This window comes from Rana temporaria, chromosome 1 (genome assembly GCF_905171775.1).
Source record: "Rana temporaria chromosome 1, aRanTem1.1, whole genome shotgun sequence".
Classification (NCBI taxonomy): domain Eukaryota; kingdom Metazoa; phylum Chordata; class Amphibia; order Anura; family Ranidae; genus Rana; species Rana temporaria.
Genome location: NC_053489.1, coordinates 620,467,747 through 620,914,785, shown reverse-complemented (window position 1 = coordinate 620,914,785; position 447,039 = coordinate 620,467,747). Strand labels below are relative to the sequence as shown.

The 447,039-nt window shown below is 44.7% G+C and overlaps 2 protein-coding genes across 3 annotated transcripts; both read right to left on the bottom strand.

Moving 5' to 3' along the window:
- Window positions 1-7,700: 7,700 nt before the first annotated feature.
- Window positions 7,701-36,237, bottom strand: RNF4 (ring finger protein 4). Its single transcript, XM_040335306.1, has 8 exons — window positions 36,222-36,237; window positions 33,827-33,844; window positions 29,614-29,737; window positions 18,623-18,708; window positions 15,447-15,456; window positions 12,212-12,362; window positions 8,834-8,885; window positions 7,701-8,466 (listed from the first exon to the last, which is right to left on the bottom strand). The coding sequence occupies exons 3-8, from the start codon at window positions 29,651-29,653 to the stop codon at window positions 8,317-8,319; spliced, it is 489 nt and encodes a 162-aa protein (XP_040191240.1). The 5' UTR covers window positions 29,654-29,737; window positions 33,827-33,844; window positions 36,222-36,237; the 3' UTR covers window positions 7,701-8,316.
- A 47,610-nt stretch (window positions 36,238-83,847) lies between these two features.
- ZFYVE28 (zinc finger FYVE-type containing 28) lies at window positions 83,848-422,005 on the bottom strand. 2 transcript variants are annotated; one of them, XM_040335304.1, is made up of 14 exons: window positions 421,764-422,005; window positions 248,339-248,479; window positions 227,337-227,474; window positions 215,017-215,219; window positions 210,573-210,662; window positions 204,879-204,968; window positions 202,737-202,838; window positions 179,861-181,204; window positions 164,013-164,117; window positions 121,066-121,217; window positions 117,546-117,662; window positions 104,807-104,911; window positions 93,068-93,171; window positions 83,848-86,868 (listed from the first exon to the last, which is right to left on the bottom strand). In XM_040335304.1, the coding sequence occupies exons 1-14, from the start codon at window positions 421,800-421,802 to the stop codon at window positions 86,737-86,739; spliced, it is 2,862 nt and encodes a 953-aa protein (XP_040191238.1). In that variant the 5' UTR covers window positions 421,803-422,005; the 3' UTR covers window positions 83,848-86,736. The 2 variants fall into 2 exon arrangements, with proteins under 2 accessions (XP_040191238.1, XP_040191239.1); XM_040335305.1 differs by lacking the exon at window positions 164,013-164,117.
- Between the last annotated feature and the right edge of the window lie 25,034 nt (window positions 422,006-447,039).

Genomic DNA, 447,039 nt, shown 5'->3' with positions numbered 1-447,039 from the left:
TGGCCTGTTCCCCAATCTAGGAAGGCCTTGCAGCGCTTCCTTGGCTTTTCAAATTATTACCGTAAATTCATTAAAAACTTCTCGCAGATTGTGAAGCCTCTGAATGCTTTAACAAGTAAAAATACACCTTTCAAATGGACAAATGAGGCGCAAGTAACAATACTATACTACAGCTCCAATCCTCCAGCTACCTAACCCCTCATTCTTCTTCATTTTAGAAGTTGATGCATCACATTTCGCATTAGGCGCGGTACTCTCGCAACAACAAAATGTGTCTGAACCTTTACATCCAGTGGCTTTTTATTCCAGAACTTTAACCAGTGCAGAAAGGAATTACCCAATTGGAGAAAAAGAACTCCTAGCAATTAGAGATGCTCTAGCCAATTGGAGACACCTTCTTGAAGGGTCCACTCACCCAATCACCATTTTGACAGATCATCGAAATTTGCAACACCTGAAGGCCTGCAAAACCTTGTCTGCCCATCAGGTGAGATGGAGCTTGTTCTTTGATCGATTTGATTTCCAGATCTCCTATAGACCAGGTACGCAAAACTTAAAAGCGGACTCCTTATCCCGCATGAATGAGGATCGCTCTACCGAGTTACCACCTCATTCTATCATTCCTGATAACCGATTCATAGGAATAACTACTTCTTTTAAACAGTTACTCTCTCAATCCATATCCACAGATGCTTCTGAACTTCCTAATGGTGTTACAAAACAAACAGATGGATTATACACCTATAAAGATAAATTGTATGTTCCTCCTAAATTATGGTTATTATTACTTAAACAATTACATGATTCTCCATTGGCTGGTCATCCCGGAATCACCAAGACAATACATCTTGTTAAAAGACACTATTGGTGGCCCCAATTAACTAAAATGGTTCAAGAATATGTCTCTTCCTGCGAGATTTGTGCTAGCAACAAACCTTCTAGGCAACCGCCTTTTGGTCTTCTTGCCTCCATCCCAATACCCAACAGACCATGGGAGGTTGTATCAATGGACTTTATAGTTGAGCTTCCCAGATCAAATGGGGCTAATACCATCATGGTCACTGTAGACCTATTCACTAAAATGGCACACTTTATCCCCTTAAAAAATCTTCCAACCTCACTAGAGACAGCAACAGCCTTCATAAACAATGTTCTAAAACTGCATGGGTTACCTGCTCAGATTATTTCTGATCGAGGATCTCAATTCGTTTCCAAGTTTTGGAAGGCTTTATGCAAGACATTAAAAATTGATCATAGGATGTCCACTGCGTATCATCCCCAAACGAATGGACAGACAGAACGCATTAATCAGATCTTGGAGCAATATTTGCGCTGTTACTGCACTCACCTCCAGGATGACTGGTTCCAACTGCTTCCCCATGCAGAATTTGCATACAATAATTCAACCAGTTCTTCGTCACTATTCTCACCATTTTTTGCCAACTATGGGTTTCACCCAAACAGTTTACCAACTTCATTTCTTTCTAACGAAGTACCTGCAGTAGACGATTATCTCACCACTCTAAAAAACACAATTCCAATCATACGGTCAAACCTAGAAGCTGCGCAAACACGACAAAAACGTAATTATGATCTTCATAGATCAGTACCTCCTTCTTACAACGTTGGTGATCTGGTTTGGCTTTCTACCAGAAATCTACGTCTAAATTTACCATCAAAAAAGTTGGGTCGTCAGTTCATAGGTGCAGCTCTGCATAGAAACTGTTAAGGAAATAACAAATTTTGTAAAAAATGTTATTCTATTTTGTATACTTTGCCTATGTATTGTACATGACACCAATAATGTTTTGAACACATGCTGCATTTTTTTCAAGTCCTGATTAGAATTAGTCTGCCTATGTTACACACCTTGCTACCATAAAAGTACAAATGTAATATTAAATGTGATACCTATGTAAGCATATGTATTTAAAAAACAAATAAAAAACTTCAATTGCGTTGAATAAAAAAAAAGTTATTTTGGAGAGATGCCAAGTGTATGGCAAACTATGCAACCAGATCAATCTATCCAAAAGTGTCACACACAAATGGGACCTTCAATATCATGGAATCATACAACTGTACCTCAAGTAATGTTGTGTACCTCATCCAATGCAAAAGGTGTGGCAAAGGATCTTATGTTGGTGAAACAGGACAGAAGTTGCAAGCGAGGATGAATTTACACAGACATACCATCAAGGAGGAAGTGTGACATAGTGTAAAACCGTAAAAGTAATTTAATCACAAACCACAAGCAAAATCTTCAAAAGATGCACTCACACAATGCCAAAATTAAAAAGCGTGATAAATACACAGCAAAGATTCCTCTGTATTGTGCGGCTGAAATGCAACGGTCTCGGCGGACCCAGAAAATAAAACCCAGGCAACTCACACCACTCGATCCCCACACTGTGTTGGAAGTGAAATTGAAGCTGGCGTGAACGAAAAACCGAACGCCGGTCACTGGCGAACAAACACGCAACTGGCCTATCTTCTCACGTTAGCAATTGGTCACTGATCAGATGATAACCAAGCTTCCAAGTTCACGCCAGCTTCAATTTCACTTCCAACACAGTGTGGGGATCGAGTGGTGTGAGTTGCCTGGGTTTTATTTTCTGGGTCCGCCGAGACCGTTGCATTTCAGCCGCACAATACAGAGGAATCTTTGCTGTGTATTTATCACGCTTTTTAATTTTGGCATTGTGTGAGTGCATCTTTTGAAGATTTTGCTTGTGGTTTGTGATTAAATTACTTTTACGGTTTTACACTATGTCACACTTTCTTCATTTATGAGGATCTTACTTGTCCACCTGTCTGGGAACGGAAGCTCGCCTGCTGATGTAAACTAACTATAACAAAGCTACTGTGCCAAAACACGAGAGTGCTAGGCATATAGGGCCAAATCCACAAAGAAATTGCGGATCTTAGTTTTAGGCAGAAAAGTTACACTGGCGCAATTTTAGTATTTTAGGTAGCGATCCACAGAGCACTTACCTCTAAAATTGCGCCAGTGTAGCTGATCTCCTTGCATCTTAAGCGATCCCTAATTAAAATGGGCGATTCCCATTTAAATTAGGGCGCGCTCCCACGCCGGACGGACTGCGCATGCGTGTGACGTCATTTTTCCCGACGTGCATCGCGCATACGTAGTTTACGTCGGGCTTTGTGGATAGCGACGGGTTCGTAAAGTTGCGACGGGAAAAAAAAAAAAGTTACGCGACGAAAAAATAAAATCAAATTTAAAAAAAAAACGCGGCGATCGAAACAAAGGTATAGTTTTGCATGGTCTACTAAAGTTAGTCCATATAAAACCAACCTTAGTTTTGCGCAAGCAAATTCGTAACTTACGCAAATCACACATTGCCTAAAGCTTTGTGGATCTCCGTAAGTACTAATTTGCATACGCAAGGAGGGATTTCGACTCGAAATGCCCCCAGCGGCGGATGCGGTACTGCATCCGAAGATTCAACAGCGCAACTAAATTACGGATGTCGGATCTTCTGCCTAACTTGGGAAAAATCCTTTTGAGGATCGCTCCCAAAGTTAGGCACAGAGATACGCAGGCGGAACAGCAGTTCCGCCTGCGTATCTCTTTTGTGGATTTGGCCCATAGTTCCGGTGAGTGGCCATTTCTATTGGTGGAGGATTCACTATTTTTTCACATCGGGTGTGGTGGAAGATTTCTTTGAATATGTTTTGAAGATTTTACACCTTGAAGGAGAGAAAGAAGTGTTTTTCCTTTTCGCTCTTCCATGAACTTTATGTTTTTCTATGAACACTTTTATCAAGGGCTTTTGACTCATTTGCATTTATATTATTATTATTTATTATTCATCACAGTGTGGATCACACACACTTGAGCGCTGTTTTATATATAATTTTTGGTTTATTTTTTTTAAACACGTTATATATACTTTTTCATATTGACACTTTTAGAACAGCAGCTGTGATTTCTACTATTGTTGTTGTCCTGAGCACAGAGGTGTGAATCAATAGGGCGCCATTGTTTGATCACATTTTTTTCTATACCATCAAGGAACATAAGGAAGACAGTTTATGCACACCTGTGGGACATCACTTCTCACAACCTGACCACACTATAGAAGACCTTAATGTTTTAGTTCTTAAAGGGAATTTCAGAACTATCCAGGAAAGCAAAACGTTTGAACCAAGAATGATTATTCTTTTTGACAAAAACGAATGGCCTAAATTTAGATATTGGTTTCCTTACCCATTATACTACAGTTTTATGACCCCCCCTCTGTGACCAACATCCCTCCCTCAAGTCTATAGCTCTCCCTCTGTCTTATCTCACCAACTCTGCTGCTATCTTCATTACCACCGATTTGTATGTGTTTGTTTTTCTTCTTTTTTTTCCCCCTTTCCCTCAGAGTTTTTTTTTTTCTTGTTTTGTTTTAACATTCTGCCCAAAAAATTGTAATTCAGTACTGCTTGGACCTTCAAGGGGGTAACACCCCGAAAGCTTGTCCTGAAAAATTGTTAGTGCAAATAAAAATAAAAAGTATCACGGACAGTACTTAATTTTCTCTGTCACAATTGCACCAATACGGCTACAATCATGCCATAAACAAAGTCACTTTAATAAAAGACATTTATTTTTTTGTCATACAACTAATTGTTGCATGAACCTTATATACAATTACTATATGCACACACACACACACACACACACACACACACTTTTTCTTTAGAAATTAAAAAAAAGTTACAATAAAAAGGAGGTCACAGATAGGCAAAGGCAAAACTAAATCAATGAGGTAAGAAAATGGTTGATTTTGCCCAAGAAATTATATCAAAATATAGCAAAGAAAAAAGTTCAAAGAAAGAAACACATACAAATACTGAGATAATAGGGGTTTAAAGTATAAATCGAGTTTAAATGCAAAAACCATCTGATGTTTCCTGTAATAAGGAGAGCCCCCATTCCCAAAGCTTCCTCAATAAACAGCAGCAGGAAGCTGAAACTTGCAGGTCTGACATCCATCTCTGTCTGAAATAATAGAATCTTAGAAAAATCAGAATTAAGTGATGCTATGAATTTAAATTGGAATTTCACATTCCAATCCTAGTAAAACCCAGATGCCGAGTTTAAAATGTTGCACAAGAGGTCAAAAGCAGGTATCCCATGCTATAAAAAATAAAATTAGAACCCCTTATCAAAGTGTACCTTCCAATCTACATAGTCAGGCATTAAGCAAGCTGAATAGATATTCCTGAGCTCACCAAGTCACTTGGCATGAGGGGTATCACAAGGTATTGTGTACCTCAATGCTGCATTTCCTGCCATTTCACAAAATGTAAAGGGCGATTACAAAGTATGCAAATAGTCCTTTTTATTGAACGCAACTTACAAAGAAGCTCTAGAGTCTACACTAACAGCTGTATACCCATTTAAAGTGAAAAAAGGGATGTCATTCTCCTCAGCCAGTCTTGTGATTAACACATTTATCTCACGGGACTTCATTTCATAGCCGTCTGCTCATGGCACAAAAAAACGTGATGCCATCCAGTGGCGTTTTTCTTTCTGCTGGCACTCCTATGTTTCAGTCAGCAGGCTGGAGTAGATAAGATAGGGAAATGCAGGAAGCTGTAAACCTGAAAGAAAACATTGGGTACCACCTTGCTGGATTATGCAGTAGTGTGTGAATTACAAGATTGACTGAACAGCATCACAAATCCTTTGGCAGGTAAGAACAAATTAAATATATTTTCCAAGGGGCACTTGAAATAAGGTAATCCAAATGTGCTCCAAGTCACATGATCCACACCACAAATTACCCTCGGCTTGAAATTTTTCTGTGCCATAAGGCTGGCACACAGGGAATTGCACAGGCATGCCATGCTGAACTACGGGCCTTTATTATGTCACATCAAGGATTGGAGCGCACCAAAGATCAATCCAAGGCCAGTAACTCACCTCAGAAGCCTGTGCAATAGATCAACATTCTACAAAACCCTGAGTCACATATTGGACGTGTAGAAAGCTTCTGCTTTTACATTAGCAAGATACTTAGAACTATGTTCAGCCAGATAGCTAGAGAACAGGGTTGCAATCCAAGGTCTCTTACATTAGCCTCCAAAAAAAAAAAGAATTCCCTCCAAGATGGATTCAGTTTGCTTAATTTTAAACACTGCAAGCTCCACATATTTAGGTGCATTATGGATTTAAAAGTGTTCCCTTTTGTGCAAAAACACAGACGATTATACCAAAAATACTGAAGGCCATTTAGAATTTTAAACCAAAAAGATTTTACCGTCAGATTTTCTCTTTTAAAATAAAGTATTAATAAAGAGTATTGCAAAACAAAGATCCCGGTTATAGTAAATTACTTATAGGAGCAAGTGCCAAAGCCAAGTAACAAGAATTATGCTAAATTTTATTTTTGCTCAAATTTCCAAAGCCAATAAGATCATTTTGGAAACAACTCCTAGGTATAAATTCATATCCCCACAGTTCTAGGGTGGGAAAAAAAATTATCTGTCATATCACACTGATGGCCTATCAGCATATTCAACAGACTTCAATGAACCTGCATTTTATATTAAAGGATCACTAAAGGAATTTTTTTTTTTTAGCTAAATAGCTTCCTTTACCTTACTGCAGTACTGGTTTCATGTCCTTATTGTTTGTTTTTGCTTTGAAGTTGCTGTAATTCTGCTGTGATCTCCACACTTCCTGCTTGTCTGTTTCCTTATAACCATCATACTGGGAGCTTTTCACGGTGGTCTAAGCTGTCATTACTGTGTGTCTAAAACTCCTCAGAACCAATCAGATTCATTTTAAAAAACAAAACACTGCCCTGGATTTGTTTGTTTTTGTTCTGTGGGTCTCTTTACTTCACAGAAACATGAAACCAGTTTAAAACCGAAAGTGAAACTAGAGGCACATTATATGATTGAATTTAATCTATTTTTAAAAGGAATCAGTTAACTTTTATGTCTCTATACCCTGTAAACAGTAATTTCAGCAAAAAAATGTTTTTCCTTTAGTGACCCTGTAAACATAAGCCTTCAGAGAGGGGGGGGGGGGGAGCACATACGCACATTTTCTGGCTAATAAAATATTATACCAGGCATTCTGTGTTGGCTTTTGGCAGTTCTTTCTAAATGTTGAAGATGAAATTTAGGATCACTTAAAGAGCAGCAGTCATAAGAAGGATTTTAATATTCAGTTTATATTACTGTAATCAAGCAGGCACAATTTATCTTTGTACCCTTAAGATTTTTTTATTCCATCTAGAGAAGTATATTATACAAGGTATTAACTGTCGAGCGTTGGTAGACAGTTGTGCAGAACTACAAAGTCAACTTGGCTTTATCTGTCCTCTAGATCAGTGGTCATCAACCCTGTCCTCAGGGCCCACTAACCGGCCAGGTTTGCAATATAACTGAAATACATCACAGGTAATAGAATTTGCTGCTCAGTGATTGCAGTATTCTAGTCTGCATCTCCCAAGGTAATACATAAAACCTGGCCTGTTAGTGGACCCTGAGGATAGGGTTGATGACCACTGATCTAGAGGACAGATAAAGCCACGTTGTCTTTGTAGTTCTGCACAACTGTCAACCAACGCTCGACAGTTAATACCTTGTATAAATTAAAAACCTTAAGGAGGGCTTTCTCAGCGCTAAAGTCATTCCTAGACAAAAGCAATGCAAAAAAGGGGCACATATAAACATTTTATAAACTTCCACAATCATTTAATTATGAATGTTCACACTTTTGCAGAAGCCCAGTTATGACGGATCCTATTCTAAATGGACAATACAGGATTTTGTTCTTTGAATCCAAGGTAAATGTTAATAAAAAAAAAAAAAAGTAGCAATCTCATTGATCTGTCCTTATATGACATTGGTCAGAGGTGGACATACACTGCAAATCTCCAGAGGACAGTTCAAAGAGCAGAAACCAACTTGGAATCTCTCTGAATTTTCAGGTCCTTTAAATATTACCATACCCAATTATCAGGTGGCTGGGATCTGAGGTCAATGGACAACTTACATTGAGGCAGTAAGAAATTTTAGGATATGAATGGAGCAGGCAACCCAGATAAGCCACCTTAAAATGCTGTCCATGTCCAGGTACTTTGAAAAAAATAAGGGTACCTATAAACAACTCATTGTATGGTCACCGGCCACACAGAACTGGCATTGTGTGTAGCCTAACTAGATGCAAATTTTCTTCAACAGGTCCTTCCCAACACAACACATCCTCCATGTACACACCACCTAAAACAATATCGCAAAAAGTTCAGAAGTAGGTCGAGTCTGGGCACACAACACATTAATGAACTCTCATATGTAAATGGGGTGGTACTGTTTGTGTGTCAGTTTCTTTCGGCAAGTCGGACAAGAGGTGGCATTTTTAAGGGCATCGCGAAGGCACTGGCTGCAGAATATATGACCGCATTTGGTAGACACAATGAGACGTCCGCTTTGTACAATCTAGGAGAAAATAAGCACAGCATAAACAAAACATTCCTATATATCTGGGAAAAAAAAAAAAAAAATTATATATAATATATATATATATTATATATTCATACACACATACCTGACAGAATACAGAGCTCATTATGGACTAAATTAGGCAGCGAGAAAGATAAGAGGATTCTCTTTGGTGAAACGACTACCACCAACGTACAATTTTATCAAGTCTGATGACAAGTTATATATTAGCAAGCAAACCCTTTCTTAAACGGCACTAAAACCAGGCACACTGCGGAACCCTCGGGCAGTTATATTAAAAAAAAAATAAATAAAAAAAAGCCACAGATATGGACATAAAAAAAAAAAAAAAAAAAAAACTCACCTCTGAATACCCATCCATGCAAATAGGACAACTAACATGTGCTCCACTCGATCTGTAAAAAGACAAAGAAAAAGCCATTGTTATAACATTTGATGCAGTAAGGAAAATAAAAATTGAAGTGCTACTTAAAAACGGAACTGTACCCCAACAACGTTACAGAAAAATATACACAGTACTGTATATCACAAAAGTACACTCCTCACATTTTTGTAAATATTTTATTAGATCTTTTCATGTGACAACACTGAAGAAATTACACTTTTGTACAATGTAAAAGGAGTGTACAGCTTGTATAATTTTCTCTCCCCTCAAAATAACTCACACAGCCATTAATATCTAAACGGCTGGCTACAAAATTGAGTACACCAAGTGAAAATGTCAAAATTGGGCCCAAAGTGTCAATATTTTGTGTGGCCACCATTATTTTTCAGCACTGCCTTAACCCTCTTGGGCATGGAGTTTACCAGAGCTTCACAGGTTGCCAATGGAGTCCTCTTCCACTCCTCCATGACGACATCTCGAAGCTGGTGGATGTTTGAGACCTTGCGCTTCTCCACCTTCCGTTTGAGGATGCCCCACAGATGCTCAATAGTTTTTAGGTCTGGAGACATGCTTGGCCAGTCCATCACCTTTACCCTCAGCTTCTTTAGCAAGGCAGTGGTCATCTTGGAGGTGTGTTTGGGGTCGTTATGTTGGAATACTGCCCTGAGGTCCAGTCTTCGATTGGGGGGGGGGGGGGGGAATCATCTCGGCTTCAGTATGTCACAGTACATGTCATTCATGGTTCCCTCAATGAAATGTAGCTCCCCAGTGCCAGCAGCATTCATGCAGCCCCAGACCATTACACTCCCACCACCATGCTTGACTGTAGACAAGATATGCTTGTCTTTGTACTCCTTACCTGGTTGCCGCCACACACACTTGATACCATCTGAACCAAATACGTTTATTTTGGTCTCATTAGACCACAGGACATGGTTTCAGTAATCCATGTCCTTAGTCTGCTTGTCTTCAGCAAAGAGTCTTCCTTCTGGGACAACAACATTGCAAACCAATTTGATGCAGTGTGGGGCGTATGGTCTGAGCACTGACAGGCTGAACCCCCACCCCTTCAAACCCTGCATGCTGGCAGCACTCGTACATCTATTTCCCAAAGACAACCTCTGGATATGACGCCGTGCACGTGCACACAACTTCTTTGGTCAACCGTAGCGAGGCCTGTTCTGAGTGGAACCTGTCCTGTTAAACCGCTGTATGGTCTTGGCCACCGTGCTGCAGCTAAGTTTCAGGGTCTTGGCAGCCATGTTAAACTTCCAGTGACCAGTATGAGAGAGTGAGAGCGAGAGCGATAACACCAAATTTAACTCACCTGCTCCCCATTCACACCTGAGACCTTGTAACACTGAGTCACATGACACTGGAAAATGGCAAATTGGTCCCAATTTGGACATTTCCACTTAAAGGTGTGTTGAGTTATTTTAAGGGGACAGCAAATTTACACCGTTATACAAGCTGTATACTCACTACTTCACATTGTAGCAAAGTGTAATTTCTTCAGTGTTTTCACATGAAAAGATATAATAAAATATTTACAAACATGTGAAGGGTGTACTTACTTTTGTGAAACACTGTACATATGTACAATATGGTAAAGAAAATAAAAAATTTCACTTACCTGCAATTTGCTTATGGTGGAGTACAGTACAGGACATAGGGTCTGTATTAATAGATCACGCAGGCTACCTTAAGGGTTATTGGACATTGGTAAAAAACCTTGCTATCTCTCCTAGAAGCCATATGGATTTTTTTTAGCTCACTTTTAAGCTGCATAGGGTTGGGCAGGCGACTGGTCATTCACGGAGTCTGCCTTAACCCCCACAACCCACCTCTGCAATGTCCACAGTCCCTCTTTACATTCCAGTTCCCCCTTTAACTCTTGCCTGTCATCGCTATAGCCGAATGACGGCTACGGCAGGGACCTACATTGCCGGGAGGCCGTCAATAGACTCAGGTGATCACAAATCAGAGTAAGGGGCCGGTCCCAGCTCCTTATCACATGATCCGCTGTCAGCCAATGACAGCTGATCACATGATGTAAAAAAAAAAAAAAGAAGGGGGGGGGGGAGATATCTAATCGGTTTTTTTCTCCTTACGTTAATAGCGTGAGGAGAAAAAAAAGCCGATCACCGGCTTCTGTGAAAGGGACATCGGCCCACGAGGAGGAAGATGTGCAGCCACCTCACCTGTGCCCACCAGTGCATATCAGCGCCATCAGTGCTGCTCATCAGTCTCACCTAGCAGAGCCCATCACTGCCACCCATCAGTGCAGCCTATTAGTGCCCATCAGTGCAGCCTCATCAGCGTGCATCAAAGGAGAAAAATTACCCGTTTGCAAAAATCTATAACAAAATATAAAACAGTTTTGTTTTTCAAAATTTCATCCGGGTACAGTGTTGTATGACTGCACAATTGTCATTCAAATAGTGACAGCACTGAAAGCTGAAAATTGGTATTGGCAGGAAGGGGGTTCAAGGGCCCAGTAAGCAAGTGGAAAAGCAGTCCCACAGTATCCTTCATTCTTTTCCCCATCACAGCGCCCCCTTTACATTAGTGTCCCTTAGCATTAATGCAACAGGAACTTCACTGTAAAGGGGCACTGTAATGTAACAGGGACTGCACTGTAAAGGGGGGTACTGCGATATAAAGAAGACTGCACTGTAAGGGGACACCAATGACTGCAGTATCCCTTAAAACCACAGCCCCATTTATATTACACCGCAGCCCCCTTTATATTACAACGCCCCCCCCCCTCGTCACTGTGTCCCTTGCATGATTTAAATCACTAGTAAAGAGGCTTGATATAAATCATGTTTTTTAAAGAGCAACTATCATCTGTCCCGCTGCGGCTCCTCCTCTGACCCGCTGTTGACTCACCAACAGTCCCATTTACTTTAATGGGACAGCTGGTGATGCGGCAGTGACACAACAATGTGAGGGACATGGCAGCAGCAGGTGAGTGGATGCCACTAACAGGCACTGCCATAATGGATCTGAAATGACAGGTTCTCTTTAAATGTAAGGACTCATTCTTGCTGGTAGTTAGACTCATTAATATTTGCAAACAAAATGAAGGTTTCCTATTTAGAATAATAATCTGATTTATCCAACCCGTCAGTGACACAGCCGCACAGCAGGAAGCGAACGGCAATCGTAGTCTGCGATGGACTTGTCGGACCGCGGTTCGCCGCTCACCTTCTGCTGAGTGGCACGGCCATCAGCAGGCCATGGACCAGGGGTAGGTAACAGAGATGATCAACATTTCTATTTCTCCACACACAGCAGTAAAATTGGTCCATTGAATGGCTAAAGGTTCCCAACCTGGATCTGGTGTGGACTGAAGTTAAGTCACTGGATCCACCGCCACTGAGATAAACGTCGTTATTTTTTGAATCTTCATCATCACTGCTTAATATACAGCTTGCCACCTGTGAGGACCCCCGGGCTGCATTTCTTCTTTGGCCTCGGTGCTCTGCAAATAAAGCAAATTGCAGAATTTATCAATTTCCACAACTCTTCCATAAGGCTGGGTTCACACTACGATTTTCCCGTCCGTCAGCCGCATACGATTTATATGAAAAACCGTATGCGGCTGAAACGGACAGGAACGTATGGAACCGCACATATGTGCGTTTTCCATTGACGTTAATGTTAAAGAAAAACGTATGCGTTTGCCATACTGTTTTAAAAACGGCCGCAAAACCGTGGTTGAACACGGTTTTGCGTACGTTTAAAAAACGTTTTGCCAGCAAATCGTACGCACCCGGATGCATCTGAGTGCATACGATTTGCAATGTATTGTCTATCTATACGTTTTCCCGTCCGGGCCCGTACGTTTTCAATACTGAAATCGTATGCGGCTGACGGACGGGAAAATCGTAGTGTGAACCCAGCCTAACAGCCCTGGCTAAAAGATAACCAACTTCTGCCACTAGTCCCATACACTCCACAGATTTTCAGTGCAACGTTCTCACAAATCAGAACTTTACAAAAGGCCACAATTTTTTGAGAATCACATTTGCTGTTATGCAAGGATATCCTTACAATTTTTCCTCTATGGCAGCCCCAAGATATACACTAATCAACTAACTTTATGACCACCCACCTAATATTGAGTAGGTCCCCCTTTTGCTGCCAAAACAGCCCTGACCCATAAAGGCAAGGACTCCATTAGACTTCTGAAGATTTGCTGTGGTATTTAGCACCAAGCAGTCAGTAGCAGATCCCATTAGTCCTGCACGTTGTGGTGTGAGCCTCCATGGATTGGAATTGTTCTTCCAACACTCCATTTGACTGGACTATAACATGGAGAATTTGGAGGCCAAGTCAACACCTCAAAACGGCTTGTTGTGGCTGCAGCCACCGGTGTGTGTAAAACCGACAGTCAGCTGCTTTGCTTTTGCCCAATTGCTTTCACACTCCTCCAGTACTGGCCCTCGCTTGCCCATCTGTGGGCTTCTGAAAGACATGCCGGGTTTAGGGGAGGGAGAAGAGCAGACACACGTGTGTGCATTGCAATACACTCAGTGGAGCCAACAGAAGACATTCAGGGTCTTTTAGAAAAAAAAAAAAAAAAACAGTTACATCCAAGCACCCCCCAAAAATGTCGAGGCCTCCCATCCCCACATATGCATACGTGTCGGAAGTGCCTACGAGTGAAAAACGTAGATTACAATACACGTTACATGATCACTGCACAGGTTGAAAAGAGCACTAATTCTAGAACAAGTCCGCCTCCATAACACTAAACTGATGATCTATAGGGGGCTTTTAAAGCATCGCCTATGGGAAACATAGGGTACTGAAGTTTGACGCCATTTCAAGGGCGCACACAAATTTTAAGGGGTCACGTGTTAAGCATCCATTTACCTGGTGCAACCTTGTATGTTATTTTTTTACCAAAAATGTGGGTAGTTTATTGTGTTTGTTTGCCCTAAAATTCACTTTAGTGTGTTTTTTTACTGAAATTATGCGTTTCCTAGACCTTTGCGATAATATCCAGGGACATAAAAAATTGAAAGCACCAAATATTTTACTCACGGGTGTCTGCTTTCAAAAAATATAAAATGTTTGGGGGTTTTATGTATTCTTCAGGGCTAAAATTATTTTTTAAACATGTGTGCAAATAAATTGCAAAAACTGCTCTGGCAGTAAAAGGGTTAAACCATTCTTGAACCATCCTGCAGGGTGCATTATCCTGCTGAAAGAGGCCACTACCATCAGGGAATACCGTTTCCATGAAGGGGTGTACTTGATCAGCAACAACGTTTAGGTAGGTGGTGCGTTGAAAGTAACATCTGCATGAATGGCAGGACCCAGGGTTTCCCAGCAAAACATTGCCCAAAGCATCACACTGCCTCCACCAGCTTGCCTCTCAGTGCATCCTGGTGCCATCTCTACCCCAGGTAAGCGACACACACAGAACACACACACACACAGTAAAAAAACAGGATTCACCTTCTTCCATTGCCCTGTGGTCCAGTTCTGATTTTTAGGTGCCCATTGTAGGCACTTTTAGCTGTGGACACTAGCCAGCGTGGGCACCCTGAACAGTCTGCGACTACACAACAAACTGCGGTGCCCATTTATGCCGCTTTCAACAAATCAACCTCAGGGACAAAAGCTTTACTCGCTGCCCAATATGTCCCACCAACTTTTAGATGCCATTGTAATGAGATAATCAATGTCACTCAATCTGTCAGCGGTTATGTCTGATCAGTGTCAATTTTCCTTAGAAATGGACTCCAGAAGGCTCTCCCCATTATCACTACAGAGCCTTTAGTTCCCTGCCAGTGGGGAGCGAATCCGTACTACCACCGAGATCTATTTAAGGGCCTTCTTGACAGGATAGAGATTGGGGAACCCATACAAGTACTATGCAAAATTATATTTGAAGTGTGTGTAAAGTCAACACTTTTCTTTTGATATTGGAAAGGGTAGTGAATGGTTAAGACACAAAGCTTCAAGTCCCTTTGTAATCTTTTTAAGGGCCAGTTCACACACCCAGCCCAGTGCATTTTTTTTCCTACATCAAAAACACAGAAGGACACCGAGGCACTTATATGAAAGGAGTATGGCCAGGCCTAGCAACATTCTCAAGTATAATAAAAGGTTGTCAGTGAAATCCAGCCAGGTCCTCAATGATATTGTAATTGCACCGAGTTTTGTTGGTGGACTGCAGTCTGTAAATACAGTTCAACATCCCTGGGTCTGTACATGCAGGACCACATTGCTTTTAGATTACATTGACATTTTTACAGTTCTAGGTCGACTGATAGTAAGAAAATTACTACTTTCAGCCCCTCTGTCTATGTATGCCTCATGGTGCTATGAAATGGGACCAGATTATGTTCAAAAGTTGAATGGGGTAGGAAGCGGCACAAGACAGCTAGCCTTCTTGGGCAGATAGTATTAACCGATTGTGCCAACAATTTTGCTTTAAGAACGAGGCAGGGGTTCAAGAACAAAGCATGAATGCATGAGGATGATCTTTGAGGAATGAACAATCTAATTGTGTTGTTAGGTAGGCAATACAAGGAAACCAATATAAACTCACCTTCGACAATCTGGTAAAATTGAGAAAAATAGGAGGGAAAAAGAAAAAATACTGTTAAAAAATTAAAACAAAAACAATGGCAATAGTACAACCTTATAATAGCTATATGGATGAACAGAAGCAGTGATTTGCACAGTCACATTGATGGCCCAGCTGTAACAGAACTAGCTTCTAACCAGCCTTGGGCATATGAGCGGTGCCTCAAAAAAAAAAAAAAAAACACACACACACACACACACTTAATTGCCCTAGACCTGGTCCTTCACCACCTGTCTGTATAAGGCAATAGGTAAATGATAAATATGTTGCAACAATATTGTTACAATGCATTTACAAAAATCTTTATGCACAGATTAAAAGAGATGTATTTTTTTTCTTTTTTTTTTTTTTTAACACATACTTATTTAGGTGGATGCTGCATCTGTCCCCCGGCTTCTCTGCACTGAGAACCAAGCAATCGAACATCGATGATGGCTCGGTTCTCATAGCTCCCCGAGCAGAGAGCTGCTGCCCGTCAATCAGCAGCTCTCCGCTTTGCTCCTCCACGCTCATTGGAGCGCCGAGCTGTGGATGGGGCGGGGAGCGGCCCTCTTAACGGCTTTCTGAGACAGGCATCAGTCCACCGATTCCAGGGACGTCAGCAGAGAGTGGCCCTCAGACTTCTCTCTGCTAAAAACGGGTCACAGGAGTGCAAAACTAATTGCACTCCTGTGACCCAAAGGAGAAGCCCAGCCAAACAAGCTCAGGCTGAACTTCTCCTTTAAAAAAAAAAAAGGACTGTCCTCTGATCAGCACGTCAGTTAAAGCAACCATAAAAGGCCAATTTACACCAATGTCAATTCTTGCCAACCCCTTGAAAAAAGATCAGCAGTGGAACACTTTTCAGAGGGTGGTTGACGGGGCTGGGAGGCAAGAAGTTCTCCCTGCCCGTTAACCCAGAAAAGCCTGTGACCTCATTCATTTGAATAGGTTTCATTCAGTGGTGGTATTGGCCACCGAACAAAGAAGGAGGTATTATTTATGCCATCATGTGTAGACCCTCCTCTGGTCACAGTGTTAAGGGGGCCAGTCAATCCATGGCTTAGCCACAGTTTTATAGGTAAAAGCAACCATTTTTACTGAATGAATTAATGTCTATTGTTTTGATTAGCTGTGATTGGCCCTGTCTGTACCATGTGATCACTGTGACCAATCACAGCTAGGAACACAATTGTACACAATGAATAAAATGAATCAGCCATACAATTGTCATGTGAGCTGCTGTGATTGGTAACAGCGATCACATGGAACCTGCAGCTTGCCAGTACAGTGATCAGTCACAGTCTGTGTCCAATTGAATTGGCGTCCACCAGGAACCATTAAGGTCCCACCCAGCTGTCATTTGACAATAGACTGGGTGGGAAGTGGTTAAAGCAGAACTAAATCAACATTTTAAATTCTATTGAGCAGGCAGGCCTTTATATATCAGAAGAAACCTGCAATATTTTATAACAGAAACAAAAGAGAAATAAACTTTTTGTTCTTTTTTCGCTTGTTTTGCAAAAAATAAAAAGTAGTGATCAAATACCACTAAAAGAAAGCTCTATTTGTGTGAAAAAAACAATACTAAAAATGCCATATGGGTACAGTGTAGCATGACTGCGCAATGGTCATTCAAAGAGTGACAGCGTTGAAAGCTGAAAATTGGCCTAGGGTGAGACCGACACATACGTCTCTCCATTAGTGCATGTTGCAGCTTGAGGGACTTTTCTTTCACTACATGCTGATGTTTAGTGTGCATTCACACCCGAGCGTTTTGTAGCCTGAAGCATGAAGCTCCAAAACACTAGAGGGAAACATCTCCACTCCAAAACGTCTGAAGCTCAAACAAGTTCTGGACCCTTTCTTGTTGCGCTAATCAGGCCGATTTGGGCGTTTTGAACGTTTGTATTGCCATAGAAACTAATGGAAACGCTCGATTCAAGCATCTAGCACGACAACGAGCGTTTCTACGGACGTTTTGTCGCTTTAATCTGTTCTGTGAAATAGAATATTCACCCAGGAAGAAGATAAAAAAAAAATATCTAAAAACATAGCAACAAATGATGAAGGAGATGATCATTTTTCCTATTGGCTAAAAAAAAAACAAAAAAACACGAGGCTCAAAATCGGACAACGCTGTATGCAAACGCGCGAATACGCCGGAAAAAACGCTACGCTCAGGTGTGAATGCAGCCTTAGAGTCAGGACGAGCTCCGTTCCTGGCTGGCACTCGTAACACGTGCAGATTTATTGGGATTATCTAGAAGCCCGAGTGGTACCCATGGGAATGTTTGAACATTCTTCCAGAAGCGCATTTGCGAGGTCAGGCACTGATGTTGGACGAGAAGGCCTGGGTCAGTGTCTCCCTTCGAATTTATCCCAAAAGGTGTTTTATCGGGTTGAGGTCAGGACTCTGTGCAGGCCAGGCAAGTTCCTCCACCCACAAACTCGCTCCTCCATGTCTTTATGGACTTTGCTTTGTGGCTGAAAAAACACGTAGTTTGATGTATGTTGGCTGAAAATGTTCTGCCGTCTGTATGCAAAACAAGTTCACGGACAACGCCCTTCGGACAAAATTCCTTGGATTTGTCCGATGGAAGTCCGATCGTGTCTATGAGGCTTAAGAGCTCCCTTCACTGGAACTAAGGGGCCAAGCCAAAGTCCTAAAAAAACAACCCCACACCATAATCCTCCCTTCACCAAATGATTTGGACCAGTGCACAAAGCAAAGTTCAATAAGACATGGATTAGCGAGTTTGGGGTGGAGGAACTTAACTGGTCTGCACAGAGTCCTGACCTCAACCCGATAGAACACCTTTGGGATGAATTAGAGCAGAGGCCTTCTCGTTTACATGAGTGCCTGATCTCACAAATGTGCTTCTGGAAGAATGGTCAAACATTCCCATAGACACTCCTAAACCTTGTGGACAGCCATCCCAGAAGAGTTGAAGCTGTTATAGCTGCAAAGGGTGGGTCAACTCAATATTGTACCCTACGCACTAAGACTAGGATGCCATTAAAGTTCATGTGCGTGTAAACGCAGGTGTCATAAAACTTTTGGTAACATATCGTGAATTTAAATACAATTATATAACCATCGGGCTCCAATTTTGTTTGCTCCAGAATTATGTTGTGTGAAAGAAATAGAAACTTACCACCACAGAGTCATTTTGGGTCAAGTCTGTTAGGTCGACAACGGTTGACTCATAGGATTCACAAGTCAAATCCACAACGTCTTCCACTGTACACATACAAAAATAATCTATTACTGTTCGTGGTTTTCCAATTTTGATCTTTAAATACAGATTTAAAGCATAGCTATATATTTAAATCGCATACCCTATCAAACCAACATTTTGCCATTTGGAGAGGTTTAAATATAGCATTAGAAAAACACTTTACATTAGAATTTAATAAAGAGATTATATATATTGTGAAGGACTAGCATCAAAGCTAGAGCTTAAAGGACACCGCCACTCGCTGCGTCTTTTAAGGGCTTTATTTGCCCATTTTTATTAAAAAGAAATCCAAACAAAATCAAATGTTTCCCTCGCAGGGGTTTCAACACTCCTTTTCATCAATCACATGACATTCAGCCTCCTGGCTTATACATACAGCAGTGCTGCTCAGGCCTTCCACTTCAGGCTCTTGTCTGTCTCCTACAGACTATTCCATTGGCAACACTGTCCATTTAGATAGCAGCCCCTCGCTGCTCCGACCCTCAGACTTGGGTCCACTGCTCCGACCCTCAGACTTGGGTCCACTGCTCCGACCCTCAGACTTGGGTACACTGCTCCGACCCTCAGACTTGGGTCTCTGGCTTCCCCAGTGCACACCTGCACTCGTCGGGAGGGTGGAGCCCAGAATGCTGGTCCTGACTATACCATCAGGCCCACACACACCTGAACAATCAGTGTGCCATTGAGTCTCAAAACCCAGATCCAGGACTGGGGATTTCATCCCACCCGGATCTCCAAGAAATCCCCAGGCTCCAGGTCCCAAAGTGGACTTTTGTAAATAATGAGGAAACTGAAAAAAACAAACAAAAAAAAAAACAATTTCCTCCCAAACAAGCAAATACACTGGAACCCCTCAACTTTCCTGGTGGAGAATCCTGTATTCAGACACTGGTGGGGTACCACAATACAAAAAAAATTTTTATATATATATATATATATATATATATATATATATATATATATATATATATATATATATATATATATATATATATATATATATATATATATATATATATATATATATATATATATATATATATATATATATATATATATATATATATATATATATATATATATATATATATATATATATATATATAATTTTTTTTTTTTTTTATAACAAAAAAATTAAGGATTAAATAATAGTATTTTTGTTCTTAAAAGTGAAGTCTTCCTTTTCCAGTTCCATACAATGCAAAATAGTTACATATGCAACATCATGTTTTAACAACTAAAGCCGTTCTCCAAGTTTGTCACCTTAACCACTTGCCAACCAGCCACTGTACATGTACTGTGGCAGGTCGGCTCTAAGGTGCAAAACTATGTACCTGCATGTCATTTTGTGCAATAGACAGCGGGGGAGCATGTGACGATTGGCCAGAGGGGGAGCCAATCGGTGGGTATGGTGGACGCCTGCCAGCCACCCGAGATCGCTCCCCAGAGAGGCAGAACGGCGATTTAAACAAGGCAGATTGCCATTCTGACAGGGGAGAACACAGTGATCTTGTGTTCCTAAGCAGAAACACAAATGTTTCCCCAGTTAGTCCATGCCTCAGAAGACGATCAATATTTTCGAAACGTACGTCAGGCTACGTCACGTGCTACGTCACTTCCGGGTGTACGTCAGGTGGTTCGACTGGAACGCACGCCACCACCAAGCAAGCACACGCTGGTCTCTGAGACAAGCCAACTAGCGCTGTTTACACGCCGGCTTCTATTGGCCACGAGTACGGCTCTCAGTAGACTACGGTCCTCATTTTGTTTATTTTTTTTAGTTTACCACTACTTTTTACTTATGCATTAGTTGTGCACCTCTTGCTAGGTGTGAGTTTGGGGACATTGTTACTGTCTGTATCATTTGCAGCGGCTTGTCCTTCAGCAGGCTATTGCATGGCATTATTTTAATAAACAGAGATTTTATCTAAGCAACCAAGGTCTCATGCTATATCACACTATTGGAGCCCCCGATTTTTCTTTTTGAGGAACTAAGAAAATAGAAAACTGGGAACGTTTAGAGTCCACACATCCATTTGGAAAAGAGAGGAAGCAGCGGATCAGCAGCCACAGGATTCCCCGATATATGCATGCTACCCCAAGAGGGGGCTTCGTTCTGGTGAGTGGGGAAACTTGAGGGGAGCACCGGGATCACGCCGAATTCTGTTGTAGGAGCACCTCATCTGCCACACTCCGCTTCACCAAGACTCTTTCATATATTATATATGTTTTTACCTATGCGTAAGGACTAGTGGACATGGATGGACTTTAGTTGTTATTTATACTTACTGTTTCCAGGATTTTCTGCATTTATTTTCATTTAATTTCCTTAACATTTTAGCAGCACGGATCATTTTCTATATCATATGTGGTTAGACTGCAGTCGCAACACTGATGCCGGTCTTTATTGCATTTGACACTGACCTTTGTCATATTACTGCTGATATTTTTGTATCGTGATAACATTAACTGTTAGGGTGAGGTCCCTTTTTGTTTATTAGGGATACATCGATACATGTATAACTACTGTCTAGCAGCACATTTTCTTTAGCTTATGCGCCTCACTAGCAGAGCACTTAAGTGTAGCTGACGGCTTTTCCAAGCCTAGACTCATTGGCCCCTGTGGGACACCGGATCATACCTCTTAGGCTTTGTTGGTCTATTGGAGACCCAGGTACCCCCCTTGGGGCTATTTTTGACACCTATTCCTGGTTAGGTATTACACCTCCAGGGCCACATTACAGCAGGTGTACACTTAGGCAGCGCCACTTATCCTACTCACGTATCTATATCTCATCCCCCACACAGTTAGCAAGCACCTCCTAGGGACACACTTAACCCTTTGATCACACCTGGGGTTAATCCCTTCCCTGCCAGTGTCATTAGTACAGAAACCGTGCACATTTTTAGCATTGATCGCTGTAATAATGTCACTGGTTCCCACCCCCAAAAAATTGTGTCAGTTAGGTGTCCGATTTGTCCGCTGCAATGTTGCAGTCCCGAAAAAAAAAAAAAAAAGAACAAAACAAAATAAAATAAAACCACACCAACACATAAATCGCTGCCATTACTAGTAACAAATAAATAAAAAGGCCAAAAAATATTACATAGTTTGTAGACGCGATAAGGTTTGCACAAACCAATCAATATACGCTTATTGGGATTTTTTTTTTAATCAAGAATATGTAGCAGAATACATATTGGCCTAAATTGATGAAAAATGTTGATTTAAAAAAAAAAAAAATTATATATTCATTGGATAGTATTGTTTTATAGCAGGAAGTAAAAAATACTGTTTTGTTTTCAAAAACATTTTTTTTGCGTGTTTCAAGCACAAAAAGAAATAACCACAGGGGTGATCAAATAACACCAAAAAAAAGCTCTAGTTATTTGGGTATAGCATTGGACAACCGCGCAAACGTCAGTTAAAGTAATGCTGTGTCGTATCAAAAAAAAAAAAAAAAAAATGGCTCGGTCATTAACCACTTCCAGCCCCGGAATGTCCAAGCCATTTTTTGCAATATGGCACTGCGTCGCTTTAACTGACAATTGCACGTTTTTTTTTTTTTACCAAAATCGCAATAAGCGTATATTGATTGATTTGTGCAAAATTTATAGCGTCTACAAAATAGGGGATATATTTTATAGCGTTTTTATTATTATTATTTTTTTTTACTACTAGTAATGGCGTTGATCAGCAATTTTTATTCGGATTGTGACATTGCGGCGGACAGATCGGACACTTTTTTGGGACCATTGACAATTATACAGCGATTAGAGATAAGAAACAGCCACTCATTACTGTATAAATGTCATTGACAGGGAAGGGGTTAACAGTAGGGGGCGATCAAGGGGTTAAATGTGTGTCCTAGGGAGTGATTCTAACTGTGGGGGGCTGCCTGGGGGAGGAGATCGATCGGTGTTCATACCATGAAAGACAGGTCAGTCATCTCCCCCATGACAGAACAGAGTGGTCAATATAGACAGATCTCCGTTCCGTTCCTTTCAGGAGCGATCGTGGGTGCCCGGCGGAGAACACGGCCTACGGGCACGTGCATCGGCCCCGTCGTCGTGCCGCGAGCGCACGCCCCCTAGTGGTCTTGAAAGTGGCCGGCGTATAGCTACGACGATTTGCCCAGGAGAGCCAACCTGTAGCAGTATAACTGCAGTGGCCGGTCCTCTAGTGGTTCCAGAACTGAAGTGGTTAAGGTCCCCTTTCACACAAGGCCAGAATCCATCCAAGTGGATCAGCGTGCTCAGCAGGGGATCTCTCTGCCGATCCCCGTTAAGCAGGTGGACTACAGATCAGTGTCCCCTCGGCACAGCCCGCTGCTCTCTATGGGGCGGTTGGATGGAAACAAACTGCATGTCCGTTTCCATCCAATGGTCATCCACTCCATACCGCCAGACAGATGGCGAACGGATCCCCATCCGGATCGGATGCCGGTGGGTGACAGGGGACACGTGTCTGCTGACATCCGCCGCCGCCGCCCCATAAAGGAGAATGGATGGACCATGTTGGTCCAAACAAACTTTTTTCTTCACTATCTTCTGCATTAGATCCAAGTGCTGAATGAACTGCATGTTGCTTCAGCTACATACAGTAAACAGTGCAAGGTTCTGGCTTTAATACAGAGACTTCCCATCGCTGTCTCCCATTGCTCAAGGCGGACTGATGACATCACAATCTCTGGACTTGGCCAATCAATGGAAACTTTGTATTCATTCACAGAACACAAAGCTGCCAAGCCAATGAATGACTGAACATTGATCAGATTGACTGTTTTGTTCTTGGTGTAAAACGGGAAGTCTGTCTCACAGGTGGAACCTAGCACATACAGTGCTGAGAGCCAATGCAGCAGTTAGGAAAGGAAATAGCTTGGTCCAAACTAAAAGTGACAGGAAACCTGGAGATTACCCTTAAAAAAGGATTTTTGTACTCACCGTAAAATCCATTTCTCTGAGTTCATAGACGGACACAGCCTTCATTGACCTTAGGGTTATGCTTCTTCCTACCAGGAGATTTAGGCAGAATTCTACAGCACTTAAGGTGTTAAACACTTTCCTTAATGCCGCTCCTCCCAGGGGGCGTGGCTCCCCCAGGCATAACCCACACCCTGCTTTAGCAGCCTCAGTTCGTAACAAGCAGTACAAACAAAGGAGGGGTGGGTGCTGTGTCCGTCTATGAACTCAGAGAAATGGATTTTACGGTGAGTACAAAAATCCTTTTTTCTCTTTCGTTCATAGACGGACACAGCCTTCATTGACCTTAGGGACGTCCCCAAGCAGTGTCAAAAAAATTCGAGGGGTGGGAAAAATAACACAGCAATAACAGGTTACACCCCAAACAAAAACCGGAGTTACTCAACGGAGGAACTCCAACCTTAAACTGCCGCCTGTAACACCCTGCGGCCAATGGAGGCATCCGAAGATGCACTCACATCCACCATATAAAACTTTGAAAAAGCGTGGACCGACGACCAGGTCGCAGCCTTACACACCAGTAACACAGAGGCTTGGTGTCGGAAAGCCCAAGAGGCCCCGATCGCCCTGGTCGAATGCGCCATGACCCGAAAGGGGGGCGCCCGCCCTTCAGGGCATAGGCCTGAAGCACAATCCGTCGGATCCACCTGGAAATGGTGGCCGACGAAACTGCCAGGCCCTTACTGGGACCGGACACAAACACGAACAGCGAGTCCGACATCCGGAACGGAGCTGTCGCCGACAAGTAAACTCGAAGGGCCCGAACCACATCCAAAGAATGTAAAGTGGCCTCCTTCGGGTTCTTCGGCTGAGGACACAAGGATGGAAGAACAATGTCCACATCCAAGTGAAAAGCCGAAACGACCTTAGGGAGAAAAACGGCTGCGGCCGCAGCACCACCTCATCCTTACGGATGACCAAGCAGGGAGCCTTGCAAGACAAGGCCGCCAGAACAGACAGACACCCGTCTGATCGAGGTAATTGCTACCAGAAATAAAATCACCTTTTGTGACAATAAAACAAAAAACCTCCCGAATGTCCTCAAAGGGAGCATCCCGAAGCACTGAAAGGACTAAATTCAAGTCCCATGGGGGTAATGGAGGGTGCACCGGAGGGGCCACCTGCCAGACCCCCTGACCCAACGCACGCACCCAGGAGTGCGATGCCAAGGGTCGCTGCAAGTAAAAAACAGCCAGAGCAGAAATCTGGCTCCTAACCGTACGTAAGGCGAGAGCCTGAACCACTCCCTGCTGCAAAGACAGCAGAATCCTGTACACAACGCATGTACGAGAGTGCCAGTTCATCTCCCCACACACAGAGAAGTAGGCCTTCCATGTATGAGGAAAAAACCTACGTGAGGTAGACCTCCGTGCAGGCAGCACGGTAGAGACCACCGAGCCCAATAGGCCTCGGTCCTTAAGCCCCTGGCTCTCAACAGCCACGCCGCTAAGGCCGGTGGCTGTGAAACAGGGTGGAAGATTGGACCCTGTAACAGAAAATCAATTCCCAGGGGAAGACGCTAGGGGGCGTCTGCCAGCAGACGCACCTGGTCCGCGTACCAGAAGCGACGCGGCCAATCTGAGGCAATCAGGACCGATAGAATCCCTACAGCTTCTACTCTGCGCAGCAGGCGAGGAAGAAGCTTCCGAGGAGGGAAGGTGTAAAGTAGGCGACAGCGACCCCAAGGAGCCACCAACGCGCCTGACGCGTCCGCCCACGGGTCCTTAAACCTGCCCACGAACCGTGGCACCTACCGATAGAGACGGGACGCTAGAAGGTCCACGTCCGGAGTGCCCCACTTTCGGCACAGACCCCGAAACACCTGCGGGTGGAGAGACCACTCTCCTTGGCCCAGTGCAGTGCGACTTAGGTAGTCGGCTAGCCAATTCCGTATTCCCGGAATGTACCCGGCCGATAGAGCCGGAACGGACCCTTCGGCCCACCGAAAGGATGCGCGCGACCCCCGTCGCTGCAACAGAACTCCGTGTGCCTCCCTGATGATCAACCTACGCCACGGACGTGGTGTTATCGGACAGGATCCTGACCGGTCGGCCCTGTAGATCCAGGGACCACCTGGTAAGGCAAAGCTTGATTGCTCGGAGCTCCAGAACGTTGATCAGTAGGCAGGACTCCACCTGAGTCCAGTGCCCCTGGGCTGACTGGGTGCCCCAAGCGCCCCTCCCCAACCGGAGAGGCTGGCATCCGTCGTGACCACTGTCCAGTGGCCTGCAGAAAAATGACTTTCCGGCCCAAAGCACCGGAAACGCCAGCCACCATACCAGGGGAGACATGATCAGATGACTCAACTGAATCTGGTAATCCAGAGATGACGGAAGCTAGTCCCATCGTGACAGCAGTTCCCTCCGTAGTACCCTGGCGTGGAATTGGGCATACGGAACCGCCTCGAAAGAGGCTACCAACTGACCCAGAACCTTCCTGCAGAATCGCAGAGATGACCGCTTCTGGGTCGGCAACTGCTGCACAGCAGATAGCAGAGTCTGAAGTTTTTTCTGCTAGGAGAAAAACACTCCCGCCCCGGAGGAATCCAGGACCAGTCTCAGGAATCCCTGAGACGGAATCAACCCTGATTTCAGGACAATCCAGAAACCAGCCGAACACTCGGAGAGCCTGACACGTGATAGACACGGCTCCACCAATGCAGAGCTCGAAGAAGCTCGTAGGAGAATGTCGTCCAGACATCCCATGATAACAAACCCCCGCTGTCACAGCCGGGCCAGTATCGGTACGAGCACCTTGGCGAAAACCCGCCGAATGGGAAGGACACCATTGAAAATGGTCCCCCCCGACCGCAAAGCACAGAATCTCTGGTGATTTGAGGATATGCAGGTACACGTTCATGACATCCAAGGATGCCAGAAAAACCTGACAAAACAAAACGAGGGACTTGAGGCCCAGGATCGACCGGGCCCCATCCTCCATGGGGACACAAACAGAATGGAGTAAAACCCCGAGACCGTTCCAACGAGGGAACTGGCACAATCACTCCCCTGACCAGAAGATCCTGGACAGCCCCTGACGGAGTCAACCGGCGAACCGGAGGAGGCCAGAAGCCGGAGGGAAAAAACCTGTTTGGCAGACAAGAGAGAAACTCAATCTTGTACCCCAAGGAAAACACTTCGCAATGCGAAGCCAGTCTCCCACCCGAGACACGGGCGGGAGCAGACCTTCAGGCGGAAGCAGGTATGTCCGCAGACTTGTTAGGCATGCGGTATCCGGTGCGCTGCTACCCCGCAGCGGGGATTCAAGCACCATGTAGACCTACCCCCACCGCACAGGGCGAGCGAAAAAACACTCGGAGGTAGGCAAGGAGGGTCTTTGCACAGGGCGAGGTCCCTAGCCCTTCCCAAACCGTGGGAACAGCATGCGCTTACCATCCTCAATGATGCCAGTCAGGGAAGACCCAAAAGGTCCGTTCACCCTTAACGACCATCACCAAGGCCACCTTAGAGGTCCTTCTTCCAGCTCCTGCAGCAGGAGCTTCGCCCTTTTAGTCGGGGCCTGCCAGGGCCCCGGCCAGAGCCGGCCTCACCGCCGAACCCACCACCGTGAATAGGGAGCGGGCCATGGCCTCCACTCTCCTATCAGCGGGATCCTGAAATGCAGGAGCCCCTTCCACAGGCAATGTGGTGGCCTTGCGCAGTCTGGACACAGGGGGGTCCACTGGCGGAGGAGAGACCTACTTTTTTTTTTTTTTTTTAAAGCCCCCCTCAAGGGGGTAACGGGTTGCAAAGTTTTTTGACAAACTTTTTGCGGTGCATCCCATTCCTTGTAGAACATATAGTCCAAATAAGGAACACAAGGAAACACTTCAGCGATGCGTGGTAGTCTGCTGGTACTGACACGGAGGTGTCTCCGCCACATCCTCAATTTTTAGAGCCTCACGCACCGCAGAAACAAGAGCTCCAACAAATTCTTGCCAGCAACTGACTGCAGCAGAGTCATCCTCACTATCCATAAGGGTTAAAACCCGCAGCCTCTGACATAACAGAACCAGAAAAAAACAGCGATTCTGTGTCATCCCCAGAAGCAGGCTTCAGGGAGGGGGCGCTTTTTTACCCCCCATCCGGGCACTAGCTGCTTCAAACCTGGCAAGAAACCCAGGACAGCCAACATAACAGATGTGGCAGGGGGAGGGGCGTTAAGGGTTAACTCAGGCATAGCTTGAGTTCCATAGTGTCAGCGCTGAGTCACCCACCCTGCAAGGCAGGACAAAAAAAAAAAAAAAACCCACTGGTCACCTCCTTGCTGCTATTGCAGAGCATGGGGGCCCCCAGTATTCACCACCCCACCCAGCTGCAGAGGGAGCTGAAAAACCTCAGGTGTGCTCTGATGTGCTGACTGTGATGTGTATTCACCTCATGGAAGATTCACAGCACTAAAACTGTAACAGCACTAAAACTGACCAGAGGCTGTGCCGAGTCATCTCAGGGAAGAATCACATCGTTACCAAGGAGATTTCCAAGATGGCCACCATCTGAGGTAAAAATTACCTCATAGAACACAGCAGCACTGACTGCTTTGTCTGTTACCTCAGAAAAGAATCACAGCGTTACCAAGGAGATTTCCAAGACGGCCGCTGTCTGAGGTAAAAATTACCTCATAGAACACAGCAGCACACAGCAGCACCCCCCAGAGTAACAACACAGTCCCCCTAACACACGGGCCCCGGTGGTAACAAAGAAAACCCAGGAGGCCCCCCTTCACAGCCACTACCCAGTCAGGGGAAGGAGGGAGAGGAAGGGGAGAGAGGAAAGCAGGGCGGACCCTCAGTCGACCTCCCCAGGGAAACCACCAGCCAGACCACTTACCTGAGTAAGGGGCCACTACTTACCTGTCCTGCGACTACCCGGCTGGAGGTATCCCAGACAGAACCAACGTCCGTAAACGGCATGGCTGTCGGCCAGACACACTGTGACAAAGCCATAGAGACCGGTCATATGTGTGCCCTAGAACCAAAGTTCCCCGGCCGCCCCTGGAGCAATGGGGCCTGTCGTGGACGTCCCAAAGCTGAGCTGAGGGCCGGCACACGCTCGAAGGCCGAACATGGGGGGACTACAAGAGTCGAGGACCCAGCCTGTCACCCAGTCGGCTGTTGATAGAAGAATCGCAGGATTCAAAAATGCAGGAACAAAATAATAAAAAAAGCGAGAAAAATCGCCAGAAAAAAACTCCAGAGTCCAGGAACTCCAGAGATAGCCTTGACCTCCTGTCGTTAGGCAGAAAACAAACTGAGGCTGCTAAAGCAGGGTGTGGGTTATGCCTGGGGGAGCCACGCCCCCTGGGAGGAGCGGCATTAAGGAAAGTTTTTAACACCTTAAGTGCTGTAGAATTCTGCCTAAATCTCCTGGTAGGAAGAAGCATAACCCTAAGGTCAATGAAGGCTGTGTCCGTCTATGAACGAAAGAGAAAGACAGTTTTCTGGAATGTGAATACATACCGCTTTCTGCAAATAAACCAGCCTATACAAGTGACCATGTGGTTGCCATCATCCCTTGTAAATTTATAATGCGAAAACCTAAGTAATGATTACACCTGTGTGAACATATGTATATTATTGGACATGGTTTACTGTCTGTTTTTCAATAAATGTTTTCCTTATTCAGATATTAAAGACACATAATATCCCTGATGAAGATCAAACTTTAAAAGTTTTTGATCTGAAACGCGTCGGATCAGCTAACCTTCTACAGATTACCCCTTAGTGGGAATTTCTGTTATAACATGGCATGGTGTCTATCTGCTATTCATAGGTCTGTAATCAATGTTTTTTTCACTATATTGTTTTGTATTGCAATGTAGATTTGTACTTTTTCTACCTATATGTATTAAAAACATTTTTTTGATACATTTTTTTCGTTGCCTACATAATCCCAACCCTAGAGGTTTTCGCATTATAAACATACCGCTTTCTTCCAGCTCTATTAGCTCAGAAACTGCTGTCATCGCACTAGTTGAAGTTTGTCCTCTTCTTCTCTTTTGTGAAGATCTGGTTTTTGTGGAATGAGATCCTTTACGCTTTCTCTGGGTCTAGAAGAGAAGAAGAGAATGCATGAAGAAGAGGAAACTAAAATCATTTGTGGTCAAAGTAAATCTTTCAAAAAGTGAGAGAGTCTTTCAAAAGAGGATTTTTTTTCTTGACACAAGTAAAACTGAATGCTCTTATTTATATTAGGTAGCTATACGATATCGCAATTTTTTACCATCTGCCCAAAGTTAAAGACGATCCTCCAGCCAGACTGATTTATGGCATAAACAGCCTTACACAACAACATTTATATAAAAATATATTATTTATCATACATACACACACACAGGCCACTATTAGGTACACCTTTGCGCACTGGGCCCATCGTTCTGCATTTCATAGGCCTTCCTCGCCTCGACACTCAGGCCCCATACACATGTCCGAGGAACTCGACGTGCCAAACACATTGAGTTCCTCGTCGAGTTCAGTGTGGAAGCCGCCGAGGATCTCGGCAGGCCGACTTTCCTCATTGAACAACGAGGAAATAGAGAACATATGTATTTTCGGCCCGACGAGTTCCTTGTCGGCTTCCTCGCTGAAAAGTGTACACACGACCGAGTTTCTCGGCAGAATTCAGCCAGAAACCTCGATCGGAGCTGGATTCTGCCGAGAAACTCGGTCGTATATATGGGGCCTCAGACAGACACGCCAGCCAGCAACGCTAAGGTGCCAGGCTACTGAGGCCAGCCACACAGCAGGGTTCCAGCCAGAAAACCAAGGGACAAAAATGTTATTTGGGGACAGCGTCACATGACCGCGCAATTGTCAGATAAAATAGCGCAGTTCTGCTTTTTATGAGATTTTTGATGGCTTCCCCTGCGGATGTTATTTCTGTGATGACTTTGATGTATTTTTTTCTTCTGTACAATGGTAAAGTGAAATAAAGCACCTCTGTTTTTGTAAAAAGTAGCACAGTGCCACATCGCAAAAAATGGCCTGGTCATGAAGGGGGGGGGGGGGGGGGAATCGTTCGGAGCTGAAGTGGTAAATATAGCTCTTCTGCAAATTTGCAGGTCAAAAAAAAAAAGTTATGGAGGGGGTCTTGAGCAATGAAACTAGATCTGGGCAGAAGACACATTCACCTCCACTCATTTATAACACCTCCACACTAGACATGAGCAAACACATACACTTATGCACTAAAAGTCATTCATATAGCACTACTAGCAAAGACAGGAATTCACACTTAAACTAAAAGCATATAAAAAGCCAGAATGATTTTAAACCCAACTGTTATGGATGTCATACATGTTTTGTTGCAAAAAAATAAAATAAAAATGCATTCGCGCTCTTGAATTGGAATACAACTACACTATAGAGAAGGAGAAGATTGAAATAAAATATAGAATTGTTGACATTAGCCAGAACACGAGAGACTTTGTAGCAAAGTGCACATATGTTACTACTTGATCTCTGCTATTCAGCTATAAATGTATACATACAAGCCTTCAATAAACTGTTTGGTGAACAGAGTTGTAAAAAATTAAAAATATCTGCAGAACTTTTTAGATAGAGTTAACGTAACAAAAAAAAAAAGTTTTATCTATACATATGCATTCGCTGACAAACATTTGTAAATTGTTTTACCTTCCAAAATAGTTTGTGATTCTACCCAGCCACCCTTATATTTCACACCCTTCTGCCACACACAGGAAGGATACAACTAATGCTTTGTGTTTTAATGCATTTTGCTTCATTAGGTTTAAGGGCCCTTTCAAACGTACGGACCGTATGTCCGCATTTTCATCCGTCCGTTTGCGGATGAAAACGGGACATACATGGGTCCCTATGTGATAACGGGTGTCAGCGGATGAACATCCGCTGACACCCGTAATTTGTCCGCCTCCACAAAGATGCGCATTTGCAGACGGAAGAAATCCTATTTTTCTTCCGTCTGCCGGATCGGATGAATACGGACATACGGTCCATGTTCGTCCGATCCCCCATAGGGGAGAGCGGAGGAAACACAGGGCGGTCCTTGCACAGTGTGCGGGGACCGCCCTGTCAGCTGCCAGCTCAGCGGGGATTTTACGGAGGATCCCCACTGAGCTTTGCGGACACACGGAGCGGATCATTACTGATCCGCTCCGTGTGAAAGGGCCCTAAGGGGTCTTTCACACAGAGCGGATCCGTATTGATCTGCTCCGTTAGCCCGTTTGGCTCAGCGGGGATTCCTCCATTAATCCCCACGCTGAGCTGTCGGCTGACAGGGCGGTCCCCGCACACAGTGCAGAGACCACCCTGTCTCTCCTCCCTAAGACTTGGAACTAAAATGAGTGGGCACTACAGACACATGCTAAAAACGCAGACAGTGTCAAGTGTGTTGTCTTTATAAGCCCTGTGTACCCAGACCCCCCACCCCCCCTTGCTGCAGTCCAGAAATGATCAGCAGCAGAGAAGGAAGGGAAGGACTCTCAAATGTAAACACAGGTAGTAGTTTCCATATGTGATTGGTCATTACAAAAGCACAGAATCACTCTCATCGGCTCTGCTTTTTGCCTGTGATCCAAGCTGTATAATGACAGACTTTTAAAGGGCCCACTGAGCAACCATGTGTGTTTTTTTTGCAATGTTGTTAATATAGACAACATTTCCACCACCATTTTTTTTTTTTTTTTCTGCCTCACTATACAGCGTTCTAGAGGTGGTTAAAGGGACCCTTGCTAAAGTGTTCAAAACTGTTACTGCTAAGAACTTTGTAAATCCCTACCATTCTCTCTGCCCACACCTCTGTTATAAACGCTGAGTTCTCATTAGAAACAGACACTACTTAGGGGGCTGAGCAAATTTTGCATCCCATCTTTTATAATAACTGCATCACATGCAGGACACACAATAAATGGAATAAACCTTACTTACACTGCTATTCCAGCATTGTAAATATACACATTTCTGTGGCAGCGACTTCCAATGAAATAGGTTGTGCAGACCATACACTTTAGGTCCATGTGTAGGTGTAACTATGATGCATTAAAGCAGTGGTTCTCAACCTTTCTAGTGCCGTGACCCCTTGATAAAATTTTCCAAGTTGTGGGGACCCCCAACAGTAAAATTATTTTCGAAGCGTGGGTTGTCAGCACCCAAGGCAAGAAAAGGAATTTGCGCCCCCAACCCATGGACATTTAGCGCTCCCTGAGTCCCTTCCACTCGTACAGTATTAAAACCCCTTCTGGTACATTTTAGGATGTACCACTCTTTCTCTTTGTTCTCCTTACTTTCCCTTTTATCTCTCTCTATCCTAATTTCTTGTTTTTTTTCCCCCATCCCTCTCTCTAACCGTATTTCTTGTTCTTTCTCTCCCTTTTTCTTTGTTGCTCCCCCCTCTTTTTTCCTCTCCCTTACATTATTCCTTCTCTTACTCCTTGGTGGAGGGTGGGGGAAAAGGGACGAGTGGCAGTGCTGGCGGGGAGTTGGGATAAGTGGCAATGTTGGGGGGAGTTCTGATCAGCCAACTTAGGTGCTCTTGATCAAGGTCACCTGCTGATCTGAGAACTGTAGTGGGGACTTTTAATGGCAACTATAATCACAGGTAGTGTTACTCACTGTGTCTGCGACTTTGTGGTGTTTCGTAGCAGTGACACCTATACCGAAATCAAAAGATAGGGTCTCCTCCAGCCCCTCCCACTTCACATTCCTCACCAGTAAGCTGACCTCTAGTCTCTGCCCCCAAGCCATGCCGTGAACTGAATGGGCGGGTGCAAAAGTGGCCTAGCTGGGTGTCCACAGGCTCCAGGGACAGCCCTTCTGGGTGGCTGCAAAAAGGCTGGGAGAGCAGTGTGGGCTTCAGGAACAGCCCAGGATATGGTGACCCCTGGCTAACCATCATTTGACCCCCAAGGGGGTCCCGACCCCCAGGTTGAGAACCACTGCATTAAAGGAACTGATATGTTTCTACATACCCATCTTATTCAGCAAAGCGATCAGACACATTTTAATACTTACACTATTCATGCCCGGCGTTGAATAGGAATATATAGATACAAAAAAGTGAAAAAATACACCAGACAGAGTGCAGAGTGAGAAGTCAGCTTCTTAGAGTGTGATGGTGCCCATTGTCATAGCAAAGATTAGTTAAGATTCCAGATTCTTACAAGCTTGCTCTTCAGAACCTACAGAGAAGCAAAATGAGAAGGGAGGAATAGATGTTACCCAACTCAAAATATTTAAAGACCTCTCATAACAAATATGCATTGCTCTTGCTAAGCTCACCATACAAATGCTAGTTGCTTGGCTGCAGTGCGGACTTCAAAAATCAACACGCCACTCACTGACTGGAACATGCACGCACATCGGGAATTTTGGTTTGACCTGCAGCATACTTGTTTTGGGTCAGTGTCTCCGTATAAATGCCAAATATGTATTTTCTGGAGTTTCATTTAAAGGCGATTTGCAGGAAACATTTCCCTTCTTTGGTTTAATGTGACTCTGTCCTTGGAATATTTTCTGAACAAAGAAGTCTGTTCAAACATCTTTTTCCAGCAGATACTGACTCACATCATCACTATGCAAAGGAAGGAATATATGGACAGCCGCACTCTAAAGTCTATGACTAAGCATTGAAGTTCAATGTGAAACGCGTCAGCCGTTTTTCCCACTGTATGCTGGTACCTGTAGTGCATTTTTCTTTTACCCAATAAAGGGCACGTCTTTTTAAGACTTGAGTATGACTGTCCATATATTCCTTCCTTTGCATATCCTGCGCATTGCCGGCACCCGTTGGTTCTTGAGTGGACAAGTGATTACCCTAGGTGTGCTCACCTGGAGCGGCAGCTTCCCTACACATCATCACTATGCTACGGAGCTATCGTATAGCAGGATAGGCAACCTCAGCATTGCAGCTGCTGTAGAACTACAAGTCTCATGTGACACAGCCTTCCCTGTCACATGCCGTGGTTCTTTGGCCACGCAAAGAGGGGCTCGAGGGCAGCCTGTAAGCTTTCTATAGGGGCACTCACTGAAGAATTGGAGCCACGAGCACCAACAGAGAACCCGAGACAAGGAGGATCGGAGCTGCTCTGTGCAAAACCATTACACAGAGCAGGTAAGAATGACATGACTTTTTTTCTTAAATAACAAAGCAGCTTTACAATCACTTTAAAATTTCCCAATAACAGTTAGCTGTCATTTTAACCGAGCATTTAGCAAGGTTTCAACTATTTTCAAGCAGTGCTGAAAGCCTGCAGCATACGCCTTCAATAATTAACCATCTCTCTTATTTCTATTCAGACCGGCTCCTTTTAGATTAAAGCTGATCTCTGACCAGATGGAACAGTTTATTCTATCACAATCACTACAGCGTCCCTGGCGCTCGGACATACAAATAAACATTTGCAAAACTCTCAGACAGAGCCGACACCGCCCAGGGTTAGACATACCCACTAGTCACCAACAATGATAGGAAAGAAAAACTAATTTCACAAGGACCCAAAAGTATAAAGCCGAAACATCCAGTTCTGTCAAATCTAACGATGCATATAAATCGAAATGTACCAAATAAATGGCTGCCAGCGTCAGCATCAAACTCATGTGTCAATCAGTGAGGGGATACACAGCTGCATTCTACTTTGTATGATCTTCAGTTCTCTATGACCATCCATGTAGTTTCTCATTCCTGGAAAATCTAAACCACAATCTAAATATTCACTTCCAGTTCTTGAGAAACATACTCCAAAAGCTTTAGAGACATTGCTATACTTCTAAATTACAAAAGTGAAATACTTTAAGGGCTTGTCCACACATGCGTGGATTATGAAGAATGAAGCAATGCATGCCTATAGCAGTGATGACGAGTTTTTGTTGCGTTTATGAAGTGTTGCAAAAGCTTTAAGAATGCTCGATATATGCCAATGAAAGAGTTTTTCTAGTTGGAAGTGCTTAAAGGGGAAGTGATATGGAGCAGAGGTACCCAACCACAGGGCCATGAACTGGTGCCGCTCCGTGGCCTGTTAGTAACCAGGCGCCAGCGATGCACTGCAGGAGCGAGCAAAGCGTCTCAATGTTTATTTACAGGACCATTATGTGAATGAGCGCAACTGCGTTTGCCAAGGCCACATCCCCGAATTGTAAATTGAAAGACCAGTTATGAGAAGACCCCTTCTGCCAGAATAATTACACCAACGTGAGTTCGCTTCATTAAAAGCATCACTTTTTCTTTTAGTATCTGTGTACAATACATGACTGAGTGCAGAACAGCCCCGCCTCCCTATACCAGCCATCAATCTCCACCCCCTTCCTGTTGTCCTGCCCAGCAACTTCCACCCCTGGTGATTGTGGTACATCAGCTGAAGAGGACAGAGGTGGTCTGAGAAATCTTATGGCTATGTATCTTCCAGGATAGGATCAGTAAGAATGAGACACTGCCATGCCCCCCTACTCATGTACTCCAGATCAGCTCCAATGTCCGCCAACACTGGTGTGGGACAGGAGTGCTCTGACTTAAAGGGTAACTAAAGGAAAACATTTTTTTCGCTAAATAGCTTCCTTTACCTTACTGCAGTCCTGTTGTTCGTTTGTTCTGGGACACAGGAGCCTCCGCTGCCTCTCCCTCAACACACAGTTAACACTTTATAAATGCTTCACTAACATCCCATAAATGCTCTAGGTGCAGTTATAGAGCATTACCACTAAAAACCAATGGGGGCGTTTATGACTGATGAAAGCGAAATGCTGCTCAACACGACCCAACGCTACAGCTCCTGTGTGTACAGCACTGTGGGGTACCATTGTAATATTCATAGCAGGTGTTGAAGGGCAGTTATGAAGCTTATGAAGAAATGCAGCATAAACACAGGGCATTGATGCACTTGTGAATGAGTCCTTAATTGTATTTGTTAGGATAGTCTGGTTTATGCAGTACTAACCTTTACAAGGCTGCCAGAAAAATCAGTCTTCTCCTCACCACTCTGCCAAAACAGATCAAAAGGAAGGTTAATGTTAATGCTGAGAAAACACTTGTGTATCCTAATGCCTTGTACACACGGCCAGACTTTCCCCTCGGAAAGTCCGGCCGTGTGTAGCCTCCATCGGACTGTTTTTGTCGGAAGTCCGACAGAGTTTAGATAGAGAACCTGTTCTCTTTTTGTCCGTCGGACTTCGACAAGAGTCACGGCGGACTTTTGCACGGTCAAAAGTCTGACCATGTATACGAAGCATAATTCATCATACTGCATATACCAACATTTTTTTTCCACGCCAATGCTAGCAATCATGAAATCCATTTTAAGAATAAGGCTCCATTTACATTTTGGGATCTCCGGCAAAGTCACTGCGATTCTGTCCACAGACTCAAAACGCAGGTTCACTTGCCGTTAATTTTCAATGGTACCTAAAACACAGTGCAGTCTTGCCACAATAGATTGCGCTGCAATCCGCAAGGCATGAAGCTGGTCGACCAAGGAGCTTCATTTGGGCGACAAGCTTTGAGCATTGCAGCTTGCCGTGATAATCGCAGCAAAAAGGGAACAGTGCTTTAGGTGCCATTGAAAATTAACGGCACTAGAACCTGCGTTTTGCAATTGTAGTGCGATTTGAGATTGTGGCCAAATTATTTAGCGATTCTGCCTGAGATTCCAAAATGCAGATTTGTGGAGGTGGTCATTACTCTCCTCCATTCAAAATTAATTTTCGCTATAATGCAGGGGTCGACAAATCCCGAGCGTCAGGTCGCCATGGCGACTAGAAACAGGGTCCTGGCGACTTGGCTTGGAAGGGGGGGCAAAAAAAAAAGCTGGCACCATCTGGTGGTGAGCCGTTGGTATTACAAGTTAAGCATTACAAGTTAAACAGCAATTCTAATGTAATTTTTCACTATTTTCACTGCCATCTTCTTCCCTCTAATTCGAACCCCCAAACATTATATATATTTTTTATCCTAACACCCTAGAGAATAAAATGGCGATCGTTGCAATACTTTCTGTCATGCCGTATTTGCGCAGCGGTCTTGCAAGCGCACTTTTTTGGGGAAAAAATTACACTTTTTTTAATTAAAAAATAAGACAACAGTAAAATTATCCCCATTTTTTTTTTATATTATGAAAGATAATGTTACGCCGAGTAAATTTATACCCAACATGTCACGCTTCAAAATTACGTCCGCTCGTGGAATGGCGTCAAACTTTTACCCTTTAAAATCTCCATAGGTGACGTTTAAAAAACTCTACAGGTTGCATGTTTTGAGTTAGAGGAGGTCTAGCGCTAGAATTATTGCTCTCGCTCTACCAATCGCGGCGATACCTTACATGTGTGGTTTGAACACCGTTTACATATGCGGTCGCTGCTCATGTATGTGTTCGCTTCTGCGCGCAAGCTCGTCGCGACGGGGCGCGTTTTCTGGCTCCTTACTTTTTTAGCTGGCTCCTAGATTCCAAGCAAATTTGTCAACCCCTGCTATAATGCTGCCTTATGATTTTATTGAAGTCAAATTTACTTTCCATTAAAATTGTTTCATTCACATTAAAGCGGAGGTTCACCCAAAAATCAACTTTCTGTCACTAGATCCAGCATACTGCTGACATCTGCAGTATGCTGGATTTTTTTTTTTCTTGTACTTATTTTAGCGGTCTTTCTTCTCCGGCTCCGAGCGGGGAATCCTGCGGGGAGTAGGCGTTCCTAAATCAAGCGCAGTTGATTGACGGGCTTGGATAACGCATCACGCCATCCGGAAATAGCCGACGTGACTCTCGGCTGCTTATGGCGCCTGCGCCTGCCGTGTAGAGCTGACTGCGCAGGCGCCGTAAATTGCCGAGAGTCACGTTGGCTATTTTCGGAAGGTGTGACGCGCTATCCATGCCCGTCAATCAACTGCGCTTGATTTAGGAACGCCTATACCCGGAAGAATACACCGCTCGGTGCCGGAGAAGAAAGACCGCTAAAATGATAAGTACAAAAAAAAAAACAGCATACGGCAGATGTCAGCAGTATGCTGGATCTAGTGACAGAAAGTTGATTTTTGGATGAACCCCCGCTTTAAGTGCACCGCAATTACAGCATTTAGGCCAGACGCCAGAATTATACTTTGGTAGGGGAGATAAACCTGCATGTCCCTTACACTGCATTTATAGATCTTCACTCTTCTACATGGAAGCCATTAGGTGTGACAGGAACACAATGAGACATGCATAATCTGAGTGGACATGTCATCTGCCCCACTCAGCAGGGGACCTGTGAGCAGATGCCCCTACTGATTGGAATGTATACTGCCTGTGTAAAAGGACCCCAATACTCCCTGCCCCTTTCCCTTCTTCCCTACATTTCTGCAACCCCCCTCACCGATGTGAAGATAAGCAATACCTTTTGCAAGGCTATATGTTTGTATCAGATTGTGCCAAGGCATCTCTAGATTCCTTTGTGGGTCTCTAGCCAGATTTTCTATAAAGTCCTGTAACACAGGTTGAATATCGGGCGGCAATGGCCAGTTCAATAGAAACCAGGCGACATTCCGCCTGTGTGCACTGCAGCTGTTTGCCAGCCATCCAATCGGCTTCTGCTGAAGGGGCATGGCCGAAAAAGGTCTGCTGGCGCCTGCTTAGTGCTCACCGGAGTGTAATAACAGGGGGGGGGGGGGGGGCTTATAGTCTTAAAAATTCTTAGAACTTATTGTTCTGTTTCAAATACCACTTTAAAGGGTAAGTTGAACTTTACAGAAAATCTGTAAGTGAACTTAAACTGGATACCCTCTTCCTCATTACTTCTACAACCCCCCACGATCAGGTGACTATACTGTCCACACATATTAGATCCAAGGAAGTATGTTAATGCGTAAAAGGGTAAGTTCACCTTCACAGAAAATCTACAAGGTGATGACATTCGATGTATAGGTTTAGCACACGGATCACTCACCAATACAAGCAATGTATGGTGGTAAATAATAGGACAATATCTTATATTGGTGCAACCCTAATATTCGGCCCCTGATAATGATTTGGCCGGGGGAGATAGATACATACATTTTCTCTGTGTCAAGATACAAAGCAAAAAAAGAGGAAATTTGAAAAAAAAAAAATTATTCTGATACAAAAATCCAGTTATGTGTATAATAATTGGTTTCTGTGGTCACTGAGATATGTATGCAGATGATCATGTACAGATGTGCGCATGATCATTGGGACATATGATTTTACTGTTACATATGTGGGAGACGTGTATGGGGCGACATTGGGCCAGTGATCAATGTGTATAAAAAAAAACAGCTCATACTCACTGATCACCGGCCGGCTGCAGCGATCTGCTCTCCTCTCTGACAACTGTGTGAGGAGAGGAGAGCCGATCGTCTAGCAACCGACTCTGTATTTACATCTCATGATTGCTGTGATTGGACACGGCAATCATGTGATCAGGAGGGCCAATCACAGAGCCCTCCTGCCGATTGGAGATGCACTGTATCCGGGTGACACGAGCGCATCGGGGCTGCGTGCGATCCCCCTCTTTCTGAGGGATGTTCCTGAACGTCCACCCGGCCATATATATGCAGTGACCCGGTGGAATGTGGTAAAGCAAGTCGGTCCTAAAGAAATAAAGAAGGTGAAATCACTTCACTGGGAAGCCCCCAGTCTTTGCTTGAAAAAAGTTCAGTCTGGGCCCTACCTACTACACAAGCAACGTGACCACATTCATTCTTGCAGTGAAGTCTGTACTCCTCTCAATGGCCACATAGAGTAGGGACCAGTCATTGGGATGAATGAGGCCATGGTTTGCATGCACAGTATGTTCGGGGCACAGATGGGACTGACGCTCTGTAAAGGCTGTGCAGGTCAACAACAAGTTTACTTTTAAAAAAAAGTCACTTCACCATAAAAGAGAGACTTGTAGTTCTCAAATGAACACAAGTGTGGTTATCAGCGCCCCTGTAGTGCACTGACACTTCCTCCAGCTGAAAGCCTGTACCTCTATGCAGAAAAGAGCTGGAGGAAGGGCGTGCAGGAGCCTGGCATTGCACCCGCCATCCAAGGGCCACTTCTACATTGCTTTGCAGGCTTATTTACAATAATTTGCATTTATTTTTTGCAATAAGTGGACTTACCCTTAAAATATGGTAAGGTAAGTTAGCACCTCTGTGGGGTGTTTAGCTCAGAGTACTTCTAGTGAATGGGCTAAAATTGTGGTTTTGTTTTTTTAACTTGAGAGCCTTGTGTGAGATCTGGTCTAGAGGAAAATAGTTGGGCTTTCTACTTTAGCTGTAGGGCCTCAACATCCCCATCTCCCGGGGGGCAAACAATGGAGGTGGGCTGGCACCCCTCCAGAGGGCTACAAGGAGGCTGGCACCCCTCCAGAGGGCTACAAGGAGGTGAAGGGCTGGCACACCCCCCCCCCCCAGAGGGTCAGAAGAAGGGGGGGCTAGCACACCCCCCCAGAGGGTCAGAAGAAGGGGGGGGCTAGCATACCCCCCCAGAGGGCTACAAGGAGGTGAAGGGCTGGCACCCCTCCCCCCAGAGGGTCAGAAGAAGGGGGGGCTGGCACCCCTCCAGAGGGTCAGAAGAAGGGGGGCTGGCACCCCCATTAAAACAAGAGAAGGAGCGCACACTCACCATCCTGGCAGGCCCAGGCTCCTACATCTAGGGAAAAGGTCCCCTAGCACACATATATATTTATATATATATATATATATATATATATATATATATATATAAATTAAAAAATCACACACACCTCATATATACACATACATAATATACACACACACAAATATAGATAGATAGTGTGTGTGTGTGTGTGTATTATGTATGTGTATATATGAGGTGTGTGTGATTATATATATATATATATATATATATATATATATATATATATATATATATATATATATATATATATATATATATATATATATATATATATATATATACACACACACACACTCCACATACATGGCAGCAGACAGCTGTAAGGCCTACACATGGACTGCACACCTATGAGCTCCCATAACAGCCCTTCACATAACAATGCTCGCCTCTCCCCCGCTCTCAGCTCACCTCTCTCTCCGGTCACAGACTCGTTATAGAACCCACAAACCCCTTTCAACCGACCCCCGTCCAACTGACTACTTTCCAGTGTCGCTTCAACTTCCGCCTTCGCCCGGAGCATGCCGGGAGATGTAGTCCTGTCAGAAGGACGAGCGGCTCACAGGGCGCATGTGCATTCGCCATTCAAAACTGAAGTGGGCGGGGTAATGGCTTGGGGCGCGTGATTGGTCAGTTGCGGCTACAGCAAGGCTCGGGGCTGTGAAGGATTTGTAGTTGCTCAGTTTTCTGAGTTTTCGCTTTGTGTTGTCACCATTGTACAGCATGAGAGGACCGAGACTTCCCTGTACTGAGGATATCTCCGGTGTCAGCATGGGGGGGAGGAGGAGGGGTGGGTCCTGGACATGCTGGGATTTGTTGTGTTCAGGCAATAGGGAAACCAGGCTGTGTGACATGAAGGGACCCCAACACTGGTGAACCATCCTGTTGGGGGTAACTACTGCATGGTCATGCTTTGTTGTACCCAAACAAAATTGATGTATTTCCCCCCCCAAAATAGAGCTTTCTTTTGGTAAGAGTTGATCACATCTGTGGTTTTTATTTTTTGTGCTAAAAAAACAAAAACGAGTGAAAAGTTTGGAAAAAATACATTTTTTTTTTACTTCCTGCTAAAATACACATCCAAAAAAACAATAATTATTCATCAGTTTAGGTCAATATGTATTCTACATATTTTTGTTAAAAAGGAAAAACGCAATAGGCGTATATTGATTGGTTATCGCATCTGCAAACGACGGGATCAATTTATGGACTTTTATTTTATTTTTTATTGTTTTTACTGGTACTGGCGGCGATCTGCAATGTTTAGCAAGATTGCGGCCAACAAATCTGACCTCAAATGACACTTTTTGGAAACCAGTGACATTATTACATTGATCAGTGCTATAAAAATGCACTGATCAATGTATTAATGACACGGGCAGGGAAGGGGTTAACACTAGAGGGTGATCAAAGGGTTAAATGTGTTGCCTGGGTGTGTTCTAACTGTAGGGGGGGGGAGTTGCCTACCAGGGACATGACAGAGATCACTGGGAACAGAAGATCTCTGACATGTCCCCTGTCAGAACGGGCATCTGCCTTGTTTACAATGACAGATCCCCATTCTGCCTCTGTGTACAGCGATCGTGGGTGGCCGGTGGACATCGAGTCCGCCGCAATCTCACATTCACGGACCTACGTACAGGTACATCGGTTCGCGCAGGAGAGCAGACCTGCAGGATTATATGTAGGTGAGCTGGACGGACTCGGCAAATGGTGAAGGATGGAGGGGGGGGGGGGGGACGGCGTAAATATGTAGAATATATCAGCCCCTTCTTTTTCTGAATGAGTGATCGATAACTCGCTGTGTTCATTCATAACACAAGAAACTACTTCTGTTTTTGAAGGAACAGGACGGCAGAGCAGAGCTCTTCCTGTTCATTCTGTGCACCTGAGGCTGGGAAATTTTTCACTAAAGCCCCCAAGCAGGGCTGCTAAAAAAAAAAAATTGTACAGAATGAATGAATAAATAAATAAAAAAACACAGACACCATCCACTAGCCCACTGTCACCATCAACTGTTCTACTGACAAAGTCCACTGCTCTACTGACACCATCCACTGTTCTACTGACACCATCCACTGCCATACTGACAAAGTACACTGCCCTACTTGCACCATCCTCTGCCCTACTGACAATGTCCACTGCCCTACGGACACCCTCTACCGATGAAGTGCACTTCCCTACTGACATCATCCACTGCTCTACTGACACCGTCCACTACCCTACTGACACCCTCTACTGATGAAGTTCACTTCTCTACTGACATCGTCCACTGCTCTACTGACACCGTCCACTACCATACTGACAAAGTACACTGCCCTACTGACACCCTCTACTGATGAAGTCCACTTCCCTACTGACATCGTCCACTGCTCTACTGACACCATCCACTACCATACTGACAAAGTGCACTGCCCTACTGACACCCTCTTCCGATGAAGTCCACTTCCCTACTGACCAGGGCTGTGGAGTCGGAGTCGAGGAGTCGGGGGAAATTTTGGGTACCTGGAGTCGGAGTCGGCAAACAATGCACCGACTCCGTCTCCTACTAAATTTAGATTGGAATAAAAAAAAAAAAAGCAAGTTTAAATGTCCCAATTCACAAAAAGTTATAATTAATGACTTCTCTACTGTAAGAATAAAGACCAATGCATGCAGTGCCTCACGTAACCGCACAACGAACACGTTAAGTGACCGTGAAGAAGCATGCTTTTCATGTGCTTCACTATATGGCACGCAACGCACAATTAGGAGCTGCAATACTTATACTTTCCATCGTGTTGTGTTCTGCTTTTACAGGGAACGCAGCGCCCATGTGTAACCTAGCCTCTCACTGATAAGTAAATATGTTTTTTGCAGGACTAGAGAGTGAGACACTTGTATAAGTGAAGGGAATGGAGGGCCAATAGTTCAAGACTGAAGCTGTAAACCATTGGAAAAACTGCTGTCATTTAGCTTAGGCTACAAAAAACTTGTAAACTCCGATTGTTAGCTTAAACTTTAAACATGACTATGGGATTCTCCTAGGAAAATCATGTTTTAGAATAAAAAAGACTTTGTTTTCATTGTGTTTGTCTTTTGCTTAAACTGTGCAATACAGTAGACTGTTGGCTTCCCAGCCAGTAGTCCTGTGGTAGGTTGCGTTTCTTTCCCTCAAGGAATGTATAAAATACATTCGCATATTAATACAGAGGAGTCGGGGAGTCGGAGTCGGAAGTACATAAAACTGAGGAGTCGGAGTCGGAACATTTATCTACCGACTCCACAGCCCTGCTACTGACATCGTCCACTGCTCTACTGACACCGTCCACTACCATACTGACAAAGTACACTTCCCTACTGACATCGTCCACTGCTCTACTGACACCGTCCACTACCATACTGACAAAGTACACTTCCCTACTGACATCGTCCACTGCTCTACTGACACCGTCCACTACCATACTGACAAAGTACACTGACCTACTTGCACCATCCATTGCCCTACTGATGAAGTCCACTTCCCTACTAACATCATCCTCTGCCCTACTGACATCGTCCACTGCTCTACTTACAAAGTCCATTGCCCTACTGACACCCGTTTATAATTTTTAGCAGCCTTCTATTAAAATGTGGTTTTAGACCCTCTTCTTCTTCTACTCTTCTGCTCTTTCTTTCTTTCTTTCTTTCTTTCTTTCTTTCTTTCTTTCTTTCTTTCTTTCTTTCTTTCTTTCTTTCTTTCTTTCTTTCTTTCTTTCTTTCTCTCTCTCTCTCTCTCTCTCTCTCTCTCCTTTCTATAATGCTTGGATGTACTGTATCTGTTTCCAAGTTATACTAGGTCATCTTGGAATCTTGTATGATCTTTATATTCTTGGGAAGTTGATAAAGATTTCATGTTATGTATTACACTGTATTTCTCCTTGATCTCTACCCTTTTTGTGTTTGATTTTTAACTGTATCCAGGCTCCTATAGGGGTTTTGTTTTATTTTTGTTTGTTTTTTTCGCTATACAAGGTATTGATACTGTGTGATGAACAGAATTGTTTTTTTTTATTATTTGGAAACTGTAAATGTTTAATGATTGGCCTATGTATGCTGACTATTCTGTTCTTTTCTCTAATAAAAACATTGAAATATAAAATGTGGTTTTATCCCACACGGCTGTTTATTATTTATAGCGTCACTAATATAAGTAATTTCAATATTTAGTTTTGATTGTGACGTTTCATTTATAAACTAATAATAAACACACACTTTGGTTTTGCAAGCCGACTTTGTGTGAGATTTTAGTATAATGTCCGCCCCTAATGAGATTTTAGCCAAGTCTCCCTTTGAGGTTGTGATGTATTCTATTACACATCCGGCCTGTCTCCCCGTCTAATACATCGTTTTGGACACAGTTCACGTCTGCTGTGCGGAGACTTTTCAGATTGTAATGCGCCTCGACGTCATAACGACGTTTGGAGCGCCGGCATCCTTGCTCCACATATAGGTGTGGAGCGGACACTGTCTCCGCATCAGACTTCCGGCGCCCAGAGATGCTTGGAGCGCACGTGGCGTTACCATACAGAGGAATGGAGCGCGCGCCGCTCTGCCATCTTGGCGCATACCAGAATTAGCCGCGCAGGAGCTCCGAGACATGGGGTGAGCTTGGCTTTCATCAGGGGGGCTATTATGGGTATAAATTGGAGTGGGCTGCAATGGAGGGACACCCCAGACGACGTGTAATGACACGAAACGCGTCGAGAGGACTCCATTGGCGCCTCATTTAATACTTTTATATGCGCTGTACCTTCTCTTCAAATGTAAGTGCAATCACTTATTAAATTTTAAGATTTTTTTTTTTTACGGAATTACGCTATGTGCCTCCTTTCTCCTTCCTCACATCCTTCTACCATTGAAATACACTGAGGGCAAGTTGCAAGCCATTTGGGGCCACTGTTTATTCTTTGCTTGGTGGAATCCATCCCTGCTGAAGTCCTATTGGTTGATTCATGGTCTCTCAAGACACCTTTGGAAGTGGCATCAGCCTCTAAGCTTGTTTGACTCATATGAGATATACGTTTCATGGAGTCCATTTGTTCCGGTAAGCCTGCATCCTTATCGGTGGAGGGTTCCTTTACTGCACATAAGAAGTCACCTTGTTTTTTGCATCACCTCAATGTTTGAGTTTCAGACTATTTCATGACACGTGGTGGATGTTTTTGGCCATCTATGGTCATACATGGACTTATTATCATTATTTGGTTCACATTTGTTTGAGATTTTTCACGGAATAATTTTCACAATTGTCTTGCTTTATATAGCAATATTTATGTCAATTTTTGATATATGAATTTTAATATTTATTGTATCATTTAGCGCTACACATACACCATACCTACTGACACCATCCACTGCTCTACTGACACCTGTAACGGAACGTCCTACACTCCACTTGAGTGCTTTTGTCATATACCGCTTCCCCCAGTCTGAATATAGATATTAGATATTATAGCAGCATATTACAAACAAGAACTAGGCAGGACTTGTTTGGCTGCAAAGTAGCATAACACAGGTATATTCAAACCTCTCATCAGTAGACTGTCTCGCAGCTAATCCACAGAGACATATACATCCCATAATAGGTTGCTCCCAAGACAGGCACAAACAATAGAACAATGGGATACAAACAATAGAACAATGGGATACAGCCACACCCCAAATATATACACACACACACAATATTCCAGTGTGGTTGTAGTCTGACTAGTGCAGATCAGACTGGGGCTCTCCAAGGTTCCACAAGCCCCCCGCCCAAAGTAACTCCCGTCACACATCTCCCCTTTCGGCACAAGACTAACACAGAAGGAGACCCCAAACAGGTTGACTTCGAAGTTAGTCTGCAGGTCCAGTCCCCAATGCCCATACCCACACAGTACCCCAAACACATTGTCCCAAACAGAGCGTTACTCAATCAGCCAACCTCTGCCTCTCTCCTAGAACATGCCCGCTGCTGGGGAGAACACAGGGTGCCTGGACTCACTCCGCCATGCTGTTGGGGATCTTGGCCGACTGCCCAGCATCCCTGTGGTATACAGTTTCTTGTAACTCCACAGATGCTGCTGGCAGGAAATCCCATGTCCCTGTCAGTGTTGTAGGAGAAAGGCCGGATGCCTCCTCTTTCAGGAAGGCAGAAGCTGCTGTTGGTGCTGGGCAGAGCTCAGTGATGTTTGGCCCTGGTGCCAGCTCTTCTGCTGGAGGCTCAGCAGGTTGTTCTTTCTCACCAGAAAAGTCTATGAAATCCCCAGTCTGGAAATGGTGTCTAGGGATCTGTAGCGGCTGGTGCTCAACAATTTGGGGGGGGGTCCAAACAAACAAAAAAAAAAAACATAAATTTCAGCCATTGTGCCCATCAAACGCAGCTACTGTGCCATCAAACGCAGCCACTGTGCCCATCAAGGGCAGCCACTGTGCCATAAAACACAGATACTGTACCCATCAATTGCCACTACCGTGCCCATCAATTGCTGCCAGTGTGCCCATCAATTGCTGACACTGTGCCCATCAATTGCAGCTACTGTGCCCATCAATTGCTGCCAGTGTGCCCATCAATTGCCGCAACTGTGCCCATCAATTGCCGCAACTGTGCCCATCAAATGCTGCCAGTGTGCCCATCAATTGCCGCTACTGTGCCCATCAAATGCTGCCAGTGTGCATCCCCCACCCGTCCGGCACTTACCTGTCTTGGTGCGGCAGTGTCCTGCACACTTGGGCCCAGATTCTCATACATTAGCGCTGCTCCTGGGCAGCGTAATGTATGAGCTCTACGTTTCACCGCCGCAGGTCTACAGGTTTAAATCCTGATTCTCAGAACACTTACCTGTAAACTTGCGGCGGTGTATCGTTAGATTGCTCGGCGCAAGCCCGCCCAATTCAAATGGGGCGGGCACCATTTAAATTAGGCGCGCTCCCGCGCCGAGCGTACTGCGCATGCTCCGTCGGGTAAATTACCCGACGTGCATTGCGCTAAATGACGTCGCCCCGACGTCATTTGCCTAGATGTATACGTAAATGGCCATTCACGGACGTCTTACGCAAACAACGTAATTTTGATTCAATTCGACGCGGGAACGACGGCCATAGTTAACATTGGTTGCCCCTGCTAATTAGCAGGGGCAACCTTACGCGTCGGGTACGATACGCAAACGACGTTAATTTGCTGCGTCGACCTCGCGTATGTTCGGGAATCGCCGTACTTACCTCATTTGCATAGACGACGGGGAAAAGCGACGATGCGACACCTAGCGGCGGGAAAAAAAATTACCTTTAAGATCTGACAGCGTAACAGCCTTACGCTTGTCAGATCTAATGGGTACCTATGCGCAACTGATTCTAAGAATCAGTCGCATAGATACCCGGGGCCAGATGAGGAGTTACGACGGCGCTAATGGTGTTGCGCCGTCGTAACGCCTTCGAGAATCTGGGCCTTGGGCTACATAACAGCGGAGGGCTCTGTAGCTCTCGTCCAACCACATCACCGCCTGGACCAGCCTGGTTAACTCAGCTTTTCATTCCTTGTGTGGTTTTCTCGCCAAAAACACCATTCGCACTTCGTACTGCGACCAGTACCTTTCCTTGAAGGAGCAGAGAATTTTTCCCTGGTGTCGCTACTCACGGGCTAGCACTTCCTTCCAGAGTTCCCAGCGGACAGAATCATACCATCCCAGCAGGACCTGCTCTGACACTGGTCCCCTGTGCTGTATCTGCATCTCTCATAATTCGTCTTCCAACGTCCCACACTCCGCTTGGGTGCTTCTGTTATATACTGCTTCCTCCCAGTCTGAATACAGATATCAGATATTCCAGCTGTGTATTACAACCAAGAACTAGGCAGGACTCATTTGGCTGCAAAGCTAGAACATTTTGGCCCGGATTCTCGTAGCACTTACGCCGACGTATCTCGAGATACGCCGCGTAAGTGTCAATGTGCGCCGTCGTATCTATGCGCCGTACCCATAGAACTAGATACACCTGAAATTAGGCTTCATCTGTCCAACGTAAGTTTCCTACGCCATCGTATCTTCGGCGCATATTTACGCTGGCTGCAAGGGGCGCTTCCATTGATTTACGATTCGAATATGCAAATGAGTAAGATACGCCGATTCACAAACGTATTTGCGCCCGGCGCATTCATATACGCGGTTTACGTAAGCATTGCGCTAAATGACGTCGCCCCGACGTCATTTGCCTAGATGTATACGTAAATGGCCATTCACGGACGTCTTACGCAAACAACGTAATTTTGATTCAATTCGACGCGGGAACGACGGCCATAGTTAACATTGGTTGCCCCTGCTAATTAGCAGGGGCAACCTTACGCGTCGGGTACGATACGCAAACGACGTTAATTTGCTGCGTCGACCTCGTGTATGTTCGGGAATCGCCGTACTTACCTCATTTGCATAGACGACGGGGAAAAGCGACGATGCGACACCTAGCGGCAGGAAAAAAAATTACCTTTAAGATCTGACAGCGTAACAGCCTTACGCTTGTCAGATCTAATGGGTACCTATGCGCAACTGATTCTAAGAATCAGTCGCATAGATACCCGGGGCCAGATGAGGAGTTACGACGGCGCTAATGGTGTTGCGCCGTCGTAACGCCTTCGAGAATCTGGGCCTTGGGCTACATAACAGCGGAGGGCTCTGTAGCTCTCGTCCAACCACATCACCGCCTGGACCAGCCTGGTTAACTCAGCTTTTCATTCCTTGTGTGGTTTTCTCGCCAAAAACACCATTCGCACTTCGTACTGCGACCAGTACCTTTCCTTGAAGGAGCAGAGAATTTTTCCCTGGTGTCGCTACTCACGGGCTAGCACTTCCTTCCAGAGTTCCCAGCGGACAGAATCATACCATCCCAGCAGGACCTGCTCTGACACTGGTCCCCTGTGCTGTATCTGCATCTCTCATAATTCGTCTTCCAACGTCCCACACTCCGCTTGGGTGCTTCTGTCATATACTGCTTCCTCCCAGTCTGAATACAGATATCAGATATTCCAGCTGTGTATTACAACCAAGAACTAGGCAGGACTCATTTGGCTGCAAAGCTAGAACATTTTGGCCCGGATTCTCGTAGCACTTACGCCGACGTATCTCGAGATACGCCGCGTAAGTGTCAATGTGCGCCGTCGTATCTATGCGCCGTACCCATAGAACTAGATACACCTGAAATTAGGCTTCATCTGTCCAACGTAAGTTTCCTACGCCATCGTATCTTCGGCGCATATTTACGCTGGCTGCAAGGGGCGCTTCCATTGATTTACGATTCGAATATGCAAATGAGTAAGATACGCCGATTCACGAACGTATTTGCGCCCGGCGCATTCATATACGCGGTTTACGTAAGTCTTACGTCCGTCGTAAAGTTAAGCCTCATAAAGCAGGGGTAAGTCATGTTAAGGTATGGACAAGGGAACAGCCGTCGTATTTTACGTCGTTTACGTAGTAGTACGTGAATAGGGCTGGGCGTACGTTACGTCACACCGTAGGCAGTGATTCGACGTATCTTATGGAGTATTTTCAACGTGATTCTGAGCATGCGCACTGGGAAGCGTCCACGGGACGGCGCATGATGCTGTTCGACCCATCATTTGCATGGGGTCACGGTTCATTTAAATGTATCACGCCCACTTCCACCTACTTTGAATTAGGCTGGCTTACGCCTAGGAATTTACATTACGCCGGCGCAACGTTGGGAGCAAGTGCTTTGTGAATACTGTGCTTGCCTCTCTGTGTTACGTTGGCGTAGCGCATATGAGATGCGCTGCGCCGGGTTAAAGATGCGCTCAGGTATGTGAATCTGGGCCAAACTGTTTATTTTACACTCAGGGGACAATCCCCCCTTCTTTGCATAATGAAACGGGGCAGGGTAGACTTTACCTCAACCAGTAGCGTGACACAGGTGTATTCAAACTTCTCATCAGAAGACTGTCTTTGGAAAGGGTTTCCGGAAGCTGAAATCCCCCCCCCCCCCATCTCACAGCTAATCCACAGAGACATATACATCCCATAATAGGTTGCTCCCCAGGCAGACACAAAAAATAGAACAATGGGATACAGCCACACCTCAAACGATTTAGTAAAGAGTCTATAACAGTATATGAGACAATATTGCAATATTCTAGTGTGGTTGTACAGTGAGTCTGACTAGTGCAGATCAGACTGGGGTTCTCGGTCACCCTGTGCCCCTAAAAGATACAGGGTGACTTACACATAGGAGGGGCCGGGGGAACTGACCAAGGAGATTCCAGTGCTCTCCAAGGTAAGCTGGGTTCCACAAGCCCCCCCGCCCAAAGTGAGTCCCGTCACAGTATATACAGTGTGCTCATAAGTTTACATACCCTGGCAGACTTTATGATTTCTTGGCCATTTTTCAGAGAATATGAATGATAACACAAAAACATTTCTTTCACTCATGGTTAGTGTTTGGCTGAAGCCATTGTAACGATTCGGGGTGATTATGCTCAAGTGGTGTATGCTGTTTGGCGTATTGTAAGCGGGATACTTTGTGGTATTTGTGTAGTAATGGCTTTCTTCTGGTGACTCGACCAAGCAGCCCATCTTTCTTCAAGTGCCTAAGTTTTTTTTTTTTTAAATAACAAACATACCATACTAACCTCCACTGTGCAGTTCGTTTTGGACAGAGTGGCCCCGATCCTCGTCTTCTGGGGTCCCTCGGAGGCTGTCTCGGCTTCTCCCCGCAAGCGCTAACCCCCCCCTGGAAGTGCTCTTCCAAAGGGATTAGCTTGCGGGCGCGCTTTTGTGTGATACAGTTGGCGGCCCGATTCACTACTGCGCATGCACGAGTATCGCGACGTGCCGTCACTGGTCCCCGCTCTCTCCTGGGAACAGTGTTTCCCAGAAGACAGGGGGGGGGGGGTGACATCACAGGCTGGATTCCCCGCGAGGATCAGACCCGGAAGTGGTGCAAAAACCTGTCTCAGACAGGTATCTGCACCCCCCTCCCCCTGAAAGGTGCCAACTGTGTCACTGTGTCACATGAATAATGGGCCTCAAATTATTGCTTTGTCTCCAGCAAGTCCTTTATGTGATAGTATTTTGTAGTGAAAGGTATCTCGCCTGCCCCCCTTTGAAGCTAATAGCGTACATATCTCACTCCATTAGCGTCTTTCATGGCCACAGCAGCGGGAAAAAGTGACAGCCAAACTTGGAAGTGATGTAATATAGATAGAAGTTTGCTGGTCTACCTTCCCTGTACCTGGTGGCACTCACCATGCTGGTCCCAGGTCTACAGATGGGAGCGCAGAATCTGGGAAGCATGGCTGGGGAAAATGTACCAGGGGTGCTTATCAGATGTACACATTTTCCTGGCTGCTGTATCAGAAACCCCAAAATACTGCTGAAACATGGCATATATGTGGGTAGCAGCTATTTTCTACAGCCATTCAATAATTTGTACAGCTGGTCTGAGCTTTCAGAATGCAGGGGGCAGGGAAGTAGAGTTACACTCTGCAGAGCTTAGTGAGAGCTAATTGGAGCTAAGGGACACCCCCCCTTCATACATCCCACAGGACCAGAGCTGAGGCTGTCAATCACAGACTGTGTACTGGAGGCCCCTCCCTGTCACCTTTTTACCTCTTGGTGTCAGGAAAATTGGTCATAAGTGATTTATGCTGACAGCAGTGGAAGGAGGCAGGAGAGAGAAACTATATTGTTTTGGATTGAGACCAGTACACACTATAGAGGGATATGCTTTGTTCATATTTCATGTCTGAGGTTTACAACCACTTTAAAGGAAAACTTCACCTTTGGTGCAGTTGTCCTTTAATAATTGCTCCCTCCTTCCACCAGAGTGCAGTCCCATATTAGCCTTGTCCATCTTCCTGCAATCTTTCTTCCAAAATGGCCCAGACAGGCTCCTCTTCATACTGTACAGTGCATCGGGAAAGTATGTTTATTTAGATGTGTATTCAATTATATGTTACAGATGAACAGTACCAAATACCAGGAACACTCCAAGATCCACTTTTAAACCCCCAAAAAATATATGATCGCTGCAGCTAAAATAATGCTGTTAATAATACAGGATATACATAGTTGTAGTTCTTCACTTGTCCACGAGAGGTCAGACAAGGTCCAGGCTTATGTTTTCATTACTTGCAGTAGGAGAGTATTGTACCGCATTACTCATTGATGTAGACATTTTTGTTTACATTTTTGGACAGAGTAATGGAGGGTTCTAATAACCCGTTCTTTTATTTTTGTGCCATGCGTCTCATTCACTTCCTTGCCCATAGCCACAACAGGAAATTAAGCAAATCCCTCCAAAGTGAAGGAATGGCAGTCATCATAACTAGTGTCCCCAATGAAGGATTTCTCCTCAATTCCTGTTCTGGTGGGCACTAAAAATTTGGGATTTACTTTAAACACTTCAGCCCCAGAAGAATTTACCCTCTTAATGACCAGGCCATTTTTTTGATACGGCACTGCGTCGCTTTAACTGACAATTGTACGACGCTGCACCCAAAAAAAATTGATGTCCTTTTTTCCCCACAAATAGAACTTTCTTTTGGTGGTATTTAAAGTGGCTGTAAACCGCTTTTGACTACTTCTACCTATAGGTAAGCCTAGAATAAGGAGATATTTCACTTGTAGTCCGTTGCAAATGTTAATGGCGCATACGCGGGGAAGAAACAAAACTAAGTGCCGTTTCTTCCTTAGAGCCCATTCACACCTAGGCGTTTTGACGCCTGTAGCGCGACGCTCACAAACGCCAGAGGGACCAAAATACATTAAAGTCTATGGGGATGGTTCACATCTGAACGCTGATGCGCCTGACGCCCATCGCCTGTAGCCAAAAAAAGTTCCGGACCCTTTTTTGTTGCGCGTATCGGGCGGTTTGGGCGTATTTGAGCGTTTCCATTTCCCATAGAAAGTAATGGAAACGCTCGATTCAAGCGACTTGCGCGACAACGGGCGTTTGCTACAGGCGTTTCGTTGCTTTAATCAATAGAACTTGTCGCCCATGCAGAAGATTAAAAAAAATCTACCAACATAGCAACAAGTGATGAAAAGATGATAGTTTTTCCTATTGGCTAAAATAAAAAACGTCAAAGTACAAAAACGTTGGACAACGCTGTATGCAAACGCGCAAATAAGCATGAATACGCGCGACAAAACGCCGGAAAAAAACGCTGAACGACCGACGCTCAGGTGTGAATGCAGCCTTAGCCTGTGCCGTGTGCATGCACGGGAGTGACGTCACGCGGCCCTGGCGAATTACAGCGTCGGAGTCCGCAGGAAGAGGAGACAGAAGACGGACGCTTCCTGCAGTGGGGACATGGCTGGATTCTTTTGCAGGTAAGTGTCACATAATGGGCTAATATGCGATGCATACTAGGCCATTATGCTTTATATTTGCAGGCTGTTCATGTAGCAAAAGAGGAAGTAAAATCCATCAGGGCTTACTTTCTCTTTAATCACCTCTGCAGTTTTTATTTTTTACGCTATAAACAAAAAAAAAAGAGCCACAATTTTGAAAAAAAATTATAAATCTTTTACTTTCTGCTATAAAACATTTCCCCCCAAAAATGTAAAAAAAAAAATATTATATATATTTTACCTATTTTTGGTAAAAAAAATCCCAATAAGCATATATTGATTGGTTTGAGCAAAAGTTATAGCGTCTACAAAATAGGGGATAGATTTATGGCATTTTTATTATTTCTTTCTATTTTACTAGTAATGGCGGCGATCAGTGATTTTCAGCGGGACTGCGACATTGCAGCGGACAGATCAGACACCGAACGGCCATTTTTGACACTTTTTTGGGAACCAGTGACATTATTACAGTAATCGGTACTAAAAATATGCACCGTTATTGTACAAATGACACTGTCAGGGAAGGGGTTAACATCAGGGGTGATCAAAGGGTTAAATGTGTTCCCTCATTGTGTGTTTTAACTGTATGGGGGAAGGGCTCATTGGGACAACACACAAATCCATCTTCCTGCATAGCAGAAAGACGGGATCTGTGTAATCTCCCCTATCAGAATGGAAACCCAGGATGTCTGGTCTCCCTAATTTACTTTTCCTCTCATTAATAACAGTCACCAGGACAAATAGAGAGAGTAAATCTCCCTAACGGGGGTGCAGACACCGGTACAAAACGTGACAGGGGTTATAATCCCTCCCCACTATATCCCCAAAAATGTGTATTTAAAAAAAAAAAGTCTTGCAACCTTAGGGATTTTGGGCCAGATTCTCCAATAATCTGCGGCGGCCTCGCATAAGCTATTTACACTACGCCGCCGCAACTTACTGGAGCAAGTGCCATATTTCTCAAGCACTTTCTCCGTAGTTTGCGGAGGCGTAGTGTAAAAGGCCCGGCGTATCCCGGCGTATTTCAAAGGGGGCGGCTTATATTTAAATTAAGCGCGCCCCCGTTCCGATCGAACTGTGCATGCGCCGGGCTAAAAATAGCCCAGTGCGCATGCTCCAGTTCTCGGCGGAAAACGTCAATGACGCCGACGTGTGCGTCATTGACGTAAAGTCGTATTCAAGAACGACTTAGGAAAACGACGTACCCGACGGGAAAAGACGACGCGGACCCGACGCCATACTTAACATGGCATACGTGGGACTGGCGTAAGGTTACCCCTCATATAGCAGAGGTAACCTTACGCTTACGCAAACGACGTAAGCGACGCGATTTCGTTCGGGAATCGGCGTATCAGGCTCATTTGCATAAACAAATGAGACCTGAACGTAAACGCCACCTAGCGGCCGGCGGCGAATTACATTTAAGATCCGACAGTGTAAGTGACTTACACATGTCGGATCTTCAGCGTATCAATGCGAAAATGATTCTAGGAATCACTCGCATAGATACGCGGGTTTAAAAAAGAGAGATACGACGGAGTTTCCTGAGATACTCCGTCGTAACTCTACTGAGAATATGGCCCCTTGACTTTAGTTCTGGTGACAAATTTAGATTTTCCTAGCTTGTGACGGAAAATATGAGTTATATGAAGACAGGAGGCGAGTATCTTATGCATTATCTTCCTTTAATAATGCCCACAGCAGAAATACAACTTTCAGTGAATTTCAATAAAAAAAAAAAGAACTTTTATAAACAAACTACAAGTCCCAGCAGTCCTCTGGGTATGCCGGCCAATCACACGGCAGATCCGGTAGTATATAAGGGACTGTCTCTTTAAACACCTCCTCTTTCTTGGAGCGAAACTGGTAAGGACTTGAAACCGAAAACTTCAACTGCAACTGGTCTTCCGTCCGTCAGGAATCGGATCCGGCGAGTCGAGCAGGTATACGTCCCAACGGGGGACAACAACGGAGAACACTCCGGAAACTTCTCAGCCCGTGGCTCGTGTGTTTCGTTCATCAATAGCCTGGAACAACATGAGATAAAACCGTGATAGGGTTGGGTCGGGTGGGAAGATACTCGCCTCCTGTCTTCATATAACTCATATTTTCCGTCACAAGCTAGGAAAATCTAAATTTATATATCAGACAGGAGGCTCATATCTTATGCAAGTTCAAAGTCATAAATGGATATACATACAGTGTTAAACTTGACAATCAAAATAATAACATAATCACAGAACTGTCATAGATACGTGGTCCTCCGGTCTAAAGTAAAATTGGCGAAAAGTGGTCTCGGAAGACCAATCTGCCGCCATCAGAAGATCCGAAAGAGAGCCACCCGAGGTGATTACCTTGGTAGCCATGGCACCCCTTGAAGAATGGGCACCGAACAGAGTGACATCAATCCCGGCCATGTCCATGGTGAACCTCACCCACCGGGCCAGCGTGGCCGAGGAAACCGGAAGATGTGGACGTATGTAGGAAATGAGAAGTTGCGACAACGACGGAGATCGTAGCGCAGCTGTTTGTAACTCATAGGCCTGCAAGCAGCGAACCACACATAAGCGTGGGTGTGATGGAAAAAACGGATAAAAGACCGATTGTATTCTAGTTTTTGTACGACGTACAACCGAGAACTGAACGCCCCGGGGAGAAAATTGGCGCCTAGAAATGTCTAAGGCTTTGACATCCGATACTCGTTTGATGGAGATTAAGCATAAAAGAACAGTAAGTTTAAAGGATAGAAGCTTTAGCGGGAGAGCGTCATTGTCCTCCCATGTAGAGAACATGTTCAATACCAATGCCACATCCCAAGTGCTCTGATATCTGGGATGTGGTGGCCGTTGAAATCTAACACCTCTCAAGAGGCGGCACACCAAGGGATGTCTACCAACCGGAAGGGAATCTACCGGGCAATGGTAGGCCGAGATGGCTGATCGATACACGTTGATGGAGCTATATGATCTCCCGGATTCAAATGCATCCGCCAGATAATTAACTACCATTGGTACAGGTGCGTGAACGGGATCAATTTGCCGTTGATCACACCAACGTACCCAGGTTCCCCAGGCTGATCGGTACGCCGATCTAGTCCCGGGGGCCCAGGCCAGGGCGAGGAGGTCCCTAGCCGTTCGTGAAAGGTTGTTACCTGGGTCCGAGACCCCGATACCAACCAAGCGAGGAGATGAAGGTCGTGACCCACTACCAGGGGATGGAGTTCCCCTGTTGGATTGGATAAGAGATGTGGAACCCGGGGAAGCAGTCTGGGGAGATCGACAGTCATTCCCAGGAGCAGGGGGAACCACGGTTGTGCTGGCCACCAGGGAGTGATCAACACGACTGAGGCCCCCAGGTTTGCCACATGTAGGAGAACCCTGAGGATCATCGAGAAGGGTGGAAACGCATAATGCGTCCCTTGTGGCCAGATCTGGCGAAGGGCGTCTATCGCCTGGGCCTCGGGGTCCGGTCTCCAGCTGAAGAAGTGCGGGAGCTGCCGGTTGAGGCGTGAGGCGAAGAGGTCCATAGAAAAGGGACCCCACAGTCGAAGCAGGGAGAGGAATACCGAACGGTCTAGTCGCCAGTCGCTGGAGTCGGTGAGGTACCGAGAATTCCAGTCCGCAACCAAATTCGAGGTGCCTGGGATGTATTCTGCCAAGGGAACGATGTTGCGTTCCAAACAGAAATGCCAAAACTCCTTTGCTAAAATTGCCAGGGTTCTGGATCTGGAGCCGCCTAGGCGGTTGACATATTGGACTGCGGTCACGTTGTCCATGCGTAGTAAAACACAGCAATTGGATACGTTCGGCAGAAGACTCCTGAGGGCGAAAAAGGCCGCCGTGAGTTCCAACGCATTGATGTGAAGCATCGACTCCTCTGCGGACCAGGTCCCTCCTGTGGCGGAAGGTCCGCAGCGAGCACCCCAGCCGTGTCGGCTCGCATCCGATTCTATAATGTAATCCGGATTGGAGCTGAAAATGGTTTTCCCATTCCACTCGGTGGAGTGTTTTAACCACCAGCGTAACTCTACCACAGCCTCCGCATCCAGTGGTACCTCGTCTGAGTAGCGAAGGCCCTGGCGCAGATGAAGCGCTTTGAGCCTCTGCAGGGCTCGGTAGTGAAGTGGTGCCGGAAAGATGGCCTGTACAGAGGCCGATAAGAGTCCTACTAGTCGTGCCAAGCCGCGAAGGGACACTCGCCGTTTGTACAACATGGAATGTATCTCCTTGCGTATAATGGCCAATTTGGTTTTGGGCAAGCGAAGGACAGCGCGATTGGTGTCCACTAAGAATCCCAAAAATTCCATCTCTTGGGATGGAGTCAGGATGGACTTTTCGCAGTTTATGACAAAGCCTAATTCCTGGAGTAAGTTGACAGTCCAGGAGGCATGAATGTTTGCCAGGTCTCTGGAACGAGCCATAATGAGCAGGTCGTCCAGGTAGATAATCAATCGTACGCCCCTGCTCCGTAGGGCCGCCACCACTGGTTTCAGCAACTTGGTGAAGCACCATGGGGCGGAGGATAGTCCGAAGGGAAGACAGGTGAATTGCCATATCTTGTCCCTCCAAATGAAGCGTAGAAGGTGTTGGGAGGAAGGATGGATGGGGACTGTGAGGTAGGCGTCTTTCAGGTCCACCTTTACCAACCAGTCCCCGGGACGCAGGAGGTCCCTCAGATGGTGAATCCCTTCCATCTTGAAGTGTCGATAAACGACGTGTTGATTGAGGGTTTTTAGATTTATAAACGGGGCGGAAACCGCCATCCTTTTTCCTGACCAGAAAGAGGTTGCTGAAGAACCCTGGGGAGAGAGGGTCCACCTCTATGACGGCCTGTTTGGAGAGGAGCGCTTGGAGCTCTTGGTCTATAAGTATCGAGTTCTGGTTTGAGAACCGGATGGGGTGAGGTACCACATTCAGTTCTGGTAAGGAATACAGTTCTATCTGATATCCCGTAACCGTGTTGAGTATCCAGGGGTCTGCCGAAATCGCAGACCAGCCGTGGATAAAATGTCTCAGTCTTCCCCCTAGGGCGTGAAAAAAATACTGGTGTGTGGCACTCACCGGTAGCAGGTCTTGAACGGGGATAGCCTCTCCCTCCGCGTCCCCTCCAGGGACGTCCGCGTGGCGGAAAGAATGGTGCTGGTTGAGCCACCGGTATTGGATATGACTGCGGAGCCTGGCTGTACTGAGCGGGTGCTCTATAGTATTGCCTGTTTGCGGAGTAGCGACCGGCAGAACGGCCCCTGTTTCTGCCGGCCCTGGGAAAAATTTTTGCGGTCCCTGATTTCTTCAGTGAAGATTGGGCCTTGTCCAGACTCGTGTACAGTCCGACCATTTTATTAATATCTTTGATGAGGGAATCTCCAAAGAGCATGCCCTCGGCTGACGGGCCAGGTTCTGAGTCTGCGAGATGGGATAGTTGAGGATCCAATCTCATTAGAATGGATCTGCGACGCTCCGTGGAGCAAATGGTATTTGCGCTGCCTAACAGGCAAACCGTTCTTTGGGCCCAGCCTCTGAGCTGATCCAAGTCCACCGGATTATCCGAGGAGGAAGCTTGCTCGGCTATATTTAAAATTTTTGTGACAGGGCCGAACAGATCGAGTATGCGCTCCTGGATGGAGCGAAAGGATCGTTCGATACCCTTTTTTGAATATTTGCCCTGTTTTGTAAGGTACCTGAGCAGTACCGGGTCCACCTCGGGGGTGCAAACCGCCTTTTTTGGGATGCATGGGCGAGGACACTCCGCTCTCAATTTGTTGCGGTTGTTTTTATCTACGGACCTGCGGGCCCAGTATTGGATATATTGGGCAACCTCCGGAAGAGGGGCCCATTCTCCAGAGCGGGGGTGAGAAATCCCTTCTGGATCGAAGAAGGGTTCTCCCTTAGCGTCTAGAATTATTTCGCCCTGGGTTACAGGGGTGGCGTTGTCAGTGGGCGCCATATGTCCACTACCCTCATAATCAATATCATCAGCATCATCATCATCAGACTCGTAGGCGTCTGCCGCCTCAGATTCCGCGGACGAATCAGACGTGTCCACAAAGGAATCAGGTTTGGACCGTCTTGCGGACCGTTGCCCCTGCGTTTGCTGCTCCCCGAGGCTCAGGGGTCGATGAGAGTCTGGGAGGGTAGTGGGTCGGCAGACCGGGTTGGGTGCTGCCTGGGGCACATTATTTACTTCCCCTGCCGGGGAGTCGCATGTGGGAACGTGTTTGCGCTTATGAGTCGCCTTGCCCTTTTTTGTGGGCGGTTCACCACAGCCTGGGGGACCAGGCATGACAGCAGCCAAATGTGTCATGGGGGCCGAAGCCATGGCTACTTGTACCGAATGGTTTATGAGTTCCTGGATCTGGGCAGCAGTCAGGAATATGGGGCTATGAAGGGTGTGGTCACCTCCATTCGGGGTGACAGGGGTTTCAGTATACTCATCAGCCATATCTCCTAGGTGGCAGGTAATAATGCAAGAGGGGAAAACAGGTGGGAAGATTTTCCGCACTACTGATTCCACTAGCACAGTGTATTTACCCCAGATGATCTAGCCCAGTGAGATGAAGGTACACCTATCTCCTATGTTATTAGCAATAATTTAATTAGGGCTCTATTGATTTAATACTAGTGATTTAATTAGGGCTCTATTGCTTTAATAATAGCGATTTGTGAAGGGGGGCCCTCAGGGACGTCCTACCCGTACAGCCGACTGCTCCACACTGAAGCAGCGGCGAACGGTAGGCGTGTCCACGTTCAGGAGAGCGTAATCTCGCGAGATTACGCTTCCTGTGCTGCGATATGACAGCGCTGAGGTCCGCCGAGCCCGCTGATTGGAGGAGCGCGGAGCTGCTGCGATACGCCCCCTCAGAGACAGGGCTCTCTGAGGGGAAGCGCGCGGTGTCGGAAGAACTGACAGGGAAGGCGCCAAGAGGGTAAAATGGCGCCGACCTGCGATGTGAGCTTTACCTCAGGGAATAGAGGACACCTATCATTGTATGCAGCAAGCGCTGGCGCTAAAAGCGACAGCTAAGGGCAACATCATTTTCTGACAAGGAATCATCTAAATATATAAAAATTACCATAATACATATTAGATATAAGGATTAAATATCTATAAGTACATATAATGTTAAAATCACTACATCCTTTAGAATGTAATGGGTAAATAATGGGAACAAGTCCCATTAAATATGACAAGAATCAACAATAAATTATATCTGGTGAATAATATACTCATCTGATTTCATGCTGTGAGCAGAAAGAAAGAGGAGGTGTTTAAAGAGACAGTCCCTTATATACTACCGGATCTGCCGTGTGATTGGCCGGCATACCCAGAGGACTGCTGGGACTTGTAGTTTGTTTATAAAAGTTCTTTTTTTTTTATTGAAATTCACTGAAAGTTGTATTTCTGCTGTGCGCATTATTAAAGGAAGATAATGCATAAGATATGAGCCTCCTGTCTGATATATAACCAGGGATTCCCTCACTTTGTTTTGGCTATGGAATGGAAATTGAAGGGAAATTAAAGGGCACTGATGGGGAAAGAAAATTGACAGGGGTTTTAGCCCTTCCTTAACCACTTCCATACAGGGCACTTATACACCTTCCCGCCCAGACCAATTTTCAGATTTCAGCGCTGTTGCACTTTGAATGACAATTGCGCGGTCATGCTACACTGTACCCAAACTAAATTTTTATCATTTTGTACCCACAAATAGAGCTTTCTTTTGGTGGGATTTGATCACCTCTGGGATATTTATTTTCTGCAAAAAAAATAAAAGAATGACCAAAAATTTAGAAAGAAAAACGTTTTTTTTTTTGTTTCTGTTATAAAACATTGTAAATAAGTATGTTTTCTCCTTCACTGATGGGCACTGATGGTACTGCACTGAAGGGCACTGAAAAAGCGGCACTGATGGGAACCGATGAGGTGGCACTGATGTGGTGGCATTGATGGGCACTAATATGCGGCACTGATGGGTGGCACTGATAGGCGGCATGGATGGGCTTGGATAGGCGGCACGGATGGGCGGCACAGATGGGCACAGATAGGCGGCATGGCTGGGCACGGATAGGCAGCACGGATGGGCACGGATAGGCGGCACGGATGGGCACTGATAGGCGGCATGGATGGGTACTGATAGGCGGCATGGATGGGCACTGATAGGTGGCACGGATGGGCATAGATGGGCACTATCGTATGTGTTGTACTAATGGATGCCAATCAGTGCCAAACAATGCCTGCCAATCAGTGATGCCCATTGTGGGCACTGATTGGCATCCATTGCTGCACTGATTGGCATCCATTTTTTGTGTCCTTCTCATCCCTGGTGGTCTAGGGTGGCATACTTTTTTTTTTATCCCTCGTGGTCCAGTGGGCATCCCTGGTGGTCCAGTGGGCATCCTCGGGGGGCTGTGCTGATAATCGATCAGCACAAACCCCCCCTGTCACAGGAGCAGCCGATCAGCTCTCCTCTACTCGCGTCTGACAGACGCGAGTGAGCAAAAGCCGATTACCGGCTTTTCCTGTTTACATAGTGATCAGCCGTGATTGGACACGGCTGATCACGTGGTAAAGAGTCTCCATGAGAGACTCTTTACCTTGATCGGTGTTGCGGGGTGTCAGACTGACACCCTGCAACAACGATCGCCGCGATGCGTGCCTCCGGGGGCGCGCAGCGGCTCAAAATCCTGAGGACGTCATATGACGTCCAGTCAGGATTCTTCAACCACTTTGCCGACGTCAATATGTCATTGGCAGGCGGCAAGTGGTTAATCTCGCCTCTAGCAATAATCACGGTCCTGTTTCGGCGGGGATGGCTTCCCCTGCTGCCGGGAGAATACAATGGCTGCGTTGATGGGGGGGCATTGTGCAAATTTCTATCCTGTAACCAATAAGCTCCGTTTATGGCCTGCCTTAATGTGAATGATAAAAAATAGCGCAACCACCAACTCAACCCTACTGTGAAATAAATGTGCCCCATAACCCAGGCATACATTTCTGCTGTCACTTCTTCAGTGTGTTCACTAAAACCACCACTTAAGTATGTTAAGAACAATATAACATTTTGTTCACCTTAATATATGGTGTTTCTGATCACGAGTCCTGTGGACCGTTATTTGATTAATGAGTATTTGTCAAATGCATGTGAAAATATGGTACACTTGAGTGGAGCACTAATTACTAAACTTAATTTTGTTCTGCTCATTCTTTGATATTCACATACCTGTTGCGCTAGACCTATTTTATGTATTTATGAATGAGCCTATTGGACTTTAATTATGAAAACTGTAGTTGTTGCTCATAGGGAACAAAATAAATTGCAATGCTGCTTTCTTTACTCCAGACTTCATATATCAGTCACTTGCAGCTCAGAGGAGAGCAACTGAAAGGGCTCATTCACATGGGCAACGGGGGTGTCAGGGACCTGCTGGTATGGGAAGAAGGCTCTTGCGTGTGCGCATATGCACACGCGCTGCTGTGCAGAATAGGGAACAGCATCCACCGCGTGTGTGCATCGGCACCATGTAGCACCACGTTAGCGCTACTTGGTACTGTATGCCTTTAAAAAGCCAGCAACTGCAATGACGCATTGCTGTTTGCTCTGTACCAGTAAGCTGCATACCTGTTTATCCGTTACCTGTACGGACCCGGAACTGCTTGACCATCCGATATGTCCAATCCCGACCTTGGCTTGCTTTGACCCTGCTCAGTCTTCTATTTGCCTACCTGCTGCCAGACCTTGCCTGTACCTATGATCACGCTTAGTCTCCTGTATCCAACCTTCTGATTACCTGCTACGACCCAGCCTGTCTGACCCTGCTACTGTCTGCTGCTCTGTTACACCTAACCCGGCTTGTCTCACCCTACTCCAGCTTTCTGCACCTGCCAGTTTCTGGGTCGCTGACCTACAACCATCTCTACTGCTGCCTGCAGTTCCAGCCATCCCTGGAGGATCATCATCCCGCCACTGTGCGAGGCTACTACAACAACCCAAGGCACTCCTACCTCGCTGCGCTCTCGAGCTCACTGTCCCCACTCCAGTGACTCCTAAGCCAGGGCTGTAAGAGAGGTCTCCTCCTACAAGTCAGGCTCTACTACCAGGTGAGCTCTATACTTAACAGGAGGGAGGTGGTTGTTGAAAGTAGGTGGTTGAGCTATGGTTTTAGCCCCCCCCCTCCACAATGGCCCACCTAAAAAAGGGACATGCAGCCATTTAGGGCAGGGCACATGCAAGCAAAGCATCATGGATGTATAAAGAATGAAATTTCATGTCGCATTTGGCAAGTTTTTTTATAATGATGCTGCTAAACACCTTATTTCAGTGCCCCACTGTGCAGTCACATGACCTCCCACTGCTCTCCTCCCCAATCTAAGGACTACAGTGGGAGGGGCTGAGCGGACAGCACATTGGTTATGTGAGCTCCCGACTGACATCAGAGGGAAATCTCAGCCCCTCCTGCTGTAGTCCCTAGATCAGGGGGAGGAGAGCTTCTGAAGGTCACGTGACTGCACTGCTTTACTCTAAAAAAAAGGTATTTAGCAGCATCCATTGACACTGTGTATTATACCTGGTTATAACAGAGGGGCTGGCTGTAATGGTACTCACTGACTTTACAACCACTTTAAGCTAGCCATAGATGGTTTAAAACTTGGCAGGGACTGGCTGAGATTTGAACCATGTATGGATAGGCTAATTGCACCCAAGGTGATTGATCAATCAACTTGGGTGCAACTAGCTTGTCTGATTTTTTTTATGCAATTTTTGCTAGCGGCTTTGGCTCCCCCCATTAGGAGAACACAATGGGTGGAAGGGAACACAGTGTTGATAGGGGAATCAATTTGATTGCAGGAAAGAAAATTTCTCCATGGCCGGCCATATGTTAGTAGAATTTTGTTGAAAGTTTTCATTTGAAAAATGTAAAATTTGTAAATTGTTAGTGAGGTCAAATCAACGTTTTTTTTTTTTTTCATCATAGTGATGAGAAAGGAGCAAGGTGGAAACATTACTTTTTGGTTTGTGTTTGGAAAATTATCTAATTCTAAAATTGATTGTAAAAACCAACCCACATTTTGAAGCACTTTTAAATGACGTGTTCCGTATTAATATTTGTTAAAAAATCTACTAGTGCATGGGTCATCTTTAGTGCTATTGTTCTCCCCAAAATTAGCTGCTTCTGAGTGGCGTCTCATCACGCAATAAACATTTCATTTTAAAGCTGACCTGCAAGGCCTTATCCTATAATGGGATCATGCCTGACCATGGTTTGAGCTCCTTGTTCCTTTGACTTTTTTTTTCTCCATAACAGTAAAAGAAAATGAAACCCACATAAAGAAATTAAGGACATTTTAATTAAGTTATTACAAGACCCCCTTCGAGGCAAGTGTGTAGAAGTATTAAGTATGTTCATTGTGCTTTTCATTAAAGAAATCCCATTATATACATAGGAAACTACTGTACAGCATCTGAGATCAGGAAATATATTTATGGAAATGTTATCTGAATTATCGCATTTACAAAATAAGAACAGGCTGGAAAAAAAAAAGTACAATCCATTAAATAACATCATTCTGATATTACAGAAGCCTTTATGCATATCCACAGAGTGATTGCAGGATGCCGCGTTGTTTTTTATCATACAAAATTAAGCAGAATATATAGTTAAATAAAAGGAAATCAAACTGCACTAACTATTGCAAAATGAAGCCTGAGATATAAGCCTGAATAAGTGTCAATGACCAAGCAAGTGGTTTCATAACTGGGGGCCATTTTGAATATTCCATTACTATGCCAAATGGTAGGTCCCATACCGTACAGCCATGACTAAAGACTAACATCTGAAACGCATAGGTTTTTTACAGCTTTGTAAATGTATTTAAAGCGGTAGTTCACCCTCCTTCACCCCATTATTCCATTACTTTCGGCATCGTAGCGCGAGCTACGGTATGCCGGTCTTAAATTTTTAATCCCCGTACTCACTGTGCTATTGTTGATTGAAGAATCCGACTCCCGCGGGGAATGGGCGTGCCTATGGAGAGGGAGGATGATTGACGGCCGGCTCTGGCACGTCACGCTCCCCGAAGACAGCCGGAGTAGGTCTCGGCTATTCACAGCGCCTGCGCACAGGCTATGCGCAGGCGCCGTGAATAGCCAAGCCTATTTCGGCTATTTCCGGAGAAGCGTGACGTGCCAGGGCCGGCCGTCAATCACCTTCTCTCACCAGAGGAACGCCCATTCCCCGGATTCTTCAATCAACGATACCGCAGTGAGTACGGGCATAAAAAATGTAAGACCGGCATACCGTAGCTCGCGCTACGATGCCGAATTTAATTGTCTAATAAAAAAAAACTTTTTTTTTTTTTTTTACAGGGCGAACCCCCGCTTTAATAAAGAAATAAATACCATTTTGGATGTCATCTTGAGTGCCGACCATCCCTTTCCTTATTCTACCACACCGTACAATAATCTGCACATTGAGGGCTCTATACCAAAGTCTCTTGGCTTTTTCTAAGCTAGTTACCGCTTTATAAAAAAATGGTGTTCAAGTTTTCCCTGGTGTGGGTCACTTATGTGAAGTACCCTATAATTTGGGAACATTTATTATCCGCACTCTCTATGTATATGTTTTTCCAGAAGACCATATTAACCACTTCCATACCAGGCACTTACGCACCTTCCCGCCCAAGCCAGTTTTCAGCGCTGTCGCACTTTGAATGGCAATTACGCGGTCATGCTACACTGTACCCAAACAAAATTGGCGTCCTTTTTCCCCCACAAATAGAGCTTTCTTTTGGTGGTATTTGATCACCTCTGCAATTTTTTTTGTGCAACAACTAAAAAAAGACTGAAAATTTTGAAAAAAATTACGTTTTTATTTTTTTCTGTTAATTTTTTTGTAAATAAGTAAGTTTTCTCTTTCAATTACGGGCACTGATGGGCACCGATGAGGTAGTACTGATGGGCACCGATGAGGTGGCACTGATTGGCGGCGCTGGTATGCGGCACTGATGGGCACTCATAGGCAGCACTGATGGGCACTCATAGGTGGGAAATTAATAGGCACTCATAGGCGGCACTGATGGGCACTCATAGGCGGCACTGATGGGCAGCACTGATGGGCACTCATAGGCGGCACTGATGGGCACTCATAGGCGGCACAGATGGGAACTCATGGGCGGCACTTATGGGTGGCACTGATGGGTACTTATGGGTGGCACAGATGGGCACATTTATAGGTGGGCACTGTGGGGCAGCACTGATGTATCCATGTTGCCAGTCAGTGCCCATTTGTGGGCACTGATTGGCTTCTTTTTTTTTTACTGCTCTTTATTTTTTTACTGACTTTCTTTTTTTTTTATTGCCCCCTTTTTTTTTTCTTCCCTGGTGGTCCAGTGTGTCGATCCGAGGGGGGGCTGCGCTGATAAACAATCAGCGCGAACCCCCAACCCTGTCAGGAGAGCCGAAGATCGTCTCTCATCTACTCGCATCTGTCAGACGCGAGTGAGGAAGAGCCATCAACGGCTCTTCCTGTTTACATTGTGATCAGCCGTGATTGAATACGGCTGATCACGTGGTAAAGAGCCTCTGCCGGAGGCTCTTTACCGAGATCGGAGATGCAGGGTGTCAGACTGACACCCCGCATCCCCACGGGTGCGCGCGGGCATGAAATCCTGCAGGACGTCAATAGACGTCCAGTCAGGATTTCAGAACCACTTCTGAACGGTAGGTAGCCACTCCCATCACCATGATTGACTGTAGGCAAGACACACGTCTTTGTACTCCTCACCTGGTTGCCGCCACACGCTTGACACCATCTGAACCAAATAAGTTTATCTTGGTCTCATCATACCATAAGACATGGTTCCAGTAATCCATGTCCTTAGTCTGCTTGTCTTCAGCAAACTGTGGGCTTTCTGGTGCATCAACTTTAGAAGAGGCTTCCTTCTGGGACAACAGCCATGCAGACCAATTTGATGCAGCATGCAGCGTATGGTCTGAGCACTGACAGGCTGACCCCCCCACCCCTTAAATCTCTGCAGCAATGCTGGCAGCACTCATATGTCAATTTCCCAAAGACAACCTCTAGGTCTTAATTTTGACTAGGATGTTTCCCATTATTATAAGTGAGGTATTTTTTTAACTCCAAATGTTTTCCTCCCATGTATATATTTGTAAACTGGATGTGAACATACATATGTACAAAGAACAGTTAAAGCGGAAGTAAACCCATCCATTTACCAGTTTAAAAAAATAGAGTTACGTACCGGTAACGTCTTTTCCAGTAGTCTTTCAGGACAGCCCACAATTGAGAGATACTCCTCCTCTTCCTCTAGGAAACACTGCGCCAGCCCATAAATTTCTCACTCCCCCTGCCAGACCTCAGTTTTTATACGAGCACCTCCGGTCAGCTGGGGAGACACAAGAACATGTTAATAACATACTATTACATATCAACATCATGTCCTGGTCTTGAAATCAGACTTCCTCTATTCGGGTGGGTACCCAGGGCTGTCCTGAAAGACTACTGGAAAAGACGTTACCGGTACGTAACTCTATTTTTCCCCTCCCGTCTTTCAGGACAGCCCACAATTGAGAGGATATCGAGAACTTACCAACTAGGGTGGGACTATGGCTTGCAAAATCTTTCGCCCAAAGGCTTGCTCACCTGCCGAAACCAGGTCCACCCTGTAGTGTTTAACAAAGGTGGTGTAGCTGGACCATGTTGCTGCTTTGCAAATCTGTTCCGGCGTTGCTCCAGCTCTTTCTGCCTGAGAGGTTGCCAACGCTCGAGTGGAGTGTGCTTTTATTCCTGTAGGGATTTCCCTACCAGCCAAAGTGTATGCTTGCCCAATGCTTAGTCTTAGCCACCTGGCAATAGTGCGCCTGGATGCTTTGCATCCCTTCCTGGTTCCAGAAAATAAAACAAATAGTGAGTCTGACCTTCTAAACGGTCTAGTCACCTCTAAGTAATGTAGGATACTTCTCCTAACATCTAACGTACTGAAACGTCGTTCCCTTTCCCCCGAAGGGTTGGAACAAAAAGAGGGTAAAACTATATCTTGACTCCTGTGAAACTTTGAAGTCACTTTAGGAAGAAAGGCTGGATCGGTCTTGAAAACGACCCGATCCGGGAAAATAACACAAAAAGGGGGTCTGATCGATAGGGCTTCTAGCTCGCTGACCCTCCTAGCAGTGGTCACTTCAACCAAAAAAGCTGTTTTTAAGGTTAAATCCCTTAGAGAACAATTATCTAAGGGCTCAAAGGGAGTACCCGTTAAGGTACGCAACACCAGAGACAGGTCCCAACTGGGGAAGGGTGGCCCTCGAGCTGGTCTCTGTCTGGTTAGTGCTTTAAAGAACCTGACTACCCAGGGACTGGTGGCCAGAGGTTTTTCTAAATACACCGTAAGTGCCGAAACCTGCCCTTTAAGGGTGCTAACTGAAAGACCCTTATCTGCCCCACACTGAAGAAATTCTAAGACAGCCGTGGGGCTCTGTACAGAACAGGGGCAATTTACACACCATTCGTTGAAACGAAGCCAAACCTTCTTGTAAATTTTGCGGGTCTCCTTTTTTCTACTATTAAGGAGGGTGGCAATTAAACCTTCGGAAAATCCCTTGGATCTTAGTATGGCTTCTTCAGTAGCCACGCTGCTAGCCTCCACCTGTGAACTTGTGGGCATAGGACTGGGCCCTGTGATAGAAGATCCTCTCGTTGAGGTAGAAATAAGGGTGGTTCTGCCGCTAACTGTTTGAGGACTGAGAACCATGCCCTCTTGGGCCAGTAAGGAGCTACCAGGACTAGAGAGGTGTGCTCTGATTGGAATTTTCTCAGAACTGCTGGCAGAAGTACCGGAGGTGGGAATGCATAGCATCTTCCGAACTTCCAGCTTTGGGACAGGGCATCCACCCCCCTTGCTCCTTCTCCTTTGTTCAGGGAGAAGAAACAGGGGGTCTTCGCATTTTCTCTTGAGGCGAAGAGGTCCACCTCCAGAGTTCCCCATCTCTTGTTCAGGAGATGAAAGACCTCCTGGTTGAGGGTCCACTCGCCCTCCCTCAGCTGCCTTCGACTGAGGAAGTCTGCTGTCACGTTTCTTTCTCCCCTCAGAAAGACCGCCGAAAGGGAGAGGGTGTGGATCTCGGCCCAGCCCAGAATCTCTGCTGTCAGGACCGACAAACTTTCGCTTCTCGTGCCGCCCTGCTTGTTTAAGTAGGCTACGGCCGATGAATTGTCCGATCTCACCTGAATGTGGTGCCCCTGGAGTTCTTCCTGAAAGAACCTGAGGGCTAGGCCCACTGCCCTCAGCTCCTTCCAATTGGAAGATCTTTTCAGATCCTGGAGACCCCAGGTACCCTGGCGCTGGAAGGGATCCCAGGTGTGCTCCCCAGCCCTTGCCGCTTGCGTCTGTGGTTACCACCCGAGACACCGGGATAATCCACAGACGTCCTTGGGTTACGTTGGTGGCCTTTCTCCACCACCAGAGGGATCTTTTTACCTGAAGTGGTACTTGAATCAAGGAGTCTAGGGCTTCTAGGCTGTGATCCCAGACCCTTAGTAGGAAGGCCTGCAGCGGGCGAAAGTGAATACCTGCCCACTGCACGGCTGGGAGGGCAGATGTCGACAGACCTAGCGTTGACATCAGGGACCTTAGTGACACCTGTTGATTGTTTTGGAGGGAAGCCACTGCTCTGTCCAACTTCTTGACTTTCTCTACCGGGAGGAACACTCTTGAGAGAGTGGAATCCAGCAGGTACCCCAGGTAAGTGATCCGTTTTGATGGATTTAAACTGGACTTTTGTAGGTTCAGTAACCACCCTAGGTCCGTTAGAACCTTCTTGGTCACTTCCAGGTCCCTGGATAGCTGCTCTGGTGAGGCTGCGAAAAGAAGCAGGTCGTCCAGATAGGCTATGATGGATACTCCCTGAAGTCGCAGAAACGCTATGGGTTCTGCCATGATCTTGGTAAAAATCCGGGGCGATGAGGATAGCCCGAATGGCAGAGCCTGGAACTGGAGGTGTACAATCGTTCCCTCTAGGTCCACGGCCAATCGCAGATATTTCTGAGAACTCTCTGCGATCGGAACGTGCAAGTATGCATCTCTGAGGTCCAGAGATACCATGAAACAATTGAGGGGAAGGAGGGCTCTGACTGTGTAAATTGATTCCATGCGGAACTTCCTGTATGAAATGGATCTGTTCAGAGGTTTTAGGTTTAGGATTAACCTGTATTTCCCTGAGGGCTTCTTTACCACAAAGATATGTGAATAAAATCCCCTTCCTTCCTCTGCCCTTGGAACTCTGAGGATGACACTCTGATCCTCTAGCTCCCTTAGAGCTCCCAACAAGGCTTCGGATTTCTCCTTGTCCCTGGGTAGATGGGTGACTAGGTATCTCTGGGGGGGAGGCGATGAAAATTCCAGTCGGTATCCCCCTCTTATGACCGCCAGGACAAACTGGTTTGGGGAAATTGATTCCCATTGTGGGAGAAAGGTCCCCAGTCTTCCTCCCACCCTGACTAGCGAGTCATGGGTTCTTAGGGGGCTGGACAGGAGGGTGAAAAATCGCTCCACCTCTGCCTCTGCCCCTGGGGGTCCAAACCCTCTTTTGGCCTGCCGGTTTGGCCCCTTTTTGTTTTTGCGGACGAAACCCCCTTCCTGCCTGTACTGTGACTTTTCTTTTAGGAGGAAAGGCCTTCTTTTTGTCCGCCGTGCGGTCTAGTACTGCTTCAAGGCCTGGGCCAAAAAGCAGGTCACCTGTGAAGGGAATACCACACAACTTGGATTTAGAGGCGCTGTCGCCAGTCCAAGTCTTGAGCCAGAGGGCCCTTCTGGCCGAGTTAGCCAGAGCAGCCGACCTGGCTGACATGCGGACTGACTCCGCTGAGGCATCCGCTATATAAGCGACTCCTTGCAGGATAGTAGGGAAGGAAGCTAAAATAGTTTCCTTATCCGTACCAGCTTCAATGTGCTCCTGAATCTTAGAGAGCCAATGCTCTAGATTGCGGGCCATTACCGTGACGGCAAGTTCTGGTTTAAGATTCCCTATAGTAGAGTCCCAACATTTCTTTAATAGGGAATCCATTCTCTTGTCCATAACATCGGACAAAACCCCCATGTCCTCAAACGCTAAATCCGTGTTCCTGGACACTTGGGAGAAGGCGGCGTCTAATTTGGGGCTTTTGTTCCAAACAGACGAAGGATCCTCTGAGAAGGGGAATCTCCTCTTTAGGGATCTGGAAAAAAAGGGTTTCCTTTCAGGATCCTGCCACTCTTTCTTAATGGTCTCTACCAGTATATCATGTACTGGGAAGACCTTTTTCTCTTGCTCCTCCAGACCTCTGTACATTCGATCATGGAGGGTAAGAGGCTTCTTGTCGGTTTGGATACCAAGGGTTGTGTAAACTGCCCCTAAGAGGTCCTCTACCTCATCCAGCGACAATTTGTACCTAGAGGGCTTCCTGGACTCCCCGTCCTGGTCCTCTCCATCTGACCCCTCTTGAGAATCAGAGGTGGCACTATCCGAAAGAACCGGTTCCTCTTGGGAAGGGCCTGCGGAAACATCTGCCATAGCTGCTGCAATGGGTATGACAGGAGCAGGACCCTGAGCCTGTGGCTGGGTTGTAACCTGGGTGGGGACAGCCAGAGGCTGTAACCTCTCAAACAGAGATTTGAATGAGGAGAAAGTGGATGACAGCTCTTTAACAGAGGCTGCAAGTCCTGACTCTTGTTCTAATTCATTTTCCCTGACTAAGGATTGAATGCAATCCCTACACAGGACCTTAGTCCATGATTCTGGAAGGATATCCCTACAGGAGGCACACTTCCTCTTTGAGCTATGCCTTCCACCACCCGTTTTTTCAATGGCCTTCTGAAACACAGAAAAGGGCAGAAAACAACAGTTTTTAAAAAATTTGGTTACAACCCTGGGAGTGCACCTAGCCCTCTATAAACCCTGGGACTAAGGACTCCCCCTCCCCTGGCCACCCAGGGGGCTTGCCTCCCCATGCATTGAACCCTACATGGAGAGGCAAACCTAAGCTAGAGAGCGCCCCTCCCCAGGGTACTCTTACCTTAGGCTCGCTGGAGGTAGCGTCAGTTGTCAGGGCTGGCTCTGGAGATGCTGCCGACATGACCGCAGGTGGCTGCTTGCTGAGAGCTTCTCTTCGCCTGTGCGAGATCCGACTCCCTCCAGCGTCCGCCCGGACCTCCTATCAGCACCGCGACCCGGAACCGGAAGTCGCGGTTCAAAGGGGAGACATCCGCTCTACGCCGGAAATGACGTCACCCGCCGTCCAGCCCGCTCGGTTCAAAAAAATTTTTTTGCGGCCTGTAGTACAGGGCGAGCCCTGATGTCTCTCTCGCTGCGCCCCGCTGGACGAGATAGGGGTCCCCCGCAACCAGCAGCCGCACTCGGCATGGATGGGGTGGCTAATGGTGGGCCTGCACCGCACCAGGATTCACCTGGAAGCCTCTGCTTCCTTTAAGGTAAAAGAATGGCCTCAGTCCTCTGCCTGAATTGGCCTAGGTTCCCATGCACAGTGTCTCCCCACCGGAGGAAACACTAATACTGAGGTCTGGCAGGGGGAGTGAGAAATTTATGGGCTGGCGCAGTGTTTCCTAGAGGAAGAGGAGGAGTATCTCTCAATTGTGGGCTGTCCTGAAAGACGGGAGGGGAAAAACTGTTTAATTTCTGTCACGTGCCGAAAATGTAACATTCCCACTGGCTGTGCTCTCAACCAAACTGGTTTTCCTAGTCCCTTATTTTTACTTTGTTGCACACCAGTCAGTGAAGTCATTCAGATTGAGGTTTGATTTATTTATGAGCATTTTGCTTCCATATGTGTCTGAGGTCTCTGTATTTTTCTGATGTCATATATGTATATACTTTCAAGATTTTTGACACGTGTGTGTGTATATATATATATATATATATATATATATATATATATATATATATATATATATATATAGGCTGTGGAAATTAACTATTAATTCCTTGATTAATCAAGTACTCACCTCTCCGCCAGCTTCCGGTCTTCAGGGAGTTCCTTTAGAGATCCGGTGACGTCACGGACACCTGTGTCCATCTGAAGGGCTCCTTTGCTGTGCCTTCATATCTGCATGCCGGCGGGACCTTACTATCTGCCACACGCAAGGGCTGTTACACTTCCCCCTATCAACCTGGGATTCTACAGCCATCCACTGGGAGTTGTTAAAGTTCCCTTCACGGGACATCTATATGCCGATGGACTATATGCCGACCCCTCCTCATCTGGATTCAGCAGTGGTATCGTTGTACACATTTTTATACCAGTATCATACTTTGTTACATGTTTTCATGATTACTTTTGCTACCGTTTGGTATTACTCGCACTATTTTTACAGTTTATGCAGCTACATCGATTTTATCTCCAGTGCAATATTTTGTTACCTACTTGAAGACTATAAAAGTTTTAATGCTATTCCCATTGAGCGCTGACTTTGTGTGTTTTTTGTATCCTGCTATCCATTTTTCCAGTGGTTGGTAGCTGCACTGGGAATCAGCCTGCAAGGAGATCAGCTCCATGTATATGGGTAATGACAGTGAGTTTGCTATTATGTATGTCTTTTATAGTGCAACATTTTCTAGTTTCACATATATTTCTATTTACTGCTTTTGTTTCACTATTATTTTCATTTTTATTTTCATCTGTTTAAGGATGGCATTAGTGAGTTTGGCATTACATGGGTTCATTTTACTATTCCAGCCATCCTAATTGCCATATTCACTAATGTGCGTTCTATCAGCTACACACGGATAGGTTGAGGTTGACATATTTAGTAATTTATCCTATATATAGTCGTGTGTTAGTATGTTATTTAGCTCTGATTAAGCACCAGTGAGGGTGTGAAACGCGTTAGCTACAGCTGTCCCTTATGCTTCTTGTGCTGTATGGACTATCTTTTATGGCAATAAAGGTGATTTCATTGGCGTGCGGCTATCTGGATTTTCATCACTACTTAAAGTATTTATACCCCTTGAAATTTTCCACAGTTTGACATGTTATGACCAAAAACAAACAGATTTTATTGGGATTTTATGTGATAGACCAACACAAAGTGGCACATAATTGTGAAGTGGAAGTTCTTTTGTTTTCTGTACTTAATATACAAGTGTATAATCTAGGTGAAGGTCATAAAAGCCCGCTTGAAGAACTTTGTTTCCATCCATGTATCGCCTTCCAAAGTCCTCTACTAAAGCTCTGTGAGGCCGCGTACACACGGTCGAACATGTCTGCTGAAACTGGTCCGCGGACCAGTTTCCGTGGACATGTCCGACCGTGTGTACGGCCTAGCGGACAGGTTTCCAGCGGACAAAAGTTTCTTAGCAAGCTAAGAAACTTGTCCGATGGAAACATGTCCGTCGGACATGTCCGATGGTTAGTACACCTAATCGGACATGTCCGCTGGTTATGACGTGTAACCAGCGTCCCGAAATCCCGCGCATGCGTCGAATTGATTCGATGCATGCGTGGAAGCATTGCACCTCCGTGTTTGAGAACTTCGGTGTCTTCACCGTCACCGCGTTCTCTGTCCGCGGGGATTTTGGTCTGATGGTGTGTACACACATCAGACCAAAAGCTCCCAGGAGACATGTCCGATGAAAACGGTCCGCGGATCGTTTTCATCGGACATGTCTCCTCGTGTGTACGGGGCCTAAGAGGGAAATCCCTTTCAACTCCATAAGATGTCTAGTCACCTTACACACTGCATGTTTCAGGCAATGTCACCAAGCTTTCAATGACTCAGCAGGATCAAGGCAACCAGCAGTTTCTACCGTTTGATATTTTTGCAGGTTGCATTGAACCTTTTAGCAGTTTTTAAAATCAAACATGGCCAACACAGCTTAAACATTGTATGGCTCATACTGAAGATGGGTGAGATATCATTGGCTGGGGGATTTCGCATTAGGTGTGACAAGGAGGTTTCAAGACCAAGAGTACGGAGAAGAGCAATGAGGCATATACAGCCCAATGTGAGGTATAGTGAACCATAAGCAGCTTAATGTGCCCAATATATCACAAAAAGAGAAATGTATTGTTCCTTTATGATATCTACAGTTCTCTAGTATGATCATTCTATTATCTGATTTTGTGAATCAGCTAACTGGTGGAAGTCATTGTTCTAGAATCATCTAATGATTATCAGTATTGCAGAATGACTGACACCTTCAATGGACTGTGATATCCTATTTGAAAGCGGCTGTAGGAAACAGTAGTGGAAGATACCCCATCAAGTGACAGAGTTTATAACACATGATGTATAAACAACGTATTGTAAAACAAAGCGTAACAAACCGGTGTCCAATCAAGTCCAGTCCACAATTCCACCCACTGGAACTTAGTAACGTCATTATAGCCAATGTACATATCTTTATTGACAGCCCTCATTGGTACAAAACAGTTTTCCATATACACATTTATATATAGCATATAAACAGTGAATTATTACATCTTCCAGTGTTTATAACATAAGCCACAATTACACGTGACCTACCCCACAAGTGAGAGAACATTGGCTTCAAAGTAATTGATTTGGGCCAATACAACATTCCAGTGCCTAGGATTCATTCATGTGTGTTCATCAATGAATTTGTCTATATGTGTGTTTAATGAAATAAGTGGTAGATGGTAGGGAGGGTGAATGAATATGAACACATCATTTTACAAAGGGCATTCCCATGACCACCTCATTTCTGGTTTATGGTATCTAGTAAGCAATCTCATATACATAGCATTTATGTATGAAATTCTTAAAGCAGCTTATCTCGTCACTTACAATTAAAAAGCTATATTGGTGAGGACAGAAGTTAAAAGGCCATTATACCTACAACATAACTTGCCTATTTAAAATAAAGCTTCCAGGTGCTAAGATAGCAGGACTGCTGACCTCGTGTTCCCAGAAAGTAACTGTATCAACCTTCAAATAAGTTTCAGTGTCCATGTTGCGTTCATTGGATTCCATGGCTTGGCTGCCTACAAGACCTCAACTTTGTCCAAGTCGTCCCACCATTCAACAGTCCAGTGTTAGAGCCTCAGTGGGCAATAGAGGTTTTGGCATTGATTTCTGAATGGTGGCATGTGGACAGTCTTAGCAGGAAGAAGGATTACTGAAGAACTGAGCAGACATTATAAAGGTCCTGTGTTTGGATTCCAAGGAGCTCCATATGGACACAGAAACAGACTTTAACATTGACACAGATACTCGTAGGTGACTTAAGGTAACTGCACCTCAGATGTACTGCTAGCTTAGGAACTTACAGATTCACTTTAAGTTCCCATAAAACACTTCATTTAAGCTGGCCACAGCATTCTGATTTGCAATCTTAATGAAATGTCCTTTATATAGTATAGGCACCTTTCCAAATAATGTATTTGGCTATTATAATATTATGGTAGACCATCGCACTTCATAGTTGTTAGGTAAAACCCTTAAGATTATCCATCAGATTTTAAGGGCTTATGTGGACAGATATGGTTTTCCCATATTTATAATGTATGTCAAATGCAAGAACAGTGCACATGGCAGATCAGAAGCTGGGTTTGGCCCCCCAGCATTTTTTGGACACAGTGGGGGGGGGGGGTGGATTTACTAAAATGGTGCACACAGAATCTAGTGCATGTGTGCACATACCGCCCACATTTTTGAGATGGGAAGGGGGGACACCTATTAGCAAATGTATGTAGGCATGGGACGCACTCCCTTAAAGAGGAATTATGAAAAAAATTATAAGTTGAACCTACAAGTGCATTTTTTTCACCAATACTATTCCTTTATACTGGCTTTGGAAATTTACAAATGCAGCAATTTAGATATTGGGTAAAGGGTTTAACACTGGGAAACACTTTTTGAATTATAAAAAGTGCATTTTATATACAACTATATAGATCAGACCAAAATGAGGGACAAATGAGAAGGAGGAAAGAGGGACAGAGGGACTTTGTTCCAAATCAGGGATAGTTGGGGGCTATGGGTGTGCATAGTAAACAATCAGCTTCCGGGTTTTATTCTCAAAGCTTAATTGAACAAGCTGAAGTTAGAAGCTGATTGGTTACTATGTACAGCGGCACTTTATTCTGTGTGCTCCAGTTTTAGTAAATGTCCCTCAGCATGTTTTACAGAAGTAATATACTGGCCAAAAGGCAGGAATACCCAACGTACGTGGCCACTAATATTTTATATACTGCAATAATCATATTCTTAGAAGTAAAAACAATCTTATTATAGAATTCTCAATAGTTGAACATCCTATTGGTCAATTTGACAGGTGAAATGTTAGAAAATGTGCTTCATACTGAGAGCCACCATTCTGTGTCCATAATATCTGCAGGTTCTTTTATTATCCTGCCTTTCTATAACTGCAGATTCACATGTGACAAATGAGATGCACAGAGAACACAGATCGACACAGAAGTCAAACCAGACTCTAGGATTCCACTAAAAACCTGATTTATTGTCAAGACCTGAAAGGGTCCCTATACATCAAGGATATAATGTGGTAGGATCAGATCAATAAGGCTGTTGGGCTAACAGTTTCAAGGAAGTATTGGTTAAAGAAGAAATAGAAATAGAGACCATTGCAGCTTGTAATATATTCTTAGTTGTATAAACATCAATGGGCCTTATTTATCAACTGTTTTGAAGCCACCTGGTGACTTATAGGTGAGCACTGTAGTCGTGCATCTGCATGTAGCTTGTTTTGCGTGCGTTGATGTGTGCTTCCTCCACGTTCTCCAGTTTTCAACCCCAACCTAAAAAACTGGTAAACTTACATCTATCCAGACAGTGTGTGTTTGACCTGGGTAGGGACTCATCTGTAGGTGGTCAATGGCTGTATTAAAGCTCTGTGGAAGTCAAATGTGATATTTAAAAAACTGTTGGCATTGGCAGAGCATCCCAAATGTCATCTTCCAATGCATGTCTGAATCAGAATAAATGGTGTGGGATATCAAAGACCGGTCATATTTCAGATATTCAGATTAAAGTGTCCGTTTATTAAAGTAGATCTTTTATTAAAGCTTTACACCAGGCATATAGCCGTTTGACCTGCCAACATTTATGTTATTCTGTTGTGATTTACAAACCTTGGCTTCAGTGAGTGAGGAGGATGGGGTAGGGGTTAGAGACGGTGGACATGAATATATCCTGTTTGCAACTTCCTGTATTACATGTCCACCTTCATCTTTGTGCTTGGACAATGAATCAGCATCATCATGCTACTGATCTGTAGTCCACTGAGGAGGTAGGTGCCACAGAAAGATGTCAAGATAAACCAACATTGTGATATTAATGTGTTGTACCGCATTAGCCATGGATTAATGCAGAAAGTTTGCTGTTTAAGTGATGCCCAATTGGCCAACTTTCATTTACAATAAACAATATTATTCAAAGTATAATCGTATAATATAGTCAAGACAAATATCTGCATTTAATTCATGGTTGTATTTCATAGTTTCTCTGGTATGTGGGCATTTCAAAAAGTCTAATTTCAGGTGAGATTACTGCTTGGTCTTCTTACCTCTGAGTCTAAAATGTGATCGCTAGCTTTACACGCAAGGATTTCTTTTGTTCAGTTTATGGAGGAGTCCTCCAACTATTCTTAACAGCGTGAATGGAGGAATCTCCCCCCTGCCTGCTGTTGTATTCACAGTCTCAGCAACTGTAGATATCTGAATACCCAAACAGAAACTGCACCGGATTGGATTCACTTACTTTTTCGGCAGACAATTTTCCACCTGGCTCCTTTGCATGCAGACAAGGAAAGTGAATAGGCATTCATCTGCTGTGTGGACTGTCCCCCCCCCCCCCCCCCCCCCCACAAAGCCAAATTTTACAGGTATGCAGGGACAGGCACACAAGCTCAGGTGCACTCTGTCAAACTCAGGCATAGGGGTGTTTGCATGGCCGATGCACTCTTATTCACTTCTATGGGCTGCATGCATGCAGTCGTGTGGGGGGAGGGGAGAGTAAACAAACTGCTCTATCCATGGCACTGGGCTGAGCGCCCGCGTGAACAAACCCTAAAGCCTGAAAAAGGGATCTAAGTTATGCTGGTGTCCTAAGTGAGCCAATAAAGTGCATAACCTAATCTCCAAACATCCAAGCTAAACCAATAAATAGCTGAGACTACTGCCTGACTATAATATGGCAGAAGAGTGGGACAAAAGTGCCTACTACTTTCTTTATTGTTGTATTTAGCAGCCACTGCTCCAGCAGGTGCTGAATACTTAGGAAGACCATACACGGTTCAAATATTGGTGGGTTCAGCAGGGACCAACTGAGATTTGAGCCGTGTATGGGCAGGCTGAATGTACCAAGTTGATCGATCGAATAAAATTGGTACAACCATCATGCCGGGTATTAACTGCAATTATCACTAGCAATAATCACTGTCTTCTCCTGGCAGATATGGCTTCTCTGCCTCCCCGCAGGGAGAAAACAATGGCCCGGCAGGAGGGATTCCTGCATCAACAATTTCTACGTTGATGAGGGAATCAAGTAATTTCCTTTCCTGCAACCCGCTCCGTGTATAGCCAGCCTTAGCCACACAGGGAGGGCATTGTGTTTAATAAGTAAGAGATTCATAAACATGAACTGTGCCTACATCTGATTGGATACAAGCACTGTTCAGCCAAATCATTTTCAACGTTCTTACTTTTACTAAGTGGTGGGGCCACCCACAGCTCGAATTATGGCCACCTCAGCAGAAAACGGCCGTATTTGAAGTGTGTATGGCCATGTTAATGCTACAGACCACAAAATACCACTTACTTAGGCCAGAACAGGCACTACAAAATTGCACAATGCGGCAAGACAACTTAAGAAACTATTCAGTATATTTTTACCACTTTCTACTGAACAAGAGGAAAACAATCTTAATATTTCTGAATATAGTCACAAAATAAAGGAAACAAGATAGATGTACTAAAGAGTTGATTTGCCTGCACTGTCTTGCGATATTCAACACATCAGTAAAGTGCAGTTATGCTTCAAGGTAATTCAATGTGAGAAGAAATTAATTTCTTTTTATACTATTAGAGGACTGCTCCGGTGAGATCTCTACATCTGCTCCAACCACCTGCCCTGGCCTGGATTTACTATACCAGGGATATGCCATTAGCGGACCTCCAGCTGTTGCAAAACTACAAGTCCCATCATGCCTCTGGATGTCATGTTTGTGGCTGTCAGAGTCTTGCTATGCCTAATGGGACTTATTGCATTTCCCTGTACTATACTGTGTAATGGCAAACGTGGGAGAAATCTGGAAAACCCTTTCCCGAGATCTCTTGGCTACAACAAGCCAGTGGGTGATGGAGCTCAAAAGTGTTCCATCCAAAAGCAAAGTTGTAGTTGGAATGCAAGTTCCAACATTAGGTGCTTAAATCACTTCTTTGCTATAGCTCAGGGGTGCCCAACCAGTGGCCTGGGGGCCACATGTGGCCCGCGGAGCCCTCTGATGTGGCCGTGACCTCCTGCTCTGGGATCGAATAGAATACTGTTATTAAAGGTACGTTTATTAATAAAATCACAGTGTATATACTGTATGTGTTCTGTAGTGGTTACTGGGCTGCTTTCAAACTGAGCTATACCTTCACTGAGCTATAGACTTCTATTACCTACGAGTTTGGTGAGCGTTCTGAAAGTGCACCACATCTACAGTATATAATAGAAGTCTATGGCAAAGTGCAGCTAACCTGAAGAAAAGCCACAGGTGAACTGTGCTGCACCCTCGGTGTGGGTAAACAACAGTCCGTTTACAAATGCCTACCTACAATCCGCAAAAAAAAAAAAAAAGTAGAGTGGGCTGCCATCCACTTGCTTTGCTTATTGTGGCCCACGACCGGTTACAAAGTCGCTTAAGTGGCCCTTGCTCTTCAAAAGGTTGGGCACCCCTGCTATAGCTGATTAAAAAGAATGGCCAAATGGAAGAACCTGAAAGTAGGTTGCATTATCAATTTAATATAGAAGATAACAAGTTTCTTCATGCTTTAGCACTCTTGGCATGCTTGCTACAGGCTGGCTGAACCTACCCACCCACATGGCCGTTTTACACACTGGTGACCAGAGCACTGTCAGAAAAGGGGATTGTGACTTCTCTAGAAATATATAGAGCTGGGATCTTCTAATAAAAGCAGCAAAGACATTTAAAATGCTGCTATTCAGGCATCAAGAAATTTGATAGAGAGGAGCCCAGAAACACTTTAGAAACATATATTTTATAACAAATTTCTCAGTTGGAGATGCACTTTAACACTTCAATACTTTACAGAATGAATGTTTTACCTGAAAGTGGTTGTAAACCTCAGACATAAAATATGAACAAAGCATATCCCTCTATAGTGTGTGCTTTTTCTCTCAATTAGGAGCACTAATGCCGCGTACACACGATCATTTTCAGCATGAAAAAAACGTAATTTTTCAAAAACGTAATTTTAAATGATCGTGTGTGGGCTACACATCATTTTTCAGGTTCTGAAAAACGACAAAATAAAAAATTTAAACATGCTGCATTTTTTAACGTTGTTTTAAACAATGTCGTTTTTCAACTTGTAAAACATGATCGTGTGTGGGCTAAATCGACATAAAAAACCCGCACATGCTCAGAAGCAAGTTATGAGACGGGAGCGCTCGGTTCTGGTAAAACTACCGTTCATAATGGAGTAAGCACATTCATCACGCTGTAACAGACAGAAAAGCGCGAATCGTCTTTTACTAACACGGAATCAGCTAAAGCAGCCCCAAGGCGAATGGAACTTCCCCTTTCTAGTGCCGTCGTACGTGTTGTATGTCACCGCGCTTTGCTAGATAATTTTTTGAAAACGATGGTGTGTGGGCAACATCGTTTTTAATGATGAAGTTGGGAAAACTTCATTTTTTGGACATGCTGAAAAACAACGTTTTTTTTTCATGCTGAAAAATGATCGTGTGTATGCGACATAAGTGTCATTTTTTGTCTACTGCTTCATTCCTCTGCTATCAGCATGGATCACTTCGGACAAGCTTTCCTGTCACCACGAGAAAAATGGTGACAGGGGAGGGATCTCCAGCAGATTGACAGCCTCAGCTCTAGTCCCGTGTGCGATGCGGAGGCGGTATGTGTCCCTTCCCTACAATCATCTCTCAGGGCTCTCCTCACTGAGCTTAGCTCTCCGACCCCTTTTTTTGAACTCTGACGATCTTTAAATATTCAGCACTTTGAACAGCTGTAGTGCAGATAAACAGTTATAACCTATGTAGGAGGTTTTTTTCATCTCTGTGTATTCCCTGAGGCCAGTCACTTCAATGGGTATAAGTAATGGTTTACAAACACTTTTCTCACTTTTAAAGGACATATCCACCCAAAAAGAAAAGTTTTATTTTATTTTAATTGACTATGTCAAACTACCCAGTGACTTCTCATATCTCCAGAGATGCCAGCCACGAAAACTCTGCCGCCATGAAAACCCTGCACTGTAATTTAAATGAAAGCAGCAGTCATTAGGATACCAAACATGGACATTCTTTTTGTAAAATATAAGCAAATACAGCAGAAAGTATTTCCCCTGGTGCAGGTTCGCAGAGCTGAGAACCTTCAGAGATCCTGCTAACAGAAACAAATAAAACCAGCTGGTATGGGGTGATTGAGCCTTGTTGAACCCAATAAATGACAGTTCTAGTCGGTCCTATCCTTGGCTGTACATCAGTAAATGGATTGCACTTATAGTCTCTTCTGTTGGGAAACCACTCTGGAAGTACTGCAGGAACTTTTATAGTTCCACACGTGAAAACTACAGAAATGCACTCCATCACCGGATTCATGTCACGCCATGTCCAGTATGGAGTCATCAGCAATATTTTTTTCCAGTTAAAATAAAAGGTTCTGAGGTGTCTTGTTTTCAGCAGCTGAATATGTATATGTATTATTTAAAAAAAAAAAAAAAAAATTATTGCTGTGTATTAAAAGAACAACTCCACCAAAAACTAATAAATCAAATTTTGGTATGGCTGGGTGACATAAGACACCCACTCTCAGACACTCCATTAGTGAGGATTTACTGTAGCAGTTTGACCCTCTACACACCTAGCAAGGTCCTTGTCACTTCTGTCGACAGATAGCCCTTTGTACTCCCTTGGTGTACTTCCTAGCTGTTAGGAAAAGCAAGAAGACCACACTGGCCATAATAAAACGAGACGTGTAACCAAAGTTTTTTTGGCGATACTTATGTGGATCACAGGAGTACAGTTCCTTCTTTACTTCCGTGACCACTAAAGCCTGCTGTTGGCTGACGTCATTCAGCTGGTCCAGACTTAGGAAATATATGTTGGAGATCCGCCCAGAAGTCTGGACTGACACCTGGCTCAGCCTCTCAGCAATTTGCTGAGAGCTTGAACCAAGTCCTACCGCCCCCTCCACAGCCCAACATGCCAATGAGCACTGGAGGGGAGAGCATAGATAGTCATGGCTCTCTGTTCGAGGCAGAGCAAAAGAACTGAGCGATCTGCAATGTTTGATCACTCAGTTCTCACTGCAGTGCCGGCGGGGGATTAATGTTGCATCCACCTAAATCAGTATAAACTTTTATTTTTTTTTAATCACAAACTTCTCTTTCAAGACAAATTTATTTTCTACCTTTATCCTTGAAATTCTGTAAAGATGAAAAAAAAAACATAAGAAATTACTAGGATTTCATTTCTGTGTTGTTAGGTCATAAGCACTTAGCTCTAGTGACTGGTAGCACATGGAACACAGTACAGAGATGCTTCCCTTAGAGGGCTAGGTATAGATGAAGGCATGTGTTCTGCAGAGGTAGGACCAACTACTCTTTTCTCGTAAAAGCTCACTAATGGACTAAAGAGTCCCAAAAGCGCGTTCTGTATTCTTTTTCCAGTTTTCCTTGCACTGGGAGAAGACTTGTCAATGGAAGAAGGGGGATCGCCTGCTTGATGGGCATTCAGTCTGACTGTACTTCAGAAAAGGTCCCAATCAACTGCTAACTAAAGGGCATAAAGATCTATCATTATAGTAAAACCAAGCCAATGCACCTCCCCCATCTACTTTATACCCCCAATACAGATGTTTGAACCAAGTACAAATCCTGAAGCCCACTCTAGATGCAGCTTCAAAGTTTCTGATATTGGAGAGCCCATCTCATTGCAGGAACCGTTCCTGGATCTGTGTTGGGGTGTTACAGAGGGGCTTAGCCTGCTATGTGTACAGTAGTCCTACTTAAAACAATAGCCCTCCCCTCTTTGTCTGCAAAGTGCTTGGCACTGAAACCTATATGAAGCTCCAACATTCTAGCTGGTGGGTCATGATATGGAGGGTGTACAGTACCACAATCTAGCCTTGTAATGGGTACATTAGTTGGAAATTCTGGAGGGGATATCTCATCTTCCCCCACAAAGTCCCTGAAACATTGTTTAAAAAAAATACAATATTGAATTATTGATTTTGAGAGGAGTTTACCTTAAACTATATAAATTAAAATACAGAAAGTATTACTAAATAAATGACTTCTCGTCCTGACACTGTGAAATATTGCTCTGTACACAAACCGTCTTTTCTCTTCTGGAACACAAAACAACTCTTCTGCTCGATTTGCTTTTCCTCAAATAAAAGGGAGACGGCGACAAAAGGTAAAATGGAAGCGTAACTGTGCAGGTGACGGCAGCGTTCACGAGCGCACAGACGTGCAGCCATGCCTCAGAGTTGTGTGCTGTGACAGATGCTACAATCAATCTGGTAATCTTTACCACTCAAGGTAATCCGTGACGCAGTGAGGATCTTCAAAGCATTATGGTGTCATGGTGTCTGTCATGTCAGAACCAAAACATCTGGAAGACTGTACTGAAGCTGGGAGCCACAGACATTTCATCCTTTTCTTTAGCAGCTTAAGAAATAAAGGAAAAAAAAATCCATAATCAAACTTCTCTGTACAGGTATTAAGAAGTTTTTAAATGAAAACCAGCATGCCTCCAGCAAAGTCCCTTTCTCAGAGTAATTCTTGGCGTGGGTCAAAAGCAACAAGACTTAGGAGCCATCTGCCTGCGAGGTGGGAGAGGTGTGTCAGGACATCATATCCCAGCTTTGTCGCTGTAGAAAGGAGTGACATGGAACATATAACAGTGTGTGCAGACGCGGACTGGTTTCATCTGCCCATATCGCGGTAGTGGGGCAGAGTGGGAAGAGCAGCGGGAACAGAAGATCTGGAAGAAAGAAAGAAAATTCATAAGTCAATATACTGGTCACAATGCAGAACATTGGCTATATACGAAAAATATTGCTGGTAGCAAAGAAGAACTGACAATAGGGGAAAGATGGGGCAAAGACCTCCATGTTTGGTAAAGTTGGGATTAAAGTGATTGTAAAACGTAATTTTATTTTACAAATAATAAACGTTAGACTTACCTGCTCTGTGCAATGGTTTTGCACAGAGCTTCCCTGAACCTCCTCTTCTGGGTTCACCAGCTGGTGATTTTGTCTAGTTCTTTTTGGCGAGTGCCCCCATAGGAAGCTGCTTCCTATCAGGGCACTGGTGCGGCCTTGAATCAAAGCCATTGCTGCCTGCCTCCATAAACACAGACAGCATGGCTTGGCCCTGCCCCCGTTTCTTTATCACAGAATTTGACTGACAGCAGCAGGAGCCAGTGGCTCCCACTGCTTCCCTTTGTTTTTTGAGGAGGAAGAGAATGGTGCTGGATCAAGATCGCGCTTGGGTAAGTATAAGGGGGGGAGTTCTGGGGGATCCTAATAAGAGAAGGTTGTTTTTTACCATAATATACAGAATGCAGTAAGGTAACAAACCTTTATGCTTTAGAAACACTTTATAGTGGAAGTTTAGGCAAAAACTAACTCTAATCCTACTGAATGCCCGATTTCAAGACTAACCTATCTAGTCCTGTAAAGCAAAAATCGCTGTACTTACCTGTTCTGCAGCCGATCTGGTCCGGTCTCCAGCGGTGGAAACTGTGTCCAAGAGAGACATTGGCTGGGAAATGCCTAGGAAGTGACGTCACCCATAGAGTTACTATGGGGCTTCGGTTGTTGGCTGCCTCTCGTGCACACTCCCACACAGTGAAGCCATCTCAGCGTGGGATAATAAAGATCCATCAATGCTGCAATTTTGGGGTTTGGAAAAATTTAAAAGTCATCGGAGAGGAAAAGATGAGGTCAAATCTCTCAGCCAACAAGAATCGAGGTGGATTTAGAAGTTACAAACTATGAAATCTAGAGGTCTTAACATTGAATTTGACATAAATTGTTTCACTAGGGATTCTTAAATACAAATATGGGGGGTGCAATAAATTTTACGTCCATATAGGCGTCAATGCTTGGCGGATCACTGTGAAAGTTGGAAATGCAGAGTGGCTACCTGCTACTACAGTGTTCTGTATGGTCTTCCAGGTTCCGTGCTGAGTGGCTACCTTGCTGCATAGTAACCAAAGGGGGTTGCTAGTTTAGCACAAGTGGCATTCAAAGAACACTCCACATTTTCTCAAGGAATGCAGTCTTCTCTGATTGGACAAGTGGAGAGGTGAGACAATGGTATCCATCTCGTCCAGAGACACCTTATACTCATTGGGAAAATGCAAAGCACCCATGCTGAGCAGGCAACTCTTGTGGTTGCTATGCAGCAGACCAGCCAGTGGCGGAAGTGGCAAACAAACCCCCCACTAGGTCCGCATTCGCCCCATCCAGTTGCGGCTTCCCTGGCATCTCCACCCGGCTAATACGTTCTTAAGATCCACCTCCTGTCCTGATTGGCATGGGAGGAGAAGCTAAAAGACAATAGCGAATATTGATTCGCTAATGTAACAAGTGGATGGGTTCGGGCGCAGAGCCCAACCTTTTTGAAGCCAATTAGAGCCTCAGACTCTAATCACGTGCTTCCAAAAAAAACCTCATAGAAACCTATGAGTTCAGCGCCCTGCATGGAAATTAGGGGGATGGCGCCCCTGCACCCCTTATGAACTGGCCGCCGCTGAGACCAGCCACTGAGCATGAGATCTATAACACAGTGAGGATGTTGGTATTAGTGGCAGTGGACACTGCAGTAATTTTCTGCTTCCACCTAGATTGGAATACTTACACTGATCCAAGCTAGACCAAAAAAAGAGCATACCTGAAATTCAGCTTTAAGACTTTAGTGACTCACAATATTTGTCTGCAGAGTCTTCCTATTAATCTCATTCTTTATTTCCGGTTAAGAAAATGCAACTACAGGACTGTAGATATGATGTTGCAGGTTGCCTATTCTATTGTTCTCCCCCAACATCCAAAGGGCTGGAAGAGGCACAAAATGTCCAAATCATGGAGCTGTGGCTATGCATGTGTATTGCCTAATTCCTTGAGCGTTGACTTACAACCTAAATGATAACTGCTCACTTTCTACTAGCTTTGTGCTGGGTGTCCAGTGTGTCCCTGTGCCTAAGGAGGGATAGGCTCCCTCCAGGCATACCTACCCCCCTATTACTCTAAATAAGTTCCTACTATGGAGGCTCTCAAAATCTATAGTGTTAGGACTGCAGATAATACCGGGGTGCTGTGATGTGGTCTCTGCAGCTTATGCATGCATCTGCAAATGTGTGCAAACTAAACCAATTTTTTAACATGAACTGTTGGACAGGACAATTTGGATTGGTGCCGGCTGGCTGGTAAGTTAAGCTGGGAATTTGTTCTTTGTTATTTGACATGCGTCTCCCTTTCATGTGCTTCTTGCTGTTAAGGCCAGTTATAGGTTGGGGCAGTTGCCGTTTGTTTGTACCATTGGTTATTTGGTGAAGGGGCGCACCGGACATCTTTGCTGCCATTGTGCTATTTGCAGGGTATCCTATGCCTTTAAGGAGGAGTCAGCTCCCTCCAGGGATACCAGACCTCAATCAATCCATTACTATATATAGTATGTGCTCCTACTATGGAGGCTCTTAAAGTTTTTGAATTAAGGTTACAGATAACACTGGGGTGCCTTGTCGCGCCCTCTGCAGCTTACGCATGTATTTGCAAATGTGTGCAAACATAACCCCTGTTTTTAACGTGAACTGTTCAGTTTGTTGCAAACTGGCTGGTAAGTTGATCTGGGAATTTGTCTTTGTTCTTGTTGGTCACTTTTTACTAAACCAAGACTACAACCCAAATGTTTTTTAAGAAGAGAAGACCAAACTTATACTGTAAAAAAAAAGAAGAGAAGACCAAACGTTGAACCGCATATAAAAAAGTATCGAAAACATATTTTCCCTTCATTCTACCACTGAGAGAAAACAAAAGGCACAATGTGGTTGGCTGCCAGGGACACCCATTTTCATACATGAAGCATAGCATGACTTGGTGTTGCCGTTACGGACCATGCATGTTCATCTACACAGCTCTGATGGCCCACATCCATTGCAAACCTATGCGTTACAAACGGCGGCTGGCGCCTTTCTGATGACCTTGCAGCAACTAGGATTGTACAAGCACAGAATAAAAATGTGAATAATGAGATGTAGCAACATGATTCAACATCTTTACATTACATTTCTATCAAATTACCCTTTGTTTTACATGCAGTGACGTCTCACCGGGGACCTGGTAATTGTTTCATGATTCACTACGGCTTTAATGTCTGGAAAATATATGCGGAAGTGCAGTGAAGGCGGCACAAGAGCGGGTGTGATTTATACAAGATTATTACACAGGCCCGCTGTCATTTTCTGCAGCACAACTCCTTCATGACAGGAGCAGTAAATGAGCTGTACAACCATCAGCCTGCCCACAGCCCTCATATACTGGATGTTTAAAGGGCTACTCCAACACAACATAAAATCATTTTCCATACAAAGTGTGTGGGCTCTGACTTCCCAATAACCATCAAGTCCTTTAGGGTTCATGCACACTAGCAGTGGAGGGGCTGTAAAACCCTGCGTTTGAGACACATATTTTTACCGCCGCCTAATTGCTCCCTCTTTAGCTGCAAAGGCAGTGGCCAGGGGTGTACACATAAAGCTCCCACAATACTTTGCAGATATGGCAGAAATTATACCCCCTTTCGCTTTCAAGTGAATAGAGCTTCGCTGCAAGTGCTCTGCAACTGCGCTAGTGTCGGATTCAAGGGGTTAAAGCCGGTCCCTTTCAAATACTCTCTGAAGAGCACTCTGAATGCAGACTGCTCTTCAGGGATCAAGGCACATGTGAAGAAGCCCCTTAACCCCTTTACTGACACTCGCGTACATCGGTGGCAGAGGGTGGTTCTATACACACTGACAAGTGTATAGGTCTTACAAGCGGACTGTCACCTGTCAGATGGAAGCATTCTTGCGGCTCTGCCAGCGCTCCATTGCTTCCACACACCCCGGGAACGGCTGCATGCCCCTTGCCTTTAAAGGAACATTCATGTTTATATACACATCCACACAGCTCTGATTGGCACTGCATTGGTTTAATTGGAGGACAGGCGAGACATCAGAGGTCTTTTGGACCCAGGTATGGCATCACTTCTGGCTCTGGCAGTTGTAAACACTGTCATTTATTTTCGTGGAAAGCAAAGATCATTTTTTTTTTATTTAAAAGCATAAGTTCACTTTTTTCAATTTTTTTTTTTTTATAAATACACTTTTTTTTGCAGGTAAAAAAATGTGCATTTACTATATATTTTTTTTAGAAGCCTGGAAAGCACTGCACCAGCGATCAGCAGATCGCCAATGCTATACAGGTCTCCTGCAGACTGTAAGTGTGAGTTATCTGCCTGTACATTTTACAGCCAGAGAGTTTCATGGCGTTCAACAGAACCGTGGTAGTTAAAGTGGTTGTAAAGGCAAAAGGTATTTTACCTGAACGCATTCTATGCATTAATATAAAAAACCTTCTGTGTGCAGCAGCCCCCCCTAAAAGTTACTTGAGGTCCAACTAGATCCGGTGATGTTGCACAAAAGATTTGGCTGTCCAGGACTCCCCTCCTCATTGGCTGAGACAGCAGCGCAGCACCATTGGCTCCTGCTGCTGTCAAATTCAGTGAGCCAATGAGGAGAGAAAGGGGGCTGGGCCACGGCTCAGTGTCTAAATGGACACAGGGAGCTGCGGCTCGGCTCGGGTGACCCCATAGCAAGCTGCTCAACAGGAGAGAGAGGCCAGGAGGTGCCGGCGAGGGACCTGAGAAGAATAGGATCTGGGCTGCTCTGTGCAAAACCACTGCACAGAGTAGGTAAGTATGACATGTTTGAAACACTTTTAATAAAAAAAAAAAAAAAAGACTTTAGAATCACTTTAATTAAAAATTGCCAGCCGCAAAGGATGTTGGGACTCGTAGTTCATTTATACACAGAACTCTGTGAATGAATGAGTGTTTGCCATTTTTGAAAAGGTGACACCTAGAACAGGGAACTTCTTCAAAGGGAGAGAGAGCAGCACTGGGAACATGTTACATGTTCCACATTAAAAACAAGTGGAACATATAGCATGTCCCCAAAGGTGAACTCATTCTTTAAAAGGGACAGTGTGAAAAAAAAAAAAAAATAAGGATACAATTTTTTTTTTTTTTTTTTTTAACGCCCCGTCGCCTCATGCTTGTATGCAGAAATGAATGCATACATAGGTCGCATCTGAATATGTAAATGGTGTTCGCGCCACACATGTGAGGTATCCCACGAACATTACAGCGACCCGCTACAGCTGTGATTGGACACAACAGGAGCCAATCAGCATGTCCGGTGCCCGCGAGAGACAACAAGGCAGACCGCCGTTCTGTGAGGGAGGAAAATAGAGAACTTGTATCTCTGTGTTCCTCCAGTCACAGCACCCCCCGCATCAGTTAGAAAGCATTACTAGTAAAGTATATTTTATATATATATATATATATATATATATATATATATATATATATAAAATAAAAAAAAGTCCATAAATCTATCACATAGTTTGTAGACGCTATAACTTTTGCGCAAACCAATCAATATAAGCTTATTGGGATTTTTTTTACCAAAAATATGTAGCAGAATACATATTGGCTTAAATTAATGAAGAAATTTGATTTTAACATTTTTCTATTGGGTATGTCTTATAGCAGAAAGTAAAAAAATATATATATATTTTTTTAAATTGTCAGTCTTTTTTTTGTTTATAGCGCAAGAAAATAAAAACGGCAGAGGTGATAAAATACCACCAAAAGAAAGCTCTATTTGTAAGGACAAATTTTATTTGGATACAGCGTTGCACGACCGCTGTCAGTTAACAGCAACGCAGTGCCGTAACGGAAAAAATTCTCTGGTCAGGAAGGGGGGTGAAACCTTCCGGGGCTGAAGAGGTAAACTGCAACGTGCATGAAAGGAGCAGGCGGAACTGGCAACAGGGTCTTTAGAACCTCTGACCTTTTCAACCAACCATGCAATAAGTGGATGAAGATGCATGGTGTACAGTAGACAGAAAATGAATTACCTTGCCACAGCTGCGGCAATGATGCTTCCTGCGTATCACTGTGAAAGGAGCTTTGCATGCGGTGCACAAACTGCAAGCTTCATCCGGGACCCAGTCAGGAGGATCTGTATGGAAAACAAAAAGTGTTAGAGAAGGAACAATCTGATTTTTTTTTCCCCCCGCAAACATTTTATTGAGATTTTTTTTAACAGATAATACAGAAAGTACTACAAAAAACATACCCAAAAAGAGTACATGGTTCCATAAAGAAGGGGCAGAGGTCAAATATTTGTGAGTGTAAGAACCAATCAGTGTTGCCCTCTACGTTTAGCCAAAAATAAACCGACATGAAGATACAAAGATTTCCCTTGTAGTTTGATGAGATATAATTATTTAGAGAAAAGATACTTCAGTGTATTATAAACCTGACGGAGTCACCATGGCACGGGGGCCTTCGAACATGCATCGAAAATCTTATCAAGCTTCTGGTTGTACTGTAAATCGTATAGGGAATAGGAATAGCACCCAACCTCTAGGTCGGCCCACTACTCCACATCCTTCCTATGCGAGGAATTAGTATAGAAGGGGACAGTGCCGATCCTGACCTCCCTGGGGCCCTAAGCAATCTGACATGGCACATTAAAAATGAGAAGCAGGGGGCGCTGACGACAGTGACATGTCACATTAAAGAAAGTTGAGAAGCGGGGGTAGGGGGTGTTCTGCTGTCGGAAATGACATCTTACATTAAATTGAGAAGCAGGGGGTGCTGACTTCTTACCTCTTCTCCCATGCAGCCAGCGAGTTGAGAAGCGGGGTGAGGGGGCGAAAATGACTTCTCACCAGGCGGGGCCTCTAGTAATTTGGGGGCCCTAAGCGGCTTGCATAGTGAGCCTATAGGGCGGATCGGCCCTGGAAGGGGAACAAAAGAAAAGAGAAAGGACAGGATGGAGAGGTGGGGGAAAGGGGGGGGGGGGGGTGAACCTCAAGGGGAATATGTGGGGAAGGGGTAGGATGACCACCAGCTACCCTCTCCAATAGACTCTGAGTATTGTGAGTGGCATGTGGAATCCACTGCTTTCTCAGTATGCCCTCTATAAAGGAGAAAGACCCGTATTGCACACAGTTTGGTTGACCTTACCATTGTGTGGGTTGACCTTTGCGGTAAGAGGCAGCAGAGAGAGGTGAGGGGGCGTTTTATCTGGAGCACGCATGCAATGAAATGCATTATTTAAACAATGATATTGTGGACTTTCTATGTTTTAACATATATGAAATTGGGGAATGACACTTGTTTATGTTATGTGTAGAGTTTTTCATACATATGTGGTGCTCTGCTCTTTGGGATGGTAATGCAGTGTATGGGCTAGATTCAGCATTGAATTACGCTGGCGTATCTATAGATACGCTGCGTAAATTCCAAGCTGCGCCGGTGCATCTATTTTCTGTATTCAGAAAGCAAGATACGCCGACATTAGCCTAAGATCCGACTGGCGTAAGTCTCTTACACCGTCGTATCTTAGGGTGCATATTTACGTTGGCCGCTAGCTGGCGTTTTCGGCGTAGAATATGCAAATGACCTAGATACGCCGATTCACAAATTTACGTACGCCCGGCGCTTTTTTTTTACGTCGTTTACGTTAGGCTTTTTCGGCGTAAGGTTGCTCCTGCTATTATGAGGCGTACGCAATGTTAAGTATGGACGTCGTTCCCGCGTCGAATTATGAATTTTTTACGTCGTTTGCGTAAGTCGTTCGCGAATAGGGCTGAACGTAATTTACGTTCACGTCGAAACCAATGACGTCCTTGCGGCGTACTTTGGAGCAATGCAAACTGGGAAATTCCACGGACGACGCATGCGCCGTTCGGGAAAAACGTCAATCACGTCGGGTCACCATCCATTTACATAAAACACGCCCCCTCATACTCATTTGAATTAGGCGCGCTTACGCCGGCCCCATTTACGCTACGCCGCTGCAACTTACGGAGCAAGTGCTTTGTGAATACTGCACTTGCCCGTGTAAGTTGCGGCGGCGTAGCGTAAATAACATACGCTACGCCCGCACAAAGATAGCAAATAAGAACAATTTGTTAATATAGTTTACCATTGTGGGAAATGTCTGTAAAGTGACTGCGAGCTTTGTGCGTTCATCTGCGAAAAGCCAAGAGCACTGCGGTGAGATGAGATTTTTTTTCTGTACTAAGAACTAACTGCTGCCTTGGTTGTCAGGAAGAAAAATGTTTATTTTCTTGTTATTTTAGAAAAGCGTAGCTGGCTGCAGATTGGAATAGAATGGCCCCGTTTCAAACCATAAATTACAAATTGGCTGGTGTAACAATGCTGTACGTTACATGTCTCCCTTTATAAAGTTCCAAACACCCCAACAGATAATGCCGGCAGGGAATTGACGCATGGTATGGCCTTGCATTACCCAAACTTGCGTCCCGTAAATCCAGCTGCTTTGTACGATTACTGAGCGGGTCTATTGTTCAGTGGGAGGTTGGGTAAGCATTATTCAAACACACAAGGCAATAAGTACAGCTGTTTACAGCGGATAACGATGAGGGAATACAAATTAAGAGAAAATATGTGTTTCAGTGGCATCTCGAAGATCGGGCCCACACACACCTTGTGCTTCAGGGAATTTGATTCCTAAAATTGCTTTAGCAGGCAGTGAAATAAATGAGACCGATGTGTACTAGAGAATGCCTCTTCTTCACAAACTTGTCCTGCTAATAGGCCCTCACCAGCATCCCTTAGCTAAGCTCATGAACCCTACCTGTCAGCAGGAGAGTCTATGACTACACGCAGGGCCGCCATTTCGTTTTGACCCCCCACCACCTTTAGCAACTCGCGGCAGGGACCGCCCCCCCGTATTTTTTTCTTCTACCTGACTTTAGCAACTTGTGGCAGGGGAGAGAAGACTTGACTTTGTTTTGTTCGTCAGCACCAAACCCCCCTGTCCCACTTATCATCTCGCGACAGGAGAGAGAAAAGAAGAGAACACTTTCGTTATCACAACCCCCCTTATCTCTGCTCCAGGGGGGCCCGGCCTAAAGCTGTGTAAGGGGCCCCAAAATTTGTGATGGCTGCCCTGACTACGTGCCATATTCAAAGTTATCCATACTTCATGATCAGTGTGATTTAAAGCTGTCCTATTTTAACCACTAGAGGGCCGCGCTATGAATGAATGAATGAATGAATGACTTGTATAGCGCAACGCAAGCGAACTGAATCGCCTCTGGGCGCTTTTTCCAGCCAGTATCTGCTTGGCTGGTGCGGTCATTTTTACCCCATAGGATCGTGACACGCTAGGGACACACAGTCATACACACATATATACATATATACTGGGCCAATTTTGGACGAGATCCAATTTACCTACCAGCATGTTTTTGGAGTGTGGGAGGAAACCGGAGTACCCGGAGGAAACCCACGCAGACACAGGGAGAACATGCAAACTCCAGGCAGATGGTGTCGTGGTCGGGATTCGAACCAGCGAACCTTTTGCTGCTAGGCGAAAGTGCTGCTCACTACACCACTGTGCTGCGCTATAGACGAAAGACGTACACAGCGCGGCTCTCAAGTGCCGAGTGGACGTCTTTAGACGTCCTGTTGTTGTGATTCCCCGTGCGCGCCGCTGGGGGCGCGCAGCGGGGAAACAACGTGCCCGGCGCATCGCTCGGGAGCCGATGCGAGTGCCTGGTGGCCCTGATGTCCGTTAGACACCCGCGATCGTCGGTGACAGCAGGGACGTGGAGCTCTGTGTGTGTAAACACAGAGCTCCACGTGCTGTCAGGGAGAGAGGAGACCGGTCTGTGTCCCTTTACATAGGAACACAGCATCGGTCACCTCCCCCAGTCAGTCCCCTCCCCCCACACAGTAAGAACACAACGAGGGAATACATTTAACCCCTTCCTCACCCCCTAGTGTTAACCCCTTCACTGCCAGTCACATTTATACAGTAATTAGTGCATTTTTATAGCACTGATCGCTGTATAAATTTGAATGGTGCCAAAATTGTGTCAACAGTGTCCGATAAGTCCGCCGCAATATCGCAGGCCTGACAAAAAAAAAATAAAAAATCGCAGCCATTACTAGTAAAAAAAATATCATAAATCTATCCCCTATTTTGTAGGCGCTATAACTTTTGCGCAAACCAATCAATATACGCTTATTGCGATTTTTTTAACAAAAATATGTAGAAGAATACGTATCCTCCTAAACCGAGAGAAATTTTTTTTTTTTTTTTAAATGTGGATATTATTATAACAAAAAGTAAAAAATATTGTGTTTTTTTTTCAAAACTTTCTGTTTTTATATGTTTATAGCGCAAAAAATAAAAATCGCAGAGGTGATCAAATACCACCAAAAGAAAGCTCTATTTGTGGGAAAAAAATGATAATAATTTGGGTACAGTGTTGTATGACCGCGCAATTGTCATTCAAAATGCGTCAGAGCTGAAAGCTGAAAATTGGTCTGGGCACGAAGGGGGTTTAAGTGCCCAGTAATGAAGTGGTTAAAGGACACAACTGCTTTTTTTTAAATTACAGACACTTGAGCTCGGGCATGAAACATAAAAGAGTAAAAGAGCAGCTAGCACATTTGGTGGGAAAAACACATCATACAATAAATAGTAATAAGTGCAGCACTATCAGTTTTCAAATAACAAAAGTTGTTTTACATGCAACTCCACCAAAGTAGATGTGGAAAGGTGCAAACATGCAAGAGTAATAGTAATAAGGTCCAAGCAAAATCCACATGGGTGTTGGAGCTTGAGACACAAAGAAAAGTCCTCCATCGTCAAACCAATCACACAGCCTCTTACCCCAAGGATTGACCACCCCAAGGATTGACCACCCCAAGGATTGACCACCCCAAGGATTGGTCAAATAGTGCAGTTTTGGACCCAAATGTGGTAACCAGGCATATAGATATAAGTCACAATTCGGTTCACTCTGTAAGCACCACTCCTTCCAATTCCAGCATCAGATAAGCCAGATCTCTCTCAAGACAAGATACATCACAGAAGAGAACAAGGCCATCTCATAGTGTAGTAAAATCACAAAAATGTATTAAAAAAAAAATTGCACTTACATTCATCAATATAGAAAACAGCGTCAGAGTATTGTTTCAACCCAACAAGATTCGTTCCAGCGCACAATGACATCACACCTTAATAATTTGGCATGTGACGTCATTGCGCACTGGCACAGTGCTGTTATCTATATTGATGAATGTAAGTGCAATACAAATGAATGCAAGTGCAAAGGTGCCTGCTTGTAAGCCTTTTTGCTGCGTACAAACTAGGGTTGTCCCGATACCGATACTAGTATCGGTATCGGGACCGATACCAAGCATTTGCCCGAGTACTTGTGTCATGGACCTTGGAGTAATGGAGTGGTTACTGAGCTATATTGAGACATTTCCATTATGTGATAAGCCTGTTTAAAGCCTTTGTGATTATCAGGTGTGGGTGTCTTCTGTCGGAGACAGCCCGTCTGAAGATGTAAGTGTTTATGCTAAGTGCCTTTGTACTGTTCTAAAGGTCAGAAGCCTCCTGTCAGGAGCATTGAATTAGCATTCTATTGTCTAAAGCAATGTAACCTCTCAGAGGTAGTAATTAAGTAGACCGGGTTATTGTGTACATTGATTACCCCCTGGGGCTTCTGTCTCAATACACAAGTCTTTCTATCCAAGCTATTGGACCAATCCCTGTTGACTATTTCAAGTCCTCATTTGCATGGTCAAGGAGGACTTGAGTGAAGACTGGATACTTTACAATTGACCAATAGGAAAGCGGTTGTTGGGAGTGGGATGTTCCAAATTCTGTATAAAAGTGTGCTGTGTATTTGAAAATAAAGAGTCCTGCTTGAACTTACATACAGCCTGCCTGGTGTTTGTTCTTAATGGGTCTGAATGGCACATAGCTGTAGTTCGGACCCCGGAACCTTGGATGACTGGACCATCAGACGCTGCAATCTGCAAGCTGACTCACTGGGGGCAAGAGGAGTGTCGGGAGAGCAGAACCGGGCGAGAAAGGATCTCGTCACAACTTGTACTCGGGCAAATGCTCCCGATGCTTTACCCGATACTTGTCCTGTGTCCTCCTCCAGCCCCCCCTCCCTTTTTATGCAGTCTCTCAACCTCTGTGCCCCCCGCCGCTGTTTCCTTCTCCCTCTGTGCCCCCCGCCGCTGTTTCCTTCTCCCTCCGTGCCCCCGCCGCTGTTTCCTTCTCCCTCCTGTCCCCCGCCGCTGTTTCCTCCTCTCCCCCGTGCCCCCCCTGCTGTTTCCTTCTCTCCTCCGTGACCCCCCATGTTTCCTCCTCTCCCTCCGTGCGTCCCGATGTTTCCTTCTCTCCCCCGTGCGTCCTGTTGTTTCCTTCTCTCCCCCGTGCGTCCCGATGTTTCCTTCTCTCCCCCCGTGCGTCCCCCGCTGTTTCCGTCTCTCCCCTGTGCCCCCCCCCCGGAACTGTCAGGATGGAGAGCGGCGGTAGGAGCCGGTAAACCCGGCTCCTTACTGTTCCGAATGGACAGAGTCAGCGATGACTCTGTCCATTCACAGAACTGAATCATCGTAACCTGTTGATTACAATGTTTCAGTTTATGAATGAAGAGAAGACGCTGTCTTCTCTGCATTCATTTTCAGCGCAGCTGATGCTGCTGAGAAAGGGACAGGGGAATCTGTATCCCTAGTCCCTTTCTCTGTCTCAAAGGGGAGATGTCAGAGGTCTGTTAAGACCCCTGATATCTCACCAAAGCCCCCCCAACAGGGTTGATTAAAAAATAAAATAAAAATTGCAATAAATAAAAAAATAAATAAAAAAAAATGTAAATGGTAATAAAAAATTCAAAAACACACTGACAATCCACTACCCCCCCTCTAAAAAAATAAAAAATAAAACGCCACTGTAAAAAATAAAATAAAAAAAGTAAAAAAAAAAACAAACAAAAGAAAAAAACGCCACTGTCACATCACATTAAAAAAAAAAAGTATCGGTATTCGGTATCGGCGAGTACTTGAAAAAAAGTATCGGTACTTGTACTCGGTCCTAAAAAAGTGGTATCGGGACAACCCTAGTACAAACCATTGTTTTTTTCTTGTTGTTTAATCACGACGTGATTCCTCTCCAGCCTGACTTGCATACACACGTTCATGCAAAAAAAAAACGTCCGACCAAAGCGTGGTGACGTACAACGGGACTATAAAGGGGAAGTTCCTTTCTAAAGGCGCCACCCTTTGGGCTGCATACTTGATTCAGAGCATGCACGTTTTTTTCCCCCTCGGAAAAGCATACACACGACCGGTTTTCGCCACGAGAAAAAGACTGACGTGAAACACGACGAGAAAAAAGAGAGCTGGTTTCAATTTTTTTGCGGGCAGTTTTTTCGTCGAGAAAACTGCTAGAGTGCATACACACGACCGGTTTTGTCGACGATGTAAAAAATGGCAGTTTTCTCGTCGTGAAAAACAGTCGTGTGTACGAGGCACTAGTGATTTAAATGAAACCTATCATTTGATGAACCCAATCAAGTTGAGCTAATGCCAACTGCACACACCCACAATGCCAGCAGAGACCTCATCTTCTGGAATAGTCCTGTAGTCCCTCAAACCACTGTTATATAATTGCAACCTTCAGCTCCAAATTCAGAGCTATAGCAGCCCCCCTTAAAGGCAAGGCCCAAACTCCCCCAATGGAGAGTTGGCAAGGGGACATGGCAAAGCACTCACTTTTTAGGATGGTGTTTGCATATTGAGCATCCAAGGATTACATTGGGGCCCATCTATAAACAGCAGTATGGCCTAGCCATGGCCATATCACAGCTTACATTTTTTTAAAAAAACATCAAATTTATAACGCACAACATGGTGTGTTACAGATGTGCTTAACACTCCACCAGTTTTGTGGCTCTAAAGCGTTGCTAAAAAATGTTTTTTAAATCTGTGAGGGGGGTCCTGTCATGTTAACATTCAATGTCACATGTCTGGCATTCCTCCAATCACGGAGTTCTCTTTGTTGCATCAGCCAGAATAATCGCCATAGAAAACCACATGTTTCAGCTGCTTTATATGAATACAGTATGCTGGCTTCAGCTCCTTTATATTAAAAGGCTGGCTGCCTTGTGCAGTGGTTCAGGGGTTACCATGTCTGCCTTGCAGCACTGGGGTCACCAGTATGACTCCCAACCACAATGCTACTTGCATGTTCTCACAGTGTTTGCATGGGTGTCCGGTTCTCCTGTTTCCTCCCACACTCCAAGAGACTTTTAAGTTAATTGGCTTCTTTCTAAACTGACCCTAGTATAGGTAGGAATGAATGTGATATAGGGACCTGAAGGCTGGGTTCACACCACAGCATGGAGCGGCCCACAGCAGCAGTCCGGTGCGTCCCTGTTCACCGTTTCAGGTCCGATTTCAGAACACATTTTTGGCTGAATTCAGACAAGAAATGGACCAAAAGAGTCACAGGACTCGTGTGCAATTCACACCGGAGATGTGGGAACCGGTTCCATAGAAAGCCGGTCACAATCTCCTGACATGCGAATTGGATGCAGCGAAATCCACATCCAATTCACAATAGTGTGAACCCAGCCTGAAAGTAAGGGCCAGATTCTTAAAGAAGCGCCTATCTAGGCGGGCGTAGCGTATCTCAGATACACTACGCCGCCGTAACTTAGAGCGGCAGGTCCCGTATTCAGAAAGAACTTGCCCTCTAAGTTACGGCGGCGTAGTGTAAATGGGCCGGCGTAAGCCCGCCTAATTCAAACTAGACTGGTAGTGGGCGTGATGTTGGTTGTAAATGATTCGTGACCCCGCGTAAATGACGCACTTTACGAACAACGCATGCACGCGCATGCTCAGTATCACGTCAAATTTTCTCCTTAACTTACGCCGGCTCAATGTTTAGTCGACGTGAACGTAACCTACGCCCATCCCCATTCACGGACGACGTACGCAAACGACGTAAAATACGACGCTGTTCCAACGTTCATACCCAACATGACTTACCCCTGCTTTATGAGGGGCAAAGTTACGCCGGTCAAACGCCTTACGTAAACCGCATATTTTAATACGCCGGGCGCAAGTACGTTCGTGAATCGGCGTATCTAGCTCATTTGCATATTCAATGCGGAATTCAACGGAAGCGCCACCTAGCGGCCAGCGTAAATATGTACCCCGTAGGAGACTTGCGCTGCTCGTATCTTGGCCAAATCTATGCGTAACTGATTCTAAGAATCAGGCGCATAGATACGACGGCGCACATTCGGACTTACGATGGCGTACGTGGAGATACGCCGTCGTATTATAAATATGCATATTTTTCCAAGAAAAAAAAATAGTGCAGTTTTTATCTTTTCCCCAAGGAACCTGGAAGGCATTGCACCAATGATCGGTGTATCAGGAGTGCAATGGCAGACTCTGCAGATAAACCCTGCAGCTTTCAGCCTGTACCTGCATACGGGTTGGCTGATTACAAGCTGCAGGGCTTGTAAATGAACTATGAGGCCACTCCTCAGCGACCTCGCCGTCCATCCAGAACGACAAGCAGTCAGCCGCAAAGGTTAACGATACTTGTACTGTATGTCAAGTCATTCACAGGAAACTGTGACTAAATGTCGTGCCCATGTGGCAGCGGGCGCCAGAAGAAGAGAGGCTACAGCTACTGGAACATGTAACATGTTCCACCCTAAATACAGGTAACATGTTCCAAAAGGGGAACTTACCCTTTAAATTGTAAGCTCCTTAATAGTAGGGATTGATATAAATGTATAATGCCGCGTACACACAATCATTTTTCGGCATGAAAAAAACGTTGTTTTTAAAAAATGTCACTTAAAATGATCGTGTGTGGGCTGCACATCGTTTTTCAGTTTCTAAAAAACGCCAACATTTTTTTTCGAACATGCTGCATTTTTTAACGCTGCTTTAAAAAATTTCATTTTTCGGGTTGTAGAAAATGATCGTGTGTGGGCTAAAACTACGTTTTAAACCCGCGCATGCTCAGAAGCAAGTTATGAGACGGGAGCGCTTGTTCTGGTAAAACTACCGTTCATAATGGAGTAAGCACATTCATTACGCTGTAACAGACAAAAAAGCGCAAATCGTCTTTTACTAACAAGGAATCAGCTAAAACAGCCCCAAGGAGAATAGAACTTCCCCTTTAGAGTGCCGTCGTACGTGTTGTATGTCAGCGCGCTTTGTTCATCATTTTTTTTAAACGATGGTGTGTGGGCAACATCGTTTTTAATAATGAAGTTGGAAAAACTTAGTTTTTCGGACATGCTGAAAAACAACTTTTTCTTTCATGCCGAAAAATGATCGTGTGTACACAGCATTATACATGTAAAGCTCTGCATAACAAAATAAATGAACGCAAAAGTACTGCGAAATATAAGGTAGCGATATCACCCGTCCTTTCTAAATAGACCCCTACTTGCTCCTAGCTTGCTGCAGAATCTGTTTACAAGCCAGAGCTTGTAAAGGAGTTTCAATACAGCTGCTGCATTGCAATTTACTAGAAATACAGCAGTCCAAATAAAGGCCCATACACACAATATGACTTTTTGACAACAACGGTCTGACTGACGTGTTTTATCGGACAATCCGACCGTGTGTATGCTTCATCGGACAATTGTTTTCGGTTTTTCAACTAGCAAATGTTCACTGGGCTAGATTCAGGTACAATTGCGCTTTTTTTACGGAGGCGCAGGGCAACACTTTTGCCCTGCGCCCCCGCAAATTTACTGCGCTGCCCTTGATTCACGGAGCAGTAGCTCCGTAAATTGCGTGGGCGCGCCGGCAAGCGTAAGCGCGCGCAATTTAAATGATCCCGTAGGGGGCGGGAATCATTTAAATTAGGCGCGTTCCCGCGCCGATCGTAGAGCGCATGCTCCGTCGGGAAACTTTCCCGACGTGCATTGCGGCAAATGACGTCGCAAGGACGTCATTTGCTTCAAAGTGAACGTGAATGGCGTCCAGCGCCATTCACGAATCACTTACGCAAACTACGTAAATTTGAAATTTCGCAACGCGGGAACGACGGGTATACGTAACATTGGCTGCCCCTGCTAATAGCAGGGGCAGCCTTACGCGAAAAACGCTGTATGGAAACGACGTAAACTGCGTACGCAGGGCTCGTGTAACGTTGTGAATCGGCGTTGGTATGCAATTTGCATACTATACGCTGAGCACAACGGGAACGCCACCTAGCGGCCATCGCAAGAATGCAGCCTAAGATATGCGGGCATAAGAGCCTTATGCCGCGCATATTTTAGGCTGCAGTCGGCGTAACGAGGATCCTGAATCAGGAGCATTCGTTACGCCGGCGCAAGTAAGCAATTGCGCTGTGTAACTATGGTTACACAGGCGCAATTGCTTCTTGAATCCAGGCCACTGTGAATGCTCTCAAACTTTGACAACAAGTGTCCGATGGAGGATAATCCGATCGTGTGTACACAAGTCCAAAGTACAAACACGCATGCTCAGAACCAATGCTAAACATCAGCCAACAATAGCAGAAGTTGCCCAATGGGTGGCGGTAAAGAGCTGAAAAACCATGTGATTTGGTGAAAGTTGGCTAAAAATGTTCTGCCTTGTGTATGCAGAACAAGTTTACGGCCAACGCCCATTCGGACAAAAATCCACGGAAAAGTCAGATGGAAGTCCGATCGTGTGTATGAGGCTTAAGACACCACTGTATAGCAGTTTTAGAAAAATGGAACCAAATATTTATAACACAACTTTATATTAGCCATCCATACCTTCAAATTCCCCATCGCGGGCCTTGGCAGCCAGCTCTGAGGAGGAGATGGTTTCCTGACAGAGAGCACAATCTTCTAGAGCAGAACTCCTCAGGCCTTGGCTCACTGCAAGGAGAAAGAAATCATCATTAGTATATCCAAACAAGACACCAGAGCTCAGACAAACTGGGAAAAAGGACAATTTCACGCTCAAAACGGAGCAGCGCCTCACTTTTCACAGCCTCTAAAAACAAAAAAACTGTCCATGTCGCCCAAAGAATCTTGAGCATCCCTTACATTTAAAAACTCTTGTGCACGTCGCTGGATGGAGATGGGGCTCATGTATTGGGGGGGGGGGGCTGTTGAACACGGTTTTTCTTTTCACCTTCATGCATATAATATGCATGAAGGTAAAATACCTTCAGCCTTTAGAACCTTTAGCCTTTAGAGTGGCTGAAAACCCTTACATATGCCCAGTGAAGTGACTGGACTCAGGTGATACATGGAGATGAAACAAATCCTCTTACATTGTTCCGGCTTATCTGCTGCCCTCTCTCCTCTACAGCTGTTCGATGTCCAGCATTTATACAGCTTTTTTGAGCTTTCAGAAAGCAGGGAGCTGAAGTTGCACACTCTAGAGTTCACAGAGGAAAACTCTTATAGCTGGATTCAGAAAGCTTTACGCCGGCGTATCAGTAGATATGCCGACGTAACTCTGAATCTACGCCGTCCTAAATTTAAGCGTATTCTGGAAACCAGATACGCTTAAATTAGGCTAAGATACGAGCGGCATAAGTCTCCTATGCCGTCGTATCTTAGGGTGCAATATTTACACTGGCCGCTAGGTGGCGCTTCCGTTGAGTTCGGCGTAGAATATGCAAATGACTAGATACGCCGATTCGGAAACGTACGTGCGCCTGGCACATTTTTTTTACGTCCTTTACGTATGGCTTTTTCCGGCGCAAAGTTAGTCGAACAAATAGCTGGCCTAGTTCCCGCGTCGAAATTTGAAAATTTTATGTCGTTTGCGTAAGTCGTCCGTAAATGGGGCTGGATGTAATTTATGTTCACGTCGAAACCAATACGTCCTTGCGGCGTACTTTGGAGCAATGCACACTGGCATATGTACACGGACGGCGCATGCGCCGTTCGTAAAAAACTTCAATCACGTCGGGTCACCACCCATTTACATAAAACACGCCCCCCTCATCCTCATTTGAATTAGGCACGCTTACGCCAGCCCCATTTACGCAACGCCGCCGCAACTTAGGAGGCAAGTGCTTTGTGAATACAGCACTTGCCTCTCTGACTTACGGCGGCGTATCGTAAATACGATACGCTAGAGCGCAGTAAAAATGCGCGCATCTACCTGAATCCAGCTATTAGAGCTGATTGAAGGGAAGGGACAAACCCCATTAACACAAACAGGAATAGAGCTGAGGCTGTCTATCACAGGCTGCATGCTGGGCAGCCCTCCCCTGTCACCCTTTGTCTCTTGGTGTCAGGAAAACTTGTCAGAATTTACTTATGCTGATAGAGGAAGAAGGCAGCAAACAGAAATGACACTTAACGGGTTGAAAACCCTGATGTTTTTTTTCTTCACCTTAATGCATTAAGGTGAAAAACCTTCTGTAGTGCTGCAGCCCCCCAGCCCACCCATTTTACTTACCTGAAAGCTGTCATCTTCCATCCGGGAAGCTCCAGCTGGTGTCTTGTGTCTGTATTGGAGAGATTGATAGCGGCGCAGCCATTGGCTCCCGCTGCCGTCAATCAAATCCAATGACGCAGCGCCGGGGTCGAGTCCTTCATTCTGTGTGAATTAACACAGACGCAGGTCTCGGGAGCACACCCGTACAGGTTTCCACCTTAGAAGAGCCTTCTCCAACGTGGACACTCGATGCGGGGAGGAGCCATCAGCACCGCTAAGGGACCCCAGAAGAGGAGGATTGGGCCACACTGTGCAAAATGAACTGCACAGTGGAGGCAAGTATGACATGTTTGTTATTTAAAATCAAAACAAAAACAACAAGGGTTTATAACCTCTTTAGTGCTCTTAACCAAATACACACTATAGAGGCATATGCTTTGTTCATATTCATGTCTGAGGTTTACAAGCTCTTTAAGCCTACACTGCCATGTGCCAATCAGCTTTGAGTCCCAGTCTGTGAGCAGGAGCCCCTCTGATTAGCTCCTACAAAAAGCCCTGAAATAGGATCGGTCCCACAGTCTCGAGGGAACCTGCGTAAGAATAGGTAAGTACTGTATATTTACACTGCATACTAGTGTGTGCACTTTGCTCCACCAATGTGCACTGTGCTGGGAATGAGTCCTAACGGTAGAGTTGTGAAAAACAAATCACAAAACATTTCTCCTGGATCACAGAACAGCTCTCCTCCTGCAGTCAGTGCTCAGTTTTGCTGGGAAAACACTGCTTGGGGTTTCTGGCAGATAAACAGGAACTTTCTCTACTTGAAACATTTTTAATGGGAAGGAACACAGGGAATGTGAATAGATTGCAGAGATATATGGCATATTTTTAACATGTTGCCCTGGTATTTTCACAAAGAAAAAATGTAAACTTTAAAAATCATAAACCTATACTAAAAAAAGTGCATATAGTCCAGGTCTTAAAACTAGTAGCAACTAACTTGGGGGAAAACCCCTGCAAACTAGAGTCATTTACATTTTACTGGTTCTTGGTTTGCAGGTGCTTGCTTTCTAAACTATTGCCACAAGAGGGCAGTGTATTTCAGTGGATTTGTCAATAGAAATGTTAATACAGTATATGAGAACTCATTGCAGCACAATTTAAAAGTACCGTATTTATCGGGGTATTGCGCGCTCCGGCGTATAGCGCGCACCCCTAAAGTGGACCCGACATTCCTGTAAAAAAACATTTTAGTACTTACAGTTCTGGTGTCCATCGGCGGCCTCGTCGGGTCCGGCGTCCGTCTGCGGCTTCGGGTGTCCTCTTCGTCGGGTCCGGCATCCTTCTGCGGCGTCCTCCCCGCTAGATCCCCACGCCGAGTTTGAATACTGCCCCGGCATATACCGAGCGCAGTACACTCGTGTATAGTCAGGCAGGCTCGGCTACTCTTGCGCTCACGTCCTGTACGTCCAGGACGTGAGCGCGAGAGGAGCCGAGCCTGCCCGACTATACACAAGTGTACTGCGTTCGGTATATGCCGGGGCAGTGTTCAAACTCGGCGTGGGAAATCGGGTATCGGCGTATATCGCGCACCCACGATTTTGCCCTGATTTTCAGGGCAAAAAAGTGCGCGGTATATGCCAATAAATACGGTATTTTAAAGGGGTTATAAAGGTAAATATTTTTTTCCCCTAAATAGCTTCCTTTCCCTTAGTGCAGTCCTCCTTCACTTACCTCATCCTTCTATTTTGCTTTTAAATGTCCTTAATTCTTCTGAGAAATCCTCACTTCCTGTTTTTCTGTCTGTAACTCCACACAGAAATGCAAGGCTTTCTCCCTGGTGTGGAGTGTTGTGCTCGCCCCCTCCCTTGAAGGGGCGAGTAGGAGAGTCAGGATGCTCTCTACATTGCAGATAGAGAAAGGAGCTGTGTGTTAGTGGGCGTCCTGACTCTCCTTGCTCGCCCCCTCAAGGGAGGGGGCGAGCACGACACTCCACACCAGGGAGAAAGCCTTGCATTACTGTGTGGAGTTACAGGCAGAAGAACAGGAAGTGAGGATTTCTCAGAAGAATTAAGGACATTTAAAAGCAAAATGGAAGGATGAGGTAAGTGAAGGAGGACTACACTAAGATAAAGGAAGCTATTTAGGGAATTTTTTTTTTTTACCTTTAAACCCCTTTAAGTTTATTTGAAATCTGTTACCATTTCTGGAAGGACTCCTTTCTAGGTGAAGAGCAGGTCATTTTAAAAAATAAACCACTAATCACAACTCCTATCGCAATACCTGTGCTGGCTCCCATTGTCTGCTGGTTACAATTCACAAATCCAACACACCCAGATAAGGATTCTTCCATTTTAAAAAGTTATTATATTTTAAGTTCAATGAGATTTGACAATTACAGTCACATGGCTAAAATAACGTTTCTTTACCTTGTGCTATAGATTTGTAAAATGAGCCCAATGCCTTTGTTTTAGCACATACTCGAGTCTCCAAATATCAGAGTGTTCTCCCTTCTTCCTCCTGTCTTCACAACTTCTCTAGTGCTGCTTTTCTTATGTGTTACTCGATTCAGGCGTCACTACCCCTCAAAGTCTTTAATGTTTTTCTGTTATGTGTCCTACATTCTCAAAGTTTAATGCCGCGTACACACGACCGTTTTTCATGGCATGGAAAAAAACAAAATTTTTCTCGACGTGATTCCTCTCAAGCCTGCCTTGCATACACACGATCGTGATAAAAAATGCTCAAGCAAAGCGCGGTGACGTATAACGCATACAACCGCACTATAAACGATGTGAAAAATAACGAGAAAAAATAGAGCAGGTTCTGAATATTTAATGCCCATTTTTCTCGTTGAGAAAAATGCTCTGGATTCTACACACGATCGTTTTTAACGCCCAATTAATAAAATAGCATTTTTCTCGTCATGAAAAACGTTTGTGTGTACACAGCATCAGTCAACGCACTTTTTGGAAGTGGAAGTAAAGTCAGAAGCAACCTGCTTCCACTTCCATTCTAACTACCATGTAAAGGAAAGATGTGAATACTTACCTAATTGAAGGGTGCTCCGCAGAGGCGTAACTAAAGCCTTCAAAAGCCCCCAGTGCAAGAAACAATGAAGGGCCCCCAACCCCTGGCTAAAGCTTTTCCCTCCAAGCCCAGAGGCAGAATGACAGGTCTGGTTGCAAGTGAGACCTATGCGACCCCACTAGTGTCAGTAGTTTTTCGTTATTTTTACCATTTCATTTTATATATATATTTTTTCTTTAATTTTTTAGGAGCCCTGGCGAAATATCAGGGGTCTAAACAGCCCCTTCCCTACTCTTCATCCTGACGGCTTCCCCCCCTCCCCTCTCTGGCCAGCTGCTGAGAGGTCAAGGGGGTGGGGGGTGTTGATCAGGGGAGCACACAGGGGCCCAGGGGCAGCAGAACCATGAGGAAGCTGGATGGGAGGGGCGGCGGCATAAAGAGTAACCGATTCCCTTAATTTTCCACCTGCAAGAGGAAAATAGAGGGGGCCGTTTCCTCCTTATGCCTTTAGAACCACTTTAAAAAAAGATGCAAATGTTTTTTTTTTCTAGGAATACAGAGCTGCATTAATTGGTGTCGGTTTTATACCTGCATGGAGTTCGGCTTTAAATATTCATTTTATGCAGAATGTAATGATTACACACCAATGCGCAATTCATTTTTTATGTGAATCTAATTAGAATATAAAATAACAAATGCATGAAAAACATGTTGGTTAATTGACGCCAAAATATTCTATATGGATGTGTTAATCAGATGAAGGGTTGGGGGGGGGGGTGGGGAATGTTGATCAGGGGAGCACACAGGGGCCCAGGGGCAGCAGAAAGAAGTGGAAGCTGGATGAGAGGTGCAGCATAAAGAGGAACCGATCCCCTCCATTTTACTCTTGGCAGGAGGAAAATAGATGGGATCCGTTCCTCTATATGCCACTGCTCTATATGCCGCCCCAACACCATCCTGGAGCATGGGACAGGGTCGCAATTGCAACCCCTGTAATTACGCCCCTGGTGCTCCAGTCCAGGCATGTTACTAGCTCCCAGTGGTGACCTCTCGGGAGAAAAAAGTGTGAAGTTACTGAAGCCTGGTCACGTTCCTTCCAACCCCCAGTGTGCATCAGGCTAAAAACTAAACAGTGGCATAAACCAGATTTACTAAGTGCAATGGTTTCTACCAACTGTTCAAAATGTATATCAAACAAATTATTCAATTATTCAATTCAATTATTCAAATTATTTATTGAGAAAGCACATGTGGAGAAATTCCAACATTACAGCAGAGATGTACATGAACTCAAAAAGCAAGTACAGAGGAGTCGCCATACATTTCAGCCATTACCGTAACATGTCCCTGTACAGAATCTCACGTGAAAAGGGGACATAACGACATGTACATTGCATTCTATTCAGATATGGATAGCATCAGTGAGCAGGAACCTCCCCGTGCTTAAATTTTATCTTAAATAGAGGTTAAAGTGAAATCAGGTGAAGAAGAGAGAGAACGAAGAGGAGGGAAGGGGGGGGGGAGGAAGAAGGGGGGGGGGAAGAGGAGGGGAGAATGGGGGGGAGCACAGACAGGACGAGGGTGGGGAGCGGTCAACTCCAAACCCGACCAGGGCGACATCAACGTCCAAGTAGGGAAGCACCCTCATCTGAAAAAATAAAAACATTCCAGATACTCCAGACCTCCGTGAAGGCTTCATGTTTATGCTGCGCGGTGAGAATCAAATCTTCCATTTGTTTTGTTTCCTCCACCTTCCGCAGCCAGCACCCAACCGTCGGTGGGCTCTGCTGCTTCCAGCGGAGGGGGATGCATGCCTTAGCGGCATTCACTAGGTGGCAAACCAACGATTTTTTATAGGACTTAACTGACATCGTTGACAGGTGTAGCAGAAAAAACAACGCGTCGTCCGGGATCTCATATTCCGTGAACGTTTGCGTGATGCGGCGAACGTCCGCCCAGAAACTCGTCAGTCCTGGGCAGGACCAGAAGATGTGTAGTAAGGAGCCCGCGTCCACCCCACACCGCCAGCAGCGGTCCGAGGTAGAAGGGAAACATTTGTGTAACCTGGTGGGCGTGAGGTACCACCTGGAGAAGAGTTTAAAATTGGTTTCCTGTAGTCTGGTGCAGGATGAGGACTTTATTGCTAAGGTAATGATACGTTGTTTCTGTACTACTGAGAAAGTCTGGTTAAGGTCAGACTCCCATCTCTCTAAGCAGCGTAAGCTAGGCTGTGTGGGGGGTGAGTTTAAAAGAAAGTACATTTGTGAAAGAGTTTGTGAAGCCGGCCCGGCCTCCGAGCAGCACTGCTCAAAAGTCGTCAGTGGGCGTGAGAACTTCTGTGGGTCAGGGATAGAATGAAGGAAGTGGTGCAATTTCACCGCCTTCCAAAAGGGTAGGCTGTAGTCGCCCGCGGAGTCTGTCAATTCAGTCAATGAAGCCCAGCGTCCCGATGTCACGAACCCGGACGCCTGCTCCCGACCCCTCTCCCTCAGGTCTGAATATTCCGTCGGATGGAGTCCCGGCGAGAAGTCCGGGTGCCCAATGATCGGATACAGCGGTGAGGACGCGGTCGTCAGGTGAGTCCCCACAGCCACCCGGGAACCCAGTCTTAGCGTGGACCCTATCAGTGGGTGAGACTTCAGCCTCGGGGGAACATCATCAAAGCACCACAGTGCACTTTTTAAAGGGATCGCTGTTTGAGACTGCTCTATTTGAGTCCACAATTTATGTGCTACATTGCGTCTCCAATCTATAATTCTACATAGATGGGCGGCTTGGTGATAGCGTCTGATGTCGGGTACGGCCAGTCCTCCATTCTGCTTGGGTAGGGACATTTGGGTTTTATTCAATCTGGGCTTTTTCTGCGCCCATATGAAGCGTGTAAAGAGGCCCTGTACTTGTTTAAGGAAGGGGACAGGAATCTGGATGGGGAGAGCCTGGAACAGGTATAGGAATTTGGGGAGTATGCACATCTTTATAAGATTGCATCTGCCGAACCAGGAGTGCATTCCTCTATGCCATCTGTCGAGCAGGGAGCGGGCCGTCACTAATACCGGAGGGAAGTTGAGAGTAAACACCCTGGACAGGTCCGCCGGAATCAGAGTCCCCAAGTATTTAAGGGCCGTGTTCGTCCATTGGAAGGGGAAATTCGCTTGGATGGTTGAAATACACTGTGGGGAGATAGCCACCCCCATTGCCTCTGACTTGGAATAATTTATTTTAAGGTTCGAGATGGCTCCATATGTATGAAATTCTTTCAGTAGGTTCGGCAGAGAAATCATTGGGTTCGTCAGGGAGAAAAGGAGGTCATCTGCATATGCAGAGACCTTACATTGTAGGGTCCCCGCCGTGAGACCCCGTATGACGGGGTTCAGTCTAATTCTACATAGAAAGGGTTCCAGGGAGAGGGCAAAGAGGAGTGGGGACAACGGGCAGCCCTGTCTCGTACCGTTTGTGATAGGAAATGGGTCCGACAGGAGTCCGTTTACCTTAACTTGGGCTGTTGGGTTGGAATAAATCCCCCCTATCCATGACAGCATCCTCCCCCCCACTCCGATGTGACGGAGGACAGAGAACATAAAGTTCCAGTTGACTCTGTTGAACGCCTTTTCGACGTCGGTACTAACAAAGACGCAAGGGGTACGGCTCGTGTTCGCTAGGTGGACTAGGTTGAGTACCTTGACGGTGTTGTCCCTGGCCTCCCTTGTGGGGATGAAACCTACCTGATCTAGGTGGGACAGAGATTGGAGGTGCTGCGCCAATCGGGTGGACAGTATTTTGGTGAATAATTTTAAATCGGTATTTAAAAGGGAAATTGGCCTATAGCTCCCGCAAGATCCCGCATCCTTATGGATCAGTGTGATATGAGCTTTTAAAGTGTCTCTAGGAAACTGCGAACCCGCGCCTATTGCATTAAAGAAGGAAACCATACGCGAGCCCAGGATCGGGAGAAGGGATTTGTAATACTGGACGGTGAAGCCGTCCGGGCCCGGGGCTTTATTCGGCTTCATGGATCCTAGAGCAAGCTGGAGTTCCTCCACCGTGATTGGGGCCTCTAGATCTTCTAGGGCCTCCGGGGGGAGGGAGGGCATTTGTGAGGACGATACGTATTCGTCGATGTCTGCCTGCGGCGGGTCTCTACTCGGCAAGTTTTAGAGTGAGTGGTAGAAGTCCTTGAACTCCCGTGAAATATGTTGTGGCATCGTAACCTTACCCCCCTCCTTACCGACGATGTGAGGGATATACGCTGCTGATTGTTGTTCCCTAACCGCCCTGGCCAATGCCCTACCGCACTTGTTGCCCGACTCATAGCCTATTTTCCGACATATCTGTACCGCCGCTTTCGCTCTATAGTGAAGTAGGTCCGTGATTTGTTTGCGTAGGATTTCCAGTTCTGTCCCCAGGTCGGGTGTGGGCCTATGTTTGTGTTGGGATTCCGCTACGTGGAGTTTAGACAGCAGTGTATCGAGTTGAGCGTTACGTTCTCTCTTGATACGCGCTCCATGTCTGATGAGAACACCCCTCATGACAGCCTTATGGGCCTCCCAAAGGGACCCAGGGTCGCAGTCTTGGGTGTCGTTTTCTTGGAAGTACAGGGGGAGCTCTCTCATGACATCCGCCAGGACCTCCGGGGTCTGGAGAAGGCTCTCATTTAGACGCCAGAACTTGGGTCTAGCCGAGACGCCTCCATCTAAGGTGTACGTCAGGTAGATGGGTGCGTGGTCTGACCAGGTGATGTGACCAATCGACGAGTCGAATACTGCGTGCAGCTGATTGTGTGGGATTAAGAAAAAGTCGATCCTGGAGTATAGTTTGTGGGGTGCGGAGAAGAACGTGTAATCCCGTTCTGTGGGGTGGTGTAGGCGCCAAACATCTATCAGACGTGCTTTGTGTAGGGCAGTGGCTATTCTTTTTCTTTGCGTCGGGGGTATTGCCGAGCTCCCAGATGAGGTGTCAGAGGGTGGGATCAAGGGGGCGTTAAAGTCTCCGCCGAGGATCAGCTGGCCCTCCGCAAAGTCCGACAGCCTATCCAAGGTGTGAGAGATGAATTTAGACTGTTGGTCGTTCGGGGAATATATCATCGCTAGAGTGAGTAACGTGGTTCCCACCAGGCCCTTCAGGAAGACAAATCGTCCCCCGGGGTCTATTAACTCCGCCTGGCATTTCCATGGCACTTTGTTGGAGATTAAGATAGTCACACCCTTGGATTTGGCTGTGGGGTTGGTGGAATGATAAGTCAGTGGGAATAGCCTACTTTTTAAAATGGGTAATTTGTCATGCTTAAAGTGAGTCTCCTGTATAAAGGCGACGTCTGTGTGAGACCCTTTCAAATCATTTAGAAGCATTCGCCTCTTTTCAGGCGTGTTCAAGCCCCTGGCATTTAGAGATAGTACTCGTATGGAGTCCATCGCCCTGTCTGCGAGGAGGGGGGGGGGGGGGGGGAGGGTGAGAGAAAGGGTGGAGTAGGGGGAAGGAGAGGTACAGGAGTTGGGGTAAGAGGGTAGGAAGAGAAAACGAGGAGGTGGCTAAGAACCCAGACACCTCTTCCAGAGGGGAGCTAGGACAGCCAAAGGACCTACAAAGTGGGTAGGTGTGAAGTACTAAGAGGAGGGCACAACCGTGCCTGAACACTCACCAGGACAGAAGCTAGTATTAGAGTGTCGTCCTAAGTGGGGGATTGGAAAGAGATAGCCAGCGAGAGGTCCACCGGCCACCCCGGCTTTTTGTGTATTAAGACAAGAAAAATTGTAACAGCATATATCAGATAGGTAGCATGCATGCGTAGAACATTTTGCCCGCAGTCCAGCACTACTATAAAGACATTTAAACGATAATGCACAAATTCAAACTACTGTAAATAGTCAAACCTTAAACTTTCAGATTCGACCGAACCTCCCCCTCCCTCCTTCCGCATGGGGCTGCCCGTTAAGCATCCCTCTAGGCTTACAAACATGTTGCCCACGATCTCCTGGGGGGCAGAATAGGGTTGCTGTCAAGGCAGTAAGTGACTCATACAAGGTGCCTCACCTCCCCCCGCCACCCCCTCCTGGTGTCCCCCACATATCGCCCCATCCCGGCAGATGGCTTGAACCAGAGGGCCAGAGTGAGAACGTAGCTAAGTCTGCGACCAAGTCAGGATACGGCAGGAAAGGGGGTCACCACCAACGGCCGCCGCCGAGCGGGGGACTCCGGTACCAAAGTGACAGCAGTTCCATAAGCAGACGCACAAATGTGGGGTCAAAGTTAGGGCTCTCGTCTAACGACTGCACACATCAGGGTCCCGTAGGGCAGGTAATGCAGGGCCTAGGCGACATACCCGGGAGCTTCACCGCCATTGCGGCTACGAACAGGGGGTGGGGGGGGCAAAGCGACATACGCGGGGGGGGCACTCCCCAACGTCAATGCAGTGAGGGACAAAGGTGCCAACTGGCAGCAAAACAGTTATCTAATGAGGGGGGGCTCATAACATAGAACCGTGCAGTTCAGAGCATTAGGGCAAGGTATCGCCCGGGCGTTTAAGACTCACGTGACCCCTCAATGGAGGACGAATCTCGCGCTCTCCTGGTGGATCTCTGCTGGCGAGGGGGGAAGCCTCCCCGGTGTGGCCCAGAAGGCTGTCGGTTTGGCTGACGGGGTAAGATGATGAGCCAGTTCGGGACATCTACTGGGTCCGTTGCCAGAAAAGCGAAGAGTCCTGGTAGATCTGCTGGGGTGCGTAGGGTGTAAGACGATGTCATCTTGCGGAAGGTTACCGCCAAGGGATATCCCCAGCGGTAGGTGCAGCCCGCTCTCCTGGCGAGATCGAGGACTGGCCTCAGCATGGCCCTCCGCTGTAGTGTAGCTTTAGATAGATCCGGAAGAATCTTTAACGTGGCTCCATCAAAATTCACATCTCCATGCTCCCAGGCCTTACGGAGGATTAACTCCTTGTGGGTGTAACGGTGGAGCCTGCAAAGGACATCCCGGGGGCGGTCTGGGTCCGAGGACCTGGGGCCCAGAGTTCTGTGAAAACGATCCAGCTCAAGGGCAGGGGGTGAGTCGCCCAGCAGACCCTGGAATATTGCCACCACAGACACCGCCAGATCCTCCGATCCCGTGGCCTCCGGAAGGCCCCGCAGCCGCAGATTATTGCGGCGGCCGCGGTCCTCTAAATCCTCTAAATGTAGTTGTAGATCTATGGCGGTGGCCGCCTGCACTGCATGAGCGCCCTCCAGTGCCGTTACTCTCTGCTCTAGGGAGGAGATCGAAGCCTCCCCAGTATCCACCCTCATTGAGATAGTCTGCAGCTCCTCTCTTACCTCATAGATGGCGCGTCCGTGGGCCTCCTCCACTCGGCGGACAAGGTCTTCAATATCAGCCTTAGTGGGGAGGGCCTGTAGTATGGAGCGGAGGTCCTCCGGCATCTCGCCCTGCTGTTGAGAGGAACTCTGTGAGTTACAAAGTCCGTTGTATGTCGGGATAAGCCGGGGGGAAGCCTGGAGCTCAAAGGCAAAACGTCCTCACTCGGCCATCGCTAAGCCACGCCCCAACCTTCAAGGTTTTTCACCTCAATGCATTCTATGCATTAAGGTGAAAAACCTTCTGTAGTGCAGCAGCCCTCCAGAGCCCCTGTTTTACTTACCTTAACCTGATCATTCCAGCAACGGGGACAAGCACCGCAGCTCCAGCCGCTGTCTCGGGTCCTCATTCGATAGATTAAAAGGCAGCAGAAGCCATTGGCTCCCGCTGCTGTCAATCAAATCCAGTAACACGGGAGTCGGGATGGGGCAGGATCTTGCCATCTGTGTCAATGGACGAAGCAGCAGGACTCAGGGGTGTGCCCGCAAGAGTGCCCCTGTGGAATGAGGCTCTGCTTGGCTGCACTCGATAAGAGAAGGAGTCAGCAGTGTCACTGAGGGACCACATAAGAGGAGGATCAGGGGCCGCTCTGTGAAATACCCTTGCACAGAGGAGGTAAGTATAACAACATGTTTGCTATTTAAAAAAAAAACTTTACAACCCCTTTATTAGATTATCAGACATACGAGGCCTTATACAGTTCCAATTAAAGTCTATGAATTTCGAAAAAAAATTAAAAGTTACCTTTTTTCGGTTTCCCTTTGTCATCTATCTCCTGTTTGGTGGCCATGACTTCAAACAAAGTCTTTAGGATACTCCTTAGGTCACTTGCATAGTTTGTCTGCAACTGATCAGCAACACCTGAGGATGACAACGAGCACAAACATCATCTCTTATGTGGTCAGGGAACAGTACTGGGCATCATGCAGAAGTGTCTGGAGGTGAAACCATTTTTGCTGCTCATAGTAACAACATTCTCCTTTTCATCCTGCCAAATGGGCAAGAAGAAATTCAACACACATGGTAAATTACACTTATTGACCTAACATGAGCGAGTCATTGCTGTCTGGCTCTACATTAGTATAATTTTTTTTAAAAGTGTATATTATATATACACACACACACACACACACACACACACTGTTCCAAATTATTATGCAAATTCTAGTTTTTTAGTTTAACTCATGGATGGTATTGTGTTTCAGGCTGGGTTCACACTGGTACGACAAACGCTCCGACATTGGGAGCTCATGACGTATGAAAATCAATGTTTGCCTATGAGAGCCGTCTTAACTGGCCCGACACAAGTCGGTCCGACTTTAAAAAAAGTTCCTGCACTACTTTGGTCAGACTTTGATCCTACTGAAGTCGGATCAAAGTAGGATCCTTGTCCTAACCATCCGACTTGTGGCATCCAACATTGTGATTACAGCAGCAGTAAAAATAATTTATCCCACACTGGGATTGTTTTGATTGGTCAAAGAACAAGTCAGACTATCACAAAGTCGGATCAAAGTAGTATCCTGTTCATGAAAGTCGGATGGATGTAGGACTGATGTCGCAGAGCAAAGTAGGATGAAAGTCGTGTAGTATCAGTGTGAACCCGGCCTCAGGGCTCTTTTGATCACTGAAAACAATCTCGGACACCTGTGATAATTAGATTGCCAGGTGAGCCCAATTAACCACTTAAGACCCGGACCAAAATGCAGCTAAAAAGGACCAGGCCCCTTTTTGCGATTCAGCACTGCGTCGCTTTAACTGACAATTGCGCGGTCGTGCGACGTGGATCCCAAACAAAATTGGCGTCCTTTTTTTCCCACAAATAGAGCTTTCTCTTGGTGGTATTTGATCACCTCTGCGGTTTTTATTTTTTGCACTATAAACAAAAATAGAGCGACAATTGGTTTGCGCAAAATTTATAGCGTTTACAAAATAGGGGATAGTTTTATTGCATTTTTATTAATGTTTTTGACAATGCACCATCTCATGCTGCAAAGAATATCTCTGCATCAATGGCTGCTATAGGGATAAAAGGAGAGAAAGTCATGGTGTGGCCTCCATCCTCCCCTGACCTCAATCATATTGCGAACCTTTGGAGAATCCTCAAGCAAAAGATCTATGAGGGTGGGACAGGGTCTGACAAATTTGCTTGGAATCTAGGAGCCAGCTAAAAAAGTTAGGAGCCAGAAAACGTGCCCCGTCCCGACGAGCTTGCACGTAGAAGCGAACACATACATGAGTAGCACCCGCATATGTAAACGGTATTCAAATCACACGTGAGGTATCGCCGTGATCGCTAGAGCAATAATTTTAGCCCTAGACCTCCTCTGTAACTCAAAACATGCAACCTGTAGAATTTTTTAAACGTCGCCTATGGAGATTTTAAAGGGTAAAAGTTTGTCGTCATTCCATGAGCGGATGCAATTTTGAAGCGTGACATGTTTGGTATCAATTTACTCGGCGTAACATTATCTTTCACAATATAAAAAAAAATTGGGATAACTTTACTGTTGTCTTATTTTTTAATTAAAAAAAGTGTATTTTTTCCCCAAAAAAGTGCGCTGGTAAGACCGCTGTGCAAATATGGCGTGACAGAAAGTATTGCAACGATTGCCATTTTATTCTCTAGGGTGTTAGAATAAAAAATATATATAATGTTTGGGGGTTCTAATTAGAGGGAAGGAGATGGCAGTGAAAACAGTGAAAAATTACACATTAGAACTGCTGTTTTACTTGTAATGCCAACGGCCACCACCAGATGGCGCCAGGTCACAGAAGGAAGCTTGGGACTTCACTATCGTGACGAAACAGGTAGGGTGGAGCCTACGACGGTGATGTCATTACGTTGTTTCTTTCAGGAAGTGGATGGGCAAACAAACAAGGAAGTGAAGTGTAGTCGAACAAGACATTGCGACCTCACTGTTTTTTCATGCTCATCGCTGTGATTTACTGCTATATTGTAAGTGCGACACTTTTTATTAAATTCATTTTTATTTAAAAACGTACTGTACTATGGAAGTTTTCCTTTTCTCTGTTTCCGTGTACCACTAACACCTAGCGGCTGATCAAGAGACTGCACAGTCTGAGGGAGACCGATTTTCATCTTCTCACATGGATGGGTTTTCCTTATCTGCCAGTTTACAGATCTTATTACTTATGGGACTCTGCTTTAGTTTTCACGTCTTAATTTGTTAATCACTTTTCACAAGGATTTTTTGGTCACTGTTTATGGTTTTACTTATCATATATGGACTGACACACTGTTGTGATTTTACTATATTGTTTGGTATTTCATTGTTTTTTTATACATATCAATTTTTTTCAATTTTATCACATGACACTTTTTTCACTTGTTATCTATCAATTTTGATTAGCGCTGCATCTATTTTGGATAATTTTGATGTTTTAAAGCAAGGTTCAACACGCATTTTTTTTTGTTCAAGTCAGCCGCTACAAACACTGTAGCTGCTGACTTTTAATAAGGACACTTACCTGTCCTAGGTGCCCACGAAGTCGGACCCCCGAGGCCGATGCCTCGATCGCGGCAGGTCCCCGCGCCGCCATCTTTACTAAGGGAAACAGGCAGTGAAGCCTTGCGCAGCTTCAGCCTTTGGGCTTTTTTTTATATATGTTATGGTTACCTGCTCCATGCAATTGTTTTGATCCTTCTTGTTTAGGGTTCCTCACTGGTGCGTTTGACACCTCCTCTTCTCACAACCCCGAGCTGCGCTGCCTGTATTAACAGACAGACAGGACGGCTCAACCCTGCCTTCTGCACAAAACAGAATTTGATTGACAGCACCAGAAGCCAATGGCTCCCGCTTCTACCAATTTGCCCTGTGAGGAGGAAGAGCCGCTCGATTAAGTATAAGGGAGGGCAGGGGGGGCGGGGGGGCACCTGCACACAGATTTTTTTTTACCTTAATGAAGAGAATGCATCAAGGTTAAAAAAAATCAAAAAAAAAAGAAAAAAAACTTCTGCTTTTAGAACCACTTTTAAAAAAGAGATGCAATTATTTTTTTTCGGGAATACAGAGCTGCATTAATTGGTGTCGGTTTTATAGCTGCATGGAGTTCGGCTTTAAACATTCATTTAATGCGCAATGTAATGATTACACACCAACGCGCAATCTTTTTTTTAATGTGAATCTAATTAGAATATAAAATAACAAAATGTAAACATATTCTATATGAATGTGTGTTAATCAGATGAGTGATAGGATAGAATTGCTGTATAGAGCTGATGAATAGAAGGGAGACAAACCTGAGATGCAGACAAAGAGCCGGTGAATGAGGTCATTACTGCTGTGGAAGCGGGATCTGATCTTTTCTCTGGACGCAATCTTCGCAGCCTGCAAGGCCAGCTGTATTTCCTCCTGATCAATGTCATCCGATGAACAGGAGCTGGTCATCAAGCTGCGGGGAGAACACATAAAGGTAAGAGAAAGAAGCACCAGGAGAAAAATGAATGGCGAAAAGCACCCACACTTGTAGCAACGTGTTATTAAAGATGATACGGAGAAGGTCACCCGTGTTCCTATATGCGGGAAAGGAGAAATACAGATTTCTATCACAGAGTAAGAAGTCTGACAGATGCCTGTTCTCAGTTGTCGCTCTCAGAGATGTGAAGTGACAATCGCACAATGAGATGCCAAAGCAGCAGATTGCTTTCTAATAACACCAGCACTTACCTCTCAGTATAATCCAAAATCCGTCCAAGAACAGAACTTTCTACAAAGTCACAGCCAGGGTGAGGATACTCTCCACTATTGCAAATCAGATTATTTTTTAAAGGGGCATTTCACCTCTGTGTATGTTCCCAGAAACAAATTTCATATATACATCGTAACCAGAGAGACGTGCTAATAGACAAATCAATTCTTCCAGCGACCCGGGAGGAACAAGACCCTACAAGAGCATCAGATTCCTAGCAAACAAACAACCCTTCCAACAGTTCCAAGGTAACACAGGGACCTAAAAGGAAGTTTGCTTCTATAATCTTAATAAAAACAGATCTCGGTTGCTTACACTCACATATGTGGAAGCTACGGTCTCCTCTAAGTCTGAGGCCCCTTTCATACGAAGGGTCCGATCAGGTCCACCTGTCAGTCCACCCACATTTCACCCCTATGGACCAGTGGGAGAAAACAGACGTGTGCCCCTTTTACATCAGTGTTAATTAAATCGACTAAAACATTTTAGTCAAGTAAATGAACACTATTTTAGTCAACTAAAATACGACTAAAACAATTGAGATGACTAAAATACGACAAACTAAAATGGCATTTTAGTTAAAAGACTAAGACTAAAACTAAATTGAAATTTGACTTGTAAATTAACACTGGTCTGTAGTAGGGTTGTCCTGATACTGAGCATTTGCCCAAGTACTTGTACTCCGGAAAATGCTCCCCCCGATGCTTCACCCGATACCTGGACAGTCAGTGGTGATCGGTGTGTGGGGGAGTTAAAAGCTTCTCCCCCCGCTACTTTCAGTTGCTTTCGTGAAATCTATACAGGGTGATCGGTGCTTGCAACTCCACCACACACGATCACTGCCGACTGTCCCCGCATCCTTCTCTTGTCCCCTCCATTCTGCTGCTGTCCCCCTCCAGTTTCGCTCTGTGTCCCCCTCCATTCTGCTTTCCCTCTCTTTGTCCTACTCTTTCCTTTTCTGTATGAACAGAGTCAGTGATCACTGACTCTGTCCATCACATAGCTGAAACATTGTAACCTCCTCTGATTACGATGTCTCAGTTTATGAATGGAGAGGAGCCGCTATCTTCTCTCCATTCATTTTCAGTGCAGCTGAGGCTGCAGAGAAATGGAATGGGGAATCTCTATCCTGTGTCTCTCTCTCTGTCTTAAAGGGGTAGATATCAGAGGTCTGTTAAGACGCCTGATATCTCACCAAAGCCCCCCAACAGGGCTGATAAAAAAAATAAAAAAAAATAAAAGTATTGCAATAAATAATAAAAAATAAATATTGTAAAAAATAAAAATGAAAGTAAAAAAAAACACACAGACACCTAAAAAAAAAAAAAAGGAAAAAAAAGAAAAAAAAGAAAGCATTGTAAAAAAAAAAAGTACCGGTAATCGGTATCCGCGAGTACTTGAAAAAGGGTATCGGTACTTGTACTTGGTCTTAAAAAAGTGGTATCGGGACAACCTTAGTCTGTAGTGCATGTTCATACCTCAATACCATAAATAATAACATATGAGATTTTTCACTCCAGCAAGTTTGGAAATTGTAAAGAGATAGTTACATAGTTAGTCAGGTTGAAAAAAGACACAAGTCCATCAAGTTCAACCATAAGAAATAAAATAATAATAATATCATACAATCACATATACCCAATTCTATACCCACAGTTGATCCAGAGGAAGGCAAAAAACCTCAGCAAAGCATGATCCAATTTGCTACAGCAGGGGAAAAAATTCCTTCCTGATCCCCCGAGAGGCAATCGGATATTCCCTTGATCAACTTTACCTATAAATGTCAGTACCCAGTTATATTATGTACATTTAGGAAAGTATCCAGGCTTTTCTTAAAGCACTTTACTGAGCTGGCCAGAACCACCTCTGGAGGGAGTCTGTTCCACATTTTCACAGCTCTTTCTGTGAAGAAACCTTTCCGTATTTGAAGGTGAAATCTCTTTTCCGCTAGACGTAAAGCATGCCCCCTTGTCCTGAGTGTTGACCGTAAAGTGAATAACTCAACACCAAGTTCACTATATGGACCTCTTATATATTTGTACATGTCGATTATATCTCCCCTTAATCTCCTCTTCTCAAGAGGTAAATTCCTCTGCTCCTAAAGCACCCCTGCCCATTGAAATTAATATGGCAGCGCGGCAGTAGCCCTTTTTCGGGCGGTTTTAACCTTTTTTCAGCTGTAGCGGGGGTTAAAAAGGGGCAAAAACGACACAGAAATAGCGGCGCTTTATTGCCAACGCCCGCGACGCCCCAGTGTGAAAGTACCCCAACACCAAATAAAAAAAAAACAAAAAAAACTGGCTCCTAACTTTTTTAGCTGGCTCCTAGATTCAAACCAATTTTGTCAAACCCTGCTCTAAACGCATTAAACACAACAGATTTAAACATGACTGTTAGTACACTCATCTGAACACATTTAAACTGATGAGGTTTTCAGCCAGCAGGAACCTGCAGCCCCTTCCTAAAAAGCACTTCTGTGTGAACATGGCTGAAGTCAGTGTGTGGTTGTCCAAGCTTCACAGCAGTCTATCGTTTGATCAACTTCCATCGAATAGATATGTTGGAGACGTTTTCAGGATCAGCGTCTGATCAGGGTGTTCTGACAGCTGATGGTGCCACTGTCCGAATACACACACAGCCACAAAGGCAAGAGAATTATTGTTGGGCAGTGTATTAGTTCATCTGCATTTCATTTTAATGGTTCAAAGAATGTCAGGCAAAATGGTCGTCCCTCATGCATGTTCACTTCATCAAATCTAGCCCTTTTTGAAAAAAGTTTGGACACCCCTGCTGTATAATCGGATGACCGCTTTTTAGAGGGTGTTTGATAGAGGATGTCCCCTCCTCACTACCTGAAAAAATAAGTCCAAACCAATGAATGGCTCACATTTGGCAAGTGGCAACAGGAGATTATTATTGTGGCGGGGCAAAAATTATAACAATATGTATACCACAAAGCTCAACCACCTGGTTGTCAATTGGGACACGGCCACTGTTCCCAATGTGACATCCGTGTGGGTGCAGTTACACAGCCCAGAATGCACCAAGGGGCCCTGAACACAGGGTATGTATTATTTTTGAATGAGGCCTTAGGCTGCGTACACACGGTCAGTCAAAACCGATGGAAACGAACTGAAGGTCCGTTTCATCGGTCCAAACCGACCGTGTGTGGGCCCCATCGGTCAGTTATCCTTCGGTCCAAAAATTTAGAACTTGCTTTAAAATTCAACCGATGGACGCCTAACCGATAGGTCAAAACCGATGGTTAGTACGCAAAAGCATCAGTTAAAAACCCGCGCATGCTCAGAATCAAGTCGACGCATGCTTGGAAGCATTGAACTTCATTTTTCTCTGCACGTCGTCGTGTTTTACGTCACAGCGTTGGAATCGATCTCGTCGGATGGACTGATCGTGTGTACGCGGCCTAACTCTTCTTTCGCGGTCCTCTATATTAAAGTATGTCCCCTGTGTAGGCCAGAACAGGCCCGTTTTCCCTGATATCTGACTCTATGTGTCTCATCAGTACAGACATTACTGCTCACAGCCATGAACGAATCTTACTGCTTAATTATACACAAATAAATTTAGCTGCCTTGCAGCGCCAGCATAATAGATATATTTATTATAGAGGTCTAATCCTGAAATCAATGTAACTACAAGGAACATGTCAGCATGCAGAATCAATCTGATGGTGTAAGCAAAAACAATTATGTGTCATTAATAGGATTAGCAACTTCAGATAATTAGTCATTTCAGGCAGCTGACACAGACACTTCTGTTCCCTGGACTTCAATAGTATCCAATGCTCCTACCCAATAATTCAGCATCGGCTGAGATGTTCAATAATCAGGAGGAGCTACCACCTACATAGATGTAGATTACTACAACGCTGATGGGTGACCCACGCACATGATCAGCTGCTTCTAGGGTCATCATGCAAGTCATTATGTATAAGACAAAAAAAAAAAAAGACTGGGAAAATAAAACAGCAAATCCTTCTCTTCAGAATAGCATAGGTGTCAATGGAGACACAAGGAGCTCCCAACAATATAAGGACTTGTTCACACCAGGTGCATTGTGTTGTATTGATCAATGCAGGCCCAACACAAAGACCCAAGACCACAAATGAGCATTAACTGCCAGGGAGCTAGGATATACAGAAGGTCAGTTATAGAATATATACACTGATCAGCCCAATACCTTTATGACCACCCCCCTAGTATTGCGTAGGTCCCCCTTTTGCCACCAAAACAGCCTGACCTGTCAAAACATGGACCCCACTAGACCTCGACCTTCCTAGGAACCAGACGGCTGATGCCACCCTTGCCAGCTGTTTGGAGGCCATTAACACATGGATATCTGCCAACTTCCTGAAACCTAACAGGGGAAAAACTGAGGTGATCATCTTCAGCGATCTGGCCACCCCCCCAGATATCCCACCTTGGCCTCCCTCATTTGGTCCTGTTCTGGAGGTGGCCCCCCCAGGTCCGTGATCTGGGATTTGTCCTAGATTCAGGTTTAACTTTGGCTCCTCAGGTGAAAAAGATTGTCAGTGAATGTCACTGGCAGCTAAAACTCCTGAGGGGGCTGTTTAAATATCTGGATATCTCGGACAAAAAAACGGTCATCTGTGCCACGATAAGTAGCTGCGTAGACTACTGCAACTCTCTTTATGCGGGATTGCCAAAGATGTTAGTGCAGAAGCTTCAACTTATTCAAAATGCTGCGGCTAGGTTACTCATGAATGTCCCGCTGAGGGATCATATGACCCCTGTCATCCGCACCTTGCACTGGCTGCCGGGCCACTATCGTACCTTATTTAAGGCTGGATGTATTATGTTTAAGATTATGAGAGGCCTGGCCCCAAGCTATCTCTGCTCTCGTTTTCATAAACAAGATCACTCAGATCTACTGGCAGAGATCTCCTTTACATCTTGGTTCCCAAGAAGATCCGGCGTGGTGGCCGGGCCTTCTCCCACCAAGGTGCTGTTCTATGAAATAGCCTCCCTGTCGAGCTCCAGGAGGCCCCTACTATTCTGGTCTTCCGCGGGTTACTGAAGACTTGGCTTTTCACGCAAGCCTTCCCTGCGTAGCCTAGCTCTTCCACCCTTTCTGCCGCTCTGTGCTGCTTCTGGGTCCTCTTTTCCCAGGAACTTTGCTATGCTCATCGGGACCCTTCGGGGGAAGACCGCGCTATATTAAGATACCTCTCAACTCAACCTCTAAAGGTATGCTGTGATATCTGACACCAAGCCATCAGTAGCAGATCCCTTAAGTTGTAAGGCCTCCATGGATCAGACCTGCTTTTCCAGCACATCCCACAGATGCTCGATTGGATTGAGATCTGGAAAATTCAGAGGCCATGTCAATACCTCAAACTTGTTGTTGTGTTCCTCAAACCATTCTTGAAAAACTTCTGCAGTGTGGCAGAGCACATTATTCTGCTGAAAGAGGCCACGGTCAGTTGCCATAGTTGCAGTACTTGGTCAGCAACTATGTTTAGGTAGGTAGTATGAGTCAAAGTACCATATCCACATGAATGGCAGGGTTCAAGTATTCCCAGCAGAACATTGCCCAAACCATTCCCAAAAACACTGCCTCTTCCGGCTTGCCTTCTTCTCATAATGCATCCTGCTGCCATCTCTTCCCCAGATAAGCGACACACACCTGGCCATCTTCACAAAGTAAAATAAAATGTGATTCATCAGACCAGGCCCCGTCTTTCATTGCAATGTGGTCAAATTCTGATGTGAACATGCCCATTGTAGACACTTTTGGCCACGTACACGGTTCAGCATGGACACCCTGACCGATCTGCAACTATGTAGCCCAATACACAACAAACTGCGATTGGCGTATAACGTGTGTATATATATATATATATATATATATATATATATATATATATATATATATATATATACATATACACACACACACACACACACACACACACATACATACATACATACACACACACACACGCGCGCAAACACACACACACAGTTGTGTTCATAAGTTCACATACCCTAGCAGAATTTATGATTTCTTTGCCATTTTTCAGAGAATATGAATGATAACACAAAAGCATTTCTTTCACTCATGGTTAGTGTTTGGCTGAAGCCATTTATTATCAATCAACTGTGTTTACTCTTTTTAAATCATAATCACAACAGAAACTACCCAAATTACCCTGATCATAGGTTTACATACCCTGCTGATTTTGGCCTGATAACATGCGCACAAAATTGACACAAAGGGGTTTGAATGGCTGTGATCTGTTTGCTTGTAATTAGTGTGTGTGTATAAAAGGTCAATGTGTTTCTGGACTCCTGACAGACCCTTACATCTTTTATCCAGTACTGCACTGACGTTTCTGGATTCTGAGTCATGAGAAAAGCAAAATAATTGTCAAAGCATCTGTGAGAAAAGGTAGTTGAACTGTATAAAACAGGAAAGGGCTATAAAAAGATATCCAAGGAATTGAGAATGCCAATCAGCAGTGTTCAAACTCTAATCAAGAAGTGGAAAATAAGGGGTTCTGTTGAAACCAAACCACAGTCAGGTAGAGCAACTAAAATTTCATCCACAACTGCCAGGAAAATTGTTCGGGATGCAAGGAAAAACCCACAAATAACTTCAGGTGAGATACAGGACTCTCTGAAAACATGTGGTGTGGCTGTTTTAAGATGCACAATAAGGAGTCACTTTAAGAAAGATGGGCTGCATGGTCGAGTCACTACGCAAATGCCACAAATTATCCCGCTTACAAGCCTCAAACCTTCTGGCACAAAGTCATTAGGAGTGATGAGACCAAAATTGAGCTTTTTGGCCACAACCATGAACACTACATTTGGAGAGAAGTCAACAAGTCCTATGATGAAAGGTACACCATTCCTAATGTGAAACACGGAGAGGTATATCACTGATGTTTTGGGGATGTGTGAGCTACAAAGGCACAGGAAATTTGGTCAAAATTAATGGCAAGAGGAATGCAGTATGTTATCAATAAATACTGGAGGAACATCTGCATTTATCAGCCAGGAAGCTGCACATGGGACGTACATGGACATTCCAACATGACAATGATCCAAGGCCAAGTCAACTTGTCATTGGCTACAGCAGAAAGTTAAAGCGGGGGTTCCGCGGTCCGGACGTTTTTTTTTTCTGTTAATTTAACGCTTGTAATGTTAACAAGCTTGTACTCACGTGCCTTATGTTGCTACTGCCCCACATTCTGATTTGGCATGAAATGTCACTTTATAAAAATCTCCTCAGGACTTTTCCATTTTGCTTGTGGGCAGTGTGAAGCCCACAAGCAAATACTTCTGGGAAGCGGACGTTTAACCAGTTCCAGACCCCCGCATGTACATATACGTCCACAATATGGCACGTACAGGCACATGGGCGTACAGGTACGTCCTCGCCTTACCTGGGTTCGGGGGTCCGATCGGGACCCCCTCCGGTACATGCGAGGGCCGGGAACGGTGTACGGGAGGTCCGGGAGGAGGGGGCGGCTATTGGTTTCCAGCCGTCCCCTCTCGATCTCCGTCAGCGAATGAGCTTCCAGCTGAGCCCTCCCTGCCTGTGTAACTGTAAACACAGGCAGGGAGGAAGTGACGTTTTCTCCCCTCTGGCGGTCTTTTCGTCCGGTTCCAGAGGAGAGAAGACGTCAGTACTGTGAGTTGCACCAACAGCACACTGACACAGCACACATAGGCACATAACCCCCCCCGATCACCCCCCCAGCACCCCCAGATCACCCCCTGTCACAGTGTCACTGATTGCAGTGATCATTTATTTTCTGATCACTGCTTTTAGTGTCAGTGTGACAGAAAAAAGTGTCAGGGCAGTTAGGTTTAGGCCCCTTTAGGTCCAGGGTAGCCCCCTACCCCCCCCCCCCCCAATAAAGGTTTAACCCCTGATTGCCCCTAGAGTTAACCCTTTCACCCCTATTGCCAGTGTCACTAAGCGATCGGTTTCTGATCGCTGTATTAGTGTCACTGTTGCCGCTAGGCAGTTAGTTTTTTTTTAGGTTCGCCGCCAGGTTTATATAGCGTTAGGTACCCCCATAAATAAAGGTTTTAACCCCTGATTGCCCCTAGAGTTAACCCTTTCACCCCTATTGCCAGTGTCACTAAGCGATCGGTTTCTGATCGCTGTATTAGTGTCACTGTTGCCGCTAGGCAGTTAGTTTTTTTTGAGGTTCGCCGCCAGGTTTATATAGCGTTAGGTACCCCCATAAATAAAGGTTTTAACCCCTGATTGCCCCTAGAGTTAACCCTTTCACCCCTATTGCCAGTGTCACTAAGCGATCGGTTTCTGATCGCTGTATTAGTGTCACTGTTGCCGCTAGGCAGTTAGTTTTTTTTGAGGTTCGCCGCCAGGTTTATATAGCGTTAGGTACCCCCATAAATAAAGGTTTTAACCCCTGATTGCCCCTAGAGTTAACCCTTTCACCACTGATCACTGTATAAGTGTCACTGGTGACGTGGTTAGCCAGTTAGTTATTTAGTTATTTTAGGTTCGCCACCAGGTTTTTAGAAAGCGTCAGGTACCCCCATATATTACCGAATAAAGGTTTTAACCCCCTGATTGCCCCCTAGTTAACCCTTTCACCAGTGATCACCGTATAAGTGTTACGGTTGACGCTGGTTGGTTAGTTTGCTGTTTATAGCATCAGAGCACCCGCCGTATATAACCCAATAGGTTTAACCCCCTGATCACCCGGCGGGTGATATAAATTTAATTTTAGCGCCAGTCAGGGTCTGCGTCGCCCCAGGCAGCGTTAGGTTAGAGCCAGTACCGCTTACACCCACTCGCTAAGCATACACCCCCCTTAGTGGTATAGGATCTGAACGGATCGATACCTGATCTGATCAGATCTATAGTAGCGTACCCAGCAGTTTATGCACAATTGTTGTGCATAAAATGCCAGGACAATTGAAAACCCCCCCAAATGACCCCATTTTGGAAAGTAGACACCCCAAGCTATTTGCTGAGAGGCATCTTAAGTCCATGGAATATTTTAGATTTTGACCCAAGTTGCGGGAAATATAAATATATATATATATTTTTTTTTGCGCAAAGTTGTCACTAAATGATATATTGCTCAAACATGCCATGGGCATATGTGGAATTACACCCCAAAATGCATTCTGCTGCTTCTCCTGAGTACGGGGATACCACATGTGTGAGACTTTTTGGGAGCCTAGCCGCGTACGGGACCCCAAAAACCAATCACCGCCTTCAGGCTTTCTAAGGGTGTAAATTTTTGATTTCACTCCTCACTACCTATCACAGTTTCGAAGGCCATAAAATGCCAAAATAGCACAAAAAAACCCCAAATGACCCCATTTTGGAAAGAAGACACCCCAAGGAAACTGCTGAGAGGCATGTTGAGTCCATTGATTTTTTTTTTTTTGTCCAAAGTGATTGAATAATGAGAAAATTAAAAAAAAAAAAAAATTTGTCACTAAATGATATATTGCTCACACATGCCATGGTTATATGTGGAGTTGCACCCTAAAATACATTCTGCTGCTTCTCCTGAGTACGGGGATACCACATGTTTGGGACTTTTTGGAGAAGCAGCAGAATGTATTTTGGGGTGCAATTCCACATATAACCATGGCATGTGTGAGAAATATATCATTTAGTGATAATGTTTTGTACATTTTTTTATTTTAATTTTTTTTGGTCATGATTCAATCACTTGGGGCAAAAAAATTTAATATTCCATGGACTCAACATCCCTCTCAGCAAATAGCTTGGGGTGTCTACTTTCCAAAATGGGGTCATTTGGGGGGGTTTTGTGCTGTTTTGGCATTTTATTGCCTTCGAAACTGTGATAGGTAGTGAGGAGTGAAATCAAAAATTTATGCCCTTAGAAATCCTGAAGGCGGTGATTGGTTTTCGGGGTCCCGTACGCGGCTAGGCTCCCAAAAAGTCCCACACATGTGGTATCCCCATACTCAGGAGAAGCAGCAGAATGTATTTTGAGTACGGGGATACCACATGTGTGAGACTTTTTGGGAGCCTAGCCGCGTACGGGACCCCAAAAACCAATCACCGCCTTCAGGCTTTCTAAGGGTGTAAATTTTTGATTTCACTCCTCACTACCTATCACAGTTTCGAAGGCCATAAAATGCCAAAATAGCACAAAAAAAACCCAAATGACCCCATTTTGGAAAGAAGACACCCCAAGGAAACTGCTGAGAGGCATGTTGAGTCCATTGATTTTTTTTTTTTTGTCCAAAGTGATTGAATAATGAGAAAAAAAAAAAAAAAAAAAATTTGTCACTAAATGATATATTGCTCACACATGCCATGGTTATATGTGGAGTTGCACCCTAAAATACATTCTGCTGCTTCTCCTGAGTACGGGGATACCACATGTTTGGGACTTTTTGGGAGCCTAGCCGCGTACGGGACCCCGAAAACCAAGCACCGCCTTCAGCATTTCTAAGGGCGCAAATTTTTGATTTCACTCCTCACTACCTATCACAGTTTCGAAGGCCATAAAATGCCAAAATAGCACAAAAACCCCCCAAATGACCCCATTTTGGAAAGTAGACACCCCAAGCTATTTGCTGAGAGGCATGTTGAGTCCATGGAATATTTAATTTTTTTGCCCCAAGTGATTGAATCATGACCAAAAAAAATTAAAATAAAAAAATGTACAAAACATTATCACTAAATGATATATTTCTCACACATGCCATGGTTATATGTGGAATTGCACCCCAAAATACATTCTGCTGCTTCTCCTGAGTACGGGGATACCACATGTGTGGGACTTTTTGGGAGCCTAGCCGCGTATGAGACCCCGAAAACCAAGCACCGCCTTCAAGATTTCTAAGGACATAAATTTTTGATTTCACTCACACAAATCTTGAAGGCAGTGCTTGGTTTTCGGGGCCCCGTACGCGGCTAGGCTCCCAAAAAGTCCCACACATGTGGTATCCCCGTACTCAGGAGAAGCAGCAGAATGTATTTTGGGGTGCAATTCCACATATAACCGTGGCATGTGTGAGAAATATATCATTTAGTGACAACGTTTTGTAATTTTTTTTTTTTGGTCATTATTCAGTGACTTGGGGCAAAAAAATTTAATATTCCATGGACTCAACATCCCTCTCAGCAAATAGCTTGGGGTGTCTACTTTCCAAAATGGGGTCATTTGGGGGGGTTTTGTGCTGTTTTGGCATTTTATTGCCTTCGAAACTGTGATAGGTAGTGAGGAGTGAAATCAAAAATTTATGCCCTTAGAAATCCTGAAGGCGGTGATTGGTTTTCGGGGTCCCGTACGCGGCTAGGCTCCCAAAAAGTCCCACACATGTGGTATCCCCATACTCAGGAGAAGCAGCAGAATGTATTTTGGGGTGCAATTCCACATATAAGTCAGTAGTTTGGTTTTTCCGCGCTAGGACTAGGTTATGAATGCTGCTGCCTCCCCTTAAGTACTCTCAAAAGAGAGTTAATAAATATGTGTATTGACGTTTTGGGGTAAGTGGCGCTGCTGATCTAATGAAGGGCTATCTATCTTTGAATGATATGCAAGTATATAGGCAAATACTGAATGTTGGGTTCCTTCCTTTGGTTTAGCTTAAATATATAGCCACCATTAGGATGTGAGGTCCCCCTTTTTATTGATTGGCAGTGTGTTTCCACTCTCAATTGATGAATGGTTCCTGTGTATCCGCCAAGGACATTTAAAAATGTTTGAGAAAGAAGCTCAAATTAAATATAAGGAAACGATACGTTAGAGGAAGGGTTATTAGTTGATGTCCCCTGGACCCAGTGTGATATTGGTAGGTAATATCAATTATATTTGGACTGGGAAATTTTCAATAATCCAATGTGCAAGCTTCTGTTGGTAATTAGTTCACTAAAAAACATATATAATGAATTATGTAAGTTGGCAGAAAAAATCTATATATATAAAGATGGCCCCCAAGTGAAAAACTCTTATTCCGTGATAAACACTAGTTATCTATATCATATATGAAGTGTGTATCCAATATCAATGTTCAATCCAACAGGAAAAACAGAAAAAAAAAAAAAAAAAAAAAAAAAAAGGGGAAAAAAGAAAAAATTGCAAAAAATGTAAAAAATCCTTTGCAATGCAAGCTATTATAGCTTCAAACTGTGCCCACTTAAAGTGCTAGGTGCTGCTCAAAATTGAGTAATAATAAATGTGTCCTCAAATAAAAATAATACAAGTTGAAAAAAAGGCAAAAAATGATATGAAGAAAAAGTTATATAAGAAAAAATATATATATATATATAGTTCGCTAGATTCCACAGGAACAGAAGCAAAAAATGTAAGAAATCCTTTGCAATGCAGGCTATTCTAGCTTCAAACTGTGCCCATTTAAAGTGCTATGTGCTGCTCAAAATTGAGTAATAGTAAATGTGTCCTCAAATAAAAATAATGCAAGTTGAAAAAGGCAAAGAATGATGTGAAGAAAAAATATATATATATCACATTGGGCTTTAAGTCCCGCAATTAATGATTAGTTGCACCTTGGATTATTAATATGTTAGTATTCAAAAGTTTCTACTGTGATAAGTTGTATAGATGTTTTAGAAAGTATTATTCGCTATTTCATTCAGAAGATTCCAATGCCAAAGTAAGGAAAATAAAAACCAAAAACTTCAGGTGTTCCTTAATGGGGGTTAATTAAGCAATATGATCCCCAACATGATTAAACAGATAATTCTTATTCCACTCTCATCAGTTTTCCTCTATTCACACTTTGATTTGACTGGCGATCCCCCCTGTTGTCTCCCCACTCACCGGACAGATGTCCCCTCAAGGGGGTGTAGGGCTTGCCTGAAATAAGCTTCAGGGAGCTATCAGATGATTACCTCTCCTCCTTATTTCAGTCTGGTGCGGGGCAGCTTTCTCCCAGGGTGCCGTGTCTTTTCTCATAAGTTTTCAATAGTATGAAAAATAAAGGAAATCCACATAGAGTAGTAGATTCTAGACTTGATGGTCAGTTTTACTAAAAAGTGATCACATCAAGTACTTAAATGGTTTTAAAAATTGCTACAACCCAGGCAAGAAAACGAGTAACATAAATAAAATATAAAATAAAATAAATTAAAATAAACCCGTTCTTGTGCTGGTTGCAGCTGTAAGACTAGGTCCCAGTCCTCCAACTAATTTGTACACTCGCCCGGTGCGTTTAGTTTGGCCCAGCGGTATCTCTCAGCTTGTGTCGCAGCTGATGCTCCACGGCTCTGAAGTCCGTACCCGGAAGTAACTAGTAGCGGTGCGTGCGTGTGAGATAACAGACGCTGTAGGTCACCTGACTAGTTTCGTCTATGGACTTTTTCAAAGGTGATGGACGTCTGTCATTACACACTCATTTTTGTATGATATTCGGCATCCAATTCCCTCCTATCAGGGAGGGGCCAAACCCCTTTGATCAAATGGAGGGTTTCAGATGCAATAGGGGAGGCGTGTTCGCCAAATACATGCAAAGGACATGATCTTCTCAATCACCCAAGGGAATTAGATAATTTAACCCTTATGGGGATAAACCAAAAAAACGGGAGTATATGGAATTGAGGATATTAAATATTTATACATATAAGCCTAAACTTAGGTTGTAGCAGATATGCTTTTTATAGAGCAGGAAATTGGATACCGTTTTTCATACCAATTAATTGATCAACTTTAACTTCAAAAATATATGTTACATCATATTAGTCCCTCTATAAATCTGATAGTGGATGTTTAGTCAATTTCACCGTTATATTATAACTTAGTGTGGTACCTATAATGTATCGGGGGCTATATTTTATTAATGAAACCAATAGAGGGTTAATATTAGTAGTCTTTGTATGTGAGAACATATCACTTAGATGGAAATAGATTTAGTTTTTATGTAAGTCCCTTAACCATTTGTGCCCTGGATATAAATTGACCTAAATTGGGTATTGTATCAATTACCATTGTATAAAATATTCCTACATAAGTTCAAGAATTTAGGGGAACCATGGTCTCTAAAGGGAACAGTGGACGGGTTGTATACCATGCTTTCAGGATTGTCCCAGGTAGTGTGGAAAAATAAAAATAAAAAATTGCTGTGGCTGGGCTATTCGGTTATATAATATTTCTTTGTTTTCCCTTTTTCTCTGTTATATTTTATATATTTGTGTGTATTATTCCCCTTCACTACGGGAATGAATTTGAGAGGGTTGGTGTGGTAATTCCAGATGGAAATAGTTGCAACTGGTAAGGGCTGCATCCGAAGACTTGTTTCACCTTATTGTATCCCAAAAGTTGTGTGTTGTACAACTTATGTTATATCTTCCAGTGGTACCATCAAATTAGCTGTTATAGGATCATTTTCTGGGTTTAGGAGTTAGTAGTTGGATATGTAACAGTTAAGATCAATGTCTATGTTCATTCCTTTTGGTGCCAAAGTCCCCATCCTATAAATCCACTCAGTTTCGTTTTGTGAAATTTGTATTTTTCTGTTTCCTCCTCTCCAGTGATCTTGTACTGTGTCTATACCATAGAATATCATTTGGGAAGGGTCATTGTTATGTACTTCACTAAAATGTTTCGACAAACTGTGGTATGGGAACCCTTTGCGGATGTTTTTTATATGTTCCCTTATTCTGACTTTTAGAGGCCTTGTGGTTCTGCCTATGTATTGTAATTTACAGGGACATTCAACCACATATGTCACATGCGTGGTATTACAGGTTATGAGTTTTCTAATACGGTATTCTTTATGGTAAGTATTCGATGAGAAGGTGAGGCGTCTTCGCGTTTGTTTTTTGCTTTTTTTACATGGGAGGCATCTCTGACACCTGTAGAACCCTTTTAGATCCGGGCACAATTCAACTGGTTTTGGTGGATTCACCACATTGTGTACTAGTTGTTTCCTCAAGGTCGGTGCCTTCCGGTAAATGAAGTGTGGTTTGTTAGGTAGAATTTTTGCTAATGAAATATCCTCTTTGAGAATAGGCCAATATTTTTTCATAATTTTCTCTAATTGCCGATATTGATTGCTATATTCTGTTATGAAGGCTGTGTCATATGTATTTCCCTTTGGTCTTGGATCTGTGTTTAGTAACAGTGCTCTATCCATATTTCGTATGTTTTCTTTTAATTTTAGTAATGGTAGATGTTGGTAGCCTTTCTCTTCAAATCTATTAAGTAACAGATCCGCTTGTGTGTCAAAGTCCTCAATTCTGTGGCAATTCCTCCTTATTCTAAGGAGTTGGCCTTTTGGGATATTTGATTTAAGCTGAAGGGGGTAGAAGCTCATATCTTAGAATTAAAAAACTCACTATTACCCTTTGCGGAGAAACCAGACTATAAAGAGAAAGAATTACAACTACAGGAATCAATTAAAAAATATGATTTGGAAATTCAAGCAAAAAAACAGAAAAAATTCAAAAGGGACATTACTGATTACAAAACAAATAAGGTATACAAATGGCAAATAGAAGAAGAACAACTCCTAGATATAGATGAATTACACACGGAAGAAAGCTCTGAGGCTGACACTGAGGAATTTGATAGTGAGGAAGAATTCAGCCGACCGACATTAAGATTCCAAACACCCCCACCAAGGAGGCATCGCTCTCCAAACCCCTCTTACAATACGAGATATAGGGAACAGAGAAGTCCACATAGAGGAATAGGAAATAACACACCAAGACACTCCAGGAACCCTAACTACCAAAGAATTAATACCCCAAGAAGAAATAGAAGCCCCTATGAAAGAGAACTAGATGCTGGAACCAATACAGGAATGCGTGAAAGAACTAACCAAAGGGACCAGAGGGGTTTTCAAAGGGCCAACCCTCAAAACAGACCTCCAGGAAGATGGCAAACAAGACCCTCTTACAAAAACCCAAATTGGAGAGGACATACGTGGAGACAACGAGGACAAATTGGCGAACAAGGGACCCCACGAGACATACAGAGAGGACAGGAAGGAGTAGGATATCAGACATATCAACATACTCAGGACCCTCATGGGAGACAAGGAAGAATACAACAATGGGACAGGAACATCACAACGGAAGATTGGTCCTCAGAAAGAACCGACGACCAAGAGGGAAGAGAGGGGGCAAGAAGAAAAAGACAGCGAGAACATTAGGCCAAGGAATTTACAATTTGAGTGAAGCCATTTTTTCCGAAGATGAACTGAAAGTACTTGATTTGGGACTCAAATACGCCCCAGAAAAAAATTTGGATCACTTTAATACGTATATTGATCTTCAAAAATTTATAAGGAAACTTAATTTGAAGAAACATTTTTCCCTGAATCCTAATGAAACAACACAACAACAATCTATTTACAAACAAACCAAACTCAAAAACCGCTCTGTTTACAATCCACAAACAAAAGGCAACCAATGTATTTCCGCCTTCAAGAAAATGGTGGAACAAGAAATAAAACAGATTGAAAATAAAGGAAAGAAACACACAAGAAATATCTGGAAAACCATTAAAGAAATCTCTAAGAAGAAGGGAGTGGTCTTTAGACCAGCAGACAAAGGGGGGGGTCTCGTGATTTTAAACATTAAAGACTATGAACAAGAAATGGAAAATTTACTGAAGGTGGAAGGAACATATAAGAAACTAAAAGGAAACCCTAAATTTCAGTATGAAAAATTACTCAGAACGTATGTTAAGAAAGGCCGAGAGATGCAGATCCTGACTAAAAAGGAATCGGACTATTTGGTAACTGAAGCAAGTAAGACTCCTGTAATATACCAAGTACCAAAAATTCACAAACGACAAGTTAATCCGCCTGGTAGACCCATCATTAGCGGTATAAATTCAGTCTTTTCCAGACTAGGTGAATACCTTGACCAGTACTTGAAACCAATAGTATCCCAGGGGAGATCACATCTGAAAGATGGCACACAATTGATTAAAGAGCTTCAAAACCTTGACAACACAGAAAATCTTTTGCTTGCCACCATAGATGTAGAATCATTGTACACCAGCATAAATCAAACTGATGGCCTTAAAGGAGTAGAAGAAGCGCTACATGAAAAATCGGATATGAGACAGGAACAAATCCATTACATTCTAGAGGGACTCCAACTAGCAATGCAACACAACCATTTCTGGTACAATAAAGAATATTACGTGCAAACAAGGGGAGTAGCGATGGGGGCTCGCTATGCCCCAAGCGTCGCAAATTTATTCATGGATATGTGGGAACAACAGTACATCTATAATCAACACATACCACAAATGAAACTATACAGGCGATATATAGATGATATTATCATCTTATGGGAAGGATCATCTGATACACTTGAACTCTTTATGCAAAAACTTAATCAGAACCGTTTTAACATCAGATTTACGGGTAAATGGCATAAAGAAATTATTGAATACCTAGATCTGGAGATCTTCAAGCATGAAGGATCATTGTGTACTAAGACATACTTCAAGCAAACAGACAGAAATGGGTATATACCCACAATTAGTTGCCATCACAGTAAATGGATATCAAATATCCCAAAAGGCCAACTCCTTAGAATAAGGAGGAATTGCCACAGAATTGAGGACTTTGACACACAAGCGGATCTGTTACTTAATAGATTTGAAGAGAAAGGCTACCAACATCTACCATTACTAAAATTAAAAGAAAACATACGAAATATGGATAGAGCACTGTTACTAAACACAGATCCAAGACCAAAGGGAAATACATATGACACAGCCTTCATAACAGAATATAGCAATCAATATCGGCAATTAGAGAAAATTATGAAAAAATATTGGCCTATTCTCAAAGAGGATATTTCATTAGCAAAAATTCTACCTAACAAACCACACTTCATTTACCGGAAGGCACCGACCTTGAGGAAACAACTAGTACACAATGTGGTGAATCCACCAAAACCAGTTGAATTGTGCCCGGATCTAAAAGGGTTCTACAGGTGTCAGAGATGCCTCCCATGTAAAAAAAGCAAAAAACAAACGCGAAGACGCCTCACCTTCTCATCGAATACTTACCATAAAGAATACCGTATTAGAAAACTCATAACCTGTAATACCACGCATGTGACATATGTGGTTGAATGTCCCTGTAAATTACAATACATAGGCAGAACCACAAGGCCTCTAAAAGTCAGAATAAGGGAACATATAAAAAACATCCGCAAAGGGTTCCCATACCACAGTTTGTCGAAACATTTTAGTGAAGTACATAACAATGACCCTTCCCAAATGATATTCTATGGTATAGACACAGTACAAGATCACTGGAGAGGAGGAAACAGAAAAATACAAATTTCACAAAACGAAACTGAGTGGATTTATAGGATGGGGACTTTGGCACCAAAAGGAATGAACATAGACATTGATCTTAACTGTTACATATCCAACTACTAACTCCTAAACCCAGAAAATGATCCTATAACAGCTAATTTGATGGTACCACTGGAAGATATAACATAAGTTGTACAACACACAACTTTTGGGATACAATAAGGTGAAACAAGTCTTCGGATGCAGCCCTTACCAGTTGCAACTATTTCCATCTGGAATTACCACACCAACCCTCTCAAATTCATTCCCGTAGTGAAGGGGAACAATACACACAAATATATAAAATATAACAGAGAAAAAGGGAAAACAAAGAAATATTATATAACCGAATAGCCCAGCCACAGCAATTTTTTATTTTTATTTTTCCACACTACCTGGGACAATCCTGAAAGCATGGTATACAACCCGTCCACTGTTCCCTTTAGAGACCATGGTTCCCCTAAATTCTTGAACTTATGTAGGAATATTTTATACAATGGTAATTGATACAATACCCAATTTAGGTCAATTTATATCCAGGGCACAAATGGTTAAGGGACTTACATAAAAACTAAATCTATTTCCATCTAAGTGATATGTTCTCACATACAAAGACTACTAATATTAACCCTCTATTGGTTTCATTAATAAAATATAGCCCCCGATACATTATAGGTACCACACTAAGTTATAATATAACGGTGAAATTGACTAAACATCCACTATCAGATTTATAGAGGGACTAATATGATGTAACATATATTTTTGAAGTTAAAGTTGATCAATTAATTGGTATGAAAAACGGTATCCAATTTCCTGCTCTATAAAAAGCATATCTGCTACAACCTAAGTTTAGGCTTATATGTATAAATATTTAATATCCTCAATTCCATATACTCCCGTTTTTTTGGTTTATCCCCATAAGGGTTAAATTATCTAATTCCCTTGGGTGATTGAGAAGATCATGTCCTTTGCATGTATTTGGCGAACACGCCTCCCCTATTGCATCTGAAACCCTCCATTTGATCAAAGGGGTTTGGCCCCTCCCTGATAGGAGGGAATTGGATGCCGAATATCATACAAAAATGAGTGTGTAATGACAGACGTCCATCACCTTTGAAAAAGTCCATAGACGAAACTAGTCAGGTGACCTACAGCGTCTGTTATCTCACACGCACGCACCGCTACTAGTTACTTCCGGGTACGGACTTCAGAGCCGTGGAGCATCAGCTGCGACACAAGCTGAGAGATACCGCTGGGCCAAACTAAACGCACCGGGCGAGTGTACAAATTAGTTGGAGGACTGGGACCTAGTCTTACAGCTGCAACCAGCACAAGAACGGGTTTATTTTAATTTATTTTATTTTATATTTTATTTATGTTACTCGTTTTCTTGCCTGGGTTGTAGCAATTTTTAAAACCATTTAAGTACTTGATGTGATCACTTTTTAGTAAAACTGACCATCAAGTCTAGAATCTACTACTCTATGTGGATTTCCTTTATTTTTCATACTATTGAAAACTTATGAGAAAAGACACGGCACCCTGGGAGAAAGCTGCCCCGCACCAGACTGAAATAAGGAGGAGAGGTAATCATCTGATAGCTCCCTGAAGCTTATTTCAGGCAAGCCCTACACCCCCTTGAGGGGACATCTGTCCGGTGAGTGGGGAGACAACAGGGGGGATCGCCAGTCAAATCAAAGTGTGAATAGAGGAAAACTGATGAGAGTGGAATAAGAATTATCTGTTTAATCATGTTGGGGATCATATTGCTTAATTAACCCCCATTAAGGAACACCTGAAGTTTTTGGTTTTTATTTTCCTTACTTTGGCATTGGAATCTTCTGAATGAAATAGCGAATAATACTTTCTAAAACATCTATACAACTTATCACAGTAGAAACTTTTGAATACTAACATATTAATAATCCAAGGTGCAACTAATCATTAATTGCGGGACTTAAAGCCCAATGTGATATATATATATTTTTTCTTCACATCATTCTTTGCCTTTTTCAACTTGCATTATTTTTATTTGAGGACACATTTACTATTACTCAATTTTGAGCAGCACATAGCACTTTAAATGGGCACAGTTTGAAGCTAGAATAGCCTGCATTGCAAAGGATTTCTTACATTTTTTGCTTCTGTTCCTGTGGAATCTAGCGAACTATATATATATATATATTTTTTCTTATATAACTTTTTCTTCATATCATTTTTTGCCTTTTTTTCAACTTGTATTATTTTTATTTGAGGACACATTTATTATTACTCAATTTTGAGCAGCACCTAGCACTTTAAGTGGGCACAGTTTGAAGCTATAATAGCTTGCATTGCAAAGGATTTTTTACATTTTTTGCAATTTTTTCTTTTTTCCCCTTTTTTTTTTTTTTTTTTTTTTTTTTTTCTGTTTTTCCTGTTGGATTGAACATTGATATTGGATACACACTTCATATATGATATAGATAACTAGTGTTTATCACGGAATAAGAGTTTTTCACTTGGGGGCCATCTTTATATATATAGATTTTTTCTGCCAACTTACATAATTCATTATATATGTTTTTTAGTGAACTAATTACCAACAGAAGCTTGCACATTGGATTATTGAAAATTTCCCAGTCCAAATATAATTGATATTACCTACCAATATCACACTGGGTCCAGGGGACATCAACTAATAACCCTTCCTCTAACGTATCGTTTCCTTATATTTAATTTGAGCTTCTTTCTCAAACATTTTTAAATGTCCTTGGCGGATACACAGGAACCATTCATCAATTGAGAGTGGAAACACACTGCCAATCAATAAAAAGGGGGACCTCACATCCTAATGGTGGCTATATATTTAAGCTAAACCAAAGGAAGGAACCCAACATTCAGTATTTGCCTATATACTTGCATATCATTCAAAGATAGATAGCCCTTCATTAGATCAGCAGCGCCACTTACCCCAAAACGTCAATACGCAATTCCACATATGCCCATGGCATATGTGAGAAATATATCATTTAGTGACAACGTTTTGTAAAATTTTTTTTTTTTTTTTTTTGGTCATTATTCAATCACTTGGGGCCATAAAATGAAATATTCCATGGACTCAACATGCCTCTCAGCAAATAGCTTGGGGTGTCTTCTTTCCAAAATGGGGTCATTTGGGGGGGTTGTGTGACATCTTGGCATTTTATGGCCTTCAAAACTGTGATAGGTAGTGATAGGTAGTGAGGAGTGAAATCAAAAATGTATGCCCTTAGAAATCTTGAAGGCGGTGATTGGTTTTTGGGGCCCCGTATGCGGCTAGGCTCACAAAAAGTCCCACATATGTGGTATCCCCGTACTCGGGAGAAGCAGCAGAATGTATTTTGGGGTGCAATTCCACATATAACTATGGCATGTGTGAGCAATATATCATTTAGTGACAACTTTGTGCAAAAAAAAATCAGTTTGTCATATTCCCGCAACTTGTGTCAAAATATAAAATATTCCATGGACTCGACATGCCTCTCAGCAAATAGCTTAGGGTGTCTACTTTCCAAAATGGGGTCATTTGGTTTTTTTTTTTGCTATTTTGGCATTTTATGGCCTTCGAAACCTTGATAGGTAGTGAGGAGTGAAATCAAAAATTTGTGCCCTTAGAAATGCTGAAGGCGGTGCTTGGGTTTTGGGGCCCCGTATGCGGCTAGGCTCCCAAAAAGTCCCACACATGTGGTATCCCCGTACTCAGGAGAAGCAGCAGAATGTATTTTGGGGTGCAATTCCACATATAACCATGGCATGTGTGAGAAATATATCATTTAGTGACAACTTTTTGTAAACATTTTTTTTTTTTTTTTTTTTTTTTATTATTCAATCACTTGGGACAAAAAAATTAAATATTCAATGGACTCAACATGCCTCTCAGCAGTTTCCTTGGGGTGTCTACTTTCCAAAATGGGGTCATTTGGGGGGGTTTTGTACTGCCCTGCCATTTTAGCACCTCAAGAAATGAGATAGGCAGTCATAAAATAAAAGCTGTGTAAATTCCAGAAAATGTACCCTAGTTTGTAGACGCTATAACTTTTGCGAAAACCAATAAATATACGCTTATTGCGTTTTTTTTTACTAAAGACATGTGGCTGAATACATTTTGGCCTAAATGTTTGACTAAAATTTAGTTTATTCGATTTTTTTTACTTTTTGTTATAAGAAAAATCATTTTTTTTCAAAATTTACGGTCTTTTTGCGTTTATATCGCAAAAAATAAAAATCGCAGAGGCGATCAAATACCATCAAAATAAAGCTCTATTTGTGGGAAGAAAAGGACGCAAGTTTCGTTTCGGTACAACATTGCATGACCGCGCAATTACCAGTTAAAGCAGCGCATTGCCAAATTGTAAAAACACCTTGGGTCTTTAGACAGCGTATTGGTCCGGTCCTTAAGTGGTTAAAATCCCATGAGATTTCGTCTTTCGTCTAGTCTCCTGGAAAGCATGAAGCTGTGCTCCCAGGAGACATAGCAAAAGACTCCCAGCGAATCACTCGGGCACACAGACAGGGGAGCGACACGCCCACTCCTGCGGGAGAAAGACCCAGAAGTGTCTGTCTTAACACAGAATAAAGGTATTTAAATGCATTTAAAAATTATGCATAGCAAAATGTTGATGCAGATGATGAGATATGGATAAGCTATACTTCATATTTAGAGTGAACCTCCGCTTTAATAATATTAATAAAGTGAAGTTTCTGGAGTGGCCATCTCAGTCTCCTGACCTCAATATCATTGAGCCACTCTGGGGAGATCTCAAACGTGCAGTTCATGCAAGACAGCCCAAGAATTTACAGGAACTGGAGGCTTTTTGCCAAGAGGAATGGGCAGCTTTACCATCTGAGAAGATAAAGAGCCTCACACACAAATACCACAAAATACTTCAAGCTGTCATTGATGTTAAAGGGGGCAATGCATGGTAGTAAGAACTGGGGTATGTAAACTTTTGATCAGGGTCATTTGGGTAATTTCTGTTGTCATTATGATTTAAAAAGAGTAAACACGGTTGATTGATAATAAATGGCTTCAGCCAAACACTAACCATGAGTGAAAGAAAAGTTTTTGTGTTATCATTCATATTCTCTGACGAATGGCCAAGAAATCATAAATTCGGCCAGGGTATGTAAACCAGTATAAATGGCTATACTTTCTTATTGGCATCCCAAGCCCTAATGGTTTCCATATACTGCACTGATGGGTTCTAAAAGCCTAAAACAGCTGTGAACAAAATGGCTCTATAATATCAGGCTATAGTTTACACTACACAACAGCCCACTGTCCTAAAATAAGAAACAGAAGGCTCAACTGTGCTATAGAAATACATTTACGTCCTGTCCGGTGATACTGGATCATGCAATTTTATCAAGGCACCGTTTTTAGATACTTCACTATGCTCTGCACCTTTTTATCACTTTGATGGTAATACTGGTGGTTCAATCTGAGACTGAACTTGTACCCTTGGAAACCATAAAGAGGTCATTGAATTTAGCGCTTCTGACCATTTAGAATTTCATGGTCCACACTGTTTTGCAAGAGGCCCTTTTAAATTGTGGTGCATGGTGGTGGAGGCACTGATTTATACCTTGAGAATAAAATGTGGATTTATATCAAGTCAACAAATGGACTGTTTTTCCTCTTTAAATTGTTGGCCTCAATTCACTTGGTGGTCTTTTAACCACTTAAGCCCCGGACCATATTGCTGGTCAAAGACCAGAGCACTTTTTGCGATTCAGCACTGCGTCGTTTTAACTGACAATTGCGCGGTAGTGCGACGTGGCTCCCAAACAAAATTGGCGTCCTTTTTTCCCCACAAATAGAGCTTTCTTTTGGTGGCATTTGATCACCCCTGTGGTTTTTAGTTTTTGCGCTATAAACAAAAATAGAGCGACAATTTTGAAAAAAAACACACAGCTCCCGGGTTCTCGCTCTGCAACGAGCGATTGTGGGTGCCCGGCGGTGAACGCGACCGACAGGCATGCGCGTGGGAGTCAGGAGCGAGCGGGGGTATTGGCTGCTGGGAGAGATGACGTAATATTACGTGATCTCACCCAGCAGAGCCGACCTGCCACCGTATAACTGCGGCGGCTGGTTGGCAAGCAGTTAAGGACTTGATCTATGGTTGTTTTGTTGTACTCTGCCTTCAATGTATATACAGTATATAGTTCATGATTTTAGGCACTTTGCATTTTGTTACGTATAAATTATATTTTTTCTGTTTTGATTGTTTTCATTTTATTTGTATTTATGCTAAGGAGTTTATATAGCACTCTAGGTAAATTTAGAGCTACTTTGATTTTTTTTTTTTTATATTTTTACACATTTGGATTTGTGCCTTATGCACAATGGACGTTAAAATAACGTTATAAAAACACCAGTAGCTTTGCAGTCAGTTTTTCAACTTTTTTAAAAGTTTTTGCAATAGCGTTTATTAGCATGTTTCCGCATTAGCTTTTTTTGCATTTTCTTCTTATGAAGATTTTCTTTTTTCTATTTTTTTCAATGGATCAAAAACGTTAAATGCCGGTGAGCGACGTTTTTGAGCGTTTTATCAGCGTTGGAGCATTTTTACAGCTGAAAGAAATCTCTCAGAACCCACTAGTTTTTTTTTTTTTTTTACTTCTCAAAAACGCCACTGCCCAAAACTGCTGATAACAGCCTATGTGTGCATGGATATATAGGGTAACATGATGGAGAGTTTAATGACTGTAGAAAAAATGTCTACTGCCAAAAACAAATGTACAAACGTCCAAAAACGTCCAGTGTGCATGAGGCCTAAAAGTTTAGCCGATTACGTTTTGGCCCAAGACCACTTTAAATTAAATTATTTAAGTAATAATAATAATAATAATAATAATGATATCCGATTTAAAGCAGGCTCACACTGGCACACTACCTCGGAAGAGGACACTGGGTAAATTGTGCTTCCATGCTAGATCAGAGATCTATAGAACTGTTCTATACATTTAGATACGAGAACATGGAATACTTGTAAACTATGAAGCAAATATGATCATGGCTATGGAAGAACTGACTTTTTTTTTACAAACTGGCAGACGCCAACAATTCTGATGCATTAAAAGTGTGAATGGGCAGTTCAAGCCATTTTTTTAATTCTCCTTAAAGCGGGGGTTCACCCTATTAATAAAAAAAAAAATTTTTTTTTCCTCTAGCATAAAATGAGGCATAGTAGCGCGAGCTACAGTATGCCTGTCTATTTTTTTAGCCCCGTACTCACTGTGCAATCGTAGAGACAAGATTCCGACTCCCCGCGGGGAATGGGCGTTCCTATGGAGAGGGAAGGTGATTGACGGCCGGCTCTGGCACGTCACGCTTCTCCGGAAATAGCCGAAATAGGACTTGGCGCTTCACGGCGCCTGCGCATAGTCTGTGCGCAGGCGCCGTATAGCGCCGTGAAGAGCAGAGACCTGTTCCGGCTGTCTTCGGGGAGCGTGACGTGCCAGAGCCGGCCGTCAATCACCTTCCCTCTCCATAGGAACACCCATTCCCCGCGTGGAGTCGGAATCTTGTCTCTACGATTGCACAGTGAGTACGGGGCTAAAAAAAATAAAGACAGGCATACTGTAGCTCGCGCTACTATGCCTCATTTTATGCTAAAATGTTGTTATGGAGGGTGAACCACCGCTTTAATTGACATACTTGGTAACCAGTATTCAACCCAAAGAAAGAAAAGAACCCTACGCCCAGCCATAATAATGGCTAAATTTTTGCTTTATCCGAAAGAAAGAGACTGATTACTGAACTTGCAGATCGGTCCAATGGAAGTCTAAACTTTTCTTACTGCCACACTTCTGAGCGGTGTCTGACCTTTCTAACCACCTGGCCAATCCAACAGGAGTGCACCTAATAGAATACTAGCTGCGGCAGACAGGAGAAACCACAGATATGGTATCTCTTATCTCCTCTCAGCAGCCTGTACTTCCATTCTCAGCTTGATCTGTCAGCAACTGTGCAAGGGATGATGGGAATTTAATATGAAGGAAGATTATCGATAACAATCTGGTAATTGGCACAGCTGTGACATATCAAATCTTGACTTTTTTTTCTCTTAGTCAAGTTTCCTGTCTCACCTTCTAAGATGAATGATGCACTTTATTCAAACAATAAAACCTTGGTTTGCGAGTAATGTGGTATACAAGCATTTTGCAAGAGGAGCAACTTTTTTTTTTAAATTTGAACTTGATATACGAGTGATGTTTTGCTATACGAGTAGCGTTGTGTAGAATGATCACAGTTTTAATGTAAAAAAAAGTGGAATGACACTCACAATGTTAAAAACAATATCCAGCGTTAAGGAGTCAGATGCTCATCCGCGCAAACCCGCTGGTGTATACAGTATATGGCCAGAGGTCTGGGGGAACTGGTGGCTCCCAGCTCTTCCTGGAGAACTTTGAGACACTCCCATCCGGGTGGGGTGAGCATAGCACGTGTTCGGAGCAACCGGAAGTAACGTCTTCCTGGAGAACTTGGAGACACTCCCATCCGGGTGGGGTGAGCATAGCACGTGTTCGGAGCAACCGGAAGTAACGTCTTCCTGGAGAACTTGGAGACACTCCCATCCGGGTGGGGTGAGCATAGCACGTGTTCGGAGCAACCGGAAGTAACGTCTTCCTGGAGAACTTGGAGACACTCCCATCCGGGTGGGGTGAGCATAGCACGTGTTCGAAGCAACCGGAAGTAACGTCTTCCTGGAGAACTCAGAGACACTCCCACCCTGGTGGGGTGAGCATAGCACGTGTTCGGAGCAACTGGAAGTAACGTCTTCCTGGAGAACTTGGAGACACTCCCATCCGGGTGGGGTGAGCATAGCACGTGTTCAGAGCAACCGGAAGTAACGTCTTCCTGGAGAACTTGGAGACACTCCCATCCGGGTGGGGTGAGCATAGCACATGTTCGAAGCAACCGGAAGTAACGTCTTCCTGGAGAACTCAGAGACACTCCCACCCTGGTGGGGTGAGCATAGCACGTGTTCGGAGCAACCAGAAGTAACGTCTTCCTGGAGAACTTGGACACTCCCATCCGGGTGGGGTGAGCATAGCACGTGTTCGGAGCAACTGGAAGTAACGTCTTCCTGGAGAACTTGGACACTCCCATCCGGGTGGGGTGAGCATAGCACGTGTTCGGAGCAACCGGAAGTAACGTCTTCCTGGAGAACTCGGAGACAATCCCATCCGGGTGGGGTGAGCATAGCACGTGTTCGGAGCAACCGGAAGTAACGTCTTCCTGGAGAACTCCTCGGAGACAATCCCATCCGGGTGGGGTGAGCATAGCACGTGTTCGGAGAAACCGGAAGTAACGTCTTCCCGGAGAAATCGGAGACACTCCCATCCGGGTGGGGTGAGCATAGCACGTGTTCGGAGCACCCGGAAGTGACGTCAACAGATTCCCAGCACCTCCAATTTACCCCGGAAGAGCTGGGAGCCACCAGCGCCCCTGGACCTCTGGTTACATACTGTATACACCAGCTGCCTTAAGCGGGTGAGCACCAGACTCCTTATAAACGCTGGATATTGTTTTTAACATTCCACTTATTTTTACATTAAAACTGTGATCATACTACAGTACACATGGCCCTGCTCTTTTTGTTCTTTGTCACCTGATTGGGCCTTTCCAACAGAAACAACCCCTATTAAATAATTTTTATATTAATAAATAGTCGCAGAACGAATCATCTGAGGTTTCCATTATTTTTTGGGGGAAATAATATACGAGTGCTTTGGATTACAAGCACATTTCCATAGCGAATTATGCCCACAATTCAAGGTTTTACGGTGTTTATAAAAGCTCACCTGAAATATCAAGCTCAGACTGGCACAGCCTGGCTTTTTTTTAGCCCCACTGTGAGCAAAATACTTATTCCCACTCATCTCCAACCCATCTTGCAGGGTTTTTTATTTTTCTAAATCTGGTGAAGCAATATATACTGCTCTAAGTCTGCCATATAGGTCCCATGTTTCTGCTGTCTCTGGGTGCGGGCACTGCTATTCTAGAGCTGCAAATGCACCCAAGACGGGCAGTCCCCTCCACTGAAGTCACTTCTTTTCTGGATCCTAGGAGGACCCCGCTGCTGAAAAGCCAACAGAAGCATCTGTGTCTTACAGGCAGCAATGTGGACACTAGAGGTCGACCGATATTGTTTTTTCTCTGGCCGATGCCGATATTTGGAAATCAGGGTGGCCGATATGTGTTGCCGATTTTTGTGGGCGATATTTTAGGCCGATTTTTTTTCCTTCACCTCAGAAAACCTAGGGTGGAGAGGTGGGGTGCAGCCTATCATCAGTGTCACCTCATTAGTGCCTACCAGTTCAGCCTGTCAGTGTCCATCAGTGCAGCCTGTTAGTGCCACATCAGTGCCCACTGGTGCAGCCCATCAGTATCCATTAGTGCCCACCAGTGCAACCTCATCAGTACCCACCAGTGGAGCCTATCAGTGTCCATCAGTGCCACCTCAGTGCCCACCAGTGCAGCCCATCAGTGCCACCTCATTAGTGCCCACCAGTGCAGCCTATCTGTGTCCATCAGTGCCACCTCATTGGTGTCCATTAGTGCCACCTCATTGGTGTCCACCAGTGCAGCCCATCAGTGCAACCTCATCAATGCCCACCAGTGCATCCCATTATTGCATCTCACCAGTGCCCACCAGTGCATCACATCAGTGCCCACCAGTGCATCACATCAGTGCCCACCAGTGCATCACATCAGTGCCCACCAGTGCATCACATCAGTGCCCACCAGTGCATCACATCAGTGCCAACCAGTGCATCACATCAGTGCCAACCAGTGCATCACATCAGTGCCAACCAGTGCATCACATCAGTGCCAACCAGTGCATCACATCAGTGCCAACCAGTGCATCACATCAGTGCCAACCAGTGCATCACATCAGTGCCAACCAGTGCATCACATTAGTGCCAACCAGTGCATCACATTAGTGCCAACCTCTGCCTACAAATCCCAGAATGAAGCGCAGGCCGGTAACAGCCAATCGGCGGCCGCCGCTGCCAACTTCCTACACTGAAAATAAAAAAAAGTCAGCAGACAGCGGCCGTGATGGCAGCGAGCGGGCGGAAGAATTCCACCCAGCACACCCCTGCCTCAGATCCCAGACAATCTGCCTTTTTTACATAATAATCGGCCGATGCCGATATCTTTAAAAAGGCAAAATATCGGCCAATATATCTGTCGACCTTTAGTGGACACCCCAAGAAGGACCCAACCAGAAATAAACAAAGGAAGAAAGAAGAGTTGGGACCAGGGTGGATAAACCCCCCCCCCCCCAAAAAAAAACCAATATTTTTTATTTAAATCAGATTTAAATTTTTATCAAATTTACTTTAATAAAATGCTTTTGGAGTAAGAATCTATCTAAAGATAGTTTTTTATTTCATCTAAAGATAGTTTTCTATTTCCGATACAATAATAATTTAGTTTATTCGGCATGAAATTAGGGGTGCACGGAATGGGAGTTTTGGTGCCGAAACCGATACCGAAAATGAAGAATACACTAGGCCGAAAACCAAAACCGATACAGAAAATAACCGTTTTTAAAAAATATTTAAATTTTTATATATTTGAAATAAAATGTATTTATAGATGTTAAATATATACATTTTTATATAACACATTGCTTATAGTATTAGCAAAATTTCCATGCGGTGCACCTCTAGCAGATATGATGCAGGAGATGGTCAGAGACTGCAGACATGGTACAGAAGATGGTCAGAGACTGCAGACATGGTACAGGAGGTGGTCAGAGACTGCAGACATGGTACAGGAGATGGTCAGACTGCAGACATGGTACAGGAGATGGTCAGAGACTGCAGACATGGTACAGGAGATGGTCAGAGACTGCAGACATGGTACAGGAGATGGTCAGAGACTGCAGACATGGTACAGGAGATGGTCAGAGACTGCAGACATGATACAGGAGATGGTCAGAGACTGCAGACATGGTACAGGAGATGGTCAGAGACTGCAGACATGGTACAGGAGATGGTCAGAGACTGCAGACATGATACAGGAGATGGTCAGAGACTGCAGACATGGTACAGGAGATGGTCAGAGACTGCAGACATGGTACAGGAGGTGGTCAGGGACTGCAGACAAGGTATAGGAGATGGTCAGAGACTGCAGACATGGTACAGGAGGTGGTCAGAGACTGCAGACATGGTACAGGAGGTGGTCAGGGACTGCAGACATGGTACAGGAGATGGTCAGAGACTGCAGACATGATACAGGAGATGGTCAGAGACTGCAGACATGGTACAGGAGGTGATCAGAGACTGCAGACATGGTACAGGAGGTGGTCAGGGACTGCAGACAAGGTATAGGAGATGGTAACACAGCCAGAACCAAATCATAAACATTGTACTTTCCTCTACAGAGAATGATCTGTGATAATAATACATGGGGGTTGACTGAGTGAAGTTGCAAACCTCAGTATATAATGTGGTTCTGCAAGTTTATTTAAAGCTGACCTTATTTGTTAGATGAATGTAATGTCAAGACGGCTTATGGGGATAGCCTATTATTATTTAAGCAATTACATACACAAACAATGCAACGGTTTTGCAGGCGTGCTCTTTCTGTATGATGAATTTGCAGAGCTGGTACAAAAATACAGCAAATTATTAAGATGTGTTCTATGCAGTTCTATTTACATGACAATATACACATTGTCACAGCATGTGCTAGGTGACTGCAAGTTGTCGGAAGACTGACCCAAGAATGGGGATTCAGCTATAATGAGCCATTATGTCCTGCCATTTTTTTCCCCCATTATGTTGGAAGGTCAGCACTGCTTGTTATCAGTAAACGGGGCTGACGGTGAAGCTCACACTTTTAGGAGACGAAATTATTTCTGTTAGAAAACATGAAAGAGTTGGCGAAGCAATAGGCTACACAGCAAAGTTACAAAACTAGGTCGGAAATAGTTTTATGTCCATAAAATGAGCACAAAAGAAAATAAAATGCATCCTGAAACACTCGATGATCCACAGGCAGCTATTAAGTGCGGTTCAATTTGCTCTAACAGGAAAAAATTCTCTCTTGACCCAAGTAATAAATGGATAAATCCCTGCCCGACATTCTGCGGTGCATTTTAATAATCATGGTGACCCTTTATATTTCATTTTAGGAAAGTGCCCAACTCTTTTCTGAACTGACTTTTGTAGGCAACTTACGTTTTCATCTGTAGCAATCCTTGGCCATAATCACTGTACCTAAAACTAGCCATACATGGATCGAAAATTCAGTAGGTTAAGCATGGACTGGCTGAATTTCAATCCACATATGGGCAGGGAGGTTGTATAGATCATCTACCGATCGACTTCTGTACAACAACCCTGTTGGATTTTCCCCACTTGATCAGTATATTTTGATGGCAGGGAAGACTCTCCACTGTCTGAATACAAAAGCTCAGCAGGGAGGATTTCCCCATTCTTACTGAGTGTGTGGACGGGGAAATGGGGTAATTTCAATTATTTTTACATTCAACCCACTGGTTGAAAAAAATAAAAGAAAAAGACTCATCTATGGCCTACCTTACCTCTTACATTCTTAATTTATTAGACACTAGGGGCCAGATTCTCAAAAGGGTTACGACGGTGTATCTCAGGAAACACCGTCGTATCTCTGTTTTTGGCCCCGGGTATCTATGATTCCTAGAATCATTTTCGCATAGATACGGCCTAGATCCGACAGGTGCAAGTCACTTACACCGTCGGATCTTAGATGTAATTCGACGCTGGCCGCTAGGTGGCGTTTACGTTCAGTTCTCATTTGACTATGCAAATGAGCCTGATACGCCGATTCCCGAATGAATTTGCGCCGCGTAGTCGTCGTTTACGTCGTTTCCGTAAGCGTAAGGTTACCCCTGCTATATGAGGGGTAACCTTACGCCAGTCCGCCGTATGCCATGTTAAGTATGGCGTCGGGTCAGCGTCGTCTTTTTCCGTCGGTTACGTCGTCTTACTAAGTCGTCCGCGAATACGACGTGAGCGTCATTGACGTTTTCCGTCGTGAGCTGGAGCATGCGCACTGGGCTCTTTTTACGCCCGGCGCATGCGCAGTTCGATCGGCGCGGGGGCGCGCTTAATTTGAATACAAGCCGTCCCCTTTGAATTACGCGGCCATACGCCGGGCCATTTACACTACGCCGCCGCAAACTACGGAGCAAGTGCTTGGAGAATACGGCTCCAGTAAGTTTCGGTGGCGTGGTGTAAATGGCTTACACTACGCCAATTCTTTGAGAATCTGGCCCTAGATCTCCATCTTGATCTGGGTTACAGTTCCAACATGCTATGTTGGTGACCACACCATTAAAAAGGTACCGGGTAGCTATTTTTCTACTTCCAATGCCACCACAGATCAGTAAGTGAAGGATAAACTCTCCACCTCACCCCCAACCTTTAGGGCAGTGGTCATCCAAACCCTTTGCTTGCCTTGACCTGCCCATTGAGGCATTTTCCTGCCACTGACACCAACAATGGGGCATAATTCCTTCCAAAGACACCAACTACTTATCCGCCTAATACCAAAGATCTGGCATTGTATACTCCCACTGTGCACAGTCTGGCCCCCCTAAAGTCTGAAGGACAGTAAACTGTCCCTTTTCTTTAGAAAGTTTGGAGGACACTGCTTTAGAGGTGGATACCCTCCTCTTTCTTTGCTTTTGGGGAGCATATGATTAAAATGCATACCAGCCCACCTACTTCATAGAAGGTACATGTGACCCCAAGGGGCATATTTACAGGGCAGTGAATGTAACTTTCACCAAGTATTAACTGGTGGACATGAAGGGAGGGGGGAGATAGGGAAGTTTGGGACTTTATATGAGGCATAGGACTTGTAAGACCAGTGTCTCCATCCCTGTAGGCAGTTAAGCTAGAAAGAAAGTTGGGACTTTGAATGAAACATGCACCTAAAGAGGTGATAACGGACAATGGGTGTCTGACCAATAGGATAAATATTACAACTGTACTAGCTGAATCTCTATACCCAGCACACAGGAAATAATACATAGTAATATCATTATTTATATATATATATGAATGAATGAATGAAGAACTTGTATAGCGCGGCACATGCGAACTAAATCGCCTCTGGGCGCTTGTTGTTCCTGTCTCTTTTGGTATCAGAAGAGATGAGTTTTGATCTTTCTCCTGAATGCTAAGTGTATTATATATATATATATATATATATATATATATATATATATATATATAGTACATTATAGCATAAAAGAATATGATAACCATATACATGTCACGATTGTTACAGCATAATACAAAATAGTGAGATGATCCCATATAGTACATGATAATAGCATCGGAATAGCTCAACGCGTTTCGTGGAACTCTCCACTCATCAAGAGCTGATGCTGATGTGTATCTAAAAAAGATAAGATTTATAAACTGTTGGTACAGGGTATAAGATAGACTGGGGGAGTGTGAATATAGGGAGAAGACGGTAGAGACAATATAGACAAGTGTGGCACATAAAAAAACATATCCCAAAACTTACAGATCACCTGCTGTCTGATTTGTAGCAAGATGTGCTGCAAATTGGCCGGACAAGTCATCAGTAACAAGAAGTATTAACTGGTGGTGAATCAATCGCTATCATGTAAACACACATGCAGCAGGAAGATTTCCCTGCAGTGTCAGATTCATTGCCCCTATGACTCTTGTTTGCCAGCATTGCGCCTCTACAGGCAGATATGCCCACTTTTTCTTCTTTAAAGTGGAGGTTCACCCAAAAACCTTTTTTTTTAACATTAGATTGATGCTCATTTTGTCAAGGGGAATCAGGTGTTTTTTTTACAATTGAAGCAGTACTTACCGTTTTAGAGAGAGATCTTCTCTGCCGCTTCTGGGTATGGGCTGCGGGACTGGGCGTTCCTACTTGATTGACAGGCTTCCGACGGTCGCATACATCGCGTCACGATTTTCCGAAAGTAGCCAAACGTCGGTGCACAGGCGCCGTATAGAGCCGCACCGACGTTCGGCTTCTTTCGGCTACTCGTGACGCGATGTATGCGACCGTCGGAAGCCTGTCAATCAAATAGGAACGCCCAGTCCCGCAGCCCATACCCGGAAGCGGCAGAGAAGATCGCTCTCTAAAACGGTAAGTACTGCTTCGATTTTAAAAAAACTACCCGATTCCCCTTGACAAAATGAGCATCAATCTAATGTTAAAAAAAAAATTTCGGGTGAACTCCTGCTTTAAGTGTTTTAATATGTTGTTGTTAGTAAAGTCTTACCTGATGTGGTCTGCAACAGTGCTCAAGCAAAAGAGCGTACAGTTTTGTACTCCATATTATCTCCTGTGGAGGGAGGGAGGTGGACATTTATCTTTGGAGTGCCGTTTATAAATGACACCACAGAAATGGGGCACGGTTGGCCAAGTGTGCCTGTTGAATGTCTGTGATGACACTGTCATTAGGCAGCTAAAACCACAGACAAAGTATTGTGTTTACATCTTACAGCCCACCCTTTCTTCCTCTGCTGCCGAACCTCCCGATACGCATTCTTCTGCAGGCCCGCTTGATATGCTCATGCAGGATCATTCCTGTGACTATCAATGAAAGTGGGGCATAATAATAATGATCTTCCATTTTAATTATATATATAATATAGATCTTGGCTTCAGGTGCTTGTGACTGCTCCCTATTCCTTCTGTTTTATTCTTCTTAATTTTTCAATGTGGTTAATTTCTCCCATTCAGTCTTTGTGATTACTTACTGTAAGGACCAACATAATGCACATAATATGTTATCCTTCTGTTATAACAGGCCACATGGAATTACTAAATCTATAAAGAAAGTTGGAGCTGCTTCAAGTTGTAGATACACTCCCAAAAAAACTATAAACTAAGATTCGTTAGGTCTTCTTGAATAGAAAACAGATTTTTAGGAAAGGGGGAGTAAAATTAAAAATGTGCTTATTTCCTGTAAAAAAAAGCATATGCCATGGGACTAAGGATCTTTAATCAAAGTCGTGTACCAGGGTGCTCTCAACAGCCTTTAGCCAAAGCAAAAAAAAAAAAAAGATAAAAATCGGGGCCATAAGGCAAAGTTGCTGTAGGTCATGTGACCCTACACGGCAGATTCAGATCAGGTGAACCATATCTGGCAAGGCACGTGACCTGCTTTATATAGCACATAGTATGTTTCTGCTGACTTTACAGATTATAAGCTCCTTCTATATCACCTGGCTGGTTTATTAATGGCTTCTGTATATTGACATTTGTAGGTTTCACTTAAGCTTCCCCCCTCCCCACCCCCCTTCCAAGACGATAAGAATATAAAAGCAACTTATAGAAGCTCGAGACTGCATTGAAAAACCATAAGTGGGTCAAAAACACTGCTGAAGAACAAATATTGAAAACTGATCTCAAATGCAAGATGAATTATTGCCCATCTACACAAATGCTGTACTGTGCCTATCCTAATCCTTCTGTATGTACGCGAGTCATAACGTGTCACAAATAAACTCATTATGACCCTAATATGTAACATATCGAGGTATATTTATAAAAAATAATTCACGCTATTTAAAAATCCCTTATAAAAGTCTTAAAAAGCATACTTAAAGCGGTTGTATTGTCCGATACTTAATTTTACCTACAGGTAAGCCTTGCAGGCTTATAAAAAAGTGAAAATTCAGCGCTGGGATATAAACAAATACAAATAAAAGTATGCAAGCCAGCACTGAGGATAAATTCATAGAAAATTCCCAAAGCATAAATTAAAGTGAAAAAGTGCAGCGCAAAAATAGAAATTAAAATTAAAATAAACAATATATATAATATAAATATAAATGTAAATGTAAGCCAGTGAAATTAAATGTCCACGTGTCCACAAATAATGTCCTTAAGTGAAAGTGAATCACACAAATAAATGCGGCAGGAGTGAAGGTGAAGAGGAGACACCAAAAGGAAATCCACCACCGCAAGCAAGATGGACTCTCACCTCATTGCTTCGACCCATAAGAGTCACAAAGCATGTCAGCAAAAAATCTCAATCAGATCCGACCTCCAAGCGTAATCACCATACCATACAGATATCAGCGGACCACCATATAAAGAAGAAACACAGAAGATATCTAGTGCTCTCTGTATAAACCGGTTTAATGTAGATAAAAATAAAACATGGGCACTCACATTTAAAAACACTCATGACCCGAGTGTATGCTGTAACAGTGTATGTCACGATTCACAGCGGCGATGATCGGGGTGACGTCCTGCGTAGCTCCTCCCCTTACGTACGCGTTACGTCCCGTGGGCGGGACTTCATCAGTGTCAGGCGGAGAGAGTACGCCAGACGTCCCCAATGGCAGAATATATATAGTATTCATGTGACTCAGCGGCCAATCAGAGCGCTCATGGATGCGGCCAATAAAGAAACTACAATAGGCAACAACATCCGGGGCAAGGTCGAAAGAGTCACAGCAATGCGGAAGTGAATGGCTAAAACAGTAATGGGTAAGCAGACGGGACCCAATGAGAATTAATGGAATAAGGAAATAAAAACCAAAAATTTTTGGTTTTTATTTCCTTATTCCATTAATTCTCATTTAAAAAATTAATTCCATTAATTCTCATTTAAAAAATGTGACCTCAGTGTCAAACTGTAAGGTCCCCCATGGAGGTTCACCTGAGCTTAAAGGGGTTGTAAAGGTTCATGTTTTTGCAACTTAAAGCATCCTATGCATTAAGGTGAAAAAACATTTGGCTTTTGTAGGCCCCCCAGCCCCCCTGTTTACTTACCTGAGCCCTTGAAAGTTCCATGTCAAGAACACGCTTGATGTTGGCCCGGTCTTCTCGGCTCTTCATTGGATAGATTGATAGCAGCGCTGCTGTCAATCAACTCCAATGACGCGGGGGGCAGGGCGAGTCCTGTTGTCGGTGGCTTATGGACGCCGGGTACAGGACTTGGGAGCGCGCCTGCAAGCTAACCTCCTTGGTAAAGCGCTTCCCAGAGGGGGTTAGCTGATGCAGGGAGGAGCCGAGACAGCCGCCGAGAGACCCCAGAAGATGTGGATCGGGGCCAGTCTATGCAAAACTAGCTGCACAGTGGAGGTAAGTATGATAGGGTGACCAGACATCCCCGGTTTCCAGGGACAGTCCCCGGATTGAGGACACTGTCCCCGGACCAAGTCTGTCCCCGGATTGGATTTAAACAGGGGCTGAGGCAATTTCAAAGACAGTCAGTGCAGAATAAAAAAAAAAAAAAAAAAAAAAAAAAATATCTGAATTAGACACCTCTGCTCTGCCACTCCACTAGCTTAGGGGGGTGTATTTTTTTCCATTATCTGTGACCCTTGCTGATCGGAGCGAAGGGAAAAAAAATCAGTTTCGGGTGCATGCCCATCCAGCTCCACTCACATGTTCTTCTGCCTTGGCTCAAGTCCCAGCCAGCCGCCTGCCTGCTTATCTCCTTGCCTTCCATGGTGGAGTTATCCTTCTCTGCTCCCCACCTGGTAGTATCCGGGGCCCGGAGAGTAAGAGTTGACAGGCTGTGATGCGGGCGGGGGCGACGGGAAGAGAATCGCTGATTGCCGCCATTACTAGTAAAAAAAAAAAATGTCCCCGGATTTAATTTTAAAAATCTGGTCACCTTGAAGTAGGACATGTTTGTTATTTAAAAGAAATAAAAAAGTGAAGCTTTAAAACTACTTGAAGGTTTATAAATGGACACTGTCCAGACTGCTAGATCAGGGTAAAATTGACAATTAGCAATTTGTCATGGACCTTGGAGTAATGGAGTGGTTACTGAGCTATATTGAGACATTTCCATTATGTGATAAGCCTGTTTAAAGCCTTTGTGATTATCAGGTGTGGGTGTCTTCTGTCGGAGACAGCCCGTCTGAAGATGTAAGTGTTTATGCTAAGTGCCTTTGTACTGTTCTAAAGGTCAGAAGCCTCCTGTCAGGAGTATTGAATTAGCATTCTATTGTCTAAAGCAATGTAACCTCTCAGAGGTAGTAATTAAGTAGCCCGGGTTATTGTGTACATTGATTACCCCCTGGGGCTTCTGTCTCAATACACAAGTCTTTCTATCCAAGCTATTGGACCAATCCCTGTTGACAATTTCAAGTCCTCATTTGCATGGTCAAGGAGGACTTGAGTGAAGACTGGATATACTTTACAATTGACCAATAGGAAAGCGGTTGTTGGGAGTGGGATGTTCCAAAATTCTGTATAAAAGTGTGCTGTGTACTTGAAATAAAGAGTCCTGTTGGAACTTACATACAGCCTGCCTGGTGTTTGTTCTTAATGGGTCCGAATGGCACATAGCTGTAGTTCGGATCCCGGAACCTTGGATGACTGGACCATCAGACGTTGCAATCTGCAAGCTGACTCACTGGTAGCAGAGGAGTGTCGGGAGAGCAGGACCTGGGCGAGGAAGGATCTCGTCACATTGGTTGGCAGCGGTGGGATTTGCTCTCCAGTTACTGGGACAACTCCAAACCACCACCATGAATGACCAGCTATGCAGCCTGGAGGAGAACCATGCTAAAAGACTTGCTTGAGAGCCGTGGAGGGACCGGTGGGAAGAACAAGGCCACCCTGATCATTGCGCTAGCCGAGATGGATCAGAGGGATGGTGATGCAGGACCCCGGTCAGTTGAAGACTTGTTCCAGCAGCGAGTTCAACAGCGGTTGGCATTATATGGTGCGAACCCATCAGAGACCGCCATACAGAATACCATTAGAGACCTCCAGCGGCAGGATGAGAGAGAACGAGAGCGACAACAGAGAGAACGAGAGCGGCAACAGGAGCTGAGAATTGCAGAAATACGGCGATCGGTGACAACGCCTAAAGAAGCAGCACCAAATGAAAGAAGAGGAGAGGTACAGATATCAGTAACCATGGAAGAGGAATTCAGAAGGAGGTTGCGAGAGAAGCAGATACAGCGCAGAGGACCAGTATCAGAGGAGGTCCTGCTTGGATGGTCTGATTCGATCCGCTGCGAACTCTGGAAAGAAGCGCTAGCCCGCGAGCAGCGACACCAGGGAAAAGCTCTCCCCTCCATCCATGTAAGGTACTGGTCACAGTATGAAGTACGGATGCTGTTATTGGGGGAACAACCAAAGCAGGAGTGGACAGCAGAGTTAAGCAGGCTGATCCGGGAAGAGATGCGGTTGGACGAGAGCTACAGAGCCCTCCGGTGGTATGTAGTCCAAGAGTGCCCGTGGTCAGCGGATGACAGCCCCACGGAAGGCTTTGACTATGATGGCCTGGGATTGTTGTATTGGAGGATGTCCAGGGATCCCAACTTTGGGAGCGATCGGGAGTGGCGTTGGGAGGAAATAATGGAGCACAGAGAGCGAAGACTGAATGTCCCGGAAGTGCACTGGTTACAGGAAGATTTGGAATTCCTGGCCGCTCAAGAATGGGAACTGGAAATCACCTACAAACAGCTGCTAGACTCCGCTCAGCAGCAGGGTGAGGTTCCCTTTACCTGGGACTATGAGGAAATATCAGCTGACAGTGATGAATCAGCAGTGGAAAATCGGGAGCTTGCCATTCCCAAAGCTGAAGTGCTGACCGCACGGCCGAGCTCTGCTAACCTCTGCTCAGTACCCATAGCATCTTCTGGGTTCCATGGACAGGAGATGGTGAACCTCTATCCCCAGACACCAGTTGTAGAGACAGGGGATTTGATAGACTTTTCTGCTGAGGAAGAACAACCTGGGGAGCCTCCAGCAGAAGAGCTGGTATCAGGGCCAAACTTCACTGTGCTCTGCCCAGCACCAAGGGCAGTATTTGTGGAGTTACAAGGAACTTCCCCAGCTGAAGCGCTGGTCACAGGACAGAGGGATCAAGACCTCTGCCCCACCCCCGTGGCAGTTCCGGAGGCTCAGGGTGAGAAGATGGCAATCACTCCCCAGCCACAGATTACAGAATGTATGGACTGTTCAGAGGATGTTATGGATTATGCACCCCCAGCAAAAGTGCTGGCAACAGGGCAGAATGCTAGCCATCTCTGCCCAGCACTGGGACCAACTGTGGAGTTCCAGGGAGCCGGGGCGGTTGGCCCCCCTCCCCAGCAACAAACTGAGGTGGTAAAGCTCGTACTCCCAGCTGAATTACTGGCAGCAGGACAGGATGCTACTGGCGGCTACACCCCACTACAGCTTGAGCGGATATCGGTGGATGGGACTGTGGTCTCCACTCACAGCAGCCCAGCGGAAGAGCTGGCATCAGAGCAGAGTGCCCCGGGCCTCTGCTCTCAACTAACAGAAGAGGGGGTTCCTGTGGTAGTGGATGGGACTCCGATCTCCACGAACACAACCCCAGAACATGGTGCGGCACTGAGACAGGAGGATGTCGGCTTTGCTTTGCAAGCACCGGGGGATTTTTACCTAGCATCAGTGGATGGGACTGCAGTCTCCACTGGTATACCCCAGGAATGGTGGCCAGTTGGCCCAGATTCCCAACGGCATGATGAACTGAGCCCAGCCACCCTGTCTTCTCTCCAGCGGCTGAAAGGACTCCAGGGAGAAGGGCCAGTCCAGGCCTCTCCCCAGCGGCAGGCGTGTTCTCTGAGAGAGGCAGAGATTGGCTGGGTGAGTAATGCTCTGTTTGGGACAAGTTATCTGGGGTACTCGGTGGGTACTGGAAGTGGGGTCTCTCCCAGTGTTAGTCTCCTGCCAAAGGGGGAGATGTGTGACAGACCTAGCCGGGACAGGGGCTTTTGGAGAGGACTGAATGTGAGCCTCTTGCCATCCGATTATGGGCCAGGACCTCAAAACAGGAAGGCAGATGGGTCATCCCAGCAGACAGTCCTGGAACCTTAAGACTACTTTTCCAACATCCTCGAGTTGACCCGTTTGGGTCCCACTGCGGCTGTTGGACTGTTTCCCAGGGGAAGTAATGTCATGGACCTTGGAGTAATGGAGTGGTTACTGAGCTATATTGAGACATTTCCATTATGTGATAAGCCTGTTTAAAGCCTTTGTGATTATCAGGTGTGGGTGTCTTCTGTCGGAGACAGCCCGTCTGAAGATGTAAGTGTTTATGCTAAGTGCCTTTGTACTGTTCTAAAGGTCAGAAGCCTCCTGTCAGGAGTATTGAATTAGCATTCTATTGTCTAAAGCAATGTAACCTCTCAGAGGTAGTAATTAAGTAGCCCGGGTTATTGTGTACATTGATTACCCCCTGGGGCTTCTGTCTCAATACACAAGTCTTTCTATCCAAGCTATTGGACCAATCCCTGTTGACAATTTCAAGTCCTCATTTGCATGGTCAAGGAGGACTTGAGTGAAGACTGGATATACTTTACAATTGACCAATAGGAAAGCGGTTGTTGGGAGTGGGATGTTCCAAAATTCTGTATAAAAGTGTGCTGTGTACTTGAAATAAAGAGTCCTGTTGGAACTTACATACAGCCTGCCTGGTGTTTGTTCTTAATGGGTCCGAATGGCACATAGCTGTAGTTCGGATCCCGGAACCTTGGATGACTGGACCATCAGACGTTGCAATCTGCAAGCTGACTCACTGGTAGCAGAGGAGTGTCGGGAGAGCAGGACCTGGGCGAGGAAGGATCTCGTCACACAATTCATTTTAATTCACGTAAACCTATCAGCACCTTTTTCATATGACACCTTTGTCATTTGAAGTGTCCAGTCAGGAGATAGTATAGTCTTACAGCCTGATTTTTGCTCAGGCAGGGAAGGAATACAAGTAATTATTAAAACTCAAGAAATCCCTGAAAAATAAAACTTAACCAAAATAACAATTCAAAAGTGGAGACAAATGCCCCTTGGTGACTGGTTCTCGTTGATGGAAATGTATAATCTCAAACACACAATAACACAAATAAGTTGCATTTAAATATCTCTGTACCAATTCTAAAGTTTTTCTTTGACACCAAACTATCTTGAACTTGTGTTCTTAAATAAGCCAGGAAGAATTACAAGGCACAAATAGCATATGGTCATGAGAGAAGAGACAGGCAACATGGAGGAAAGCACAGCGCCTCAGCATGTTGTGAGCATTAAAGTTGTGATTAGTTTGCGAAATATACACACAGGAGGGAAAGAGCACCATTTCCACCACAGATAGAGAGAAAAGAAGGATGCCATTAGAAGAGGGCGCTGCGAAGAGAGCAGAGGAGTCTGGGAGACTCGTTATTACCTCAGAGTGGAAATGCTGGAGAGACTACATGAAGTGACAGAGACACTGTCATAGTCACTGCTGGCGGCGGAGTGGAGCGGAGAGGAGCGTATGTCATCCTGGGAACTGAAAACAAGAATATGGAAACAAAATGAAGTGTGGGGAAAACACATATGAGGTGCTCAGTGGTAACAAATTGATGCTGAAAGACAACAAAGGGAATGTGTGAAGCACGACACTTGCTTTCTTCAAGGGAGGTTTTAGAAGCCGTTTCCCCGAGTGGCAGCTCAAAGGAGAACTGTGACGACTTTGTGAAGTTCAACAATAAAGAGCGGGAATGGAGCTCAGTATAAGAACATCTACTGCTGCGGCTGATTTCTACATAATGCAAACACTTGTATTCCTGGGGGCTCCCAAACTGTTCACAGTGCCGGCCAAATGGCTTCTTCTACAGGCAGGATGAAGTAATTCAGGATCCGATTCTTCGATCTGTCAGTAACATCAGCCATGTAATCACACAGCAAATGAGAACGATTATACACAGCCTTTATCTGCTCCCGCTACCCATGAGGCGGTTTCCCTCCATAATGACTTACCTCTCAAGTCATGGGGGGAATGGTCTCACAAAAAACAACTTTATGTGTTAAAGTTGAACTCCAAACAAAAAAATAACTACACAGTTGAAATAAAATATACAACTAGCTATCAAGTGAGGCAAATGCCCAACACATCAGTGAAAGAATACAAGTAAATAATGCAACTATAGTAAACTCTGAAAGATAAACGATTATAGTAATTTAATCCTCGCCTCTCTAGTCATGGGGAGGACAGGTCTCCCAAAAGGCAACTTTATGCGTTAAAGTGTTACTAAACCCACTACAGTAAAATCAGTCTGTATATGCAGTAAAGCATGCTTGTTAAACTCACTGTGGAACCTAAGGGGTTAATCCTCTGCATTGCGTCTTGCGTCTTTTCTCTGATCCCTCCCTTCTTCCACAGTCCCCAATACATCTCCTGATAGTACAGAGCCTTTGGAATCACTCTGCACATGCTCAGTTTAGTGTGTATTGCAAGAGTGTTTTTTTTTTCTTGGGAGAGTGCATGCGATCAGTACAGGGCCAATCAGCACTGTCCAGACAGACGGTCAGGAGTCCTGCAGCCACATAAGGCAGACAAGAGTAGAATGAAAACTCCTCCTACAAGCTTTAACCAGACACTGAAGTTACAAGACTGTTTTATACTGTTGATCAGAAAAGTTATTTAGCAGTTTATTACTAAAATAATTGCATTTCCATGTTCTGTTTTATGTGGGAGACCAGATATAGTGAATTCCAGGGGCAGGGGTCCTGGGTTTAGTACCACTTTAAGCTGGCCAAACATGGCTTGAATTTTCTGCTCACACAAGAGGGTATCCCCTAAATGGACTTTTAATGCACTAACATAGATTAATAGAAAAAGTATAATTATCGTATATACTCGAGTATAAGCCGAGTTTTTCAGCACATTTTTTTGTGCTGAAAATGCCCCCCTCAGCTTATACTTGAGTCACCTTTTTGCACCTGATCTCCCGGAATTTGGGAACCCGATACCGGCCGGCCATAGGTCCCCTGGGCGCACATGTAGCCCCACTCTTCGGCCCCATACACACCATAGAATCCATCCGCAGATAAATCCCAGCAAATGGGTTTCAGCGGATAGATCCTATGGTGTGTACACGCCAGCGGATCTTTATCCGCGGATATATCTCCCCTGGGATGGATTCCAGCAGATCGGATATTCGCTGACATGCAGAACAAATCCATCTGCTGGAATCCATCCCAACGGATGGATACGCTGGTCTGTACAGACTCACCGAATCCATCCGTCCGAAGGGATCCCCCGCATGCGTCGCAATGATTCAACGCATGCGTGGAATTCCTTATATGACAGCGTCGCGCACGTCGCCGCGTCATAATCGCGGCGACACGTCATCGCCAGAGGATTTCGGCGCGGATTTCAATGCGATGGTGAGTACACTCCATCGCATTAAAATCTGCTGAAATCCTCGAGAGGATTCATCCGCGGAAACGGTCCGCTGGACCGTATCCGCGGATAAATCCTCCCGTGTGTATGGGGCCTTCCTCTACAAGTGTGCAAAGTTTGTTGTCCGGGGGACCTACGGCATGGGGAGCACCGATTTTTCAAAGCCAGGCACCCCTTCCATAGACTCCCATGTTAAATGGTAATTATGGGGAGGAGCCGCGAGAGCCCCCATGGGACCCCAGAACAGCAGGATCGGAGCCACTCTGTGAAAAACTAACTGCACAGTGGAGGCAAGTTTGACATGTTTGTTATTTAAAAATAAATACAAATTATTCTTTACAACCCCTTTAATAGGGGTGACAATTCATTATAGCCGCAAGCATTTTTAAATTACTTTTTTCCTTTAGAAATGTCATTCCACTTTACAGGCATACTATAGACACCCCCAAGGTACGAAATTTAAAGGAATATTTCACTTTTATTGTTTCACTTTAAAGGAGCTGAAAGAATTTTTTTTAATCACCTTACCTCAGTGCAGTCCTCCTTCACTTACCTCATCCTTCAATTTTGCTTTTAAATGTCCTTATTTCTTCTGAGAAATCTTCACTTCCTGTTCTTCTGTCTGTATCCCCACACAGCAATGCAAAGCTTTCTCCCTGGTGTGGAGTATCGTGCTCGCCCCCTCCCTTGGACTACAGGAGAGTCAGGACGCTCTCTACGTTGCAGATAGAGAAAGGAGCTGTGTGTTAGTGGGCGTCCTGACTTTCCAAGGGAGGGGGCGAGCACGACACTCCACACCAGGGAGAAAGCCTTGCATTACTGTGTGGAGTTACAGACAGAAGAACAGGAAGTGAGGATTTCTCAGAAGAAATGAGGACATTTAAAAGCGAAATTGAAGGATGAGGTAAGTGAAGGAGGACTGCACTAAGGTAAAGGAAAAAAAATTGTACCTTTACAACTCCTTTAAGATCATTGTGGAAAACAAACAGTGGAGGTCTATAACACAGCATTTTATCTAACCAACAAAGATCAAGCTACGCTTTGCCCTTTAATAAACTGCTTTTATCTCTGCATATATCCGATGTTCTTAAAAGATTTTGCCTAATCTTCTAGAAATAGATGTCAATGGGAGGCATCCGAACTACCCAACAAAGAATATCTTGAGGGCATCGTTTCAACCTAATATCATGCATTTAAATACTTTCCCTAATGGCTTTTATGAAACCTTGACATCAATCTCATCTGCTCAGTGCAGTTTAGGTTTGTGCAAAAAAAAAATAATAATCATCAGAGATGGGGATTTACAGTATTACTTTTTTGCCTTTGGCAAAATTTAGGTATAAAAGTAAAAAAAATAAAAATCTGTGCAGACCTACACCCCAATAGCGAGTAATTAGATGTAATAGAAATCTGCCTTACTGTATGAATGTCATCTCGGCAGCGGCCTCTCGCCGCCTGCGCTCTGAACCGTTTTACAAGATAGTACTGTTTACTGATCCTGCACATCAAAACAAGCACTTCTGAAATATGCAATTATCTCAACGTGGACAAGATAAGTGCTTCTTTTAATTAGAGACTCTGGTCTCAGAGCTATGTTTTTCCTCATGATTAATTTCCACTTTTTACTTTTTTTTTTTATACTGAAAAATTATCTCTATTTTCACTCGATATTCAGCAGATGTGGGTTTATTCAGCAGAGCAACGTGAGAGCGTGCGGACCCACAGCAACTAATCAGAAATTATCATTCGCAGATATGACCTCAGTAAACTGTCATTTGTTTTGAAAACCAACGCACACAATATAAATAGCGCTATTGCTTCTGGTTTCTGACTAGTGTTTTTGTCAAATGTGCATCCCAGGTTGGGTATTACATGTTGGGTCTTCATCCTCAAAACATGGCAGTTCTTCAAAAAGTGGCTTCAAACTGCAGAACACATGTAGGGAATACATATTTGCGGTTTCTCCCTCCAAGCAACTGGGTCACCCCGGGTACTTTGTTTCTGATGCTAGGTCCACTTTAAAGCGGAGCTCCACCCTAAAGCGGAACTTCCGCTCATCGGATTCCCTCCCCCCTCCGGTGCCACAATTCAAAGACAAGTATCCTTTCCCTCTTCCGGGAGTCTGGCCGAGGCCGTGACGTCACCGCAGGGCTCCCTCTTCCTCCCCTTGCCGCTGGACTAATAGGAGAGAAGAGCGGGCCTCGCGCATGCGCAGTAGGGTTCCTGGCGTGAAGCCGAAAGGCTACACTGTCGGGTTCCCTTACTTGCAATGGCGACGGCAGTACCCGACGGCTGAAGGGAAACATCAGCTGCGGTGCCGACATCGAGGGACTGCAGGACTGGTAAGTCACCATTTATTAAAAGCCAGGACAGCACAATTACAGTACAGTTCAATACAGAAGGTACAGGAGGGCCCTGATCATAGAGCTTACATTCTAAAGGAGGTTGGGGGGTGGTACAAAAGGTAAAAGTTACACAGAAAGATTTGATGGGGGTGGCTCAGGGACAGTTGTTAGGTGGTCCCTGAATAAATGAGTTTTCAGGGATCTCCTAAAGGTGGACAGGGTAGGGGCAGATCGGACATACCGGGGCAGGGAGTTCCAGAGAATGGGAGAAGCTCTGGAGAAGTCCTGAAGGTGAGCATGGAAGGAGGTAAACCTGCAGTTTAGGAGATTTCACCTGTATTTGCATGTGGCAATGGCAAGTATGCACCGTTGCTTCAGTGAGTGTGCCATTTCCGGTGGCTTCCGTACGCATGCGCGGGAGTGACGTCATTGCGGCTTCACAGCGCCAAAGCCTACAATACCCAGAAGTAACTCCTGAAGAGATGTCGCTGGCCTTGATTTGGGCGAGGACCGCTGCAGGGGGCTTCAAGGTAAGGTAAGTAATTCATTATGAGCTAGTATGCTATGCACACTAGCTCATTATGCCTTTGTCTTGCAGTTTTTTTTTTTTACAACCACTTTAAAGTTAGCTGCACAACTTTCAGACAAGGGAAAGTGAAATACTGGGAGAATATACACTGGTCAGATGAGACCAAAATGTAACTCTTTTGATGCCATAATACACACCATGTTTTGAGATCAAATATATCACCCCAAAAACACCACCATACCAAGACCCCTTTCGGACTGGAGCATTTTTACAGCTTTTAGCGTTAAAAATAGCACTATTAAAACGCTCATAAAACACTCTCCATGCATCTCAATGGACCCTTTCACACTGAGGCGTTACGCTGGCGGGGCGTTGAGAAGTTCTGCAAGCAGCATCTTAGGAGCAGCTTTTGGGCGCTGAAAAAACGCTCCAAAAACTCCCCTCTCCATTGAAATGAATTGAAAGAGCTGTAAAAACGCCTGAATAGCGCCTATAATCCGCTCTGAGCTGTAGAAAAGTCACATGATCTCCCAAAAATGTAAACATGCAAGCAAAAAAAAAGAGCATATACAACAGCAGGACTGAAATTACCCATGCTTCAATAATGCAAGAAAAACTCTTAAAACGAGTGAGGGAGGACATTTCAGCAAGACAATAATCCCAAACACAAAGCCAAGGAAACTCTCAATTGGCTTAAAAGAAAGAAAATAAAGCCGCTAGAATGGCCCAGCCAATCACATAACTTGAATCCAATAGAAAATCTATGGAAAAAGAGATCATCAGAGTACATAGAAGAGGCCCACGGAACCTTCAAGATTGGAAGAATGGGACAAAATCACACCTGAGCAATGCATGCGTCTAATTTCTCCATACAGGAGGCATCTTAAAGCTCTCAAGTATAAAATACATTTAAGTTAGAGTGTTCAATACTTTTTCCCTGTGTCTTTCTATTTTATTACACAACTTCATTTCTGAACTTGTTTGTTTTGGCTTCTTTGTATATCTGGATTGCATTGGTTGTTACCGACACGTGGTGAACATGTAATGTCAATAGCACCTTTAGAAATATATTTACCTAGAAAAATGGTGACATTTACCCACTGTATATATAATGCAGCTCTAGCTGCAAAACTCACCTTCTGTTAAATGCTGCCCCTCGAGGACTTATTTGCCTGCTCTGGTCCCCTTCGAAAAGCCCAGCATTATTCAACACACTTCCAGGACGTCATGGGCCCACAATGGTGGAATGGAGGGAAGTTGGCAGCCTTGGTGCACCCCCTGCAAACTGTCCGCTGCTCTGGATTGCTCACCTGCTCTGGCCCTCTTCCAGAAGCTCATCATCATTCAACACACTTCTAGGAAGTGCAGGGTGTCATGGGCCCACATGGCAAGCATGGAAGAGGAAGGGCAGACTCCCCTGCTTATGGATCGCGTCCTTAAAGAGAAAGTAAACCCTCTTTATTTTTTTTAAAAACACCCTGCAGGGCAAAGGCATAATGAGCTAGTATGCATAGCATACTAGCTCATTACGAAGTACTTACCTGAGATCGAAGCCCTCGCAGCGGTGCTCGGTCACCTCCTCCGTCTGTGCCATCTCTCCACGAGTCACTTACGCATATCGTGGCTCCGGAGCTGTGACTGGCTGGAGCCGCGATGATGTTACTCCCGCAAATGCGCCGCCACCAACAGCATTATCGCTGTTAGTAACGGCACGCTCAGTGCGCCTGCGCGCCATAGACATCGATGCTTTTCTTTTGCAAATATCTCCTAAACCGTGTAGGTTTAGGAGATATTTGTTGCACCTACAGGTAAGCCTTAATCTAGGCTTACCTGTAGGTTGAAGTGGTCTGTAAGGGTTTACAACCACTTTAAGCAGGGTGTCATAGACCTGGATAGTGATCATGGAAGGGGTGGCAGCTTTGGTTCTGCCCCCCGTAGACCCCCTTAACTCTGTATTGTTTTTCTGGGTTCTCTTCTAGAAGCCCAGCATCGTTCAACAGAATTCTAATGCCGCGTACACGTGATCGGTCCATCCGATGAGAACAGATCGATGGACCGTTTTCATCGGTTAACCGATGAAGCTGACTGATGGTCCGTCGCGCCTACACACCATCGGTTAAAAAAACGATCGTGTCAGAACGCGGTGACGTAAAACACAACGACGTGCTGAAAAAAACGAAGTTCAATGCTTCCAAGCATGCGTCAACTTGATCCTGAGCATGCTTGGATTTTTAACTGATGGTCGTGCCTACTAACGATCGTTTTTGTCCTATTGGTTAGGAATCCATTGGTTAAATTTAAAGCAAGTTGGCTTTTTTTAACCGATGGTTAAATAACCTATGGGGCCCTCACACAATGAAAACGGTCCATCAGACCGCTGTCCTCTGTTTAACCTATCATGTGTACGAGGCCTAAGGAGTTTAGGTTTTCATGGACCCACATTACACTACTGCAGAGAACATTGCTAAAGTCTTCACAACTTCTGGAAAAAAAGGTAATACATTACACCTATATTAACTAATAATTTTATTTGCCAAATACACTTATTGTAATGCTTACTCAATATTCATTTATGATTTGACTATGTTCTATTACAGTGACAAAGAAATAGGACCGAGTGAGCATAGGGTGAGGGCCGCTAGTGCCGTCTAACCCATAAATGATCACCGGGAATGTTTACTAGGACTTTTCTTTTACAGTGATGGTGAACCTTGGCACCCCAGATGCTTTTGAACTACATTTCCCATGATACTTAGGCACCCTGCAGTGTCGTTGAGCATCATGGAAAATGTAGTTCCAAAACATCTTGGGCACCAAGGTTTGTTATCACTGCTCTATTACTTCACTCCATATACAGACGATCTGATGCTCATTCTAGTGGCGGTCCATTCCATTTAAGTTTGCGGAACTTGAAATGATCAAATCTGCATCCACATCCCAGGTAGATACAGATATTCAGTGACTCCATAAGAAAGTAACAGCAAATATACAATGGCCCGGATTCACAAAGCACTTGCACCAACGTATCTCGAGATACGCCGCGTAAGTGCAAATATGCGCCGTCGTATCTATGCGCCGTGCCCACAAACTGAGATACGCCTGAAAATAGGCTTCATCCGACCAACGTAACTTGCCTACGCCGACGTATCGTGGGCGCATATTTACGCTGGACGCATTTGGCGCTCCCATTGATTTTCTATTCACATATGCAAATGGGGGCGATACGCCGATTCACAAACGTACGTCCGTCCGACGCAGTGCGCGTAAAGCCATACGTCCGGCGTAAAGTTATGCCCCATAAAGCAGGTGTAACTCAGCAGCATCCATGCAAATGGCTGCACCAGGGAACACAAGCCAACGTATTTTACGTAGGACGTGAATATGACTAGGCGTAGGTTACGTTCACGCCGTAGGCAGTGATCCGATGTATCTTAGGGAGTAGTTCCAACGTGATTCTGAGCATGCGCACTGGGAAGCGTCCACGGGACGGCGCATGTGCCGTTCATTATACGTATCTGTCTGAGACTCAGCCCATCATTTGCATGGGGTCACACCTCATTTGCATGACTCACGCCCACTTCCAGATACGCCGGCTTATGCCTAGGAAACCCAGCGCAGATTTGGCAGCACTGGCTTTGTGAATCCAGTGCTTGCCTCTCTGCGCTACATTGGCGTAGCGTAAAGGAGATACGCTACGGCGGCATAAATATGCGCCGATGTATGTGAATCCGGGCCAATGTGTCTACCAGTCAGCCCCATGCCAAATTCCCATGAGGACTACCATCACAAGAAAATCTCTACCACACAGCCATTTCTAGATGCTGACTCAGGAACAAAGGTGCTTCTCAGAATTAGTAATGATCGGGATGCTATTAAAAAAAGGGCACTGGGAATTTATTATAAGAAAAATGCTGATTTTTTTTTTTACTTTTTATTTGTAACCTATGCCAGCAGCTCTGTAAATAAAATTTTACTGCCAGCAGAGGTAATAAATCAAGACACACAGATTATCTGCAATATATTAGGCCTGCATCTCAATACGCTATCGGGTTTGCCTTTTGGTATCACTACAATGCATCAGAACTGTGAACAATGGCACAATACTGAGTAAAGGAAGGTTATGCTTCCAAGAGCAGTGCTATAGAACAAGTTGATTGCTAGGATAGCACAGTGGTTAAAGGCGTTTCCCGCTGGACACAGTGGTGAGGACCTTGTGTTAAATTGCCAACAGAGCCATTATTTGCATGTTTTTACGTTCTTCGGTTTGCGTAGATTTCCTTTGGGAAGACTGGCTCCTTCCAGAAAAAACACAGCATATGAGTGTTAATCCATCAAAGCATAATTGCATAATTTCGCAGCTTTTTCAGTAGATGTGCTATGGCCCGTTATCTGGGATAAAACGTTATATGCTGCAATTACTATAAATCAGAATTACCAAAATGGCCCCTTTCGTGAACTAGATTTACTGAAACGTAGATGCCCAAGACAAATTTAGCAGCATCAGCTAACTCGACTATAGCGCTGGCTAGTTTGCAAAGTTTAACTAAATCTGCATTTATATTTTTTAAGGGTATAAGGTTTTTAGTTGTACACCGATTTATTAAAAACCCTGCCCTGTTTATTATAAACTGACAAATGTATATATTTTTTTAATACTGTAGTTGTATCCACGATACAATATATTTTTTTAGAAAAGACACAAAGCATCTCTGTAGTCTTTAAATGCATCATTTATTTTAAAGGGACACTAAAGATTCCTGTTTTTTTTTTTTTAAATAACAAAATATGTCATAGTTACCTCCACTGTGCAGCCCATTTTGCACAGTGGCCCAGATCCTCGTCTTCTGGGGTCCCTCGGCGGCTGTCTTGGCTCCTCCCAGCATCAGCTAACCCCCTTCATGGGAAGCGCTCACCCAAGGGGGGGGCGCACTCCCGTGCTATACCAGCCAAATGTATCACTCGGCCCCGCCCCCGGCACGCTGCATCATTGATTTGATTGACAGCAGCGGGAGCCAATGGCTGCGCTGCTATCAATCAACCAATGAATGAGCCGAGAAGCCAAAATTGCGCTAAAATCAACCTATCAAATACCAATCACGCCTATGAGAAAAGTGTTAGTGCAATACTAAATAAATATAAACATCCAAGGTATAATGTAAAATATCAAAGGAATAGTAAAATCGTCCACAAACCGGTGCAAATTAGCTGGTTTGATCACTGGATGATCACTGCAGATGGTTCCCAACATACAGCACTCACTACTGATTGCAAGCTCAATACTCACAAATTTCAGATGCTTGTTAGACGGTTCCAGGAATGCTTCAGGAAACAATTTAACTTCACCCCAAAACAAGCAGAGCTCCTCAACGGAGGAGTTGCAACTTTAAACAGCCGCCTGCAAAACCTTGCGCCCGAAGGAATCATCTGAAGATGCACTCACATCAACCTTGTAAAATTTGGAAAAGGTGTGAACGGACGATCAAGTCGCCGCCTTACACACCTGAGACGCTTGATGTCAAAAAGCCCAGGAAGCACCAATTGCCCTGGTTGAATGTGCCGTGACCGAAAAGGGGGACGCCCGCCCCTTAAAAGCATAGGCCTGTATGACGGTCTGCTTGATCCATCGAGAAATGGTGGCCTACGAGACCGCCAGGCCCTTTTGTGGACCAGATACCGACACAAAAAGTGATTCAGACCTCCAAAACTGAGCCGTAGCGGACAAGTACACCCGCAAAGCACGTACCATGTCCCTGGTCCAGCATCTGGCGACTCAGGTAGTCCACCTGACATTTTTCTACGCCCGGAATGTAGACGGCCGACAGAGCCGACACGCTTCTTTCCACCCAACGCAGAATGTGAGCGACCTCGGACGCTGCAGCCAAGCTCCGTGTTCCCCCCTGATGGTTGACATAAGCCACCGCCGTGGCATTGTCCAACTGAATCCTGATTGGGTGACCTTGCAACCTCCTCGACCACGAGGAGAGGCATAGCCTGATCGCACGAAGTTCCAGGATATTAATCGGCAGACGGGATTCCTGTAAAGTCCAGTGACCCTGGGCGGACTGCACCCCCCAGACGCCCCCCCAACCTGTGAGGCTGGCGTCCGTTGTAATCACCGTCCACTGGAAGGGAACGACCGACTTCCCGGACCGAAGAGCCGGGGATCTCAGCCACCAATTCAGAGAGACTATGACTAGGTGGCTTACCTGAATCTGGCGATCCAGAGACAATGGAGATTCGTTCAATTTGGACAGGATCTCCTTCTGCAATACTCGAGTGTGGAACTGGGCATACAGTACTGCCTCGAAGGAGGCTACCATCAGACCCAGGACTCGCATGCAAAAAACGGAGAGACGACCATTTGCGGGATGCCAACAGCTTCACCGCAGACTGAAGAGTCTGCAATTTTTCTAGGGGAAGAAAGACTCTCGCCTCAACCCCAGGTATTCCAAACAGTATACCAGGACCGACTTCTGGATGTTTAACACCCACCCGAATTCTCGGAGGGTTTGGCTGGCAATAGTCACATCCACCTCTAATTCTGAGCCAGAAGCTGCTCTCAGAAGAAGATCATCTAAGTAGCCCACGACGGCAATGCCTCGCTGTCTCAGCGAAGCTAGAATCGGTGCGAGCACCTTGGTGAAAACTCTTGGTGCTGAGGCTAGGCCAAAGGGAAGAGCCACAAACTGATAGTGGTCTTCTCATATTGCAAAGCGCAGAAACCTCTGGTGTCCTGCGCAAATTGGGACATGCAAATATGCGTCCTTAAAGTCCAAGGACACCAGAATGTCCCCTGGATGGAGCGCAGCCACCACCGAGCGAATGGATTCCATGCGGAAGTTCCATACTCTCACAAAGGCATTTAGGGCTTTGAGGTCCAAGATTGGACGGACCCTGTCCTTCTTTGGGACCACAAAAAAAAGGTAAAACCAGTGATGTAAAATCTGTGATGTAAAAACTGATCTGTGCTCCGTTCAGAAAGCCAGTGCTAGAGACTTCCCAGGAGACAGACCCCCCCCTCACAGAAAGCGGACCCCGGCACCCCACAGGGACCTGGATTCCCCCCACAGGTACACCCTGGGCAGGAGGGGAAAGAGCGACAGAGAGCAGGGAAAGAGGACAGGAGAACCCCATAATCCCGGGAATGCCCAGCTGTTCCATCCTGCCGAGGCAGCAGGAACTGTACTTACCTGTCCTTGCGAGGACATGCTGGCGCGTCCCTGACAGACCCACAACCGATGGTACGGAGTAGCTGTCAGCCCGGTCCACTGTGAGACAACAAAAAAGCCCAGTCATATGTGGACCCTGGAGCAAAAAGCCAACCGGCCACCCCAGGGGTTATGTCGTGGCAGACCCATCGCTTAGCTAAGATGTGCTCACGCTTGATGGCCGGCAGTTGATAGAAGAATCTTAAAAAAAATAAACAAAAATAATGAAAAATTTCTTCAGGGCGCTGGGCCCAAAGGGAGCCACGTCCTTCTCCTCTGCTAGGCAGAAAAAAAAACTGAGGCTGCATGCTGCAGGAAGGAGGGCTATGTCCGGGGGGACCACCCCCTGGGTGGGGCTGTTCAACTCTGTTAAAGTAACATGTATTTAAATATCCAACATGTTCTGCCTAGTCCTCTCCTATGAATAGGAACATAACCCATATGTCAAGACTTTGAAGGCCGTTTCCATCCATGGACGATAAGAGAAAAGAAACTAGCTGAAATGCCATAGTCCGTTCCAATGCTAGGTTAAAGAAAACACACACTGCTATACCATATAAAAACAGCATAATACAATACCACATCAGAAGAGAAAACCAGAATAAAACCTCATATTGGGAGAGCTCGGTAAGTATAAATATAAACCAAACCAAAGTATCTGCTCTCTTTCACCTTGTCGTTTTCAAATGCTTAAACATGGAAAACAAAAAGTGAACTGGGCATAGTGTAGAGAATATGTTTTTAATGGTTAAAACACAATGGGGAGGAGGGTGGAGATTTAGTAAACCTGGGGCAGACAGAATATGGAGCGGTGGTGCATAGCAACCAATCAGCTTCTAACCATAATTTTCAAAGTGATACTAAAAGGTTAAAATTGTATTATTTAAAAATAACAAATAACAATGTTATACTTACCTCCACTGTGCAGCTCGTTTTACACAGAGTGGCCCCGAACGCCGTCTTCTGGGGTCCCTCAGCGGCTCTCTCCACGCCTCCCTGCAACAGCTAAACCCCTCTGGGAAGCTCTCTCCCGAGGGGGTTACCTTGCGACGCGCTCCCTTGTCATACACTCTGCGTCCATAGTCACCGATCGGTGTCATAGTCACGGTCCTTCCCCCCGCATCATTGGATTTGATTGACAGCAGCGCGAGCCAATGGTTGCGCTGCTATCAATTTATCCAATGAAGAGCCGAGAAGCCTGGGCAAAGATTGAGCGCGTTCGAGACGCTGGACTTTCCAGGGCTCAGGTAAAACGGGGGGGGGGGGGGGGGGGGGCGGTAATCGTCAGATGTTTTTTCACCTTAATGCATAGATGCATTAAGGTGAAAAAACATGAACCTTTACAACTGCTTTAAGTCCCCTTTCACACTACTTCAACTTCAAAGTCACGCGATTTTGTCCGCAATTTCAGGGAGACTTCAGGTCTATGAGCTGAACTCGCATTAAAGTCTGAAACTACTTTGAAGTAGGCACAACTTGAAGTTTTACTAATAAGAATGGTATTTTTCGGAAATCATTGGGAACAACTTGTCATATGACTTTTCAGTCCCAAGTCATAGAACAAGTTGTACAAGTGTGAAAGGGGCGTAACTGAGCAAGCTGAAGACGTTGATTGGTTACCACGTACAGCTGCTCCAGATTCTGTCTGCTTCAGTTTTGGTATATTCCACTCAATGTATTTTTCTGCGCTAAAATTATCCCTTTCAAAGAGACGCCTCTGGCTGACTGGAATCTACATCAAGGACAGACATCAAGCACAGGATGTATCAGTATTAATGGACTAATGTTAGCACCTGAAGGCCATTAAACCTCGGCGACCACATTTTATCGAATAAAGTAGCAAGATTTCTGATAACTGTATATTCTTAAAACCATATATGGCTCTTCATATTGTACTGTGCCAACACTAACTCGGTTATTCCACTGGGGTTTAACAAATATGTTGGATGGCGCTGCTTTCTTTTGGTGAGATTTGGCAGATGTGTCAGCACTTACTCTGGAGGTTAAGGTGATTTTAGACTTTGGGATTCAAGTTTTACAGTGAAAATGGAATTCCATAAGCCTTAAACCGCTCCCACCCCTCTTCAAACTGGTATTTTAACTACCCCGTGGAAAAAAAAGATACTTCTAGTTACCCATTATTTGCTCCGGTCACATGATCTGGCTTCAGGAGAGAGGAGAGATCGCAGACAATGGCTGTAATGCCTATGTAGTGGTGTCACCCATAGACTTACTATGGGGCATCCGTTGTTGACTATCCTTCCTCTACCCTGAAGCTGACACTGGGAGATGATCATGTGACCAGACAGAAGCATGCTGAGAATAGGTAAACATAAGCATCTTCCTTCTCCAGGGTAGTTAGAACAGCACAAGGGTGGTAAGAGCAGTTTTAGGGCTTACTTAGGTATAGACTTGTATTCCACTTTAAAATATAAGTCCAGTCAAATCCTATCTAAACTTAAACCTACTCCCACCCCCATCCTAAGCCTTATACTAACTTCCCTGTAAAGGAAAAATGTGTATTCTTATTCTTCCTATTTTGAGGACACTCCGGTCCAATCAATTGATTGGCTTCCAGCGCCAGCTTCAAGGTGGAGGGATAACCGACAATGGATGCCCCATAGTAAGTCTATGGGTGATGTCACTGCATAGGCATTGCAGCTGTGGTCGTGAGCTTTACTTTTCTCTATTCCATATTGCAAGAAAAGATTCCCATAAGCTGTGCTATTAATCCCCATGGTGGAAAAGAGGAGTTGGCACAGGCACCTTTGCTTCTATACAATTGCAACAATATATTGTGACTTTAAAACAGGGGTCTCCAAATTTTCTAAACAAAGGGTCAATTTACTGTCCTTCAAAAGGTCCTGGTGTCAGAGGGAGTAAACAATCCTGTGCCATCATTGGTGTCAACGGGAGGAATCTTGCACTATCATTGGTGTCAATAGAAGGAACTATGCACCATCATTGGTGTCAGCAGAGGGAATAATGCCCCAAAGGCCAGATAAAAACAAAACAAAGGTGCCGCTTCCTGCCCCCAGTTTGGCGACCACTGATTTAAAGCGGGATTCTACCCGCGATTTTTTTTTTTTTTAAAGTCAGCAGCTGCTAACAGTGTAGCTGCTGACTTTTAATAAAGGACACTTACCTGTCCTACTTGCCCGCGCTAATGGCCCCCCCGATGCCAATCCCACGATCGATGCAGGTCCCGCGCCGCCATTCACACTAGGGGAAACAGGCTTACGGCTTCACTGCCCATTTCCTACCGCGCATTGGCGAGAGTCTCGTGCCGACTTGTGAATGGGCGGCTGCTCTCCGAGAACACACACAGTTCCCAGAAAGCAGCGCGCCCCATTTACTAGGAGAAGATGAAGAAGAAGAAGAAGACAGACCGCGGCTACGGAAGAGGCAGATTACGAACTTCCGCATAGCAACAGGTATTTCGGGTGAGTATAAAAAAAAAAAATGCACTTTTTTTTTTCACATTTAATGATTTTTGGGCAAATATTTTTTTCCTGCGTGGAACTCCACTTTAAAGCACTGAAGCCAATGTATGACAAGGGCAAAGACAAGAAAAAATAGTTACACATACCAACTTCTTACTGTCATTTCTGCAGTGAAAAACAGGTTGTAATGGGCAACAACCAATTTTCTTTTGCCTACTTTTTTGTACATAAGACCCATAATTTTCTCTTTAAATAGACTGGGTTTCATAAGATTATCAACCAATTACAAAGGAGTAATGATAGTTGAGCAATGCGCTCTTACCTTGTGCTAGTTATAATATCTCCTTTAGCCGTGGCATCCAAGCAGGCCTCTTCTGTATGCCGTGTTTGCCTGTTATTCTCGTCACGGTCTTTCCTTTTTAACACTCCCTTCAGTTGCGGACTTGAGGCCCCCACAGCCTCTTCAGAGTCACTGTCCATCCCTATTTGTGAACCTGAGGTATGTGCCAGGCACTTAGAAGAGTTGGAGTGTCTTTGCTCCTGTCTGTCTTTTTCCAGCAACAAAACAGGGGGGGTTTCAATCAACACCTCTTTAGCAGACACTGCACACTCTCGTCTGTCTAAATGACCAATCTCTTTGGACTTTATTAAGCTATAGGAAGCATTTATCACTTTACCCGGTGAGCGAACAGTTGTTAAGCTTTCCAAGCTATCCTCCCTTGTATCATCACAGCTACCACAACACACGCATGAATTAATTAAGCAGTTTGTGGCTGCTAAGGTAAGTTTGTGGGCCTCATCCCCTTCAAGACTTGTTAAAGGGTCTGAAGAAAGAGGGGAGTGACTGCAGGCTAAATCCGGAGACGTTTCCAGAGAAGCTGAAGTTGCACATGATTTGGGATTGAAGATTACAGTTGCTGAGATTTTCATTCCGCCAGTTCTGGTAGCTATCATTTCCGCCGTCTCTGCATCATCACCATTCACATCCCAGCCATTGAGGTATACCTGTGAATCTGTCATCTCTAAACAACTACAAGAGTTTTGGAGAGTAGCACTTGACATGAGTATTTTAGTTCCATCAATGTTGTTGTTATTGCTTATATCACTTTCCGTTTCCTTCAATGGATCAATGTGGTCTATATCCCCATTTTGTACAAGTGTGTCTTGGCACAGAGAAGTCTGCTTAGGTTTATAACAGGAATTGTTTACCCAAGAACTTGTATTTTCCGAGATTCTTCTTCTAGAAAGTCCATCTAAGGCTCCATCAAGGTCGTCCATGAAGAACACCCTATCCTCATCATCCAGTTGGTCTCTAGGGCGTCTGCTTGGTGAGGCCTCGGTGCTGGAGCTAGCCCTGTGAGCAGGTGACTGACAGACACTTGGTGGAGAAAGTAAAGAGGACATTTCATCGCCAACTCTGTGGACCATCATATTAAGCTGCTCCAGCTCCTGCTCATCATACTGCATAGAGCAAGCCAGTTCTACCTCCGTGTTCTCAGTTTTTGAAGAAAGTGGTTCTTCTGAGGGTAAGGCAGCAATTAAGACAGGAGAGATTGCTGTGGGCACTTCTGGGTCAGACCGGACAGGAAACTCCATATCCTGGGATATGCAAAGGTTCCGCTCTAGAGTATGTAGCTCTTCCTCTGTTAATGTCTGAAGAAGATCTCTGCAAGGATGTGAAAAAGAGAAAAAGCAATTACTAAAAAGCACTGAAATTAATTGACCATGCAAGGTAATTGTCACCTTTAAAAATGTTATGATAGTCTAAATGCACAATTTAACTTGCTATTTTATTTGAAAAGACAATACAATTGCAGGAATGGACATTAAGTATATAGGAGAGCTGGCACAAAATTATTTTTCTTTTCCCCTCAAAGCTTTTATTACATTTTACTGAACCACGCCAATCAAAAAATAATTTCTAACCTGTCTCCACTGAAACATACCCCTTCACTTCCCTATACACAGGGCCGGCCCTATGATGGGACCAGGTGGTACCATGGGTACCAGGCGGCACTTTTAGGGGGGCAGCATTCTGCCGCCCGCCAGACAGCCCACTCCGCTGCCTGTGAGGACACTCGCTGTCAGAGGGGAGCAGTCTGCGAGTGAGAAAGGCAGGCGCCGCTCCCTCTGAGGAACCTGTTGTGCTGAGAATGGTTGCCCGTCGGAATCTGTTCCCCCTAGCTCTCGGCTCCGATCGGAACTCCGCCTCTCCAGCCCTCTGCATTGCCGCTCCCTCCTACTCTACCCACGAATACTAATGATCCTAGTACCGCCCGCCTCTCCAGCCCTCTGCATTGCAGCTCCCTCCTACTCTACCCACGAATACTAATGATCCTAGTACCGCCCGCCTCTCCAGCCTTCTGCATTGCCGCTCCCTCCTACTCTACCCACGAATACTAATGATCCTAGTACCGCCCGCCTCTCCATCCTTCTGCATTGCCGCTCCCTCCTACTCTACCCACGAATACTAATGATCCTAGTACCGCCCACCTCTCCAGCCTTCTGCATTGCCGCTCCCTCCTACTCTACCAATAAATTCTTATGATCCTAATACCACCCCGTCCCCGGTACAATGTTATTACTCTTATGGCAGATTGGATAGCAGCGTTTGCCCCCGGGAGACAGCCTGTGTACAGGATATATCTATGCCTATGCGGTTCGGATGACTTGGCCTATTTTCCTCTCTTGTCTGTCCTGAAGAAGCCTCACGGCGAAACGCGTAGACGCACAGGGGACATTTATAGGCAACATACATACCTGACATCTTGTATGGTTTTCTTTTTAATGTTGTTTTATGCAACTACTTTGTAATAAAATTATATATTTTTTGCTATCCCTGTCTGTGTTGCTTATAAAGTCCGACCATTGGTTGCTTTTCCTTAAGCAATTTGTCTTTATCACATGAATAGAGCCATGACAGGTCCTCTTTATACATGAATAGAGCCATGACGTGATTTTTTGGGGGGGGGAGGGGCAGCATTTAATTCTTGGTCCCAGGCAGCACAATGTCTTGGGCCGGCACTGCCTATACATATTCACCAATCAGCCATAACATTATGACCACTAACATGTAAAGTGAATAACATTGATTATTTTATAACAATATCACCTGAAAGTAGGCAGGATATATTAAAGCGGAGGTTCACCCAAAAATCAACTTTCTGCCATTAGATCTAGCATACTGCTGACATCTGCAGTATGCTGGGGTTTTTTTTGTACTTATCGTTTATCAGCCGTTGTTATCCGGCTCCGAGCGGGTACTTCTGTGGGGAATAGGCGTTCCTAAGCCAAGCGGACTTGATTGACGGGCTGCTAAAGCGCGTCACGCCATCCGAAAATACCCGAAGTCACACTCGGGTGTTTACGGCGCCTGCGCCTGCCGTGTAGAGCTGACTGCGCAGGTGCCGTAAACACTCGAGTGTCACTTTGAGTATTTTCGGAAAGGCGTGACGAGCTTTAGCAGCCCGTCAATCAACTCCGCTTGGCTTAGGAAAGCCTATACCCGGAAGGAATCCCCGCTCGGAGCCGGATAACAACGGCTGATAAAACGATAAGTACAAAAAAAAAAACAGCATACTGCAGATGTCATCAGTATGCTGGATCTAATGGCAGAAAGTTGATTTTTTAGGTGAACCCCCGCTTTAAGCAGCACGTGAAAATGTTGTCCCTGACGTTGATGTGTTGAAAGCAGAAAAAATGGGCAAGCGTAAAGATTTGAGTGACTCGGACAAGGGCCAAATTGTAACGGCTAGACGACTTAGAGCAACTCTGACCAAACCTGTAAAAGAATGTCATTGTAAAAGCTACTACACTAAGCTGCATGTTATTTAAATGACTGTAATATACAGTAAAGCTCTTAAAAGCACAGTGAACATACTCTGGACCACAAAACAGAATGGTTAGGTGTTCCTTTAAATATAATTGTCTAGATCAGTGGTCTTCAAGCTGTTTTCTTCCCTTTTTGCGGCCCTTGGGCACTATTCCTCTCATTGATTTCCTTTTATTGACACCATTGATAAGGCACAGTCCCCCCCCCCCCGATCAACACCAACGGTGGGGCATAATTCCTCTCATTGATGACAACAGTGGGCAGAGGCGGCTCTCTAATTAGGTGGTCGCCTAAGGCCTCGCACTCACAGGGGCCTCGCAGCCGCCTAATTTTCCTGTGATTAATACTAATGTCTGCATCATCGTATCTCTCTATTACCCCTCTTTCTTTCTCACCTCCCCCTCTTGCATTGGCTGAATATGTCTGATGGGTGAGGAGGGTGCCCTGGAAGTGGTGCTGATCATCTGTGTGCTAGATCCGTGCATTTCCTGCAGCCATTTTTCTTGCTTGAATTATTTTTCCTATTATGGGCGTGAGTGGGGCCTCATGTCTAAGTTATGTCTAAGTTTTGCCTAAGGCCTCACAAAGCCTAGAGCCGCCTCTGAAAGTGGGGCACTATTCCTTCCACTGACACCAATGACAGGCTATTTTTTCATTTCTATGATATAAACGTTGGAACACTATTCCTCCCACTGACATTAAAGGGGTTGTAAAGGTAAAACATTGTTTCCTTAAATAGCTTCCTTTACCTTAGTGCAGTCCTCCTTCACTTACCTCATCCTTCCATTTTGCTTTTAAATGTCCTTATTTCTTCTGAGAAATCCTCACTTCCTGTTCTTCTGTAACTACACACAGTAATGCGACACTTTCTCCCTGGTGTGGAGAAAGCCTCTTGAGGGGGGAGGGGAAAGCAGGATTGTCAGGACGCCCAATAACACACAGCTCATTTCTCTATCTGCAAAGTAGATAGCGGCCTGACCCTCCTGCTCGCCCCTCCCCCTCAAGAGGCTTTCTCCACACCAGGAAGAAAGTGTCGCATTACTGTGTGTAGTTACAGAAGAACAGGAAGTGAGGATTTCTCAGAAGAAATAATGACATTTAAAAGTAAAATCAAAGGATGAGGTAAGTGAATGAGGACTTTACTAAGGTAAAGGAAGCTAATTAGGGATTTTTTTTTTACCTTTACAACCCCCCACCAATTCCAACAATGGGGCCCTATTCCTGCCACTGACACCAATGATGGGGCACTATTCCTTCAAATGACACAGTATTTAGGGAAGAAACAGAACCCCAACATTTAACAATGGGGCACTAATCCTCCTACTGATCACAGGTGCTATGCAATTTTTTTTACTCCTACTGACACACCAAGCCCGAGGCATTGTCTACTCCCACTGACCATAGTGGCCCTCCTAAAGTCTGGAGGACAGCGAACTGGCCCTTTGTTTAAAAAGTTTGGAGACCCCTGGTCTAGATGATAGCAACTTTGGGCATGCACTTAAAAATCTACCATTGACATTGTCCTTAAAGGAGTTAACATTGCCATAAAGGTAGAAGTTTTTTTTCTTAATGTATTCTATGCATTAATATACAAAATCTTGTGTGTAGCAGCCTCCCCAGCACCCCCCCCCCCTCCCCACTTCTTTACCTGAGCCCCATCATCTCTCTCCAGTGATGTCCACGAATGTCTAAGCTATTCAGGACACTTCTCCTGATTGGCCAAGACACAGCAGTGGCGCCATTGGCTCCCGTGGCTGTCAATCAAAGTCAGTCAGCCAATTAGGGGAGATAGGGGGTGGGACTTGTGGGGACACTGCTGACAATAACCTGTTGCTGCTGGCAGAGACTGAGCATATATATGGACCGACCATCAAACTACTAGCATTATTTACTGCATACAGACTTTACTAGGACTGTACTCGTGCACCTCCGTAAAGATTGGGCCCCAATGCTAGCCAGCTGAAGATCTAGGGGTAAGGACTGATCAGATAGCTACTTCACAAGAACTTTGCCCATTGTCAATAGTAATAGATACCTTTTTAGGAAGTAAAATGTCATTGCTGCTATTCAAATATAGAGTACACTCTCAGAATATAGCCTTTATTGCAGTATTAGTTATTATTGCTGTTACTGTTTTCTAATGCCATTCCTTAGTGCAGATTTTGTTGACTACTAGGGGCTATAGATTCAGCATTGATTTACGCCGACGTATCTATAGATACGCTGCGTAAATTTAAAGCTGCGCCAGCGTATCTTCTTTCTGTATTCAGAAAGCAAGATACGCCGACATTAGCCTAAGATCCGACTGGCGTAAGTCTCTTACGCCGTCGTATCTTAGGGTGCATATTTACGCTGGCCGCTAGGTGGCGCTTCCGTCGTTTTCGACGTAGAATATGCAAATGACCTAGATACGCCGATTCACAAATTTACGTACGCCCGGCGCTATTTTTTTACGTCGTTTACGTTAGGCTTTTTCGGCGTAAGGTTGCTCCTGCTATTATGAGGCGTACGCAATGTTAAGTATGGACGTCGTTCCCGCGTCAAATTTTTTATTTTTTACGTTGTTTGCGTAAGTCGTTCGCGAATAGGGCTGGACATAATTTACGTTCACGTCAAAACCAATGACGTCCTTGCGGCGTACTTTGGAGCAATGCACACTGGAAAATTCCACGGACGGCGCATGGGCCGTTCGGGAAAAATGTCAATCACGTTGGGTCACGCCCCCCTCATACTAATTTGAATTAGGCGCGCTTACGCCGGCCCCATTTACGCTACGCCGCCGCAACTTACGGAGCAAGTGCTTTGTGAATACTGCACTTGCCCGTGTAAGTTGCGGCGGTGTAGCGTAAACAACAATACGCTACGCCGGCACAAACTTACGGCGGGCTACTTGAATCTAGCCCTAGGTTTACACTAATTTAGCTGCATAGAACTCTATTCCATGCTGCCAATAAGCCTAGTGAACAGTGAACTGTGTTTGACCTAATCCTTTACGTACCTCATTTTTGTGCATATTGCTATTTCCTGCAACCTTGTTACAATATATTGGGTTAATTTACCACTAACCAGTCTAATGTTTGTTTTTTGATACTGAATCTTAGTTGTGTGTCCGGTATCCCTATTTGTGCTCCCAGTAGCAGTGCAGAATCCATTTGCTTAACCTGGTGTGTTAGTGGGTCTGAGGTTGTTTTCAGAGTCGAGGCAGAAGAAAAGAGAACCTAATCGACCAAGCGGCTCCTGCAGGGATAGCACTACAGGTACATGCATTGGCGCATTGGTCTAAGCTGGAACAATGTAACTATTTATAAAATATAAATACCTGGAATTCTACTTCAAATGCACAATGCATCTATGGCACTGTGTGGAAGAAAGCACTGCTTGCATGCTTCTGGCAGCCTTAGTAAACTGACTATAATGGTCCAGTATTCACCACAAGCTAAGATTAGGGTTGAATTGTGATTCAGCAATGACATCGACTTGAATACAACAAAAGTATACATGAGAGCTGTCTGAAGAACCCTGTATGATTAAGCTGCCACGGCATTGCTATTAGATGAAATGCGTGGTAAACACAGGACGTTTCTCTAAATGGAATCATCGTATACCGCTAACAATCTGCTAATCAGCGAGGGATGATCCGTAAAAAGGTATTACATTCATTTCACACTGAGCCTAAAGTAAGATAAATCATCAATCAGTGACAGTGTATAATAGCAAGATGTTCGCACAGAGCACTCAATCAGCACTGATCATCAACATGTGTCTTTTCTTTTTTTCTTTAAACAGATAATCTATGCCTCTGTTAATAAATGGCACATAATACACAGTGGAGGACACCATAGTCATTAAAATTCACAGGGGAACTGTCATTTTTAAAATAATCTATCCATCATCCAAACTGATGTAAATTATGCAATGGTCGAATTCAACCGAGTTTGCAGGAATGGTTATTTGCAGCATTTACTTCATCCCCTGGAACAGTTGCTTAATGTAAAACTTGAAGAAAAAAGATTGGACAGCCGCACTTCCACAAAATCCTTAAAAAGGTCGCCTTTAATAGTAAAAAAGAAAACAGCACTACAAATCACAGCAGACAGTGGGGTGTATAGCCGACGCGTTTCGCACTGTAATGTCAGTGCTTAGTCATAGCTAAAACAAAATGGTACACAACTCAAATATATACACACCTAAACCAAACCAGTCACGTGATCCACCCTCACCTGTGGCCAACCATCACTAATGATGTATGTTCGAATGGTAAATAACAATCAATGGTGATCACCTGGAGGGGTGGACCACATTGGTGGTTATGTCTGACACACATATACAACCCAAAACAAAAGTAAAAATTAGATAGGACCAAGTGAAAAATGTATATAAAATAAAAAGGACATGAACCTTGAAATATAGAAAAAACATGAATAAAATCTAGTGACAATGAATTAACATGCAAATATAATCTATGTGACAATAAATAATACAGAGCAGTGTCATTAAAGAGGGGGTTCACCGTAAAAAAATGTTTTAACCTTAGATGGATGCGAATTTTGTCTAGGGGAATCTGCTACTTTTTCTAAAATCGAACCTGTACTTACCGTTTTAGAGAGCGATCTTCTCCGCCGCTTCCGGGTATGGTCTTCAGGGCTGGGCGTTCCTATTTTGATTGACAGTCTTCCGAAAGGCTTCCAACGGTCGCATCCATCGCGTCACGAGTAGCCGAAAGAAGCCGAACGTCGGTGCGGCTCTATACGGCGCCTGCGCACCGACGTTCGGCTGCTTTTGGAAAATCGTGACGCGATGGATGCGACCGTCGGAAGCCTGTCGGAAGACTGTCAATCAAAATAGGAACGCCCAGTCCCGCAGCCCATACCCGGAAGCGGCGGAGAAGATCGCTCTCTACAACGGTAAGTACTGCTTCGATTTTAAAACAACTAGCCGATTCCCCTAGACAAAATGAGCAGGAATCTAAGGGTAAAAAGTGGTATTTCCGGGTGAACCTCCACTTTAAAGCACAAATATATATACATGTGTTCTTATTCGGCGTGTGGAACAACGTGAAGAAGTTGAGAATCCTGTACACATGTGTATGCATAAATTGTAATCATGCAAATGAAGTAAGAAAGTGAACATCAAAATTGGGTGTATATTATGCATCAGGAAACTCAGGAGACATTGTGAGCGAAAAGAAAAAACAGTGAAGGAAAAGATTTGTGTAATAAAGAGACAAAGCTCGAAATAATGTGTAAAATTAGAATTGTGCAAGTTTATCGGTAATTATAATAAAGCTCAAATGAAGAGCTGTAATAAGATAAAGTATATATTTCATGTGCCCATTAGCTAGAAATAATCAAATATATATTCATCATGCAATAATGATGATATGTGTATTGAAGGAAAAAATTGGGTGGTCGGTATGTGTGTCCATACATCTAAAAACGCAATGGAGATTGGAGGTGTGTGGGGAAGGGAGGTACAAATATAGGAATAGCTCCCACCACATTACCCTAGATCCCCACCGTGTACTGGTATTCATAGTGTATGACATGATAAAAAAACCTAAAAGGAGTTTTTAGGCTTTAACAATATTCCCAACTTTTCCCTGCTTCCTCCCCCTGGCTCCCAGGGTCCTCCTCTGGCTCCCGGTGTCGTCCTACCTCCTGCTGGGAGTTATCCGATTAGGCATCGTGCATTTGCATGAGTACAAGTACCGGTACTCGTGCAAATTCTCAGTATCGGCACCGATACTAGTATTGGTATCGGTGTAACCATAGTCACACCTTTCTGCTACTACTGTTTAGCTGCACTCTGCCAACAGCCTCCCCCTGCGACAGGTACTGCTGCCGGTATCTCTGTGCAACGCTTTCTGTGAGTACTGTGTTGCCTTCAGCCAGTGTTGCTGCCAGTCTGAGTGGCTGCATAGACTCTATTGTACATATTGGAACGTGTTTAACAATACAACTCCTACAAATCCAACCACTGTGTGTACGGTGCCTTCCCTCTGGGGTGCTTACCACCCCGGCCCCTGCATCCTACAAGGTTCAGAGGCCTACACAGATGAAGAATGTGATCTGTGATTATCAGTATGTTAGTAAAAAAAAAAAAATATTTTTGGCCCTGGAATCTCCTGTTTTGTGATCCTTGTCACTTGGGGGCAGGGTCATTCTTGGACATCCTGCCATCTTAAATGTGGTTCTCCAAAACACACACTCACAAAAAATGCATTTAATCGCAGCATACCAGTCCAAATCGCACTGCAATGCCAATGCACACGTCCAACATTGCAGTGAATGTACGTTTTGTACACTTCATATAAAGCTTGTACAAAACAGACAAAAAAAAAGGCACTGTGCAGTGCGCTGAATATCATCAATTTAAAAGGAATATGAATTTATTGTTGGTCATTATTGGCACCTTTAGTGCAAGCAAGGTCAAGAAAAAGACAGTCTGCAGTCTCTAACCATCTCTTGCATCATGTCCACAGTCTGAACAGCTCTTGCATCATGTCCTCGGGCATGACAGATGCAGCCTCGCCGGTGCCTGTCAGATGCAGCCTCGCCGGTGCCCGTCAGATGCAGCCTACCAGCGCCTCTCAGATGAAGCCTACCAGCACCAGGATGACACCCCCCGCAATGGGCGGCACACGGGGGAGACCCTGCCTGTTTTTCAGCCCCATTATCGGCACCGTTTCTTCTTTCAGCCGCATGCCTAAAAAACACAGATATGTTTTGGCGGCAGAAATTTTCGGTGCACCGATAAACCGAGCATGTCAAGAGTGCCTCCTAGGGCTCTGTTTTATCAGCAGATGGATTGGAGACAGTAAAGTAACAGCCTTTTGTAGCAATGCGGAGGATTAACCCCTTAGGTTCCACAGTGAGTAGAACAAGCATGCTTTTCTGCATATACAGACTACTTTTACTGTTGTGGGTTTTGGAAACACTTTAAAGCAGTGTTCCAAATTAAACTTTTATTATATAAAAATTAGATATGCAAATTAGATATGCAAAGTAGACAGAGTTATTGTCATGTTAACCAGTGCATGTCGATGCCGTTACATTTGGCCTGGTGATCTATGCATTAATGGTCTATCATTAAGACCCTTCCCTACTTCTGGATGGAACTACTCTAACAGGCATGTTTATTCTCGTGAGATACAGTAAATAAATCACTCTGAGGAAATTATGTTTTTCAGCTCTATTTCTGCAGATGTTCTCTTAGCAAAAGCAATAAGCGAGCGCCGCTACAAAAGGTGCTACATCTCCAAATGTCTCATTGGCATTTGAAAATGTCCGACATATGTTAATGCATCAAAAGAAGCCATTCACTTTCTATAGTAAGCAAAACAGTGGAATAAAGAAAGAGCTATGAGACCAAGCAGCACCATTTCACAAATGCGCACGTCTCTCAAAATATATGCTACTCTAGAATTAACTTGGACAAAGTTGTCAGGTTTTATATAAAAAATAAAATAAAAATAAAAAGAGAAAAGCTATCGTTAGGGGACAAGCGTCTGAAATACAAAAGGGGTCAAGAATAAATATGAAATATTTATGCTCAAATCTGTAAAACTGAGGGCACTTAAAAAAATCTTGTGCCAAGAGAAATAACTAAAAGCACCAGAAAGGGCGCCGCTGCTGATCTGAACATTCTAATTGCCTGGCTGTCCCTAGCTTCAATGCCTTCACAGTCCCAGGACAGAAACATGTAGTGTTGACACATCTCTAAACTGCAAACTTATTCCAGGTAAGTGACAATGTATTGAAGCCAAATCGATCAGCATGATGGCGAAAACATAAAAGGGAGTCAACAAACCTCTATCATCACAGGTGCCTTTACAAAATGTGTTTTTATACAGATAGATATATTATTTTATGCACCACCTACCTAGGTGTATGTCCATATCTGCCTATGGGGGGTCATGCTTACCAGTATCTCAAAGTATTTATGGTTATTTACCTCTTATGTACCGTAATATGTATGTACTGTATATTATAGTTGAAATTTGTTAAACTCTGTGTTTACCCCTGAACAGGGTTTTAAACCATAATTAACCCCTCACGCTCCTGAAAAAGTGTAATTTGTCAACGTGAAACATGTTAAGCACAGTTCATTCCATCTAGCGTGAAGCTACTCACCCCTCTACAGATATAGCTTGATATGTTCACTACCAGTGTTTGGTGATATTTGTCATTGTGTTACAGATTCACCACTGTTTTGGAGGCTCCGTACCTATGTTTAGGGGGGTGGGTATGCTCATCTAAAATTGGGGTCATTATTGTTGATGTTTTGTGATGTTCTTAACATTATTCTTTAATAAATCACTATATTTAATTTTTACATATGTCTACTTATTGATACGGTGCCCATAAAGTCCCATATTTTTTGGTCTCTGTTGTTCTCTCACACATTCCAGGTATGAGGCATAGAGTACTTATCGTATGTCCATGGTAGCCATGCCATGTGGACATAACCCAATTTGTTTCAGTTATTTAAATGCTTTGCAAAGTGCAATGGTTGGATAAAGTGCACTAACCCATAGCAGGCACATGTACATTGCGTTTTTCTTCATCTGGCTATAGTAAATGTTATTGGAAAGGAAGGAGGCAAGTCTTCTGCTATCTATGGCCTCCATAAAGCCTGAGATTCTGTCCGTGAAATCCGACATTGTGGCAGAAACTTCCAAGTAGCGTGGAGAAACTACTATTCTGTGCCATCGGGGAAGAGCCAGGAGCTGTTGCTGGTCAGAAAATGTGCCCCAAAAAAAACAGGTGTAGTGGCAGTAGGCAAATGAGCTCCAGGGACATGTAAGCACAGTAAGCGTTTGAGTTGTGGAGGTGTACTGACCGCTACAAGGTGGAAGGTCACACACAAAAAATTGGCACCAAAATTTAAAATGAAACTAGCGATCCTGGCTCACAAACTCCAACCACCCGTAGGGTGGTCACAAACTCCCACACAGACTAGTGGGTTTAGAGGATAAAAAGGAACGTTGGCCATGTGTCAACAGCTTCTGCCCTGTACTGAAAGCTGATACTTCATGCAAGCAGGATTAACAGGGAATAATTCCCGATCTTAGCTTCGAACTCCACAATGGGCACAACTGTACAGAGCTCTACAGATGGCAGACCAAAGCCCTGGACCAATAAAGTACCCTGTAGCCAAGTTCAAACATTGCACTTTGTGCCAAGGGGAGCACCTACAACAGGATACAATAGATGACAGCAATATCACAGTCTGGCCCTGCTTATTCAATTATTCAATCCAGTGTGGTTCAGGCACAGTCCGTCAAGTCTTTTCCAAGAATTTGATTTACAAGTGCCGTGGGAGCCGCAATAGCTATGGTGCAGCAGGAAGTTTGGTGGAAGAATCATCAGAGAGAAAAACCTCCATAGGAGGAAGGCAAGCTTATATTAGTAGAGAGAGGAGGCCCATCAACGAAGCACAATAGGAAAAAAAGAGGCTAGATGAGTGGGAAGAATTATATAGGGGGTCTCCCTGCAGCCTTCTTTTTCTGACAATGTCCTATTACCCGTGAAGGTAGCTGCATACAAGGTGTGTCTAAAATGTTTGGTGAATGGTATCAGAAAACAAACAAAACAGAAGATACAAATTACTTTTATTGGCCTTCAAAATAATCACCATCCTTCACAACACACTTTTGGCAACGTTCATAAAGCTTCTGGAAAAGGTCAACAAAAGCCTGTTTAGGAATTGATCGCAGAACCGCAGTCACACATTCTTGGATTGCTGCCACATAAACCTGCGCCTTTAATGACACTCTTAAGGCGGGGAAACAGAAAAGTCCACAAGCGCCAGATCAGGGGCGTTCAGTGGATGATCGAAAACACATAAGCCAAGAAATGGTACACATTGATCGCACAGTGCACAGGAGCGTTATCGTGCAGCAATATCCTGGTCACACATGGTAATGAAATCCCCAGAGGTTTCCATCCTTGTTGCTTTCTGTTCATCAGTTTGCTTGTGAGGCACAAACCGGGAACAGATCTTCCACTTACCCAAATCTTTGGATGATGGTGCGCACTGTGTCCTTGCTAATGCCCAATTCCTCCGCCATTAATCGGAGAGTCAGTCGCTGATCTCCTGCCAGCATATGTCACACTTGCTCAATCATGTCTGAGGTTCTGCTCATTGATAGCCAACCCAGACATGGCTCATCCTCAGTCATTTCCTTCCCATCGTGAAAGTGAATGCACCAGTCTTAAAAACTAATTTTCTGTTCCTGGCTTTCCGCACCATACACTTGCAGCAACATTTCATTTGTCTCTGTTTTCCCCAATTTGTAGCAGAACTTAATGTTCACCTATTGCTCCATTGCACTGTGACCCTACCTCTCACACAAACCATGTTTGATTGGCTGCAGCGGGTATACTCCACGCTAGGTGGCGCTTCTCAACGTGTCTCTGGATAGCCATGTGCATGCACACACACCTGGCGCATGTTGCCGTTGAGATATCGGACCATCCAACAAACTTTATATAACCCAATCGTAATGACTACCGATCCTTTGTCCTGTACGACTAATTAATTAAAATATTCCACACTATATTTGAAGCAATCTACATTTGCCGTTTAAATCACACATATTTACTCAGTTCAGGCCCCATTCAATCGTTACTCCTAAAAAGTAATTAATACCACCAAAAAGGTGACGTCACTAATTAAATAATATTTGGAGAGCATGCACAGGCCAGTGATCCCATAATGCTCGATAAACACATTGGCATGCTTCGGTAGTCACACACAGCAAATAAACTGAATACTAATAACACACACTAATGATTATAGCTCCACTGGAACAATCAGGAAGGTCGTTTCAGGAAAACGCTTTATGAAGAAAAATCTAAAATCATCTCAATAACAGAGCTTCTACAAACCCAAACCGGCTAGGGCAATGAGAACCTCTGCAACAATCTAATGAGATTTCAAAGAAGAGGGGGTAAAGGAGCACGAGTTATAGCACCTCAGTGCTGCCCATGGCCGGGACCATGAAATGATACTTTGTGATTCTCATTTGTTACCTCCAAAATGAGAAAAATAAAAAAACAGTCATCCATGAGCTTAATAAACCAGGAACAACGGAGAGGAGACAGGAAGGTTAAAAGCTGTCAAGGAGGAAAAGCAGTACCCTGCCTAACCTGGAAATATATGTAACAAATGTAATCGGGTTTATTCTATCAGATCTAGCAAAAGGCTCTGCCTGTATACACATTTTTACCTAATCTATATTCTAAAGATACTCTGTAAACATCTATTTGTGTTCCCTCTTGTAAAGGGACTTTTTACACTACTCACTTTTTGTTTTTAAAGCGGACCCAATTTTTTTTTTTTATCTAAAATAATAAACATGTACACTTACCTGGTCTGTGCAAGTATTGCACAGTGCAGTCCCTTACCTCCTTTTCTGGGGTCCCCTGCTGGCACTTTCCACTCCGACTTCCTAGCCAGGCTGTGTGCATCCATTGACACACACAGCACGGCTCAGCCCCACCCACCTGCACTCCCGCTAACTTTAGTGTCCTTGGGCCAGATTCACAAAGAGTTACGCCGGCGTAACTCCGAATCCAAGCCCGTCGTATGTCTAAATGTATTCTCAAACGTCGTATCTTAGGGTGCAAAATTTTCGCTAGGCGGCGCGTCCATTGAGGTCAGCGTAGAATATGCTAATGAGTAGTTACGCCGATTCACGAACGTACGCTTGCCCGTCACAGTAAAGATACGCCGTTTCCGTAAGAGATACGCGGCGTAAAGATAAACATGCCCCCTAGGTGGCGTATCCTATGTTAAGTATGGCCGTCGTTCCCGCGTCAAATTTTTTAAATTTAACGTAGTTTGCGTAACTCTTCCGTGAATAGGGCTGGACGTCAATTACGTTCAGGTTGAAACCAATGACGTCCTTGCGACGTCATTTAGTGCAATGCACGTCGGGAAATTTTAGGGACGGCGCATGCGCAGTACGTTAGGCGCGGGAATGCGCCTAATTTAAATGATCCACGCACCCTACCCGGATCATTTGAATTAGGCAGGCTTGCGCCGGGGAATTTACGCTACGCCGCCGCAACTTTACAAGCAAGTGCTTTGTGAATCAAGCACTTGCCCGTAAAACTTGCGGCGGCGTAACCTAAATGCGATACGTTACGCCGCCGCAGATCTACGTGAATCTGGACCCTTGTGTCTTGCGAGAGAAGAGAGAGAAGAGAGCCACTGCATACAGGCACAGTGCTGGATTGAATGAGGACTAGGTATTTAATGTGATGAGGGGGCATGCAACTACTGGGACTTTTTTTTAGCCTTAATGCAGAGATTGCATTAGGGTAAAAAAAAATCTTGCCTTTAGAACCACTTTACTATCTGTGCTTTTGTGGTATTAGTGGAGTCTGAGATTATTCACACAAAGTCACAAATTTTACAAGTCACAAATTTTACAAGTCACAAATTTTACAAGTCACAAAGTCTGGTCTGCTTTCCCCTTTAAAGTGACATTAAGTTTTTTTTTTTTTTTAAGAAAAAACATGTTAAACTTACCCGCTTTGTGCAATAGTTTTGCAGAGCAGCCCTGATTCTCCTCTTCTCGTGTTCCCTGCTGGCGCATCTGGCCCCTCCCTCCTGCCCGGTGCCCCTATAGCAAGCAACTTGCTATAGGGGCTCCTGAGCTACTGCTCTGTGTGTCCATTCACACACAGAGCGCGGCTCAGCCCCCGCTCTCTCCTCAATGGCTCACTGGCTGTAATTGACAGTAGCAGGAGCCAATGGCTACGGTTCCTGTCTAAGCCAATGAGGGGGGAGAGACCTAGAAGAGGCTCTCGTGCACAATGCTGGTTCAAGATGTGCAATGCCAAGATGCTGCTAACAAAGCAAACAGAATATTGTCATGCATTAAAAAGGGGATTAACTCAAGAGATAAAGCAGTAATTTTCCCACTCTACAAGACTCTGGTCCGGCTGCACCTGGAGTACGCTGTCCAGTTCTGGGCACCAGTCCTCAGGAAGGATGTGTTGGAAATACAGAGAAGTATAGAGTGCGGAGAAGGGCAACAAAACGAATAAAGGGACTATTAGTTATGAAGAAAGGTTACAAGGACTGAAATTATTCTCTCTAGAGAAGAGATGCTTGAGAAGGGATACGATTTCAATTTACAAATACCGTACTGGTAATCCCACAATAGGGATACAATTTTTCAGCGGAAGGGAGTTTAATAAGACACGTGGCCACTAAAATTAGAAGAAAAGAGGTTTAACCCTAAAGTGCGTAGAGAGTTCTTTACTGTAAGAGTGGCAAGGATGTGGAGTTCCCTTCCACAGGTGGTGGTCTCAGCAGGGGGCATCGATGGTTTCAAGAAACTATTAGATAAGCACCTGAACGACCACAACATACAGGGCTATACAAAGTAATACTGACATATAATCACACACATAGGTTGGACTGGTGTCTTTTTTCAACCTCGGATACTATGTGTAGCGCCCCCTTGCTTTTAGCATGGGCACTACGCCTAAATTTAGTGGGGAAGGGAGAGTTACTTTGCTCCCTTCTAAGTGTTTGTTTAAATTTGGGACCTCTGTCGTTTCAGAAGTCCGCTGGGTCAATCTGTGGTCAGGGAGTGCAATGCCACCTTTGGTCAGCAGTTGGCGCCAGAGGGGTTCTGGCGGAGCAGATCTTCTCCCAGCGGCCAATCAGAGGACGTTTTCCCTCGCGGGGCATGCTCGAAGAGGGAATATGCGTGAGGGAGGTCAGGTGTTCGGTTGCGTTTTCACGCGCATCCATGGACCCCGCCAGCGTGGCCCACCTGGCCAGAACCGAACCTTGCAGTGGATCGCATATTGCTGAGAAAGAGAATCTCAGCGCTCTGCTGGGTTCCAAGACCTATTGATGGGATCCTTGTTTGGGATCAGGTGTCCGGGCTGCTGACAGGTATGCCTACTGTCATCCGGGGACCTTCTTTAAATCAGTCTACTGGGAGTGTTCTTTATTTGCTAAAGTTTCTCTATTGAAGTTGACCTGTGATGGAGGCCTAGAGTCAGGTCTGTGTGAAAGACCTGTTCCTCCCAGTAGTATCTAGTGTGACGCTCCGGCTGCCAGGCCTATCATAGGGGTCCGTTCGGGGGCACTTTACCCACTCCAAGTAGAGTGACGGTGTGTTATATAAATGGGTTCAATGCAGAGCAGGGAATTGCTCAGTTCTATATCCAGGCCTGATACCGCATGGTTCTCCTATCTTCCTTCATCAACTTTGACCTTCCTGAATTGTGTTGATGTTGGCCGTGTTTGGCCTGAGCAATAAAGCATTGAAAATTCTTTATTGAATGTCTGGACCTCCACTCACTCCCACCGTTTTCACAAATTACACCCCTAGACATTGCCAAGGTGACTTAGCAGGCTGATCCCAAAATCAACCAGCGGCTCCTTCGGAGGTAACGCTACATATGCAACTATAAAATTGGGCTCAGGTGGGGCTGGGGGTGCTGTTGCACACAGATGTTTTTTTATTATGCATGAACCTTGAGCCTTTACAGCAGTATAGTCTCCCATTAAAAAAATCTGCGCCAACAATTATCAGTGCATCTGTTACCGTTTTCTTGGATTCTCAGCTTTGTCCCACATTCACACCACGCTCCTCTTACCAGGCACCTTTTCTCTGGGAGCCAACAAAACCCCCAGTCAATAGTCCCTTGATGCCCATGACAAAGTGAAATAAGTTTGTTTCTTGTAAACTAGACTCAATCAACACAGCCTTGGAAACACCCATAATTCTGAAAGACAGACCTGCTGCCTTGATGACTACATTTGGGAACCATTAGCCAATATGGGTGAAGGAAATTAACCTAAATAATATACATAATAAACAATAAATGTTAAAAGCGTCTGCCCTAATGCACAGCGCACCATTAGCCACAATGAGAACAGCGCGCCATATTCCAATTGACCACCTGCAGTGCGAGTTTGGAGCCGGAGTGGAGTGAAGGAGCGATGTGTGACTATTAATATTCTGACAGTCACTAATTAGTGTGCAGGGTTGCTGTGTAGAAAATTAGCTCCAATTAGACAACACCAGTACTTTCAGGATGCAGAAGACTGAATTAATTTGACTTAATCCCCAGGTATTATTGTAACATCACACAAGTAATCAAAAACAGCATATCATTATTAAGAGACAGCACTGCGGCTTAATATTCTATTTAACTATTCGAGAAGAGACCTTCAGAAAGTATCTTGGGAGGCCATTCCATCAAGATGTGAATTACTATTAAAATTATGCCCACATAGAATATTAAAGGTTAGAATGAAGTAAGAGACTAAATTAAAGAACAATTTCAAGTAAGAGTGAAAAGCATAGTCCAACTTTCATACTATTTAACATGAAGCATGATAGCATTCTCCAACCCCAACCTCAACCCCCTGTCACCATTCACCTGAATTCTGGGGGGTTTTCAATTCAGAGATCTGTGAATTGGAAGACTACAAGTCCCATTTTCCACCGGTGCAGAGGGACTCATCGGGTTCCCCTGGCCCCTCCTCTTTATCGGATGCCCCCAGAGAAAGCGGCTTTCCCTGGGGGCACCCATGCATGCTTGCTTCCAAATCCCGCTGCTGCGTCCCCACTAGTCGACCGATGCCGATATTTAGAAATTGGGGTGGCCGATATTTGAGGCCGATTTTTTTTTTGTGGCACTGGCTGCCACTAATTGGCACTGGAAGATGGCACTAGCAAAAGGCACTGATTGGCAGGTGGCACTTATTGGCACTGGCAGGTTACACTGGATGGCACTGAAAGATGGTACTAGTAGATGGCACTGATTGGCAGGTGGCACTAATTGACACTGGCAGGTGGCACTGATTGGCAGATGGCACCGATTGGCAGTTGGCACCAACAGGTGACACTGACAAGTGGCACTGGTTGGCACTGACTGGCAGGTGGCACTAATTGGCACTGGATGGCAATAGTTAGCACTGGCAGATGTCACTGATGGCTTTAGTTGGCACTGGATGGCACTGGCAGGTGGCACTGGATGGTAGGTGGCACTGGTATTGGCACTGGATGGTGGCACTGGTATTGGCACTGGGTGGAAGGTGGCACTAATTGGCACTGGCAGGTGGCATTGGCAGATGGCACTAATTGGCACTGGCAGGGGGCACTGGTGCAAAAAAAAATTGTGTCACCACCCTCAGTACAGACCCCCTCTCCCTCCAGTATAGACACCCACCCCCTCCTCAGTACAGACCCCCCCCCCGTAGTACAGACACCAGAGAGCGGTGTATGTCCCACGAGCGCGGGCCCCTCCTTCTCTGTGGGTGTAAACAGAGAGGAGGGCCGCCGCGCTGGGTGTACCAAGATGGCTGCGGCTCCGGAGCTAGGCCAAAGCCGTGGCCTTTCCTGATGCTGTGACACAGCATCAGGAAAGGCCGCGGCTTCGGCCTAGCTCCGGAGCCGCAGCACCGATAGTGGCCATGTTAAATATCGGCCAAATTTGGATAAAAATCGGCCGATGCCGACTTCTCCAAAATGGCCAAATATCGGCTGATATATCGACCGACCTCTAGTCCCCACCCCCCTCTCCTTTCTATGTCACCGGATTTGATTGACAGCTGGAGCAAATTGCGGCCCCTCCTATCAATCTGTCCAATGAGGAGAGGGCCAGTGGCGGGATCTGCTGTGCTCGTGCACATCGCTAGATCGGATAAGTTCAGGTAAAGGAAAAGAGGGGGCAGCAGGTTTTTCACCTTTATAAAATCTTAAAGGGGTTGTAAAGGTACAATTTTTTAAAGAAATCTATGAAGATAAATTATTTCCACCTTTTCAGACTGCTGGAATATTGTAGGAGTTTATTCTCATAGGCTGTTGCCAGATAGTCTGAGGTGGGGTGGGGTTTGCCATGTTTTTCTTGTCAAGTAGGTATTTTCCCATTGTTCTGTTTGTCTGTCTGATCATCTCTTGGAGATGAGATTAATCTTGTGACCACTTTAACTTGTTACCAAATTATTGTGGGATGTTATATGTTTGTTCATTAACTTACCGTATTTGCCGGCGTATAAGACGACCCCCTAATTTTCCAGGAAAAATGTTGGTTTTGGGATATACTCGCCAATTAAGACTACCCCCTTCCTACTAGTCTTTCTGGAAGCTGAGGGGTAGCCAGAACAACCGCTGACAGAAACAGGCTTTTTTCAAATCTCACTGTGCCATTACATTACATTACATGCCTCACTGTGCCATTACATTACATTACATGCCTCACTGTGCCATTACATTACATTACTTGCCGCCCACTGTGCCATCACTTGCCCCCCACTGTGCCATCACTCACGTTTTGCAGATTCTGGCTTCCAGGCCGATGACAGTCTCTGTCTGCTGCGAGCGTCCATGATTTAAAAGCCGCGCCTTCTCCTCAGACTGTCCTGTGATAGGCGGAACACAAATTTTCCCAGCAGGGCCTCTGTTCAGTGTTCCGCCTATCACGGACGTCCTCTCGTCCGAGGATGAGAAGGCATCGTTGATAGGAGGAAAACAGAACAGAGGCGCTGCTGGGAAAATTTGTGTTCCGTCTATCACAGGACAGTCTGAGGAGAAGGCGCGGATTTTAAATCATGGACGCTCGCAGCAGACGGAGACTGTCATCGGCGTATAAGACGACCCCCGACTTTGGATGCATTTTTTTGCATCCAAAAAGTCGTCTTATACGCCGGAAAATACTGTTTAATTAATTTACTGTTTAATTAAGATCATTGTTAGCTGTTAATTGGTTTAGGCTTTGAAGTTTGCATTGTCCTGCTAATATCCTCAAGAAGGGAATGTCCTCTTGTGAGGTGTAAAGTATGTTTCCGAGTTTCAATAAAGAGTCATTCCTTTGGTTCTATTACATCTTGTCTGTGTACGTTGCTTGGGGTAAAAAGGGCTGGTATTAGCTCTCGGTCTGCTCGAAAAGGTTTGAAGGGCAGGAGGCACCATTTGGAGGAAGAAAGCACCCAATAGGGGTGCCAAGTGGTTCCATCACCAAGGCCCCACTCTGAACTAGCAAAGGGAATGGAGATTTCCTTCAACTATAAAGCGAATTGTACTTCTACTACTAAATGTTTAAAGTGGTTGTAAGCTTCAGACCTGAAATATGAGTAAAGCATATCCATCTATAGTGTGTCTCATTCCAGAACACTAAAGCCGCGTACACACAACCTTTTTTAATGTCCTAGAAAAAACAACGTTTTTCTTGACGTGATTCTTGTCAAGCCGGCCTTGCATAAACACGATCGTGAAAAATGCTTGCGCAAAGCGCTGTGACGTACAACGGCACTATAAAGGGGAAGTTCCATTCAGATGGCGCCACCCTTTGGGCTGCTTTTGTGTCAGTAAAAGTCTGGTGAGAGACGATTCGCGCTTTTCAGTCTTCGTGCTTTTCAGTCTGTCATAGCGTGACGAATGTGCTATCTCCATTACAAATGCTAGGTTTACCAGAACGAGTGCTCCTGTCTCATAACCTGCTTCTAAGCATGCTTGTTTTTTTCCCCCGTCGTTAAAGCCTACACACAACCATTTTTCATGACGTGAAAAACGACAAGAAAAATTAGAGCATGTTCTAAATTTTTAATGGCCATATTTCACGTCAAGAAAAATGCTCTGGAGCCTACACACGATCGTTTTTAATGACCATTTTAAAAAATTGCATTTTTCACGTCATGAAAAACGATCGTGTGTACGCGGCATAATTGTCATTTCTGTCTGCTGAGACGTTCCTCTGCTATCAGTATGAATCACTTCAGTTTTCCTAACACCAATAGAATCAGGGACAGGGGAACTGTCATAGCCCTGGTCCCAAAATTCTGCAAGCAATCCTTCAATATACTGGCCTGATCTGACCTGAGCATACTTTTAAAGGATAAGTTCACTTTAACTGCATGTTACACATTACACCCATATTAAAGGTGTAATGTGTAATAAGCTCCAGCCCCAATCACCCCTCCCTCTGTAAGCGGACAGGGGATCCTCTCCCCTGCAGCTGCTGTCGCATTTTTAAATTGTCACGGCTGTGCTGGGCTCGCCCTAGATTTGTGTGAATGAAGAAACTACAAGTCCCATCTCCACCACAGCCGACAGCTTGTAGTTCTCTGAAGAGTGCCCTCTGGAGGAAGTGTCAGTGAACTAAGAGAAAGCCTCATACGGAGGTACAGGCAGAAAGCTGGATTAGGTCTCTGCAAGACCCTAACATTGATCATGGGTGTAATGCTTTGCAGGCCTCCGTGAGAAAAAATAATAAATGCATATTTTTTTTAACTGCAGAAAATATGTGCATTTATTATTTTTTCCATTAAGGTGAACTTAGCCTCACTGGCTAACTGGAGAGACATCCAGGAACTATAAACTTGCCTGATTTTTCTTAGCAATGTGTGGAAAGGCCGAAAGAGTTCTGACATGTCTTCTGGTTTGCGTTCAAGGTTTAGAGGTCCTTCAGAGTAAACAACGAGCCCACTGTAAATATAACAGACAAAAAAAAAACAATTTAGCATATCATTATGATTAGAAGTTTTAGGCCTCATTTACACTGCTGCTGATAAACGGACGTTTAGGAGAAGTTTGGCTCTTCTAAACGCGGTAACTAGCGTTAAGCCGCGTTTTATTTACAGGCATTTTTTGTTTTTGCCAATTTTGAAAAAATATATATTTTAGAAATGCTTCTAAATGCAAAACGTGGCATGTAAACACAGCAAAACAGACGTTTTTGTAACGTGGGTTAGTATCTGTCAAGTTAAATCGATCAGGAGAGATTGTAAGAATGTCCCGTGTACATGAAGACTTAGGTTTATGCAGGTTATTTTAATAGGAAATTGTAATTTGGGGTCAACGGTGATTGTGGTTTATTATATGTATACAGTTTTTGTTTTACATATAAAAATAAAAAAACAAAAAAGAATCCCAAGACACTATGAGTTATCTAAAAAGACAAAAAAGCAGTTGAAGCCAGTAAGATGGCTGGTTTTGTCTAACTAAGACCTCCAGTTGAGATGACCATGCTATATTGAGATCATTGAAATCAATGGCACAACCATTGGTCCCTCCACGGACGGGGTGTAGCCAAGTGATTGTGAACCTTAACACTCCAGATGTTTTGGAACTACATTTCCCATGATGCTCATGCACTCTGCAGTGTAGTGGAGCATCGTGGGAAATGTAGTTCCAAAACATCTGGGGTGCCAAGGTTCGCCATCACTGTCCTAGACTCTGACCTCTCCTACACCGCCCATACCCATACACTGGCTACATCTTGCCGCCTTAACCTCTGCAACATTTCCAGAATTCGCCCCTTTCTAACACCACCAAAAAAAAACGTATTCACTTCTTGATTATTTCCCGCCTTGACCACTGCAACTCACTGGCCTACCTTTACACAGGCTATCCCTCCTTCAGTCTATTATCAAGGCTGCTGCTAGACTTATACACCTTACTTCTGCTCCTCTCTGCAAATCCCATCTTTGGCTTCCCCTACCCCACCGTATAAAATTCGAAATACTAACCACAATATACAAAGCCAGCCACAACATCGCCGCCAGCTACATCACCTACCTTATCTGCAAATATCGCCCAAATTGTCCTCTCTGCTTCTCCCAAGACCTCCTGCTCTCTAGCTCCCTTGTTACCTCCTCCAATGTTCGCCTTTAGTGCTTCTCCAGAGCCTCTCCTATCCTATGGAACTCCCTGCCCCCAGTATGTCTGGTAAGCCCCTACCCTGCCAGCCTTTATGCGATCCCTGAAAACTCACTTATTCAGGAAAGCCTACCCCACCTAAGAACTGTAGCCGGGTCACCTCTATCAGATCATCCCCCGCAGCTATTACTTTTTGTACCACTTCCCCCCTCCCTTTAGATTCATGAGCAGGGCCCGCCTATTCCATTTGTATTGAACTGTATTGTAATTGTACTGTCCCCACTTAAATTGTAAAGTACTGCATAAACTGTTGTGCTATACAAATCCTGTATAATACTACTACTAATAATATCATAGTTCTGTAAACTGCAGTTTCAGTTGGAGATAACATCATTATTTTACTAATTACTGGGCCTCAGGTTTAGTCATTCACAGGAAGCTGTGTATTTTTCTCAATTAATACCAGGCTTCCTCTGATTAGCTGAGGTAGAAAGGTGGGCTAATTCTCTTGTTAAAAAGTAGAAAAAAAGTAGAAATGTGGGCTAATGATATCACAAGCTCTACCTCAGTCAGAGTGAGATGTGTATTTATTGATAAAATACAAAGCTTCCTGTGAATGGCTGAGCCATGTTCAGTCCAACTTGATTTTGTTCTGGCCGCAGATGGGGAGTTCACGTACCGCTGGCTGAACACAGTGCTCAATACTGTATGTAGCTGATAAATGCAGATTACACAGTGCTGACAGCCATCAGCGTGGCCAAAACTAACTCTTTAAAAGTGAAAGTAAACATAGAGGAAGGCTTTAAAGTTATAAAAATGAATAAATAATGGCGTGTAACATATATATTTTTAATTGCCCGTACTTACCACACAATGGCTAGTCGAGGAATTGTAAACATTAATGCTGGTTCATAATCATCAATCATGTCTTGTGTGAGGTATCCAAGCTTTAAGGCTCTGTGAAGAAGGATTTTGCAGAATTAGGCATTATGAAATTAAGGCCAAATTGCTGCTAGACACATGCACTTTCATATAGAAATGCATGCCAAGTACTGAGTAACTCCAGGCAAGTCAATTCAATCTGTGGGTGGACAACTCTAGCAAAGAAACACTGCAACTGTGCTCAAGTCCTCTACATTTACCTTTAATTACAGTAGTTTTGTATCATTTATTAAAGTGGAATGGCACAGATTCTATACTATAGGAAAACAACCACTCGTCAGATGATCATACAAAGCCCTCAATAAAGTGAGCTTAGAGAGAAGATGAATATTAAGAAAACCTCAAAACAGAAGAAAAAAAACAAATACACACATTCACCTAGATAGCTGCAGCATTGATCTGATGCTGCAGCTGTCCCCCACCGGCTCTACATTGAGAGCTGAGAAATCAAAGACTGACTATCGTTCAGCTCTCCGGTCCACTCTGAGTACAGTGTGGCGTCTGTAAGGGCTCTTTCACATGGGCGGCCCATTCAGGTCCGCCTGCCAGTTTTTTAAGCGGACCTGAACGGGCGCTCCGTGCTCCTCTATGGAGCCGCGGATGTCAGCGGTGACATGCCCGCTGACATCCGACCCAATCCGATCCGCCAAAGTGTGACGGAGGAAAAACCTACTTTTCCATCCGTCTGGCGGATCGAATCGGGTGAACACGGACAGGCGGTCCGTGTTCATTCGATCTACCCATAGGGGAGAGCGGAGAAAAGACAGGGCGGTCCCTGCACAGTGTGCGGGGACCGCCCTGTCATACGCCGGCTCAGCGGGGATCAACGGAGCGATCCCCGCTGAGCAAGCGGAGGTTCACGGGGCGGATCATTACTCATCTGCCCCGTGTGAAAGGGGCCTAAGTCACCGCTCTCTGCTCCTGAAGTGCTCACTGGAGCACCAGGCTGTGAATGGGAGTGACTGGCTCAGCCTCTCAGCGGTGTGCACAGAGGCTGAGCCAGCTGCTGGTCATGCATCTGGGTGGATCCTGACATTATTGTCAGGAACCCTGCAGACCCTGGACCAGCTCTGTGACATCAGCTAAAGCCTGGTGTCGGCTTAATACAGGTCACGTGAGTGTGGACTAAGTGTACTACTGTGATCCTAGCCAATAGAGCTTTGCCCATACTTCTCCTTTACCAATTCCTTTCCAGCGATGTACCCGTACATCGCTGGACTTTCAGGGGTCGTACCTGGAGGATTAAAACAAGAAATTGGTCGCACACTGGAACTCCAAATTATCTTGATGTCATCTTTATTGTCAATAAAGATGACAGCAAGATAATCTGGAGTTCCATTGTGCGACCAATTTCTTGTTTTAACCGTCTTCCACGGTAGTGAGCCGAGGTCTGCACCTGTGATCTACCTTGCACCTGATTCTGCCTGGAGCGGTGTGCTTCTCCTTAATCTTTGCTGTACCTGGATGATGCCTGCGGCTGATGTTTTTTTTAGAGCGGGTGGTCAGCTCTCTTGTAATAGGAATCAGAGCAGCTTACTTATTACAAGCAGTGGCTCTTTCGGGCTCCCCCATCCCACTGGGAGGCCCCAAGTGAACAGCCAGTGTGTCCGAACGGCTGGACAGCCAAGCAAGGCCGGGATCAGCTTTGATCGGCTGTTTGTAACAGTATAGCAGAAGAAATTACTTGATATCACTTCTGGTTTACTCAGAGACCATCGGCATTAGTTTAAAAAATCTAAAGCATTCAAAACCACAGATTTTGGTGTTTTGAATGCTTTTAAGTTCAGACGAGGAATTTGAGATCTTATAGACCCCATATCTCTCCATAAACAGTACCTATCACATGCCTATTGCTGTCAAAGGATGTTTACATTCCTTGTGACAGCAATAAAACAAAAATAATAATAATAGTTTAATTAGCAGTGTAAAAATCTAAAATAAAGAATAATAAAAAAAAAATGTGCCCTGTCCTCCCACACAAAGGCGAACATGCGTGTTGGTCCTGCACACACGCACGCAGCAATCATCCCACACATGTGAGGTATCACCCGCTTTCAGATCACAGGCAGTAATCTTAGCATCAGATCTCCTCTGTAAATCTAAAGTGGTAACCTGTAAAAGCTTTTAAAGCGTTGCTTTACTCTATGGGGAGTAAAAGTGACATCGCTTGTCGCTGTTGCACAGGTGTGCGTACTTTTAAGGTGTGACATGTTTGATTACTCGGTGTACCATCATCTTTTATACTTTATAAAAAAAGTGTAATTTTTTCCCCAAAAAAATTGTGTTAAAAAAAAAAAAATGCTGTGCCAATACCGTGTGACATAAAAATTATCAAACCCACCAATTAATTCCCTAGGGCCACTGCTTAATCCTGATCCTCTGTTCCCTTGAGCATTTTTTATGACACTTTGATTGCACTTAAGTTCCTATGGGCATTGTTAGGAGGGGTTCGACTCTCACTGCTGGACTTCTTCAGGTTATTTTAGGTTATGAACTAGATTTTCAATACATCTCCTGGTTAGAGTAGTCAAGACATACAGGACATTAGAAACCCGACTTGGCCCTCCAGGCACCATCAATAAATAAATAACATTTTTGCAAGGACTGGCCCTTTAAATAAGCCAGATTGTGAAGCGGCTCTAGGTAGTGTAATAGACTTCTGTCACAAGCCAGAAAGATGTCTCTACCGAGAGCCCCGGATAATGCTCCCCGCTCTGTATCAGCAGCCAAAGCTCTGCTCAACCTAAGGAGGATTAAATCTCTCTTCTTTGAATGGACAATCTACTTCAATGGGTAACACACAAAGCATGAAAATGTAAATCAGCTTTTCTGCCAGGAAATAATTCAATTACAATGACATCATAAACCTCCACAGAGAAGGATTTGATAAATCTGCAGGTCAGCGCGGTGCGTCCGATAATAACGTTTTACATTTGGATGCCTATTCCAGCATTTGATTTTATTCTTTACCAGAGGGAATTTTAATTAATAGCTTGTGTTAGCAGATCAGCAGTGACGACGCAACATATTCTGTGATCACCATGCTGGAAATATTTAGATTTTCATTTGACACAAGCCAATTTTCAGAACATTAACTATGACCCGAGCAGGATCTTAGTGGTCCTGAAAAAAAAAAAAAAGCAATATCTTTTAAGGCTGGATTCTATTTTTTGCCCATTTTGCAGATTTGCACAACAGTCCATTTAGCATGGTTTGCTATTGAACATGTTCTGTAGTGCAAATCTGCAAAAAGCACTAAAAATGCATAGGTGTGAATCCAGCCTTAGACAAGGTGATAATAAGGAGGAAGTACCACACCAAGAATTTTGGGGGTTAGTAAGGAAGAGTTAAACAAACAATGGCTTGTCATTCATAGCCATTGTGTACTATTGTAGTCTCTGCGATTGGTTACAGTGATCACATGGTACAGGGCCAATCAGAGCTATCACAATAGTACACAATGGCACATGAATGGATGCCATTTACAAAGTATAAATGATTGAGAGAAAAAAAATGTAACTTAAAAAAACTCACAGTGCTTCTTGCTATATATTTGGAGGTAGCTACTTTGCATAAATGGTAATTTGGGGGTATTTGTATTGTCCTGGCATTTCAGGGCATCAAGAAAGGAGATAGGTAGTCAAAACTTCAGGAATGCAGGATTGATAAAATAAAAAAAATAAAATTATACACATGCACACCGCTATGACTTTCACACACAGAATATACTATACTATGGGCCAGATTCATGTCCAGCGGCGTATCTTTGAGGCGGCGTAACGTATCCGATTTACGTTACGCCTCCGCAACTTAGACGGGCAAGTGCTGTATTCTCAAAGCACTTGCTCCGTAAGCTGCGGCGGCGTAGCGTAAATCGGCCGGCATAAGCCCGCCTAATTCAAATTTGGGGGGCGTGTTTTATGTAAATGTTCTGTGACCCGACGTGATTGACGTTTTTCACGAATGGCGCATGCGCCGTCCATGGAAATCTCCCAGTGTGCATTGCTCCTAATACACCGCAAGGACGTATTGGTTTTGACGTGAACGTAAATTACACCCAGCCCCGTTCACGGACGAGTTACGCAAACGACGTGAAATTTTCAAATTTCGTCGCGGGAACGACGGCCATACTTAACATTGGTACGCCGCACCTACGCCACCATATAGCAGGGGTAACTATACGCCGGGAAAAGCCTAACGTAAACGGCGTAACTTTACTGCGTCGGCCGGGCGTACGTTCGTGAATTCGTGTATCTAGCTGATTTACATATTTCGACGCGTAAATCAGCGTGCACGCCCCTAGCGCCCAGCGTAAAAATGCAGTTACGATCTGACGGCGTAAGAGACTTACGCCTGTCGGATCTAATAGATATCTATGCGTAACTGATTCTAAGAATCAGGCGCATAGATACGACGGCACAATGCAGAGATACGACGGCGTATCTGGAAAAACGCCGTCGTATCTTCACTGAGAATCTGGCCCTATATATTTATTTACTCATTTGGGTTATTTTTACCACAGAGATGTAAAAAAAAAAATTGCCCTAAATTTATGAAGATTGATAATTTACAAAATTGGATAACATTAACAATTTGTAATTAAATAGCACCAAACGAAATCTCCATTTTAAATCTCCATTTTAAAAAGATTAAAAAAATGTAATTTGGGTACAATGTTGTTGCATGATTGAATAATTGTCATTCAAAGAGTGACAGCGTTGAAAACGTAAAAATGGCCTGGGCATTAAGGGGGTGGAAGTGTCCAGTGGGTGAAGTGATTAAACACAGGAGAAATTATCGGTGAAGAACAAAACAAAACATTATGCTTCTCAGATCAACTTCCCCTGCGTTATAATGCGCTTAGCAGTGTATATAGTATTTAAATTGTAATTACCTGAATACGCCAGATTCCAGTGGCAAGATTATTGTGGCTGGATAATAGGTGTATGTGAACAGCTCCTTGTACAAAGTAATGACAGGCTAACAGCAGCCACTACTATTTGCATGTAGCCGCACACCAAGCAGTTGCCTGCAGTTAGGGATGCATGTCAGGAGTCTGAATGGGGTCAGATGCATCCTGGGGCAGACATTTGACCCTAACTGCAGGCAACTGCTGAGTGTACATCTACATGCAAATAGAGGCGGTTGCTGTCAGTCTGCAATTAGTTTTATACAGGTTGACTGTCCGCAGCTATTCACATACACCTGTCACTGCAGCTGCAAGAATCCCCTGATTCTATCCACTGGAACCTGTTATATGCAGGTAATTGCCCCATGTAAACAAGGCCTAATTCTCTAAATGCAGCCAACCAAATGCACCTAAAACGCAGGTAAACGTGTAAAATATACTATAAAATCGTACTTGTTGTGGGTTTAGTAACACTTTACATGCATTTTCCATGCACTCCTATTGAAGTCTATAGGGCCAAAGATGCACTATGCTGCAACAAACAAGAAGAAAAAAAAAAAAAATTGCACTGCAACATTTTATATTAAATGTGAATGGACGCCATGGGGAATAATGTGATTTTCATTGTCATGCATGGCAGCGTGATAGCAGATGCAGGAGAAGTCGCACTAGTGTGAACAGGGCCTTAGTCTCAATGTCCTCAGCCTTACCTTTCTACGGTTTCACAGAATAGGACTATTACTTCCTGCTGAACGTAGTACTCCTTTGGAGTTTTCACAGGGACCATGGCCGACACATAACTGTAATATGAGAAAAGTAGTAGAATGAGGATTTTTTTTTTAATTAAAGGAAACTTGTCATGCAATCTAAATGGGACACACATTTTATTTCTCTTACTCAGTCAGGCTTCTCCTGCGCTCCCAGACAACCCGTGAATCACTTTTAACACTCTGCATGCAATCAAACTTGAGATCCAAGTAGGAGCTCTGAACACTCCTCATCCCAAAATGAAATGCACAATACATTCTGGGGTTCTGGTGTGAGGTCCCCAAGTTAAAGCGGAACTAAACCCTCTTTATCCTTAACAGACAAGGAAGCTGCCATCTTTTCCTCTGTTTGTTTTTTTTGCTGGTTTGAAATAACTCCTCCACTGCCCTTTACTATGGGTGTATTAAACACCTTAGTATATTTAATTGTCTCAATTATCACTTGTCTCCACTAGGGGTCACGGTTGTTAATTTGTGTTCCAGGGCTGTGATAGTCACGGAACTCAGAATTTCGTTTTTGGTCGCATATTATTTTTTATTTATATATATTTTTTTTACTTTTTTTAACCTGGGCTGACCTAACACGCCGGCTGTAGGTTCTTTATGTTTTAGGATCCAACTTGGTTTAATATTCTTGTTGTTTACTTTTTATCTGCATGTGAGTAAGTTCTGGCAAGTTCACATTCTGATACGCGGCTGTTTTCCCACAACCAATATGGCGTTTTTCAGCCAGCCACTTCCTTGCACGTCAGAACGAGGGTCTATTTAATGCGGTGAATCAGTGTATCGCCCATCCCCATTGATAACGTCTACTTGATGACGAAACGCGTCTGAGACGGCGCACACTGATGTCACCGCGTGCTTTTACGTTTGGAGGAAGGGCTCCTTAATGCCGGCCGGCAATATACACTTGTTTTTAAATACGTGACTTGTTGCAAGTACGTTTTTGTCCTTTTTTACATTAAACTCTTAAACGGAGTTACGCTATTGGTCTGTTTCTTTTTTACACATCCATGAACCGAGGACCTGCCTATCTGTGAGGACACGATCGCTCCCTGCTCATCCGTTCCTGGAATCCTTCTTGGCTCAGCGTCCTACTCTTTGGTTGGAGTTCCTATGTGCCTATTAAACCCGTGGTTGTGGTAAGCGGCTTTCTAATAGGTGGTGGTCTCGTCACAAGGAGTTATTTTACGGTGGTGTTGTTTACCCTGCTTGCGGGGTCTGCCTCAATCTCTTCATTAATTTGGGACTTTATTATCATTTTCATATCAATACTGAGTGTTTATCCTATCATCCTTGGTGTTTATAGACTCTTTTTCTTTTATTTTTTGTTGAGGACTGGCATTTCATATCTGATGCTGGCCAAAATTCATTGTCGCAATTTATTCTTTTATTATGTTATCTATGTTTATCACATTTTATTGCTGCCTTGTTCTTTGCTGATGTTTTTTCTTATTTTTTATTAGCGCAGTTTTTTTTCCTATTTTCCTCTGTTTGGTCTGTGGTTATCATGATGCTGCACGTTATCAGCTATGACACCAGCCGTTTGATGGCTTCTCGGCTCATCTGAAAGTAAAAATTTCAACTATGATAGTTATCATTCACAACATGTCTTGACTAATTGTTTGAGGAAACTGTTACATTGACGGGTTAGGTTCTGCTTTAAAGGAGAAGTCCAGCCTGAGCTCGTTTGGCTGGGTTTCCCCCAAGGGTCACAGAAGTGCAATTAGTTTTGTACTCCTGTCACCCGTTTTGAGCAGAGAGTGGACAATAAAGTCTGGACCCGCCAGGTGCCTGGACTGATACCCGTCGCAACCTCTCAGCAAGCCACTGAGAGCTTGAGATGGCTGCTCCCTGCGCCCCTTGACCGCTCAGCGATCCAGTGAGCGTGTGGGGGGCGGGGGCAGAGCGGAGAGATGCCGACTGACAGGCAGCAGTTCTCTGCTTGTGGAGCTGTGAGAACCGAGCCATTAGCGGTGTTTGATTGCTCAGTTCATAGGCGCCAGGAAACAGATGTAGCATCAGACCAATGCTGCATCCACCTAGGCAAGTTTAATAATAGGGGAGGGGGGGGGGGGACATACTTCGCTTAACTATTCCTCAAAACAGTTACATGCAAGACATGCCATGAACAATAAATGGTCACAGATGCTTGTGCTCTCAACAGACCCGTTGTAAAGCCATCAAATGGCTGGTGTCATAACTGATCACATGTACAGCACCATGGCAACTGCAGATCAAACTGATGCCAAGATGGGGCCTTTCCTGGTCGTAAAGGACAAGAGAGTTTAGTTCCACTTTAAGGACATTCACAGCGTGATGTTTGAATCTGCAAGATCATTAATGGATTTTAAAAAGGAAATAAACCAATTATATAATAATGTACTACAGCGCTACTAAATAATTAAATATATGACACCAAAAAAATAACCAAATAATAATCGCTGCATATAAAAAGGTTAACCAACTAAAATAGTATATGTTAAAGGAATTATTAATGCGCAGAAAATTAACTCTAGTGGCGTGAAACTTAAACAGTACAATGGTAATGCAGTGTGAGTGAGTGAGTTCAGCACTGGGAGTGGATTCTGGGCATACACTGTGTGACAGATGATTGGTGGAAAAGCACTCCCCCCTCCACATAAGAAGTGGAAGGAAGTAATGTGCTGTGAATAGGACAGCTCTCTGCTAGTCTATTTATAGCACCCACCCAACACAAATTTCAGCCTGGTTTTATCTTAATTTTTGGAGAACTTGTCAGAAGTTATCATGCCGATAACAGAGGAATGGAGCAGCAGAAAGACACAGGGTAAAGTGCTCTGAAGAGTGATAAGTAAACACTGCAGATATATGTGCTTAGGTCAAATTTCATGAATCAGGTTACTTTTCAATTTGCAGCCATTGTACTTTCTGTAAAATGTAATGCAATGGCAACCTGAACCAGCCCCAGAAAAGTCAAAATATAGGCACCCCCTGCAATAGGAATTTCAGTCTTGGTGATACACTTCCCAAGGGTGAAATACATTTAAAAAGGGATGCAGAGCCTGCAACTTTTCTCATTAGAACATCGAAAGTGCACCAGTTGATTAAAATGAAGGAAGACCCTACCATTTAGAGTCAGTCTTGAAAAGACGTGGTGCTACAGCTATTTCTTCAGAGCAGCAAAAGGTAGGAATCTGCAGCAAAGATTGTTAAAATCCCCATTGATCACACAGAGGGGGTTGTTTTTTTCTCTACTCTTTAAGCTGGCCACACACATTACAGTCTGTATGTATCAACATACAGTGGAACCTTGGATTACGAGCATAATCCATTCCAGGAGAATGCTTGTAATCCAAAGTACTCGCATATCAAACCAAGTTTCCCAATTGAAGTCAATGGAAACAAAAAAAAATGTATTCCGCATTGACTTCAATGGCATGCAATACCACATGTGGCCAGAGGTGGGGGGGGGGGCACTGGAGGGCCTCATAAACAGGCAGAAAGGCCGAAGGACAGCTCGGCTGACCTTGGCAAACCCCGGAAACGCTTCGGGAACAGAGTATCTCTGAGCATTTCCAAACGGCGCCCCCCCCCCAACCTCAGGCCAAACGTGGTACTGCACACCGCTTTGGCCTGAATCCTGCTCGTTTTGCGAGACAACACTCGCAAACCGAGTTAGGATTTTTCAAAATACAGTGCTCGTATTGCGAAACGCTCGTTAAAGTGGAGGTTCAGCCAGAAATGTAAACTTTTAACATTAGATTGATGCTCATTTTGTCATGGGGAATCGGGTTGTTTTTTTAAAAACGAAGCAGTACTTACCGTTTTAGAGAGCGATCTTCTCCGCCGCTTCCGGGTATGGGCTGCGGGACTGGGCGTTCCTATTTGATTGACAGTCTTCCGACGGTCGCATCTATCCCGTCACGATTTTCCGAAAGTAGCCGAACGTCAGTGCGCAGGCGCCGTATAGAGCCGCACCGATGTTCGGCTACTCGTGACGCGATAGATGCGACCGTCGGAAGCCTGTCGGAAGACTGTCAATCAAATAGGAACGCCCAGTCCCGAAGACCATACCCGGAAGCGGTGGAGAAGATCGCTCTCTAAAACGGTAAGTACTGCTTTGTTTTTAAAAAAACTACCCGATTCCCCTTGACAAAATGAGCATGAATATAATGTTAAATTATTTTTTTCGAGTGAACTCCCGCTTTAACCACGTTACTCGCAATCAAAGGTTCCACTGTACAAGCTTTAGAAAAAAAACAACAACTATTTTTTTTTTTTTTTAAAACAGAAAAGGCAATTACAGAAGGGAATTTATAAACATGTGTCAAGCTAAAAAAAAAACGAACAAAAAAAATGAAATAAACGAAATAAGAATATAAAAGAAGCTTTAGAAATATTTTACCTTAATTCAAACTCTGCAAAGAGAATATCAAAATGCCGAAGGGAGTCCTTAATTTTCTCGGTGTACATGTTCAGATCCCTGAGGGCCTGGTCGCGGATGATGTTCCTGACCTCCTCCAGGCTTCTGGTGAGGTCTTTAGCCAGCGGTCTCATGGCCATGCTCTCTATTTCCCGGTTCATTATGATTGAGCCGGCAGCCAAACACTGCAGAGACGGACACAAGTAAGGAGAAATCTTAAAGCTGAACTCAATTGGCTAAAGACAGATAAAATACAAATGTTAAAACTGACAATGGATCTGCAATTCTGTACAAACAGTCCTCAAGCACACTCGGCAAACTCCAAAGTCAGATCCTTGACCTCCACTGCAGCAGTCCCACGTGGTCAATAACACTGGACAAAAAGACACCCCAAACCTGCTAATTGAACAATGAAGGAGAAACAGCAGCACCCCACTGATAAAGTCATGTCTCTGCTCTCTCCTCCTGTCACCTTCCTCTTACCCACATGTACAGGGCAACAGGACCTTAGTGGCCCCTAGTGCAGCCCCACCCTTTCCTAGTAATGTTGCACATGGGATTACAGGATGCTGAAATTAAGACAAATTAAAAAGTATATTTATAAAGCAGTGAATGTGACATTCAAACATTCTATGCAAGTGTATCTTCCTGAAGCATGTGTGTAAATGAGTGATTGATCAACCTGGAGTGAAGGTTTGGAGAATGTCACATTCACTGCTTTAAAAATATGCCCCTAAAGTGCTTACAAAATTCTGTTAAAATAAGGTAAAAAGAGTAATCTACCCAGGGTCAGGACAAGGGGTGGACAAAAGGGAGGACTGCCCTGGGCGCAGCGTATATTGTAGGAATGGAGACGCTGCAAGTTCCTTCTACTATAAGCCTGACAAGATAAGTGACATAGGCTATTTCTATAAGCCCAGAACTGGAGGCGGCAGATAGGGGAGGATAGAGCCGGGAGGAGGAGCAGGCTGGGCTCTCCCTCCCACTCTTCCTCATAGTCTCACGCATAATTGCCCTGGGCACTGGATGATCTTGTCCCGGCACTGCATATACCTGTGTATTTTTGTATCAAACACTGCATCTTAAAAACAAAAAGAAATACAATCTTACAATTTTGGCCCCCAGGAGAAAATGTAAGTAAAATTTAAGACTGTAAAGGATATATATATATTTTTTAGGAACAAATATGTCATACTTACCTGCTCTGTGTAATGGTTTTGCACAGAGCAGCCCTGATCCTCCTCTTCTCTGGTCCCTTCCTGGAGCTCCTTGCTCTTCCTGCCTTCGAGTAACCCCCCTACTCGTGCAGACTTGATCCTGAGCCGTACTGTGTGCGTCTTTTGACACACACAGTACACTGTGAGGATTGGTCTTGCCCACCAGCCCCTCGTCACTCGATTTGATTGACAGCAGCAGAATCCAGTCTGCTGCGCTTGAGCACAGTGCTGAACCAAGATCGGGCTCATGTAAGCAGGGGGGGGCAGGAGAAGATTTTTTTTACCATAATGCAGGGATGAATTAAGGCTAAAAAAGTGGGGGAAAAAACCCATTAGCTATTACAACCAGTTTGAGCTGGCCGTAAACACCTTGCTTCAGCTGCCTTAATTAACCACTTAAGCCCCGGACCATATTGCTGCCTAAAGACCCAAGGGGTTTTTACAGTTCGGGACTGCGTCGCTTTAACAGACAATTGCGCGGTTGTGCGACGTGGCTCCCAAACAAAATTGGCGTCCTTTTTTCCCCACAAATAGAGCTTTCTTTTGGTGGTATTTGATCACCTCTGCGGTTTTTATTTTTTGCGCTATAAACAAAAATAGAGCGACAATTTTGAAAAAAATGCAATATTTTTTACTTTTTGCTGTAATAAATATCCCCCAAAAACATATATAATTTTTTTTTCCTCAGTTTAGGCAGATACGTATTCTTCTACCTATTTTTGGTAAAAAAAATCGCAATAATCGTTTATCGGTTGGTTTGCGCAAAATTTATAGCGTTTACAAAATAGGGGATAGTTTTTTTGCATTTTTATTTTTTTTATTTTTTTTTACTACTAATGGCGGCGATCAGCGATTTTTTTCGTGACTGCGACATTATGGCGGACACTTCGGACAATTTTGACACATTTTTGGGACCATTGTCATTTTCACAGCAAAAAATGCATTTAAATTGCATTCTTTATTGTGAAAATGACAGTTGCAGTTTGGGAGTTAAACACAGGGGGCGCTGTAACATTTAGTGTTCACTTTGTGTGTGTTTACTAGTGTAGGGGGGTGTGGCTGTAGGAATGACGTCATCGATCGTGTCTTCCCTATAAAGGGAATGACGCGATCGATGCGCCGACACAGTGAAGCACGGGGAAGCCGTGTTTACACACTGCTCTCCACGTTCTTCAGCTCCGGGGAGCGATCGCGACGGAGTGGCTAAAAACAAATAGCCGCGCCGTCGTCCCGGATCGCTCCCCGAGCGGACCCGACCTCCGCATGTACCGGGGGGGGTCCCGATCGGACCCCCCACCTACGTCTAGCAGAGGACGTACAGGTACGTACATGTGCCTGTCCGTGCCATTCTGCTGACGTATATGTACATGAGGAGGTCGGGAAGTGGTTATACAAGGAGTCTTATCCAAAAGGGGGATTTACAGGGGCTGCCAATTCTAGCTGCTTAGCGGTTATATTGAATAATTGGCTAAGAGAGGCACTGTTGAGCAGGGACAGCTACACACTGATCGAAACGCTGCCAGTCCCTTTGAACAGGCCGAATTTCGTTCAGTGTATGGCCAGCTTAAATAGAGCAATACCATTAGCTCTTCAGCCATGTGAAGGTGCTCCAGCCTAGCGATTGGCCACAGACCCCAGCGCCGTTACAAAAACAGACCATGTGAATTTGGGGCTGTGTACACGTATCCACATGGATATTTTATAGGGAACAGTGGCTGTGTCCGTGCAGTTGCTGCGTCCCTATTGGACAGCAATGGGACTGCCTGCATAGGGACGCATGGATCAGATCACCTGGGCATCCCCATGCGAGTAAACACAGACCTGCCCACTATAGTACGCCCCATGTGAACAAGGTCCAGCTGCTATGAGAGGTGTTACTTTATCTAAAAAAGTAGGCAGACCTTAAAGTGTAACTAAACCCAGGACCCTGCATTCACTATATCTGGCCTCCCACAGTATTTAAAGCGGAGTTCCACCCAAAAATGGAACTTACGCTTTTCAGATTTTATCCCCCCACCAGTATCACATTTGGCACCATCATAGATGGCGGCGCCTCCATCCAAGGGACAGATCGGCTTCGGGTGCCGACATCGCGGGCACCCTGGACAGGCAAGTGTTCATATTTTAAAAGTCAGCAGACAGTGCTGATTGGCTCTGTGCTGATCACATGCACTCCCAAGAAAAGAAAAAAAAACGCTCTAGCAATACACAGCAAACTGAGCATGTGCAGCCCGACTCCATACACTGTGTTATCAGGAAATTATCAGGGGACGGTGGACGAAGGGAGGATATGTGGTAGAGGTATACCAGCATATGCCCAGCCCTACATAGATGAGCCGCTGCACTCACCTCAAGTTTGTACAGCGCCCTCCTCTGACATCTCCCACTGCTGGACCGCACGTTGTCTCAACCAGGAAGTGCGAACGGCTCCTGCGTTCCAGTCGTACTGGCACTTCTGGTTTGCATGGGCGGAAATGACGTTCCGGCCAAACCGCAGCGGCTCATCTATGTAGGGCTGGGCATATGCTGGTATACCTCTAGGAGGCAGTTACTAGTTTCCTTCTGGTGGACAGATTTAGGGGTGGGATTGGTCAGCAGACTAGTTCTGCACATGTGCCAATCTACACACACACATATATATACTGGAGAGAGCTATGGCAGACCTTTCAGGCTCTGAAGAAAGGGGTGCGCCCCAGAAACGTCAGCCGTTCCGCCGCGAAAGGGTACCATCAAATCCTCTGTATCATTAAAGCGGGAGTTCACCCATTTGTAAAAAAAAATGTTTTCTCCCCTTAGCTTCCTGCTCGTTCGGTCTAGGGGAATCGGCTATTTGTAGTAAAATATGAGCTGTACTTACCCGTTTTCGAGCTGCATCTTCTTCCGTCGCTTCCGGGTATGGGTCTTCGGGAGCGGGCGTTCCTTCTTGATTGACAGCCTTCCGAGAGGCTTCCGACGGTCGCATCCATCGCGTCACTCGTAGCCGAAAGAAGCCGAACGTCGGTGCGGCTCTATACTGCGCCTGCGCACCGACGTTCGGCTTCTTTCGGAAAATCGTGACGCGATGGATGCGACCGTCGGAAGCCTCTCGGAAGACTGTCAATCAAGGAGGAACGCCCATTCCCGAAGCCCATACCCGGAAGCGACGGAGAGGATGCATCTCGTAAACGGGTAAGTACGGATCATATTTTAAAATAAATAGCCGATTCCCCTAGAGAAAACGAGCATCCATCTAAGGGGAAAATGTGTTCTCTATGGGTGAACCCCCGCTTTAAGTCTTACTGGCAGGAACCAAGAAGACTGGTCTGATTATTTGACAAAGCTGTATTCAAGCTCTCTTTTGTGAGTAGAAATAACTTGTTTTTACTTTAATAAAAAATCTCTTATGATAATGCACTAGGTCAGTGCGCCCTCCCTCTTTTGTTTTTTTCTCTTTACTGCACATATACCGTATTTTCCGGCGTATAAGATGACCTTTTGTACTTTAAAATTTCCCCTCAAAAGTCGGGGGTCGTCTTATACACCGGTACCTGTATGCACGGCGGGCGTTCATTGTTCAAAAGCAGCGCCTCCTCCTGGTGCTGTTCCGTGATAGGCGGAACACTGTTTCCCAGCAGTGCCTCTGTTCAGTGTTCCGCCCATCACGGCTGTCTTCTCATCTTCGGCCTCGAACAAGAAAACAGCCATGATAGGCGGAACAATGAACAGAGGCACTGCTGGGAAACTGAGTGTTCCGCCTATCACGGAACAGCACCAGGAGGCAGCGCGGATTTTTAACAATGAACACCCGCAATCTGACTGAGACTGCATGTCAGGGATAAGGTAAGGGATCGTCAAGGTGAGCCATGTAATGGCACGGTACAGTGAGGCATATAATGGCACGTGAACAGCGAGACATATAATGGCACGGGAAAAGTGAGGCACAGGGCAGGACTGGAAAAAATTTCATACCAGCCCCACAGCATTATCATACCAGCATAACAGCATTGCGTCATTATTTTCTTGTTCATGAAAGGGAAAACCATACATTTTAAAGTCTCCTCTTCACAGTCCACACACATTTGACTTCTCCCATGACCCCCATCCCAGCGGTGCTCCCACTCTTAACTCCTCTCCAGACTCCCTCAGAGACTGCAGACATGATACAGGAGATGGTCAGAGACTGCAGACATGATACAGGAGATGATCAGAGGCTGCAGACATGGTACAGGAGATGGTCAGAGGCTGCAGACATGATAAAAGAGCTCAATGCAGCCTCATCAGTGCCCATCAAATGCAGCCTCACTGTGCCCACCAAATGCAGCCTCACTGTGCCCATCAAATGCAGCCTCACTGTGCCCATCAAATGCAGCCTCACTGTGCCCACCATTGCAGCCTCACTGTGCCCACCATTGCAGCCTCACTGTGCCCACCATTGCAGCCTCACTGTGCCCACCATTGCAGCCTCACTGTGCCCACCATTGCAGCCTCGCTGTGCCCATCATTGCAGCCTCACTATGCCAATCAAATGCAGCTTTACTGTGTCCATGAATGCAGTCTTGCTGTGCCCACGAATGCAGCCTCACTGCGCCCATAATTGCAGCCCCTCCTATGCCCCATGTCCCAGTATGCAGTCCCTGTCTGTGGGAAGGTGTGTTGTTGATGCTCAGTATGGTACCTTCCATGCCAGCAGGATATCCATGATCACCATTAGCAGGCAGGGTCTGTTCTCGTTTTGGATGGGGACAGTGCTCCTTCCAGAGGATCTGTTTGCTGTGAGATGAGTGGTCCCTGGCCACCTGCACCTTCAGCCTTCCTCATTTCCTGCCCCCAGTCAGCCTGTTCTCTGGTCCTGGGAAAGTGAGAGCACTGGGTGGGAGCTGGAGAGAAGGGAGAGCGGAGAGCACTGCCGGGGTTGGAGAGCACATGGGTGGGGGCAAAGAGCAGGGGGGAGTGGAGAGCGCTGGTGAGGGGGCTTAAGAGCACTGGGGGGAGCCACAAATAACAGGGGTGGAGAGCACGGGAGGCTGAGAGGGGGGGGGCTGCAGAGCACTAAGGGGGCTAAGAGTGTCGGGGTAAAGAGCACTGGGGGGCAGAAAGAACAGGGGTTGAGAGCACGGGGGCTGAAGAGTACGAAGATCAGGGGGTAATGGAGAGCACTGGGGAGTGGAGAGCAATGGGGGAGCTTGAGAGCACCAGTGGGGGCCAGAAAAAACAGGGGTGGAAAGTATGGGGGGCTGGAGCACACTATGGGGGGCGGAGAGCACTGGCGGGGTTGGAGAGAACATGGGTGGGGACAAAATGCAGGGGGATCGGAGTCCACTGGTGGGGTTGGTGAGCACATGGGTGGGGGAAAAATGCAGGGGGGAGTGGAGAGTGGGGGGGGCAGAAAGGATGGGGAGCACTGGGGGGGGAGAACAGGGGTGGAGAGCACTGGGGGGGGGGAACAGGGGTGGAAAGCACTGGGGGGGGGGGACAGGGGTGGAGAGCACTGGGGGGGGGAACAGGGGTGGAGAGCACTGGGGGGGGACAGGGTTGGAGAGCACTGGGGGGGGGGGAACGGGGTGGAAAGCCATTGGGGGGGGCAGGGGTGGAGAGCACTGGGGGGCAAAACAGGGGTGGAGAGCACTGGGGGGCAAAACAGGGGTGGAGAGCACTGGGGGGCAAAACAGGGGTGGAGAGCACTGGGGGGCAAAACAGGGGTGGAGAGCACTGGGGGGCAAAACAGGGGTGGAGAGCACTGGGGGGCAAAACAGGGGTGGAGAGCACTGGGGGGCAAAACAGGGGTGGAGAGCACTGGGGGGCAAAACAGGGGTGGAGAGCACTGGGGGGCAAAACAGGGGTGGAGAGCACTGGGGGGCAAAACAGGGGTGGAGAGCACTGGGGGGCAAAACAGGGGTGGAGAGCACTGGGGGGCAAAACAGGGGTGGAGAGCACTGGGGGGCAAAACAGGGGTGGAGAGCACTGGAGGGCAAAACAGGGGTGGAGAGCACTGGAGGGCAAAACAGGGGTGGAGAGCACTGGGGGGCAAAACAGGGGTGGAGAGCACTGGGGGGCAAAACAGGGGTGGAGAGCACTGGGGGGCAAAACAGGGGTGGAGAGCACTGGGGGGCAAAACAGGGGTGGAGAGCACTGGGGGGCAGAACAGGGTTGGAGAGCACTGGGGGGGCAGAACAGGGTTGGAGAGCACTGGGGGGCAGAACAGGGTTGGAGAGCACTGGGGGGCAGAACAGGGGTGGAGAGCACTGGGGGGCAGAACAGGGGTGGAGAGCACTGGGGGGGCAGAACAGGGGTGGAGAGCACTGGGGGGGCAGAACAGGGGTGGAGAGCACTGGGGGGGCAGAACAGGGGTGGAGAGCACTGGGGGGGCAGAACAGGGGTGGAGAGCACTGGGGGGCAGAACAGGGGTGGAGAGCACTGGGGGGCAGAACAGGGGTGGTGAGAACTGTGGGGGGGGGGCTGGAGAGTGTGGTGTGGGAGGAGAACACTGGGGGGAGTTCAAGCATAATTGCATGAGGAGAAGCAGGGGGCTGCATATAGAGGAAATTAGCTTTCTATATTCCTCCATACAGACGCGGAATGCTTGATTCTCCTCCTCTCCCCCCTGCGAGCATTCAGCGGCTGTATAGAGGAATATAGACAGCTCAATTCCTCTATATGCCGCCCACCTGCCGAATTCGATCCTCCTATTGGGCATAGGGCAGACTGTGCGGCGGGCATGAGCTCCTGTGTATCATCAATGAGGGGGCTGGCTGCCTGGGTCTGTGTTTGTCGGTGACGCTGTGGCACGGTCCCGCCCCACTAGACTGGCTCGTGTGATAGGCTGAACGCTGATTCTATCTATTTTCACATGAGCCGGTCTACGGGGCGGGACCGTGTTACAGCGTCATCGCCGAACACAGACCCAGGCAGCTAGCTCCTTGATGATAAACAGGAGCAGGAGAGAGGGGACAGGGAGCACTGCAGCACCGCAGCTGAAACCGGCCGCAGGACAGGCAGCCTACCGGGAGATCTCCTGTTAGGCCAGTCCGGCCCTGGTGAGGCATGTAATGGCACGGTACAGTGAGGCATGTAATGGCACGGTACAGTGAGGCATGTAATGGCACGGTACAGTGAGGCATGTAATGGCACGGTACAGTGAGGCATGAAATGGCACGGTACAGTGAAGCATGTAATGGCACAGGAACAGTGAGGCATGTAATGGCACGGGAACAGTGAGGCATGTAATGGCACGGGAACAGTGAGGCATGTAATGGCACGGGAACAGTGAGGCATGTAATGGCACGGGAACAGTGAGGCATGTAATGGCACGGGAACAGTGAGGCATGTAATGGCACGGGAACAGTGAGGCATGTAATGGCACGGGAACAGTGAGGCATGTAATGGCACGGGTACAGTGAGGCATGTAATGGCACGGGTACAGTGAGGCATGTAATGGCACGGTACAGTGAGGCATGTAATGGCACGGTACAGTGAGGCATGTAATGGCACGGTAAAGTGAGGCATGTAATGGCACGGTAAAGTGAGGCATGTAATGGCACGGTACAGTGAGGCATGTAATGGCACGGGAACAGTGAGGCATGTAATGGCACGGTACAGTGAGGCATGTAATGGCACGGTACAGTGAGGCATGTAATGGCACAGTGAAGCAAGGGGGTCGTCTTATACGGCTAGTACTGTATATCCCAAAACCAAGATTTTAGCTGGAAAATTAGGGGGTCTTCTTATACGCCGGCAAATACGGTAGACTGATTTTATTGTTGTGGGTTTAGTAACACTTTAATATTACCCTTCCAAACGGTCCCAGAGTCAATTAAAAAACATGGATGGTGCCTTCCTATCCTAGCTCCCACCTTCACAGGTTGCTGTTCCCCTCTAGAATCGAGGTGCAATTCAATGTGTTGCTGTGCGGAAGTAACAAGTCCTTCTTAAATTAAATCATTCAAAGCAATAACAGCATATCTGAAGAAATGGGAACCGTGAGCTCAGAAAAGAACCATCACACTTAAATGAAAGTTGTATTTCTTATATATAACAGACTTGCACAGGCAGTAAAATATACACTTTATTGCATGAAATTGCTGGGAGAAAAATATCAGAGCGGGAAGAGAAACATGAATTATTTATGCTTATGGTTTACAGTCACAGTCATTTTCTGGCTGTTTCTCTTGTTATTTTATCTTTAAATGGAATCCTTCGTGTTTCTAAGGCTTTTTAGATATGCATGTGAGTGATCAGTGTAAAGCTGTAATCCAGGCAGATCCAAAAAAATAACATAATAAATCACATTGATTAGTGCAGCTATACTGTATATGCATGTAAATAACAGGATATGTGTGTTTTTTAAAAGCAATTAGTATCTGAATTTGTCTTTTTATCTTCCTATAGTTCTCTTCCGCCAAGCAGACCAGGCCAGCACGGGGAGAAAGGCCGGCCATAGACGGTGAGAATTTCTATCCTGCAACCACGGGTTGCAGGATAGAAATTCACACGATTCCCCCATGAACACAGACCGTGTTGACAAGGGAATTAATCATGTCAAGCAATTATCCTTTCCTGGTGGGAGCGGTCAGGGTAAGCTGTCCCTGCCGGGAGAAGACCGTGGTTATCGATAGCAGTCGCTTGGGATAATCGCAAGCAAATCTGGCAGACAGGTTGTACCCAAGTTGATCAATCAGCTTGGTACATTCAGTCAACCCATTAATGGTTCAAACCGTGTATGGCCGGCCTTAGTCAGGCTCTGGTGCACTGCTATCAGTCTAACACAGGGGGCAAGCTGACATGAGGAAACGGCAAAGTGATGACTTATCTGTACACTGCTATACTGTCTTGGATCACAAGACTGATAGAACAAAATTCCCTTTGGCTGCACCAACGGTCATCATCAAATTAAATTGAACGTGAGCAGTTCTGCAAATAAGAGTGGGCAAAGTCTAGATGGGCAAAGTTAGTACAGCCATATCCCAAGAGACTAAAGGCTGTAATTAAAGTGAAGCCCCAAACGGGGAAGTTTTACTTTAAGAACTCCTGCCCTGCCACATTGGCATGTCATTTTTTTTTTTGGAGGGAACCAGGTAGCTAGTTTTTGACAGGTACCTGCTCCCACTTCTGCTCAGATTGCTAGTTAGCCGAGCAGAAGTTCTCCCCTCCCTGCAGTCTTCTGGGACACATCACATGTCCCAAAAGACTCCTGGAAAACTTTGGAGGCGCAGCGCGACTCGGGCATGCGCAGTGGACACCCGGCTGTCACAGCCAGGTGCCCACAGTTGAAATGCCAGCACCAGGGAGAGGAGTCCATGGGAAGGGACGGCTCAAGTGAGCACATCGCTAGAATCTAGGACAGGTGAGTGTGCTTTAAAGAGGAATATTTTTGTGTTTAATAAAAGTCTTTAAAAAAACAAAAAAAAACAAACAAAAAGGGTGGTTCAACAAAATACTGACACACAAGGGGGTGGTCCTTTTTCCAACTCGGTGATTCTGTTATTGACGTTTTTGATTTTTTTAAAAGGGGGGGAGATTCTTTGCTAAACACAGTATATTTCGAAATGGGTACTAAGGTTGTGCTATTTTTTTTTTTTTTAAGCAGGCCGTCGCCCTCGGCAATAAACCGAGGCCCCACCACACACAGTACCTTGTGAGGGGGGCGATTCTTTTCTATACCCACTGTAAATCAGTCTTCTTTTCTCTTCTGCATAAAGTCACACCATAAGCAGAAGAACCGTCTTTTCTACTCTACAGCAGTTCCGGAATTTCTTTTGGTTGACAGGCGTCCCATGATTTTGTTTGCGTGATTTGTCGGGGCAACAATCGTAGCAAAAATCGTGCCTTGATTGGGGTGCTTTTTAAAGTAACAGGATCACAAGCGTATGGAATCACAAAATGAATTATGGCGGTTCCACTCATGATCCGGAATGCCTAGGTGTGAACGCAACTGTTTTTTTTAGGGAAACACAACTGTCAGATTCTCTACTCTTTCTTCTTGTGATTACACATTTACCGTATTTATCGGCGTATACCGCGCACTATTTTGCCCTGAAAATCAGGGCAAAATCGTGGGTGCGCGGTATACGTCGATACCCGCTTTCCCGCCACGAGTTTGAATACTGCCCCGGCATTTACCGAGCGCAGTACACTCGTGTATCTTCGGGCAGTCTCGGCGCCTCTCGCGCTGCCATCCTGAGCGTACAGGACGTCAGCGCGAGAGTTGCCGAGCCTGCCCGACGATACACGAGTGTACTGCGCTCTGTATATGTCAGCGCAGTATTCAAACTCGGCGCGGGAAACGAGCGGGGAGGACGCGAGGACGCCGCAGAAGGACGCCAGACCCGGCGAAGAGGACACCCGAAGCCGCAGAAGGACGCCGGACCCGACTAAGAGGACACCCGAAGCCGCAGAAGGACGCCGGACCCGACGAGGCCGCCGCGCAAGACACCAAAACTGTAAGTACAAAAAAAACTTTTTCCACAGGATTCGGGGCAACTTTAGGGGTGCGCGGTATACGCGGAAGCGCGTTATACCGCGATAAATACGGTACATTGAGGCAGCTAAGGCCGCTGAGATTGGTCCACACTGCCACAGGCATGCTTCTTGGCGGTGTAGCAAATGGACATGATGCGTTGGGTAGGCATTACTTTAGCCAAACACAACTATAAAGCTAATGAGACAGTACCGCAACTGGTTCTTCCAGTTTCGCGGCTCCAGCGCTGCGAGTGGCTGGAGCCGCATGTATGGGAGTCTTTTTTCCAGCAAGGAGCTCCAATTTTCTGGCAGAATCCGCCAGACCTTTAGAGCGCATGCGCCACCGACGTCAGCGCCTGCATGCAAGGTAATATCTCAAACGGTGCAGGTTTAGGAGATATTAATTTTACCTACAGGTAAGCGTTATTACAGGCTTACCGTAGGTAAAAAGGTGGAAGCGGGGTATACAACCGCTTTAAGCTGATCTCTTTTGCTTTCATAGCTAGCTTTTGTATCTGAAAAACAAATATTGTAAAACATGTCTATAATACAGATCTTTAATACTCTTCACCGCTCTTGTGGGCCAAAACTTGTGAACCTGAATAGCCTTTTGGCGGTAACTGGACAACATGCATTGTGGAAGTTGCTTACCTCTGCGCCAAACCACAGCTGCCCTGCAAGATTATCATGACGAATTTCTTCTGGAAATTTGACACAAAAATCCCGGTTTGCTCGCTCGTGCTGAATGCATTCCTCCATGATCTGGTTTATGATATTCAAAACGTTGTCCTAGGGACACAAGACAAAAGAAAAGAAACAATAAGATTCATTTAAATCAGGTTGCTTATTCGTATTCTAAAAAACTTTTTTGTTACTAAATAAAGTTACTCTTGTGAACCCCTCACGTCATAAGGGCGCTTTCTTCCAGATGAGACCTTACATTATCTTGCCAAGAAGTTGCATCCTGTCTTTTTTTGCAGTAAATAATAAAGACTAGATGTAGATGTGTAACATATGGCATCACGGTTTGGGTCTAGTATGCACAGGTTCCTGTAAGGCACGGGTATCCAAACCTTTTGACTTTCCTGGGCCACATTGGAAGAAGAGGAACTGTCTTGGGCCACACAAAAAATACACCAACAATAAGAATAGCTGATGAGCAGAAAAAGTTGGGCAGATCACAAGTTAAAGATCACGGATATAGATAAAGTAATAAAACGTCATGTTTTTGTAATATTTTTTTGTATAAAAGTAAAAGAGGCAACATAAAACTAGTGCGACATTGGACACTGTTTTTGATAAACTAACACATCAATACTTCTTTGATAGATGTATTGGCAACTCTCAATGAATTCTCAAGGTGCTCATCAGATATTTTGGTTCTAAATTTTGCCCTTTGTGTGCTTCATCCTGGAAAATAGTTGCCAATAACCAAGTGCCACCGAAAACTGATGACATTAATAAGGAGCAATTGTGAAGCGTTGGTGATTTTTCATTGGGAAGATAAAAGTATAAAAGTCCAGTAAAGAGCCACTGATAAATTTTTCTTTGGCCATGTGTGTTCTCCAAGTGTAAATACATTCTTACAAAAAGTAAAAAAAAAAAAAATCTATTTTGTGTTAGGGACGCATTCATAGCCATTTGGGGCCACAAGTTGGCCTTCCCTGCTGTAAGGCAAGAAATAGGTGTCAGGTCACCTGTGGCCAGGTGACAAATGCACCCCGAAAGAGACAGGAGTGCACCGCAAGGTAGTGAACCCAATAGCGGACTGCTGCGGATGGACAGGAAACGTGAACCCAAGATTCCCCAGGGCGTGGAGTCTAAAGGTCCAGCAGGTGTTCACCAGAGCCTCTAGTGGTGAGGATGGCCTTCGCTGCAACTGAACCCAGGTCGCGGCCCCTGGGGTCCCCCAGGTCACGCTCCGTAGGGAGAGAGGGGAAGCAGTTACAGAGAACACAAGGGATGGTGATGGGTAAGCCGAGGTCGGGGCAACAGGCAGACAAGGGTAACCAAGGGACAGGCCAAACGGTCAGGGTCACAGGCAAACAGGAGTAGTCGTAGACAAGCCAAAGTCGGTACACAGAGATATTAACGTAGCACACAGCAAGCAGGAACACAAGCTAACACACAACAATGATCAGCAATGCAGACCTGCAGTGCACTGGTTAATATAGAGTTCCTGGTATGGCCTGGGGTGGAGCCATACAGGGAGGAAGAAGCTAAAGGAAGCCAGGTGAGGGGGCCTGGCCTCTAAGATGAACACATGAGAGCAAGGTAAGCTGCCAGAGATTACTGCATATCCATGACAATAGGTTGCTTCACCTGTAGGAGAATAACAAAATTGCCTGAAGCCAAATTTCCAGATTTGGAGTACTAGTTTTGCATATATACTTTTTCATACAAGAAAAGTTTAGGTATATATGCAGCAGGTGAGAGAGCATATGACAGCACATTAGTCTCCTTTTCACATTATTAGCACATTTACTTGTCAACATGAGCTCCGGTGTGTATGCAAAGTCCACGTGCAGAGCCCGCCAGGAAGTCTGCAAGATCACCGTTATCGGCGGCGCCGCTAACTGGAGCCGTCGGTAGCGGCAGAGGCGATCGGGTCCTGTTTCCTGCTCTGCTGGGATACGAGTGAGAGCAAGATGGCCCCCACCCATCCCCATAGCATAGCAGGGCGGAAGTGACGTCAAAACGTCACTTCCGCCCATGCTTCTTAAAGCAATATTTTCTTGTTTTTTTTTTGCATTTAAGTCTAAATATGAGATCGGAGGTCTTTTTGACCCCAGATCTCATATTTAAGAGGACCCGTCATGCTTTTTTTCTATTACAAGGGATGTTTACATTCCTTGTAATAGGAATAAAAGTGATCCATTTTTTTTTCAGTGTAAAAATTAATAAAATATATAAAAATAAATAAGAAAACAAAAAAATGTTTTTTAAGCGCCCTGTCCCGACGAGCTTGCGCGCAGAAGCGAACGCATACATGAGTAGCGCCCACATATGAAGACGGTATTAAAACAACACAAGTGAGGTATCACCGCGATCGTTAGAGCGAGAGCAATAATTCTAGCCCTAGACCTCCTCTGCAGCTCAAAAGATGCAACCTATAGAATTTTTTAAACGTCGCCTATGGAGATTAAGGGTAAAAGTTTGACGCCATTCCACGAGCGGGCGCAATTTTGAAGCGCGACATGTTGGCTATCATTTTACTCGGCGCAACATTATCTTTCACAATATATAAAAAAATTGGGCTAACTTTACTGTTGTCTTATTTTTTTATTAAAAAAAAAAAGTGCATTTTTTCAAAAAAAAGTGCACTTGTAAGACCGCTGCGCAAATACGGTGTGACAAAAAGTATTGCAATGACCGCGATTTTATTCTCTAGGGTGTTAGAAAAAAATATATATAATGTTTGGGGGTTTTAAGTAACTTTCTAGCAAAAAAATGTTTTAGTCTTGTAAACGCCAAATCTGAAAAACAGCCAAGGTCCTTAAGTGGTTAAGGTTACTTCACCTCCAGTGTGACATAGCCAGCGTGATCCGACAAAACAAAGCATTACACCATCTTTGGTGGTCTGAAGGGACCAGGTTGATTACATTACTGACACAATGACAAACATTGTCAGAGAGAAAACTGACATACACAACCTAGCATCCAAAGCCAACCTATTTCATGTCCAAATTATGCAATAGCAAAAGACATATCGTTGCGAGAACGCAAATTCCTATGTACATACTGTAAATTATGTTATATCCATGATGGCCCACTGGTTGTATAAAGGTTCAAAAAAATATACAGTTTATTTATATCTATCTATATATATATATCTCTATCTATCTATCTATCTATCTATCTATCTACACACACATACACACACACACACACATATACAGTTTATATATATATATATATATATATATATATATACATATATACACACACATATATATATATATATTTTTTTATTATTATTATTAATAATAATAAAAAAGCACCGTCCGAAAACCTGCTGTCCTGTCCCAATCCCCACAATGTATTATTCGTTCTTTCTCCAATCTGATTCCCAAGGACCCTTGAGTGCCATTGTGTCAGTAACGCAATTGACCCAATCCCGTCAGTTTATTAAACATGGTGTAAATGCTTAGGGTTATATCTGACATACGAGACTGGCTCTGTCACACTAAGAGGTGAAATAACATTAGCATACTCTTCCCATAGTGCTGCTATGGTAACAGATTTCTATTTTATTGGCCCGCGTCATCAGGGGAGTGTATCCCGTACTTAGATTCTATTGTGTTGTCATGGCAGCGTTTGGGCGATTTCATTGGCCCACGTCATCTGAGTTGTACGCTATGAATTCAAATATTGCTGGGAGGTGAGTAGGCTCTGATGAAGGGGGCTCATCCAAAAAAAACGCGTTATACAGTGAGACGTGTGCCCTACGGGTGCCTCGTCTAAATGCCGGTATTGTGCCATACTGTGAAGAGTCTCTATCTGCCAACACTTGTAAGAGTATTTTTTTTTTACTCTTATAAAAAAGTGTCCCAATTACCTAACAAGGCACTTTGGCATTTATTTCTATTGAAACAGTTTTGTTATAGCGGGTCGATAAATGCAAAAACAAAAGAATTAAAATCAGACAGCACAGTTTATTGTGCAATTTCTTGACTCCTTTGCAAAATAAGCCTATGCATGTTCAGATAAGTGGAGTTACAGACCCTGGGACTGATTTGTTTTTATATATACAGTTTAAAGCGTGAGTTCACCCATAAGACAATTTTTTTCAAACAATCCCCTTAGATGGATGCTCGTTTTGTCTAGGGGAATCGGGTAGTTGTTTTAAAATATGCGCTGTACTTCCCGTTTACAAGCTGCATCTTCTTCCGTCGCTTCCGGGTATGGGTCTTCGGGAGCGGGCGTTCCTTCTTGATTGACAGTCTTCCGAGAGGCTTCCGACGGTCGCATCCATCGCGTCACTAGTAGCCGAAAGAAGCCAAACGTCGGTGCGGCTTTATACTGCGCCTGCGCACCGACGTACGGCTTCTTTCGGAAAATCGTGACGCGATGGATGCGACCGTCGGAAGCCTCTCGGAAGACTGTCAATCAAAATAGGAACGCCCACTCCCGCAGCCCATACCCGGAAGCGGCGGAGAAGATGCATCTCGTAAACGGTAAGTACAGCTCATATTTTAAAACAACTAGCCGATTCCCCTAGACAAAACGAGCATGAAGCTAAGGGGAAAAAGTATTATGTACGGGTGAACCTCCGCTTTAAGAACAGATATCTCCAGGCAACAGTTATCACTTAAAAAACAAGAAAAATCTGTGCTAGATAAAATATAATATTAAAAGGTAAGCGGCCACACAATCAACCACAATACCAGCTGTGAACAAAATAATATTATAATAAAAAAAAAAATTATATTATATATAAAACAAATAAATAAAGCAGCACTAAATCTAGAAAGAATATTATCCAAATTTTAAATCCTAAACACAAATAAATTTGCAAAATCAGGGTATATGGCAATAAATATATATCATCTAAACATCATGTGTAAACAATCATGTACAAAGTGAAAAAATATTAAAAAACCGAGTTCCACCCAAAAATAGAACTTCTGCTTTTCGGAAACCCTACCCCCCTCCGGTGTCACATTTCAGGGGGGAGGGGGGGGAGCAGATACCTGTGTAATACAGGTATTTTGCTCCCACTTTCGGGCATAGATACCCGAGCCACCTGAGGGTATCTACGCCACTCCCTGTCCCCCCCGCTGTCTTCTGGGAGACACACAGGTCCCAGAAGACAGTAGGGACCAGTGGGAACGCACAGCGCGAGTCGCGCATGCGCAGTATGGAACCAGGAAGTGAAGCCGCAGTTCCCGATTCCCTTACCGAAGATGGCGGCGCCTCCACCCGAGAGCGAGATTGGCTTTGGGTGCCGACATCGCGGGCGCCCTGGACAGGTCCTTATTTTAAAAGTCACCAGCTGCTGTATTTGTAGCTGCTGACTTTAAAAAATAAATAAATCGTCAGAGCTCTGCTTTAAAGACAATATGTTAAATCCTCTGATAAATATATACACACAAAATCTTTACACTTTTTTTCACTTTATGGACAATTTTTATAGACGACGTTGATCGATGAAATCCACAACCATACACCAGCACTTAGCTTATGCCTCTTACCAGAGAGTGTGGATCATAGATTATAATGGTCATAAAGGCATAAGATAACTCAGCATCTGAGATAGGCGATGGCAGATAGCGTGGACCATAGATTATATTGGTCATAAAGGCATAGGCTAACCCGATATCTGAGATAGGCGAAGGCTGCTAAGCAGCAGCTCCAAATAGATTGAGGATCAGAAAAATAAACAAGCATAGTGAAGCCTGCTACCCTTTAGAATCATTTTATTTAAAATGTATAAGAAGTACTGTGGCGTAGCGATATCAGCCAAATAATCAGACCAGTGGTGATGTGCAAATTCTACTTTACTAAACAATGGTAATCAACATAACATTGCATGGTGATATCATATGAGCAGGGGAGTATAGTATAGAACAGTAGGGAACACAGCAATAGAACAAATGAGAACACTTCTACAAATGGCCAATAGATGGCAGTAGAGTTCCTGATTTCAGGTCAGCTTCCGAGAGCAAGAAGACAATTATTTCTTACATGTCCACCTTATGAAAGGAGGTCCTGGGAAGCTCATGGCTGCGTGCATCTGGCTTGGCACAGGCTTCACACTAGCACTGCTGCTGTTGTCTTGGGTCAGGAGGTTCTGGTGGCTGAAGATAGGGCCGCCCCACTGCATGGGCAACCTCTCCCAACGGACTGTAGCAAAGTCTTCTCCGGTGACTGGGGCTTAGATAGATGCTGTGTGCTCTTGTGCTCACAGCTGGTGGCCCACACACCAGACTTTATGGGGGAAAACCCAGCACCCGGTGACAGCTCACTTGTCCAGTCACTACTGTCCAATCAGGCAGGGTTTCTCTGAGCACAGGAAGCAGGGAGGAGCTGGAATTTATATCCCCTGGGCATGTCCAAGACCTCAGGGGATGCTGGGAGCCCAGAGGATTGTGGGAGTATAAATTAAAAGGACCTGACTGCAGATAAAGGGGCAATCCGCCAGAGTACCTTAGATCACTTGTAAACAGGCAAAGAGCATATCGCGTATCAAGACCAGCAGACTGTCGTTCGGCCTGCCGCTAGGAAAACGTAATTGATGATGAAACGCGTTGTGTTGGTCGTTACCGACTATGCCACTCTTGTTAAGCTGTTACTTGCGCCGTTCTCCTCTCATGAGCCGACAGTCTGCTGGTCTTGATAGGCTCTTTGCCTGTTTACAAGTGACCCAAGTTACTTCTTCTAAAAGGATGGTAGTAGGCTTCACTATGCTTGTTTATTTTCCTTATCCTCTATCTATTTGGAGCTGCTTCTGAGCAGCCTTTGCCTATCTCGGATGTCAGGTTACCCTATGCCTTTATGACCAATATAATCTATGGTCTACTCCAGGCATGTCCAAGGTCCGGCCCGCGAGCCAAATGCAGCCCGAATTCTGGTTTATTTAGACATATATTTAGACATATATCTTTTGTGGCCCCCGACGATCTCCTAGCACCGGGGCCACAAAAGATGTACATGCCTTGGATCAGGACAGGGAGGAGGCGGGATAAGCGCTGCCGCCTTACACACACAGGAGAATTTCCTGTTTACGGGCGGCCTCTGTAATAGGAAGTACCTCGCTGCCATTGGACGACTTTTCTGTCCATCAAATGAGGCGGGACTTTCTATTAAAGAGGCCGCTGTGTAAACAGGAGATTCTCTTGTAATTGATCTTTGGCGCTCGTGAGGGCATTTCTGGCAATGGAGAGGCTACATTCAAGGCAATGGCGAGGCTACATTTATGGCAATAGTTGGTCTGCAGATGGGCACTTGTGAGGCTGCAGATGGGCACTGACCCTTATTTTTTTTTCACAGTTCTATTATTAAATGTTTTATTTTTTTCCCCCTGAAACTTCGCTCTTAAAGTGAAGGCACGTGTTATACGCCAATAAATACGGTATATCCAAATAATACGCCCAAGCTCATATCTTCACCACACACAGCCACAAAAGGCAAGAGTATTCTTGTTGGGCAGTGTATTAGTGCTTGGAGGAACATACTTAGACCAAATTTTAATGGTTCAAAGAATGTCAGGCAAAATGGTCACGCATGTTCACTTCATCAAATCTGGCCCTCTTTGAAAAAAGTTTGGACACCCCTGGTCTACGCTATCTGGTAAGAAGCGTATGCCAACATCGATCAACGTTGTCTATTACAGGCTCACACCTATGCAGGTTGCAGTTTGCATATTCCAGATGCATTTTACATTTTTCAAAACAGGCTTTTGATCCTTTGAAGTCTATGGAACCAAAAACAAGAAAAACAAGTCAGTGGGCCCCTTCCATACAATGCACAAATGTGAACACGACCCATAGGAAACCATGTTTAATGAACTGTAGTGTATTTCTGCAAAATGCACTAAAAAATGCATAGATGTTAACCAGGCCTTAGGCCTGGTACACACGATAAGATTATCGGACGAATGATAGTCTGTTTTTTTTTTTTTTTTGCGTGCTAATCTCATATCGAAAATGTTGTGATATCCAAGAGATGAGGAGCAATAATTATAATCATAATTATTGTTGTTGAGGCAAGAGTTCACTAGCCAAAAAGTTAAAGTTAATTATTCCCGCAGCAACTTGGTTCATCCAGAGTGATGCATCTTTTAGGACTCGGCACCGAATAGTCCACAGAATACTTGTAACATATGACAAAAATTACAATGAACAGCAGCCTTCAAAGTCCCCTCCGTTATTCATCTCATAGCAAGCACAGGGGCACTAAACAATCCAGCATAATATGTCTATAGATATCTATAATATGCTCCTAGGTAGCTTCCATGCATGCAATAATGCACGTTGTATTCTTTACCTGGGCTTCCATATTGATTAATAAATGCATGCCCAGCCAACAACAACTGGCTTTGTTTGGAAACCCTTGATACCCTATCCTGGTCCTTGACCCCTGCTACAGAATTTTTTGGAACCAACCAAAGATAAGGACAGATTCATGTGCCAGTCCTCCCCACGTGTTTTACCTTTTTTAAATATACATTTTTCATGTTTTTTGGAGAGGTACAGTATCTCACAAAAGTGAGTACACCCCTCACATTTTTATAAATATTTTATTATATCTTTTCATGTGACAACATTGAAGGAATTACACTTTGCTATGTGAAGTAGTGAGTGTACAGCTTGTATAACAGTGTAAATTTGCTATCCCCTCAAAATAACTCAACACACAGTCATTCATGTCTAAACTGCTGGCAACAAAAGTGAGTACACCCCTAAGAAAATATTTCCAAATTGGGCCCACAGTGTCAATATTTTGTGTGGCCACCATTATTTTCCAGAGCGCAAGGTCTCCAACATCCACCAGCTCCGTGATGTCATCATGGAGGAGTGGAAGAGGACTCCAGTGGCAACCTGTGAAGTTCTGGTGCACTCCATGCCCAAGAGGATTAAGGCAGTGCTAGAAAATAATGGTGGCCACACAAAATATTGACACTTTGGGCCCAATTTGGAAATTATCACCTTCGTTGCCAGCGGTTTAGACATTAATGGCTGTGTGCAGAGTTATTTTGAGGGGACAGCAAATTTACACTGTTAGTCCCGGTTCACATTACAGCGACTTGGGATCCGACTTGTCAGACCTCAAGTTGTCCCAAGTCGCTGGACATAAGAAATTCCATTGACGTTAATGAGAGCTGTCTTAGTGTACACTACTGAAATTGCTCCGACTTCAGAAAAGGTTCCTGTACTACTTCAAGGCGACTTCTAGGCAACTTGTACCCATAGATTTCAATGGATGTTGCCTCCAAAGTCGAATCTCCATATGACTAAGCATTGGTTATGAATGTGAAACTAGTTAGCTCTATTACCCCACTGTTTGCTGTTTTTTTCTTGCTTTTGTAGTATTTTTTACCAGAATAAAAGGCACCACCTTTTTACCTTTTATTGGAGTGCGACTGTCCAAAATTTATTTTCTCCCATCGAATCTCCATCTTAACTGAAGCAACTTCACAGGAAAAGAAAATAGTTTACCCAGGCAAACCCCTCGCTCCCACAGAGCTGATTATTCTGTGATTGGTCACAGCCAGTCGCCTGTCCTGGAGGCTACTTTAAGTCGTGTTGTCAGTTGCTCAAAGTCGCATTGAAGTTGCCTCCAAATCGCCTTGCAAAGCTGTACACTCACTACTTTACATTGTAACAAAGTGTAATTTCTTCAGTGTTGTCGCATGAAAAGATATAATAAAATATTTACAAAAATGTGAGGGGTGTACTCACTTTTGTGAGATACCGTACCTCCAAAAGTTGACCAACAAAAGTTTTTAATATTAGCCATGTTTTGACTATTCATGACTACCACCCCTCTGCTCTCCGAGTACATCCCAGAACAGCTGGCCATCCCCAATAGACAGCCACATAATAAACCAAGCTGTCAAACAAGTAATCATATTTGAGATACAATCTAGAGCGAGCATCAATAATCAAACAATCCAAGCACTTTAAAGCCTGTCTCGTCAAGAGTAATACATGCATTACATTGCTGACTGACTGTGGCCATAAATCCAAGTACTACCAGGAGTTAGATATTTTTAAATAACCAACTTTGTGTGTAAATTTTTACGGGATGGAGTTTGCGCTGAATAAATCAGCCGAGCTGCGACGCCTGAAGAGCCATTTCCTGCAGTTATTGACTAATATAAAGATTTATCATCTGCAGCTCAGAGAAATGCAGATTACACGTATATTTAGCGATCCGTCCCCTGTATATCGCCTCTGCGATGAAAGGAAGGAGATTTATTAGCATTGCATGAAGAAACATTTGTAAAAAAAAAAAAAAAAAACATAACAATACATGTTGTAGAAAAAAAAAACACATTCTATAGCTCATTAGACTGATAGTGAGCCATGCCGTCGAGTTCACGGGTAAAGAGTTTCCCATATAATTATCACTTATTACAAATCACAAGGACAAGCAGAATTTTTCAGATGTTAAGGTGTTCATATTATTAAAAAAAAAAAAAGAAGTATTGAACAAGAAATTAAAAAAAATTAATAAACAAATTTAAGAGACTATTGTAATTATTATTTTTTTGTTGGAAAAACAGATATACCGTAATTTCCTTTCCAATATATTATTTTCACTTCATTTGTGATGAAAAACACTACTTGGGTTATGATCCAATGAAAAGATCTTGGAAACACAAGCTGTACACCACGTTGACATAATGTTGAAGCGCAAATTTAATATAAAAAAATATATATTTGATCAGGGCTCGACAAATCCCGGTCGCCATGGCGCCTAGAAATAGGGTCCTGGCGACTTGGCATGGAAGGGGGGGGCATGTGAGCTGGCGCCATCTGGTGGTGAGCCGTTGGTATTACAAGTTATTACCACCAGATGTGTAAGCTGGCGCCATCTGGTGGTGGCCGTTGGTATTACAAGTTAAGCATTACAAGTTAAACAGCAATTCTAATGTAATTTTTCACTATTTTCACTGACATCTTCTTCCCTCTAATTAGAACCCCCAAACATTATATATATTTTTTATCCTAACACCCTAGAGAATAAAATGGCGACCGTTGCAATACTTTCTGTCACGCCGTATTTGCGCAGCGGTCTTTTAGGGAAAAAATGTATTTTTTAATTAAAAAAATAAGACAACAGTAAAGTTATCCCTATTTTTTTTTTTAATATTATGAAAAATAATGTTACGCCGAGTAAATTGATACCCAACATGTCACGCTTCAAAATTACGTCCGCTCGTGGAATGGCGACAAACTTTTACCCTTTAAAATCTCCATAGGCGACGTTTAAAAACGCTACAGGTTGCATGTTTTGAGTTACAGAGGAGGACTAGGGCTAGAATTATTGCTCTCGCTCTACCAATCGCGGCGATACCTCACATGTGTGGTTTGAACACCGTTTACATATGCGGTCGCTGCTCACGTATGTGTTCGCTTCTGCGCGCAAGCTCGTCGGGACGGGGCGCTTTTTCTGGCTCCTAACTTTTTAAGCTGGCTCCTAGATTCTAAGCAAATTTGTCAACCCCTGTATTTGATGCAAATCCGGTTTTTAATTTTATGTTCTTACCAATTACCTGTCCATTTCAATCTGCCTTTTAGTTCTAGGTCTTAAAATTTGAGTTATGCTCAAATTTTCTGGCCATGTGATGTCATTAAATCACAAACCTCCCTAGTCTTGGGGTTCATCGAATATGAAGACTAATTAAGCAAATAATCTCTATCAAGTCTGAGTGTAATCAACTATGACAGTTTCATAAATTGGCCCTAAAATCTGAAAACATGACAGCGGTCCTTGCTAATCCGGCTTGTGTTCATATTAAAGCCCAATTAAATGCAAAATATTTTTTTAAGCTTTGGATAGACTTGAGAGCAGTAAATACTTTGTCAAGTAACGAACTTCATCTCACTTCCTCTACCTAGGGGAGCAGGACAAGAAATGGGAAATGGGGCCATTGGGCCAAGAAGAGAAAGACAATAATCAAAACCTGACAAAAGATCTAACCCTTCCCCATTGTATTGAGGGGGGGGGGGGTATTTTGTTGTCGAGCACGTGTACTACTATTGTTAGTGTAGGTAAAATTTAATTTTCTGGGTCGGAATAGGTCGCAGGTCAGGCTGGATGGGTCTACAATGCAGGTCTCTAGTACCTCCCCCTGGATCTAGAAGTTTGGAGAAGCTTCTGGAAGTTAGTAGGCAGGGGCCAGGATGTTCTTATCTGCATACTTGGTGGAGTCTGGCTAATCCCTGGACAGAGGGCCTGGCAGGGTGGCTGGGTCAGCCCTTGAATATGGTGGAGCCTGGCCAGCAGGGGGAGTCAGGTGAAAGATGGAGTGTTGAGGAAGCGGTTGGTGGCCTAGGAGGGGCCCACCGGGTCTAGGGGGCTCTGCCTCCAGGCTGGAGCTCAGGGCGGCTTGGAAGAACCCTTTCAGCATATCTGATTTGATAAGAAATCTTGCCTAAGAGGCAGCAAGGAGGACAGAGCAAGTGCATCAGCACACCCAGGGATTCACAAGGGGAGAGACTGGTACATGTAGCATGCTTTCAAAGGACAGTACCGTGCTTAACCCTTTTATCCCTCATCTTCAGAGCAGCCAGGAGGGCTGGTAGTACCTGCAGGCGATGGAGCTGGTAGCAGTTCTACAAGAGGAGAGGAGACATTCCTGCATGCAGTTTAGCAACATTCTGTGCACTTTTCTCTAAAAGGGGCTAGAAGCTCCTGGTCCGTAAGGGACTTTGCCACTGATCCAAGAGACTGGGTGTTTCTAACAAGGAGAGTAATCCAGGGACTTTTCTCTGTACATAGGAAGGAAATTGTCCTCATCTGCTGTTCTTTAGGTCAATCTGGCAGCATTTTACAGGGCACATTGGTGACAATTTATTGGCACAGTGGCTGCTTTTGATGGCATGGCACAGTGGCTGCGTTTGGCATGGCACAGTGGTGACAACTGATGGGCACAGTGGCAACAATTGATGGCACAGTGGCAACAATTGATGGCACAGTGGTTGCGTTTGATAGCATGGCACAGTGGTGACAATTGATGGGCACAGTGGTGACAAAATTGATGGGCACAGTGGTGATAAATGATGGCACAGAGGCGACAATAGATGGCACGGCACAGTGGCGTCAATTGATGGCATGGCACAGTGGCTTCGTTTGATGGGCACAGTGGCTGCGTTTGATGGGCACAGTGGGGCTGTAATTTTTTTTTGTTCGTTTGCGCCCCCCCAAAAATTTTGAGCACCAGCCGCCACCGATTATCATTGAATGTGAAAGTAAAGAAAATCCCAAATTTGGGGTTCTCCCAAAAAAAGTAATAAAAGGGGAAATCTTCCAATGGAAACATAAATTCTGGTGACCTGGGGGATCCAGCCAATTAGTCTTTTAGTCTGCAAAAGACTAATTGGCTGGATCACCAGGTAAAAATAGACGAAAGAAAGCCTAAAAAAGAAAAAGAGAAAACGAATGCAGCCATCACATCTTAGAATTGGTAAGCTGCAATATTATAAATGTTTGCTTTTGGATTTAATAACACTTTAGGCTTACAAGTTGTTTAAAATGGCAATTTACAATTTAAAGAAAAAAAAAAAAACGATTCTAAAGAAAATAACAATTTGGGACTTTGTGAGAGGCAGTGACCTGGCCTCCATCCCTATCTAACCGAGGATGGGGAACGGGAGGTGGGACTTTAAATTAAGCACATAGGTATACAGCAATACATTTAATTTTAAGAATAGTAGTCATGAAACTCATGATACATAATAGAATCTCCAATACAGTTCATATACGGTATATATATATATATTTATCACATAAAAGTAGACAAAAGTAGAACACATGATGGGTTTAAACACTGCATTTAACAGCACTTGTAGGACCGCTGCGCAAATACGGTGTGACAGAAAGTATTGCCGCGATTTTACCCTCTAGGGTAGTGCTGCACGATTAATCGTGAAGAATCAAAATCGCAATCTTTTTCCCTTTCCGATCTTTAAAACAGCATGTCACGGTTCTCTCTAACAAGCAGGGCTGTGGAGTCGGTAGATAAATGTTCCGACTCCTCAGTTTTATGTACTTCCGACTCCGACTCCTCTGTATTAATATGTGAATGTATTTTACACATTCCTTGAGGGAAAGAAACACAACCTACCACAGGACTACTGGCTGGGAAGCCAACAGTCTACTGTATTGCACAGTTTAAAGGGGAGTTCCACCCACAATTTCACTTTTTAAATATAAATACTCCTGTAATACACAAGCTTAATGTATTCTAGTAAAGTTAGTCTGTAAACTAAGGTCCGTTTTGTTAGGTTGTTACAGCATTTAGATAGTTTATAATCTAGAAATAGACCGTGGCCATCTTAAGTGTGGGCATCATGAAGCCAGACTGTATGACTTCCTGGATTTCAGCTTTGCATATCTCGCACATGCTCAGTGCACAAGCAATGTAATAGGTTTCAGTCAGGTTTGCAAGGACTACTGGGAAACATGATGCCTATCCCAGAAACCCTTGCAAATAGCCTAGGCAAATAAGGAGGAGGAAGTAATGAAGGACTACAAAATAAAGGTATTTACAAGCAACAAATTAAATAAAAATTGTCCATTCTGAACACTATGAGATTAGAGCATGCAGCACAGACAAACATAAAAAAAATGGGTGGAACTCCACTTTAAGCAAAAGACAAACACAATGAAAACAAATCTGCTGCTGAAGATAGGGCAGTGGGAGGATCCAGGAAGGGGCATTTATTCTAAAGCATGATTTTCCTAGGAGAATCCCATAGTCATGTTTAAAGTTTAAGCTAACAATCGGAGTTTACAAGTTTTTATAGCCTTAGCTAAATGACAGCAGTTTTTCCAATGGTTTACAGCTTCAGTCTTGAACTATTGGCCCTCCATTCCCTTCACTTATACAAGTGTCTCACTCTCTAGTCCTGCAAAAAACATATTTATTTAATCCCTTATCAGTGAGAGGCTAGGTTACACATGGACGCTGCGTTCCCAGTAAAAGCAGAACACAACACTATGGAAAGTATAAGTATTGCCGCTCCTAATTGTGCGTTGCGTGCCATATAGTGAAGCACATGAAAAGCATGCTTCTTTACGGTCACTTAACGTGTTCGTTTTGCGGTTACCTGAGGCACTGCATGCATTGGTCTTTATTCTTACAGTAGAGAAGCCATTAATTATAACTTTTTGTGAATTGGGACATTTAAACTTGCTTTTTTTTTTTTTTATTCCAATCTAAATTTAGTAGGAGTCGGAGTCGGAGTCGGTGCATTGTTTGCCGACTCCGAGTACCCAAAATTTCCCCCGACTCCGACTCCTCGACTCCGACTCCACAGCCCTGCTAACAAGTGCAGAGTTCTCACAGCTGGATAAACAAAATCCAGGCAGCCTGACAAGTTTTAATACAACCTGCGAATAAGTGGACACAAAGGGCCAGATTCACAAAGAGATACGACGGTGTATCTCCTGATACACCATCGTATCTCTGACTTAGGCCCGTCATATCTATGCGACTGATTCATAGAATCAGTTACGCATAGATATGCCTAAGATCCGACAGGTGTAACTGTGTTACACCGTCGGATCTTAACTGCAATTTAAAAATGGCCGCGGGGGGCGTTCTCACTGATTTACACTGAGAAATATGTAAATCAGCGAGATACGGAAATTCACGAACGTACGCGGACCGACGCATTGTTGTTACGACGTTTCCGTAGCGGTTTTCCCGGCATATACTTACCCCTGCTTCTATGAGGCACAGCCAATGTTAAGTATAGCCGTCGTTCCCGCGTCGATTTTTGTTTTACGTCGTTTGCGTAACTCGTTCTCGAATACGGATGGACGTCATTTATGTAAGCGTCAAAGCCACCGACGTCCTAGCGACGTCATTGGGAGCAATGCACACCGGGAAAATGCGCGGACGGCGCATGCGCATTTAAATCGGCGCGGGAACGCGCCTGATTTAAATAGTACACTCCCCCTAGCCGCAGAATTTGAATTCCGCCAGGGGATTTACGATCTGCCGCCGCAAGTTTGGAGGTAAGTGTTTAGTGAATTAGCCACTTGCCTCTCAAACTTGCGCCAGCGGATCTTAAATCACATAGATCACGCGGATCTAAAGATCCGCTGATCTATGTGAATCTAGCCCAAAGTATCTCTTCATTCTTTAATCAAAAGAAAGAACTCCGGCGTGTAGATGAAAGAGGTTTAACCATTTAAAGACCAAACTTTTTCGGACATTTGTTGCTTACAATTAAAAAAATCATCATTTTCTGCTAGAAAATTACTTGGGACACCCGAACATGATATGTTTTTTTTTAAGCAGAGACCCTAGAGAATAAAATGGTGTTTGTTGCAATATTTTATGTCCCACCGTATTTGTGCAGTGGTTTTTCAAACGCAATTTTTTGGGGAAAAAATACACTTTAATGAATAAAAAAAAAACTAAACAGCAAAGTTAGCCCAGGTTTTTTGTACAATGTGAAAGAAGATGTTACACCACGAGAATCGTAAGAGAATTGTGCAGATCTACACTAGGATGTTAGATTTTTTTTTATATATATATATTATATATATATAAATAATGTTTGGGGGTTCAAAGTAATTTTCTAGCAAAAAATAATAATTTAACATGTAAACAACAAGATTGAAAAATGGGCCCAGTCCTTAAGTGGTTAATCATTGCAGTGGGGAGACAGACCCACTTCCAAGGTAAAACTTTTTTCCCCTGGCGTTCAGCTTTAAATAAGTCTGCTTTACATTGAGGCATACCTCCAGACAAACGTCTCAAATGAAAACAAACTGACAAAGGTCTTCTAAGGCCCCTTCCACACGGGACGGATCCGTCAGCGGCGTCCACCAGCTCAGTGGGAGATCTGTCCGCTGAGCCGGCAGATGACCGGTCCCTCTCTGCTCACTGAGTGGGGAGGGGCTTGTCGAGCGCAGCTGTTTGTCTATGGAGAGATCGGACAGCATGTCCGTTTTCATCAGCTCTCACCCGATCCGATAGGACGGATGGCGACACATACGTCCAATTTTAGCGGAGCGGATCGGATTGGATGTCAGCGCACATGGTCACCGCTGACATCCCATTGTCCATAGACAAGCATGGAGCGCCCGTTTAGGTCCGCTGAATAAACTGACAGGCGAACCTGAACAGTCCGCCCATGTGAAAGGGGCCGAATTCTTGTACCACTGAAAAACCTACCAGCAGGGGTCAAGTCCTGGGGAAAAAAGTGTGGGAACTCCACCCAACATCCACTCCCCCACCAAAAAAAATAAAAATGATACGCTCATATGCATAATTACTAAACCGCAAGTTCTTTCTAAATCCCGCGATAACTTGCGGCAGACCTCCGCAATGTCTCCTGGGAACAATGACAAAAGCTCCCAGGAGACATGACGTGACGGAATACCCGCACAGTACCCGATGAATCCATTTACAGGGAGCGGCCAGTAACATAAAGGATTACCAAGGTTCGCCTGCCCCTGACAGTGACCCGAGCTGGGCATCGCCGCTTAGTGAAGGATTGGCTCGGCTGCTCTAGTCCTGCAAAGGGAACTGTGTTCCTGCTGTGAAAAAGTGCAGGGACTCCGTTCCCACGCGTTCCCGCAGGACTTGAGCCCTGCCTACCAGACTGTACAGGCAGGTCCTGGGTCTCTTTGAAGACTACAGTGAAGTTATGAAATGCAACCAGATTCAGCCCCAAACTGTCGCTGACCAATACAGTACCAGTATCAGACTGAAGAGGGCACCCCTGACACAATCAAATAGCAATGCAGACACAATTGGCTTGGTGCTGCCCCCTCTCCCAGACTGAGTGTTGCTGTACCAGGGCTCACAGCAGACCAACACCGGGATTCTGGTATTTACTGTATGCGGTTTCAATGTAAAACACATTTTTAATGAATACATTACAGGATTAAAGCATCCTGGAGTTCAGCACTAAATCATGCATATTTATAGTAAAACATTACAGAAAAAGCTGCCACTAGATGATTAAATGATAATGATTATCATCCTGCATCTGTTTTTGTAAATCCCCCCTTTGCTCGTATATGGATTCAGAAATCTGGCTATTGGCTGTGGTCATATCCCCGACTGACGCGGCTACAATCAAACGCCTCAGACGCCATGCACCGCTCCCTATCCGGTGTCAGCGTTCGCTTGATGTACTGCGTCTTTCTCTACAGATCCGGCGGGGGGTTAATGATGAAAACACATCTCACTCTGCAGGAACTAAACTGTTCTTTTTACGGTTTACACGCCGCGTTTCCCAAACATCGCTTCATCACGTTATTGGCCTGTATTCTTTTGGCAGCGCACATATTTAACTAGGAACACAAGACAGGCAATACTTACATCTATAGGCTTTAATTAGCATCATAATAAAGCTCCGGGGAGTTCTTTGGCATCTGGCTAACTTAATTTGCATTTAGTGTTGTCTTTTGCAACCTCTAAGGGTAAATTATTTTCAATGAAATTTTCTATAATGAGATTAAAAAAAATTGCAGGGCTGGTAAAAAAAATAAAATAAAAAAAAAAACAATATTCCAGCTCCCCCCCTCTATCCCTCCCTGCCGACGTGAGAGTTGCTCATATTGGATACGCCATATAAAGTGGCCATTGGTTGTTCTATAGGAACAATATAACACACTGGCTGGCTAAGCACACACAAGGACCAGAATATTCCTGATCTCCTGCAAACACGTCATCGTTCTTTATACTCCAAATACACAAAAAAAATGCCCAATTAGGCCTTTTAAAAAAAGAAAAAGGGGCGCTCAGACTGCATTCATGACCTCCACGGTGTCCCCAAGTGTCAGGATGAAAAGAGAATGAGCTTTGCCCTGCGGTCTGTCATGATGAATGTGAGTGACTGCATTCAAGCAGCAGCAAACATCACATGCCAAAAGAGGGCCCCCTGCTGGAAGAAAGCTGGATAGCGGGCTGGAAAATGAACCCAGAGACACTTTGGCACCAAGGCCAAAAGTTTTTGTGCCATCTCCTTAATATGTATGATGGGTTTTGAAATATAATTCTGCTAGGAACTCTTTGTAGCTGAAGTTGTGATTACCTTATTTGTGAAATCAAAATCAGAAATATTAAAAATAAATACATCATTAACCACTTCAATACAACAGCTTTCTTGTGGTGGTATTTGATCACCTCTACGTTTTTTATTTTTTGCGCTACAATCAAAAGAAGAGTGACAAGTTTGAAAAAAAACACAATGGGCCAGATTCTCAAAGAGATACGACGATGTATCTCCTGATACGCCGTCGTATCTCGGAGTTCGGCCGGTCGTATCTATGCAACTGATTCATAGAATCAGTTACACATAGATATGCCTAAGATCCGACAGGTGTAAGTGACTTACACCGTCGGATCCTAACTGCAATTTTAAAATGGCCGATGGGGGCGTTCTCGCTGATTTACGCAGAGAATATGTAAATCAGCGAGATACGCCAATTCACAAACGTACGCGGGCCCGACGCAGTCAATTTACGCCGTTTACGTAAGGGTTTTCCCGGCGTATAGTTACCCCTGCTTCTATGAGGCGCAGCCAATGTCAAGTATGGCCGTCGTTCCCGCGTCGAATTTTTACATTTTACGTCGTTTGCGTACGTCGATTCACAAAACCGATGGACGCAAGTTACGCTCACGCCGAAACCAATGACGTCCTAGCGACGTCATTGGGAGCAATGCACGATGGGAAAATTCACGGACGGCGCATGCGCAGTTAAATCGGCACGGGGACGCGCCTGTTTTAAATAATACACTCCCCCTAGCCGCGGAATTTGAATTCCGCTGGAGGATTAACGATACGCCGCCGCAAGTTTTGAGGTAAGTGTTTTGCGAATTACCCACTTGCCTCTAAAACTTGCGGCGGCGGATCTTAAATCACATAGGTTACGCGGATCTAAAGGTCCGCTAACCTATGTGAATCTGGCCCAATATTTTTTACTTTAAGCGTCCCCCCACCCAAAAAATAAATAAATCGCAATACACGTATTTTTATTGGTTTGCGCAAGCGTCATAGTGTCTACAAAACAGAGGATAGATTTATGCCATTTTTTTTTTTTAACTGGTAATGGTGGTGATCTACGATTTTTATTGTGATTGCAATATTGTGGTGGACATATCGGACACTTTTGGCACTATTTTGGGACCATTCACATTTATACAGCGATCCCTGCTATAAAAATGCACTGATTACTGTGTAAATGTGACTAGTAGGGAAGGGGTTAACACCAGGGGGGGGCGATCAAGGGGTTAAATGTGTGTCCTAGGGAGTGATTCAAACTGTAGGGGGGAGGGTTATCACAAAGGGAGGAGACCGATCAGTGTTTCTCCGTACTGGGAACAAACCACCGGTCTCCCCTTCTCTGACAGGATGTGGATCTGTGTGTTTACACACACAGATCTACGTCCCTGCTCTTTTACTGACAATCGCGGGTGCCTGGCGAACATCGCAGCCACCCAGGGAACGGCGCATCAGATCCCGAGTGAAGTGGTGGGCGCGCATGCGCGCCCTAGAAGGCCGGGAAGTCCAGGACGTGATATGACGCTCCCGCCCAAGATGGGAGATCCCTCCTGCGGACATCATATGTCTATGGGCGGTGAAGGAAGTGGTTCGGGCTCCTTTCAGACAAGCGGATTCGCCTGCTTAGTGGGGTGTCTCTCCGCTGATCCCCGATGAGCAGTCAGGTGACAAGTCCGTGTCCGCTCCACTATGGACACCGACACAGCCTGCCGTTTTCTATGGGGCGGTAGCATGGAAACGGACTGCCTGTGCGTTTCCATCCAACTGTCATCCGATCCACCAGACGCATCAACAAAAGAACAGTCAGATGAGTATGGTGAAAGAGCGTAACCATGGGGCGTTTTTCTTTTATAAATAACTTTTAGTTGCTTTTTCCTTGTAAAGAAAACTGAGGATGGCACATATGGTGTCACCCAGCCTGGACGAGTCTCTATTGAAGTGTGACCTCACCTGGCAGGAGCGAAACTGGTTCACAAGCAGCGTACACCTCTGAGGGTCCTTCCGCCCATCCAGGCTGTCCAGTTCGGCAGCCACCTGGTTCAGCTCTTCATCTGCATAGTAGAATTGGGCGAGAAGCTGCGGGTCCGACCTCTGGAAAAGGAAACAAAAAGAGCGAGATCAGGATTAGTGGAATCGGGTGCATTAGATAGAAGATGAGCTGTCTACTAGTTGCAGGAGAGTAAAGGTGAACCTATATAACTTAAAGAAGAATTCCAGGTATGGTCATTTTATACGTACCGTGTTTCCCCGAAAATAAGCCAGGGTCTTATATTAATTTTGGCAACAAAAGACACAGCAGGGCTTATTTTCGTGGTAGGTCTTACCATGTAATGTGTCTTCTCTCCCCCTCTCTGACAGGAACTCCGTAGTGTAAACGGAGTTAAAATGCTTGTAAAATCCTATAATCCACTCTATTACAGTAGTATATAATGTACAATGTGTGTGTTTCTGTAATATAATTGTGCCAAATACCTTCGTTATAGCGCATGTGACCCGCCGGAGCCCTCTTCCCCGCAATTATATTACAGAAACACACACATTGTACATTATATACTACTGTAATAGTGTGGATTATAGGATGTTACAAACATTTTAAACTAGGGCTTATTTTCGGGGTAGGGCTTATATTGCAGTCCTCCTGGAAAATAACGCTAGGTCTTATTTTCGGGGTAGGTCTTATTTTTGGGGAAACACGGTAGTTCCATTGGTCCAGCTTGGAGCAAGCATTCTCTGAATAGCGCTGGTACTGAGTGGTCAGCCCCCTGTGTTCAGTATGTAGCAGTGCACAGGACTGAGAAGCAAGGGGAGATCACTGGAGTAGCAGTGTCTACTTCAGTCATTTCCAGCTTTCTGGGACATTGGCTAGCTGGACCAACGTAGATAGATTATGGAAATAAACAATTTCTACCAAGTGCACATAGAGCAGGGGTGCCCAACCTTTTGAAGAGCGAGGGCCACTTAAGCGACTTGTTAACTGGTCACAGGCCACAAAGAGCTGAGTGGTGGATGTCATGTCCGTGTCTGCTCTGCATATGCAGAGTGGATACGGACACAGCCCACGATACTCTTTGATTTAAGAGAATCGGATTGAAGGTAGGACACAAGTTGGTTTATGTCTGCCATTACTTAGAGGTGAATGGAGGGTCAATTGGTCAGGCTGTCAGCCTGACCATGTGAAAGCGGCCCAATGCTGCTTTTACACTGATGTGCTGCGGTTTACCCACACCCTGGGTGCAAGGCAGTGTACTTTTTGGCTTTCCTGCACTTTGCAATAGACTTCTATTATATTCTGCAGGTTTGGTGCACTTTCAGAAAGCTCACCAAACTCGCAGGTAAAAGAAGTCTATGGCTCAGTGTAGGTAACCTTCAAGTAAACCGCTCTGCACCTGCGGATCAGTTTGAAAGCAGCCCAGTAACCACTGCAGAACAGATAGGCCCATACATACACTGTGATTTTTAGTAATAAACTGACCCTTAATAACAGTATTCTATTCCATCCCATAGCAGGAGGTCGCGGTCACTGGTTGGGCACCCCTGACATAGAGGTTCTTCACAACAGTGCAGGCTTTTTAAGACAGGTGCCACATAGGAAAACCCAAAACATCTGACATGTTTATCCATTAAAATCTGCACAAGCTGCACATCAGCAATTACATGAAAAAAATCAAGAGCAACGAAGAATGGAATAACGTCCTTACAGGATGTCTCCAATTTACAAGCCGACCTCAATGCTCTGTCTAATTGGGGGACTATGTGGCAGATGAGGTTATGCACTTGGGAGCTAAGAATATGCATGCATCATACATACTAGGGGGAGTAGAACTGGGGGGATCTGTAGTGGAGAAGGATCTTGGTAGATCATAGGCTCAATAATGGCATGCAATGCCAAGCTGCAGTTTCCAAAGGGGAGAGGGAGAGAGAGGGAATGAATTTTGCCGCTGTTCAAATCATTCGTAAGATCTCATCTGGAATATGCAGTTCAGTTTTGGGCTCCAGTTCTCAAAAAGGATATCGGGGCTAGGGCGCTGCGGTGGCTCAACGCGATTGGCACTGCGCTGACAAGCCATTCACCTTCTGCAGCCAGGGGTTCGGATCCTGGTCTTGGCTACATGTGAATTGAGTTTGGTGGTCTCAGCCCGGCTCCCGTTGGGTGTGCTATGCGAGGTAAGCCTGCGCTTAGTACGCCCACCCCCCTCCCACAAAAACCACCACACTTACACGCACTCGAAATTGGGTTAACATGCACGCACTTTAACCACGCGGTCCCTAAAAAGGAGAGGCGAAGGACTAACGGGGCAGGTTGAGCGGGCAAGTCCCTCTGCCCCGTTGGGCTTCAAAGCGGAGCAGGTAGGGCGGGCTGTGTGGGAGGACCCACCCGGGGCATGGAGAAAGGTGGCAGATTGCCTCTGGGGGAGGCCTGCCTACTCCCAACTCCTGCAGTCCGGCTCCTCTCTCGAGTACACTTTAAAAAAAAAAAGAAGAAAAAAAAAAAGAAGGATATCGGGGAACTGGAGAAAGTGTAGAGAAGGGCAACCAAACTGATAAGAATGTTAGCAGACCATCTCTCCGCAGACTGCACTAGACCTTCCAATACTTGTCAGGGATTCCCTCACCAGGTACCCCATGATCAGATAATAGGACCACACTGTTCAAAACAATCAGAGCTCCCAGTGGCCGAAACAACCTTCGCTCAAAGCAGACCATCCATTAAGAGATGTTTTTGGTGGATACTGGAGGATTAGCCGACCTGATATTCTTCTGATATCACATATCTCTGACCATTGTAAAGGCTTCCTCTCTTTCCATACCGTATTTCATTTGTTCTATATCATGAAGGCTGTACCCAAGTGGAGCTAAAAAATGCAAAGACGGGCAGAAATGCCCAAAACAGCCAGGTGGATTAATACAAAGTCAGATTACTGCAAGAAGATTTTCTCACATCAAGTCCAAGACAGAAGAAACCAGAAGATGACTGGTCCACCAGACACCATCTATAGCTAAAATATTACTATTATTGAAGTTATCCCTTGACCTTTTAAAGAGACGCCCATGCCCGTGTACTGTGAAGGGAGATTGGCTCTACAATGGGCATACTAACTTATACTTCCCCTTAGTTCAGGGCTTGACAAATCCCGGTCGCCATGGCGACTAGAAATAGAGTCCTGGTGACTTGGCTTGGAAGGTGGGCTGGCGCCATCTGGTGGTGAGCCGTTGGTATTACAAGTTATTACCACCAGATGTGAGCTGGCGCCATCTGGTGGTGGCCGTTGGTATTACAAGTTGAGCATTACAAGTTAAACAGCAATTCTAATGTAATTTTTCACTATTTTCACTCTTTCACTCTTCTTCCCTCTAATTAGAACCCCCAATCATTATATATATATATATATATATATTTTTTATCCTAACACCCTAGAGAATAAAATGGCGATTGTTGCAATACTTTCTGTCACGCCGTATTTGCGCAGCGGTCTTACAAGCGCACTTTTTTGGGAAAAAACTACACTTTTTTTAATTAAAAAATAAGACAACAGTAAAGTTATCCCCATTTTATTTAATATTATGAAAGATAATGTTACGCCAAGTAAATTCATACCCAACATGTCACGCTTCAACATTGCGTCCGCTCGTGGAATGCCGACAAACTTTTACCCTTTAAAATCTTCATAGGCGATGTTTAAAAAAATCTACAGATTGCATGTTTTGAGTTACAGAGGAGGTCTAGGGCTAGAATTATTGATCTCGCTCTACCAATCGCGGTGATACCTCACATGTGTGGTTTGAACACCGTTTACATATGCGGGCGCTGCTCACGTATGTGTTCGCTTCTGCGCGCAAGCTCGTCGGGACGGGGCGCGTTTTCTGGCTCCTAACTTTTTTAGCTGGCTCCTAGATTCCAAGCAAATTTGTCAAACCCTGCTTTAGTTGTGCTCCCTTACAACTACTTGCTCTGGCAGCTGGTTGGGAATACCTGACAGTTGTGGGTCATTGGGGGGCTTTGGTGAAATATCAGGGATCTAAACAGACCTGCGATGTTCCACTTTTGAGACAGAGAAAGGAGATTGTGCGCTCAATCTTCATCTCTGCAGCCTCAGCTGCACAGAATGAATGGACAGGAATAGCTCTGTACAAAGCGTCCCGTTTATTCACAAACTGAAGCATAGTAAACACTTTTTAATATGCCCAAGTAATGAAAGGACAGAGTTGGTCTTCGATACCGATCACCGATTCTGTCCATTCAGGAAAGGAAAGCGCTGGTAAATTACATATTTACCGACCCCCTCCCATGCTGTCCATCCTGATACATCATCCCCCACAGCAGCTGGCAGGAGAGGGGATGGGGGAAGTCAGCACAGCTGAAGGGGGCAAGGGAGAGCAGGGAGAGCATAAATGGGCAAGGGGACAACAGCAGGACCTTGACAGGAGGGCAACATAAAGAGGAACCGATCCCCTACATTTTCCTCCTGCAGCCGCTGAATGCCTGCAGGAGGGAGAGGAGGAGAAGGGGGCTTTCAACAGTTGCAAGTTGGAAAATGGAGGGCATTGGTTCCTCAATACACCGCTACCCCCCACTGCCCCTCCTGTCCAGGTGTACAAGGGAGCTGCACGGGCCCTCTAGAGAGTGGGGCTGTGTCACAATTACAACCCCTGTAGATACGACCCTGGTAGGGATGAGCTCCGACGTGTTTGCACAGTCCACGTGCAGAGTCTGCACGGGGCTGCGCTAACCACAGGCAGGGAAACTTTTCCCGATCTCTGCAGCCACGCATCGAGACAATGTCTCCCTGCCTGTGATTAGCGCAGCGGCGTGCAGATTTCCTGGCGGGCTCAGCACGCGGACTTTGCGAACACGCCGGAGCTCATCCCTACTGCTGAGAGGAGTTTCAGGAAGTGGAGTCAGTACAGGAATCACTGCTTACAGGCAGCAATGTACCATGGGATATATAGTTTGTATAAATTGAAAGACAGCAGGGGAGAAGCTGCAAAGCATGCAGGGAATCCAGGATGTTGTGGAAAGAGACGGCCAGCAGACTGGCAGAACTCTCAACATGAAAGGAGATTTTTCAAGTAAGCCTATACTTGAGGATAATGTCATATAGCAGGGCAGAAGTTGATGCATCATAATTAAACTTTTTGGAAAGTACAACATGTCCTATGCACAGAGTATGTGCCATTATTTCCAAACTATGCAGCTATGAATTATATAAATTCAGCTAGAGTTGTCCTTAAAATTATTTTACTAGCCGTCTGAAAGACCTTGTAATGTTAAGGGGCTTTTTAAATCCTCCGATTGGGTCACAGTTAAACCACCCGAGATGTAAATCTGGTTTCTGCTGCATCCTGTAGCACCATCTGCACAGACATGCCTGTAATTAGAGCTGAACAAGGAAGATGTGTCCGACCTAATTAATACTGAGTCACAATGAGGTAGGAGGTCTGTGCACGCGCTCAACACAGTATATACAACACTAGGAGGATTCTTGGTGATAACAAGACTCTTACCAGGATTTATAACTGCTACAACACAGCCCATTACAACAAAAAACATGTCTGGAGGAAAATGTACAACTCATTGCCGATTGAAGGCTTAGGTTCTAAAGTGGTCATCTACATCCCTCCTTTACTACTTAAAGATACTGTAGCTGCTAACTTTTAATATAGGGACACTTACCTGTCCAGGGATCCAGCGATGTCCTCACCCGAGCCGATTTGTCTAACGGCTTTGGGCGCAGGCTCCGGCACCTCTACTAAGGGATGAGGCTTATTTAGCCTTCAGAGGATCAAATACATCTTCATTTGATGCCATGGACTTTGATCCTCCAAGTTTGGTTGCCATATCTCTGGCCTATGGGTCGTAACATCGGTCCTCTGAGGGAATAATTTCAGATGCTCAAAATTTTTGGGGGGGCGCAAAAAAAAATAAAAAATTTGCGCCTCACTGTGCTGATCAAATGCAGCCACTGTGCCATGCGATCAAATGCAGCCACTGTGCCATGCGATCAAACGCAGCCACTGTGCCATGCGATCAAATGCAGTCACTGTGCCATGCCATCAAACGCAGCCACTGTGCCATCAATTGTCACCACTGTGCCATGCCATCAAACGCAGTCACTGTGCCATGCCATCAAACACAGCCACTGTGCCATCAATTGTCACCACTATGCCATCAATTGTCACCACTGTGCCCATCAATTGTCACCACTGTGCCCATCAATTGTCACCACTGTGCCCATCAATTGTCACCACTGTGCCCATCAATTGTCACCACTGTGCCCATCAATTGTCACCACTGTGCCCATCAATTGTCACCACTGTGCCCAGTAAAATGCTGCCACTGTGACCTGTATGTGCCATCAATTGTTACCACTGTGCCCATCAATTGTAGCCACTGTGCCCCGCAATTGTCGCCACTGTGCCCAGTAAAATGCTGCCACTGTGACCTGTATGTGCCATCAATTGTTACCACTGTGCCCATCAATTGTTACCACTGTGCCCAGCAATTTTAGCCACTGTGCCCCGCAATTGTCGCCACTGTGCCCAGTAAAATGCTGCCACTGTGACCTGTATGTGCCATCAATTGTTACCACTGTGCCCAGCAATTGTAGCCACTGTGCCCCGCAATTGTCACCACTGTGCCCAGTAAAATGCTGCCACTGTGACCTGTATGTGCCTTCAATTGTTATCACTGTGCCCAGCAATTGTAGCCACTGTGCCACGCAATTGTTGCCACTGTGCCCAGCTAAATCCTGCCACTGTGACCTGTAAAATGCCCCCCCCCCCCCCACCTGGCACTTACCTTTCTGGGGTCGGCCGTGCTTCTACCTTCCCTCGATGTCTTCTCCCGCCCTCGATATTGCTTCAGCCAGGTTACCGATAATCAGAACCGGTGAACCTGATTGGCTGAGACGCCTGTCAGTCTTATCCAAGGAACGCACCGCCGGTACGTCCCGAGGATAAGCATTCAGGAAGCCGACTTTTTGACCCCAGATCTCATATTTAAGAGGACCTGTCATGCTTTTTTCTATTATAAGGGATGTTTACATTCCTTGTAATAGGAATAAAAGTGATCCATCATTTATTTATTTATTTCAGTGTAAAAATTAATAAAATCAATAAAAATAAATAAGAAAACAAAAATATTTTTTTTAAAGCGCCCCGTCGAGCTCGCGCGCAGAAGCGAACGCATACGTGAGTAGCGCCTGCATATGAAAACGGTGTTCAAACCACACAAGTGAGGAATCACCGCGATTGTTCGAGCGAGAGCAATAATTCTAGCCCTAGACCTCCTCTGTAGCTCAAAAGATGCAACCTGTAGATTTTTTTAAACGTCGCCTATGGAGATTTTTAAGGTTAAAAGTTTGACGCCATTCCACGAGCGGGCGCAATTTTGAAGCGTGACATGTTGGGTATCATTTTACTCGGCGCAACATTATCTTTCACAATATATAAAAAAATTGGGCTAACTTTACTGTTGTCTTATTTTTTAATTAAAAAAAGTGATTTTTAAAAAGTGCGCTTGTAAGACCGCTGCGCAAATACGGTGTGACAAAAAGTATTGCAATGACCGCCATTTTATTCTCTAGGGTGTTAGAAAAAAATATATATAATGTTTAGGGGTTTTAAGTAATTTTCTAGCAAAAAAAGAATTTAAAAAAGTTTTAGTCTTGTAAACGCCAAATCTGAAAAACAGCCAAGGTCCTTAAGTAGTTAAGTGCAAATGAATATTCAGGAATCCTCTGCCACAAGATTTAAAAGTCCCGAATTTCTTGCCTTGCAGCCAAAGGACCTTTAAGCCATTCCGGCTGGCTGTAAGGTATTGTAGTTAGCAGTGCAATCTTTCAAAAAGTTACAGGCATCTCCCAAAGTACCAGCCTTCTGCTCAGTGCTTCCCGGGACAGGTCCCCCACTGGCTTCCTTCATTGAGTGGCTTCCTCCCGCGGGACAGACAGCACAGGATCGCCTCCAATGCATAGGCCCCAGCCAGGATAACTGGGCCTACTTTACAGGAACACAGTCTCGAACCAGCGTGGTCCCGAGACCGAGATTGCACCCACCCACCTCACACCAGGAGGGCCACGAGGCGAAGGAACCCGAAAAACGGCGTCTGCTCCTTAACAACTTAAGACCCGGACCAAAATGCAGCTAAAGGACCAGGCCCCTTTTTGCAATTCGGCACTGCGTCGCTTTAACTGACAATTTCGCGGTCGTGCGACGTGGCTCCCAAACAAAATTGGCGTCCTTTTTTCCCCACAAATAGAGCTTTCTTTTGGTGGTATTTGATCACCTCAGCGGTTTTTATTTTTTGCGCTATAAACAAAAATAGAGCGTCAATTTTGCAAAAAATGCAATATTTTGTACTTTTTGCTATAATAAATATCCCCCAAAAATATATATATATAATGTCGCAGTCACGAAATCGCTGATCGCCGCCATTAGTAGAAAAAAAATTAATAAAAATGCAATAAAACTACTGCGATTTTTTTTTTACAAAAAAATAGGTAGAAGAATACGTATCGGCCAAAACTGAGGAAATTTTTTTTCATATATATTTCGTGACTGCGACATTATGGCGGACACTTTGGACAATTTTGACAAATTTTGGGGACAAATGTCATTTTCACAGCAAAAAATGCATTTAAAATGCATTGTTTATTGTGAAAATGTCAGTTGCAGTTTGGGAGTCAACCACTAGGGGGCGCTGTTGGGGTTATGTGGTCCCTGAAGTGTGTTTACAACTGTAGGGGGGTGTAGGCTGTAGGTCTCACGTCATCGATTGTGTCCCCCTACACGCGGCTCTCCTCGTTCTTCAGCTCTGGGGACTCCAGCGGCGATCGGTTCCCGGAGCTTCGGACCAGGTCCCGGGAGCGCCCGCGACCCACGGCTGGGCTTAAAGAGCAACGTACATATACGTTGATGTGCCCAGCCGTGCCATTCTGCCGACGTATATGTGCAGGAGGCGGTCCTTAAGTGGTTAAGTATCCCCTCCCAGCATGCACAGCGGGGCCACCACTCCCACTGTACTGCTGCCGAGGAGGGACACTTAACACACCATGGTACACCTGCGTTTCAACATGGGCCTGAAGTGGCAACGCCACCCACAGGCAACAAAGGAAAAATACTACCAGGCAGTACCACAGCCAGAACAGAGGCAAATTTATACACAATTCAACAGGTCTGGGCCCAACTATTGTCCCAGACATCCCCTAAATTTTAAATAGCGCCCCCATCTTTGGGAGCAGGGCACTACATAATGAATTCAGGGTCCTGGGTATAGTAATTCACAGTAATTCAGTGAAAAATAATGACCTATTTTTCTCCAACTGATTTTTTATTTTCCCCATATCAATATCTTGTTTTAACGTCCATTTCCTTTTACCGCCCACCAGCGCTGCGCTGATTTCTCGTCAAAGACATAGATGGGTTAATAGTAACCCAGTCTGTTTTTAAAGATTAATCAATGTAACTGCCTTCAATAGATTCCCGACATGGCCGGATTTCGAGTTTGTGAACCTGAGCACATTAGTCTCTGTGGAGAGCGCCTCGGCCGTGTATCAAGAGCTTCGATTTCCTGTGCTCTCCTCCTCAAAAAGAATATATTTTGCATGATGTGCTTTTTCCAGAGCCCAGGTTTATTTATCTGTTGTTCTGCTTAGATGCCACAGCAAAGCCATGAATGTGATTTACGCCCTGAGAAACAATATACCTGCTCCCTATTGCCTCTCACTCCTGCACAAAAATTAGGACTTGCGGTCCTTGTCCTTTCAGCTTGTGATAGAATGAAGCTTCCGTGACCTAGAGACTTCCTAGAGGGACCGAGGCTTGTACCCAGGAGAAGGCTGCACATTAATCACATACAAGGAGGTTTAGGCCTGCTGTGAAGGAGCAGATGTCTGAGGCGATTACAATATCTGTGCATCCTCAAGCCAAACATCCGGGATCCCTGTAATTCCCAATTCAGTAGAACAGACCTGGACTAGCAGTCTTAAAGTGGATGTAAAACCCAAAAAAAATTTTTTATTTTTGTTGATGTCACAATGTAGAGTATAAGATTTCCTATCATCTGTGCCCAGTCTTGCCACACAGAGTTAATCCAGCGCTGAGCAATCCTCTTTTAATGTTAAGTGAAAATTAACAGAATTCCAGATAAAAACTTGCCAAATTATAAAGTCTGTTTCTCTGTTCTTGCTTTGTGTTACAGGTTATTTACATATCCTGGTAATATACAATGAACTTTGGATCACCTCATATTATGATAAACAAAACATAACACATGATAAACATGTCCAGGCTCTAGATATGTAAATAACCTAAGACGAGTTTTGACACCCCTGCTCTAGGGTGTTAGAAAAAATATATGTATGTTTGGGGGTTCCCAAGTCATTTTCTAGCACAAAAAAAAACCTTTTTTAACTTGTAAACACCAAATCTCAGAAAGAGGCTCAGTCCTTAAATCATGATTTAAATCTACTTGATTTAAATCAAATCCACCCAACCACTGTACCATTGTCAACAGGGCTTTTTTTCAGCAGGAACGCGGGGGAACGCAGTTCCGGTACCTACTGGACTGATTGTATGTCAGGGTTTGACAAATTTGCTTGGAATCTAGGAGCCAGCTAAAAAAGTTAGGAGCCAGAAAACGCCCCCCGTCCCGACGAGCTTGCGCGCAGAAGCGAACACATACGTGAGCAGCGCACGCATATGTAAACGGTGTTCAAACCACACAGTGTGAGGTATCGCCGCGATTGGTAGAGCGAGAGCAATAATTCTAGCCCTAGACCTCCTCTGTAACTCAAAACATGCAACCTGTAGAGTTTTTTAAACGTCGCCTATGGAGATTTTAAAGGGTAAAAGTTTGTCGGCATTCCACGAGCGGATGCAATTTTGAAGCGTGACATGTTGGGTATGAATTTACTCGGCGTAACATTATCATTCATAATATAAAAAAAATGGGGATAACTTTACTGTGGTCTTATTTTTTAATTAAAAAAAGTGTAATTTTTTCCCAAAAAAGTGCGCTTGTAAGACCGCTGCGCCAATACGGCGTGACAGAAAGTATTGCAACAATCGCCATTTTATTCTCTAGGGTGTTAGGGATAAAAAAATATATATAATGTTTGGGGGTTCTAATTAGAGGGAAGATGGCAGTGAAAAATGACATTAGAATTGCTGTTTAACTTGTAATGCTTAACTTGTAATACCAACGGCCACCACCAGACGGCGCCAGCTCACACATCTGGTGGTAATAACTTGTAATACCAACGGCTCACCAACAGATGGTGCCAGCCCACCTTCCAAGCCAAGTCGCCAGGACACCATTTCTAGTTGCCCATGGCGACTGGCGCCCGGGATTTGTCGTGCCCTTGTATGTAATTGCAAGGGGTGCCGGGGTGTGCATGCAGGGTGTTGATGCTCACTGCTGGGGATCTATTTTGCAGGGGGGTCTATTGTTGCTGGTGGGGGACCTTTTGTTGCTGGGGGGGGTCTTATGTTGTTGCTGGGGGTCATGTTGTTGACTGAAAGAGATACTACTGTTGGTGGAGGGGTCTATTGTTGATGGCAGCCAGAGAGTCCATTAATGCTGGCTGTGCGGAGATCTGTTGCCAGGAGTCTATTGTTGCGGGGGGGGGGGGGGGTTTTGTTGTGGGTGGTCCATTGTTAGGGGGATCTATTGTTGCTGGCTGCAGGGGGTCTATTTTACTGTTTTTCTTGATATCATTACCAAATTCTATACAAATGACTTAGCATCACAAAATAATACTTGGTTCGATATTGTCTAAAATGGGCGGTACTGGGAGGTGGGTAGGGGCGGAGAAAAGGGGTGACGTGGAAAGGGGGAGTTCCTGCACCTATTGTCTGAGAAAAGAAGCCCTGATTGTCAACATCACATTGCCAAGACAACATGCCAGTGGATGCCCGGCCATTCACTGACTTGGCAGGCACAGGGACAGCACATGGCCTCACAATAACAACAAATAATAGTACGCACCACACGACCAGCTACTGTCAACAAATGTAACAGCCCGGATCTGAATCATCCATCACATGAGGTTAATATGTAACTCGAGGAGATGACAGCAGTGATAAACGAGCCCAGTTATGTGTCAACAGGACATTACGGAGTGATCTGGAGGGCAGCGCGCTGAGCGATCTAATAACGGATACGGTAAAGGAACATAAAAGGGGTTAAAGGTAGATTGGGAACAGACATTTAATGAATATACTGCACTGCGTAGGGGAAACTGAAGTTTAGATTATCAATGCATGCCAGTCATGTGTAATCTGCATTTTATCTGGCTCAGCGGGCGCAGAAAAGCTGCACGGTGGCTCAAGTTCTCATAGCGATGGTCATCTCGTCTCATCTGCGATCAGCTGCTTATCCTTTTCGTCTAAATGGACCGCAGTCTAATCCAGTGGCAATGTTTGCCTAGGATTTTGCCACGTCAAGTCTTACCATCTCATTTATCTCAGTGCAGCACAAGAGCAATGATTAAAGTGGTTGTAAACACGAAGAAGAAAAAAAAAAATGGAAGACAAAGGCATAATGAATGAGCTAGTATGCACCGCATACTAGCTCATTATGAAATACTTACCTTAGATCGATGCTGTTGCAGCAGTCCCGCACACCACTGTGACCGACGACATGTCTCTCCGAAATTTTTTCGGGTTTGCGGGCTCCGGCGCTGCGATTGTCCAGAGCTGCGATGATGTCACTCGCGCGCATGCGTGCGGGAGAAACCGGTCACGGCAGGGCTGCTGAAGAAACGGCACGAGCGTGTCGTTTCTTCAGTGCATATGTGCCGATGACATAGACGCAATCGTATATGGTAAATATCTCCTGAATGGTGCAACTTTAGGAGATATTTTCAGTACCTACAGGTACCGCAGGCAAAGCGGAGTTCCTGCGGCGGCGGTGGGGGGGGGGGGTGCGGGGGGAGTTACAATCACTGATCTCCCTGCACGACTTTCAATAAAGCAGCTGAAAGCTGTGGGAGGGAGCGGAGAAGCAGCTGTCAGATGCTTTATTAAAAGTCGTGCAGGGAGATCAGTGATTGCAACTCCCTCCACCGCCGCACCAATTGTTCCTGACTGCCCAAGTATCGGGTCAAGCATCGGAGCATTTGCACACGTATAATAGTACAAGCACTTGTACAAATGCTCGGTATCAGCACCGATACCAATACACTATCGGTATAACACTATCTGAAACTGATACTTTAAGCCTAGGTTCACACTGCTGCGAATTCAAAATCGTGGTAAAATGCACGATTTTACTGCGATTTTGCGGCCGCGATTTCGGCCGCAATTTAATGTAAATCGCGGCCCGAAATCGCAAAAAGTAGTACAGGAACTACTTTTTGAAATCGCAGATGCGGCATCGCACTGATTAGGACAGTGCCATTGCCGACAATTGCCGCCGATTTGAGATGCGATTTGACATGTCAAATCGCATCTCAAATCGTTCCAAATCGTACCCAGTGTGAACCAGGGCTCAGGCTCGGTTCTTTCACCCGACTGTGGGATTCCCCCACTGACAGCCCAAACCTAAATAAAAAAAAGGAGCAGGGCCGCCGCGTTCATTAACAACCGATGAGTTATTCAGCTGTCAGTGGGGTTCCCCTGCTGTCAGCTGAAGTGCAAACGAAGTCCAGCAATGGGAGCTATGAAAAAAATAAAAATAAACATTGTTTTTTGTTTCTTCATTCACAGATCAAAAGGATGAACTTCCCGATGCAGATGAAAAAAAAAAATGTATTTAATTTTTTAATTAAATATTCCTCTGTTTTAACCCTTTAATTAAATCAGCCTTAACTCCTTATTCTCCTTATCCATTTAATTATTTGTTTCCTGTTGATTTTTTATTTATTTTTTATTAACTATTAATATAAACTTTTTTTTTTGTTTGTGAACATATATTTACACATTTTACATTGAAAAAAGTGCAAAATGAAAAAAAAAAAAAAAAAATACATTTATAGCTAGATTCAGGTATAGTTAGGTCGGCGTATCAGTAGATACGCCGACCTAACTCAGAATCTGCGCCGACCTAAGTTTAAGTGTATTCTCAAACAGAGATACACTTAAACCTATCTAAGATACGACGGCTTGCGCCGTCGTATCTTAGGGTGCAATATTTAGGCTGGCCGCTAGGTGGCGCTTCCATTGCGGTCGGCATAGAATATGTAAATCACTAGATACGCCTATTCACGAACGTACGCCGGGCCGACGCAGTACAGATACGCCGTTTCCGTAAGAGATAGGCCGCCTAAAGTTAAAGATGCCCCCTAGGTGGCGTAGCCAATGTTAAAGTATGGCTGCCGTTCCCGCTTTGAAATTCGAAAATTTTACGTTGCTTGCGTAAGTCGTCCGTGAATAGTGATTTACGCCCACGTCGAAATCAATAGGACCGCGCGGCGTACTTAGCCGCAATGCACACTGGAAAATGTAGGCGGACGGCGCATGCGCCGTTCCAAAAAAACGGCAATCACGTCAGGTCAAAGCATATTAACATAAAACACGCCCCCTCAGCCTATTTTGAATTAGGCGCGCTTGCGCCCGCCGCATTTACGCTACGCCGCCGTAAGTTAGGAGTACTTTGAGAATACAGTACTTGCCTCTCTGAATTAAGGCGGCGTAGCGTAAATACGATACGCTACGCCGCCTTAAAGTTAAGGCAAACTACGTGAATCTAGCTATTAGTTTGTAAATAACTTTTCAATGCTTTGAAACATTGCTGACAGCTAAAGTTATGGTAGGTATCGGTAGGTACCAAAAAAAAAAAAAGTAATCGGTACTGATGCATCTCTACTTCAAACAACCTACCCAGGGCCCCAATTTGCTGTGGTGGGGTAAATCTGAACTACATGGTCTGTGCTTCAGTAGTACAGTAAGTGCTTTCGTCAGGAAAAACAACTTGGCCCAACTGGGGCTTTGTTAGCCAATAGCAAACTTACCCTTTAAAGTAAATTGATCCAGCTTAAAGCCTGGGTACCTTTGGTAGTTTATGGGCAGACTTTTACATTCAATAACTTACAATGCTCACAAAGATTTATGACAAAGATATATACTCCAATAAAAGAAAAAACAATACAGTAAATGTATAAGATCCAAATCTAAATATTCTGGCTGTCTTGCAGCCCTGGATAATGATTCAGCAAAGAGACGTAAAATCGCGCAACTCCTCGGAATTTGATATCCACCATATGTGAAGCATAAATATCTTTACAGCGTTAGATGATGTGGAAATGGTAAACACTAATATATCTGTTATGCATCAAACAAAGGTTATTTTTGTAGCTGTCAGCTCCTGGAATCATCAGTGAAAACTATAATTACCTTGGGAACATCTCCAAGGATGTGATACAGTACACAAGCAGCATCGGTGTACGTCTATATATCGTGACACCAGAAAATGGAATAAAACACTGGTTTTGGCTCTGTCTCCTCTATAATACACGCTGCAGGTAAGCACACAAGGCTATTCCATCACCTACACCAGACCTGGCCGTCATCTACAAAGACTATCCCACCACATAAACTGGACTTGTCCATCTTCAAGGACTTTCCCATCACCTACACCAGACCCGTCATAGTTATACAAGGACCATTTCACTACCTACACCAGACCTTTTCCATCATCTACAAAGGCTATTCCACCACCTACACCTGCCTTGTCCATCATCTACAAGGACATTCAATTACTTAATACCAGACCTGTCATCTAAAAAGACTATCCCATCCCCTAAACCAGATCTGGCCATCATCTACAAATTTGCTTGGAATCTAGGAGCCAGCTAAAAAAGTTAGGAGCCAGAAAACGCACCCCGTCCCGACAAGCTTGCGCGCAGAAGCGAACACATACGTGAGCAGCGCCCGCATATGTAAACGGTGTTCAAACCACACATGTGAGGTATCGCCGCGATTGGTAGAGCGAGAGCAATAATTCTAGCCCTAGACCTCCTCTGTAACTCAAAACATGCAACCTGTAGATTTTTTTAAACGTCGCCTATGAAGATTTTAAAGGGTAAAAGTTTGTCGGCATTCCACGAGCGGACGCAATTTTGAAGCGTGACATGTTGGGTATGAATTTACTTGGCGTAACATTATCTTTCATAAAAAAAAATGGGGATAACTTTACTGTTGTCTTATTTTTTTTATAAAAAAAAGTGTAATTTTTTCCCAAAAAAGTGTGCTTGTAAGACCGCTGCGCAAATACGGCGTGACAGAAAGTATTGCAATGATCGCCATTTTATTCTCTAGGGTGTTAGGATAAAAATATATATAATGTTTGGGGGTTCTAATTAGAGGGAAGAAGATGGCAGTGAAAATAGTGAAAAATGACACTAGAATTGCTGTTTAACTTGTAATGCTTAACTTGTAATACCAACGGCTCACCACCAGATGGCGCCAGCTCACAAAAAGCCAAGTCGCCAGGACACTATTACTAGTCGCCATGGCGACCGGGATTTGTCGAGCCCTGATCTAAAAGGACTATGCCTTCGCCTATACCAGACCTGGCCATCATCTACAAGGGCTATACCATCCCCTACACTAGACCTGCCCATTATCTACAAGGGCTATCCCATCACCCCCATCAAATCTGCTCATCATCTACAAAGTCTATGCCATCATTTACACAAGACCTGCACATCATCTACAAGCTACAAACAGAAAACATATTAGTAACTGCCCTAATTTGAACTCCAGAAATCCGTAATGTGGAACTAAACCCTCCAATCCTTTACAGCCAAATAAGCTCCAATCTTAGCCTCTGTTTGATCTGTGCTTGCCAAGATGCTGAACATGATCGGTTATGACACCAGCCGTTTGCTTGCTTGACATTTCGGCTCAGAGCACAAGCAACCATGATCGTTCTCATTTACATGTTTAAGACCCCTTTCACACTGAGGAGTTTTTCAAGCGGTTTAGCACTAAAAATAGCACCTAAATACCGCATGGAAAACTCCTGCCTTGCAGTCTCAGTGTGAAAGCCAGAGTGCTTTCACACTGAGGCGATGCGCTGGCGGGATCGCTCCAAAAGTCCTGCCAGCAGCATCTTTGGCGTGGTGCGTTTACCGCTCCTTCCCATTATAAACAATGGGACACCGCGGCTATACAGCCCGGCAATGAGCCTCTGCAGAGGCGCATTCGGGCAGTATTAACCCTTATTCAACCGCTAGCGGGTGTTAAAACCACACCGCTAGAGGCCGAATACCGCCACCGCACCTCCCGCCCCAGTGTGAAAGTGGCCCAATTCCACTTTAAAGTGAACCCGTGCTGTGCCCATGCATGGCAAAGCAACAGGTAAACTTTTAAGCCCCTGCAGAATATATTACTTACCTTCCCCTTGATGCCACACCACTCAATTTGCCAACAGAAATGAGAGTAAGCCCTATGGAAGTTCTAAGCTAGTTGCTTTAGGTGAAGCTTAAAGTGGAAGTAAACCCTCCTATCGTTTTCAGCCAAGGAAGCGGCCATCTTGACCTCTGTTTAATCTGCAACTGGCATGATGCTGTACATGTGACCTGTTATGAAACCAGCCATTGGATGGTTTGGCAGTTTGGTTGAGAGCACAAACCAATGTGACAGCTAGCATTTCCGGCATGCCGGGAATGTTAACTGTTTTGTAACTATCAAATTGAAGGGTTTACTTCCACTTTAAACAGAGATGTACTCCCTCACTTTCCCCATATCACAGCTCTGGGCCAAATAAGCATCAGTACTGTCAAATGTAAAAAGGAGGGAATCACATGCTCCCCATGTGTTGAATAGAGCAGCAGTTGGAGCAATGAACTGATGAATATATGTAGGAATGGGCAGAGGGAAGTTAAACAATCGATTCTCAAGTGATAAAATAATAACGCACCCTTGGCCAAGATGAGCTCTGCTCTTGAAGGGCCTATACCAGCCTTTCTCAACCAAGGTTCTATTGAACCCTAGGGTTCCTCTATTGGTTGCTAGGGATTTCTTGAGCAATGAGCATCTTCTATCTCGGAGATGAGTAACCATCATCAACAAGGATCTTTTTAGCAATCTGTAATGGAAGAGGGGGGGTATAATATTCTTTTACATTAGAGTGATGGCCACTTATTCTTCAACATGTGAAATTTTGCTATGTTAAAGGAGTTCTCCAAGCTAAAACTTTTAACCCCCGCTGTGCCCGGGCTGTAAAACTATACAAAATAAACTTTCACTTACCTGCCTACGATCCCCCATTGTTCCGATATCGCCGTCCCGTTCTCCGGTCCCGGTCTGTTCCACTTCCTGCGGGTCGGTGACTCACAGTGCGCTCAGCCTATCAGCGGCCGCAGCAATGTCCCGTCGCGGCCGCTGATAGGCTGAGCGCACTGTGAGTCATCGACCTGCAGGAAGTGGAAGAGACCGGGACCGGAGAACGGGACGGCGATATCGGAACAACGGGGGATCGTAGGCAGGTAAGTGAAAGTTTATTTTGTATAGTTTTACAGCCCGGGCACAGTGGGGGTTAAAAGTTTTAGCTTAGAGAACTCTTTAATTATTAGCAGAAGTTACCTGTAATCTGGAAAGTTATTTCAATGGTTTCTCAATATTAAAAAGATTAAAAGGGATTGTAAAAGGTTCGATTTTTTTTTTTTAACAACATGTCATACTTGCCTCTACTGTGCAGTTCATTTTGCACAGGGTGGCCCCGATCCTGCTGTTTTGGGGTCCTACGGCGGCCGTCTTGGCTCCTCCCCACTAAAGCTAACCCCCTCCGGGAAGCTCTTTCCTAAGGGGGTTAGCTTGCGGGCGCGCTCCCGTGTCATACAGTTGGTGTCCATAGACACTGAGTGTATGACTCGGTCCCGTTCCCGGTGGCAGCGTCATTGGATGTGATTGACAGTAGCGGGAGCCAATGGCTGCGCTGCTATCAATCTATCCAATCAACACCCAGCCTCCGTGGAGAAGAAGACACTGGGGGACGGGCACAGCCGGTGAATGGGCTCAGATAAGTAAAAACGGGGGGCTGGGGGGCCCATGACAGCGAGGTGTTTTTTCCACCTTAATAGGATAGGATGCATTAAGGTGAAAAAACAAGAACCTTTACAACCCTTTTAAGAAAGACTGGTCTAAACACAAGATCAGGATGTTTAACCTAAAATTATGCACAGCAGACAAGCATGTAATGGCCCAATAACCACACAGGACCAATATTAAACCTACTATAATTCCCAGAAGGATAGCACGCAGCCTATCAATCATGCAGTACAAACATGAAATCTATGAATAACTGTACAAGAGTAGGATAAAGTAATAGTATTTATGCAGGACAAGATGGTCATCTACAGTAGGACAGTGCTACAGCTAGTATTAGCCCAGACCGGTGCAGATGACAGGTGCCCTTATTAAATGAAGCAAGTGATTCGTTATAAAGATTTTCTCCACAGCTTCATTTAATAACTTTTTTTGGCATTTAGAAATCTACGTATATTAACTGGAACCACCACCCCGCACTGTACAGCTCTAACTGGCAGCATGAAATATGAGCAGCACAACGCACAGGAAACCAACAACAATCCAATTAGTTCCATTCACATTGCATCACCTCCAAGTGTTGTAAAGAGCCCATTGTAGCCGGGAATAAATCATTCATAAAACGGACACCAGTACAGATTCTGAGGCAGAGCCGGGCCATACAGGACACAATAGCACTTCACATTTTCCACAGTAATTTATGCTGCAAAACCGTCCACAAATATTTCAAATGGCATCTCGTGCCTTGAAAACAGATGCAATTATAAAAAAGGTATTTTCTTTTTTATGGCCATTGTTATTGGCATACAAAAGTGTTGCGAGCAGCATTTGAAAGCCTGGGAATAATAAATATGTGAAAATTTTAGTTTTTGGCCGTGTCAGCAAGCTGAACCACTGGCCTGCTTTAAAATTTCCTTTATGGAGATCTCTGCACCACAATTCTGGACCTCCCAACCTCTGCCATGCCATTACAAGGGGTTGAATTATGTTCTAGGAAGAATAAGGCAAGAGACGCGAGACCCATTTTGGGGAAGAACAAGTAAAAGAACCTGATAGCATATGAAATATTAGAAGTGGATAAATATGAGTTGAGTAACTATTTAAAATACCGTAATTCTGTGTACCCCCGCTAGAACCAGCAAATCAAGATGGAGACACTACAATTCCATCACAAAGTTATTAAATTATAAAATGCATTTTTGCACAGAGGCTTCCCCCCCCCCCCCAGGACTCCCCCTTGACTTGCCGTCCACCAGCCATACCCGAAGAGTCTGGTTGCCTTATTGTTTGGGCTTACGTTTGGACAGATTCTTCTGTCCAGCCCATGCACTGGTGTGTCACACCAGTCTGATATTTGTGGCGTCCAAAGTCAAAACTGCCTGGAAGAAACCTCACATTTCTCTGCTTACCAGCAGACTGTGTTTTTGGTTAATTTACCCTGCCGTTTAACTATGACTTAAAACTTTTCTGGCATTTGGGTCAGATATACACTGCCAGTGTGCCAGTTGCCAGTGTGCCAGTATCCAGATCCTTGTTCATTACCAAACACGATCGGTTTACCTCCATGCTCCTGAGGAATCGTTTCATTACGCGAAACATGTAGAGCAAGAATTTTCTGCATATTGGATCCCAGTTCAAGACTATACACCCCATATGTATCATCATTGGCCCAGATTCAAGAAGCAATTGCGCCCGTGTAACCATAAGTTACACGGCGCAATTGCTTACTTGCTCCTGTGTAACGAGTGCTCCTGATTCAGGAACCTCGTTACACCGACTGCAGCCTAAAATCTGCGCGGCATAAGGCTCTTATGCCTCGCAGATTTTAGGCTGCATTCTTGCGGGGGCCGCTAGGGGGCGCTCCCATTGTGATCAGCGTGTAGTATGCAAATTGCATACTACCAACTGATTCACAAACTTGCGCGGGCCCCGCGCAAGCCAGGTACGGAGTTTCCGTACGGCAACTTTAGCGCAAGGCTGCCCCTTCTAATAGTAGGGGCAGCCAATGCTAAAGTATAGCCGCCGCTCCCGCGACGTGAAATTTGAATTTCACGTCGTTTGCTTAAGTGATTCGTGAATGGCGCTGGACGCCATTCAGGTTCACTTTGAAGCAAATGACGTCCTTGCGACGTCATTTGCCGCAATGCACGTCGGGAAAGTTTCCCGACGGAGCATGCGCTGTATGCTCGGCGCGGGAGCGCGCCTAATTTAAATGATTTCCGCCCCCGGTGGGATCATTTACATTGCGCGCGCTTACCCCGGGCAATTTTGCCGGCGCGCCCTCCCAATTTACGGAGCTACTGCTCCGTGAATCGAGGGCAGCGCAAAATATTTGCGGGGGCGCAGGGCAAAATCGTTGCCCTGCTCCCCCGCAAATATCGCGCAAATGTACCTGAATCTGGGCCATTGTTCCTTGATTTGAGTATACCTATACTATTGTAACATTGTGGAAGTATAATTTTAGTACTTGTCGGGGCAATATTCTGACAATTAATATATTGTGACCTATGAATGTATATTCTTTTATATTATTTTTCTATAAATAAATACCTACAGATTTTTATAGTCAATACCTGTGTGCCGTTTAAAGTCCAAGCGTCTAGTTTAAAAAATATGAACAGCTCTTGGCGAAGAACAAGTGGAGTATACCTGAACACACAGGTCTCCAGCAAGATCTGGACAGAGGATTGGAGACTTCTTCCCACCCAAATCTCTTTGGATTGGATTGGAATAAATGCTTATAGAGTGCCAAATGCGAGTTGTGAAACTCGCGTCTAAGCGATTACTTACTTTGAAGTCCCCAAACTCCAGACCCTGATCTGGGACATCCAAACCCTGGGAAAAACAGTTTTCTCCACTTATAATAAATATTCCAGAGCTTCACACTCTGCCTTAGTGCAAATCCTGTGTACCTCTTTCCTAAACTCACACCATGGCAGGGCCTAGCAACGTCACACCAGAGACGCTCACACCACAAGACCACTTTTTTCTAACGGAATTATTAACCACATCAATACCAGCCCATTGTAAAATGACGTCCACAAAGGACCTCTAACGATCCGGGTGGACGTCATTTGTGGGGGGATATCTGAATGATGCCGGCAGCTAGAGGCATCATTCAGATATCCTTCTCTTCTGCCGGCGATTCTGCACAACGTAAGAATGATCATAACTGCGACTCCGCCGCTAGATCGTTCTTACAGGCGGCGGGAGGGGACATCCCCCCACCTCCCGCCTCCATCGGGTGCTTCTCCGGGCTCTCCCGTGCCGTCGGGGGCCCGGAGAACGAATCGTCCGGCGCTGGCAGGAAGCATAGAGATGACTGGTGACCAGTCATCTCTATGACCGTCGGAGGACCCGGGCGCGATGTGATGACGTCACGCCCGGGTCCCCGTATGTAAACAAAGCCGCAATTGCGGCTGCTAAGCAACAGTAATCATGAGATCGGTGAATTTTTTTTCACCGATTTCATGCTTTCAGGCCTGGAGGAGAGATGCGGGGTCTTATTGACCCTGCATCTCTCCATAAAGAGTACCTGTCACACACATTCCTATTACAAGGGATGTTTACATTCCTTGTAATAGGAATAAAAGTGATAAAAAAAAAAAAAAAGAAATAAAAAAAAATGTTTTTAACGCCCCTGTCCCCAGTAGCTCTCGCGCAGAAGCGAACGCACACGCAAGTCCCGCCGACATATGCAAACGCCGTTTAAACCACATATGTGAGGTATCGCCGCGTGCGTTAGAGTGGCAGCAACAATTCTAGCACTAGATCTCCTCTGTAAATCTAAACTGGTAACCTGTAAAAAAAATTCAAAGCATTGCCTATGGAGATTTTTAAGTACCGAAGTTTGGCGCCATTCCAGGAGTGTGCACAATTTTAAAGCGTGACATGTTAGGTATCTATTTACTCGGTGTAACATCATCTTTCATATTTTACAAAAAAATTGGGCTAACTTTACTGTTGTTATTTTTTTAATTCATGAAAAAAAAATTTCCCCAAAAAAAGGCGTTTGAAAAATGATTGCGCAAATACCGTGCAAGATAAAACGTTTCAATGACCGCCGTTTTATTCCCTAGGGTGTCTGCTAAAAAACATATATAATGTTTGGGGGTTCTGCGTAATTTTCTAGCAAAAAAATTATGATTTGCACATGTAGGAGAGAAGTGCCAGAATAGGCCTGGTATGGATGTGTGTATAACTGCCCTGTATGGAAGCGGTTAAGGAAGCAAGAATGGTAGAAGTAGGGAGCAAGTGACTACCAGTTACCAGCATAAATTTAACTCTGGCTGCTCACATGACATTAACTCTGAAAGTTCCTTTCTACAGAGTCGCAGTTAATATTCATTGATCATTTTGGTTTAGATCAAACCTGCTGATGTATGACAAAAAAAAAAAGAAAATAGAAATGTATATCAGAGCTCGCGGGAAGGAGTCCTTGAAAGGCGGCTAAAAATAGCCCCACCGTATAGGCTGTAAGAGACAATGCGGCTAGGTAATTGACATGCTTGAGATATTTCTAGGGAGGAAGGCTTCTGAAGATTGGATTCTGTCGGGCACACAGCTCATCTTACTCAACACCAGGAATGCTAAAAGAATCATGCAGTCCGTGCAAGAGATTTAAAAACCAATCTATATTAATCAACATCTCATACAGCTTCAAGACGGAACATGCACCTGTTCTAGAACATCTGCTGGTCCGAGGAACACATTGCATCTCAGAAGGATTCTCTTCACCCTGTTCATAAATGCCCACCTGTATCACATAAGCTGCCTATTCTGCACTTGGTCATTTAATGGATTTTACTACAAGTATATAGACATTGGAAACTGTGGTGGACATCTGACACATTAGAAAATGTTCCAGCCATAGGTGCGATAAAATAAGCTGCAAAATTTTTAACCACTTGCCGACCTCCTCATGTAGATATATACGTCAGCAGAATGACACGGACAGGTACATCAACGTACCTGTACGTGCTCTGCTTGACGTGGGTGGGGGGTCCGATCGGGAGCCCCCCCCCCCCCCCCGCTACATGCAGCGGTCGGTAAGCCTCGGGGAGCGATCCGGGACGACGGCGCGGCTATTCGTTTATAGCCGCTCCGTCGCGATCGCTCCCCGGAGCTGAAGAACGGGGAGAGCCGTGTGTAAACACGGCTTCCCCGTGCTTCACTATGGCGGCGCATCGATCAAGTGATCCCTTTTATAAGGGAGACTCGATCGATGATGTCAGTCCTACAGCCACACCCCCCTAAAGTAGTAAACACACACTAAATGAACACTAAATGTTACAGCGCCCCCTGTGTTTAACTCCCAAACTGCAACTGTCATTTTCACAATAAAGAATGCAATTTAAATGCATTTTTTGCTGTGAAAATGACAATTGTCCCAAAAATGTGTCAAAATTGTCCGAAGTGTCCGCCATAATGTCGCAGTCATGAAAAAAATCGCTGATCCCCTATTTTGTAAACGCTATAAATTTTGCGCAAACCAATCGATAGACGCTTATTGCGATTTTTTTTACTAAAAATAGGTCGAAGAATATGTATCGGCCTAAACTGAGGGGAAAAAAAATATATATATATGTTTTTGAGGGATATTTATTATAACAAAAAAGTAAAAAAAAGATAAATTTTTTTCAAAATTGTCGCTTTATTTTTGTTTATAGCGCAAAAAATAAAAACCGCAGAGGTGATCAAATACCACCAAAAGAAAGCTCTATTTGTGGGGGAAAAAAGGACGCCAATTTTGTTTGGGAGCCACGTCGCACGACCGCGCAATTGTCTATTAAAGCGACGCAGTGCCGAATCGCAAAACCTGGCCTGGGCATTAAGCTGCCTAAAGGTCCGGGGCTTAAGTGGATAAACAACAAAAGCAATGACAAACAGGAAGCCATGGCCCCAACAGCCAATCGCTTCCTTCATGGGAAATGACATCACAGGAAATGACCTCCACACAGGAAATGTCTACAAACAACCAATGAATAATGGCTAGGGGAGTCTTATGGGTGTCTGGGCAGGGACAGCGTGTATGCTCTTCCTGTCCCCTGTACCTGGAAGCTAGACAAAGGAAGTCACATGGCTTTCAAACATGGACACTCTCCCTGACCATGACAATTCAAAAGCTCCCGTATTACCGTTGGTATGAATCCTTATTCTGCGTTGTTCAGAGAACAACGCATACCCGGATTATACTACCGTTCCTGTGGATGGGAGATTATCTGCAGGAGTACGCTACGCATTTTGTCACATGTTGATCAGGCACACAGAGACACACGAGCATACAGCCACCTATAACCAATAATGTCTTTGCAGAGTGAAGACATCTCCCCTCAGACGATCATTCTGTGCACTGCACAGGTGCCCTTTCGCTAGCGGACATACATGCCTCCCAACATTTAAAAAATCCAATGCGGGACATCTTGTTGAGCGGGGTGGGGGCCGGGGATCAAAGTTAAAGTTGTTGAGCGGGGGGGGTCAAAGTTGTTGAGCAGGTGGGGAGTTCAAAGTTGTTGAGCGGGGGGGCCAGGGATCAAAGTTGCTCAGCGGGCGGGGGGGTTCTCCTACCTGTGCAAATACTGCAAATACCGCTCTGTCCCGACTCCCCGTCTGCTCCATCCGCCTGCTGCAGCCCGCTTCATGGTGTATGACTGCACTGTACCGTCGCACTGTGATTGGGCGTGTAGCGGTCATGTGCGGAGGCGGGAATTCTAGACAATCGCTGACAGGCCAGCCCCAGGCCGCACATGACCACCATACGCCCAATCACAGGGCACCGGCCTCAAACATGGCGGCGTGAAACCAAAACAAACATGGAGGCACGGAATGTCGCCCCACCAAATGTCGCGCCTGGGGGCCCTGTTTTCCGGGACTCTAGTCTAGTCCGCGGGACCCCGGGACACACTTTAAATTGCAGGAGGATCCCGCGAAATCCGGGACGGTTGGGAGGTATGGACATATCCCCACTCCGCAAATACCTCTTTCCATCCCCAAGAAGCTTTTCACTACCAGACGGGGCTCAACCAGTGTCAGTCTGCCCCAGTCAGCTCTTTAAAAGTGGGCTGCGGAAGTACTAACACTGGGAGACACTATGACAATACATATTAAATACATCTTCATAAAATTTCCACAACAGCTCCCAGAATCCACAATGGCTGAAGTAACCTGGGCTAGTGTCGACATCATCTCAGAATCAACTGGGACTTTCAAAAGGTCAAAACACTGTTGGTAAGCCATCCATGATAAATGAAAAAGGGGCGCTATGGGTGAACCCACCCATAATTTAGAATGCTAACAGATTGCCAGAGCGTCAATAGGGATATACTGTAAGAAAGGAAAGAACAAAGGGGGAGGCAAGTGGGATGAAAGAAAAAAGCCCAAAATCAGACAGGGTACAGAAGAGCATGCAAAGAGAAAAGGAGGAAAAGAGTCCAAGAACCATATTCCACCAGCCAAATTAGTTTAGCCGTTCATAAGGAATTATTGCAACATTTAGTGGGATAACATAGAAGTCTATGGGGCAAAGTCTGAGAAGCAGACAAAAATAGTGCAGGAACTGTGACTTGAGTTGCAGCAATTAAACGGCACCCATTAAAATTAATGCATTTTGACTTCTCATGTGACTTTTGGTGTCCCGTGTCACATCAGAAGTCACGCTAGTGTGAACAGAGCCTTTGTGACCATTTTCTGGTTCTTCACACTTCCCAGCAGTTCTGACAAAGCGTACTTTTTCAGATATGGTGGCTGCCATGGGTGAGCTGAACACACAATTGAAGCCTATGCGCATAGAAGGAAATTGCACCAAAATCCGATTTCAGAGAAGCCCACATACATGCACAGGAAAATGGTTAGCTGTGAACGAATGATTGAACCTCTCTCTGGAAATCAGCACTGCAATATACATAAACATTCTGCTGAGATTCATGTCAAGTCAATGCAGGAAGGGGAAGGGTGCATGGAGCTAATCTACAGCCATTTGCAAAATGCCAAGCAATGCGGCCGGACTATTTTTATTATTATTAAAAATCATTATTGGTTTTATTTTATGTTGACGAATTGGCTCATGTCCAGTTGTCCAACTGCATAGTGGCAATACAAGAACTTCTCTGGGGAAGAAAACATTTCCTATCTGATAAAACCCACCTCTATAATGATCAATTCACAAGGGTGGCCATCTTTTAGAATCTGTGATTCTTGTCAGAGGAGAAACTATCCTCATGCATGAAGAGCATGCACACAACCACAGTCAAATTTCTACCCTGTAAATGTCAATGGCCGGTGCTGCTGCTGCATTAGTTTGCATCTACGAGCGCCATTTCTGCTGCATAAAAACGGGGAGCAGCAGTCTAGTTAGCCGTTATGCTTTGGTTGAAGCATATGTACACCTTCCATGATTGGTTGAAGCCCTTTTCCACCATATGTACACCTTCCATGATTGGTTGAAGCCCCATCCACCATATGTACACCTTCCAGGATTGGTTGAAGCCCCATCCACCATATGTACACCTTCCATGATTGGTTGAAGCCCCATCCACCATATGTACACCTTCCAGGATTGGTTGAAGCCCCATCCACCATATGTACACCTTCCAGGATTGGTTGAAGCCCTTTCCACCATATGTACACCTTCCATGATTGGTTGAAGCCCCTTCTACCATATGTACACCTTCCAGGATTGGTTGAAACCATTTCCACCATATGTACACCTTCCAACTTTGGTTGAAGCCCCTTCTACCATATGTACACCTTCCATGGTTGGTTGAAGCCCCTCCCACCATATGTACACCTTCCATGATTTGTTGAAGCCCCTTCCACCATATGTACACCTTCCATGATTGGTTGAAACCCCATCCACCATATGTACACCTTCCAGGATTGATTGAAGCCCTTTCCACCATATGTACACCTTCCATGATTGGTTGAAGCCCCATCCACCATATGTACATCTTCCAACTTTGGTTGAAGCCCCTTCCACCATATGTACACCCTCCATGATTGGTTGAAGCCCCATCCACCATATGTACACCTTCCATGATTGGTTGAAGCCCCATCCACCATATGTACACCTTCCATGATTGGTTGAAGCCCCATCCACCATATGTACACCTTCCATGATTGGTTGAAGCCCCATCCACCATATGTACACCTTCCATGATTGGTTGAAGCCCCATCCACCATTTTTACAACTTCCAAAAATGGCGAAAATGGCACAGATTTTGAAAAGATTCTTGGTTGAGAATTTACTCCAGGTATTTACCTGGAGTTTTGAGCCCATCAATGTTTATCTTATGTCAGACATAAAAATACCAAAATGTTTTTCCTTTGGTCCATCATAGACATGCTCGGAGTCTGAGCATCCTTGCAAAGCTGATGAGTGTATTGTGACATCGTCAATACAGCTGGTGGGGTCTATGCCTTGGAAGATGCAATAGAGATATAAATGAAGCACACCATACATAATTCACCACCCTCTGTGATTCTAGGACTACATCGTCGTTAGGCTTGCCTCCATACTGGATGAGGACAAATGATTCATTGCAGGTTAACAGTAACTGTGCACGGTGTGCTTCAAAGCTGGAATACCGCGGCATGGATAATGCATGTTCTGAGTAATATGAAGAGCAGAGTGCCTTGTAACGCAGAACAGAGACTGAAATTTTACTTTCTTAAAATGCGACTGACATTTAATATTGGAGCAAAAGGAGATGTGACAGATGTAAAATATACGATGCCTCAATGTCAGGGGGGGGGATATATGATCTGTACTAGGGTGGCCTGGTAAAAGAAGTGGAATAATAATGGCTCTACTAGCCGGATTAACAGGGATTCAAATGTTATGGGGGGACTGAGAAAATCAAAAAACAGTGGTTGTAAGCTAGACGCAGTGTTTCCCAACTCCAGTCCTCAAGGCACACCAACAGGTCGTGTTTTCAGGCTTTCCATTATTTTGCACAGGTGATTTGATCAGTTTCACTGCCTTAGTAATTACCACAGCCGTTTCATCTGAGGGAAATCCTGAAAACATGACCTGTTGGTGTGCCTTGAGGACTGAAGTTGGGAAACACAGAGCTAGAGGGTTTTTTCACCTTAACAAATTCTCTGCATTAAGATAAAAAATAAAAAAAACATCTCTGCACGGGGTCCCCATATAATTAGAGCTTCACGATTCTGCTTAGAATAAAAATCAGGATTCTCAGCATAACATCTCTCACATTATACAAAAATTATTAATTGAAGTGTATTTTTTCCCCAAAAATTGCGTTTGAAAGACCGCTGCGCAAATACAGTGCAACATAAAATATTGCAACGACCGCCATTTTATTCTCTAGGGTGCGAAAAAATATGCAGTACAAGGCGGTCCCCTAGTTACAAATATCAGACTTACAAACGACTCATACTTACAAACGGAGGGAGACAACAGGAAGTGAGAGGATATCTACCCCTAGGAAGGGAAATTGGTTCAGGTTCTTCTTCGTCCAGTGTGGTACCCACCTTTAGGGTGACCACATCATGGTGCCCCGGCGTTATGACCTACCTGGCCGGGGCGTGCGTGGTGTTCCTGGTTCCGGGACCATGTTGGCCCGGAGCATTTGAGCAGCGACGGGGACTCAGTGATCAGCTGGGTTCCCATCTCTGAGGATCCCAAGCGGTATAGCTGTACGGTGGGGAGTCCGTCTGAGGAGCGCCAATGAGAGGCTGGCGGTCCAAAAGGATTTAGACAAATGACCGGGGATCAAGGTAGCCGGACACTGAAGGATTGATCACCTGTCAGTCGGTACCTGGGCAACGTTAAGAGAGAGGGCCTGTGGCAGAGGTGTTTCCCTGACGTTCATTCTAAGGAGGGTCTGAGGCAGAGACTTTTCCTCAAAGGTTCGAGCGATACTCTGGCTGCCAGGTCAGTGAGAGAGGCCTGTCCAGGTACGCTATACCCACTCAAGCAGGAGTGGCGCAGAGAAGTGTTACACTTGGGAGCAGGACTGTTTCCCTATTGCTACGCCTGAATTTGCTTTTCTCCTTCCTTCAACTCTACTTTCCTCACCACAAGTTATTTGTTTTTACCCAGCTGGGTAATAAAGAGCACAGCAAAAGACATTTGTTGCGGACATTCCTTTACTTCTACTATATGCACCATTCACCCCTAGGAATTCGGAGAGCCACGAGGTAAATGTGCCACCCAAAACAAACCAGCAGCTACTCCGGGGGGTAGTGCTACATAGAGATGGCTGTCTCTATAGTGCTGAGGCAAACGGTAGGCTTTCCTCTGCTTTGTTGCATAACAAACAGTTCATCACAAAACTGAAGTTCCGCATACACATACATATATATATATATATATATATATATATATATATATATATATATATATATATAAAGATTCAAGCAAGCCCATGCCAAAAGACAGACCCAGAATGTGCTGACTAAGTGAATATGACAATAATAGAAATTTGCCAATTCTCTCGGGCAAAAGCCATTAGTCAACTCTCATAATTAAGAAAAATGCAGACTTATTAATATATTCTTGCGCAGTTGTTGGGCCTGCCTGCCAATACATAACAACTATTTTTTTCCCCACCATCAGGCGCCACCAACCGCATAGACTGAGCTTTGGTTACCCGGGCTGCAAAAACTGCAAAATGCATCTGCCAAATGGGATTTCTGAGCCCCAGATAGCAAATAAGGAGGGCTTATGGAAGAACTACTGCTAAAGAGTCTGTAGTGGTCCAGCCCCCTTGTCCATCATATCGTAGATGCAAGAGGTGTTGGCAATCCCAATGCACAGTGTGCATGGCACTGCCCCACCATAGTTTGCACTAAAGATAGAACTAACATGGTAGAAAGAAAAATGTGTAGTATACCAGACTAACCAGATTGCAACTGTTTATTATAGTCTGTTTTTTTAACCCAAACATGTTCCCATCTGTACAGATGTTGTAGAAGTATCCAGTGTCACAGCGTCTCCTCGCAGGGATGTAGTCCCAAGGGAGGGGGTGAGCATGCTGACTAACCCCCAGCCAGAACGGCTCGGATGATGGTGGAAAGCTTACGGAGGAGGAACAGGGAGTGAGAAATTCAGACAAAGAAAAAAAACATTTAGAAGAGAAATTGAAGGAAAAGGTAAGTGAACCAACAATGCACTAGCTTAAAGGAACCTATTTAGAAAATAAATACAAAAACAAACCTTTACAACCCCTTTACCCGCTTAACGACCAAGGCATATACATATATGTCGGCAAAATGGCACGGACAGGCAGAACGACGTGCCCGCACGTCGCTGTCTTTTCGCGGGTTGGGGGTCCAAACGGACCCCCCCCCCGGTACATGCGGCGGTCTGTAAGCCTCAGGGAGCGATCCGGGATGAGGGCCGCCCCCTCGAGATCGCTCCCCGGAGCTGAAGAACGGGGAGAGCCGTATGTAAACACGGCTTCCCTGTGCTTCACTGTGGCGGCGTATCGATCGAGTCATCCCTTTTATAGGGAGACTCGATGGATGACGTCAGACCTACAGCCACGCCCCCCTACAGTTGTAAACACACACTAGGTGAAGCTGAACTCCTTCAGCGCCCCCTGTGGTTAACTCCCAAACTGCAACTGTCATTTTCACAATAAACAAACAATTTAACTGCATTTTTTGCTGTGAAAATGTGTCAAAATTGTCCGAAATGTCCGCCATAATGTCGCAGTCACGAAAAAAAAAAAACGCTGATCGCCACCATTAGTAGTAAAAAATAATAATAATAATAAAAATGCAATAAAACTATCCCCTATTTTGTAAACGCTATAAATTTTGCGCAAACCAATCGATAAACGCTTATTGCGATTTTTTTTTACCAAAATTAGGTAGAAGAATACGTATCGGCCTAAACTGAGGAAAAAATAATTTTTTTTATATGTTTTTGGGGGATATTTATTATAGCAAAAAGTAAAAAATATTGAATTTCTTTCAAAATTGTCGCTTTATTTTTGTTTATAGCGCAAAAAATAAAAACCGCAGAGGTGATCAAATACCACCAAAAGAAAGCTCTATTTGTGGGGGAAAAAAGGACGTCAATTTTGTTTGGGAGCCACGTTGCACGACCGCGCAATTGTCAGTTAAAACGAAGCAGTGGCGAATCGCAAAACCTGGCCTGGGCATTTAGCTGCCTAAAGGTCCGGGGCTTAAGTGGTTAATGTATCACACACTAATAAACATAAATGACAGTGTATGCTAGGCTTTGCACAGTAAAAAAATTAAAATAATAAACCGCAGAGTATCAAGATCAGCCTTCTTAAGCCTCCTTATGAAAGAAGTCAGATATATTTAGAGCCAGTAACCTCAGACAACCAATAAATCTCCTGTTTACTTATCCAAGCAGTGTAAGCAACAGATCAAGTATGCCCTGAAACTTGAATTTACCATTCAAATCCTATTAGGAGTGCTGAGGGACAAGCTGCCAATTTATTTGAAAGCAGACAAGGTTACAAGACATTGAGATTGTCTGGAAACCGGATGCAATTTATTTAAAGGAACCAATTTTATATATTCATTACACATGCATGGTGAATAAATTGTGGAAATAAACTCTCGATATCTGCATTTTTATACAAAAAAGTCCAAACTGTACATTGAAGCTACAGTAAGTCCCCTACATATGAACCTTCGAGTTGTGAACTCGCATTTGCACGTTTTTTTTTTTCATTCAACCAAGCTGGCTGAAAGTAAAAAATAACCAGACAGATCGCCGTACCAACACAAGCAATGTTGGTGCAGAGATCTGACAGGGGGACCCCCCCACTAGAACACACTGGGGTAGATTCAGAGAGCAATTACGCCTGCGTATTCATAGATACGCAGCGTAATTGCTTAGTTGCGCCGGCGTATCTACTTTCTGTATTCAGAACGCTAGATATACGCCGACTTTAGCCTAAGATACGACTGGCATAAGTCTCTTATGCCGTCGTATCTTAGGGTACATTCTGACGCTGGCCGCTAGGTGGCGCTCCCGTAGTTGTCAGCGTAGAATATACTTACGCCGATTCACAAACGTACGTGCGTTCGTTTTTTACGTCGTTTGCGTACGTCGGTTTCGTCGTAAGGCTGCTCCTGCTATTAGGAGGCGCAGCCAATGTTAAGTATGGACGTCGTTCCCGCGTCGCGATTTGAACATTTTACGTTGTTTGCGTAAGTCGTCCGTGAATGCCGCTGGACGCTATTTACGTTCACGTCAATACCAATGACGTCCTTGCGACGGTTATTACCGCAATGCGCATCGGGAAATTTTAGGGACGGCGCATGCGCAGTACGTTCGGCGTGGGAACGCGCCCAATTTAAATGATCCACGCCCCCTACGGGATCATTTGAATTACGCGCAATTACGCCGGCCCCTTTTACGCTACGCCGCCGCAACTTTACAGGCAAGTGCTTTGTGAATTAAGCACTTGCCCTTAAAACTTGCGGAGCCGTAACGTAAATGTCATTCATTACGCCGCCGCAGTTTTGCGCGCCCCTACCTGAATCCACCCCACTGATCAGCACTTACAGCCTTTGTCTGCAAGCACTGATCTTTGTTGAATTTCCGAACAAGTTGGACTTCCGAACAAGCTTCTAAAACTGAACTCGTTCCTAAGTAGGGGGACTTACTGTACTGGGTCAAAGTAACACATCACAAAAGTGAACCCCAATTACCCACAAAGCAATGGAAAAAAAAAGCATGGTGTAACCTTCAAGTCTGACTGGTTGGAGCTTACACAGGGCTATAAATATGGACTTTCTCAATTACCCCACATGACCATGTTCTGGGATAGCTATTGGTCGCTTAAACATCCAACACCATTCAGTTGCATTCTCCCTCATACCTGGAAGTACCCAGTACTTTACTTTAGCGGTTAGGCAAACAAGACATTTGCAAAACATGATGCACTTTAAAGAGGACTGGAAATGTTGGAGCTGTACCCAAAAATGCAAGCAAAAAGCGAAGAACCAGCTCACCAGTACCACCTGAAGATTTACAGCAACCGATTCCCCCCCAATTACTGATTTGCCATGCCTTGTTTTATATAGTCTCCATGGGGAGGTAGATTGCTGTTCCTAATCACTAGAAACAGACGATCACTCTGTACACCCTTGACAGAACGGGGATCTGTTTGTTTACATTGACAGATACCCTTTCTGGCTCTCTGTGGATCAATCATGGGTGGCCGGTGGACATCACCACGGCTGCCGTCGTTCTGTCGGGAAGTGCCCGGCTATTGAATAGTGCCCGGGTGGAAATGCGCATGCGCCGGATGGAGCCGAGTTGACGAATAGCTGTTGTCTAGTGTGGCCGAGGCACGTTCATGTAGGAGAGGGGTGTTTAGTTACATGTAGGGGGCAAATTTTAAAATGATGGGCAGTGTGGGGGCGGAAGTTTTATCGATGGCCAAACAAGCGTGCAAAATAAATCTTTATCTGAAATAGGAAAAGCCATCCTTCAATTGACTAAACACGCCAAGCAAGCATCCAGAAAGAATAGTAGATAAAGATTTCATTTGCAGCTATGTTTGGCCATCGATAAAAATTCCGCCCCCCTTCATGTAACTATCCTCAGCTACATGAACATGCCTCGGCCACGCGAGACAACAGCTGATGGTAAACTCAGCTGTTCTGGGTCTCCGTACTGCACGTGCGTGGGCATTTCTCGATAGGGGGCATTTCTCGATAGGGGGCACTTCTCGACAGGACACCGGCCACACGCATCGGCTCCTATTGCACGAAGCGCCGTACACATACAGCGCTTCACGCAACAGAGTCGACCTGCCAAAATGCAACTGCGGCGGCTGGTTGGCAAGTGGTTACCTGATGACATCATTGGTTGTTAGGATGCCAGTGTCTAGCGTCATAATGGTGCATAATGAAAACCAGTGAAAAGGCAGGCTTGATCCATCGCATTTTACTAAGGCACCCGTGAAGAAGCCTCAAGTCACCCTGGTTGAAAAAGGCTTCCCCTGATGACATCACAATGCAGGTCCAAAGCTATGAGGCTTATGCCTCTGCCCCCTCTCCATGCTTTGCTATTAACAAGGCACTGCTGTCGATGAAAATGCGGCTTTAGTAACAACCTACTGTAGTTTTCTGGCAGATGACAAGACTTGCCAATCAGTATGAAAACATTCACAAAACAAAAATCGATATAACTAATGTAAACTCCCAGGCTAATAAGTTTAGCAACATGGAGGCATAAAACTTGGCCCACCTAGAGACGCTGTACTTTCAAGTCTCTGTAATACCAGATTTTACCAACAGATACTAGTGCGGCCTTCTGTCCCAGGGGAAACCAGAACCTGCAAGAGCTTTGGACCCCTCTGCAGGGTCACACACCAGGTAATCTCTTAGCTATAATTGTAATGCTGGGCTTGCAAGGGTTACTAATATTTTATAGATTTGCGATGGTCTCTGCACCGCAAAAGTAGTGTCTGAACATGGTAGGAAGGTTATATAAATAAGCATGGAGCTTTATATCACTCGCTAGTCTCTGCTTTCACAGCTTTGAGTGTCAATGTGTGATCCATAACAGGAGCCATGCATCACAGGCCAGAGATACAATGACAGTGCCGCCGGCTGAGACATGAGAGATCTGTTCTATTCTCATTGTGTAATGAAACATAATAGGTAAAATCTGAGCAGAGGGCAACAACCGTTGGAAAAAACTCTGCAAGCAACAATCTGTCCCATGTCACTATAAAATTGTGTAACCTGCACCATGATATTACACAGGGAGCATACGGGAAGGTATGAATGGGCTTTTAGAAGGAACAGGTATGTTATGGACGACGGCACTCAGAAACCAACAGGAACACCAACAGAAAAATTCAGCGTCCATTTGAAATAGATGAACTACGCACATGAACTTTAATTGCATCCCAGTCTTAGTCCATAGGGTTCGATATTGAGTTGGCCCACCCTTTTCAGCTATAACAGCTTCAACTCTTCTGGGAAGGCTGTCCACAAGGTTTAGGAGTGTGTCTATGGGAATTTTTTTGTGCTGAAAAGCCCCCCTTGGCTTATACTTGAGCCACCCTTTTGTGCCTGATCTCCCAGGAATTTGGGGACCCGGTACAGGCTAGCCGTAGGTCCCCTGGACCCCACACACATATAGCCCCACTCTTACTCTGCAAGTGTGCAAAGTTTGTTGTCCGGGGAACCTACGACCAGGGAGCACCGATTTTTCAAATTCGGGCACCCCTTCTATATATTCTAGGGCTGTTACTGATCAAAATTTTTCTGTTCGATTAATCGTTTTTTTTTTTTATCAATTAATCGACTAATTTCGATTAATTATAATGCACATACAGATCCAACTACTTTTAGCTGATCTCCTTGCAGGCTGATTCCCAGTGCAGCTACCAACCACTGGAACAATGGATAGCAGGACACAAAAAACCCACAAAGGCAGCGCTCGATGGGAAGAGCATTAAAACTTTTATCGTCTTCAAGTAGGTAACCAAATAAATATTGCACTGGAGATAAAATCGATGTAGCTACATAAACTGTAAAAATGGTGCGAGTAATACCAAACGGTAGCAAAAGCAGTCATAAAAACATGTAGCTAAGTATGATAGTGCTATAAAAATGTGTACAATGATACCACTGCTGAATCCAGATGAGGAGAGGTTAACATCAGTCTTTCGGCATGTAGATGTCCCGTGAGGGGAACTATCACAACTCCCAGTGGATGGCTGTAGAATCCCAGGTTGATAGAGGGAAGTGTAACAGCCCTTGCATGTGGCAGATAGTAAGGTCCCGCCGGCATGCAGATATGAAGGCACAGCAAAGGAGCCCTTCAGATGGAGCCCTGCCGGTGTCCGTGACGTTACTGGATCTCCGACGGAACTCCCTGAAGGCGCAGAAGCCGGCGGAGAGGTGAGTACCAATCAAAAGAATTTTAATCGATCAAAAAGATTTTGATCGATCAAAAAAATTAAAGATTAATCGATTAAAAGTTAATTTGCACAGCCCTAATATATTCCAATGTTAAACGCAAGTCTAATCATGGACACAGTGAGGCACGCACATGAACACCCTAGGCTTATACTCGAGTCAATACGTTTTCCCATTTTTTTGTGGTAAAATTTGGTTCCTCGGCTTATATTCGGGTTGGCATATACTCGAGTATATACGGTATATGAGTTAGAAGACACTTATAGGTGAATGGACACTGCTAGATCAATTAGCTCAATCAAACAGGAAGTCCTTCCCTATATAACCCTTCCTTCACAGGAAGTGCCCAAGTTTTGTAGCAAGCAATACATTTACCAGGACCTCTGTGTCCTGCGATGTACACCAAGAAAAAGGATTTTACAGGTAAGCTGTAGGAAAAAATCACATTTTCTTTATCGTACATCACAGGACACAGAGCCGATTATATTCATAACCATTTTGGAACGTCCCAAAGCAATACCCTTGAGGGGAGGGGGACACCATCTGCCACCAGAGAAGGACCTACTTTGCCGTTTGTAATACGCTGAGGCCAAAGGCAGTATCCTTCATGGTTTTGACATCCACCTGGTGTAGGAGGGGTTATATAGGTAAGGAATTTGTTTTATTAATCTAATTATTCTACCAGTGTCCATTCACCTATAGGTGGCGTATAACCCAAATAGTTATTAATATCGTCTCTGTGTCCTGTGGTGTACGATAAAGAAAAAAGGTTTCTGCACTACTTTTCTGCAACTTTGGTGCGATTTGAGTGCCAAAGGTGGCAATGTTAAATCACAAAAGTCGCAAGCAACTCGCAAGGAAGTCACAAGTCGTAGGACTTTGGGGTCGCAGCATTGTGAACCAAGCCTTAAAATCCTGCAGCGGGCTCCCCCCACCCCTAAGGTGGCAGAATGCCAAGGACTAATTGTAAGTGTGACCACCTGGTAGGCTTGCCACTTTTTACCCATCTATGCCAATTTGATGCCTCTACACTGCAGGAGCCAACCCCAAATAATCCCTGGTGTTGGAGCTTAGCTGGGGAGGATCATATCACTTCTTTCCCCATACCTGACAATGTTCAGACCTGGTATTGGATGGTCAGGGCCAGGGCCAAACACGGTCTCTTGGGTCAGATCACATGTTCCTCATACCCAAAACTAAGGAAGCACAGATGGGCGAATATACCTTGCAAGGGATGGGCTTGCAGGAAGCATGGAGGGGCAAATGGACATTGACCGTTTAGTATTTCTACCCAAGGCAGTTCTTTATGAATTTCTTAACTATACTTCCTTTGTCAGTTCAAATGATTTAGGATGCTGTAATCCTAGTGCATGTTGGGGAAGTGTAAAAAGACGCTATAAACCTCTTTGTATTTTTCATAGTCAGTTGATATGACTGTAAAACAATGTTGGGATTGCAGCATACTACTGTATCATTCAATGCTACAATGCTTTTATTTGCTGTGCTACCATTCTATGCCGCGTTTGCTAGATAGACGCGAGATGTCAGCATTTCAGAGCTGCCAAATCAATACAATAAATATGGTAGTACATACGGTTCTATCTGGAAATCTCATTTGGAAGATATTACAGTTTGTGTTCCGTTTAAGATCATTTGCACCTAGTGTGTTAGATAATGCGCGAAACCACTGAAAACAGCCCTCTTTAGACCATGTCTAAGGCCTAGATGTGAAATCTTCCAATCTTTGCTTATTTTCATGTTCACATAATAATGCAAGTCTTTCAATTCTCTATCAGACTTCAGTTTTTTACAGCCTCACAGGAAGTATTGATGAAAAGGTAAATGCCAAATCAGCATGGCTGCCGTTAATAGAGATTAATTAAAAAAATAAAGATTGCACAGTCACCAGCCTGAGAGGTTAGTATTACCAACAGCGCGTTAATAACCACTTTACAGACAGACTAAACTGCAAAATATATAAACTGCAATAAAAAAACACCTCTACCCAATATAAAAAAAAATAAAAAATAGGAGGTACTCAAATTATTTCTATACTTGAGTAACCATCTACCAATTGTTTACCACTTTATCTGCCATTTGACAAGTTGCTAGATTTTAATAGGAATCCTCAACCAAAAGGAATCACCTGAAGCTTGCCTAAAGCATGCCTAATAAAAGCCCCTAAAGCCAGGTTTACATATCTGCGGCCGCGGTTCCCAGCATGGGATCCGGTGTTCCTGTACACCAGTTCAAGCGAAATTCAGGTCCGAATTTTAGACTGAATTTACACCTAAACCGGACCCAAAGATGCATCGGACCCTTTTTCAATTCGGACTGCGGCAGCTCCCGGACATGTGTGAACCAGCTCCATTAAAGCGGGAGTTCACCCGGAAAAAATGTTTTAACATTAGATTCATGCTCATTTTGTCTAGGGGAATCGCCTAGTTTTTTTTAAAAACGAAGCAGTACTTACCATTTTAGAGAGCGATCTTCTCCGCCGCTTCCGGGTATGGTCTTCGGGACTGGGCGTTCCTATTTGATTGACAGTCTTCCGAAAGGCTTCCGACGGTCGCATCTATCGCGTCACGAGTAGCCGAAAGAAGCCGAACGTCGGTGCGGCTCTATACGGCGCCTGCGCACCGACGTTCGGCTACTTTCAGAGAATCGTAACGCGATAGATGCGACCGTCGGAAGCCTGTCGGAGGACTGTCAATCAAATAGGAACGCCCAGTCCCGCAGCCCATACCCGAAAGCGGTGGAGAAGATCGCTCTCTAAAACGGTAAGTACTGCTTCGTTTTTAAAAAAAACTAGCCGATTCCCCTAGACAAAATGAGCCTCAATCTAATGTTAAAAATTTACATTTCCGGGTGAACCTCCACTTTAATAGCTGGTCACACTTGCCTGTCATGCATTTCGCATATGTGTGATCCTGGTCCGACAGGGAAGAGCAGCTTTGCTGTACTTGTGGGGAGATGCGTCTCACCAGAAGACAGTTGCTCAAGATTATTTTATGAAATGATTTTGTAGACATACAGTAAAGACCAAAAGTTTGGACACACCTTCTCATTCAAAGAGTTTTCTGTATTTTCGTGACTATGAAAATTGTAGATTCACACTGAAGGCATCAAAACTATGAATTAACACATGTGGAATTATACATAACAAAAAAGTGTGAAACAACTGAAAATATATTTCATATTTCATAATCTAGGTTCTTTAAGGTAGCCACCTTTTGCTTTGATTACTGCTTGGCACACTCTTGGCATTCTTTTGATGAGCTTCAAGAGGTAGTCACCTGGCGCAGCCCCCCATCACTCTCTTTCTTGGTCAAATAGCCCTTACACAGCCTGGAGGTGTATTTGGGGTCATTGTCCTGTTGAAAAATAAATGCTGGTCCAACTAAACACAAACCGGATGGAATAGCATGCCGCTGCAAGATGCTGTGGAAGCCATGCTGGTTCAGTATGCCTTCAATTTTGAATAAACCCCCAACAGTGTCACCAGCAAAGCACCCCCACACCATCACACCTCCTCCTCCATGCTTCACAGTGGGAATCAGGCATGTAGAGTCCATCCGTTCACCTTTTCTGCGTCGCACAAAGACACGGGGGTTGGAACCAAAGATCTCAAGTTTGGACTCCTCAGACCAAAGCACAGATTTGCACTGGTCTAATGTCCATTCCTTGGGTTCTTTAGCCCAAACAAGTCTCTTCTGCTTGTTGCCTTTCTTTAGCAGTGGTTTACCTAGCAGATATTCTACCATGAAGGCCTGATTCACACAGTCTCCTCTTAACAGTTCTAGAGATGTGTCTGCTGCAAAAGGTGGCTACTTTGAAGATCCTAGAATATGAAATATATTTTCAGTTGTTTCACACTTTTTTGTTATGTATAATTCCACATGTGTGGAATTTTGATGCCTTCGGTGTGAATCTACAATTTTCATAGTCATGAAAATAAAGAAAACTCTTTGAATGAGAAGGTGTGTCCAAACTTTTGGTCTGTACTGTATGTCCTGAAGAAGGGACCACATGTGTTATGAAACACGTGGATAGTGTAACAAACTTAACCATAAATACCTAAAATTCTAAATTCCAAATTCATATTTTTTGGGGGACAATATTGGGAATGGTGGAAACCTGTCAACTTTTTATTGAGGTCTGTGTCACCATTTAGAACAATTCTCTCCTAGAACAGCTTTAGCTAGATAAAACAACTGAAAATAATAAATTGGGAAGGTACATTATTTATGATCAGTTTTTCTTTATTCTAGTTTATATGCTTTTTAGAACACCTTTGGTACAAGTTAAATCAGACCTTCAGCCTCCCAGGGCACTCTCCTCCTCCCCATCCTGATCCCCTCTGCGCAGCACCAATATAACTTTTTTTTTTTTGTGGTTTACTTGCTTGTTTTTTTTTTGTTTGTTTTTTGCATTAAAGGCTCAGCCGCCCCCGGAGTTTCCAGGTTTTGCATAGGCAAATTATGCAGTGCCTTCTGGGATGCTTGACATGCAGTCGCAGCAGAGAAGGGGGCGGGCCTAGCAGCATCTGCAGCCGGAAGCTGTCGCAAACAACATGGCTGCGCTAGACCCGTGCAGCAGCTGCAAAGAGGAGGATCCCGGCAGCTCAACGTTAGACCCGCTGACTACATGAATATATGCTTACTGTGCAGAAGACTGCAAAAGATGAGCATGGAAAAAAATGGGGGAGAGAAAAGTCTGCAGTTCCTCTAACGAATAAATCTCTCAAGTCCTTATTCTTAATATTGTTCTTGATGCACTGTGTGGTCCTACAAGGTGGTGAATAGCCTTGCTTCTAAAAATACCTGAACCTGGTTCCCTTTCAGCCTGCAAATACTGACAGTAACTTGGCAAAGAAGATCGCTTTATTAAGGCAAAGGTGAGTATTGTACTCAGCAGGTAGATTCATTAAATTTATCCTTTAAATAAATTTGTTCATAAAAAAAAAAAAAAACAATTGATACATGAAATTTCCATGACATAAGTCCAAAACATTCCCCAAACAAGTGTCTTACTGGCTCTGTGGGGAACATCCCCATCGTTGAGAGGAACATTAGGTTGAAACCTAATTGTATACACTCTTTTAGGTGGATTCAGAAAGACTTAGGCTGGCGTATCAGTGTATACGCCAGCCTAAGTCTGAATGTGCGCCGGCGCTAATTTAAGCGTATTCTGGTAACTAGACACGCTTAAATTAGGCTCAGATACGAGCGGCGTAAGTGTCTTACACTGTCGTATCCTAAAGTGTAATTTTTAGGCTGACCGATAGGTGGCGCTTCCATTGCGGTCGGCGTAGAATATGTAAATCACTAGATGCGCCTATTCACGAATGTACGCCCGGCCGACGCAGTACAGATACGCCGTTTACGTAACGCATTATCAGGCCTAAAGTTATTCCATCAAATAGCTGGAATAGTAATGTTAAGTATGGCTGTCGTTCCCGCGTCGAAATTTGAAAATTTTACGTCGTTTGCGTAAGTCGTCCGTGAATAGGGATTTACGTCATTTACGTCCATGTCAAAACCAATAGGACCGTGCGGCGTACTTAGCCGCAATGCACAATGGGATATGTACACGGACGGCGCATGTGCTGTTCCAAAAAAACGTCAATCACGTCAGGTCAACCCAAATTAACATAAAACACGCCCCCTCAGTCTATTTTGAATTAGGCGCGCTTACGCCCGCCGCATTTCCGCTACGCCGCCGTAACTTAGCAGGCAAGTACTTTGTGAATCATGTACTTGCCTCGCTAACTTACAGCGGCGTAGTGTAAACACGATACACTACGCCGCCGCAAGGATAAGCCTGCCTACCTGAATCTAGCTATTTACCTTTATTGAAAAGGGGGGGAAAAGATATACTAATTGCCCCCAATCAATCTTAACTCTTCGCTGCACATGCTTCATACAAAGTCCCGCTCTCTGCCGTTCTCTTTTTTTATCCTTACCTTTATGTTATTCAAACATATGTCAATATCCTAACTAGTCCAGGAGGACCCTGAAGTGGGATCAGAGGCACAATATCCAAAAATAAGAAAACAATAGGAATGGGCTATTCTAGCAGCCGGCCGTGGAGAGCACGCCAGAAAGGGACCATCAAGGACAAACTGCATAGGGGGTAAACTTCATAAACTGCCATATGTAAGGGAAAAAAAAAAAAAAAAGGGAAACGCATTTAGACTGGAAATCGGGAAAGGTGCAGTAACCAGTTCAATGGTAAAGTGTAAAGCTAAGGCTGCATTCACACCTAGGCGTAGGCGATTTACGGCGTTTTTTACCGCGACAAATTGCGGCGTTTACCGCGATTTGAGCTGGAGGGGTGATTACACATTATGTAATATGGCCGAACGCCGAAGACGCCTGAAAAAAAGGGTCAGGGACTTGTTTTGAGCTTCAGGCGTTTCGGCGTTCGGCATAGAGATGTGAACCATCTCCATAGCCGACAATGTTAAATCACCCCTCCAGCGTATTGCAGACTGCATTAGCGGCGGGCGGCGGGCGTGAAAACGCCTAGGTGTGAATGGAGCCTAAATGTTAAAAATGTTTCTGGAACCAAAGATGAAATGCTCTGATAACCCTTATTTGTAGCTTAAATCTATGTGGTCTTGCAGAGAGTCCAGGGGGGCATAAGGGAGTAGAAGGGCTCTCAGAGGATAGTCCTGTCTTGTCAGGAAGGGGAAGCAAGCTGAATCTGTTGAAACTAGACAGTAAGTAAGGATATCCAGTGGAACCTCGGATTGCGAGCAACACGGTTAACGAGCGTTTCGCAATACGAGCACTGTATCTCTAAAAATCATAACTTGGTTTGCGAGTGTTGTCTCGCAAAATGAGCAGGATTCATGCCAAAGTGGTGTGCAGTACCACGCTTGGCCTGAGGTGGGGGGGGACTCCGGTGCCGTTGGGAAATGCACGGAAAGGCCGAAGGTATGTTCGGCTGACCTCTGCAAACCTTAGAAAGGCTTGAGGTTTGCAGAGGTCAGCCGAACTGTCCTCGGGCCTTTCCGGCCGTTTTCGAGGCTCTCCGGCATCCCCCCGCCTCTGGCCGCATGCGGTATTGCATGCCATTGAAATCAATGTGGAACTAAATATTTTCGTTTCCATTGACTTCAATGGGAAAACTCGCTTTGATATGCAAGTAATCCAAGGTTCCACTGTACCCAAATCCACAGCACCACTTCAAACATCTACTTCTTAATATTCACGGACCATCCGGGTGCTGGCTCTTAGTCCGTCTCCACTCCAACACAATAATATAAGAAGATAATTCACACTCTGTAATTAGCTTGTCTTGATATTTTATTCTGCATATATGTAGTCTACACCAAAAAAAAAAAACACACTTCCCAAAACACGTTTCACCCTGATGGGCTTGTTCACAAGGATGGTGTAGGACACCTACTCTTTTCTTGTGAATAGGGATGGGCTCAGGCATGTTTGGATCCTAGTGCCAACCCACCTGGGCAATCCAGCCAGGAATCCGTCACTGCACAACGCCAATTATAGGTTCCATTCACATCTAGGCGGACGAAATCGCGGCGTTTTGTCGCCGCAAATCGTGGTACAAATAGCGGCGTTTTGTACCGCGATTTGCGGCGACAAAACGCCGGTATTGTCCGCCCAGATGTGCCCCAGAATGACCCCCTCTATGGAGATGCTTCCCATCTCCTAGCCGAAACACGCCTGAAAAAAAGGTCCGGGACCTTTTTTCAGGTGATAGGCGTCAGGCGTGGAGATGTGAACCATCTCCATAGAGGGACATGTATTTCCAGCCCTCTGGCGGCAGTGGCGTAGCGCTACAGGCGTAAAAACGCCTAGATGTGAATGCGGTCATAGGCAGTGAGGCATTTCCTGGCCCGCAGCTTCACATACACACGCCCTGACTAAGCTACTCATGATTGGCATTGTGCAGTGACGGCTTCCTGGCGGGATTACTCAGGTGGGCTAGGACAAGGCTCTAAACATGCCTGAGCCCATCACTACTTGTGAACAAGCCCATCAGGGTGAAACGTATTTATTGTGGTTTTACAAATGACAAGAAAAGGGGGCAATTTTACCCCCCTTTTCTCCATGGGAGAGCGACAGGGGACAGTGGTTCTTCCTGGGAAGGGGGGGGGGGGGTTTGTTCTCCCCCCTTCCTCCTGTGAGGAGAATGGCCAGTGGCCTCTGGGTGACCTTTCCTGGGCTGAGTAGTTTGCCCGGGAAAGGTCAGTTTAAATTTAGTAAGTTGCCCTCCAGGTGACCTCTCTCTGAGGGAACCTGGCGGGCTTTTTTGAACTTTGAATGACCCTCCTGGGCTTCTGGTCAGAAAGCCCGGGAAGATCTAGTTTAAACTGGTCGGAACCTGTTGGTTTATAGCCCGTTCTGGGCTATTTAAGGCGGGTTCCGTCCAGTCCAGGCTCATTCGCCTCAGAAGACTTGGAGCTGTGGTGTTCTTCTTTGAGCAAACAGCGTCTTCTGAGGCCGGAAGAATGAGCCTGCTTCGTCGGCTGATTGAGAGAGCGGGAGAGGACGGAGGAGAGGATTGGATCCGCCGGTGTCTGGACCTACCTTCGAGTCAAGAGGCTCCGGTGGGAGCCGCAACGGTCAGCGGAGGTTCCGGTTCGTCCGTCGCCGATACGGAGCGGCGCTCGCTGGAGGTCCGGGATCCCGCCGAGAACCAAGAAGAAGCCAGGCCGAGGATGGAGGTCGAGGTTCCGGTCCGGCGGCAAAGAAGAAGCGGCACCCCCGTTCGTGCTCCGGAGCCGGCCAAAAAAACGCGCACTCCGCGCAGGGTATACTCCCCCTCCCCTCCCCGTGCAGCCAATTCGCAGAGAGCGGGTCCTTCTGAGGACCTTAACACGAGTTCCGGAGGCAGGGTCAGGGGCGGAGCTAGAGGCAGAGCCAGGGGGGGGGCCGCGGGAATTTCAAATTTTTTCCCACACAGGAATTCCGGGTCTCCGGTTGGTGAACCGGCAACGGGAGGAAGAGGCAGCGCCAGAGGAGGAAGATCATCAGGCAGATGGGCTTCCTCACAGCCATCGCCAGCACCACAGATGTCACCTCAGAGGACGACGGGGGCTGCCTCCAGTTCTATGGCAGCTCCTGCTACTGATGCCGGAACAGCGCAGAATGTCCTAGCGCCTGCTGCTACCCTGGGTCCTTCGGATAGACCAGGTATGAGCGAACCTAATAACACTCTGTTGTGTAATCTTGCTGATTTGTTGTCACAGGTTGCTAGGGAACTGAAGGCGAATCCTCAGGCCGCACAGGGTACTGCAGCTAGTGAGCCTTCTGCTATTAGTGTATGGTCGCCATCTAGTGGCGTTTTACCTAACTGCGATCAAATTTCACAAACTAATGTTAACCCTGATTTTCTTTCAGCTAGATCCCAAAATTTACCTGAAACTTGCTTAAAGGAAACTATGTCATGTGAAATCTCTCCGCTAGGTTTCCATTTATCCAATTCAATAAAGGAAAGGATATGGCGGGGGGAGTTCATAGACATATTATCTCTGTTACCATCTGCAAAAGAATTTGTTGCTAAGTCAGATAAAAAAGATGAGGAAGAAAGAAGAAGGCCTGTCTCCAAAAATTTTAACAACTGGTTACAGGCCTTCTGCATTTTTTCGGGGACTTTATGTGAAAAGTTCCCGGAAAAAAGCGCTGGGTTATTTCAGCATCTGGATATAATCCTAGAGGCTTATAAAAATTTTGGCGGTCTCTCTTGGTTTAATTACGACGAAGCCTTTCGTCAAAAACTGTCAGTACATCCTTCTCTAAAATGGGGAGTAAAGGACGTAGGTCTTTGGTTGAATCTCTTTCTCCCCCAAAGACCAGTCTTTAATAAGTCAAACGCTAATATACAACCCAGTGGTACAAGCAATTCCGGTTACAGAAAAGGGATTTGTTTTAACTACAATGACAGCCAGTGCAGATGGCCTAACTCATGTAAATACAGACATGAGTGCGCCTTTTGCGCAGGGGGTCATTCAGTCGCCAAATGCTTTAAAAAAATGTCTGCAGCCAATCAGCAGTCAAGTATTTACAAAAGCAGTAACCCCAGTGATTCTGCGAAATATGTACCCATGGCTCAGTCGGTACCCAGACCGGTTGAAGGCTCAGCTCCTCATTGAGGGTTTTAGAGATGGTTTTACGCTCCCAAGTTATTCCGGTCAGGGTTGTTTGTTAGTAAATAATCTTAAATCAGTTGATAAGTTTCCAGAGATAGTTCAAAAAAAAATTGAGACGGAAATTATGGAGGGAAGAGTGGAGGGTCCTTTTTCTGCTCCTCCTTTCAGAAATTTCAGAATTTCCCCGTTAGGTGTTGTCCCTAAAAAAGACAAGGGTTCCTTTAGGATGATACATCATTTGTCTTTTCCTAAAGGAAAATCGCTGAATGATCAGATTGATGATGGTTTATCTTCAGTCTCATATGCTTCATTTGAAGATGCCCTAAAAAAGTTAAGAGGTTTAGGAAGGGGGGCTTTGTTGGCTAAGGCCGACATTAAGTCTGCCTTCCGTTTGCTCCCAATAAATCCAAGTTGTTTTAATTCGTTAGGTTTTTACTTCAGAGGGAAATTTTATTTTGACAAATGTTTGCCCATGGGTTGTTCCCTGTCCTGCTTTTATTTCGAATCTTTTTCGTCATTTCTGGAGTGGTCTGTCAGTTTTGAATCAGGTTCGGAACTGATAGTCCACTATCTTGATGATTTCTTATTCTTAGGCCCCCCAGATTCAATGGTTTGCTCCAAGCTGCTGGACACATTCTTTAAAATTTGTACTAATTTTGGTGTGCCATTAGCTCTGGAAAAAACAGTCTGGCCGACCACGTCTCTAGAATTCCTGGGTATCAATATTGATACAGAATTAATGGAATTTAGACTTCCTGATGAAAAAATAGATAAGCTTAATCGATTATTATTGTCATTAATCCGGAAAAAAAAGGTTATTTTAAAAGATATGCAGTCTTTATTAGGTATGTTAGCCTTTGCCACTAGGATTATGCCAGTCGGGAAGATTTTCTCTAGAAGACTTTACATGTCAATCTCTGGTCTGAAGTCCCCCTTCTCTCATGTGCGTGTTTCTCACGACATGAGGGAAGACCTCTTAGTCTGGCTGCAATTTCTCATGCATTTTAATGGTCGAGCTGTTTGGCAGGGGGACTTCATTCTAGACAGGGAATTTTTTCTTTTTACTGACTCTGCAGGATCGGTGGGTTTTGCTGCAATCTGGCAGACCCACTGGTGTGCGGATCTTTGGCACCAGGATTGGAAAATAAAAGGTTATGTGAAGAATATAGTTCTGTTGGAACTATTTCCAATAGTGGTAGCCCTGGAGATTTGGGGTTCCTTTTTCAGTGGGAAAAGGATTTTAATAAGAACAGATAATAAGGGTGTCGTTTATGCTATCAACTGTTTAACATCCAAGTCTCCGCCGGTCATTGTCCTTTTGAGATATTTGGTTTTCAAGTGTTTGAGTCTAAATATCTGGCTCAAGGCTGTTCATGTAGCAGGGAAGGACAATGACCTGGCGGATTCTTTATCTCGTCTGCAGATGGACCGGTTTTTCCAGCTATTTCCAGAGGCGGATCGGGTGGGATCGACATGCCCTCACAATTTATGGGATCTGGTGTAAGGCCCATAGCAGGATACATAGCTAATTCAGTGGCCCCATCAACCTGGGCGGGATATCTGTCAGCCTGGGAGCTTTATTTAAGTTTTCTGGAATCTGTACATGAGCAGGCTGAGGCTTCTTCTGAAAATTTAGCTTTACGTTTTTTAAGTTTTTTATTCCAGAAACAGTATTCTTGGTCTTATGTACAGAGAACCCTCTCTGGAATTTCATTTTTTCTGAAGCTAAATAATCTTCCTTCTCTGATGCAGTACTTTTCGATTAAACAGGCGTTGAAAGGGTATAAAAGAGCAAATTTCTCAGCTGATTCACGTAAGCCCATAACCCCAAAGGTTTTAAGTGATTTGTGCTCGGTAACAGATAGAATCTGTTTTTCTTCATTTGAGTCTGTTCTGTTCCAAGCTGTTTTTTCCTTTATGTTCTTTGCAGCACTGAGAGTTTCCGAACTAGTTGCTATCAAAGCATCAGATGTCATTATCACAGAGAGATCTGTTGAGATCCTGATTGGGAGGTCAAAAACTGATCAATTAGGAAGAGGTAGTTGGCTACATTTAGATTCTTGGGATAACTCTAACATATGCCCAGTCCTGCTGGTTAAAAAGTATTCTAAGATTAGACCGGCTGGGAATTCAAAATTCTTTTTGCATGAGTCAGGATTGCCCCTAACAAAGTTTCAATTTGTTAGTGTTTTTAAAAAATGTTTGAAGTGTTTAAAGTTGGATCACCTTCAGCTGTCATCTCACTCCTTTAGGATTGGGGCAGCAACTGAAGCAGCCAGATTAGGTTTGGAGGTTAACAAAATTAAAAAAATAGGCAGGTGGAGATCGGATAGTTATTTGTTATACGTCCGTCCTAATCACTCTTTTTAATTTTTCAGAAAACCCTCGGATCATTTGGATCGTCGGTCACTCGTTTGTGCACTGGGCGCAACATAGAGCAAAACACAGAAATTATTCGGTTAATTTAGGCTTAGATTGTAATAAACATAAGATTTTTTGGAGTGGTAAGAGGGGCATGGTATGGTCTGATTTATGTGTAGAATTGTCCCAGCTTTGTCTTCGTTTCCCCCCACCTGACACGCTAATTATTCATCTTGGGGGAAATGACCTTGGCAAACGCAAGACTTTGGATATAATTTTCTCTATCAGAGATGATTTACAGAAAATTAAAACCATATTTCCAAAATGTGTCATTATTTTTTCAGAAATAATACAAAGACTGGTATGGCTTTCTCCTCCTTCCATGCGTCCTGTAGAAAAGATCAGGAAGAGGGTAAATAGGGCAGTGTCAAAGCTTTTGGTAGAGGTAGGAATTTTTTCCTTTAGGCACACGGAGCTGGAAGGAGGCATTCCGGGTCTATACAGATCCGACGGAGTACATCTTTCTGATATAGGCTTAGACATATTTAATGCAGACTTAGGCTCCTGTGTGGAATGGGCCGCGGTATTGGGGTCTGTGGCTGGTGGTTTTGAGAACCACCCGCCTGGTGGGTAATTGTGTTGGCAACCTGAGCTGTAATGGCAAGGTTAGCTTTAAAAGCTTTATATTGATGATTATTTATTTACACGCTGTTGATATTAATTATCACAATATTTTGAAACCAATATTAAATAAACCGCGGCCTTTAAAATCCAGCAGTGGTTTTTGTCTCTTATTTATTTATTTATTTATTGTTTACTTAGTTGTTGAAGGGTAAGGTTATTCCCGTCTGCTATCCCATGACAAGAAAAGGGGGCAATTTTACCCCCCTTTTCTCCATGGGAGAGCGACAGGGGACAGTGGTTCTTCCTGGGAAGGGGGGGGGGGGGTTTGTTCTCCCCCCTTCCTCCTGTGAGGAGAATGGCCAGTGGCCTCTGGGTGACCTTTCCTGGGCTGAGTAGTTTGCCCGGGAAAGGTCAGTTTAAATTTAGTAAGTTGCCCTCCAGGTGACCTCTCTCTGAGGGAACCTGGCGGGCTTTTTTGAACTTTGAATGACCCTCCTGGGCTTCTGGTCAGAAAGCCCGGGAAGATCTAGTTTAAACTGGTCGGAACCTGTTGGTTTATAGCCCGTTCTGGGCTATTTAAGGCGGGTTCCGTCCAGTCCAGGCTCATTCGCCTCAGAAGACTTGGAGCTGTGGTGTTCTTCCCTCCCTCCCTCCCCCTTTTTGTCAAAATTACCTTGTCGCGGTTATTTGTATGTGGTAGTGTCACCTTTGCAAAAAAAAAAAAAAAAAAAAAAAAAAATTTTTATATATATATATAATAAAGTGTTTTAAAAAAAAAAAAAAAAAAAAATCTTTAAAAGCAAAGGGGGACTAGCTATGCTCATATTATGTTATCCAGGAAAGTTATCTGCTATAAAGTTGGGCACCGTTGTTCTAGCTGGGTAATTGTGTTGGCAACCTGAGCTGTAATGGCAAGGTTAGCTTTAAAAGCTTTATATTGATGATTATTTATTTACACGCTGTTGATATTAATTATCACAATATTTTGAAACCAATATTAAATAAACCGCGGCCTTTAAAATCCAGCAGTGGTTTTTGTCTCTTATTTATTTATTTATTTATTGTTTACTTAGTTGTTGAAGGGTAAGGTTATTCCCGTCTGCTATCCCATGGATACTACATGAATGCAGCCACTTTGTTAACAGAGCCAATTAAGGAGTGTGAACCTTAAACGGGGTACACACAAGCTAAAAATCGGCCAAAAATGGTCAGTTCAGCAGGAACCAGACAATTTTCGGCCCATGTGTACAGCTCCTCATCCAACAGAAGCTGGTCTCACATCCGGCTTCTGTTGAACGAGCATGCTGGAAAACTAACATCCGCTCAGCGCCAATAGCTACGAGTGCCAATCACTGTTGTCTGGTGGGGAATCCGCCTGTAAGAATATAATAGCTCAGTGGGGAGTGCGGAGATCTGTCAGCTTTTTTTTTGGTTCAGCCTGCTGGGTTTAAAAAAAGTAAAAATCTTCTCCCAGCATCATCTTCCCATACTCTTCTGTTGAAACTAATACCATACTAAGCATTCCTTTTAATACCATGCCTTCCAGGCCTTGTATACTTTCATTATATTCAAGATACACTACTGTAGACTCAAACATTAAAACAGAGACTAAAGTAAAAAACAGAAAAACATAAATAAAAATACAGACAAGATTCTGTCTGGCCTGGAAAAAGAAACAGCAAGCGTTTGTCCTATTCTCTCCCAGCCTACACTCCCTATTGCCGTCAGTGATGTTCACTTTGGTGCGTGACTAGAAAATGAGGACACAGGCCATGAGGGAATGCCGGGGTGTCCAGGGCTGGCTTTGTGTATACAAATGATTCAGTACTTCCTCTGTTACAATGATGCAGCTAGGGGAGTTTTACTCACTAAGGTTTATTACCTTCATCAGAAAGTCCAACTATCCACACACCTAGCCAGAATCGTGTTCCTTAACCACTTGACCACTGGGCACGTAAACCCACTTAATAACCAGACCAATTTTCAGCTTTCGGTGCTCTCACAATTTGAATGACAATTACTTAGTCATACAACACTGTACCCAAATGAAACTTACGTCCTTTTTTTCACACAAATAGAGCTTTATTTTGGTGGTATTTAATCACCGTTGGGTTTTTTATTTTTTGCGCTATAAGAGAAAAAAGACTGAAAATTCTGTAAAAAAAAAAAAAAAAAAATTTTTGCTTATGTTATAAAATTTAGCAAATTTTGTATTTTTTCTTCATTCTTTTGCATAAATGTGAAAGATGAAGTTACGCCGAGTAGATACCCAACATGTCACCCTGTCGCTCGTGGAATGGCGCCAAACTTCGCTACTTAAAAATCCCCATAGGCGACGTTGCAGGGTATTGCAGAGTATTGTGGGGTATTGCAGAGTAGTGTGGGGTATTGCAGAGTATTGTGGGGTATTGCAGAGTATTTTGGGGTATTGCAGAGTATTGTGGGGTATTGCAGAGTATTGTGGGGTATTGCAGAGTATTGTGGGGTATTGCAGAGTATTGTGGGGTATTGCAGAGTTGTGGCAGGGATAGATGGCTGGATCTGTGACTGCATTTGTCACAGATCCAGCCCACAGCAGCTGCTGCTGCATCCGCTCTCTCCCCTCTCCTCTCTCACACTGTACCGTTCGGTACAGAGAGGGAAGGGAGGAACCGGCGTCATCACATGATGCCGGTTTGTTTACAAGTGATCGCTCCGTCATTGGACGGAGCGATCACGTGGTAAACCGCCGCTATCAGCAGCGATTTACCGTGATCTGCCGGGTCCTCCGGACAGTCCCGTGTGCGCGCCCCAGAGGGCGTGCGGGAGCGCGATTCTGGGAGGACGCCCTCCCAGAGTTAAGCAACCGCCTTGTAGACGTATTTCGTCTATAGGGCGGTGGTTAAATGGTTAAAAAGAACCACTTATGGGTGGACTTACAGTATGTGCTGATCTAAATCTTTAAAGTGGTTGTAAAGGCTTAAGTTTTTGTCTTGGGTTGCCACCTGTCCGGGATTCACCCTGGGAGACCGGGTTTTGAATCATGTGTTTTGGTTTCAGACCACCTGAAACACAGACACGTTATTCAAACTGGAATGTGACTCAGAACAGGGCCTGACAGGAGGGTGAGGGGGCACTATGTGTGCCGCATTACTATTCTCCTTGGAGTTCCCAAAGGTTTCCCAGGTCAGTAACAATCCTATATTGCATATTAAAAAAAAAAAAAAAAATAGCTGTGCGCCGATGGAATGGTTTGGCTTGCAGAAAAAGCAGCAACCCTAGCATTGGCTCTCTGGGGACTCTTCCTCCTCATTAGCTGAGACTCTCTGTTACAAACAGTGAGCCAATGAGAGAGAGAGAGAGAGAGAGAGAGAGAGAGAGAGAGAGAGAGAGAGAGAGAAGGGGAAAAAGAGAGAGAGAGACCGAGCCACGGCTCTGTGTGTGACTAGACATGCAGTTTGGGAACGAGCCTGCTTTGGTTCCCCCTCAATGCAAGCCGCTTGCTGTGGGGGCACTCAGCAGGAGGGAGGGGCCAAGAGCGCCGGTAAGGACCTGAGAAGACTGATATATATATATATATATATATATATATATATATATATATATATATATATATATATATTTATTTTTACTTTCTGCCATAATACATATACAATAAAAATAAAGAAACAAAAAAAGTATTCATCATTTTAAGCCAATATGTATAATTCTACATCATTTTTGGTAAAAGAAAAAAAAAAATGCAATAAGCGTAAATTGATTGATTTGCGCAAAAGTTATAGAGTCTGCAAAATAGGGGATATATTTATTTTTATTTTTTACTATTACGATTTATTTTTATTTTTTACTAGTAGTTTTTTATTCTGTTATTCGAGAATTTTCATAACTTTAGTAAACTCTTCATTTTCGACCTGCGATTAGCATGCAAAAAAAAAATGGCCGATTTTGGGATTGTGTGTATGGGGCATTACTACAGCTGAAGTCTGTTATCTGTCAGTTGCTGCCCTGTCAACTGCCTGACCCTGCACAAGGTTTCCCAGCGCCAAATGGTGCATAAAAGTGTTAAATAATAGAATCCCATATTTTAAGCAGAACTTTAAGGAGGATGTAAACCCTGATGGAAAGGGCACAGTAAAAGCATAATGGGCATAATTCATCACATACTAACCCATTTTGTTGCACTTACTGCAAACTAATAGGTGGATTCAGATACGCCGTCGTAACTCTGAATCTGCGCCGTCGCAAATTTAAGTGTATTCTGCAAACCAGATACGCTTAAATTAGGCTAAGATACGAGCGGCGTAAGTCTCCTACTCCGTCGTATCTTAGGGTGCATATTTACGCTGGCCGCTAGGTGGCGCTTCTGTCGAGTTCGGCGTAGAATATGCAAATGACTAGATACGCCGATTCACGAACGTAAGTGCGCCCATCGCAATAAGTTACGCCGTTTACGTTAGAGATACGCCGGCGTAAGAATAAAGCTGCTCCCTAGGTGGCTCATCCCATGCAAGGTATGGACGTCGGAACAGGCCTATCTTTTTACGTCGTTTGCGTAAGTCGTACGCGAATCAGGCTTGACGTATTTTACGTTAACATCGAAACGGCGTACTTTGGAGCAATGCACACTGGGATATGTCCACGGACGGCGCATGAGCCGTACGTTAAAAACGCCAATCACGTCGGGTCACTAGTCATTTATATAAAACACGCCCCCCCTGTTCCACATTTGAATTAGGCGCGCTTAGGAAAGTGCTTTGTGAATACAGCACTTGCCTCTCTAACTTACGGCAGGGGTAGCGTATATGCCATACGCTACGCCTGCCTAACGTTGCGCCCGCCTACGTGAATCTGGCTATAAGTCTGCAATGTCCCGGTTAGTGGCCTTGTCCATCTTCACCCCTCTACCTTCCGGGGCTGTGGACGCCGACTGTCTGTCTGGAGTTGCATGAAGTCACTTCCGCGCATGCGCACGGGACCCCAACAGCGGGAGCCCTATAGAAAGGGCACGATCGTGCCCTTTCTTTAGTGCACATGCGCCAAAGATGTTGGCGCAAGTGTATATGGTAAATATCTCCTAAGCCGTGCAGGTTTAGGAGATATTTCCAGTACCTAAAGTTCTGCATTATTATAGGCTTACCTGTAGGTAAGAGTGGTGCGTAAGAGCCAACTATTCTGATGTCTGTTCCAGTGATGCAGTTCGCCATCTTTGGCCATCTTGATTGGCCAGCCTAGAATGACACAACTCGGGAACAGAAGGGGAAGGGATCACTGCTCCAGGTGGATGTGTGGAAATGGCACTCTCCTCAAGGTGGAAGCAGCAGGTGCAGGCTTTGACTAAGCACTGTTGAGCGTGTGAAACGCATCAGTTTTTTATCCTGTACCCTGCTGTGGTTTGTACTTTTGTTATTTTGCACAATAAAGGCGTTTTTATTGGAGTGCGGCTGTCCAGAACTTCCCTCTTCTAATTAGAATGACAACTACCATGCACCCCAGCACTGAGGCAGGCCGAGGAATGTACACCGAGCTCCACAGGCACAGTTCATTGTACATTCTGAAGACGTTTTCTTTCCAACCTCTTACGTTTGTGGAGCCAATGTTCCTCTTTGTAGAACTCTGACAATACAGGGCTCGGTTATTGCTTTTTCATAAAGTTTTTATTAAGTCATCCAGAGAGAAAACAAGAACAAAAGAACGGTGACATGAAATACATCTTATACAGCAATAAATTAGGATTGGCAAAACAACAGAAAGCTCAATGCGTACACAAAGTGAAAAGACACAATCGTGTAAAGTACATGCAAATTGTGAATGAACTGTACCAAAACATTGATGATACAAAGTGTACTTTGTACGGGTAATTAAACCTGAAAGAATTGTCTGGTATGCAGAACTTATAACAGAGATGGGCTCTACTATTTCATGTAGTTATACACACTCAGGAACTAAAACTTATTGTCTACAGTCACACAGAAGATACTGCAAGATCGTCTCTGATCAATGGCACTACGCGATAAAACTGGACGTCCAGGACAGTTCAAAACTACCCTTGCAGTAGGGTTGCCACCATTTATTCAAATCAAACCCAAACACTTTAGCGGCCACACAGCATTATTTTTTTGTATATAGATAAACTATACATATTAATTTTGCTATTAAGTAACATTTCTAATCATATGACGTTAATAACAAGAGTCCTCCTAGGCTGCTTTTACATTGAGGCGCTTTGCAGGCGCTATTGCGTTAAAAATAGCGCTGCAATGCGCCCTGAAAGAGCCGCTCCTTTCACGGTAAAGCATATCTAAAACGAGCGGCGCTTTACTGCTAAAGCATGGGCGGGCCCCAGTGTGAAAGGGGTCTTATAGGTTTCCCCGGCTGTCTCTAGCTTCAGTGAGTCCCGGAGAGTTTGCAACATGCACACCGCTTCAATGCAGTGTGTCAGAAAGTGGAAATTCTGGGTTTATCTAACTAATCTTAAAGTGTTACTAAACCCAGGACCCTGCATTGACTACATCTGGTCTCCACAGTACACAGAACATAGAAATGCAATCGTTTTAGTAAATATAAACAGTTGATAAATAACCTTTTCTCATCAGCAGCATACAGCAGTCTTATGCCTTCTATCAGTGTCTGGTTTAAGCTTGACTGAGGAGTTTTTCATTCTCCTCTGACTGAAATATGAGGCTGCATGACCCCTGACCCTCTGTCTGGACAGTGCTGATTGGCCCCCTGTGCCGATCACATGCACCCTCCCAAGAAGAAAAACTCTAGCGATACACACCAAACCTGAGCTTGTGCAGAGTGCCTCCAAAGGGCTCTGTCTTATCAGAAGATTGATTGGGGACAGTGGAAATAGAGGATCAGAGAAGACAGGATCAAACAGCCTTTTTATGCAGTACAGTGGGAATAACCCTTTCCACAGCGAGTACAAGCATGCTTTGCTGCATATACAGACTGATTTTACTGTTGTGGGTTTAGTAACACTATGTGTTAGAACACCCTTCTAACACCTATACCGGGGATATGCAATTAGCGGACCTCCAGCTGTTGCAGAACTACGATTCCCATGAGTCATAGCAAGACTCTGACAGCCACAAGCGTGACACCCAGAGTCAAAGGCATGATGGGACTTGTAGTTTTGCAACAGCTGGAGGTCCGCTAATTGCACATTCCTGACCTATACTAACTACCCTGTGTAAGAAAGCGTACTTACCTATTATCAGGCCGCCCCAGGCCAGTTACGTGATCTCCCCTGTGAGCCAGCAGCAACTACAGGGAAGAGGACAGAGAGCTCCACCATGGCCTGGAATGTCTGAGCGGTGATATCACCCATAGGCTTACTATCGGAACTCCCTCCTCGTCCCTCTCTGAAACCATCCTCTCCGAAATACTAAAGCCATGGAATAAGCATGACAGCCAAACTAGTAGCACTTTCAGGAGGAGAGATCATTGGTGCCAACGCTGTATCCTGGCCTAGGCCAACAAGGCCCAGGCCAGCACTTTGCAGGAAAGCAGCACGGAAAGAGTCCCCGCCGGCTTCTGCCACACTGTTAGGCCTTGTACAGACGACCGAACATGTCCGATGAAAACGGTCCGCGGACCGTTTTCATCGGACATGTCTGCTGGCAGGTTTTGGTCTGATGTGTGTACACACCATCAGATCAAAATCCCCGCGGACAGAGAACGCAGTGATGTAGAAGACACAGACGTTCTCTGACACGGGAGTTCAATGCTTCCACGCATGCGCGGGATTTCGGGCCAGCAGACATGTCCGATGAGTTGTACTAACCATCGGACATGTCCGACGAACAGGCTTCCAGCGGACACGTTTCTTAGCATGCCAAGAAACTTTTGTCCGCTGGAAACCTGTCCGCTAGGCCGGAAAACTGTCCGTGGGCCCTACACAACGGTCGGACATGTCCGCGGAAACTAGTGTTTACGCAAGCTGCTTCCAATTTTGACTGTCCTATCAGTCTGGACCACAAACCTCCCTCACTGTGCTACAGGTTTTCTGCTGCACCATTGGCATGGCTATATCGTCTTAGTCCTCTCCATAAAATGATAAGAAATTTGTGCTTGAAGAAGAACTATAGGCAACACTTTTTTACAGTCAAACAGGAAGTGAGATAAAATCAAATTAAGGGAATCCATTGCCCCCCCCAGGCCCTAAGAAATAGTCTTCCTCCTCAAAAATTTCAGGGCTGGTCTCAAACAGAAAGGGGTGTGGCCTTGACAGGAAGGGGCGGGTCATATTTAAATTAGGGGGTGCACAAGTTTAGTCAGGCCTAGGGCAGCACAAAACCTAAATACACTACTGATTGGTGCCAGCCTATTACGCCTGAATATTGAAATTCTAGCATTTCAACAACATTGACCGGCTCTCTTCAGCTCCAGACTTTTATAGGAAAACAAAGGCCACCAACCAGAAGCAGAGAAAAGAAAATATGAGTCTATGAACGTCTTTGCACATTATAGGCCACATTTTTTACTGTATGAAAAAAAAAAATGTGCATGTACTGCCTCATAATGACCAATTATATTCACTCCAGAATTGCTAAATATTTGGGTATGGAACGGAAAATTGAATTGTTTGCTTCTGATACAAAAAAAAACCCTGCTCGTTTCAAGCGTGCCGAGACATACAGACCAACGCAAGTACGAGAGGCTCTTTCCCTTAACTGCATTAGCAGCGATAGAAAATAAAGATTTAAGAACAGGCTGAACAAGCGGCAGAGAAATGAGCTGTGTTTACACCGGGCTCTTCAGTGGATTACATGTAATCAAGATGACTGTTCTCAGAACGCTGCATCGTCTACTAAGCTGGGAGCACTGGCTTTCTGGCGGAGCTCATAGCTGCATTATGCACTGTGGCTAATTGCTTCCAGTCTCTGCATGGACTCAAACACTCACTACAAGCTCATTAGCAGTAACACAGAGCGAGGAGGGAAGCCAGGTTATAGCGCAGCCTCTATCCGCAATACAAAAAGCAGCATTACTACAATAAAGTGATGGAAAACAAAACTGAGAATTCAGAACCTAAGAAATTAAACACATTATTCCAACGTGAACCCCTGAATGCTGAAAGATGAAGAGAAGTCACTTTATCTTAGGGCTCTTCACAAGCTCCGCTCGTCCGTGTAATACAAGTCCGTTCACGGACTTGTAATACATCCCTCTGGATCGCGTCCGTTAGCGGATGGAGCATCCGCTAGCATCCGCGTCCGTCGGGATCCGGTTTTGCGGACGGAAGAAAACCCTATTTTTCTTTCCGTCCGGCGGAACGGATCGGATGCAGACAGGACAGACGGTCCGTCTGCATCCGATCCCTCATAGGGGAGAGCGGAGCAGAGACAGGGCGGTCTCTGCACTGTGTGCGGGGGACCGCCCTATCCGCCGACTGCTCAGCGGGGAGGACGGAGGATCCCCGCTGAGCTTTGGCGGACCACGAGCGGACCCAGAAACGGACCGCTCCGTGTGAAGAGCCCTTAATCATGGCTTCCACTTCCTAGTAAGTACTGACTTGGAATGAGGATGCAGGACAAGAGATTCAACTTTTCAGACTGTAGATGCATGCTTGTTCCTGAAGACAGCCCCATTCCCAAAACTGTATCTTTCAAAGCAACACTGTACATCAGTGGGGGTCAACCTTTCTTGTTACGGGGGGCCTCAAGTGAGACTCCCAACATCAGTGAATGTTCAGCGCATAGACAGCACTCAGCAGGATAATTTCAAAGCTGATGGGCATGACACAGGAGATGGTATAGACTGTGGACATGATACAAGAGGTGGTTAGAGGCTGCAGACATGATACAAGAAATGATACAAAAGATGGTCAGAGACTCCCAGACATGATACAAGAGGTGGGTTAGAGGTCGCAGACATGATACAAGAGATGGTCAGAGACTGCAGACATGATACAAGAGATGGTCAGAGACTGCAGACATGATACAAGAGATGGTCAGAGACTGCAGACATATACAAGAGATGGTCCAGAGACTGCAGACATGATACAAGAGATGGTCAGAGACTGCAGACATGATACAAGAGATGGTCAGAGACTGCAGACATGATACAAGAGATGGTCAGAGACTGCAGACATGATACAAGAGATGGTCAGAGACTGCAGACATGATACATGAGGTGGTTAGAGGCCGCAGACATGATACAAGAAATGATACAGAAGATGGTCAGAGACTCCAGACATGATACAAAAGATGGTCAGAGACTCCAGACATGATACAGAAGATGGTTAGAGGCCGCAGACATGATACAAGAGGTGGTCGGAGATGGCAGACATGATACAGAAGATGGTCAGAGACAAGACATGATACAAGAGGTGGTTAGAGGCCGCAGACATGATACAAGAGGTGGTTAGAGGCCGCAGACATGATACAAGAGGTGGTTAGAGGCCGCAGACATGATACAAGAGGTGGTTAGAGGCCGCAGACATGATACAAGAGATGGCCAGAGACTGCAGACATGATACAAGAGATGGCCAGAGACTGCAGACATGATACAAGAGGTGGTTAGAGGCCGCAGACATGATACAGAAGATGGTCGGAGACTGCAGAACAGTGTTAATTTTGACATCAAAATTTGATTTAGTCATATAGCTGGATTCAGATAGAGTTAGGCCGGCGTATCAGTAGATACGCCGACCTAATTTGGAATCTGCGCCGACCAAACTTAGATACACCTAAACCTATCTAAGATACGACGGCTTGCACCGTCGTATCTTAGGGTGCAATATTTAGGCTGGCCGCTAGGTGGCGCTTCCATTGCGCTCGGCGTAGAATATGTAAATCACTAGATACGCCTATTCACGAACGTACGCGCGCCCGTCTCAGTAAAGATACGCCGTTTACGTAAGGCATTTTCAGGCGTAAAGTTATTCCATCAAATAGCTGGACTAGTAATGTTAAGTATGGCCATCGTTCCTGCGTCGAAATTTGAAAATTTTACATACATCGTTTGCGCAAGTCGTCCATGAATAGGGCTGGACGTAATTTACCTCCACGTCGAAACCAATACGTCCTTGCGGCGTACTTTGCCGCAATGCACACTGGGATATGTACATGGACGGCGCATGCCCGTTCGTAAAAAACGTCAATCACATCAGGTCACCCTCCATTAACATAAAACACGCCCCCTCAGCATAATTTGAATTAGGCGCTCTTACGCCGGCCGCATTTACGCTACGCCGCCGTAACTTAGCAGGCAAGTACTTTGTGAATACAGTACTTGCCTAGCTAACTTACGGCTGCGTAGTGTAAATACGATACGCTACGCCACTGCAAAGATGCGGCGGGCTACTTAAATCCAGCTAATAGTCTTTTGACTAAAATGACATTTTAGTTTTAGTCGTATTTTAGAGGGGTTCCCAGATCACCAACAAAAAGAGTTGGTGGACAACAGCTATGGATGGATGAAAAATCCCGAAGCAGCCAGGCAGTGCTCCAGGTATGAATTTCAAGCTCTCCATTTCAACAGGATTTCAACAGGATTTTATAGGTAGAAGTTGAATCAATGTAAAATATTTGTGCTATGAAATTGTTTGCACCCGTACAGTAGGTGTTTGTGATATTGTGCTTTCAGCACGACAGCGTCGCGCTGATACTCGGCGACAGGGTGCCGAGATTTCGCCGACAATCCTCACACTCACTGGAATAGTGACAGCACATCCCAGCAAGCGCGTCATAGAAGCGACGGGAGATCCGACTTGGATTCCCGCCAATTCTACACGTGTGCGGCGTTTGTTATGAATCCTGAGGGGGAAGTCCCCGCCGATTTTAAATAAAATCCGGCATGGGTCCCCCCCTCAGGAGCATACCGGGGCCCTTAGGTCCGTTATGGGTTGTAAGGAGAGCCCCCCTACGCCGGAAAAAACGGCGTAGGGGGTCCCCCTACAATCCATACCAGACCCGTATCCAAAGCACGCTACCCGGCCAGCCAGGAAGGGAGTGGGGACGAGCGAGCGCCCCCCCCCCTCCTGAGCCGTACCAGGCTGCATGCCCTCAACATGGGGGGGTTGGGTGCTCTGGGGCAGGGGGGCGCACTGCGGGCCCCCCCCACCTCAGAGCACCCTGTCCCCATGTTGATGAGGACAGGGCCCCTTCCCGACAACCCTGGCCGTTGGTTGTCGGGGTATGCGGGCGGGAGGCTTATCGGAATCTGGGAGCCCCCTTTAATAAGGGGGCCCCAGATACCGGCCCCCCACCCTAAGTGAATGAGTATGGGGTACATCGTACCCCTACCCATTCACCTGCAAGAAAAGTGGGTAAAAACACAAATAAACCACACAGTGTATTAAAATATTTTATTTTTCTGCTCCGGAGGCCGCCCCCTGTCTTCTTTATTAGCTCTTTTACCAGGGGGGGGGCTTCTTCTTTGACGTCTTCGGGTGGGTGGGGGCCGCCGTCTGGTTTCTCTTCCACCGCCGGGGGGGGGGTGGCTTTTAAAAAAAGCCCCCTACCCCCCCGGCGGGTTTCCTCCGGCGTCTTCGGCGGGGCTCTTCTTCTTCCGCTATCCCGACGGGTCTTCTCAACTCTCCGGGGTTCTCCTTCTGTCTTCGCCCTCTCCGTTGTTGACTCGGCGCACCCCGGTTCTTTCGTCTCGCTGTCCGGTGTCTTCTTCCGTGCTGTACGTCTTCCTCCTTCCGTGCTGTGATGAGTTCTTCTTCCGTGCTGTGACGTATGTTCGGTTCACTTCTCTCCTTCTCCCGATGTTGACTCGCCGGTCCTCCTCGCTGAAATGACGGATGCGCGCCTTGCATCGGACCTATATAGGCCTCACAGTCCCATCATGCTCTGTACCTACCCATGTGATACCTACCACGTGGTAGGTATCACATGGCAAACAATATTCATGCTATTGACTTTATCAATTCCTGGAAAGGTTTTCTTCCCATATTTATGAGGCCCAGAACACCAGCTTGTCAAGTTATCCGATGTGAAATTAAAGCAATAAGAAACACACACAGTGTATCAAACTTCATTTTAGGGCTGCAACTAACGATTATTTTCATAATCCATTAGTTGCCCGATTATTGTTTAACCACTTAAGACCCGGACCTTTAGGCAGCTAAATGCCGAGGCCAGGTTTTGCGATTCGGCACTGCGTCGCTTTAACAGACAATTGCGCGGTCGTGCGACGTGGCTCCCAAACAAAATTGGCGTCCTTTTCCCCCCACAAATAGAGCTTTCTTTTGGTGGTATTTGATCATCTCTGCGGTTTTTATTTTCTGCGCTATAAACAAAAATAGAGCGACAATTTTGAAAAAAATGCAATATTTTTTACTTTGTGCTATAATAAATATCCCCAAAAACATATATAAAACATTTTTTTTCCTCGGTTTAGGCCGATACGTATTCTTCTACCTATTTTTGGTATAAAAAAAAAAATCGCAATAAGCGTTTATCGATTGGTTTGCGCAAAATTTATAGCGTTTACAAAATAGGGGATATTTTTATTGCATTTTTATTGATTTTTTTTTTTTTTACTACTAATGGTGGCGATCAGCAATTTTTTTCATGACTGCGACATTATGGCGGACACTTCAGACAATTTTGACACATTTTTGGGACCATTGTCATTTTCACAGCAACAAATGCATTTAAATTGCATTGTTTATTGTGAAAATGACAGTTGCAGTTTGGGAGTTAACCACAGGGGGCCACTGAAGGAGTTAGGGTTCACCTAGTGTGTGTTTACAACTGTAGGGGGGTGTGGCTGTAGGACTGACGTCATCGATCGAGTCTCCCTATATAAGGGATCACTCGATTGATGCAGCCGCCACAGAGAAGCACGGGAAGCCCGTGTTACATACGGCTCTCCCCGTTCTTCAGCTCCGGGGAGCGATCGCGACGGGGCGGTTATAAACGAATAGCCGCGCCGTCGTCCCAGATCGCTCCCTGCAGGAATCCGCCCGCCGCACGCAGCGGGGGGTCCCGATCGGACCGCCGACCCGCGGAAAGGCGGGGACGTATATATACGCCCATCTGCCTGTACGTGCCATTCTGTGGACGTAAATAGGCGTGCAGCGGGCGTTAAGTGGTTAAACTTTAAAGCCTGAGAATCTGAATATTTATGGGAGGATTGTAAAGTTTACAACCAGCTGTATTTGTATATATCTCAGAAACAAATATAAAGGGAACTGGATTAAAGGGGTTGTAAAGGTTTCTTTTTTTATTTTCTAAATAGGTTCCTTTAAGCTAGTGCATTGTTGGTTCACTTACCTTTTCCTTCTATTTCCCTTTTAAAATGTTTTTTTTTCCTTTGTCTGAATTTCTTACTTCCTGTTTCTCCTCCGTAAGCTCGCCCCCTCCCTTGGGACTACATCTCTGCGGGGAGACGCTGTATTCACAGCGTCTCCCCGCAGGGATGTAGTCCCAAGGGAGGGGGCGAGCACGATGACTAACCCCCAACCAGAAACGGCTCGGATGATGGGGGCAAGCTTACTGAGGAACAGGAAGTGAGAAATCCAGACAAAGAAAAAAAACATTTAGAAGGGAAATGGAAGGAAAAAGGTAAGTGAACCAACAATGCACTAGCTTAAAGGAACCTATTTAGAAAATAAAAAATGAACCTTTACAACCCCTTTTATAGAGAACATAATGATTACCGAGACCACTGAACATTATTGGAACGCCTAAAAACAACGTTTTTTTTTAGGAGATCACGGTCAGTCTTCTCCTTCATATCCCGTACACTACTATAAAGCCATGGCCAAAGGTTTTGAGAATGACGGGATTTATTTTTTTCAACAAAAAGTCTGCTTATTTGGCGTTTTTTAGATTTTTTGCCAGATGTTACTATGATACTGAAGTAGAATTACAAGCATTTCATAAGTGTCAAAAGGCTTTTATTGACAACTACATTAGGTTTATGCAAAGATCAATATTTGCAGTGTTGCCCTTCTTTTTCTAGACCTCTGCAATTCACCCTGGCATGTTGTCAATCAACTTCTGGCCAAATCCTGACTGATGGCAGCCCATTCTTGCATAAGAAAAGAGGGCGAGGAGGCGCCAAAGTGTAGTACTAGAGAATAATTTTACTCACGCAAATTAAAAAAACACCTCTGTTTTCCACTACCAGCAATCAGGATCCAGCCGGAGGAGCCTGCAGGATGGTTCACACCACAGGAGGAATTCCCTCTTAGGGCCCTTTCACACGTGCGGACAAACGGACCGTTTATTACAAGTCCGTTTACGGACTTGTAATGTGTCCCTATGGGATTGCAGACATTAGCGGGTGATGCATACGCTAACGTCCGTAACGATCCGCGTCCGCAAAGTTCCGCTTTTTCAGACGGAAGAAAACCCTATTTTTCTTCCGTCCGGCGGAACGGATCAGATGAATACGGACACACGGTCCGTATTCATCCGATTCCCCATAGGGGAGAGCAGAGCAAAGACAGGGCGGTCTCTGCACAGTGTGCGGGGACCGCCCTGTCCACCGACAGCTCAGCGGGGATTAACGGAGCAATACGGATCCGCTGTGTGTGAAAGAGCCCTTATGAGCACTTTTAACCCTCCACGCTAAGTGTTTAACTTGTATGAATATATCCTACTCTAATACTACAATCAGTTTGGCGCCTCCTCCCCCCTCCTTGGCTGCCACTGCCATGGTACTGATGATGTTTCAATAATTTTATGATTTGATTTGAGACTCTCTCTCTCATATATGGACTTTTTCCTTTTAACATTTTTGCATAATCAAAATTTGTGCGTAATCAATGCTTGAAGTATGTTAGAATTTGTGTGTGTGTGTGTGTGTGTGTGGTGTTCACCAGCCTCTTGAGGATTGACACAAGTTCTCAATGAAAATAAGGTCTGGGGAGTTTCCTGGCCATTGACCCAACATTTCAATGTTTGGTTCCCCAAGCCACTTAGTGATCACTTTTACCTTATGGCAAGGTGCTCCATCATGCTGGAAAAGGCATTGTTTGTCGCCAAACAGTTTTTGGATGGTTGGGAGAAATTACTCTTAAAGTGGTTGTAAACCCACATTTTTGACTTTTGCCTACAGGTAAGCCTATAATAAGGCTTACCTGTAGGTATAAAGAATATCTCCTAAACCTGTACGGTTTAGAGATATTCCCCTCGCAATGCGCCGCTGATTGCAGCGGCGCAGGGGGGATCTCGGCTGAAGGGCCGGCATGCCGGAATGAAATCTCCCACGTGCAAAAATCTGACCGACGCGGTGACGTAAAACACTACAACGTGCTGAGAAAAATGAAGTTAATGCTTCTGAGCATCATGGATTTTGACTGATGGACTTCCACACAAATGAACGTTTTTTTCTATCGTTTTTTTTTTTCCATAGGAAAATTTTAAAACATGTTCTATTTTTTTCACTGATGGAAAACAAACCGATGGGGCCCACACATGATCGGTTTGTCCGATGAAAACGGTCCATTTTCATCAGACAAACCGATCGTGTGTACAGGGCTTTAGAGTTTTGTTTTCCATCGGTGAAAAAAAAAAATAGAACATGTTTTCAAATTTTCCTATGGATAAAAAAACGATAGAAAAAAACGATGCTTTCCTGTTGGCATGACACAGGACTGATGGTACACGTGTCCCCCTCCAGCAACATAGAGTCCTGGATAATCTGAAGACTAATCAGCCAAGTGTGATGGAACCATCCAGCACCCAGCTTGGGTGCATCCATCACGATATGGCTTCTTTGAGTCTGGACCCAAAGTCAAGTATTATAGCTCAATATTGCACCCTAGGTACTAGACACTAGCTTAGGTGCTCTGGAACTATTTATTGTAAACTTGCACAGAATTTATATACCACATAACAATATGCAAACAGTAAGATAATTGACGTGCCTTAGGAACAGCCAACATACACATAATGTTAGTCCACATCTAACAACTAATAGCCGATAGTGATCTAATTAATATGAACTAACAACAGTGCAGCGCCTACAACCCTGAATAAAAACGACATAACATATTATAAGCATAAACACATAACAAGGTAAAGTGGTCACAACAGTAATCACATTTCCAAGACATTAGCGGACAGACACAAACATTAGGTGACTCAATTAACAATGGAAATGCACACCTAGGAGGCACACAATGGGAGAGACATACTTAACAGAATGACCCTTAACACCTTTATAAACAGATTGTAACAGGAGACCTCAGTATCAGTATCTGCTCTGAGTCGCATAGGCTAAAGCATTCATTGCTGGTTTGGCATAGAGGGCCCAAATATGTATCCTGGGCCTAGATTCCCAGAGTTGCGTTTCGAGGAGCCGTGGACCCAAATCTGAAGCAGGACCACTCCACGGGTCCCCTAGGCACACACTTCCCAAATAATAGTGCTCCCTTAAAAGCCAGGGCCCTACCGTATGCCCCCAATACTTCATAAATACTCCCCCTTCTGCCCCCGACAGTTGCTGGAGATGTCAAGACAACAAGGGGGTCTTTACTACCTATTTTCTTTCCAAAAATTGAACTCTTGTGGAAGGAGGTACATTGCATGTCTCAAAAATTTACTGATTATATCCTTCCAGAGGACCCTGCTCTTTTTTGCCTACATGTCTCGAATATTCCTGAGAAAACACATAAAAAATCTATTCCACCTCTTTAATGCTGCCAAATCCCCGATTGCAAAGCGTTGGAGAGACTCACAACCTCCCTTGGTTTCACTCTGGCTCTCGAAAGTTGATAACTTGAACAAGATGGAAAATCAGTTACTTTCTGCCCAAAACAGGAATGAGGCTTACTCCAAAACCTGGGTACAGTAAAACCATGGATTGCGAGCATAATTCGTTCCGAAAGCATGCTTGTAATCCAAAGCACTTGTATATCAAAGCAAATTTTCCCATAAGTAATAATGCAAAATCAAATGATTTGTTCCACAACCATTTATTCATAAGTCCTTGAGTTTATAGTCCATATAAAAAGTTTATAGCAATGTGATAAGTTGTGTAACCATAAAATGTCCATCCACAAATGGCAGCCTCCCAAGGGGATTAGAAGCAAAATCCAGCAGGAGCTACAGAGTATAAAAGAGAAGAGAGGCGCCTCTAAGTGTAGCACTATGGTTACATTTAATGAAGGTACAACATTTAGCAACTCACATGGTTGATGATTAAAAGAGGCACATCTAAGTATGCAGGGATCCGGGGTAAAGCGATCCACATAGACCGCCGTCCTCACCGTCGGCTCTCACTGCTGTCAGTCTGCAATCGTGACCTGGGAAGACTACCCTGCAGTAGAGCGATCTGAAGGCGAGGCTTGAACCACTCGTGGAGCGCAGCGTGAAGGGATGACATCAATGATGGTGTAAAGGATGATCTATGTGGACATCTTTACCCCAGATGCCTGCATACTTAGATGTGCCCGTTTTAATCATCAACCATGTAAGTTTCTAAATGCTGTACCTTCATTTAATGTAACCATATTGCTACACTTAGAGGCGCCTCGCTTCTATTTTATACTTGGTTGTGACATGACGCTGCTCTTATATCAAGACATCGCAAGTCAAAATGTATTAAAACATTTTGCTTGTCTTGCAAAACGCTCTCAAACCAAGTTACGGTACTCTCAAACCAAGGTTTTATTGTATATTGGAACATATTCACATTCTCGGAGGAAGCAAAGGCCTCTTGGGCATCTGAGCACACTAAGACACTATTGCCCTTCCTTCGGTGCCCTTCATCCCTCTGCTTGGTAGCCTCATAATCACAAATTCAATACTCCCCTCCTCTATTTCTCCCCCCCCCCCCCCTTATTCCTTTCTCTCCCCTTCCTCGCACTAGTTCTGATCTTATTCTTTCCCTTGATTTAATTTGCTAAAAGGGGGGGCAGCAAAAACCTAAACCAAGAGAGACGACCCCTCATATTCCACTTTAAGCCCTGTTGGTTTTCTGGTTGATGGGTGCTCCCAGAAAGGTCACCCTGGCACTTCATTTTAAAGTGGAGGTTCCCCTAAAAATAAACTTTTAAGATTAGATTCATGCTCATTTTGTCTAGGGGAATCGGCTAGTTTTTTTAAAAATGAAGCAGTACTTACCGTTTTAGAGAGCGATCTTCTCCGCCGATTCCGGGTATGGGCTGCAGGACTGGGCGCTCCTTCTTGATTGACAGGCTTCCGACAGGCTTCCAATGGTCGCATCTATCGCGTCACGAGTAGCCGAAAGTCGGTGCGGCTCTATACAGGCGCATGCGCACCGACGTTCGGCTACTTTCGGAAAATCGTGACGCGATAGATGCGACCGTCGGAAGCCTGTCAATCAAGAAGGAACGCCCAGACATGAAGACCATACCCAGAAGCGGCGGAGAAGATCGCTCTCTAAAACGGTAAGTACAGCTTTGTTTTTAAAAAAAATAGCCCTTTCCCCTAGACAAAATGAGCATCAATCTAATCTTAAAAGTTTATTTTTAGGGGAACCTCTACTTTAAGTATAACGGATATTGTATCTTCTGTTGTTCTGGGCCTTTCTGGGGTCACTTTGTGATTGTATCCTTCTAATGTGATTTACTGCTCTGCGTATGCCTGATACTTTAAATAAATAATAAAAGAAAATAAAAAAGCCAGGGCCCTTAGTCAGTAAGCAAGAGGCCACCATGCAGTCCTCTCCAAAAGCCCCTTTCCTGGTTGGGTCCGTCACACTAAGCAATGGGGGAACCATGCTGCATAGAAAGACTTTATCAATGTGAAAAGTGACCCTTCAGTAGCGAGTGTCTGCCCCCAGTTTTCAATAAAAAATTCAATTATCTTTTAAATAGAGCCTTTCTATACTAGATTACACCCAGGAATATATGCCCTTTAACAGCTAATGAAATCATCACACTCGAAGTTTTACAGAGATGATACGAAACTCAGACACTATTCCTGTAGGCTAATGAAGTCCTATGATTTTTACAGACTTGTTTATTGCGCTGTATTTCCAAAGGGGATTGCTAGGTTAACATGACAAACGCAAACCCTGCCAAGATATTAATCATAATGAGCAAGGAAAACAAAAAAGTGTATTGCACTCCCTGCCTCTCCGTCGGTCTCATTACACCAAGAGCGAGGCGCCATTAGAAGACCATGCACACTTGGCAAATTGTTTAAAATTTACGCAAGGCTTTGGGGACTAAAAGGACACTTAGGAAAATGGGACGTCTAGATTGGAACCGGACAAGAATCATTTCGCAAATGTGGCTTGAACTTCAGCATCTTCATAATACTTCTATAGATTAAAATCAGAGCAAAGAGGGACTAAGGCAAAGCCTCGATTCGTTGGCCGATTATTGTTTCGATTAATCGATTAATAACCTTAGAAAAAAGTGTGGCCATACAACAACGTCTTCCTTCAAAAAAAAAAAAAAACGTTAGTTCGATTTTCTTATCGTCAGTAGGGTCAAATCGACGTTTGTTTTCAACCACAGTGATAGGGAAGTTTAGAAATAATAGAAAACTTCTTGGTCAAATGAATTTTCAGACAGTGTATGTGGTTTTCGTTCAGAAATTACATTCATTTTAAAACTGAAAGTTAAAAGAAAGTGAAAAATTCAAACATTCTTTCTTTAATATTTCAAAGATTTTTCGTATTAATATAACGGTAGTGATTATTTGCTGTTTTTGTACTATAAAGGGCTAATTTTCATATATTTTTTAACCCATTAGGTTACTGCTCGATTAATCGATTATGAAAATATTAATCGATTAATTTCATAATAGATTAGTTGTCGATTAATCGATTAGTTGTTTCGGCCCTAGTGTGCATATACATCTATGCATACATACATACATACATACATACATACTGTGAGGGGGTTAGCCCGGCAGCGGGTGTGTGTGACCCCCTGGATGGGTTCAGCACACAAAAACAATTAGGCACACCAGACGGTGGTAGGAGGAAAACAAAAAGATGCGGTTTTTATTTGAACTATATACAAAAATAAATGTGACAGAAACAAAAGAAACACAAAAATAAACCCTGGTCACTTGACTGCTCACTAAACACATCAGTGTCCCCAACTAATACCTGGCTACAGCCTAGTGCTGCCCCAGTCCCTAACTCCCTGCTGTTTAAAGTTGTGGTAGTAGTAGCCACACAGGCTTTGTCTCACAGCACAGAGAACACTCCCCAGACTATTCACACAAGTCTGGTTCCAGGTTGGAGCATATCTCTCTGCAGGGCCCAAAATTTCAAGCCCTGTGCTTCTAGCCAGGCCTCAAGTGTTACTCGCCACCAGTTGCCTCACCTAACCCATACACTGCCCCGCCCCTAAAAAAGCCCTTGTAGATTAATCTCATGGAATGACACTGTTAAATGTTTTATGCCAAATCAAGTTACACAATTAAATATTACCAACAACAACTTTAACAAAATGGGACAGGGCACTGGGGCAGACCAGAGGGACGTGGCACTGGGGCAGACCAGAGGGACGTGGCACTGGGGCAGACCAGAGGGACGTGGCACTGGGGCAGACCAGAGGGACGTGGCACTGGGGCAGACCAGAGGGACGTGGCACTGGGGCAAACCAGAGGGACGTGGCACTGGGGCAAACCAGAGGGACGTGGCACTGGGGCAAACCAGAGGGACGTGGCACTGGGGCAAACCAGAGGGACGTGGACTTTTTAACCTCTGCAAATATTGCTCTCCCTCTTATGTACATAACTCCCTCCTTCTCCTCTGCCTTCTCTCTAGAACCAGGTATTTTCCCTCATTCTCTTGCTGTCTCCTCTGCAACCCTCATCCATCCTCCTCTCTCTCTCCCTCTCCTATTCTACCCACTCTCATAATCAGGAGCCCCTGTGTGCAGCTCCACACTTGCATGTCCCCACTTCCCCCTTTCATTGTCGGGCAGTGAGGAGAGGAGCTGCAGCACAGCGGGAGGGAGTACAATCCAGCACCGAGATTCACACACTTGCATAGCCATTGACACCACAACACAGCGCACACTGACACAGCATACTGCCGCTCTCTTGTCAGGGCAACTCTTGGTGAGCGCTGTGCTGCACTGCCTACCTGGGACACCCAGAGTGGTGATAATCGCAGTCCTCCAGCTCACTTGTTCCTTTCTGCTCTCTGCTCTCCAGCTACATTGGTCAGGTTGGGAAGCCAGGCTCAGAGAGGTCATACTATCAGGTCCCATGGCTTAACGAGAATTGTAAGGAGAGCACCTGTGCTCTGCATGTGTGCGGCTCACCCGACTACTTTTCCTGGGCACGCACCTTTCCTCTTCGGCCGCCAATCACAGCGTGGCTCTAAGTGTAGGCACAGATTGGACTGTTAGTCATGCAGAACTGTTATCACTCGCCCCCAGCTTAAATCCACTCGCCAAATGCTAGCAGGCGAGTGGAAATTTTGAGGGCTGTCTCTCTTCATGCTGGGAGTTTTTGTAGAGGACCTAACGAGCCCACCTGATACAGCTGGGCTCATCAAGTCCTCCCAGCAGGACTCCCAGCACTCCCCCTAGAGGTATAAACTGGCATAAAACCTGAACCTAGGTGATATATACATTGCATCCTGAATGCAACCAGGGAATTTAACCTGCCTGCTGCCACAATACATACAAACGCACACACATGTATAGCTCCCTATTTACTCCTCGTTATTCTGCCATCTCTTCCAATAGTCTCTTCCCATCTTCCGAGTTCCTAAATAGATTCCAACTCTTCCATGTTTCTTCATATTGTTTTTTCTTATTCTTAGCTGAGAGGACGAAGTCCAAATACCCGATTTATATGAACTACCCTATGTAAGAACAATTATTATGTAAAAACACACTGAAAAAGGTTTAAAAGTTTAGGCTTCACAAATGACTGCTAGCTTTATAGGCAAGGTTACTCACATTTCCAGCAAGAAGCACAGCGAAGGCCTGATTGCTTCATCGTGTCTGGTTCTGGATGAGCAGCCCATAATTAAATGACCAGGCAAAACTCAGCAATTTTACTGATTAGCTTTCACAGCACCAGAGGATTGACTGGGCAAAGCTGCCTATTAATAAGTGCTGTAATTTAAAGGAGTCCGAGTTAACAGTCTTAAAGGGGCTTTGACAAGCCGATTTATATCGTCTGATTTTATCTAAACTTAAAGCCCAATTCCAGTTTGAGCAATAAAAAAGAAAAATTGTCAGCTCTTGGAAGAAAAAAAAAAAAAAAAAAAAAAAAAAAAGCAGGTTGGAATGCTATATTCATTCCATCTCTAGTGTTGTGTGCGGTTCACGGGTTCTCCGACTGTTAAAATAAACCTGCCATGAAAATTATAGACTGATCATTTCTTTGTCAGTGGGCAAACGTACAAAATCAGCAGGAGATTTCCCCCTCACTGTAGGTGAGATAGTGGACAGAGCAGGTAATCATTGGGGTGGTGGTGTCCATCTTGGTACAGTCAGGGCTTTCCTATGTCAGAGCCTCCTCCTAATCACTTGTGGGATGATGATCAAGAAGCAAATAGAGGTGGACGAACAACGGATCCACAGAATGAATGAAGCAATAGCAGGGAGATCCTTCCTCACCAACCAGGAGAACAGTGAGCAGCACAGCAGTGATATCCCTTCCATGTCGTCAGGCTAGTTTTCAGAGGCATAGTGCCCTTAGGGTCCTTTCACACGGAGCGGACCGTTCTTGTGTCCGCTCCGTGTGTGTCCGTCGGCTCAGCGGGGATCATCCGTAATCCCCGCTGAGCTGTCGGTGGACAGGGCGGTCCCCGCACACTGTGCAGAGACCGCCCTGTCTTTCCTCCGCTCTCCCCTATGCGGAATCGGATGAATACGGACCGTGTGTCCGTATTCATCCGATCCGCTGGACTGAAAAAAAATAGGGTTTTCTTTCGTCCAAAAAACGGGATCTTTACGGACGCGGATCTTTGATCTGTAGCTCCCCAGTCCCGGCAGCACTCATGCATCCCAGACCATGACACTCCCACCACCATGCTTGACTGTAGGCAAGACACACTTGTCTTTGTACTCCTCACCTGGTTGCCGCCACACAGGGTCATGGTTCCAGTAATCCATGTCCTTAGTCTGCTTGTCTTCAGCAAACTGTTTGCTTTCTTTTACATCATCATCATCTTCTATCTATCTATCTATCTATCTATCTATCTATCTATCTATCTATCTATCTATCTATCTATCTATCTATCTATCTATCTATCTATCTATCTATCTATCTATCTATCTATCTATATATATATATATATATATATATATATATATATTATATATATATATATATATACACACACACACACACGTGTGTTTGAGCTTTGGGGTGCACACCCTAATGCAATAGGCTGCGCACGCCTATGTTTGCCTTTCATTTCTATTTTAAACTGAATGGGTTGTTTTACAAGGTGATCGTTTAGTCACTTTGCCCAGGTTCACATTCAACTCGCACGATTTCAAACCGGCAATGCAGTCTGACTTCGGGAGCGATTTGACCGACATCTGTGCGAGTTCTTGCACAGATGTCTATTCAAATCACCTCCTGAAGTCACCAAAAGTAGTGCAGGAACTACATTTGGGAATCCATGCAGAGGCGCAAAGTCGGCGATGCACCGATTCAGACGGTGTCATTTCCAGCAATAGCCGCCGATTTGGCATGCGATTTGACATGTCAAATCGTCCCAATGTGAACGTGGGCTTTAAAGTGGAACTTCCACTCATCGGATTGCTCCCCCCCTCTGGTGCCACAATTGCCACCTTTCGGGGAAGGGGGTTTCAGGATACCAGTCTTTGACAGGTATCCTTTCCCACTTTCAATAGTCTGTGCCGTGGCCCTGTGATGGTGTAAAGCGTGTGTGGCGGCAACCAGGTGATGAGTACAAAGACAAGTGTGTCTTGCCTATAGTCAAGCATGGTGGTGGGAGTGTCATGGTCTGGGGCTGCATAAGTGCTGCCGGTGTCTTGTCGAGCTGGTTCCTTCATTGGATAGGTTCCTGCCTCGACTGCGCAGGCGTGGCACCTGGGCAGTAGGAGACCACGGAAATCTCTGAGCCTCAACAGCTGATTGTCAGCTGTAGACGAGCTTGCTCCCGATGCTTGATGACCGATTATACACGCTTGGCAATACATGGCGCTCTATACAGCAAGGGGCGGATGTGAGACGTGTATTTTATTAAGAAAGCCATCCCCCAAAAAAGGACTGCTCAATATCACATCCGCCCCTTGCTGAATAGAGTGGCGTGTACTATAGAACGCTGTGTATTACTGTAACAGGATGACCCGTGACACCCAGAGACTTTTGAGGGATGGGGGATACTCCTGTGCCAGCGGCCCTAAGAACTCTTGGGTCTAAGTTCACCCTGTGCCCCTTTTGGGCATAGGGTGGCTAATAAATAATAATTCATGTATTACATGAGATGGGACATTAATAATAATTCATGTTTGCAGGATTTCTTGAGATATCACAAGTTGTTGGCTATTCAATGTGGGGACACATTCTTTTGAAAGGGGTTAATTGCATCTACTCCTAGACATTTAATTGTCCATTGTGTATGGCGCAAGTATTACTTGGCGGGGCAATTAGTTTTTGTACATAGATGGCTGATTTCAGACGCGGGGGATTCGGCTACCATACTCGAGGCAGCCCATCTGGGCTCTTATGAGTCCCTTCGGTTGGCAATACATCGAGGTACCAGTAAGGACCTCCCACTGACAGACTCTATGAAGGCCACTGTTAAGGCGTGGGTAGAGGTGGAGAAGTTAGCCTGTCCTAGTTACACGGGGGTCTCCCCTTCGACTCCCCTGTGGATGAACCCGAAGCTCCAACATTTCTATAAATTTGACGACGCTGCTGGATGGGCGGTTAAGGGGATTAAACTGCTTAAGGACATTACGTATGATGGGGTACTGTTAACGTTTGACCAGTTGAAGGCCAAACATGATCTTCCTAACTCGCAATTTTTCCGGTATCTGAGACTGAGGCACGCATTCCAGACGCAGTTTGAGTCGCAGACGGTAGCATCCTTTTTCTCGATTAGAGGACCTCCTAATGACAGAAGACTTGCCCAAGACTTTATCGGTGACCTATAAGGAATTGTTTAAGTTGAGTCCTAAGGCTTTGGTAAAATGCAGAGAGCGGTGGGCGGCTGAGGTCCCTGGCATACAAGGGGAGGAGTGGGATGACATGTGGGATCGTCCATTTAAATATCTGGTGGCGGCTAGGGACCGGCTCATTCAGTTTAAATTCCTGCATAGAAGCTACTACACCCCGGCTAGGCTGGCATCGATTTATCCGTCGGTGCCCCCTGAATGTTGGAGGTGCACTTTTTCGCCAGCGGACGCTTATCACGTGTTTTGGGACTGCCCTCAGATTCAGCAGTTCTGGACTGGGGTCACGTTCTGTATAGCAGGAGTACTGGGGGTACCTGTACCTAGGGAAATCAGTGTATGTTTGCTGGGCTTGGTGGAGGAGGTGGTCCCATCTAGGGCGCATAGGACGCTACTCAGCATACTCCTGTTCTATGGGAAGAAATCTATTTTGCTCAAGTGGAGGAGTCCGGGGGCCCCAGAGATAACATTCTGGAAGGGGCTGGTGAATGCTATGCTCCCGTACTATAAGGCAACGTACTTATCTCGGGGGTGTGTGGGAAAATTTGAAAAAGTATGGAGGGCCTGGTATGAATCTGATCAGACGGTTGGGTAGAGGGGAATGGTAAATCATTTCTGAATTTTCCTACACTGTGTATTTACATTGATTTACTTCCGGTGCATCGGGACTACGATCTGGGACGATCAGTAAGCGAGATGACGATCCTTCTTCAGAGGAGCCCCGCGCTGGTTTTTCACAGGGGGAAGGGAACTGAGTAGAGGGGGGAGGGAGGGTGGGCGTTCTGTTGGTTATTGCCATCTGCGATGGCTCTGTTTTATGTACATGGTCATGTTGACCAATGGTATACTTGGTGCTGTACCAAGGAATGTGTGTTTTGTTATGCCAAAAAACTTTCAATAAACAGAAATTTTCAAAAAAAATTGTCCATTGTGTAAAGGGTGTTAATCCAGGTCTGCTCCCAGATCTCTAATTATGTATGCTAAATACTGTTCATGTGTGGAATGTACTTGTCGGAGACAGAACGTCTGTCTAGGGATATGGATTGAGAAGAGATCATTGTGTGATGGCGTTTTGTTTGAGTACTGTTAATGAAGGAATGTGCAGTGATTAGATCATGATAATTATAGGCCGGCGCCAACATGTCTAGAATGTTTAGTAATTAGCTCAAAGAATGTGATTGAAGCCCCCCAAGGTGTGATGTGTGGGTGGGGACAGTTTGATTGTTCCTGCGATTTCTGTAACCTGTGTACTGCATATAAGCAAGCTAAGTGTACCATTAAAGTAGTCTTCGTTTTGGAACAAGTACAGAGCTGCGTGTCTCGTCTTGATTCTGGGGAAAAGGGATGGATCGGGTCCTGTTGGTTGGCGTGTCGATAAGCTGTAGTAGTTGATGGAAGGGCGTAAACGGTGGTGACCGTTACAATTACCAAGCATCGGCAGCGTGTATAAATCGGGCATCGGGAGAGAGCGCCTCTACAGCTAAAGAACAGCTGTTCCCGCTCAGAGATTCCCGTCGGCCCAGGTTGCGTCTGCGCAGTCAAGGGGGAACCTTATCGATAGGAGAAACTAGCTCGGCAAAACACCAGCACTGGGGAGCTACAGTTCATTGAGGGAACCATGAATGCGGGGCTCCCCCGGCCGCTGGGCAAGTAGGAGAGAGGAGCGGAACACCGCTTTAAGTAAGTGATAGGGAAAAGATCAGCGTAATTGCAGGCAATACTGGTGACTAGCCCTTTGGGCACTCATTGCCTTGTTGCTTCCATAGTGCAGGTCCTCCATAACCATGACACATGGCACACAAATTTGTACACAGCATACAGTAAAGTCTCCGGTGTTAGGATGTTATGCCTATAAAAAAGCATCACTTGGAGAGATGTAGGAGTCCCGATGACTGTGACAGTTACCTATTGGATGAGGATAAATGAAAGCTCATTTTATTGATCTCTCACTTCCTGGCTGTGCAGCCCCTTCCCGGTGAGCTATGTTATACATATTGATCAGACAGGAACATAGCAGACATTGAGAATGATGAACCTGGGGATTGCTGTTAGGAATGAGTAGGATTCCGTAGATGACGGCTATTTGAAGTCATCCAGGCAAAAATAACACCCGATACGGATATCTTTGTCCACGTTACCTTTCAGCGCGCAGACTAAAGTGACGGTTTTATGTTACCATTCACTGTACCTCCAGGCTTCAGATACGGGTTTATTGTCAACATCAAACTAGACCAGCAAGGCTCATTAGTAATGCTATGTGTCAGCAAAGTCATAAATGCCTAAAGAGAGTGTAACCTACCTCTCAGCATTCTTGGAAAACCCAACCCACACCGCTATAAAAAAAAGCTACTGAAGAACTAAACACTTGGTAATTTAGCTCTATACTTACTGGATCTGCAAAAGAATTTCAGATTATTTTTATTGTCATTATAATGCCATCATAAAAAAGCTGAAGTTCAGACAAATGAACAAATGCAAATTTAGGACCTATTCTTCCGGCTAAAGTATTTTTATTTTCTCCAGCCAGACGCCAGACTTTTTCTGCACTCCCTTTGTCTTTCCAGCAAACTGCAATGCAGCTGAGGAATAAAACACGGGACAGGACAATGAAAAGGATGGAATGCCTTACTCTTATTAGTGTTAGACAGCGAGGTGCAAAAATGGGTGTCCAAAAATCAGGGTGGATTGGATTGAAATCACTAGTAAAAAGGCTTGATTTAAATCAACTCAATCTAAATCATAATTTTTAACCACTTAAGGACCCCTTCACGCCGATATACATCATCAGAATGGCACGGCTGGGCACATCCACGTACATGTACGTGGCTCTTTAAGCCCAGCCGTGCCCGCGACCCGGTCCGAAGCTCCGTGACCAATCGCCACCGGAGTCCCGCGATCGGTCCCCGGAGCTGAAAAACGGGGAGAGCTGTGTGTAAACACAGCTTCCCAGTTCTTCACTGTGGCGCTGTCATCGATCGTGTGTTCCCTTTTATAGGGAACCACAATCGATGACGTCACACCTACAGCCACACCCCCCTACAGTTAGAAACAGACATGAGGTCATACATAACCCCATCAGCGTCCCCTTGTGGTTAACGCCCAAACTGCAATTGTCATTTTCACAATAAACAATGCATTTTTTGCTGTGAAAATGACAATGGTCCCAAAAATGTGTCAAAATTGTCCGAAGTGTCCGCCATAATGTCGTAGTCACGAAAAAAAAAAATCGCTGATCGCCACCATTAGTAGCAAAAAAAAAAAAAATGCAATAAAACTAAACCCTTTTTTTGTAAACGCTATACATTTTGCGCAAACCAATCGATAAGCGCTTATTGCGATTTTTTTTTACCAAAAATAGGTAGAATACGTATCGGCCTAAACGGAGGGAAAAAAATGTTTTATATATTTTTGGGGGATATTTATTATAGAAAAAAGTAAAAAATATTGAATTTTTTTTTTTAATTGTCGCTCTATTTTTGTTTATAGCGCAAAAAAATAAAAACCGCAGAGGTGATCAAATACCGCCAAAAGAAAGCTCTATTTGTGGGGAAAAAAGGACGCCAATTTTGTTTGGGAGCCACGTCGCACGACCGCGCAATTGTCAGTTAAAGCAACGCAGTGCCGAATCGCAAAAACTGCCCGGGTCCTTTAGCTGCCTAAAGGTCCGGGTCTTAAGTGGTTAAAGAGCAATTGTCATCTCTGTCCCACAGCGGCTCCTCTGACTCACAGACGGTCCCATTCACTTTAATGGGACGGCTGGTGATGCGGCAGTAACACAACAAGGTGAGGGTAAGTGGCGACAGCAGGTGAGTGGATGCCCGCTAACAGGCACTGCCATAATGGATCTGAAATAACAGGTCCTCTTTAAAATGTAAGGACTCATTCTTGCTGGTAGTTAGAAACTTTAAATATTTGCAAACAAAATGAAGGTTTCCCATTTAGAATAATAAGCGGTTAGGTTAGTAAAACAGTGATATCAGAAACGATTCAATCAAACAGTTTGAAGTGTACGTAGATTTTCAAAACAATGGGATAAAGTAATATTCCTAGACTTTGTTTTATCTCATGGTTACTGTGACATTGTGTGGATGCATCAATGCAGTGCATATTATCTCAGCTTGCAGAGCTTGGAATCATTGAATGAGTTTACCAAAAAAATGTAAATATTGCAGAATATAGAGCCTCATGCTACATAACTAAGCTCCTCTTCATGATAAATATTCTAAATGATTAATGTATCTTAAATAGAAAACTATCTTTAAATAGATTTTTACTCCAAAAGCATTTTAATAAAACAAAATTTGATAAAAATCAAAAAGTTCTGTTTTAAATAAAACAATTTTTTTTTTTTCAAATCATTGATTTTTATCCACCCTGCCAAAAATATAGCTGTCACACAAAAGTATCAACATCACTGCAGTATTTACATCTCCAATTGTGCTTTGCCCATGTATGGCTCGCAGTGACTCCCAATGATTACAAGGCTGGGAAGGTCTAGATAACTCATAAGGCCTTCAAAAGCCAGCCATACAAGGACTGAAATCTGCCCGGTTCAGCAGGGACCGGTCAAATTTTGATACATGCCATGGCAGTTGATCCACCTAATCGACTTGGGTACAAACCAGCCTGTTGGATTTTTGCCATGCGATTACTGCTGGCAGCTAAAGCCTCTAGCAGTAATCATTCTTTTCTGCCAGCTGGTAGGACTCAACACGCACCCCCCGCCGGCAGAACACAAAAGCGATGCAGGAGGCATTCCTTCATCACACAATATCAAGTGATTTTTTTTTCTGGGTGGAAGGAAAGAAAATTAAATCATCTATGTCCTGCCAAAGACCGCTAGCAACATTCCACCTGGTGGTGGCCCTGCAAGCACTATATTGCTTCACAACATTCAAGTAAAAAAAACAAAATTGGAAAATTATCGGGCAAACATCAACTGTATCCCATCAGCAGTCACTGTTGCTGCTTAAAGCGGTGGTTCACCCTAAAAACTACATTTTCTTATTCCACTGTCCCCCCACATTACAATCGAATTAAGGCTCTTATTATTTTTTTCCTGCTGTACATACCTTAGTACAGCATATTCACCCGTGCATCCGGGTTGCGAGTCCCGCGGGAGTGGGCGTTCCTCACATGCCGGTGATTGACATTTTGCCCAAAAACGAGCCCCCCTCCTGTCGCGTAAGCCGCGTCACGATTGGCGAAAGGAGCCGTACGGCGATGCGCAGTATAGCGCCGACTCACCGTTCGGCTCCTTTCGCCAACCGTGACGCGGCTTACGCGACGGGGGGGAGCTCGTTTTTGGGCAAAACGTCAATCACCGGCATGTGAGGAACGCCCACTCCCGCGGGACTCGCAACCCGGATGCACAGGTGAATATGCTGTACTAAGGTATGTACAGCATGAAAAAAATAATAAGAGCCTTAATTCGATTGTAATGTGGGGGGGCAGTGGAATAAGAAAATTTCGTTTTTAGGGTGAATCACCCCTTTAAACACAATTGCCAGCAGTTGAGATTCTTCCATCCATGCTGTTAGGCCCCATGCACACGAGACGCTGGTAAACACTTCAGAGGCATTTGGACAGCTTTTTCAAATGCCCCTGAACACATTCAATGTTATCCTATGTGTCCATGCACACAGTCAAGTTTTTTTTTTTTTTTTTTACGGCAGTTGCGTTTATGCTCGTTTTTTCAGAAGCAAAAAAAAAAATGGGTTCAGACGCAAAAGTTTCCGCGTTTGACGCAAATCGCGGTAAAACGCTGCTAAACGCGTTACCGCCGTTTTGCCGCGATTTCGTTTATAGGCGTTTTTAAAGGAGACCTATATTTTTTACATTAGAAATCTCAAAAATGATGGCAAATAATGAAAAACCATAAAAAAAATTAATTGCTTGCATTGCATTGTGGACAATCCACAACTTGAGGCAGGTGACGTGGCAAGTGACACGCTAAATACACGTACACTACTGCTCTCTCAGCTGCTACTCTGGTCCCACAAAATGGCTGAAATGGTTAAATCAAACAGTTTTTTGAGCTTAGGGAGGGTCTTATGATGTTTCTTAACCAAACGCTTATAAACGCAAACACGGTAAAACGCGGAATATTCGCAGCAAAAACAGGCATTTTAAACGCCGGTTTTTGCGTTTGAAAACGTGTGTTTAGATGAGTTTGCATCTGCGTCTCGTGTGCATGGGGCCTTAGTGTGGATAGAGGAATCAAAATCGACCCAAGTGCAAGGTTCACTGGTGGGTTGGTAGGTTTACCTTCTGTCACTCAATTGGCTGTCAATCAAAGTTTGTGAGCCAATGAGGAAAGAGGGTGTGGAGCCAAACCGCAGCTCTGTGTCTGAATGGACACACAGAGCAGTGGCTCGGGTGCCCCCATAGCAAGCCGCTAGCTGTGGGGGCACCCGACAGGAAGGAGGGGCCAGGAGCGCAGGGAGGGACCCAAGAAAAGGAGGATCCGGGCTCTTCTCTGCACAACCACTGCATAGAGCAGGTAAGTATAACATGTTTGTTATTATTTAAGAAAAAAGGCAGACTTTAGTATCACTTTAAGTCTCCCGTATTTTACAGTAGAAATATGATCACCTGAGGTGTATAAGACCTCGGTCACATTGCCTGTACAGACTTAATGAAGTCTTTATTGGGTTATGGAGAGAAGTGACACACGACGACGCACTCTGCATACGTTTTCCTAAGGCCATTATAGGGAATCTGCTCAATTAACTCTAGTCAAGTGCTACTTATTCCTTACAAAAATCTTACACAGCTCAATATGAAGAATAGCTCAGAGCACAGGGCTGTAGAAGGTGGTTACATGCAATAAAAGGTGTGGAGTACAATTTACTGTCATGAACATCGATGGGCACTCAGCTGCACTACATGTATAAAGTAGGGCATAGACCTGAGCTTCCTGTTCTTCTGTCTGTAACTCCACACAGTAATGGGAGGCTTTCACCCTGGTGTGGAGTGTCGTGCTCTCAGCTCCTTTATCTATCTGCAACGTAGTGAGCATCTTGACTCTCCTGTTGTCCAAAGGAGGGGGCGAGCACGACACTCCACACCAGGGAGAAAGCCTTGCATTACTGTGTGGAGTTACAGACAGAAGAACAGGAAGTGAGGATTTCTCAGAAGAAATAAGGACATTCATCTTGATCCAAAGTCTAAGTGATTTATTGCAGGAATAAACTTCTCAAAGGGTCACTTGAAGTAAAGCCTCTGCTGTGTAAAAGAGTAGGATCTCACAACACCAGATTACCAACAAAAAGGGACTAAAGAGGACTGGCAATGCCTGGCTGAAAAGCCTGAAGTACGTAGCAGGTACACCGGTGCTCCTTGTATGCTTTCTAAGGTTTTATTTTTAATGTAGACCGGGGAGCATCAACACCATCACCTTAGGACTAATATATATAGTCTAGGGAGAACAAAGATCTCCATCTTAAAATGCTACTCATCAGTATAAAGAAAAGAGGGATTAAATATGCATGTAAAGGGATTACCCCCAATTATCCTCTATAATCAGATGATAATCAGCGGGTAGATAAAGCAGGAATACCAGAATACAGTAAGGATATAAAGAAACATGGCAGATGAGCTTTCGATTAGTATACAAGAGAAATTCCATGGAGCACTAGAACAATATGGATAGATTGATAGCAGGGCAGCCACTGGCTTTGGTGATAGGGTGAAAGAGAGACAGGGAAGAGATTTTTAAAGTTTCTCGATTTCTTTCATAAGTTATGGGATGGAAAGTAGAAGAAAAAACAATTCAGGGTGTTTGCAGAGTTAAAGGAAGTATTCAGCGCTGGAAAAATATACAATAATAAAAACTAAAAAAGGAATGCTAGCCAGCACTTAGGATACATTCAAATAAACTTCCCAAAAAAGCATGTATAGTGAAACAGTGCAGCGCAAACAAAATACAAAATATAAAGAAAAATAATGAGATCAAAAGTCCATCGGTGAATGTGTAGAAGAGAAATCCAAATGAATTTCATCAACGGTGCAGATTCAGATCAAGTGACCAAAGAAAAGATCCTCCACCAAGAAGAACAGATGGCCTCTCACCTCAATCATTCGACCCTCAAGGAGTCACAGAGCATGGCATACAATCACGGATCCTGATAATATCAGTCAGCAGGTCAATAAACTCCGGATGGCAATATTGGGCTCAAAAAGGGTATGGGCAATGATGGACATGTGAAAGAAAGAGGAGAGATCTAATGCTCTCAGCAGCAAAAAGGGCATTTATTAAAAACAAATAAAATCCACTCACATAATTCAGCACTCAGAACCGAGTGCAGGTTCACAGGCAGAAAACGCTAACAAGCGTGTACAACATTAAGGTGAAGCGGTGATCGCGGGTGACGTCGACACGCAACTCCTCCCCCTCGTACGTTACGTCCCGTGGGCGGGACTTCCTCAGCGTAGGGTGTTTGCAGAGGCTGATGTACAGAAATCCACTGCACACTCATCTGATCTATAGCTGCCCTCGCCCTTCCTATAGTTAGCATAGGATAATATGATAAATACGGTAATTTCGAACAGTATATGTGGTTTTCGCTCGGTAAAGCCCATTTGCTCCAAAATCGAATCTTAAATCTTTTTTTTAAACTACTTTTAAGCTACATTCGTCAAGCCGTCAAATGTACTGAGACTTTTTTCAGGTACATTTTTGTATGCATTCTAGTTAAAGTGGTTCTAAACCCACTTTTTTTACTTTTACCTACAGGTAAGCCTATAACAAGGCTTACTTGTAGGTAAGGAGAATATCTCCTAAACCTGCACGGTTTAGGAGATATTCCCCTCGCAATGCGCCGCGGCACATGCGCAGGGGGGGGATCTACGGCGAAAGGACCGGCAGCCGCCGGACCTTGCCGAGTTTTAAATCTCCCGCGCGCGGGAGTGACGTCATCGCCGCTCCAGCCAATCACAGCGCTGGAGCGGCGATACCCGGAAGACACGCCAAGGCAAGCTGAAATCTCGCTTGGCGTGGACCAGGTAAGTGCTACACACCTTCTTTCCGAGGTAAGTATTTCATAATGAGCTAATATGCGGTGCATATTAGCTCATTATGACTTTTGCCTTACAGGAGGAAAAAAAAAATTCATGCGGGTTTACAACCGCTTTAAGAAATCTACACGTGTAAAGGTAGCTTTAGGCCGTATGGCTTAAAATAGAAGGCGAGACAAACATGAACATGCCTTTTAAACATTCTCCGTATTCAATGCATGCATATTTTACCAATTTGCAAAGTAAGTACTTTTTTTTTTGTAAACATATGGTCATGTAACTACAAAGTTCCAGCAACTTCTCTGTGCAGGATCGATACACAGCAATGGTTCCCATACTTAATCCTCAAGTACGGGTCATATTTTTTAGGATTTCCCCTACTGTGCACAGGTGCTTTAACCACTCAAGGACCGAGCCGCTTTTTCAGATAGAAAATTACTTAGAACCTCCAAAAATTATGTAAAAACATAAACATTTCTAACACCCTAGAGAATAAAATGGTGGTCATTCCAATACTTTATGTCACACCGTATTTGCGCAGCTGTCTTACAAGCGCACTTTTTTTGGAAAAAATACACTTTTTGGAATTAAAAAACAGTTAGCCCAATTTTTTTTTATTGTGAAAAGATAATGTTACGCCGGTTAAATTGATACCCAACATGTCACGCTTCAAAATTGCGCCCGCTCATGGAATGGGGACAAACTTTTACCCTTAAAAATCTCCATAGGCGACATTTTAAAACATTCTACAGGTTGCATGTTTTGAGTTACAGAGGAGGTCTAGAATTATTGCTCACGCTCTACCAATCGCGGCGATACCTCACATGTGTGGTTTTGAACACCGTTTTCATATGCGGTCGCTTTCATATGCATTCACTTCTGCACACGAGCTCGGCGGGACGAGGCACGCTTAACTTTTTTTTTCTTATTTATTTTACCTTTTATTTTTATCACTGTTCTTTAAAAAATAAAATAAAAATGTGTCACTTTAATTCCTATTACAAGAAATGTAAACATCCCTTGTAATAGAAAAAAGCATGACAGATCCTCTTAACCACTTCCATACCGGGCCTATTTTGGCACTTCTCTCCTACATGCATAAATCATTATTTTTTTGTTAGAAAATTACTCAGAACCCCCAAACACTATATATATATGTTTTTTTAGCAGACACCCTAGGGAATAAAATGCCGTTCATTGCAACTTTTTATCTCGCACAGTATTTGCGCAATAATTTTTCAAACGCCTTTTTTTGGGGAAAAAACTGTTTTGTGAATTAAAAAATAACAAAACAGTAAAGTTAGCCCAATTTTTTTGTATAATGTGAAAGATGAAGTTACGCTGAGTAAATAGATACCTAACATGTCTTGCTTTAAAATTGCGCACACTCATGGAATGGCGCCAAACGTCAGTACTTAAAAATCTCCATAGGCGTCGCTTTTTTTTTTTTACAAGTTACAAATTTAGAGTTACAGAGTGGGTCTAGTGCTAGAATTGTTGCTGGCGCTCTAACGCACGCGGCAATACCTCACATGTATGGTTTGAACGGCGTTTACATATGTGGGCGGGACTTACGTGTGTGTTCGCTTCTAAACGCGAGCTACCGGGGATAGGGGCGTTTAAAACATTTTTTTTTATTATTTTATTTTTTATTTTACTCGATTTCTTTTATTTTCACACTTTTTTTGTCGGCGGGAGGGGGGGCGCCTATAAGAACGATCAAGCGGCGGAACCACCGCTATGATCATTCTTATGGTGCACAGATTCGCCGGCTGAAGAGATGGATATCTGAATGATGCCTGTAGCTGCAGGCATCATTCAGATATCCCCACTGAAAGTCCAGGACGTCATATGATGTCCTTGGGCGGGAAGTGGTTAAATATCCGATCTGGGGTCAAAAATATCTCATATTTGGACTAAAATGCAATAAAAAAAAAGTTGTCATTAAAAAAAAAAAAAAAAAATGTCCCTTTATAAGCTATGGGCGGAAGTGACGTTTTGGACGTTGCTTCTGCCCTGCTATGGTATGGGGACAGGTGGGGGCCATCTTCCCCTCACCTCTCTCCATACCCAGCACAAGAGAGGACCCGATCGCCTCCGCCACCACTGATGGCTCCGGTAAGCGGCGGAGGGCACAGAAGAGCGGCGGGGGGGGGGGCCCTCTCCTGCCGCCAATAACGGTGATCTCGTGGCATATCCGCCGCTGGGACCACTATTATCAGAAACCGGACCACTGCCTGAAGATGAGGATGTCTGGGTTATGGCAGCTAGCTGCTGTCATAACTGAGATATCTCTCTTCAAAGTGTTGACGTATATAGTCAATATCAATATTAATGGCTTGGTGTTCATCAAAGCTATTTTAACCACTTCCCGACCCCTGCATGTACATATACGTCCACAATATGGCACGTACAGGCACATGGGCGTACACGTACGTCCTCGCCTATTAGCGGGTGGGGGGGTCCGATCGGGACCCCCCCCGCTACATGCGGAGGTCGGGTCCGCTCGGGGAGCGATCCGGGACCACGGCGCGGCTATTTGTTTATAGCCGCTCCGTCGCGATCGCTCCCCGGAGCTGAAGAACGAGGAGAGCCGTGTGTAAACACGCTTCCCCGTCCTTCACTATGGCGGCGCATCGATCGCGTCATTCCCTTTATAGGGAAGACACGATCGATGACGTCATTCCTACAGCCACACCCCCAAACAGTTGTAAACACATACTAGGTGCACCCTAACTCCTACAGCGCCACCTGTGGTTAACTCCCAAACTGCAACTGTCATTTTCACAATAAAGAATGCAATTTAAATGCATTTTTTGCTGTGAAAATGACAATGGTCCCAAAAATGTGTCAAAATTGTCCGAAGTGTCCGCCATAATGTCGCAGTCACGAAAAAAATTGCTGATCGCCGCCATTAGTAGTAAAAAAAAAATAAAAAATAAAAATGCAATAAAACTATCCCCTATTTTGTAAACACTATAAATTTTGCGCAAACCAATCGATAAACGCTTATTGCGATTTTTTTTACTAAAAATAGGTAGAAGAATACGTATCGGCCTAAACTGAGGAAAAAAAAATGTTTTTATATATGTTTTTGGGGGATATTTATTACAGCAAAAAGTAAAAAATATTGCTTTTTTTTCAAAATTGTCGCTCTATTTTTGTTTATAGCGCAAAAACTAAAAACCGCAGATGTGATCAAATACCACCAAAAGAAAGCTCTATTTGTGGGGAAAAAAGGACACCAATTTTGTTTGGGAGCCACGTCGCACGACCGCGCAATTGTCTGTTAAAGCGACGCAGTCCCGAACTGTAAAAACACCTTGGGTCTTTAGGCTGCATATTGGTCCGGGGCTTAAGTGGTTAATGAAAGGAAATTTCCAAAACAGCCTGTTGGGGGTACTTGAGGTCTGAAGTTGGGAACCACCGCCATAGAGCAGGACGTCATTCCACCGGCATCCATAATTCTAGAGAGTTACTGGCCAGGGAAGAGTTTGTGTCTACCAACCACACAAAGAGGCACACTCGACACAGCTTTGCGGTCGCATGTTCTAGCAAACCTATATAAAAAAAAAAAAACTTTGCGATTTAGTAGAAAATATATTATATAGAAAGCAATGGCGAAGAAACATTTAACAAATGTGTATTGTTTTGCCTTTCCTTCCAGTTTAATGATGGATTTTCAGTGTGCATGGTGTGGCATGGTGTGTAATGGATAGCTGCTACCTACACTACAGTTCCCTACCAACTAGCTAAGCAGCTCTGGTCATTACACATCCGTGCAGCATAAGGGACCATACAGCTCATAAGTACTGTGTCCTGAGGAACAGAATTTGTATATGGATATTTTTTAATGTGAACTCCTATAGTTAACCTGTTCCAAATGTAAAGATTTTAAAAGCAAGTTTTTCAGCATCGGAGGGATATAAAAAGAAGAAGAGCCCAATAACGAACAGTCGTGTCAATGAGTCCAGAAAGTTAAGAATTACTGTATATCAAAGGTTGAATTTGAGATCATAAATTTATACTGGTGTATTGCAGGTTTACAGTGGCATTAAAAAGTCTACACACCCCTGTTAAAATGTTAGGTTTCTGTGGTGTAAAAAAAAATGACAAAGAAATTATTTTCAGAACTTTTTCCACCTTTAATGTGACCTATAAACTGTACAACTCAGTTGAACAACAAACTGAAACCTTTTAGGTGGGGGGTTTTGTGCCAATATTGACAGGTATTTTAAACTGTTCATAATTACCTCTACAATGACAAAGACCCCTGTTCCAGCTGAAGAAACACAGCCCCAAAGCATGATGCTGCCACCACCATGCTTCACTGTGGGTATGGTGTTCTTTTGGTGATGTGCAATGTTGTTTTTGCCCTAACATATTTTGGACTTATGGGCAAAAAAGTTCAACCTAGGTTTCATCAGACCATAACACATTTTTCCACATGCTTTTGGGAGACTTCAGGTGCGTTTTTGCAAAATTTAGCCAGGCTGAGATGTTTTTCTTCGCAAGAAAAGGCTTCCATCTTGCCACTCCACCCATAGCCCAGACATATGAAGAAGAATACAGGATATTGTTGTAACATGTACCACACAGCCAGTACTTGCCAGATATTCCTGGAGCTCCTTTAATGTTACTGTAGGCCTCTTGGCAGCCTCCCTGACCAGCTTTCTTAATTTTTTTTTCATCAATTTTGGTGAGGGTGAGGCTTGAAGACCAGTGGCTATAGCAGTAGCAGAACTACCACCAATCAGCAGGATAGGTACACAGGCAGTCACCCTGTCGGTGCAGAGTCGAAGTACTAACCAGTGTTCACCAGAGCTCCTGATGGTGGAGATCGGCTTTGTGGCGTGTTAGTACCAGGTCATGGTTGTCAGGATCGCCCCACCATGAGGTAAGCAAGCCGGGGTCCAGTAGTGGATAAGCAGGCAAGGATGAACCATAAACAGTCAGTAAACAAGCCAAAAGGTCCGTATCAAATAGTTGCAGGTTGGGATCAGGCAGAAGCCAAGCCAAGGGTGGATAATGAGTGGTGGCAAAATATGGACGGCAGCAAGGAAGACAAGAGCGAGATACTGGTTGAAGCGAGCACAAAAATCTGGCGAACACGACGTGCAGAGACATGGCTTAAATCAGGAAGTTTATGTGAGGAGCAAAGAGTTTAAGGTTCAGCAGAAGTCAAGGCACAGGGCAGGGTTGTTCAATGGATCAACAGGGTGCTGTCCAGCATCTCAGGTAGCTTAGCGAGAAGAGTAGTGGTGCAACGAATCGTCATTGATCTGTGATCCGCAAGAATCAATGACTTCAGATCGGCACACACGTGATCCACGGCACAGGTAGAGGGGGGTGAGCAGAGCGGTGTAACAGCTGACATTGAAATTGCCTCTGCTCTGCTCGCACACACAGCACCGCCTCCTCCTAACCGCGCTTGTGATAGACAGAATGCGGGTCCAATGCTGGGAGGTGTTCTGTCTATCACAGCGCAGGGTTAGAAGGAGGCGGGACTGTGTGAGTGCGAGCAGAGCGGAGAATGTTTCAATGGCCGGAACACGGTGAGATCGAGGCTTGGTTCCTGGCCGGGTATGCAGAGTAATGCGGATCTTATTAATAGAGAGGGAGTGAGTGTGGCTGTGGACAGGGTGCTGATCCCTGGCTGGAGAATTACAGGGGAGAGCTGTAATCGCTGGACACGGAGAAGCCATCATAGGAGAACCCTCATTACAGACATGTAATGGGACACCAACCACTGAGGATCCAGTGCTGGCTCATTCTAGCACAGGGCTAGGACTCTTGTTTTGGAGGTGACAGGGTCAATAAAGGTAACCTGTCTCCTGCAATTGCTATCACACAATTAATTGTTTTCTCATGTGTTATGGCAATAAAGTTAAGTGAAAAAAATAAAAATAATAAGAAATATTAAATTAATAAAATAAAAAAAGTAATTAAAAAGTAAAGTAAAGGAAAAATATTAAAAATAAGAAAATTATACAAAAATAAAAAAGTAAACGAAAAGCTACAAATAAAAAAAGTGATAAATTAAAAAAAAAGAAACAAAAAATATTTGAACTAACCGTGCTGCCCCTGCCATCCAGTTGCCATTCTCCGTTGATTTTGGGGGGGAGGGGGTGGTTCGGCTGGTGGGGAGGGGGTGCATTGCTGAACCTGACCTTGGGGCGGCAGGGAGAGCAAATCCGGCCCTGATGGCCACCCTCTTACTTCCGACACCCTGGCGAGGCTGCAATTTGGGGCACAATGAGGCTGCAATGTGGGGCACAATGAGGCTGCAATTTTTTTATGATCCGATCCGTGACTCTGATTAGAGGAACGATCCGAACCGTGAGTTTTTTGATCTGTTGCACCCCTAAGAGTCAATGTCAGACACAGCAGAGGTCCCAGGCCCCGACACTGGGAGATCAAGGACATGGGAGTTGAACCTGGAGCAGGAAGCCATGGGTCTTGGGGTTTACTGGACTTTCCTGGGCAGCCTGTGTGTTGAAAAACCATTTCTTCCCTAATCAATGTCAAATTAACTTGATGCAGTCATTCTTCAAATGTAGGTAGATTAGGAGACCACCACTTTTGGTCTATCAACTTTCTTGCCAGAAACAAGTGCCTACCGCCGAGGTTGAATACAGGGACCGACTGGGAGGAGTCATATTGTTCTACGCAGTAATGGGCTTTGCTCCTTAGGCAAATGTGGAAGCAAGGCCCTCCAACATCCACCAGCTCCGTGATGTCATCATGGAGGAGTGAAAGAAGACTCCAGTGGCAACCTATGAAGCTCTGGTGAACTCCATGCCCTGGAGGGTTAAGGCAGTGCTGGAAAATAATGGTGGTCACACAAAATATTGACACTCTGGGCCCAATTCGGAAATTTTCACTTAGGGGTATACTCACTTTTGTTGCCAGGGGATTAGACATTAATGGCTGTGTGTTGAGTTTTGAGGGGACAGCAAATTTACACTGTTATACAAGCTGTACACTCACTACTTTACATTGTAGCAAAGTGTAATTTCTTCCGTGTTGTCGCATATAAATGTAGAATAAAATATTTACAAAAATGTGATGGGGTGTACTTACTTTTGTGAGATACTGTAAATGTTTACTACCGCTTTAAAAAAAAAAATCTTTATTGCTCAAAGAACCTCTAGTAACCTCTGAACCAGATGAGAAAAATCCACTGTAGTTTCTCTTTTAGCATGCATGACAGCTTTATAAATTTGTTTGCTTGTAAAGCGTTTTACGGGTGAAGCAATGAAAGGTTTATATACCTTATATACCAGAAAATCAGGGCAGCAGTAAGCTTGCTTTACTAGGCAACTGTAAGATAACTTATCTTCTCTTCTGACCTTTCCTCCCTTTTCCTGCATCTTTAAAGAATTTGTTTTCAGGCATCTAAGATCTGTTCAAAAGAAACAACTCAGAGCAAATCTCTTTTATCACCGCTTTGTTGTCAATGTATGGAGCTGTGAACAGATAATCTATTTTATAGGAAACTGATAAATGCAACATGGACTGGTAACTTGAAAGAAAGCCTGTGTGAAAAAAAGTGGACTGCTATTCCAAACCTTGATTTAAATTGGTGGAATCTGATTACAAGTATAGTCCAGGAGAATGCTCGTAATCCAAATTACTTGCATATCAAAGCGAGTTTTCCCATTGAAGTCAATGGAAACAAAAATAATTTGTTCTGAATCGACTTCAATGGCATGCAATACCGCATGTGGCCAGAGGTGGGGAGGGGGTGCCAGAGAGACCCGGAAATGGCCGGAAAGGCCCGAGGACACCTCGACTGACCTCAGCAAACCTCGGAAAGACTCAGTTCCCGAGGTTTACCAAGGTCAGCCGAGCTGTCCTCGGGCCTTTCCATGCATTTCCGAACTACGCAGATCGACTGCAATTAGCACCGTTCGGCTCCGGCGCCCCTCCACCTCAGGCCAAATGCGGTACTGCACACCGCTTTGGCCAGAATCCTGCTCTTTTTGAGAGACAACACTCGCAAACAGAGTTAGGATTTTTTTTAAATACAGTGCTCGTATTGCGAAACACTTGTTAACCGCGTTACTCGCAATCCGAGGTTCCACTGTATATTAATTTCCACATTGCATTTCGTTTATTTCTAGGCTACCCCTTTAAGGCTGGGTTCACACTTGTGCGAACACAGACGTCGCATGTCGTTCGCACCACATTACTGTGCAGATCACATGCGATGTCTGTGCGATGCAAATTCAGCCATAAAAACTGTATGGCTGAAATTGCATCGTATCGCACCAAAATTGTGCAGGACCTTTTTTTTTTGGTCCACACTGGAATCGCATTGCATGGCTGTTCAACCGCCTGCGAGTGACATGCGATACAGGAACCCACAGATGAATCACGCTGGTTCCCGCATCGCATGTGAGAGCCGATACTTAATCCTCCTAAATGATCTTTAAATGTATCTGCAGACTTTTCTCCTCCACAGACATCCAAAGTACACAGATCAGATGGTATTTCTCAGCTTCTAGGAGGCAGGGATCTGATGTCACACTGCACAGCACAGAGCTGAGTGTAAGTGGAGACCTGAGTGGCGAGAATGGACACACCCAACTCTACAAAGTCTAATAGGGAAACATGCACAGCTAAGATTTTAAATTACCTGTTGTGTCCTGGTCGTAACCAGGGCTTGTCTGGTGCCTGGAAAAATAGTTAAAAAAGGGTCTCATGCCGGTAGCAGAGGAAGGAGAGAACCACACCAAGTGCTATGGACTGAGGCAAGTACATACTAAATGAGGATATGCTTTATTCATTTTTCATTTAATTTTTTGACTACCTTCCCTGGCAATCTACCTCTAAAGAAATGACTGGTACACTTTAACAAGAGGAACAGCAATTCTGCTGCCGTAAAGCCGTGTGGGAAGGAGTCACTGTAGCGTTGCACAGGACACACAGCTCTGCCGCACTGTACACTGGTGATATTGCCTGCAAACCCTGAGACACTCATTGTGGAAGTCCAAGGAGATGCCGAAGAGTGCATGACAAAATAGCAAACTTCTCACCTTGTATATATATCTTGATCAAAGTGATGTGATAATCTCCTCCATTGATTTTGTGCCTTCTCTACCAAATTAACTTTTAGAGTTATATCAGGCAAGAAATCCGGCACCGTATAGAGAGACTACATAAATATAAATAGTGGCTGCTCAGGGGAGACATGGAGGTACAAAACCTCTTCTAGTCGGTAACATCGACATTTCTTCCTGATGATCCAGTCATACAGTCATGACAAAGCAGCATAGCGAGCCCACTAATAAAGGACCTAATGCAAAGCACCCACACAACAGATTTAAAGTGTCTAAACCTGAATACAACGATGTAATGTATGGCATCTTCACAGTCCTTAGATGTGGAAGCTGCTGTAGTTTGTTTTTGCCCTCCCCAACTTTTATCTTCACCTAGTTATTTTGTATATCCTCATTTTTGCATTAATGAGGGCTTGCAGTCATTAGTGAACATTTTTGAATGAGGCCCCTTCATTTTTAAGTGGTAACGCTATCCATTCTTTTTTTTTTTTTTTTTAAGATATTTTTATTAGGTTTAAGACAAACCAACAAATAGAAAAACATACAACAACCTGGTCATAAACGTTAGGCAATACACTCAAACATAGAAAAATAAACTGACATCTGTATAAAATATAAAGTAGGCACAGTGGTAAAAGGATCAGGTATAATACCGGGATATAGCAAAAGTGGAGGTCCAGACATTAGAGATCCGTGAGGCACAGCCCATCAATGGTCAAGCAAGAGTAGTACAATCGGTGCTGGGAGAGGGTTAGCGGACTAGCCAACCATCTACCCCAAATTTTGTGGAAGGTTTTGTTCCGTTTCCGGACTTTAAAAGTAAGTTTTAACCAGAGGGATTTCAGAGAGGTCTGTGCGCCCTTCCAGGACAGTAAAATAGCTTTTTTAACATAGAAGAAGAGTATACGGAGCAGTCTCTTGGCATGTGATGATAGGTGTAATTCGCCAAAAATGCCTAATAGGCAGTTCTTGGGGTGGATTATGTTTGGGAGGCCTATCGCCGATGAGATGAAAGCACCCACTTCTTCCCAGAAGTCCCGGACTACCGGGCACGCTATCCATTCTTCTTAGCAAAGAGCCCCAAGGTCCCGTAAATTCTTTGCTTCTGCAGCTTGAACTTTTCTGCCATGGCCACTGAAGAATTGACTTGGCCTTATGTTTTAAATCGTCGTCAAGTTGGAAAGTTCAAGAAGACCCCATGTGCAGCTCCCAGTCTCATTTTTCCTTTCAATATTTTTCAAAATATGCTGAATTCATCTTGCTACTAATTTTGACTAAATTCCACGTAGCTGGCACCCTGCAAAACATCAACAGGTGTCCACCTCCATGCTTCCCAGTAGGGTTGGTGTGCATCTCTTCACAGGCTTTGCCGACTTCAGCCAAAACAGCATTTATGGTTGAGACCATAAAATTTAAAGTAGTTGTAAAGTAATTTTTTTTTTTTTTTTAAATAACATACATAACATACTTACCTCCACTGTCCAGTTCGTTTTTCACAGAATGGCCCCAATCCTCATCTTCTGTGGTCCCTCGGCGGCAGTCTCGGCTCCTCCCCGCATCAGCTAACCCCTTTTCTGGGAAGCTCTCTCCCAAGGGGGTAAGCTTGCGGGCGCGCTCCCGTGTGATACAGTGGCGGCCATACCAGCCAAGTGTATCACTCGGCGGGCGAACCGCGTCATTGATTTAATTGACAGCAGAGGAAGCCAATGAATCCTCCAATGAAGAGCCCACAGGATCTGGAGGAAACCAACACGGGATAGCGGAAATCATGGGAAAAACGTTTCTATGGCAGTTAATGGGCGATTGAACTACAATTCCCATTGCCAGGTATAAAAAGAGTTGTAATATCACAGGCTAAATACCAGTGAATCTCCCGATTGCTGCGAGGAGACCGAGGCGTTCACATCGCTGCTCCTGTGCGCACATCAACCTGCTACAAGCCTGCAGCCATTTGCTGAGAACCCAAGCCCGCCAGGCACATCCAGAAATCCAGAAGTGAGCTGACATCTGATCAGCAGGACCCTGTTGCCAGTGCTAGGACAAGGTCATCCAGCGCCCAGGGCAAAGATGTCAAACTGACCAGCCTTGTAACAGAAGGAAGGCACCTCCATCCCTACAGCAAGCCATTGCGCCAAGGTCAGCCATCGCGAGTTCAGCTTTACCACAGTATCTGCACGTTTCAGGGATTTTGGCTCTGTAACGCCGTGTCCAGTTTAATTTTTAGTTAACGCAATGCTGTTTATGAAACAGCAAAAAGGCTCAGATTTTCACAGCATGTAAGATATGTGCGGCAATTATAATTATAAAAGCTGAAAAATCTGTTGCTGGAGATTAGCGCTTGCTGAGGGGTGATAATAGACACTGTGTTTTGACATTATGTGTACAGAGTTCAGTAAAACACTCCAAACAAATTTGTGACTATATACACACACACACACACACACACACACACACACACCCCACGTATTCTGACCTCATATCTTAGCCCTGCTTCACACCAGTGCTGCCCTGAAGTCACGCTACTTTAGCGCAACTTCAAAGCTGCCTATCAGTGCGATTTCACGTATGGCTTGCCGACATCTGTGCAACTTTATTTAACCACTTGCCAACCACTACAAGGAGGCCGCTGTGCGCAGTATCATGGCGACTCACTCCCGCTGTGATTATATACAGCAGGAACCGATTAGCGGGAGCCACAGACTATGTCCACAGGCACCCGCCGATCTTTCAGTACAGAGGCAGAACGGCAGTCTGCGTATGTAAATAAGGCAGATTGCTGTTCTGTCAGAGAAGGCATGGTTCCTGTGTGACTAGGATGCATCCCTTCCCCTAGTAAAAGCACCTCCTTCACTGTAAAAAAACAGTGTCATTAGTACATATTTTTAGCACTGATCACTGTACTAGTGTCAATGGTCATCAAAAAAAAGTCATTTTTTGCCAGAATATTGCAGTCACCAATTGCCACCATTACTAGTAAAAAAAATCATAAATAAAAATGTAATTTAAAAAACATTCCATAGTTTGTAGACGCTATAAACTTTTGTTGCAGAATACATATTGGCCTAAATTTAGACATTATGGCCCGGATTCACAAAGCACTTACGCCGACGTATCTACAGATACGCTGCGTAAGTGTAAAGATGCGTCGTCGTATCTGTGCGCCGTGCCCACAAAACTAGATACGCCTGAAAATAGGCTTCATCCGACCGACGTAACTTTCCTACGCTGGCGTTTCGTGGGCGCATATTTACGCTGGCCGCAAGGGGCGCTCCCATTGATTTTCTATTCACATATGCAAAGGAGGGAGATACGCCGATTCACTAAACGTACTTGCGCCCGGCGCATAATATACGCGGTTTGCGCAAGACCTACGTCCGGCGTAAAGTTATTCCCCATATAGGAGGCGCAAGTCATGCAAAAGGTATGGACCAGGGAACACAAGCCGTCGTATTTTACGTTGTTTACGTAGTACGTTAATAGGGCTGGGCGTGGGTTACGTTCACGTCGTAGGCAGTGATTCGACGTATCTTAGGCAGTTGTTTCGACGTGATTCTGAGCATGCGCACTGGGATACGTCCACAGGACGGCGCATGCGCCGTTCATTTTAAGTACTTCTATGACGCTTGGTCCATCATTTACATGGGGTCACGCCTCATTAGCATGGCTCATGCCCACTTCCACCTACGCTGGCTTACGCCGAGGAAACCCAGCGTATTTTTGACAGCGAGTGGGGGCGAGTGCTTTGTGAATACTGTGCTTGCCTCTCTGCACTGCGTCGGCGTAGCGTATATTTGATACGCTACGCCGGCATAAATATGCGCCGATGTCTGAATCCGGGTCTATATTTTTTACTTTCTCCTTTAAAACATATCCAATGAAAAAAAAAAATCAAGTTTTTATTTATTTTTTCAAAATTGTAGGTCTTTTTTTTTTGTTTATAGTGCAAAATAAAAATTGCAGAGGTGATCAAATACCGCCAAAAAAAGCTCTATTTGAAAGGTTTTTTTTTTTTATATAAAATGTGGGAACAGTGTCGCACAACTGCGTAATTGTTATTTAAATTAACAGTGCCGTATCACAAAAAAAGACCTGGCCATAAAGGGGAGTAAATCTCCTGCAGCTGAAGTGGTTAACAGATATCACTGCAAGTTGCACTGAAATCACACAGCAATAGTGTAGGAACCTTTTTCTGAGTCACAGCGATTTGAACTGTTTCATTGACGCAAATGGGGTGCGATTTTGTCGCATGAAAAGTAGCTCTGGTGTGAACCAGGGCTTAGAGCTACAAAAGTGGAGATAAAAAAAAAAAAAGGTGGAAGAAAAGATTTAGTTTTACAGATTCCGAAAAGGTAAATGTCTTCTCATTTCATCCCACGATTGTTCCAGTTTCCCGTCGGGAGGTGACGGAGGGATTTACATGGTTATTGTTGTTGAGTAATCACTGTTAATAATTGTTGACTCTGATTTCTCGCTTCATTGAGTCCTTTAATGCTCATCTGTACATAACAATATCACCGAGCATTGCCTAATCAACAGCTCTATTTTGTAACAAGGTTTCTACAAATCATCGCTCTCTATGATTTACGAAGAAAAAAAATAAATCCCTTGCACAACGGTTATTAGACGGGTAATGAAGCAATCCGTCAGTCTGATGCTTATACCCAGCTGCCCGCCAGTTGAGCAGCGGCAAGGAGAGGAGAGGGGGGAGTGGGGAAGTTTCTACCAGTCTTAGACCCCGAGGTTAATTGATTGCTTGACTCAAGGTTACAGAGCTAGAAGTAAAAGGTGGCTTAGTTAGAAGGGCACATTAATCAAGACAAGTATCTCTCAGGTACTCATTGCTCTGACCTCACCACTCACCTGTCTGAGTACTAAAAACTTCAATTACTGCCAGAGTGTTAATTGCTTAGAAGCTGGTAATTTGCCAATGATTTGTTCCAAGAATTGTAGTCAAGTCTAAAAGCTTACCATAAGACACAAGAACGGTACCAGAGACTCGCTATTCCTGGCCCCATATTGCCAAAGCCTTCCAGATTAGTGAAATAACTAAGACAGAGAGCACATGGACCTGAACCGAATTTAGAGTTTGTGGCCTACATGACCACGGACCCCCGGGGTCTTTAAATACTCACTGGGCTGGATTCAGGTACATTTACGCTTTTTTTGCGGAGGCGCAGGGCAAAGTTTTTGCCCTGCGCCCCCGCAAATTTACTGCGCTGCCCTCGATTCACGGAGCAGTAGCTCCGTAAATTGCGTGGGTGTGCCGGCAAAATGCCCGGCGTAAGCGCGCGCAATTTAAATGATCCCGTAGGGGGCGGGAATCATTTAAATTAGGCGCGTTCCCGCGCCGATCGTAGAGCGCATGCTCCGTCGGGAAACTTTCCCGACGTGCATTGCGGCAAATGATGTTGCAAGGACGTCATTTGCTTCAAAGTGAACGTGAATGGCGTCCAGCGCCATTCACGAATCACTTACGCAAACTACGTAAATTTGAAATTTCGCGACGCGGGGACGGGTATACGTAACATTACGCGAAAGACGCCGTACGGAAACGACGTAAACTGCGTACGCAGGGCTCGCGTAACGTTGTGAATCGGCGTTAGTATGCAATTTGCATACTATACGCTGAGCACAACGGGAACGCCACCTAGCGGCCATCGCAAGAATGCAGCCTAAGATATGCGGGCATAAGAGCCCTATGCCGCGCATATCTTAGACTGCAGTCGGCGTAACAAGGTTCCTGAATCAGGAGCATTCGTTACGCCGGGGCAAGTAAGCAATTGCGCCTGTGTAACTATGGTTACACAGGCGCAATTGCTTCTTGAATCCAGCCCACTGGTTTTAGGTCTACTATTCAAATTCTTCATGTTTTCTAAAAGCACAGGTGTTTCCTTTTCCTGGGCCACATTGGAAGAAGAGGAATTGTCTTGAGCCGCAAATAAAATACACAAACAATTTAGATAGTTGATGTAGAAAAAGGTTGGGCAGACCACAAGTTAAAGATCATTTATGCGTGCAGCTGCCAAGATGCCACTTGCCACCAGTTTGGCCATATTTCAGAGCTGCAACATCACTGGAGTGCCCAAAAGCACAAGGTGTGCAATACTCAGAGACATGGCCAAGGTAAGAAAGGCTGAAAGACGACCACCACTGAACAAGACACACAAGCTGAAACGTCAAGACTGGGCCAAGAAATATATCAAGACTGATTTTTCTAAGGTTTTATGGACTGATGAAATGAGAGCGAGTCTTGATGGGCCAGATGGATGGGCCCGTGGCTGGATTGGTAAAGGGCAGAGAGCTCCAGTCCGACTCAGACGCCAGCAAGGTGGAGGTGGAGTACTGGTTTGGGCTGGTATCATCAAAGATGAGCTTGTGGGGCCTTTTCGGGTTGAGGATGGAGTCAAGCTCAACTCCCAGGCCTACTGCCAGTTTCTGGAAGACACCTTCTTCAAGCAGTGGTACAGGAAGAAGTCTGCATCCTTCAAGAAAAACATGATTTTCATGCAGGACAATGCTCCATCACACGCGTCCAAGTACTCCACAGCGTGGCTGGCAAGAAAGGGTATAAAAGAAGAAAAACGAATGACATGGCCTCCTTGTTCACCTGATCTGAACCCCATTGAGAACATGTGGTCCATCATCAAATGTGAGATTTACAAGGAGGGAAAACAGTACACCTCTCTGAACAGTGTCTGGGAGGCTGTGGTTGCTGCTGCACGCAATGTTGATGGTGAACAGATCAAAACACTAACAGAATCCATGGATGGCAGGCTTTTGAGTGTCCTTGCAAAGAAAGGTGGCTATATTGGTCACTGATTTGTTTTTGTTTTGTTTTTGAATGTCAGAAATGTATATTTGTGAATGTTGAGATGTTATATTGGTTTCACTGGTAAAAATAAATTCTTGAAATGGGTATATATTTTTTTTTGTTAAGTTGCCCAATAATTATGCACAGTAATAGTCACCTGCACACACAGATAGCCCCCTAAAATAGCTAAAACTAAAAACAAACTAAAAACTACTTCCAAAAATATTCAGCTTTGATATTAATGAGTTTTTTGGGTTCATTGAGAACATGGTTGTTGTTCAATAATAAAATTAATCCTCAAAAATACAACTTGCCTAATAATTCTGCACTCCCTGTATTCCTGTTCTGGGGGCAACTCAAAATTGTAGATTCCTGAGTAGCCAGAATAAGTCTTTCCACTCTGCAATATGGCAAAGATCAGGGAGGAGCGGCTGTTCCCAACCCTAAGCTCTATTTCTATGCTTCTCAGCTCCAACACATGTGTGGATTGGGGCGGTTGGGCGACTCTGACTCCATAGAAGGCCTGTTGCGAACTGGAACATATAACAGCTCTGTGCTGACAAAACTAGAGGGGGGGCTACCTCAACTACCTCAAAACAGCTCCCACTGTTATACTTAAGAAACTTTGGGCAACTGTTCGGACTAGTAGGAGGATTCTGGGATTTCTGGAAGAAACCCCACTTTGGAATAATCCTACTTTGCAAGAAGTTTACCAACTAGAAGATATTCAGTTATGGAAATCGGCTGGTATTTGCTATATTGCCCAATTATACAATCAAAACGTACTTAAATCATTTATGGATTTGCAAAAGGAATTTAATATTCCCAGAAGTCATTTCTATAGGTACCTCCAATCAAGGCAGGCAACTCAGGCTCAGGGTCGGACTTTCACTCTCTTGCTCACCAGTCATTCCCTTATCAAGGACATTTTCTATGCACTGGAGAAAAAGGGCCTGATATCTCATATATATTCTAGCTTACTCTCATCCACCCAAAATCCAGCTTTGCTGCCGAGCAGAAGGGGCTGGACCCAGGATCTGGGAGAGATTACTGATGAGATGTGGGATGTGCGTCTACAAGCTGGACCCATTTGTTTCTGCTACATAGGGCCTAGCGTACCCTTATACAACTGTATCGCTGAGGTAGACGGGATTCCTCTATATGCCCCAAATGCTGTGGGGACAAGGGGTCTCATTCACCTAATCTGGCGCTGCTCCAAGTTGCATAGGTACTGGACGGATGTCACCGAGACTATTTCCTTAGTCTTTCAGGTTGGGGTCCCTGTGGATCCCCTAATATGTATTTTGGGAGAGGTAGATAAGGAAAAGTATATTCCTCCTATGAACATAGCTGTGATCAGACTACTATATTTGGCTCGTAAGCTGGTGGATAGGTTCTGTCTGTCTCCGCATGTCCCGACCAGAAAACAGTGGGTGGAGCAGGTCAATCAGGTCCTTATCAGGGAGTATTTAACATATCAGCACAGAAATGCACTTAGAAAGTTCTATTCCATTTGGCAGGCGTGGCTGGAAACCTCGGGGCTAGCACCCCTAGATTAATTGTGCATTGATTGTTACAAAGTTTTTAAATATGGTTAAATAATTGGCAAATCTGACAATGTTATATATATCTAGGTAAGGTAATCTCTGCATATACCTTCCGCTGTTGGAAAGAAAAGGCTCTTTAAATGCAGGTGGATTATAGGCAATGGTTATCAAGTGTTGGCCCTTTGTTCTGCTGTGTGGGGTTGGTGGGTTCGTTCCTGCCCACCTGGCATAGCTTCTTTTCTCCTCTTTCCACCCCCCCTTTTTGTTTTTGCCCTTGTGTGGCACGTTATGTCATGGCTGATCGTATCACTGTCTCATGTATACCTTCTTCATACACAATGTATGGTTTCAGCTGTGACGAATGTCTTTATTATGGATATGACTTGTATATTTTATTCTAATGACACAATAAAACCTTTTTCTGAGTTGCCTGGTGGCATCAGTGATCAGGACAATTAAAGAAAGTGAATCTCCCTAATGGCCCGTAAACACGATCCGAATATCGGACGAAAACTGTAGTCCAAGGATAAATCGTACGATTTTCGGATCGTGTGTACACTACTTTCGAGAGCTGATCACGACAGTTCATCCAATATTAATCGACCGGACAAGCATGAAAATTTTCCTTGTACGATACCAGATATACATTACCAACACATGACATCACTTTCGATTTTGTTTTCTGTCGTACGAGAATTTTCGTGACCTTAGTAGCCTATTCAATTTCTACTTGCGACTATTAATCGAAAAAAGTTGTACGATCTGTCGTACAAGATTTGGATCGTGTGTACGGGCCATAAAGGAGAATGAAACCTGACAGTGGTTCCAACACCTCACCACTCCAACCCTAAAAAAAGTTTTATTTTACTTATAGTTTAGAAGTAATTTTGTAGTAAATTGAAAACATATTACTTGATCCAGTAAATCAGCTAGCCATCAATTTCAAGAGAGGTCAGCAATGGCAGCACACTAGGGCCCCATACACACAACCGAGTTTCTCGGCAGAATTCAGCCAGAAACTCGATCGGAGCCGTATTCTGCCGAGAAAACCGGTCGTGTGTACACTTTTGGCTGAGGAAACCGACGAGGATCTCGTCGGGCCAAATAGAGAACATGTTCTCTATTTCCTCGTTAGTCAATGAGGAAACTTGGCTCGCCGAGATCCTCGGCGGCTTCACAAGGAACTCGACGAGCAAAACGATGTGTTTTGCTCGTCGAGTTTCTCGGACGTGTGTACGGGGCCTAAGTTCCTCAATACAGATTTCCTTTTAATTCTACCAGAGTTTGATCACCCTTTTAAAAATTAATGGCATGAAAAATGAAAAATGCAGAAGCACAAATCGTCTATAAGACAGCAGAACATAGCTGTCCAGTCAACAATATTCTAGCCAAATGCTGTTCTCAGCTTCACAATAGGTACTCTGTGAGTTGTCATAATTAAATTAAACAGTCCGTCATCCTTACACACAAGGAACGTTATATGGCTTGAAAACATGTCTGCCCTCTGTCCCCCAAATCTGTCACCAGACATTGTTTCTGGTTTGTGACAGTTATATTTCAAGAACAAGCAAATTACGGGAAGCACTACTTTACCGCAAACACAAGACATATTGACTAGAATAGATTGACTGCACTGTATATGGTTATATGTACTGTATTTATTGGCGTATAACACTCACTTTTTTACCCTGAAAATAGAGGGTAAACTGTGCCTGCGTGTTCTATGCAGGGGGGCTGTGGAAAGTTTTTTTCCTGAAACTTCCCTCTTAAAGTTAGGGTGCGTGTTATACGCCAATAAATACGGTAGTTTAAATGCAGGACTGGAAAAAATTTACCAAAATAGAGGAACAACAACGTGGCTACGGTCTGACTTATCCGGTGCTCACTCACTCCCCATCTTAACATCGATTGTATATATAGGTGCATCTCATAAAATTAGAATATCATCAAAAAGTTAATACAATTTCAGCAATTCGTTTTAAAAAGTTAAGTTTTCAAGTGAGATCTTTCAAGCATTTCTGTCTCTTAATTTTGACAATTTGGGCTTACAGCTAGTGAAAACCCCAAATTCTGCATCTCAAAAAATTTGAATATTACATAAGACCAATAAAAACAACTAAAAATGAAAAAGGAATTTGAATACAGAAGTGTTGGCTTGCTTAAAAGTATGTCCATGTACAGTATATTATGCGCTCAATACCTGGTCGGGGCTCCTTTTGCATGAATTACTGCATCAATGCGGCGTGGTATGGAGGTGATCAGCCTGTGGCACTGCTGAGGTGTTCTGGAAGCCCAGGTTGCTTTGATAAAAAACAGGCATTGGCAGGAGCCAAGTCCTGCTGGAAAATTAAATCCGCATCTCCATAAAGTTGGTCATCAGAGGGAAGCATGAAGTGCTCTAGAATTTTCTGCCAAGGGGCTGAGCTGACTTAAAAAAAAAATTTCGGGTGAACTCCCGCTTTAACATTAGATTGGGCCTAATTACGGGAAGCAGAATCGGGTGTTTTGGTTAAAATCAATGCAGTACTTACCTTTTTTGAGATAGATGTTCTCCCGCCGCTTCCGGGTATGGTCTTCGGGACTGGGCGTTCCTATTTGATTGACAGCCTTCCGACGGTCGCATACAGCGCGTCACGAGTTGCCGAATGTCGGTGCGGCGCTATACGGCGCCTGCGCACCGACGTTCGGCTACTTTCGGAAACTGGTGACGCGCTGTATGCGACGGTCGGAAGGCTATCAATCAGGTAGGAACGCCCAGTCCCGCAGCCCATACCCGGAAGCGGCGGGAGAACATATATCTCAAAAAAGGTAAGTACTGCATTGATTTTAATCAAAACACCCGATTCTGCTTCCCGTAATTAGGCCCAATCTAAGGTTAAAAATTTAGTTTTTGGGTGAATCTTCACTTTAAGACTTGATAAAACACAGTGGGCAAACCAATAAAAATACCACAATTGGGGGCTTTTTGTTTATCAAAAATACTTAGCAGAATACATATTGGCCTAAATTTATGAAGAAATTCGATTTATTTTTTATTGGGTATGTTTTATAGCAGAAAGAAAAAAAATCGTTTTATTTATTTTTTTTTCAAAATTGTGGGTCTTTTTTGTTTTTGTTTATAGCGCAAAAAAAAAAAAAAAGATCAAATGCCACCAAAAGCACTGTACATCGGAAAAAACGGCCTTGTCGTGAAGGGGGGGGGGGGTAAACCTTCCTGGAACCGAACTGGTTAAACATTTTGAAAACATATTTACTGGTGGAAATTTGTTCATTCAAGAATAATTTCTATCCTGCACCTTCAAATTTTTTCATTACTATGGTAAAAAAAAAAAAATAAGAAAAGGACACACACACACCAATTTAGTAGTTGTCAGAGGCAGGAATTATTTTTTTTTTTTTTTTTACACAGACAGCAAAAAGCAGAACATGAAGGAAATGTTCTAAAAAAAAAAAAAACTTGCAATAATAGGATTTTTATAAAAGCTAACCTGTAAAATCCTTTTCTTGGAGTACATCATGGGACACAGAGCCATAATCATTACATAATGGGTTGTATGGTCACCAGAGGTGATTGGACACTGCCACAACCAATCAGGGGCAGTTCCCCTCCATATAGCCCCTCCCATCAGGGAAGTACCTCAGTTTTGTAGCAAAGCAATAAGGTTCCCATAAGAAGGGGGGGGACCTCTGTGTCCCGTGGTGTACTCCAAGAAAAGGATTTTACAGGTAAGCTGTTATAAAAATCCTATTTTCTTTATCGTACACCACAGGACACAGAGCCATAATCATTACATAATGGGACGTCCCAGAGCAATTCCCTATATGAGGGGGGGGGAGACACAGATCAAGCAGGCTGCCCCCGACAAGAAGCTCTATACTGCAGCCTGCAGCACACTTCGCCCAAAGGCGGCATCCTCATATCCTTTCACATCTATCTGATAACATTTGGAAAATGTGTGGAATGAAGACCAAAGTTGCAGCTTTACAGATCTGAGCCAACGAAGCCTGGTGGTACACTGCCCATGAAGCACTTATCGCCCTGGTAGAGTGCGCCCTAACAGAAAAAGGAGGAGTTTTGTTCTTTTTTTAACCATAGGCTTGAATAATAGTTTGTCGAATCCACCTGGAGATAGTGGATTTTGATGCCGCTGCTATAGCGAAAGTGCTGGACCTCAGTGTCCAGTCCTCCAAAAAGAGACATTACAGGCGACGCCTCATACGTGAGGCCCGGATCTCATCCAGTTTTGGCGCAATAATTTAGCGTCTTGGATGGACCCAAGGCATAGCTCCTTTTAGCACCCAGGGGCCTTGGCCAAGCTTCCTTAGCACATTCTCCACACGTCCACACCTTAGACACTGGTGAAAAAATGAGGTACTTCCCTGATGGGAGGGGCTATATGGAGAGGAACTGTATCTGATTGGTTGTGCCAGTGTCCAATCACCTCTGGTGACCATACAACCCATTATGTAATGATTATGGCTCTGTGTCCTGAGGTGTACGATAAAGAAATATCCATTATATCCAACTGATCAAGGTTATAAATTAGACAAGGCCTACATTAACTGATGCTGCAGTAACTTAAAAAATATATAATTAACAGAGGCATCATAGTTGTGCGTGTGCTTCATAATGACCACCCTAGGCACAACTTTCACAAGGCCACGCTGATCGCTCGTCCATTTATCCTACAGAAACGTATAACTCTTCTAGAAAATACTCTAAGAAACAAGCGAGAACTCAGTCTGGGTCTGCAGACCAGAAATGAAAATGGATCTTCAATGCTTGATACATGGTTAATCAAATAAAATAAGGTTACACTTATGCACAAGTGAGGCATTCATTTTATTACACAAGCGATGTTCCATTACTGAGCACACACTTCACACAGTATGATATTCAGAACAGCTTTTATGAAAGCTGTAGAAAGATATAATGACATTTTTATTTGAGACTTGCGTGTCACAGGTAATTCGCAGTTCAGGAGATGAATTACATTTTTCAAAACAGACGAAAATTGTAAAAATGTAAATGCTCGATCTGCAGCTGTAATTAAGGTCACCAAACATAAAAAATGCAGTGTAGAAAACTGCAGGCTCAGACACCATTGGCCTTGATATAAAACTTCTCTCCACTGGATTTCCAAAATCGGGCCCATGGATTCCATTAGCTATTGCCGGAACGAAAAAGTGGGTACTCTGACCCCATTAGACATTGTGGGGGAACCACCCCATGCTTCATCTGGTTTACCAGCTTAAAGTGGTTGTAAAACCCATTCATGAAATTTGCCCTAGGCACACATATCAGTAGTGTTTACATATCTCTCTCCAAAGCTCTATGTGCAGTTTCTCTCTGGTGCGCCGTTCCTCAGTCATCAGCAGAGTCACGTCTTGCAAGTTCTCCGACACAAGAAATAACAGCAGCTGAAAATTTGTGTCGGGGAGGGAGCTTAGAGGTAGATAAGCAGAGAACTTGTCTATTCAGACTACAGCTCTGCATTCTCCTTCGTTTCTTCTGCCTATGTGGAGGGAGGGTGTGTGTCTTTCTTCCAATCAGCTCTCACACGTATAAGATCAGATTCCACACCCACTGCTGGGAGAGAAAGAAAGATTTCTAACACGATCTGCACTTTGCAAAGAGTGTAGAAAGGGAAAGACAGCAGATATACATGTAAAATGTATTTAATCTCTGTGCATCATCGGAGGCGGTTTACTTTACTGGGTATAGGATCATCGGAGGCTGTTTACTTTACTGGGTATAGGAGAGGGGTTACATCCACTTAAAAGCCAAAATTTAAAGGCCAAGTTCACCTTTTCTTTTTTTTTCTAAATTCCAGCTCCCCTATATACCAATATAACATGTACTTATTTTGCAAAACATAAAAACAGATTTCTATTAATCCTACATATCCTACATAATCCTACATAGGCTTACCTCGCTCTCTTCATAGTCAGTTATACACACTGCTCTTAGTTCTGCCTTACTTCCTGGACAGATTTTAGGTCATGACACAAGGAGTTGACCAGCTGATCTCATTAGCACACACCCTGCAACATCTACCCTCAGCTGGTCAACTCCTTCCTGTGTCACGACCTAAAGTCTGACCAGGAAGTAAGGCAGAACTAATCAAGCAATGTATTTATACAGATATAAAGAGAGTGAGGTAAGTCTGTGTAGAACTAATGGAAAGCAGTTTTATTTTTGCAAAATAAGTACATAACAAATGCTATATAGTACAAAGGGGAGCTGGAATTTAGGAAAAAAAAAAAAATGAACAAAAAGGGAACTCAGGGGTAGATTCACGTAGAATGGCGTATGTTTGTGCGGGCGTAACGTATCCTATTTACGTTCTGCCTCCGTAACTTTTACAGGCAAGTGCCGTATTCTCAAAAGAAAGTTGCGGCGGGGTAGCGTAAATAGGCCGGCGTAAGCCCGCCTAATTCAAATTGTGAAGAGGTGGGCGTGTGTTATGTAAATTAACCCTGACCGGACGTGATTGACGTTTTCACGATCGGCGCATACGCCGTCCGTGGAATTCCCCAGTGTGCATTGCTCCAAAGTACGCCGCAAGGACGCATTGGTTTCGGCGTGAACGTAAATGACGTCCAGCCCCATTCACGGACGACTTACGCAAACGGCGTAAATTTTTCAAATTTCATCGCAGGAACGACGGCCATACTTAACATTGGTACGCCGCATATAAGCCTCATATAGCAGGGGTAACTTTATGCCGGGAAAAGACCAGCGTAAACGGCGTAACTGTACTGCGTCGGCCGGGCGTACATTCTGAATTCTCATATCTAGCCGATTTACATATTCTAGGCGTAAATCAGCGTACACGCCCCTAGCGGCCAGTGTAAATATGCAGTTAAGATCCGACGGCGTAAGAGACTTACGCCGGTCGGATCTAATAGAAATCTATGCGTAACTAATTCTATGAATCAGGCGCATAGATACGACCGGCCAGACTCAGAGATACGACGGCGTATGTGGAGATACGCCGTCGTATCTCCTTTGTGAATCTACCCCCTTAGCCTTTAAAAAAGAGGAAGTAAACCCGGATGAGTTTTACTTCTTTTGCTCCCTGCAAAGTAAAAGCATAATGGGCTAGTATGCATTGCATACTAGCCCATTATGTGGCACTTACCTGCAAACAAAGCCCATGTTGCCCCCGCTGGAGGCCGCATCCATCTTGACCCCTCTTTCTTCTGGGGCTATGGACTCCGACTGTGTGACCTATAGCCACTTAAACACATTGCCCATTTACAGTCCACGAGTTTCAGCACTTTTGTGAATGAGCCCCAAATTTTAAACAACATGTTCACCTTTGTGGAAATATCCTTTAAGCAATAGTAGAGGTAGGCTGGTTGGCAGACAAGGAGACAGATCCTGCCCACACGTCTGCAGTGGACAAAATGCCAAAAAGGTACGGGTGCTGGAATCCTCCCGCCAAAAAGAACTGTGCTCATCACAAGACCTCATTAATACATAACTATGAAAAAAACACTTCAGAACTCGGTGGCCTCTAGTAGGAAAAATATTATCCAAAAATGAAAACGTGAACCTTGACTTTGAATTCACAGCTGATTACACTGTCACTTTGCCCATTCGTGGGTTTGGAAAAAGCAAACTGTGCAGAATGGATTATATATTTTTGTAAAAGCTAAGAAAAAGTTTTGTTGTTATCCGATACTCAGAAAATGAACAGAGAAGGTGGTGTCACTCTCCTGGCTATGCTGTCTGGCAGAAGTGTATCAATCAAGAAAGGGGCTAAATAGAATTGCAATTCCTTCAGCAGAGGTTTAGCAGTCTGCCTAGAGTTCAGAGAAGGTTTCCATTTTACCTTTGCTCTTCTCCCTCCCACTTTGTAATACCAATCCGACCTCTGGGCAGATATTAACCACTTCAATAATGGACACTTGTCCAGGCCAATTTTCAGCTTTCAGTTCTGTTGCACTTTGAATGACAATTGCGTGGTCATGCAACACTGTACCTATATGATATTTTAACATTTCTGTTTAGACAGATAGAGCTTTCTTTTGGTGGCATTCATCCAGGGGTTTTTGCTAAGCAAAAAAACGTTTTTCTGTTATAAAATTTTGCAAGTCATTTTTCTCCTTCACTGATGTGCGCTGATGAGCACGGGTGAGGCTGCACCAATGGGCATGGGTGAGGCTGCACCAATGGGCACGGGTGAGGTGGCGTGTTGTCAAAAGAGTCAACTCGTCCCCATCAGTGTCCAATCAGAGTGTCCCCATCAGTGTCCAATCAGAGTGTCCCCATCAGTGTCCAGAGTGTCCCCATCAGTGTCCAGAGTGTCCCCATCAGTGTCCAGAGTGTCCCCATCAGTGTCCAGAGTGTCCCCATCAGTGTCCAGAGTGTCCCCATCAGTGTCCAGAGTGTCCCCATCAGTGTCCAGAGTGTCCCCATCAGTGTCCAGAGTGTCCCCATCAGTGTCCAGAGTGTCCCCATCAATATCCAGAGTGTCCCCATCAATATCCAGAGTGTCCCCATCAATATCCAGAGTGTCCCCATCAATATCCAGAGTGTCCCCATCAATATCCAGAGTGTCCCCATCAGTGTCCAGAGTGTCCCCATCAGTGTCCAGAGTGTCCCCATCAGTGTCCAGAGTGTCCCCATCAGTGTCCAGAGTGTCCCCATCAGTGTCCAGAGTGTCCCCATCAGTGTCCAGAGTGTCCCCATCAGTGTCCAGAGTGTCCCCATCAGTGTCCAGAGTGTCCCCATCAGTGTCCAGAGTGTCCCCATCAGTGTCCAGAGTGTCCCCATCAGTGTCCAGAGTGTCCCCATCAATATCCAGAGTGTCCCCATCAATATCCAGAGTGTCCCCATCAGTGTCCAGAGTGTCCCCATCAGTGTCCAGAGTGTCCCCATCAGTGTCCAGAGTGTCTCCATCAGTGTCCAGTGATGTCCAATCATTATCTGTTGTATCATATATTATATTATGCACTGTATTGCTTGCCTTATTAGAGCGGACTTCCGCTCTCTTTCATCTCCGGACTCCTGCCCGCTGTAGTAGGATCTTTAATACAGACAGCGGGCGGGTAGCCGGGAGGTGCCGTGCCAATGATGTCATTGGCTGCTAGGACATGGCAGTCCCAGCAGCCAATCGCACAGCGTCAATGCATGGGCTGGAGTTACGGCAGCCGCTCTGCAGACACGAGCGAGCGGAAATAATACACAGCCGGGCAGGACGGATGCTACCTGCGGGCTGGGATATGGAGACCCCCGTACACACCGGAGATGACTGCTGCACACACCGGAGACAAGTAGGTGGCAACATGACTCGAGTATGAGCCGAGGGTGGCATTTTCAGCCCAAAAAAAAAGGTCCGAAAAACTCGGCCTTTACTCGAGTATATACGGTAATTGCAGATTTCGATGACTTGGCTGTTTCCACGGAACCTTGGCAGCATATAAACTACAGTACACAACGAGTTGGCTGTTTTGACAGAACACAGGCTAAGGAGTAAAAAAGTTGTCCCCACCTTGGAGGCGGCCATGTTGTTGGTTACTAGTGGGCAATCATTGTATTGTGTACCATAGTGACAGAGTTCCCTCGCCTCCACACTATATATTATAATGTGAAAGAAGAAGATGTCGCACTGCAAAAATCGTGATCATTATTCTAAGCAAAACATTCGCGATTCTCATTTTAGCCAGAATAGTGCAGCTTTACCGTGTACACGAAGGTTTACCATTTTTGACAGAACAGCGGATGAGGGGGTAAAAAGTTTAGCACCACCTCGGAGGCAGCTATTTTATTGGTTGATATCGGAGTGGACCAGCAATGTCCGCTCATAATAGCGTGTACCAGAGTGTACATGGTTGGCGATAACGTGTAAAAATGGCAATTCATCAAAATCTCCAATTACTGATGGTTTACAGTAACCGGAAGTGACGCGATTGGATATCTCGATGACTAGCCCATTTTGACAGAACACTGGATTAAGACCGTGAGGGGAGTTTAATCAAGATCTCGTTTTATCAACGATGAATCGTGCAGCCACCACATCTAAAAACCGGTAAGCTGCAATAGAATACATGCTTTCTTTTAGGTTAACTGAAACTTTTTTTTTTCCAACTGCTATTTTCCTTGTACTGAATGTTGCACAAAAAAAAAAAAGTTGAATAAAAGATTTGGCGCAGTAAACACTTTTGTAGGTTAAAGAAAATGTATATATAGATTTTATATAGACAAAAAACAAAGGGTGGCTGAATTAGGGGGAGATGGGGGGATTTCCATAAGTCCCTCCAAATATAGGGCAGTTTGGAGTTATGAGGATCCATAAACAGTGCAGTAAGCTCTCATGAGAAGACATTTAGAGACTCAGAAGATAGACCGTGTTCTTCCCCAGAACTTGCCTTGATGGCAGAGTCTGCGCAGAAAGCGCGCCCATTCATTTCACCATAGCGGCTCTGTGGTTCAGCCTTGCCAGTGTAAAAGCAGACCGATATCCTGTCTCCTTGGAAGATCTACAATATCATCATCAATGATTCATGAAGAGTAATTTTTATCCCAAGGTTCCTGAGTAGAACACTCTGGCTGCTCTCATCTCCTCCACAAGCTATTCATTAACTGATACAGCCTCCAAAAGCAAGCAAATTCTAATGACAGGACGTTTCTCTAACTTCCACGTCTTTTAGGACAACCGATGCGACTAGGTATGCGATTCTACTAGTAGCAGATGAGGTTTTTTCTTCAAAATAAAAATGGTGCCAATATCAGTATTAGAGGTGGTATGTGGGTATGAGTAGAACTATAGTACCACAGGAGGTATCATTCCCAATAAGTAGGCAGCAATACAACAAACAAAATGAATGGAACTTTTTAAGTGTTACTAAACCCACAACAGTAAAATCAGTCTGTATATGCAGTAAAGCATGCTGGTTATACTCACTGTGGAACCTAAGGGGTTAATCCTCTGCATTGTGTAAAAAGGCAGTTTGATCCTGTCTAATCTGATCCTCCCCTTTTTCCACTGTCTCCAATCTATCTGCTGATAGAACAGAGCCTTGGGGACAAGCTGCACATGCTCAGTTTGGTGTGTATTTTTTTTCTTGGTGAAGCGCATGTGATCAGCACAGGGCCAATCAGCACTGTCCAGACAGAGGGTCAGGGGTCCTGCAATCCTCATAGGACAGTCAGAGGGGAATGAAAACTCCTCCTACAAGCTTTAACCAGACACTGATAGAGGTCACAATACTGCTATATACTGCTGATGAAAAAGGTATTTGACAGTTTATATTTACTAAAATAATTGCATTTCCATGTTCTGTATACGGTGGGAGACCAGATAAAGTGAATGCAACTTCCTGGGTTTAGTAACACATTAAGTATACCTCCAATAGTAACCCATACACACAACGCCGGTTAAAAATCCATTTAAAATTTACAATAAAAACTGGCCCATGTGGGCAGAAAAACACATCTAGAATGTTTTTCATTGATTCCTATCTAGCTACAGTTGACCTCTAAGGCCCCTTTCCCACAGGATGGATCCGTTGGACGGACCCCGCTAGCTCAGTGGGAGATCGTTCCTTTGATCCCCGCTAAAGAGGCGGATGACAGGTCCATCTCCGCTCACTGTGCAGTGATGGACCTTTCAGAGCCCAGCTGTCCTCTATGGGGAGATCAGATGAAAACGGATCCGCCTGTCTGTTTTCATCTGATCCGATCCGCTGGACGGAATGGCGAACGTTTTGCCACCCGTATATGTTTTGAGCGGATCTTGTTGGATCGGATGGAAGGCGGGTGCCAGCGGACATATCCGCTGACATCCGCCTGCCCATAGAAGTCAATTGGTGGCCCACTCAGGTCCGCCTGAAAAACAGACAAGTGGATCCAACTAGGCCGATCGCGTGAAAGGGGCTGAGGATACTAAAATGTTTCTATGTGGGTACCATTGATGTCTCATTGTGCAGATTATTGGAGATGGGCAAGATGTTTGTATATTCTTCTTTCCTTTACAAATGTACTTTTATGTGCACATTGAGATGTATTGCTTTGTTCTGAGTTACTGTCATGTTTATCACCTATGGTGCAGATAAGGGACCATACGACACCAAAATTAAATAAATATAAAATGAGAACCAAAGTCTACTCTACATGTAACATAGGAAATATCTGCTTCCTCAGGACTCAGGGTATTTCTCCAAAAACATTACAGTAATAAATATGAAAAAAATCCAAAAGACCAAATAGAAAAATGTAAAATTACACATTTTAAAGCGAGTCTTCACTACATCCGAGTATCACAAACCAAAAACACTATTTAATTCATGTTTAACCACTTGCCAACCTCCTCATGTAGATATACGTCAGCAGAATGGCACGGACAGGCACATGTACGTACCTGTACGTGCTCTGCTTGACGTGGGTCGGGGGTCCGATCAGGACCCCCCCGCTACATGCGGCGGTTGGTAAGCCTCGGGGAGCGATCCGGGACGACGGCGCGGCTATTCGTCTATAGCCGCCCCGGCGCGATCGCTCCCCGGAGCTGAAGAACGGGGAGAGCCGTGTGTAAACACGGCTTCCCCGTGCTTCACTATGGCGGCGCATCGATCCAGTGATCCCTTATATAAGGGAGACTCGATCGATGATGTCAGTCCTACAGCCACACCCCCCTACAGTTGTAAATACACACTAAGTGAACACTAAATGTTACAGCGCCCCCTGTGTTTAACTCCCAAACTGCAACTGTAATTTTCACAATAAAGAATGCAATTTAAAAATGCATTTTTTGCTGTGAAAATGACAGTGGTCCCAAAAATGTGTAAAAATTGTCGGAAGTGTCCGCCATAATGTCGCAGTCACGAAAAAAATCGCTGATCGCCGCCATTAGTAGTAAAAAAAAAAAAAAAATGCAATAAAACTATCCCCTATTTTGTAAACGCTATAAATTTTGCGCAAACCAACCGATAAACGATTATTGCGATTTTTTTTTACCAAAAATAGGTAGAAGAATACGTATCGGCCTAAACTGAGGGGAAAATTTTTTTTTATATGTTTTTGGGGGATATTTATTATAGCAAAAAGTAAAAAATATTGCATTTTTTTTTAAATTGTCGCTCTATTTTTGTTTATAGCGCAAAAAATAAAAAACAGCAGAGGTGATCAAATACCACCAAAAGAAAGCTCTATTTGTGGGGAAAAAAGGACGCCAATTTTGTTTGGGAGCCACGTCACACAACCGCGCAATTGTCTGTTAAAGCGACGCAGTCCCGAACTGTAAAAACCCCTTGGGTCTTTAGGCAGCATATTGGTCCGGGGCTTAAGTGGTTAATATTCAAAGCAAAATAGACAGGGAGGTGATAGCAAGGCTTCAGCCAAAAACTAGGCCCCAGTAACAAAGTAAAGCTTGTATCAGAAGTACCTAGGTTTCTGAAAGGTTCACACACACACACACACACATATTAGGACAATGTGCTCCCACAAATAGCCACTCGGGCCTCATTAGTTAGGACAGCGGGCCTCTCCGTTCTGGATAAGACGAGGACTGGGAGACGAGGTAATGGCTCCTGACAGACTCGGCATCGGAACACGTTTCCCTGCGTGAACCCCGGCGCTGTCAGTCTCCTCTTCCTCCCATTTTGATTATTTCACAGGTGTGAAGTCATTAATATTCACACATTTCTATTTTGGGGCAATGTGACAGATTCTGACACCTAGCAAAGGAAACACTTACACGTCTGTGAAGAGGTAATTGGAATGGAGCTGCGTTTTATATCTCAACAGAATGAAGAAACGTTAAATGACAAAAACGCTCCACATTGATGACTGATGCACTGCAACACTTTGCGGTGAACGTCATATTTCAGGTCTTCCTCTCTCATTACCTTGGGCGCCAACGCACACCTTGGTAGATGGTAATCTTGAAGTGCGTTTTAGTAGTGTGGTACTGGTAATAGAATACAGTGCCTTGGAAAAGTATTCATACACCTTGAAAATTGAAAAAAACGGAAATGTATTTTATTGGGATTTTATGTGATAGACCAACACAAAGTGGCACATAATTGTGAAGTGGAAGGAAAATGATAAAAATTGTTTTCAACATTTTTTTTACAAATAAATATGTGAAAAGTGTGGTGTACATTTGTATTCAGCCCCCCAGAGTCAATACTTTGTAGAACCCCCTTTCACTGAAATTACAGCTGCAAGTCTTTTTGGATATGTCTCTACCAGCTTTGCACATCTAGAGAGTGACATTTTTGTGTCCATTCTTCCCTGTATTCCCTGTAAAATAGCTCAAGCTCTGTCAGATTGGATGGAGAGCCTCTGTGAACAGCAATTTTCAAGTCTTGCCACAGATTCTCAATTGGATTTAGGTCTGGACTTTGACTGGGCCATTCTAACACATGAATATGCTTTGATCTAAACCATCCCATTGTGGCTCTGACTGTATGTTTAGGGTCGTTGTCCTGCTGGAAGGGGAACCTCCGCCCCAGTCTCAAGACTTTTGCAGAATGTAACAGGTTTTTGTCCGAGATTGTCCTGTATTTGGCTCCATCCATCTTCCCATCAACTCTGACCAGCTTTCCAGCCCCTGCTGAAGAAAAGAATCCCCACAACTGCCACCACCATGTTTCACAGTGGGGATGGTGTGTTCAGGGTGATGTGCAGTGTTAGTTTTCCACCACACATAGGGGAAGATTTAGTAAAATCTTTCCAGGTTTTATTGTCAAAGCTTAATTGAACAAGCCGACGTTAGAAGCTGATTGGTTATTATGCACAGCTGCTCCAGTTTCTGTGTGCACCGATTTTAGGAAATCTCCCCCATAGTGTTTCGCTTTTAGGCCAAAAAAGTTCAAGTTTGGTCTCATCTGACCAGAGCACCTTCTTCCACATGGCTTCTCACAAACTGCAAACAGGACTTCTTATAGCTTTCTTTCAACAATGGCTTTCTTCTTGCCACTCTTCAATAAAGGGCAGATTTGTGGAGAGCACGACTAATAGTTGTCCTATGCACAGATTCTCCCACCTGAGCTGTGGATCTCTGCAGCTCCTCCAGAATTACCATGGGCCTCTTGGCTGCTTCTCCGATTAATGCTCGGCCATGCTCGGCCTGTCAGTTTAGGTGGACGGTCTTGGTAGGTTTGCAGTTGTGCCATACTCTTGGGATAGTTTTTTTTATAACCCAACATTGCTTTAAACTTCTCCACAACTTTATTCCTGACCTGTCTGGTGTGTTCATTGGCCTTTATGATGCGGTTTGTTCACTAAGGTTCTCCAACAAACCTCTGAGGGCTTCACAGAACAGATGTATATATACACTGAGATTAAATTACACACAGATGGACTCTATTTACTAATTAAATGGCTTCTGAAGGCAATTGATTCCACTAGACTTTAGTTAGGGGTATCAGAGTAAAGAAGGCTGAATACAAATGAACGCCACACTTTTCAAATATTTAATTTGTAAAATAAATTGAAAACCATTAATCATTTTCCTTCCACTTCACAATTATGTGCCACCTTGTGTACATTTACGTTTTTGGTTGTAACGTGACAAAATGTGGAAAATGTCAAGGGGTATGCATACTTTTTCAAGGCACTGTATACGATCTTAAAGACAGGGGTATGGTCTGGTCAGTAAAATCTTTTCCCAGCAGAGGTCCGAATCGCATGTTTGTGCGAAGACACCACATCACAGCCCCCCAACTTTTATATCACAGTGGTCATCTTGCATCAATCCCCCTACATTACAGTTTTCCCTTAACATCAGTGTCCCCTGCCCACTGCCCTCTTTTCCTTCTGAGGCTGGGTTCACACTATCGCCACATGCGGCTCACAGCAGGGGTCCGGTCCATCCCCATTCACCGGTTCAGTTCAGATTTCAGCCTGAATTCAGACCTGAAAGAGACCAATAGACCATCGTTTCTCAACTCCAGTCCTCAAGGCGCTCCAACAGGTCAGGTTTTCAGGCTTTCCATTATTTTGCACAGGGGATTTGATCAGTTTCACTGCCTTAGTAATTACCACAGTAGTTTCATCTGAGGGAAATCCTGAAAAAATGACCTGTTGGGGCACCTTGAGGGTTGGAGTTGAGAAACACTGCAATAGACGCACAGGACCCCTGTGCAAATTCGCACTGGAGCCGCAGAGATATGTGAACCGGCTCCATAGAGAGCCAGTCAAACACTCCTGCTATTGTGAATCAATTTGCAATAGTGTGAACCCAGCCTAATGCCCGGTACACACGATCCGATTATCGAACGAATGATCGTCCGGTTTTTTTGTATGCTAATCTCACTTCGAATCTGACGAGTTTACTAAAGTCACAAAAATTCTCGTACGGCAGAATAAAAAAATCGGAAGTGATGTCATGTGTTGTAATGCTTTTGTATTGCATTTTCGAACGACAGCTGTACTGATTAAACAAATATCGTACGATCTGGCATCGTACAAAAAAAAAATTCCGTGCATGTCCGATAGAATAAAATCGGATGAACTGTCCTGATCGGCTCTCGGAAGCTCTGTACTAACGATCCGATTATCGTACGATCGTTTCGAAAGCGGCATTTTTCGTACGATTTTCGGATCGTGGGTATCCCCCTCGTACAGAGTTTCCGAGAACCGATCAGGACAGTTCATCCGATGTTATTTATTTTGGACATGCACGGAATTTTTTTTCGTACGATGCCAGATCGTACGATTTTCGTTTAATCAGTACAGCTGTCGTTCGAAAATGCAATAAAAATGCATTACAACACATGTCATCACTTCCGATTTTTAATTCTGCCGCACGAGAATTTTCGTAACTTTAGTAAACTCATCAGATTCGATGTGAGATTAGCATACAAAAAAAAAAAAAAACGGACGATCATTCGTCCGATAATCGGATCGTGTGTACCGGGCATTACACTCTTACTTAGGCAGGCCATACATTGTGCAATTTTCTTTCCTTCAACCGCGGTTCAAAGAAAAATCGCTTAGTTCCCCCAGTTAGTGTTGATAGGGGAAACAATGATGTAACGCAGAGCCTTTCCCCACTGGCAGAATACAATTATAACTGCTAGCGGCTATAGCCATCGGCGTGATCGAGTAATAAAAAAAATAAAAAAACAGATAGGCTGCTTGTATTAAAGTCGATCAATGGATCATATTCAGCACCACCAACCTGCCCCATAGACTGATCACAATTCGGCTAGAGCCTGCTGAACCAAAATTTCGATCTGCCAATGGCCAGCTTTACAATCCTACCTTACACAGGGCAGGTCTGGATGGAGGACGGGAGCTAGCCAACTTTTCTTGTCTCCTCCGCTGACTCCACTCCAGGGAGGAGCACAAATTTGTGTGCATTCCTGCAACGCACAAACACACAGCACTTTTGCAATTCTTAATGGCAACTCCATGCACCGTGTCATCATCCGTGCAGCAAGGCAGGACGAGAGAGGCAGCAGATCTGGACAGAGTCCAGGATCTGCAAGCGGGTGATTGGTTGCTAGAAGTTGAGCCGTCCTAGCAACCAATCACCCTGCGTCCAGATTTCCGATCCCCTGCCCTGCTGCGAGGATGATAGCATGGTGCGTGGAGTTGCCATTAAGCATTAATGGCGCAAGCAAAATGGCTGTGCGTTTTTGTGTGTTGCAGAAATGCACACAAATTTGTGCTCGTTCCCGGAGAGGAGTCAGTGGAGGAGACTGCTGGCTGACAAGAAAGTGAGGAATAAGGTAAGCATGTCACTATTCTCAAAGTGATTTATTTGCTTAACCACTTCAGCCCCTGACCATTTCGCTGGTCAAAGACCAGCCCATATTTTGCCATTCGGCACTGCGTCGCTTTAACTGACAATTGCACGGTCGTGCGACGCGACTCCCAAACAAAATGTATGTCCTTTTTTTCCCACAAATAGAGCTTTCTTTTGGTGGCATTTGATCACCTGTGCGGTTTCAATTTTTTGCGCCATAAACAAAAATAGAGCAACAATTTTGTAAAAAATGCAATATTTTTTACTTTTTGCTATAATAAATATCCCCCAAAAATATATAAAAAAAAAAATCCTCAGTTTAGGCCAATACGTATTCTTCTACATATTTTTGATAAAAATCGCAATAAGCAATTATTGATCGGTTTGCGCAAAAGTTATAGCTTCTACAAAATGGGGAACAGTTTTATGGCATTTTTATTAATATTTTTTTTTATTAGTAATGGCAGGGATCAGCGATTTTTATTGTGACTGCGACATTATGGCGGACACATTATTGGGACCATTGTCATTTTTACATCTAACAGTACTATAAAAATGCACCGATTACTGTGAAAATTACACTGGCAGTGAAGGGGTTAACCACTAGGTGGCGCTGTAGGGGTTAAGTGTACCCTGATGAGTGCTTCTAACTGGGCTGTGTGCGACATAACACTGATCACTGCTTCCGATTACAGAAAGCGGTGATCATCGTCACTAGGCAGAGCGGGGAGGCGCTTGTTTACATCAGCATCTCCCCGCTCTATCTCTCCGTGAGACGATCGCGGGTATCCTTGTAGCGATTGAGTCCACGGGGAACCGCGGACAGACTCACGGAGAAGGCGGCGGATCGCGCATGACCACGTGGCGGCATCTTAAAGTGGACGTACCTGTACGTACCTATGCCTGTCCGTGCCATTCTAATGACGTAAAAAGTCGGGAGATGGTCCTTAAGTGGTTAAACACCAATACAGTAAAACCTTTTTAAATAAATTTTGACTTGATATACAAGCAGCGTCATGTCACAACTGAGTATAAAAGAGAAGAGAGGCGCCCCTAAGTGTAGCAATATGGTTACATTAAATGAAGGTACAAAATTTAGCAACATATTGCTACACTTAGAGGCGCCTCTCTTCTCTTTTATACTCTGTAGCTCCTGCTGGATTTTGGTTCTAATCCCGTTGTGGAGGCTTTCATTTGTGGATGGACATTTTATGGTTACACAACCAATCACACTGCTATAATCTTTTTATATGGACTATAAACTGAAGGACCTATATATGAATAAATGGTTGTGGAACGAATCATTTGAGTTTCCATTATTTGGATTACAATCTAAGTTTTACTGTATAGTGCTCAGGTCTAAAGTCAATGTACAACAAACCCTGCACAGCACTCCCCTCTCAAAATGCCAAAAGCCCAGAAGAACAAAAGTCGCAGCGTGGCTTCCGAGTTAATCGTGGCCAGACCTTTGATTCCATTAGTTAAGTGAGGCAGAGTTGCTTGGCACCCAGCTGAATGGTTCACGTGTCTGTGTTTGGCAGGCTCGAGCAACGCCTTGCCTTTTCATTCTGCTGAATCACATGTGAAACTCTCAAGCAGCGTGCCATGGAGATACATAACATTACACCGTTTTCCTATGCCGCAAGAAGTGCTGCCCGACGGGTTCAATAACACAGCCAGGGGTGGCGCTCCAATGTGCTGTAATCTGACCCGAGAGCAGAAAGAAGCGGCAATTTGCCGGCATTGTGCTCACATATCGGGAGAAGCATTCCACACATTTATTTATTTTATGTTTGCAGACATTTCAAAAAAGAATACCTCACATATAAAAGAAAAATTAAAGGCAAACTTTTTAATTTTTTTTTCATTTTGTACAGAGCAAGACCCTTTTCATACTGAGGAGTTTTTCAGGCGGTACAGTGCTAAAAATAGCGCTAGGGTTGCCACCTCATCCCTTTAAACCCCAAACACATATGAACTACACAGGTTCTGAGGCAAATTTAATGCAGATAAGGCACCAAGTGAGTTTTATTGCCACCTTAATCAGCCACAGAACCTGTGTAATTAACCACTTGCCGCCCGCCAATGACATATTGACGTTGGCAAAGTGGTTGTAGAATCCTGACTGGACGTCATATGACGTCCTCAGGATTCTGAGCCGCTGCGCGCCCCGGGGGCGCGCATAGCGGCGATCGTTGTTGCAGGGTGTCAGTCTGACACCCGCAACACCGATCTCGGTAAAGAGTCTCTCACGGAGGCTCTTTACCACGTGGTCAGCCGTGTCCAACCACGGCTGATCACGATGTAAACAGGAAGAGCCGTTGATGGCTCTTCCTCACTCGCGTCTGACAGACGCGAGTAGAGGAGAGCTGTTCGTCGGGTCTCCTGACAGGGGGGGGGGTTCGCGCTGATTGTTTATCAGCGCAGCCCCCCCTCGGATCGCCACACTGGACCACCAGGGAAGGGCAAAAAAAAAAAAAAAAAAAAGTATGAAATGAAAAAAAAAAAAGATGCCAATCAGTGCCCACAAATGGGCACTGACTGGCAACATGGTTAAATCAGTGCCGCCCCACAGTGTCCATCAGTGCCACCCCACAGTGTCCATCAGTGCCACCCCACAGTGTCCATCAGTGCCACCCCACAGTGTCCATCAGTGCCACCCCACAGTGCCCATCAGTGCCACCCCACAGTGTCCATCAGTGCCACCCCACAGTGTCCATCAGTGCCACCCCACAGTGCCCATCCGTGCCCAGTGCCCATCTGTGCCACCCATAAGTGTGACGGTATCGGTATGATATCCCCGTCAACGTTCCCTTCTTCCCATAACGAAAATCACCCCAATATTCCACGAGGAGGGATATCCCTGGAATCGCCCAGAAAGCCACACATGAGACCAGCTTACTGCTTGAACAACACAGACTTTAATGTTATAACACACACAGCTTATATGTCATTTCCAAAACTGTTACAATGACAAATCTCCGCCCCCCTCACACTGGGGCTTCCATACAGATTATAGGCAGACACGACGGGGCCGATGCTGAAAACACATTTTCTTTAGACAATGACATCAATGACGCTGAGCACTAGCTGTACTGAATACATCAACCAGACCGCTCGACCCCGCATATAGAGAGATAATTACCACAATGAAGCAATCAGAATAATTAACCCAAGCCACTTAAACCCAGCTCTCCTTCACACAACACAATAGATCAATTAACCTTTAGAAATAGTGAGGGGACATTAGCACATCAATAACCTGGCTAGCAGGGAGCAGTAAACTGAGACATATAGGCAAATGTATCACAATAAGTATCCATCAGTGGCACCCATAAGTGCCGCCCATGAGTGCCCATCAGTGCCGCCCATCAGTGCCACCAATCAGTGCCACCTCATCTGCGCCCGTCAGTACTACCTCATCGATGTCCATCAGTGCTATCTTATCAGTGCCGCCATATCAGTGCCCGTAATTGAAAGAGAAAACTTATTTATTTACAAAAAAAATTACAGAAAAAAATAAAAACATATTTTTTTCAACATTTTCAGTCTTTTTTTAGTTGTTGAGCAAAAAAAAAAAAAAAACGCAGAGGTGATCAAATACCACCAAAAGAAAGCTCTATTTGTGGGGAAAAAAGGACGCCAATTTTGTTTGGGTACAGTGTAGCATGACCGCGCAATTGCCATTCAAAGTGCGACAGTGCTGAAAGCTGAAAATTGGCTTGGGCGGGAAGGTGCGTAAGTGCCTGGTATGGAAGTGGTCAATATGTGTTCGGGTTTAAAAGGGATGAGGTGGCAACCCTAAATGGCGCTGCTATACCGCCTGCCCAGCAACCTCAATGTGAAAGCCCGAGGGCTTCCACACTGAGGCGATGCGCTGGCAGTAGAGAAAAAAAATCTCCTGCAAGCAGCATCTTTGGAGCGGTGAGAGGAGCGGTATGTATACTGCTTGTTCCCATTTAAAACAATAGGAAACCGTGGCAATACCACCCGCAATGCGTCTCTGCAGAGGCGCATTGCAGGCGGTATAAACCCTTTATCGGCTGCAAGTGGGGGTTAATACCGCACTGCTAGCGGCCGAATCCCACGGCAAATCCGACGGTATAGCGCCGCTATTTTTAGCGGCGCTATACCGCCACCGCGGATCCGGCCCCAGTGTGAAAGGGGCATTTTTATTTTTACCACCTGTGTCCCATTGGGGAGATTTCCCTTCACTTCCTGTCCCATATCCAAAATAGGAAATGGGAGGAAATACCTGCAAAGTGAGGGAATTTCTGGATGACAGCAGATCTAGAGTCCCCCCCATTGGAAGATTTCTCCTCTATTCCTGTTCTGAGTACAACTCAAAATCTGGGATTTTCTTTCACTTTCAATGATTATGGCAAACTATAAAATGGAGAAGCTCAATCTCTCCAACAAGGGCAAAGATGGCAATAAAAACTCAGGTGTTCTGTTACCTCTCCACTTCCACTTTTAGTTATACTTTTCGCCCATGCTGGTCAACTGAAGAATGCAGCTACATTTTCCCATCAATACAGAAAAGAGCAGAGGGCGCCATCTGAGTGTAAACTGTGCAAACAGTATACATATAATAATGCACTTACATGTGGTAGAGGAAGAGTCAGCAGGTCATCACTGGCAGAGATTGGAAGGCAAGAGGCTGGTGTTATGGCCGGGAAGCCATTGGGTGGACGTGGAGGAAAGAGCTGTGGCTTGGGGAGCTGGAACGCTACCAGCACGGTGTGTGCCGTGGATTCCAGGACCCCTTAGCTGGTTCGGCAGTCTCGGATCGGTGATGACAGGGCTCGACAAATCCCGGGCACCAGATCGCCATGGCGACTAGAAATAGGGTCCTGGCGACTTGGCTTGGAAGGGGGGCAAATCTTCTTCCCTCTAATTAGAACCCCCAAACATTATATATATATTTTTTATCCCAACACCCTAGAGAATAAAATGGCGATTGTTGCAATACTTTCTGTCATGCCGTATTTGCGCATCGGTCTTACAAGCACACTTTTTTGGGAAAAAAATTACACTTTTTTTAATTAGAAAATAAGACAATAGTAAAGTTATCCGCATTTTTTTTAATATTATGAAAGATAATGTTACGCCGAGTAAATTGATACCCAACATGTCACGCTTCAAAATTGCGTCCGCTCGTGGAATGCTGACAAACTTTTACCCTTTAAAATCTTCATAGGCGACGTTTAAAAAAATCTACAGGTTGCATGTTTTGAGTTACAGAGGAGGTCTAGGGCTAGAATTATTGCTCTCGCTCTACCAATCACGGTGATACCTCACATGTGTGGTTTAAACACCGTTTACATAAGCGGGCGCTGCTCACGTATGTGTTCGCTTCTGCGCGCAAGCTCGTCGGGACGGGGCGCGTTTTCTGGCTCCTAACTTTTTTAGCTGGCTCCTAGATTCCAAGCAAATTTGTCAAACCCTGGGTGATGACATAACTTCAAGGGGGTGTGGTTACGCGTTTGCTGGTTTGCACAGTCTACAATCAAATGGAGGCGCCCTCTGCTCTTTTCTGTCTTAAGGTTTACTAGGTTGACTCAGGACCTTATACAAGGGAGCTGCCTCTTTCCTTTTGAGTGGCCATATTATTGACTTTCCATTTCCCTTATACCCATCCTAGTGCATCTCTGGGTGGCTACAGCAGAACCATAGTGTTTCCCTCCATCAGCATGTCCTTTCCTTGTTTTTTATTGCGAACATGAATAAAAATTTCAAAAAATACAAACTTTGTTTTAGAAGATGGCTAAAAGTTTTGTCAGATTTTGTTGCCGTGTCCCATAGGGGAGATATCTGCCCACTTCCTGTTGTGTCTTCAGGACAGGAAGTAAAGAAAATCTAACAGACAGTGTAAGCAGAACAGTTGCTACCATTGAGACGGGTGTCCTTGCCAGGTTTTTTTCCACAAATGTTTAAAAAAAAAAACTTTACAGCCCCTTTAATGAAAATTCAGGACCGAAACTGAAAATTCAGAAAGCACTTGGCCAAAAAAACAAATTAACAGTTCTTTAAAAAATACACACACACACACACACACACACATATTTTGTGATTTTAATAAATAAAGAAAAGTTGAAAAAAATAAAATACAATGAGAGTGTGTGTGTGTGTAATCTATCTGTATATAAAAGACTGCAGGCTGAAAAATAAATGGATTCGCCAGTCCCGTTATTGTATTCAGCAGTCAGGGCACCAGTGGCCCCCGACTGCATCGGATAGAATGACACGAATCAGTTGAAAATTTCCCTTCAGGTCGGTCAATTTTTTAATCGACTTTTGTCGCACTGGGTTGTGCTTACAGGGCCACTCATGGCTTAAATTTCAGCCAAATCAGAAGGAATCAGTCAAACGCCAATCCGCCTATGGTCAGCCTTAGGGCACATTCACACTTGTAGTTGGGGGGTAAAAACATACAGCCAAGCCACATTTTTAAAAGCCTCACAACCACTCCCCTCTAAGCGGCAAAGGCAGAGGATGGGGGTTGCGCATGCAACGGCTCTTTGCATTACAGTGCGGAAAAAATGATCCCCTTCACTTTAGGTGGGCAGTACCGCGTGATGAACATGACTAATTCAATGCAGCAATGTAGTGCGGTGGTGAGGATTTTTAGAGCCCTTTCACACTGGAAACGCCTATAGCGGAGTGTTAAAATAGCGGTAAAACATCGCTATTTTACCGCGTTTTCAATTCATTTCGATGGAGAGGGGCGTTTTTGGAGCGTTTTTTTCAGTGCTCAAAAGCTGCTCCAAAGATGCTGCTTGCAGGACTTTTCTCAACGCTCCTCCAGCGCAACGCCTCAGTGTGAAAGGGTCCATTGAGATGTATGGGGAGCGTTTTAATAGCGCTATTTTTACGGCAAAAACACACCAGTGTGAAAGGGCTCTTAGTGATTAAAACAGACCATGGAGGACATAATATATCGCCTCCTCACTGCCTGTCAAATGCCCTCTGAAAAACAATCCACTGCAGATTGCACCTCTGGTGTAAACCAGCCCTTGGAATGTTTCTTTGAGTGAATCGACTACACACAGTGCTAAATTTCTTCTTGTTTCTATACAACTTCTGTCATTTTCTGACAACTTATAGAAAAATACTTCAGTGAAATAATGGATTAGTGTCACCCAACATGACCCCGCACAGCCCCCTCCGATGGACGCCACATAATTATACACAGAGTGCTCTGCATATTGTGACACATTTTAATAGGCCAAGATAGCTGTAAAGCAAATTGCTCTGCTTCCCCAACCCCGAGCGACTGAAAATCATCATCACAAGAAGTACAAATCGCTTCAAAGCAAAAAGGGTCACTTTGTGGCGATCTCCAGCACACAGGGTGAGATCTGACAGAACAAAGTAAACGCAACTAAATTATGAGGACTACGTACGAGGGGGGGCAACAAGAAACAAAATGCCAGCGAAAATCAGCCGCAACTGTACTAAAATCTAAAATCCACCCCCCCATCCGCACCCCCTTAAGGCCCCTTTCACACTGGAGCAGTATGTGCGGTGGTGGTATAGCGCCGCTATTTTTTGCGGTGCTATACTGTCGGAATTGCGGCGGTATTCTGCCACTAGCGGTGCGGGATTACCCCCCCACTAGTGGCCGAAAAAGGGTTAATACCGCCCGCAATGCGCCTCTGCAGAGGCGCATTGCTGGCGGTATTACCGCGATGTCCCATTGTTTTCAATGGTAAGGAGCGGTATACATAGCGCTCCTCTCACCGCTCCAAAGATGCTGCTTGCAGGAGATTTTTTTTCCCCCCCGGCAGCGCATCGCCTCAGTGTGAAATCCCTCGGGATTTCACATTGAGAATGCTGGGGCAGGAGAATTGTAGGCGTTATTTATGCGCCATTTTTAGCGCTAAAACGCCTGAAATACTCCTCAGTGTGAAAGGGGCCTAAAGTTTACATGTAAAACAACCACATTTAATATATATATATATATATACACACATACAAAATATATATATTGTGATACATTTGCCTATATGTCTCAGTGTACTGCTCCCTGCTAGCCATGGGTAGAGGTAGAAAGGAATTTCATGTGCGATTCATTCCTCTGACAGGTTATTGACGTGCTAATGTCCCCTCACTATTCTAAACGTTAATTGATCTATTGTGTTGTGTGAAGAAGATCTGTGTTTACCCTTAAAAGATGTGTATTGTATCATCAGGCTAAATGATTAGAGAAGTAGTATGTTAATTATTCTGATTGCTTCAGTGTATTAATTAACTCCCCTGATGTCTTTATCTAAAGAAACGTGTCTGCATGGTCGGCTCCGACTTGTCTCCTATAATCTGTATGGGAAACCCCACTGTGTGAGGGGGGCGTTCCTAACAGGCTGTAACCACATATAAGCTGAGTTTTTGTGTCAATAAAGTGTCTTGTTCTAGCATCCAGTCTTGACTCATGTGTGGGGAATCCTGTGATGTTCTTGTATGGAGAGGAGGGAATGCTTGACGGGGATATCATACCGATACCGTCACAATTGGTTGGTAGCAGTGGGATTTTCCCTTCTACTCTCCTTTACACCCGGATTCCAAGCAGACACTGGAAGAACTACTGGAAGATATATATATATATATATATATATATATATATATATATATATATATATATATATATATATATATATATATATATATATATATATATATATATATATATATATATATATACACACACACATATACACACACACACACACACACACACACATATATATATATATACACACATACACACAGTATCTCAGAAAAGTAAGTACACCCCTCACATTTTTGTAAATATGTTCTATTATATCTTTTCTACAATGTAAAGTACTGAGTTGTACAGCTTGTATAAGGCGCCTTTAACACTGGGGCGTTTTTCGGGCGTTATTCAAACGTTTTTCAGGCGCTTTGGCGTTAAAAAAAGCCTGTAAAGCGCCTGAAAGAAGCCTCATCTGCAATCCCAATGTGAAAGGCCGAGTGCTTTCAGAGCCCTTTCACATTGCCAGCGCCCGAAAAACGCTGGTAAAGCACCGCTAAGACCCTAACGTTTTAGGGCGTTTTTGCAGTGCCTCAGTGTGAAAGGCCAAGGCATTTTTACAGCGCTTTCAATTCATTTCAATGGAGAGGGGCAGTTTTGGAGCCTTTTTTTTTTTAAGCGCCCAAAAGCTGCTCCAAAGATTCTGCTGCAGGACTCAGTGTGAAAGGGTCCATTCAGATGCATGGAGAGTGTTTTATGAGCGTTTTAATAGCGCTATTCTTAATGCTAAAATGCTTCAGTGTGAAAGGGGTCTAACAGTGTAAATTTGCCGTCCCCTCAAAATAACCCAACACAGCCATTAAAGTCTAAACCGCTGGCAACAAAAGTGAGTACACCCCTAAGTGAAAATGTCCAAATTGGGCCCAATTAGCCATTTTCCCTCCCTGGTGTCATGTGACTCGTTAGTGTTACAAGGTCTCAGGTGTGAATAGGGAGCAGGTGTGTTAAATTTGGTGTTATCGCTCTCACTCTCTCATACTGGTCACTGGAAGTTCAACATGACACCTCATGGCAAAGAACTCTGAGGATATGAAAAAATATATATATATTGCTCCACATAAAGATGGCCTAGGCTATAAGAAGATTGCCAAGACCCTGAAACTGAGCTGCAGCACGGGGGTCAAGACCATACAGCGGTTTAACAGGACAGGTTCCACTCAGAACAGGCCTCAGCATGGTCGACCATATCCAGAGGTTTTCTTTGGGAAATAGTTGTATGAGTGCTGCCAGCATTACTGCAGAGGTTGAAGGGGTGGGGGGGTTAGCCTGTCAGTGCTCAGACCATACGCTGCACACTGCATCAAATTGGTCTGCATGGCTGTTGTCTCCGCAGTGACTCGGAGATTCAACCAATTAATATACGCTTAACCAAAATAATGTAGAATACATATTGGCCTAAACTTTTTTTTTGGGGGGGGGGGGGTATTTATTACAGCAAAAAGGTACAAAATATTGCTTTTTTTTTTCTAAATTGTCACTCTTTTTTTTTTATAGGGCAAAAAATTAAAACCGCAGGAGGTGATCAAATACCACCAAAAAAAAGCGCTATTTGTGGGGGAAAAAAAAGACGTAAATTATGTTTGGGTGCAACGCCGCATGACCGCGCAATTGTCAGTTAAAACGACACAGTGCCGAATCGCAAAAAGTGTTCTGGTCAGGAAGAGGGTAAATCCTTCCGGGGCTGACGTGGTTAGGGCAGAGAGGCTGCATATATTAATATGGCCGACATGAGGAGGTTAAGCTGATCAAACACGGATGAGCAGGGACCAGCTGAATTTTGATCAGCGTGTGCTCATCGCCACTTAAGGCTTCTTTCACACTATGGATTGTATGTCCGTTTTATAATATCCGCATTACACCTATTAACGGACGTTTATTAACGGATTTAATAACGGATACATACGGATAAATATTTTACCATTCTTCCTTTATTGAAAACGGATAATGTTTATCCGTATATATCCGTATACATCCGTTATATCATTCCTTTCTAACGTCCGTTAATAAAAACCATTTCACCCTTTCTTGAAGTCCAGCTCCAGAAGTCTTTACTGAGCATGCTCAGTAAAATTAACGTCCGTTAACATAACGGACATTTACGGAGACATTTACTAACGTCCGTGGCCGTGCGCCATAGACTTCAATGTTAAAATATAACGGACGTTAATATATCCGTTACTTGCAACGGACAAAAAATGGACAAAAAATAGTGCAAGACCCGTCACATATAACGTCCGTACGTTATAACGGACTATTACGGATTTTTACGGAACATAAAAAAATCCCATAGACTTTAATGATATTTTATAAAGGACGTATAACTTCCGTTTTTTAACATTATCTGACGGATTTTAATACGGATTATTAAAACGGATTTTAAGTTGATCGTTCGGCATGATGAAAAACGTTTAACGATCAGCAGCTGCAGCCAATCAGCTGCTGATCAGCGGTCGGAATATAAAGTCCTGGCGTGGAAGGAGATGAGAGATGCTTTTGCTGCAACACACATGCACAAAGACTTCACACATCAGCCATATGCAAATTATGGAAGGAAAAAAATAAGTAGCACAAAAAATCAAAAAACAAAGCACAATAATTGCTCCTTTTTAGTGGAGTTCTCCTTTAACCTTTTGCTCCAGATTAAAGTTACTTCCTGGCTCTCAGCAGACTTGCAATAAGACAGGAGCCTTCCCTGCCTCAGATATTTATGGCACCGCAGTGACTCGGAGATTTTATCAAGCGCATTCAGCTGCTACAGCCAAACCAACAGCATATTGATTAAAGTACAAGCTGGGAAAGAGGTGGGGAAGGCAGGCAAAGTCGCAGAAAGCCACTCCAAGCCCGCGTTTAACACTCCGAAGGGCTCGCGAGGTAACAAGGCTTGGTCGCTCATCGAGAAGCAACTTGCAGCGGCAGACCAATTATAAACTCACGGGTGAGAGGGTGCCAATTTGTAATCTATCACATTTTCTGCAAATAGAGCGAGTCATTGAAGAGGAACCCCGCTGAAAAATATTTACATCTTAACTGGCCATGTAATATCCCTGTGCAGTGCCAGGAAAATGCGACCCCTTCACCGACAGTTCCATTCAACACTTGGAAAAGATTGATTTGTCTCGACAGGCAACACTTTGCGAGTGACAGTTTACATCAGGGTTTGACAAATTAGCTTGGAATCTAGGAGCCAGCTAAAAAAGCCAGAAAACGCACCCCGTCCCGACGAGCTTGCGCGCAGAAGCGAACACATACGTGAGCAGCGCCCGCATATGTAAACGGTGTTCAAACCACACATGTGAGGTATCGCCACGATTGGTAGAGCGAGAGCAATAATTCTAGCCCTAGACCTCCTCTAACTCAAAACATGCAACCTGTAGATTTTTTTAAACGTCGCCTATGAAGATTTTAAAGGGTAAAAGTTTGTCGGCATTCCACGATCGGACGCAATTTTGAAGCGTGACATGTTGGGTATCAATTTACTCGGCGTAACATCATCTCTCACAATATTTTAAAAAAATGGGGATAACTTTAACTGTTGTCTTATTTTTTTAAATTAAGAAAAAGTGAAATTTTTTCCCAAAAAAGTGCACTTGTAAGACCGCTGCGCAAATACGGCGCGACAGAAAGTATTGCAACGATCGCCATTTTATTTTCTAGGGTGTTGGGATAAAAAATATATATAAATGTTTGGGGGTTCTAATTAGAGGGAAGAAGATGGCAGTGAAAATAGTGAAAAATTACTTTAGAATTGCTGTTTAACTTGTAATGCTTAACTTGTAATACCAACGGCCACCACCAGATGGCGCCAGCTCACACAAGGGAGAGCTGGGGACTTCACAAAAAAAAGTCAAGCCAAGTCGCCAGGAGGCTATTTCTAGTCGCCATGGCGACCTGGCGACCGGGATTTGTCGAGCCCTGGTTTACATACATACAATGAAGGGTTTCCCTGCTGCCTGATCTTAGATCATGCAATGAATGGATCTGCCAGCTACTGAGATGCCACCAATGAGAGCTTAAACTGGTTCTAAAGACTTGTTTTTTACCTCAATGCACTTAGCTCCCATTGCTGTCAATCACAGTCAGTGAGCCTATCAGGAGAGGGAGGGGGTAGGGCCTCGCCACAGCTCTGCGTGTGAATGGACATGCAGACTCACAGCTCGGGATTGAGCTTGCTTGGGTGCCCCCAGAGCCAGCTGCTGGCACTGGGCAGGAGGGAGGGGCCAGGAGAAAAGCGGCGGGGGACCCAAGGAGGAGGAGGAGGAGGAAGAAGAGGATCTGGGCTGCCCTGTGTAAAACCATTGCACAGGTACGTATAACAGGTTTATTTAAAAAAAAAAAAACACAAGACTTTAATATCGCTTGAGGTACACAATCCTCTTGTTCTAAAGTTAAAAGTGTTACTAAACCCAGGACCCTGCATTCACTATATCTGGTCTCCCACAGTACACAGAACATGGAAATGCAATTATTATTGGAAATATAAACTGCCAAATACCTTTTCACATCAGCAGTATGTAGCAATCTTGTGATTTCTATCAGTTCCTAGTAAAGCTTGTATGAGTTTCCTTTCACCCCTGACCCTCTGTCTGGACAGTGCTGATTGCCCATGTGCTGATCACATGCACCCTCCCAAGAAAAAAAACAAAAAAAACTCTAGCGATATACACCAAACTGAGCATGTGCAGCCTGTCCCCTGGCTCTGTAAATATCAGGTTATTTTTTGGAGACAGTGGAAGAAGAGGAGGATCAGAGAGACAGGATCAAACAGCCTTTATACACAATACAAATGATTAACCCCTTAGGTCCCACAGTGAGTGTAACAAGCAAGCTTTACTGCATATATAGACTTTACTGTTGAGGGTTTAGCAACACTTTAAAGCCCTATACACACGATCGGTTTGTCTCATGAAAATGGACCGATGGACTGTTTTCATTGAATGAACCGATCGTGTGTGGGCCCCATCGTTTTCATCCATCGTGAAAAAAAAAAAAAAAATAGAACCTGTTTTAAATTTTTCTTATGGTTAAAAAAACGATAGAAAAAAACGATCGTCTGTGGGGAAATCCATTGGTCAAAAATCCACGCATGCTCAGAATCAAGTCGACACATGCTCGGAAGCATTGAACTTCAATTTTTTCAGCACGTCATTGTGTTTTATGTCACCGCTTTGGACACGGTCGGATTTTTAACCGATGATGTACATCGGATATCCGATGAAAAAATCCATAGGATTAGATTTCATCAGATATACGATCGTGTGTACAGGGCTTAAGTTTAAAGTAGAACTATAGGGAAACCCTAAACAACCCATCAGATATTTTCCCCATTGCAGGAGGAGATTTCCCTTCACTTCCTGTCTCATAGCCAAACAGGAAGTGAGAAAATACCTGCAAATTAAGGAAATCCCCTGTGAAGTCCTCCTCCTCCTCCCAACACAAATCCCTGTAAATAACTATTCCTAGCACACCACCCAATTTCCCCCTCCTAGAAAGATTCTTACCCCCTGCCATCCCCCTAAAAATAAAAAATAAATCTGCAGACAGTCTGTGGGTGGTGCTACTGGGCGCGCACGAGTTACGGCGCACGACTCACAGTGTTTCCGAAAGAAGCCGAACGTGCAGAGCTGTGAGTCGGCTCTATACGGCACCTGCGCGCTGTATAGAGCCGACTCACAGCTCTGCACGTTCGGCTTCTTTCAGAAACGCTGTGACTCATGTGCACCTACTCAATACGGGGGGCGGGGCCTTATCCGCCGGGGGAACGGACGTCAATCATCTGGGCGACCTCCCAGATGACATTCCTCCTCGGCAGAGAAACGCCTACTCCCGCGGGGAGAACTACCCGGAAACCGGGTTGCAAACATAGATTACAAGGTACGTACAGCCTAAACAAATAAAATAAATTGCGGACTGTACTTGTTACAAGTATAAGGACGTTGGTCTGATATAATTGTTATTAGTGTGAACCTCCACTTTAATTTATGAAACCTGACCTAGGCACATATTTCTGCAGTGTTTACTTATCTCTCTGCAAAGCACCGAGTCCCATGTCTTTCTGCTGCTCCGTTCCTCTGTTATCAGCATGATAACTTCTGACAAGTTCTCCGGCACAGGCGATAAAAACAGCTGGAAATTTGTGTCTGGTGTAGTCACACTGCAAGTTTCTTCATTCCTCCGCCTATGTGGAGGAAGGGGGAGTGCCTTTCCTCCAATCAGCTGTCACACAGTGTATGCCAAGATTCCACACCCAGTGGTGGAACAGAAAGAAAACTTTCTAACATGATGTTCACATTCTAAACAGTGTAGAAAGCTGAAGACAGCAGAAATACAAATAAAACCTATGTAGGGAGATTTGTTTCATCTGAGGGTTCACTGGGTATGTGTGAGGGTTTATAGCCACTTTGAAGGATCTGTTACGGGCTGTTTGGTTCCAGGTACCACAGCATACCTTCAAAAAGGTCTAGTGGAGGCTATGGCGGGTGGTAATAATTTTATGGCTGATCAGTATATATCCATCTCACTTAACATTGTTGTACCTGGAGTTCAGTTTTAAAAGTCACTCTGTCCCTGTCCAAAAAAAAAAAAACCTATGTACAAAAAAAAAAAGATGAACACTTCTCCCTCTGGGGGGCCCAGACACCAATCTTCACGAGCTACGGCCATGAAAGAATCGTCAGCTTCCCACACATCCAAAGTGTGTCGGCTGCCGAAGATTCTTCAGCGGCTGTAGCTCTCAAGTACATGATGAAAATCAGAGTCGGTGTCTGCCGGAGAAGTAGTAATCGTCTTTTTGCAGGGAGCTGATCATGAAAACTAGTTTTTGAATGGTGGATGAGTCACTAAAAGCATTTAGTTAGCTATAAGAGGACAATCCACCTCAAAGGAAGAGTAGTCAACAAGTATATCTGGGCTATGCGAGCCACTACAGAATACAGATTTATTACAAATCAGTCATGTGACCTTTTATTTTTTTAAATATGCCTCTTTGTATGTAGAGCCAGTGGGCCTCTCTGCTGGTCTTGGATTTCTTTAACCCCTTCCTTACCGGGCCATTGTAAAATGACGCCGGCAGGAACCCTCCCTCGATCCGGGTAGACGTCATATGACGTCCTTTCTTACTGGCAATCTAGGGCGCGCGCGTCGCCGGCGGCACCACTCGTGACCCGGCATGCGTGCCCGGCTGCCGCGATTGACGGTGATCAAGGCAGGAGTGTGGATCTGTGCGTGTAAACACACAGATCCACCTCCTGTCAGAGGTGAGGAGACCGATGTGTGTTCCCAGTACATAGGAACACACATCGGTCTCCTCCCCTTGCGAGTCCCCTCCCCCTACAGTTAGAACACACTTTAGGGAACATATTAACCCCTTCAGCGCCCTCTAGTGTTAACCCCTTCCCTGCCAGTCACATTTACACAGTAATCAGTGCAGTTTTATAGCACTAATCGCTGTATAAATGTGAATGGTCCCAAAAACGTGGCAAAAGTGTCCGATGTGTCCGCCGCAATGTCACGATAAAAAAAAAAAAAAAAAAAAAAATATAACACAGATCGCTGCCATTACTAGTAAAAAAAAAAAAAAAAAAGAAAAAGAAAAATGCCATAAAACTATCCCCTATTTTGTAGACGCTATAACTTTTGCGCAATCCAATCAATATACGCTTATTGCCTGAAAACCCCCCCCATTGTGAAAGGGGTCTTATAGAGTAGGCAGTACAGATCAGGAGGAAAGGGCTTAACGACATTTGATTTTTTTTCATTTTAATAATCCAACATGTTGGATATTTTTTGAAAAAACAAAACTAATTTTTAAATCAATGATGGGAGAATCGTGCGAGAAATGTAATCAAAAAAGAAATGCGCATGTGCAAGAAAAGAAGATTCCCGGACACGAACATTTTTTTCTATAGGAACATGAGGTGAAATTGAAGGTTTGGTCGGTCGAAGTTCGAAATCAATGATGGTACCATCCGATCACAAAAGGCACAAATTTTCTGATTTTCAAAAGAAAGTTCTTTTGAAATTCGACCCGTGTATGGGCAGCATTAGGCTGGCCATACATTATACAATTTTCTTCTATAGTTTTCCATTAGATTTATCAAAACCTTCTAATATGAGGTCAAATCAAAACACTTTCAATTTGTGTGCAATCAGGCAGGCCCTTGTACAGGGGGTCCCCGACTTACGAACAACTCCTACTTACAAACGGGATGCTGCGTGACGCATCTGCTGTTCTGCACATGTGCAGCCATTTTCGGCAGAGGGCACACTACACGGAACATCGGAAAACAACGTATCCCATTCTGCGAATTCGCGGCCATTCGACAGAACATCGGTAAACATTGGAGAATTACGTAATTGCCGTTCTGCGAATGCGGTTCCAACTTACGAACATTTTCGACTTAAAGGATCACTAAAGTTTTTTATATATATATATATATATATATATATATATATATATATATATATATATATATATATATATATATATATATATATATATATATATATATATATATATAATATATACAGGGAGTGCAGAATTATTAGGCAAGTTGTATTTTTGAGGATTAATTTTATTATTGAACAACAAACATGTTCTCAATGAACCCAAAAAACTCATTAATATCAAAGCTGAATATTTTTGGAAGTAGTTTTTAGTTTTAGCTATTTTAGGGGGATATCTGTGTGTGCAGGTGACTATTACTGTGCAACTTAACAAAAAAAAATATATATATACCCATTTCAATTATTTATTTTTACCAGTGAAACCAATATAACATCTCAACATTGACAAATATAAATTTCTGACATTCAAAAACAAAACAAAAACAAATCAGTGACCAATATAGCCACCTTTCTTTGCAAGGACACTCAAAAGCCTGCCATCCGTGGATTCTGTCAGTGTTTTGATCTGTTCACCATCAACATTGCGTGCAGCAGCAACCACAGCCTCCCAGACACTGTTCAGAGAGGTGTACTGTTTTCCCTCCTTGTAAATCTCACATTTGATGATGGACCACAGGTTCTCAATGGGGTTCAGATCAGGTGAACAAGGAGGCCATGTCATTCGTTTTTCTTCTTTTATACCCTTTCTTGCCAGCCACGCTGTGGAGTACTTGGACGCGTGTGATGGAGCATTGTCCTGCATGAAAATCATGTTTTTCTTGAAGGATGCAGACTTCTTCCTGTACCACTGCTTGAAGAAGGTGTCTTCCAGAAACTGGCAGTAGGACTGGGAGTTGAGCTTGACTCCATCCTCAACCCGAAAAGGCCCCACAAGCTCATCTTTGATGATACCAGCCCAAACCAGTACTCCACCTCCACCTTGCTGGCGTCTGAGTCGGACTGGAGCTCTCTGCCCTTTACCAATCCATCCACGGGCCCATCCATCTGAAGAAAAACAGAGTGCGCCAATCTGAGTGCAGTAGGCCCAAATTTAATAGCTGGAAAAAAATAATAATAATAAATGTACATATACAAAATGCCTACTCACAAATTGGAAGTAGATGGTAGGCAAAGAGACCAAAATTGGGAGATGTGGGCGATCAGCAAGTTGATATGTGCCTGGAGTCCTGCAGTGGTCTTGGCTGGCGGTCATCCGGAATGTAGGCTGTAGCAGATGGATTGGAATCGGTGTCAGGGGACAGAAACACCGGAAAGCCACAGAGGATGCGGCGTGCGCTTCAGCGTGGAGCGCAGCGTGCCGTCGTCGCGCCGGAAGTGACGTGCAGGTCCGTACTGGCCAATAGGATACATCACTACTGCAAGTTTGGGTTATTGAAGCAATTCCTGAAACCCCTACAGCAGTAGAAAGATTCCAACGTTTATGCAAACAGGAGACCTATTGGATCTATTCTCTCAACACTATGTCGCCGTATGGCTTGAATGAAGAAATTGACACTAATAATGTCATCTGATGTCTTTATCAATTATGTGCCCTATTGTTCTTCCCCATTTTTTTAGTGTCGTCATATTAGGAGTAGCTCTGTTGGAGAGTACGTGCATATATACATCTTATATGACCAGTTTTGTATTTGTTTGCACTTGTGTGAGCCATACCTTTACCATACCATATAAGTACATATGTTTTTATTACATATGTGTGTGTATGGTGTTATGCGTGTAAAAATATATATGTGCATTTTTTATGGATGCATGTATTTTTATACATTCGTTATCCCTTTGATAGGTCCCAATATGGTGATGTATATGTGTGCATATTGTATATGTAATATACATAGGCGTGTGTATATATATATATATCTTTATATTTTTTATATTTTTTATATTGTTTTTTATATATTACCAATGATTTTTAATATAATTAATATTGATAATAATTTTTAGGATAATTTTATTATTATCTATTGTAATGTGAGGTATTTTAAACATTTTAAACATTTAACATACTTGTAATGATGATTTCCTAGGTATATATATTATATATTGATTTATTTACAATTTTTTCCCCTTGTCATTACCTGGTTTTTAACATTTTTAACATTTCGTTTCTATATGAGCTGTATAATACCCAATAATACCCCATAATGTCTGTCATACATATTGGTAACATATTTAAGTTGCATTGTATATTGCGCTGGTGCAGTGCTTATACACTCGCCATCTCTGTCATTCTAGCCAATGTTGTTAAATTGATGTTTGCCGCCAGCCTATCACAGCATTTCATATCCTTTTTAATACGTCTGTCCCCTATGGACAGCATGGATCTGACGAAACAGCTGACGCTGTGAAACGCGTTATCCTATTGGCCAGTACGGACCTGCACGTCACTTCCGGCGCGACGACGGCACGCTGCGCTCCACGCTGAAGCGCACGCCGCATCCTCTGTGGCTTTCCGGTGTTTCTGTCCCCTGACACCGATTCCAATCCATCTGCTACAGCCTACATTCCGGATGACCGCCAGCCAAGACCACTGCAGGACTCCAGGCACATATCAACTTGCTGATCGCCCACATCTCCCAATTTTGGTCTCTTTGCCTACCATCTACTTCCAATTTGTGAGTAGGCATTTTGTATATGTACATTTATTATTATTATTTTTTTCCAGCTATTAAATTTGGGCCTACTGCACTCAGATTGGCGCACTCTGTTTTTCTTTTGATCGTTTCAGAGCAATGCTTCTGCTTTAAGGTGCCGCCGCTAAGTGTTTCCCACAGCTACTTGCACCATATTGTATTAATCCAGGACTTTCATTGGACACTTTTATTATTGGACTTTAGCATTAGAATTGCATATACCTCATTTTTATTCATTGGTTGCTCCGCAGGATCTTGCGCCACATTTCCGTTTTTTGCATACCATCCATCTGGCCCATCAAGACTCACTCTCATTTCATCAGTCCATAAAACCTTAGAAAAATCAGTCTTGAGATATTTCTTGTCCCAGTCTTGACGTTTCAGCTTGTGTGTCTTGTTCAGTGGTGGTCGTCTTTCAGCCTTTCTTACCTTGGCAATGTCTCTGAGTATTGCACACCTTGTGCTTTTGGGCACTCCAGTGATGTTGCAGCTCTGAAATATGGCCAAACTGGTGGCAAGTGGCATCTTGGCAGCTGCACGCTTGACTTTTCTCAGTTCATGGGCAGTTATTTTGCGCCTTGGTTTTTCCACACGCTTCTTGCGACCCTGTTGACTATTTTGAAAGAAACGCTTGATTGTTCGATGATCACGCTTCAGAAGCTTTGCAATTTTAAGAGTGCTGCATCCCTCTGCAAGATATCTCACTATTTTTGACTTTTCTGAGCCTGTCAAGTCCTTCTTTTGACCCATTTTGCCAAAGGAAAGGAAGTTGCCTAATAATTATGCACACCTGATATAGGGTGTTGATGTCATTAGACCACACCCCTTCTCATTACAGAGATGCACATCACCTAATATGCTTAATTGGTAGTAGGCTTTCGAGCCTATACAGCTTGGAGTAAGACAACATGCATAAAGAGGATGATGTGGTCAAAATACTCATTTGCCTAATAATTCTGCACTCCGTATGTATGTATGTATGTATGTATGTATGTATGTATGTATGTATGTATGTATGTATGTATGTATGTATGTATGTATGTATATATATATATATATATATATATATATATATATATATATATATATATATATATATATATTTTTTTTTTTTTTTTTTTTTTTAATAACAAACATGATATACTTACCTCCACTGTGCAGCTCGTTTTGCACAGAGTGGCCCCAAACCTGGTCTTCTGGGGTCCCTTGGTGGCTGTCCCGGCTCCCCCCCGCAAGGAATCAACACCTTAATGCGAGCGAGCAAGCATGGTGTCGAGTGCAAGCGGGCGCGCTTCAGTGATATAGCCGCCGACTGTATCACTCGGCCCCGCCCACGGCGCGCCATTGGATGTGATTGACAGTAGCGCGAGCCAATGGCTGCGCTGCTTTCAATCAACCAATGAATGAGCTGGGAAGACGGCCGAGAAGCCTGCACGTTCATGGCGTGGGACTTTCGAGGGGTCAGGTAAGTAAAGGGGGGGTTCGGGGGGCCTCTAATCCGCAGATGTTTTTTCACCTTAATGCATAGAATGCATTAAGGCGAATTTTTTTTTTACCTTTACAACCCCTTTAAGAACAAACCTACAGTCCCTAGCCCGTTCGTAAGTCGGGGCTCCCTTGTACTACATAGTTGAAAGTAAATTTAAAGGAAATTGAATAATAAAATTGTATAATCTATGGCCAGCTTAAAGTGGATGTAAACCCCAATTTTTTTTTGCCCAGTCTTGCCACACAGAGTTAATCCAGCTCTGAGCAATCCTCTTATTGTTCAGTGGAATAAAACGAACTTACAGAGAAAAACCTTAGTCCGTTCCGCCCCCCTTGCTGTGAGTGACAGGTTATTTACATATCTCATGCACTAGCCTGGAGACAGGCATTATTTTTTAAATTCCCACCCCCACTCCTTTCCTGAAGTCTTGTGGTTACTTTTCTGTATTTTGACTGGATGTTAGTGATCATAGCAGAATTTAGTGTAAGGAATACATAGGAAAAAAATGTATGTTGACAAGGGGAGTGTAGAGGTGGGCGGAGAGTCTACTGTAATCACGACTCCACCCACAGAGCTCCAGACAACAGATCCACCCACAGAATCTGCAGTTTTTCAGTTCTTATAACAGACAGAGGGGAGACATTTGACAGGGAAGGATACATGCAGGAGGCATCTTTATCCTTATAGATCAGCACTATGGCAGTAGTTTAGAAAGGATGAGAGTGGGTTTACATCCACTTTAAGCATTTTCAGCACAGAACTCTTTACATGTCTACAAGAAGAAAAGTAAGGTTAGAGTCCAGCTTTAATGGTCAGCTGATGTTTAAATGCGTGGAATTGAGCTTCGTCAGGCAGCATGAAGAGTGCGTTTCAATAAACCGTGTTGGTTAATGAAGATGCCTCCCAGCATGTCCTACAGAACCTGATAGGTCACACACGGTTTAAGGAACGAGGATCCTCCACTGTGCTGTGGCCTGTATGAAACGTACACCAAACCTGTACAGACGAGGATACAACTGCCTACAACAGGGCTCGACAAATCCCGGTCGCCAGGGCGACTAGAAATAGCGTCCTGGCGACTTAGCTTGGAAGGTGGGAAAGTCCCCAGCTCTTCCTTGTGTGAGCTGGCGCCATCTGGTGGTGGCCGTTGGTATTACAAGTTAAGCATTACAAGTTAAACAGCAATTCTAATGTAATTTTTCATCATTTTCACTGCCATCTTCTTCCCTCTAATTAGAACCCCCAAACATTATATATATTTTTTATCCTAACACCCTAGAGAATAAAATTGCGATCGTTGCAATGCTTTCTGTCACGCCGTATTTGCGCAGCGGTCTTCCAAGCACTCTTTTTTGGGGAAAAAATGACACTTTTTTTAATTAAAAAATAAGACAACAGTAAAGTTATCCCCATTTTTTTTATATTATGAAAGATAATGTTACGCCGAGTAAATTCATACCCAACATGTCATGCTTCAAAATTGCGTCCGCTAGTGGAATGCCGACAAACTTTTACCCTTTAAAATCTTCATAGGCGACGTTTAAAAAAAATCTACAGGTTGCATGTTTTGAGTTACAGAGGAGGTCTAGGGCTAGAATTATTGATCTCGCTCTACCAATCGCGGCGATACCTCACATGTGTGGTTTGAACACCGTTTACATATGCGGGCGCTGCTCACGTATGTGTTCGCTTCTGCGCGCAAGCTCGTCGGGACGGGGGGTGCGTTTTCTGGCTCCTAACTTTTTTAGCTGGCTCCTAGATTCCAAGCAAATTTGTCAAACCCTGGCCTACAATCCGTGTCCAGCAGGAGGACATAACTGTCTGAAGAACTTTGCTATGCTACTTTATTCAGGAGGCCTTATTTTGGGAGGCATCCAACAGAAGATATGCCTCAAACAGTCTACAGTCCCTCATAGCTGCCCATCAGATTCCTGTCTGTTATTTCCCATTCAGGTGGAAATCAGGCTACACAGAAGAGCCAAACTGGTTTTTTTTCCGCCACTAATGAATAAGATCCAGACGCTGCAAAGGTCAATGCAAGCCAACTGCGAACGAACGTCACAGACCTACTAGAAAAGCAGCCCTGCCCTACTAACTCTTTCACCTCTCCTCCCCAGCCTAGATTCATCAGCTCACAGTAATCACTGGAAAAACATGTTCTGCCGCACACACAGTGACACACTCAGCAGTTATCTTCAGAAACATTACACAACAAGCCAACCAGGTGAAGGCAGCCATATGCATTATTCAGATATACTTACAACTTCAAGAAAGCCTAGAAATACTGAGAAAAGATGCAGGCTGCCGCTGACAAACTTCCGCTCTGAAGGTGCTAAAGTACATATACGTGAGTAGCGTCCGCATACGAAAATGGTGTTCAAACCACACATGTGAAGTATCGCTGCGATCGATAGAGTGAGAGCAATAATTCTAGCCCTAGACCTCCTCTAACTCAAAACATGTAACCCGTAGATTTTTTTTAAACGTCACCTATGGAGGAGATTTTTAAAGGGTAAAAGTTTGTTGCCATTCCACGAGCGGACGCAATTTTGAAACACGACATGTTGGGTATGAATTTACTCGGCGTAACATCTTTCACAATATAAAAAAAAAATGGCCTAACTTTACTGTTGTCTTATTTTTTTTATTTAAAAAAAGTGCATTCTTTCCCAAAAAAGTGTGCTTGTAAGACTGCTGCGCAAATACGGTGCAACAGAAAGTATTGCATTTTATTCTCTAGGGTATTAGAATAATATATATTATATATATATATATATATATATATATATATATATATATATATATATATATATATATATATATATATATATTATATATTGTTTGGGGGTTCTAAGTAAAGGGAAGGAGATGGGCGGGCAGTGAAAACAGGCAGGGGAAGCTCCATTAGCATTGCTGGTTGTCTTGTCATACCAACGGCCACCACATGAGGGCGCCAGATTCCAGAAGGAAGCATAGGACTGCAGAAGGCCGCAAAGCCGCGGCCTCAATTACTGGCCGGCGCAGCAAAATGCGATCGCGCCGGGGGGGGGGGGGCGCAAACGGAGACAGGATACCCCAGCTGTGCCACCCAAGGTCGAGCCCTGTCATACACTACATTGATATAGGTAATGAAGAGCATGTGAAGTGCACTAAAGCTAGCACATAAGTGCACAACTCATCCAATATAGAAGAAGACAGAAAAGAAAGGTGGGATGAAATGTGGAAGAACAGATGGAAAAATGGAAGGGATAAGGGAAAGAGGAAGGAGTAAAGTAGGATTCAAGAGGAGGGTTGGCCAGGAGGGACTCTTGGTAGTACAAGCACAAGTACTGTACATTAGAGTTTGATTGAAAACAGATTGGTAGGAAATGTGCCACCCAGGGTTCCCAAGTTGTTTTTAACTGGTTTATCCATCTCAGTGCTGCGGATGTCCTCCAGCCTCTTTCAGCCACTTCCTGACCACATGAAAGCACTCCTGCATGGGGTGCAGATTGGTGATCTGGACCAATTTCCCAACAGTGACAATAGTAGATCTTTGTGGAACAATTTGTGTCAGCATTGCTGCTCATGGTCTCCTTTATTGGAGCATGGGACAGGGTACCAAGGCAGCAGGTAAAAACATAAAAGAATGAAAACGTGAGGAGATACCAAGTTTGAGTCTCCCCATGTTTTCATTCTTTTCTTTTTGCCTCAGGATTTTATAGTGTCGAGACCCACAATAACTGTACAGGGTTTGACAAATTTGCTTGGAATCTAGGAGCCAGCTAAAAAAGTTAGGAGCCAGAAAACGTGCCCCGTCCCGTCAAGCTCGCGCGCAGACGCGAACACATACCTGAGTAGCACCCGCATATGTAAACGGTATCCAAACCACACATGTGAGGTATCGCGGCGACCATTAGAGCGAGAGCAATAATTCTAGCCCTAGACCTCCCCTGTGAGGCCCCGTACACACAACCGAGTTTCTCGGCAGAATTCAGCCAGAAACTCGGTCGGAGCTGGATTCTGCAGAGAAACTCGGTTGTGTGTACACTTTTCAGCGAGGAACCCGTCGAGGAACTCGTCGGGCCGAAAAGAGAACATGTTCTCTATTTCCTCGTTGTTCAATGAGGAAAGTCGGCACGCCGAGCTCCTCGGCGGCTTCCACTCTGAACTCTACGAGGAACTCGATGTGTTTGGCACGTCGAGTTCCTCGGTCGTGTGTACGGGGCCTAACTCAAAACATGCAACCTGGAGAATTTTTTAAACGTCGCCTAATCCACGAGCGGGCGCAATTTTGAAGCGTGACATGTTGGGTATCAATTTTACTCGGCATAACATTATCTTTCACAATATAAAAAAATGGGATAACTTTACAGTTGTCTTATTTTTTTAATTTAAAAAAGTGTATTTTTTTTCCCAAAAAAAGTGCGCTTGTAAGACTGCTGTGCAAATACGGTGTGACAGAAAGTATTGGGTGGAGAGCTTCTAAGCTACCGATACTGAAACTAGGGGGCCAACAGCTAGGATCTGTTCCCATCTCTCTCCATCTATTGGTCCAACATTCCTTTCCCATTTTTCTCGACAAGGCAAAAGATAAGTTGCTTGAATACATGCAAATCAATGCAAGTAGGTCCTTTTTCTATAAAAATTGATTCTAAGAAATTGGATTTGAACAAGCGCATGGAAGAGCATTTACCTTGTACTGAAGCAGGATTTATAAAACACTTTAATATGAAAAAATAAAATAAAAAACATTTACAATTCAGGAGCCATTCAGGTTAGCCCTGGAGTTTGCACCTTAAGGGCCCTTTCACACTGGTGCGTTTTTGCCGTGTTTTCGCGGTAAAAATAGCGCTATTAAAACGCCCCCCATGCCCCTCCCCATTGAAATTAATTAAAAACGCTCCGTTTTTACCGCGTTTTTTTTATTCATTTCAATGGAGGGGGCATGGGGAGCGTTTTATGTGCGTTTTAATAGCGATATTTTTACCTCGAAATCGCACCTGTGTGAAAGGGCCCTTAAAGATAAAATCAATGGCAACTCACATTTCCATCCTTTCTAGTTTCCTTGAAATATCAGAAAATAGTCTTCCCCCGTAATCCAAGATTCCATTCCTTTCTGACAATACAAGGCTTTTCACACTTCTACAGGTAGTACTGTAACCTCTTGAAACATTCCCTAATGACAGAGGCCTGTGCCCAATACCTGGAAGAGCGTGGCCTCCAGTTTTTGCTGGGTCAAGCTCACGGCCAATTATGTAATAAGGTCACAGACAGCCGCGGGCATTCATAGAGAAAGAATTTGACACAATGGAAATCAGACGCTCAGCATCTTTGTTTGCTAGTATATTAGCCAACAGGAAGACTTTGAATTTGCCGTTGAGTGCGAATGAGTCAAGCAAACTCATCCATCTTACCAACTGCTCATTGTCTGCCAAACTCTCCACTAGTCCAACAACAAAGCAAACCATCCCCAACTCTGCCCTGAGCTACATCACCAACCTCGTCTTAAAGGAGAAGTATGGGGAGGGGGGGACTCACTCCAAGCTGTCCCCCACCGGCTCTAAGCTTGAGAACTGAGCAATCACATGACTACTGATCTCCCAGTTCTCAGTCTTAAAGGGGTTGTAAAGACAATTTTTTTGCTAAATAGCTTCCTTTACCTCAGTGCAGTCCTCCTTCACTTACCTCATCCTTCCATTTTGCTTTTAAATGTTCTTATTTCTTCTGAGAAATCCTCACTTCCTGTTCTTCTGTCTAACTCCACACAGTAATGTGAGGCTTTCTCCCTGGTGTGGAGTGTCGTGCTTGCCCCCTACCTTGGACTACAGGAGAGTCAGGACGCTCACTAACACACAGCTCCTTTATCTGCAACGTAGAGAGCGTCCTGACTCTCCTGTAGTTCGAGGGGGCGAGCACAACACTCCACACCAGGGAGAAAGCCTCGCATTACTGTGTGGAGTTACAGACAGAAGAACAGGAAGTGAGGATTTCTTAGAAGAAATAAGGACATTTAAAAGCAAAATTGAAGGATGATGTAAGTGAAGGAGGACTGCACTAAGGTAAAGGAAGCCATTTAGGAAAAAATGTGCAAAGTTGGGACAATTTTTTGTCCTTTTGCTGTAGAACCTCGTCACACGGCACCCTAGTTGAGAAACACTGTTCTACTCTGTCTGCCTATATGCAATCTCTGAAAACTCATCTCTTCAGGGAAGCTTTCCCCATCTCCTTCTGAAAACTGAAATATCAACGCCCCCCAACAGCTCACCCAGTCACAGTTTTCACCTTTTGTAGAACTTTTACCTCCCTTTTTAGATTGCAAGCTCTTACAAGAAGTTCTAAACCCTCTAACCCTACTATATTTTAGTGTATAAAATTCCTCAATATTAAAAGCCACTTCCACACAGATCGGACCATTTTTGCAGTGCAATTTTTAAAAGGTGACAAAAAAACACACACCGCGGTGTGTGTGCGTTTAAGCTCCCCATATGCTGCACGCAGGAATTTTTTCACCGCAACTGAAGAGCACCACCCCAGTGTAAACACCTTCATTGATTTTAAAGAGAAGAATTTTTCTTGAGCTTTCAAAGCCCGGTTCACACTGATGCATCTGAAATTCATAGATTTGCATGTCATCTGAAAATACCTTCTCTTCTATAAAAGTCAATCACATCGATGTGGTGCGATTTTCATCCGGTAAAAAAAAAAAGGGTCCTGTGCAAGTTTAGTGTGGGTGCGGTGCGAATTTAATGTCAAGCTATGCCCAGTCCCCTCAAAGATTGCAATACATTTGCACCTGTCACAACAGAAATCACACAGTGAAATTGCATCAGATTCACACCTCATCAGTGTGAACCTGGACTCAGGCGTCTTTTTTTTTTTTACGCACATGCGCTTGAAAAACTCCTCTGTGTGAAAGCAGCCCAATAATAATAATACTAAGTAATTAAAAAGTTATGGTGTGCAAAAAAAGTTATGGTGTGCTACTAGCAAGAAAAAACGGTTAAAGTTAGACACCGGCTGTAGTTTTTGGGCTCAAAAAAACGAAATCTGCTTTTTCAGGGATTTGAGCTTGGATTTGAGCTTGAAGAAGCTTGTGTTTTGAGCACATTTTTATTGAGCTTCTTCAAGCTACTATGTGTCACTTACCTGAAAACGAAGCCTGCGGGGTCACCGCCATCCCCACTGGCCGTCCCCACTGGCTGGAATCGTCCATCCTCAGCCCTCTTTCTTCTGGGGCCGCGGACTCCGACTCTGTGACTTGCAGGAGTCGCGTGACGTATCTCGCACGCATGCGCGCAAGAGCCGCCAGTTAAGGCAACTTCCCCTTTAGAAAAACGGCATTATCGTGGCCTTTCTAAAGTGCGCACGCGCAGAAGACGTCAGTGCATGCGTATATTGTAAATATCTCCTAAACCGTGCAGGTTTAGGAGATCTTTCCAGCACCACAGCCTTACCTGTAGGTAAAATGGTTGTACAGGGTTTAACCACTATATAAACAAAACAAATGGAACTTTTTTTTGTGCGTTTGAGCTTCTTTGAGCTCCTTGGGGCACTAGCTCTTCTCAAAAACCTGGTTTTGGAGAGAAGGGGGGGGGGGGGGGTTCTGCCTATAGGAACATATGCCAGAAAAAGCCCTAGTGTGCATGGACACATTCGCTAACAAGGAGGGGAGTTTCCAGGCAGCCTGCGTTGTCGGACCCCCGAGGCCGATCCGTCCATCGGATCGGTGCTAGCGCCATCATCCTAACTAAGGGAAACAGGCAGTGGAGCCGTGCAGCTTCACTGCCCATTTCCTGTCGCGCAGCGCTTTGTGAATGGCCGGCTGTCACCTGGGAGACACACAGGTCCCAGAAGACAGCAGGCCCCATTTCCCAGAAACAATGCAAGGGTGGAAGAAAACGAGGAGCTCCTTGGTATAGGAAGAAGCAGATTAGGAAGACTGCTTTTGCAACAGGTGTTTCTAGTAATTTAAAAAAAAGATTTTAAAAAAGGAGAATGTTAATGTATTTTTTTTTTTTTTTAGGGTGGACCTCCGCTTTAAGCCAAAATTCGAGCCATGGGGGCTGTGCCAACATTATCTAACTCAACAAATTTTGACTGAAAAATTGTAGGAGCCAGGCAGAAAAAAGCCAGCCAAACGGACTGCAGCTAATGAGCCGCAGTCCATCTCTGAGGTATTCTGACAGTCGCAGGTTCTGGCTGTCAGAATACAAACAGCCGGCTACGGGGAGATTTGTCCATCCACTGCCAGCAATTTTTAGCCACACTGGCGATATTGAATATGTCAAGAAGCCCCAATTTACAACTTCAGACTCCGGCACCATTCGCACTATCTGCTTTCTACAAGGAAACGTGCGCAACAAACAGCAACCAGAATTTCACTCTTCTCTTCGCTATCCATAAATCAGAAGAATGGAATGCACAGGCACACAGCATCCATTGAGACATAAATATCCCCTAGAAGATGACATCTGGAGAATGAACATTGGAATACAAATAGTTTTTATGCCTTTGTATGGTTTCTATACAAAACTCCTTCAAACCCCCCCCCAAAAAAATAAAAATAAATCGATAACGGAATACAAACCCAGTCAGCATACAATATCACATTGCGTTTCAGGGAGTGGACAGACATTTGCTGTGTTCATCATGAGGGTCTTTGATTAATTATCAATTTTGGAATATGCCGCACTCCCTCCACCTGCAGACTACAAAGCGGCGTCTATTGATTTCCCATGTCACTTGGGCTCTCATCTTCACCTGAGAGACCCTTTTTGTAGATAAGATCTGTAGTATATGGCTGTTATCTATGTTCAAGTGTCCGAGCTACCGACAGCAACCAATTGGAATCCAGCTGTCCGTTTTCTTGGGTAGTTCAGAAATTACCTCAGCTTGGTTACTTTGAGCAAAACAAATATTCACTTGACTGATAAGGTTTGGTGTAGGAAAGTATTCCCATAAGACCAAAAGGGCACAAGGCGAGGAAAAGTCATAATTTTATATTTTAGGTTTGAAGGTTTTTCCAAATTGTATCTTGAATCTTTTAATAAAAATAAAAAAATACTGTGCTTTCTTGATTTATTTATAAATGAAATACGGTGTTCTGTCAGAATAGACGACCCGTCAGATTAGGTAACGGACGCGACATTCGGTTAGCTGAATACTTACTACGTATGAGCAGGTTTGCTAATCTGACAGAACACCTGCAGTCATAAGGCGCCAGCGGACATCTTACTACACCCAGCTACGTCTTTATGCGTTTGTTTGTTTTGTTTTTTTTTCCCCTTTCCCTGAGATTTTTTTTTTTCTTGTTCTGTTTTAACATTCTGCCAAAAAAATTGTGAATCAGTACTGCTTGGACCTTGAAGGGGTAACACCACGAAAGCTTGTATGTTAGTGCAAATAAAAAAAGTAAAACGGACAGTACTCAATTTTCTCTATCACTATTGCACTAATACGGCTACAATCACGTCAAGCTACGTCTTTGAAATTCACAGTCATTTAAACAAATAAAATGAAGGTATATAAATCAATATAGTATATTGAGATAGGTCATGCTGTTTTCATGTTACATTTTCAAAGCCTAAGGCCCCGTACACACGGTCGGACAAAACCGATGAGAATGGACCGAGGTTCAGTTTCACCGGTCCAAACCGACCGTGTGTATAGCCCATCGGTCTGTTTTCCTTCGGTCCAAAATTTTAAAACAAGCTTCAAAACCGAACCGATGGACCGCTGCCCCATCGGACCAAACCGATGGTTAGTACAGAAAGCATCGGTTCAAAACCCGCTCATGCTCAGAATCAAGTCGACGCATGCTTGGAAGCATTGAACTTCGTTTTATTCAGTACGTCGTTGTGTTTTAGGTCACCGCGTTCTGACACGATCGTTTGTTTAACCGATGGTGTGTAGGCGCAACGGACCATCAGTCAGCTTCATCGGTTAACCGATGAAAACGGTCCATCGGTTTGTTCTCATCGGATGGACTGATCGTGTGTACGCAGCATAAGGGGTTTATAGATGACCAGTGCGGGATGTACCAAGATGGCCTCCGCCACCTTTCTACTGCTGACGTCCAGCTTTTTTTCAAAATCTAACATTCAAAGCAGCATCACAGATGTCAATATCCTATATTTATTTATACCCACGTTTTAAGAATAGCTCCACCCAACATGTTTCCCCATAACTAGGAAGCCAGTTATGGGGAAACATGTCGGGTGGAGCTATTCTTAAAACGCCATCACACTCATATACTCCAGCTCTTTGGTTCGCTCCTTGGCTGTATATTTTATTTACAGTATATTTTTTTTATGCTGTTTTTTTCTTTTCTATCCTGAGTTTTTACATATTTTTTATGATGAAGTGACTTGCTGTGAGAATTTTAAAAATGGATTGGTGCCTGCTGTGAAGTTTTTAAAGTGTTTTTTTTAATAAATTCTTTGGATATACTACACTATGAGGATCTCTTTTCTCTCCCTCCATTTCCACGGAGTCTACGTGTTCAGAATTTATTATCCCGCATCTTCCAAGCGGAAATATGACTACCATACTTCTTGTGTCATACGGCCTGGAAAGACAGCTGAAGACTAGGTTCACATCACGATTTTTACATCCGATAATCGGACCGTTAAATCAGATGGAATCGTATATGACAAAATCATATGTAATCGGATCAGTCATCCGATTACATACGATTTAGATTGACCACAATATAAAAAAAAAATTCGATTTCAAATCAGGACCAAAAATCGTGGTCAAACACGATTTTTGATGCGATTTTAAATCGTATCAAAACGGATGCGGATCAAATCGGATGCACTTGGGGACCTACATTAATGAATGGAAGTGAATGGATACGTTTTGCCATACAGATTTGTACGATTTTAAAATCGTGAGAACAAGTAGGATGATAAAATCGTGGTGTGAATGCACCCGAAGTCTTTTCTCTTCCCTCTTGCAAGATAGAAGCACTCCTCCCCAAGATAGTTGATTATACACCTGGGGCCGGCAGGCTAATGCACAAGCTCATCTGACCTCCTTAAAACCGGGGTCCAACGATTGGGTAAGAGTCAGTATTTATATTTCTTCAGTTGAATATAAAAGATTCAAGTTTCTTCAAGATTGGGTTAAAGTCTGCGCGATTAATGAACTATTGCTTGGAAGTATCTGGTGGTCAGGATTTTCTTTGATATATATTTTTTTTAAGGAATTTGATCACTCAATTACTGTATTTTCCGGCGTATAAGACGACCCGGCGTATAAGACGACCCCCTAATTTTCCAGGAAAAAATTTGATTTTGGGATATACTCGCTGTATAAGACTACCCCCCCTCTTACTGTCTTTCTGGAAGCTGAGGGGGAGCCAGAACCGCTGACAGAAACAGGCTTTTTCACATCTCACTGTGCCATTACATTACTCACTGTGCCATTACATTACTCACTGTGCCATTACATTACTCACTGTGCCATTACATTACTCACTGTGCCATTACATTACTCACTGTGCCATTACATTACTCACTGTGCCATTACATTACTCACTGTGCCATTACATGCCCAGACTGTGCCACTGTGCCATTACATGCCCCCACATTGCCACTGTGCCATTACATGCCCCCACATTGCCACTGTGCCATTACATGCCCCCACATTGCCACTGTGCCATTACATGCCCCCACATTGCCACTGTGCCATTACATGCCCCCACATTGCCATCACTTGCCCCCACTGTGCCTGAACTTGTTGCCCCCCACAGTGCAATAACACTCACTTTTTTTCCCCAGCGCTGACAGTCTAACATGCTGCGATCGCGAGCGTGAATGATTTCAAAGCCGCGCCTTCACCGCAGAGTGTTCTGTGATAGGAGGAACAAAAATCTTCCCAGCAGCGCCTCTGTTATGTTTTCCGCCTATCACGGACGTCTTCTCATCTCGTCCGAGGATGAGAAGGCATCTGTGATAGGAGGAACAAAGAACAGAGGCGCTGCTGGGAAGATTTTTGTTCCTCCTATCACAGAACACTCTGCAGTGAAGGCGCGGCTTTGAAATCATTCACGCTCGCGATCGTAGCATGTTAGACTGTCAGCGCTGGGGAAAAAAAGTGAGTACTGAGACTGTACCCGGCGTATAAGACGACCCCCGACTTTGGATGCATGTTTTTGCATCCAGAAAGTCGTCTTATACGCCGGAAAATACGGTACCTTTCTTTATTCGTTTTGGGTTTATTTATATCTTTTTTATTCACCTGGTACAGGGTGTATCAACACATACATTTTTTCATCACCTTACATTTTAAACCAATTTTTACCAGCACAGGTGTAACTTAAATGTAAAAGAAAATCCATAACTAGTATAATTCATCATAAATACGCTCCAGGATTGGAGTCGAAGGGGAGATACAACGCTTCTCCAATACAACCCATTCCATTGTTCGAAACTAATGCCGGCCAAACACGGGTCAAATTTTGAAAGCACTTGATTTCAAAAATCTTATCTTAGAATTTTTCGTTCACATTTCGCACCATTAGTGGGCTGCAGCAACAGACGATTTTCATGTGGCCATCTAATTTTAATAATCGGACATGTTGGAAATTTTTTGAAAAAACAAATGATTTTCTAATCAACGATGGGAGAATCGTGCGAGAAATGTAATCAAAAAATTCCTGGAAAGAAAAGAAAATTCCCAGACACGAAAATTATTTTCTGTTGGAACGCAAGGTAAAATTGAAAAGCCTTGGTTGGTCAAATTTCGAAATCAATGGTGGCACCATCCGATCACAACATTTCTGATTTTCAAAAGAAAGTTCTTTTGAAATTCGACCCGTGTATGGCCAGCATAAGTCCTATGAAGAAGACTCAGGGGCAGGGCTCGACAAATCCCGGGCGCCAGGTCACCAAGGCGACTAGAAATAGGTTCCTGGCGACTTGGCTTGGAGGGCTGGCGCCATCTGGTGGTGAGCCATTGGTATTACAAGTTATTATCACTAGATGTGTAAGCTGGCGACATCTGGTGGTGGCCGTTGGTATTACAAGTTAAAGCATTACAAGTTAAACAGCAATTCTAATGTAATTTTTCACTATTTTCACTGCCATCTTCTTCCCTCTAATTAGAACCCCCAAACATTATATATATTTTTTATCCTAACACCCTAGAGAATAAAATGGCGATCGTTGCAATACTTTCTGTCATGCCGTATTTGCGCAGCGGTCTTACAAGCACACTTTTTTGGGAAAAAAATTACACTTTTTTAAATTAAAAAATAAGACAACAGTAAAGTTATCCCCATTTTTTTTTAATATTATGAAAGATAATGTTACGCCGAGTAAATTCATACCCAACATTTCACGCTTCAAAATTGCGTCCGCTCGTGGAATGCCGACAAACTTTTACCCTTTAAAATCTTCATAGGCGACGTTTAAAAAATTCTACAGGTTGCATGTTTTGAGTTACAGAGGAGGTCTAGGGCTAGAATTATTGCTCTACCAATCGTGGCGATACCTCACATGTGTGGTTTGAACAACGTTTACATATGCGGGCGCTGCTCACGTATGTGTTCGCTTCTGCGCGCAAGCTCGTCGGGACGGGGCGCGTTTTCTGGCTCCTAACTTTTTTAGCTTGCTCCTAGATTCCAAGCAAATTTGTCAAACCCTGCTCAGGGGTAACATCATCCTGATGGTCAGCTTCCCATGAATGCCAGACTCGTATGTAGAAACCCATGCAGAAGGGATCCTGAAATACAATTTATGTAGATCACTAGAAGAAGCCTTGTGACATCCAATAGAGTTCCCCTTTACCAGCTACATTTAAAAAAAAAAAAAAGACATCTGTGCTGTATCTCGCCAACTAACTCCAAAGCACAAATAGGGGACGTAAAAATCTGTCATTCAATCGCTATTAAATAAGCCTTCTTATCGGAATAAAGCTGTGAAGCTCCGAGAGGGGGATAGCTGAGGAGAATAATAACGCCGAGCACCAACAGAACGGTTAAACAATGCACAGATACAGGCAAGACGTGCATAATGATGCTGCGCTCTGGCACAGACAGAATACTCAAATGCAGCTCTGCAGAATACAATCGCTCTCCTTTCATTATAGGCAGCACACAGGCTGGGGCCGTGACGTACAACATAAACAGAGTAACAAAGCCGTCTAGTTTTTTTTCTCTGCATGCTTAACCTCAGGCTTCTGGAATCTGTGGTATTTCAATGGTCGTCAGACCGCAAACCTCTAGATAGCTGTACATGCTGAGACTTGTAGTTCATTCCTTGACAAGGCTACGATAAACGATCACCCTGTATATACAAACGTAACCCCTTTTTTTCCCAAGACAGCAGTACTTTTATGATATTCGCATGCAACGGTGCCAAGTAGCATCAACACGATGCCTCTAGGTTCAACGAGTCCACGTGGATATTGTATTCGATCTCTCAATCACAAAACCATGGTTTGTGTGACGGTCAGCAACACTTTCATGACAATCCACACAATGGGCTAGATTCATAAAGCCCGCCGTAAGTTTGTGCGGGCGTAGCACATGGGTCCTCAAACTATGGCCCTCCAGTTGTTCAGGAAATACAATTCCCATCATGCCTAGTCATGTCTGTGAACGTCAGAGTTTTGCAAAGCCTCATGGGATGTGAAGTTCCGTAACAGCTGGAGGGCTGTAGTTTGAGGATCCCTGGCGTAGCGTATCCTATTTAAGCTACGCCTCCGCAACTTAGACGGGCAAGTGCAGTATTCACAAAGCACTTGCTCCGTAAGTTGCGGCGTAGCGTAAATCTGCCGGCGTAAGCGCGCCAAATTTAAATTCTGAAGAGGTGGGCGTGTTTTATGTAAATAAAACATGACGCCACGTAAATGACGTCTTTAACAAACGGCGCATGCGCCGTTCGTTAAAGAATCCCAGTGCGCATGCTCGAAATTCTGCCGCAAATCGTCAATGCTTTCGACGTGGACGTAATTTACGCAAAGCCCTATTCGCGAACGACTTACGCAAACCTTCGCAAAATTCGACACTGGCCCGACGTCCATACTTAACATTGGTTGCTCCTCATATAGCAGGAGCAACGTTACGCCGGAAAAAGCCTTACGCAAACGACGTAAAAAATTCCGCCGGGCGCACGTATGTTTCTGAATCGGCGTATCCAGCTCATTTGCATATTCTATGCTGAAATCGACGGAAGCGCCACCTAGCGGCCAGCGTAAATATGCAAGATACGACGGCGTAAGAGACTTACGCCAGTCGGATCTTAGGCAAATTTCGGCGTATCTTGCTTTCTGAACACAGAAAGAAGATACGCCGGCGCAGATATGAATTTACGCGGCGTATCAATAGATACGCCGGCGTAAATTCTCTCTGAATCTAGCCCAATGTTTATTAGGCAGGCTGATGCTCAAATATAAATTTCTGGAATTAACCACTTGACCTCCAAAAGATTTACCCCCCTTTATGACCCGGACATTTTTTACGATACAGCACTGCGTTACATTAACTGAAAATTGCATGGTCATGTAACACTGTACCCAAATAAAATGCATGTTATTTTTTTCCCCACAAATAGAGCTTTCTTTTGGTGGTAATTGATCACCTCTGCGTTTTTTATTTTTTGCGCTATAAAACAAACAAAAAAGACAAACAATTTTTCAATAAAAAAAAAAAAAAAAAAAAAAATGTTTTTACCTTCTGCTATAAAATCTATCCAATAAAAAAAAAAATTGAGAAATCAAAATTTCTTCATAAATTTAGGTCAATATGTATTCTGTTATTTATTTTTGGTAAGAAAAAAAAACACCCACACACACACACAAATAAAGCATATATCGATTGAGTTGCATAAAAGTTAGAGTTTGCAAACTATGGGATATTTTTTTTTTATTTATTTATTAACCACTTATATTGCTGGTCAAAGACCAGAGCACTTTTTGCGATTCGGCACTGCGTCGCTTTAACTGACAATTGCGCGGTCGCGTTCTTTTTTTCCCACAAATAGAGCTTTTTTTTGGTGGCATTTGATCACCTCTGCGGTTTTTAGTTTTTGCGCTATAAACAAAAATAGAGGGACAATTTTGAAAAAAAATGAATATTTTTTGCTATAATAAATATCCCCCAAAAATATTTAACCACTTCCCTACCAGCCCATAGTAAAATGACGTCCACAAAGAACCTCTGCCGTTCTGAGTGGACGTCATATGACGTCCTGGGCTTTGTGGGGGGATATCTGAATGATGCCTGCAGCTAGAGGCATCATTCAGATATCCTTCTAAACTGCCGGCGATTCTGCACAACGTAAGAACGATCATAGCGGCGGTTCCGCCGCTAGATCGTTCTTACAGGCGGCGGGAGGGGACATCCCCCCCCTCCCGCCGCCATCCGGTGCTTCTCCGGGCTCTCCCGTGCCATCGGGGGCCCGGAGAACGAATCGTCCGGCGTGCGCAGGAAGCATAGAGATGACTGGTGACCAGATGGTCACCAGTCATCTCTATGACCGTCGGAGGACCCGGGCGCGATGTGATGACGTCACGCCCGGGTCCCCGTAAGTAAACAAAGCCGCAATTGCGGCTGCTAAGCAACAGCAAGCATGAGATCGGTGAATTTTTTTCACCGATTTCATGCTTTCCAGCCTGGAGGAGAGATGTGGGGTCTTATTGACCCCGCATCTCTCCATAAAGAGTACCTGTCACACACATTCCTATTACAAGGGATGTTACATTCCTTGTAATAGGAATAAAAGTGATCAAAAAAAAAAAAATTAAAAAAGTGTAAAAAAAGAAATAAATATATAAAAAAAAAAAAAAGAAATAAAATTTATTTTTTTAACGCCCCTGTCCCCGGTAGCTTGCGCGCAGAAGCGAAAGCACACGCAAGTCCCGCCGACATATGTAAACGCCGTTTAAACCACACATGTGAGGTATCGCCGCGTGCGTTAGAGTGCCAGCAACAATTCTAACACTAGATCTCCTCTGTAAATCTAAACTGGTAACCTGTAAAAAATTTCAAATCGTTGCCTATGGAGATTTTTAAGTACCGAAGTTTGGCGCCATTCCATGAGTGTGCGCAATTTTAAAGCGTGACATGTTAGGTATCTATTTACTCGGTGTAACATCATCTTTCCTATTTTACAAAAAAATTGGGCTAACTTTACTGTTTTTTAATTTTTTTAATTCATGAAACAATTTTTTTCCAAAAAAAAGGCGTTTGAAAAATTATTGCGCAAATACCGTGCAAGATAAAAGGTTTCAATGACCGTCGTTTTATTCCCTAGGGTGTCTGCTAAAAAAACATATATAATGTTTGGGGGTTCTGCGTAATTTTCTAGCAAAAAAATTATGATTTGTACATGTAGGAGAGAAGTGCCAGAATAGGCCTGGTATGGATGGGTGTATAACTGCCCGGTATGGAAGAGGTTAAAAAACATTTTTTTCCTCAGTTTAGGCCGATACGTTTTCTTCTACATATTTTTCGTAAAAAAAAATAATAAAAAAAAAAAAAAAAAAAAAAATCGCAATAAACATTTGATTGGTTTGTGCAAAAGTTATAGCGTTTACAAAATAGGGGGTAGTTTTATGGCATTTTTATTAATCTATTTTTTTTTTTTTTTACTAGTAATGGCGGCGATCAGCGATTTTTTTTTCAGTACTGTGACATTATGGCGGACACTTCGGACACTTTTGACACATTTTTGGGACCATTGGCATTTTTATAGCGATCGGTGCTATAAAAATGCATTGGATTACTATAAAAATGCCACTGGCAGGGAAGGGGTTAACACTAGGGGGCGGGGAAGGGGTTAAGTATGTTCCCTGGGTGTGTTCTAACTGTAGGGGGGTGGCCTCACTAGGGGAAATGACTGATCGCTGTTCATACATTGTATGAACAGACGGTCAGGCATTTCTCCCCTGACAGGACCGGGAGCTGTGTGTTTACACACACACAGCTACCGGTCCTCGCTCTGTAACGAGCAATCGCGGGTGCCCGGCGGCGATCACGCGCGGGAGTCAGGGACGAGTGGGGGGCGCAGGCCGCTTCGAGAGCCGACGTAAAGCTACGGGCTCTCGCGCAGGGGAGCCGACCTGTCGCCGTATAACTGTGATGGCTGGTCGGCAAGTAGTTAAATAGTAATGGCGGCGATCTGTGACTTATAGTATGACTGCAATATTGCGGCAGACAGTCGAGACACTGATACTTTTGACACTTTTTTTGGGGACCAGGGACACTAAAACAATGATCAGTGGTAAAAAATAGGCGCCATCACTGTAGTGACCCTGGCTGGTAGCTAATCAGGATCTAACTTCAGCTTGTTCAATTAAGCGTTGCCAATAAAACCTGGAAGACGATTGGCCTTTATGCAGAGTTGCAGCAGAATTTGCACTCTCCAGTTCAGTAAATCAACCCCTTTAATACCTCATTTACACGGCCTTCAGCACCAGCATTTGCAGAGCTTTCAGAAAAACTGCTGTGCGAATCACATGCAATGTCTGTGTGATGTGACTTTAGCCATACAAATTGTATGGATGAATTTGCATCGCATTCGGACCAAAGTCGTGCAGGACCCTTTTGTTGGTCCGCACCAGAACCCCCACGTGCAATCCAATTCCTGTCCGAATTGACAGTCCGCACTGCGATATGCAAACCGATCTGAGGGCGTCATTAACTTTGCATTGACACTCCCAGCAGTTTGCATAAGGCAGTGTGAACTGCCTGCAAGTCAGGTGCGATTCAGGAACCCACAGTGGATTTGCAGGGTTCCTGCATCGGATCAATGAGAACCGGGGCTCAGGCTCAGCTGAACTCGCACTATTTTTTATTCCCGCATGTCAGTCCAGACTTCGGGGGCGATTTCAGAGACATCTGTGCGGGTTTCTGCATAGATGTCAATGGAAATTGCACCCTCGAAATCACCAAAAGTAGTACAGAAATTACTTTTGGGAATCAGTGCGGCGTCCCAAATGCAGCGTCGCACCAGTTACAACAGTTGCAATTGCCGCCAATTTGCCATGCGATTTACCATGCCAAATCGCATCAATGTGAACCAGGGCTTATAGAGGGTAAATAGATTAGAGCACCTGACAGTATGTATTGCCGTTTGTGCCCCCATTAGGGAGAATCACCCTCTATTTGTCCTGTATACCATTATTATTGAAAGTGAAAGTAAAAGAATATCCCAAATGTTGGATTATCCCCAGAAAAGTAAGAGGGGAAATATTCAGATGGCGACACTAGTTCTGGTGACCTGGGGGTCCCCAAGCAATTCTCTTCATTTGCAGGGATTTCCGCCTCACTTCCTGTTTGACTATGGGACAGGAAGTGAAGGTAAATCTCCACAATGGGGGAAAAAAAAAAAAATTCTTACAGGGGTTATAACCCTCCCTTACGCCATCCTAAATGAAAAAAAAAAAAAAAAATGTTTTGCCTACTTTAACGCCCATGGATTTGGGAATGTGGTGTACAAAAAGCTCAAATAGGTGTGCTAGTTAGATATTCAAAAACTTTTGGTCATACACAGTAGTGCAGAGTTTCTTAACCCTTTCAGTAAAGGAACCCTTTAAAAATTATAGACGGTCTCGAGGCACCCTATTCTAAAATGTAAATACTATTAATAGTTTTACATAATGCAGCAACATTCACAAGTCCAACTAGGACACCCAACATTAGAGGGGATTTATTCTTCCAAAACAAATACACTTTTGAAAACTGGAACCGACTAGTATTCCAATGTTTCTCTTCTGCCTCAGTTTTCCTCCTTTACTCAGCTAATGTGACCCCCAACCAGGGCTCAAGTCCTGCGGGAACGGAGTTCCTGCACTTTTTTCACAGCAGGAACGCAGTTCCCTTTGCAGGACTTAGAGCAGCCAAGCCGTCCGAGCCAATCCTTCACTAAGCGGTGATGCTCGGCTCGAATCACTGTCAGGGGAAGGCGAACCTTAGTAATCCTTTATGTTACTGGCCGCTTCCTGAATATGGCTTCATCAGGTAGTGTGCGGGTATTCCGTCACTTCCTCGATGCCGCAATGTCTCCTGGGAGCAAGTTCTTTCTAAATCCCGCGATAACTCACGGCAGACCTCCGCAATGTCTCCTGGGAACAATGACAAAAGCTCCCAGGAGACATTGCAGCATCGAGGAAGTGTAGGAATACCCGCACACTACCGATGAATCCATATACAGGAAGCGGCCAGTAACAAAGGATTACTAAGGTACAGTGGGTCGGGAAAAAAAAATGCGGTTTAGTAATTATGCATATGAGCATATCATTTTTTATTTTTTTGGTGGGGGAGTGGATCTTGGGTGGGAGTTCCCACACTTTTTTTCCCAGGACTTGACCCCTGCCTCCAACGCTGATGGAGAGGGGCAGGGGAGGGTCAAACAATTATGCTATGTAGGCAACTGACATCCTCCTTATAAACTGATGACGCCACTGATCGTTAGGACGCCGGCAGCTAGAAGGTTGTAATGGTGCACAATGAAAACATGTGAGTTGTAACTAAAAAGGCAGCCTTCATCCACATGCTGGCTTGTATACAGTTTTTGGGCAATTTTTTGGCATTTCGCCAAGGCACCCCCTGAAGAAGCCTCGAGGCACCCCTGAAGAAGCCTCGAGGCACCCCTGAAGAAGCCTCACGGCACCCCTGAAGAAGCCTCACGGCACCCCTGAAGAAGCCTCACGGCACCCCTGAAGAATTTGTTATTAAGGTGCCTATACGAGGATTATCAGCCGAGAAAGTAACTACCGACAATCATGGCCATCAGATATCCACTTCATATCTCTCAACCCAGTGGAAGCGTGGGCTGTGTGTTTGGGCCACCCTCATCTCTGTACCGTACTTATAGAATACTCGTGTCACCTCAGTAATATAAACGTTTCAGTGCGGGTGCCCATCCACATCGGTCACATTTGGAAATGATCAATGTCCGAATTAAACTTCAGTCTGAGCAACCTGCAAACAAGAGAAGAACGTGTGCTGCAATCAGAGGAGTACATGTACCCATAAGAATTTTTACCAAGGCAGTTGTGCTACAAGCCTGGCAAGTCAGCAGGGAAGGCCGTCTGTACTGCAGTACATTACAATCTAACCCGTACAGAATGAAGTCTTTTCCAAGTCATCCTGCAGGTGAAATATGAGATCATGGCATGGCTAGGAAGATATACTAGTGAGAACCATGAGCAATAAGAGCGGGAAGAGCGTCCCACAGGAGGCATCCTCTGTGATGATATACACAGGAGTCTGAATCGTCTCTGAGGTTGGCAGTTTTACTGGAAAACCTTTTCCGGCAGTTCAGAGTAGGCCGAAAAATGAAAAGGATTGCTGGTTAACTACAAAGAGGTTTTTACTTTGGTGTCCTGAAAGCCCACCACCCCTGAACCACCCTTACCCTGGACCCCACCATTGGTACCACAAGTCTAAATCTTGTGTAGGCTCTGCGTTGGAGCTTACACAGGGTTGACAACATCATCCAGCTCTTTAGGTGACAGTATCCAGAACTGGCAATTGGATGCCCAGGCCCATCTTAGGCCTCGTACACACCAGCGGATCTGTCCGCTGAAAACGGTCCGTCGGACCATTTTCAGCGGACATGTCCGCTGCCGGATTTCTGTCTGATGGTTGTACACCACCATCAGACAGAAATCCGCGCAGACAGACAGCGCGGTGATGTGGCCACGCCGCGACGATGACGCGGCGACGTGCGCGACCCTGGAAGGTCAATGCTTCCACGAATGCGTCGAATCACTTCGACGCATGCGAGGGATGGCGGCTAATCGGACATGTCCGGTGAGTCTGTACAGACGACCGAACATGTCCGACGGACATGGTTCCAGCGGACATGTTTCTTAGCATGCTAAGAAACATTTGTCCGCTGGAAACCTGTCCGATCCGCCGGACATTTGTCCGGTCAGCCGTACAGACGACCAAACATGTCTGCTGAAACTGGTCAGCGGACCAGTTTCAGCAGACATGTTCGGTCGTGTGTATGAGGCCTTAGAATCCGGTCCCATTTTCCTCTGAATTAAAGGGGTTGTATAGGTTAATTTTTTATTTTCCAAATAGGTTCCTTTAAGCCGGTAGTGCATCGTTGGTTCACTTACCTTTTCCTTAGATTTCCCTTCTAAATGTTTTTTTTGTCTTTGTCTGAATTTCTCACTTCCTGTTTCTCCTCAGTCAACTAGCCCCCATCACCTGAGCCGTTCTGGCTGGGGGTTAGTCAGCCATAACAGCTTACTGAGGAGGAACAGGAAGTGAGAAATTCAGACAAAGAAAAAAAAATAGAAGGGAAATCGAAGGAAATGGTAAGTGAACCAACAATGCACTAGCTTAAAGGAACCTACAAATAAACATCTAAAACAGTATCACAGATGTCAATATAATATATATATATATATATATATATATATATATATATATATATATATATATATATATATATATATATATATATATATATATATATATATATATATATATATATATATATATATATATATATATATATATATATATATATATATATATATATATATTTTTTTTTTTTTTTTTTTTTTGTGGAATTCAAGACGTAGCTCAGCGTAGCAAGATGTCCGCTGCGCATGCGCAGGTGATTGAACGTCACTTCCGTTACCTAATCTGACGGGTCGCCGATTTTCATGGAACGCCTGCCTGCGTTTCGTCAGATTTTGTAACTGAAGGGACGTTCCGACGCCGCAATCTTGCTATACCCCGCACTCCTCCACAGTAAGAAGGCGGCAAGTGGACATCTTGTTACACCCACCGGAGTCTTACATTTCACACTTATTTTTAACAGTAAACTCAGCTTTTATAGTGAAATTCAGTATTTTTAAATCCGTAAATGTTAATGTTGATTTATCAAAGCAGTGGTGTTCCATCAGATTAGCAAACCTGCGAGATGAGTGGGCTTGCCGCTGCGTCTAAAATTCACCATCTAAACAGTCAGACGGATTTTTAATGACTGAATTTCCCTGTACAAGCCGAGTTTACTGTTAAAAAAAGGAGTAATGCAAGACTCCGATATAACAAGATGTCTGCTTGCGGCCTTCTCACCGTATCCTTACTGTGGACGAGCGTGGGGTGTACCAAGATGGCTGTGACGATGTTACAAAATCTGAAAGGTCCCCTAATCTGTCGAAACATAAGGGCAGATAGATTCCAGGAAGTAAATGTTACATGAACCATCTGCCCTTACTTAAGATGGCCACTGCCAGAAATGCTGGGGAGATATTTTTCAAAGTGATCTCAGCAGAATAAAGCATGGATAAATGGGCGAGTTTTCTTTAAATATTAAAAATGAATTAAGTAGCATTTTTGGTTTGCAGTTACAGTTTATTTCTGCTTTAATAAATATCCTGACTGCGTAGCCGCCACTGTGTCCTATCTAAGCAGCTGACAGGGGACAGTAATAGCACAGAATGCAGCCTGAGAGCAGTAAATAATTTATTGTACCATCCAAAAGCAAATATCCTGATAATGTGAGCGCGCCGTGCACAAGTATATAAAGAATCAGGGATACCCCCTGTGCTCACACATGATTTACTGAGCACCTACTGCCCCCCCATAATGTATTCTACTGTACAATGTTTGAGGCTCATCACATTAATGCCTGAAATGTAGGATCACAACATGCAACGGTTCTATTCGCATAGGCATTAAGGCTAGGTTTACACTGCTGTGAATTCAAAATCGCGAATTTTACAGCGATTTCGCGGCTGCGGATTTGCCGCGATTTTGCCCACGATTTAAGAGACATCTGTGCAGATGTCAATGTAAATCGCGGCCCGAAATCGCAAAAAGTAGTACAGGAACTACTTTTTGAAATCGGTGCAGTGCCGCAGATGCGGCATCGCACCAATTAGGACGGTGCCATTGCCGACAATTGCCGCCGATTTGAGATGCGATTTGACATGTGAAATCGCATCTCAAATCGTACCCAGTCTGAATCTGGGCTAAGGCTAGGTTTGAATATATGCAATTCGGATGCGTTTTTACCATCATCCAATTTGCATAACATGTAAATGTGAACCACTTACAATGCACCTGGTTTACACATGTGCAGGACGGCCGCGGTTCACTTTCAAAAAGGGGTCCTTTGCCTTTTTTGAGTCCGGTTCAGGTGCAATTTCAGGTAAAATGTCGCACCTGAACAGCAACGCACCGAACTGCCGCACCGATACCGCGGCTGCATATGTGTGAACCCAGCCTTAGCCACTCTGAGAATCCCAGAGGAAAGAATCTACTGATCCCTGCGGCTTGCATTGGCAGCTGTGGGAATAGCTGCGGCCACCGAGCTCCTACAGAGCAATGCCAGGCTGTTGGCAGACGCAGCTGTTGGCGATTGTTCGGACAGCCATTGATTATTTGCAGTGATTTCAATGCCCACAAAGTCAGTCCCAGCCTCAGGAATCAGTAAGGACTTGCTGCTTGGAGTCACAGCCTGGCTAAATGTTGTGCGCACGGTGCCTAAAAGGGCATGAAAACTTGTGACCATGCGTTTGGTAAAAATACACATTACATCATAGGACAAAGAGAGCGCGCAAAAGCATCATGTGACACCTTACATTACAGGTTATTAGAGCTGCACGATTCTGGCCAAAATGAGAATCACGATTTTCACGGCGTAAAATCTTTTACATTTATACAAACAAAAAAAAAATGGGCTAACTTTACTGGCTATTTTTTATTTTTTAAAGTTTTTTAAAGTTTTTTTTTCCCAAAAAATTGCATTTAAAAAGACTGCTGCGCAAATACAGTGCAACATAAAATATTGCAACATCCGCCATTTTATTCTCTAGGGCAGTGATGGTGAACCTTGGCACCCGTATACGCGATCAAAGTATCTCTGTGCTGCCGGTCGCTGCATTTTTCGGCCCCGGCAAATCGACTCAGTTTGATCAAATCCAATCTAAATTGGATGTGGCGTTACCGTTGTTTGACTGTATCATATTGCACATCGAGCCAATTATAAAATCGAAGCCTGTGTGGCCACCATAAAAGAGGCTGTACAATCAGATTGTAAGGTATTTGGGGAGCTTGTCAAGATCAGTATACCTTCCTCCAGTTCGTGGTGAATGTCTCATGCCCATCCATGTTCATGAGGATTACAATATAATTTAAAGTGGATGTAAACCCACTCTCATCCTTTCTAAACGACTGCCATGGTGCTGATCTATAAGGATATAGATGCCTCCTGCATGAATCCTTGCCTGTCAAATGTCTCCCCCCTGTCTGTTATAAGAACTGAAAAACTGCAGATTCTGTGGGTGGGTCTGTTGTCTGAAGCTCGGTGGGTGGAGTCGTGATGTCAGTAGACTCCCCGCCCACCTCTACACTCCCCTTGTCAACATGCATTTTCTCCTGTGTATTCCTCATGCTGCATACACACAACCATTTTTTGGCATGAAAAAAAACGTTGTTTTAAAAAAATTTCATTTAAAAATGATCGTGTGTGGGCTTTCACGTCATTTTTCGGGGTTCTAAATAACGACCAAAAAAAAATTTGAACATGCTGCATTTTTTAACGACGTTTTAAACAATGACGTTTTTCAGGTTGTAAAAAATGATCGTGTGTGGGCTAAAACGGCGTTAAAAACCTGCGCATGCTTAGAAGCAAGTTATGAGACGGGAGCGCTCGTTCTGGTAAAACTACCGTTCATAATGGAGTAAGCACATTCATCACGCTGTAACAGACAGAAAAGCGCAAATCATCTTTTACTAACACGGAATCCACTAAAAGCAGCCCCAAGGGTGGCGTCATCCGCATGGAAATTCCCCTTTATAGTGCCGTCGTACGGCACCGCGCTTTGCTAGAGCATTTTTTTAAAACGATGGCGTGTGGGCAACGTCGTTTTAATGATCAAGTTGGAAAAACGTTGTTTTTTCTACATGCTGAAAAACATTGTTTTTTTTTCATGCCGAAAAATTATCGTGTGTACAATCCCCTTACACTAAATTCGGCTATGATCACTAACATCCAGTCAAAATCCAGAAAAGTAACCACATGAAAGCAGTGGGGGTGGGAATTAAAAAATAATGCCTGTCTCCAGGCTAGTGCATGAGATATGTAAACTGGCTTCCCTCCAGCTGTTGCGGAACTACAAGTCCCATCATGCCTCTGCGAGTCATGCTTGTAACTGTCAGCCTTGCAATGCCTCATGGGACTTGTACCTACCAGTTTGAGACCCCCGATTTAGGCCAATATATTGATTGTAGATGCTATAACTTTTGCGAAAACCAAACTATATATTTTTTTACTAGTAATGGTGGGGATCAGTGACTTATAGCGGGACTGCAATATTGCGGCAGACAAATCAGATACCTGACACTTTTTGGGGACCAGTGACACTAATACAATGATCAGTGCTAAAAAATATGCACTGTCACTGTACTAATGACACTGGCTGAGAAGGGGTTAACATCAGGGGCGTTCAAAGGGTTAAACGTGTGCCTAGGTTGTGCCTAGCATGGGGGAAGTGCTTTGACTAAGGGAAGGCAAAGATCCATGTACCTGCTTAGCAGAAACACAGGATCAATTCCTTCTCTCCTGACAGAACGACAATCTGCCTTGTTTACATAGGCAGACCACCGTTGTGTCTGTGTAATCTGAGGGTGCCAGTGGACATCAAGTCTGTGGTACACGCTGCGTATAATCACAGTGGGTGCATGTTGCCGGCACCGCGCGCCCCAGACCCACAAATGTTAGATCTCGTACTAGGTACATGATCCGGTGCAGAGCGGCCGCCCTGCCACAGTAACTACGTTGGGCGGTCAGCGAGTGGGCAATCTGTAGTTGCCATGGAGCTCCACATGTCATCAGTTATGACAACAGCCATTTCAGGGCTTGACAGTTCAGCAGAAAGAACAAGCAACTGTGATCGTCATCCTTTATGGCATGCCAGGAATGGAACTGTTTGGGGTTGGGTTGGGATGGGTTTAGTTCCGCTTTAATGTAAAAATGTAAACAGTCAGCTCTTTATTGCAGAAGGGGCGTGTCTCTTCACTACACAGCAGTGACGTCATCCCACGCTAGCCAATCAACACAGCCATTCTGACATGAGGAACTCTATCAAGTCTGAACACACCGATCAGCGGCTTGTCAGAGCAGCAAGGACCTGGATGGGGGGCCGACACTAAATTACCAAAAGTATTGGGACACCTGCCTTTACACACACATGTACTTTAATGGCATCCCAGTCTAAGGCTCGATTCACACCTACGCATGTTGCTTTTGAGCGTTTTTGCTACGTTTTTTTGACGTGTGTTTTTACCGCGATTTGCGTTTTTTTTAGCCATCAATTAATTTTTTTTTACATTTCCTTTAACAACCAGCTATAACAAGTTAAAAAAAAAAAAACGCAAATCGCGGTACTAGCGTTTTGGATGCGGGTCAATTGAATTCTATTACATGCAAAATGCTGCTTTTTGCGGGGAAAAAAAGTCCCCGACCCTTTCCAAAAACGCAGAGGCACAAAAAAGCATTGATGTGAACATGTTCCATAGGAACCAATGTTAAAAAATGTCCCTGCTTTTCTGCAAAATGCACCAAAAAACGCATTAGTGTGAATGGAGTCTTAGTCCGTAGGGTTCAATATTGAGTTGGCCCACTCTTTGCTGCAATAACAGCTTCAACTCTTCTGGGAAGGCCGTCCACAAGGTTTAGGAGTGTCTATGGGAATGTCTGACCATTCTTCCAGAAGCACATTTGTAAGGTCAGACACTGATGTTGGATGAGAAGGCCTGGCTCGCAGTCTTCACTCCAATTCATCCTAAAGGTGTTTTATCGGGTTGAGGTCAGGACTCTGTGCAGCCAGTCAAGTTCCTCCACCCCAAACTCACTCATCCATGTCTTTATGGATCTTTCTTTCTGCACTGGTCCAAATCATTTGGTGGAGGGGGGATTATGATGAGGGGTTGTTTTAGTAGGGCTTGGCCCCTTAGTTTTAGTGAGGGGAATTCTTAAAGGGTTGCTAAAAGAAAAAAAATGTTTGCCTAAAATTAATATCTGCAAGGTAGACAGACAGAATAGTGTAATGATTCTGTTAAAAAACAAGTAAATACCTATTAAAATTCCTTCATCTATATCACCTCTGGCATTCTAGTTTCTGTTCTACATTCACTTCCTGGTTTGCATCGCTCGTTCCTGTAAGAACTACATTTCCCAGTATGAATTGCGGCACGCCCAGTAAGTCACACCTCCTTGAAGTCTCTAACATGTAGAGAGCGTCCTGCCGCACAGATGTAGCTCCCAGGAGGGGGTGAGCACGTTACTGACCACCGCAGTAAAGCCTCCCATCACGGTGGTCAGTAACAATCAGACAAGCAGGAAGTGAACAGAACAGAGAAGAAATAGAGCAACTTCTGAGCAAAAACGAACAATGAGGAAGTGAAAAAGAGGAATGTCTGCAGGTAAAGGATGCTTATTGTGAAAAAAAAAAAAAAAAAAAAACCTTTACAACCCCTTTAAAGCGGATGTGCCATGGGAAAATAATATTAAAAGCCAGCAGCTACAAATACTGCAGCTGCTGACTTTTAATATAAGGACACTTACCTGTCCTATAGTCCAGCGGCGTCCGCAGCAGAGGACGAGCGATCGCTCGTCTCTCTGCTGCTCCCCCCGCCATCCACGCTGAGGGAACCAGGAAGTGAAGCGCTGCGGCTTCACTGCCCGGTTCCCTACGGCGCATGCGCGAGTCGCGCCGCGCCCGCCGATTGGCTCCCGCTGGGAGCCGAGTGTTCCCAGCACACAACGGGGGGGGGGGGGCGATGGGATGTGACGGAATGCCCGTCTTTTGCCCGTGAATGCCGGGCCGGAAGTGGGTGCAAATACCTGTCTTTAGACAGGTATCTGCACCCCCCTCCCCCCTGAAAGGTGTCAAATGTGACACCGGAGGGGGGGAGGGTTCCGATCAGCGGGACTCCACTTTAGGGTGGAGAACCGCTTTAAGGTGTCAGCATCCCAAGACATTTTGGACAATTTCATTCTCCCAACTTTGTGGGAACATTTTGGGGACGGCCCCTTCCTGTTCCAACATGACTGCGCACCCATACACAAAGCAAGGTCCATAAAGACATGGATGAGTGAGTTTGGGGTGGAGGAACATGACTGGCCTGCACAGAGTCCTGACCTCAAACTTATAGAACACCTTTGGGATGCATTCGAGCAGAGACTATAAGCCAGGCCTTCTCATCCAACATCAGTGCCTGACCTCACAAATGCTCTTCTGGAAGAACAGTCAAACCTTCCCATAGACACTCCTAAACCTTGTGGACGGCCTTCCCAGAAGAGTTGAAGCTGTTATGGCTGCAAAGGATGGGCCAACTCAATATTGAACCCTACAGACTAAGACTGGGATGCCATTAAAGTTCATGTGCGTGTAAAGACAGGCGTCCCAATACTTTTCGCAATATAGTGTAGATGAGTACTGTTGGCATCACCGGGTGAAGGGGGGGGGGGGGGGGGGAGACTGTCAGCACAGGTTAGAGGGGTGGTATAAAAAAAAAGTAAAGTTAGCATTATCCTGAAGTGGTGCTTAAGGTAACAAAGGTCTTCTCCCAACAACCATCCTGTGACTGGGCAGTGAAAGGAGAAGCAGCAGACTAATGCGTGCATCTCTTTGCTTTCTCCTCCTACCAGCATACTCCTTGGGGACAGCAAGATATCAGATTCAGGTACTTGCACTTCTTATATTTAAAACACGTTAATGATGTAATAATGATGACATCACAGCAACCCTGCTCAGCACTCCTCAGTCCAAGCAATGGGATGGCTCCTGACAATTTATGCAAATATTAAAATAAACCTGGTGGGTGGACGCGAGTTTGGAGGAGTGGGCGTTCCCACACAAGCATGAGGACCACCCTGGGTAACGCCCACATGTGATGCTGCTCTTCCATATATGAAAAAACTGAAAGCCAATGAATGGAAGGGGGCGGGTCTGAGACATGGGGAAGGAAGGGCTAGATGATTGTGGACACCCCCCAGCCAGGAAATGAGGAGGGCTCTATCTGACTTCAGCTCACAGTGTGCAGTGCAATCAGAGTACGCCATCCCAGTACACGAGAGGAACATGTCCGACACTAATGACAGCTTTACATCATACCAACCCATAGGAGGGTTCACCTGTTATAACGTGGCACCAAACCCAGGGGTAAATATGCCAGGGCATTTCCTCATCGCAAACAAGGATTGCAAGCGAATCTTACCCACCAGGCCTTCAACGTGCTGCAAATAGGAGGAGGCCACCAAGACGACCCACCTACAGTGTACATCAGGACAAAGGTCACCACTAGAAGGGTGACACCAGGAGGCCACACACCAACAACATATCACAGGGGTCACCACGCTACTCCCATACAAGATTCAACTAAAAAACGAATCTAGTGTGAATATTACAGAACAATCCTACATCATGGACTAAACCCAGCAGCACAGAAGTACACCCCGTGGGGTGACCATAGGCGGCGTCTACCAATGTATACCGCAATTCCTGGAAATACATTTATTGCAACCCGGAACATGATCTATACAGGTGATCAGAGATCTATGGATAGAGGATCTATACAGGTGATCAGAGATCTATGGATAGAGGATCTATACAGGTGATCAGAGATCTATGGATAGAGGATCTATACAGGTGATCAGAGATCTATAAATAGAGGATCTATACAGGTGATCAGAGATCTATGGATAGAGGATCTATACAGGTGATCAGAGATCTATGGATAGAGGATCTATACAGGTGATCAGAGATCTATAGATAGAGGATCTATACAGGTGATCAGAGATCTATGGATAGAGGATCTATACAGGTGATCAGAGATCTATGGATAGAGGATCTATACAGGTGATCAGAGATCTATGGATAGAGGATCTATACAGGTGATCAGAAATCTATGGATAGAGGATCTATACATGTGATCTATGGATAGAGGATCTATACAGGTGATCTATGGATAGAGGATCTATACAGGTGATCTATGGATAGAGGATCTATACAGGTGATCAGAGATCTATGGATAGAGGATCTATACAGGTGATCAGAGATCTATGGATAGAGGATCTATACAGGTGATCAGAGATCTATAAATAGAGGATCTATACAGGTGATCAGAGATCTATGGATAGAGGATCTATACAGGTGATCAGAGATCTATGGATAGAGGATCTATACAGGTGATCAGAGATCTATGGATAGAGGATCTATACAGGTGATCAGAGATCTATGGATAGAGGATCTATACAGGTGATCAGAAATCTATGGATAGAGGATCTATACATGTGATCTATGGATAGAGGATCTATACAGGTGATCTATGGATAGAGGATCTATACAGGTGATCTATGGATAGAGGATCTATACAGGTGATCTATGGATAGAGGATCTTTACAGGTGATCTATGGATAGAGGATCTATACAGGTGATCTATGGATAGAGGATCTATACAGGTGATCTATGGATAGAGGATCTATACAGGTGATCTATGGATAGAGGATCTATACAGGTGATCTATGGATAGAGGATCTATACAGGTGATCTATGGATAGAGGATCTATACAGGTGATCAGAGATCTATAAATAGAGGATCTATACAGGTGATCAGAAATCTATAAATAGAGGATCTATACAGGTGATCAGAAATCTATAAATAGAGGATCTATACAGGTGATCAGAGATCTATGGATAGAGGATCTATACAGGTGATCAGAGATCTATAAATAGAGGATCTATACAGGTGATCAGAGATCTATGGATAGAGGATCTATACAGGTGATCAGAGATCTGTGAATAGAAGATCTATACAGGTGATCAGAGATCTGTGAAAATATATATATACACACACATACAGGTGATCACCAGATCTATAAATAGAAGATTGTATGTATGTATGTATGTATGTATGTATATATATATATATATATATATATATATATATATATATATATATATACACATACATACACACAGGTGATCAGAGATATATGAATATATTATATATACATCCTTCATTTATAGATCACCTGATATATATAATATATTCATAGATCTCTGATCACTATATATATATATATATATACACACACAGGTATATAGAGGTGATGACAGTAATGTGATGATGTCAGGGTAGCAGACACAGTTGGCCCCTGGGGGCCCCTTCCATTAGCAGTCATCTGTGTGTCTCCCCGCACTTACCTTGGGCTTGTAGAGCCACTTTCTGAACCTGTTCATCATTCCGTCCAGGGCTGTGCGGCGATGTCGGCGCTCTCCTCCTCCCCGGTACAGATCAGCCGCTCCCGGCACTGCCGGTCCCCGGTGTCCCCGTGCTGAGCGGCGGTGCGGGCTCCTCTGACAGCCCCAGTGCAGTCACCATCCCCAGCCTGCAGCCCTACCGGAGATCTCGCTGGAGCCGACTGATGTCACGGTCATGTGACCGGCCGCATGTGTGGGCGGAGCCCTGTGAACCGACAATATGACACGGAGGAGCTCCGGAGAGCCCCGCACTGCCGCCGCCTGGACAGAGAGAGAGAGAGCTCCGGGGAGAGGGATGGAGGGGGTCCGCTGTGTGCTCTGTATAGGAGGGGGCATGTTATATATACATATATATTCATTGCAGAGATTTACAGAGTGCTGATCATTATACATCAACCCCTGCCCCGAGGAGCTTGCACTCTAGTGTCCCTATCTCATATACCGGGGACTTCATCCTTCATCAAGTCTATGGAGGGTGAGAGGAACACCGTGCAAGTACAATCAGTGCCGGACAAGTTCATCTACCAAACTGCCCCCCAAGATGTATAAGCATTATGTGTCAGCAAATACCCCCCCCCCACAAAAAGAAAATGAAAGAATAATCGGAAAGTCTTATCCACTAAGCATAGATCCCCCCCTCCTTCCAATACAAATCCGCCCCCTGCTGAATTCCCCCTTGCCTGCACAAATCTTTGCCCCCTTATCCCCCTCCAAGCTCAAATCCTCTTTTTTCCCAAATCCCCCTACCCCAAAAAACGCCCCCCTAACACAAATCCAATCCTCCCTCACCAAATCTGCCCCCCTAACACAAATCCAATCCTCCCTCACCAAATCTGCCCCCCTAACACAAATCCAATCCTCCCTCACCAAATCTGCCCCCCTAACACAAATCCAATCCTCCCACACCAAATCTGCCCCCCTAACACAAATCCAATCCTCCCTCACCAAATCTGCCCCCCTAACACAAATCCAATCCTCCCACACCAAATCTGCCCCCCTAACACAAATCCAATCCTCCCTCACCAAATCTGCCCCCCTAACACAAATCCAATCCACCTACACCAAATCTGCCCCCCTAACACAAATCCAATCCTCCCTCACCAAATCTGCCCTCTAACACAAATCCAATCCTCCCTCACCAAATCTGCCCCCCTAACACAAATCCAATCCACCTACACCAAATCTGCCCCCCTAACACAAATCCAATCCTCCCTCACCAAATCTGCCCCCCTAACACAAATCCAATCCTCCCTCACCAAATCTGCCCCCCTAACACAAATCCAATCCTCCCTCACCAAATCTGCCCCCCTAACACAAATCCAATCCTCCCTCACCAAATCTGCCCCCCTAACACAAATCCAATCCTCCCTCACCAAATCTGCCCCCCTAACACAAATCCAATCCTCCCTCACCAAATCTGCCCCCCTAACACAAATCCAATCCTCCCACACCAAATCTGCCCCCCTAACACAAATCCAATCCTCCCTCACCAAATCTGCCCTCTAACACAAATCCAATCCTCCCTCACCAAATCTGCCCCCCTAACACAAATCCAATCCACCTACACCAAATCTGCCCCCCTAACACAAATCCAATCCTCCCTCACCAAATCTGCCCCCCTAACACAAATCCAATCCTCCCTCACCAAATCTGCCCCCCTAACACAAATCCAATCCTCCCTCACCAAATCTGCCCCCCTAACACAAATCCAATCCTCCCTCACCAAATCTGCCCCCCTAACACAAATCCAATCCTCCCTCACCAAATCTGCCCTCCTAACACAAATCCAATCCTCCCACACCAAATCTGCCCCCTAACACAAATCCAATCCTCCCTCACCAAATCTGCCCCCTAACACAAATCCAATCCTCCCTCACCAAATCTGCCCCCCTAACACAAATCCGATCCTCCCACAACCAAATCTGCCCCCCTAACACAAATCCAATCCTCCCTCACCAAATCTGCCCCCTAACACAAATCCAATCCTCCCACACCAAATCTGCCCCCCTAACACAAATCCAATCCTCCCTCACCAAATCTGCCCCCCTAACACAAATCCAATCCTCCCTCACCAAATCTGCCCCCCTAACACAAATCCAATCCTCCCTCACCAAATCTGCCCCCCTAACACAAATCCAATCCTCCCACACCAAATCTGCCCCCTAACACAAATCCAATCCTCCCTCACCAAATCTGCCCCCCTAACACAAATCCAATCCTCCCACACCAAATCTGCCCCCTAACACAAATCCAATCCTCCCTCACCAAATCTGCCCTCCTAGCACAAATCCAATCCTCCCACACCAAATCTGCCCTCCTAACACAAATCCAATCCTCCCTCACCAAATCTGCCCCCCTAACACAAATCCGATCCTCCCACACCAAATCTGCCCTCCTAACACAAATCCAATCCTCCCACACCAAATCTGCCCCCCTAACACAAATCCAATCCTCCCTTACCAAATCTGCCCCCCTAACACAAATCCAATCCTCCCTCACCAAATCTGCCCTCCTAGCACAAATCCAATCCTCCCACACCAAATCTGCCCTCCTAGCACAAATCCAATCCTCCCACACCAAATCTGCCCCCCTAACACAAATCCAATCCTCCCTCACCAAATCTGCCCCCCTAACACAAATCCAATCCTCCCACACCAAATCTGCCCCTTAACACAAATCCAATCCTCCCTCACCAAATCTGCCCCCCTAACACAAATCCAATCCTCCCACACCAAATCTGCCCCCCTAACACAAATCCAATCCTCCCACAACCAAATCTGCCCCCCTAGCACAAATCCAATCCCCCCACACCAAATCTGCCCCCCTAACACAAATCCAATCCTCCCTCACCAAATCTGCCCCCCTAACACAAATCCGATCCTCCCACACCAAATCTGCCCTCCTAACACAAATCCAATCCTCCCTCACCAAATCTGCCCCCCTAACACAAATCCGATCCTCCCACACCAAATCTGCCCTCCTAACACAAATCCAATCCTCCCACACCAAATCTGCCCCCCTAACACAAATCCAATCCTCCCTTACCAAATCTGCCCCCCTAACACAAATCCAATCCTCCCTCACCAAATCTGCCCTCCTAGCACAAATCCAATCCTCCCACACCAAATCTGCCCTCCTAGCACAAATCCAATCCTCCCACACCAAATCTGCCCCCCTAACACAAATCCAATCCTCCCTCACCAAATCTGCCCCCCTAACACAAATCCAATCCACCTACACCAAATCTGCCCTCCTAACACAAATCCAATCCTCCCACACCAAATCTGCCCTCCTAACACATATCCAATCCTCCCACACCAAATCTGCCCTCCTAACACAAATCCAATCCTCCCACACCAAATCTGCCCTCCTAACACAAATCCAATCCTCCCACACCAAATCTGCCCCTTAACACAAATCCAATCCTCCCTCACCAAATCTGCCCCCCTAACACAAATCCAATCCTCCCACACCAAATCTGCCCCCCTAACACAAATCCAATCCTCCCACAACCAAATCTGCCCCCCTAGCACAAATCCAATCCCCCCACACCAAATCTGCCCCCCTAACACAAATCCAATCCTCCCTCACCAAATCTGCCCCCCTAACACAAATCCAATCCTCCCTCACCAAATCTGCCCTCCTAGCACAAATCCAATCCTCCCTCACCAAATCTGCCCCCCTAACACAAATCCAATCCTCCCTCACCAAATCTGCCCCCCTAACACAAATCCAATCCTCCCACAACCAAATCTGCCCCCCTAACACAAATCCAATCCTCCCTCACCAAATCTGCCCCCTAACACAAATCCAATCCTCCCTCACCAAATCTGCCCCCCTAACACAAATCCAATCCTCCCACACCAAATCTGCCCTCCTAGCACAAATCCAATCCTCCCACACCAAATCTGCCCCCCTAACACAAATCCAATCCTCCCTTACCAAATCTGCCCCCCTAACACAAATCCAATCCCCCCACACCAAATCTGCCCTCCTAACACAAATCCAATCCTCCCTCACCAAATCTGCCCCCCTAACACAAATCCAATCCTCCCACACCAAATCTGCCCCCCTAACACAAATCCAATCCTCCCACACCAAATCTGCCCCCCTAACACAAATCCAATCCTCCCTCACCAAATCTGCCCCCCTAACACAAATCCAATCCTCCCTCACCAAATCTGCCCCCCTAACACAAATCCAATCCTCCCACACCAAATCTGCCCCCCTAACACAAATCCAATCCTCCCACACCAAATCTGCCCCCCTAACACAAATCCAATCCTCCCTCACCAAATCTGCCCTCTAACACAAATCCAATCCTCCCTCACCAAATCTGCCCCCCTAACACAAATCCAATCCACCTACACCAAATCTGCCCCCCTAACACAAATCCAATCCTCCCTCACCAAATCTGCCCCCCTAACACAAATCCAATCCTCCCTCACCAAATCTGCCCCCCTAACACAAATCCAATCCTCCCTCACCAAATCTGCCCCCCTAACACAAATCCAATCCTCCCTCACCAAATCTGCCCCCTAACACAAATCCAATCCTCCCTCACCAAATCTGCCCTCCTAACACAAATCCAATCCTCCCACACCAAATCTGCCCCCTAACACAAATCCAATCCTCCCTCACCAAATCTGCCCCCTAACACAAATCCAATCCTCCCTCACCAAATCTGCCCCCCTAACACAAATCCGATCCTCCCACAACCAAATCTGCCCCCCTAACACAAATCCAATCCTCCCTCACCAAATCTGCCCCCTAACACAAATCCAATCCTCCCACACCAAATCTGCCCCCCTAACACAAATCCAATCCTCCCTCACCAAATCTGCCCCCCTAACACAAATCCAATCCTCCCTCACCAAATCTGCCCCCCTAACACAAATCCAATCCTCCCTCACCAAATCTGCCCCCCTAACACAAATCCAATCCTCCCACACCAAATCTGCCCCCTAACACAAATCCAATCCTCCCTCACCAAATCTGCCCCCCTAACACAAATCCAATCCTCCCACACCAAATCTGCCCCCTAACACAAATCCAATCCTCCCTCACCAAATCTGCCCTCCTAGCACAAATCCAATCCTCCCACACCAAATCTGCCCTCCTAACACAAATCCAATCCTCCCTCACCAAATCTGCCCCCCTAACACAAATCCGATCCTCCCACACCAAATCTGCCCTCCTAACACAAATCCAATCCTCCCACACCAAATCTGCCCCCCTAACACAAATCCAATCCTCCCTTACCAAATCTGCCCCCCTAACACAAATCCAATCCTCCCTCACCAAATCTGCCCTCCTAGCACAAATCCAATCCTCCCACACCAAATCTGCCCTCCTAGCACAAATCCAATCCTCCCACACCAAATCTGCCCCCCTAACACAAATCCAATCCTCCCTCACCAAATCTGCCCCCCTAACACAAATCCAATCCTCCCACACCAAATCTGCCCCTTAACACAAATCCAATCCTCCCTCACCAAATCTGCCCCCCTAACACAAATCCAATCCTCCCACACCAAATCTGCCCCCCTAACACAAATCCAATCCTCCCACAACCAAATCTGCCCCCCTAGCACAAATCCAATCCCCCCACACCAAATCTGCCCCCCTAACACAAATCCAATCCTCCCTCACCAAATCTGCCCCCCTAACACAAATCCAATCCTCCCTCACCAAATCTGCCCTCCTAGCACAAATCCAATCCTCCCTCACCAAATCTGCCCCCCTAACACAAATCCAATCCTCCCTCACCAAATCTGCCCCCCTAACACAAATCCAATCCTCCCTCACCAAATCTGCCCCCCTAACACAAATCCAATCCTCCCACACCAAATCTGCCCTCCTAGCACAAATCCAATCCTCCCACACCAAATCTGCCCTCCTAGCACAAATCCAATCCTCCCACACCAAATCTGCCCCCCTAACACAAATCCAATCCTCCCTCACCAAATCTGCCCCCCTAACACAAATCCAATCCTCCCTCACCAAATCTGCCCCCCTAACACAAATCCAATCCTCCCACACCAAATCTGCCCCCCTAACACAAATCCAATCCTCCCACACCAAATCTGCCCCCTAACACAAATCCAATCCTCCCTCACCAAATCTGCCCTCCTAGCACAAATCCAATCCTCCCACACCAAATCTGCCCTCCTAACACAAATCCGATCCTCCCTCACCAAATCTGCCCCCCTAACACAAATCCGATCCTCCCACACCAAATCTGCCCTCCTAACACAAATCCAATCCTCCCACACCAAATCTGCCCCCCTAACACAAATCCAATCCTCCCTTACCAAATCTGCCCCCCTAACACAAATCCAATCCTCCCTCACCAAATCTGCCCTCCTAGCACAAATCCAATCCTCCCACACCAAATCTGCCCTCCTAGCACAAATCCAATCCTCCCACACCAAATCTGCCCCCCTAACACAAATCCAATCCTCCCTCACCAAATCTGCCCCCCTAACACAAATCCAATCCTCCCACACCAAATCTGCCCCTTAACACAAATCCAATCCTCCCTCACCAAATCTGCCCCCCTAACACAAATCCAATCCTCCCACACCAAATCTGCCCCCCTAACACAAATCCAATCCTCCCACAACCAAATCTGCCCCCCTAGCACAAATCCAATCCCCCCACACCAAATCTGCCCCCCTAACACAAATCCAATCCTCCCTCACCAAATCTGCCCCCCTAACACAAATCCAATCCTCCCTCACCAAATCTGCCCTCCTAGCACAAATCCAATCCTCCCTCACCAAATCTGCCCCCTAACACAAATCCAATCCTCCCACACCAAATCTGCCCCCCTAACACAAATCCAATCCTCCCTCACCAAATCTGCCCCCCTAACACAAATCCAATCCTCCCACACCAAATCTGCCCCCCTAACACAAATCCAATCCTCCCTCACCAAATCTGCCCTCCTAACACAAATCCAATCCTCCCACACCAAATCTGCCCCCCTAACACAAATCCAATCCTCCCTCACCAAATCTGCCCCCCTAACACAAATCCAATCCTCCCACACCAAATCTGCCCTCCTAACACAAATCCAATCCTCCCACACCAAATCTGCCCTCCTAGCACAAATGTTTCCTCCAATCCCCCTTCCTTGCACTTATCCCCCCCCCAAATTTCCCCTCCTAGCACAAATCCCCCCTCCTACCATATCACCTTTTCTAACACCCCCCCCCCCACACCATATCACCTCTTCTAGCACAACCACCCCTCCTACCATATCACCTTTTCTAGCACAACCCCCCCCCCCTCCTACCATATCACCTCTTCTAGCACAACCCCCCTCCTACCATATCACCTCTTCTAGCACAACCCCCTCCTACCATATCACCTCTTCTAGCACAACCCCTCCCTCCTACTAATAACCTCTTCTAGCACAACCCCCCCTCCTACCATATCACCTCTTCTAGCATAACCCCCCCCCCTTACCATATCACCTCTTCTAGTACAACCCCCCCCCCCCTCTACCATATCACCTCTTCTAGCACAAATCCCCCTCCTACCATATAACCTCTCCTAGCACAACCCCCCCCCCCCCTCCTACCATATCACCTCTTCTAGCACAACCCTCCTCCTACCATATTACCTCTTCTAGTACAACCCCCCCCCCCTCTACCATATCACCTCTTCTAGCACAACCCCCCTCCTACCATATCACCTCTTCTAGCACCCCCCTACCATATCACCTCTTCTAGCACAACCCAAATCCAATCCTCCCACACCAAATCTGCCCCCCTAACACAAATCCAATCCTCCCACACCAAATCTGCCCTCCTAACACAAATCCAATCCTCCCTCACCAAATCTGCCCCCTAGCACAAATCCAATCCTCCCACACCAAATCTGCCCCCCTAACACAAATCCAATCCTCCCTCACCAAATCTGCCCCCTAACACAAATCCAATCCTCCCTCACCAAATCTGCCCTCCTAACACAAATCCAATCCCCCCACACCAAATCTGCCCCCTAGCACAAATCCAATCCTCCCACACCAAATCTGCCCTCCTAGCACAAATCCAATCCTCCCTCACCAAATCTGCCCCCCTAACACAAATCCAATCCTCCCTCACCAAATCTGCCCCCCTAACACAAATCCAATCCTCCCTCACCAAATCTGCCCCCCTAACACAAATCCAATCCTCCCACACCAAATCTGCCCTCCTAACACAAATCCAATCCTCCCTCACCAAATCTGCCCCCCTAACACAAATCCAATCCTCCCACACCAAATCTGCCCCCTAACACAAATCCAATCCTCCCTCACCAAATCTGCCCCCCTAACACAAATCCAATCCTCCCTCACCAAATCTGCCCCCCCTAACACAAATCCAATCCTCCCTCACCAAATCTGCCCCCTAACACAAATCCAATCCTCCCTCACCAAATCTGCCCCTAACACAAATCCAATCCCCCCACACCAAATCTGCCCTCCTAGCACAAATCCAATCCTCCCTCACCAAATCTGCCCCCCTAACACAAATCCAATCCTCCCTCACCAAATCTGCCCCTAACACAAATCCAATCCTCCCTCACCAAATCTGCCCCCTAACACAAATCCAATCCTCCCTCACCAAATCTGCCCTCCTAGCACAAATCCAATCCTCCCTCACCAAATCTGCCCTCCTAACACAAATCCAATCCTCCCACACCAAATCTGCCCTCCTAGCCCAAATCCAATCCTCCCACACCAAATCTGCCCCCCTAACACAAATCCAATCCTCCCTTACCAAATCTGCCCCCCTAACACAAATCCAATCCTCCCTCACCAAATCTGCCCTCCTAGCACAAATCCAATCCTCCCACACCAAATCTGCCCTCCTAGCACAAATCCAATCCTCCCACACCAAATCTGCCCCCCTAACACAAATCCAATCCTCCCTCACCAAATCTGCCCCCCTAACACAAATCCAATCCTCCCACACCAAATCTGCCCCTTAACACAAATCCAATCCTCCCTCACCAAATCTGCCCCCCTAACACAAATCCAATCCTCCCACACCAAATCTGCCCCCCTAACACAAATCCAATCCTCCCACAACCAAATCTGCCCCCCTAGCACAAATCCAATCCCCCCACACCAAATCTGCCCCCCTAACACAAATCCAATCCTCCCTCACCAAATCTGCCCCCCTAACACAAATCCAATCCTCCCTCACCAAATCTGCCCTCCTAGCACAAATCCAATCCTCCCTCACCAAATCTGCCCCCCTAACACAAATCCAATCCTCCCTCACCAAATCTGCCCCCCTAACACAAATCCAATCCTCCCACAACCAAATCTGCCCCCCTAACACAAATCCAATCCTCCCTCACCAAATCTGCCCCCTAACACAAATCCAATCCTCCCTCACCAAATCTGCCCCCCTAACACAAATCCAATCCTCCCACACCAAATCTGCCCTCCTAGCACAAATCCAATCCTCCCACACCAAATCTGCCCTCCTAGCACAAATCCAATCCTCCCACACCAAATCTGCCCCCCTAACACAAATCCAATCCTCCCTCACCAAATCTGCCCCCCTAACACAAATCCAATCCTCCCTCACCAAATCTGCCCCCCTAACACAAATCCAATCCTCCCACACCAAATCTGCCCCCCTAACACAAATCCAATCCTCCCACACCAAATCTGCCCCCTAACACAAATCCAATCCTCCCTCACCAAATCTGCCCCCCTAACACAAATCCAATCCTCCCACACCAAATCTGCCCCCTAACACAAATCCAATCCTCCCTCACCAAATCTGCCCTCCTAACACAAATCCAATCCTCCCTCACCAAATCTGCCCCCCTAACACAAATCCAATCCTCCCACACCAAATCTGCCCTCCTAGCACAAATCCAATCCTCCCTCACCAAATCTGCCCTCCTAACACAAATCCAATCCTCCCTCACCAAATCTGCCCCCCTAACACAAATCCAATCCTCCCTCACCAAATCTGCCCCCTAACACAAATCCAATCCTCCCTCACCAAATCTGCCCCCCTAACACAAATCCAATCCTCCCTCACCAAATCTGCCCCCCTAACACAAATCCAATCCTCCCTCACCAAATCTGCCCTCCTAACACAAATCCAATCCTCCCTCACCAAATCTGCCCCCTAACACAAATCCAATCCTCCCTCACCAAATCTGCCCCCTAACACAAATCCAATCCTCCCACACCATATCTGCCCCCCTAACACAAATCCAATCCTCCCTCACCAAATCTGCCCCCTAACACAAATCCAATCCTCCCTCACCAAATCTGCCCTCCTAGCACAAATCCAATCCTCCCACGCCAAATCTGCCCCCCTAACACAAATCCAATCCTCCCACGCCAAATCTGCCCCCCTAACACAAATCCAATCCTCCCACACCAAATCTGCCCTCCTAGCACAAATGTTTCCTCCAATCCCCCTTCCTTGCACTTATCCCCCCCCCAAATTTCCCCTCCTAGCACAAATCCCCCCTCCTACCATATCACCTTTTCTAACACCCCCCCCCCCCACACCATATCACCTCTTCTAGCACAACCACCCCTCCTACCATATCACCTTTTCTAGCACAACCCCCCCCCCTCCTACCATATCACCTCTTCTAACACAACCCCCCTCCTACCATATCACCTCTTCTAGCACAACCCCCCTCCTACCATATCACCTCTTCTAGCACAACCCCTCCCTCCTACTAATAACCTCTTCTAGCACAACCCCCCCTCCTACCATATCACCTCTTCTAGCACAACCCCTCCCTCCTACTAATAACCTCTTCTAGCACAACCCCCCCTCTACCATATCACCTCTTCTAGCACAACCCCCCTCCTACCATATCACCTCTTCTAGCACCCCCCTACCATATCACCTCTTCTAGCACAACCCCCCTCCTACCATATCACCTCTTCTAGTACAACCCCCCCCCCCTCTACCATATCACCTCTTCTAGCACAACCCCCCTCCTACCATATCACCTCTTCTAGCACCCCCCCACCATATCACCTCTTCTAGCACAACCCCCCTCCTACCATATCACCTCTTCTAGCACAACCCCCCCCCCCCCTACCATATCACCTCTTCTAGCACAACCCCCCCCCCCCCTACCATATCACCTCTTCTAGCACAACCCCCCTCCTACCATATCACCTCTTCTAGCACAACCCCCCCCCCTCCTACCATATCACCTCTTCTAACATGAATCCCCCCTTCTACCATTCTACCATATTACCTCTTCTAGTACGACCCCCCCCCCCCTCCTACCATATCACCTCTTCTAGCACACCCCTTGATCCGGGCTTAAGCACAGGAAGAGCATGCAATCTCCATGCAGATCATGGCCTGACTGAGATTTGACCTGAGGATCCCAGTGCTGCAAAGCAGAGGTGCCAACCATGGCCGTTTGAAGGAATTTGGGGGCCCCAAGCATAGAAAGACAAATTTGACATTTTCAAGTTGAGAAGCGGGGGGGGGGGGGGGGGGGTTAGGGGGCTTACTGAATTTTATTGAGTTAAGGCCTGGGGGGGGGGGGGGGGTGTCTGCCAAAAACATTACTTAAATTGTTAGGATATCTTACAATCCCTAGCCTGCATACACGTGTATGGGCAGCACTCCTCTCCTCACCACCAGCATACACGTGTATGGGCAGCACTCCTCTCCTCACCACCAGCATACACGTGTATGGGCAGCACTCCTCTCCCCACAATCCAGGATGTCGCTATACCCCTGCACAAGACACTCTGCCGCTATACCCCCGCACAAGACACTCTACCTCTATTTTCCGCAGTGCCTCTGAATTCCACACGCCGGCATATGTTGGCGTCCGCGCGGCAGGAGATTCAGTTTGCAGTTCCTGGGCCGGACTGAAAGGAAGTGAACACTCAGTGTGTTCACTTCCTGTCAGTCTGGCCGGGAACGCGCGGTTATGGTACCCGGCCGACCGGACTGCAGGAGGAAGCAGCGGTGCGGCAAGGGCCCGCCCTGCTGGGGCCCCTCTGGCCAGCTCGGGGCCCCAAGCATTTGTTTGGTTTGCCTGTCGTGTTCCGACGGGCCTGGTGCCAACCACTAATCCGCTGTGCTACATCATCATTGTCATTGTATGTGTCAGTGTACCCAGGAGGAAGGTTATACCTTATACACTTAACATTCTTTCATTGTGTTTATAGGGTGGAATCTCCCCCTAAAGGGAAAGTTTCGCTTTATGCACACCTCCACCCATCCCCCCCTGCCAATATCATCATGTTTTTTGGGTTAGCATGTACCTGGTTTTGATAGGTATCCACTCCCACTTGGATCGTGATTTAAGTGGAAATTCAGGCCCCCGCCCGCAGGTTCCCGGGATACGTCACAGGTCCCAGGAGGCTGCAGGGCTGTTCACAAAGAGCAGTGCAACTCATGCATGCGCAGCAGGGAGGCGGCCGTGAAGCTGCTATGAGTCCCAGCTGGTTTCCCACAGGAAACATGGCGGGACCCAAAGACAAAACCAAGAACTGACCCGGGTGAGGACAATACTGCATCCCTGGCCAGGTAAGTGTCCTTTTATTAAAAGTCAGCAGCTACAGTATTTGTAAAGAAAGATAAATAATGTGTGTAGTGAGTGCGCTAAATAAACAAAAAGCTGCTGGCAAAAAAAGTGATCATACAACTCTTATATAAACAAAACTGTACAAGTGCAGCGCTAGGTAATATAAAAATTGAAAAAGAAAAATAATAAACATATATATAAAAAATTCCAAAATATGTGCGAGTTCCAATATTGTCCCGATATTGGTATAAAACCGTCCCTAATCAACAGTAAATATCCAATGGCACTTACCCAATCTAGGCTTCGGCGGGCATTCGAGGAGCAGCAGGGATTGGGGCACCTAGCAGCGGCAGGGATTGGACATCCGAGGAGCAGCAGGGATTGGGGCACCAAGCAGCGGCAGGGAACGGGCATTCGAGAAGCAGAAGGGATTGGGGCACCAAGCAGCGGCAGGGATTGGAAATCCGAGGAGCAGCAGGGATTGGGGCACCAAGCAGCGGCAGGGCATCCTAGAAGCAGCCAGGGATTGGGGCACCAAGCAGCGGCAGGGATCGGGCATCCTAGAAGCAGCAGGGATTGGGGCACCAAGCAGCGGCAGGGATCGGGCATCCTAGAAGCAACAGAGATTGGGGCACTAAGCAGCGGCAGGGATCGGGCATCCTAGAAGCAGCAGGGCATGGGGGCACCAAGCAGCGGCAGGGATCGGGCATCCTAGAAGCAACAGAGATTGGGGGAACCAAGCAGCGGCAGGGATCCGGCATCCTAGAAGCAACAGGGATTGGGGCACCAAGCAGCGGCAGGGATCGGACATCCGAGGAGCAGCAGGGATTGGGGCAACCAAGCAGCGGCAGGGAACGGGCATTCGAGAAGCAGAAGGGATTGGGGCACCAAGCAGCAGCAGGGATTGGAAATCCGAGGAGCAGCAGGGATTGGGGCACCAAGCAGCGGCAGGGATTGGACATCCGAGGTGCAGCAGGGATTAGGGCACCAAGCAGCGGCAGGGATCAGGCATCCGAGGAGCAGCAGGGATTGGGGCATCAAGCAGCGGCAGGGATCGGCATCCGAGGAGCAGCAGGGATTGGGGCATCAAGCAGCGGCAGGGATCGGCATCCGAGGAGCAGCAGGGATTGGGGCATGAAGCAGCAGCAGGGATTGGACATCTGAGGTGCAGCAGGGATTGGGGCACCAAGCAACGGCAGGGATCGGGCATCCGAGGAGCAGCAGGGATTGGGGCATCAAGCAGCGGCAGGGATCGGCAACCGAGGAGCAGCAGGGATTGGGGCACCAAGCAGCGGCAGGGATCGGGCATCCAAGGAGTGGCAGGGATTGGGCATGAGTGGCCATCTAGGCATCAGCCAGCGGCTCTTCTACTCCTCGCTTCCGCCGTGCATCTCCTCCCCTCCTCCTAGGCGTCCAATACGAGCGCCTGTCCTTTCAGCCAATCGTGTGATGGGTATCAGACCCACTTCTCGATTGGTCGGGAGGATGATCAGTGTTGCAACAGCAAACATTCATTCGCTGTTGCAACTCACCTGGGTGGGCTCCGGACACATTGCTCTGTGCCCCCCGAGCCCACCCTATTTTGAAGCCTATTAGAGCCTCTGGATTCAAAAGACACAACCCCCACCCACCCTGAAAGCAGGAGAGTCAGGACACTCTCTACTTTGCAGATAGAGAAAGGAGCTGTGTGTTAGTGGGTGTCCTGACACTCCTGCTCGCCCCCTCAAGAGGCTTTCTTCACACCAGGGAGAAAGCCTTGCATTACTGTGTGTAGTTACAGACAGAAGAACAGGAAGTGAGGATTTCTCAGAAGAAATAAGGACATTTAAAAGCAAAATGGAAGGATGAGGTAAGTGAAGGAGGACTGCACTAAGGAAAAGGAAGCTATTTAGGGGAAACATTTTTTATCTTTACAACCCCTTTAAGCTGTCAGCGCCCACGCAGCTAGTGTAGCGGTCCAGTGGTTGGAAAATCATGCTTATTTTCCCCTTCTTTCTGTAGGGATTCCTGGATGGATGACGGAGATTCCAATTGGTCAAAGCAGTCAGAATGGTTCTGATTCATCCCAGGTGGTCTAAGGGTAGAAGAAGAAGAGCAGGGTTTTAAATCCCTGGGCCTCAGGGCAGTGGGCCTTCTTCTGAGGTGGCACATACAGTACATGCACTTGGCATTTGTGCTTGAAGTGCGCTCCAAACATGGAGACCGAGCTGTCACCCACATCTTCTGGTCTTGTACTAAGAATTGGGAGGACAAGCTCTTGTCTATCACAGGGATCATGAATAAAAAACTCAAACCTGTAATGTCCTTCTCTTTGAATAAAGAAAAATATACATTGTATCTGTTACGCCTTGTATTTTACATTGTACCTTTTTCTACTAATCGTCAGAGATGTGTGTATACAAGAAAAGCCTGTGTGTAAAAAATAATAATAAATATTATGGCTAGATCAGGACTTGATCTAAGTTAGTGTCAAGGTCAGATTCAAAGGTCACATTTATAGCCAAAGGCCAGGGTCAGGGGTCACAAGCAGTTTGTTTTTAACCACTTAAGCCCCGGACCATTTTGCAGCTAAATGCCCAGGCCAGGTTTTGCGATTCGGCACTGTGTCGCTTTAACAGACAATTGCGCGGTCGTGCGACGTGGCTCCCAAACAAAATTGGCGTCCTTTTTTCCCCACAAATAGAGCTTTCTTTTGGTGGTATTTGATCACCTCTGCGGTTTTTATTTTTTGCGCTATAAACAAAAATAGAGCGACAACTTTGAAAAAAATGCAATATTTTTTACTTTTTGCTATAATAAATATCCCCCAAAAACATATATAAAAAAAATTTTTTCCTCAGTTTAGGCCGATACGTCTTCTTCTAACTATTTTTGGTAAAAAAAATCGCAATAAGCGTTTATCGGTTGGTTTGCGCAAAATTTATAGCGTTTACAAAATAGGGGATAGTTTTATTGCATTTTTATAAAAAAAATTTTTTACTACTATTGGCGGCGATCAGCGATTTTTTTCATGACTGCGACATTATGGCGGACACTTCGGACAATTTTGACACATTTTTGGGACCATTGTCATTTTCACGGCAAAAAATGCATTTAAATTGCATTGTTTATTGTGAAAATGACAGTTGCAGTTTGGGAGTTGACCACAGGGGGCGCTGTAGGAGTTAGGGTTCACCTAGTCACGTTTACAACTGTAGGGGGGTGTGGCTGTAGGACTGACGTCATCGATCGAGTCTCCCTTATATAAGGCATCACTCGATCGATACGCCGCCACAGTGAAGCACGGGGGAGCCGTGTTTACATACGGCTCTCCCCGTGCTTCAGCTCCGGGGAGCGATCGCGACGGAGCGGCTATAAACGAATAGCCGCGCCGTACTCCCGGATCGCTCCCCGAGGGGATCCGCCCGCCGCACGCAGCGGAGGGGGTCCTGATCGGACCCCCCACCCGCTAGAAGGCAAGGACGTATATATACGCCCATCTGCCTGTCCGTGCCATTGTGCGGACGTAAATAGTCGTGCGGCGGGCGTTAAGGGGTTAAGTAGGTTTAAAAGTAAAAGTTTGTGCAGCGATTTTTAACGTTAGGGCAAACAGTACAGTTTCAATACAGGAGGAGTCAGAGGGCCCTGCTCCTTAGAGCTTACAATCTAAAAGAGTAGGTCAAGTGATACAAAAGATAATAACTGTGGGGGATGAGCTAATGGAGAAAATAAAAGTACAGTTGTTAGGTGGGGCAGGATAGGCTTCTCTGAAGAGAAAAGCTTTCAAGGATCGCTTAAAAGTGGATAGAGTTGGGGATAGTTGGACAGATTGGGGTAGGGAATTTCAAAGAATGGGAGAGGCTCTGGAGAAGCCCTGGAGGCGATAATGGGAGGAAGTGACAAGGGAACTAGTCATTTAGGTAGGAGGTCTTGGTAGGAACGAAGAGAACAATTTGGTTAGTATTTTGAGACTAGTAAAGTGATGTAGCTGGGGGCCGAGTTGTTGATGGCTTTGTAAGTTATTGCTAGTGTTTTTAAGTAAATTTGTTGGGCGAGTGGCAGCCAGTGGAGGGATTGGCAGAGAGGGGTAGCAGACGCTGTGCGGTTTGTAAGATGGATGAGTCTGGCAGCAGCATTCATGATGGACTGAATAGGGAATAGCATATGTGAAGGTAATCCAATGAGGAGGGAATTGCAGTAGTCAAGGCGAGAGATGACCAGGGAGTGGATAAGTAACTAACTAACTAATAAGGAGCTTTGTGGTTTCATTGGTTAGGAAGGGGCATATTTTAGAGATGTTGCGGAGGTAGAGCAAGCTTTGGAAAGTGATTGGATGTGGGGCTTAACCACTTAAGCCCCGGACCATTTCACTGGCCAAAGGCCAGAGCACTTTTTGCGATTCGGCACTGCATCGCTTTAACTGACAATTGCGTGGTCGTGCGACGTGGCTCACAAACAAAATTGACGTCCTTTTTTTCCCACACATAGAGCTTTCTTTTGGTGGTATTTGATCACCTCTGCAGTTTTTATTTTTTGCACTATAAACAAAAATAGAGCGACAATTTTGAAATAAATACAATGGGGTAGATTCAGGTACAGCTGCGCGCTCCTTACGGAGGCGCAGTGTACCCTTTTCACCCTGCGCCTACGCAAATTATTTGCTCTACGCTTCATTCATGAAGCAGTAGCCACGTAATTTGCGTGGGCGCTCTTCAAAAATGCCCTGCGTAAGGGCGCCTAATGTAAATGATCCCGTAGGGGGCGGGAATCATTTAAATTAGGCTCGTTCCCACGCCGAGCGTAGAGCGCATGCTCCGTCGGGAAACTTTCCCGACGTGCATTGCGGTAAATGACGTCGCAAGGACGTCATTTGCTTCAAAGTGAATGTGAATGGCGTCCAGCGCCATTCACGATTCACTTACGCAAACTACGTTAGTATGCAATTTGCATACTATACGCTGAACACAACGGGAACGCCACCTAGTGGCCAACGTAAGAATGCAGCCTAAGATATGAGGGCATAAGAGCCTTATGCCACGCATATCTTAGGCTGTAGTCGGCGTAACGAGCTCTCTGAATCAGGAGAACTCGTTACGCTGGGGCAAGTAAGCAATTGCGCTGCGTAACTATGGTGACGCAGGCGCAGTTGCTTTTTGAATCTGGGCCAATATTTTTTACTTTTTGCTATAATGAATATGTGTTTCCACAGTTTAGGCCGATACGTATTCTTCTACATATTTTTGGTAAAAAAAAACGAAATAAGCATTTATTGATTGGTTTGCACAAAAGTTATAGCATCTACAAAATAGGGGTAGTTTTATGGCATTTTTATTATTTTTTTTTTTACTGGTAATGATGGTGATCTGCGGTTTTATCGTGAATGCGACTTTATGGCGGATAGATCGGACACTTTTGACGCTATTTTCCGACCATTGTCATTTTTACAGCGACCAGTGCTATAAAACTGCACTTATTACTGTAAAAATGACACTGGCAGTGAAGGGGTTAACCACTAGGTGGCACTGAAGGGGTTAAGTGTGTCCTAGGGAGTGCTTCTAACTTTAGGGGGGATGGGCTGTGTGTGACACGACATTAATCACCGCTTCCGATTACAGGAAGCTGTGATCAGTGTCCTGTCACTAGGAAGACTGGGGAAATGCTTGTTTACATCAGCATTTTCCTGTTCTTCCTCACCGTGAGACGATTGCGGGTAACCCCACGGACATCGAGTCCGCGGGACCCATGGTCAGACTCACGGAGCTTGCGGCGGGCGAGCGCACATCCACAATGCCGCTTCTTAAAGGGAACGTATATATACGTCAATTTGCCTGCCCGTTCCATTTTGCCAACATATATCGTTGTGCAATGGTCGGCAAGCGGTTATAGGAGAGTTCAGAGTCCAGGATAACACCTAGCACCCTGGCATGCAGGGATGGGTTGATGGTTGTGCCATTAATCTTGACAGAGAAGTCAGGAGAATGGGCATGTGGGGGCAGCTAAAAATGTACAGAATAGCGTTCATTGATTTTTGCTCTTAGTAGATCGTTTGTGAGTTTCAGGAGAGCAGTTTCTGTGGAGTGTAGAGGGTGAAATTCAGACTGAAGGAGATCAAGAAGTTTATTCTTAATGAGGTGGCCACTCAATAGATTGTAGACCAGACGTTCAGGGAGTTTGGAGGAAAAGGGGTGCAAAGATATGGGGCGTAGGTTGTTAAGATTGGTGAGGTCCAAGGAAGGCTTCTTAAAGGGGTTGTAAAGGTACCATTTTTTTTTCATAAATAGCTTCCTTTACCTTAGTCCTCCTTCACTTACCTCATTCTTCCATTTTGCTTTTAAATGTCCTTATTTCTTCTGAGAAATCCTCACTTCCTGTTCTTCTGTCTGGAACTAATGTGAGGCTTTCTCCCTGGTGTGGAGTGTCGTGCTCGCCCCCTCCATTAGACTACAAGAGAGTCAGGACACCCACTAACACACAGCTCCTTTCTCTATCTGCAACGTAGAGAGCGTCCTGACTCTCCTGTAATCCTAGGGAGGGGGGGAGCACGACACTCCACACAAGGGAAAAAGCCTTGCACTACTGTGTGGAGTTACAGACAGAAGAACAGGAAGTGAGGATTTCTCAGAAGAAATAAGGACATTTAAAAGCAAAATGGAAGGATGAGGTAAGTGAAGGAGGACTGCACTAAGGTAAAGGAAGCTATTTAGGGAAAAAAATGTTTTACCTTTACAACCCCTTTAAGTATAGGGACGAGTAGTGCATGTTTCGGAGAGTTAAGGAAGATGCCAGTAGAGAGGGAGACATTGAAGGAGAGGGGAGGGAGAGATTACAATTGTTCCAGAAATCTGAGCAAATCAGAGGATATAGTATTCAACTATTAAATGTATGTAACATGCACTTCAATTCAGGTGAATCTGAACTAGATAATCAGAACATCAAACTAGGGAAAATAGGATAGAATTTAAAAAAAGGTAAGAGGGGAATAAAAGCCATTCACCTGGTAGACTGCAAAGTAACTTTTATAATTAAAGTGTCATTAAACCCACATCATAAAAAAACTATCAATAAATGGTGTATTAAATTAGAGGTAGACCGATATATCGGCCGATATTTGGGCATTTTTGATAAATCGACATTGGCCGATTATTATCAAAATTAGGCTGATATTTTACACTGACCGCCGTTCCTCCTCCCTTTTCCACACTCAGTGGCTCTGGCAGCATCAAGCGCCACGCTGAGTGTGAAACGGACAAGTAACAGAGAGGAGCTGTCAGCTCGATGTCGGGGGTGGGCAGGACCCAGCAGCTATATTACACCAGCCAATGGGATGGTATCTGGGCGGGCTGCTACGTGTATGTGGCCCCGCCCCTTTCTAAAGCAGCCCAATCATTGGCTGGTGTAATTTAGCTGCTGGGTCCCGCCCACCCCCGACATCGAGCTGACAGCTCCTCTCTCTCTCCTCTCTGTTCGTTTCACAGTTACAGTTACACTTGGCTTAGTGTGAAACCTACCAGTGTCAATCAGTGCCACCAGCCAGTGCCAATCAGTGCTATCTGTCAGTGTCACCCACCAGTGCCAACCAGTGTCACCTGCCAGTGCCAACCACTGCCAGCCAGTGCCACCGGCCACTGCCAGCCAGTGCCTACCAGTGCCACCGCCAATCAGTGGCACCTGCCAGTGCCAACCAGGTGCCAGTGCCACTTCCAATCAGTGCCACCTGCCAGTGCCATCTGTCCCAAACTAGTGCCATCTGTCAGTTCCAAATCAGTGCCACCTGCTAGTGCCAATCAGTGCCACCTGCCAGTGCCATCTGTCAGTTCCAAACCAGTGCCACCTGTCAGTTCAAAACCAGTGCCACCAACCAGTGGTGCCAACCACTGCTATCTGTACTGAGGATATCAAGTGTGTGCTAGAGTGACAGGAGTATGCAGGAAGGAGTGGAGTGTTTTTTTTCTAAAATTGGCACAAAATATCGGCCACAAAAATCGGCATCATATATCGGCCATCGGCCGCCCCAATTTCTACATATCGGCATCGGCCAGAGAAAAACCCATATCGGGTTACCTCTATATTAAATGCTGTCCATACTCAGTCAGTCATAGATACAGTATGTAATAAAGTATTCATTGACCTGGAGATGACATTTTACTTTCCTTCAGGTCCCTTTCAGACTCATTCGCTCCTCAATGTAGGTTGCATTAGGCAGCCTATTCAAATAAATGGGCTGCTAATAAGCCAGAACTGGAACAATGGAACATTTTAAATATTTTTGTCCCAACACCAAGCACAGTCCAGTAATGCACTGCAAAAAAATGTGCATGAAGGTGAGCTTCCTTAGTGCACTGGGTACTAATGAAAATGAATGACAATAAAACTTTCATTACTTAAAGTGTTGTTCCGCCCACTGCTGCAAAAATCGCCCACACAAAAATCCAAAGTACAAACGCACATACTCAGAAGCAATGCTAACCACAAGACAACATTAGCAGAAGTTGCCCAAAGGGTGGCGCTAAGGAGCTGAAAAGCAGTACTTCACTACGTTCATGTTTGTTGGCTGAAAAAGTTCTGCCGTCTGTATGCATACCAAGTCCAACGCCCTTCGCACAAAATTCCATGGACTTGTCCGTTGAAAATCCGATCGTGTGTACGATGGCTAAAGATATTTAACATCCATTGAAAAGTGCATTTGACCTGCAGTTTGCCTCCTTTTCATCTCTTTCTGACCTTTGTTTGATTTTCAGTTGACCTCCTGACCTTCATTTAACCCGCAAATGGACCGCCTGACATGCAATTAACCTCCTTCTGGCCTTCACTTAACTCACAAGTGACCTTCTTATCTTAATTCAACATGCAGTTAACCACGTATTACCTTCATTTGACCTGCAGCAGACCTTCTGACCTTCATTTGACCTTCTGACCTTCATTTGACCTGCAGTTGACCTTCTGACCTTCATTTGACCTACAATTGACCTTCTGACCCATTATTTGACCTGCAGTTGACCTTCTGACCTCATTTGACCTGCAGTTGACCACGTTCTGACCTTTATTAGACCTGCAGTGAACTTCCAACCTTCATTGGACCTGCAGTTGACCTTCTGACCTTCATTTCACCTACAGTTGACCTTCTGACCCATTTTTTGACCTGCAGTTGACCTTCTGACCTCATTTGACATGCAGTTGACCACGTTCTGACCTTTATTAGACCTGCAGTGAACTTCCAACCTTCATTTGACATGCAGTTGACCTTCTGACCTTCATTTCACCTACAGTTGATCTTCTGACCCATTTTTTGACCTGCAGTTGACCTTCTGACCTCATTTGACATGCAGTTGACCACGTTCTGACCTTTATTAGACCTGCAGTGAACTTCCAACCTTCATTTGACATGCAGTTGGACCCCTTTGTTCTTTTGCCTTCTCTTTTTCTGCATTGTAGCTGTAAGTCCTAACACTGTGTTGGCTCTGTTTTGAAACTTACATGAGGTTAACTTCTTCCTCATCAAATGACAATGTTTGACCTGGCAATCTGGTGCCTACATCGGAGCGCTGCATCCTGGGAGGTGTCTAAAGCCCAAACTTACTTTTGTAGTTTTGGATAGAACGTGGAAGAGTTAAATCCCCTGTCAGGTTTTTATTTGTGTCCCCAGTAAGAAGGATCATCCTCTATTTGCCCTGGTGACCACTGTTGCTGAGACAGAGAGTGATTGATCCATTAGGCTATCTGTCAGGGGGGTAATTTTTTCCAATGACCACAAGTGTGATACCTAGTACACACGTATGGGATTCCCGGCGGTAAAAAGCCAGAGGGGAAAACCGAGAACCTTCTCGGTAAATTTTTCCCCCTACACACGAGAGATTTTCCCTACAGGAAAATGCGATGCAGCTTTGGTCGGGAATCCCGGCCGTGTGTATGCTCCATCGGAGTTTTTCACATATGAAAACTGCCGGGAAAAAGACTGCTAGGAATCCCGGCGGGAAAAAAGAGAGCTGGTTCTCTTTTTTTTTCCGGCAGTCTTTCTGTCTGGAAAACTACGATGGAGCATACGCACGGCCAAATGGAACATTTGGAGTCATGTAGGACCCCTTCGTCAGGCATGCCTGATGAAGGGGTCCTACGTGACTCCGAAATGTTGCACTCTCCTGTGTTGTGATCATGCAATAAATCATCCATTTGGACGCTATTCACGTCGTTCCATGGTGTGCTGGCAAATATCTACATTGTTGCCCAAAGGTTGGCGCTAAAGAGCTGAAAAACCACGTCATTTCATGTATGTTGGCTGACAAAGTTCTGCCGCCTGTATGCAGAACAAGTTCACGGCTGACGCCCTTTGCACAAAATTCCACGGATTTGTCCGATGGAAATCCGATCGTGTGTACGAGCCTTAAGAGTGTCACTCCGTATAATAGTGTATGTGCTGGCAGAAGTTTTCTAGCAGCTCATAGATGAAACCCCTTTAAAATGCATGCACAGCCTTTGGGTTCTTTATAACCTGGAATGCAAATGTGATTCTTCTGTAATATTGAAGCATCATTTTCTGCATATTCTGTGATGTTTACTCTTATCTTCTTTTCCAGCATTCCCCAACCAATGCTAAATGAGCCACGTGCAGCTTTTCGCTCCTCTGATGCTGCGAATGACAGCTTCTTCGCATATTTTTAGTCTTAAAATAAATATCTTGTTTGAACACCTGCTCTATTATACACCTCTCATATACATCAGATGACTGTATAAATCAGATGACTCCTTCCAGTACCCCTTCTTGGCGGCCTAGTAGTTTAGCAGCTTTAGTTAGTTGGTGGACTACTGATCCCAGGTAGCCCGACTTGCAAATCCTGTGCCTGCAGGCCACATCGATTTGACACAAAACCCTACAGTCTCTCCTCTGGCACTTCACTCAGCTCCCCTGGCATGCATGCCTCCTCTAGATATCCACTGTGCCTCACTCACCGACCTTCTCCTGCCCTGAGTCCTTGGTGAAGAATTTACTTGGACATGCGTACCGACTGCTTCTCCAGCTCCTCTGTTCTGGGAAACCTCCTCCATGACCGTGTAAGGATGAGGCTCCCTCCCAGCTCCTCTGCCGAGGTGTGCACTCCCCCCCCCCACCCAGATGGGGATGGGCCTCCTCCTGCAGTCCATTCTTCACTTCACCCAGCCGACAACTCCCCTCCAGTGGGCTGGACCTGAGCTTATGTAGGAGGCCCACCCCCTGCCAATTCCAATTGGGGATTTGTCAGGGCTCCTCACATGAGCTCCCTGTAATTTCAATTCCCAGCCCTGCCCCTCTTCCAGAACAATCTCCCTGGAAGCAGGGGAGGCACCCAAAAACTGAAAGAAAGGTGGTCACACCCACTACTACACTAACCACTCCCTGCCCCCCAGAACAAAACAAGCATGCAGCATAGGCCTGCCTAAATTTACCTGCCTGGCAGCTATCACAAAAATCCTCATCTCTAACAACTACCTATGGTAGAGGGCACTACACAAGGAAGGAAAAAAAAAAATAAGAGCTAACACAACAGCAGTAAATAGGCTTGTTCATGAAGCCATAGAGACCAAGGGGTCCTGGAGAGGTTCCCACAACAACGGGACATTCCCTGGGCCAATCAATAACCATACAGTGTTTTTTTTTTTAATAAAGGTAAACTAACCACTTACCGCAAACCACCGTAGCTGTATGTAGGTTCATTTTACGTAGAAGAATGGTCTTATGGCAGCAGATAGCTGCCATAACCCCAGTATTTTCTGCAACAGCGGGTGGTCTTTTTTAACCACTTGCCGACCGCCACACACCAATTTATGTCAGCAGAATGGCACGGGCAGGCAAAAGGGCATACCCGTATGTCCCTTTTGAATTTGCTGCCTAGCGGGCGCGCGCCCGCCGTGGGAGCAAACCCGCAAACTCTATGGGCCAGATCCACAGCCAGCCGCCGTAACTTAAATATTCCCATTTAAGTTACACTGCCGCAAAATTTCTACCTAAGTGCCCGATCCACAAAGCACTCACCTAGAAATTTTCGGCTGTGTAACTTAAATCCGTCCGGCGCAAGGCGTTCCTATTCAAATGGGGCGAGTCCCATTTAAACTAGGCACGCTCCCGCGCCGGCCGTACTGCGCATGCTCACGACGTCATTTTCCCGACGTGCTTTGCGCGGTTTTACGTTGCGCCGGGTTTTGAGAATCGCGCCGGGCGTAAAAAAAAAATACGAGTTGCGGCGTAAAAAAAAATTTTTTTTAAAAAAAAGACGGTGACGCGGGATAGAAGGGTCTACTTTTACATGGTGTAAACAGTTTAGGCCTTGTAAAAGCAGCCCTAATTTTGCGTTTGCAAACTAATACTTACGGAGAAAAAACGAAGCGTAAAAGCTTTGTGGATCTCCGTAAGTGCTAATTTGCATACCCGAAGCGGCATTTCGACGAGAAATGCCCCCAGCGGCGGCTTCGGTACTGCATCCTAAGATCCGGCAGTGTAAGTCCCTTACACATGTCGGATCTTCTCCCTATCTATTGGAAACTGATTCTGTGGATCAGTTCCATAGATAGAAACAGGGATACGACGGCGTATCAGTAGATACGCCGGCGTATCCCTTTTGTGGATCAGGCCCTATGTTCCCGGGCAGTCCACGATTGCGGTGAGGAGAGGCAGAACGGGAGTAATTTTCTAGCAAAAAAAAAAAAGATTTTAACTTGTAAACAACAAATC

Bases quoted from the DNA above. Each gene is read 5' to 3' on its own strand.
- RNF4 (XM_040335306.1), bottom strand. From the start codon at position 29,653: ATGACAGCAGTTTCTGAGCTAATAGAGCTGGAAGAAAGCG. The intron at 18,709-29,613 runs GTATGTTTATAA...GTATGTGTACAG, and splicing joins AATAGAGCTGGAAGAAAGCG to TGGAAGACGTTGTGGATTTG. The intron at 8,467-8,833 runs GTGAGTTTTTTT...ATTTTCTCCTAG, and splicing joins GCATGGATGGGTATTCAGAG to ATTGTACAAAGCGGACGTCT.
- ZFYVE28 (XM_040335304.1), bottom strand. From the start codon at position 421,802: ATGATGAACAGGTTCAGAAAGTGGCTCTACAAGCCCAAG. The intron at 121,218-164,012 runs GTAATAACGAGT...TTCTCCCCGCAG, and splicing joins TCCAGCATTTCCACTCTGAG to CTTGATGACCAGCTCCTGTT. The intron at 117,663-121,065 runs GTTTGTCTCCCT...TGTCATCCTCAG, and splicing joins GCTCTTTGTCTGCATCTCAG to GTGTTGCTGATCAGTTGCAG.